Genomic DNA, 572,875 nt, shown 5'->3' on the forward strand with positions numbered 1-572,875 from the left:
GCGAAGGCAGGGACCAGTACAGGTGGCACCCAGGTACCCGGTGAGCTAGCCTCCAACTAGGGGAGCATCAGAGGAGACGCCCCACCGTCGGCCTCTTCAGAACGGCAGGGCTGGGAAGGAGAACAAGGAACCGCTCCGAAGCTGGGGCTAGGAGGAGGGGCAGGCTTTCTGCCCGCCAGAGACATGGCCTCCGAGGGTCTCGGCTGGGGGTTGGTCTGTGGTTTTCACGGGCTGGGCCAGGCCCCTCCTCGCCGCAGCTCCCGAGGGTGGGATTTCTACATCCAAGGGGGTCCGCGGGGCTGAGGGTAGGAGGCGGCTGCCTGCTCGTCTCCTGCTCAGAGGCCACATTTCAGGATGACGTGGTAGCCGTCATTGCTCTCGGCTGCAAGAGACAAACATGGCGTTTTACAGGAAGAAAGGCAGGGCGCTGTGGCATCCGGGGGCCGTGGGATTAGGGTGCCAGCAGACGCCCTGCCGTGGACACTGGCAGAGGCCACCCAAATAAGACTGTGCAGAAAAAAGCAAGCTGACAAAAGCAGAGATCTCAACGCACACCTTCACGGCTGCCTTGTTGAGTTTCTTTTTGACAGTGGGCTTTTTCCAGCACAGCCTGAGGCCCAAGGACTGAAGGGCCCATGTCCAAGGAGGCTTTGGGCGTGGTGGGCCCCAGGCCTCTGAAGGCAGGCGGTGGCTAGATCCAGAGAATAGGGGGGAGGGTCCAGGGTCACGGTCCAGGGTCTATGGCCCGGTCAGGGGGCTTTCATTCCCGCCTAACTCCACACACTCACCTGCCCCAGCCCTACGGGGGTCACAGCTGGTCTCCCACTTTTCCTGGCATGTGAGTTCCTTCTCAGACCCCTTCCTCAGGTGGGCCCTCCGTGTCCCCCTGGTCCCACCCAGCCCCTGGTCCCCGATCCACACAGCCTGCAGACTCAGCTGCTGTATTCCATGCCCGCTCTTCCCAGAGACCCACACTTTAGAAACATTCAAATGCGTCTTACTGTAAGTCCCCTACACATGAACGAGTTCCATTCCGAGAGCGCGTTCATAAGTCCAGTTTGTTCGTACGTCCAACAAAGTTAGCCTAGGTACCCAACTAACACAATCAGCTATACAGTACTGTTTCTACGCTTGCTTCCGGACATCCTGGGCTCAAAATAAAGATACTGTACTACTGTACTCTATACGGTACTGTAAAGTACAAAAAAGCACAACCGCTTGTAGAGGATGCACACACGTGACAATGTACGCCAGACATGTGAACTAACTTACGTGACTGGACACGTGAACACACGCTCGCATCTTTGAAAGTTCGCAACTTGAAGGTTCGTATGTAGAGGACTTACAGAACTTCTCGTTGGCACTGGGTTCGTGAAGCACATACTGTCTGGCCAGGATTTCCCTTTCGAAGTGACCTTGGTGCCAACCGCACCACTTCTCACATTTCCGAGGCTAGGCTTCCCGGGAAGTGTGTGTTTCTTTCTCCCAGAGGATGTTCCCAGGTAACACTCTCTCGAGGGCCCACCCCATGCAGGCCCCACTCACCAGCCTGCTCTCCCCGCTACTCTGTTAACCCAGGGGGAGCTCAGCCAACACCCTTTAATTAAACAAGAAAAGGCGGGGAGGAGGGGGCTTTACCTTTTAAGGTACTGAGGATGAAACAGGATTCATCTTGGAAATTCTGCACCATCTGAAAGGCAAAAGAGAGACCATGTCCCTTCAACAACGAGTTCAGAGACTGAAAAGCCTCAGTGACACAGAGGCCAGCTGCCTGCAGCATCAGAAATGACAGGCGCCGCGTTTACGCAAGTGCAGGAAGACGCTCACGCTTAGCTCTCATGGAGAGAACGTGATACAGCGTAGATGGACAAAGCAATTACAGTTTCGAGTAACGAGAAACTGAGTGTAAAGGATGGAAAGAAGCCTGGAAGGGAATTAAGATGTAAACGTTTAATACAAGACTAAATTGTTCCCGATTTGCTTTCGTTTTGCTTTTTCCTAGTGACTGGGTTTTCCAATCCCTATAAGGACACGTTACAGGAGCGGGTGTGTGTAAAACAGCACCAGATAAAAAAACTAAAGTGCTTTACACGGGGACCTATATTCAATATCTTGTAACAACCTATGAGGAAAACGAATCTAAAAAAAGAATACATATATGTATATACCTATATACTGAATCACTCTGCTGTACACCTGAAAGTAACACGACATTGTAAATCAACCATCTTTCAATTAAGAAAAAAATGCTTTAAAGAAACGGTCGGTGATTAGTAGGCTCTGCATATCAGAGTCCTTTAAGGACCAACTATAAACAGAAGTCCACTCCCTGCGTCTACAAATGCGGCAGGAACCTTACGATTACTCACCAGCCCCCTCTCTGGAGCTCTCGTTTTGATTAAGAGCCCGGTGACCTTAGATAAGGCAACTTCCTGTCTCCAGGCGCTGTCTGTAAAAGGAGGCTGTTATATATATATAACCAGGATGCAGAGCGATGGGAATGGGCATCCTCTTCTGGGGGGGGCGTTCATCCAAATGGCTGCTTTCTACAACTGTTCACAGGACGCAGCACAGATGACCACACACATCTCTCCTGCAGGCAGGTGCCCTAGGTAAGCTCCTGCACGTACACACACAAAACACACCTAAGGATGCTGAGAGTAGCACTGTCTCCATGAGTGAAAACTAGAAAACAGCCCTCACGTCACCCAACAGTAGAAGCAGCAGGAACAAACTAGGACCTAATCACACCCAGCTGCTCGACAGGGCCGGTGACCTCCGGTGCCCCTCAACATGCATGAATCACAAACCGTAAGTCCCTGAAGAAGGCACTCCTATCCCACTTCTATGAAGTTTCAAAACAGGCGAAATTAAAGAATGTATTGAGGAAGAACCAGGGAATGATCAATATAAAATTCAAACCAGCACTGGAAGGGAATATGAAATTAGCCCACAAAGGGGGTTCTAACAAACACCGCACTAACCCGAGTGCATGTACCGAGTGCTTTAGTTATTCTTTAAACTCTACAAATGAGCTTCCTCTATTCTAAATATGTATGCTGTATTTCACAATACACCTTTAAACAATATCAAAAATGTACACATCTACCTAAACATACCCACAACACACATACTAGCCAATGGGACAGCAAAACCCCTTTCCAAATGAAAAGTACAACCCACATTTTACTGCCCCCCTCTGGATGATTGCCCCAAGTCCTGCAAATCCATCCACCTGTCGACCCCTGCCCCTCCCCCAGGCCCTAATGATGCATGAAGTACATTTACGCTATGCTGCCGGCCTGCTCCCTCCGGGACTCTTGGCAACCCCGCTGCTGGGGCATGCCAAACCTGAAGCAGGGCCCACACGGGCTTAATCAGTAACTGCCTTGTTTAATGAAGTGCCCTTGCACCCCAGGGGCCGGCTGCACGGCTGGCCAGGCCACCTCCAGTGCTCCGGGCAATTAAGAACCAAAGGTTTCCAACTGATTCGGGGTTAAGAGGCAAGGAGACTTCAGGGGAATAAGAATCACCTACTTAGCCGAGGTGGCGTTTGAGTTCTGTTCTCTGCTTCACTGGCTTAACTGCCTGCTCTGGGCGGGGGCACAGGGCAAGCTGGGGGAAGGAACCCCTTCAGGGACCTGTGAAATTGCAAGGGTTCTGAGCATTCTTGGCTTTTGTCTTCACGGCAGAAATGCATTTGTGAGATGCAAACTGACGAGTTTTCCATGTCGCCACTACTGCCTGATGCTCAGGGCGTTTTACGCTTCCCGGCTATTCTACAGGACTTGCTCAGGCCAGCAACTCTGGGCTTCATGTGCTTCATCTGTGAAATGGGGGCCAAAAAACAGCCACCTTAGACTCGATTGTAATGATGTGGAAGGAATTCTGAACTGGTGACAACAATAGCAAGTTGCAGATCAATGGCCCTTTGTTCAAATGGATCCTGGTTGTGTGTTTTTAAAAACCCACGCCTACACACACTCAGGCATGCAATGGACACACGCACAAAAAATTATCTGGCAGAATCACATCAAACTTACTCTAACTCCGCTAGGAAAATAGAGTGGGGAAGATAAGGGCCTTTCACACTTGCCTTCTGCTTATATTGCCTGACTTATATACGAATTGTGAATTACTTTTTAATTAAAAAGGATGGAAGGGACTTCCCTGGTGGTCCAGTGGTAAGGAATCCGCCTTCCAATGCAAGGGACGCAGGTTCGATCCCTGGTCAGGGAACTAAGATCCCACATGCCGCAGGGCAACTAACCCCGCACGCCACAACTAGAGAGAGAAAACCCGCATGCCACAACTAGAGAAGCCCACGTGCCGCAAGGAAAGATCCCGCACGCCTCAGCGATCCCGAGTGCCACAACTAACACACGGCGTGGCCAAAAAATAAAATAAATACATAAATAAATATTTTTTTAAAAAGGAAGGAAAACACCACCTTGCCCACCCCCAGGATGAAACTCCCATGAAACGGAGGACTCCCACGTAGGGGGCTCGGGCACTTATGATGACAAGTGACAACAGAATTGCTCCTAATGATGACGATTTATGAAATATACAGACCATTAAAAGCCTTACATGTTATACGCTGTCAAATTTAAGGATCTCTCCATCACTTGTTTCCCAAAACAAGTGCCTGGCTAATTTAGCATCTGCCGGTACCTGACACTGTTTTCTATTTTATCCTTACTACAGCCTGCTTGATGGATAGAATTATCCCCATTTTGCAGACACGGAAACTGAGGCTCAAAGTCGTTAAGGAGATTTGCCCAAGGTCACCCGGCTACGAGGAGCCAGTCCAGGTGGGGACACGGGTCCAATTCCGAAGCCCACAACTTCCCTGCTTTCCCAGCCCCCCTTCCTGTACCGTTCCCTCCATCATCCTCTGCTGAGGCTTGCCGAGTTCCCAGGGTGGGTGGAGGGTCTGCTGGGGGCTGGCCTGGGGGCTCAGGGTTCCACCTCTGCTCCGATCAGCACAGTTCTGTGTAAACGCCTCATTTCAGGGGTGGTTGGAGAGTCTGTGGGCTCGACGCTCAGGCTCTGCTGCTGGGCCACCAGCCTTCCCACCACAGCCCAACCTCTTACGAGCTGTGCACCCTGGGGCCATTACGCAGCCTCTCTGTGCCTGTTTCCTATCTGTGAAATGGGCTCATGACAGCACCTGCCTCACAGGGAGGCTGCCAGGATTAAATGAGTCACTTAGAACAACCGCCGGGACACAGCAAGCGCTGATGGAATGCTGGCACTCATTATTATTACTATTATTAAGAGAAGGGGTCCAGGATAAGACAAGCTTTAAAGCTTTTGTTCTACAACAGGCAGGAACGCCTGAAACACGTCATCAGGCCCGTTTGATAACTCTCTCTGGAGCCAGCAGTGGTGGGATCTGATCACTCGAGGGCAGGGTACCTGTGTCCTCTGTCAGCGGCCGCTTATGCCCTGCAGAGGCCTGTGTGGCCAGAGACAGACCCTGGAAGGCTGTGGCACCTTCACCATTCAGCAGGGGACGCCTCTGTTCCCCGAGAGCCCTGGCCTCTCCATCATCAACCCAGCCCGTGTCACCTCTCCGGGGCCTGCCCCCTCCCATCCCCCGCCTCTGCCCTGGGTGAGCACCTGCGTCTGACTCCTCACAGCCCTGACTGTAAGCGCCCCAAGGCAGGCGTGCGAGCAGGGCACCTGGTCGAGGGCGGGGTTCCAGATGGAGAGGCGACAGCTATTCAGAGCCCGTGGTCGTGGCCTCAGACCCCTCTCTCCCGGCTCCCCGGGCAGCCCCAGCAGCTGAGAGCAGGCCGTAGGCAGATGAACTCGGTTTGCCATCTTCAGGCTAAAGTCACCCCCAAGCCCCGCAGGGCGCATTTCGGGTGTGGGTCTGCGGCTCCCGCCCGTAGCCCTGGGCCCAGCTCCTCAGGGCGGCGGGGTGTAGCGCTCACCTCGTTGCTGACCACCACGTGGATGCCGGTGGGGCCCTGCCGGTACACCCGATGGATGTGCTGCGGGGAGATGCTGTACAGGTTGGCGATCTTCTCGATCAGCTCCAAGGTGGTCAGCTCCTCCAGGAAGATGGCGTGGTACACTGCAGGGCGGGGGACAGGGCCTTCTATAGGACAAGTGGCTGCCTTCAAAGGAGCCCGCCTACCCTCTCCCCAGACCCCCCAAACCAGTAACGTGCTTGTAAGAATGTCCACACCCAGACGGACTCGCGGCATCTGGCTGTACTGGGGACGCATCTGGAAGCCGCAAGGCCCCCTCTCGGCCCAGCGCCAGTTGACAAGATGCCAGGCTCCGTTCTATATTCCTGTTTCATTCTCTCTTGTGGGACTTGTGTAAAATGGAGAATCCCTGGATCCACCCTGGACCAAGGACGCCCATCTAGGGGTGGAGGCTGGAGGGGGAACAGCTGGCCGAAATCTGCATTTAAAAAAAAATTTTTTTTTTGGGCCGCGCCCCACAGCTTGCGGGATCTTAGTTCCCTGACCAGGGATTGAACCCGGGGCCATGGCAGTGAAAGCCCCCAAGTCCTAACCCCTGGACTGCCGGGGAATTGCCGATATCTGCATTTCTTAGGAGCTTCCGGTGATTCTGAGGTGTGGCCTGCTGTGGAGGAGAAAATCCTGTGTCTGCATTCCTTCCCTTCCACTGGTTAAAGGGGTTACTGGACGGCTCCCTGTGGCCAAGAGTGAGACGTAAGATAATTGCTACCTGACGGCAGAAGAGAAAGGGTCTGTCCTTACCCTTCTCCACGGCACAAACAATAGTCAGCTGGAGCACTGCGACCCCAAAGGGCGGGGTGGGGGGCACCAGGAGTATCACCAGACAGCTGAGATAACAGGGACCCTGAGGCTGGAAGCAAAAACCCAAACCAGTCGGGGAGGAGCAAACCCCATGGGTGACCTGGGTGGGGGGGGGATGAAACGATGCCCAGGAACTTCAAGTCCCTTAAAAAGTAAAACACAGGGGCTTCCCTGGTGGCGCAGTGGTTGAGAATCTGCCTGCTAATGCGGGGGACACGGGTTCGAGCCCTGGTCTGGGAGGATCCCACATGCCGCGGAGCGGCTAGGCCCGTGAGCCACAGCTACTGAGCCTGCACGTCTGGAGCCTGTGCTCCACAACAGGAGAGGCCGCGATAGTGAGAGGCCCGCGCACCGCGATGAAGAGTGGCCCCCACTTGCCGCAACTAGAGAAAGCCCTAGCACAGAAACGAAAACCCAACGTAGCAATCAATCAATCAATCAATCAATCTTAAAAAAAAAAAAAAAAAAAAAGTAAAACACAGCTGGATGAAACAAGAGGTGCTGAAACTCCTTGCTCAACTAAGGAAGGAACCCTTGGTTCAACAAATCTGATCGGCAGCCTGGTATGGTAAAAGCACGTGCGCACACACGCACACACACGCACGCACGCACGCACACACGGTGGCTCCCTTTGAAGGGGTGGCAGAGGCCATGGGGTTCCAGCCACACAAGAGACTCGCCTTCCCAGGATTTCAAATAGGATGACCCGCACCCAGACCCTGTTCAGAGAATGCGGTCGCTGTGTAACCTTCCTTCCCAAACTAACGCCGGGGAAGAATCCCAGGCCTCTGTCGTAAGATTCCTCTTCATAACAGAATTCTCATTGAACTTTTCCCCCCAACTTTTCAGAGCCAGTTCTACTTTTTCTTATTTTACTCTTGGACTGCTGGCAGAAAAGAGCCAGAAGGATTGCAGTGCGGCCCTCTGGCTGTAACCTTTCGTCTCTGGCCTTTCCTGTCCCTGGAGGCACGTGGGGGGGGACCAGCACTGCTCAGAGCCAGCGGACGGTCAGTCACCCACTGCTCAGAACTCCTCTCATCGGGGGCCGCGTGGGGAAACGAGAGGCCCTCGAGCGGGCCAGCCTAGGTTCAAATCCCAGCGCTGCCACCGCTAGAAGCCAGACCTCGGCACTCTCCACACCTCTGAGGCTGGGGGTGTGGGCTGGGCGCCTGCCCTCGCCATGTGTGCAGGAAACCACGAGACTTGATCTCTGTCCTTCACAGACTGACCGCGGCGGGAGGACCTGGACATTGGCAGAAATGTCCTGAGGCCCGGACGCCAGCTGCCAGGGCCCGGAGATTTGGATCCTGGCTCTGCCACTCACAGCACTGGCATCTCGGGGCAGCCGCTGTGCCTCAGTTTCCCCCACAGCGAACCATGAGCAGTTCCTGCTAGGGGAAGAAAATGGAACGCCCTTAGCCCAGGGTCTTGGGCATCCTTGCTGATCTGGAGGGGCCCGCAGAGAGGTACAGGGGGCTCTCTCTGCAGACGATGCAGAGTCCAGACCCCGCGGGTGGGGCCGGGCAGCTCATCAGACTCGGCACTCACAACGCTCAGAAGCAAGACGCTGAAAACTGCCAACCCCAAAGAGCCATGTACCCCAGAGGCGCTCCGAGACCCCCCGTGCAGCGACCGAAGCAAATGGGAAAGTCTCGTCCAGCTGGGGGAACACACAGGAGGACACGCTCCTGGGAATCCAGCTGTCACTCGTCACCAGCCTGGGAGCCAGAAAGCCCGACTTCCAGTTCCACCATGAGTAGCTGAGTGGCATTAAGGGGACACATCTCCTCTCCAGCCCTGTTTCCCCAGGTGGAGTATCAGTAACCTGGACCAGCCGTTCTGGGAGATGATGTCCACCCTGAACATTTCGCCCCCAGGATGAAGTAGAACAAGAACTCCTCCTGCGTGCAAGGCGGATCAGGGCAGGCGTCCTCGGCCGTGGGCTCGTGCTGCCTCCCCTTCTTGTGTCTCTTCCCGTTACTCTGCCGCCCTCTATCCGGCCCGGGGTGGGGGGCGCACCCCACAACCCACCACACAGATTGGGGTCCCCGCCGCCGTCCCGCTTCTGCTGCAGGGGCACGCGGCTCTGCTCCAGCTCCTGGCAGACGTAAATGGTCATCTTCGGCCTCACGTTCCTGGCAGGAGGAAAGGAAATAAACAGCAGGTATGAGGAACCAAGCTCTGTTGTTCCAGAAAGTTCCAGAACACAGGGTGGAAAGAGCAGTAGGAGGGACTTAGGGGGAAAGAAAGAAGGCTATGGGGGTACAGAGTGCCTTTCATCGAGGAGCTGTCGGGGACAGAACCCGGTCTGGAAGGACCTTAACAGCTTCGCACAGGCTTGCTGGGGACGGGGGATGGACGATCCCCTCCAGGTCCTGCAACCTGCCCAGAGCGGGCTCCGCCCGGGGCACCAGTCTCAACATAGGAGGTTTTCCAGGGAGACAGTCAGAGCAAGCGCTCTCTCCGGCTCATTCTGAGCTCATTTCATCCTCACACACCTACGATGGAGGCAGGACCACCCTCCCCTTCTACAGATGAGGAAACTGAGGCTCACGGGGGTTAAGGGTTTGGCCCAGTTGCCAAGTTCCTAAGAGGCAGATGTGGGATTCACACCCGCAGTGAAAACTGCGCTGTCCACGTTGTGCCTATTTAGACCACACGGTCCACGCCTGCCCCCCCAGCAGGAGCAACAGGAGGCAGCTCGAAGCCCAGGACCGTGAAAGCATCTGAGAACCAGAGGAAGCAGCCAAGGGGCTGAGACTCAGAGGCCAAGGCCCCCGTCAGAGAAGAGGGAGGGAGGGAAGGAGAGGGCTTCCAGGCAGAGTGGGCTGCGAGCCACGGCATCTCACTTCCCCGCGGGGGCTGCCACCCCACTCCTGGCGCCTCCCAGCCACACCCTGTGCCCCCAGCGGGCACCGACACCCACCTGCCTTTGATGGCGTTAAAGAGCCGGATCCCATCGGCAGGGCCGCAGATCTGGACCAGATCATCGCGGGACATCTTCAGCAGGTCAGCACCTGGGCAGGTAGATGGGGCCGCCTGTGACCTGGGGTGCAGGGGAAGGGCTGCACCTGCAGACCCCGGGGGAGGGTCGAGCCAGCGTCACCCTCAGGGGGTACAGGCGTCCCACAGGGAGAAACAGCAAGAGCTAAACAACGTCAGGAGACCACAGCCCCAGAGATGTCAGAAGCTCAACAACTGGCTTCACAAAGTCAGCAGAACCGACGGGCATTTGCAGAAGTCAAGAGCCCTCACCGCCTGTGGCTGCCTGGCCCTCCCTCTGGACCTTTTATTGACATCACTGTCAGTGATATATCTTATCAGTATGATTACGTGTGCACGTGTCTGGAGACAAAAGCTCACAGCTCCCCTGCTGTTCAGAATGCACCCGGGCACCCGTGCACCCAGCGCCCAGGTCAAGAGGCAGGACATTCCCACCATCCCACAGGCCACCCACCTCCCCCACCCTCACCTCTGGGGAACTGCTCTCCCCACTTCTCACATGCAGAGGAGTTTCGCTTGGCTTTTAGCACCTGTGTGAATGGAACTGAACAGTATGCGCTTTTCTAGGTCTAGCTCTCCCTCCAAGTTCCGTTTAAGGGCTCATTCGTGCTGCATGTAGCTGTGGATCATTCATGCCCACTTTTAGGTAGTATTCACCGCACGAATAAAGCACAATTCCTGTACGCCCTCTCTGCCGATGGGCTGGGGGGGGTGCTCCCAGTTTGAGGCGATCATGAGTAACTGTCTGTGAGCATCCTGGTACGTGGATGAGGACGCGTGCCTTCCTCAAAGCCCGAGGAGCCCCCTAGAGCCTTGTGCCCAGGGGGGCTCCGCAAGGCACAAGGATGCCATCAGCCTTCTGCGGAAAACGTTACAACAGCCACGTGGTCTAGAGCGACAACATCCGCCCCCGTTTCCTGCCACAGTTAAGATACAGTTTTAGGTACAACACTGCAGGTACACTGGCTCCCCTTCCATGGGGAATAAAAGCCAAACTCCTTGCACTCTCCAAGAGGGCCCCTGGGCGCCTCTCTGACCTCACCTGCCGCGCAGCCCACTCAGCCCCATCACCGGGGCCCTCTGCTCCGTAGCCACACCAGGCAGGCACCACCTTGCGCCTGCCCTCTGCTTGGAAAGCTCAAACTCCCACACCCACCTGGCTCGTGCCCTTGCCTTTCCAGGCTTTGCTCAAGGACGCCTCCTCGGCACGGCCGACACCAGCCCCTGCTTAAGGGGGAGGCTCCCCTCCACCCTCCTCCCGCCCAGGCTGGCCCAGGTCCCTCCACCAAGCCTGCGCATCCCAGAAGGGACACGGCGTGTTGAGATGGGCGGTTTACACCTCCGCGCCGACTCAGAGCTGCCCGAGGACGGGGTCCCGGCCTGACTGCCCTGGTACTGTCTACCCCCAGCACAAAGAACACGCTCAGAAAAGCTGAGCTCAGGGACTTCCCTGGCCGTCCAGGGTTAGGACTCGGCCCTCTCATTGCGGGGGCCCCTGGTTCAATCCCTGGTTGGGGAACTAAGATCCCGCAAGGCGCGCGGCGCAGCCAAGAAAAAAAAAAAGAAAAAGAAAAGCGGAGCTCAAAGACCACGGATGGGGTGCTGGTTCCCTTCCGCTGCCACAGATGTCCTTGAGGGCCAGTCTTCTGGTTTCGGCCAACACTTGACTCCCTGTCACTCTGGACCGACTGCCGGGGAGTAAGGTTCAGGGCTGTTACCCTGTCCCCCAGTGCCCCCGGCTCAGGGCTGCTGTCTGATGGGACCACCAGCAAGGGCTTGAAAAACCTTTAGAGAAGGAAGAGCGGCTTTGCCTCCTCGCCTGTGGCTGTACCACCATCTCCCGGTCACGGCTCCGGAGACAGCACGACAAGCAGCGTTTGCGAGGAAAAGGCTGGGAGGCTTACTGAGTGTGCACTGGCCTGTTGGCTAAGGGGCTCTTCTGGGCGAAGCAGAGCCCACACTGCGGGTGAGGGGCATCTTGAAAAGGCTCCCAGACGGTCCTCCCGCAAAGCCACGCTCGGCTGGACACCTCAGGGGCAGGAACCGCCCACGAGCCATCGGCCCAGAGCCAACACACACAAGTGACCACACGCCTCTGGGTCCCCAGGACAGACCGCGGCCCCTGGGGAGCCAAGGGCACATGCTGAGCGTTCCGAGGTCCTCGCGGGTTCTGAGCACCATTCAGAGATGCTCACCCGAGAAGCTGGCGAAGAGCCGGCAAAACTGGGAGAACCTGTTGCGGTGGAGCCACTGCTGGGCGTCCTGCATGGAGGCCGAGGGGAGCAGGTGCTGCGGGCAGAGAGGACAGGCCTTGAGGGGGTGCTCGGTCTGCATGGGACAGGCAGCCAGCGCCCAGCCGCAGACACTTACGTCACTGCCCACGGGCAGGGCCTCCACCGGGTGGGTTGGGGAGCTGTTGCTGAAAGGAAGAAGAGAGGTGGTGAGCGGCCAGGAAGCTCCTTCCCGGCTGAGGATGGTCCCCGCCGGCCCGCCCTTCACTTCCCTCCGCTCCGGGGCTCACTGGAAATGAAATGGGTCCCCGAGAAAAATACAGACCTGCTCCATCCCTGGAAAGCCCTAACAAAGCCTCCGGTGTGGATGGGGGTTCTGATTAACTACACACCCTCGTCCCTCAGCTAAGGCTCCAGGGCTCGTTTTGGCCAGATGCTGTGGTCCCCACCCCGAGCCCCAGCCCGAGGGAAGGGCAGGTTGACCAAGCAGACCGGGACACACGCCTCACAGGGACTCAGTGCTGGGACAGCGAAGGGCCAGCCACACCCAGGAGAGGGCAGAGGAGTCCCTCGGGGAATTATCCTGCAGCGAACAAGCACCCACAGTTTGGCATCTGCCACGAGAAAACCATTCTCACGTTTTTCCCCAAAGGGAGGCAGAGACCTGAACGCCTGGGTTTTTAAGGCAAGAGAAAGACACATTGAGAGACGACCCTTCCAGATGGACAGTGGCGATGGTACAACTTGAATGGACTTAATATTACTGACCTAGCCGCTTAAAAATGTTAAAATGGTAAATTTTACGTTTTGTGTATTTTACCACAATGAGAAAAAAACAGACCCCTGAGGGGATGACCCCTAGACCAGTCATCGGTGACTACAGATGCACGTCATCAGGGTCTAGGGGGTGCCAGGGACTTTATACATGTTCCCCTGACCCTGCGTGGAATTCATGCTCCCCCGGTAGTGAGGAAACTGGAGCTGCAGGAGGTTAAGGAACTTGCCCCCAGAAAGGTGTCGATTTAAGACTAGGTCTGCCTGAATCTAAATATGACAGCCCTTCCTTGTGCCCCCTTCTCAAGGAGGACTGTCCTCACCTTGTAAATCAAGTTCATGTCTCGCTTGCCCATCAGTAGTTATCTCTCTAGCAAGCATGGGCTCCGTTCTGCATGTTCTACCCTCACCTGTTAAACCCGCCTGGCAACCTCCCTGCCTCACCCTGCCCCCACGAACAGGATGGGCAGAGCCATCACAGTGATGCCACAGCCCTGGGACAGGTGGGACAGCTGCCCGCTGGTCCCTGCAGCCCTGTCACCTCAGAGTCAGCACCGCCTGCGCCTTGGCAGGGCTGGGCGACCAGCAGTGAGGCCGCTTCTGTGCTGCCGGCCCTGACCCCAGGGGCAGGGAGGGTCCTGAGCTAAGTCCCACTGCCTAGTGACCATGCGCGAGGGTGCAGAAAGATCTAAGAAGCCCCTCCAGGGACCTCCCTGGTGCTCCAGGGCTTAGGACTCGGCGCTTCCACTGCAGGGGGCGCGGGTTTGATCCCTGGTCAGGAACTAAAATCCTGCAGGCCGCTTGGCGCGGCCAAAGAAAGGAAGCCCCTCCAGCCACTGCAGGGTCCAGAGGTCTGCCTCCTGAGGCCCTCGATGCCCAGGAGGTGGGCTTTCCCCAGGGAGGCACCAGGCAGGCCACCTCAGGGGGCTGGCCCAGGACCCCCACAGCCCAGCCCACTGTAACCGGGGGAGGGAGAGGGTGCTTGGTGCTCGGCTGCCCTAGCAGACAGCCTTTCTAGAGGTGTGTTCCAGCACAAAAACCTATACACATGATGCTAAAAATGGCTGTGAATGTAACACCCGTCAGCCGCCCTGAAACCCAAATCGATGCCAGGCTACAAAAGGAGCAGAGACCCAAGGAGGAAAGTGAGGAAAGGAGCCCACACCCGTGGTCACTCCAGGGACCGCAAAGGGAGAGAGGGTGCACGTACCCTTCGCCAAGGCCGAAGCTGTTCGGAGAGCCGTTGTAGCTTGGGGATGAGGCACTGTTCACCTGGTAAACCACGTCGGGCCACGGGGAGCACTGCAGAGAGAGAGCACAGGGCAGCAGTGGTGCCGGCTGGGCCACTCGGTGTGAAACCACGATCCTTCCACACCCAGCCCACACTGACCCGGCGCTCGGGGACGGGCACGCTGCTAGGGACACACCGAAGAAACCAGGTAGGGCAGAGAAGAGACAGTCCCCAGAGCAAGCAAAGCATGACACGTGTCTGTCTGAGCTTCCGAGGAGTCAAAGCAAAGAGGGAAACCTCATCAGTCCCTTGATTCCTGGGTCCACAAGAAAAGAGACTAAAAGGCAAGACAAACCAGTTGCCCACAGGCGGGTCTTCACGGTGCAGACAAATGCACAAAACAGGGAGCACGGGGCCACAGACCGCTGCCAACAGAAAATCGCCAGTGAAGCTCAGTATCAGAATCTCCCGATGGGCCTCAGCTGAGGGGGACAGACGAGGCGTCTCCACACTGACCGGGAGCAGCCCCCTTCCAACCCAAGTCTTCGCGCATTTACTGCATTTCAGGAGCTCCCCCACTTGCAGACCAGGGAGACATAGCAACACGAAAGCTGTGACCCCTGAACTCCAGAAACTTCTTGTGCGGAAGCTCAAACGAACACGCGAGAATCCCCCAAGGAAAGCAGAGACGTCGGGCGCTGGCTGGTTGGGGGTGGCAAGGGGCAGCCCGCGCCCCAAGCATTCACTGCTTCCCTTCCCTGTGACGACACCGCTTTGGACACGGCCAGTCGGAAGCATTCCTGAGATTTACTATCACCCACCCGACCACAGGGTGGGTCAATATTTAACTCTGTTACGAGTGAGGCCTGGAATGCGTTGGTGCCGAATCCCGCAGCCCCGGGTTGGGGGCGGGAGGGGAGCAGGGAGGCTGATGAACAGACAAGAGGGGATCCGGCAGCTCCCAAGGTCACAGGCCAGGTGCGGATTTCAACACCTGGCCTGGGACAGGCGCTGGGATGTCGCCTGGAGCACGCCAGGGGACCTGTCCTCCAGCAGGGGAGTCAGGGGAGAGGCAGGGGTGGGGAGGAGAAGGGTCACCGGGGTGCATCACCAGCACACACCAGGCCTGGGAAGGGCTAAGGGTCCGAGCCCGGCCCCACACCGTGCAGAGCTGGCTCTGCCCTGCTGCCAGGGGGCAGGACTCCCTGGGCCAGGGCTCTCCGGCCACCGTCAGCCTCGATCCTATGAAAAGCCAGCACGCAGCTGTCTGCACCACAGAATTAGCAGCCCTGCTGCACGTACTCGTCTGTGTATGGCTTGTCACCCACACACACACACTCACACACACACACTCTCACACACACAGGTGCGCGCGCGCACACACGCACACCCTCACACACACCCTCACACACACCCTCACACGCGTGCATGCACACTCACACACGCACACCCTCACACACCCTCACACACCCTCTCACCCTCACACACTCACACACTCACTCACACACACGCACGCACACACACCCCCTCACCATCACACACACCTCACGCCCTCACACACACACACCCTCACACACACCCTCACACACACACCCTCACACATACACACACTCACACACCCTCACACACGCGCGTGCGCACACACACTCACACAACCTCACACACACGCACCCACACACACACACACACACACACCGGTCTCTTAGCCACCCGGTGCCTGGGCCTCACCCTTCACCCAGACTTAACCCCACCATGGTCAGCACTGGACCTGAGGCATCCACGGAGGGCCTCCTGAGTAAGTCAGATTATTCAGCGGACAAACCCAACACCTATTAACTGGCCCGATGGCAGGACACAGCAGGGAAGAGTTGTTAAAATCAAAAACAGAGCCCAGTAAAAGAGGCAGCAGCAGCAGTGACCCTTGACAGGAGGAAAAGGGACCTGTGGTACGAAGCATCTCAGAGGGGGCCTGGACGGAAGGACGGCTGGAGCAGGCTGGCGTCGGCGGCAGGGCTGAGAGGAAACGCACCCCAGTATCCACCCAAACAGCAAAGAACGAGAGTTATTTACAGTCTCTGACCCAGCAATCCCTCTCCGAGAACAGACGCTGCAGACATTCTTTCCACGTGCAGAACTACACTCGCACAAGGTGTTCGCGGTACCCTGTGTGAAATGGCAAGAGCCTGGAAATAACCCAGTGTCCACCAAGGGGCCATCCAGACAACGAAAGCTACACAGCTGGATAAAGAAGTAGAAAGCTCTTTATGAACAGACAGGAAACAGACTCCAAGAGAGGCCATGAAATAAAGACAGCCAACCACAGAACAGTGTGTGTGTGTACTGTCGGGGGAAAAAAGCGCACATGGGGCAAACGTGTGTGAATTGGCTTCATCTGCAGAGAACGCTGGGCCAGATACACAAGGAGCCGGGGTTGCCTGCTGCCCCGGGGAGAGAAACCGAGGCCAGGCAGTGCTGGGAAGGATATTTTCTGATGGAGATGCTCTTATACCTTTTGAATTTGGACCACATGAATATATTATCTATTCCAAAAAACTAAAATAAAAATAACCTAATTTTGAAATGCACAAACGGCAGCAGAGAGCTAGAAGGTACTTGTGAAACACCTCCCTGGACACCGGGCCTTAAATGAAAGCAGCTCCAGAGAAACGAACACACCACGATTTAACGGGCACTCTCGGAAGAAGCATTCACCCCAAATGTGCACTTTTCCAAGGATCTAAACCAACAGCACCCTCGCCACCCCTGGTAGAAGGCTCCGGCCGGCTCACCTCTGAGAGGATGGTGGTTTCATAGGACGGCTGGTACTTCTCCTTCTCTTGGGCCGTTCTTTTCTCCATCTTCTCTCGGTCAGTCTTCTGCTTCCGGTCAGCTCCCTTTGGCTGTTAAGTGCAGAGCACAGGGGTCCAATGAGTTCAAAGCAGGCAGAGGCAGCTGTCGGGGGGAGCTCCAGGGCTGAGCAGTGGCCACCCCACCCAAGGCCAGCACACTCCCCACCTCACCCAGAAGCCCAAGCAGGATCTCACGGACAAGAAAGCATCTCTTTCACCTCCCAGGCATCCGAAACATGGTCCTCCCTCCCGCCTGGAACCCTTCCCCACCCCGAGGGAGCTCAGAGCCTGCTACAGGGTCCTACGGGGACTCTACAGGGTCCGCCCAGCTGCTCATGCAGAAATGTTTGGAGCAGAGCTTTACCAGTGGCCACTTGCTAATGGAGAGGACCCCTCGAGAGCCTTCCGTGGGTTCCCCGTGGAGAGTGACGGGAAGTGGATGAGCTAGGAGCTGCTGGCCGGGGCTTGGTCTACACTTGCAGGCCATCTTGGCCATCGTGGGGGCCTCCTTGCCCACAAGTCCTAGGACTACGGCCACGCTCCCGGCTTCCAGCCCAGCAGGCCCAGCTGATGGGGACCATCCTGACCACTGGGACTATCCCCTCCTGAGTTCAGGGCCTGGTGGTTGGGGCCAGATATCAAGACTCCGCAGGGCCCAGAACTGAGCGCTTCACTCTGTAGGCAGTGGACCACACGCAGTGGGCAGTCAGGGAGGAAAATTCATCCTCAAGCTCGATGGCGCCTCTGGGATCATCCTGGCGGGCACCTTCCTCAGGCTGCAGCTTTTGACTCCCAGCTCAGGCGATTTTAGGAAATAGCCCTCGGGGGATGCCCAGGCTGGAGGGAGGGAGGTTTGCTGGGGGTCCTATGGGGACATGAGTGACAGATTCGGTGTCCAGTGGGAGGGCCGGGCATGCGGCAGCCGGACCCCCGTCATCTGGTTTCCCTGCTTCACCTCCGTCCTCCTGTCCCAGAAAGGAGGCCCTTCTTCCCGGCCCAGAAGCATTACTGGCAAAGCGTGGCCGAGCCTGCCTGTAGGGGGCAGCCTGCGGGCAGCCAGCAGGGCAGGGAGCAGCCCAGACACCCCCATGGAGCCCCAGGGCAGGGCTCCGAGAAGCCAGGGCTTCCCAGTAACCAGGGTGACCTGAGACGGGAGAGTGATGGGTGGTTCGGCTGGGCTGTGCCTGGCCCCAGTGCACACCCGTCTGAACTGCTGCTGGCGGGGGGCGGGGGCTGGCCAGGCCACCTCAGGCATTCTGGGGAGCCCGCTTCGGGTAACAGAGGCGCCGACCCCGGGAAGCTCACGGGAGCCATGGGGAGGGCTGGGCATCCCTGGCGCAGACCGCTCCCCCCTCCTACCGCCCAGCCCGGCGCCCATTCCCAGGGCACGCACTAGGACAGCAGTGGAATCACACTGGACACACCCACCACCTGAGGGCAGAAGACAGCTGGTGGAACCCTGGACCTGGTCTCTGCGTGACAGGGAGGGGGTGGGACTGCAGGACAGGCAGAGACCACCCGCTGCACAGCCTCGGAGCTGTGAGCCAGAATCACCCTGGACCCCGGAGCAGACCCAAGACTAGAGGCACCGGTGGACGGGGTCGGCAGACGAATGCTCCCCAAAGATGGCCACGTCCTAATACCCAGAGCCTGGGAGGATGTTACCTGACAGGGCAGAAGGGGGCAAGGTTGCAGATGGACTTAAGATGGCCAACAACATGAGATTAAAATAGGAAGATGAGCCTGGATCATCCTGGTGGGCCCAGTGTAATGACAGGGGCTTAAGAGTGGAGGAGGGGCGAGCAGGGCAGTCAGGGTGATGCGTGTGAGAGGGGCTCCACCTGCTCCAGCTTCGAGGATGGAGGAGGGGCCACAGGCCAAGGAATGCGGAGGCCTCCAGAAGCCGGAAAGGGCAAGGGAAGGGAGATTCTCCCCTGGGGCCTCCAGAAAGGAATTCAGCCCTCCTGATGCCCGAGTCTAGCCCAGTGAGGCCCGGTTCAGACTTCTGACCTCCAGTATTAGAAGATAAGTGTGTAGTGCTGAGCCACTCAGCTTTTGGCAATTCTTTTACAGCAGGAAGAGGAAACAAATATGGGGCAGAAATGGAACTTCCTTCGGAGGCCGGTTTCAAGGCTTCATAATGATGCAGTGGGTTTCTGGAGGGTGCTACCGCCCTGGCAGAGAAGACAAACTCACGCTCCCCCCACCATCCCTCCCTCCCCACCCAGGGTGGCAGCACTAACTGACCAAGGTGTCCCAGGGCACGGAGCCCGGCCAGGGCCTCAGAACCCTTTGCCCACAGCCCTCGGGCGGCCAGACGCTATCAGTGGGGATGAAGCCAGCCGCCCGGCTGTGTGGCCTGAGTGCAGACACGGGCAGCTTCAGGGCCTTCCAGCCAGTTGGGAAACAGGCCAGGTCACCACTCCGCCGCCAGGTTGATGGTTCTACCTGTGGGCACTTATTTCCACATCCCTCCCGAGCTCAGGAAGATCAACACTGACCCAGCTTCCTCTGGAACGAGGCCCTATTTCTACGGCCGCTCACTCTGGCATCTCCAGCCCCAGCAGACGGAGCTTTGTCGGCAAGTCCCCAGGTCCCCTGATTGTGAAAGACGGGAAGGACGGGGAAGGCACTGGGGCTGGTCCGCGCCCCGTCCTGGGGCACCTGCTGGGATCTCCTGGCCGGCGGGCAGGTCCCGCCTGCTGGCGACGGGGCCTGTGGTCCTGCTCGGCACCGGCCCGCCCACCCTTAGGATGGATGATGCGGGGTCCGCGGCCACCCTCCCTCCCCGCGGGGCCACCCTGAGCTGCACCACTGTGGACCGTCTTTAGGAAATACTCTGTCCAGACAGATGAGGTGAGAAGCAATGGCAGGAGACGGCAGGGGGTGAGGCGAGAAAGGAAAAGAAGGGAGGTACCAGGAGGCCACTGCACAGGGACAAAGGAAGAACATCCATTGGGATTAACACATACACACTACCATATGTAAAACAGATAACCAACAAGGAGCTACTGTGTAGCACAGGGAAATACTCCGTAATAACCTAACTGGGAAAAGTATTTGAAAACGAATAGATACATGTATATGTATAACTGAATCACTGTGCTGTACACCTGAAACTCACACGACATGGTAAATCCACCATACTTCCATAAAAATAAATAAATAAATAACATCCATGGTCAGGACCCACACGGGAGGTCTCCTAACTTGACTTTTAAGGAGAATCTAATGGGCAACTACAGAATCTGTGGCCAAAGTGTTCGGGAGGAAAACAGAAACCTAAAACTGTGCCAAGCCCAGCACTCTGGTCAAGCAGAGCCGAGCCCGGCCGTCTGCGGGGAAGAAAGCAGGTGGGCTGGCTCATCAGAGCCCAGGCAGGAGCCCCGGGCCACCACGGGGACGCCGCGCTCCCTGCTGGGCCTCCGCGTTTCGGCCTCACCGTCCCAGGCAGGGCGAGGGGCCGGGTGACGGCGGGTGGAGCTGGCGGGGCGTCCTACCTTGAACACCTTGATCTGGCAGCTGGCCGAGTGCAAGTGCTCCGTGTACTCCCCATTCTCATTCTGCTTGAAGGTATCGATCTGCACCCGAAAGGGCACGCCCTTCTCGCCCCCGTGCTTCCTCGGGGTGAACTCTGTGCTGATGCAGTGCACCTGCAGGGGACGCGGGGGGCAGGTAGCCAGAAGCAGGCGAGGATGGGCTCTGGACCGCCCCCCGCCCACGGGCTCCTCTCCAGATGGAGGTTTCCATCCCGCACGGTCAGACCCACCTCCACCTCTCCGCTCTCCCCCAGTGCTGTCCACTCTGTCAGGCCGCTGGCCGCCCCATCCCCTAACCACAGAGGGCATGCCCTCTCACCTTTGTCCCTTGACCTTGGAGGCCCTGCCTGACCACCTAAGTCCTTGCCGTTGCTCCAGGCCCACTGACCCAGGCAGACCCCCTCACTCCTGCCCCTGAGACCCCTCCCTTGGCAAATCCCACAGACCACAGAGCAGGGACCACAGCTTAGTCCCTAAGGGCCTGGTGGCCAGGTTACTCAGGCCAGGCCAGAAGCTGGGACCACTTCTTTATTTCTCGTTAGTGCCTGTTACACAGAAGGCACTTGACGTATATTTCTTGCTATAACACTGTGATCATGTCATAATACAATACATCTTACTGTAATAGTAAACGATAACATTATTATAATTCTTTTAAAATGCAATTCAAGTATTGTAATTATGCAAGGCAAAAAGATTGCTCACTTTTACTGAGCGATTGCTATGAACCAGGCCTCGTGGTCATGGCTCTGTTTTCACTCTCTAATTTATAAGACAGGTGGGAAAACCAAGAGGCTCAAAAAGAGACACACAGTAAGAGAGCCAGGGGCAAGCCCGGAAGCACAGGGCCCCGGCTGGGCCCTTGGTCACCTCTATCTGCCGTGGTGTTTAACACAAGGCCAGGTTCACAACCAGGTGCTTGAGAATTAAATAATTAATTTAATAATAGAAACAACAGAAACAATTACGAAAAAAATTTTCACTTCAAATTATTTATGCTAGGCCATACTTATTTTGCAAAAAGCTTACATATTGATAAGCAAAACCCACACAGGATGCTACAACATCCCACGTCCTTTGCCCAGCCCCAGGGACCAACTAGCCCTGTGACTCTGAGCCACACTCATCCACCCTTTCAGCCTCCTTTCCTGCAGCAGAGGGCAGGAGCCCATCAGGGCCCCCCGGACGGATGGTTTCGAGAAACGACCCAATGGACCCCAGAGCTCCGGCTTCCCCACTGAGGGCAAGCTCCCTCCCGCTCACCTGAATGAAAGCAGACGCTCTCTTCGAAGGGTCCCACAAAAACTCAACTGCATTCAGCTGGGTCGGGCTGGCCCTGGGGTCCAAGATACCAACAGACAGTGGAATATCTGTGCACATACACACACAAAAGTGCAATCGTCAGCCACTCCCAAATATTTCGGGAAGGATTCTCATTACAGGTCCAAATTCCTTACACAATTCGAAATGCCAGAAGTTCTGAAAACTAGGTTTTGCGTAACTCACTTGGCAGAATCCTGACTTGACGCCTTGACCCCATTGTGTAGAGTCATTCTGTTTTGCTGCAGGAACGTTGCTCTGCTTGATTGCCTGTTGGTGGTGTGACCCGAGGCTATGGGTCTACACACCTTACTGTCATTCCAACTTCTGAATTCCAAAACCCATCTGGCCCCAAGGGTTGTGGATAAAAGACCGTGGACCACCGCCTGAGCCCCCAGTTCCATTTCCACTGCCCCTCTCTGTGAGGCCCACCCTGCCCTTCATCACTCATCATGATTCTTTAAGGCAGGATCTTTCTGCAAAGCCTTCCCTGCTTCTCGCTCCCTGACGGCAGGTCCTCAAATCCCGCGTGCCACCCCATCCCAGCCCCCACAAAAGGTGAACTCCCGAGGGCAGGCCTGGTGGCACGGTCACCTCCACCAGCTCCTATGGGGTTTTACACAAGGCAAAAGAGCGCCAAGATGCCCTGGACAGGCCTGGGTCCAGATGGCACCCAGGAAGGACCCCCGAGTGCCTGGAGCTCCGTCGGCCTCTCCTGGCCCGGGAGACTCACCGATGTCCAGGATGCGGTCCCCGGGCCGGCTCCACCGCCAGCCCTCCAGCTGCTGGTGCTCTGTGTACTGCAGCCGCCGGTCGTGGAACAGCACGCGGATGATGCTCTGGGCGGGGGGAGGGGGAGGGGTGGCAGTAAGGGGCAGCTGAGCGTGGGTCCTGAGAGGGACCCACAAGGAACCTGCCCTCGACCCTCCCCAAGCCAGACAAGCCTCCCGCCCTCCAAGGCCTGGAGCTGCCTGGAGCATTCCTCCCCGCCCCCCTCCCAGAACCCCAGCAATACGAATGACGGCACGAACACGAGTGCTGCCCTTCTCTCCAGGGTTGCTAAGCGCTCTGCACACGTGGGTCATCTACAAACCCCTCTGCGCAGATGAGTAAACTGAAGCTCAGAAAAGGCTGGCAAGAGGCAAAGCCAGGCTGGAAGCCGAGCCTGTCCGACCCAGCGCCCGGTCCATCAGCCCACGTCCCTCTGGCTCTCAGTGCTGCCGGCCCACCCGAGGCCCCTTAGACAACACACTCCAGGGACCAGGAGCCCACCTCTGGCCCTGGAGCTTTCCCCAAACCTCCCAGGCACTCCCGCTGCAAGCCCAGGTGCTGGGACCGCGACCGCGCACCCTCAGGAGCCCAGGAAGGGCACAGCTGGCAGCCTCACCTTCACGTATTTTGTGTTCAGATCCTGAAAATCTCCCAGCTTCCGATTCTCCAGCAGTCGGATTTCATAAGACTGACCTGGAGGGGGCATAACAGTACATTTTCCGTTTCTGTCTTCAAATTTGGGACACCCCCAGCTAGAGGTCTTCTCAACACCCTCAGGGCCCACCCAGGCCTCACGGCCCCGGGGACCAAAGCAGAGAACAAAGGCCACAGACAGCTCAGATCACGCTCTGGACTGGACACCCCAGTTTGTCCATGTGGCCTGGAGGGGGGCCTGGGGCTCCCAGGGTAACGCGCGTGACCCCTGGAGAGAGACAGCACCTCTACAATGTTCAAAGACATAGAATCCAAAACAATACAGTTAGCGTTAAATTTACAGAACACAACTTCGTATTTCTTTTTTCTTTTGGCCTCACCACGGCTTGCAGAACTTCCCTGACCAGGGACTGAACCTGTGCCCTCTGCAGTGGAAGCGCGGAGCCTTAACCACTGGACCACCAGGGAAGTCCACGACTACATATTTCTTTATGAAGAATACCCCCTATACACTCGGATGGAGAACACAGATACTTAAATCTACATTAAATAACTGACCGGACCCTTCCTGAGAGCAGGTTTAAAGGAACGAATAAAAGCCTGTTAAACATTGTCTCTAATTGCAGAATGAAATGCATTTTCTCAAGTTAAAAGAATTTCATGTATTTGAAAGGGTGTGGGGATTCTATTTGGGGACACGTAACCAGCACAAGCCGGTGAAAGAATGTAAATGGAGAAAAGATCCATCCATAAGAACAACCCCAAACTTTAAAGTATCTGCAAATAATCTAAAGAAAACTACACATATTTTATTGGAAAATAAAATATAGCTTGAAAAAATAGGATATGCCACATTCCTAGAGGGGAAGACCACTTAGCAAATGATGTCAACTTTTTCCAAATTAAGTAAATTCAACCACAACTCTAAAACAGCTTAGCATACATCAGAACTTCATAAAGGATGCTTTACAAATAAGAGAGAACAAATGATCTCATAATTGTTCTTGGTAAATCTAATCAAAATTTGTTTAAAAAAAAATTTTAAATAATGATACACTCACAAGAAGTTACAAAAATAGTACAGAAAGGTCCTGAGTATCAACCCCAGCTTCCCCCAGTGGTGGCATCTGAGGTCACTATGGTACATTATTGAAACTGACCATGGCACAGTACAATTAACTCCAGACCTCACGCAGATTTCCCTGGGTTTTGCAGGTTTAATCCAAGTTACCACTGGATTAAAAAACTAATTTCCTAAGGTTTTGTTTTAACGTGAATGGCGACTCAATAGGGAAGGACTTTCTGAACCCAAAATCAATGAGGGAAAGAGAAATCTGATCGAGATAAAGATACAGATACAGATGTAGATATATATACATCTATATCTTAAATGCAAACAGCAAACAAGGAGCAGCACAAACCCAGTGGTTAACAGCTTTAATATATCTAGAAAAGCAATGATTAGAAAAATATTAAAACAACACAAACAAACAAGAAAAACAAAACAAAAAAAAGAAAAATATTAAGACTCCCTGGAGTGGGTTAAATTGTAGTCCCCCAAGAGATATGTCCATACCCTAAGCTCCAGAACCTGTGAATGTTACCTTCTATTTGGAAAGAGTCTTTGCAGATGAAATTTAAGTTAAGGATCTTGAGACGAGGAATGATCCTGGTTTGTCCTGGAGGTCCCTACATCCAATGACAAGTGTCCTTATAAGAGGACACACAGAGGAAAGAGGAGGCAAGGTGACCACAGGAGCAGAGATGGGATTGATGCAGCCACAAGCCAAGGAATGCCTGGAGCCACCCAAAGCCGGAAGACGCAAAGAACGGATTCTCCGCTGAAGTCCCCACAGGGACCACAGCCCTGGAGGATTTCTGACTCCTGGTCTCCAGAACTGTGAGAGAATAAACTTCTGCTTTGTGTTAAGCCAACGTGTTTGCAGTCCATTTGTTAAAGCAACCCCAGGAAACTAATATACTCAGTCCCCCAGTGAATAACAGAGCAGGCAGAGACTACGAAATTCAGTCATTCGTTCCAAGTATTTGCTGAGCACACAACCACACGCCAAACGCCGTGCAATCCTGGGGACACGGTGCCGTGTGCGTGGACATGATGCTGGCTGGCTCAGAGGTGCCCACTCGGTGAAGCTCCCTTCTCAGGAAGGTGGGACCCGTCCATCCGGCTTTCGCCAGCCCAGCTGCCAGGACGAGTGAAAACCAGAAAGACACACCAGGCCCCGGCACCGCTCAGGTCGCCCTGCCGGGCACGTTCCGTCAGAAGGAAAAGGCATGGACCCCAAACTCTTGGCCTGCTCACGTGCCAGCTCCTAAGGGTCTCGCTGACCTGAACCGACACTGGTACCTTTCTGAAAAAGCCAGATTTTTCACACACGTTTCCGGGCTCCGGAGCCAACACTCCCTTGATAGCGACAGGCAGTGGAGCCTCACACACCCTAAACTGGTTTTTCCAGTGTCCTCCACCTCCCCCAGGAAGAATGCAGCCGGCTCTGGCATGAGGCCCAAGGCCCAGATGGTCATTACCGTGGGTTTACGGGCGCCCCAGGGCCCCACGAACACTGACCCCAGGCTCCGCGGGGCAAGCTCAGCTCAGGCCCGGCAGGCGACACCTCCCGTTCCGTGCAGAGCGGTCCCCGGACGTGAGCATCACAGGTGGCCACTCAGGGATCAGAGCTACTAACGGGGCTACAGGCCCGGGGTCCCAGCCTCCTCCACCGGCAGCACAGACCTGCCCCCCTGCTTCCCCACCGCATCTCCCTTGCTCACGGAACCCCCCCAGCCACCCTGCACCCCCCTGCTCAGGCCTCAGACAGACGCCCGGCCTCCCTCCCCATCCGGGCTGCCAAGGCGCCGACACACGTCCCCAGCCCCCTCCCAGCCAGCACAACAGCAGCACCCCCAGTGACACACGGGCTGATGAGCAAGGTCAGGACGGCTGAATTGACCCGGGGGACACGGACATCTCTCTGCTTGGCCGGCATCACCTCAGGGCATGGGTGGGAGCCGAGGAAAGCGGGCTCTGTCAAGGCACAGGGCTGTGTCTGTTTTGGTCACCACTGTACTGTTTGACGCAGGAGGGACTCGATGCTCTGTGCTAGAACTACAGGGCTGGCAAAAGCAAGACAGCCTCCCGCCCTCAAAGGGTTGGCAATCTCCTGGGGTATCTCAAACAGACCGGCATAAGGCGAACCCTAGAGATGATCACACTGAGGGAAGTAAGTCAGACAGAGAAAGACAAATATCATATGAGATCACTCATATGTGGAATCTAAAAAAAGGATACAAATGAACTTATTTACAAGACAGAAATACACCCACAGACATAGAAAACAAACTTATGGTTACCAAAGGGGAAAGGTGGGGAGGGATAAATTAGGAGTTTGGGATTAACATATACACGCTATACATAAAACAGATAACCAATGAGGACCTACTTTATAGCACAGGGAACTCCACTCAGTATTCTGTGATAACCTATAAGGGAAAAGAATCTGAAAAAGAACAGATATACGTATACGTATAACTAAATCACTTTGCTGTACACCTGAAACTAACACATTGTAAATCAACTGTACGCCAATATAAAAGAAAAATTAAATTTAAAAATTTTTAGAAAAGAAAACAAATAAGAAACAACAGAGAGCCAAAGGGGGAGGTGGGGAGGAAGGGTCTGAATAAGAAAATAACACTTGGCGATAAACTTTGAAGAGTGGGCAGGATTTCTACAGTTGAGGGAAGAATGAATGAGAACGTAACCCCAAGCAAAACTGTAGTCGGGAGGTGGCCCTGAGAGACGTGCCTTTAGGAAACACCTAACAGCTTCCATTCACTGGGTGCTTACCCAGCAGCAAAGTCTGCCCAGGTATTAACTCACCTGAATGAATCAACAGCGCAGTTTAGATTATGAGCCCCACCTGATAGAAGGAAGCAGAGGCTCAGAGAGGTTACCTGACTTGAGCAAGCTCACACAGCTAGTCAGTGATAGAGCCAGGGGCAGAAACTTGGCCCCAGCCAACCTGTTGTGTGTTGCCTGCAGGGAAGAAGGCTCTCTCTCAACTTCGCCTTTCTGGAAGGCATCTGGTTCCATTCTGTTTGCTGGTTAAAGTCTGCCCCAGCATCTGGTGGCATATAAAGCGCCCCATGAGCCCCATCCCCAGTCAAGATGGTATTTTTTTCTCCTTCCTTCTCCCCTTTAGGACTAGAAATAAAGGGGATTCTTAGGATGACCAACTCGACTTATTCCCTGACCCTGGATAAAGCACGTTGACTCCATTTCCTTGTCTGTAAAATCCTCTGTTTCCTACACCCTAAACAATAATCCAGAAGGATAGCAAGAGGGAGGAGATATGGGGATATATGTATAGCTGATTCACTCTGTTATAAAGCAGAAACTAACACACCATTGTAAAGCAATTGTACTCCAATAAAGATGTTAAAAAAACAAACAAACAAACATGACTTTAAAAATTTGAAATAAAATGAAAAGATTTTGAACTTCTGGAAAAAAATAATAATCCAGAAGGATAAATAAATCACTACAGAAAATGACAGTAAAGCCTGTTCTAATTTCAGAATTGTGAAACGTGGAACAAGGAAAAAATGTTGGTCTTAGAATCAAGGGAATAGGATAATAAATAAGTAAACAATCACTTCGTTGTCATCTAGCTCTGTGTCGGGACATTGCTAAGCCCTCGCGAGCATTATCTCATTCAGCCCTCTCAACAATCTTAGGAGGAAAACCCATTATTGCTCCCGTTTTATAGATGAGGAAATTAAGATCCAGAGAGGTTAAGTATCTTGTGGAAGATCAAACCCAGCTCTGCTGGACTCCGAAGACTGGTCACTTAGCCAAGCTACTCCGCACGGTGTCTGGTGGCTTCAAAAGTTCCCTTCTGGTTCTAATATTCAAGGAATCCGTCTGTTATATTTCTCCTGAATTTCTTGATATTTGTTTTACTTCGTGACCCTGTTCCATCCGCCTAAACCCTCCCCTTTCTTTTAAGGCTCAAATTCCTAATGCCCAGGACCTCAGTTCTCTGAACCAAGATGGGCCTTAGAAATCTGATGTATATGTGACCATTCTGTAGCGTATCATTTCCTCATGATAAACGAGTCTCCCTGAAACACATGTTCCTATTCCCTTTAAAATACTCTGTATAGGGACTTCCCTGGAGGTCCAGTGGTTAAGGCACCACGCTTCCACTTCAGGGGGCACAGGTTCGATCCCTGGTGGGTGAACCATGATCCCGCCTGCCACGAGGCGCGGCCAAAACATAGAAAAAAAAATAAAATAAAAAGGAGAACAAGGGGACATATGTATATGTACAGCTGATTCACTTTGTTATAAAGCAGGAACTAACACACCACTGTAAAGCAATTATACTCCAATAAAGATGTTAAAAAAAATAATAAAATAAAATACTTTGTATAGCACAGGGAACTATATTTAATATCCTGTGATAAACCATTATGAAAAAGAGTGTATATATATATATATATATATATATATATGTGCATAACTAAATCACTTTGCTGTACAGCAGAAATTAACACAACACTGTAAATCAATTAGACTTCAATAAAATAATTTTTAAAGTAATAATATAAAATACCCTGAACATATTATAAGGTGACAATAGCTAAAACCATGACATTTTTGGTATGAGGACAAATAGAACAATGTAAAAGGGCCCAGAAATAAACCTTTAGATTCTAGCAAACTTGATCTATATAGCAGTGCTTTAAAAAAAAACACAGACTTTTTAAGAGTGTGAGATAACCGGTTATCCACATGGAAAAATAAATCCATACCTCACATCACACGTAATAAAATTAATTCTAGGTGGATGAAAACCATAAAATAAAAGCAAAACCTTAACGTTTCTAAAGAAAATATGAGACTACTTTATGACCATGGGGTAGGAAAGGATTTCTTAAACAAGAAACAAATACACAAAAGAAAAATTATGTCCTTTATAAAACGTAAGAAAATCTGTGTTAAAATTTATATCGAGAAACTTCTGAAAATACCAGGGGTGCTGTTAATATTTACACAGTCCCTATCAGTGGGAAATGACCTAGCAAACTGGGGCATATGGTCACCCTATGGAAACAGAAGAAGGTCAACAAACACATGGAAAGATGTGCCGGACGGTACAAGAAAACAGGATACTGTAAAGTAAAATAAGATACTATCTAACATCTGTCCGAGGGGCAAAAATTTCAGCTTGACAGTAGCAAGTGTGGATGAGGCTGTGAAGAATGGGCTCTAGGGCACTGCTGATGGAAGTGTTACGCTGATACAACCATTGGGACCATAGTTTGCCTCTCCCGCACCACCCACAAAAAAAGGAGTTAGGCTAAAGACACACAAGCCCCCTGTCAAGCACATCAATTCTAGAGGCACATCCTAAGGAAGTACTTGATATGCACTGGGAGACTTAGATAAAAATTGCCCGCTGTGGCATTGCTCATTGCAGTGAGAAATTGTCACCAACCTATATCCAGCCACAGGAGAAAGACACATTAATTCTATTACGGGACTTAGAACGGAATAGCACACAGCACTTAAAATGAGCCCTCCAGAGGCACGGATCAACATGGAGAAATCTCAGAAACATACTATTAAACAAAAAAAGGGGCATAGTGATGTCTATGAGACCACTTATATAAAGTTTGGAGACAGGGAAAATACTGGTTGCTTTTATGGTGAAGTATGCAAAAAGGAGTAAAAATTTAAGCGTGCGCAGAGGGACCACCAACTTCACAACGATGGTTTTGCTTCTGGGAGGAAAGGCAACAGGATTAGAAAGAGGTAAAATCAGAAGCAAATTTGGCAAGGTTGCAAACACCGCATTGGGCACATGAATATTTGTTCTCTTATTCTCTAGAGCATTCAGTCGATCTGAAATTAAAATACAGTTGACCCGGGCTTCCCTGGTGGTGCAGTAGTTAAGAATCCGCCTGCCAATGCAGGGGACACGGGTTCGAGCCCTGGTCCGGGAAGATCCCACATGCCACGGAGCAACTAAGCCCGTGCGCCACAACTACTGAGCCTGTGCTCTAGAGCCCGCAAGCCGCAACTACTGAGCCCAAGCGCCACAACTACTGAAGCCCATGCTCCGCTACGAGAAGCCACCGCAATGAGAAGCCTGTGCACTGCAACGAAGATCCAACACAGCCAAAAATAAATAAATTTTAAAAAAAAACACAGTTGACCCTAGAACAACGTGGGGGTCAGGGGCGCAGACCCTCAGGGCAGATCTGCCGTTCCTCTGTGTCCCTGGGCTCCACCAACCTCGGACTGTGTAGTACTGTAGTATTTGCTAGTGAAAAGAATTCAATCTTGTGTATAAGTGGACCCGCGCAGTCCAAATCCATGTTGTTCAAGGGTCAACTAGTATTTCTCTCGCATGAAAAATAATTCAATGGAGGAAGAACTCTTGGAGCTGGTTGTCATTCTGCGCTGCATTCTGGTTGTGTGTTTCCAACTCCGCAGCCCTGCCTTAGAGGGAGGATCTCTTGGGCTCCATTGCTGAGCAATCACTGCACACCAGCTGCCCCCCACCCCCTCTGTGCCAGTGACACGCTGGGTGCAGGACAGCCCGAGACAGTAGCAGGGGTTGCATTCACCATACGCATTCACACACCGTCCCCACCATTTTGCCACTGAAATTAAAAACCACCCGCAGTGTAACGAGCCTATTTTTTTTTTATTTTATTGAAATAAATGTTGTGTTACTTTCTGCTGTACAGCAAAGTGATTCAGTTATACATATATATATATATTCTTTTTCATATTCTTTTCCATTATGGTTTATCACAGGATATTGAATATAGTTCCCTGTGCTCTGCGGTAGGACCTTGTTGTTTACCCATCCTATATATAAGTTTGTATCTGCTAATCCCAAACTCCCAATCCATCCCTCCCTCACCCCCCTCCCCCTTAGCAACCACAAGTCTGTTCTCTACATCTGTGAGTCTGTTTCACAGATAAGTTCAATTGTGTCGTATTTTAGATTCCACACATAAGTGATACCATATGATATTTGTCCGTCTCTGACTTACTTCACTTTGCATGATCATCTCTAGGTCCAACCAGGTTGCTGCAAATGTGAACCTATTTTATTTAATCAACTCACTTCAACTTAATTTTTTCAAGTGCGTGTCACGTCTGCATATTGAAAATCATAATCATATACCATAATTAAATAAAGTCATGGTAAACATTACACAGCTATGCAGCTGCCAGCGTTCTACAGACCCGTACAATTACCGTGGGGATCTCATTAGCACCCAGGTTTGGAGCCCAGACTCCCCTCTGGGCCCACGACTTTGTAATGGGTAAATGGCTCCAAAAATGTGGACAGTATTGGTGGTTAACGCAGCGGGCTGATGTAAGTTTGAAGACACACCCAGCACACAGTGGCGCACAGGAGGTCCCTGGCTCAGAGGCTCCCCTGCGATGAGGCCATCAACAGCACGGCAGGGGAGCCCTACTGCTGGTGTGGCCTTCCCGAAGCCTTGACAGAGCCCTTAAGGCTCTGGGTTTCCTCCAGTGATCCTGCCCGGCACCCCACCGGCCCCGGAGCTGTTAAAGGCCTCTTAAAGGCCGGCAGGCGTGAGCCCCAGGGCCAGCGTTTAGTTTAGCCTCTGCGGTGGCCGCCAGCCCGGCCCAGAGGAGCCAAGGTGACAGGGAGTGGCGGTGCTGGAGGAGAGGTGGTCACAGGCTCCACGCCCACCGGCAGAGGCCAGCAGAGCTCGGTGACCCCCTCCCACTTGAGGGCTCCAGCTTTAGCCTGCGGGGAGGGGTGTGGGCCCCTCAGCTGGACGGAGGCTCAGTGGGGAGCCCGGGTCACCACCGGGAAGAGCGGCTTAGACTTTGTCCAAAGGGCCCTGACGCCACTCAAAGGGGGACGAAAGCTTCCCTCTTGCCCAACCTCCCACCCCACCCCCGTTGACCTTCCTGCTTCCACTCCACACAGGGAGGAGCAGAATGGGGGAAGAGGGCAAGGAAAACACGGGAAAAGAAGAGAAAACTCTTTCAGCGAGGTTTCAAATAAAATACACAAGTGCAGCTCTCTACGTGGTCCCCGGCACAGGCAGGGGTTCAGCAAACCGAGCTTCCCCCCACTTCCCTCGCGTAACCCACAATAACCAACGTCTTCCAGCCCAGGCATCGGCAAACCTTCTCCAAGAAGGGCCGGGCAGTAACTATTTTCAGCCATGTGGGTCATAAGACCTGTCACAACGCCCAGCTTAGTCACTGAACAAGGAAGCAGCCACAGACAGCACGTGAATGAATGGGCATGGCTGGGCTCCAATCAAACTTTTTATGGACACTGGAAGTTGAATTTTCACATAATTTTCACTCTTCCTGCTGACCTCTTCCTCCCTCCCAACTTCTCTCAGCGCTTTGCAACTTTGCCCCCCAGCTTTCTTGCCTGATGGCTAAGTCAGAGCTCTCAGAAGCCAGCTACCAGTTTACCTGAACTAGATTTGCACACACACACACACAAACATACACACACACCCATAGCCCCTTGGACAGTACTGACATGTTTTAGGTTTTTAACTGATGGCTGCAGAATCTGACATTGAATTCCCTAAAGCAAATAACAGAGCTGGAACTAGTCAGCCAAACCAAGAAGAACATGCAAAGATGTTTAACCTCTTTAGTGGTCAAAGACAGGCCAAATGAAAATAACGCGGACTTCCCTGGTGGCACAGTGGCTAAGAATCCGCCTGCTGATGCAGGGGACACAGGTTCGAGCCCTGGTCCGGGAAGATCCCACATGCCGCGGAGCAACTAAGCCCGTGCGCCACAACTACTGAGCCTGTGCTCTAGAGCTCGCAAGCCACAACTACTGAGCCCACATGCCACAACTACTGAAGCCCACGCGCCTAGAGCCCGTGCTCCACAACAAGAGAAGCCACCACAATGAGAAGCCCTCACATTGCAACGAAGAGTAGCCCCCACTCACCACAACTAGAGAAAGCCCATGCGCAGCAATGAAGACCCAAAGCAGCCAAAAATACATAAATAAAATAAATAAGTTTATTTAAAAAAAAAAAAGAAAATAATGCGATGGCAGTTTCATTTATCAGACTGGCCAACGTTTAACAGATTGCTAACATCCCTCAAGGACAAAATGTGGGGAAATGGGCTTTCACATGTCAGAGGCGGGAGATGGGATGTCACAGCCTTTAGACAGTATCCATCAATACTACAAACGCATACAGCCTCTGACCCAACCATGCCATCTCCTGCACTCTAGTCCACAGAAAAGGGTGTGGAGAAAAGGGAACACTCCTACACTGTTGGTGGGAATGTAAATTGGTATAGCCACTATGGAAAACGGTATGGAGGTTCCTTAAAAAACTAAAAATGGAACTACCATATGATACATCAATCCCACTCCTGGGCATGTATCCAGAGAAAACGAAAATTCAAAAAGACACATGCACCCCAATGTTCATTGCAGCACTATTTACAATCGCCAGGACACGGAAGCAGCCTAAATGTCCATCAACAGAGAAGTGGATACAGGAGATGTGGCACATATATACAATGGAATATTACTCAGCCATAAAAAGGAACGAAATTGTGCCATTTGCAGAGACGTGGATGGACCTACAGACTGTCATACAGAGTGAAGTGAGAAAGAGAAAAACAAATATCATATAGTCTCGCTTATATGTGGAATCTAGAAAAATGATACAGGTGAACTTGCAAAGCAAAAATAGAGACACAGACGTAAAGAACAAACGTATGAATACCTACCAAGGGAGGAACAGGGGAGGGTGGGATGAACTGGGAGACTGGGATGGACATATATACACTACTGTGTATAAAATAGATAACTAATGAGAACATACTGCATAGCACAGGGAACTCTACTCAATGTTCTGTGGTGACCTAAATGGGACGGAAATCTAAAAAGGAGGGGATATATGTATATGTATACATATATGTATACATATACAGCAGAAACTAACACAACATTGTAAAGCAACTAATTATTAATTTAAAAAATATATTTCTCTGAGGCTATTCAATGCAGCAGTACTGTTATAGCTAAAAACAAAATGAACTAAATGGTCAGAAAAAAAGAACAAAACAAAAAAAACGAAACAAACAAAAAAATGAACTATATGGTCAACAGCTATGTTAAGACCAAGCTGTAGAAGAGCATGCGGCTGTTACAGAGAATGAGGCCTGTCCCTTAACCAGGTGACACAGCATCGTGTGCCCCCGGAGATGCTGTAGCCTGGACACAAGGTCACGAACTATCCCTGCCTGGAGTACACAGCCTGAATCTAGTCATGAGGAAACATCAGGCAAACCCACATCTGGCCTGGATACTCTTCAAAACGTCAACTGCGTGAAAGACAAGGCTGAGGATCCTCCAGATGAAAGGACAACTAAGCACAGTGCCTCGTTCTGGACTGGACCTGGAATCGGGGCAAAAAAACTGGGGAAAAGGACAGTGTCAGAACCATTGGCCCAATTTAATAGGGCTGTGTGGTAGGTGAAGGTATTGTGTTAAGTTTCCTGAATTTGATCATGGAAATATGGTTATAGAAGAGAATGGCCTTGTTTTGAGGAAATACCTGCTAAAGTAGTTAGGATAAAGGAGTATGATGTCTACAGCTAACTCTCAAGTGATTCAGGGAGGAAACATATATATAAAATACAGAGATAAAGGAAATGTGACGAAACATTAAATACTGGGCTTCCCTGGTGGTGCAGTGGTTGAGAGTCTGCCTGCCAATGCAGGGGACACGGGTTCGAGCCCTGGTCTGGGAGGATCCCACATGCCGCTGAGCAACTGGGCCCGTGGGCCGCGGCTACTGAGCCTGCGCGTCTGGAGCCTGTGCTCCGCAACAAGAGAGGCCACGATAGTGAGAGGCCCGCGCACCGCGGTGAAGAGTGGCCCCCGCTTGCCTCAGCTAGAGGAAGCCCTCGCACAGAAGCGAAGACCCAACACAGCCAAAAATAAATAAATAAATAAATAAATAAATAAATAAATAAATAAATAAAAAAGATACTGTCATTATTCAAAAAAAAAAAAACCATTAAATACTGATGAATCTAGTGAAGGGTACAGAGAAGTTCATTATACTAACCTTTCAATTCTTCCACAGTTTGAAATTTAAAATCACTTTGAAAAAGTTAAGAGTTAAAAAATAATTTTAAAATTAAGATTATATATGTAAAGGACCTACTGTCGAGCACAGGGAACGATGCTCACTATTTTGTAATAATCTATAAGGGAAAAGAATCTGAAGAAGAATATATATATATATACACACACACACACACACACACACAAGAATGTATATATATGTATTACTGAATCTCTGTGCTGTACACCTGAAACTAACATGATATTTTAAATCAACTATACTTCAAAGATTATACATATGTAAAGATTATATATACATAAAGACTATATATGTATATAATATATATACATAATATGGTTATATATGTATAAAGTAAGATTATATATGTATAAAGTAAGCTACAAGGATATACTGTACACTGCAGGGAATATAGCCAATATTTTATAATAACTGTAGATGTATGAGTATAGCCTTTAAAAACTGTGAATCACCATACTGTACACCTGTAACATATAATATTGTACATCAACTATACTTAAAAAAAAAGACAGTGGAAACCAAAAAAAAAAAAAATTAAGCAGATCTAGATCCACAATAGACAGAAAAAATCCAACACACACACACACACACACACACACACACGAGTGGGAAAAAAACAAGTCACTGAATAATATGTACACAATGATTATACTTTTAATTTAAAATGTTATAGTACGTATATCCCTATATTTGTGAGCCAAATATATGGAACTAATAATGCATAGAGAAGGACCCTTCCCTCTTAAATTATATACATCTTCAGCATTAACTAGGAATATATTCCACGTTACTTTGAAAAAACGACACAAAGAAAAGAGGGAGTAGTGCCTCATACCATCCCAAGCACATCATAGGTGACCACGGTGACGATGGTTGGCATTGTTTTCTTCTAGCAGCAGGCTGGTGCCCAAAAGCCAATCAGACAGGGGGGCATTTGGGGAAAGCAGTTCTTTGTCCCATAAACAGACCACCAGACACAGGCAGACGAGGTCAGACCCGCAGGTCTCTCTGGGCGGCCACCGGAGAACCTGCCATCCAGGATCTCTGTGCCCATTTTGGGGGTAAGGACACCCAGGCCCAGGGAGCTGCGGATGTGCCCGAGGTGACACCGCAAGTTAGTGGCGAAGACTCGGTGGCCTGTGGCCTGGCCCAGGACGGGCGGGGGGAGGAGAGCGGGGTCAGGGCAGACACACTGGGATAGAGTCAGACCCTCCCAAGTCTTGGGCAAGTTCGCGAACCTTTTTGTACATCACTCTCTACATGTGCAAAATGTTCTTGCAGTTTGTGGGGAGGAAATGAGATCATGCACCTGCAGCCTGGCAGGGAGGAAGGGCTCAGCAAGTGCCCATCACGACTACTACCTCCAACCAACAAGCGTAGAGCCTCCCCCGGGCCCAGCCACTGTCCTGGGTGCCGCACGCCCTCCCCCACTGCTCCAGCACTGAGCAGCCTGGCCGCCCAAGGCCATTCAAGGTCACCCAGCCCCAGGAAGCCCAGCTGGAACAAGCCCCCAGGCTACCTGACTCTCTTCCGGACCGTCTGGGGGAGGGGGTGCCCAGGGCAGACACACCCCCGCCCTGCCAGCCACCTGCCCCGGGGCCGTGCCCACTGGGTGCTCCTGCAGCGTAGCTCTGGCCAGCCAGTGGAACCAGCGCAGGGCCTCCTGCCCGGATCACCGCGTTCCCAAGAACAGGAGGCAACTGCCCGGGCCGGCCAAGATTTACAGGTTGTTTACTTTCCAACAGTTACTGCTTTGGGTAATTAATGTCACATAAAACATAATGGAAGCCATCGTTACCTCTCAGGGAACGGACGGCTGGACGCCAGCAGTCCCAAAATAATAGCAGACGGGGAAAGCGCAAGGCCACAGTGTCTTCAGCAAGGGTAGTCTGTCTTGTCACTCGCGTACGTGTGGTCTCGGGCAAGTGTGTGACACAGAGCGCTCACACACAAGGCTTTGGTGCAAAGCCACACACCCAAGTCCTGATCCTGACGGCCCATCACCTGTGTGACCTTGAGCCTTAACCTCCTGGCAGCCACTTACAAATGCCAGGGACTAGGCCGTGCCTGGCATACAGCGCGCCCCCAATAAATACTTGGAAGACAGTAAATATGTGTGTGCCTGTACCACAGCAGAAGAGGACATCGTATCCTGGAGACCCCTTCGAGAAGGGATTGTTTCCGGGGCGCAGGGCCCGGAGAACATAAGATGCTCAGCTTGTGTTAAGCATCTTGCAGTGCCATAAGTGGGGAAACGCTCAAAAAAAGGATGGAGGTGTGTCACAGCATTCTAAGAGCCAATCTGAAGGAGCTCCCAACAGCCACAACTGGAACAATTTCAGAAACAAAATAGATAACAATAGTGTTGAATTTCAACACAGAGAATAAAATTAATACCCACTAGTCTATACTGATATAATAAATAAGTGAATAAATAAATTAGTGGTAGAGAAGAGAAAGCTCTTTCTTACAGTAGTGTTTCAATTACTAGATGTAGAAAGAATTATCTCCTCCTCCCCAAAATATTTATTAGTTACAAAGGGGAACATTGTAACTTTGCAGCAGAGAAGCCTGGCAGACACCACTCAATCATTAAGGTTAATGCCATCAGCAGTAAGACATATCGGTGTCATGATCCCCCAGTATGATGCCCTGGCAATGGTGTCATGTCACTTCAACCCCAAAATGCAATAATGTCAGTATCATCATCTAAAAACATCAGACAAACCCAGATTGAGGGGCATGCCACAAAATAACCGGTAACCACTTTTTAAGCCTGAAGGTCATGGAAGAAAAAGAAAGACTGGGAAATTATCACAGATTGGAGGAGATGTAACAACAAAATGCCATGTGGGATCCTGGATTGGAACCCAGAACAGAAACAGGACAATCATGGAGGAACAGATAAAATTCAAATAAAGACACAGAAGAGGGAACAGAATCATGCCCATGCAATTGCCTGGTTTCAATCACCGTACCGTGTTTATACAAGATGTTCATGTTATGAAAAGCTGGGTAAAAGGTAAGCAGGACTTAGCAGTAGTACTAGTTCTAATTTAGACCAAGTCTCAATTAGTCTCTCCTTGCTCCCCAAAATGCTAAGGCTCCTCCAGCCCCACCCAGAACTGGGGAATGGTAGACCTGACTGGGACCCACACTCATACGCACTGCTGGCTGATTCCGAATCCGGGGTGTCTAGACCCCTAGACGCTTGATCAGCATCTTCTAAAATTGTTTGATTTGCTCTCAGTACTAGGAATGGTTATCTCTTTTCCCTGTTTCATTTTACGCTTGGTTGTTGCTGGTTCACAGGAAATTCACTACTTTTCTACACGTTGAACTTTTATCTAGCCGCCCTGCTAAACTGAATCCTTAATCTATGAAAATGAGTAACGTGAAACTGCAGATAGGCAACCCGTTACGACTTACAAAATGGTAACCGCATTCGGTTCAACCTAATACCATGGTCCTTGTAGCTCGATACGCAAAAGGGCAGGAGAAAAATGGGCGATGGACATAAACCGCCAGTTTTTTAAAAAGTAAAAGAAATGCAAAGGGCTTGGCTCAGTTTCACTCATTTTTTTCATGATGGAAAAGAAGGAAATGCAAATCAAAATCAGGAGCTTATTTTCTGTGTGCCTCTTAGACAAGATTCAAAAGGCTGATAATACAGAGTCCAGGTAAGGATGTGGAGAAACAGGTACCCTCCTACGCAGGTGGGAGGGGAGTAAACAGGTAAGTTAGTAGCACAAAGGACAGCACAGGGTAGAAAACCAAATCTCTAAGATAAGGTCAGAACTGTGACTCACTCGGGCATCTCCCTCCATGCTCAGCCCAGCAGGAACCGTATGCCGTGGCTAGGGCTGTTCATAGGCTCACACAGGCCCTTGATCTTGAAAGTGGGAGCCAGACCCTCCTGGTCGATCATATTCCAACCACCACCATCTGGCCCCGGGCAGCCCCGTTTTCGGTCTCGGCCTCTGGTACATGGAGGACACCCTGGGGCAGTCACTGTGGGGCAGACCGGGCTTGTCAGGGCAGCCCCAAGGCAGCCGAAGCCTCCCCCCCAGGCCACCCAGGAGAGTGGGCACCTAGGGACCATCTCATGGAAGTGCTCCATCCTCAGGCTCTGTTTAGAGTGGAGAAAGGGCAAGGGGCGGGGGGGGGGGGCGGGCAGCCACACTGATGCAGCTCTCGGGTGAGCATCTGGTCTACCCTCCTGGAACCAGGGGATGGGCGCAGCAGCCCCTCTGGGGGGTGGGGGGCGCTGAGGACCTGTGATCCAGGGGCGTCTGGTGGCTTCACCGTCTGCCCTCTGGCCATGGACACAGGGAAGCTGGTGGGCACGGACAGCATAAGGCAGACAGACCCTCAGAGCATCCTCACAGCGCTGGAGCCTCTCTGCCTTCAGTTTGCTCCTGAGACCCAGCAGCAATCCTGCCTTGAGGTCACCTGCTCTGTTGAGGCCGGCAAATGGCTGAAGAGGCCTCCATCACCCCACCCTTTATTCCATCAAAACGACAGACAATAAAAAGCGCTAGATGTGGAGAAACTGGAACCTTCCTCTACTGCTGGTACGATGTAAACTCGTGCAGCTGCCTTGGAAAATAGGACCTGGCAGGTCCTCATAAAGCTAAACGCACAGTAGCCATAGGACCCAGAAATGCCGCTCCTAAGTGCATACACGTGAGAAATGAAAACATAGGTCCACACCAAAACTTGCACCTGAAGATTCATAGCAGTACATTCATAATAGCCAAAAAAGTGGAAACCACCCAAATGTCCGTCAACTAAAGAGTAAATAAAATGAGATACGTTCACACAACGGAATATTATTCAGCAGCAGAAGGGAAGGAAGTTCTGATACATGCTACACTGTGGCTAGCCCTTGAAATTATTATCCTAAGTAAAAGAAGTCAGTCCCACAAGACCACCCTTTGCATGATACCGATTAAATTAAATGGCAGAATAGGCAAATTTATAGATGGAAAACAGATTAGTGCTTGCCTAGGGCTTGGAGAGTTGGGGGACGGCAGGTGGAGAGGAAGAAAACGAAGACTGACTGCTACTAGGTGCAGAGTTTCTTTTAGGGGGACAAAAATGCTCTAAAATTAGTTGTGGTGATGGTTTAACATATTTAACTGACTCAACTAAAAAACAATGAATTGTACACTTAAACAGGTATGTGAATGTATATGGTATGTGCATTGCATTCTAAGGCAACTTTAAAAAGAGAGGGACCAGATGGAAATCCCACTCTGTCACCTGAGGCAAGTCACACAGCCTCTCCGGGCCTCCATTTACCACCTATACGATACAGGGGGGCGGGATGCGGGGTGGACAGGCTAGATCAGAGCTTCTCAAAATGTTCATAAATCACCTGGTCACTAGCAGGAAAATGCGGGATCTGATTCAGGTGTCCTGCAGCAGACCCCAGATTCTGCATTTCTAACCAGCTTTCAGGTGACACGGGTCCATGGACATTTTCAGTAGCAGGACGTCAGAGATGGCATCTCAGGCCCCCTCCAGCCCTAATACTTAGGAATCTCCTCCGGCGCACCTCTGTGAATTCCCAGAGCATGTGTGGTCTGTCCTTCCCACTCAAGACAAACAGGGTCCCCTAACCATCCAATGGAAGTGACTGGGACCTGGTCACTGGATGGAGACCATGTGTTCTCCTCGTGAGGAAGGTCAAGAACCTCCCAAGTCTGCCTGAGCACAGAGCACCTCGCTGGGCACAAGGGAGACCCCGACCTGCAGAGCACAGAGCCATGAGTGGGGCAGGGCCCACCCTGTCCTCGCAAGGTCCGGGTCTCTCTTTCTGGAAGAGGTGGAGAACAGCAGTACCCTCAAGGCAGTGGCTCTCAAACCCAAGAATACCTAAGCATCAATCACAGGGGTGCTTGGCGAAAACGGATTCCTGCCCCTCCCAGCTCTAACACGGAAGGAAGCACACACTCCAGGAGACCCTGATGCTGGTGGTCCGAGGCCCAAACACTGCCCCGGAGCCACTCTGGAGAGAAGACAGGATTGCTCTCTAAGAGACCGTCAGGAACGCACTGCACACGCTGGTAAGTCAGGTCCACCCTCCAGACCTCTCTTTCCCCATCAGGAAAGGGGCAAAGGAGAAGGGGGGAAGGGAGGCCAGCTGTCCACCTCTGGTCTCCAACCAAGTCAACACCAATCCACCCAAATGATAGGTTTCCTTGTTGGAGGGCCTTGCAAGGGAAGAGTGTCCCATGGGGAACTGTGAGAGGGACACAGAGTCTGGAGAAGAATGAGGTAGGGATACCAGCTCTGAACTGACACAAAGAAGCATTTCCCCCTCTCCCTGTGGCCTCAACAGACTCCAGATCTGTCCAGCCCGGGGTTCACGCCTGGCCTGGGAACATTCCACCTTTCCTCTGGGCTTCTTCCTTCTCTTGGGAAAGGAAGGGGTTGGACAGATCATGGTACCTACTCGTGTACAGCAACTCCTTTAAAACAACACACAAAACCCCTTCCTCATTCAGAGCAGAGAATCTGTACACGTTTTTTTTAATTGAAGTGTAGCTGATTTACAATGTTGTGTTAGTTTCTACTGTACAGCAAAGTGATTCAGTTATACATGTATCTATTCTTTTTCAGATTCTTTTCCATTATGGTTTATTACAAAATACTGAATATAGTTCCCTGTGCTAGACAGTAGGGCCCTGGTGTTTATCTATTTTATATATAGTAGTTTGTATCTGATAATCTCAAACTGCTAATTTATCCCTCTCCTCCCCTCCTTTCCCCTTTGGTAACCATATGTTTGTTTTCTAGACACATTCTTCTAAGTAGTGATTCTAACCATAGTTCAGTGGTCCCTGAAACCTAACTCAGGAGCCGATTTACACAGAGCAAAGTGGGTCCATCTACTCCTGAACTTTCTTCCTGCTCCCCTTCCCTCCAAGCAGCCAAATTTAGTGGCAGAAGGGAAATAACACTTTTTGAGACCCACTTATAGACCTGGCACTTAAATTATCTTCCCAATGGATAAACAACAAGGTCCTACTGTATAACACAGAGAACTATATTCAATAAACTATGATAAACCATAATGGAAAAGAATATTTAAAAAAAGAATGTATATATTAATATAACTGAATCACTTTGTTGTACAGCAGTAATTAACACAACATTGTAAATCAATTACATTCCAATAAAAAAAAAAATTAAAACTTATCTTCCCACAATGCCATACAAAGTATAACCCTTCCTACCTGTGCAGTGACCAGAGTGAAGTCAATTAAACCTGATACCACCTCCCCCAAACTGATGGTCTGTCCTGGTGGCCAGGTCCACGTTTGGTTTAGGAGTAGGACACTCAAGGCTCCAGGCAGGCAGTTGTAGCCCCCAAGCCGCTGACCAGGGGCAGACCTGCTCTGATCAGAAATGTTCCTATGAAGTTGTCCAAATTATGGGCACGAAGCGCAAGTCCATTTGATTTTCTCCTGGAAATTTTGGCATGCGCTGCTTTGACTATTTTTACAGTAAAAAGCCAAGGTCTTTATTCCCATCTTGCCACTAGGTTCTTCATGATCCTTTTTTTTTTTTCCCTTAGATTCCATATATATGTGTTAGCATACTGTATTTGTTTTTCTCTTTCTGACTTACTTCACTCTGTATGAATAAAGACACAGACCTACTAGAGAATGGACTTGAGGATATGGGGAGGGGGAAGGGTAAGATGTGACAGTGTGAGAGAGTGGCATGGACATATATACACTACCAAATGTAAAACAGATAGCTAATGGGAAGCAGCCGCATAGCACAGGGAGATCAGCTCGGTGCTTTGTGACCACCTAGAGGGGTGGGATAGGGAGGGTGGGAGGGAGGGAGACGCAAGAGGGCAGAGATATGGGAACATATGTATATGTATAACTGATTCACTTTGTTATAAAGCAGAAACTAACACACCATTGTAAAGCAATTATACTCCAATAAAGATGTTAAAAAAAAAAAAAAAGCCAAGGTACTTTGCGGGGTTGGGGGAGGGTGACGGGAATCAAACTAGCCAAAAGCGCTTTTGAAGAGTGTTTCATCAGTTAGCAGATTACACTCGTTCCAGAAGCCCTCAAGTCCACTGCAGCAGAGGATAGTCCTTGGACATTACAAACTCTGTTTCTGAATGCTTGGAGGCACTTAATAAAGATGCGACTAGGTCCACCTTCGCACCTTGACTGAGAATAGAAAGCAGGTCCCCCAAAATTTCATTCCATGGAGTGATGATGGCTCGTCTGGAAGGCCAGACACAGTCACTGGCAGAGGCATCAAAATCCTTGCAGTCACGGGACTTCCCTTAACAGTGGTTAAGACTCCACGCTCCCAGTGCGGGGGGCCCGGGTTTGATCGCTGGTCAGGGAACTAGATCTCACATGCATGCCGCAACTAAGAGTTCGCATGCCGCAACTAAGGAGCATGCCTGCTGCAACTAAGACCCAGTGCAACCGAAGAAATGAATAAATAAATATTAAAAGAAATACCCTTCCAGTCGCAAGTGACTGGGGCCCAGAACGTCATAAAGATGTCTCAGAAGAACGTAGAACGTATTCTAAAGGGACGGAAAGGATGGGAGAGAGGAAAAAACACAGAAAGAGCTGGAAAACTTCACACAAAGGGAACGGGAGGGCAATGATACAGCAAGTCAGCTAAAACCTCTAAAGATGATAACCTCACCTGCTCTCTTGAGAGATTACATGAATGATGGCAACTTGGCATCAGCCAAAAGAGTGAGTCACAAAACGCAGACCAAGGTCATCAGTCACAGGTCATTCTGAAGAGACTCAGTGATGCTATTAACTTAAATATTTCCTTAAAAAAATCTTGAGAGAGGGGTTTCCCTGGTGGCGCAGTGGTTGAGAATCTGCCTGCCAATGCAGGGGACACAGGTTCGAGCCCTGGTCCGGGAAGATCCCCCATGCCGCGGAGCAACTAAGCCCGTGAGCCACAACTACTGAGCCTGCGCTCTAGAGCCCTGCGAGCCACAACTACTGAAGCCCGCGCACCTAGAGCCCGTGCTCCGCAACAAGAGAAGCCACCGCAATGAGAAGCCCGCGCACCGCAACGAAGAGTAGCCCCCGCTCACTGCAACCAGAGAGAAAGCCCGTGAACAGCAACAAAGACCCAACGCAGCCAAAAATTAATTAACTAATTAATTTTTAAAAAGAATAAATGTATATATATGTACAGCTGAATCACTTTGCTGTACAGCAAAAACTAACACAACATTGTAAATCAACTGTACTTCAATTAGGAAAAAAAAAGGAAAGAGAGTTTGTGGATGGTTGTATAGCCTGAGAGAAAGCTCAATCTGAAGGGGGGAAAACACTCACAAGTAAAAATGGCTGACTTAGAATGAGAAATTCAGGGAATTCCCTGGCGGTCCAGGGTTAGGACTCTGCGTTCTCACTGCCAAGGGCGTGGGTTCAACCCCTGGTCGGGGAACTAAGATCCCACAAGCTGCGCGACAAGGCCAAAAGAAATTTAAAGAAAAGAATAGGAAATCCAGCTTTTCCCAAGTGGCCCCCTTGTGCGTGTAACTCAACCTGCAGCCCAAGGCAGTGCCCAAGAAGGTCAGGTAATTTTAAATGAACCATGTGTTTCTGATGCTTTGACATCTGGAGCCCTGTGAACCCTGGGTAGGCAGCCCCTCCCAGGGCTGGCCAATTCTCAGGGATAGTAAATGACTAGCTTAGAGGATGCTTTTCATATGCAAACTAACCTAGAGTTCACACTCTAGCCCGTCCCCTGCTCTATCAGGTTTTCCCAGCACGTCATGCTCCAGGCCACCAGCCCCCTGCCCTAATCACTCCAGAGCTGGGTGGGTACCAGACACCCAGGGACGGCCTTTCTGCCCCAGAGCCAATCCTAAACCTGCTTTCTCTGCCTCACCCATTCCTTCCCCTAGAGACCACCAGAAAGGGTCTTGCCCAGATTCTCCCCTCATTCCCTCTGCCTCCTGACTGACCCTGGTGCTTCTCCCTAAGGCCTTCCACTCCAGAACCGTGAGTAACAAACTATCTTTTTCATGGTAATGTCTCCTTGTCTTTTGGCCTCACAATGCCTGAAAAATAATAAAACCTCCATTGAAAACAGATCGGGACATCCCTGCATCATCAGGTCCCCAGGGGAGCAAAAGAAAAAGCACAATGATTCAGGATAATGTGGAGGCTGGATTCAGATTTACAGCAGCCAACCTCTGAACACGTACCAGCACGGCAGGACAGCTGATGTGTCTTCTCTTTAAATTAATCCTGATGGAGGCCAACTCCATTTAATGTGTTGCTTCATTGATGCTGCATTTGTTCTCATATTATAATTTCTAATATAGTGTTTCTGGAGGTCAATGAAGAAATGTCGCCTGCCATCAGTAAACAAAGGATGTTGCAGCCTCAGCCGCTGCAGTCACCCCCCAATGACGCACCCCGAGGAGACTCAGGATGAGAAAGTATAGGATACTGACCCTAGGTAGCTAAGGTGCATACCAAAGGAATGATTTCAATCAGCCCAGACTCTTGCATCTTCCCGTACATAGAAAAGCGTTAAATTCCTTACCTTGAGCTGTCTGGTTTTCTTTAATTTTTAACATAATTTTTTTTTTTTCCTGCACCACACAGCTTGCGGGATCTCAGTTCCCTGACCAGGGATGGAACCTGGGGCCCTGGCAGTGAGAGCGCCAAGTCCTAACCACTGGACCACCAGGGAATTCCCTTACATAATTCTTAAGAATATGTCATTCCTAGTTCATTGGACCCCGTGGAACTAGATTGTCTAAGTATTCTATCTTAATTTAATTAAATGGTCCACCATTGCTTAAAGCATAACTGACATCTGACACGACCAGGAGACCTTTGAAACATTAAAAAATCATTTCTCTACGCTGAGCTGTGATAAGAAATCTGTACAAGGAAGCTCCTATTTATTTCAATAAATGTTGGTCTTAAAAACAAAGAAATAGGGAATTCCCTGGTGGCGCAGTGGTTAAGAATCCGCCTGCTAATGCAGGGGACATGGGTTTGAGCCTTGGTCCGGGAAGATACCACATGCCACGGAGCAATTAAGACCGTGTGCCACAACTACTGAGCCTGCGCGCTAGAGCCCGTGAGCCACAACTACTGAGCCCTTGTGCCACAACTACTGAAGCCTGCACGCCTAGAGCCCGTGCTCCACAACAAGAGAAGCCACCACAATGAGAAGCCCGCACACTGCAATGAAGAGTAGCCCCCGCTCACCGCAACTAGAGAAAGCCCGCGCACAGCAACGAAGACCCAATGCGGCCAAAAATAAAATAAATTAATTAATTAAAATATGTATATATATATATATATATATGTTAAAAAAAAAAAGAAAAACATTATTTAAAAAAAAAACCAAAGAAATAAAAAAACCAAATCAACAACCAAAATCCCAGCTCACTTCTTAGGATTTTTATTAGCTGATTAATTCATAAATGAATTATGAGGAGTTGACATTTGGGAAAACATTTGTTCCTTAATTTCTGGGTTTTTTATTTAAGCTTTGTTGTGTGGTTTATAAAATTCTTTACTGAGGAAACATTTCCAAATTTTATGGAGCCAAAATAAAGTATCCTGGCACAGCAAAAACAAACAACAATAACCAATACCTCAGTTAATTCTCAAGACAACACCTGAAGTTGTTCTGTATTTTACAGAAAACACAGTTGACAGGTTTGGTAACTAGGGAAAGAACAGAGAGCCAGGAATTGAAACATGGGTGTATCCAGCTCCAAAATTCCTGGCTTTCAATCTGCCACCAAGTTTCTAAGAACGGATAATTAACAGCATTATCCAAATTGATGTTACCAACAAAGAGAAAGTTTTTTTTGTTTTGTTTTGTTAATTTAACAGCACATGCTGAATATCCTTCATGGATATACATAAGGATCTACTTCATGCTTTTTAATGGCTGCATATTCTACCAAATGAAAGTTCCCTGTTCAATAAGTTATTTTGGGGCAATATGATGGTCATTTGGAAAGTAACAGAGTTGGATTCCCACTTCATTCCTTCCATACCAAAATAAGTGCCAAAGTGTGAAAGACCTAGGTTTGGCGGCAGGGGTGGGGGTGGCGGGGACAACATTTCTAAAAAACAGGTGAATAAAAAAATTTTTTTTTGATTTTTTAAAAAAAGGAATTCCCTGGAGGTCCAGTAGTTAGGACTCAGTGCTCTCAGTGCTGGGACTGGGGTTCGATCTCTGGTCAGGGAACTAAGATCCTGCAAGCCGCACAGTGTGGTCAAAAATTTTTTTAAATTAAAAAAAAAAATTTTTTTTTGATTTAAAAATAAAAACAGGTGAATACTATTAAGATCTTAAAGTGGAGAAGGCCTTTCCCAAATGGGACGTGAAACATTAAAATCCAATAAGCCTGATCACATAAAAATTCATTAAAGCTTTTATTATGTAAAATAAAGAACAAGCAAACAAATGAAAGAAAAATGAATAAAATATATGAAAGCGTGGGAAAATATTTCTAACACATTATCCCACACATGCAAAGAGCCCTTACAAATAAATAAAAAAGGATGAAAAATCCCACTTGAAAAATGGGTAAATCAGATGAAAGGCAAACAAGCATAGAAACAATCAAATCAAATATGAAAAAATATTCAGCATCATTGAGGAAGTGAGGAAGGTATTGAGGAATACCTTATATTTTCCCCGCTAATTAACAAAGGTTAAAAAGTGTTGGCAAAAGGATAGAAAAATAGACATTCTCCATTCATTCAAAGAAGTTTTGTGAGCCAGGCACTGTATTAGGACTAGCAGTAAGCAGGATACACGGGTCTCTGCCCTCTGGGAGTTTACGTTCCAGGTGTGTAGGGATGGAGGAGCAATGGTAAATGAGGAGGAAATAAACAATTATTCAGATAGTTATTCAGATAGTTATCGTTCGTAAAACTACAAATTGGTGCAACTCCATTGACTCCATTGCATGGAAATATGGCAGATGCTATCACAATGTTGTGCCGGCCATTCTATTTCTAGATATTTATTCTACAGATATTCTCACTCCTGTTTAAGCACAAAGATACGTGTACATGGATGATCACTAGAGTGCTGGGTGTAATTATGAAAAAAAAGGGAAACAAGCCTAATGTTCCTCAAGAGAACAAATTACACAACATCCATACAATGGATCACAATGTAACCAGTAAAGATCAGCTTTTTTGTTTGTTTGTTTTTAATGTACCCACATGGAAAGACTTTGAGGATACACTGTTTGCGGGGGGAGGAACCAAGTTGCTAAAACAATACACATAATATTATCTCATCTCTCTTACACAGACACACATTCCTATAAGTGCATATGTATGTGTGCCTATATAATTAGACATACATGGGTTAATGTATGACTAAGAAAAATCTGGGAAGTGGGATTATGGGAAGCTTTTTAGAGTACAAATTTCTGTACAGTTTGGCTGTTCTGTCTAACAAGAAGTATGTGCTACTTTTACATTCAAAGAATAAGGGAGAAAGTATTAAAAAAAAAAAAAAAAAAGTAACGTATTTAAGGGTCATTTGGTTTCCTCAGTTTATATTCCCAAACTTCAGGCTAAAAATTAATCTGGAAAGAAAAGTTCAGCTAAGGAGGAAGGATAACAAACAAAGTAACTAATCCTTTGCCTCATTCCTTAAATTCAAAGTCACTGATATAATTGGGGAGAGGGGAAACTATGTGGCGTACCATTTGCCAGACATTTGTTCTTCACTTAATTTTCAAGGCAACGCACAAAATGGGACCCGGCTCAATTCCACAGGTTGAGGAACCCGAGGATTTTAGAGGTTAAGTGATCCCCCTAGAGCAGAAGCTGCCTCAGTTCTAGGATCTGGGAAAACAAGACTTCCCGCTGGGCTTTCTTATCTCCTGACCATTCCCTCAGGTCACGGTGGGTGGAGAGCCTGAGGGGCGGGGGTGGAGTAGGAGAAACTGATCATGGGGTTTTTGGTGTTGTTCGAGGAAGCATTTTCTCCCGGCTCCATTTCGGCTCCTTCCTGGGCTTCTCCCCTGCAAGGCTCCTACGCGCCCCCTCAGAGCTGCACCAGGCGTTCCAGGCAGCAGGCATGGCTCCTGGAAGTGCCAGCCTAGAATCCTGCCTGTGGGGAGCCCTAGGAAAAGTGGGTGCCTGCCCCTCCCAGAATTCCCTTTACGGTCGCATCAGTGCTCAACCACTCCCCCCAGGTGTGCCTGAGTTCACCTCTCTCGGCCTGTAAAATGGGAATAATACATTTTAGGGGAATTACTCAAAAGAGAATACCAGAAAGTGCTTTGGGAATTCTAAAGGCTAGGGTCCTCACCTCGCAATTAGAGTAATCCCTAACACAACAACTCACATCTTGTAGGAGTCCAGCGCTTTCTGTGATCACAATTTTAAAGACAGTATTTTAACATCCTGCATAGGAATGTCTCCTGCAGGTTATGTCTATTATCTGGTGGTACAGTGAATGAAAAACTAACAGAAAAGGTCAGCAGGCCTTCCTGCCTTTAACCTATTCCAAAGCGACCACCTTTCAGTTCTAAGAGGTACAATTCTTAGTTCCAGAACCAACCCTGTGTTAATCTTTCAATTAGGAAAAGAAAGGATTAAAGTAGCAAAAAATAAAATAAAATACATCAAGGTCCCAATTTGATGACCATGTTAACTTCCTAATAGGACTAGGGGGAAACATGTATCCACTTTACTATTAATAATAGCTAATATGTGAGTTCATATAAAGTGCCAGACACTGTTTTCAGTGCTCTGCCCGCATTAACTCATTTTAGCTACATAGTAGCACGTACTTGGTAGGGATTCCATTTCCTTCCTTTTACACATGAGGAGTTGCAAGCACTGGGAGGTTGTTTAAATGACCTGCCCAGGGCGGGCTGCCCAATAGCTCAGCCTCAGCAAGGCAGCAGGAGATCTTGGCTATCTGGTCTACCTCTCCAGCCATATATCATTCATACCCCTCCTCATGTTCCAAACCCTAGTCATACTGAATCGCTTAGGATTCTTCATAAACAGCGTGCTTAAATGCACCCACACCCTGCCCGTTCTTGCCTTTGCACGTGGCTTTTCTCTCTCTCACTGAACCATCCTCTCTTTCCAACGGACAGGAAGTTTTATTCCATGAATGAATGAACGTGAGACTGTTGGAAAAATCCATCACTATATTTAAGATCGAAGAGTTGCTTTGGTAGGAAATTCCAAAGTTTTCTCCATAACGAGCCATTCTTGCAAAGCTGTTCTTATCTCAAAGCCAGAATTGCCTACACAGATTGCCTGGGGTCCTCTTTCTTCTGATCTCCCTGACTCTCCCACCACCTTACCTACTTCATCCCTTCCCTCCGGCTCCAGCCTTCGGGAAAGATGTCTCCACAGTGACCTTCGACCACTGACAAAGAGATTGGCCTGGGAGTTTGCAGACCTCCATTCAACAGCTGTCTACCCCTTCTCCTTAGGACTCCATTTCAGGGGAAGTGCACGTACTTCGGTTCTCAAACCATTTTCACTGTATCCAAAACTAGCCGTTGGGCTTGGTGATAAGACACCCACAAGGAATACACCTTATCCAAGCCATGATGTGAGGGCATTGGTCTGACACTGCACTGAAAAATGAGCATCCAATGGTTTAAATGACTTTTTCATTTACAGATCCAGCATCCCCTCCATGTCTTCGGAGAACCTTAAACACATCATTACAAGAAAGAAGACATGGGATGGCCTCAGAGAAACAGTGCCCTAAACATCATAGAGCCAATGCAATAAACATTAAACACTTAATAGCAAACTTTTTAATTAAACAGAAAGGTTCTGACTGTTGACTGATATGTCAAAGCTCCTTTTTTTTTTAAACTGATGCTTATTTGTCATATGACATAGGCATAGAAGCTACTTTAAATAAGGTATATTGAAAAAGATATCCAGTACAGCATTACTGATAATAGCAACAAAAAACAAAAAGAGAGAGAAAAAAGTGAAATGGAAATAAAATAAATCATGCTTATTTTTAAATTTTCTGAATATTTACAGAGCATCTACTATCAAGGCACCAAGCTTAACGCTGGGGATACAATGTTAAAAACATAGATATGGCTCTGCCCTCACAGAGCTTCCATTCTATTATGGGAGACAGGCACTCAAGTAATTACATTGTATATTTCATCCCAGCAGTTATGACAATAATCAGTCTTAAATAATAAGAGAAAATAGTGAAATATTATGCAGACATTTTAAATGATGTCTAAGAGGCTTTATAATAGAAAATATTACAAGAATAGTATTTAATAAAAGTAAGAAACAACTTTATAAAGTATATGATCTCATAAATATTTTTTTAAAAAGCATAGAAGGAAGATTCAATGGTTGTAAAATCCATCTGTAAGAATAGGTGACTAAGAATGGCTAAGAAGAATGATAAAAGGAACTTCTACTCCCAGAAAGGGAAACATACATCCAAGCTACAATTAGTTCAACTAGAAATGGGGCAACAATCAGGTGTACAGGACAAACATCTACACAAGTGTCTGTTTCTGGACCAATAGTTTAGAATATAGCTTTTTAAATGTTTCGAAAGTGGCATTTAAACCAGTGAGAATAAGAGGTAAACTAGGCATTAACTAGTAGGTCAACTATTTAGAAAAATAAGTAAACTTAGACTTTTACATCACGTCACAAACTCCAAATGTAACGTATGAAAGTATAAATCCCACTGGTAAAGCTGGGAGAAAAAAGAAATACATATATTTTATATAGTAATAATCCAAAATCATCATTAAATGACTAATTATTGTTTCCAAAAGAATTCCAAGCACATTGCAATGTTAAAATTTAGAAACCATTACATGAACTTTAGGAAACCACTAAGCTGATTTTGGGGCGGGCAGGCATTCTAAACATAAAAGAAAAATCATTTTAGAAAACTGAAAGACTTGACAATAGATGCTGAAAGTCAATTTCTATCCATGACATACATCTCACACCATAAATACAGTTATCACAAAATAAATATGGTTAAATGGCCAGGGAAAAAATTGTTTCCAATATATATGGCAGCTAAAAGGTTAATATTCTTCATATAGGGTATGCTCTTACAATCCGTGAGATGGAACCATCCCAATAAGAAATGTGCAAAGAACATGAATTTAACTGATGGAGAAATTTAAAAGACCAATAAATATATTTTAAATATTCAACCACATTAGCAATGAGGTTACATTTAAATGCTAGTTTAAGATTAAGCCCTGTGGGGACTTCCCTGGTGGCACAGTGGTTAAGAATCCGCCTGCCAATGCAGGGGACACGGGTTCAATCCCCGGTCTGGGAAGATCCCAGATGCTGCAGCGCAACTAAGCCCGTGCACCACAACTACTGAGCCTGCGCTCTAGAGCTTGCGAGCCACAACTACTGAGCCCGTGTGCCACAACTACTGAGCCCGTGTGCCATGACTACTGAGCCCGTGCGCCTAGAGCCTGTGCTCCGCAACAAGAGAAGCCACCGCAGTGAGACACCCGCGCACCGCAACGAAGAGTAGCCCCCGCTTGCCGCAGCTAGAGAAAGCCCACGCGCAGCAGCAAAGACCCACCGTAGTCAAAAATTAAAATAAATAAATTTATTTTAAAAAATTAATCAGGAACATATAACTTAAAAAAAGACCTAAAGCAAATACACTAAATTAACACAGGGGCAACTCTTTTCGCCTCTTTTATCTTCTCTATATTAGCAAAGGATAACTCTTTTAAAAAGACCTAGTGTGTTGACTGCCAAACATTGTTTAAAGTTGACTGAAAGAAAGGAGGGATGGGGTGGAGGGAAGGTAGGTGGGGCAGTCAAAGGCCTTACGGATGGGGGAGGGGGGGAGGCGGGCGCACTGGGCCAGCGGCTGGGCCAGCAGGGCCTCTGACCCCAGGATGGGCCAGGAACAAGAACCCCCCCAGACCTCAGCTCTCTGTAAACCTCACCCAGTTTCTTCATGCTGCACTTAGGCAAGAGAGCAGAGGCCCAGAGGGGAAAACCACTGCTCCAAGATATACAAGTTGGTAGCGTTTGACCTTGTGTGAAAGAGAAAGGAAAATGGCCAAAGCCTTTCCCTAAACAAGCACAGACACACAGAGGCGTTCTTCCACACGGCCAGCTCACCTGCCCTCAGCGGCCACCAGCCTCAGCAGATGGAACATAGATCGCAGGGCCTGAGCCAGGCACCCACAGCTGACCGAGCTTGGCTTGGCAACCAGCTGAGGCCCCAGAGCCACCCCCAGGGATAAGCATGCCCTTGCCCTGGCCACATCTAGAGGCCAAAGCCGAGCCACCTGCTGATTCTGAGCTGGTTCCTGGCCCAGAAGCTGGCAAGCTGAGCTGTCAGAGGTAAGCCTGATGGTCAGGCTGGACTTCCACCCCCGGCTGGCTCCCCAGATCGGGAAGCCAGAGCTCTGCAGAAAGGAGGCCGCCCGTGGAAGATAAACTGCAACCACGCTGCCATCCCCTGCCCTTCCAGAAAGTACTGCATCCCCCTGCCCCTTGGCTCTGCTCACTTTAAACACAGGGGCAACTAATCCACTGGATGCCAGGGCGTCTGAGGTGACCCAGAGGGGAAGGGCAATAAACACAGGCACATAGCATATAGAAACCACAAAAACACCACCGGTTAGGCCACTGGTCCACGGGTCCTGATAAAGGACATGAGAAATGGAACAGGCACTTCACGCGCCTTCATCCTCTCAAACCTCACAAAATGACACTTCTCATTTCACACGTGAACACATTGAGGCTCAGAGGAAAAGCCATAGAGCTGGGAAGCACTGGGGCTGGAAAGCAAAGTCAAAAGCCCGTGCCATTTCTCCCAGGACACGGTGAGCATGCTTGCCCCCATCGCCACAAAGGGCTCCTGCCTGGCACGTGTGGAATCCGGGCCCTGGGCTGCGTTAGGATGGGCCTTCCCATCACTGCCGGGTGCAGCTCCAGAAAGGGCAGCTGACCTTGTATACCAAAGGTGCTCAATCTATGTCCGGGAAAGGACACCAGGTGTGGTCGCAGCAAGCGGTAATTATAAGTATGGTTGCCAATCACTGAGTATCATCTGCTCCCTGGAGGGCCCATACGAGGAATGTGAACCTTCACTCATTTGGCCTGAGTGCAACATAGCTGATGTGTCCATTTCTCAGATGAAAACGCTGAGGCTCAGGAAGGCTCACAGCTAGGACACCAGAGCTCCTTTCCCGAATCCCAACTCTCCCACCCTGACGAGGTAACAGGCCCAAATGGGTCATTCAGGTCAACTCCCCACTCCTGGGCGGTCTCCCCAGGCCCCAGGCTCCACCCTGGCCCGGTGCGCCAAGCACTACCTTGGTTGAGGTAGGTCAAAGTCTCTTCGTGCAGCTTCACAGCTGGGGACGTGGCGGCACACAGCACATACTGCAGGGGCGGCAGGCGGGCCTCGTTCTCGGGGGACAGCTGGGGCTCCTCCTGCTTGAAGATGGGCAGAGCGAGGACGTCGCTGCAACACAGGAGGGAGGGGTCAGGAGCAGGGTCCCGGGAGCCCATTAGCAAAGACAGGGCCAAGTGGCCAACCTTGGTGTCAAGGGCAACGCAGCCCAGCATGGTGCAGCAAGCGGGTTCAGCCTACCACGCCGCATGTCACAGATACTCTAAGACGCTTTCCAATGAGGGAGACCCATCCTGGATGATTCTACTTTCACGCCATGACCTTCGAGAGATTTATTCAGGTGCCGCCTGGTTGCCATCTGCAAGAGTCTGGCTTTTAGAATGAGAACCCGAACAAAATTTTTAATCTTTTTAAATAAACTGTTCGAGTTATTGGCCACTTCTCAGACCAAGACAACTTCCTGTCCTCCGGACTCTGTAAACCATGCAAATGGAGAAACTGTTTGCTTCACCCACCCAAACTGAGACAACCCTCCACCCTTCTAAAAAAAAGGACAGCTGGCCCATAAGCCCTATTTTAAGGGTCATACTAATATCTCCTAAACGCAAAACAAGAAGGACCTTGGTTTCTGTTCAGTTGTCTTATCCAAACGGAAAATATTGAGATGCTCAAAGATTCTTTTCCTCCACCTCTAAACAAAAATCCCCATCAGATCCAAAAAATCAGCCTCACATCAGCCTAGGACTGGAGAACTTGTTTCTAGACGTATTTTTTAAGTGCCTTCCCAAGGAAAAAAGAAATCCTTGAGAACATGAATGACCTGCAAGCAGGAGAGACTTGGTTAAGCTCTCTGGATTAGGAACAGATTATGGCACGGACACTGATGCCAAAAAAGTGCCCGTGCCCTTATCTTAATAACCCTCTACCCTCTGAGCATCTTGGGTCCTGAATCAGATTCGCTGACCCCACTTCACTATATAAACAGCAGAGTCACTGCTATAATCTGCTCCTCATACAGCACCACAAACGAGTATCTCTAAAACACAGACCCGGCACACACTCCAACATGTCGGACCAACTCTCAGAAGGAAAAGTCTGGCTTGGGGCTCACGTGGAAAACCTCCCCTGTGGGGGGCCACCCCTGCCACCATCCGCGGCCCTGGCTCTCCCACCCCACACCTTCCTTTGCCCGGACCGGGGCACACTCCCAGCCCAAGAGGTTATCTAGGAACAGGGGAGAAGCAGGCAGGCCTGCTTCCCGGGCGATTGCATAATTTTGTGTTTGCCCAGACCACGTTAAGTTAATAATCCATGGGCTGGTGCCTTTAAATTTAAAAAAAGGGAGGGATGCAGGGGAGGAGGGTGGGTAAGAGCCATCACTCAACAGTAACTTGTTTCAAGCCTGGCATCCTTATTTGCTGAGGAATAAAGTCACCAGGACATGAAACAGAAGGAGGGAAGAAGGGAGTACAGGCCACTACCTGGGAAGGTGAGACAACTTGCAGAGGTGCTGCTCAGTGAGGAGAGGACCAAAAATAAAATGCACAAACTCAACAAAAGGACAAGACCTTCGCTCTAGAGCCAGGGGGACCAGAGGCATATTCGCTGACCCTCACCTTGGCGTTCACCGAGGTCAACCTCTCCAAGGGTGAACACCCCAGCTTCCAAGAAGGGAAATTAACATAGAGTGTGGGGACTTCCCTGGCCATCCAGTGGTTAGGACGCCATGCTTCCACTGCAGGGGGCGCGGGTTCAATCCCTGGTCGGGGAACTAAGATCCCGCATGCTGCTAGGCGCGGCCAAAAAAAAAAAAAAAAATAGAGTGTGGACCAACATGCTTTTTTATCCATGCTCCCCAAACGACCCCAGAAGCCCATATGGCTTTATGGCACCTTTCACCCCAACTCCCACCCCACCTCACCCCGCTGAATGCAATACCAAACTCCTGAAAGGTATCTGCAGTACTCCCCAAAATCCCATCTCCAGAGCAGGGGCACCTCCCACCCAAGAGGAGAATTATTCCCTAAAAGGATGACATTTTCGGTATCCAGGAAGTTTTAAATACACTCACTTCTCCACTCAGGGTCACCTCCAAACTTATGTCTAAGCTATGGCAACATACCGAATGGCCACAAACTATAAAATTCAGGCAAAATCACACCTAAAACTGCATGGTGAGGTACAATAAATGTATCCCATTGTAGCATTTCAAGTAAGCGAATAGACACAGCCTTCTGCCAGGGATTAACATCTGCCCAGTAGGGGACTTGCCTGGCGGTCCAGTGGTTAGGACTCCACGCTTCCACTGCAGGGGGCACGGGGAAGTAAGATCCCCACAAGCCGCAAGGCATGGCCAAAAAAACAAAAAAATCTTCCCGGTGGGCTTATCCCCCAGAGCAGTCTCCCTCTGGTGACATCACCATGGTCTGCAGAGAAGCCATCAGTCCTTAATTAAGACCCTAGACTTTTGCCATCCCCTACCGCTCTGGCCCATGATAAAACACGGCAGACACATCACGTAAGCCCAATCACTCCTTTGCCTTCTGGAATGGGGATGCCTTCGGGGACGACTACTGGACAAATATCTATCAAAAGCCAGGATTTCCAAATCACCTAGACTGCTAAATCTGACTTGGAACTTCTAGGGACCAGAAACAAAAATAAAATAAAGCATGCAGGACGGGCTCTCACTGTGGGGCGGTCTGTACCAGCGACTTCCCACCTAGGTCCCACAATTCACTTTCTCTGAGCTCACACCAAATGCCCTTTGGGTTAAATTAGGCACATTTCATAAACTGTGACTAGGATGGAAATAAAGACAGGCTACAGCTGGTTCAGGCGAGTTCAGAAAGTGAAATGACCGCCCATTAGTACCCGGCCAGCTGCACAACAGGGAAAAACAATCCTCCAGGAACTGAAGCTAACGGAGGTGCCACTTCCTTCAAGGGGACAGGGGAGAAAACTTTGCAAGACGGGCAGGACTTACTTTTCCCTTTGAAGAGCACTAGTCAAATCCCTGCAGAAGAAGAAAGATTTCCATCAAGGGCAATCAACATGCGGGCCTCGGGCCTACACACGCAAGACCACCTGGTGGGAGGGGGCACCCGGTCCCTCCCAAGCCCCCGCCCGCCCCCGCCGGCCCGCCAGGCCCAGCGCAGGGCCGCGCTCGCCGCTCACTCGCCCCTCGGCCCGAGCAAGGACACTGGAGAGGACGCGAGGCTCGGAGAGGGACCGGGCGGAGAGGGGCAAAGAGCAGGGACCTAGACTCCCCGGGACAGGCTCCAGACCGACGGCAGGAAGTTTCCTCTTCTCCGACGCGAGCGGGGAGAGGAGAGACAGGGAGGCGGACGGCCCCGGAGAGGCTGCGGCCAGAGATGCGCGCTCTGCGCCCGCCGGGGTCGTCGGGGAAGCAGCCCCCGCGGGCACCAGGCTCCGCAAACCCGCCTCCCGGGGGGTCCCCAACTCTGAGCGTCGGGTCCCGCTGGGGTCGGTCCGTCGGTGCCAGGCGGGACTCTGGGCGGGTCTCCCTCAGTCCTCCAAGGGCGGGGGCGCTCGGGACCCCCGGCCCGGCCGCCCCGCTCCCGGCCGGCGGACCCCGGCGCAAGCCCCTTACCGCAGGTAGCTGCCGGAGTTGTGCTGGTTGTAGTGCTCGGGCTGCGTGTGCCAGAACAGCATGGCTGGGACTCCGAGCCCGGCCCGACCCAGGCGCGCGGCGGACGGGACGCGGGGCGCGCCGACCTCTCTCGGTCACCTGCCAGCAGCGCTCCCGACCGCTGGGTTCGCCCGCCCCCCGCGCATTTATGGACTGCCCTGGGGGCGGGGCCTCGGCCGGACCCGCCCCCAGGCCGCGCGGCCGGGAGATGGCTCCAGCGGCCGCCTCACCTGGTGACCCGCACGGGCGCGTCCTCCCCGGGAGCGAGCGCGCCTCCAGGGCGGCGACCGCGAGCGGGCGGCGTGGCCGCGGGCGGGGGCTGAGGCCCGGGCTCCATCCCGGCCCCCGGGGGCGGGGCCCAGGTAACCATCACCGCAGCCCCGGTGTCACCGACGCGCCTCCTCCGCGCGCCCGCTCGCGCGGCCCCAGGGCGGGTCCCCAGAGCGGTACCGCGGTTGGGCAGAGGCCGCTGTGAGCTTGGTTGTCAGGGACCCCGACCTTGCTCTGCCTGCACCCTTACCTTGCTCTTGCTTTTTCATAGCACTGTGACACTCTCAGAAATCGTATTTTGTTTTGCTTTTTAATGTATGCTTGTGTATGGATTGTCTCCAAGAGGGCAAGGCTTGGACTCTAAATCACTGTTTTATCCCCACCGCCTAGAAAAGTGCTTGGGACATAGTGAGTGCTCAATAAATATTAGCTGAATAAATATTTTAAAAAAGAAATGCATCAAGTGAGTAATCAGAGAAGGCTTCCTAGAGGATGTGACCTTGAGCTGAGGCCTTACAGATTCAGAGGAAATGCCTCTGTGAATATCCGGAGGGAAAGTGGTTCCAGGCAGGGCAATAGTAACCAGCAAGGCCCTGCGGCTGACCTGCTTTGGCATGGCCTGGGGCTGGGTGACCCAGCGGAGAGCTTAGGAGGTGAGGCGGGCATGGTGAGTGGGGCAGATCAAAGAGGGCCTGGCAGGCCCTGGCAAAGAAGCAGCTGGGGTTTTATTCTAAGTGTGTTTTCAGCAGAGGAGTTGCGTGTCTGATCTGCCTTTTGGAAAGATCAGTCTGGAAGGAGTGTGGACAGTGGATCATGGGGGTGGGGCAGTTAGGAGGGAGTGGAGGTCAAAGAGCCATGACCCACACCCGAGTGACATTCGCACCCACCCTGTCCCCACGTTGGTCTAGCGCCTGGCGCAGAAGAGCTGCGCGTTCTATCCCAGACTGGTATTCAGAGCAAATGACGTCCCCCGGAGACCGGGGCCCAGAACTCCCAGCTCCCCCAAGCATGGGGGTGAGTCAAATCCTCCCTCACTCTGCTCTCTAGGTGCCCCCCCCCCACTCCAGCCACTGGTCACAACTGGCAACCCACTTCCTCTGGGCAGCTCTGAGGGCCCACCACCTCCCCACTGCTCTCCTGCCACTCAGATCCCCCTTCACGGATGGATTTGTTGCACCAGCCACAGGCAGGATTACACGCAGACAGCCCGCAGTCTTCCACCCCAGGGGCTCTGCTGCAGAGCCTCCTTGCCCAAGGTAACCCCCGGTTGGGGTGACCCCAATGACTACCCACACAAAATTATCAAAGTCTGGCCATCTCTGCTGATGGGCTATTGTAGGCTTAGGATCCCCCGTGGGGCCGGTCAGAGCTGTCACAGGACCTTCTTCATACACTCCTGTTTCCTTCCCATCCCTTGCATGGGTGTTAATTTCAAGGGAACCTCCAAATAAACATCCTGAACACTAAGCTCTGTCTGAGGGTCCATGACAAGTCCGGTGTTCATGTGGGAGGTGCTCTGAGGTGGTGTAGAAACAGCATGCCCTTTTCTGGATTCCCTCACTGGGCAGATACCCCCAGAGCACTTGCCGTGTGCCAGGCGTGGCCCTGGGTGCGAGGTGCAAGCTTGCATTCTGACTGGAGAGGCCGGTGGGTAAACAGCAATGATAGTGCAGTGTGATCAAGGATGTAGAGGCTGCCCTGTGAATGCAAGGGAGGATTTTGGAGCTCGGAAAAGTCTCCCAGGTAGTGTGATGTCTCCTGATGGATGGGCGGAAGTTTGGCCAATCTGTGAAGTCAAGGCTGGACGAGGGTCTCCAGCTAAGCACGCAGCCTGTGCAACAGCCTGGAGAAAGGGCATGGGAAGCATGGGAAGGAGATGACCCTGACTCAAATCCAGCTTTCCCACCTGGCTTTGTCAGGATGTGTGGGCCTGGGTTGGGGTAACTGGACCGCACGCGGCCTCTCACATCAGCATGGTCCTGGGACTTGCTTTGACTGTAGAACACAGGTGTTCCAGTTCCAGTCAGCCCTAGGAAGCCAGGCAGCTTCTGCCTGCACTCTCCTGGAGCTCTGGACCGCCGAGGGGAGAGTCTAACCACCCCGCTGGAGAGCAAGGCCCACCAGGCCCCCGCCATTCGGGCCACCAGCAGGGCCATCTTGGCTGGGCCAGTGGATCTGCTCCAGCAGACACCACATGGAACAGAAATGAGCCACCCACCAAGCCCTGCCCAGAATGCAGCCCTGGGAGCAAACACACAGACGTGGCTTTAAGCCACGAACAGGTGACATGGTTTGTCTCATACCACCGGAGAAATGATTACTGGACCCTTTGAACCTCAGTCTTGCCTTTGGTGAATGGGAGTGATCAGGCTTAGTTCCAAGGTGGTGATGAAACTTAGGGTCAGTGAGCGTAGCCTCTCAGGAATGACCAGCCCTTTCTGTCCCTTTAGGTGACTGCATACCTTCGCTCCATTCCTAGATTTTGGCTCTTTTGTTTCTGGTGATGCTGCATGGCTTGCGGGACCTTAGTTCCCGGCCCAGGGATTGAACCCGGGCCCTCGGCAGGGAAAGGGCCGAGTCCTAGCCACTGGGCCACCAGGGAATTCCCAGATTTTGACTCTCCTGAGGGTAGGCTTGGCAATGCCCTTGGAGACTGCCTCTGAGTCATGCTGTGTGAACAAGGATGCGTACCCCTGCCTGTGGCTTGTCATTGTTGCACAATTAGGACCAGCCTGGGCCCCAGGGGCTCCCAGTCCTGTCAGGAGAAGACAGACGTGCAGGCGATGGCCTATCGGTCCCTCTTTTCATTTTGTAAATGTCCACAGTTCACTTATGGTGGACTATTTTTTTTTTTTTTGGCTGCGTTTGGTCTTCGTTGCGGTGCGCAGGCTTCTCATTGCGGTGGCTTCTCTTGTTGCGGAGCATGGGCTCTAGGCGCACGGGCTTCAGTAGTTGTGGCATGCAGGCTCAGTAGTTGTGGCTCCCGGGCTTAGTTGCTCCTTGGCATGTGGGATCTTCCCGGACCTGGGATCGAACCCGTGTCCCCTGCATTGGCAGGCGGGTTCTTAACCACTGCACCACCAGGGAGGACTATTGACTTTTACTCTGTGCCAGGCCTGGCGCCATTCCCTGCAGTTTGTCGATGCTGAGAAGTAGGCTTATCACCCCATCTCACAGATGAGGAAACTGAGGCTCAGGAAGCTGAATGCCACAGCTGGGTTTCGAGGCCAGAGCTGAGAGTTCAGGCCCCGTGCTCTTTGGTTACCATCAATTCCTGTCCTTAGGTCTTGCGTTTCTTTCTTCACACGAGGCTGGGCAAACGTGCTGGGATCAGAGGTGTGTCTGCTCCTAAGGAGCGGCCTGGGGCCCCACAGAGCTCGTGGGCAGGGGTGTTCTCCTGGGGTGAGCCTCTCCCATGGGCCCTATTATGCCCACAGGCTTGGGGACAGTGGGTTGCAAATACAGAGCGGGCAGCACCCTGCAGCTGGAGGCCGGGCCCGCCCCCGCTGCTGTACACTCTGCCCAGGCAGGGGAATGGGATGGGCCCCGTGCTGGCAGGAGGGAGCCCTCCTGCACTTGGTCTCTGGCCTGCGGGGCCCTCTTGACTGTACCTCGGGCCCTGACTCCCGCTGAGGGGCAAAGCCCCAGGCAGGGAACATGCAGGAAGCTCCCATCTGCTGAGCCCTGGCTCTGTACAGGCATTAATTTCACGAATGCACTCTCTCCTCTACAGCCCTGCAAGGTTCGCTGCGATTACCCCAGGAGGCTCCAAACGCTGGAACGACCTGCCCAAGGCGAGGGGACTGAGATCCCAGATTTGAACCCAAGCCTCCTGATGTTAGACCTCTGGACTCGGTGCCCTGTGCTGGTGCTGCCTCTCGGCCCCCAGCCTAGGCCAGGGCATGGGTGGGGCAGCTGTGCCCAGGGTTTTGGCCCACCTCACCCCATGTGCACCCAACAGCTGGGGGAGGCGGGGGTCTCCAAGGTCCTCAGGAGCTGACAGCCCTCCTGGGGAAGCAGCAATCTTCTGTGAGTCTGTACCCCCAGCAGGCTCTGGAATCTCCTAGGCAGGGCCCACGTCCTCCTTGGAAATGCGTCCCCTGCACGTGGCATGGGGTCATCACACAGAGGCTACTTAGGAGCTGCTCTTCTAATGTGAATGACTTGAACTGACATGAAGCACTATGGGAGGGAATTCCCTGGCAGTCCAGTGGTTGGGACTCAGCGCTTGCACGGTTGGTGCCCTGGTTCCATCCCTGGTCTGGGAACTAAGATCCCACAATGGGAGACGCTTCCGATAGGAAAATCACTAGTACCGTCGATTATGCAATTAACTAATGTTCTAGGAATAACATAGAATTACGCACAACATTCAAAAAGTTCAGCCCCCCCCGACTTCCGCCCCATCCCGCTCATCAGTGTGCCTCCTGGGGACTCTTCCCGAGCTGTGTGGCACCCATGAGCACACATGTGTCCGAAGGAGGCTGCAGGGGCCACGCTAGGGCTGCCGGGGCTGCCCAGAGATCTTAGAGCTGGATAATCCTGGCAAGCTTCCTTGGGGAAGGAGAGGCCGGTAATCTGAGCTGGGTCCCAAGGGAGGTAAGATTTCTGTAGATGAAAGAGAACAGCAGGAGCTTCTCCAGGCATGAGGAACAGCATGTGCAAAGGTGCCGAGGGAGGAGAGAGTGTGGTTCTCTAGGGGGACAACAAAGTGGGAGCCGCAGGGAGTAAGAAGGGGCCAGGTGACCTCTGACTTCTGGGGAGCGGACTGGCTGTGTTGCGTTGGGCAAGTCACTTAACCTCTCTGTTGCAGAGTTGCAATGGACATTTACTGAGGAGTGCTCTTGGGATCAGCAGCTGTGGGGAGTGGGGGTGAAGGAGGGAAGACGTGGGCAGACGGGCGAGTTAAGCTATGAGATCTCCATGGATCCTAAAGGGACCCGGGGACTGGAATGGCCCTCCGAGTTGTCTAGAACTGGGACAAGGAAGTCAGGTCTTTGTGTACTCACACTGACCAGTAGCATCAGGCACAGGTTGCCCCTGGGGAGGGGAGGGACCTTGGCAAAGTGACTCAGCTGGTGGCCAGTCCTGGAGAGGGACCCAGCCAGTGCTATGCTCTGAGTGCCTCGGCCTGGGAGGGCACACCTGGGCTGGACCTGACCACATCGACCATGCTGTCCGAGCCGAGCCTTCGTTTACGGAATGAAGACGCCGCCTGCGTCTTGGAGCCCTTGGGAGGACTAAGCAAGAGAGCGTTCAGGATGCTCCCAGCTTCCCTAAACACTGTCAGCTTTTCTGCTGCACGTCACCATTCTGAGTGTTCACTCCTTCTCGAATGTTCCAAAGTGTGCAGTGGGTAAAAAACCCCAAGTCCAAGTTAGGATTACATTCTGATGCAAGTAACAGCAACCTCGACATAAAAACAGCTCAGATGAGATAGAGGTTTATTTCTCCCTCAAGTTCTAAAAGTCTAGGGTGTTGACACTGTCCAGTACGGTGCCAGTGAACCACATGCGGCCAGTGAGCAATTGAAACATGGCTAGTCTTACAAATGAACCTGTGTACGAGACAGAAACAGAATCGCGGACACTGAGAACAGACTGGTGGTTGCCAAGGTGGAGGGCACTGGGGGAGGTGTGGAGTGGGAGTTTGGGGTTAGCAGATGCACACTATTAGATAGAGAGTAGATAGACAACAAGGTCCTACTGTAGAGCACAGGGAACTATATTCAATATCCTGGGATAAACCACAATGGAAAAGAATATTTAAAAAATGAAGAATGGGGCTTCCCTGGTGGCGCAGTGGTTGAGAGTCTGCCTGCCAATGCAGGGGACACGGGTTCGAGCCCTGGTCTGGGAAGATCCCACATGCCGCGGAGCAACTAGGCCCGTGAGCCACAACTACTGAGCCTGCGCGTCTGGAGCCTGTGCTTCGCAACAAGAGAGGCCGCGATAGTGAGAGGCCAGCGCACCGCGATGAAGAGTGGCCCCCACTTGCCGCAACTAGAGAAAGCCCTCGCACAGAAACGAAGACCCAACACAGCCAAAAATAAATAAATAAATAAATAAATAAATAAATAAAACAAAAAAAAAAAATGAAGAATGTATGTATATGTATAACTGAATCACTTTGCTGTACAGCAGAAATTAACATAACATTGTAAATCAACTAGACTTCAATATAAAAACTGATAAACAGCAAAAAAGAAATATGGCTAGTCTTAATCAAGATGTATTAAAAGTGCAAAGGGGCTTCCCTGGTGGCACAGTGGTTAAGCATCTGCCTGCCAATGCAGGGGACACAGGTTCGATCCCAGGTCCTGGAAGATCCCACATGTCTCGGAGCAACTAAGCCTGTGCGCCACAACTACTGAGCCCATATGCCACAACTACTGAAGCCTGTGCGCCTAGAGCCTGTGCTCCGCAACGAGAGAAGCCACCGCAATGAGAAACCCGCGCACCGCAACAAAGAGTAGCCCCCGCTCGCTGCAGCTAGAGAAAGCCCGCGTGCAGCAACGAAGACTCAACGCAGCCAAAAATAAATAAATTTATTTATTTAAAAAAAGAAGTGTAAAGTACAGGAATTCCCTGATGGTCCAGTGGTTAGGACTCCGCACTTTCACTGCCAAGGGCCCAGGTTCAATCCCTGGTCAGGGAACTAAGATCCCACAAGCCACGAGGTGCAGCCACAGATAAATAAATAAATAAACAGAAGTGCAAAGTACACAGCAGTTTCAAAGATTTTACATGAAAAAAAGAATGTAATGTAGCCCGTCAATAATTTTTATACTGATCACATGATAAATGATAATATTTTGAATATACAGCTGGCCCTCGATATCCGCAGATGCGGAACCCTGGGATGGGGCGGCGGGGGGGCGCTGGGCAGCCGTAAAGGGCTTGAGCCTCCTTGGATTTTGGTATCTGCGGAGCTCCTGGAACCAAGCCCCTGCAGATACCAAGGGACAACTGTGTTGAGTTAAATACACAATATTATTAAAATTAATTTCATCCATTTATTTTTACTTTTTAAAAATGTGACTACTACTGGAAATTTTAAATTTAAATCTGTAGCTTGCATTATATTCCTATTGGACAGACTGGTCCAGAGCAGTGGCTCTCAACCCAAAATGGCTTTGCCCCCCAGAGGACACATGGCAATCTCTAGAGACATTTCTGGTTGTCCCAACTCAGGGTGTGGGGTGCATCTTGTGGGTAGAGGCCAGGGATGCTTCTAAACACCCCACAGTGCACAGGACAGGCCCCACAGCAAAGAATTCTCTGGTACAAAATGTCAATAGGGCTCAGGTTGTGAAACTGTCCTAAAGGTAACGAGTGCCTGGAATTCTGCAGTGTCAGGAACCCAGCCTTCTGATACCTTGTTTCTTTGCCATGTGTACCTTCCACTTGCAAGGTCACAGCATAGTCTAAAATGGCTACAGTAATCAAGACAGTATGGTACTGGCACAAAAACAGAAATATAGATCAATGGAACAGGATAGAAAGCCCAGAGATAAACCCACGCACATATGGGCACCTAATTTACGACAAAGGAGGCAAGAACATACAATGGAGAAAAGACAGTCTCTTCTGTAAGTGGTGCTGGGAAAACTGGACAAGTACATGTAAAAGAATGAAATTAGAACACCCCTTATCACCATACACAAAAATAAACTCCAAATGGATTAAAGACCTAAATGTAGGCCAGACACTATAAAACTCTTAGAGGAAAACATAGGCAGAACACTCTATGACATAAATCACAGCAAGATCCTTTTTGACCCACCTCCTAGAGAAAAGGAAATAAAAACAAAAATAAACAAATGGGACTTAATTAAATTAAAAGCTTTTGCACAGCAAGGGAAACCATAAACAAGACAAAAAGACAACCCTCAGAATGGGAGAAAATATTTGCAAATGAAACAACAGACAAAGGATTAATCTCCAAAATATACAAACAGCTCATGGAGCTCAATATCAAAAAAACAAACAATCCAGTAAAAAAATGGGCAGAAGACCTAAATAGACATTTCACCAAGGAAGACATACAGATGGCCAAGAGGCACATGAAAAGATGCTTAACATCACTAATTATTAGAGAAATGCAAATCAAAACTACAATGAGGTATCACCTCATGCTGGTCAGAATGGCCATTATCAGAAAATCTAGAAACAATAAATGCTGGAAAGGGGGTTGTGTAGGGAACCCTCCTACACTGTTGGTGGGATTGTAAATTGATACAAGCACTATGGACAACAGTATGGAGGTTCTTTAAAAAACTGAAAATAGAATTACCATATGACCCAGCAATCCCACTACTGGGCATATACCCTGAGAAAACCATAATTCAAAAAGAGTCATGTACCACAATGCTCATTGCAGCACTATTTACAATAGCCAGGACATGGAAGCGACCTAAATGTCCATCGACAGATGGATGGATAAAGAAGATGTGGCACATATATACAATGGAATATTAGCCATAAAAAGAAATGAAATTGAGTTACTTGTAGTGAGGTGGATGGACCTAGAGTCTGTCATACAGAGTGAAGTAAGTTGGAAAGAGAAAAACAAATACTGTATACTAATGCATATATATGGAATCTAAAAAAAAAAAAAAAGGTTCTGAAGAACCTAGTTGCAGGGCAGGAATAAAGAGGTAGACATAGAGAATGGACTTGATGACATGGGGTGGGAGGGTGAAGCTGGGGCAAAGTGAGAGTAGCATCGACATATATACACTACCGGATGTAAAATAGTTGGCTGGTGGGAAGCAGCAGCATAGCACAGGGAGATCGGCTGGGTGCTTTGTGATGAGCTAAAGGGGTGGGATAGGGAGGATAGGAGGGAGGCTCAAGAGGGAGGGGATATGGGGACATGTATATGCATATGGTTGATTCGCTTTGTTGTGCAACATCAACTAACAGTATTGTGAAGCAATTATACTCCAATAAAGATCTATTTAAAAAATTAAATAAATAAATAAAAATAAAACGGCTGCTGGAGCTCCAGCCATTCTGACAGCACTCCCATCAGCCACAAAGAGGCGCAGAATAAGGGCACATCTTCTCTCTCTCTCTCTCTTTTATTTATTTATTTTTTTGGCTGCATCTCACAACATGTGGGACCTTAGTTCCCCGACCAAGGATTGAACCCGTGCCCCCTGCAGTGGAAGTGCAGAGTCTTAACCACTGGACTGCCAGGGAAGTCCCACATCTTCTCTCTTCACGGAAGATGTATACACCATTTCTTCTTACTTGCAATGATTGGAACCTAGTCACCTGGCCTCACCTTGTTGTATGGGAAACTGGGAAATATAGTTCTTAAGGTATGGCACATGCCCGGCTAAAATCAGGGGTTTCTTACCAAGGAAGATAGGAGAATGGATCTGAGGGGTAGACTAGTATCTGCCAGGGGCACCAGGCAAGACATATTATTCCCATTTTACAGAGGAATAAACGGAGGCAGGAATGCTGGCTGCTGACACTTTACAGCTGGGCACCTCTCTGGAACTTTCCCTCCTCTGTCATGTCCCCTTCACTGGGGCCGCCTACACCCAAGGGCTGGTCGACATGACATATAAAGTTCTGGCTCCCACGCCCCAGCTTGGGACAACGCTGCGACGCCATCCCAGCGTCAGAGCTGCCGTGGCATTGGCTGAAGCCTTCCTTGCATCTGCCTAGCAGTTCAACTCTCCCCTCCGTGCACTTCGTTTACACACACCCCGACATCCATGCCAACAGCACTCCCCCAGAAACTTCCTGCACCCTATCTCCATCTCAGAGTCTGCTCTCGGGAGGTCTCTCCTAGGATGGCAGGTGGGAGATGCACAGGGATGAGGGGAGTGGCAAAGCCCTCAGCTCTACCATTCGCCAGACCTGGGGCTCCTCTGAGTCTCACTCTCCTAGTCGCGTCCCTGTCATCTGTTAGCTTATTCATTCATTCATTTAACGAGTATTTTTTGAGCTCTATTACTGGTCGGGCAACCACACAGATGGTCCCCATCCTCACAGAGCTGAGGCTTTGATACAGGGAGACAAATGTGCAAGCAAACTCACGGTCCCATGGTAGGGTGTGGAATTGTGAGGAGGCAAAGGCACAATGGGCGTGGAAGGGCTCCACAGCCTGCCAAGCCCTAGGAAGGAGCAGAATTCTGCACCCAGGGGTCGATACCTAGCTCTCCTCTCCCACCTGCAGAACCCGATGCTGCAGGAGCCTGGGGTTGCCAGGGAGCCATGCTTCCCTCCTGGGCCTTGGGTACATTCAGGAGGCAGTTCTGTCCATTGGGCAGCTCCCTGCTCTGCCCAGTGTGGCCTGAGGAGTCCTGAGAGCTGTCCCCTTAGAATCAGGCACACCCCCCGCATGTCCAGGACCCCACATTCACCAGCAATTCCCCTGCTCCCACCCGGCCACCTCCGGTGGTCAGGAGCCAGGAAACAGTTTCTCATCGCCCTGTCCACCAGTGCAGACTTTGCCCTGGTTGCCTAGAATCTTTTGACCCCTTCCCCATGCTCGACCGACTATTTCATTGAATCTAAGATGCCACCAATTGTAAGACGTCCCATCATTTTATGGACCAATAAGAGAAAACACTGGGAATTAAACTCTGACACAACGTTTTCTTACCACTTAGAATCTGCATTTTGTTCTTGAAAGATCTCATTTTCTTTACTGAGACATCTATCTCTCTTGTGCACACATAAAGAAGGAAAACATAAGCAAAGGAGATCATTTAACTTATTTCTAGAAGTTCTCTATATTTTCAGGTACAACTCTTCCGGGTCCCCTTTTAACTCATAGTTGTCTGTTGTAGGTTCTGCATTTGGGGATGGAGCATTGATGGTGCAGCATTTATGAGCACTGTTTGCTCCAGAATTTTCTTCCAAGCTGCAGATACCTCATCTGCACCCTTTTTTATTTTTGGGTTTTTTTATTTTTTATTTTTGGCCGCATTGTGTGGCATGTGGAACTTCCCCCACCAGGGATCAAACCCACACCCCCTGCAGTGGAAGCGTTGACTCTTAACCAGTGGGCCACCAGGAAAATCCTGCACCCTTTTAGAATAAGTTTATTTTGTTGACATATAGTTGATTTACAATGTTGTGTTCATTTCTGGTGTACAGCAAAGTGACTCAGTTATACATAAATACATTCTTTTTCATATTCTTTTCCATTATGGTTTATCACAGGATATTGAATATAGTTCCCTGTGCTCTACAGTAAGACCTTGTTTTTTATCCTTTCTCTATATAATAGTTTGCATCTGCTCATCCCAAACTCCCAGCCCATCCCTCCCCCACCCCCTCTCCCTCTTGGCAACCACAAGTCTGTTCTCTATGTCTGTGAGTTTGTTTCTGTTTCGTAGATAAGTTTATTTGTATCATTTTTTTAGATTCCACATATAAGTGATATCATATGATATTTGTCTTTCTCTGTCTGACCTATTTCTCTTAATATGATCATCTCTAGGTCCATCCATGTTGCTGCAAATGGCATTATTTCATTCTATTTTATGGCTGAGTAGTATTCCATTGCATATATGTACCACATCTTCTTTATCCATTCATCTGTTGATGGACATTTAGGTTGTTTCCATGTCTTGGCTATTGTGGATAGTGTTGCAATGAACACTGGGGTGCATGTATCCTTTTTAATTAGAGTTTTGTCTGGATATATGCCCAGAAGTGTGATTGCAGGATCACATGGCCTCATCTGCACCCTTTTGATGGAGGTGTTTCACAACCTTATAAAGAAGTTTCATGTATATACGGGCAATGCCAACTCCATCACAAAACTGCCAAATGGCCAAGAGCCATCACCAATGGTCAGAAGCATCCTGATTTGAGAGACATGAAAATGTGGAGGAAAAAAAAAATCATGTCTTAGAATCAGTGAAATATGCTGGTTTATCACAATTGTGAATCCCACCTTCTTAAGGTCAAATTTTTAAACTACATTTCCCAGCCTCCTTTGCAGATCTGTGACCTAGTTTCTACCAATAAGATGCACTCATCAAAGGCTCTGATTTGGAAGTGACATGAAGAAGCAGGCTGTGCAGAGGTCATCCGTTTTGCTGGCATGGGTGGCAGCAGAAAAAGTGTTTCTGAGGCTAATCAGACCAATTAAGCAGGACCGTTTCTGGGAGCATTGCTTAGACTTGCTTCTTCAGCCCTTCTAACAATTCTGCAGGAACGATATTCCTTTCTGCCCCCAACTAGGTAGAATTGCCCATCTAAGATCTCTTCTTTCCTTCTTCTTTGTTAAAACAAACAAACAAACAACAACACCTCTGATCTTGCTGGGGCTTAGCAATTTGTGGCCAACTGAAAACCTACATTTCCCAGGCTCCCTTGGAGAGCTAACCACATGACTAAATTCTGACCAATGAGATGTGAGTAGAAGTTGGTGGGTGGACCTTTGGGGGAAGTTCCTTAAAGGTGAGCTGACTTTAGTGTATCCCACAAAGTAATGATCCTCAGATGGGGTGGTGTGGGTCAGCTCCCCAAAACTAAAATTTCATCTTATTATTGTTCATTGTAACCATAGGTCACATATTCAAGGGAAATATCTTCAAAAACAAAATCACACCCTGAAATGCATATTTGCAGTTATGATAAAGCAAGAAAGATATAAAACCTTAGTTCTCTCCACTGTCTGTTGATAACCCCATGCCCATGGAGAATGCTTTTGGCTCTGCACACACGTTTATACTTAGTGTCTGGACCCCAGTCAGCTACACAAGTAATTGCTGGGTACAAATTGGCAAAGTGCTTCTGTACATAATGTTAATGCAGGAAATATTTGACAGGCTAGACTCTGAGTTTATTGCCTTGCCCTTTTTTGCAGGTAAATTTTGAATTCCCTGACCACTGATTTGGGTTTTATTTTGTATTTACAAGACGTGTCATTGAATAGAAATGAATGTCCCTAACTAGGGGAGGTGATGGATGTGTTAATTAGCTTGATCTTGGTAATAATTCCACAGTGTATATGCCTACCAAATCATGACATTGTACATGTTAAATATATTCAATAATACGTGTCAGTTATTCCTCAATAATTTCAAAGTTAGGGGAACAAAATTAATGTCCACCTTACGGAAAACCTATATTTATAACTCCCCTGAAGACATCATAAAGACACTATTTCAGCCCTGAATTGCCCATCAGATCTTTTTTTATTTTAATATTTTTTTAATGTATTTGTTTATGTATTTATTTATTTATTTTTATTTGGTTGCACCAGGTCTTAGTTGCGGCATGCATGTGGGATCTAGTTCTCTGACCAGAGATCGAACCCGGGCCCCCTGCATTGGAAGCACAAAGTCTTAACCACTGCACCACCAGGGAAGTCCTGCCCATCAGATCTTAAATGATATTAATTGATCCTAATTTGGTACTGGGGGCTGCAAGTTACAGAATCTAAAGTTTTAAAATTGGGTGAATGGAGAGGGTTGGGTTTGAGGCTACAAAGGTAAAGATGTGACAGGCTGGAAAGTTGTTACCTTTAGTCATATAGTAGTGAAACATTTGGTCAAATTGTTGCCTATGGTCCTTTGGAAGCTGGATTCTGTGCCAACCAAGTCTGTAGGTTAGCACAGATGGTGGAAAGGGGGCAGAGCATTGGCATGTGTTGACTCAGCTCATTCTGGCTGCTCTGAGCCAAGTTCTACAAGAAAAAGAAAACCGAGATGAGAGCCAACTGGTTGGAGAAGGAAGGAAATACCACTCTGCCTACAGCCTGAATTCTAAATTGGTTGAGGGTCCTGGTTTGGAGCCTTGCAGAGTTGAATTCCGCTGCTCCACAACCCCCCTCGCCCGCACCCCGCCCCCTCGCCCCATATCCCCCATGCTGTGCAATGAATGTGAAGAAACAGTCTTAGCTGGGGTCAAAAAAATGGTCTCACATCCTTTTCAGTCTCACTCTAGTGAGAGTTTTCTGCCAGATGAAGGGGGCAAACCCACCAGGAAGATTGGATTAAGGGTGTGATTAAGGGTGTTGCCTTCCCACCTGAACCTATTGTTTCAAATGACCTCAAGGCAGGGGCAGAGGGGGATGGGTCAAGGGGGATGGGCAAAGAGGGTGGGCCAAGGGAAAAGAGGATAGAGATCTGCAGTTACAGAGCTCAATATTTTCAGACTAAAAAAAGTCATCGCAGTATATATAACTGTCATAGGATTAGTGTCCAGAATACATTAAGAAGTCCCATAAATTAGTGACAACAAGACAACACATTCAGTTGAATAAGGGGCAAAATAATTGAAGAGGAATTGCCCAGAAGAGAAAACACAAATGGCCCATAAGCATATAAAACACTGTTCAACCTAATTAGTAGTCAGGAAAATACAAATTTAGGCCACGAGATAAAATTTCACAGCCTGGCAAAAATTTTAACGTCTGAAATACCAAGTGTCAGACACTTGTGCAACAGTGCTGAGGATGGTGTAAATTGGCAAACCACCGTAGAAAATGTTAAATGTGCACTTTCCAAGCCCTAGCAATTCTACCCCTAAGTATATTCCCTGGAGAAATTCTTGAACTTGTGCACCAGGGATCAGAGCAGAAGTGTTCATAAAAAATAGGAGCAGTAGCCATCTCCAACTGTAGAATAGATTAACAATTTTGGTATGAACAAATTCAACACAGAAATACATACAGCAGTGAAAATGAAATAAAAACAGTCACATGCATCTACGTGGTTAAATCTCAGAAACATAATCTTGAAAGGAAAATCTCAAGTTGCAGAAGAATTTTTTCTATTTATAAAAAGTGTAAAAACAGACAAACTAAACAATACATTGTAAAGGGATACATAACTATGTAGAAAAATACGGATTTTAAGTGCCAATGGGGGGAAATGGGGAGTTGTTTTAGTTTTTAAATGCCCGTATATGTATATGCACTCTTTTATGTATGATACACATATAAAAACAAAACAAAAAATTCACAAAAAAAACAAAACAAAAAGCTGTGGGGAGGCAAGTTATTGGGCTATGATTACTCACACATAGATCTGACCAGGAGAAATAGCTCTAACATAACAGTCAGAGACTCCAAAATCCCACTTTCAATAATGAATAGAGCAACCAGACAGCAGATAAATAAGGAAATAAAGGACTTGAATATCACTTTAGACTAATTGTACCTAATAGGCTTATACAGAACATACACCCAACAACAGCACAGTACACAGTTTTCTCAAGTGCACACAGAATATTCTCCAGGATGGACAATATGTTAGGCCACAAAACAAGTCTTAATAAATTTAAAAAGTTGAAATCATACAAAGCATTTTTTCTGATCACAACAGAATGAAACAAGAAAGCAGCAGCAGCAGAAGGAAAATCAGAAAATTCACAAATGTGTGAAATTAAACAACACACTCTTTAACAACCAATAGGTGAAGAAAAAAATCAAAATGAAAATTAGAAAATATCTTGAGACAAATAAAAATGAAAACACAACATACCAAAACTTATAGGATGCAATAAGGCAGTGCTAAGAGAGAATCTATGGCTGTACGTGCTTACATTTAAAAAAAGAAAGATCTCAAATCAGCAACCTAACTTTATACCTTAAGGAACCAGAAAAGGAAGAACCTAAAGCTGGCAGAAGGAGGGAAATACTAAAGATTAGAGGTAAAATAGAGAATAGGAAAACAATAGAGAAAATTAATGAAACCAAGAGTTTCATTCTTCAAAAAAGATCAACAAAATTGACAAACCTTTAGCTAGACTGACAAGAAAAAAAGAGAAAAGGGTCAAATAACTAAAATCAGAAATGAAAGAGGAGACATTCTACCAGTTTTACAGAAATAAAAAGGTTTACAAGAGAGTACTATGAACAATCGTATACCCCCCCAAATTGAATGACCTAGATAAAATGGACAAATTCCTAGAAATACACAACCTACCAAGACTGAATCATGAAGAAAATAGAAAATTTGAACAGACCTATAACTTGTAAGGAGACTGAATCAATAATAAAACACTTCCCAACAAAGAAAAGCCTAGGACCAGATGACTTCACTGGTGAATACTACCCAAATACTTAGAAAAGAACTAACATCAATCCTTCTTATACTCTTCCAAAAAACTAAAGAGGAAGGAACAATTCCTCACTCATTCTATGAGGCCAGCATTACCATGATACCAAAGCCAGGCAAAGACATTATACGAAAAAACAGACCAATATCCCTTATGAATATTGATGCAAAAATCCTCAACAAAATACTGGCAAACCAAATTCAACAGCTTATTAAAGGGATTATTCACCATGACCAAGTGAGATTTATTCCTGGAATGCAAGGATAGTTCAACATATGAAAATCGATCACTATTGTACACCCCATTAACAGAATGAAGGACAAAAACTGCACACATTTATCTCAATTGACACAGAATTGCATTTGACAAAATTCAACACCCTTTCATGATCAAAACACTCAACAAACTAGAAATAGAAGGAAACTACCTCAACATATGGAAAACTCATAGCTAACTTCATAATCAATGCTGAAAGATTGAAAACTTTTCTCCTAAGATCTGGAACAAGTGAAGGATAACTGCTTTCATCACTTCTCCTCCACATAGTACTGGAAGTCCTAGCCACAGCAGTTAGGCAACAAAAAGAAGTAAAAGGCATCTAAATTGGAGGTGAATAAGTAAAAGTACCTCTGTTCACAGATGACATGACCTAATATGTAGAAAATCCTAAAGATTCTACAAAAGAACTGCTAGAACTAACAAACAAATTCAGTGAAGATATAGAAGCAACATGCAAAAATCAGTTTGCTTCTCAAGTAACTTTGTTCTGAGGATTTTGTAGGCTAGAAACTTTTTTTGGAGATTTAAAATAACTTAAGGATGTAGTAAAACACTGCAAGAAAAAAGATATTTTTAAAAATTAAAGATGAGGTGGTAGAAAATCCATGCAAGAAAGGAAATATAAAGTATACTAATTCACTCTGCAGAAAGTATATTTATATAAACATTTAATACATAGCCAAGAAATATATGAGTTTAAAATGAAAATAAAACCAATAAACAATTTCCTATCCCACCTACCAACATTTTCTAGACTTTTCCTGAAGTGATTCAAAATGGAATGATTTTTAACTAATAAACCTGTTTTGTTACTGTTATTTTTTTATTGTTCTAACGCAGACTTGGAAAACTGACTGGCAATTATGTACATGAGTAGGATTTGACTGGCAAATGTTGCTGTAGGTGACACTGTAAAGAGCTAACTATTGTGCTGTCTTTCCCCCAAAATACCAAAAGAAAGGAGAGCTAGAGTCTGGGACAACAACACTCTATACGTTTCTCCTGGTAATTCGCTCATTTTTTTGGGAGAAAAATCTCAGTTGTGCATTTTGGTTTTCTTTGTTTAATTGGTTTGGAGAGGTGTCAAGTTATATGTGATTTTAAAAATAGGTGTGTGTGTGTGTGTGTGTATTATTTTTATTGTGTTGGTGTATGTGTATTTCCTGAACTTAAGAAACTTACTGTTTTTCTGCACACAGAGATGAAGAAAGTTGAAGATGGGAAACTTTCTCTGTAGACCAGTTTTCAAGTATTACTCTCGTTTTCATCCAATTTTTCATTGCTACCATTACCAGAAATTCATACCATTATTGCCAAAACCTCTCTTGGGGGTGTTTTAGGTAAATCAGTTCCAAAGAGTCTTGCAGTTTCTATGAAGGGCATATTCTGAGCAAGATTTCTTATACGTCCTTTCTTTCATGAACCCCATCCTGTCTTATTTCTTCCTTCCTAGAATTTCTTGGTACCTTTCATCTACTGCTAACCACTTTCCTTTCCTACTTTTCTCAACTGTACTTCACTATTATGCGCCTCCTTGCAATGTGGTATTTTTTAATACCAGGAAGAAAACCTTCTCCTTTATTTTAACTTTTAATCACATTTTTATTTCCATTTTTTGACAGAGATTATTTTGAATAAATAATTTTTAAAGGTAAGTTGAATAAACCTATTTAAAAATTTTAGAAAATCAGTTCATTTCCATACACTAACAATGAACAATCCAAAAAGGAAGTTAAAAAAAAAAGTTCCATTTACAATAGCATCAGAAAGAATAAAATACTTAGGAATTAACTTAACCAAGGAGACAAATGAGTTGTATACTGAAAACTACAAAACATTGCTGAAAGAAATTAGAGAAGACACAAATAAGTGGAAAGACATCTCATGTTAATGGATTGTAAGACTTAATGTTGTTAAGTTGTCAATACTACCCAAGCGATCCATAGATTCAATGCAATCCTTATCAAAATCCCAATGTTTTCTTGCAGAAATAGAAAAAAATCCTACCTAAAATTCACATAGACTCTCAAGGGACTCTGAATAGCCAAAACAATCTTAAAAAAGAACAAAGTTGGAAGAGTCACTCTTCCTAATTTCAAAACTTACTTGACAAAACTAATACTGGCATAAAGATAGACATACGGAACCATGGAATTGAATAGACAGACCACAAATAAATCCTTGTGTATATAGTTAAAAAATTTTTGGCAAGGATACCAAGACCATTCAATAAGAAAAAAACCATTTTTTAAACCAGTAGTGTTGGGAGAAGTGTATATCCACGTGCAAAAGAATAAACTCGAATTCTTACCTTACATCACATACAAAAATTAACTCAAAATTTATCAAAGATCTAAATGTAAGAATTAAAGCTATAAAACTCTCCTAAGAAAACACAGGAGAAAAGCATCATGCATAGGATTTGGCAATGATTTCTTGAATATGACACGAAAACACAGGCCACAAAAGCAAATATCGACAAATGGGACTACATCAAACTTTAAAACTTCAGCAAAGAAATAAAAACTATAAAAAAAAAAGAACCCAACTGAAAATTCTAAACTAAAAAATGTAACATCTAAAATTAAAACTTTACTGGATTGGGCTTCCCTGGTGGCGCAGTGGTTGAGAATCTGCCTGCCAATGCAGGGGACACGAGTTCAAGCCCTGGTCTGGGAAGATCCCACATGCCGCGGAGCAACTGGGCCCGTGAGCCACAACTACTGAGCCTGCGCGTCTGGAGCCTGTGCTCCGCAACAAGAGAGGCCGCGATAGTGAGAGGCCCACGCACCGTGATGAAGAGTGGCCCCCACTTGCCGCAACTAGAGAAAGCCCTCGCACAGAAACGAAGACCCAACACAGCCATAAATAAATAAATAAATAAGTAGATAAAATTAAAAAAAAAAAAAAAAAGAGATTGAAAAAAAAATTTACTGGATTTATTTAACAGCAGTTTGTAAATGTCAGAAGCATCAGTGAACTTGAAGAGAGATTAGCAGAACAGATCCAATCTGAAGAACAGAGAGGAAAAATTGGAAATAAAATGAACACAATCTTGGGGAACTGTAAACAATATTCAAACCCCTTACACACTTGTATTTAGGGTCCTAGAAACAAAAGAGAAATAATCCACAAGGACCTACTGTATAGCACAGGGAACTATACTCAACATTTTGTAATAACCTATAAGGGAAAAGAATCTGAAAAAGAATATATATATAAAACTGAATCACTGTGCTGTACACCTGAAACTAACACATTGTAAATCAACTATACTTTAATTTTAAAAAAAAAGAAAAGAGAAATAAAATGGGGTAGTAAAAATATTTGAAGAAATAATGACCAACATTTTCTCAAAGTTGGTGAAGGACACACATTCACAGATTCCAGAAGGTCAGCAAACCCCACAAAGAATAAATCCCAAAATATGGCAACTAGGCATGTAATTGTCAAATGGGTGAAAACCAAAGATAAAGCAAAAACTTTGAAAAAAGCCAGAGAAAAATAGTGCATTATATTCAGAAAATCAATGATAAAAACTGTGGCTACCTTCCCATCAGGAAAAATGGGAGCCAAAGACCGTGGAATGAGATCTTTAAAATGCTGAAAAAAATCCAGAATGCTTTATTCATTGAAAATATTATTAAACAATGATGGAAAAACAAAGAGATTTTCATATAAATGAAAACTAAGACAATTGCTAGCAGATGTGCACTATGAGGTAGCAAAGACCATCTTCAGGCAGATCACATAGAATATTCAGGAAGGAATGAAGAGCAAGAGAAATAAAAAAGAAATATGTGGGGACTTCCCTGGTGGTCCACTGGTTAAGACTCCGCGCTTCCATTGCAGGGGGCGCGTGTTCAATCCCTGGTTGGGGAACTAAGATCCCACAGGCTATGCAGTGCAGCCAAAAAAAAAAAAAAAAAAAGGAAAGAAATATGTGGATAAATATACTAGAATATTGTCTCTCTTAATGTATTTTTATTTAATTTATTTTTAATAAATTTATTTATTTATTTGTTTGTTTGTTTGTTTATTTATTTATTTATTTTTGGCTGCATTGGGTCTTCATTGCTGGCATGGGCTTTTTCTAGTTGCGGCGAGCGGGGGCTACTCTTTATTGTGGAGCGTGGGCTTCTCCTTGTGGTGGCTTCTCTTGTTGCGGAGCATGGGCTCTAGGCGCACTGGCTTCGGTAGTTGTGGCACGTGGGCTCAATAGTTGTGGCTCGCGGGCTTAGTTGCTCCACGGCATGTGAGATCTTCCCGAACCAGGACTCAAACCCGTGTCCCCTGCATTGGCAGGCGGATTCTTAACCACTGTGCCACCAGGGGAGTCCTTAATGTCTTTAAAACGCGTTTGATTGCTTAAAGCAAAAATCATAACATTGTTTATGTGGGGTTTATAGCATAGGTAGATGTAACACACATGACAACTAGAGCATAAAATATGGGCAAAGTACAGGCAGACCTCATTTTACTGCACTTCACTTTATTGTGCTTCTCAGATAATGAGTTTTTTTTACAAACTGAAGGTTTGTGGCGACCCTGCATCAAGCAAGTCTATCGGTGCCATTTTCCCAACAGTATTTGCTCACTTCATGTCTCTGTCACATTTTGGTAATTCTCACAATAGTTCAAACTTTTTCATTATTACTGATATTATATTTGTTATGATGCTCTCTGATCACTGATCTTTGATGTTACTATTGCAAAAAGATTACGATTCACTGAATGCTCAGATGATGGTTAGCAGTGTTTAGTAATGAGGTATTTTTATTTTATTTTATTTTATTTTTTAAATTTTATTTATTTATTTATTTTTTAAAAATTTTTTGGCTGAGTTGGGTCTTTGCTGCTGTGTGTGGGCCTTCTCTATTTGCAGTGAGTGGGAACTATTCTTCCTTGCAGTGCATGGGTTTCTCATTGTGGTGGCTCTCTTGTTGTGGAGCACGGGCTCTATGCACACGAGCTTCAGTAGTTGCAGCATGTGGGCTCAGTAGTTGTGGTGCACGGGCTTAGTTGCTCCGCGGCATGTGGGATCTTCCTGGACCAGGGATCGAAACTGTGTCCCCTGCATTGGCAGGTGGATTCTTAACAACTGCGCCACCAGGGAAGTCCTGCGTTAAGGTATTTTTAAATTAAGGTGTGTACATTAATGCTATTGCACACGATAGACTACAGTATAGTGTAAACCTAATTTTATATGTACTGGGAAACCAAAAAAATTCTGTGACTCACTTTATTGTGATATTCACCTTTTTGCAGTGGTCTGGAACAAAACCTGCAATATATTTGGAATATGCCTGTGAATGTATCTATACAGTTTCAAGCTTCCTGCATTTTACATGAAGTGGTATAATATTATTATTTGTTTCTATGTAATTCCACTGTGGTCAGAGGACATACTCTGCATGATTTCAGTCCTTTATTTAAAATTTATTAAGATTTAAGGCTCAGCATCCAGTTTATCTTGGTGTAAATACCTTGTTTTCCCTCTAATATCAGAAATTAGACAAGGATGTCCATTCTCACTACTTGTATTAAACATTGTACTAGAGGCACTAGCTAGTGCAACAAGGCAAGTAAAAGAAATAAAAGGCATGCAGATCAGAAAGGAAGAATCAAACCTATCTCTTTTTTCAAATGACATGATTGTTTTTTACATAGAAAATTCTTACCTAGAACTCTGCAAAACAATGACAAGAATTTAAAAGTTAATTTAGCAAGATCACACAATATAAGTCAGTGTGCAAACAGTTGGAAATTTAAATTAAAATACATCCCAAGTATACCATCAAAAGGTGTACAATACTTAGGAGTGAATTTAACCAAAGATGTGCAAGGCCTGGATCAGTGGAGAGACACATCAGTGTCATTATGGAAAGACTCAATATTGTTAAAATGTCAGTTCTTAGATTTGTCTATAGATCCAATGTAGTCTCAATCTCATTAGGCTTTTTATTTTCTAGAAATTAACAAACTGATTCTAAAATCTATATGAAAATCCCAAGGACCCAGCATATCTAAAGCAGTCTTGAAAAAGAGGAACAAAATGGATGGACTTCATACTACCTGATCTCAAGATTCACCATATGCTTCAGTAACCAGGTCAGTGAGATACAGGCATGAGGATCAGATGTCATGGAATCCAGACATAGACCTACATTTACTCAGTCACTTGATTTCCAACAAGCAGTACCCTCTTCTGTAACTATTCCCTTAAGAAACCGATTTTGCTCTGGTTAAGAGTGAATACCTAGGGGGTACCAGATGACCACAACCATGAAACTGAGCTGCCCAACATAAGCTGGAGGTTGCCAGATCACCCCACCATCAAATGGATGGGATTGGGCTCGTGCAAGTCCTGGAAGCACAAGGAAGGTACACGAGCAGGTGGTTCACCCACTGGCAATTTCTCCCTCAACCCACCCTATGACGTGTTGAGGAAAGCACTGAAGCCCCGTTCAGATGGCCCTGAACAGTATGTGGCAGCCAGCTGAAGATAAACCGCCGAGGAGCAACAGCCCAGCTCAGTGGTGTGCTGAAAGACAGTGGTAATGGGAAATCCTCCCAAAGCCAAAACTCCAACCAGTACATCATTGCACGATCCTATAGATGATGTGAAGTGAGGATCTCTCCTGATTTGTGGGTGGTAGTTAAGGTCAGGGTCAGGAATTTGGAAGTAGCTAGATTGAAAAACTGATAACAAGGTTAGAGAAAGAATGGGCCCATGATGTGACAATATTTGTGTCTTCTGTGAATGCTTCCCATTCTGAATACCCATTGCAGAGGAGGTTTTTAATCATCCCTCTCTTTCCCCAACCAGTACTTACTCATTGACAAAGTGGAACAGTGATGGCAGGGATGGAGGTGGTATATTGGCACAATAGCATGGAATTGATCACTCTAAAACTGATTTATTTAAAAAACAGAAACAGACTCACAGACTTAGAGGATGAATTTATGGTTACCAGGGGGAAGGGTGGGTGGGGGAGAGGGATAGATTGGGAGTTTGGGATTGACATGTACACACTGCTATATTTAAAATTGATAACCAGGGCTTCACTGGTGGCACAGTGGTTAAGAATCTGCCTGCCAATGCAAGGGACATGGCTTCGAGCCCTGGTCCAGGAAGATCCCACATGCCGCAGAGCAACTAAGCCTGTGCGCCACAACTACTGAGCCTGCGTGCTACAACTACTGAAGCCTGCGTGCCTAGAGCCCATGCTCCGCAACAAGAGAGTCCACCACAATAAGAAGCCCGCGCACCGCAACGAAGAGTAGCCCCCGCTCACTACAACTAGAGAAAGCCCGCGCGCAGCAATGAAGACCCAACGCAGCCAAAAAAATAAATAAATAAAATAAAATAAATAAATTTTAAAAATAAATAAAATAGATAACCAACAAGGACCTACTCTATAGCACAGGGAACTCTGCTCAATATTATGTAATAACCTAAATGGGAAAAGAATTTGAAAAAGAATAGATACATGTATATATATAACTGAATCACTTTACTATACACCTGAAACTAATATAACATTAATCAGCTATACTCCAATAAAAAATAAAAACTTAAAAAAAAAAGAGGATATATTTTTAAAAAATATTTATTTAATTTATTTATTTGGTTGCACCAGGTCTTAGTTGCGGCAGGTGGGCTCCTTAGTTGTGGCACGTGTGCTCCTTAGTTGTGGCCATTGGCTCCTTAGTTGCAGCTTGCTGGCTCCTTAGTTGTGGCATGCTAACTCTTAGTTGCAGCATGCATGTGGGATCTAGTTCCCTGACCAGGGATCAAACCCAGGCCCCCTGCACTGGGAGCATGGAGTCTTAACCACTGTGCCACCAGGGAAGTCCCAAGAGGATAGATCTTAAATTGAATTTGCTCACACACACAAAAAAACCTGACTTGGCTACTGTCATTCCCAAGTGCCCTCAATATGGCTCCATGCCCTCGGGGACCAGTCTTCCACCTGGTTGGTTGCATTGGTCGCCCTTCATCATGGAGGTGGCAGTGATTTTTCCTTATTGGGTTAGACAGTTCTATGAAGAGATTTTTCTTCCCTGTCTGCCTTGTTTCTGCTGGCAGTATCATCTGTGGACTTACTGGAGCCCTTAGTCACTCAACATTGCTGCTGATCAAGTAACTTATTTCACAACCTAAAGAAAAGTAAGACAATGGTCTAATAATACCCATGGGATTCATGGGTTTTTACCATGTACCTGTTCACTCCAAAGCAGTTGACCTTATAGAAGAGTGGGATGGCCTATTAAAGACCCCGTTATAGCACCAGATAAGAGACAACGCCTCACAAAACTGTTTCTATTCTACACTGTACAATCAATGTCCTGAATCAGTTATCAATACATGGTCATGTTTCTTCCTCTTAGGCAGCATACCTGAGCCCAGGTGTTGAAGAGCTAATCACCTCCCTCATAATACAACTAATGACTAACACAGGTTTTTTGTCTTTATATCCCCATAATTTTGGGCTCCATTATTTAAGTAGTCTTGGTAACTTGAGGAAGGAATGTATCCACTAGAATAATTAAGTTAAATTAAATTAGAAGATGAGACCCTCACCTGGCTATTTGGGGATCCTCATGTCAATGAACAGACAAGAAAAAGGAGAGTTAAAATGTTGACTAGTGAGATTGACCTTAATTTTCAAGAGGAGATATCGTTACTGCTACACAATGGGGGCAGGAGATCCTCAGGAACGGTCCCTGGTACGGCTATGTCCAAAGGTAAGATTAATGGATGACATAGTAATCCAACATAAACAAGATCACTAAGAGCTCAGATCCCTCAGGAATAGTTTTGGGTCACGTCATTGTGTAAAGAAACTTCTGGGGGTGAGAATAAGAAGACCTTGGGTAAATGGCCAAGTGTCTGCTTTGGGGTCCAATGTGAGGGAATGAATGGGGGTCACCCACTCTCTCCATTCCACATACCCCCCTCCACCAACATATTTCCCACACCCAGGGCTTTCATCCCCTCTCACGCTGCTGCCCCTTAGCACACGCTGGTCCCTCTGTCTGGAGGGGTCTGCGTAGATTTCAACATTCAGTTGAAGCCATACTTCCGAGGAACCTTCCATCCTTGCCTCCCAACCTTCCTCTCCCCCAGGTTGGATGGTGTTCCCTCCTCGGGGTCCTGGGTTCCTCTGGCCTTGTGCTCCTAGTGCTGAGTCATCACACCACAGATATGTCCACGCTTGTCTCCTTCCGGAGGATAGGAAATTTTGACCTATCTCTCATGCCTGGTGCCTGTCCAGGGGCCAGAACAGCAAAGGAGCTCAGAAGCCAGCTGAAAATGGAGCCCAGGAGGCAGAGGTGGGGTGGGCATTGGCGGGGGAGATGGCATGGCCAAGGAGCATGGTGGTCCCAGGGGAGGCTGCGAGGACTCTGCCAGAGCTGCATCCCAGGGGCTCTAGCTGCCCACCAGGGAGGCCGACTGCGGCTGCATGGTGCTCTGATGCTACCAAACCCCCAACCCCCTTGTAGAACAAACAGAGATACTAGGTCCAAAGAGCAGCAGAAGAGCTGTAACCCGGAATCAGAGGCTAGGAGCCTGGTGGAAACAGCTCCAAACGGGGACGGGCCAGGAGGGAAGCAAGCCTCTTTGTACTGAGAGGTAGGTAAGCAGCAATGACAGCGAAATATTGAATAATAACAATACAATTCCAGGTTGAGTCCCCTGCCCAGAGCCACGCACTCTGCTGAACAATTCACATTTCCATTTTGCAAATGAGACTGCGAAAGCGCTGAGGATGTGAGCACTTTCCCAAGGAGGCACAGCTACTCAGTGGCCTCACCAACGTATGACGAGCTGTATGCGTCTCCACTGCCTGTCCTCTTAGCCACCACGCCATCCTTTAACTACATAAGAACCAGAAAATATTCTTAGGGGAAGAAATCCACATTTGGGCTCTTGGATCAATGTTACAGGATGTATAAATTATTGCTGCATCACAGATTGCTCCAAAACTTAAAAAATTAAAATCACCAACATTTTTTTCCTCACACACAGGTAGGTGGTGCTGGCTCAGGGTTGCTCGTGATCTTGCAGGCTGGTGGTCAACATGGCTGTGGGCACTGAAGGCTGGGCTGGGGTTGGGGAGCTGCTTCCAAGATGGTGCACTCGTGTGGCTGTTGGCTGGGGGCCTCAGTCCTCACCGTGTGACCTCTCCACAGGGCTGTCTGAGTGCCTTCTCAATGTGGTGGCTGGCTCCTTCCAGAATGAGCGATCCGACAGAGAGTAAGGAGGAAGTTTCAGTGCTTTTTCTGATCTAGTCTCCGAAGTCCAACACGGTCACTTTCACTTTATTCTCTTCATTAGAAGCGAGTCATTAGATCCAGCCCATACCCAGGGGGAGGGGAATTGGGCTCCATCTCTCTCTCTTTTAATCCCAAAGATTTTATTTTATTGAAGTCTAGTTGATTTACAATGTTGTGTTAATTTCTGCTGTACAGCAAAGTGATTCAGTTATACATATGTATATACATTCTTTTTCATATTCTCTCCCATTATGCTTTATCACAGGATACTGAATATAGTTCCCTGTGCTATACAGTAGGACCTTGTTTTTTATCCATTCTCTATATAATAGTTTGCATCTGGTAATCCCAAACTCCCAATCCATCCCTCCCCTACCCAACTCTCCATTGGCAACCACAAGTCTGTTCTCTGTGTCTGTGAGTCTGTTTCTGTTTTGTGGATAGGTTCCTTTGTGTCGTATTTTAGATTCAACATATAAGTGATATCATATGGTATTTGTCTTTCTTTTCTGATTTACCTCACTTAGTATGATAATCTCTAGGTCCATCCATGTTGCTGCAAATGGCATTATTTCATTATTTTTTATGGCTGAGTAATATTCCATTGTATATATGTACCACATCTTCTTTATCCATTCATCTGTCGATGGACATTTAGGTTGTTTCCATGTCCTGGCTATTGTAAACAGGCTCCATCTCTTAAAGCGAGGAAAATCAACGATTTTATGGACATATATTAAAACCACAACTTAGGATGAGATTAAGTGTGTTTGTATTTCATCATGAAACTTTAATCCTGCCCTGACACCAATTCACTGACACCAGCTGGGTGTCCTTTAATTTAATTTTGACACTAACTACCCAAATTAGCACAGACCCCACAGATTAAGGGCAAAGTTCTCCATAAGACTGCTCCCACTTCAGATGTCCCCTGCAAGTCTCAGGAGCCTCCTGCACTTCTGACTGACCAGTTATACATTTAGGGGTCCCCATGCCCCCTCAGCTTTGAGAATTCACTAGAACAACCAATGGAAACTCTCTGAAAGCCTAATACTTAATGATTACAGATTTATTGTAAAGGGTGCAACTAAGGAATAGCCAAATGGAAGAGACCCATAGGGCAAGGTCTAAAAAAGTCCCATATGTGGAGTCAGAGCATGACACTCGCCCAGCACATAAATGTGTTCACCAACTAGGAAGCTCCTTGAACTTTGGGTGTCCAGAGTTGTACTGGCATCTTTTTACATCACTGGTCATGTGATTGAGCTGTCTTGAGCTCCTGGGAGGTTGGGGGGTGAGGCTGAATATTCCAACCCTATAATCACATGCTTGATCTTTCTGATGTAGCTAGCCCCTCCCTTGAAACTATCTAAAGGCCCACCTTAGCATAAAAACAGGTGTGGCGAAAGGGCATGATATGAATAACAAAAGACACTCCTATCACTCAGGAAATTCCAAGTGTTTTTTGGTTTTTTTGTTTTGGTTTGGTTTGGTTTGGTTTATTTATTTATTTTGCCGGGCTGCACGAGCTTGTGCAGTATCTTAGTTCCCTAACCTGGAATCGAATCCGGGCCCTCGGCAGTGAAAGTGTGGAGTCCTAACCACTGGACCTCCAGGGAATTCCCTCCAAGTGTCTTTGAACTCTGTGCCTAGGGCTGGGGGAAAAGACCTGATATATTTTTTATTATTTCACAGATCCATATACATATGTTTCATGATGGAATTTAATCCTACACTTCCAATGCACCAACACTTTCAATAAAGGTACAGGGCATTACTACCAGTAAACAAATAACTGGGTCTGAAACTGCCAAACTATCTTCCAAAGTACCTGTACCATTTTGCCATTCTAATAGGTGTGTGGTGGTCTCTTGTTTTAATTTTTATTTCCCTGATGACATATGCCATGGACCATCTTTTTATATGCTTACTTGCCATTTGTGTATCTTCTTTGATGAGGTGTCTGTGAAAAGTCTTTGACCCACTTTTTTGTTTAAATATTTATTTATTTGGCTGCACCAGGTCTCAGTTGTGGCATGCGGGCTCTTGTTCCCTGACCAGGGATCGAACCCATGCCCCCTGCATTGGGAACATGGAGTCTTAACCGCTGGACCACCAGGGAAGTCCCTGATCCATTTTTTAACTGGTTGTTTTCTTATTGTCAAGTTTTAAGGGTTCTTTGTGTATTTTGGATAGCAGTCCTTTATCAGATGTGTCTTTTGCAAAATAGTTTCTCCCAATCTGTAGCTTGTTTTCTCATTCTCTTGACATTGTCTTTCACAGAGCAGAAGTTTTAAATTTTAATGGAGTCCAGCTTATCAATTATTTCTTTCACGGATTGTGCCTTTGGTCTTGTATTTAAAAAGTCATCGCCATAGGCAAGGTCATCTAGGTTTTCTTCTATGTTATCTTCTAGGTGTTTTATACTTCTAAGTTTTACACTTAAGTGTGTGATCCATTCTGAGTTAATTTTTGTGAAAGGCATATGGTCTGTGTCTAGATTCATTTTTTTGCATGTAGATGTCCAATTGTTCCATCACCATTGGTTGAAATATTATCTTACGCCACTGTATTGCCTTTGCTCTTTTGTCAAAAGTCAGTTGATGATACTTATATAGGTCTGTTTCTGGGTTCTCTATTCTGTTCCACTAATCTATTTGTCTCTTCTTTCACTAATACCATGTTATATTGGTTATTGAAGCTTTATAGTAAGTCTTAAAGTTGGGTAGCATCAGTCCTCCAACTCTGTTCTTCTCCTTCAATATTTTTTTGGCTATTCTGGGTCTTTTGCCTCTCCATATAAACTTTTTTTTTTAACATCTTTATTGGAGTGTAATTGCTTTACAGTGTTGTATTAGTTTCTACTGTATAACAAAGTGAATCAGCTATATGCGTACATACATCCCCATATCCCCTCCCTCTTGCGTCTCCCTCCCACCCTCCCTATCCCACCCCTCTAGGTCATCACAAAGCACCGAGCTGATCTTCCTGTGCTATCCAGCTGCTTCCCACTAGCTATCTATTTTACATTTGGTAGCGTATATATGTCAGTGCTACTCTCTCACTTCGTCCCAGCTTACCCTTCCCCCACTCCGTGCCCTCAAGTCCATTCCCTATGTCTGTGTCTTTATTCCTGTCCTGCCCCTAGGCTCATCAGAAAGATTTTTTTTAGATTCCATATATACGTGTTAGCATACAGTATTTGCTTTTCTCTTTTTGACTTACTTCACTCTGTATGACAGACTCTGGGTCCATCCACCTCACTACAAATAACTCAATTTTGTTTCTTTTTATGGCTGAGTAATATTCCATTGTATATATGTACCACATCTTCTTTATCCATTCCTCTGTTGGTGGACATTTAGGTCGCTTCCATGTCCTGGCTATTGTAAATAGTGCTGCAATGAACATTGTGGTACATGTCTCTTTTTGAATTATGGTTTTCTCAGGGTATATGCCCAGTAGTGGGATTGCTGGGTCATATGGTAGATCTATTTTTAATTTTTAAGGAACCTCCATACTGTTCTCCATAGTGGCTGTATCAATTTACATTCCCACCAACAGTGCGAGAGGGTCCCCTTTTCTCCACACCCTCTCCAGCATTTGTTGTTTGTAGATTTTTTGATGATGGCCATTCTCACCGGTGTGAGGTGATACCTCGTTGCGGTTTTGATTTGCATTTCTCTAATTCCATATAAACTTTTGAATCAGTTTGTCAGTATCTACAAAATAACTTGCTGGGATTTTGATTGGAATTACATTGAATCTAAACATCACATTGAGAAAAACCGACATCTTGACAATATTGAGCCTTCCTATCCATGAAAATGGAATGTATCGACTTAGTTCTCTTTGATTTCTTTCATCAGAGCTTGGTAGTTTTTCTCATATAGATCTTGTACATATTTTGCTAGTATTTAATTTTGGCAGTGCTAATGTAAATGGTATTGTGTTTTTAATTTTAAATTCCACTTGTTCGTTGCTGGTATATAGGAAAGTGATTGGCTTTTGTATATTAACCTTGTATCCTGCAACTTGTTATAATTGCATATTGGTTCCAGGGGTTTTTTTGTCAAAACTTTCAAGTTTTCTATATAAATGATCATGTCATTTGTGAATAAAGACAGTTTTATTTCTTCCTTCTGAAGAAGCAGAAAAATCATCCAGGTTCCCACCATTTGAAGACAGCTACAAATTACATTATGCTATCTTTCTTTATACATGTATATAATTTCATAGTTGAGATTATATAGTATATGCAGCTCATATCTTTTTAAAATGCACAGAACAGTGCATAGATCATAAGAGTTCAGCTTCATGAATCATTACAAAGTTAACATCCTTGTAACTATCAAAGATCAAAAATAGGGCTTCCCTGGTGGCTCAGTGGTTGGGAGCCCGCCTGCCAATGCAGGGGACGCGGGTTCGAGCCCTGCTCCGGGAGGATCCCACATGCCACGGAGCAGCTAAGCCCGTGCGCCACAACTACAGAGTCTGCGCTCTAGAGCCCGTGAGCTACAGCTGCTGAGCCCATGTGCCTCAACCGCTGAAGCCTGCACGCCTGAAGCCTGTGCTCCACAACGGGAGGGGCCACTGCGGTGAGAGGCCCGCACACCGCAGCGAGGAGTGGCCCCCGCTCGCCGCAGCTGGAGAGGGCCCGCACGCAGCAACGAAGACCCAACACAGCCAAAAATAAAAACAAATTAAAAAAAAAAAAGTAGAACCTACCAGCACCCTAGAGACAACCATAGTCCCTTCCCAGTCATGGCCCTCTTTGTCTCCCTAAAGATAATCATTGTCCTGATTGAATGGCAATCTCTCCCTTGATTTTCTCTACTTTTAAGTGTTTGTCAATAAACACTATAGGTTAGTTGCACCAATTATAGCACTTATATTTTTTTGTGTCTGGATTCTTTGGCAAATTGATAGATGTAGTCTCTGTTTATTTTTATTGCTGTGAATTATTGCATTGCGAGAATACACCACAATTCATCCATTCTGCTGCTGATAGATATTTGTATTATTTACAGGGTTTTAGGTTTTTTGGGCGAGGGGGTGGAGAATATTATACATAATGCTTCTTTTTTTTTTTTTTTTTTTTTTTTTTGGCTGCACCCTGCGGCATGTGGGAGCTTAGTTCCCCTACCAGGGATTGAACCCATGCCCCCTGCAGTGGAAGGGTGGAGTCCCAACCACTGGACCCCCAGGGAAGTCCCTAAATAATGCTTCTATGAATATTCTTTTGTCTCCTAGCGCCCCCAAACTTTTCTGTTGGGTGTAAAGATGGAGAGAAATTGCTGCATTGTAGAATGTGCCTTATTCAACCTCAGAAGTGCTGTCTGCGTTTCCAAACTCTTCACATGAGAATGCGGGTATGAGAAACTCTTCATATGAGAATGGTGGGTATGTGCTGAAGCGTCTCACTGTGGTTTTGATCTGTATTTCCCTGACCACTAATGAAGCGGGACACCTTTTTTTAACTCTCATTTGGATTTCTAGTTTTGCAAACTGCTAGCCTATCATCCACTTGTCTTCTAGGGTGTTTTTTTCTTATTGATTTACCAGAGTTTTCCTTTTTTATATTTTGATATTGAGCCCTTTAAATATATTGCAAATATGTTTGTACTCTCTAGCTTACCTTTTCACTCTTTTGATGATTCTTTTGATGATTCTTTTGAATCCATTGCTTTATGATAATTGCTTTATGATAATCCATTGCTTTATGATAATTTCTCTGTGTCCTGCTTAAGAAATCTTCCGTATCTTGAAGTCATGAAGATATTCTCAATTATCTTCTCAAGGATTTATTGTTTTGCCTTTCATGCTTAGGCCTCCAATCCCCCTGGAATTAATTTTTGTGCATGGTGTGAGGTAGGGGTCAAGTTTCTCTTCTTTTTCACCCATATTTATGACCTAGTGTACTTATCGAAAATACTTTCCTTTTCCCACTGCTTTGCAGTGTCTGTCACCTTTGTCATAAACCAAGTGTCCAAATATGAATGGGTCTATTTCTGGGCTCTTTATTTGTTCTCATCATCTATTTGCAGTTTTTCTATTACTGCAGAAAAATGAATTATTGTGAGCTTTGTAAAAATTCTTGATTCCTGGTAGAACAAATCTTCTCACCTTGTTTTTCTTCTCCAAGAACGTCTTGTCTATTTTTGTCCCTTTACATTTCCATATACAGTTTAAAACAAGCTTTTCAAGATACATAAAAACACTTATTGCAAATTTTATTAGAATTGTATTAACTACATAGATCATTTGGGAGAGAACTGATAACTTTACAATACTATGTCTTCTGCTGAACATCTGTCCATTTAGTTAAATCTTTATTTTTCTCTCAATAATATTCTTATAGTTTTCTTCAATGAGGTGTTGCTCATTTTTGTTGTTGTTGTTAGATTTATTTCTAGGTATTCAAAATTTTTATTCTGTTGTAAACAGTACCTATTTAAAATTTTTGTTTTTTGTTTGTTGCTGACATATAGAAATACAGTTTATTTTTTTTTAATTTAATTTATTTGGCTGCATTGGGTCTTCGTTGCCGTGCACGGGCTTTCTCTAGTTGCGGCGAGCGGGGGCTACTCTTCGTTGTGGTGCACAGGCTTCTCTTTGTGGTGGCTTCTCTTGTTGCAGAGCATGGGCTCTAGGCATGTGGGCTTCAGTAGTTGTGGCATGCGGGCTCAGTAGTTGTGGCTCACTGGCTCTAGAGCACAGGCTCAGTAGTTGTGGCGCACGGGCTTAGATGATCTGCGGCATGTGGGATCTTCCCGGACCAGGGATCGAACCTATGTCCCCTGCATTGGCAGGCAGATTCTTAACCACTGCCCCACCAGGGAAGTCCCAATACAGTTTATTTTTACTGGGTTTTATCCAGCAACATTGCTGAACTCATTATTTATTGGAATAATCTATCTGTAAATTCTCTGGATTTCCTATTTACATCGTCATTTCTCCCACGAATTAGGACAGTTTTATTTCTTCTTTCCCAATCCTTATGAATTTAATGTCTATTTTTCTTGCCCTTCTACACTGGCCAGGGCCCGTAGCACAACATTCAGCAGAGGTAGCAACGATATGCATCCCTGCTTTGCTGCAGCTCTCAAAGGGAAAGCTTTCAATACCTCATCATTAAGTATGGTATTTTCCCCTAGCTTTTTTTAATAGGCAAACTTTATCAGATTAAGAAAATTTTCTTGAGTTTTCTAAAAGTATGTTTAAAATCATGAATAGATGTTGAATTTCATCAAATGCTGTTTCTAGATTTATTAAGATGATCATGTTTTTTCCTCTATACTCTGTTCATGTGTTGAATTTCATTGACTTTCTAATGTTAAACCAACCTTGGAGTAAACACTACTTGACCTTATATGTTACAAGATTCCGTTTGCTAATATTTTGTTTAGGACCTTTGCATCTGTAATGAGTGAGACTGGCTTGTACTTTTCCTTTCTCATAAGGTCTTATCAGGTTTGGTATCAAGGTTATGCTGACCTGATCAGGTAGTGTTCCTTCTTATTCTATTCTCTGGAGGAGTTTGTGTGGGACTGATTTTTTTTTTTTCTTCCGTAAATGTTTGGTAAAATGTGCAAGTGCAGCCATCTGAGTTTGGAGTTTTGTGCAAAGGTTTAAAATTATGTATTCAGATGGCCAAGAGACACATGAAAAGATGCTCGACATTACTAATTATTTTTTTTCATAAATTTATTTATTTTATTTATTTATTTTTGGCTGTGTTGGGTCTTCGTTGCTGTGTGTGGGCTTTCTCTAGTTGCAGCGAGCGGGGGCTACTCTTTGTTGTGGTGCACGGGCTTCTCATTGCAGTGGCTTCTCTTGTTGTGGAGCACAGGGTCTAGGTGCACGGGCTTCAGTAGTTGTGGCATGTGGGCTCAGTAGTTGTGGCTCACGAGCTCTAGAGCACAGGCTCAGCAGTTGTGACACACGGGCTTAGTTGCTCTGCGCCATGTTGGATCTTCATGGACCAGGGATTGAACCCGTGTCCCCTGCATTGGCAGGTGGTTCTTAACCACTGAGCCACCAGGGAAGTCCCAACATCACTAATTATTAGAGAAATGTAAATCAAAACCACAATGAGGTATCACCTCACACCGGTCAAAATGACCATCATCAAAAAATCTACAAACAATAAATGTTGGAGAGATTGTGGAGAAAAGGGAACCCTCTTGCACTGTTGGTGGGAATGTAAATTGATACAGCCACTATGGAGGTTCCTTAAAAAACTAAAAATAGAATTACCATATGACCCAGCAATCCCACTACTGGGCATATACCCTGAGAAAACCGTAATTCAAAAAGACGCAAGATGGAGGAGCTATGGGGATATATGTATATGTATAGCTGATTCACTTTGTTATAAAGCAGAAACTAACACACCAGTGTAAAGCAATTATACTCCAATAAAGATGTTAACAACAACAACAAAAAAAGACACACACACCCCAGTGTTCACTGTAGCACTATTTACAATATGCAGGTCATGGAAGCAACCTAAATGCCCATCGACAGATGAATGGATAAAGAAGATGTGGTACATATAAACGATGGAATGTTAGCCATAAAAAGGAACGAAACTGGGTCATTTGTAGAGACCTGAATGGACCTAGACACTGTCATACAAAATGAAGTAAGTCAGAAAGAGAAAAAAAAATCGTATATTAACGCATATGTGGAATCTAGAAAAACAGTACAGATGAACCTGTTTGCAAGGCAGAAATAGAGACACAGATGTAGAGAACAAACGTATGGACACCAAGTGGGGAAAGGCAGGGGTGGGATGAACTGGGAGATTGGGATTGATATATATATATACACTAATATGTATAAAATAGATAACTAATGAGAACCTACTGTATAGCACAGGGATCTCTACTCAGTGCTCCATGGTGACCTAAATGGGAAGGAAATCCAAAAAAGAGGGGATATATGTATACGTATAGCTGATTCACTTTGCTGTACAGAAGAAACTAACTCAACATTGTAAAACAACTATATCCTAATTTTAAAAAAAAGTTAGAGGTCAAAATAAATAAATAAATAAAATTATCTATTCAATTTCGTTAACAGCTCTAAGACTATTAACAATTTCTTTTTCTCTTGTATCAGTTTTGGATTGTTGGATTTTTTTCTACAATTTGTCAATTTCATCTACGTTTTACCATAATATTGTTATCATTATATTGTATATACTCAGCCTTTTTGTTTATTTTTGTTTATTATTTATCTACTCATCAGCTGATGGACATTAGTGTTTCCACTTTGGGGCTATTACAAATAGTGTTGCTATAAACATTATTTCATAAGTTTCTGTGTGGACATGTATTTTTAATTCTCTTGGGTAAATATCCAGGTTTGAAATTACTGCATCATTTGGTAACTATGTTTAGATTTTTGAAGCACTGCCAGACTTTTCCAAAGTGGCTGCACCATCTTGCATTCCTACCAACAATGTATAAGGGTTCCAATTTCTCCACATCTTCCCCAAAACTCTTCTTGTCTGCTTTTTGATGCTAGCCATTCTAGTGGGTATGAAGTGATATCTCGTTGTAGTTTTGGTTTGCATTTCTTTAATGACTAAAAGTGTTGATCATTTTTATGTACTAGCTGGCCATGTTTTTTTTTTTTTTCTGAGAAATGTCTATTCAGATTCTTTGCCCATTTTTAAATTGAGTTATTTGTCTTTTATTGTTGACTGTAAGAGTTCTTTATATATTCTGGATATAAGTCTTTTATTAGATACGTAATTTACAAATATTTTCTCCCATTCTCTGGGTGTTTTTGTTGTTGTTGTTGTTTTCTTTCCTTTTCTTTCTTTTTTTTTACTTTCTTGATGTTTTCTGAAACACAAACAACTTTTTTTTTTAAGTTTTTAACTTTGGTGAAGTTCAAGTTATCTGTTTTTTTTCTTTGTTGCTTGTGTGTTTGCTGTCATATTGCCTAATAAAAGCTCATGAAGATTTAACGTATGTTTTCTTCTAAGAGTTTTATAGTTTTAGCTCTTACACTTGGACCTTTGATCCATTTTGAGTTAATTTTTGTATATGATGGGAAGTAGAGATTCAGATTTATTCTCTTGCATGTGTTTTCCAGTTGTCCCTGATTATCTTTTTAACACCTATAAGATCTTTGATTATGTTCCTTTTTTCATTCCTGATATTGATAATTTGTGCCTTCTCCTTTTTATCTCAATTAATCTTGCCAAAGGTTTATTGATTTTGAGGTGTTGTTAATTGTATTAGTCTTTCCAAATAGTCAGCTTTTGGCTTTATTGATCCTCCCTATTACATGTTGTTTTTTATTTGATTGATTTCAGCATTATATTATTTTTTCTTCTACTTTGTGTTTATTTTGCTATTCTTTTTCTAACATCTTGAGACAAGTGGTTAAGTTATACATTTTCAGCTTTTCCTTTTTTCTAACATATGCATCCAAGGCTAAAATTTTCCTCTGAGCTTGGCTTTAGCTGCATTTCCAAAAATATCAAAATATTTGATATTTTCATTATCATTTAGTTCATATTTTTTCTAATTTTTGCAATAATTTCTCTTCACCCATTGGGCTATTTAGAAGTGTAATTTAAATATTGTGCTTGCATGGTATATCTTTTTCCTACATGATTTTCAACTTACCTATATACTTATGTTTAGATGTGCCTCTTGGAAACAACATATACTTGTGGTTTTTTAAAATCCAGTCTAAAATTTTTGTCATTTCATCATCATATTCTGTCCATTTGTATTTAATGTAATTGGTAGGATGTTGGCTTAAATCTAACATCTTACTATGTGCTTTCTATTTGTCCCTTCTGCTCTATTCTTTTTCTATTAGTTTTTGCCTTTTTTTTTCAATGGATTGTTTTTATTATACAATTTCCCCCTTTTAGTAGTTTGAAAGGTACACGTTTTAACTTTATTTTAAAGTTTTTCTTAGAGTTTCAAAATACATCCTTGACTTTTCAAAACCAAATGTTAATCGGTACTTCTATTTTCTTCTGTACAACACTTTAACCTCATTTGGATCCCTATTTATTTATGCACCATTGTTGTTATAAATTTTAATTCCATATACATTTTAAACCCCATGGGACTTTTTTTGTGGGGGGGGGGGGCACGCCACGTGGCTTGTGGGATCTTAGTTTCCCAACCAGGGATTGAACCTGTGCCCCCAGCAGTGGAAGCGCAGAGTCCCAACCACTGGACTGCCAGGGAAGTCCCTGTGGGACATTATTGTTGTTGTTTTTTCCACACAGAATCTTTTAGATTTAACTTCAAAATTACCATTTCAATCAATCTCTATTCCTTTCTGTAACAACAACCTAATATTTGAGATAATTTTTTTCTGCCTGGAGAAATCCCTTTAACACTTTTTAAAAATGCAGGTTTGCTCACAAAGAATTTTATTGTTTTTTGTTTGTCTGAAATTTTATTTATTTCATTTACTGTCTGACAGGATGTTTTTGTTAGGTACAGAATTCCATTATCTTGTTTTCTATTGTCTCTGCTGAAAAGCCAGCTGACAGTCTCATCATTGCTTCTTTGAAAATAACCTTTGTTTTTCTGTAGCTGCTTTCAAGATTTTCTCTTTGTCTCGCTTTTATGAAGTTTTATTATGATGTACCTACATTTGCTTATTTTATTTGCCCTAAATGGTAGGATCAGGGCTAGAGCAAGGCAATGAGATGCTTAGGGCACAAAATTTAAGGATGCACTCAATATCAGGGTCATGCAAGTGTACCTTCAACCCAGCCTTGCTTACTGGACTTCATTGGACTTTGTAATTTGCAGTTTGATGTCTTTAGTCATTGAAAAATTCTCAGCCATTATTTTTCAACATTTTCCTTCTGCTCAAATCTCTTTCTACTCCCCTCTAAGATTCTCATTACATGGATTTTTACATCTTTTATGGCTTCTGTGCTTCTTACTATTGCTTCTGTATTTTCCATTGTTTCATATTCCTGTGATTCATTCTTGATATTGTCTTCTGGTCTGCCTTCCAGTTCATTAATCATCTTTTTAGCTATGTCTAATCTTGTGTTATATTTACCTCTAGAGTTCTTAATTGCAGTTAATGTGTTTTTCAATTCAAGAATTTTTAAAAATTCTACTATATCCTTTTTTAAAATATGATATTGATTTTCTAAAGTTTCCAGTTCTCTGCAGAAATTCTCAATCTTGTCTTTTATCTCTCTGAACATGTTAAATAAGGTTATTTTAAAGTCTTTGTTTGATAACTCAACTGTTGGTGCCCCTGTGGGTATTTATCCATTGCCTGTTGTTTCTGTTGGTCTTTGCCCCTTCATGTGGCAGGTTACTATTTATTGTGTGCTGAACAGTTATATCTGAAAAGTTGTATAAATATTTTTGTGGCCTAGATGATGTTATCTTCCTCCAGAGAAGCCTTATGTTTGTTTCTGCCAGGAACTTGGGGCATCAGCAGTTTGGATCATGTTACTTCTTTCTTTCTTTTTTTTTTTTTTTTAATTTTTATTTATTTTTTGGCTGTGTTGAGTCTTCGTTGCCGCGCGCAGCTTTTTTTCTCTAGTTGTGGTGAGCAGGGGCTACTCTTCATTGCGGTGCACGAGGTTCTCATTGTGGTGGCTTCTCTTGTTGCTGAGCATGGGCTCTAGGTGTGCGGACTTCAGTAGTTGTGGCACACGGGCTTAGTTGCTCCAAGGCATGTGGGATCTTCCCGGACCAGGCCTCGAACCCGTGTCCCCTGCACTGGCAGGTGGACTCCTAACCACTGCACCACAGGGAAGCCCCAGGTCATGGTACTTCTGTCCACACCTCAGTTGTCTCGGCTTTCCCTTCTGAATCAGGAAACACTCCCAGGACACAAGGGGTCCTAAACACAAGGCTCGTCTCCAGATTTCCATCACTTCCTGCTAATTCCAGGTAATTTTTCATGACTTTATTAAATCTCTGATGTCTTTAATCAAATTCTCAAACTATTTTGTCCAGAGTTTTTTAGTTACCTTCTGCAGAAGGTAATACCAATTTGTCTGGTATACCATTATCAGATAAGGGAGTCCTTCCTATCTTTTCCTTTTCCACTTAACTTTGTGAGCATTACTCCACGTCTTTAAGCATTTTTTTGGACATACACTTTTACATGACTGGATAGTATTTCATCAAAAGGCTGAACCGTAATTCACTTAGTTGTTGTATTGACATTTGTCTGTCTCGCTATTGCTCAGGGTTCTCTGTTACAAGTGATGGAGTCCCCTCCAGTTAGTTTAAGCAGAAGATGATTTCTCACAGAGAGCTACGATGTAGTGGACATTATCTTTGGGAGAGCCAGGGGACCAGGTTGGGTGCCACTCAGCCAGGAACAATAGCAGACAGGGAAAATTCCTTCCCAGATAAAGGGAGAAACCTTGGTGGTCCAGCTGGCAGTTGGTAGCTATGACACTGGGGAGAATCTAGATCGTGTACTTGGTTTGCCCCTCTCCCCGCCGGTGTGTCCATCCTCAATGAAAGCTGCTTCCCTTCTCGGCAAGGCACATCTCCTTGGCAGAGCCCAGGGACACGTGGAACCCAGCACCGAGGGGGTTTGGCCCAGCAGTAGAGGAAGGCATGCTAGAAGGGAAAGGCGTGAAGCACGCCAGTCCTTCTCAGACTCAGCATCTTGCCTCTCTGGGTGTGTCCCTCTTGGAGCATGTCTCACACAGAGTACAAGGCACCTCAGAATTGACTGAAAAAGCAGGACCCTCTGTCATCCATAACAACTTGGACAACATCAGAACCATTTCTCCTTTTGGCTTTTATTAGGAGGTATGACCAGGCGGGAGAGGAGTGAGCTGAGGAGGGGGCCCAAGGGGCTGTGAGAAACTGGTGCTAAGAAGGAGATCTTCCATGCTCACCCCTCCCCCATTGCCCTGTGCAGAGAGGATATTCTTTAGGGTGAGGGTGTCCATATCCAGAGCCTCTATTCAGACACAGGCCTGTTAGGACCATGGATGGTCCCATGTAGTAGAGCATTCCTTGAATGGTGGTCTCTAGATGTATTCTCAAGGGTCTGAAAATTCTCTACAGGAATTTAAAATTGGGCAGTTTCCATCTCTATGCTAATCCAAAGGATTAATAGACTCACCTCAATCACCTTATTTTTTTTTATTTTTTATTTTTTAAATTAATTAATTGATTTTATTTTATTTTTGGCTGTGTTGGGTCTTCGTTTCTGTGCAAGGGCTTTCTCTAGTTGCGGCAAGTGGGGGCCACTCTTCATTGCGATGCACCGGCCTCTCACTATCGCAGCCTCTCTTGTTGCAGAGCACAGGCTCCAGACGCGCAGGCTCAGTAGTTGTGGCTCACGGGCCTAGTTGCTCCGCGGCATGTGGGATCTTCCCAGACCAGGGCTCAAACCCGTGTCCCCTGCATTGGCAGGCAGATTCTCAACCACTGCGCCACCAGGGAAGCCCCACCTTATTTTTTTTTAAAGTATTTAATTAATTTATTTATTTATGTATTTGGTTGCACCGGGTCTTAGTTGTGGCACGTGGGCTCCTTCCTTGCGGCATGGCGGATCTACTTCTCTGACCAGGGATCGAGCCCGGGCCCCCTGCATTGGGAGCTCAGAGTCTTAACCACTGCGCCACCAGGGAAGTCCCCTCAGTCACCTTATAACTTAGTACGTTCACACCTTTTTTGTTTTTAAATTATGCAATGTTTAATACTATGGAAGAAAACATATATAATATATAGGTTACTTACAAGCTATAAAAATAAAACACCCGTGAACCCACCGCCCAAACTGTGATCTAAAACGTCATCACCACGAGCTACCCTGTGCTGTTCCCCTGTGTTCAGGGGACCAAAACGGAAAATGCCCTGAGCAGACAGAACAATGGAAGCCCCGTAAATCTAGCTTATCTCATAAACATAAGTGAAACAACTTAGCTGGTTTCTTATAAATGCCTCTGACAGTCATAAAAGAAACTTGTCCTCTTCCTAAAATGGTATAAGATAATCACTTTTAACCAGTTCCCTGCCGTCTGGAAACCCCCATTGTAATAGCCAATCACTGTAAAAGTTAAACGATTTCCCCATTTTCACTTTAGAAACCATCCTGTAACACGAGCATATCAGTCTGGGGTTTGAAAGCTCCCAGTCTGCGAACTGTTCTTTCCTGCACGATAAACCCTGACTAAATACGATTTTACTGGTCTGGTTTCCACTGTCGCTGTTCTAGATTTTTGACGCCTCCCAAATCACACAACGGTCTCATAAGCTTGTTTCACATCCACTTACTTTGTGGAATTTTATCACTGCCTATGTGTCTCTAAAAGATGCATGGTTATTTCGTTTTGGTTATTTTCACCTTAAAAAATTAAGACACTCTACGAATTCTTCTGCGACTTTCTGTTTTCCCTCAAAATGGTTTTCCTAAGAGTGGTCACGTTGATAAACCCAACCTGTCGTTCACTCATTTTCACTTCCGTATCAGATCCCATTATGTGAATGGCCCACTAATTCTTTACCGACCCCCTCCTGGGCCCCCTTGGGCTGTGCCTTTTTTGGGCTTTAGGAACCCTGCCTGCCGGAGTCTTTGCTGGGCTTGTCCAGGGCCTGCCCCACGAGGGGGGCCAATGGGTTGTAAGGTATATGAACCTTCAGTCTTATCGGAGAATGTCAAACTGCTTTCCACATTGGCCGTGCTGCCTCGTAACGTTAGGGCTGATAGAAGCCAAGAGAGATCACAGTCGGCCCTCTGTCTCTGCAGGTTTCACATCCCTGGACACGGAGGGCCGACTACACAGAAATGGGGGACGACAACATGGGAACCCAGGCCCAGCTCTAAGGCCAAGTTCTCTCTCCCCCTTAATTGGTCTAACTGACCACTGAATACAAAGTAATGGCTGATAAACAACAAGGTCCTACTGTAGAGCACAGGGAACTATATTCAATATCCTGTGATAAACCACAATGGAAAAGAATATGAAAAAGAATATATATATGTATAACTGACTCACTTTGCTGTACAGCAGAAATTAACACAACATTGTAAATCAACCAGACTTCAATTAAAAAAAAAAAAAAAACCCAAAGTAATGGCTTTGCAATGCCAGGCAGTGTCCAGGGCGCCTTTCTTTTTAAGTGATTTACAAATATCCTACGAGGAAGGTACAGCTGCCAATTGGCATTCTGTCCATTCAGAGGAAGAAACTGAGGCAGGAAGAGGTTAGAAAACGTGCCCAGGGTCAAATGAGAGCTGGGATTTGAACCCAGGTGGTATAGCAGTGGCGGCTGCATTCTTAGGTACCATGGCAGGGCTCATCTAGATCATGAGGCACGCCATTGAGATCACGTCCTACTTGGGGAACTGCAAACCAGCCATTCACTCATTTATTCATTCATTCATTTGGCACCAACCACGGGCCAGGCACATGAGCCGAATGTTACGAATACAGAGGGAAATGAGACAGGCCTGGGTTTTGCCCACAGATCTAGGTAAATCAGCCAAATAATTGCACAGATGGATATAAAGTATGTGATGAGCGTTAGGAAGGAAAAGTAAAGGAATGGATTTAGATATTTCTCCAAAGAAGTAATGACCTGGCATTTAAGCTGAGACCTAAAGCATCCACAGAAGTTAGCCAAGGGAAGTCCACGTATAGGTGTGTGCGTGTGCGTGTGTGTGTGTGTGTGTGCAGAGGGGGTGAGGGGAGGGGTCAGACAGAAGGAGCAGAGATACAAAGGCCCTGAGGCAGGGAAGGTTACTGGGGCGCAGTGACACAGAATGGGGTGAAAGAGGAAGGCGGGGCCGGGCGGGAGGGGGCGGCCTTGTGCGCCATGATCAAGAGTTTGGAACTGTGTCCTAGTGTGTCTGCGTGAGTGTGTGAAGCCACTGCAGGTTTGAAAGCAAAGGGATGATAGACCAGATGGGCATATTTTTACAAAGCAGCCGTGAACTTTGAGGAGGGAGAATAGAAGCAGGAGGGTGAGGGGCAGGAGAGGGTCCAATCAGCCCCTCGTGGGCGGCAGTGCAGGTGCGAGCGGTGGGGAGGGCTGGGCCAGGGGGCGGCCGGGGGTCGGGGAGGGGGCAGGGCTCAGGGGGGTCGGAGGTGGGATGCAGAGGACTCGGGCAGGAGTGGAGGATGAGGGAAGGGGCCCGGCGCCAGCATCTGGGCGGGTGAGCTCCCATCTTCCATCCTGGAGAGTAGCAGGCCTGGGGGAGCAGCTCACGCGTCAGTTGTGAAAGACTCCATCTTAGCAGCCCTGATACGCCCGCGCGGAGAAGTCGAGCATGCCGGGCAGGGGGGTGGGGTGTGCGTGTGAACCTGGACCCCAGAGGAGATAAATAAAGGTGAACAGTGCACAGCGGGTGTGGAGGGTGCCCGGGAGCAGCTGGAGGCCCGGGACGGGTGGGGGATGGGGGTGGGGGATGGGGATGGGGGTGGGGGTGGGGGGGATGGGGGTGGGGTGGGCGGTCAATAAGCAGGACAGGGGACTTCCCTCGTGGTCTAGTGGTTAAGACTCTGTGTTTCCACTGCTGGGGGCACAGGTTCCATCCCTGGTCGGGGAACTGGATCCCGCGTGCTGAGCGGCGCGGCCAAAAAATAAAAATAAAATAAGCGGGACGTTGAGACAATCCCCTTCTCTCCCACCTCTTCCAGCCTGCCCATCTCTCACAGACGGAAGGGCACCCGTGAGCTCTGAGGGCGTGTGCTGACCCTTCCCACTGGGAAGGACCGGGGTCTTCAGGGGAGAGACATTCTCTCCATCGTTTGTCCAAACATTTATTGAGCGTCGCCTGTGTCAGAAATTGGGGTAGTCATCATAATAGTAATAATATAAGAATTCCAAGAGCTGGTGTTTGTTGAGGGTCGAACGCTAATCCTCATGTGCTCCCACAACCCCTCCCAGTTCCCCACCCCTGGGCTTCTAGAGGAAGAAGCCAAGGTCATCCTAAGCTGGAGTCATTCGGCTAAAGTCATAGACCCTGAAACAGAGCGGGATTCAGGACCCAGACATCCTGCACCCAACTGAGCCCTTCCCCCCTTGCCAGGCCTGGGGAGCAGGACCCCAGGGGGTCCCAGAAATGTTACCATGAGCGTAATGTCAAGCAGCTCAGCAGGCCTGTGACCAGGGACCACCCGAACTTGCTAACGTGAGTCGGGTGGATGGGAAACAAAACAGAAGCTCAGAGAAGGGACAGAGACACAAGGCGAAACTCTGGTTCAGGCTAGAGCTGGACTTCCTGGGTGTGAATCTCCCCTATGACTCTTGTTAGCTCTGTGGCCCTAGGCAAGTTGCTCAGCCTCTCTGTGCCTCTACTTCCCATCTGCCGAAGGGGAATAATCATAGCACCTACTTCTCAGGGTGGTCACGAGGCTTCAATCAGATAACTCCACAAAGCCTTCCAAGCTCTCCCGGACAGAGGGGCCTGGCGGCAGCGGAGGCAAGACCCTGAATCGTTGCTGGGGAAGGTGGGATCCCGGAGCTGCGGGGAATCTGCCTGGAACGCTGCCGCTGGAGACGGGCCCGGAGCCCCACCGAATCAACCTCCGGGGCCTCAGCGGGGGGCAGCAGGCCCGGCGTCCGTGGAGAGCACTGGTGTGGAAGTATTGTAATGTTTTAAAAATACATAATCTGGGATTAGATGCCGATTCACATGACCTTTGTCCGTTCTCGCCTGGAGCCACTGAAGCAGGAGTGAATAAATACCGGAGATGGAGAGGCCCCGCCCTGAGCAGGGAGTTTTATGCCCCGAGGGGCCGTATGTCCCCTTTGCCCGAGACGCTCGGCTTTCCCTCTGCTCACGGGAACCCATTTCCCCTTCAGAAGTCCTAGTCTGGATGCTGAACTGGAAATGGCAGGGATGGTCTGGCTGAGGTTCCCGAAGCCCAGCGCTGTTTCCTATAACAGTTTGCTTCAAGCAGCATCCCGAAGCTGAGGGCCAAACCGCCTGTCGTGCTTTACGTGGAGTGTTCTACGATGGTTCTCCAACGGCGCAGCCTGTCAGCATCAGCAGCACCCGGGAACTGGTTAGAAATGCCCATCCCCAGGCCACACCCCAGCCCTACAGAATCAGCAACACCAGGGCGAGACTCCGCCTTCCGCTTCACCAGCTCCCCAGGGGATTCTGAGGTGCCCCCTGGAAAGTCAGGCAGGATGTGTGAAGCGTGGGGAGGATCCTGGGGTCTGGCCCCGAGTCCCTTCACCCCCATCTAGCTGGTGCTCTGCCCGGCTCTCAACTTCCCCACCTGGAAAGCGGACATGAGGGCAAGTTCCTCACCTGTATCTCAGGATTGGTGTGAAAATCAGAAAGCTGCCACGGGGCTTCCCTGGTGATGCAGTGGTTAAGAATCCGCCTGTCAATGCAGGGAACACGGGTTGGAGCCCTGGTCCAGGAAGATCCCACGTGCTGCGGAGCAACTAAGCCCGTGGGCTACAACTGAGCCTGCGCTCTAGAGCCCGCGAGCCACAACTACTGAGCCCGTGCGCCTAGAGCCCGAGCTCCGCAACAAGAGAAGCCACCGCAGTGAGAAGCCCGCACAGCGCAACCAACAGTAGCCCCCGCTCGCCGCAACTAGAGAAAGACCGCGTGCAGCAGCGAAGACCCAACGCACCCAAAGATAAAAGTTAATTAAAAAAAAAAAAAACTGCCACGGATGAGAGTACTTCAGAAGTCTAAGTGTCTCGCCCATGACGCTATTTAATGCTGCCTGTCAGCCGCTGCCCCTCCTCCCCACCCCCTCCCCTCATGACCCAAGAACGTCAAGAGCAGTGGTCTGTAGGCAGTTTTCACCTTGGAACCCCTGCACAGCTGCAGGGAGTCCTGCAACCTTTACAACTGAGTGCAAAACTGTGAGTGGAAAGGGGCGCCTTCCGGAGAGAAGACCGTTCAGATCCCCCGGAGTCAAGCCTCGCTGCTTGTGGTGGGCATCTCCCCCTCCCCCCGCAAAACACACACACACAGCCATCAGCAGGGGCTTCCTGGCCGCCCTGGGATAAGGAGGACGGTGGCGGCAGGAGGTAGAGACCCCAGTAGAGAGAGTGCACCGCCAGCCCCGCCTGAGCGCGGCACATCCACGGGGGCTTCCGCGTCTGCTCCGGAGTAACGGGCGGACCGCGCGCCAGGCCCGGAGGAGGGGTGGGGTGGTGACAGCCTCGCACGCGTGTGTCTCCCTCACCCACAGCAGGAGGCAGGGCCGCGGCTTCACCTACATCACCCGCGGCCCCTCCCAGCACCTCCACGAGGTCCGTCTCACTCCGGTTTCTCCGTGAGAACACTGGCCCGAGGGGGTGAGGGGGGAAGCCAGGATTTGAACCCAGCCTCTGAGATCACGCCGAGCTCACATGTCAAACGGGCAGGAGGCGGTGGGCCACGGGGGAAAGGGGCTCAAGGTCACCAGGCAGGGATACTGAGATGCCTCACGGAACGCGACGGAAGAGTCAAAATCGTTCCGAAAGCAAAAGTAAGGCTCCAAAGAGACGGCCCAGCGCCCCTGGGGGCCGTGCACGGGTTCCTTGCAGACCAGCTCCACGGCTTGGCTCGCCAGGCCCTTCCCCTTCCCCCAGGCTCCATCCTGACACCCGCCTGATCTGGGCCCTGGGCCCCCTGCAATCCAACCTGACCTCACAAGCGCCTCCATGTAGCCCCGCGATCCTTCAGAAACGTAGCCTCGTTCTGCCATCAGAGAGACGGGATAAGCTACCTACAAGGCACCGTGACCAAAAAAAAAAACACAACAAAAAACCACTCGGACGCCGGAAACTGAATTAAGTCTCATTTATTCTAGAGCAAACTCAAAAGGGTTTTTTTTCTTGTTTTCTTTTTTAGCAAATCCTAGCACATTATTAACAACAACAAAAAATCTGTACATTTGCCATGATACACTTGAAAGTGAAACAAATAAGATATAAATACAGATATGGATGTAACATGAAAAAGCCCAAAAAAACCAAAAACCAAAACCAAAAACCCAACCTGGGGGTGTGGGGACCATGCGTGTGAACAGTGCTGACAAAACTATTTTTGGTGGCTGATATTTTTCAGAGCAGTTTTTTCATCTCCAAATATCATGGTTAGCAAAGTCCTGGTGGGATTCTACAAAGTTCTTATTTGATGTTCTTTAACGTGTAATATTATGCTTGATAAATTAAGGGTGGTGGGGCAAGAAAAAGATTCAGGAGACGGATCAGGTGCAGCTGCATGACTGAGAAGCTAGTGGGGCCGTGGCGGGCGGCCCGTGGCTGCAGTGGCCCCAGGAAGGCCGCGCGCCTCCCCCTGGGCCTCAGCAGCGAGAGGGGAAGCGGGAGCCCGGCGATCTGGCCCCGGCGGTGGCGTCGGGGCTTTTCGGGGCCCTGGACAGTCAGGCCAACGGGGGAGGCGGACCGAGTCTCGGGTGCTCTGCTCGCCTGTGTTCTGCCGTTTCATCCAAACAGGACGCCTGCAGGGAGGCGGCCAGGCAGGGCAGCTGCAGCTGTCGGTCGGGAGCGCGCGGCTCCCGCTGGGTCGGGACATCAAGGCTGGGCAAGTGACATTCAAGGCTAGCCCTCTGTGAGCGCCAGGAGGACGCGCGCGGCCACGTTCAAGGTCCTTCCCGAGTGCGGGCGGGGCTGCGGCCACCCGGGCGTCCACGAGCTGAAGGAGAGAGGCCTTTCCACACGCTCTCGCCAGGAAGGACTCGGAAATAACCTGGCGGAACACAGGCGCTGCCCCAGAGGGGTCATCAGACGCTGACGATGGCAGAGGGCAAGAAAGCGACCCCGCGAGTGACGTAAGAACAAACAGCAATGGACGTAAGGCCTGCTCCTGCTAGGTTCCGAGCCGAAAAGAAGCCAATAACGTTCCACCACGGAAAGCGCGCCCCCGAAGTTCCCTCAACGGCGGCAGCGCGGGCCCTCCCGCACGTGCAGGATACCCGCTACGCGCACGCACGCACGCACAAAGCGCACACGCGCACGCAGTGAAGGCACCCCGGCCTCGCTGCTCCCGGACCTCCGTTTTCAGAGCCTATTTCCGCATAAAGTATCTGAAGTCGATTCTGAATGAAAACAAGCTACGTGCGGGGCTGTGCAGCTCAGGGGTGAGAGCCGCACAGCCTGGCAGCTGCGGGGACTGGGCGCCAGAGCAGCAAACACCTCGTTAACAATATGGAAAAGTCAGTTCCGTTTACAGGGGCTACGGTGGCATCTAAGAGACGACAGCCGCCTTCCTGACTGCATTGAGCTTCCATTTGGCTTGAAGCCTCTTACTCCAAACTTTAACCAGAGTCCTGATCTTGAGTTGCTTTCACTGAAGCAGTGAAACCCTCAAGAAGAAATTTTAAAGGGGTAAGTTTCTCACTGAAGAATTTGACTCTAAACCTGTGTTTCCAATCCTGTTTTTCTGCGATCCGCCACACACCACAGTTACTTTTTCCTTAAAACCATGATTCTCTCAACAGAGGATAAAGCAAGTACTTCAGTCCATAAAATTAAAAAAAAAAAAAAAAAAAAAAAAAAGATCCTGATACCTGGTCTCTCTAGATTTTTCTTTGATCTCAATCCCAAATTAAACAGAGAATTCAAAACTGAGATGGCAGGGCTGCCATTTACCAGACTAACCGAGAACATCTTAGAATCGAGCCGCTCAGGCGCGGGTTGGGGAAGGGAAGCGAGGGGGCCCTAAATCTGCACCACCAGGGGCCAGGGTCACGGGGGAAGCGCTGTTAAATAGTGTTTCCCAGGATCTCGGCAGTAAAACGAGCAGCTTCTCCGGTATCTTCGACGCAGCACGAAGGGCCATTTCAAGCACACGCTAACCAAGGCTGTCGATTTACCCTGATTTTTGTGTTTGGGTTTCACCTCTAAGAAGTCTCTCGAGTGGCAGCTCTGGGGCAGGGGCGGCACCGGTGGGGTTGCTCAGAGGGGCAGGAGCCCGTCCTGGAAGGAGACCGCGCAGGGCGTCAGCCTCCAGTCCGGAGACGGTGAGCACGATACCACGTGTTCGTTAAAAGGCCATCTTCAGGCTTTTCTCCCACTTCTTGCCAAGACTTGACTCATATTCTTAGTAGGTCTCAAAACACAACTCACAACGTACAGACCCTTTCATGGTGTCAGTTGTGGAAGGCGTGGGGCTTTGCCCCACACGGGCCACGTCCAGAAGCAAGGAGGCCGAGATGAAAGAGAAACACAACTTAACCCAACCTCCTCCAATCTTATTAACTGAAGAGAAAATGCTACTTTCTACCAGGTATCGGCTAGAGAGCTCTGATTTTTGAAAACTGCACCCCCCACACACGGTTTTGCGACCTCAGCAGGCTGGACGAGACGGTTTAAGTGTGGCTCTTCTTTTCTTACTCCTTTTGTTTTGTTTTGTAGGAAGATGCAATGCAGGCCTTGCTTCCTTTACATTCAATACCAGTATGATTCTACACAAAAGCTGGAAGGGATCAAAATACTGATTGTAATAAATATCTGCGGGCCTCCTGGTCCTGACTGGGGCAGCCGATGGCGGGGAGGGGGAGTTCTCTGAGAGGCACCACCGATGGCTTCCAGGGCTACGCGGGGCTCTGGCGCCGCGTTAGCTGTGCGTGGAGACGTCGGATGAGGAACTGCTGTTGCTGTTCGTGGTCTGCGCCCTCTTTATGTATAAGTTGAGCAGCTTCATCTGCAAGGAGAAGATACAGACGGGTGAGCAGGAGGAAGAAATCAGAGAGCGGGAAAGAACACCCAGATGCCAACAGAACAGCACGTCCCTTAGTGGAGAAATTCACTGCACAGACAAGAGTTACTGAGTGCCCGCCACTGGTCCAAGCCATCTGCCCGGGGCCAGGGCCACCGCGACTGGGAGCTCAGACTAGAGGAGGGGGCGCGAGGGGTTATCACGATAAGAGGGAAATGTGTTACCACGAGGTGGGCCTCAGGGCTGCAGATCCACACGCTTCAGGGGCGAGGCAGCCACTGGCTCCACCCAAGCCCGCGGGAAGAGAGGGTGCAAGCCACACTCCGTCGGCATGACGAAGCCAGCCAAGGTCAGAGGTCAAGTCTTCTAACCCTCACACGTGTGCAGAAGCTGCCCCTTCCCCGTCGCACACCTCCCGAGGCGCGTGGAATCCGAGGCCGCCCCCATCTGCCCCCCTGGCCTTCCCGCACCCCCGCCCCGCCCACTGTGGCTCGGCACAGGCACCTCCTGCTGCAGGCAGCAGTGGGCTGGATCTTTCCAGCAAGACTCAAGCTTCCCTGAGGCCGGATGCTGCGTCACTGAACAACGTGCCCTCAGTCAGGCACAGTGCTGCAGGGCGAGAGGGCTTCCAAGCCTGACATCTCATTTGGTTCTAACTCAAGCCCCTTAGACCCTCAAAATACCTAAAGCACCAGGTAACACGGTAGGTTCTTAAGTATTTGCTGAATGCCGCTAACTTCATATGTTGATAGTGTGCCTGAACACGTTAAGAATGAAAAGAAACAGGTATTTGTAGAAGCAGAGTGCCCATAAAAAATCTACGCAACACACAACTGGTAAGATTAAGGGAATATTTACTATCCACGGCTCTTTAGCTGCTGTCTCTGAACAGGCTGTGAGGCCAAGTATAAGCCTGCCTAGGGAGGAGCGCCTGGTCCCCGGGGAGCCCACGAAGAGACGCTCCGAGCGGAGCGTGTGGCACAGGAGAAGGCGGGGCCCTCGGATGACGGGCGGGAACAGGACCAGCAACCAGCAGAGCCCCCGCGAGGCAGTGTCTCCCTGACCCCCAGCAAGGCGCGCTCCGTCACATGGCCGTGGAGCCCGGGACGCGCAGCTGGCGGAGGGCTCTGCCCGAGCGTCTTCACGCAGCAGCCCACCGGGGGGTCCCCCCCAGATCGGGACCTGTAACGCCTCTTACTCTTTCCAGCTGCAGGGAGTGTGTCGGGAACTTAACGCTACGTATCCCAGTCTGTTTTTCATCCCACACCTTTCAAACTCTGAAACCTTTCAATAGAACAGTCAGTGTGGTGATCAAAGTGCCATCATTGGACCTCCCTGGTGGCGCAGTGGTTAAGAATCCGCCTGCCAATGCAGGGGCACGGGTTCAGTCCCTGGCCCGGGAAGATCCCACATGCCGCGGAGCAACTGAGCCCATGCGCCACAACTACTGAGCCCGCGTGCCACAACTACTGAAGCCCACGCACCTAGAGCCCACGCTCTGCAACGAGAAGCCACCACAATGAGAAGCCCGCGTGCAACAACGAAGACCCAACGCAGCCAAAAATAAAGTAAATAAATTTATTAAAAAGAAAAACAAAACCCAAAGTGCCATCATTTTACACAAGGTTCCTAATGCTCTAAGGCTCAGGAGGATACGACCAGGGCCAACCAGGTGCAAGGGAAGCCGTGGTACATTCTTCAAAGCACTGGCCTGAGGCTCAACAGGTCCAGCAGAATTCTAGGACCAACTCCGACACTAACTAGTTCTGCGACCTCAGGCAAACATTTCTTGAGCCTCGACTTCCCCACGTGCAAAATGCAGAGCAGTGACACTTGCAAGGTGTTTCCTGCGGCTCCCTGCTCGGACAACGTGTCCTCTGAGCACCCCACTCCTACTCCTACCTGAGCTGTTCACACTGTTCCTCCCTGCAGTCCACTCCTTCCCTCCCTGTGCAGCTCCCCGATCCTGCCAAGCCCAGCCCAATCTAGTCCCACTTCCTCCAGGCCCCTGACCCAGCAATCAGAGCCCGTCCCACCGTGTCCACTGGTCACTCCTGGGCAGCTGTACAAGTTTCCTCATGTGTCAGTCCTGTCAGGGCAGGACGAGTTCTTGCTCTTCCCATGTGCCTTAGCATAGTGTGCTGAAGACAGCAGGTTCCTAACATGTACTTGTTGAATCAAAGAGTTTTTTTTTTTTTAATACATCTTATTGGAGTATAATTGCTTTACAATGCTATGTTAGTTTCTGCTGTACACCAAAGTGAATCAGCCATATGCATACATATGTCCCCATATCCCCTCCCTCTTGAGCCTCCCTCCCACCCTCCCCAATCCCACCCCTCTAGGTCATCGCAAAGCACTGAGCTGATCTCCCTGTGCTATGCTGCTGCTTCCCACTAGAGTTTTTAAAGAAGAAAAAAGTGACCTAGAAAACAGGATAGTTATATTTCTATGAAAGCCTGGTTAAAAATGAGCTGCTAAACATTGCTAATAGTTATTTACAACTCAGAACCCCTATTGTATCTACCTAGTCAAGTCTAGAACATAATTGCAAGTACAAGGAAAAGATGACGGTAGCAGAGTGAATGATGTGTATATGTTCAACGGTTTACAAGCTTTACACTGATTATCACATTTGGGCCTCAAAACAATCCTTTGAGGTAGGCAGAACAGGTTCTCCTATTTTACAAATGAAAAGGCCAGGGTTCAGAAAGCTTGCTCAATGGGCTGGTATAAATTCAAATTAGAGGATTATAACTTTAGGATGTCAAATGTAATCCACAAAGAAAACAGGTATAGAATATACACAAAAGGAAATGAGAAGGGAATTAAAACGTTTCAGTACAAAAAGCAAACAAACATAAAACAGTAGTGTAGAAAATGAGGGACAAAAAAGCTGTAAGGCACGTAGAAAACAAATACCAAGATGACAGAAATCTCTTCCTTATCAGTAATTGCTTTAAACGTGAATGAGTTAAATTCTCCAATCAAAAGACAGAGATTGGCAAAATGGATAAAAAGAAAACCATGATTCAACTATATGTTGTCTACTAGAGACTCACTTTAGATCCAAAGACACAAATAGGTTGAAAGTGAAAGAATGGAAAAGGATATTCCATGCAAACAGTAACCAAGAGTACGGGGTAGCTACACTAATATCAGACAAAATACAGTTTAAATCAAAAAAGGTTACAAGAAACAGGTGGACATTACACAATAAAAGAGCAATACAGCAAGAAAATTTAATATTTATAATTACACATCTAAGAACATGCCATCAAAATATATGAAGCAAAAACTGACAGCATGGAAGGGAGAAATAGTTTTGTAGTAATAGTTGGGAGACTTCAATATTCCACTCTAGAGGACTTGAACAACACAATAAATCAACTAGATCTAAAAGACATATGCAAAACACTCTACCCAAGAATACACATTCTTCTCAAGTGCACATGAGACCTTCCCAAGATAGACCATATGTTAGGCCACAGATTAAGCCTCGATACATTTTAAAAGATAAATATGATACAAAGTACCTTTTCTGACCACAACAGATGAACTCAGAAATCAGTAACAGAAAGAAAACTGAAAAATCCACAAATTTGTGGAAATTGAACAGCACACTCTTAAACAACCAATGGGTTAAAGAAGAAATCACAAAGGAAATAGGAAAATATCTTGAGACAGATGAAAATGAAAACACAACATACCAAAACTTATGGGATGCAGCAAAAGCAGTGCAAAGAGAGAAATTCATAGCTGTTTAAAAAAGAAGGAAGATTTGTATCAACAATCTAACTTTATATATCTTAACGAACTAGAAAAAGAATAATAAATTAAACCCCAAGCTAGCAGAAGGAAGAAGATAATAAAGATTAGAGCAGAGATAAATGAAACAAACAAAAAATAGAGGTAACAAAATCAAAACTTGGTTCTTTGAAAAAAAATCAACAAAATTGACAAACCTTTAGCTAAGTTAACTAACAAAAAAAGAGAGAAGACTCAAATTGTTAAAATCAGAAACAAACGTGGGGACATTATGACTGATTCTACAGAAATCCAAAAGATCATGAGAATACTATGAGTAATTGTACACCAACAAATTAGGTAACTTAGATGAAATGGACAAACTCCTAGAAACACAAAACCTACCAAGAAGAAAAGAGAAACCTGAACAGACCCATAACTAGTAAAGAGATTGAATCAGTAATCAAAAATCTGACAATGAAAAGCCCCTGACCAGGTGGCTTCATTGGTGAATTCTACCAACATTTAGAGAACTAACACAATCCTTCTCAATTTTTTCTAGAAAACTGAAGAGGAAGGAACACTTCTGAATTCATGCTATGAGGTCAGCATTCTCCTGATATCAAAGCCAGATGAAGACATAACAAGAAAACTACAGATCAATAGCCCTTATGAACACTGATGCAAAACTCCTCAAGAAAAGACTGGCAAGCCAGATTCAACAGCACATTAAGAGGCTTTAATACCATGACCAAGTGGGATTTATTCCTGAAATGCAAGGATGGTTCAACATACAAAAATTGATAAATATAATACACCACATTAACAGAATGAAGGCGAAAGCAAAAACAAACAAAAAAAACCCCAGGGACTTCCCTGGTGGCGCAGTGGTTAAGAATCCGCCTGCCAATGCAAGGGACACGGGTTTGAGCCCTGGTCCGGGAAGATCCCACGTGCCTCGGAGCAACTAAGCCCACGTGCCACAACTACTGAGCCTGTGCTCTAGAGCCCGCGAGCCACAACTACTGAAGCCCGTGTGCCACAACTACTGGGCCTGTGTGCCACGACTGCTGAAGCCCGCGTGCCTAGAGCCCACGCTCCGCAACAAGAGAAGCCACCGCAATGAGAAGCCCGTGCACCGCAACGAAGAGCAGCCCCCGCTCGCTGCAACTAGAGAAAGCCCGCGTGCAGCAACGAAGACCCAACGTAGCCAAAAATAAATAAATAAATAAAAATTAAAAAACAAACAAACAAAAACCAAAGGATCATCTCAATTGATGCAGAAAAAGTATTTGGCAAAATTCAATATCTTTTCATGATGAAAATACCAAACGAACTAGGAATAGAAGAAAAGTATAGGCATACTTTGTTTTATTGTGCTTCACTTCAATATACTTCACAGATACTGTGTTTTTTTCCCCAAATTGACGAAGGTTTGTGAACACCCTGCATCAAAAGCAAGTCCATCAGTGCCACTTTCCAACAGCATGGCTCCCTTCATGTCACTGTCCCATTTTGGTAATTCTCACAATTATTTCAGACTTTTTCATTACTATTATACTTCTTATGGTGATTTGTGGTCAGTGTTCTTTGATGTTATGACTACAGTTGTTTGGGGTGCCACGAACCACGCCCGTATGTAAAGACAGCAAATGTCATCCACAGATGTGTGTGTTCTGACTGCGCGAGAGACCCACCGTTCCCGGGTCTCTCTCCCTGTACTTGCACCTCCCTAGTCGCTGAGACACAACAATGTTGAAATTAGGCCAGTTAATAACCCTACAGTGGCCTGAAGTGTTCAAGTGAAAGAGCTGCACTTCTCTCACTCTAAATCAAAAGCTAGAAATGCTTAAGCGTAGTGAGGAAGGCATGTTGAAAGCTGAGACAGGCCAAGAGCTAGGCCTCTTGTGCCACGGTTAGCCAAGCTGTGAATGCAAAGGAAAAGTTCTTGAAAGAAACTGGAAGTGCTGCTCCAGTGAACACACGAATGATAAGAAAGCAAAATAGCCTTACTGCTGATATGGAGAAAGTTTTAGTGGTCTGTACAGAAGATCAAACCAGCCACAACATTCCCTGAAGCCCAAACCTATTACAGACCAAGGGCCTAACTCTCTTCCATTCTAGGAAGGCTGAGAGAGATGAGGAAGCTGCAGGAAAAAAGTCTGATGCTGGCAGACGTTGGTTCATGAGGTTTAAGGAAAGAAGCCGCCTGCATAACATAAAAGTGCCAGGCGAAGCAGCAAGTGCTGATGTAGAAGCTGCAGCAAGTTACCCAGAGGATCTGGCTAAGATAGTTAATGAAGGTGGCTACACTAAACAACAGATTTTCAATGTAGGCAAAACAGCCTTATAATGGAAGAAGACGCCATCTAGGACTTTCAGAGCCAGAGAGGAGAAGCCAATGCCTGGCTTCAAAGCTTCAAAGGACAGACTGACTCTCGTTAGGAGCTAATGCAGCTGGTGACTTTAAGTTCATCTGCCATTCTGAAAATCCCAGGGCCCTTAAGAATTATGCTCAACCTACTCTGCCTGTGCTCTGTAAATGCAACAACAAAGCCTGGACGACAGCACAGGTTTACAACATGATTGAGTATTTTAAGCCCACTGTTGAGACCTACAGCTCAGAAAAAAAGATTCCTTTCAAAACATTACTGTTTATTGACAGGGTATCTGGTCACCCAAGAGCTCTGATGAAGATGTACAACAAGATTAATGTTGTTTTCATGCCTGCTAACACAACACCCATTCTGCAGCCCACGGATCAAGGATAATTCTGACTTTCAAGTCTTACTATTTAAGAAATACATTTCGTAAGGTGATCGCTGCCATAGTGCTTCCTCTGATGACTCTGGGCAAAGTCAACTGTAAACCTCCTGGAAAGGATTCAGCACCCTAGGTGCCATGAAGAACATTTCTGATTCACAGGAACAGGCCAAAATACCAACATCAACAGGAGTTTGGAAGAAGTTGATTCCAACCCTCCTGGACGCCTTTGAGGGGTTCAAGAGTTCAGGCGAGGAGGGAACTGCAGATGTGGTGGAAACAGCAGGAGAACTAGAATTATAAGTGGAGCCTGAAGATGGGACTGAATTGATGAAATCTCATGATAAAACATTAGTGCATGTGGAGTTGCTTCTTACAGATGAGCAAAGAAAGTGGTTTCTTTTTTTTTTTTCTTTCAAAGCAAAATTAATTTTAATGAGTTTTAAAAAAATGAAATACAAACCATGAAATACCTCTCTAAAGGAATGGGGAGGGTGTCACGAAATCCAAGAAACAGGGAATTGTATCTTCAGAATCCTTGGGAAATTCTGGCTGCCTGATGACTCTGGGGAAGTTGCCTGACTCTGGAAGAGGCAAAGGTTTTGTTTGTTTGTTTGTTTTTGGTAGAGGAGTTGGTGAAATACTTTAAACTGTTCTGCACTCATCTCCAAAGTCTGCATTTTACATCTTGTCCAGAAATTCAGTCTTAGTTTGTAACGGCATATATGTGTAAAGGTGCTTTTAACAACAGGAATGTTTAGTGTGGTGTAGAAAGTCTTTGAGCCAAATCCTGCCTTCAGTGTGCACTAAGTTTCCATTAAAGGAGAGTGGCAACTGAGCTTGTAGAGCTGAGGGTAAAAATTTGAATTCTGCTGTAGATCAGAGTATTAGGAGCTGGGATATTGAATTTCACTTTCCCCCATGCTGACATTGACTTTCCTCTGGAGAATCACCAACTAGTGAGATCTAGTTCAGTTGCACGATTTCTTAATTTTTTCTCCACTAACCCAAATCCAGAGATACAAATCCGGAGCTTAGGGGGATCTCATGTGAAAGTGGTTTCTTGAGACGGAATCTACTCCTGGTGAAGATACTGCGAAGACCGGTGAAATGACAACCAAGGATTTAGAATATTACACAGACTTACCTGATAAAGCAGTGGCAGGTTCGAAAGGATTGACTCCGATTTTGAAAGAAATTCTACTGTGGGTAAAATGCTATCAAACAGCATTGCTGCAACAGAGAAATTGTGAAGAGTCGATCGATTCGGCAAACTTCACCGTTGTCGTATTTTAGGAAACTGCTGCGGCCACCTTCACCTTCAGCAGCCACTGCCCTCATCAGTCAACAGCATCAACACTGAGGCCAGACCCTCCACCAGCAAAAAGATTATGACTTGCTGAAGGCTCAGATGATGGCTAGCATTATTTAGCAATAACTTTTTTTTAATTAAGGTAGGTATATTGACTTTTTTTAGACATAATGCTATTGCACACTTAATAGACTACAGTATAGTAAAGACATAACTTTTATACGTACTGGGAAACCAAAAAATTTGTGTGACTTGTTTCATTGCGATATTCGCTTTACTGCAGTGATCTGGACCCGAATCCGCACTCTCTCCGAGGCTGCCTGTATCTCAACATATCAAAAGCTAGATATGAAAAGCACACTGTGAACATTATGCTCAACGGTAAAAGACTGAAAACTTTTCCTTTAAGATGAGGAACAAGGATGCCTACTTTCACCATTTCTATTGATATAGTACTGTAAGTTCCAGCCAGAGCAATTAGGCAGGAAAAGAAAAAAAAAAACAGGCATCCACGTTGGAAAGGAAGAAGCAAGATTACCTTTGTTCATAGACGACATACAGTTTACCCTTGAGCAACACAGGTTTGAACTGTGCAGGTCCACTTATACAGGGATTTTTTTCAACACACACAGCACTACAACATCTGCGGTCAGTTGGCTACACAGAAGTGGAACCACAGGTACGGGACTTGAGCATCTGCAGAGTTTGTTATCTATGGAAATCCCAGTGGATACCAAGGGACGACTGTGATCTCACAGGTATAAAATCCTAAAGATTCTACAAAAAAACATTAAGACTAATAAAAGAATTCAGCAAAGTAGCAGAATACAAAATCAGTGAGCAAAATTCAACTGCATTTCTATACACTAAAAAAGAAAAATCCGGGCTTCCCTGGTGGCGCAGTGGTTAAGGATCCGCCTGCCAATGCAGGGGACATGGGTTCGATCCCTGGTCTGGGAAGGTCCCACATGCCGTGGAGCAACTAAGCCGGTGCGCCACAACTACTGAGCCAGCACTCTAGAGCCCGTGCTCCGCAACAAGTGAAGGCACTGCAATGAGAAGCCCGCGCACCCGCAACAAAGAGTAACCCCCGCTCGCTGCAACTAGAGAAAGCCCGCGTGCTGCAACGAAGACCCAACGCAGCCAATAAATAAATAAATAAAATTTTTTTTTTAAAAAAAGAAAAATCCAAAAAGGAAGTTAAGAAAACAACTCCATTTACAATAGCATCAAAAAGAATAACATACTTAGGAATTAACTTAACCAAGGAAGTAAAGAATTGGACAATAAAACTACAAAATGTTACTGAAAGGAATTAAAAACACAAAAAGACATCCCATGTGGTGTACAACATGGTAACTATAGTAAATAATACTGTATTGTATATTTGAAGGTCACTGACAGAGTAGATCTTAAAATTTCTCATCACAAGAAATAAATTGTGCAGCTGTGTGTGATGACAGATGTTACCTAGACTTACCGTGGTGATCATTTTGCAGTATAAATAAATATCAAATCATTACGTTGTACACCTGAAACTAATGTAATTTCATGTTTATTATATCTCAATTTAAAAAACTAAAAACAAACAACAACTCATCACAGTATGGAGGTTAAAAAAAAAAAAAAAAAAAGACATCCCGTGTTCATGGATTGGAAGTCAATACTGTTAGGATGTCAATACTACCCAAAGCTATCTATAGATTCACTGAAACCCCTATCAAAATTCCAATGAGGTTCTCTGAAGAAACAGAAGGTCTTTTCAACAAATGGTATTGGAAAAACTGAATATCCACACACAAAAGAATGAAGTTGGACCCTTACCTAATACCATACACAAAAATTAACTCAAAATGGATCAGAGACCTGCATTAAAAGCTAAAATTTTAGAACTGTTAGAAGAAAACACAGGGCAAAAGCTTCACAACGTTGGGTTTGGCAATGGTTATCGAATATGACACCAAAAGCACAGGCAAAAAAAATAATAGACAAATTGAATTTCACGAAAATTAAAAAATTTTGTGCATCAAAGGTCAAGGGATTAATACCCAGAATATAGAGAGAACTTCTATAACTCAACAATAACAAAAAACCAAACAACATAATTCAAAAATGGGCAAAGGACTTGAATAGACATTTCCCTGAAGAAGATATACAACTGGCCGACAAGCATATGAAAAGATGCTCAACATCACCAATCATTAGGGAGATGCAAATCAAAACTACAATGAGATATCGCCTCACACCACCATGAGGATGGCTACTATCAAAAAAGAAGAGAAAATAACCAGTGCTGGCGAGGATGTGGAGAAACTGAAACCCTTGTGCGTTGGTGGTGGGAATGTGAAATGGTGCAGCTGCTGTGGCAAACAGTTTGGTAGTTATCATATGATCCTGCAACTCCACTCCTGGATATATACCCAAGAGAATTGAAAGTGGGGTCTCAAAGAGGTATCTGTACCACCATGTTCATAGCAGCATTACTCGTAATAGCCAACAAGTGGAAAGAGCCCACAAGGCCATTACCAAGAAATGGATAAGCAAAATGCTGCATGTACATTCAATGAACTGTTATTTAGCCTTAAAAAGAAGGGAAGGGGCTTCCCTGGTGGTTAAGAACCCGCCTGCCAATGCAGGGGACACGGGTTCGAGCCCTGGTCCAGGAAGATCCCACATGCCGCGGAGCAACTGAGCCCGTGCGCCACAACTACTGAGCCCGCGCTCTAGAGCCCGTGAGCCACAACTACTGAGCCCACGTGCCACAACTACTGAAGCCCGTGTGCCTGGAGCCCGTGCTCCGCAACAAGAGAAGCCACCGCAATGAGAAGCCCGCGCACCACAACCAAGAGTAGCCCCCGCTCTCCGCAACCAGAGAAAGCCCGCGTGCAGCAATGAAGACCCAACGCAGCCAAAAATAAATAAATAAACAGGAAATTCTGACACCTGCTACAACACGGGTGAACCTAGAGAACATTATGCTCAGTGAAATAAGCCCGTCACGAACAGACAGATACTCTATGATTCCACTTATGAGTATTTTACACTCACAGAGACAGAAAGTAGAATGGTGGTTGCCAGGGGCCGGGGGGAAGGGGAATATTATTTAACGGATTTCAGTTTTCCAAGGTGCTAAGAGCTCAGGAGGTGGATGGTGGTGATGAATATGCATAATATGAATGTACTTAGTGTCTGTGAACTGTACACTTACAAATGGTTAAGACAGTAAATTTTATGTTACATGTATTTTACAGCGAGAGAGACAGAGAGAGAGAAAGAGAGAGAGAGAGAGAGAGAGAGAGGGAGCAGAAAGGAAAGGTTGCTCAAAGTCATACAGCTAGTCAGTGGGGGACAGGTTTTCTGATCCTAAAGCCAGTACTGCTGCCATGGCAACGGGACACTTCTCAAATGCACCTCACAGGTTCCTTCCCTGGCCTTGCACCGGCCTTTCTCTACAGAACCTGATGTCATTTATTAACTTCATTTAAGTAGTGGAAGGAGAGTCCGATAGGCTCGGGGACACACAGAAACTGGAAGCCACGGCTTGATTCTCTGTTTCTAACTTAGCACCATGTGCTGTCAGCTACTCATTTTGGGGGGCTGGGTGGGAGGGTGTTTGTTTTAGGAAATGTGCGCTGGAGTCTACCAGGTTCACGTTAACACACCGGAGTTCTCACCTATAAAAACTGTAACGGCCGGAAGCTCTGCGCTGCCCCAGTGGACAGGTGGGCGGCCAGCCTCCCCAGGCCCTCCGAGCCGACCGACATCATCAGCGGGGAGACGGGAACGCTGGCTCCGGTCAGGACTGGGCTCCAGACCCGAGACCGCCGCTGCAGGCGGCAGCAGGTCCACCGCAGGACAGGGAGGAGAAGACACCTGCGTTTTCTCAGCCCCTTGCTGGAGGGGGCACATGAGATGGCAGGGCGGCTCCCTTACTCACGAGAGTAGAAAGTACCAGAAAACCGAGGTCTGGCTAATATTACTTTTGGGTGAATTTCCCATTTTATGAATCTAATTCCTTTCGTGAAGACTGTCTGTGCCGTCCCCACCACTGCCAGGGACCATCCACGGCCCCCGACGGCAGCCACAGAGGGAGGGGGGCTCCCGGCCCAGCGCACCGCTTGGCACTCTCAGCTCAGGGTCCTGCAAGCCGTGGCCAGGAGGGCTGGACGGGGACCTCGGGAAGCGGAATCAGGGGACGCGGCCTCCACACCTGCCAGCCCCGCTGCTGGTTTCTGTCTGCGGGAAGAGTCAAGTGTTTCCTTCCGGACCAGCGGTTCTCCACCAGGGCTGATTCTGCCCCGAGGGGACACCTGGCCAGGTGTGGGGACATCAACTGAGGGTGGGGTGCGCTCCTGGGACCTCAGGGATGGTGCCTCCACCAGGAAGTGGCCCGAGGTGTCGGCAGTGCCGAGGGTGCGAGCCCTGCTCGGGCGAAGGCAGCAGAGCCAGCTTTGCCAGAACCCTGTGAGCGGTGGTGCTCGCCAACTGTGTCAGAGGAACAGCCCTACTGAAAAGCCACGAGCTTCACCTCTGCTGCCTTCTTGTCTAAGGAGGAAGGCCAGGCGCTGCAGCTTTGCGCTCGTGTATCTGCACCCCTGCCCAGGGCCTCTGTAACTTCATGGTGACACGTTTGCCCCGCGGCCCAGGCCCTGGCCTCTCCAGCCAGAGCTCGAGGGTGGCCACCTGCTCTCCCCTGGTGGTTCATCAGATGTGAGTTTATTTTTCAACCAACAAGCACTCCGGCCCCCAACACCTTCCGTGAGCCCATCGTCCTTTTGTCCCATTTTCTGGCCCTGAGTCTAGAAGGAATGTGAGAGGCAGCCCAGGGAATAAAAAGCCCGGCTTCCAGAGTGAGATCACTGTGGGCGCCCGGGCGGGTCACCGTCCACACCCCACAGGGACCTGGAGCCCCCCAGCCTTGTGTGAAGCCAGCAGGTAAACGTCCTTAGTGTTTCGGGGGGGGGAGAAAACAAGCTGGTTTCTAAAGAAAGTCATCTTCCTTTTTGGGATAAACTAGAAGTCCAAAGCTATCATTTCAAAAACTGGAGCGACAACGGACCGCGTTGTACCTTAGTGACTTCACTAAACGGCTGGTCACTTCGTCTTCAGAGAAACGCCTCTGGAGAATAAGGCCCAGCTAGAACGCACGTGCTGCGGAAGCCCGTGCGGAGCCCAGAGCTGCAGGGCAGCAAGCCTGCGACGCGCCAGCAGGCCCAGGTGTACGACCCGCCCGTGTAACACTATACACACCTTGCTGCCCGTGAGCTGTGCCAGGTGAGGTTTCAACTCTTCTCCGATTACGGAATAAATCGCCACTAAGCAAAACACGCTGGCCTTACGCACGCTGCTCTCGGTGTTGTCGTAACCCTGCAGTCAGAGAGGGACACAGAAAGGAAACGAGATCAAAGCTTTGCCTGACTGTCAATATTTCACCAACGTCTCCACAAATGCCCTCTCGGTTCAACCTCGATCTTGTCAGGAGCGGCCTGGATACACCTGAGCTCTGCCCGTGAACCCCGAGAGCTCTCGCCCCGGAGAGGCCACATGTAAGACTGCCAGGAGTGAGCTGCTTCCAGGGCAGGAGGCTGGAGGCCGGCGAGCTGGTCTCCTCCACACAGACCGATGCTGTACCACGAGCTGCCAGGCAGCACCAGCCAAGAGACGCCACGAGAGAACAGAACGAGAAAAGGAAATTAAGGGGAAAAATATCTGGCTTCTTTCCTGTTTCTCGCCGTGGTAAAGCAAACCTCACACACGCAAACCCCCTTCAAGAAATGAGAACCACGTCGCTCACTCTTGTGGGCAAAACTCCCCCGTCCACGGACTGCGGGGAACATCCGCCCGCCGCCAGACCTCCGCGTCCCCCTCCAGCTGGACCACAACCTGCCTGTCGGCCTCCCCCCGCCCCACACCCAGGTGGGACTGTCTGCTCTCCTCCGAGCAGCCCTCTGCACCTTTCCGCCTTTGTGTCTTTCCCTCTGCCTGGAATAAGCCAGCGCTCGGCTGTATGTGTTTAAATTTCTGAGCCCAGCACTCAGCAAACAGCAGCATTTATTAAGTGTAAAGCTGATGTCCCTCTACCCTCCCCCACTGAACTCTCTCCCTAGGGCCCAACTCTAAACCACTTCTTCTCTGGGCCCGTCTCTCTCTGACACCCCAACCCAGAGGTCAGCCCCCGCCCCGATCTCAGAAGCCCCTACCTGCACCCCCGTGGCAGCAACTCAGCAGTCGGCGCCCGCCCTCACCCACGGCCGTCTGTACGGCTGTACCAGGTCCTGGAGCGGGCTGGAGACGCCTTGAGGTAGGGTCCCAACAGTGGAAAACACCTTGTCTTCCAGAGTCTACTTAGTTCAACGCCTCATGCTTACGAGGGTTTTCAATTAATATTAGCTGGACGGATGAGAGCCAGGACCACTGTTTGATGCTGGGCTCCACGGCCCACCCTGCCCAGGGCTGGGCCCACAGCCGTGCAGTAAGGAAGGAACAACGAAGAAAGATCAAAACATGTTCACAGTAAACAAAGTTCCTTCTGTGAGCCACAGGCCTGGGCTGCCAGGGAGACCTTCCTGTGCGTTCAGCAGCGGGTGGGCCAGAAGGGGCAGAGAAGGGGCCCGGGGTCCGAGGGCTGTCCCGCCCGCCCCCCGGGGGCCCACCTGCAGCAGGCCCGGGATGATGTCCGCGAGGAGCTGCAGCAAGGACTCCTTGGCGATCCTCTCGACGACTTTGGTCTGCATCTTGATGGCGGCCAGGTTGATGGGGTAGTCGGCCGTCTGGATGATGGGGCACAGCACTTTGATGCACTGCTCTGGGTGGATGGAGCTGGCCAGCGTGGACGCGGCCTCCTCGGCAGCCCTCACCACCTGAAACACGGCCCGCACGTGGGTGAGCTCCAGCCACACCAGACAGCACGGCCGCCTGAGTTCAGAGGCCCAGGGACAGGCTCGCGTCACTCCGCGCTCGGCGGCCCCCGGCCCCGGCCCCGGCCCCGGCCCCGGCTATGCTTTCGCTCCAACAGCGTCAGCCAGGTGGGCTGGCTGTAGAGGGCAACCGTATTCCAGAAGAACCGTGTCCTACTCTCCGGCTCCTAAGAGCCTTGGAAACCTGACAGCCTGGGCGATCTTCCCCTACTGCCCTCCCCCCGCTCTGTCCGTGCTGTGTGTGTTCGCGCAATCCTGTGTGGCAGCAGCTGAGCTGAGCTGAGGGCCTGTCAGAGCGGGCCGGTCCACGCGGGCGGGCACACGAGGAGGCAAAGGCTCGGGAGGTGGCTGGTGAGGGACAGGAAGCAGGAGGCTTCTCTGGTGGCCCGCGGGGCTCCCACGGCTCCAGCCCCGCCGGCAAGCAGTCACTAGTCACCGGTCATGCTCAGGGCCTCTCACTGCACACACACACACATATACACACACACACACACACAGATATACACACACACAGATACACACACACACATACATATATACACACACACACATATACACACACATACACACACACACACATACACATACACACACACAGACACACACAGACACACAAATACATATATACACACAGACACACACATAGACACATATACACACACATATATACACACACATATATACACACATATATACACAGACACATATATACAGACATATATACACACACACATATATATACACACAGACAGACAGACAGACAGACAGACACACACACGGAAATGAGACTATTTAAAGGAAGCCCATCATGATGTTTCTCCTGCCAAGTCCGTTGCCTACGGACTGCGGTCTGTCCCACTCAGGTCTCCTGACAGCAGAGAGTCTGCTGTGCCTGCGTGACCTTTAACCTCTCACCCCGAGAAGGGCAGCGTCGGTCAGGCACATGCTCAGCCTCTTGAGAGCAGCGCCGCAGACGGACCTCCGTTCATTCCTCTACCAAAAGGAGCCTCAATTTTTAAAAATTCCACAGTGGGGATTAACAAAACACCTACTTTCACAGCTATCTGGATTAGGAAAGATGACACAGAAACGACTGCAGCTGCAGAGTCCGTGGGGCTCCGAGCCCGGCCTTGGTGGAGGAACAGCAGAGAAGTGGGGCTGGGCCGCTGAGGAGCCCCACGAGGCTCCAGGGCTTGGTCCCGGGGCCTAGGGCCCACGCCCAGGGGTCCGCCCGGTCCAATACTCACTCCAAAGGGCCACCCCGATGACCAGGCATGAGAGGAAGCGAGGCCTGTGCGGGAACACTGGGCGAGGACGCGCCCCGCCAGCCGCTGCGGGGCCCCGCCAGCTCCCTTCACTCTTCCCGAAAGTTGCTCACTTGTGCTCGTGACCTGGCCGGGCGGGTCCCCCTCACCCCAACGGAACCCCCAGGGCACCCTCATCACTGCACTCCATCGCTCTGCTGACACCGTCTCCCCACTAGACTAAGGGCTCCTTGAAGGCAAGCTCCCACGTTGGCCACCCTTCTGTCCCCATGCCCAGCAGTGTCCATCATTATGCACTAGGTGCTCAGTGTCTGTCCAACTCATTTTCCCACAGTGCGTGCGTGTGTGTGTGTGTATTTAAATGCTCATGACTGGCAAAGTCAGCTCCAGGGCACGCCTCACTGATCTGCATTTCCACGTTCCAACTAAGGAGCCGGTCCAGAAAATGAGGAGAGGAGGAAGGCACGATATCTACACAAAGGACCAACTTGGGCTTTGGGAAAAATCAGCTGTACAAGGCCCAGAGTGTCCATTCTGGGTGACACACTAGACGGCCAACAGATCTGTTCTTTGGAAAAGAGACTTGAGTTCAGTTAAGTTTTTTCCAGTGACTGGTTTGTTTGGAGAGGGATAGCGTATTGCTGAGAAGGGCTCCATCACGCAACAATTACTAGATGAAGTGTTCCTCTTCCTCCTCAGCTCAGGCATGTCCCTGAGACTGGGGTCAGTCCACGGTGGACCTGGCAGAGCCAGGCGTTTGGCGTGTGACACACGGCTAGGCAGATGGTGGAAGAGGGGGCCCATCCCTTCTCCAATCGGGTCGCGCAGTGGGACACCAATGCCCTTCTACTGTAAGAAACCACTGTTTACAGGTGTCACGACATACTGGTCAGAAAGCTGAGTGACACTAACTGACGAAACCTGGGGTCTTAGTTTTTAAACATGGAAAAAAAAAAATGAAAGGAAATACTGGATGATTTCAGAGACAATATTCAAGTTGGAAAACACTGATGTAGGGGAATTCAGGAGACCACCAGGAGGTGGGCACGGCTCAGTGGGCGGGAAGACACTGGCTTGGGAGACAGACTGGGGTTCAAGTCCCAGCAGCGCCACTTAAGTCTTGACAGGAGCAAACTAGAAACCTCCCGGCGCCCCTCAGGGAAATAAATGGCCAGGTTCACAGCGAGACTCTATCACGAGGGGTCCCTCCTCCCCCCAGCCTCCCCACGCTCTGCCTATCATCCAGGTCACAGGAGTTACCCCGCAGGGAGCTGCTGGGAAACAGACCTTCTCAGGTCTGCTGAGCTGAAACCCAAACCCAAGGAGAACTTCGTCATATAAAACTCCACGAATTCTTGAGGTCGCTTGCAGGAAGCATTTAATCAAATGTAGGTTTTCTGAAAATGCCTGAAAAGAAAATGCCAGAAGCTGCGCTTTAAGAAGGTCCGTCTGAGGCCCCCCTCTTTCACTGAGGTTAGAACAAGTTTCCCAAGACAGATGCTGTTTCTGGCAAGGCGGGTCGGTGTTCTCAACTTCCCTCTACATGCCAAGCTCCCAGCGGCTGGCCCGCTGCCTGATTCAGGGTGAACTTTAGGTTTTGCCCCTGTGTTCTGTGTAACATAAGAAGCAAAGATTGTAAGTGTAAGCAAACAGAGAGCAAAAGTAAGCACAGGCAGCAGAGAGGAAAGGAGGACAGCACTGTCTAGCAGACAAGGTGGCCAGAGGCGGCAAAGATGTTTTCCAAGGGGGCGGGGATGCTGATGAGAGCAAGGGGATCGGGCAGCCTTCTGGGCTCTCAGCTACCCCCAGTGACGAAGACTGCTCCAATTCTGCTGACTTTGCCGCAGTCTGGTAAGAAACACAGGAATTCTGCTTTTTCAAAGTTAGTGAAGTAACAGTGTCTAGCTAGGAAAAGCATAATTTCCTCATCTAACTTTTTAAAAAATGAGATCATTACTCAGAATATTGATGAATGTTTGCTTAAAGATAAGGTTTCTTTGAGAGCACAGAACCTGTCAAAATTTGGATGGCGTGTTTTAAGTTCACAGGGTTTGACTGGGCTCTGTCACCGACGCGGCAGCCTAACCGGCTGACTAAAAGCCAGCCAGCCAGCCAGCCAGGCAGCCAGAGGGTGTTCAGGAACCACGGCTCCCCATCATTTAAAAGCGAAGGGAGAGGCTGGCGCCACCTTCTGGGAAAGGCCGGGGAGGCCTCACCCACCAGGCCAGGTGCCCGGCGTGTGCCCACCAGCGTGGTGCGCCCACCGTGGGGGGGGAGGGGTGTGGGCAGCCCTGCTCTGCCTGCTGCCAGCTCGGGCGGGCGCCACCGGGGACCTGAACCCAGCACGCGAGTCCCCCATCTGCCGGGCCCGGCACCACAGGACGGGGGGAGGAAAGGAACAAGCTTCAGGGTCCAAGTTCGGGGACCCGGCTCTGCCATCAACTAGTGAGGTGAACGTGGGAGGAGTTTCTTCTACTGTCTGGGCCTCAGTTTCCCTCATCAGTAAAATGAGAGGGGATGCGAGTCAAGAATGCTTACATCAGTTTGGAGCGTGAAACCTTATCTCCCAGACCTCGTTGACGAGGACTTTCTCCTGGAAAACGCACATGTACAATTTCAGACGGCAGAGCCTGCTCGGACGGTCTCCGACCACACGGCCGTCACACCCCCCGCCCTGGAGAAGCACATTCAGGGCAACGCCATCTCGAACGCGGTAAGGCTCCGAGGTGGGAGACTTATTCTGTCCCACCCCAAGGGGTAGAATCAGGGCCGATGGGGGACAGTGCCGCGGAGTCACAGGGTGGGTGCCCAGGCGAGGGCCTTGTCCCCGCCCTGGAGGACGCCTCGGACGCCGGGCTGGCTGGCCCCTCGGAGGAGCCTGGGAGGCGGAAGGTGGGCCGCGCACAGAGCTCCTCTGCCGCGCCTCCCAAATCCATCAACTCCCGGTGTTCCCGGCCTCAAGTGTGGGAGTGGGACGGCCCCTCCAGCGGAGATACCGAGAGATTCAGCCGACGCGGGAGCCCAGAGACACAGCCCAAAGTTTATTCACCCAAATTTCGATAGCCTTCTGAGATACATTTCGAGAAATGCGGTTATGTCTGCTTCACGTAAAACTGAAAAACCTCAGCCACAATTCTACTCAGAACCGGTCTATTTCTTCACTGGAAGAGGATAAAAGCCAGTGTCTTCAGTGTTCCCAGTGCCAGCCTCCTCGCCGCCCTGACTCTGAGGCCAGCCCTGCAGGGCGGGCCTCGCAGGGCGTCCCAGGTCACCCCGGGTGCCAGCACTTCCGGCGTCCAGAGCTGCGTCCCGTCCCCAGTAGGATGACGACCCAAGTCTCCAGACTCCAGGGTTCTGACGTTAAACGAGGGCCCCTCGACTGCTTTCTGCAGACGGGTTTCCTCTCTTAGTAAGACGCTCTGAGGCTCCGGGAGCTAAAGGGCAGGCGTCACGGCTGGTCCTAGGAGGCTCGGTCCACCGGAGAGGAGGGGCCGTGTCCCCTCACCCTGAGTAACCGTGGGGCAGCGGCCGCCGCCACTCAGGGCTGGACACCGTGCCTGGCACGTCCCAACCACCCCACAGGGTGGGCGATGGCACCTCCACTTGTGGCGGGGCGGGTCCAGCCGGCCCGGCCCAGGCGTGTCCTCCCGGCCCGCGGCCCTTCCCTGGGCCTCGCTGCTTGGCTCACCGCCAGCATCCTTCCGAACGGCCCCAGACTCCCAGCGCACTTCTCTCTGGACCCCACGTGGATTCCTCTGCTTTAACGCCATCATCGAAACCGTAAGTTCCTTAGGTCTGAGCACCGCCCTGCGACCCGCCCGATAATGGAACATTTACCAGTTTGTGCTACGAGTGTCAGCAACTTTGACCTTTTAAATGCCTATACAGGTCTCTGGTTTTGTCTTTTTGTTAAAAGGCTGAAGGTTACAAAGGAAATAGGGCCTCTGGCCATATCCCAAGACTGGGCCCAAAGAAGACCGGAGACTTAGAATCTAGAAAGGTTGAGGTTTGTTACTCGGCAGCCTCCTCCATTATCCTGAGGCCGGATGACACACAGATAAGCATGCAGTCCACTCCCTGGGCTAACAGATTAGAAAACCCAAGGTCCAGAGAGGTGAAATAATCTTTTCCACGCTCACACAATGCACTGTTCTTCAGAACCCACTGACACACGGCCGCTGCCCCGAGAGGCTTCTGAGGGCCACTCCAGATGCAGGGGGCCTGGCTGAGCCATGGTCAGAGAGTGATTTTAATTGGTATTTGAAGCAGAACGTCAGCTCGCTAAAGTGCCTTCTCTCTGACACACCGCTGCTTTGCTCAGGCTGTGATATTTGCCAAGAGGTCCCCGAAAAGTTCTATTTTTAAAATAAATTTAGTCTGGCTTTGCTTTTTTAATTCCTTGCAATCATAAAACATAAAATTAATTAGAAATGATTTCAAAATAAAACGCCGGGAGACATAACAGTGGTTGTTTTTTATATTTACCTGAGACTCAAACTTCCCCAAACAAGCCAAACCACCTGAGGCTGGATTCTGATGCCTTAAACACCAAGACTGCTGTGGGGCAAGAAATGTCTGGTGACCCCCTGGAGTGACACAAAACGAAGCTGGTATTTTCCTCTTTTTAATAGGAAAATGTAATGGAATATTCATTAACGTGGCCGAGGTCAGCAAAAAGTCTCAAGTATAGAACATCTTCAAAGAAACAGAGTTGGTGCTTCTCTCAAGTTTAAACAGAATGTCGAGCAAGGACCCCAGCACTCTGGGTACCGCGTGTAAGCCGCAGTGCCTGGGAGCAGCAGCTACTGAAACGAGTGCCTCTGAGGCGGTACGGATGCCTGAAGACGGCTTTACGTAGCAATACTGGTACAGTGCCTGACGGTGTTAGAAGCATGCTTCCATGTCCCGCATCCGATTCTCGAGGCGGCCACGCTACACAGGCTTAGACAGCGGGGATCAAACTGACAGCTGGGCTGGAGGTCAGACGCTGGACCGAAAACCAGGCTTTCCCCGTCTAGATTCGTGCTCCCACTGACCCCAGAATCGCATGCGAAGTATCAGTGCTCTTCTTAGCTCTAAATCTTCTCGTAATCATTGAAGGAGACATTCTGTACCAGCCCCAACAAACGGATTTCAAGTTCGCAGATAAGAAGTGTTAACGTTAATGGAGTTGTTTCTTGAAAAACAGAAAGGGGGCGTAAGATTTTAAAAGGTCACTATCAAGGCCTTCGCCCCTTCGGATGTTTGCTAAAAGCTAACACTACACTACGGTATACCATAGTAACTTCATTAATGAGCTACTGAAACTCAATAGCAAATTTTATTTACTAAAAAGATAAAAATAAGGAGCTAGACAATGAAAGAGATTTACTTATTCAAATAGGAAATATGAAAACTGTCTAACCTGACAAACACCAACTTTTAATTATTTATTTAATTACTTTTTGGGCCACGCTGCGAGGTTTGTGGCATCTTAGTTCCCCGACCAGGGATCAAACCCAGGCCTTCGGCAGTGAAAGCGCTGAGTCTGAACCACTGGACTGCCAGGGAATTCCCAATACCAACTTTTTAAATAAAAACTCTAAACCGGTACCCAAATCCTCTATCTTGCTTATTGTAAGACATCTCCGTTAGCTTATGATGAACGATGCCTGAGACAGACTTAGTGCCTGGAACGTTTCAGCGTGTGACAACAGTGTTTTGCACTCACAGCTCCTGTTAAAGACCCTGGGAACACAGTCCCTGGCTTATCGGGTGACAAACAAGCCATCTTATCCTCAGCCCTGCTTTATGCATCTTCCCTACGGGCCTTAGGACACCTTTCAACTTATAGAAACTGCATTTCAAGAAGTGCTTCATTGCTACAGCCCCGCAGCCAGAACTACAGTGCGCACGCTGGCGGGGCCCCTGCCACAGCGGCCAAGGAAGGACATGTCTGGTGACAAGGGCTCTCACAGCCGCTCTGTGTCCACCTGCCGGTCCACCGCCTTCATCTGCCGAAGGCTGGGTTTTGCCTGTGAACACAAAACCAACTAGCTGTAACGAGAAGGAGGTTCCCAGAGCTGTCGCCGGGAGGAGCACACTTTGGGAGTGCCAATCAGACGGGAAGAGAGACTGGCCCCTGTCTGACTAGTAACCGGGTCTAGAAACACTTCGGCTCCTTTCCAGTCAATAAATGTGGGAATGATGTTTGAATGTGCCGACGAGAAAACGTAGCGACTAGAGACATACCGTGTGGGATATGCCAGCACAACGGCTACCAGACAGACCCTGCACGTCTAACGATCCGGCCTAAAAACAAAAGCGGATTGGCAAAGCCGGAGAAAGACCACATAGAAGAGTTTTAAAGGAAAAGAACAACAAAAACAAAAACCATACCGAACACCCAAACATACAGGTGCCCAAGTTAGAAGCTTCTGGCAAAGTGAGAGCGTGACGTTTCATAAGGAAAACGACAAGGGCACCAAGTCAAGGTGAGTCTGAAAGCATGCAAAGCAGGGGAGGCCTGCCAGCAACCGCACTCATTTCAGAGCACAGTGTTTCCTCCACCGGCTTATCAGGAAGTCAGTGACAGCAGCGTGGAGACCCTTGGGTTACAAGAATTCCACGGCAACCGAGTGCTGCTACGTTTGCTTTAAGCATCAGGTATTTTCTGCTTGTGTCCCTTACGCAACCTAAAGGACTTCACAGCTAAGAACTTTCTCTCCCCAGTCTCTCGTTTTGCAGGGGAAAACAACAAGATCCCTCACGTAAAGAGCAACTTCTGGTAACGTATACTTCTCCGGGTCCACCGTCCAAGTCCTGAAGGTTACGATCAGGGCGGCCACTGTAAAGACAGACGTCTGCCCAGGGGACGGCTAGTGACTGCCACACCGTGCAGGTGGCTGTTTCACCTCAGTGTCACAGTCTCAATATGTGCTCCCCTCTGAAAACAAATGACATCGTATGTATGTGAAAGAACATCCATTTCATGTCGTTTTCTTCATCATGTATTCTCATTAAAGAAAAGCTATCATGGTTTAAAAAAAAAAAAAAAAAAAAAAAAGAGTCAGCACAGACCAGTTGCCCCTTAAAAGACACACGACCTGGTTCACATCTTGGTTCTGCCAGGAACTGCCACGTGTGCATCACCTGACAAAGGACGGGACCTCCTGGACCCTCTTCCTCACCTGGGAATAATTATGGTGACTACTGTTAGCTTACCTGGTCCTCACACTTTTCAAATGAGTTATCTGAAGTGGAAAGCGTTTTGTTCGAACGTGAGTGGGTGTTGTCACCACCAGGCAACCAAGCTGGATCCCGGAAGTGTGAGTGAGTGGTTTGCACACACACCCGTCACTCATGCACCTGTGTGGCACTAGGATGCTGGGTGGAGAGATACCCGGACAGAGGGACGCCCTCAACCTCGCTGAGCCTGCAGTCGTGGTGGGAACCTCAGGGGGCCAGACCGGGTCTCTGTTCAGTAGCCACGTAACTGCTGAACAGAGGAAAAGGCCATGATTCAGGGTCCGATTCTCGCTCGCTGTGAAGAGAAGAACTGCTCTAATCACAGTTCCTTTAATCCACGGCTGTGCTCGCAAGAGTCACACGGGAGCCAAAAGATTCAACTGACACGTGCTTATGTCTCTCTTCGGGGTCAAACCCACTGTTTCGCCATGTTAAGTTTTCCACACCTGGAACTAGACGGTTGTTTGCCACAGTGCCTTTTACTGGCAGGCGTCCCTGAAACCATGTCCCTTTAGGACGCTCCGCCCACCCCACCCCTCATCTCTCGGTACGCAGAGGACTGCGGGCGGCAGGCCCCGGGACAGTCCAGCAAGCGACGGGACGAGGGCTGTCCTCTGCGTGCACACGCGTCGGGCCCAGAACCGCGCCCTCCCTGCCCTGTGACGGGAGCCCGAGGAGCTGGGAGCCCCCAGAGCGGGCGGGCCGCCTCCAGTCCTGCGGGCCCGTGGGGGCAGCCCGCCCGCACGCGCCGGCCTCACCTAGCTCTCCCGTGGGCGGCGTGGGGTGACAGCCCCCCGAGGAGAGCGGGGCCCTGCGGGTGAGGGAGCCTGGCCGAAGGCCCAGAGGGAGGCTCGCGCGTCTCCATCCCCACCCTGACCACCGGGGGAAAGGGCAGACCCGCCCGGACGAGGCTCGGAGAGCCCCGCCGCCGGGGACCTGCGGGGCGCCGGGCCCGCAGCGCTGCTCAGACCCCGCGGCGGCCGGGCTGTGTGCCGGAGGCTGGCTCACCTCCTTGTGGGAGTCTTTGTGGGCTTCCAGCGTCTTCATGATCGTCAGCTCCGCGTAGTGCTTAAACCTTGCTGGCTGGCTTCTCAAGGTCTCCCGCAGCACCCTGAGTGCCAGGGCGCGGATGGAGTGCTGGGGCAGAGGAGAGACAGACATCAGCAAACGCCACGCGGCGCCTCCCTGCGCACACGGCCAGCAGGGCCCCGAGACCGGCTCCCAGGCCTGGGTCCCTGGCGCCCCGCAGGCACCGCGACACGGACGCCAGGCTTCCTGGACGGAGGCTCCCGGATGGCCGGCTCCACGAGGGCGGGCGCTGTGCCTGCGGGGACATCCCGGGACCCGGCACCTGAGAGGGACCCCAGGAAGGCTTCCTGAACGAGACCAATGAGGACGACTGATAAGTTCATTATCAGTCTCCCGGGGGGGCGGCTCCAGATTTTCTGAGGCTCAGGTGTGTATCTGTAAACTACGTAAAAGGACACCTACACGTAAAGGGCACCTACACGTTTCATCGACACGACCTGTCAGACAGTGGACTCTCTCAGGTCAGTGGGAGACCTGCCGATATTCCTGACCTTCTACTGAGCAGGTCATGGGGGAGGGGAACGCGTACAGAACTCCAGCTGCTTGAGGCCCGAGTCATGCGTCTGGAGGAAAGCCATTCCAAACAGACCCCTAATCTCAACAACAGAGAATGGGGTTTACACCAAACAGAACATCCTGACTCTCTGCCGCTCACCCGCACCAGCCACAGGCTCACACGCCGTCCCCTGCCCTCTCCGTGACATCGTTTCTCCTCCTGACAGAGCCAACCACTAGAAGTGCTTCAGGGGCCAACAGGTACTTTGTCTTAAGAAAAGCGAATACAGGTCTTTCGTCGCCGTTCTTCTACCTTGATTCACCCCACACCAAACCATGCGTCCCTAAGCACCAGACAGCAACTGGAGTCACCGTGTCATTTGCCAGCCTCTGCTCACCTGTCTTCCATTAAGGTCACCATCAACGTGACCCGGGCACGACCTCTGCCCTGGGCCGTGCCCAACTTGCTCGAAATCTGTCTGGTCCTACCCCTTGAGCTGTTCACCACACTTACTGTACTTGTGCTTCTGCTGACCTACACGAAGCCCGGAGCACAGAGATGGAGTTTTACTTCCAGACTTTAATCCAGGCAAGTCCTAACATTTATTCCTGCTGCCACACGCACAAGGGAGTGGCCGCACCGCGGGCGGGGGGAGGTGGGCCTCTGATCAGGGTGCTCGCCCCTCGAAGAGTCACATGCAAGTGTCACCGCGTGGAGACGGCTTTCTCCTTTAAAAATAATAATGGACGATCACAGAAAACAGTAATGATCTCTGCTTCTGGGACCTGTCGCTGGAACTGTTAACAATGCAGGGGTGAACCAACACAGAGCCCCAGGGAAGGTGCGTTTAGTAGGGTTTAGTATGGTCTCCCAAAAATGAGCCTGATTTCTCAACTGCACGTGAAGCATAAATAAAACTCCTAAGGAAGAAAACCCCATCGTAAAAAAACAAGCCACATTCTACACTAGCAAAGTCTTAAGAAATTTTGTGAAAGGGACCAAAGAGGGAGCACGTCTCCCTCAACGACTACAAACCCAATTACAGAAAAACCTGCGTGGAGGCCAGGGTGGGGCCTGTCTCCGCTAACTGACTGGGGTCAGAAAACCTGAAAGCTGTCTTGGTGCCAACAGGAAGCACAGCACAGGAGCGGAGGGGAGGGGAGCCGTGGGCCCAGGCCTGGCCACCCAGGAGGGGAGGGGGAGGGAGGGGGGGAGAGAGAGGGGAGGGAGGGGAGAGAGAGAGGGGAGAGAGGGGGAGGGAAGGGGAGGGAGGAGAGAGAGGGGAGGGAGGGGGAGAGAGAGGGAAGGGGGAGGGAGGGGAGGGGGAGGGGGAGAGAAGGGAGGGGGGAGGGAGGGGGAGTGGGGAGAGAGGGAAAGGGGAGGGAGGGGAAGGGGGAGAGAGGGGGAGGGGGGAGGGTGGAGAGAGAGGGGAGGGAGGGGGAGGGAGGGGGGAGAGAGGGGAGGGGCGGGGGGCCACTCACGTCCTTGTCCCCCAGCGTCTCCAGCAGCAGCAGCAGGACAGTCTTGAAGTGCTCCTCCCAGACGCCCAGGCTGTCCTCGCGCGCGATCTTGAGCAGCTCCAGCAGGGCGCCCTTGCGCTCCTCCACTCGCTCGTTGTGGTTGGACAGCTCTTTCAGGAGGTCCGCCACCAGGTCCGAGTGGTCAATGGGCACTTGGGGGACACAAGACAGATGCTCAGCACCCCCGCCCTCCTGACTCCAGGAGGTCCCCACAGGCCTGCGGCCCGCGCTGGGCGCCGGCCTCACGTCACACCCCCAGCAGGTCACCTCGCCAGGTAAACTGTGAAAACGGGTGAGAACAGGTGTCTAGTGCTCCGGGACCAACACGCAGTGCCCTTCCCGACCTGACCGGCCTCTTTCCCTCCTATTTCAGACAAAGAGGAGGAACCCCCCCAAAGCCCCTCCTGCATCGTCTTCCTCCCAACTCTGCTCCCTGCAACCGTCCTCAGCCAGGCCCTGCCAGGAACACCCTCACTACCCTCAGACCCGCTGGGCGCAGTTTCCTCCAGGCCCTCCACCACCGTGTCTGATCCACTCATCCCCATTCCCTTCTTGAGCGTCCAGAGTGTAAACAAACACGGATCGCGGTGTCTAGGCTACCCACGGACAGCCCATTCACAGACCGCCAGGCCTGCCAACATCACGTAGCGTAACTGCTTGCGGGGACTTGGCTGTGGTTTATATGGCAGAGGGGCATATCCTTTCTCTTTCCATGTTCTTGCAAGACAGCGGTCCCCAACCTTTTTGGCACCAGGGACCGGTTTCGTGGAAGACAGTTTCTCCACGGACCGGGGTGGGGGGATGGTTCAGGCGGTCATGTGAGCGATGGGGAGCAGCAGGCGGAGCTTCGGTCACTCGCCCGCCATTCGCCTCCTGCTGTGCGGCCCAGTTCCTAACAGGCCGCGGACTGGTACCGGTCCACGGCCCGGGGGGTGGGGACCCCTGTTTTAAGAGACCCCAACTCTGAATATTCACTTTAAGTAGAAAGGATGAAAAAACAAAGACAGATCATTAGGAACCTAAATTTGTACTCACATGTTTCTTTAGCGTCTAAGAATCAGAAAGGTGACGTCTTCAAGAACCCTCTCAACTCCGCCCCTGCCATCCCACCTTTTCCTTTAAGCCTTTTAGCATACGGTTGGTGGATAAATTACAGCCAACATCCCAATCTCCAGTCTGTCTTAAACAAGACCAACAACTGGGTAAGTTCAACGCTGTGCCAGCTCTATGAGCAGAGAAAGGCAACAGTCCACAACTCCTAGGCAGCGCAAGTCCAAGTCAACCCTCCACCACCAGCCTCCTGCCCAGCAGACGGACGGCTGGGTACAGACCGACCTGCTCCCCACCAGCAAGTAGCAATCAACAGCCAAGGGGTCACGCGCTCAAGCCCCTGAAGCTACTTGTGCTTTCAGACCGTGGAAGGCCTGCCCTTCTGTCCTAGGCTCCCGTCACTGCCTGATCCACCGAGAGCGCAGTTTTCTTCCTTCCGTGTTCCCCTGGATCCAGCAGCCACCGCTAACGCGGCCCTCGCCGCTACGTCTGCCACCACGATGAGCCTGTTTCCCGTGGCGGGCCTGGCGCTCTGGGGCCGGGGCCGTGTCTCGCTCCCCTGCACAGCCAGCCCTTGGCAAGCCACAGCCTTCGCGACCGACACACAGCAGGCCTTCACTGAATGCTAACTGCTTAGAATTCTGATTTAAGGTTCTAATCTAATTCTTCATTCAAAATTGAAAAAACAACATAACATAGCAGGCTTGGAAACAAAGTATACATATATAAGATTTTTTAAATTAATTACTAAGTTGAAATAAACTAAAACACACGAACACGCCAGTGAGGTGAAAAGAGAAAAAAATAACTTCCTGATAAAAATACTTCATAGCAATGTGTACTCACTCACTTGTTACTCAGTAATGGACACTGGTCTTAACACAAGAGTCAGAAAAAAACCCAGACCAGTTCTGCTCCATATCAAGTGTGTTATTACACTTGGGGCAAAAACGTCACCTTTCTAGACCTCGGTTTTTCCTAACCCGTACGATGGGAATGATCCCCGTCTCAGCAGCCAGCACACGCCACGCAGGTGCCCAGGGCAGGTTAGATCCCCTCCCCACCTACAGGACTGAAGGTGACACAAGCAGCTCGGGAGACCTGGCTCAAATGCTGCTGAGAGAGCAGCAGGAAGTCACCCAGCAGGGCTCCGGGCCTCCCGGCCACAGCGCGGGACGGGAAAGCGCACACCGGAGGCCGCACCCGGGTGCCCCATTGCCCAGGCCCCGCTCTCACCGCCGCCCGGGTCGTGGTTCCTCGCGAGGCCTTCCCCGTGGGTCCTCTGTGTGCCCCCGCGCCCAGGCGCACAGACGCCTGAGCAGAGCAGGCCCCCAGTCCGCCCTCGCGTGCCCGGAGCTGCCCCGGTTGGCGGGGGGGCGGGGGTGGGGTGGGGGGTGGGGGAGTGGCACCGGGAGAGACAGACCGTCTCGCAGCTGCTCCATGTCGTCGTCGAACACGGCCTCCTTCAGGGCCGTCTTGTCGTAGGTGCTGATGGTGTCCGAGTAGGGGTAGGGGCTGTAGTCCCGCGCCCGCGGCCCCGGGAAGGCGCGTGGGGGCTGGGTGTTGAGGAGGGAGGTCTTGTTGTCCAGAGCCGTCCGGCCTCCTTCCACTGCGTCACTGCCGCCCCGGCCCTCGGTGGCGGGGGAGGTGATGCCACCGTCGCGGGACACCTGGGGCACAGCACACTGTCAGTTCCTTTCCAGTGCTTGTCTCAAACTTTTTCTTTAAATCTTCAGAATTATTAGGAGAGCCAGAGATTTCTCACTTGAAGTCTGGCCACTGACAAAAGGACGGTTGTTAGTGCCTCCATTTGTAAATACCTAGCTCATAAGCTACCTCAGAGGGGACAGAACACGGCTGATGTTCTCATCTATTCATTCATTAGTTTACAAGGAATGCCTGTTTTACTTTGCATTTGCTGACTAATTTGACTCATTTTTGACAGATTAGTGACACGAAATTCTGAGGAGCCCCTGAGAAGGCAGCCTGCACACCTGGCACCCCCAGTTCCCCAGGAACCTCAGCTGCCCACACCCCAGCCAACTGCCTTCACCACCGACAGGACGGGTTTTCTCACTGACACAACGCCATGGACAAATGCTCCCCCGACGACCCTCTCGAGACCTACAGTGGTCCCACCACCCACGAGTCCCCTGCTATATTCCCCCCAAGTGGTGAAACGTCTCACTATGGAGAACTTGACATCCCCCAGGCAGATGGCTTTTCCTTTGGGGATTTCTGACTCTCAGAGCTGGTCTTTACACTGGTCAAAGAACAGGTCTTTAATGTTGTCTGAAAATGTCTTTCCTGACATGCAACGAGTTTCGTCTTCAACTAGTTAAACCTCTGGGCCCCTGGCCCTTGTGTCACGTTTCTGACCCCCTTCTCTCCCCGAGGTCCTTTCTTCTGCGCACACTGGCCTGTCTGGCTCCCCTCTGCAGGGAACAGAGCAAGTGCGGCTGACTGCAGGGGACAGAGCAAAACGGTCACTTTCCTCATCTCAGACACGTGACTGTAGGACCGTGGGGGAACCATTTCCAGGCAGCCAGACCACCCTGGTGAGCCCTGTGGCACTTTTTACTCGTGCTGCTGACAAGGTGCACCGCTGTCACCCACGCTTATGCCTTTGTGCGGTTTTTATTGTAGTTTTATAAACGTTATGTTAAAATTCAATCATGTAATTCATACGCGTATAATCCAGTGACATTAAATACGTTCACAGTGTTGTGTAACCATTACCACTACGTTATATTTGGGGCAAAACTTTTTCATCTTCCCCAACCGAAACTCTGTACCTATTAAATAATAACTCCCTTCCCCTTCCAGCCCTGGTAACCTCTGTTCTACTTTCTGTCTCCATGAATTTGACTGCTCTAGGGACCTCATATAAATGGAATCACACAGTGTTTGTCTTTCTGCGTCTGGCTTATTTCACTTAGCATAATGTTTTCAAGGTCCATTCACGTTGTAACGTGTCAGTATTACATTCCTTCTTATGGCTGAATAATATTCTATTGCATGTGCATATTACGTTTTGTTTATCCATTTATTTGTTGATGGACACTTGGGCTGCTTCCACCTTTGGGCTACTGGGCCTAACACCGCTCTGAACACTGGTGTGCAAACATCTGTTCAAGTCCCTTCTTTCAATTCCTTTGGATATACACCTAGTGGAACCGCTGGGATGCGTCTGGTTCTTACACATCCCACCCGGAAGATTTTGTCCTAATATAGCTGTTAGGATATAAAAGAATATATAGTATGTGTACAGCCATGAACAAAATAAGACCTAACAGGGGTTTTCTCTTGGTATAAGATGATTCATGGATGATTTTAATTTTTTTCTCTCTGCAACTCTCTCCTAAAAGTAAAACATATATGACTAATATAATGAAAAGATTATTTATAAAAGGAGAGAGGGTTTAAAAACTTCAGACATTTAAAAAAGAAAGCTAGGGCTTCCCTGGTGGTGCAGTGGTTAAGAATCTGCCTGCCAATGCAGGGGACATGGGTTGGAGCCCTGGTCCAGGAAGACCCCACATGCCACGGAGCAACTAAGCCCGTGCACCACAACTACTGAGCCTGCGCTCTAGAGCCCACAAGCCACAACTACCGAGCCCATGTGCCACAACTGCTGAGCCTGCGCTCTAGGGCCCGTGAGCCACAACCACTGGAGCCTGTGCGCCTGGAGCCTGTGCTCTGCAGCAAGAGAAGCCACCGCAATGAGAAAGAGGCCCGTGCACAGCAACGAAGAGTAGCCCCCGCTCGCCGCAACTACAGAAAGCCTGCGTGCAGCAGTGAAAACCCAACGCAGCCAAAAATAAATAAAATAAAATAAAATAAAATAATTTATTAAAAAAAAGAAAAAAAGGAAGCTAAACTCCTAATACTAATCACTCTTAACAACAACACCGTACTTTCTTAACTTGGTCTGTTACACTACCCCAGTCTTCGTCTGCACGCAGGCTTTACAGAGTGGCAATCACAGTGCACAGAGCATCATATACTTTGCTTTCCCCAAAGGATCAGCATGTCCCACGTAAATAAAAATTTTGCAGCCATAATGTTTAATCGCACCACTATTTCTGGTGTTTTAATAAGATTTACCGCATGATTCCCCTCCTGTGTTTTCCTTAATGTTTTTGTTTCTTTCTATTCTAAATAATGCCGAAATAAGCTACTTTGTGTAAATAACGCCTTTCTTTCCTTTTGTCGAGTTTGTTGTTCGGCACAGATTGCCAAAAGTTAGATTTCTGGATAGAGGATGTGAAACCTAAAATCGCTTTTGCTGAATACGACTTTTCACTAAGCTCCAAAAGAGCCGTATCAATTTTCCAGGCCATCAGTACTACACTCGTTCCTGATGTCCCTTCTGGCATCAAGTGCTCTCATTTCTACTTGAAACAAAGAAATGGAACCTCAGAATCTGCCTGTGGGATTTCTGTAACTGCCCAGAAGGCTGGACGCACGCACGCGTTTGTGTCCGTCTCTGCCTGTGTGACCCACCCTCCCCCTGGACGTGACCTGCGCCCTGACGGACTCCATCTGACCGGACGGGGCCCGCTGGTCAAGCTTGAGCAGAGAGACGCTGGTGCCTGACTCTCGCACGTTTGGTGCAGTTTTATAGCAGCTTCTTAGCTAACGTTTGGTGACGAGTGGCAAAGATGCTGACTTTGGACTTCCTCAACGCTTACCTTTTCCCCTCCCCGCCCCTCTGAGCCGCGACCTGTCAGTGCCCCGTCTGCCACCCCCTCCCGGTCCCGCAGCCCCTCCCGGCCCCCCCCGCGTCCCCATCCTGGTACGGGCCTGCTCTCTCCACCTTCTCCCCACTCCTTTCAACATCTGGCACGGTGTTTTTTCATACTTTGGAAAGTTGGAAACAACTTAAACGTTCCCAAATAGGGCACCGAGGACATGACTACGGCACATACCCTTACGCTGAACTATCATCCAGCCGCAAGAAGGCACAGGAAAGACTACACCAAACAGGAGGCGCCCCGTGAAGTCACCTTCACCGTAAAGAGCACGCTCTATACGCCCCTGCACATACAGACACGTGCAGGGACACCTAAGGGAACAGAAAGACGCACCCCGAAGCGTTCATGGTGGCTCTCGCTAAAGACGCTTTTCCCTCCTTCTTCTCTTCACGTGCTGGCCCTGTACCTCCGTCACCCAGCTTCTCCTGGGGCCTCTGCTGTTCCTGGCAGGACTTCTGTTTCCCTGATCAGAACCACACCCAACCCCAAGTTCCTCGCGTGCACTTTAGAGGCCTTTCCCGTCTCCTCAGCACAAGCGCCGCCCGCGGACAGCAGAGCTGCCAGCGTGGACGCCCTCCAACTCCTGCTCCCACAGGCCTGCTCCCCTCCTTCCTGGCTAAGGCCAACCCGCTCCCCCAGGGCCCCCGTCTCGCCACCTCCCCACGTCCTGGAGGACCCGTGTCCGTGAATCGTCCACTGCCGCCACCGCAGAGCCAACACCTTTCTCTCCACGCGGGCCGCGTCTCTCCCACCGCACACCCGCCGTCGGCCCCTCCTCGTTCCAGCCTGCGCTCGAGTCGGCCCTCGGCCCACCGTGACCTCATGTCCACGCCCAGCTCTGCTCACAACACCCAGTGGGCTCCTGGAGAAACTAACCCTGGAAACTGCAGACTGTGATTAGGTCTAAAAGCTACTTAAGAAAAAGAAGACGGAAGTCCAGACGGGGACCCAATCTCAAAGAAAAGGTCTTGGCCCTACATCAAAACACCGGTGAGTAACTGTGTGATTTAAATATTCTAGATTAAAATAGACTATTTAATGCAGACAGTAAAAAAAAGATCCAGCGGAGCCCTTTCAGTCCACATCCGACTCGAGAGCCCTTTGGCTGGAACGCCCTTCCCGAAAGCTCCCCTCAAATCCAGGCCGCCGCATTCTCCTCTGCTCTTCAGTCCTGCTTGACCCGCTTCTTCTGCCTGCCCCTTAGTGGTGGTGCCCCTGAGGACTCTGCCCTTACCCCCCCGCTTGGCTGACTTCACTTACTTTTCTTTAGTTACCGTCAAGCATCCAGTCAGTGTCTCTCAAACCTCCACCTGCAGCCCAAGTCGGCAGCCTCAAGTCCAGGCCGGCGCACCCGAAGGCCCGTGGCTGCGCCTGCTTGGACGTCTCACTACGCTCCGCAGGGGTCCACGTCGCCTTCTCTCCCCGTGACGTCACCTCACTGAGGCGCAGCAGCACTTCCTCAACAGTCCTTGCCGGACACCCCGGCTCTCCTGCTTCTGCTCACGCGCTACCCGACCCAGCTCCCTCCGGGGTCACTCCCCACGGCAGAGCCACAGCGATCGTCCTCAGACGTGCGAGGGACCACGCCACTTCCCCGGTTAAAGATCCTTCAGATCCTTCAGGGACCCCAGAGTAGTCTGGACGATGGCTGGGCACCCCCCGGTGTGAGCGCCCTTCTCTTCCCAGGGCCTCCCCAACACCAGGGCACGCCCACCCTCTCCCTCCCCCCGCGCCCACCCCCATCCCTCTGCCTTCTCACAGGCGCCTCTCAGACGACAACCTCCTACTTGACCCGACAAGTGCCTCGTGCCCTCGTGGCCTCCGTGCTCAGAGGGTGACATCGTCCCCTCTGCAGATCTGTCCTGCGCCACTCTGCCCCTCTGCAGGAGGCTGCGGCTCCCGGAGAGCCACGCTGGCGTCGGGCGCAGGCTCACTGTTTTTATCATATCAGAGGAACAGAAACGTGTCCAGGATAAACGAAAGCCAGCTGAGAAAAAGGGCATTTAACGTTCTTCACCAAGATAGCTGAGGGCTACTGCAATTTCGTAAAGTTGCCTTGGGCCTCTTAAAATCATACCATTCTGACTACGAGATAAAAATAACGTTGGAGTTCAGTGATCCCCGCGGTCAGCGTTCAGGACCGTCCCTTAAGGGCCACACAGCTCTCTCCCAGCATGGGCGGTGGCCGCCCCCTCACTGATGAACGGCCCTGTTAGCCGCGCGGGTACTCACGACTTCACAGTCCTTCCTGCCGTCTCTCTTAATGGGCTCGTTCAGATCCTCCTGGCTTCGAAAACTAAACTTTTCGATGGCTTCTGTCACTCCACGCAAAGAACTGTAGATCTCTTCCGAGTTCAGGTTCTCGGTATCATACTCCAGCATGCTGAAGAGCAAACATATTTTATTTCTTAAATTAAGGCGCACGCACACAACTGAGGTATGGGTAAAAACGACTGCTAATAATTTACGGAGTAAGACATAATTACAGTTTCTTCAGGTGATTTGGAATGATAAGGAAGACATCTTTTGTTAAGAGTACCACCACTGGACAGTTTAACTGTACGGCTTCCTTGTCAGATCTGGTCCCAAACACATGACATCAGCACTCAGTAAGAGCCAGTGGGAAACAACAAGAACCACGAGAATGCAGGAACTCAAAGAGTGACAGCTGGTGACGATGGGCGAGGTAATAATGGACGTGCAAAAATAACTTTCGTGTCTTGACGATGGAAAAAAGCAGTTTGGTTGTTACTGGTCTCAAATGTACAAATAAATGAAAAGAAAGCTAGTTATTACACACAAATTTTAAAGGAGCAAAGTGCATGACCTCAGAAGGTTGGGTTATGCTTACCAGTATCAGAAACCTATAAAATAAAACCCCAGAGGAGAAAATGACTCGAAGTCGGATCCACCAACGGACTCCTGACAGCCTCTCACGCCATCTAACCCAGGAATTTGCTTGAATAACCAAATTCTTCTAGATGCGGATAGTGGGAGTTTTACAGTGAAAGCAGATCTTGTAAAGATGAGTCACACTTCCAGATGAATATCTAAAGGCACTCCAAAAAGCAAGAAATATTTGTCCCTTACAGAAAAGTGACGTCAACTGGTGTCCTTTCAGACATTTAGCACAGCAAAACACCAAGTAAAGCAAAACTCCTCAACAGCCTTCTGGTGTAACGCAGTGTATCAACAAGTGACCTTTAGATGTTTGAAAAGTACACCGAAACAGACAGAAGATCCTAAGAACAAAAACCATCACCTTCCCTCAAAAAGAATAAACGTCACTTGCTCCAAGAAAGTATTCAAGAAAAAAAATCGGATGAGTTGGCCTAATTTAATCTGCAGACAGTCCTGAGCTATACTGAGAATTGCCAAGGACATGAAAAGAATCCTTGGCTGTATATAAGTAAGCATCCAACAACATTCATTATTAAGGACTAAAGAAGAGCGATCTTTCTGTTCTTCCAAAGAGAAATAACTGAAACCAGTCAACCACTGGTGGGAACCGCCCCCTAAGGGCAACTCAGCGAGCCCTGTGCATTCTGTTGAGAGGAAACTTCCCTGTAACTTAAAAACAAATAATGTTTACCAACCTCCCCCTCAACACACACACTTTTTTTTTTTAAAGGTTTGGGCAGATGAACAAGACATGATTTGAACAGTGCTCACCTGGAGTAGCCAGACCTCTACTGGCTGGAGGCTGTAACGACCCGAGTGTTTTCTAAGGCCGGATGGGTCCTGCCAGAGTACAAGATCTGAATGCATTCACCCTGCGAGATGAATTCACTCTCCTGCAAACTCCAGGCTGCACACCTGGCCCAGGTAGAACCCACTCTTCTCTTCTGATGAATGAAAGAACACAGACACCCCAACTGCACTTGGAGAGCTCACAAAAACACGCGCCAACTCAAAGACTGGCTCTGGCATCAAACAAAAAGAAATGTGAGCTTCAACACGTTTGCAGCTAAGACTTCATGTTCACGCTGGCAGGAAGTGGAATCAAATCCCTGAACAGAATTCAAGATTTCAACCCCTTCTAAGTTCATAACGTTATCTAAGAGGCAATATACCCCTTTAGCGTGACTGGGGAGCACTGGGGCCCCCTGACCACTCCCCTCCCTGGCCCCTTCTAGAACAGCACAGCACCAGCTTATGTGTGAGCAAAGGCATTTATACATCTGGCCAGTACACCGTTTTTCATAAATAAAGGCTGAATATGACTTAAACAAAAAATATGTATACGAGATGTAAAAAGATGCCTGAAAATACTTTTAATCACAACAACCAAAAAGAGTAACATAGCCCATGCAAAAGGGAAAAAAACAAAACAAAACAAAACAGGAAGGATGGAGGGATGGACAGAAGGAAGTCTGGGGGACGTTCAGCTTTTAAGGGATGTCACAATATTATTCTCCATGTCGCTTCAGAAGATGTTAGGTTTCATATAGTTCATCCCATTGTTCCTACCCTGAACTTTCTTAAAATACCTCATTTCGGTTCACATAACTTTAGCATGACAGCAGCCTCTTTTTAAAATAGGAAAATAAAGGATTCTGCCAGTTAATGTTCCTCCTTCTTACTTTCAATTAATAAACCAACTCAGACTTCCAATTTAGGAGAACGTGTGCACGGCCAGGCACCATCTACTGGGGACACTTCTTTTAGACTCACTAGCTTGAGCTTTGAAGCATCTCCTTGGTATGAAGTGGAAACTGTGAGCTCCAGGTGAGAGAGAGCATTTTTTTCCTCTACAGGGAAGCAGACAGTGTTGCTTTCCTTGCCATTTCACGTTCTGGCGTTTGCGTTTTTTCAAATCAATACCGGTGAGCCCTCATTTCATAGGGAAAAAGGACACTCCCGTGGATGCTGTCATCAGGGAATCACAGGTGACGTGGTCCCGACAAGCAATACGCACAAGGGAACAGCGAGGGGGAGGCAGCAGCTCTGCTTAGAAGAGACCTGGTTGGGTGAACCCCAGTCTGCCACCTGCCCTCACATTCTGTCTTGTTTTAGCTCGGAGGTATAATCCCTTAGGTTAAAGGCCAGGTCCTAGGCGTCTGTAAACACCGCGATTAGACTCCAGAAAGGTTTCCACAGGGTTCTTTAGATTAGGAAGAGTTGCTCAATCGGTCAATACTCACTGACCTGAGGTCAGGCCAGGGCACCCAACACCGAGGCAGAAGAAGGCTCTGGCCTCCCCCTGCGGAAAGGATGCACAGCGCAGGCGGGGAGATGCGTGAGGTCAGGTCGCCAAGGAGAGAAAAGCTGGAGACAGGAAGTGTGCCTTCTGAGACCTTCTTCTTTGTCATTTTGTAGGGAAAAGATACTAGGTATGGAATGAGGATAATTGTTCCTTCTCATGAAATCAATAGGGTTTTGGCAAAGAGCAAAGAGAAAGATACAGATTTCCTCTTCGTCTTATGTAACCGATAGGTTCTCTAAGTGTAAAGGTCTCTGGTCCACTCTCTCTCCCTCCGACGGTTAACAGAAGTTATAGTTGTTTGTGAAGCGTTAGCTGTAGCATTGTACACACGTGTAAAAGGTGATTCTGGGAACAGATGTCCTCTGGAGGGTGGTCTCGGTGGCCGGATGGGAAGACTGGCTGGGGGTGAAGCTTGGTGCCCAGTAAGACACACAGGTCAGTGTACTGGGAGACGGTCAATCAACCGGTCTGATACGTTGAGGCATGACTAACCTTTAAGACAAATGCAGTGGCATGCTTTATTCACACTGAGGACGCAGCCTTCTCACTGTCGACGTGCCCGTGCCCCAACCTGCGCATCTGGACAGTCACCACAGGAGTCTCTGCACGCTTTAGAAGCTACTTTCAGAACTGGCAGAGTTTCCAAAGGAAGATGCTGTTAAAACACTTAGCTGACTTGTTTACTACATACAGTCTCGCTGTGTCGAGGACATAAAGTAAGAATGTAAATCTTCTGTGCAAAAGCTATCTCTGAGGCATTCAAAAGTAACAGACTTCTTTTGTTTCGTCTTGACCCTTGTCCTGTCACGGAAGGTGCAAACTCATCTCACACAGCACAGAGGCAGCTGGACTGCTCCGTCCCCTGCTCATGTAATCGTAGGGCTCCAGGGAAGGGAGCCTCTGATCTTTGGACCTTTATAAAAAGCACCTAAGAGACCCTCAAACACGAATCCGTAGGAGCCCATGGAGCCTCCTTTGTAAAGCACTGTCACTCGGCCGGGAGCCTGCGGGGACCCCACGGCTCTCCCGCCTGGTGCTGGGCCCCCTTTATGGGCTGTCACGGGGAGCGCACCTCTCGGGGCTGCCTTTCTGGATCTGAGTCCTCAGACTGTCAGCACATGCGGGACATCAGGATGGGATATCAGGAAGGACACTGGGCCACACCACTGAGAGCAGGGCTGAGGACCGCAGGTTTGGGAGGGAGCAGCCCTGTGCGGTCGGTCGAGCATAAGGCCGGGGACACGGCGCACGGTCGCGGCCCTGACGGCACGCGTCGCCCGAGCCCCCTCCAGGGGCCGAGTGCTGCAACCGCAGATGTCGGTGATGTGGCCAGTTGATGCAATGGTCCCCTCTCCTGGGGGCACCGTAGGAGCGTCCTCGAGAGGTCTGGCCGAGGCCACGCCCCTGCTCACACTTCTCACCAAGGCTCTAGCCCTGCTGGTCTCGGCCGGAGGCAGCGAAGAGGCTTCCCCAGAGACCTGAGGCGACCTTGGAAGCGCAATAATATTGTGACACCTCAGAGAAGTGGAACAGGTAGCTCGTTACCTGGGAGAGTAAGGGCGCCTGAGAGTCTTGTGGGAGGGAGCGGTGGGGATGGAGCTAGGCTGAGGAAAGGGAGCTGGCTGCTTCGACCACCCATCGGCGCTGCAACCCCACAACCGACTGCGGTGATCAGAAGACGAGAGTCAGAGAAAGAGACAAGACAGGCAAGGACGGCACTATACTCTGTGTCCTGGAGCCCCTCTCCCTGACAAAGCTCTACCCAGAGTCACGCTGCACCATTCAGGGGCAAGAACCAACTCTGAGTCCTGCATTTATGTTTTTAAATCACATGAGATTCCAAGTACAGGACTGTGTGTGTGTAAAGGAAATTACAAGCACTTAACATGCAAAAAACACAGATGTACTTGCAGATAATGCAATCGGTTATTCCAGAAAGAACCAAAGAAGGATTCATGGGCCTTAATTCAAATGGGACCAAAGGGACGAGAGCAGGAAGCCTCAGGGAAGGTGCCACCCCGCCAGATCACTCGGGCAGGGGGCAACGCGTTCCCCCAGCGGGACGACCCTCAGATGGGTATTTCCTTCTGCGAAAACAACAGCACCATTGCGGGGGGGGGGGGCGGGCCATGGCCCACAGGCCGGCTCCGAGAGGGGGGAACCAAAAACCTAACCCCTCTGCTCACGTGACCTGATATGAGGACTAAAGGGCGCCTGAGAACACAGGCTCTCCTCACCTGGCAGGTGTCCCTAAGTGACCTGGGCGTGCAAAGGCCCCGCCAGAGTTCTAACAACTGCTGCAGTTCAACAGACCCAGAGACACGGCACGGGCGTGAACTGAGCTGACCGCAAATGGGACACCAGGCCACGGGGTGGGGGCCACAGGACCCGGGTCCCTACGCAGCAGCGTGCCTGCCCCAGCACTCATGGCGGTCCTAAGAGCAGTGGTCCAGAGCTGGTCTCCACCTGCGGACAGCAATGGCCCCATTTTATAAGGGAAACAAGGTGTGGAGGGGAGCGGTCACTGCGGCACAGAAGGGCCAAAAGGCCTCCTCTAGGCCACACACTGAGTCAGCGGCGCAAGAGGACACGGGCGACCCCCTCAACTGGGGCCCTGCCAGTAGGGGGGGACCAAGAGGATGCGCCAGCGCCTCCCTGTGGGAGGGAGTCTCCAGCTCGATCCCCACTGTGAGTCCGTGCACACTCTTGATCGTCTGACGGGACGAGTGTAAAATCCACCTAAAACTGCCTTTTACTGATGGGTTAACATAGGTTATCTGCTGAGCGCTCCACGGCATGTTTGTCAAGAACGCACAGCAGACCAGAGTGAGGACGGCCACGTGCTTTTTCTATCTTAAAGGGAATGGACTGCACGTAATCGTTGAAGCCCCTTGCAACTGTTTTTCAATTAGCATCGATCACACTTGGTAAAATGAGCTGAAATGTAAATGTGTGTTTAATGATGGAACACTCCAGGCCATTCGTCTTCTCCCCGAAGACTCGAAGCATCTGTTTGCTCGCTGGGAATAAGGAGGACTCCTCTCTCTCACAGAAACGATGACTGATGGATGGAATTTCCACAAAAGTCTAACCTGTGGGCTACGGCCTCTCTAATGTTACTGGGTGGATAAAAATGAATTCCTCACTAGCGATTTTTTTTTAAAAACTATCAAATTAAATGTGTTCATCATATTAGAGTATTTTCTTATTCCCAGCATAATCTGAGTGTAGAATTTTTGGACTAAAAAAAAAGTAACTAGTTTATTTTGATACTCAAAGTTAGATGAAAAACAAATAACTCAATAACTCTTCCCCTTAAGGACAAAAAACTAACATCCAATGGTAAAGATAAAATAGCAGGTCATAGAAAATAAATGTTTCAAGAGCACCGCTCAGAAAAATAGCTGAGATTATATCCTGTAGAATTGGTCTATCCCTACTTAGAATGTGGTAACCCAGTACATTCTCCTATTTAGTGCAAGAGTTCATTCCTTTTATAAATTTCCTGGTAGAAAGTATGTAGCCCATTTGAATATTTCCCGTGATATGATGACATGGGGCAGCTTTTCCCACTTCTGGACAGTTCTAGTTGTGAGAAAAATTATTTCTCCTGTTGAGTTCAAGTTGGCTAAGGCCACTCTGGCTACTTATGCACTGACTGAGGGCATATTGTGTCTAAAAAGAAAGAAAGAAATTACACAACTAAATAATTCCTTAAAGAAGAATTTGTTGATAAGAAAATATTTAGGTCACACTTGGACTTTTTAAGATTGAAAATAAATCTCCCCATTTCTTCCACTCACCTGTAACCCTAACAGTAAAAATTTAGGCCAGGCTAGTTAAGAATGAATGGTGAGCTGGAAAACTAAATTAGAATTTTTAAATAATTTGGACATCCATGAAGCTTAATACCTAGCCAAGTCTTAGCTCTGCTGGATTATGCTAGCAGCTCCCACCAATCTTTTACTTAGACCATGAGCACATATAACAAAATACTTCATTTAAATTTTATCTTTTGTTTATTACCTAAAGAATGTGCCACCCTATTAATGAAATAACTAAAAAATAAGAAGTATGAACTGTGTATTATGGAAGAACAGAATTCTCAATGTTGCAGAAGTACTATTTCTAAACAAAGGCAACAATTTACAGAGAAGACAACTTTTCCATAAAATTCTCTCCTACCGAGGAGAACGCCATGATTTTACTGCCAACACCGGGGTCATTTAAGACAAACCGTTTGCTTTGATACAGATGTTTAACATTTAAAAAACAAGGGTGCTGAGCCAGAGTCACACTTGGGGAAAGTCAGACATGTTTCCATTAGTTTCTGGTCTCAAGCCTCTAATTATACTAGCCTGCTGAAACCATGACCACACACACCAAATCTGGAAACATAACGCTATGCTTCATGCTACCTACATACAGTACCAGGGGACCTTAGGAGGATGAAACATAAAGCAATATAAACACTAGGATACTCTAAGTATACAAAACATTTCGTTTCTCCAAGAGAAAAATACAAATTTGACATTTTCCAAAATATTTACATGATAACTTGAGAAACTGAAGACAACTTCAGTGGTAAGGATGGAGGAGTTTGGAAGAGTCTTGAGCATTAAAAAAATCTAAATTTGAAGGCACTTACATTTTGCTATCTTCCAACTTAAAGAGGTAACTCTTAAAAGGGTATGGCATACTTGTGGCATTTTCCTCCAATTTTAAGATCGTGGTGTCAGCAACCCTTAAGACACAGCCCCCTGATTCTTGTTAGTGATCCCAAAGCCCTGGATTTCTCGAAGCCAAACACGCATGCATGACCCCTGCAGGTCCAGCCGCTGGCTCCTTCCTGAAAGCTGTGGTCTACAGGGTCACCACTCTGAGTGAGGCCATGAGAAACTCCAGCACCTGCCAGGGGGTCATGAAAGCCACCGTGCAGGGACTTCTAAGGGCTCTGGCCAGATGGGAAATGTTATCCAAAGATCTCAAGGCAAACTCTCTTCTCTTTCTAAGTCACTGCCCCAGACTCTGTTGGGCCAATGTTCCCATGGTCCCAACAGGAGTCTGAAAATGCTGATCCAGTTTTAGTTCTCAGGTTCTCAATCCCTTCTCAGAGCAGCATTCGGCTTCAAACGTGAGCCCAGAATGGCCACTGGGGTGGAAACTACCCCAGACTATGTGTGGACTGATTATAAAGGGTTTAGTTAGACAATCAAATACCTGTAGGTGCTCCTCTCGCTTACAGAGTAGGTGATGAGTTTCTAAACGCTTTCAATGTGAAACAGGGCTCTAAACGTAACTTTCAGTTTTAAAATCTTTAAGGTACTAGAAGAAAGCGTTTAGAGCTAGAAGAATCTCAGAGACCATTCAGCAGAAACCGCTCATTTCACCATAGAAGCTAACCACTTTGCCCCAAGTGACACAGTTAAGATTTGGGTGAGGGCTAGGAGCCGTGGGCTCCTGGCACCCATACACTTTTTGGTATTAAGCTCGGTCTAAAAACCTAGAGGTAGCCTAGACAGTCATCGGGGTGCTTTAGCGTCTTCACTCCTGTTGAAATGGCATTACCTTGGAGACAGGCCCCCATGGGAGCAGTTGGTTGGGGAGGTCAGGGGGCTGGTCCGGCTGCTGGGATGTCGAGAGGGAGTCCGGCCAATGGTGTTGCTTGGAGAGCCCTGGGGGAAGGCAGAAGAGCTCCATCACGCGAGGGATAAATACAGAACACAGTTCCGCTTGCCCCTCGGCCTTTGAACCCCCATGCAAATAAATGGGCAGATTCTGCATAATCAGGGTGATTTTTTCCAGAATCATAAGGTCAATTTTAAGTGCATACAAACCAAAAATGGATAGCTGTCCTGCAGGCATTCCCGAAGCGGAGTGACTGCTGTCAGCTAGAGCAGACAGAGTAGCAGACACAACTGAGCATTTGCGTCTTTACAGTGTGAAAAAATAAGTTCCTCAATGACTGCCCGCCTGACTAAATGAGTTAGTGAACATTTACGTGAACATGCTGACTTAAAGGAAGGACCATTTAAATAGCAGGTTCATTCCCTGGGAATGCACAGGACCCGACATCGCCCCACACTCGGCATGCCCCCAACCTACTGAGAGAGCACAGGAAAGCTGGCCATTCCACCAGAGCGAGCCCTGCACGGGGACGGGTAAGTGGAGGCCACCAACCGTGACCCAAGCACTCACCACACTGGTGTTACTGGAGTTCTTGAGGTGGTTGTGCAGGAGTTTGGTGGCACCATCCTGGAATGTTTTTGGCAAGGCACCAAGTAACATGGTAAATTCAGGAGTGTTCAATTCAAACAGAGAGATGAGCACAATCTGTGCTGCCTAGAAACGGAAGAGATGGTTAACTTATGTCACGTACAATTGCCCATCTTGGTCAAAATGCTCATTAAAGTTGTTTCACTTTATTTTTTTTATTTATATATTTTGGCCGCACCGCGCGACTTGCGGGATCTCAGCTCCCTGACCAGGGACTGAACCCGGGCCCCCAGCAGTGAAAACACGGAGTCCTAACCACTGGACCACCAGGGAATTCCCAAAATTGTTTTTTAAAAGAAATCTGTTTTGTATGAGTAGAATAAATAATAAGAGGATATCTGTGCCATAAAAAAAACAAACAGAACCTAGAGAAATACCATCATCAACTATAAACAGCCAAACTTCAATATGGAAAATAAGCCCTGGTTTCACTGAACACCCTGGCCTTGGATTTTACAACAGCACTCCTGAAACTTTTTTCCTCTGCTGTCCAACACCAGGGACAAAGCTGGTGAGTACATAAACGAAACAATCAAAAAATGTGAAAAGGCTTAAGATTGTCCATTCTAGTAAGTCAGAACCGGACAAGGCTCCTGGCATACCCTGGAAAGAACAAGTTTCTAAACAAGCTACCACTGCGTTATCTTGAAAAACCACTTTTCCTAGTGACTAAGAAACACTAGAAATAGAGTTCAAGTACATCTGAAAAACTCCTACTTTTACATCTATGAATTGAGGACAGAGACGGTCTTTGGGAAGCAAACTAGATTTACATGGTATGAATTAAAAAGTTACTACTCTTCTGCCTTTTGGAAAATGTTCTACTTTTCTTTATTAGAGACAACATATGCTCGTAGTCGCTATAGCAGCAAAGTGGGGAAGAGCAAGCAGCTAAAACACCAGCAGTGAGACCCAGGCTTCCCCAGCAAGCTACATGCCTGCTATGGTGCTCGAGCTTAGAAAACAATGCCCTCGGAGTTAGTTACAAGGGTTTTGATTTAGAAGAACTATTCCAAAAGAAAATTTTAGTTAGTGCTAACAGGCATTTCTTACAAATTTCTAAGAGTCAAAAGAAGGGAAAACATATTATGAAAATCTTTCGACTAGAAGCAAACATTTATTTTTCCAAAGACTGTAATATTTAGGATTGCAGTAATTATCCTAAATATTTTTTCCACTATATAGAATATTACATAGAAACATGTTTATTTTTGGAAATAAACACCCACAAAAAAACCCACTTCAATGCTTTTATAATGTTAAAATTAATTCTAGGTCCAGTTAATATAAAATTACTATTTTGTACCTGGAGAAGGAAAAAAACAAAAAACAAAAAAATTCAAAGACCCAAATGTATTTAACCAAAATTAAAACTTAATTACAAATTTTGAAATATCAGTAGAATAACATATTTTACACAATAAAAAATTATCTTTCATAATGTCATAAGCATTTATTAAGCACAGCATTGGGCAAAAGGATCTTACTTTTTCCCGATTTCCGAATATGGTCATTAATAGCCTCTCCAACCAAATTAAAACATAAGGGCCAGTGTGCTTTCACAAGACAGGCAAAAAACATTATTATTGATTGTACTAAAACACACATTTCTACATGTCATTATTGGAACAGTTTTAACAAATCGTTATCTGAAGAAATCTATTTCACCATCAATTTAACACACTGTTAATATGATTTGTATAAAAGCAAATTCCCCAAATCATGCGAAGGAACCTGTGCACTAAAAAAAATTTTTATTAGATGTTAGAAAAAAATGCATGCAGAAAACACTGCACTTCAAAGAGAAACAAAGAAGCAGACTTGAGTTTTGGCCAAGGGAAAAAAAAATCAGCATCACCAATTTAATAAGAAAGTTTAGCCACTTTTTTTTTTGTTGTTGACTGCAAATGGCATTAGAAAACTATTAAATGTATTATTACATTTTTGAATAGTATGTTTTTATGTGAAATGTGCCACTGTCTTTAGACCTAATTTCTTCCCAGAATGACAAGATACCTGATACTAAAAATTTACTTGGGGTTTTCCATGAAGCAAATTATAAAACTGGTAGGATCGTTTAGGAACAAGAGGGCTGCAAGGTGACAGGCCTAGAGACTGTGCTAATTCGTGGCTACTTAACATTACTGACTTTTCGTCATATGGGAGAAGAAAGCGCAGCAGACTTCAACTTCTACCCACTGAAGAACCTTCTCTCAATAACCCTGAAGTTGAATTTTGATAAGAAATCAAATAGAAAGACAGGGGATTCTGAAAATAACTCGTTGGACAGATGGTATGTGTGTGATTTACGCATATAAGTGAATATAATTTGTTTTTGCATTTTCCAAAATATAAACTGTAAATGATTTTATTAGTTTTCAAACGTAACCCTCTGGCCTAAAGCTGTTTTCAAAGTAAGATCTTTTTCTGAAACCCAAGCTCCAGAAATGGATGGAAAGTATCATTGAAGTGTATTATTTTAAAAAGATTTCACATCAAAGTTTTAAAAGGAATGAGACTGTTATGGTCCTGAAACATTTTATCTACAACTCCCTGTATCAGTGAGGAGTCTGAATACCAGAATGTCCCGGCAAGGATGACAACTGGCTTATGGTTTATCGTTACCATCAATATGCTCTCACTGCAGGAATAATTCCAAATATGGGGATGGGCTGCAGAGATTCATTTTAAAAAGCCTGGGGCAGAGCTCGTGTTCAATAATGAGCCCAAAACCAGAGGGTGTCGCTGTACCAACTCGGAGCTCTTGCCCCACGTGAGGAAGGGCCATTGAAAAGCCAGACCAAAACCTCTGCTGCTGACGTTTTCTAACGGGCAACTCTGGGGCGACGTACTTTAAAGATCAAATGGCGACCTAAAAGGAAATGACTCTCACTTGTGCCCCTACAGCAGAACTTGGGGGATGAGGGTAAAAGGGCCTTCAAATCTCACTGCTAGTGTCTGAAAAGAACCTGCAGGCTCTCGATGGCCTTGAATGCCGTGTGCCTCACAGCAGAAAAGGATTTTTCCAGACAGGAGATCAATAAAACTTTGACAAATGTTTCAGTGTCAGTGTTAATTATGGAAAACTTAAAATTTGAGAAGAGAGGGCTTTTTAAATTTATTAAACAAATATTACTGCTCCCTTCAGATTGTGATTAAAATTGCTTTAGAAAAACCACCAAAGAGAAGGTATTTCAAAACCTTCTGACATTTTAAATTTAGTATCTCTCCATTGCTATGTCGTTAAAATATGGTAGAAGCCTGTCTGCAACGTGGCTATTTCTTTGGGAAGGCAGTTAATCATAAAACACACCAAAACACAACATTTACACAGGTGCACGCACGCACGCGCACGCACGCTCTGGCTCACGTAGTATTATGTTAATTTTAGGGTTCTTCAAAATCTTCTCAGTGTCTTCACAAGGGTAATCAGGAGTAACAATCTCAATGCAAACAGTGAAGTGTCTTTTTGCAAGTTAGTACACAGTTTTAAATCTACCTGTTTACAATTTTCTTCCAAGTTTCCTTCTCCAGGCCCAGAGCAGGTGGAGGCTGACCTAGTGGGGAAATCCTCACCTATTCGACTACGCTGAAGCGGGACGGACAAACAGGAAAGGGGTAGGGTTTAATCAGAGACAAGAAGCACGCGCTCAAAACCATGGTTATTGGTAAGGTATTTGGCTTCTTTTCTAAAATCATATACATAGAGAGAGATTATACAATCTGAAAGTCTATGAATAATAACGGAACAGTAACAGTACCCTTAACGATAATAACAGGAACTGCCAGTGTTAAACCTCCATCATTTGCTAAGTCCTTCATAATCATCACAACCCCTCCTGGAAGTAGCAGTGTTCTTGCAAACAGATCAAAAATGAGACTTGAGCGAGGCAGTCATATTCAGCTGAGGTCCAAATCTTATTTGATGGTAAAAGTCTGAGCTTTTAGATTAGGACACGCTGCCTATGTATAATCAGAGATTTAAAATTTTTTTCAATTAGAAATGTCGACTTTTGAAGGCTATTTATATACTTTTCCTGCTCTAGGAAACAGCATCTCTATAACCTCTAATTTTCTTTGCCACGTCTTTATTTCCCGCCTTTCTCAAAACAACATCTGGGGGCTCATACATCTGTTAGTTCACTTGACAAAGCAGGTGCGCAGTGTTAGAGAATCACGTATGATAAGGAAACATACAGGGATTCTGAACCCTAAAATGTAAACATACCATTAAAATTTCTATTGTCATTACCGCATTCCCTTTGCCTGATGGGAAAAAAATCTTCCTAACGCTGGAAAATATTTGGACCAGCAGCAAAACCAAAGCAACCCTCAAGCAGTTAACAGCTGAAGCTACAACAACAAACAAAGCAGTATCTATCTAGGTTTTTATATGCTTTATTGCACTTGGTCCTCCCAACAGTGCCTAAAGCAAATATCATGATTCCCATTTCACGGATAATAAACAAGGATTCAGAGGTTAAACTACTTGTTCACACCGATAAAAAGTAGCAGAGGCAGAAGTCAACAGAGGTCAACTCTAGAATACATTGTATTATCCTAATACAGACACAGTGCATTAAGAAAGGTCTAGTGATTTCTCCAAAGAAGATGTACAGGCTGCCAACAAACACATGAAAGGATGCTCAACATCACTAATCACTAGAGAAATGCAAATCAAAACCACAATGAGGTGTCACCTCACACCGGTCAGAATGGCCATCATCAAAAAATCTACAAACAATAAATGCTGGAGAGGGTGTGGAGAAAAGGGAACCCTCTTGCACTGCTGGTGGGAATGTAAACTGATACAGTCATTATGGAGAACAGTATGGATGTTCCTTTAAAAACTACAAATAGAACTACCATATGACCCAGCAATCCCACTACTGGGCATATACCCTGAGAAAACTATAATTGAAAAAGAGTCATGTACCACAATGTTCATTGCAGCTCTATTTACAATAGCCAGGACATGGAAGCAACCAAAGTGTCCATCAACAGATGAGTGGATAAAGAAGATGTGGCACATATATACACTGGAATATTACTCAGCCATAAAAAGAAACGAAACTTGAGTTATTTGTAGTGAGGTGGATGGACCTACAGTCTGTCATACAGAGTGAAGTAAGTCAGAAAGAGAAAAACAAATACCGTATGATAACACACATATATGGAATCTAAAAAAAAAAAAAAAAAAAAAAAAAAGATTGTGAAGAACCTAAGGGCAGGACAGGAATAAAGATGCAGACGTAGAGAATGGACTTGAGGACACAGGAGGGCGGGGGGGGGGGGGGAAGGGTAAGTTGGGATGAAGTGAGAGAGCAGGATGGACATATCTACACTATCAAATGTAAAACAGATAGCTAGTGGGAAGCAGCCGCAGAGCACAGGGAGATCAGCTCAGTGCTCTGTGACCTCCTAGAGGGGTGGGATAGGGAGGGTGGGAGGGAGACGCAAGAGGGAGGGGATATGGGGATAATGTATATGTATAGCTGATTCACTTTATTATAAAGCAGAAAGTAACACACCATTGTAAAGTAATTATACTCCAATAAAGATGTTAAAAAAAAAAGAAAAAAGACAAAGGTCCAGTGTATGTCTGTGTAGTTTGGTCAACACAACTCTCAGGACTCCCATACGTAAAAAATGGAAAAGGTTACTTTGGGAATAAAGCAGGCCAGTTAAAGCCAGGTGGGGCTTCTCCATCCATCCAAGTCAGTCCCAGACAGGCAAGCGTGCCTCCTGATGACTGGCTCGTGCTTTGGTTTAGGTTGTGTTTCCTCCCTCCTCAACATCTTAAATATTCAAACACCCGACTGGCTCTGAGAGGAAACACCCAAGAACACTGACATAAAAAGAGAAATAAAATATCAAAAACACTGAAGTCAGTAAATCAGAGTTGTGTCAGCATAAAATGTGTCTGAAGTGCTTTCCCAAATAGGAGATACATGGCAGGAGCTGCACTGCCTGCAAACTTCCCGAGTATTGTTTGTATAAAGTTAATATTCTCCGAGGATAGGGCCAGTATGGGAGTCTCCTGCATAGATTTCAGACTGTAGGGCTCTTCTAGTATTTAGAATGTAACCTTGCCCTACTCTTAGGAAATTAAGTCAGGACACCAACAGGAGAACTTGGTTCATGATCGGAAAGTGCTTTTCTGATCATGAAAATCGCCAAGATTTCCCTAGCACCTGATACAACCTTTTAATAACTCTGCAAATTACAGGTGAGGCAAAACATATGTCTACTTAGAAGAGATAAGCAAGCAAATCTTTAGTGCACTAAATTATCTAGATGAAAAAGGTGCCTGTTTTCTTTCCTTGCAGCTTTAAAATAATAGTAATGACAATTTAAAGTCGTAGCACAGAGTGATATATACCATATCACAATTTCTAAGTATTTTAATTTACTTAGGCACTACATTCATTTAGACCATCTTTAGAACACATCTCAAATTCCCCAGAGAATCAGCGGCAACCAGGTCAAGACTACGTCAGCAGCTTGCGTGCCCGAGGTTCAGTCCCAGGGGAACGGTCTAAACTGATGGGCCTCAACACTGCATTAAAAATCAGCCAAGAGTGGAAGGAGCCCCGGCCAGACACAGAGCAACGCCCACACTCCACTCTGTACCAGTGAAGCCAAGTGACTTCGGGGAGAGCACAGCAATCTAGGTTAGTTCTCATTGCAGCCAGGACTGAGAACTACTGACGTAAAGCTTTTCAGCTTCCTCTGAGGGGCCGGGATTACTGTCCCAGAGCCCAGGTTTGACCTCAGCCTGAAGGTGGGGTGTTTGGCAGTCCTCACGATGGGGAAGGGGAAGACGTACGGGCAGACACTGGAGGCAGACACCAGTGGAGACCAGATCACACAGCAGCGCTGTATGATCCAAAGTAACCTAAAAGAGTTAAGAGACCGAACAGTAAATGAGTCATGTGACCTCGGCAGTCAACATTCTAACCACACCTGACTTGAGCTAGTATAAAGTAAGTTGAGTGTTTTGATGCCCCAGGCTAGATAACTCAAGGAAAAACATTCCTCTAGTGTCCTGATTAGAAAGGTTAGGACAATAAATCCGAGTTCAAACGTTTAATGTGCATGTCCAGAGAAAGCAGCCATAATGACCAAAGCTGGCTGTTCCCATACAGGCCCGAATCATGATAACGTGCATGTCTAAAACATCTTCCAGCCCCACGGGAGGGAACACTTCAGTAACTTTCAATTACAAAAACACATACTCAGATAGACACACGTACGTAACTCAGCGTGTTATGCCTAAACATAGGAAGTTGTACTTGGGCTCTTGTATTTCTTGGTTGATCTGTGACTTTGAAAACTGTAACACAAATATCTCTTTCTGACGTTCCAGTCAACCAAATCATGCCACCACCTCCCAGTGTACCTCCCTAGTCCCAAAGAGGCTTAATGGTTAAATTAAAGGTTGCCAGTAAAATGCTCTTTCAATAAATATTGAAACATTTTACAAACGGATCATAAATCAAAAACATTATTTTCTATTAGAACAGTAATTTTGAATGAGTGCTTTAATAAAATTCATCCTTGTTTCTTTGACCTTGGACAACTCAGTTTATTACTGTACAATGGCTAGAGAATTACACTGGCTGTGACCCTCCCAAAGAAACCCTGCAGGTGATTCTTTGGTTCCCTTCCTTGGATTCCATTAGAGCAGGAGCTAGGTGTTCAGGGGCATTTGGAACCACAACAACCTTCCTAACTACCTCTTGGAATCATCCTTAACCCTGCCTTGACCCAAGTGGTCCACGATACCAACTCTACCCCAAGGCCAAAGGACTATTTTGGTACGGATGGCGGTGGAAGGAGTATACTACGGGGAAAAAAGGAAAGAAAAAAAAAATGCAAGGTTCATGATTACACACAAATAACCAAAATCAAGTACTTTTAGTCTGAAACCAGAACTAAGAAATCTGGTTTTTAACAGTAACTTTGAAAGGCTAGTTTGTTTATATATAAAGTAAAAGAACAATGGCCTGACAGGAAGAGAATAATAGAAACAACAAAGAGAGCGATAACTTACACTTCCTGCGTGCTTATAACCTGTCAGGAATTGATCATGCTTTTAACATATATGAATTCATCTTCATAGTAGTCCTAAGGCAGAATACTACCTAGGAATAGAAATAACAGGGTCCTGTGCTCCCTCCACTGTGTTATATGCCTTTCAATGTGCCATTTCAGAAGAAAATAGCAAATATTTCTCTTCAGGTGATTGAAAAAAAAAAAAAAGCAACAACACAACATCTTGGTATCAGGGTGTCTCCCATGATACAAGATTTCAGATTTTCGTTTTGATCTTCAGAGACTGCAACTAGACAGAGCTGGAGGGACAGGAGCAGAGCCTTGGTTTCCTAGAAAAGGAGCGATAGTGGTTTGCGTGTAGGTTTGTGGGTGGTTTACAAGCTCCCATAAATTCCTCTTCGTGACGCGCGCCTAAGGACATACCTTTCTCACGTCTGAACTCTTTGGTTCTGTCGTCCAGGTTATAATTCTAGAAACAGCAAGCCTTGTCTCACTAGAGTTTATGAAATCTGTTGGGTCCATCTGCCTGGCGAGAGACTCGATGTACTTCAGGATTGCAACTTTGACCTGAAAGATCCAGCGATTATAAACGGTAAGTACACTTTATAAATCTTTGAACAGAACTCTTAACTGGTGCTCAGAGAAAAGTACACAGTACTGAGGGGACACTGCCTTTCTCCTGGATTTATGTTCCTACACGCAGGGGCCTCCAGCAGGGAAAAAGCATGAGGTGCCTGACAGGGAAGCCTGGGAACAGAAGGGAGGCCTGCAGCCTAATCCCCTGCCCTCTGTGGCTGCCGGGCCTGCGGAGAAGGCAGGCTCTGCTCCTCACAGACGCCGCAAGACACGTGCCGGGCAGGAGCCCACGGTGGGGTGAGGGGTGGAGGCACCAGGGGGACCTCCAGCTCTGCCACCGACTGCGGCGCAAGTACAACTCTGTGTGAGTTTTATTTTTCAGCCACTCTAGGCCAGGTCTTGCAAGGCAGCACTGAAGGTAATTCAAGCTGATAATTCTGCTCTAACTTCCCCACCGAGGTCTCACTTGGTTTTGACCTCAGGAGAAAAGGGTGATTATTTATTGGGCCTCTCCTGAAAACCGCAGCAAAATTAGTGATGGAAGCACAGACAATGTACCTGATGCCATTCAAAGGAGCACATCCTCCTTCAAATACCATTTGTTCGTTCTTACAGGTATAATGTTTATAAAACATGTCACAATTCATTTTTCATGTGTTATGATGTTAATATGAAAAACATTCTGATAAGATACCTATTTAAACACATCAAAAATTTCTACATTAAATATTAATGTGAAACATTGTAATAATGCCCAAATGTTGGTAAGGATGTGGAACGACTGGAGTTCTCAGACACCGCTGGTAGGAATATAATTTGATATAACCATTTCGGCAGTTTAAAATAAAGTTAAGCATGTCCCTACCCAATAAACCAGCAACTTCTCTACCACGTACTGAACCAGGAGAAATGGAAACATGTTGCTCACAGCAGATTTACTCACAATAGCCAAATATGAGTCATGTATAAACAAGCATATTTTAAGCAAATTTGACTTCTAGAGGTTGAACTATAATGACAAACAGTTACCGACCTTGAGGTTAGGAGTTTGGGTTTGATCCACAATAAATCTCATCAAAATGTTAAATTGCTGATCAAATGGAAAGGAGTCCCTAGGTTTAAAAAAAAAAGTATTTTAAAAGAAAGACTTATTACAAAAAACAATGTAAAATCATGTAAGAAACAAAAATACACTATCATAGATTCCTCTAACATATGTAAAAAGCAAGCATGTTTATATTTTTTAAATATTACTTTTCATTTTATGTAAATACTAAAGTAATACACATTACATAGAAAATTTATTTGTTTATTTTTTGTTTCGGTTTTTGGTTTTTGTTTGGCTGCACCGCATGGCATATGGGATCCCAGTTCCCGGACCAGAGACGGAACCCGGGCCCGGCACTTGAAAGCGCCGAGTCCTAACCACCAGACCGCCAGGGAATTCCCTAGAAAATTTAGAAAAGGGGAAATCTTGTTAAAAGTCCCAAAACACATAAACTGAGCAATGAACGCCTGCTTGCCTTCTTGGGACCTGCTCGTCTTCTTTCCGGGCACCTTTCGGAATACTGCTCACGTGAGAAACACTTGCATCGCCCAAATCTAACTTTTACATCCAGGTGAGGCTGCTTGCAGCTGCCCTTGCTGAAGCTGCCTGCACGGTTCCTGGGGTCCTCGCTGGGTAACCGCCCGTGAGCTGGCTTTGTGCGGTCACCACAGAAGAGCGCCTGTGGGACACTCACCCAGAAACACCCCTCTCTCCAGCTACAGACACACACAGGGGGGCCTGGGACCCTAAGAGCCCCGCTCTGGCTCCACTTCTCGCCTGCGACTCATCTCATTTCTCGTGGTCCTCTCACATTTTTGATCCAACTGAGTAACCCCGAGGGCTCTTGGCGAGCGGAAGTCAGTGTCCTCTCCCTTAAAAAGCCGCAATTACTAGTATGAGTCTAAAATTGCCTGAAGGAGCCCTTGTGCCTAATGCAGATGTCCCTTCCATGCTAACAGGAAAGATAATGCAACGCAAAGATCTATTCCAACTGAGGCTGAGTGACTGCATCGCTTTGTTTTAGACTCCCTTAGAGACGATTCTCAGTGTACGGAAGGATAGTAGAAAGAAAAGGGACGCAGGTTCGAATCTTTCAGATTACAGGACTGATTTGAAATTTAAATGAAATAATACAAGAAAAACGTAAAGTGTGTGGCACATACTAGTTACTAGTAGTACCACCATCACAATTACTAATAAAAAGTAAACTTGACCAATAGCACATCCTTTTCTCCCGCATCTATTTGTATCCAGGACGCTCTGAGGACCACCTCTGGCAGCAAAGTACATCTTAGTATATATGATTTAAGTGACTCATCCTGGCCACACATCAAAGAAACAAACCACACACAAAACACCTCTCCTTTCTTCTACAGCAGAGGGAGGATGGAGAATACATCTGAGTAACGGGTGTATTTAAGCTGGAGCTGTGCCCTGCTGTCGAGTGCAGCCAACGGAAAGGACACTGAGGCAGATTCACAATCAGGTCTATCACCTGAGGAACAGCTCCCAGCCACCACTGAGACGCCCTCGGTACTCACAATCCTAGGTAAGCTGAAAGAGCTAAACGTCTCAGCTGCCAAGAAAAAGGGACACATGCTTTGGGACCTAGGCCAGGGAATTCCCCAGAAGAGGGTTCTTAAAGGAATGAGGCATCCAGGAGCACTAATAGGAGGGCACAATTATCTCCCTTAATCACCAAAGATCAGAAATATAATCGTAATATTTCCATCATCCCTAAAAATCTGAAATGGATCTTCTGTCATTCATAAATTCACCTAAATTAAGGAAGCAATCTATAGGCTAAAGTCTGGCCTACAAATGTTTTCCTTGGCTTTCACAGTGTCATTTAAAAAAAAAATCTTGAATATCTTGCCTTAATCCACATTTCTGACCTCTCTTGAAAAGCCTGGACCACTGGGCCCACATCCCCTGTGACCACAACTCACTGCAGCTCCCGGCCTCTCGCGTAACCGCCCTGCTGCTTACATCGCTCGTGTATCATCAGCTGCATCAGCTCAGTCCCTCTAGTCAACCTCTGGCCAAACTGTGAGGAATCCACTGGTGTAGAGGACTGTCCCCCAACTGCACTGCACTTAGTCACCCACAGGAGGGATGGTGCCTGAAAGCCTTACTGCAAATACAGTACGTTACACTAAGTTCACTGAAAATCTAAAGGGAAATCTACTTGGATAATAAAATTCTATAGCAGCACAAATTACACAGATCTCCGGGGTCAGGGACCAAAAGAAAAGCTGGCATCACAGTGTAGAGGAACAAATGTAGGCTTGGCAGCCAGAGACATCTAACAGATGCAAGCGCGGGGGACAATGACGGGGCAGCGTGATGCCCTCCACACTCTCCCGCAGGCCAGCCGGCGACCACAGGACACACAACAGAGCGACAACTGGCTCTCCTGGATGCTGGCTCCCGGGCTGCCACGAGCAGGACGTGGGGCTCCGGGTGTGTCAAGTTACTCTCTGTTTCCTAATTTTATAATGAAATGAGAACGGTCCTTCCATTTTGACAATTCTATGATACCTACTCATATCCCAGTTTGCAGTAACGGGTCATATAAAAGTTACTATGCTGATGACGATTTTCTGAGTGACCTGGAGACATCTGTTTATTCTTTTAAAAATTCAGCAATCTGACACATTCCCCTCCGTCATCCACCAAATCACAACCGAGACATTACTGCGAACCGTCTTCTGAGATCATTCAATTTCTATCACTCGTGTGTCGAGGATTTACTATTGCACAGGCAAAGATCAGAAGTTTGTTTCCAAACAATAACAGCACAGGGTCAGTTTTTTTACACTTTTTCTGAGTCTCAGTAGCTTTTCTTTTCTCATAAAGGCCAGATAGGCTACAAATATTGTAAGTGTGTTATCATCTCTAGCCAATGAACTGTTAATAGAAACTATTCCTGGATGAACGGGAACCCTACACTACACATGAACAGAAAAATTTCTAGTGTGCCTTACAAGAGGTTGAAGTCGTAAAAATACTGAGGTCTTCAGAAGGATGCTCATAAATATTCTGAAGTGTTTTTTAAAGAAAAGAGAATCAATTTTCAACGTCTTTTTTCTTTTTTTTACATTTGTCTTAGGCATTCACAAAAATAATGTCAACTCAAGGAAGATATGGGCATTTCATCTCATGGATTGTTGGGATATTTCAACATACATGTTAATAAGAGAATGTGGGAATTAAGTAAGAAAGTAGATGTTCAAGTGGGTGACAAAAGCCACAGGTAACAGAATGACAAGAAACCACCTACAAAGACTCTCGTAGTATCAAAATGGTCTAGTGCCCCCGCCCCACCAGTAGACATTTTCCCAAAGAGGACATACAAATGGCCAACAAGTACATGAAAAGGTGCTCAACATCACTAATTATTAGAAAAATGCAAATAAAAACTACAATGAGGTATCACCTCACACCTGTTAGAATGGCCATCATCAAAAAAGACAAGAGATAACAAATGCTGGTGGGAACATAAATTGGTGCAGCCGCTATGGAAAACGGTATGGAGGTTCCACAAAAAAATCAGAACTAGCGAATTCCCTGGTGGCCTATCGGTTAGGACGCGGCACTTTCACTGCTGTGGCCCACGTTCAATCCCTGGTCAGGGAACTGAGATCCCGCAAGCCATGTGGCGCAGCCAAAAAAAAAAAAAAAAAAAAAAAAATTAGAACTACCAGCAACCCCATTGCTAGGTATGTATCCAAAGGAAATGAAATCAGTATCTCAAAGAGATATCCAACCCCATGTTCACTGCAGCACTATTCACAACAGCCAAGACATGGAAACAACCTAAGTGTGTTGATGGATGAACGGATAAAGAAAATGTGGTGTACATATAAATGGAATATTATTCAGTCATAAAAGAGAAGGAAATCATGCCATTTGTGACAACATGGATGAAACTTGAGGGCATCACGCTAAGTGAAACAAGCCAGATAGAGAAAGACAAATACTGCATGATATCACTTATATGTGGAATCTTAAAAAAAAAAAAAAAAGAAAGTCAAACCCATAGAAACAAAGAGTCGAATGGTGGTTGTCAGTGCCTAGGGGGGTGAGGGAAATGGGGAGATGTTGGTCAAAGGGTACAAACTTCCAGTTACAGGTATAACACTTGCTAAGAGAACATATCTTGACCGCTTTTACCACATAAGCAACAAAAAATGGTAATTATGTGAGGTGAAGGATGTGTTAACTGACATTGCAGTAATCATTTAGCAATATATACATGTATCAAATCCTCACATTATACACTTAAAACTTACACAATGTTGTATGTCAGTTTTACCTCAAAAACTGGGAAAAAATGATCTTGCCCCCAAACACTTGCCTTGTGACATCGAGAGCCTTCTGAACTTTCGCTTGCACAGATCCAAGCAAGTCTGCTCCCATTTTCTTAAGTAATTGTGTGAGAAGAACAAAAAGCCAGTCTTGCAAGTCATCCTTATGAATTATTATAAAATCCACAAGAGTCTCCAAAAACATACTGAAAACCTAGACACAAATGGAAACCAAGTATTTCACATATTTGATTCATGATTTCCTCCCAAGTCTCCAAAATGATAAAAATGCCCATCTTGGCTTTGTCTAGAATCGTAACTGGGGTTGACACTGTCCACAAGTGGACATGGCATAGGAGGCAAACGCAGTTACAAGAATAGATAAAGGAAAAGGGGTCGGAACTTACTCTCTGGAGTGAATTCCACCGCAAACCAGGCCATGCAACGAAACAGATTCCATGTTAGTCCACAGTGAAGTCATACAAGTTGCATGCAGTTTCTTAAAAGGCCTGAAAAGGCTACAAACTGACGAAATAACTCTCCCCTCCCTCTACATGCCTTTAAAATTCAGTACAGAGAGAAATTAACTTTGCTGAAAATATGAATCTAATCCTGGAGGTCTTTCTTTTCTTTCCTTTCCTTTCCTTTTTCCTTTCCTTCCTTCCTTCCTCCCTCCCTCCTTCCCTCCCTCCCTCCCTCTCTCTTTCTTTCCTTTCTCTCTCTCTCTTCTTCTTCAAAAAACCTTTTAACCATCATAATTCTATACTATTATTGCTCATTACCTAGCATTCAACAAAAACTAATATAGGATGAGGGAAAAAAAACCTTGCATGTGTATTGCTTTTCATTTCAGTCATCTATTTTGATGTATGCCCGTTCAGCTATTATAAAGTGTTATCTTTATGAGAAGATATTACAAAAGCCATACCAATCTTTATAAAAGATTATGGCTTGGGATGAAAGACACCGACGGTTGACATGGTCCTCACGCCGCTGTGTGACCATCAGTGCTCCCTACGGTGACACAGAGCTCACGGTGCATCACCCCTGAACCAGTCTCAGAGAGGTTAGCGGTGGCACTGTGCGCCCTACTTGGTAAATGAGTCCTGCTCTCCTGGGACAACCCGGCTATCACAGACCTGCTCAACTCTAGCTCAGCAACTATTAACCACCAGGGGTCTCCCGTGAGACAGCTCAGAAGGAAGTAAACGAGCCCCAGCTGTGGGATTCCTGGCTTAGCACAAAGGCAGCTAGCAAATATTTACTAAACTGAGACCTGCAAACTCACTGTACAAGAGCCTTCTGATGGAAACAAATTTCCTTCTTTATCCTCACATTCTGGTTCTGAATCAGCAATCTAGAGGTGACAGGTAATAGAAATTTCATCAATGTCCAAATCCATCTAATATCCCTTATGCTATACATCTTATGAATCTTATGCTTATGCTTTAAATCTTACTGCTTTTAATACTATCTTAGAGAAAAATCTTGATAATTATATCTTTGGATATCTACCTGGCCCTTAAACTCAACGTTTCTTGGATTTTATTAATACTGTGAATGTCAACCTCGCTATGAGGGTCATAACAGGAATTTTAAGACATGCTTTAAAACCAATATTGAGGAGAACTGTTGCCCCCGCCCCAAAAAGGAGCACCCCTGCATTCATTCTCCTATGCTCCCGTGAGCATTTCAAAAGGCAGGGAGGGGTCCTGTGTTGTTTTCTGTATCCCTAGCCCAGAGTGGGTGCTCAGTAAATGCTGAATAACTGCACGGATGGATGGATGATTGACACTTCACGGACAATTCCTGTGAGGAGGAAAGGGTAGGAAAAGAAGGGGGATCACAGTAACTGGCTAGACTTTCTGGCCACCACAGGTTTCTTTCTCCCAGGAGGATTTAGAAGAGACCATTTTTACTAGGAAAATGACAGTGTAAGACAGTTAAGTCTTGCACATCAAGCATTTAAGATTTGCTGGTGCTGATTTCTGGTTCCCTCAATTTCTACTTTAGTTTCTGTCCTTTATCTACCCTTTAACTTTCCTGATATCTTCATTCCTCTGTTTTTTCTTTCTCTAAAACCATCGAACAGCAACAGCCTGCAAAGGCTTCCTCCAAAACAATGGTATTTATTTACAATCTAGACTCCAAGTGAACTTTTGTCAAGGGTCCCGCTCTCAGCTCCACTCCTAGAAAGGGCCTGTCCCTCACTCCTGGGCGCTCTCCACTCAGCAGGGAGTCCCTGTCAAAAGGCAGTCCTCCTCCGGTCCCCAGGAGGTGTAGGCACCAGCTAAGTGACCACCATCCAGCAAATTCTTAGAGGCGGCAATTCTATTGGTGTCTGGAGAAATACTTAATGTGGTTCTTCGGTAAATCCATTTTATAAATGCTTCCATTTGTCTATCTTGTCCCATATAGACAAATTCTACATGGGTACCAAAAAAAAAAAAAAAAAAAAAAAATCTACATAACTTGATTATTTTCTTCACTACTGTAACTTTTTTTTCAGGAAGGCATTATATTATAATACACTGTTACATACTAGCACCCAGCCCACCGCTTGGCTAAGTAAGTGAAAATATTTGCTGAATAAGTAAAAGACTACATCTCATTCTCTCCATGGTAACCCTTACTTGAAACACACTTTATTTAACTTGATGTTGTATGGGCATTGGAAGTTTCTAAGAATTCCGTTTTCAGAAGCCATAACAAACTATTGCTGAAATTGGGGTTCAGTCTGTAAGGTCTACACTGTGCTGCGGGGCTGGTATCCCACTCTGAAGTCGTGTATTATGCGGCCCACACAGACATGCATAGAGGAACACAAGTGGGCAGGTTCCCCAGACCTTACCTTGCTGTGAGGGTCAGCAAACATTCGGGTGAAAATCTCACACAATCTTTTCAACTCCACCCGACTAGAGGAAACAAAATAGAAATAAATAAATTTAATATTTAATAAGCCAATACTGAAATTAGTTACAGCTTCTCGAAATCCTTTTATTTCATTCCACTACATAAGCTTTATACAATTTTTATATAACAAAGTCCTTTCTTCACAAATCAATTATCTAAATTTTAATTTATGATGGAACTGCACAGGAATAAAAAAATCATGATCGTTTTGCTCTCCTTCTAAAATGAAACTGCATCTCAGAGCGTGATCACCTGAGTTCACACATGTGGGCGTGGCAAAGCCATGAGCCACATCCTGCTCACCCCGTTGCAGGTGTGTTTCCACCGCCACAGATGAAAGGCAATGGGATCAACTAGGAAAAGCATGTGCTTCGGGGTCAGACAGACCTGGATTTTAATCTCAGCTCTGCCAGAGCCAAAGTACTCTGATATCTCTGTATCCATTTCAGTGAACCAAGCGGCTGCTAAAAGGATTAAAGGACACACCCTACCTGCAACTGTGCCTGAGACGAAGCAAACACGCATTTCATGTCGGTGCCCCTGTGACTTTTCCTACCCTGAACTGTACTACTGAATCCCATTTCTACTTCGAGGTTTCATTAGAAAGACTCACCTTCTTCCCCAAATCATCCCCCTCAGGTTGGGTGATCCTTTAACATTGCTAACGATGAAATCTAGATCAGACCAACGCTAATCAATAGATTTCTAGAGATTGTTCAATGGATACTTGGTGAACACTAAGAATCAAGAAACTGGGGCCACCAGAACTGAGCAGATTCTTGACGAATAATGACAGCAAATCCTTTTTTCTGTTTTTTGACAGGTCACTAGAGCACCAGAGAGGACCTGCACTTCAGAGCGCATGTGGCAAAACTTCTCCTGACGCATGCACAGAACAGAACAAGGGGGGCCGGGGGGTGGGGAGGGAAGGCGGCAGGAAGGAATAAGGCGGGGGCCAGACTGACTGGACAGCCGCGCTTGAAGCCCAGTGATTTGTCAGTCAATGCTCCCACGGCTTTGCGGAGCCATCCATGACCGTAGACACTTATCCAGTCTCACCATGCAGCTTTAAAAAAAATTACCCGAAGAATATAATATAGTGTAGTTCAAACATCTCTGTAATTTTGAGATTCATCTTATAAGCAATGACATATTAGTATTGTCACGGTTTAATAAGCAGCATTTCTTCTCAGATATAAAATAATGGTGTGTCAATGGTGCCTTAGATTTGAGGAAATATGGTATAAACACATAGTTTTGGTATATGTAATACATGCTCATTTTAGAAAATTTATGAAATACGGAAACAAAGAGAAAAGCAAAAATAATCAATTCTAAAGCTAAAGAGTACTTCAGAGTACCCTATTTGAGTATCTCTTTACTCTGCATATTTATAAACTATACCTACGCCTATGTGTATCAAAACATTTTAGACTGAGGCTGGTATCATTTTATCCATGACTCTAAAGCGTAATAAACCATACCAACCTGCAGACTTGTTTTACTTTTGACCTAAATTGCAAACTGTACCGAGATTTCTCAAATAACACCTAATAGACGAGTGTAAGCCATAAGGAACCAAATGCTTTCTAAACCTAATCAGTTACAAAGTGTTTGCCGGATATGTCAAGTTCTCCGGAAGGCAAGGACCACGACTCAGCCCTCCCAGCGCCTTTAGTGCCTGCCCCAGCGGCTGGAATTCCGTAAGAACTCCCGAGACGACGGGAGCCCGGGGAAGGCCCCGGGAGCGCACCACGGGCCTCGGCCTGAGCTCACCAGCCTGGCCTCCGGCCCTCACCTCAGCGTCCTCTGGCTCTTCAGCAGGTTCTGCAGGCCCAGGAGCCCCTCCTTGCGCTCGGACCAGTTGGAGCTGGCGCAGTGGTTGAGCACCTCGGCCACATCCTCGGTCTGGCGCAGGTAGTGGGGGACGCCCCCGTTCCGGGAGCTGTACGAGCGCTCGGAGCACACGCTGGACGCGTCGCTGTTGGCGTCGTCGTCAGAATACATCCCGTACGGCTCATACCTCCTCCTCACGGGCTTCTTCTGCCAGATCCAAGGACAGGTGACGTGAGTCTCACCAAACAAAACCAACGACAAAGCGCTAAACGCAGACACACACACACACACACACAGGCGCATGCACCGCCCTCTCCCTGCGCTTACAGATGAGGGGAGTAAACACAGAAAAGCAGACGTCGGGTGAGTAACAAGCAGGGCAACCCACAGCAGGGAGGAAAGAGCATGATCTCTAGCACGGTGCGGGGCCTTCTCAGTAAGACAGACTGGCTGTGTGACTTCAGAAAGCCTCCTCATCTGTCTGCTTCAGTTTCCCCATCTTTGAGATGACAGTGATTACCCTTCCCACAGGCTTGTTGTCAGGATTAAGTGGAATTACATGTTAAACAGCCTGGCTCGGCACCTGAAGCGCTGTAAGTATGAGCGCCCAACAGCCCCTTCCCAATCAAAAGCAATCTATCTTGAGCAGGGTCTGTGAGTAAACTCGTTTGAACATTCATGCTTCCTTGAGAACGTCTGGCACTGCAATGTCAGGGGCAGAGTGTCCTACATAAAAGGATTCCTAAATGATCTAAACCATTTTTATTAAGGACTTAAAGTTTTACAACACTAATAGGCCTCCTGTAGACTAGAATACCCATGTCATTCATTTCTCTTACCTCTGAATGTAAAACTGTTAAGTTAAATCCCTAAATAATTTAGCAACAGCTACATAAAATAGATAAAACTTATAAAATACGGTTTCTCTAAGAGAAAAACAAATAGCTACTGGCTTAAATTGTACTGATGTGATTTTCTAGGAATGTGACTTGTACGCCGGGACAGTTCTGCCTTCCACCTACTGTCCCAGCATAATTACTAACAGCACCCTCTCTCACTCTCAAAAGTATCCTTGGTAGGATGATAATTATATGGTCATCTCACTTACACATCAACTAGATTCCTAAGATAAGAAAAATGTTGAATGTATCCATTCATGAAATAATAACGACATAAGAGGAGACACAAACTAGGTTAATAACTAAAATGAAACACTAGTAGGAAAAGGGGCAGAGCTTGATATTCGAAAACACCACTGAGGCAAATGTGAGAGATGACCAAGTTCCATCACTAGCAACAGTGTCGCTAGTTTCCACAAAATCACAATTCAGAACAGAATTTCTATACTATGCTGCTTTTTTTGTTGCTTTTACCAGCTCCTAAAGGAAATATACTCAACAGAAAAAAAAGAAAAAAAAAAAAAACCAAACATAAAACAAAAGTTAAAGCACTGGTACCTTGCTCCTGGAGTCTCCTAACAGCTGTAGGCAGGAAAATATTGAGGGATGGGGGAAAAAGCATAGAGAATTACGTCAGAAGCATATGTGGGGATCGTTCTTGCAACAAAAGTGTACAGCAGAACATATCTTAGCAAACCAAAAGTACAGGTTAGCAAGCGATTCGTGTCAAGCAAATAACAAAGAACGCTTTCACAACGGCATTTCCTAACCCTCCTACGCCTCTTACGAGACCTTCCGGTATCTGCTGGAATTCTTTGCTGAAACTCTCCCCATAGCACTGAGGTATATCCCTAATGTCGCTATTAACTCTGTCGCCTGCTCCGAGGACAGATGCTGTCCCGGGACTTCTTTTCTGCGAGCAAGGACTGTGCACCATCCCGGCGCTGTCTCTTCTGAAGCAGGTCACTTGGAGAGACCAAGCAGTCTGGACAAAACGTACTCGTGAGGGCAGCGGGGGTGTAAGGGGAGCCGGAGCTCAGAGAAAAGCCCAAGTCAGGTGAAGGCAAAGCCCAGACTCTCCAGTCCTGCTCTGCCCCCTGGCACTCTGGGCACTGTACCCCTCCCCCCCCACACCGAAGTGCTGTCTCACCGAGGGCTTTGCGCATCCATCACTTCTCACCCCTCTGGCCCCCACTCCTTCAAGTCCCGGAATAAGTAAGAAACAGATTCCAAATGCTGCAACTTGGAAGGAAGAACCGCTTCACACAACTGTGTGCCACCTAGTGACTCTTAAGTTAAAGTTCTGCTTAAAGCAATTATCCTGAACTCCAGTATCTGCCAGAAAAAGCCCTGCTACACACAAGGCTGAGGAACAGAGCTGGCCAGGCAGCCCTCACCGTGAAACCATGAGGAGAGCGGAAAACTGCTTGCTCACAGATGCTTGCCAGAGAAATCTGGCTGAGCAGGAATAAATGACAGAGGGCCGGGAGGGATGAGAGTTGGAATCACTGTGGCCACACGCTATAAAGTTTTGACTGGATGAAACACGGCTGGATTTAAAACCTCAGGGTCTGATCCTATAGCCACACACTAGAAAGTTTTGATCGGATGAAACACGGCTGGATTTAAAACCTCAGGGGTCTGATCACTGTGGCCACACGCCATAAAGTTTTGATTGGATGAAACAGGGCTTGATTTAAAACCTCAGGGTCTGAAAGCAAGGTATCACCTTTGTTCATTAGAAGAGAACAAGTCTTAAAACAGTACAAGCAAGACCAGAGATCAGGCAGTTCTAAAGAATGTCTATTTTAAATGCTGAGCACATAAACCAGAAAGTACAAGAGGCTGTGTTACTACCAGCTGAAATGCATCTTTAAAAGGCAGTTTGACCACAGGCTGATTCTACTTAGGAATTTTTTGCTATAACCACGAGTTCAAGGACTTCTAATCGCTTTATGTTGCTTTTTTAGACATTACATTATAACAATGCAAAAGCACGCTCCACTGGTGCTTCATACCCTCAGAGAGTTCACCTAAAATCTGGGAACACTGCCGTAAATAATGACTTAAGGACTCATTTAAACAAACATAAAATCATATGGAACAACTAGTGAGGGAAATGGAATCAACACAAGATTTTCAAACCACAAACGCCATGACCTACTGTTATACAATGATATGCTTAGGCTATGCCATCAAAGCCTGTAAAGCAACAGAAGCAATAGAAGGGAATAAAGAAAATGCTGGGAAAAAAAAAAAAAAAGATAAAAAAGGAAAAGAAGAAGCCCAATGACATCAGAGAAGCCTGATGTCATCACAACTTCGTTGACACTGAGGAGCACAGAAGACGTACTTGATGCTCATGTGTCTTGTAAGGCCAGTTTTCACGTACGTACAGAGTTCACAGTTTAAGAAGAAACGAACAATAATACAAATTTACACAGTTTAAAGAGTGTCAAAGATGATTTAGTGACCTGGTTTGGAGACTACTTCCTGTTAAGACAGAGGAAAACGCAGGTGAGTAATTCAAAGAGACTCCACACACGTCGTGCCTCTTACCAAAGCATCAGCAACAGCAGCTTCCAGATCTGCACTGGTGCTCAGAACCCGCATGGCATTCACAGAGCCAGGTATTCTTCCTGCCTGGCCGAGCCCAAACCGGTCTAGTTAAAAAACAAAAGCAAAAGATGTGTCACTTTAACTCACGTGTTTTCATTTCTTTGCGACGGCTCCTGCCTCGTCCCACTTACTGGACAGAGGACGGAAGCATCTCTAGCCAATTTTCACTGCACCTGACGTGTAGTTTCAACTACGCCTGACCTGCTTATTATCAGTGGCAGAGGTTACACTGTTCACATTTAATACGATCGTGCCAATAAGCATCCTGACAACTGAAACGGTTCTTTAATGACAGTCTATTTTTGAAAAGTGTTGAGACATGGGGGGGACCTTATTATACAAGGTGGCTGGGCCATGAGGGTAGTCTTTTCATGTATACAGCATTCTCTCTAAAGGCTAGCGGCCCTGATATTTGGTCAAACTAATTAGAAAGCTTCACGGTTTGACCAATGAGTTCTAACGCAATGTGTAATAAAAAGTTAAAATTTGAAACAAATGTATTAAACTGATCTCTGTGCAAATTTTCATTAGTGTCTCCACTGTTTAACAGTTATCAAGCTCAATTAATATTAGGTATTTGTTCATCATGATGCCTGTGTCACCAAAGGCTACTTAAAACTCAGTTTATTAAAATTCTTTAATCTTCACCACGAAAAGCTAGTATCTTCGCTGCAAAACATTAATCATTCAGATAATATAAATTTCTCCTGAGTCCCTCAAAGGATTTTTAAAGGATAATCTTTATACGTGTCAACCAAATGGACAGAATGCAAAAAAATTCCCGACTTTAGCAGTTCAAACAGCTATTCTATGCCTGTTCACAAGCGCGGACAATAAAAACTAACTTTTTAATTTTTTTTTGGCCGCACGGCTTGCGGGATCCTAGTTCCCCAACCAGGGATTGAACCCTGGCCCATGGCAGTGAAAGCGCTGAATCCAGAAAGACTAACTTTTAGAAGTCCCATTCCGTGAGCTGACCAGCCTTCCTTAAGAAGTGCTGAGATTACTTGGGACTCACTGCCCTTGTGAGGCCTTGCTGCTCACAGCCGTGGCAGCTCAAGACAAAGCAGTCCGGTAAAAGGTTCTTATTTAAAATGCTAATGTATAATCAACCTTTGGAAGAAAAATGTTAAGATTAAAAATGCTTTCTCTTTGTTAACAAATAAGACACTGTTTGGACAAGGAAAATCTCTGCATGTGCCATATTCTAGTAATGAAGCATTTAGAAAAAAAAATAATCAAAGAAAGCTAATGTCTGTTTTACATAATTGATCTTTCCTATAAAATGATATATTTAAAATTTTGGGCAGGTAACAAGACATCATCTACAAACTGGGGAGCTCTAAAGGTGAAGTGTTATTTAGCTTTTTTAAATTGTCAGCTTTGAAACGTTATACCTTCCACGGCCACAGAAAGGGGAAAAAGATTTAAACACTGCTAATCAAAAGCTATATAGTTATGAATTTTCAGAGGGAAACAAAAATTGTTATGTTATACTATCCCCTTTTTTAATGCACTTGTTGCTTGTACTGAATTTCACCATTACGTGTATGTTTAAAAGGTGATTTAATGTGCCAAATAAACTAAAAAAAGACCACAAAACAATTCTCTCTCTCTCGAATATAAATCATCACCTGAAATAACATTATAAATTTGAGATTTATTATGCACATAGTTTTATAAATGATCTTTGTTCAAGTCTCTTTTTTTTTCCATTAAAAAAGGGTAGATAGTAAGGGATTTATGAGTAACAGAATGAAGTAATTCAGTTATAAGCCATTTAAAAATTACCCAGCATAAACGTAAATAAAACAGAATCTTAAAAAAAAAAAAAAAAAAAGTAGGTCTCATGCCAGCAATTCTTGCTCCAGGGATAATACTGATTTTTTCAGACACAAAATTAAAACTGTAAGAACAAAGCAATTATTTTGTGCTTCCCAGAGGCATACAGCTTTGCCATACACAGTGACTGCAGATCATTTGATATACATTGTAGGTAACTGAATTTCAAATCTTAAGGGGAAATGTTTGTCTGGACCTAAGAAAATTTATAAGCCTTTTGTTTTCGCCAGACCAAAATCTACTCTGCGTTCTCTCTGGTACTGTCCAGTTTCCAGGAGATGGATATATATGACTGTGCCCTCAGTCAGGCCCATAATCTTCAGGGGAATATCCTAATCAGAGAATACATAATAAAATGCATAGGTGGCTTCATTTAGAGGAAAAACAGAGACACTAACTCAGTAAATTGGTCACAGTTGTCACCATCAACAGTCTGATTTAATAGATTATGCCTTGTACTCAGTTGATAAACTACAGTCATTAGGGATTATTAGCGTACCAAAATGATGCCAGTTAAATCCGGCAAACTGATGCATTATTGTACGCTCACTTTCTGCCCCAGTGGCTAACCAGGGCATTTGGGGTATTGTTATTATGGGGCTGAGATGGAGTGTTTCGGGTCTGCAGGCTGCAAAGGCTACCTTTGGCCTGACTTGATTATCCTAATCATGACTTGTTTTTCCATAAAAGCTTTAGGACAATCCATTTCCTTCAATACATATGAAATGAGATTTGCTATAATCTGGAACATCTGGTCACTAAATAAGTACCTCCAAGTAATTAGAACCGAACGGTAGCAACTAGCATTAACAGACACCACTTTATTGGGAGCTAAGACTGAGAGACGAAAGCCTCTGCTGGATGACGTCCATACCCCATTTCCTCCGAGGGACCCTTCAGGACACCTATCTGGGGCTGCTGTTTTCCTGGGGGAGGGAGTGAAAGGAGGGGCAGAAGTGCTTCCCCATCCTTTTGTTTTGTTTTGTTTTAACATGAGTACGAACACTGGAGAAATGATGTCTTCAAACAGGCTACAAAGCATCTACGGCCTATTAACAGGACCATAAACATTCAACAACTTAAAAAAAAAAAATAGAAGCACATCGTGGGGGGAAAGAAAATATGAGGTGCATACATGCCGAGTGCGAGCGGACACTGATGGGAACAGATGTGACAATGAGCGTGGACAGGCATGGCATGCATGAGCGCGTGTTCACCTGACTGCCCAACAGAGTCAGCCGTGGCGAGAGCACTAGTGGACCTGGAATGACGTCGAGAGGCTGCAGGTAAAAGGAACGGCAACACCCACAGGGTTAACACACGAGAACCCGAGACAGCAGCGGCCACAGGCCGGAGGGAACGCGGGGCCGCTCCCAACGCGGCCGTGTTTCCTCACGGAAAGAGATGGTGTGGGGTGCGAATGGACAGCGAGCGCCAATGCCCGGGCTGCACGCGGGGCGCTGGCGCAGGGGGAGGGCTGCCTGTGCACCCCGCGGCCCCCGCCCCGGCTGCACGCTGCCGCCGGGAGCCGCCGTCGCCACCACGGACTGGGCACGGGAAGGACGCCGGAAGGACGCCGGGGGCGCGCCGAGGGGGCGGAGCAGCAGGATGGGCCACGCCTCCCGCCAGGATGCGATGCACACGCGACCATGCACCAGAAACAGAAGCCGAGAAGTTCACGACGTTCTCTCAACAGACACAGAATGAAGTCACAAAAAGGGGGCTTTCATATACAGGATGGATACACAACAAGGTCCCACTGTGGAGCACAGGGAACTCCATTCAATATACTGTGACAAACCATCACGGAAAAGGACATGAAAAAGAACGTATGTATGTATAACTGAATCACTTTGCTGTACAGCAGAAATTAACACAATGTTGTACATCAACTATACTTCAATAAAAAAGAAATAAAATACTTTATCCTTCACAGATTAAAAAATAAATCAATTAAAAAGAAAAAAAAAAGGGGGCTCAACAACTGAATTCCATTTTCCCTAGTCAACATGTGTGCTGTTCTGTTGCGGAAATATCCTAATGATTAATGAACTGTTTTAACTGTTGGAAAGTTGGCTGTAATAAGTTTAACAGCCTTCCTTGGAGAGGCATTTGCAGGCCTCTGGTTATGAGCACCAGCTCCGTGACACATGGGGGGCAAGTCCTGGTCAGATCTCAACTAGCTGTGTGGGCTTTGGGCAAAGTACTAAACCCCTCTGTGTCTCAGTTCCTCATCTGTGGAATGGGGCCAACAAGGGTACCCTCCTCTTGGGAGTTAAGAGAATTAGGAGAGACTATACATCAAACACTTGAAACACTGCCAGGCACAGGATAAACCGTGGTGGTTAACAGCAGCAGTGCTGGTTAATAAATATTATTTTGCTAGCAAGTACTCATAATAATCACATCAATTCATCAGTCTGAGAAAAGATACACCAAACTCCATCCTCGTGTGGAGAGAATAACTTTTAGAAACAGTTATGAAATACAGGCTTGGGTCCAAACCTGAATTTATTGACCCGAGTGCCACATAATATGTGGCTTTTTCTTTACCTCAAAAAAAGAAAAAATAAAAAAACGAAAAAAAAAGATAACATGCTTCTATCATTACTTAGAAAGAACACGGTGACTGTAGCACAGAGAGTTCATAGGTTTCACAGAGTGACACTAAGCTGTGCCAGAGTCCAGAATCCTCCCACATTTACATGCTTAGTCATGAAATGGCAAAACCCCAAACTCTTCAATACAATTTTATTTACTTAAGCTCATGTCACCTCGTGAAATGTGCATATCTGCGGGATAAGGGGTACTGAACAGCAAAGGTTACCTGGTCAGTAAGGACAAATTTTTACCAGCATGCAAAAGAAAAAGAAAATCCCTAATTCCTCGAGATACACAAAAATAAGTCAGCAAGCTCTTAAACAGGTATTACAAAACAATCACTTTCCTTACATAAGGAAACTGGCAAAACACTTTGTAAAAGTGAAGCAAACTATTCATTTCTTGTACAAGCACAATGGTATCGTATCCTGGTAGTTTAAACTGGAAACCATGTTTAAGCAACACCTGATCTGAAGGTTCCTTATAAAGCCACCCTTTGGTTCCGTTTCAACAGAATATTCTACAGCAAATCCGTCACGTAACAAGTCCTCTGTCACGTTCTCAAGTGAACGTCCCACAATGGAATCCAAGGTGGACCCACTTACGTCAAAGCCTCATTGACAGCAGAGTCCTAGAGCCTTAATCTCACCTAAAAGCTGTCACTGTCACTATGTATTCATACCATTAAAATGGTCCAAAATAACTTTTTAAGAAAAATGCAAGCTCAAACCCAATATGTAGTCACTGAAACAGAATTACTTCTGTCCTTTTCTTTTAAAAAGTGAAGGTTGGCTACATAAGTTGATTCAAAGGGGCGCTAATACAAAATCTCACTGACTTATGAAGGGGGTAGGAAATGAACATTAAAGTAAATGAGAATAAGAAGGAAACATCACACTCTCCGAAGGGCGCAGGAAGCTCCCCAGGGGGCAGCAACCTTTGGGACTTATCCATGAATTCCCAGGTGCCATCGCCACACCTGGAAATCCCGACTCAGAAACGTGGTCAAGCACTTTCTCTGTACCTGAGCCTGGAGAGGCCTCAGAAAGCAGTTAGTACATTTCGGAGGAACCAATGAAAGACACCGCAGGTGAGGCAGGGGAACAGCCACGCTTTGAAGTCAGACCCGCGTGGCCTTGGGAAAGCGGCCTCCTCTCCCCAGGTCTTGGTTTTGTCATCCAGACAAGAGGGACGACGATACCTGTCCCAGAGGCTGAACAGGACCCACAAGGGTTATATGCCCACTGACCGCTCAGCACGGTGCCAGGGACACGTGGGCACTGGTGCTGTTCTTGCTGGACAGGAGTTTTATGAACAGATTTAACCCAACAAGAAAGAAAAAAAGTCATGGTCTAAAAACCGAGCTGAAATGATGTGAACTCCTGCCCCGACCACACAGAAGACCACACTGGTGCCAGAGCTTGTGAGAAGGGGAGATGTCTGCAGCCACAGCTCCAGCTGTGGTAGCAGCAATGACACACGTCCACAACCCGGGCTGTCACCAAAACACTTCAGTGGAAATCAGACTGGATCCCTCAGCTCCTCAGGGTCCAATCAGGACCTCAAGAATCGAGCACACCTTGCCTGGTCCACAGACCACATGCTGGGTCACAAAGGCTGCTTCCATGGACAGGAACAAAAACAGCAGTGTACATGTGAAATAAAAACGCTGAACTCTAAGAGGCAAGATAACCAAGAACCAGACTGAACTGTTCACTTATAGAACAGGTTATTTCGAAGGTCAAATCGTGAACAAGGATGCATAGATACACAGCCTTAACTTAAAAGGAAAAACCACCAGTTCACTCAGAAAAAAAATCACCCTTGCTGCCCGGGATTTTTGAGGATTCTGATCTAATGCTGTGGACTGCTGTGGAAGAGCTGGCAGGGACCAGGTGAGCTGCCCCACTCAGGCCCTCATGCCCATCAGGTAGGATACCTCACACAAAGGTATCTCCTCACCAAGTCAGGTGATCGTCTAGAGGGCCCTGCATCTGTCCGCCTGCTCTTTCTGAGAACGCCACGAGGGACAGTGGTCATGAAGAAACAGGTCTAGATTCTGAGTACTGATACTAATCGGGGGAGAAAAGATACTGGGAAGGAGTGTACGACATTAGAAGGAGATAGTGGCAAATATTAAAACCTTATGCTTTTGCTGTAACATCCATCTTCCAGAGTGACATTTTTATATTGGAAAGACCCGTTTCATAATTAGAGTCAAAATAACAGACTGCTGCAGTCCACAGTTCCAGAGAATAACTTCAGGCCTAGGCCCTACCGGTATAAAGTGACTTCTACCTGCCATGCTTATCATGAGGAAAATACACAGCTGTACAGCACTTAATACGCCCAAGAACTAAAACACAATTACTGAAGAATACAAAACATTTCTTTTCTTTTGTGTATGTGTGTGTGTGTGAAAGTATGTGTTGATCGACGTCTTCGGGGATTAATAATTTGCATTAGGTAAAAAGGTATATGTCCATTTTAGAGAAAGGCAAGACTATTAAAACGAAATAGAAAATGTAAATTCAATATTCTATAAAGGATAAACGTTTCTCTTTCGGTCTTGTTTTTCTTGAATACTAGAAATTGTTAAAGTACAAATTCTAGCTGTTAAGGAAAACTGAAACGGGGGGCATGTGTCAGACAAGCAGCCCCAACTGACACCGAACTGGTGATCAGAGGTACAATATTACCATGTACCATGGCCACCAAACGTTGTAAATTTTTTGTCCTGGGGTGGCACCGGATCACAAAAACATTAAACAGCCTGTTGAGCCCAGGAAGAATGAAAAGTATCTTAATAATTAACAGTGAACATCAAGGTTTTGCATTGTGCTGTACACTTAGGCCGTTTATCCAAAAGCAATTTGCAGACTGCTTTAAAGAAAGCTTTGAAGTGACTCGTTTAACAGAATGAGAGCTAATATTCATGCTGCTTTTTCGATTAATGTGCTCACCCCCAAACCGAGCACGCGCTTAGTTTCCTAAATGTTATCATGATTATACTTTTTTTTTTTCCTTCTCTGAAGTGAATCACGCATGGGCTGATCCCTGGTGAAATTCAAAACAGGTTGCAGAGATTCACTGAGTACGGAGACACTTCGGGCGCGCTCAGCTTTTAAGCAGCAATGGTCCCTGGCTGAGCTGCGCCACAGGCTGGCAGCGACCTCGCAGACGGGCTTGCCCGGAGCAAGTGGTCCTAAGCGACAACAGTACAGAGCGAAGGGGTGCTTTCTTCCCCTGATATGTGAAAACTGGGAACTGCCAGAATCCGAGCATGCAGAGGGGACAGGAAGGGAGGCTCGGGAAGAGGACGGGAGCGGAGAGGCCCACGGGACAGCGGCGGGGGACAGAGGCAGGTGGCTGGGCCCGGCGGGGCGGGAGGAGCCCCAGGAGCCAGGCCGGCGGGTACTCACCGAGCGGAGGGAAGCCCCGAGCGGGGCTCGTATCGCGGCTGCTCTCACGGCTGGCATCGCGGCTGCACCCCTGACTCATGCTGGGTCGAGGGATACGGCTGCTCCGTGCTAGCGTGCAGCATGAGGGGTTTCAGAGAAGGGGAACAAGTTTAATGAAGACAGAGAAACTCACACATGGTCAGTCACATTCCGTTCATGTAATCGCGACACGGCCCGCGCCTGCCCCTGCTCGGGCCTCACTGACTGACGGGCCAACAACAGGAGGGGGTGGGCAAAGCTGGACTTGCCCACGGCCTCACAAAGCTGGGCATTTCAGTAGGAAGGTGAAATAACACCTAAAGGTAAGAAATGGAAAAGAAAGCTCTCCAAAGAGCAAACTGGATCAGAATATACGAGATCCAAAGTCTTCTGGAAATGATCAGTTTCTATGGTTTCACCACACTCCTCCCCGAGAGGATAATAAAAGGCCACAGTCATTTTCATATGCATTGGGTCCTTAGAAAGATACTTTAATTTGGATTAAACACAGAATAAAGGCTCTGGTCACTGAACTCCATGAACTTACCTAATTAAAAGGAAGACTGTTCACTTCCCCCAGCCTGGCCTTCTTTCCAAAGAGAAGTCGTGAGGACTGACCCTGCTAGAGAGCCTGCCTGCTGCAAATCAGTGTGCAGATATAAAGAATCGGGACTGCTAACCCCTCATTCACTGGTCTCGACATGAATTCCTGTGTTTTCTATGGAATCCAAAAAGATCCGTCTGTCACCCCTAGCCAAGCACCTCCACTCACCCAGCCTCACACCTGAGTCCATCCCAGGTGGCCTGATAATCCCAACAGTCATGCTTAAAGATCATCCACTGGCCTGAGAACAGCCAATTACTTTCTCACATCACAGGACACTGAGACGACAGAACCCCATGAACAGCCTAACGGCTAACATAACTTTGCCATAAATCTCATGAAAGACCATGATTTTCTTATTTTTCAACTTACTTTGAGATAACAGAAACGCAGTACTGGCAAAATACTCAAAAACAACTTCGCAAACTGAAAGCACGTAGCCGCCTACATGACAGCTGATGGGAACAACAAATATTTCCATCTTGAGAGGGTCTACTAATTCTGGATTAGACAGAAATGCCTTTCTCAGAAGTTTTGGAAAATATAAACTTGATTCACTGATGTAAAAACCGCCATGTTTACTACATTGCAATGAGCAAAGCCTATAATTTCAGAGCAAAGGTAGATTTATTATATGGCCAAACCGTAACAAGAGTGTCTTACAAACCAGAATCATAAAACTCCCTGAATTAGAAGAACATGGAAGTGAAAAACCAAACCAACTTCCTATTGTGGTCTCTGCTCAGTACCAGAGGTGAATTAGACCCTAAAGGGACCTAAGTGATGTCCAAAGGTTTATCAGGTCTGTGCTGGCGAGCAAGGCAAAGTCAAGCCCAGGAACGCAATCTCAGCTATCAGTCAAAATGGGGCTTCATTTGGAATTCTCTAGGAATTCCTAAACTCTCCTTCATTTTGCTATAGTGACGTGGAAGCACTGAGTTTTCACTCAGAGTAGTAGTGACAATTTAGTCAGCAGTTCTTGATAACATTCTAAACACCTCCTGCTCCTACAATGAAGGCCAAAGCAACAGGTGCTAAATTAAACTTAAAAAACTAGGGAGTATCTACTGACCCCGTCAATAAATGAAAAGTTGCATAAAACCTACAAAGGAGTCCTTAGGGGGGCCACTACCACATCTAATGTAGAAATGCCCTCTCCAGCTCCATGCTAGCTCACTAGTCCAGCCATTCAGCCACTCTAGATCTTAGCCTCCACTTAGGAAGGTGAGAGAGAGTCCCCACTATTTAAATGAAAAGGGTACCGTGAGATAAGGTACGTACGTAGGTACGTCTGTGGTCCCTGCTGAAAGGCATATGTGAAAACCTTGTCTTATTCCACTGGCCACTCCAAAACAATCATTGAAAAGCAGTAAGGACAGTCCTGATAGGTCTTCACACATGGGCATGCTTAGCTGACCATTTTCTTAGAGCTCTTGCCCAATTATGTCTGAATTTTCATATAGTTCTCACTCCCTTCTTTAAGTTAGCAGCTATGTTACAGCAGTGGGGAATCTCTGCTCCCTCCCCGGGCTGAGCTTGCTTTGTGAGGTCAATGAAGAGCGTGAGAAGGAACAGGTAGATGCGATGTGAAATAAGAACAATCATAATTCTTAACGAGGTCTACCGTCCTCGTATTTGGCCCAGAAAACGTTCGTTCACCCATCTGTCCTGACCACCTTCTTTAACATGTGGCCGGTAGGAACACGGAGAAAAAGAATTCTGTTTGCAATTCTGTGCACGGTTTGGCCCCAAACTTCATTAAAGTACACTTAGCGGTGAAATCAACAGTTCAAATGTTGGATAATTTAAAACACAAGAGGAAAAAATTCCCCCTTACTTGCAACACCACTTCCAAACACTAACCTACAAGGAGGATTTAAAGTAAGTATACACATTAACGATTTTTACAAAGACTAATTGATTAGGCGTCAAAACTACACCACAATATACCGAATCACCCTGTCTGTGTACTGAGTGCCGAGAGTGAGCGTTCTGTGTGGGAACAGGTTTTGGAGGAGGGGTGGCAGAGGAGGGAGAGACGATAAAACACACCTGCCGCGTGAGCTTCCTAAAAGCAGGCAGGCTTCTCAGGGAGTTCTGGAGTCCTGCACGGAACGCTGGGAAGCCTGGAAAACCCTCTGACTGGTTTTCATTCCTTGAGCGACACTCTACCTTTATAGCGTTTTAAGGGAACTCCTGACTTTTGTCTTTCAAGGAAGGATCCTACCAGAATTCCTATCAAAAGCAGAAGTACAAGAAGAACAATGAAAACTCCCGGAAGTTAAAGACATGAAACGTCTCTCTAGCCTAGACATTCTCATGTCTTGGTCTTGCACACAGTAGTCTAATCTAACAAAGAGCTAAAAGGAATTATTAATTTTAATTTTTTTCAAAACACATTTAACCAGAAAATCATCTGAGAACACTTTAAATGCATATCCACAGACTGTTAGGGGCAGAAAGTTCAATGTGTTCATAGCCTTTTCAGTAGACAGTTGGGAGAACAAGGGAACCAAAGGCAACTTCCGAAACGTGACTGCTGTAGATGTCAGCTGTTCGTGTGACTTCACCCTAAGTCACACGTAGAAGGAAACAATCTACACACACACTCCTCCATTTGCTCAGTTTATGAAGGAATACATTTCAGAAAGAAGGGCGTGGCAGGGTTTTGTTTCTTAGCTATCCAACAGGAATTACATCCCGTTTTGCTTAAGAAACCTTAAATGCTACAGAAAAAGAGCTCTGACATCATCTTTATCACAGGTGAGACAGGAAAATTTAGTTAAGAAATATTATTTCAAACAAAAAAAGGCATAGTTGAACCAAATACAATTTGCAGATAACTAGAATTATTTCTCAGGGCAAATTCCAAGCTACGATGAAAACTTAATTAACTGGTTTGGGGATCACAGAAAATATTCTTAAAAGATGCTCCTACTTTTTTTTGAATATTTATATTTAAAGTTGCTATACAATGAACCAAATGTTTAGACACATAGACATATACCCAGTATATACTAAATGATCAAAGAAATATACACTCTATTACAGAAAAATGCTAGCATATCTGACACCCCATAAAATGGAATCTCTAAGCGGTTCTAGAGGAAAAACGTGGAAAGATGTATTTTACTCATATATATTTTATATCTGTGTATGTATATTCTCACAATGTGCAAAAATGTAAATGAAGTATCTTCTTTAATCAGAATTGTATGTATGACCTCAAAGCTCCATACACAACTAATCCCCTTAACGAGCATCAAGGAAACAACTTTCTTCAAAATGATGTTTCAAATAAGAACGCTTTGGAAGGTTAACAGGCTCCTATTTAGTTCTTACTGATGGATGACGTCCCACAGGACTTCTTTCAAAGGCTTATTAAATGCTGTCTTTCCAACTATCCACAATGCAAACTTCATACTTAAGACCATAGCCTACCAGGTCCTAGAGTCATGTTAGGTAATCGAGGTTGGATTATTTCCCAATTTCAAGAAGAAGGTAAAAATGGCATCTTTAATAAATTTAAAAAGTAAAATCCCAAAAAAGAAAAGAATTTTTAGCAGTATGAAACGAGTCAGGATCGCCAAGAAACGTCCTATAAACTTAACTAATTGTGGGAAAAGGACAGCTGAAACCTCAAGCCTAGGTTTGAAATCAAATGTATTTTCCAAACAAAACCAGATCCAAATACACGTATGTGACAACAACAAATCTGAAATTTATCAGTAGATATTGCAGTCATGATATTTTCTCTGGTTGTAGCCACATTACTTGCTATCACTGGATGCAGATAACTGGTCAGCTCAGGGACCATGTTCCGCAATGCCCACAGAAGGTCAGCATCACGCGGCATTTTAACAAAACCACGGCTTGATTACATTTCTCACTTGCTTCGGAAATGTTGGTCAAACCAAGTCCTTTTGATTCTACTTCTTAAATACCTGACCCCCACCGCCTTCTCGAAGCTCAGGGAGCCTTCAAGGACGTTCGTGAGCTGGACCCTACCAGTCCCTCTGCCCCCATCTCCCACCCACTGTGACAAACATCCTCGGCTATCGTCAGGTAAACCACTAGCGGTCCCAGGGCGCACGACGCTCCCTCTCGTCTGACCGTTTCTGCACAGGCTCCTTTCTGCCTCATCTCCCCACCCTGCCTAGTGCCACCTTATACACCTCCATCAAAACAGGACCGATTCTGGGAAGGCTCCCCTGGCAGGAAACCTAGGAGGACTGCGGCAGACATTCCTGTTCTATGGTCCCAGAGCACCTGCCAGGGTATCTGTCATACTGTCTTACATTTTCACCTCTAAGACCACAAGCTCTTTGAAGTCAGAAGCTAAATCTACTGCATTTATCTTCTAATCATAAGGTCTAACAACATGTGCCTAGCACATCACAGTAAACATTCCAGTATTCAATAAAAGTTGTTGAGGAGATAAATGAATAAATGAGAAAGGTAAGCCAACAGGACAAAAGAATACAGTATTCTGATTTCACATTAGTAGGTTTTTACCCTTAGAAAGCAGGTGAGAATATAAGAGTATGAACACAGATTTTTCACAATAGATCACAAGACTTCTAAACCATTTTATTAAAAAGGTAGCATACAAATTAGATTTTAATAGAGTAAAAGACTGTTAAGCTGCTGAGAGTCATTCATATAAAATCCTACTACAAAGAAACTAAACACTACAACACAAAAATAAACACTATATATACCTAGTTTTCCTCTTCTTGGTTTTTATGTTTGAACAACATTATGTCAAAAGTAACAACTACACCTCTTCTGTGATGATAATTTTCACCAACTGGGTTAGAGAAGAGCAAAATCAAAATAAATGTGGACCCTACAAATTGCTTCTGAAAATTTATATAGGTTAATGGCTATTTATTGCTAATCAGTGAAAGACAAATGAAAAAGCAACAGTGCTCTTGTGCAGGAAATTGTGCAGGAAAAAAGCCCGCCCATTCCCCCAGGTTAATGTTTTGCAAAATGACTCTAACCCACAGAAGCCCACAATGGTGTAATTCTTTCCCATCAGTGTGAAGGTAAACCCCACATATTTGTTAGTCCTAACTGAAAACTGAACCTGCTATCATCTGTGAAAAGCACAAACTGCAATGTCTTTTTAACACAGGCAAAGTGACATCCTCGGTTCAAAAACAGCTATTTCCCACAGGAGACAAAGTCATTAGATTATAACCAAAATTATGACCAGGTTGGGAATGGTGTTTCAAGATCTTTGAGAATTCTCACCTAATCCTATGCGGTTTGGACTTGTTTCTCGGCTACATCCCTGACTCCTGGGAATCTTGCTTCGTTTTTCTGAAGAGGGTGTCGCAGGTGGGCCTCTCGAGGAACCCCCAGCAAGGCCACTGTAACCACTTCCCAACAATTTCCCTGGGGAACTTGATCGGCTGCCAGCTAAAAATGAAGCGAAACAGAATTGAATAATGGATGTAAATCAAGAAATAAATTACAGTAATTTCAGAAGTCAGTTTACACATTAGTTTGGATCAAATACCAAGAGAATTTTATATAAAAATAGCTTTCTAGTTGGTAACATCACTAGTTTTTCAAAAACTAAGGAGCATAAAGGAACATCAAATTATCATAAAAGAGTATTTATACACAGGAGAATTAAAGGTGGAGTTCTACAGAAATGACTGCAAAATTTCTGATTCAAAAGAGCAGGCTCAGGTTGAGTACAAAAAGCCTCTCGGTTGCACAGCAAATTTCTACAAATAATCACAAAGGCGTTTATTTATTAACTGGTTTGTCTTCTGTAGGAGTTAGTATGTTAAAAAATGGCTGAAAGAGTAGCAATATAACAAAAATTTCTTACACACTAATGGAAGACTCCATTAATCTAACAAATGGAAAAGGAGGAAGAAATATGGTAAACAGAAATCACAAGACAAAATGGTAAGAATAAGCTCAAACATATCGGTAATCATAATAAATGTGGCTGGATTAAATTCAACTATTAAAAGACAGATTCCTGGATTGGTTTAAAAAACTGAAATGAAATTCAACTGTATGTTGTTTATAAGAGACAAACAACATACATAAAACAAAACAACAAAACAGAATAAAAAACAGCATTAAAAGAGAAAAAAGGATGTTTCATATTTTAAAGAATAATTATCCTTAAAGATATAATAATCATGAAACTTTATGCTCCACGTAACATAGCTTTGAGATAGAAAACACAGAAATGACCAAAATACAGAGAGAGACTGAAAAGGCCATAATTATTAATATACCTCTCAGAAAGACTAATACTAATGAAAGATTAATACACTACTCAGAAACTGGCAGAGCATGCAGTCAAAATTATACAGATATGTATAAACACACCTCCCACACATACACACAATGTATAGTCCAACAAACAGAACACACATTCCTTTCACATTTCCATACAGGAACAGTACAAAAACTGACTATGTACTAAGCCTCAAAGGAAATCTCAAAAACCTTTTACAAAGGTAGAAATTATGTAGAAAACATTCCCTGATGTGAATGCAATAAAGTTAGAAATTAAAATCATAATATGGTTAGTAATTTTTATAAATGGCTAAGTGACTACATACTTATATAACCATTTCTTGTAAAACAAAATTCTTTCTTAAAGAAAGCAGCAAAATTTTAAGCATCGTACCAATACACCCAAACGGCAGTCATTAACTTAGATCATCTCCTTAAGCGGAGAAGGCAATAAAATTCACAAATATCAAGTGTTCGTTATCATGTAGCAGAATAGAATGATCCAGAGGGAAAAACCTTCGAAATAACACTTACCTGGAAATTAAACACACACACACACACACACACACACACACACACACACACACACACACCCCTCCATCATTCAAATAAATCACTAAGATGACTACTTACAAAAATTAGTACTACAATGATTTAACTACAGTTTAAGTGAAATTCATTATAAAATTATCAGTGCACGTTCCCATGAAGAACATGTCTCAGGATCTATTAATTTTGCCCATAAAATTTGAGCACACAAATAAACTATTAAGCTGTATAAAAGGAGAAAAGAAATCCATTTCAAACTCTAGAATTTGAACATACAGAAAAAACGCAGAAAGATTAACTAAGCTTATAATAAAGAGAGAAATTAATATTGTGCAAGGAACATGGGGTGAGGGAGAATGCAAAAAAACAAAAAAAAAAGCAAGAAGAGAAATGGCTTACCACCAGCAGGATTAGCAGATCTGGATCCTTGATTATGAGAGCAGACCAAAGGACAGGCAAAAAGTGGATTAAAAGACAATAACACAATACAGAAGGTCAGCATGCAACACAGCACAAATGTCTTTGTTCACAAACACATTAGCAAAAGAGCTGTTTTTCTAGGTCTTGTTCCTCCTAGCCTATTTTCGTACTTATTTTTACTTTATACACATCATACTGTATTAGCATTTATTTCAGATCTGCTCATGAAACACTTATGAACCTACCATGCGCCAGGCACAGTGCCAGGCGGACGAGATGCAGAGAAGATGCCGGGCCCTTCGGGGGCACCTGCGCTCTGGCTCTGAGCAGCCTGGCAGAAGCGACTGCATCTCACCGTCTGTGTATCTCCACCCCTGCACACGGTGCTCACCACACAGGAGTTGCTCCAGAGACATCAACCAAGTGGAAGAAACTGCTACTAGGTCGTCTCATCTGAACGTCTCATGCCAAATTCTCCAATATTTAAACAGTAATCCTCACATATTTAAGTCCTCAACTATCCAAAAGACGCCAACTGTTAACTGTCCGAAATTTAATATTAACGAAATCTACTTACTCTTAAACCAGAACTATGAATGCTAGTATAGCTACATTCGTAAACTATCTAGATGTGCTCCTATCTACCTATTAAAATAATTTTTAAAAGCATATTTGATTTATATATGTAAGTTTAAGCTCCAGGCTTGATCGTTTGCTGGTGTTGTCTCTTTCCCTTGAGTGGAATTGGGTGAGCAAAATAAAACTGATGAGCTTTTTAAGTAGATCCCCAAGGCAAGGTGCAGTATTTTTATAAGACTGAAAAATTAAAGCTCTATCATCCCCCACTACAGAAGGAACTTTATTTGCACCAGCTCTTAAGCAGAGGACCCAGCTAGGGGCAGGGACCCTTGCAGAAGCCAATGCCAATAAACAGCAGTCATAAAGAAATGGAAAATACTGTTCAGCCCTCACTCTCCAAGAAAGGAAACAACCCTATACAGCTAAAGGGTTAAAACATTTTTTTATTCAACTCAATTTCAACGTATTGACCTATATTCTGAGTCTCGAACATTTTTGGCCAAGAAAAATTTTTTTTGTGATAAGACCCGACTCATATTTATGAGGTCATGGCCAGAGTATTTATTATACCTATCTGTGACTCCAGGCATCACTAGGGTTCACCAGAATAACCAGGGCCTGCACACTACTCCCCAGGCAGAAGCTTCTGGACTACCCCTACACAACCTATGCTGTGTGGTATTGTGTAATACACTAAAAGCATGGGCTTCTGCGTCAGAAAGACAAGCCTGGGTGCTGTCGTCTCACAGCAATATGTCTGACCTTGCACTTTCTTTTCAGAAAGGACATAAGCTTCTTTTAACATGAGGACTCCAGTTATCAAAGGGACATGGGGAAAGCATCTAAATTCAGGAAGAGCTGAGGAAGGCATTCTCAACACCTACGAGAGAAGCTAAGGTTTGGCCTCAGACTAGCCGCTCTCCACACAAGCCACACAGCTCCCGGGGCCACGAAGGAGGCCGACCCCGTCAGCTGACGAGCACCTCCGCCACGGGCGCCTGCCCAGGAGGGCCGTGACCCCCTGCCCCACTCCACGTGCACAGCCCGGGAGGCTGGGAAGTGAGACACTAGAGGCCTGAACCCTAAGAGAGATCAGAACGCTCATCCTGTCCACGGCTGCTTTCATGGCTGATGTTAACAAATCAGGTGACTCAACATACACAGAGAAGCAGCAATGGAAGCGAGGGCAGCCGAGCGAAGCGAGAGCCCACACTGGCAGGAGGACAGGAGCAGGGTGACGTGTTAGCGCAGCGGGTGATGGGGGCAGCTTTGAATGGATGTACTTATTGCCGCTGGGAAGAGACCTCAGCATGAAGTCATCTCCCCCCGAGCTGCTCTTGAATGACATCAGGATCCCTCATCAACAGCAAAATGGGTCCCAGCCCAGGTACGATTCACTCTGGGAGGCTTGAGGGGAGGGAAACTGCATTTCAATGTTTACTGCCTAAGGATACAAAATGTAAATCGCCTGGAAAGGGGACACAGGTACACTGGAATACCCCGTCTTGTAAGCATCCAACAAACATCAAGATTATTCACAGTGTCTTAGAGCCACAGAAATGTGTTTTTCCCTCAAGTCGATGAAAATACTATAAATTTTCAGCTGCAGAATGGCTGTTGGATAAAACTAAGAGAGCAGAGAGCATAAAATATACTTCTTACGCTGGGACTGTGAGACCACTTTGGCGCGGCTGCGGCCCCGACTGTCGGAAGGCGTGGAGGTGACATTGGTGGCGCTCCCAGAGCTCTGCCGTCGCGTGCGGATCCGACCTGGAGGACACGGCAAAAACAGTGCTTCCGTAATGTTTCCAGTTAAGCACGACCACTCCTCGGGCAAGGGGTAAGGGCTGAGCCACCTCCAGGGGAGCTGGTCTCCCACGTGTGGTCCTGACACGCGTCCCTGTGTGCACACACAAATTCTACAGACACGTCAGAAACTCCTCAGGGGGACTCAGGAACCCATCAGGTGCTTTGCTTTCAATTGTTTTAGCATATTCTATTTTCAGATGGGGAGGTGATAGTCACTTGAGGGTTTTTTCCACAATTTTTTTTCAGATTAAATTCTCTCTCCTGTTCATTGCCGACATATCTGTCAAATTTCCAAAAGCAGGAAAGAATATTAGCTGTCATCTTCAGAAAACTACTATAGGAAAAAAAAAAAAAAAGAGTAAATGCAAAATAAAACAAAAAAACCTTCTTAACTCAGCAATCAACAAAAGCTACAGCACCCTAGAGAATAAATGTGTCTTGCTATGTAGCATTAAACTTCTATTTTAAAAGCATGTACACCAGCAAGTTTCTAGGCTGCAAAAAGATGACGTTTATAGAAAGAATCAATATTAGGAATAACTAGAGGAATGACCTAAAAATAATGCAATGTCATAGGCATTTATGAAGAATATTTGCCATTGTAAGTAAAGCAATGTGTTAACTCCAATTATTAAAGCATGAAACCATAAAAATAAAAATGGATTCATAAATACAAAATCACTGATGGTAAGGCTAGAATGATGAGGAATTAAACTTTTTAAAACTCAGGGCGTCTTTGTTTTCAAAGGGGCACAAATGCCCCGACTTCCATAATTCAATCAGAAGAGCAATCTGATGGGGAAAACACAAAACAATTTGAACTCCCACTGGCTTCTTACACTGTTCAAAAGCACATCTACCTCATCAACTGAGAAAGCTTGCAGAAAGGCAACACGGAAAAACAAATCCTAAGGCTTGAAAAGGTTCAAGAAAGGAAGGTAAGGAGCAATAAAAGAAAGCACTGCACTTAATTAAAAAAAAAAAAAAAAGGAAGAAAGAAAGAAAACTAGAAAGAATCAATGACTTTTATTAGCAGTTGAATGAAAGACCTACAAGTTCTAGAATCCAGACTAAAATTAGGAGCTATATCATATAGGATACTATGAGCTATATATGTGCGCACTCAAAATCCTCACACCAACATATAAGTAATTATTCCCATTTTACACATGAGGAAGCAGAGAAGCAAGGGGGTCACTTAATTTGTCCAAGGTTCCACCATGGGTTCAGATGCCTGTGCCTGGCTGCCTGGCGGGCCGACGCGTGAGCTAGGGCATTTTACTCTGCTAAGGAAGTCACAAAGAAAACTGAACGTGAAAAAACAACTGAGTCTAATTTCTTAGGATTTTTTAAGTGATCATCCAAACCCTCTCAGCTAAGAAAATAAAAAAATCTTCTTTGCTATGTCCCTGTGTCCTCCACCTCCCCCGCCCAACACTTGGTAACATGATCCCAAAGCCAGTGGTCATCATTCCCTAGCATTTCTTTATGTTTTTAATATACATAGTTGCATAACCAAGAAATAGATGGCATTATTTTATATATTTTTAATGTTTTTAATCGTATCATAGAGTATATATTTTTCCAAAACTTACTGTTTGGCTCAACATTTTATCTGTGAGCTCAGTTACGGAAGTGATTTTTCTGTAGGACGTAAAGGAGAGACCCGTTTTACTTTTTCTGTGTGACCAACGAAGGTCCAAACAAATTTACTTAACCCCTTTCTTAACTAACCTACAAAGCCATCTTTGTTGTCATTTACAAGTACTTGTATACATGCAAGGGTCCGTCTTCTCCACTGTGGCGCCTGCCGCATTAGTCCATGTGCCCATCCTGTGCAACATACACTGTTGCAAGTAGCTTTTCAAAACTACCTTCCTAATTGGTAGGGCAAATCCAGCCACTTTTCCCTAAAGCCCTCTGCTCTCTTGCATATGCACACGTGAAGATGTAATAAAAAGACGTGTTGAAATTCTGACTGGCAATGTGGAATTTGGGGTTAATCTGGGGGCGGAGGGGGAGCGGCTTTATGATATTGATCTTTCCATTCATTAGCGTTTTCTCTTTTTCACCTTCTTCAACGTCTTTCAATAAAGCCTTATAATTTTTCCAAAAGTTTTATTCAATTTTTATAGACTTATTCAAAGGTGCCTTATTTTTATTATACACAATACAGTTTATTAAATTATATTGTCTAACTTGTTGACAAATAAGAATGTGACTGTTATATTTTGATCTTAACTCTAGGGATCTTGCTAAACTTTTATTAATCCTACCAATTTACATGTAGATTATTTGGTGTTCTCTGAACAGAAAACCACCTGCAAATACCCTTTGATCACTTCATCTGCTGTCTTGGACACACAGCACAATGCTCAAGAGAAGCATGAGGTAGGCTTTGCTATCTTGAGCCACCTGTAAAAAAATAATTCTGGAATTTCACAAACTATACTTCAACAAGTGAAGAAAACTCATTCCTAATCGCTAAGAATTTATCAAAAATGTTTGTGGAATGTTTTAATGCTTTGCTTCCATCTTCTGAGACAAGAGGATTATTCTCCTAAACGTACTGAGCTGCATCTATTAGGTTTGAAAGTATCCAACCTCTGCTGTCATGACTCACGCAGTCACATACACAGAATGTCTGTATTGTACCTCATCTGATTCTGGTACCAAGGTTACAACAGCTACACGAAACCAGGGAGGGAAGCTTTCTCTCTTCCTGGTCTCTGAGTTTATGTAAGACGGGAACTGTCCCATGCTTCACAACTTGCATGTATAGCCGTCTGAGCACGGTAGGGATTTTGGGTATCTTTTCTATTTTAATTAAGTAATTAGCTTTTGGTGGGGTGGATGGAGTTTTAAGTACTGATTCAAATTATTTAATGAGTAGTCTTAAAACTACTTGGGTTTTTTGTTCTTCTTGAAGAAACAGGTTTTTTCCCTAGAAATTTGTCCAATTTGTTTTAAAATTGTTAACATAAAATTGTCATAGGGGCTTCCCTGGTGGCACAGTGGTTAAGAATCTGCCTGCTAATGCAGGGGACACGGGTTCGAGCCCTGGTCTGGGAGGATCCCACATGCCGCGGAGCAACTAAGCCCGTGTGCCACGTCTACTGAGCCGGTGCTCTAGAGCCAGCAATGAGGACCCAACACAGCCAAAAATAAATTAATTAATTAATAAATTTTAAAAAAATTGTCATAGTTTTCTACTACCCTTTAAAGCTCTACTGATCCACACTTATACCTGCTTTATCATTGCCAATGCTTTGTATGATTCTCCAACTGACCTTTCCAAAAGTTTGCCTATTTTATTAGTATTTTCAACAAATCACATTTTGTATTTCTTAATTCTCTAAAACGAATGTTTAATTCCTACTTCATTAACTTTTACTCTTATCTTTGTTACTTCCTCCCTCCTTTTTTTTGGGTTTATTCTGTTCTTTCACTAACACACTGGAAACAAACTAATTCAGTCTCTCCTCTAATATAAACTTAGGGCTATGAACTTCCCTCTAAGCACTGCTTTTGCTTCATTCCACAAGGATTAATATGTAGTTCAACATAACATGTTTTTGAAAAAATGGATTATAGGATCTCATTTGCTAATGTTCTGCTTTGGAAAAATAAGTTGGATCCATACTTCACACTTTACGCCAAGAAAAGCAGCAAATGGACCTAAGATTAAAATGGCAAATATGAAACCATCAAAGTTTTAGGTAACTTCCCTGGCGGTCCAGTGGTTAGGACTCCGCGCTTCCACTGCAGGGAGGACAGGTTCAATCCCTGGTTGGGGAACTAAGATCCAACATGCCGCGTAGTGCGGCCAAAAAAAAAAAAGTTCTGAAAGAAAACATGGGAGAATTCCATTGTAACTTGTAGTGGAAAGTCCATTCTCACTATAACAAAATTAAAAGCCATTAGAAAAGATTGATACATTTGACTAATTTTTTTTTTTTTTTTAAATCTCAAGATGGCAGGAAGAAAACTATGAGCAAATTCGAGAAAATGACAAATGGGGGGAAATTATTTGCAATTCATGTCAAAAGGTGCTAATTTCCTTATCACATAAAAGATTCCTAGGTATCAATAATAAGTTCAACAGCAAGTGTGCTGGTAAATGTTTGACAATTAGAGGGGAACTGGCCGTGGTGGGGGGTGGGGGGGTTGGGGGAGTGTCCTGCTGACTTGTGGTGTTTTGCAATTCCCTGGTGTAAATATTCCCACCGTGGCCTATTTGAGGCCATTGATATGATGTAAACCAGCTTATAAAATTCCTGAAAATTTAACAACTGGAATCTGATGAACTGGTTCAAGCCAGCTTCAACATACCACTGTCACATCCCAATAAAGAATGGTCAAAGGCTAGGAATAGATATTTAACCGAAATAGAAATGGCCCCTAAATGTATGAAACAGTGTTCAGACTCCCAGTAAGAAAAAAAATATTAAAATGACATTAAGAATGCTATTTATCACCGACAAGACTGGCAGAAATCTTAAAAATTTGCTAACAGTCTGGCATGTAGGCAAACAGGCACTCTCATTCATTGTTTGTGGGAGTTAAAATTAATACAGTCCCGACAGAGGGCTATTTGGCAATATCTATCACAATTACAAATGCATGCACTTTTTAATCCAACAATTCCACTTTGGGTAATTTATCCTCCCAATATTCTTGTGTCCATGCAAAATGATGTATATAAAAGGTAATTCATGGCAGCACTGTTTGTAACAGCAAAACTCTGAAAACAATCCAAATGTCTATCAATATGGGTTTGGTTGGTTCAGGTTAATCTACATAGGGGAATGTACAGCAGTATTAATGAGCGAAGAGGTTCTGCAACCTAACATGGAAGAATCTTAAGCTATAATTAAGTGAAAATAATGAAGATGCAGAATAGTGTATGTAAATATGCTACCTTTCATGTTTTAAAAAAGGGAGAAGTATGATTTTTATATTATTTCTTTTTTTTGTCTGTTTTTTTCCTGCTGCGCCGCACGGCTTGTGGAATCTTAGATCCCCGACCAGGGATTGAACCCGGGCCCCTGGCAGTGAAAGCGTGGAGTGCTAACCGCTGGACCACCAGGGAATTCCTTATATTACTTCCTTATGCAAAGAAACTATGGATAAAAATGAAACTAAAAGCAGTAACACACTGGGGTTGAAGGAAAGAGGTGGTAACTAGACAAATGAAGGACAAAGATGGGGGGAAACTGCATACCTCTTTTTATTTTCTGAGTTTGGAACTATATTAATATATTAGTTATTCAAAATTTGTATTTTTACATACCACCCACTATAAATATTAATTTGCAAATACTTTTTTGTATATCTTGAGGCTGTTTTTATTAGGTCCATAAAAATTTAGGTCTATTGCATCTTAGTGATTTATTGAATCTTTTATTATATAGAAATCCTCTTTTTGCCTTTTTCGGGTCTGTTATTAACAAACCTTCAACAACTTTCTTTTACTATGAATTTCTCATCCTTTGTCTTTTACTCTATCTGTAGCCTTAAAGGCTTAATCTCTTTAAGTATCATATTGCTAGATCTTTTTTAAAAGTTTAAGTCTAATAATCTTTCTATCTTAACTGGAAAGTTCAGTTCATTTGAGCTTGTTCTTACCACTTATAGGCATGCTTTTTATTTGTCTTGATTTCTCATTCTCCTTTTACCTTCCTTTGTTTCCTCCTTTTGTCTTAATTTTTTTTAAGATACGCTTTGCTATCTCTAAGGTAACAATCTTACAGATTAAAATATTATTATTACAAGCACAACTTCTAGACCCCTTTTTTAAACTTTTTATTCTGAGATAATTGTAGACTCAGATTTGACTGTAAGATATAATACACAGAGATCCCGTGTGCTCTTTACCCAGTTTCGCTCAATGGTAACATCTTACAAAACTATTGTAGAAAGTCAGAAACAGGACATGGACATTGATATGCTCCATTGATCTGATTCCAGGGTCCCCAGTTGTATTTAAACTCTGCCTTTCCTTTGTGGGTAGTCTCTTCTTCCCTCTGGCTATTTCTAATATATATATATTTTTAATCTTTGGTGTTCTGCAGTTTCGCTATGATGTGTTTCACTATGGATTTTTCTTTTTGTCTTGCTTGGGATGTACCGGGTTTTCTGTATCTGCGGTTCAGTGTCCTTCAACAATCGTGAAGATTCCCAACCACTTCCTCTTCAAATACTGTCTCTGCCCCAGTCTTTCTTCTTAAAACTCAATTAGATAGGTTGAATTTCTTCACTACTTCCTGTGGGACGTAACACCCCATCCTGTTTTCTAACTCCGTCCTTTCTGCACATAACTCTGGACGATGTTTTCTTACCTTGAATTCGTGAGTTCACTCTTCAGTTTCATTGGTTCTGCAGCTCAATTAACCCACCGAGTTTTAAATTTTAATAACTTATTATATTTTCATTTCTAGAAGACCCATTTGTTCTTTTTCAAAGCCTGCTTGGTCATTCTTTATAGTTCCTTACTCCCCTGCTTGTCTTTCCGAATTTTTCTTTTTATTTCTTTAAACATTAAGACAACAAAATGGTTTCTTTTCTTGGAACTTTATGGGAATTCTTTAAGACCCAGATTGAAGGTGAGTTCTTCCAATGAGGACCTACGTTTGCTTCTGCTAGCGTCCTGTGGATACAAGCAATCCACAGCCACTTTAACATGATTTACCTGCTTGGGTTTCCCAGACCACCAAGGTAGCATGAATTCTGACCAGAAACCTGCACGAAGGCCCAATTTATGGCGGCAACTTCTCAGCGAAGATTACTTTCCCTGCTCCACCCAGTACTTAAGATTAAAATGGGAGGACTCCCTCTTGTCCTCTTCTCTTCAGTAGAGTCAACCTCTTGTTCACCAGCAAGGATGCAGTGACTTCCTGTCACTCCACGTCCTGAGCAAATGCCCCAGGTCTCCAGGATTCAGCCAAAAACCTCAGGATGCAAACCAGCTCTGGCCCTCACCTCCCAGGGTTTCTGCTTTTGCTTAAGTCTGCAGATGAGTGGCTTTACTGCTTTTATTCCAGATGGGTGATCTGTTCTCAATTGGGAGGATCACTCAGACTACTAAATTCTACATGCTGCTAAAATTACAAGTTTCTTGTTTCTTTTAAACATTTAAATATAGCAATTTCATATTACATAAAAGACCCTCACGTCCCGAAGGATTAATTATGTTTTTATTCTTTTCCTCTGCTGTTTCTCACTCATCATGGATGTAATTTTGGACTAGGAGCTCGTATTTGCCATATTTTCATCTGTGGGGACCTTGAGAAACCAGATTTGACAGTGGCTTCCTCTGCAGAAGTTCAATGTTTGTTCCCGTGGAGGCTGTAAACGCAGACCACTTATTCATCAGTTTGGGGTTTCCCAGATACCACAGATAACAGAAACTGAAAGCACAACTTGTGTGACAAGGGAGTTTAGTTACAAATTAGGGGAGGCTGGTTTTCCTTTGCCTGGGACAAAGTCAAGAGAGAGATCATGTCAATTTGATATCTTCAAAGGTTTTTCTCCCCAGGCCCACCTTTTCATGGATATACAGCACTTTTACAATGCTGGCTTCGTGTCAACTCTTAACTCTCACCTAGGGACTTAACATGAGTAACCTCAGAGCACCCTTAGAGTCCGTTTTTGGGAGTTTAAAGGGCCTCTGTTGTATTGTACTCAGATGTATATTTCCTTTATTGGAAGAGCTCTGGTTTGTTTTAGTCATCCTATTAATTTGGCAGTATTACTACAAGTGCCTGTATATGTCTTAAAGACATGATATAAAATACTCTGTGGTCTTTAGGAAAAAGAAAGCCTGCTCAATAAATGCAACAAACAGTAAAAATATACTTCAGTTCTACCCTATGACCTGTTTAACGACATATTCATTCATACCGTGTTTTGACAGGGACAGAAAGAAGATGTGAAAAAAGAAAAAAAGCCAGCGTTAAGTAAAAGACATGGAAATGGGGTATTAGGGAATGCTACAGCAGAAAAAAAATTCTGGAGGGAGAGACAAGAGGCGCATCAACAAACACACACACCCAGAGAAAAGCAGACCCAGAGGACAACAGAGACCTGTAAGAGCAGTGCAGCCCTGGACTTCTGTGGAAGAAAGACAGAACATCCGTATCTCGTGGCCTGTTGATAATAGCCAGTCACACTGCCATTCTTCTAGAAAAGCCCTCAGGATGGGAAACTAAACCTGTGAACTGGTTTAACCTGGAAGCATGGTTTTCCCGCATCCAGTTTAGCCTAAGACAGTTATACATCATTCGACAGCCTCTCCCCACTCGGGTCTTTGTCTCCATTTTGAGGCGTGAGAATGAAAAGGTCTCCAGGTAAATCTCACTCTCCAGTTGGGACGTTTGGGTCCAGGAACCTGCTTTTACACCCACTGTCTGGGGTACAAAAAGCCCAACCTCTCTAGTCGCACGTGGCATTTTTGAAAGAAACAAAATTTGGCAAGTTGGTCACCTGTAAATTTTGCTACCCACAAGTACTGCCCGCCGCTCCATAACTTTACTCATATTTTTTAAACATAAAAGTAAAAGAAGTTTAAAACTTTTATTTCTATATACTCACATATTTTTTCATTGTGTAAAAAGGCCAACTACTTAAAATTCAGAGTTCTTCGACAGACATACAGCAATACCAAATGTTTTATTTCCCAGTAAAAGAGAACTAAATCTAAGTTCCTTTTCCAGAAGAGCCGACAAGGCTACATAGTTTTTATTGTGTAATCTTAATTAGAATCACCAGTAGTTAAGCATGGCCTTTGACTACACTTAGTAACATATGATTACCTATGCTCTGAACCCATCACTAAGTTGTTGGTACCAACAGGTCACTCTAGTATTTTAACTCTTCATTTAAAATTATTTATTTTGGGGGAAAAAACACGAATAATACATTTCCTAAACCCAGCAGCTAAATTTAAAAGAAGAAGAAGAAAAAAAAAAAAAAAGCATGAGATGAGAAGATGCGAGTCATTCGTTTCCACACAACTGGAGTATCTGCAGCCGCCCCTGGTACCCGCAGAGACTGGTTCCAGGGCCAGCCGGGGATGCTCGAGTCCACAGACGCTCGAGTCCCACAGCTGCCCTGCACAGACTGTGCAGTTCTGTAAGTTTACTGAAAACAATCTGCCTATAGTGGGCCCACGCGCTTCAAACCCATGTTGTTCAAGGGTCAAGGGTAATCATGATAAACTCTCTCACGAGCAGCGTAACAGACACTATCAATGCTTCCTTCTTCCAAATCCCCCAAATCACTGAACATAATAACACACTGAAAGATAACCTGGAAATAAACTTTCGTCCAAAAGTTGAGCTTTGAGTTCTTCACAAAAAACATTTTTCTGATTAGTCATAAACATTAGAGTGGCTACTTGGTGTGTGAGATAGGTAACTCCCAAAGACCATTTATTTTTCTCAATTACGATAACAAGGGAGTTGCCAGGTTTCAAATGTATTGCCTGAATTTTGAATTTAGAGCCTCCAACCACTGATTCAAAGTCATATCTTTGCCTCGTGATGCAAGTGCCTAGCGCTTGCCTCTGGAGCTAGATAATAGAATATTCAACAGACTTTATTAACAAATCTTCAAAAGGCCCATAATGATCCCTAAAATTCAGACAGGAAACTCATGACAAGATGCTAAGTGACACTCGCTGCATGTGTAGCTTTTCTAAGCAGCCCTGCTAAGTTTCGGAGCTGAAACAAACAGAAATGACGGCCTAGAGGGGGCTCCAGTTCACAGGCCTCCCGGGGCCTCTGTATTCTGTCTCGTCATCACACAAGGCTGGAGGCTCTGAGCGGCCAGTTCTGTGATGGCCTGGGACGGCCCTGGGACGGAGGCCAAGGCGCACGGGGCTGCCCCGATAAGGTTCTCTTCTGGCTGATTCTGAACTCTACACGATTAAGGGCCCACAGATCACCCTCCACTTTCCCTCAAGAAGGAGAAGCAGAAATAGACTTCTTCTCATCCTCAGCCTCTTGCACAACAACTACGTAAGCAACCTTCTGACCTTGCTCTGCACAGGTAAAAGAAAACTCATAGAAAGAAGAAAAAAAAAAAGTTCAAAATCCCCACTGCTGCATGGAGTAACAGGCTGATTTTCATTGTTATATAGGTATACGAAATCAAGCAGGGCATTCTGCAAAAGATGTATAACTTCCCATATGACCTCTTCACTTTTCATCCGATGAGACGCAATACGTTATTGTATTCCGCCCTCCACTCCCCATCCGTCTAGGCTGAGCAAATACTCAGGATGGTTTCTTGGGGAAGGAGAAATATAAAATGACTCATATCAACGAAAAAAAAAGAAGAAAGTCACACCCAGCCTCAGTCTCCTATCACAGATGACGCCCTCGTCGTGACAATAGGGCTTTTGTCCATTTTTCATTTTGGAAGCTTTTCATTTCAAAAACTTATCCGACCCCAAGAACCACCAGCAGGGCTTGGTGAAAGTTCAGAGTGCCCTGCTCCTTCCAAACCTAATCAGCATTTTCGGGGGGCAGGGCCTAGGACTCTGCCCCTGCAGCAAGCACCCAGGCGATTTTTACGATGAGATGAGTTTGAAGAACACTGGTCTTTTTTTTTTTTTACACAGAAAAGAACACTGATCTTGAGACTATGCTCGTCTTTTTTAAAAGTTCAGTTCCGACTTCTCCTTTGCGAGTCCCTCAAGAAGTAGTGCACGTCTCGAGATAAAACCCAGTCTACTCTGCCGGCTGGCCTTTTAGAGTGGCTAAATAACACAGGAAAGTTATCTAGCAGTTCCTAATTGTTAAATCATCCTGAGGGTTCGTGGGTCTAAGCCATTCCCTTAAGCAGACGAGGTTAACTCTAAATTTCAATTATTTGAAACATCGTGCTTACTATCTAGAGACTTTGCAAGGTCGATCTTGCCTAGCATGTTCTAATCAAAGACCTGTACCAATGAGAATAGCTCCATCTAAAATTCAAAAGAATGAAACATCACAAAGAGCCTCTTGAGAATGAGACAAAAAGAAAACAAAGTGGAGGAGGGTTCGTGTATTTCTTCCACCAGCTATATCCCCGTGTGTCACAGAGGACAAGGTTGGTGAGTGGATGAACCAAAGTATATGAATGAATGGGGTATGCGTCAGTGAGACAAAGAGAAATGGTATCATACAATTCAGCAGTTTTAGGGGAGAGGAAAAAATTTTTTTAATGTCTAGAAATTACCTGCTGGAAAACCTTCACCAGCTTTGAACCTGAATTGACGATTGACACTTAAATTTATGTTTGAAAGAGGAAAGGCAAATCCTGAGAGGCCCACAAAAGCACAAAGTGAGGAGGAGGAAACGGAAGCTGAGGTGGTGCTTCAGGGGTGACAGAAGCTGGGACCCACGAGGTCACGCGACCCCCCTCCCAGCGTGGGCTCAGAGCGACGCCACGTACAGCATACTCAGGGCCCAAATTCACAAGCACAACAACCACACAAGAAAGGAGAGGAGAGCTCAGGTTGGGGGAAGGCAAAACCCAGTGGAAACAGGGAGAAGAAGAGTGGAGGGATGTGCGTGCAACGTGTCATGCAGGGACCCCGGGGAGGGCGAGGGCGCCAGGCAACACTCGTGGGGACAGGGGACCAGTGAGAGGGAGACACAGCTCGGCCACAGAGACAAACCGCTTACCCTCCGCTTTGGTGGCAGTGCCATCTTTAAGCAAATTAAAAAACAAGGGAAGGGACAACAGGGAACAGTTAGTTGCATCAAAAAAATTAAAAAGCAGAATGTTATTACTGGCTACTAAAGAAGCAAAAGTACAGTTTAAAATAAAATTAAAAGGGAAACAAGTTCAACAGCAAAGCAGAGTCGGAAGCGAGTAAGTGCACCTTCTACCGAAATCAGCTTAGGGGAATGTGCTTCTGCCTGCAGAGGACAAAACACGAAAGGGCAGCCCAGGGCCGCGCCTCAGCTGACAGCCTGACTGTGTTTCTGATGTGGCCCAACCTCATCCTCTGAAGGGTCCCCGGTTTTCTGGAACAAAGCACCAGCACAATAAGGGCGGGCGGGGAACTAAAGGACACCCAAAGGACAGAGGCAGCCAGTGAGCAGCTCCGAAAAGCTGGCCGCAGCAAGGCCTGTCCCAGCCACACGGCGAGCAGCAAGGCCGTGCAGCTCGGTACCTGAGCCAGGGCCTAGGGGCTCCGTGTCTCCCCTCACGCGTCTGGACTCTAGAAATCTGGAGAAGGATCATCAGCTTTAACGCTACACTCCTCACAGACGTAACGTGTCAACCTCGGTAGTACCTGTAACTGCTCCTCCGAAGGATTGTGTTATATTTGGGGGGCTGATTTTTTTGGTTCTTGCTGATTTGGACATGAGGAAAGCAGAGGTCGAGCTCTCAGAAAATGCTGGGAGAATGGGGAATACTCCAGTCTCGTCATTCGAAGAGGTAACACGGGGCTGAAAATTTATCATCAGCGCTTCTGAAAGGTCAGTTCTGTGTCATCAGACCAGAAGACCCGAGTGCTCTGACTAGCACCAAGCAGAGTCCACAGGGTCCATATTAGAATAGCTCAACTATGCACCGAAAAACAAGGACTGCTGTCACTTTACTCAGGTTTTCAAGCAGTGAAACAAACACTAACTACAGATTCTCAAGGTGGATCAAACGGAACTGAAATGAACAGAAAGCCTTCCCACCTGACTTCTCTCTTGATAAGCACACACCAACACGGGATCCTAAACACGCCTACGTGATCTTGTAAGAGTTAAATAAACAAGAGAAAAGGAGAGCCCTTATTGGGCATCTTCCCAGTCTCAACGAGGCATTTCTGTAGAGAAAACAAGACTGACTTAACAATGTCCCACAACATACACCTTACCTTTTAAACTAATAACGTTCCTATCACAACCGCAGTTTCCTTCGCCATATAGGATAATGGTTGACAAAGGACTTTTATATAATGTCACTTGTCCCTACCCCGTGTCTGAATTAGGTGGCTATTATTACAACTCATTTATGGGTAGAGGAAACACGGCCTGGTCAAGGTCACCGAGTGACTCAAGGTCGGGCCTGGTAACCTCCTCTCGGTGTTCTCTTGCTCTGCTTCCGTGCTTTCAGAATATTAGCTGTAGGACTGACTTTGGAATTAGTTTGTAAACCACATAAGTAGTAAGTCTCGATGTTTCATGAAATTTGAATTGTATCGTTTCCTTAAAATCCAAAATAAAATGGATCCAGCGAGGTCTCCAGACTTTGGCTTTGAACAACTCTGCTTTCACAAAAACAAACTCAAAAAAACTATCAGCCTCACCCACAGTAGATGTGCAGTGTCTGCTGAAAAACTGACCTAGCACTCTGTCAGATATTCTTTTGAAAATAATCTTTTTACTCTTTCGGGCTTTCATCGGAGTAGGTACCCGCTCCTCCCAAGGTGACACAGGGAAGGACGACACCCTTCTGTACAACAGGGGTGCTGGTTGCTGAGTCCCTCCCGCTCCTCCGGAGCCCCCCCTTCAGGCTCTCCACCCAGGTCAGGAGCGGGGGAAACCCAGCTCTGGCCACACAGGAGGAGGCTGGGCAGCCGGGAAGGGGCACGCGGCGCTGGGGGAAGCGTCCCCGACCAGAGTGACGCCCCAGAAGCGGGGACACCCACCGAAGGGGGGCTGTAAACCAGAGGCCAGCGCGGAGGTCAGAGCACAGGTCAGCGCACAGACGCACTTACTCTGAAAGGCCAGCCCTGCAACCGCCTCAACTCCAGTTCCTGGTAATTTGCTACACGGATGGATTTGAGCAGAGGATAAGGGTCATCGCAAACGGCAGACTCGGGGGAAGGGTCACGGGGCTGGTTACCTAAGGAGGCGTACGAGCCCGGAGGCAAGGCCGCCGCGGAGCTGAAGGGCGCTGCACCGGGAGCCGAGGGGACCTTGGATTTGGCGCTGGCAGCTGCGTTCACGTCTATGTCGCTTCGAGAGCGCTGCAGGGACCCCGTGGTGGACACGGATTTGCTGCTGACTGTGGAAGCTGCAGGGGGAGGAGGGAACCTTAGCAACGACGGTAAGGGCCACGCGAGAATGTGAGACGTGCATCGCTGACGCGTGCCCTGCTTCTCCTGAGAACAGACGTCAAGCTCTGACAAAGGCTGGAGCACACAGCACCGGCCGACAGTGTCCCCTGCTCGCTGGACACAGCTCAGCCGATGCTGCAGAAAACGACAAGTGGCCGCAGCTCCACACGCCCCCATCATCAGAGACCATAAACCCCACAGAAATGGACCTCGTTTCCGGTTCATGTGAGCAGCGAAGTAATGAAAACGTGATCGTGTCTGGCCGGGGTGGCAGGAAGGCGCACCCCCAGCTGGACGCTCCCCCTCTCGGGAACGTGCCCTCCTGCCCTCCCACAGCCGCCGGCTGCCTGCCGCTGGGAGCATCCCGAGTGGCCCCCGCTCCCCCGGCGAGTGCTCGGAGCACAGGGGCGCCCCCGCGGCAGCTCTGTGGGCGAGGACAGGTCTGCCGGCCCAGTGGGAGCGCAGGGCACGGCGGGCCCTCTGCAGACCCTTCCCGCCGCTGCTCAGCCTGCCCCAGGCTCAGGGCCTCCTCCGCGGCGCCCGCCTTACCTCTGGAGGTGGCACTGCCAGTAGGGCTTCTCTTGGCGGAGAGCGGCCGACTGGAAATAAAGGGACACGTCTGTCTATTATCAAAGGCGCACTGTATCTGCATTGATACAAGCACAATCTACAGCGCGAGATGACGATAATAAAGGACTGCCCTTCAGGCTTCTCAGAATTCTACAGGTACCTTGGACCACAATCTTATAAACCCCCGATTTCGGAAAAGTTCTAGCATTCTATTTTGGACTACCTTTCAAACACACAGAGGGAAGTCTTAAACAGCAACAGGGATCAGAGGTACCGAGAGAAGACGGTAGCACGTTCAGTCCCAGGGTTTGAAAGCCCTCCCTTTCCGAAGCTGTCTCCAAGTTAACGCTTCTGTTGTCTTAGAAGACACCCTGAACAATTCGCTTGTGTTACTCCAAAACTGTGTTCCAGGACTGCCACGTAAATCGAAGTACAAACTACCTGCCGCAGGGACCAGGGACCAGGGACCAGGGACCAGGCCACTCGTTTCTCACCTCCCCACAGCATCTTCCCCAGCACCAGCCTCCACCTGAATTAAGGGGGAACGGCAACGGCACGCAGACGGACCAAAGCACAGGGAGAGTCTGCGTGCTCGCGCAGCCGACGTTCCGCAGCCGCAGCCCTTACTTGAGACTCTCCTGCGAGCTGGAGGACGAGCGGTCCGACTGGGGCAGCGACACCACGCTGTCCGAGCTCTTCAGGTGGCTCTGCAGAGCCCTCTGGTAGGAGGGCTCCAGGTTGTGGTACAGGTGCTCCGCCTCCCTGCTGAAGTGACTGTGGAAACCCCAGTAACACCTGGAAAACACGCGGCCTCCTGTCACGGCTATGCACCCGGGACGCTGTCAGGGAGGGGACCCGGGGACCCCCCCCCCGCCCCCCGCCCCCAGCCCCTGTGACCGGCGGCGGCCGCGGCCTGAGGAAAACTGAGAACCGCGGACGTCTGGTGGAGCGTCACCTCCCAGCTCCCGGCCTTGGTGACTCCGGCCCAGCTGGCTGACTCTCAGTCGCGTTAAGGAAATGGATAAAATGGAAATTAAAGAGCCCGACTTGCCAGACTGGGAGACTCAGGGAAGATGCAGCCGAACCAACGAGAACTACACCCAGAACGCGAGGGGGACCCGGTCATGGACACTTTTATAAATGCAACGTGACGCTCCCTGGTTCCAAGTACTTAAAACGGCTTTAGGTAACGAGAACAAAAGAAAACCAGGACGAGGCTCACAGCTGCTTGAAACCTGTACTGTGTTACGATCAAAGGACAAGAAAAAACTGGGGTGGGGGCACCAAATATAAGACGAGGGTGAAGAACGGCGGACGCAGACCGTTAACAAATCCGCTCCTAGTAGTTTTTACTTTTTAGCCACCGCTCGTCATGCCCCTTCTTTTGGTAGGAACTTCCCAGCACGAGGTTGCGGTGAGCACTGCAGGGTCAAGAGTGAGTCCTCCACACGCTCCGAAACCAGGGAACCACGGCTTAACTGAGAGAGCAGTCAGAGCAGAAAGTACTGGGCCAGGGTGTGCTCGTGCAGCTGAGCAAGTCCGCAGTGTGCCAGGATGTAAGGACTGGCTGTAACCCGGGTCAGTTAGAAGAGCCGGTCAACTACAGAAGCGCAGAAAAACAGCCACGGGCCAAAACGGGAAGCTTTTTTTCTCTCTGAGCTGCCCGAGAGGGAGGACATCTTGGCGTCAAGCTTCTGCTACTTACGGTCACGATGGCACCTTCACCCGCAGGATGGCGCTGGACGTGGGGACCCAGCCTCGTGACCGCGGCATAACCAGTCCTGACGGCCAGACGGCCCCAAACGCGAGCGGGGACAGAGAGCTGTGGTCTGCAATCAGCCCCCCTCCCTCCTGGAGGGGCTCACTGCCCCGGGACGCCACCCCCGTGATGCCCGCAGAGCTGTGATCCCAGGGAGAGAGTCCCCGTGAGCGGGATTCTTCACGGTAAGTCAACAAGCCACTGGGACCCACAGAGCTTAGTGAGTAAGAGAAAACACGGGGCACGCAGACAGGTGCTTTGCCAGCTCACGCAGCAATTTCTCATAAATTTAAAAATGAGCTTTCTGTGTCTACTTCAGTCTACTTTATGTTCAAACAGTACCAGTCTTTCAGGCCTGGACACTCAACTCAACAACCCTCGAAAAAGAAAACTAGAGAGGTATTTTGAAATGGCCTTTTGGGTCATGATTAACAAAACATGTCCATGTGACTTAATGAGCTTTTGTAAGGCCATCTGGACAGTGCACCTGAAATATAAAAGTAGTGAATCGGGAAAGTGGTGTTCAGCCAACACTTACTTTCTGGCTTCTATCCGTGCTTCCGAATCAGCATCGTGTATTCCCTTCTTTATTGTTTCCGCTAATACTGATATGTGTCTGGATATTTAGAGGAGAAAGCAGGAACAATCATTAATATATGGTCTTATGCGGATACCAACACAGGTGTTGAGAAATAACTCCCAAACGGCAACGTGGAAGGTACAGGCCCTTTGTGCCCAGAGAGTCAACAAACGTGCAGCCTAGAAAATCAGCACACTCCGCAGATCTGCTAACTTATTCCTGATTCTGTCCCAGTACCTATTCCCACCCCTTCCCCACCTAAGCACCTGATAACCCTACTCTCCTGGGACTTTTTTTTTTTTAAAGTAACGGCTGATGTATTTTGGGCCATGCTTACTTAGTTCAATCTTTTATGAACTCAAACAACGAAACCCTTCCTTCTCCATGGTCAGAACAAGTCTCCATGGAAATTATAATGAGCTAGTCATAATCCTAATACTGCAGAGACTCTCTGCGTCAGGTTTCTGTAATTAAAGAATGTTTTTTCAAGTTCCACTACGTAACACGAACAATTTTATGAAATTATGTCTCTGCTTTATACACAGGTGTTCTCTTAGTTACGTTCTACCCTAGCTGAGAAGAAATCGGTACACTGTCTCGTTGAATATGGACCGGTTTTAAGAAGAGGGCAATGACTGGAGTGAAGAGTTTCACAGGACAGAGGCGAGGCGCCAGTCTTACCAGCGCCCCACCTCAGTCCTCAGTCCTTCACTCATCCAGCAGGCATTTGGTGAGAACCTGCCAAGCGGCAAGGCTGAGCGGAAGTGAATAAACACACGAGGCCACATCTGAGTCAATCACGTTTTCCTGCCCTGCTCACCTGGCCCTGTTCAATCCCTCATTCCACCTTCCCACTCTAAATTCCAAAACTATCACCAAATAAAGAGGATATAATACCCAAGAGATTAAAGAAGAAGAAAATATTTTTTAAATGTGTGACCATCCTCTCGATCCAAAGTATTTTCAGATGAACTTTCACCTCTGGGAGGCCCGGCTTTTTGCGTCTCTGAGCACTGCAGGACTGAACTGGACTCCAGGCGTGCTCATGTGTTAAACTCCCACTACTCGTAACCTGTTTAGTATGTTGTAAAGTTCTTCACAAACTACACAACACACCATGAAAAACCGGGTGGCACAGTATCATCATCTATCAACTCCAAACGTTAACTCAGAAAGAATAACAGGCACCTAAAATTGACAGGAACTAAAAATGGCAAAGAATGAACCTCAAAATAGAGACAAGCTTCTGTAAGAATTCTGCATCATGAAGATGTGAAACTTAGCACACACCAGCCTGAATAAAGAGAAAACTGCTGACTTTCTGATACAGAGGGATCAAAAAGAAAACTTTCAAATGAGTGAAATCCTTTAAGGATTTTCAAAGTTACCCCTCGCCTACTAAGAGCAGCTTTAAACCTTTTTTAACTCGTTGGGACTGACAGGATGCCAGGCAGCAGATCAGAGCCGCTGCAGAGGGAGTCCTGGCCGTGCAGTGTCCCGGGGCACCCCGGGTCACACCTCAAGGCTAACGTGACAGTCAATGGAGCTCACTAAGAGCCTCTGCCAGTGGTAGGTGCCTCACATCAGCATCAGGAGAAATAACACCAGTAATCACGCAAATCAACGCTTGGATTCCTTCCCTTCTTATAAAAAGTGGGTCGGACCACTCGCTGAGATATTAAATCTCAAGATTCAACTCAGAGGGAAAACCAGCAAATCAGATGCTCACCGTTCCAGTGAATGTGTCTGCCATTCTTGTAAAAGTAAATCTAAAAATTCAAAACAGCGCCTGAAAATTGTAAAGAGAAAAATATGTAACTTAGTCATTTGTATGTTAATGAAAATAAAAGCTTTTTTCTTAAGCGACCCAACACTACTTCTTATAATTGATAAATTTCTTCTATTTTTTTTTTAAGATTTTTTTTTTTTGATGTGGACCATTTTTAAAGCCTTTATTGGATTTGTTACAGGGTTGCTTCTGTTTTATGGGGGTTTTTTTGGTTTTTTGGCCACGAGGCATGTGGGATCTTAGCTCCCGGACCAGGGATCAAACCTGTACCCCCTGCACTGGAAGTGCAGAGTCTTAACCACTGGACCACCAGGGAAGTCCCATCTTCTATTTTTTTTAATGATTCAAAAAATGGAACATAAAGATGGAATCAGAATTGACTGAAAACCAAAGCAGATCAAAATAATTAAGCACCTACGGTGGTTCAGAAGAAAAATCACAAAGTTATAGGGACAGGATACAGGAGAGTTCCCTTCAACTCAGAAACTTGGGCTTCATGGCAACGTTACTGAAAGGGTGTATCACTGTTGTTTGTTTTTATTCTACCTCAAATGATACATTAATACAGGAGCTACAGGTGCACAAAAGATCCGAGTACATTACAGAATCAGGGAATTAGTCTTTGCATTAATTCCAAAGAATGTCTTGTACAAAACAAGTAAAACATACCCTGGAAAACAAAGTGTTTACCCAATTTTCCTGCCAAGTATTTAAAACAGATTTTTCTCTAGCTACTTGGCCATTTTCCTCTCTGCAACCTTTCAACATCCTTTCTTTTCACTTCTGTGATCTTTCTTGGTCTGATCTGTACACAAAAACAATGCTGGTCTCATCTCCTTTGGATTATATCACCACTTCGGGTCCTACCTCCTCATCATTTCCTTTTTCTAAATACCAGGATAACTATCTTTGTAGGAATAAATATTATTAGACTTAAGGAAATAAATCAGAAGGCAATCTTCCTCTAACGATCACTTTCTTTCCCATGGTCTTCCCAATTCAAAATCTCATAATCCACACAATTAATCACTCAGTAAATCTTGAATAAACCCTTCCCCTATGCTAGGTGCTAGACATACAATGGTAACCGAGACACAATCCAGCGAGCAAGACAGACAAGGAACAGTTACCACGTGATGTGCCGGGAGCACAGGGGCTTCAGGAGGGCCCAGGGGAGCTGCGCAGCTCAGTCCCAGGGCTGCTGCTAATAGTGGGGGCCGGGGGAGCGGTCGGCGAAACAAACCTTCTCCAAGGAGAGACACTGACCTCTGCCCACACCCTTTCTCACCACCGCTGTCCCACCCCGGCCCCAGCCCAGGCCACGGTCACTCTACCTCTGCCCTCTGTCCATGTCATTTCCTGGTGTGGGCTTTCCTTGTCTCTTTAGGTTGTGTATGCATATGTCTACGTTTACTTATTTCTTAGTGAATCCAGCCATCTTTAGTGCTAATTCTTGTCTTCAATGTGTTTCAGAACAATCTATTTCATCGAAAATATCCCAGGTAAATTAGGTTTTGTTTTCAACTTTTTAGAAGGCTAAAATCATATACAGAAGTACATCGATGTTGGCATTATTTAAACACTGCATTACTTAAGCACATCTGGTTAGAACTTGTGTCTTTTCTTCACCGAGTCCTACTCCTCATTCAAAGGGCAGCTCAGTTTTTTTTAACTTGTCTATGAGGCTTCTAGGGAATATATCAGCTAGTTTTAATCACTGCCCTCTGAATTCCTAAATCCACAATACATACGTTGCAACTCACTCTTACATTGCTTTGTATTATTGTTTTTAATCTCACCAACTAAATTATAAACTTCTTACAGGCAGGGAGATTGGGCAATCCATTTCTTACAAGTTCTATGAAGTGAAGCTAGCGACAGGTTGAATACAGGACAGAAAGCGTGCTGCCTTGGTTACACTGCCCCCTCTGGCTCTCTTTCCCTTCCTGAAGGCAGAGGGACTGGGTCCAGATGGTCCCTAGTACTCCTTTCAGCAGTAAGACACGTGGCTCTGACTAATAAACACAGGAACGCCAGTCTGGGTGTACGGCTCGGAAACCAGTGAAGGGGGTGGCATGTCTGCTGTCACGGTGACTGCACGTCGCTACTCAAATTCAGCACCACAGGCTAGAACTGTTCAACGCTAGGGACCGAAGTGTTACCGCCTGAGATTCCTATGTTGATGCCCTAACCCCCAGCATGACGGTATTTGGGGACGGGGCCCTGGGGGAGCAGTGAGGTTCACGGGGGGGGGGGGGGGGTCCTGAGAGCGATGCTCGCATGACGGGATTAGCGGCCCTCTAAGAAGAAACACTAGAGGGCGCTCCCCTGCCCCCACCGCCGTGAAGACACAGCAAGAAAGCGGCACCTGCAAGCCGCTCCCATTAGAACTCAACCCTGCTGGACCCTGACCTCACAATTCCAGCCTCCAGAGCGGTGAGAAAATACCCGCCTGTCATAATTTAAGCCGCCCTGCACACGGTATTTCTGTTACGGGAGCCCAAGTCGACTGATACGCTAAACAGCCCGTAACGTTCCCCACAGAGACGTGTCGCTTCACCAGAGGAACCGCCTTGCCCAAAGCAAACACGCTTTCCAAACTGCTCCTGGAAACCCAAATCAACAGTGACAATGTAACTGCAGCAGCGAAGTCTCAGGATGGCTGCCGTTCACTGAGTTTCCACCGAGCGTCAAGCCCCTTCTACCGAAGTGACCGAGAGCCCGCAGAACAACTCCCTCCCCAGCGCGTGGGAAGTCCACCACCGGCCCGCACCTCGACGGCCAGGCACTGGCCTTGGGGGGCTGGGGGGTGCCCGGAGCTGCTCCGCCCCCGAGGGCAGCTGGGCTGTGGGTCGGCGACACTCCACCGAGCCACGCTGCCGCAACAGTCAGCCTTTTCGGTGGAAGGAGAATGCGTCTTTCTCCCTGGCTTTACGCAGCTGGCTCAGTCCCCTCTTTTCTCCCTTGCCTTCCATGTGGCTGGGAACACGACGGCAGTGGGGGCCGCCTCACGCTTGGAAAGATCCCCCTACCTGTGAAACCCTGGCGGGTCCAACGTGACAGCCCAGGAAAGGAGAGGAACAGCGGGCGGCCAGGGGCATCTGGGCTCGACGCCTTGGAGTGAAGGGCCCTCTCCTGGGCTGGATCAAGACGCGGAACCACAGGAACCGGGCCAAAAGACTGCTTGCTCTCCAGGCCTGCATTCATTTACCCCGCAAAGCTCCTGACCTGGTCTACTGAAGGCTTAAGTCCATGAATCCTCTGAAAACCTACACAAAACTTCTGTGTATCTACACTTTCCTGGGAAGAGGGTCCACAGATTTTAGGACTCGAAAGCCTCTGAGTCACCAGCCCAGACCCACAGATCCCAGCTGGAAGCACAGAGCCCTGACCCCACACGTGGGCTGGGGCAGCTCAGCAGGACCCAAGACAAAGCCCCCGCGGGCCACCCAGGCTGTACCTTCAGGGTCTACCTCCCCTCAACATAAGAAGCTCAGGAGGTAACACTTCGGTCCCTAGCATTTAACCGTTCTAGCCTGTGGTGATAAATCTGAGTAGCGATGTGCAGTCACGGTGACAGCAGCACAAGCCTGACTGGTGAGGATTCAGAGTGCCAGGAATCACACCAGAAGCTGCAAACAACACACACCTCCTGCTATCTACGTTAATATAAATAACGGCCGCTGAGCTTCACAATGTTTCTTCCAGGCGGGCAGCCACGGCCTTCACTCAGGGAATGGGGCAGAGCGATGACAGAGGCAGAGGGACCATCTCAGGAAGAAAATGCACAAGGGGTACACTCCCCCTCCCCCCCGCCCCTCCCACATAACCCACACACACACTCGCTCTCACACTACCCACACAGACAGAAGTTTAACAGGCCTTCCAAATTAGCTTTCCATAACTGAGATCATGAGCCTTCAGTCCAAAGGCATCTATCACAGCAATCGTAAATCATATTAACCATTTCAAACATAAACTTTTTTGCATGGAGGTAAATTTGAAATTTGCTTTGGTTTTTAAACAATTCAAAACTAATGAGAAAAATTCTTTAAAAATTTACCTTCTAACGGCGACAGACTTGGAGGTACAGTTGCTTGTTATGATGGGTATTAGCCTAGGGATGTGTGTGTGCTGCAGAGAAGAACAAAAATCAGAGGCGAACACTTGAAAATGCAAAGCTAAGACAACCACTTCCTTACTAACCTGCCTAAAGCACCCGCATATTCAGATTAGAATTTCACTGAGTTTAAAAAGGAGAAAGACTTTCATTGGATATTGCCAAAGGGCATGACAGAATTTACAGAGCCAAAACAGGCAACATGATGACAAGTAAGTCTAAAATCAAAACAAATCACTGGTATGAAGTCTAAATTACCTGAGTAGTAGAGATCTGAATGAGTAAAAAGCAGTCAGTAGGCCAATATAGTTTAATACTATTTCAACAGAAATGTCTGATAACGGCTTTTGGTCTAATACCTGAAGTAGGCAGTGCAAACAGTAAGAACTACAAATAATATGAAGTAAGCAACCCACAGTAATCACGAATATTCCGGATAGATTTCAGTTAGCATCAAGACCCAGTTTCAAGGGTTGCCTCTGGGGAAAAGGGACTTGACAGTGGGGAGAAGGTGATGCGAAGACCTTTTTAATAATAAGCCTTTGTGAACTATTAGGTTTTACTGAAAATCTGCACGTAAATTACTTGGCTAATTACTTAGATTTAAGTAAATGAGTGTTTTGAAAACTTAACTGAAGATAACATTTTGTTTCTGGGCTTAGGTACAATTATTTAAATAAAATGTCAGGCGAATAGCAAAACCACAAGCACAAATAACCTAAAATGGAATGGCTGGGGATTAAGGAGGGAAGAACAGAAGTGATACCTGGACACATAAAGAACAGGGTATAAACTCAGAAGCAGATACCCGTGTTCAAACGTTTAAAACCGATGACGGTGGAAGAGCAACACCTCAGTAACTATACATCACACCCATAGTTCACACTAGGGAACGTAAAAGGCTCATGTGCGACAGTTACGTGGGGTAAAAAGGCCAATGTTGTACATACGGTATTATTCCACGTACATACTCACTCAAATGAAAAATGTCTCTGATAACTGCTTATCAACCAGCAACATTTACCACTTGCTTATTCTATGTACGGCCCCAAAATATACTCACCCGAATGATTAACCTAACAGCTACAACACCAGAGGTGGCCATAATTTTGGCACTGTTCGGAATTAAATTAAAGATCGTTGGCATAATGGCTTCAGCTCCATGGTCAAACTTGTTCCCCAGCACTGATGACAGATGCCTATAACCAGAAATGAACACTGAACTGAAGTCATAGTTCTTGCCAACCGTGTAGCACATAACCCTCTTAACATTTTAGAGCCTTCATATAAAGTTATCTAAGGATAAAGGACAAAAGTCTAAGTAAAATACTCTACAAATACTTCCAATGTGCATATAGAGGACTTCGCAAATAGCCACTAGCCCAAGTCTGCTCTTGTTTTTTAATAAATAAATCAATTCCAACTAATTACTCTTAAAATAGCAAAAAACAAATTAGTCATATACTAATAAAACACAAATATGAAAAAGCTCTTTCACCCCCTTCTTTTCTTTTGCTGTTTATTTTTAACATACAACATTCACACTTCAGTGTCTCAGGTCAAAACTTTCAACAGCTGCAAAGCCACCTTACTATTGCTGCTGCTCTGATATTCTAACATATTTTCTAAGACAGAAGTTTTAGCTACTGATACAGGTTTAGTGAGGATAAAAAAAAATTTCCTCGCAGTACATGCCTTTAACCTTATAGCTACAGTACTCTTCTAGAAACAAACATTCTAATAATCATGCTATCACCTGCCAGCAAAATCAGTGAAAAAGCTGAGGACAAAAGTATACAAAATTTCATTTTTCCATATTATTAATAACTGCTTCAAGTTTAAAATAGAGGCTTCAGAGCTAAGTCACTGAATAAAATTTAAAATCTGTCAGACTTAACATAACTGGTCAGGAACTATTGTAAAAGTGCTAACAGAAGCGTAACTGGAATGGGTCTTGGAGACCAGTTGAAAGTTCCGTGAAAGAGACCCAGTGGGTGTATTCGGTGAACCATCTCTGAAGCACCGTCATGAGACTATTTTATGATGTGAGAATCGGGAGCATTGCAATCCTTACCCCAAGGTGATACAAGCCTCCCGCACTACCTGAGACCGCAGATCCTTAGCCGATAGTTTAAAGGCTCCGTCCAAAAGACGCAAATGTTGGAAGAAGTTATCATACTCAGCAGCACCAGCCAAAAGTAAAGATCTAATCTTTTTTAGCTAAGGGGATGGAGAAAACGAAGAGACAGACAAAACAATTCTTAGAACAGAGTATACAAAACAATAGAAGCCATCAAATATTAGAGATCAACATCAAAGTTAAATGATAGAGAGTTTTCCAACATAAATTCAGCCAACTAAATCGTTGCTGATGTATCTAGGTACCATAAATAAGAACTAATAATTTTTAAAATTAGTGTCTGTGATAAATGGATTACAATTCTTCTGTAAAGCGTACTTTTTAATGGGAAACAGTTTAGTGGCTTACAGATGCTGTGATGCTAAGGATAGGGTAACTAAACCCTAACTGCAGCCTGTAGAAGCTCCTTCCCTGAGCTCACCTTCCCCACACCCCACTCCAACCGCCATTCACTTAGTGAATCATAGGAAGAAGTGACGCTACAGCCTTTGCACAGTACGCGCCGCTGTGTCTTTACTAAAGGGCTAGCGTGCATCCGAAACAGACACACAGCAGTGTTCCCAGCCCTCTTCCTGCCAGACAACCAACGCACGATCGCTCTCCTCAGAAAAGACACGCCTTCACTTAATGCCCCTGCACTTTAATGTTCGGCCCACTTCTTTTCATTAATCCACTTTTAAAAACAGAGGGGGCAGAAGTGCTGTGAAGAAAGCACGGGATAGAGAGACACATACTGAAAACATCACTAAAAAGCCGCTTTCCTGGCCAATGGTCACAGAATTACATCTTTACTGAGGTAGGAGCGGCGGTCGTACCACAGGTAGGTCTCTGCTAAAAGTACAGGATACACAAAAAGATAGAAGCTGGCATGTGTGAAGAACAGAAGTGAAGTAATCTACTAAAAAGGCAATGTGTAAATATGGAAGCTTACATTTAAAATATTTACTACTTAAAATTCATCACAGCTGCACCCCAATTTCGTAACAAAGTATTCAGACCATGTCAATATCGAATGCAAATGTAATCGCACAGTCAGTGGCTTACAGCATTTACTCTCTGCTCCCAGTCGTGCTTGTCATCAGAGAGTATTTCCCTAATCTTGTTTATCGACTCCTCAAGGTCTCGGCTGGAGTAAATCTGTAAGCAGAATTAATTTACAATCAATAGGAGAAAATTTACAGAATAAACAAAGAGTATTCCTTAATTACCTGAAGTCAAGGGCACTTAGTAAGCACAGTAAAAGAAATTATTTCATTTTTCAGAAGGGCCTTCGAGATAACATCTAGTCACGTTTGTCTTAGACTGAGCTTCTTTCCTGCTGTGAACGTATATCGACTAGATCCGATGCCCATGTATGGATAACCTTGCCTCAAATATGGCTTTACTATAAGTTAACAGATAATTTCATGTACAAAAGAGAAAAAAGCCCACTGGGGAACCGGCAGTGATGCACAAGTCATTGATTACTCTTAGCGTTTTTTTGTAACACCACATTATACAGGCAGACCTCGGAGACATTGCCGGGTCGCCTCCAGACCCCTGTGATAAAGTGAATATCGCAATGAAGCAAGTCACACGAATTCTTTTGGTCCCCCAGACTGTAGTCTATTAACTGTGCAATAGCATTATGTCTTAAAAAAAAAAAAAAAAGTGTGCATACCTTAATTTAAAAATACTTTCTTGCTAAAAAATGCTAATCATCCTCTGAGTCTTCAGTGAACTGTAATCTTTTTGCTGATGGAGGGTTTGAAAATATTGTGAGAATTACCAAAATGTGACACAGAGACACGAGGTGAGCAAATGCTGTTGGAAAAAGGGCACCAACAGACGTGCTCGACGCAGGGTGGCCACAGACCTTCGGTCTGTAAAACTGCAGTATCCGTGAAGCACAACAAAGCGAAGCGCAATACAGCAAGTACGTCTGTACTTGTAACTTTAAGTACTTTCAGGTCTGCTCTCCCATTTATCCTCACGTATTACTCATAAGACAGTGGGGGGGGGGGGAAAAAAAAACAACCAAGAGTGAGGCATGCTGGGAAGGTCAAGGACGTAAGGATGGTCCTGAGCCTAAAACACTTGTTACCTGCTTTATACACACATGGCGACCAAGGATTCACACAGACATTAAGCGCTGCAGGAATCCAGAGCACGGACACCCGATCAACAAGAGACAGTGCTGAGGCACAGGGCAGTCTGAACAGCGTGGCTGTACCCCAGCTTCTGGCAAGCAACTCCGCCGCATCTGGCAGGTGGTACTTAAGGGGAGCATCAAGGTGGAATAGACTAAGATTTTATGAGACCATTTTTTGTAGTTTTCAGACACCCAAATCCTTCAACTTTACAAACTTTTCCTTCTGAGGAAAATCCCTACATATAAGCATGCTTCTTTGTTCTCTCTTCTAACCTAATCCCTCATTTCCCCCTCTTTTACGTGACCTGACCCACACACTCACTGCAGGAGCAAGTTACTTCTCTCAGTTCTTACTGAAAGGTCATCTTGGGCCGTGACTTTCGCTCTTCATTTCCTGGTCTGCAACCTCAGATCTCCTGTGGGCCTGACAGTCAGAATTACCCTACCTGGTAAGAAACTCCGCATGTCGCACACCTGAAAAGCGAACCTTGAAGAATCAGCCCATCCTTGTTTTTAATCAAACCAAACACCCTCACTCACCTGGACTGCAGGCACGTCATCAAATGCTTTAATAAAGTCCTCTTCGTCGACAGCACCAGCCCCCTCTTTCGCAGCTATAAAAAAGATCAGTTTTTAAAATGTAAACAATGTGCATTGGAGGAGCCTGAATATACAAAATCAAAATTATATTCCGGAAGATCTGTAACTATTTTTTAAGTCTTATTAAGTTTAGAGTTTTGTGGCACTGACAAGCATTACAGACTTTCAATATTAAGATAAAGTATAGTAATTTTACAGTGTAACATATGTTAGCTTAAAACCATTTAAAGACACTACTTGCTTAAGGAGGGCCAGTGTAGCCTTTAAAGGATTTAGATGGTTTATACTGTATTAATGTATAAGTCTTTTCAAAGATTCCAAATAAACATATGATAGAAATTTTAATTCTTCAGGGAATAAATGAAATTATGTCATTGTTAGGAATCTAGCAATTTTGTGAAACATTCAAATAAGTTCTAAAGAATTTAACAGTTTCATCTCAACTTCATATTGGTCTCCAAACATTATTTCTAAAGAAAAAAGGAAAAGAACATTTCCATTTCCTTTAACTCATGATAATTTGTCAATTTTCATGTACATGTCAGTTGCAAGTTGACCCCACGAAGTTGCTGTAAGATGCTCTGTTACTTAAAAGTTGTTATAATTGCTATCATTTGGGAGAAAGCTTTTTCTGTTTGCTAATAAGAGCGTCACTTCACATATGAAGATCATGTGACATTTTATCAGATGTTTTTTCTTCAAAATAAAGGTTTCCAAATGGTTATCTACAGTCATCCCTGTAACCCTCATTAATGATTTATATTGATTAGTCCAAGTGCTTTTCTAGAGCTTCTTACCAGACAAGTTATCTGGAGTTTGAGGTCCTCATGGACCACCTAGACAGAAAGGGCTTTAAAGACAACTCGTTACAGTGGTAAATACGTGTGATCACTCTTGATGACTGTTACCCTGCCTTCACAAGCAAACTACAAACAGACAACAGTAACACACTGTGAGTGGAGCTCTGTGTCTGCTTTAGGTTAGGCCTGCGTCCCACCGAGCAGATGCGTGCTGAGCTGAGCTCTCCTCTGCGTGAGGCCTGGCACCACATACCGAAGAGGACTCGTGGGCCAAGCACAGTCCCTGGGCCCGAGGCATCTGACGGGGAGCCAACAGGGAAACTCACGACTACGGCGTTAGACGAAACGGAAAAGGACAGGATCAGGTCTGAGGGGAAGTCAGGGTTGGTACCTCTGCACAATCTACATAGGTCGGGTTTGTGCAAGGGGAACGGTGAGGGAAGGGAAGGAAAAGAAGTGGTCTGATGACGCAGAAAATTTCTGAGCCTCGTCTGGGGAATGGATGCTACTCAAAAACGGATCAAGAAAACGCATTAGGAAGATTGTTCAGGGCTTCCCTGGTGGCGCAGCGGTTAAGAATCCGCCTGCCAATGCAGGAGACACAGGCTCGAGGCCCTGGTCCGGGAAGATCCCACATGCCGTGGAGCAATGAAGCCCATGTGCCACAACTACTGACCCTGCACTCTAGAGCCCACGAGCCACAACTACTGAGACCGCACGCCTAGAACCCGTGCTGCGCATCAAGAGAATCCACTGCAATCAGAAGCCCGCGCACCGCAATGAAGAGTAACCCCCGCTCGCCGCAACTAGAGAAAGCCCGTGCGCAGCAACGAAGACCCAACGCATCCAAAAATAAATACGTTAATTAATTTTTTTAAAAAAGTACTGATACATGCTCCAACAGAGACAAACCTCAAAAACATTATGCCAAGGGAAAGGAGCCAGACACAGGAGACTGCATATTGGATGCCTCCATTTCTATGACATTTCTAGATAGCTAAATGCCTAAAGACAAAACATGGGCTGGGGAAGGAGGGAATGGGGAGGAACTGTTTAAAGGCAATAGGGTCTTCTTTTGCGGGATGAAACTGTGTTGGAACCAGGCAGAGGTGGTGGTTGCTCAACACTGTGAAGATAATAAATGCCACTGAATTGTTACCTTTAAAATGGCTGATTTCATGTTGTATGAATTTAAGCTCTTTAACAACAACAAAAAATTTTTTAAGGAACCAAAAAGTAAAAGATTAGAAGGAACTAAGAAGAGCAAGAAAAATGTAAGAATGTAAAAATGTAAGAAAAATGTAAGAAATGAGGCCAGCTCTTCCCTCTGCCATCAGCACAGCTCCCTCTATACAGAGAGACGCTGTGCAGAGGCTCAAGGGCGCTGAGCCGCGGAGTCAGGACACCACGCCCGGGGCCAGTACAGAGAGCAAGTGAGGCCCGCAGGAGGAGGTGGCGTCCTAAAGCTGGTCCTCACTGCGGCTTTACCTTAGCTCATCCGGCCGAGCCAGAAGCCCAGTGCTAACAGTACGCACGGTTCTAAGAGCAGCGGCTATGTGATTTGTTTAGAGGTAAAAAATTTACACAACACTGTAAATCAACTATACTTCAATAATTTTTTTTTAAAAAGTAGGTAATTTGCATGTAAATTTAAAACGTTGACAGCAAAATGAAACCTGTCTATAACAAGGACTCAAAACTGTCTGAACTGGGGGATGGGGCAGGAGGGGGATTAGGGAAGAAATCCTTATAAATCAATTTTCAAAGCCTCAGGGAGCTAATCCTTACCACTCACTAATTTGGCATCCCTACAGGAACAAAATACATTTTAAAGACATACGGTACAATCTGACCTCTGGACAGTCTCAGTCTTTTCTTTCTTTCTTTCTTTTTTTTTTTTAAATTTTATTTATTTATTTTTGGCTGTGTTGGGTCTTTGTTGCTGCACACTGGCTTTCTCTAGTTGTGGTGAGCGGGGGCTACTCTTTGTTGAGGTGCACGCGGGCCTCTCATTGTGGTGGCTTCTCTTGCTGCGGAGCATGGGCTATAGGCATGCGGGCTCAGTAGTTGTGGCGTGTGGGCTTCAGTAGTTGTGGCTCGCGGGCTCTAGAGCGCAGGCTCAGTAGTTGTGGCGCACGGGCTTAGCTGCTCCGCGGCACGTGGGATCTTCCCGGACCAGGGCTCGAACCCGTGTCCCCTGCATTGGCACGCGGGTTCTTAACCACTGTGCCACCAGGGAAGCCCGGACAGTCTCGTCTTGATACACAGCAAATGGCTGAAAGGCCCCCTGGTAATGTCAGGCATGGCTGGAGCCCGAGGCCATCAGGGTACCACGTGCTCTGCTCTGTGTTGGCTTCATGCGCCCAGAGGCTCTGTCTCAGCAAACGTGGCAACACAGCAGCTCAGACTTACAGCCTACCAGCTTATCAGCATCCACAGCAGAGAACTAATTTAATTCAAGAAGAGCCAGTGGAAGCGTACTGCCAACAGAATTACTTCACCTCTTAAGAACGCACAAGGCAAGTATCACGCACGTCTGGTTTTAAACGCCGGCAGAGCTGACCCCGCAGTACCACATTGGGCTCGGTCCTACCTGAAGACTTGGATCCGAGAGTGGATGAGCCGAGCCTGCGGGTGGTCCCCATGCCAACGTTTCTGCGGGAGCTTGCTGGAGCTTTGGATGACGTAGAGCTGGCGGAAGAAGGCCTATTACCATCCACAGAATCCTCATCATCAAAATTTTTATCTGAAGAATAAGCACAGAAATCGTTTTTTGGGTTTTGTTTTCATTTTTAAGTACTTTTTCACCTAAACTGAAAACAGCAACTAATCTTAGAGATGAATGGTTTGCCAACTCTTTTGGAATCTGAGGTGCCCATCCAGGTCTAGAAAAAAGCCTTAGGTGAGCCCAGAATGCAGCTACAAACATCCTGTTTGCTTTCACACATCTGGAATGCTCTCCACCCCAATTCTGGAAAACAGGAAAACCATAAAGAAGAAAATAACCTCTCATAAAACTACCACCTAGGAGTAGTTACTTTAACAATTTGACATATTTCTGACCATTCTCTCATGCATTCTTTTAATAGTTAACATGAGACTGTATTTCATTTTTGGATACTGTGTATTTCAAATATGTCCATTTTACCACATGATGAAACATTCTTCATAAACACCATTTTCACGGTTCCGTGGTACTTTGCAATTGGAAAATGGCACAAATGAAAAATACTTTCACTGTTAGACATCTAGGGTGATTCTACTAACTTACCATTAGAAATAATATTGCAACAGATACCTTTCTACCTGCATCTTTGTTTGAACTTCTAATAATTTTAAGAAAAAAAAAATTCCTGGAAGCAAGATTACTGGGTCAAAGAGTATAATAAAGTTTTTGATGGGTACAGCCAAACTTATCTTCAGAAAGCTCATATAAATACATACTTTTCCTGGAAATTCAAAGAAGGGCCTATCTTGCCACACCCTTGCCAATGCTGAATATATAAAAAAACAAAAGCAAGCCTCTTCTTTACTGTTGCATTCCTCTCTTAGTGAAGATGAGCATTTTTTCATAAGTGCATTAACTTCTAAATTTTCTAAACAGCAGGAAATCCAACCAACGTTCCTCAAGTTGCATTTAAAATTTAAAAAGAGAAAACCATCTTTGGGCTTGTAAAAATGAGCATACTTAAGAACAGCATTTTGATGGCACAAAAATTAAAGCGCTCACGATGCACTTTACAGAGCATGCGTGGGTCATTCAGGGGCTAAACAAAGAACTTAGGAGTCATTAAAAACAAAAAGAGAAAACTGACGTCCGTAGCCAGCAATATTCATGATTTCTGAAAAGGGCGTTAGATTTTTACCAGAAAGTCTGAAGTAAATAACTGCTGACCATAAAACAGATACAAATAACCTGTTTTTCTTGATCTAGTTGCTTCTCAGCTGAACTATCAACAGCCAAGTCTTGTGTCTACTCAGGACCCTAACGTTCCTTACACCTCACCAACAACCCCCTTCAAATCACAGGGCTTCTTTTATTCAACAGTCAGGGAGGAACCACATCCTCACAAGTGCAGATCCCTGTGCAAACAGCTTCCCTCAACACGCCTTTACATTCCCCATCGCCTCGGCAACCTGTGCTGTAATCCACACAGCAAGGTCCTGCTGATTCAGGCGTTCAGTGGTCTATTAGCACAGACTTCCCACGTGGATTCAGAAGTGATTCTTACACTGCAGAGCACACTGACAAGGCCCCTGCAAGAGTAAAACGTGGTCTGAAGTACAGGACGAGGTCACCCACTGAGCACCGACAGGAACCCCGAGAGCACGTGGACCGCTGTCGTGACGCGGCCACGCTGCGGGACTGTGTCATTACTCCGCTCAGAACAGTGACAGCCCCGGGCTGTGGGGAAGGTAAATAGTGAGTGGGGGACACGACCACGACTACGCGTCACTCAAAAATGCATGTCAACTGTGTTTAGCTTTGTCTTTCTAACACAGGCAGGCATGCCATGTAGAACTGCGTTCAGTTATTGAGAATTATTTTCAGTGGGCCGACTTCACTGGAATTCCTGGGATTTCCACTTGCAGCAATGATGCATTAGCAAGGACCTAACCTCTTACGAGAAACCAGACAGGATATGTAAAACAACTACTTTCAGACAGGACAACAGGCAGGGCAGAGCTGAGATGCCTCAGAGAAGGGAAACAAACAAGGTGAGCTCTACAATCACCCCAAGTTCCTGCCTGGAGAAAATTCCCAGGCCACCCAGGCCAGGGAGCCTGAAAGCCTTGCTAAGTGGAGAAAATGAAGACCAGACTCCAGGGGGGGACAGGTAGCTGGGAGAGGCAGGGCCGAGCGCTGGAAAAGAGAGAGCCACATAGAAAGAGAGCTCTGGGCATGCCTTAAGTTCTGGGCCACGCGCGTATGAGTGAGATGCCCTAAGGGAGGGCAAAAAATGGCCAGGAGACTGTACACTGAACAACCCCCAAAGTCCACACAAAGTAGGAAGATGCTCGAGCACCAGAGCTGGGGTGCTCTCGGTGACTCACTGGAGGCCTTCGGTAGAGACCCCAGAGAGAGCAAGCCTAGTAGTGGGGCCAGGTCTCAAGGATGGTAGACAGATGTGCAAGTAACTCAACTGCTTTGCCAAACAAAGCATGACACTCTTTAAAGGACTGAAACAAAACGCAGATGCTCAACGATGTAACAGTCACAACACACAACATCTAATCAAAATTTCATAAACAGGGGTTTCCCTGGTGGCGCAGTGGTTGAGAATCTGCCTGCCAATGCAGGGGACACGGGTTCGAGCCCTGGTCCAGGAAGATCCCACATGCCGCGGAGCAACTAAGCCCGTAAGCCACAACTACTGAGCCTACGCGTCTGGAGCCTGTGCTCCGCAACGGGAGAGGCCGCGACAGTGAGAGGCCCGCACATCGCGATGAAGAGTGGCCCCCACTCGCCGCAACTGGAGAAAGCCCTCGCACAGAAACGAAGACCCAACACAGCCAAAAATAAAATGACAGAGATGATGGAACCTGCAGATAGGAACATTAAAACTGCTACACCTGTGTTCAAGGATTATAGGAACTCACAGACATAATGAGAGAAAAGGAAGGTGTTTTAAAAGGACCAAATGGAACTTCTAGAAATTAAGAAAACACAGTAGCTGAAATGAAAATATCGTTGAAATGGGATTCAAAGCAGATTAGACACTGCAAAAGAAGGGGAAAATGAGAGCGTTTAAACACACAGCAATAAAATTTAACCAAAATTAAGCATAGAGACAAAAAAAGAAAAGAAATAAGAGGAATAGTCTCAGAGATCTGTAGGGTGATATCCAGCAGGCTGACACACGTGAAATTGCACTGCCAGCAGAAGCCAGCGGGAAGAAGACACAGTACATACTGAGGAACAAAACGACAACAGCTTTCATCAGAAACCACGTGTGCCAGAAGACAACGGAATGACATCTTGAAAATGGTGAAAGGAAAGTATTCACCTAGAATTCTACATCCAGCAAAAATATCTTCTAAGAACAGAGGCTGAATTAAAACTTATTCAGACAAACAAAAAACAGAATTTATCACCAGCAGACCAGCACTCCAGGGAATGCTGAAGATCTTCAGGCAAAAGGAAAATGATAACAAATGGAAACTTGGAATTACATTAAGAAATGAAGATCACTGGTGATAGTAAATACGTGGATAAATATAAGACTTTCTTCTCGTATTTTAACTACTGTAAAAGATAACTGACTATTTAAGGCAAAAATAAAATACTCAACATTTGGTTCCCATTCTTTTTATATTCTCACGTTACAGGACGATAACCTCACGGCCAGAGAAAGCACCTATGTCGGCATGCGGACATCCAGGCGGTTAGGATGTATGTTGCTGTAAGGGACGCCACAGAGAAAACTGGGCAAGTATGAAGAGAAGGGAAGCGGTTCAGATTCGTCCTCAAAGAGCTTGTAGTTTTCAAAGTTCATCACAACTTGTCCACGTTCACTGCCGAAGTCACGTTACGTCCGCTGCACTGAGGACGCAGCTGCTTCATCACCAGTGTCGGCGCGGAAACGGCCCCCAAGGAAGGGAAGGGGGAAAGGCAGCCAGTGGGAGGTTTTCTAAAACTGAGCTCCAACAGTCCCGACTCAGCCTCTTTGCTTCCCCTTTGGAAACAAATCTAACGGGCCTACTTATTGAATTTTCTAAACAGATTAGAAGCAACTAAATATAGACATAGCGAGAAAGGGGGATGGAACACAGGAGTTAAGCACAGTGATGTGAATGAAAAGTGACAGTTGAAAGCCCGACAGCTAAACAGAAACTATAAAAAGCAAACACGCAGACAGAAAACACCCGGAACCCACAAGGCTCAGAACCCAGTGCAGGGGTCAAATCACGTGTCCCAACCTAACAGCGCAGTTACCGCGTGCCCATCACCACGACGTTGCACCAGCAAGATTACGTGATCGTTCACGGGGTCCATGTGCTAACAGAGAAAGTAATTCACGTGTTCTATCTGAGTTAGAAATTCAGGGGAACAGGAACAAGCAAGGGTGTAGTCATTTACCAGGTTAAATATGCCCAGAGAGGTGTTCGGAGGATAAAAGTCAGTTGAGCCTATTATTTGAAAACTAACACACCGTCTAAAAATAAGTTTGCCCTCTGGTTCCCAGCTTTTGGGACACCCAGAAATTAAAATCAAATTCAGAAGGGGGTTAGGCCCTCAGAAAGGTACCCAGTTTCAGTTAACTGGGGTTAAATTTCTCTTACGTAGAAGGTGCCGTTCCTGGCCCGGACAAATGAGCTGTGTTTGCCGCCGCACTCGGTCACAGAGGAGACACACTCGGGATCCAGTCCAGGGTGAGGGGTCTCGTGGTCTCTGGGTCTAGTATGTTTCAGTATCTTTCAACTAAATCAATCCATACTGAACTCCACGAGTCACTTAAATTCCCATTTTCTTCAGGCTTTTCAGCTAAGCAGACATCTGTTAGAATATAGCCTCTTTTTCTAGAGCTTTAACTAAGGCAAACACATGTGTGAGAATGAGTATTTTTAGCTGTGCAAGCTTTTGCTATTACATCAACTTAAAACTTTTCACACATTAAGACAACATCTGTTACACAGAAAACGTTCTTAGAGAAGGATCAGTTCTCCCTGAGCCCAAAGAAATAATTAATTCTATCTCCTGGCACCACTGCAAAGACTGTCATTCTGAGGGTCACTTCTCTCGTGTGACAGCCTGGGGTAGAAACCTGGCATAAGCTCATTGGCGCCTTCGGTTCCTTTAATCTCTTAAAAATCACCCCAGTTCCATTCCCCCTTCTACAGCATTGGGACAAGACATTTAAAAATAACGCGTGAAATTTCTACAGTGTGACGCTAATTTTCATCCAACTCTCAATCACCCCACTCCTGGTAACCCAATTAGCAGGCAGGCATCGTGAAGTGAAAAACAGCAGTAAAATAGCGTGCCCCAAAGAACTGTCGATACAATAGAGATTTTAAAACACAGAAGAGAACCTTTTGAAAAAATTAAAAGTCCAGAGAGCACACACAGTCATTCGTGGACTTAGCAGCAAACCAGCCTAGTTCTCAAAGCTGAGTAAGTCTGTGAACTTGTACTGAAGTCCTGAACTGTGGTCCAGATGCTGGACAGAGGCTGGCGAGCGGCCAGGGCCGGCACAGGCTGGGCAGAAGCAGTCCCTCCATCAGCCTCAACTGACCCACATTCTGAACCCCCTAAGGAAGGGCCGGCAGAGCCCCTGCCGCCTCAGGACTGAGCTGTAACCAGGCTGGATCGGGGATGATACAAAGTAACAAGCCACACACAGCCTCTAGGTCAAAAGTCATCACACAGACCATCACACAACACTGTGACTAGGGGTTCAGGTCCAGGAGCGGCAGAAGAACGTATCAGTCTAAAGACTGACTTCAAGTTTGGTGTTTAGAACTTGGAATTACACGTTTTGGATCATACTGTCCATTTAGAAAATGTATACACTCATCTATGAGGACGAACAAAATGTCACAGAAACTAAGAGGTGTCTGTCCCGTTGTCCATCTGCCAGGGAGGCCGGAACCTAAACCGCCAAGCTTCTCCTCTTTTTTCCCCTGAGGCAGGCGGTGACCCATGCAGGTCCGATGGGGAGAAAGTGCCTCGTTCGTTCTCTTTATAAAGACAACTAGCTCCCTGTGTCAGGGTCACTTTGTGGAAGCTGATACCCCAACAGGCTTTCAGCTTCACCCACTCCCTGTTACTGAAATTCTCCTCCAAGCGAATGAGAAATGTGGCAGCCTCGTAACTGGAGCGTAATTAGCATTCCCAAGAGAAGGCCGCACAGAGACACAATCATAAGCCCAAAGGCAGGCTGCTTTCCGTACACATCCCCGAGTATCTTGTCTTGATCTGTCACAGCTCTAAGCCATGGCCGACGGCCCCCCTACGCCAAACACACTACCGTGTAACCCTGAACACACCATCCTCTGCGAGCCTGCCCGGCCCCGTCCTGCTCTGGGCTGCACAGCCATACGTGTGCCTTTGACCCCGACTCCCCCTGAGATGAGCTGTGGGCAGATCTGTTCCGTCTCTCCGTCCCTGGAGCAGACACATTCTTCTGGAATCCCTAACACCTACACCAGAGCCTGGGCCAACACGCCGTAGGGCAATCAGATATTTAACTCTGGCAGTCCGCAGGAAAGAAGTCAAAACTTGTGAATGGATGCAAACCATTCTTCATGTATCCTTTTCAGAAGCTTTTATTACATTTAAAAATGTATAAGGCTTCATTAGATAACATAGTCAAACAAAGTTTGAAAATATCTGAGGGAAAATGAAGAAAGTAAGGTAAATACAACCCTAAATGTTTTTTTAACCTTCCAGATGTCCTACCAGTCAGAAATCTTTATTCCTTTTTTCTGATAAAACAGATACCTATTTAAAAATTAAAAGTCAAAGCCCTCTTATATCAATCACCACCCCCCAAAATTAAACTGTTCACAACCGATATATATGCACTTCCAGACTTCAATGCATGCATAAACCTACCATTATGCACACACATATGCAACAAAAACTGTTTTGCCCACTAACAATATTTAGTAGATATTTTTTCTCTATCAATCGAATCCATTTTAAAGACTATTATTACACTGCTCACATATATAACATTTGATCAATCGCTTACAGATAGCTCGATTATTTCAAATCTTTCACCCTCATAACACCACTGCAGTCATGTGTTAAAAGCAGCAACAGTGAATACACACCTAGGTCTGCACATAACTGCGTGCCAGGCCCCGTGTCTGGGGCTTTGCCTATTCTCATCAAATGCTCCTGACCACCCTAAGAGGGAAGCACTATCGTGACTCCACGTTAAAGGTGGAAAATCTTAACGCATCCAGATACAAGTGCCTAGAGTCACACAGTTAATAACGAAGAGGGGGTGAAGCCAGGGTCCAAGTCTATGTGTGTCTGACTCAAGATCCTAGGATGTGAGTTGTGATCACAAACGACTACCACACAAAAAGAGCAATTCACGGAGACTGGCCACTGTGTGCTGAGCGCTGGGCTCAGTACTTTCTGCGCATTATTTTATTTAATTCTTACAACACGCCTTTGCTTACTTACGAAAATTAGTTACTTCAGATAATTTCTTAAACACGGAACCATCAGTAACTCTTACGGCTGCAGACATAGAAATCCTCAACAAAGTATCAGCAAACCAAAGCTAGCAACATATAAAAAACTATCACCATGGCCAAGTAGGATTTATCCCAAGAATGGAATGTTGGTTTAATATATAAAACTTAATTTAATACATCATATTAATAAACTAAAAGACAAAAACACATGGCTCAATAGATGCAATAAAAGTATTTGACAATACTGGGGGGGAAGAAACGTTTCATGCTAAAAACGCCACAACCAGGGACTAGGAGGGAACTCCCTCAACCTGATGAAGACTAGCTACAAAGTACAAAAAGCACACTGTTAACGTCTTATTTAACGGTGACAGACTAGATGCTTTCCCCCTAAGATGAGGAACAAGACAAGAAGCCCGCTCTCACCACTTCTGTTCAACACTGTACTAGAGGTTCTAGCCAGGACAATTAGTAAACAGGGAGAACTAAAATGATCTCTATTCACAGATGACACAATCTTGTATATAGAAAGTTCTAAGGAATTCCCTAAGAAAACTATTAGCACTAATAAATGAGTTCAGAGAGGTCGCAGAATATTAAACCAAAATAGAAAAATCCATTGTATTTTTATACGTCAGCAATGAACAACCCAAAAATGAAATTAAGAAAACAATTAACAATAACATCAAGGAAGAAAAAATACTTAGGAGTAACTTTAACAAAAGTTACGTTACAGCATGTTTGCTGAAAACTGCTAACGTTATTGAGAGAAATTAAAGACGTAATAAATGGAAAGGCAGGTCATGTTCACGGATCAGAAGACTTATGAAAAGTTACTTTGCTCATGATCCAAACTGTATTTCTCGCCCATTTGTCCTCACCAGCTTTGACTTTTAACCAAAGTTGGACGGTGCCTAGAGAGGCACGAAGGTGCAAACCACACGGTCTGCAGCGGGTGGCTGGGTAAAAGGCTGTGTCTCTACAAAGTTCCTACGCTCCTCTCTGGCAAAATACGGGGAGTGGGGTAAGTGTGCCCCCCCAGACCCAGTCAGTATGGACCAGCAGTGAAACCAAGAAGGACGCTGAGGGGCTTCTGGGCATGAAAGCCTTTTTGTCGCCCGTTTCTCATAGGCAAGACTCCAGCCTCCATGACCTTCCCTGAGTTGCAGAGGGCGGATGTGAACAGCAACCCCACCCTTGAACTATTGCTATACAACCCCTCATCACATCCTCCCAGGCTGGGACACACGGTTTTGAGGGCAGGAGCCCACGGTGTCCCCCCTCTGCCTGGCAAAGCAGTAAAGCTACTCTTTTCCACTTCACCCTGAAACTCTGTCTCTGGGATTCGATTCGGCGCCGGTGCACAGAGAAGCTGAGCTTTCGGCATCAGTACTAACTAGGACCAGTCCTACTTAGCAGTGCTCAGTGACGAACACCCTTCAATATCCACATTCTGAAACTAAACTTCCTCTGCCCTGTGTACAAAATTAAGAAATGCTTTTTAAGCATTTCAGAGCCCAATGCGTAGAAAAGCTTTGACCTGGCGGGAAACACTGGCACATTTCACAGAACAAAAACCGGACACGGCGCGACGGGAGCGACGAGGGCGCTGAAAGTGTGTTACGGCCGCAGTCGCCCACTGTCCGCGCAGAAGAGCAGAGCTGCAGCGCAGGCGAGCTCAACGCCCAGGACGAGTCTCCGCCCCTCGGCGCATGTCCACCCGACGCCCGCGGAGCAGATGAGCCGGGGAGAGGGTGGGGGCCAAGATGGGAGGACAAGGAGGAAATTCAGTTCAGGCTTACTCATCCCCTAAGAAGGGAGCGAAAAGGGGAAGCAACTGGGGCAGACACGACCAGAAGCTGGAGAGGCAAAGGAGAGGTGAGAGGACCCAGAGCAAAGCGGCGCCGACACCGGCGCCGCCGGGGACAACTGATGAGCCCTCCCCGCGCAGGTCAGGGCGCGCTTCTTCTTCGGCGCCGGATGGAGAACGTGCCGGCCGCTGCTCTACAGGCTGTAGCCTGTGAGCAGGCGACAACAAGCAGCTCAGGAGAGACGCGGCAGAGCCCACGGCCGGCCTCGTCGGGGAGGAACGCACAGCGGGCGCTGGGCAGTGAGCCTGTCCCCGCGCAGGGCCACCGGCCACCGGCCTGCACCTCCATCAAGGCCAACCTCGAGGCTGAAAAGGGGGTTTAAAAACGGAGTCTGCCTTCTGCCTATGCAACGTGTATCTCTCTAAATAAACCTGCTTCCCCTTTATTTAATTAATTAAAGTAAAATAAAAAGAGGTTTAATAGAATGGAAATTGGCTCTGTTTCCCTGTCTGTGAAAAAAGGGTGATACTGCCCACCAACAGGGATCATCCGAAGGCAGCCCTCCTCCACTGCCAGCTCCGACAGACCTGGGGGACCCCGGGGACCCCCCCCCCCCGGGGCCCCCCCCCCCCGCCGTGACCACAGCCCTGCCTCGGGGCTGGGCAGGACCCAGAGGCTCTGCCCCACCTGCCACCTAAGTCACAGGCAGAGCCTGTCTTTCTGCAGGATTGAGGCTGGGTGGAGGGCAGCCTAGCACTGCTACAGCCAAAAGAACGGAGGCCCCGGCCTAAGAGGGAAGCGGGAAGCAAGCAGAAGGCAGAGCAGAGGTCGGGGGAGAGCGGAGGCCAACGCTGCGTCTGTGTGCCTGGGGACAAAACACGACCCCTCGGTTAATCGAACCAATTAATCCCCCTTTCTACGTATATATCTGGAGTGGAGGTGTACCATTTATAATCAAGGGACTCTCTGTACCACTTTAAGGGGGTGTCACACAGATTAGACAATATACGCACAAAGGCAGGAAAACTCCAGCTGCTCAACAAACAGCAGCTGTTACGCTCTGTCACTGTGTGATGCTCTGAGTACAAAAAAGCAACCTTTCAAAAATATGTGGATGGAGCTGAAGAATTAGGAATAGAATTCTTTTTTTTTTAATTGAAGAACAGTTGATCTACAATGTTGAGTTAATTTCTCCTGTTCAGCAAAGTGATTCAGTTATACATACATCCTTTTTTTAAAATATTCTACCCCATTGTGGTTTTATCACAGGATACTGAATATAGTTCCCAGTGCTACACAGTAGGATCTTGTTGGTTTTTGGTTTGTCTTTTCATAAATTTATTTATTTATTTATTTATTTTTGGCTGCGTTGGGTCTTCGTTGTGGTGCAGGGGCTTCTCATTGTGGTGGCTTCTCTTGTTACAGAGCACAGGCTCTAGGCACACGGGCTTCAGTAGTCGTCGCACACAGGCTCAGTAGTTGTGGCTCGTGGGCTCTAAAGCGCAGGCTCAGCAGTTGTGGCACGCGGGTTCAGTAGTTGTGGCTCGTGGGCTCTAGAGTGCAGGCTCAGTAGTTGTGGCGCACGGGCTTAGTTGCTCCACAGCATGTGGGATCTTCCCAGACCAGGGAACCCATGTCCCCTGCACTGGCAGGAGGATTCTTAACCCCTGCGCCACCAGGGAAGCCCAGAACTTGTTGTTTATCCACTCTATATACAACAGTTTGCATCTGCTAATCCCAGACTCCCAACCCATCCCTCCCCCACACCTCCCTCCCCCTTGGCAACCACCAGTCTGTTCTCTACGTCTGTGAGTCCGTTCCTGTTTCGTAGATAAGTTCATTTGTGTCATATTTTAGAGGAACAGAATTCTTTTAGTGCTCTTATAAAAGGCATAGAACTAATTCAGGTTTTACAGTAAAAGAAATGTAGGGACATTTTTGAGAAACAGAAGAAGGCCTCAAACTCCCTTCTGTAGAGCTGGTTCCAAAATGGAAGGATCCACCTGCCCCCTTGTCAAGAAGCCTTGGGATGGTCTCAACGACAATTTTCTCAGGGTCACAGGAGAGAAATGTGTCATTTATAAGGTAAAGGAAAAAAACTAAATTAGGAATCTGCTTCCACCAAGTGGCACCAACTTTTAAATTCTCTAAACCCTCCATGGCCTGCCTGTGACTTGGAAGTTCAAGTCCAAGGCACAGGGTCACCTGGGAGGTGATGTGGTCTCAGAACACCCCCTTTGTTGCTTCTGTAACAAAACTGGATGGATGCCCAGAGGCAGTGGACTCCTCCCCTGGGGGGCGGGGGTGGGGGCGGGAGCGGGGGTTACTGGAGAGGACACCTCCTCAGAATACTAAGAGCACACCACGTGCAGCTTCCTTCCTTCGTCTCTTCTGCATTCATTTACCAAGGACACCTCTGTGCCCGGTACTCTGCTGGGAGGTGGGATGCAGACAGGAAGGCGTGGCTCTCATCCTGGAGTTCACGGTCCAGCATGGGAAACAGACACACACAACCCGCAGCAGTTATGACTCAGTGTGACGCTTTGCTAAAGGCACACACAGGGTATGCCAAGTGAGTACAGACACATAGAACACATAGAACAGGGCCGAATCAGCCAGAAAGGATTCCCTTTGCCCCACCACCCCCCGACCCTCTGACATGACTCACTCCATCACTTGTGTCCGATACCGGAGGACTTCACGTGAACTGGGACCATGAAATGCTTTAAATGGGTGCACAGCCTACACGCTTCAGGAACACGGTAGACCATCACGCTGAGTGAACACACAGTGAGAGAGCACACATTCCAAAGATGACTCCCGGACAGACGGAGGAGGGGCAAGGGACACGGAACAAACTACCCAGCGGCCCTCTGCACACAGACGGGTCCAGGAGCCCCACCATTCTGGGACTGTCCCCATCTTGGGTGCCGGGAAGCAGAGAACACAGTCGCCAAGTCGTGCCCAGCGGTTTGAGTTACTGAAGTTGGCATCTCCTGACCAGTGTGAAGGCCCAACTTAAACTAACCCTGTTAATACGATGCCTTCCCCAAAGAAAAGAACCCACAGCGACACAGCAATCATCAGGTACAGAAGATCAACCTTGAAGAAGAGTATCTCCCAACACACCTCAGAAAGACTATAAACTCATTCTTGGAACCAACCGAAAGGGAGGGACGCAAAGAGATGGCTACTTTATTATCCTGAGTATCTCAGGGGGTGAAGTAGGGAAGACGGGGATGGACCAGCCTTCCTGCTGGAAGAGCTGGCCACGGAGCTCGGGAAAGACTTGAACTGTCCCCGTATTAACATGGTCAGGTGAGCAACCACGAACTCCCGGCCAGACGGAAAACGCGGCTTTCCATTCTGCCAAGAACCGTCGTTTCCAGCCATAGGTGTGTTAATGCCTTAAAATCTGGACAGATCCAGGGCGAGAGAAATGCAGGAGTAGGCTGCCCCAGGGGTGCCTCTCCCTCTCAAGCTCCTACTGCCCACGAGGGTCACAGAGCGGGGACCTGGGACCGCCCTCCACGAACCACCCAACCCTAGGTCACTCGGCCAGAGGAGGAGAGGGCACAGGAGGCTTAAATCAGCAGTCATTTGTGTGATTCTCTCTCTCTTCCAGATGCCACAGGTGCTCTGGGGCAGAAGACAGTTCCTCACACAACTTGGAATCCCTCCTGCTTCAGCCCCTGCACAGAGCCCCGTAGAAAGTTTAAGTCAATTCACTACTGACTCTTGTATTCTCCGGCCATGAATGTTTAGCTACTTTCAGGCTTCTCTCCTAGGAAACAAGATCATCAAAGGGATTACCAAGGGATTACACTAAATCCCATGAAACACAGATCAGTCAAGCTCAGGACAGCTCAAAAAGAGATTCTAAGAAAGAATTAACCATTGTAGTGAACAAAAATTCACAGTCTTGTGAATTTTAAGAATCTGGAGATCCTTACAAGTAAACATCCCTGAGTAACTGCAGCAAGAGCTTGGGTCTATTTCATCTTCTCCAACTATTACTGGGCCGTGTTTCTCTAGTGCAATTTTCATTAAAATCTGAACAATTCCAGTCTTACCATCTGAAAAGTTAGAAGTCACACTACAGTTGATGGTTTTCTATGGTGTTAATAAAGAATAGGGCCTTTGGATAACTGTAACACACACAGGCTAAAAACCGATTTCCTACCGCTAAGGCCTTAGTATCTTTTACTGAACTTACTCTCTTAGCTACTTGGAGTTCACAATGCCATGATTATTTACATAATTACAAAGCAAACAGTAATAAACCAAGAATAACTTGTTTGAAAATTTCAAAGTAGTTCGCTTTCTGAAATTCTTTTAATCTCATCTGGGCCCCTTAACTGCTAATGGCACTCAGATTTGTTGCTGTTATTTGTCTAGAGAATCATCCAGACTGAGTCCCTGCCAGCTAAGGGCTTCTAAGACAGACATTCTGATGCCTGGCCAGGGGTAGAGGCCACCCAGCTGCAGGCTAAAAACAGGAAGCCAGCAAAGGAAAGCTCAGGGCAATATCAACACCACGGGAGGCTGTGAGCCTGTGTATTTTAAGGGGAGAAAGTACAAGTAAGTACAGTTATACTACATAAGGTGCAGGATATCCTCAGAGAGGCTTTTGGTAAGTTGTAAGCCTATTGCTGAAATTACTTGTCTGGTAACTGTCCTTCACACTGATCATGTGCCTATTTTCTGGTCCTAAGAACAGGGCACATGAGCGCACAGACCACGTGGCCATCACCTTGGGCCGCCACCGGGGCCACCTCACCGTTACCCTGAGCCCCGCAGCCCTCCCCAGCTCCCAAGCCAATTCCCACGTAACAGCTTCCCAGTTACGCCAAAGGAGACCGCCATGTGAGGGTGCTTATGAGCGCGGACACCCGCGCTCCCCTCTGGCCGCCGGTCAAAAGTCAGCCTCGCAGGCACCTCTGGGCACACGGGGGGACCCCATCACAGCCCCTCAGCCCGGCTCAAAAATGTGCTCTGACAGCAGACTGCCTTCCAGCAGGTAATGGGCTCCTCCCAGCAGTGGGAGGGAAGAAAGGAAAGAGACCAAAAAGGAACCTGGTGGGGAAGAGGGAAGAAAAACGGAGGAGAGGAAAGGAATGAGGAGAGAATGGCAGGAGAGAACAGACCCTCTTTCTGAAGTTCTAATGCACGAGCAAAGCGTTGCTCTCCTTGAAGAAATTCACAGAAGGACCGCAGGCTGGCGGCTGCCCGACTTTGACAACCACCTCCCTCCTTTGTCCCTCTGTCCTGTCCCGTGACTGCGGGAGGGTCTAGTCCCTTCCGGACACTCTGCCAGGCCCTGGGAAGACAGGAAGAACAAAAGCGCAGGCTCCCCGCCCGCCCCGCAGGCAACCTGCACTATGAAGAGAGAGAACACATTCGCAAACGCAAGTATGACAGATAACCGGGGGTAAGGGTGATGCAGTGGAAGACCAGAGCATAGGGCAGCGGAGCAGGGAAAAGGCAGAGGGGGTGGTGAGAGACATTTTGGACGGGGTGGCTTCCACCAAAGACACAAAGCTCACCATCATCACAGGGGCGAGGATCACTCAGGCATCTCTGTCATGAGCAGAGAACTCAAGAGCAGGACGGGGAGAAAGGGTAGCAGCAAAGTTCCAATGTGCCGTGAACAACGAAGCAAAAAAGGGCAGAGCGCCTCCTGCAGGAAAGGGCCCTAGGGCGGGGCTGTCCTTCCTCTCTGGAAAGGGCACCACGGACTCACGACCCTGTGGCTCAGCCTCGTGGCCGCCAGCACGTGCAGGCAGCTGTTAGGACCGCCGTGACAGCCGCCCTAGCTGTGGGTGCCTGAACGCAGAGAGCCACACTCAAACCCGATTCCCGCTTCTGTCCAAAGAAACCCAAGTAAACTAAAGACACCAAAAGTAAACTTTAAGATAGAAAAGAGGGCCTTTCAGTTGTTTTCTTTTCCAATTTCACTTTTATAAAAATCAAATGTACACACTTACTCAGCCCTGAACCTGGCTATAAGAAGAACCCACGAAGCCCATCCTAACTATTCTACTATTTTTCCTGCCTTGCTCAATCAGTTCTCCCAATTCCAAAGGTCAGTGATAGATCTGTTTTCAATGTCTGCGCATCCGTGCCGAGGGGACGGGTGCACACAGGTGGTACAGTCACACGTGCAGCCAGGTGATGGGCTGAGCCTAGAAGCAGCCTCTGTGTGCGTGCCCACCAGGGAGGACGGGCCGAGGAAAGCGTTCCGACCTCAGCGCTACACGCTTCCGTGCTGGATAAAGATTCTGGCATTTCTAGCACAGGGGGTAAAACCAGTTAGTTAGTGTGCGGTTCCACTGAGAAAAGATACCAATAACTGGAGTTCAATCTTCCCCATGTGACTGTAACCTTGGGAGGTGGCGTGGCGTGGCGTGTGGTGAAAAGTACACAGGTTTCAGAGAGCTCCTCTCCAGACTTCGACATCCCTGGCGCTGTTTTAGTTTAGACAAGTTACTGGACTCCTCTGAGCCTGTCCCTCATCTGCAGAAAGAGCATCGTTCACATACCCGTTACCTGTGTACTGAGAAGGCCTTTAGGTGCCCACTCTGTGCCAGGCCCTCAACTGCATGCCAACAGTTCAGAGAACAAAGTGCTTCCCACTCTCAGAGCTGACAGCCAGCAGCACGGGGAGGCTTCAGAGAGGAAATTCCTAGAGGTTACCGAGGCCCAGGGAAGGGACCCCGAGGCCTCCGCACCGTGACGACGGTGCCTGGAAGCTGAGCAGATGCTGAGCTGGGTGACGAGGAGCACGGACTCCAGTGGGGTCAATGTGTACAACGTCCCTGGGCTGAAAAAGCCCAGGCAGCCATCAGGACTGACCCCAGGGCAGTACGGGCACACAGACTGCTGAACAGGCTGGTAATTATTAATAATAATAACCCCAATCATCTGCATGGTAATAAGTTAGAGTAGGGCACTTAAACTGGTACTTAAACATCTCACAAAAGTACTCCAGGGCTTCCCTGCTGGCGCAGTGGTTAAGAATCCGCCTGCCAATGCAGGGGACACGGGTTCGAGCCCTGGTCCGGGAAGATCCCACATGCCGCGGAGCAGCTAAGCCCGTGCACCACAACTACGGAAGCCCGCGCGCCTAGAGCCCATGCTCCCCAACAAGAGAAGCCACCGCAATGAGAAGCCCGTGCACAGCAACAAAGAGCAGCCCCCGCTCGCCGCAACTAGAGAAAGCCTGCACGCAGCAATGAAGACCCAACGCAGCCAAAGATAAATAAATACAATTTTTTTTAAGTGCTCCAAAATCACACGAAGGTATTTATTTTAAGTGAACGTATTTCGACTTACATTTTTACTATTTCATGGAAAGGGGGGAGTTTTAAGCAACTTTAACTGCTGTGGACAAAATCTGCATATTGATGACTGAAAACTAATCTTCTAGGAATCAGCAACTAATCTTTCAACACCTTGGGTAACCTCTGAATGTCACAGTAACAAAAATCACAATGGATCCTTTCCCTGATTTAATCTTCTTTTCTCCTTTTGACCACAGGACTTATTTTACCTTTGAACTTGGCCAAAAGGGTATCGTGCTTAATTAATGTCAGAAACCAAATCCCACAAATATCAGATCTACACTTTGCATTCGTCTGGAAATGTCATTTTAATTATCACTGTACCAACCCTGACCCAATTCTTCCTGACAATCACTACACAGGAGCAAAAGCAAGTCAGCTGGAAAAATCCAGAGCCAACTTTGGAAGAGGGTCCCTACCAGAATGTCTTCTCATATTAAAGCAACTGCACCAAGATCTAGCTGCCTCTTGTGCAATAATCCTTCAAATTCTCCATCCCTGCTTTAATGACTTCATTCTCAAGAACCCAAGGGAGGCAAATAATCACACCTCTACGTAAGAAGAAAGAGAGAAATAAGATGACAACCTAACTGACAATAAACAGCTCCATTCTGATAAATCTTAGTCCTCTAATGCCAGCCCCATCTCTACTCCAAGACACAAACCCACGTGAATCAAAGCCACATACAACTAAACTTCTAAGTTCAAGGGTCCAAAACTACAATCATCTCCCCACACTCAAACCTGCTCACTCTCCAAGTGCCCTGCTTCAGCTGATCCCAGCACCACTCAGCCGGGCAGCCATCTCCCACCACGTCCCCCCGGCCCCCCTCCTCTCATATCATCCTGAAGTGCAGCTGGTATGGCTCTCACCTCCAACCCCTCCCCTTGTTTATACACTTATTCGACCATCGATGTGCATCGGTACAGACTCACCAACACTTACACTCTGGGTCATAATCCGGTGCTACCTTATTGATCAAACTCTTCTCGCTCTAGTCTGTGAGAATCTTTCAGCTGCCCCCTGTGACAGCTGACATACCCCTGTCACAGTTTTGGTTTGGTCTGGTTTGGTTTGGTTGGGGCACGTCCCTACTGTCTGGCGCTGCAAGATGCCCAGGCTCACTGTGTACATCCCCTGCTCCAGGCCTCAAATCTGCCATCCCCACGGACCCTGGCAGAGGTAGAAACCAAGATCAGAGCACTGGTGGCAGCTTCTTTTTAAGAGACCTTATTCTGCATCCGATTCTGTACCTTGTTTCTCTTAAGGGAGCTTCCATATCTAAACAAAAAGCTCAACCACGTCATTTTCAAGCTAAATCCAACTTTCGCCTCCCATTAGACTGTGTCTCCACATCGCACAGGTGCTACGTGCATCATCTCACTCACTCTCACAGCAGCTCGCCAACCTGAACACGAGGCACCGGGGCCGACAGACCAGCCGCCCGCCCAGGCCACACACTGTCCATGCAGACACAGACACACACGCCGACGGAGGGGCTCCGAAGTGCACACGCTTACGATCCCGTCACCTAGACCCAAGCACCATGTACAGGAACGATGACACTTTTTGGATGATTTAACCCGTCTGCACCAAACTGAGAACTTCAAGGAAAAACTTGTAAATTTCTCATAGAGCTAAATTTATTTCATTTAAAAGACCAGCATTTATTCTAAACTACATCATTTCATTTTCTTTCTTTCTTTTTTTTTTTTTTTTTTTTTTTTTTACTGGTGTTAATGTCCCTTGTTTTCTGAAATAAGAGATACGGTGGGGTTTTTTGGTTGTTGCTATGTTATGTTTGGTGAAATTAAAGTTGGTCACCCTGGGACTTCCCTGGTGGCACAGGGGTTAAGAATCTGCCTGCCAATGCTGTGGACACAGGTTTGATCCCTGGTCCGGGAAGATCCCACATGCCGCGGAGCAACTAAGCCCGTGCGCCACAACTGCGAGCCTGCACTCTAGAGCCCGTGAGCCACAACTACTGAGCCCACATGCCACAACTACTGAGCCTGAGCTCTAGAGCCCATGAGCCACAACTACTGAGCCCGCAAGCCACAACTACTGAGCCCGCGAGCCACAACTACTGGAGCCCACACACCTAGAGCCTGTGCTCCGCAACAAGAGAAGCCACCGCAATGAGAAGCCCGTGCACCGCAACGAAGAGTAGCCCCCGCTCGCTGCAACTAGAGAAAGCCCACGCGCAGCAACGAAGACCCAACGCAGCCAAAAGTAAATAAATAAATATTTTTAAAAATAAAACAAAATAAGACAGTTGGTCACCCTGTATCAGTCTCTCTGCCCAATTTTTAAAGGCTTAACTCTGAGTAGCAAATGGCCTACAATAAAAACCTCAGCTTCTCAGCATGGCCTGCAAGGCCCCTGCCATCTCCCCTGCACTTCCCCCTCCAGGAATACCACACTGCGCTCAAAAACAAACTCATCACGTTCGTAAGGTGATTTCCAATCCCAGAACCGCCCACCTCGCCCCCCACCCGCCCTACACTGGGCAAACAACTGATTAGGGATGTCACATCTTCCAAGTGTCTAGATCACTATATGTCTAAACAGGCCAATGCCTGTTTTAATAATATCTCTTTGAATGCTTACAGTTTTTAACTATTCCCCCCAAGGCATCTATACTGAAAATGGCACAATTTCAGAATCAAAGAAACAAAGCCAGGGTTTTATCACAACAGTAGGGGCGAAGCACTGAGCTGGGTGACAGTTTGCTGGAAGGAGGGCGGGTCGAGGATGGCAAAGTCCGGGGTCACCAGCCCATTCAGAGAACTCAAACCTCCCGTCTCCCTGCCTACTCCTCCTGGGGCTGCTGTGAGAATCAGAAAACAAAAACAAACAAGAGACATTTGGGAAAGTGCTTTGAAAATACTAAAATACACAGAACCGTAGTAGAAAATGGCTGGCATTATATTGTACAGACTGTTATGGGTCCCTTATTAACCATGGGTTGACAGGGGAAGATTCAAATATGCCCCTGCTATGAGAAACAGCATTTAATCCTTGTTTGCTACTATACTTGCAGCTCCCTAGGGTAAAAAGTACCCTTTTAAATGCTTTTAAAGCCTGCATTTCAGGTAACAGTGACTAAGGAGACAAGTTATTGGAAAGGACTTACCAAGTGAGAGAACAGTCTTTATTTTAAAGTCAGAGCCACAAGGCTTTCTCCACGGTCTTTAACATAAAATGGTCAACCCCATAATTATGTCTCCCTGTTGTTTAAAAAAAAAAAAAAATCTACAAGATGACAACGTAAGACAAATGCTACTTATAAGTAACACACTTTCAAATCCTCAAATGAAGGGTTCTGAAAAGAGGTCACTTCAGAACATGAATTATTTAGCTCTCCTGCCCAGGTTTTGATTTCCTACAGCAACTTAAGCTGAATACAGAATACTGCCAAAAGGGGTGAAAGAAAAATGACCACTAGCAGTATATGCTTTCAATTCTCAATTTTAAAATATAATTAACAAACATAATCCAGCACCTTCCAATACGTCCATTTTCGGCAAACTCAACCAAATTAAGAAGACAGATATACACACCTTAACAATCTACGACAAAAGAACAGAGCCAATGAGCTGGACACATGCCAATTTCCCGGCAGGGAGACAAATGAACACTTGTTACTGTGCACAATTTATTCTGTGTAATACCTATTTCAGCTGAAGGGTTTGGAAATATCCTTCAGAGACAACAAATTAAGAGCCTGCCAGGAAGCCCATCCCACAGGAAACCTAGACAGGGATACAGGTGGTTCACAGCACGTCCACGGCACTCTTCTTCCAACACAAACCTCCGTCACACGGAGCTCTTTCATATCCTTTCAACACTGCCAAAACCTGGCAAAACCTCCGTGGAAAGACTGAAGGCTAATCAATAAGACCTTTGTAAACAACGCTTCTTTCATAGTTTTTCAGTTCCATCTGCCCATTTTAAAAATGTAAATCTTTTAAAAGGAAAAAATTCTACACAATGATTCTCAAGACAGAAGCGGCACCCCTGCACTATTCTGATTTATACGTGTTTTTAATCTGCCCACTGTTGGGAAAGCCATAGAAATTTCCAACCAGTAGAGTCCTTTCAAGACAGCCTATACTTATTAACAAATGTCTTGTAATTGCAAAATAATTTATTTTCATGAGCCATATACTGTGAATACAAGAGAGCAGGAAAAAAAAGTTGAAAGCACATAAAATAAACAGAGGCTGATGAAAACACAGCCAACATCGGCTCACTGTGCCTACCTGCTCTCTCCTGGTCCTTGAAGGTCAACACTAACGTTAATAGAGCTGCAGGTTTCACAATTTTTCCCTGCCTAAATGCAAATACTCGTAACAATTATTTTCCTAAGTTTCATCCATGATCTTCAGTTCTCAAAGCAATGATAAAACACCTTAAATATCATATTTCCTAGTTAAGCAGCAATAATTACAAACACTTTCCAGAATATATCAGAATAGCCTACCTTTCCCAGTGGTCATGACCATCAGTGACCGCGGTACAAATAAAAACACTGCTCTGAAAGCTACACCTGCTCACAGCCGCTGACGCCTCAGCAAACTCTCCACCCACAGGGCTTCTTCAGTGCGATCTGAGCACCAAGGACAGCGGCCGCCCTATTCCAAAATGAAAGCCCACACTCCGCAGAACAGTGATTGTTCAAGGGGCGGGGGCACCTTTCCCATCTGACGCAAGTCAGAGAGCCCTCTTTAACACTGGTATCGAAAAAAATGTTAACCAGCTACCTGACTCCCCCCTTCCCCGCCCCCCGGAAAAACAGAGAACGCTCTTAACATAAACTTAAAATGAGAAGAAAGTCACAAAGCTATGGCATTCCCACACAGATGATAAAGAAAGCTGTCAGCTGCAGCCTAAGCTACTTAAGCTGGCGCCAGAGACAGTCCCTTCCAGGCTATTTTAGGGGCTGTCTCCTTGGTGCAGCACAGTGCCCTTGCCAGCCTTGGAGCACACCATCCCCGCGGCCGTGACTACGGAAACACTTGCCTAAGATACTGAGCCAGAATCCCAAACCTCGTAACATGCAGAGTCTAGTAAACAAGTGGGGGGAGGGCTGGGAACCCATTATCGGACCTGATCCACTTATTCACAACCACTGTTTTTAAAGACTGCACAATAACGGCGGCTTAGCTTCTTAAAAAAGAAAAGACAATCAATTTGCCTTTCAACAATGAATGCTTTGTCCCAGCTATGCTGGGCAGCAGTTCAGATCTTACCTAACAATCCATCGTCAGTCTATTCGTTTTCAGACTTGTATTTCTCATTTCCAACAAACTTAGAGATGATATCTAACGTTCTTCAAATTATAAAATTTTTTAGTAAAACAACAGAGGGCAGGTTGCATTTTGCAGCGAAATGACACCCTAGATACATTACAATTTTCTGATTATCTATTATCTAGCTTACAGTTTTGTTAGCAAATAAGTACTTTTCCTTTAGCTACAGATTTATTATGGAATTTTCAAGATTGAACCAGCATGATACTTTCATTCTTTCCTCATGAACACGTCAGCTTTGCTCAAGAAACTCAAAAGCATGCACATTTTTAACCAAATTAACAAGCATGGGCCTCATTTCAATCAAATCCAATTAAAGAACATGAAGTGGCTGCAGATAAAGGACAATATGACTAGTCTATAATTACTGGCTCTTTCGCACTGAAAATTCGATTCTCCCACGAGCGTAAGCACATCTGTGTGATTTTTAAAACGTACACAGAAAATAATTTGCTTTTTAAAACCCACAGAAGGAAAAACTGTAATTTTTGCTTCAAGGGGTTTGCTAATTATATGGAGATGGGAAAAAAAAGAAAAAAGAAACATCTATAAAACAACATATTTTTAACTCCCATATTCTTGCCATTCAAAACCGAAAGGCCTTCAGGTAACCTAGCAACAAAAAAGAATCATACAAAGATGAAGTATTCTATTACAGACAGGACACCCATTTCCAGTTGCTGCTCAGATGCTTTTTCACTGCTGTTTAGTCACAAGTCTTACACTTCTAAAACATGAAGTCTGTGGCATTTATATAAATATAATCAATTACACATCTTAGAACAACATAATTTTGAACATGTCAAGAAATACGACCCAAGACAAAACCCATTTCTTCCCTAAGAGTATTGCTATTACATTAATAATTCCTTTCAACTTAGCTCAAATCCAGAGCTTTTATTTCTTACTCAAAGGAGCGTTATTGTGCACAAGTAACAAAAGAAAAAACAGATAAATTAGAATTCATCAAAATCAAAAACTTAGATGCCAAGAAAGTGAAAAGACAACCCACAGATGGGAAAAAAATATTTGCAAATCAAATATCTGATAAGAGTCTTGTTATCCAGTATACATAAAGAACTCTTTTAGCTCAACAACAAAAAGACAAATAAACCAATTTAGAAACGGGCAAAGGACTTGAAGAGAGATTTTCCAAATGAGATCTACAGATGACCAACAAGCACATGAAAATATACTCAGCATCATTAGTCATGAGGGAAATGCAAATCAAAATAATGAGATAACACTTCACACCCACCAGGATGACTGTAATTTTTTAAAAAGAAAGGAAAAAATGGTGTTTTTTGTTTTGTCTTGTTGGAGAGGATGTGGAGAAAACAGAACCCTCACACATTGCTGGTGGAAATATAAAATGTGGAAACCACGGTGGGAAACAGTTTGACAGTTCCTCAAGAAGAGGAATACGTAATTCTTCAAACACAGAATCACCATAGGATCCAGCAATTCCACTTCTAGGTATATACTCAAAAAGGATTGAAAACATACGTTCAACAAAAATTTGTAAACTATTCACAATACCAAAAAGGTAGCAACCGTCGAAATGTGCATCACTGGCTGAATGGACAGGATAAACAGAATGTGGTCCAGCCGTGCAGTGGAACAGAGGTGCTGATGCCACAACACGCACGAATCTTGACAACATCATGTTAAATGACACAGGCCACACAGACATCAACACGTACTGTGTGGTTCCATTTACATGAAATGTCCAGAACAGGCAAGTTTATAAACTAGATTCACGGCTGCTGGGGCAGGGGTGGGGGGCGGTTAGGGAATTAGGAAGGTGACGGCTAACAACACCGGGTTTCTCTTTTGCGGTGACAAAAATGTTTTAAAACTGACTGTGGTGATGATTGCACATATCTGTAAATATACTAAATGTGACTGAAGTATATACTTTAAGTGGGTGAATTGTATGGTATGTGAATTACACCTCAAAAACACCATTTTTTAAAAAGTGCGTTATCGTTAAAGAAAACGTGCATTAAATTTTAAGTGTATACTCCAAAATCACCCAGAACTCTACAAGAAACACAAGTATGAGAGTTATTCTCAAATGATGTTCTATTTATTTAAAAAAAAAAAATGAATATATCCCTGAGACGGAGCAATGGAGGAGAAACCTATCGTTTTGAGCACCCACCCCGTCCGGGCACAGCTGGGAGCTTTACACCCGACCTCATTTACCCTGCAGAGCACAGGAGTGAGCCGGCTCCCAGGAGGGAAGCGCCGTGCCCCGAGTCACACGACCCGCATGCTGTGGGGGCAGAGAAGCCTTTCCTAAGGAGGAACGATGGCCACACTCGTCCACAGCAGCCCCTTTCGGCTTCTCCCTGACGCTCTGTCTACCCGTCCCGCGGGGGACTCGGGCACCCACACTCCAAAACGGACACCTGCCATGGCCACACACAGTCACCACTCATTAAAGTGCTAGGTCCCTGTTGAGTCACTTGTTAAGTCCTCCTGCTGTGAACAGAGGCTGACTTTTCACAAATGGGGTTTGAGAGACAGATCACTGAACAGACGGCTTGTCGGGTCAGCCTAGGAAATACATTTGTGAACACGCGTATGAATCAAACACAGCGGCCCTCCATCCATCGGAACCCTGGCCCAAAGGCAGTTTAGGAACCCGGAAATGAGCCCCATGTTTCCATCCTCTCTTTGCCTTTGACTCATTTCTTCCTCAGGTCTAACTCTCATCTGGTACCCAAGAGTCCATAGGGAAAAGCAGAAAACAAGAAGGACCAGGGTACCTCAGGTACTAAGTTTCCACATATGCACTCTGTATTATCAATACTAAGAGATTACAGAGGAAAACACTGATGCCCCTCAAATGAGCCAACCCCAGCGGACTCACCGGGACTAAGAGACGAAGACAGATGGAGGTGCCTGGGGCCTAGAATGCCCTGTACTCAGGGGGCTAAGAGTCCAACGCAGAAGAGGGACATCGGTCAAATAATCACCAAATGTAGCAAAGTAGGGGATGCTTGGAAGTGTCCAACAGGGAGGTCAGGGAAAGCTTTCTAGAGCCAGAGGGAGGGAATACTGAGCTGGAAAGGATGAGGAACAGCGAGATAAGAAAGAGGAGACAGAAGAGTCGTGCACCAGAGTCTCAGAGGAAGGGCAAGGAGGACAGGTGGCCCCAGGGGAGGGCCGGGCTGAGGAGGCTGCAGGGCCAGATGGAGCACGGCTGCAGCAGGCCGGTAAGGACTGGGGGGTACCTTGAGAGCAATGAATTGAAACAGTAAGAAGATTTTTTTTAAATCATGTTGAGTAGTGAGGGCAGGAGGCAGAATCCACCTGCAACACAGAGCTGCTCGGAAAGCCTTCGTCTAACCCTATGGGACAGAAGCCCTCCTCCCAGCCACCATCAGCACGCAGCTAACCTATGATGTTCACGCCTTTCCCTCCTCTTGAAGCAAACAGGAGTCACCAACTGTAATTGGTTTTCCTCTGTTCTTATAAATTTATTTATTTATTTTTGGCTGCATTGGGTCTTCATTGCTGTGCGTGGCTTTCTCTAGTTGCGGCGAGTGGGGGCTACTCTTCGTTATGGTGCACGGGCTTCTCATTGCGGTGGCTTCTCTTGTTGAGGAGCACGCGCTCTAGGCACATGGGCTTCAGTAGTGGTGGCTCAGGGACTCTAGAGTGTAGGCTCAGTAGTTGTGGCGCACGGGCTTAGTTGCTCCGCGGCACGTGGGATCTTCCCGGACCAGGGCTCGAACCCATGTCCCCTGCATTGGCAGGCAGATTCTTAACCACTGCGCCACCAGGTAAGCCCCCTCTGTTCTTAAAAGTAGACGATAACAACAGTGTGCTTATTTTCGGGAGATTAATGGTTGCAAAATTCCTAAGGAGAATATACCTAATCTGGAACTGACGCTCATTTTCTATATTAATGTTTCTACTAAAAAATACAGAAAGGGCCATGCCCACGTCTTGAACCCGACTTGAATGACATAATGTGTTCCAGCTCTTCTTCACTTACAGCCCATTATTTCTGATGAATGGAGATGAAACAAGACCTGGTGAAGCTGGGTGGTGCCCACGTGGGGCTCCATTATTCTCATCTATCCACTTTAACATACATTTAACATTTTCCAAATAAAGAAATGAAAGGGGAAGGGGGTCAGAAGACCTTGCTCTGAGGCCGCCCCCAGGTGCGCCCAGAGTGTTTGGCTACAGGCTGTGTCCACCTTCAAGAAAGCAGGGGTCCGACCTGCTCAGACTTCTGAAAAGTGAACACCTCTCAGGCTAACATCAAAGTGACAGTGCAGGTAATACTTATAAATGTTTTTAACACTGTCCTGGCTGAAGGAAGAAGGAGACAGGAGAAGACCTCTTGGCCTCAGTCTCTTCCACCACAGAGCAGTTCTCATCCAGAGAGAGAGATCGGTCCTCATTCTGGCAACGTCGTACAACAGAACAGACCGGGGGGAGAAGGCAGGGGGACCGTGAGCAGGTGGCTTCAACAGTGCAGGCGAAGGGGCTGGAGACGAGCGCTGGGGCCGCTGAGAAGCGTCCACACCCACAGGAGCCGCTGACGAGGCACACAGGCGGGGAGGAAGGTGGGGCCTCCGGGATGACAGGGAAGTCCTGACTCACACGCCTGGGTGGACAGCGGAGCAGTCGTCCACGGAAGATGTACAGAGAGAAGCTAGGATGAGGTCATGTTTAGGTGTTCTGGGTTTTGTCTTTGAGCAAGAGGAGGGACGTGAGTCTCGGTACGTGTCTCCAGTACAAGAGGAAACGTCAGACAGGCAGCTCCTTCACATACGGTTAGCAGCACTGAGACGGGGTGTGGGCAAGAGACGCATTTATGAAAACATGTTATCTGGCTAGTAAACAGAGTTCCGGCCATGGATAATTATAACCCAAAGGAGAGCACTGCCTGAGAAAGAAAAAGGCATAGGACCGAGCCAGCCTTAAGAATTTAGTGGCAAGTAGCAGACAGTAAACCTAGAAAGAACAGCCCAACAGCAGGAAAAAAAAATCAAAAGGAGGTCAGGCCAGAGGAGGCGAGGAGGAAGGATGCTTCCAGGAGGAGGAGATGGGGGTCAACAGTGCCCAGCATGGTGAGAGGCCGGGCAGGGTGAAGACCGGCAACGCCAGCGGGTGGAGTAGCGCGGCCACCACCCCGTAACAGCGCCGGCAGCTGTGTCGGTGACGTGAGCGGACCCCGAGCCTGGGGCGGTCTGAGGAGGTGAATAGGTGAAGAGACTGAGACAGGGAATACGGATGTTTAAAAAAGCAAACCACAGGCCCAAGACGGAGTCACTTACGCTAGGCCGCACCGCCAGAGTGGGGCTGAATACCCAACCCAACTGCTGCTTCAACCTCCCTACCAACTGCAGCCTCACGCCGTCAGTCAGGAATTTCCCAGTCGGCACCAGGGAGGTCACCCGTCTCATGGGCATCCTCCAGCCCCAGTGAAGATGAGGTCACTGCCACACAGACCCGTCCCGTCCCCCACAGGTGGGTTACTTTAGCCTGAAATAATCTTTTCTGTTTATGACTTCCTTGTCTTGCCTTTAAAAAACCTTTCCCTTTCTCTACTCCTTTTGGAGCAACCCCCCAGACACACACACACACCCTCACCAGATGGGATGCCGCCCAACTCAAGACTCGTTCAGTAAAGCCAAGTAGATCTTTAAAATTTACTTGGTTGAATTTTGTTTTTTTTAACACAGACGTCTCAGGAGAAGTTTGCTGTACAGGGGAGGAGAGAAGCAGAGCAATGAGAATGGCTGGAGATATACGTAGGCGTGTTTTTACTTAACGAAACTCGGCATGCTTAAAAATCAACACGTCAGACAAAGGGGGGGGGGCGAGGGGTGAGAACAAGTACAGGCCAACCTCTCTCATGAAGTTAGGTGCAAAACTCCTCAACAATGTAATCGCAAACCAAACACAACACTGTATAAAAAGAACTGTACACTATGACCAAATGGGATTTATTCCAGGTATGCAAGAGTGGATTATTACCCGAAAAAAATCCATCAGTATAACTCACAATATCATCAGGCTAAAGAAAAACAATCATATCAATTGACATCAAAAAAAGCATTTGAAAAAAAAAAAAAGCAACACCCTAAAAGGAATCCAGATTGGAAAGAGAGAAGTAAAACAATCTCTATTCACAGATTAAATGACCTAGTATATAGAAAATCCTAAGGAATCCACTGGAGAGGAAAAATCTAGCTAAAAAATGGGTTAAGCAAGGTTGCCAAATACAAGATCAAATACAAAATTCTACTTTATTTCTATATGCTGGCAAAGAACAATCCAAAAATAAAATGAAATAAAGAATTATATTTACAATACCACCAAAAAGAATAAAATACTTAGGAATAAATTTAACCACAGTAGTGCAAGACTTATACAATGAAAACTACAAAACATTGTTGAAAGAATTCCAAGACCTAAATAAACTGAAAGGTATCTTACGTTCATGGATTAGAAGGCTTAATGCTGTTAAGATGGCAATATTCCTCAAACCGGTCGAGGGGTTCAACACAGTCCCTATCAAAATCCTGTAATTCATATGGAAATGCACGGAACCCAGAACAGTCAAAACAATCTCGAAAAGAAGAACAAAGTTGAAAAACACAAACTTCAACCCAAATGTCCTTCAACTGTTGAGTGGCTCAACAAAACATGGTGTATTTATAGAAAAAAATGTTATTCAGCCATAAAAAGGAATGAAGTACTGACATATGCTACCAGGTGGATGAACCTTGAAAACATTAAGTGAAAGAAGCCATACACCAGAGGATTCCGTTTATATAAAATGTCCAGAACAGGCAAATCCACAAAGACAGAAGACAGGCTGCCAGGGACTGCCAGGACAGGGAAACAGCTAGTGCTAATGGGCACAGGTCTTCCTGGGGCTGATGACAATTTTCTAGAATTAGACACTGGTGATAACTGCACAATTTTCTGAATATATGAAAAACCACTGAATTATGCACTTTAACAAAGTGAATTTTTTTGGCATGAATTATATCTTAATATTTAAAATATGCTGATGATCAGGCTTCCCTGGTGGCACAGTGGTTAAGAATACGCCTGCCAATGCAGGGGACACGGGTTCGAGCCCTGGTCTGGGAAGATCCCACATGCCGTGGAGCAACAAAGCCCATGCGGCACAACTACTGAGCCTGTGCTCTAGAGCTCATGAGCCACAACTACTGAGCCCGCAAGCCACAACTACTGAAGCCTGCGCGTCTAGAGCCCGTGCTCCGCAATAAGAGAAGCCACCACAATGAGAAGCCCGTGCACCACATAGAAGAGTAGCCCCCGTGAGCCGCAACTAGAGAAAGCCCACGAGTGGCAACGAAGACCCAACACAGCCAAAAATAAATAAATAAAATATGCTGATGATTTCAGAAAAAAATCCAACACCCATTTGTAATAAAAAGCCAGATAAGTAGGAATAGATGAGAACTACCTCATCTTGCTAATGAACATCTACAAAAAGACCTACAGTTAACATCAAACTTAGTTATGCAAAACCTAGGACTGGGAACCAGGCAAGGAGGTCCACTCTCACCACCCTTATTTTACATATGGCAGAAGTTCTAGCCAGTGCAATAAGGCAAGAAAAGGAAAGAAAAAGCATACACATCTGAAAGAGACAAAACTGTTCCTGCTTGTGGATGATGTGACTGTCTACGCAGAAAATCCCAAGGAACCAACAAAAACTCCTAGAACTAACAAGAAAGTTCAGAAAGTTTGCGATACAAGCTTATAAAGAGCAAGCAGGAGAAAGCAGAGGGTGGATGGGTTGAAAAAAGTAGAAGACTCAATGGTCTGAAGTCCAGAAGAGTTCAAAGAATGCTTTTACACTGGGAGTCAGTGGGCAAATAAACAAAAAGGAGAAGCTGGGGCGGGGTGGGGGGACTTTTATTCTGCTGCTACTGCAGCTTCTCTATGCTACCTGCTACCTAAATGTTCAATGGCTCCAGCAAAGAAGAAAATGAGGTGGTTTATTTTTTGACAGCAATTAAACATCTTGCTGGTCTCTCAAAGTTACTGATGAGAGACCAAGCTATTTGGGTTAGGAATTCTAAAACCTTTATATATGCGTCTTTCCGTTATTCTATTCTGGCTCTAACAATTAAAATAGTAAGTCTACGCATCAACAGGCATACCTCGTTTCGGTGCGCTTTTGCTTTACTGTGCTTTGCAGGTACTGTGCTTTTTTGGTTTTGTTTTTTTACAAGTTGAAGGGTTTGTGGCAAACCTGCGTCAAGCAAATCTATTGAAGCCATTTTCCCAAACAGCACTTGCTCCCTTTGTGTCTCTGTATCACATTTTGGTAATTCTCACAATATTTCAAACTTTTCCATTATTACTGTATTTGTCATAATGATCTGTGATCAGTGATCTTTGATGTTACTATTGTAAAAAGATTATGACTTGCTGAAGGGTCAGATGATGTTTATCATCTTTTTAGCAAATAAAGTATTTTTTAATTAAGGTATGTACACTGTATTTTTTTTTCAGATATAATGCTCTTGCACCCTTAAAAGACTACAGTATGGTGTAAACATAACTTTTAAATGCACTGGGAAACCAAAAACTTCATGTGACCCGTTTTATTCGCTTTACTGCAGGGGTCTGGAACCGAACCTGCAATGCCTCCTAAGTATGCCTCTACAGTAAAAAGCTAAACAGGCCTCTAAGAAATTTTGAGTTAAGGCTTTCTTACAATCTGTTATTTTTTAACACAGAGCCTAACAGAACGGTTTTCATCCTCAACCTTACCCCTACAAGCACATACACACACACATACACGGACACACATACATACATACACACATTCCACAAAAATAAGGAAACTGGGGGCAATATTCACACCTGGACAATTCGAATAAAATGTTGCTGGGATGCTCCCAGTGCCACAGGGTTTTGGTATTCCTGATGATTAAATCATATCGCCAGTTCATTAAAACTCACAGAATATTCAAGATATATGTGAATCAAGCCATCATGCTGTATCCCTTAAACTTATACAGTGATGTAGGTCAATTATTTCTCAATAAAACTGGGGAAAAAATACTCATGGAGTGCATATATGTAACCTTCTAGGCAAGGCCTCCAACATGGTGTGGTCTTTCTCCCCAATGCCAGCACTGTAATGAGATTCTGTCTCATATATAACAAAGGCATGAAGCACAAACTTGCTTTTCTGCCACCAATGCTACCTCCTTGCCCATTACTTTCCATCTTGGTGTCAACAAGTTTTAAACTGGAAAACCACACAAGCTACACAAATACACACACACAAAATTAAAAGCATGTGTCAAGCTGGTCTCTTCAATAAGTGATGCTGGGAAAACTGGACAGCTACATGTAAAAGAATGAAATTAGAACACTCCCTAATACCATACACAAAAATAAACTCCAAATGAATTAAAGACCTAAATGTAAGGCCAGACACTATAAAACTCTTAGAGGAAAGCATAGGCAGAACACTCTCTGACATAAATCACAGCAAGATCTTTTAAGACCCACCTCCTACAGTAATGAAAATAAAAACAAAAATAAACAAATGGGACGTAATTAAACTTAAAAGCTTCTGCACAGCAAAGGAAACAATAAACAGAAAGAAAAGACAACCCTCAGAATGGGAGAAAATATTTGCAAATGAAGCAACTGACAAGGGATTAATCTCCAAAATATACAAACAGCTCATGCAGCTCAATATCAAAAAAACAAACAACCCAGTGAAAAAAATGGGCGCAAGACCTAAATAGACATCTCTCCAAAGAAGACATACAGATGGCCAGCAAACACATGAAAAGATGCTCAACATCACTAATTATTAGAGAAATGCAAATCAAAAGCACAATGAGGTATCACCTCACACCAGTCAGAATGGCCATCATCAAAAAATTTACAAACAATAAATGCTGGAGAGTGCGTGGAGAAAAGGGAACCCTCCTACACTGTTGGTGGGAATGTAAACTGGTGCAGCCACTATGGAGAACAGTATGGAGGTTCCTTAAAAAACTAAAACTAGAGCTACCATATGATCCAGCAATCCCACTCCTGGGCATATATCCAGAGAAAACCATAATTCGAAAAGATACATGCACCCCAGTGTTCACTGCAGCACTATTTACAATAGCCAGTACATGGAAACAACCTAAATGCCCATCAAAAGAGGAATGGATAAAGATGTGGTATATATATAGATATACAATGGAATATTCTCAGCCATAAAAAGGAATGAAATAGTGCCATTTGCAGGGACGTGGATAGACCTAGAGACTGTCATAACAGAGTGAATAAGTCAGAAAGAGAAAAACAAATATCGTATAATATCATTTATATGTGGAATCTAGAAAAATGGTACAGATGAACTTATTTGCAAAGGAGAAACAGAGACACAGATGTAGAGAACAAACTTATGGATACCAAGAGGAGGGGGGTGGTGGGATGAATTGGGAGACTGGGCTTGACATATATACACTATGTATAAAACAGAAAACTAATGAGAACCTACTGTACAGCACAGGGATCTCTACTCAATGCCCTGTGGCGACCTAAATGGGTAGGAAATCTAAAATAGAGTGGATATATGTATACATATAGCTGATTCACTTTGCTGTACAGCAGAAACTAACACAACATTGTAAAGCAACTACACTCCAATAAAAAAAATAATAAACGTAAAACAAGACAAAATAAAAAACAAAAAAATAAAATACAAAATAAAAGCACGTGTCTAGCAATTGGCTGGACAGCCCTGCCCACTCACACTGTCAACTCCCCTCATCACTGGTCTCAGCTTTACCAATAATACAGTTGAAAGCACATAGAAAAGTATATATAAAAGTAGAGGGTAGGGCTTTCCTGGTGGTGCAGTGGTTGAGAATCTGCCTGCCAATGCAGGGGACACGGGTTCGAGCCCTGGTCTGGGAAGATCCCACATGCCGCGGAGTAACTAGGCCCGTGAGCCACAACTACTGAGCCTGCGCGTCTGGAGCCTGTGCTCCACAACAAGAGAGGCCCGCGCACCGCGATGAAGAGTGGCCCCCACCTGCCGCAACTAGAGGAAGCCCTCGCACAGAAACAAAGACCCAACACAGCCATAAATTAAAAAAAAAAAAAAAAAGTAGAGGGTAATATGCAGAAATTATGCCATGGTTAAAACTGCATACAAATTATACAGTTATAGGAAAATTAATTAGAAGATAATACAGAAAAACGAAAACTGATTTGCTGGTGATAGCAGAATCATAATTAATCTTTTTTCTTTTCCTACTGCAATGATTTTACAAATGTATGAAAAAGAAATTTTAAAAAAGCATTTTATAAGAAACATGCTATTTAAAGACAAATCCCGTACTGGTAACGACGGGTACACAACTAGAGTGTGAGCTGAAAGACCTGGATTCTGTTTCCTGCTCTGCCCTCATGTACTATGTCCCTTTGAGGGAAATCACTCAAACTTCTTTAACAGCCTCAAGATAGTCAAAATCTGAAGGCTACGCTATGATCTCAGATCCCTAGCAATCCTGAAACAGCTATGATACAATGATGTATCCAACGTTGGAAAATTCTTGTTGGCAGTGGACTTTCTGATGACTTCCAAACGGCGTTAAGGATAAAGAAGAGGAAAAAAACAAAGTTCTTACCCTCATGAATAAACAAAAAAACAGTTCTGCAGTAATATTCATTAAAAAGGAAAGTCAAGCCAGGTGAGGGCAGAGAGCGTTCCCTTACAACACTGGGTGTGCTGTTCTGGACGCCTGTGTAATGAAGTGGGCCCGCAGCCGAGCTCTGGGTGGAATAAGGACGAGGCCCTAATGACAGCTGGGAACAAGCGCCTCAAGCAGAAGGAATCACAAGCACAGAGGCCCTGAAGCAGGAGAAACATGTTAAAAATCAGCAAGGAAGCCAACAGGCTGGAGCCAAGAGAACTTTCAGGAAGAACAATGGAAGATGACCTCAGAATGGGGGCTGCCGCAGGTCAGGCAGGGCCCGGTGGGGCACTGTGAGTCACTGCGCTGGGAAAGCTCTGGAGGATTCTGATGAACAAGGGATTAACGTTACTTGCGCTACATTCTAAAGGGATCAGTCTGGCTGCTGAGTGAAAAGCAGACTTTAGGTGTGGGGAGAGAATAAAATCAGGAGTGCAGGCAAAACACCGTGATGGCTTGTACTAGGAGGAGAGAAGCAGTTACACGGGGAATCTTTGGGATTCTAGATGTATTTTTAAAAATAAAGGCAACAGGATTAGCTGATGGATTCAGTGCAGGTTATAAAAGAAAGTCAATGACAACTCCATAGTTTCGAGCTTGGAAAGTGGGTAAATGGAGGTTAAATCTTGAGACCTAGAAACTCCTATCAAGGTATCAAATTCAGCTATTCAGAAATAGTATACAGTGTAAGTAATACTTATGCTAAAAGTGGAAGTGAAAAAGCAAAAGTAGAATGGTTGCTTTTTCTACTCACCATTTGCAGACTGTATCATGTTTCCAGATTTTTGGACTTCATCAAATTTTGTAAAAATTACATTCAACCTGTATGAAAAAAAATATATATATATATATATTATACAAACTATTAACCATATTACAATTACATTAACATATTTACAATCATAGTATACACTGAAGGTGAGTCTCACTCATTGATAACAGACCCACCTAACAACAACAGTAGCTATGCTAACAGCATTATCAGTAGCCAACAATGAGTGAGCACCTGCTTATTACAAGCCAAGCACCGACCTAAGCTCTACCTGAAAGATCTCCTTTGATTCTTGTAACAGCTGTATAAGGGGTTATCAGTATCCCCTACTACAGACGAGGAAATCAAAACCCCCTTACTTAAGGTAACACACTTGGTCAGGGTGGAGATGTCAGCCCTGAGAGTAAGAACCCAGAGCCCAGGTTCTCAGACATTATACTAAACTGACTGACGTCTCTACACAAAACGTATGCATCATGAAATGTGTTTATTTCTCCTATTTCTGTCTAAGCACAGACTGCTGATTACTCAGGATAAAGATTATCAAAATGCATTGATACTACAGTACAAAGGCTTTTCTGTGACTTTTGCTTATGTTAAAAATGCTATAAATAATTTCTCTAGAAGCAAATGTTGTGACTGGATAATCTTCAGCTTAAAAATCTGCATGACATGTATTTTCTATTAGTGGATCATTTTCACCATGACATTTTAAAAGAAGCAAAACTCCTTAACCACCAAATATTCCATCCTAGTGACACCAAAAATGAGAGGAAAATTGGGGGGGGGGGGGGCGGGGGGCGGGGCGGGGTTTACCTTGTAGGAAAAGTCAAGAAAAAAGAGGCTTTCCGAGCGAACACAGATATATTGGAATAAGCCTAAAGGTTGAGATTCCAAAGTCACGCACTTTTGCATTGAAACCTACGCCACCCATTTCCAGGACTAGACTAGAAACGTTAGCACTTTCTTACAAACCAGCCTGTCATACAAGCTCTAATCATTTCAAACATGTTTGATTTCCTTTCCAACCAGGATGGAAGCCCCCTGGGTGTAGGAATGGGACCTATGTTATCTTTGGTATTCTGTGTACACCACACATCACGTCATGCAGGAGGGTGACATCACCGAATGAGAAGGCTGGTGCCTGGTCCCGCCCCCGCCCGCAAGGTGGAAAACTAGGTAGTTCACACACTCTGGTCTCAGCTCATGCACTCGTTCACTGGCTGAGCCAGCACTGAGCTAGCTAGATGCTGAGTGTGGGAAGGTCCCACCCTCTAGAGCTCCTACTTACCTCTACGTCATTCTATGCTACTTAGACTGTGACATTCTAAGAAACAGGGGACCCAAAAATACTCATGAGCAAACACGAGGTAAGTGAAGGGGATGAACCAGCCTGATAACATGGCCCCTCCTGCTTCCCGTCCCATGGCGGATATTGATCTTTTCAACCCATCTTTCCATCTAAGTCCAGATGTAGCCTCAGAATCCTTCCCAAAACTGCTCCAGGCAGCTACGACCAATGAATCAAAGTCGGCACTGAGTTAAAGTTCTATTTGTCATCCTAGGACCAGCTGAGTAAAACTATTGCTCACTTGCAACTCCCGTGGTTACTGAAAATCTGGAAAGATGCCTTAGAATCAAGTTCTTATGATGTTTCCATCACCTGCCCTTTTATAAGTGACAAAGATCCCCACTGGCTTAACAAGCCCATAAATAATATCCCTACACAGGTTGCCGGGGCCTGCCCTGACCAAGTTACCACTTTATTGCATCATAGCCACACCCTCTGACGTGAGCACGTCTGCAAGGCTGCACATCGGGGACAAAGGGCACCTCCAGCTGGTTGTCCCTGAAATCACTGGGAGGGATGAGTATTTCCTCCGTTCCTGGGAGAGCATTCACCGTTATCGATGGCAACTGTGGAAGCACCTGTAGATTCTCTGTAGCTCGCAGGTAGGGTCTCCTCACCGTGGCCACGGGACCCATAACCGGTAGGCCCAAACAACTAGGTATGGGAAGGCTAAGATGATGACCGTTGTTGGCACCTGCACCGTAATTCAGAATTACTTCAGGCAGGCGTGCTTTCCCGCTGCTTTCCAGCTCCTGTCTCAATAGCTGCCTAGACAATGGCTCCTGTCCAGATGACCACCGCCGGATCGCAGGAGCCTGGCTTTATGACAGTCCAAGAGCAACAAAACCTCCCTTGGGGATGCCTTCTGTCTCCCAGCCCTGAGCACAGCAATACAAAATGCCTCTCCCAGGACCCACCAACTTGCACAAGTCTGAAAGGGTGAGTTTTACACGTTCAAAGACGTTGAATACATAACTAATGATTACCCTCTGAAGCCACCAATTTTTTTGCACTTTTTAAATTTTAAATCTTTGGATCTCAAATATAAAATAAATTTCTTCACTAGTTTGACAAATAACCCAATACCATTTTCCTCTGATTTTTCTGAATTTAAATTTTATTTTCAACTCTTCAATGCAACTGCTGTTTATTTTACTGTAAGATTTAGATCTAATTACACCTTCCTAGAATATTTTATAACATAAGTTTAAAATAATTTCCTAAAAGCAAATACTAGCAATCTCATGGTAAACAAGCTCCAGCTCTACACTCAGAGTTTATAATTGGCTTTTCAGTCCACTACTCTTAAATATGAGCAGGTACCAAGGATTATAAGCTATATGAGCACAGCTTGTAATATGAAAGAGACCAAAAGGAACACACACATACCCCCAAATCCCAACTTAGAGAAGAGACTACAAACAGTTTTTAATATATCATTTATATTTCCAAAGAGATGAGAAAATATGATAATTATAAAAGCACACGGGGAGGAGCCCTTCAAAATGGCACCGTAAGGACCTCTGAAAATTTGCTCCTCCCAAGAAGCAAAGAAAACATCAGCAAAATCTGGCAAAATCAAGTTTTCCAAAACTGGAAATTAAACAAAGGCTTGCAACAATCCGAGCATTCTTCAAGCAAAAAGGCTGAATCTTGGTAAGAACAGTAAGTTTTCCATTGCTTTGCAGTGCCCTATTTCCGTCTCAACTCAGGCTGAAAACCAGCAGCCTACAACCACTAGAAAAAGTTGAACAAGTCTGGAGCCCCTAAGAATCCCCGTTCCCAGAGAACTGTCATTATCTGACCTGTCTGGCATATCCCTGAACCCCCATTCACAGGGCTTGTCTTTATCGCACCTCACTCAGAGCATGCTCAGTGTGAGACCCTTTTCCCTGAGGCCACAATCAAAAAGAATCCACAACGACTATTTAACATGGCAATAACCGCCGGGGCAAAGAAACTGACCAAAAAACTTATAAGGAAAAACTGGAGGATGAGATGTCCTCAGGAAACTTTGAAAAGCTCTGACACATTCCTGGGAATCTAGAAGGTCACGTATATGGGCAAGGCTGTGTGCATGCCTGAGAATGACCCAAGGCACTAACGTCTCACCTCTGGCTGACGAGATTCTGCACAAGCAGGCGGTAAAGAGACATAAAGGCAGGAACGTATAAACTGCCTGCCAGAACACTGAAAGCAAGTCCCAACATACGGAGCCTTCAGCAAAGGCACTGAAGGAAACCCCTGTCCAATCATCAGCTGAACGCTAACCTAACCAAGCACAGATGACTACAGTAACCACACACAACTAAAAAATACAGACTTTACAGCATTAGTTCAGATAAGTCACTAAACAAGCAATGAGCAACAAAAACAATAAACACCAACAACAGCAAGCCTGGGGAGGGGTGAAGAATGTGACTTCCAAAGTTGCCACAATACATAATTTTAACTAATCAGTTTCAACAAAAAATTATGAGACACATAAAGAAACAAGTAAACATGGCCCATCCACAGGGGAAAAAAATCAGTCACGGAAACTATCATTAAAGGACTAACTAGATGAATACTTGAAATCAACCATTATTAATATGTTTAAAGAAATAAAGGAAATTATTTCTAAAGAACTAAAGAAAATATAAGAACCAAGGTCTCACCAAATAGAGAATATCAATGAAGAGATAGAAAATATAAGAATCATACAGGAATTCTTGAAATGAAATTAAATATTCATAAACAACTAAAATTAAAAATTCAGGGCTTCCCTGACGGCGCAGTGGTTAAGAATCCGCCTGCCAATGCAGGGGACACAGGTTTAAGCCCTGGTCCGGGAAGATCCCACGTGCCACGGAGCAACTAAGCCCACGCACCACAACTACTGAGCCTGCGCTCTACAGCTCACGAGCCACAACTACTGAAGTCTGTGTGCCACAACTACTGAAGCCTGTGCACCTAGAGCCCGTGTTCCGCAACAAGAGAAGGCACCGCAACGAGAAGCCCATGCACTGTAACAAAGAGTAGCCCCCGTTCATTGCAACTAGAGAAAGCCCGCACGCAGCAACGAAGATCCAACACAACCAAAAAATAAATAAATAAATAAAATTTTTTAAAAAATAAAAATAAAAATTCACTAGAGAAGCTCAACAGTGATTTCAGTGATTTGGGAGAAAAAGCAGCAGCAAACTTGCAGATGAGTCAATTGACACTATCATGTCCGAGAAACGAACAGGAAAAATAAGTAAATAAATAAACAGAGCCTCAGAGATTATCTTCTTACTATACCAACATACACTTAATGGGAATCCCAGAAGGAGAGGGGAAAGGAAAAAGGACAGAAAGAACATGTGAAGAAATAATGACCAAAAACATTGTAAATTCATGAAGCTCAACAAACTCCCAATGGGATAAACTTAAAGAGATCCTAACCTAGACACATAATAAGCAAAGGCTTGAAAGAAAAGACAAAGAGAACACCTTGAAAACAACAATAGAGAAGACATTCATCACGTACAAGGGCTCCCCAATAAGATTAGTAACTCATTTTTCATTAAAAACAATGGAGGCAAATGTAAAATAGATAGCTAGTGGGAAGCAGCTGCATAGCACAGAGAGATCAGCTCAGTGCTTTGTGACCACCTAGAGGGGTGGGATAAGGAGGGTGGGAGGGAGACGCAAGAGGGAGGAGATATGGGGATATATGTATATGCATAGCTGATTCACTTTGTTATAAAGCAGAAACTAACGCACCATTGTAAAGCAATTATACTCCAATAAAGATGTTAAAAAAGAAACAAAAAACAAAAAACAATGGAGGCCAGGCAGCTGTGGGATAATATATTCAAAGTCCTGAAGCTAAAAATCTCAACCAAGAATTCTATATCCAACAAAATCACCCTTCAAAAATGAAGCGGAGAATCCTCTCTGGACCAAAGACACTTCAGTCTTTACATGAAGCCATACTACCAATATAATAAAGTGCAGACTTGGGGCATGGGGGGGATGAAGGAGCATTTAGGACATTTCTTGATAAGCAAAAAATAAAATAAGACTCCTTCGAATTGAAATGAAAGAACACAGTACAAGAGCCCAAATCCACATGAAGACATAAAAAACACCAGTAAAAGTTCAGTCAGCCTTCCATATTCGTGGGTTCCACATCTGGGGATTCAACCAACCATGGACCAAATAGATCTTTTTTTAACTTTAGAAAGTTACAAAAAAGAAAACTTGAATTTGTCACATGCCAGCAACTATTTACATAGGATTTACATTGTGTTTAGGTATTACAAGTAACCTAGAGATGATTTAAAGCACACAAGAGGATGTACATAAGTTATATGCAAATACTACGCCATTTTATATAAGAGACTCGAGCATCCATGGATTTTTGGCATCCACGGGGGGTCCTGGAACCAATCCCCCACACATCACAAGAGATGATGAAAAACTACAAAGGTAAATATAAAACACAGGTAAACATAAAAGACAGTACAAATGTTATTTTTTTGTTGTTAACTCTTCTCTGGTCCTACATGACTTAAAAGGACACTGCATAAAGCCATAATTATAAAACTGTATGTTGGCTAGCTTATAATGTACAAAGGTGTAATTTGTATAACAAGAATAGCAATAGAGAGGAGGGGAGAAAATAGGGCTATGTAGGAGTAAAGTTTTTAATACTAAAATTAAGAATAATAATTAAGAATAATAATAATTATTATTAATAATAATACTAAAATTAAGAATAATAATTCTTAATATTATTAAGACTAATAATTAAAGTTTTTAATACTAAAATTAATAATAATACAGACTGCTATAATTTAAGATGTTAATTGAAATCCCCAGAACAAACACTAATAATTCCATAAAACAAACAGCAAGAAAATTAAACTGGCACACTAGAAAATATCTATTTATTACAAAACAAGGCAGTAATGAAAGGATACAGGAACAAGAAAGTCATAACACACAGAACACAAAGAGCAAAATAAAATAGCAGAAATAAAGTCTACCTTACCAGTAATACATTAAATATGAATGGATTAAACACTTCAATTAAATGGCAAAGATTTTCAGTCTGAATAAACAAACAAGACCCAACTACATGCTATCTACGAGAGATTCATTTTAGACACAAAGACACAAAGGTTGAAAGTAAAAGGATGTAAAAAGATAATCCATGCAAACAGTGTTCAAAACAGACCTAGGGTGTCTATAGTAATATCAGACAGTATAGACTTCAAGACAAAAATTGCTACCAGGGACAAAGAAGGACATTTTTACAGTGATAAAAGGATCAATGTATCAGAAAGACATAATTATAGGGACCTAAAAACAGAGCCCCAAAATATATGAAACAAAAAGTGACAGAACTGAAGAGAGAACTACGTAATTCATCAGTATTAGCAGGAGACTTCAATATTGCACATTTCAAATACAGATTCTTCTCAAGTGCACATGGAACATTCTCCAGGACAGACCACTGTTGGGCCATAAAACAAGCCCCAATAAACTTCAAAGAACCAAAACCACAGAACACAGAAATTATGCTCTGCGACCACAATAGGATAAAATTAGAAATGAATAATAAATACAAATGGGAAAGTTACAAATAACGTAGGAATTTAACAAAACCGCCCTAATAACAAACAGGTCAAAGACAAAAATAAAAGGGAAGTTAGATACTACTTTGAGATGAATGAAAATGAAAGTACAACATACCAAGTGAAATTAAGTCAGACAGAGAAAGACAAATGCTGTATGATATCACTTATATGTGGAATCTAAAAAAAAAAAAACACTAGTGAATATAACAAACAAACAGACTCACAGATATAGAGAACAAACTAGTGGTTACCAGTGGGAAGAGGAAAGGGAGAGGGGCAATATAGGGGCATTAAGAGGTACAAACTACTAGGTATAAAATAAGCTATAAAGATATATTGTACAACAAAGGAAATATAGCCAGTATTTTATAATAACTATAAATGGAGTATAACCTTTAAAAATTGTGAATCACTGTATTGTACACCTGTAACTTATGTAACATTGTACATCAACTATACTTCAAAAAAAAAAAGTACAACATACCAAAACTTATGAAATGCAGCCAAATAAACGCCTATATTAAAACAAAAATCTCAAATCAATAACTTAACCTTCACCTTAAAAAATTGAGAGGGAAAAAAAAAGCAAATCAAGCAAAAGGAAGGAAATAACAAAGATTAGAGTAGAAATATATCAAATAGGGAAGAGAGAAACAATAGAGAAAATCAACAAACCAAAAGTCAGTTCTTTGATCAACAAATTTGAGAAACCTTTAGCTAGATAGATCAGAAGAAAGAAGACTCAAATTACTGAAATAAAAATATGAAAGAATGCACACTACTACTGTCCTTACAAAAATAAAAAGGATCACAAGAGAACACTATGAACAACAGTATGTGAAAAATTAGATAACTTAGATAAAATGGACAAATTCCTGGACAGACACAAACTACCAAAACTGACACAAAAAGAAACAAAATCTGAATAGACCTATAACAAGTAAAGAAATTGAATTCAGGAATCAAAAATGCATCCCTAAAGCAAAGCCCAGGCCCAAATGGCTTCACCTTTGGTGAATTCTAACAAATGTTTAAAAAAGAATTAGCACCAATCCTTCACAAATGCTTTCAAAATAGAGACGAGAATGGGAGAAACTGTGGGCAGGGGAGGAGAGAATAAGGGAACTCTCTTGTCCTTTCCAGTCAGTTTTTCTATAAAACGAAAACTGCTCTAAAAAATAAGTCTACTAATTAAAGAAACATATATATACCCCTAAAAAAATAGAAGAGGAGGGAATGCTTTCTATGAGGCTAATATTACAGTAACAACAAAACCAAAAAAGACATCATAATAAAAGTACAGACTGATACTCCTTATGAATCCAGCAGAAATAAAGAGTTGTACACCATAACCAAGTGGGATTTGTCCTAGGAATGCAGAGTTGGTTTAATGTCTGAAAATCAATTAATATAATACAATATATCAATAGAATAAAAAACAAAGTTACATAATCATCTCAGTAGATGGGGAAAAAGTATTTGACAAAATCCAACATCCTCTCATGATAAAAACACTCAAGAAACTAGGAATAAAACTTTATCAATCTCATAAAGTCATACAGAAAAAAACCCAAAGCTAACATCACAAAATACGGTGTGAGACTGAAAGCTTTTCTTCTAAGATCAGGAACAGGACAATGCCGTCCCCTCTCAGCACTTCTATTCAACATCTTACTGGAAGTGCCAGCCAGGGCTTTTAGGCAAAAAAAGAGGAATAAAAGGCACCTAGATTGGGAAGGAAGAAATAAACTCTCTCTACTGGCAGACGACATATCTTGTATTTAAAAATCCCAAGAAGTCCACGGCAAAACCATTAGAACCAGGGAGTTCAGCAAGGTTGCAGGATTCAAGATCAATACAAAAAAATCAATTGTATTTCCCTACGTTAACAATGAACCATCTGAAATTGAAATTTAAAAATTCTGCTTACAATAGCACCAAAAGAAAGTACACAGGAATTAATTTAACAAAGGAAGTGTAAGACGTGTCCACTGAACACTACTAAGCAATTGCTGAAAGTAATGAAAGACTCTTAAAAATGGAAAGACATTCCACGTTCATGGACCGGAAGGCAATGTAGTTAAGATGGCAACATTCCCCAAACTCATTACAGATTCAGCTCCTACCAAAATCCCAGCTGTCCTTTTTGGCAGAAATTGACAAATACATCATAAAATTCACATGGACACAAAAGGCACCCAGAACAGCCAAAACAACCTTTAAAAGAACAAACGTGGATTTCAAAAGTTACTACTAAGTTAAATTAATCAAGACAGTGTGCTACCAGTAGAAGGACAGGCATACAGATCAATGGAATAGAACTGAGATTACAGAAAGAAACTTTTTTTTTGGCCACCCCGCGTGGCTTATGGGATTTTGTTCCCTGGTCAGGTATTGAACTCGGGCTCTCTGAACCACTGGACCGCCAGGGAATTCCCAAGAAACCTTTATGTCAGTGGTCAGCTGATTTTCAACAAAGGTCCCACAAAGACTCCATGAGGATCAAAAGCACGACGAGAAACAAATATACAGACATCTGTTGTATTTCTATACACTAATAATGAACTATCAGAAAGAAAAAGTAAAAAAAAAAAAAAATTGCTTCAGATCGCATCAGAAAGAATAAAATACCTAGTAGCAAATTAACTGAGACCTTGAAAGACATATATTCAGAAAACTATAAAACATTGATGAAGAAGATTGAAGATAAAGAAATGGAAAGATATCCTGTGCTCTTGCATTGGAAGAATTAAGATTGTTACAATGACAATACTATGCAAAGCAATCATGAAACGGAAAGAAGACATAATGGAGTTAGAAAAACTATCCGAAGTGATGCAAATGAAGAACGCACGTCAATTATCATATGTGTTCAGTGTCTCAAGAAATATAGCAGCAATCTTGTGAGTAAGGCATATTCTAGTAAATGGGATATATTCATGTCCAAGACATAAAAAGGAGTTAGTCCTTATGTAAGCAATATTGTAGTTGATGGAAACTGCACCTAGGTAATTAGATTTCATGGAATATTAGAATGAGATGCTCCTATGAAAAGGGAGAAAAAGAGCAAGTTACAGTTGAGGAGAAACAGGGGTTTGGGATGGGTTGAAAGAGTAAATAGGGTATCCAGAGTAGGACTTTAGTGAAGGTGGACAGTTGTGGAAATACTGACTTGTGTTAAGGAAGGACAGCTTGCTTTCCTCTTTTCCAATTGTTATATGTTCCTTTTCTTTACTGCATTAGAGAGGACCTCTGGCATATTAGGGAATACCAGTGTAATGCAGAGAACTGCCATCCTACTGATCGCAAGCATCCTATTTATGTCCTTTATATCTAGTCTTTTCAGTCCAGAACCATATAAAGTCGCACAAATTACATTTGTTTCTCATTTCCCTTTAATGTCCATTCTGACACAATCTCTCTGATTTCCTTCAAGTTGTTTTCCCTTGGTATTTTTTATACAATACATGACAATTATTTTGTAAAATTTCCCTCACTTGATATACAATAAGATATCCTTATAAATAGATTCAGATTAAAAAAAAAAAAAAAATGAGAGGGGGTATTACAGAGCACACTTCTCATCTGCTTTTGCCCTGGGCCCTCCCTATAACACCAAAGCTTTAGCAAGCAAATTAAAATTAAAAATAAGAAAGCCTCAATTCTCCCCTTAACAATACAATCATGAGATAATAATGGCTAGTGAATGTTTATACAATTTTTATGAACAAATATTATGAGAGCTATTCAAAACTGTAGATTCACAGGAAGGAAAAGTTTAACAAATAGTTACAATGCATCCACTGACACGCTTCAGTTCTATCTTAAACTATCATCAGATCTAAGGCTGCTGCTGTTTCAGGAGCTTGGTTCCCAGGTGGTGGTTCCAGAAGAAAGTTAACACCAGTGATCTTTTTACCAAAGCTTCGCAAACTAAAATACACCATATGGAATGGAAATATATTCTGGCACATACAGCGGGGAGACAGTGAGTGTGCACGCAGGCTGACAGCACCTGTCTGTGAAGGGAAGCCTTGGGTAGTGAGGGACAGGGCACCTACTGACGTTTCCCTTAGTTCCAAGCACACCTCACAAATATCCTACAGCGTATGGCCTCGTATAACGGACAGCTAGAAGTGAATCCTGTAGTACCTGTTTTCTGAACACATCACGTGTGTGAACTGTGAAAACAATACGTGTAAAACAACGGAAAATGGCCAAATACTACGCTGATGAAGTTCGCAGCTCAGCTGTGCTGACACCCCATGGAGGGGAGACACCTCCTAAAGTGAAGACTGGGCCGAACCTCTCCACTCCCTTCTCGGGAGGAGCGTGACTTTAGCCAGCAAATGACATACTCCAATAACTACTGAACACATGGCCCCGAAGCATGATTCCAGCTCCTCCAAAGTGAAGCTGAGAACGTACGAGTCTCTTTTCCCAGCTGTGAAATGGGCAAAGAAAACTACTGCCAAAATCAGATCATTACTCTTATTCCCTAAGTCAGGTAGCTGACGTTAGGAAGGCATTCTTTTTCATCACGTGTTTCCTAGAGATTCAATTAATCTTCTTCTCAAATATAGCACTCACTCAATGAACAAACTCGGAAGAGGATAACGTTTTTATTCCAGGACTAAACGCAGCTTAGTCCTTTTCTTATGTTAGAAAACATTAAGCAAATTCCACAATGTTTTGTTAGTGCTATGGAATCTTGCCAAGCTGAAGACTCTCCTATGCTCTCACATAGTAACAAAAAAACCCTGTAATGACGTAAAAGAAGTCTAGAATATTCAAGTATTCCAGTCAGCCACTTGGAGCCACACATAGCAGATACTGAATTTCCCAAACAACGGTAGGAGATCCTTTCCATGCCTTGTTCCATTTGGAGACGGTCCCCAACAAAATTAAGGTGGCGGCCGGAGCCTCTGGCCCTCACAGTGTGAGATCCTATGTAAAATTGTCTTGTCATAAATACAAAGAAACATGAAGTTTCCGATCCTTTCACTACAGTTTGTAAAGAACTAACAGCCTAGTTCTCCAAGCACTGTGTGTCTGCCAGATTTTTACAATAATGGCTGTAAAGATGTGGGTCCATTTCCTTAGGCTCACCCTCTCCTTTCGGTCCAGAATTTTTAGGAAGGATTTTAGCTAACATGAGATAATGGAAACTCTTATTCCTGTTCACAGAGGCTCTAACTCTTCTGTAGCTTCTTTTTAATATTTATTTAATATTTCCTTTTTAAAAGGGGGTGGGGGGTGACGGGGGGAAAGAAGCCACATGACTGGGAATCTGGAAGAGAAGGTTCTAACCCCAGCTCCTGGAGGGACCTTACCTGAACCACTCTCCGTAGGGGGGTCCCCAAGACCACCCCAGGTTTTATGATTCACTAGGAGGACTCACAGGCCACAGCACAGAGCCACGCTCCCAGCTGTGATCATTACAGTAAAAGCGCACAAAGAAAATCAGCAAAGAGAAAGGGCGTGTGGGGTGAAGTCCACAGAAACCCGAGCAAGCTTCCCACTAGAGTCACACGCTGAATTCCCCAGCCACAAGCTGTGACGCCGCGGGTGGAACGCCGGCCACCGGGAGAGCTCGTTGAGTCTGAGTGCAGGGTTTACGGGCGCTGGTCACCCAGACACCCCCGGCCTAAGGCTCCGCAATCGCCAGACCCCCGCGGGAAAGCAGGCAGGCAGCCACGCCCCGGCCGGGCTGCAGCAAGAGACCCCCCCCACCCCCAGCCCACTCTGTGGAGATGGTGGAAGCCCCCCACATCCAAGCCCCCGGGCCGCCCCTGCAAGCAGGCCTGCGGAGTGAGCTGCCTTCTGTGCTCAGCTCTCTCGATCTCAGTTTCACCATGTCGCCTCCCCGCCGTCGGCTGCTAGAGCGACCGACGGACACGACCCCCGAATCCCATGGGGAAGACGGGGCCGGTCACGGCCTAGGCTCACCGTGAGCTACTCAGCGTGGTGACGCCGGGCGGGAGCAGGAGAGGGTCTCGCTGCCCAAGGCCTGCTTCCCCGACGATGCTGGTGACGTCGTCACTGAACAGCCACCCCTACACCCGCCACTGCCCTCCCGCTCATCTGCACCCTCCAGTTTTCCCTAACAGCCCGGTCAGTACTTTCTAGTGCAGCTCCCTCCTAAGTGTTCTCACCATCTATTCAAAGATCAGAAGGTTGAGGTTCATGAAATACAGGAATTAAAAACCCCTGTTTTCACAGATTGCCTCTTGTAAAAAACACGTAAAGTCGTTGTATTCTCATCTGCTGACTCTGTCCCACTGAAAGGCTCTCGGTATACACGGGTGGTCTCTGCCACACTCCCTGCCGACCCCTCCCCCAGGGCTCATGGATCACACTGTCTGCTAGCATGGACTATTGCCAGCACCATTATAAAGTCTTGTAGTGCTTAAAAAAAAAAAAAAAAATTACAGGGGCCATGGTGAGAACAACACTGGGGTCAGATGTGGCTCTCAACAAAGGAAGATGCCCGCCCCCCAGGTGCTCCAGGCACCCCGACTGCAGGGTAAGTTACGTGGCCCACTTCCATCACACCTGGCTGAGGGGCATCACGGCAGACGGGGCTCCTGTATATTTCAACATTCCATCCCACATCCAGATGCCCAAGAGTCCGTACGCTCTTCTGTGGAACGGGGTGGAGAAAATGAAGAACAGGACTTCAGTCTGAGCCCTGACTTCCTAGCTCGGGGATCTCTCCAGCCACTTCCTGCCGCCGGGCCTCTGCTGTCCCCGAGGACACAGCGACAGGCCCAGACAAGCCGCTCTGTGAGTCCCATCCAGGCCTAACTTCCCAGGATTTTCACATCACTTTCTCCCACAATGGAATTGGACGGGCAAAAGGCTTAGAATTCATTTGGTGTAAGATTTCTCCGTCGTAGGTAAAATCATAGATGAGTGATTTTTCATTGTTTTTAAAATTTTGACTACGACAGAAACATCTGTGGACTCAAGTTGTCCTGGATGTGGTAAGACACTGATCTCCTTGCACTGGAGACTTGGACATTGAGACTGGCATTCCTGACCAGAAAGCTATCATTTCAAAGATGTTTTCCAGAATTATTACTTATAAATTTCTATCCAGACTCATCCTGGAAAGGCTTCATTCAAACAAATATTTTCCAAGCCCCTACTATACTAGGTGTCGTGTGTATACAAAATGTAGAACCGTATGAACCGAGAGAACGCTGAATCTTCCAACACCAAACACTTTTAAATATGCTTCTAAAATCGGTATGTGGCAGGGGACCTGGCTAGATGTCTGGGTGAGAGAGTCTTACTTTTGAGCAAGTGGAATGAAAGGGGGCCCCCGACATGTGATCTGGGTGAGATCTCCATCCACCGATCCTCTCACCATATATTCTTTCAGTAAAATTACCACAACAAAATAAGCAGTGCAAACCAAGACGTTAACTGAGAAAGAGTACAGGGGGAAAGAGCAGAAGAAAGGAAAAAAGTCTGAACTCACCGGGACTGTGGCAATCCTTTCTTACTGAGATCTGCCCTCACACGTTCTCCTACATGTCTGTAAATTTCCACTAAGCTGTTTATTGCTGCATCTCGAACCTAGATGTAAAAGAAGAGATCTTACAGCTGCTCTGTGTCATTCCCCAGCACTTCCTGCTGCGGACACAACAGGCTATACAACACCCCAAGTTTATCACCCACTCACCAGCGCGATTCTAAACACAACCCCTCAGAGGCATGGGACTAGACACAGCTGTGTTTGACAGCTTTGACTCTGTGGGCACAGTTCCAAAGAGGAGGAAAAAAATTCAGATCCCATCCCTATGTACCTGCTAAAGTCCACACCCCTTAGTTCCTTCCATCCTTTAAGACGATGTCTGGAAACCAGACCACCTCTCCAAAATAGAAAACACTACAAATAAATGAATTATTCTAAAAATAAAACACCATGTAAAGCATTCTGGATGTAGGTCAAATAAACAAATACTCAGGGAGCAACAAAAAAGGATGGTAGAGGCTACACGGATACTGCGTTCAACAAGCTCATAGTTCTAAAAGGGAGATGGGAAAAAAAGTCCATAAATTCTACATTTAACACAGGGCAGGATGTAATAAATGTTATACAGAAGAGTACAAAGGGCTCACATAGTTTAGGGAAGGGAGACAGCACACCAGAGGATACCAAGGAACAGTTCACGGAAGAGGAAGGAACCACTTAAAATGTATTTAGAAACACAGCATTTTACCAGGGAAAGATGGAATGAGACAGGCTCCCAACAAGGTAAGCAGCCTGCGCAGAGGCATGAAAGCAGAGAAGCAAGGCATACACTTGAGGAAGAGCAAGGCAGCGGTCTGGCCAAACACAGATAGGAAAAGAAAGGTCACGATATGTAAGGCTCGAGAGACAGAATGGACTTAAAAAAAACACACACACACAAAAAAACAGAACAGGGAAATTTGAATATGGGCTGTGTGTATACCAAACATTATAGTTGTATCAATGTTAAATTTCTTGGATGTGAAAACATGTGATTACACAAAAATATCCCTGTTGTTAGCAGACACACACTGAAGTACCTAGGAGTAAAAAGATCGTGTGCTAGATACTTTCGAATGGTTCAAGAAAAAAGGTCTATTTCTCTGTGTGTGTGTGTGTGTGTATACATATGTGTGCGTACACATTGAGATATAAGACAAATGTGATAAAAGTTAAATGGTAAATATGGGTGTTCACTATACTACCCTTTCCATTTTTCTATAGGTCTAAAATTTTGCCAATAGAAAGGTGGGAAGAAAAAAAGTTTTTAAATCCAATGGACTCAAGGCCAGCCTGTGGGGTGCCCAGGGGTGCCGAGGGGAGGAGAGCCGGCAAAGACAAGAGAGCGACCACGACTGCAGATTTGGTCTCAAGCAATGAAATCAAAGAAACAGAGAGGGAAGGAGAGAGGAAAGAAGCAGGGGTACAAACAGTTTACAGCTCTGAACACTGCCAAGTTACCCTTTGATTTAACAGCGGTATACGATAGGTAATTTTGCTTACAATTTTCCCCCTTGTGATAGAAAAAGGCAAATTCTAGGTTCTTATTACTTCTCACCCAAAACCTGATGCTATGCACCAAACTGTGTGTGTGACCCACCCGCCCCCCGAAACAATTCATATGTTGATGATGGCCGTTAGAGATAGGCCTGTAAAGAAGGTGGTTAAGGTTAAATGAGGTCCTAAGAGTGGGTCCTGATAATAATAGGAGGGACGTCTTTATAAGAGAGACACCAGACAGCTCTACGTGTCCGCGAGCCAGGAAGAGAACCCTCAGTAGAGTGCAGCCACGCCGACACCCTGTTCCGGGACTGCCGGCCTCCAGAACCGCGAGAAACAAACTTCCGCGGTTTAAGCCTCCCAGTCTATGGTACTTTGTTACGGCAGCCTGAGCTGACTAACAGAGATTACCAGTTTATTTTGGAGAGGAAATAATTTCTGATGTTAGGAAACATTTCCATATTGAAACATGCACATCTTACAAAAGCAGTCAATGCCCTGTCTCAAGGATCAGTGACAAGTGCATCTCCGTTGCTTACTTTCTAGTGATGACGTCTGCTCAGAGCCAGAGCAGATCACACTGGGGACCCCCTTTAAAGAGCAATCGATACCCTGTCTGCTACTTACAGTCTGGGCTATGAAGAGTTTAAGGGATTCAGTGGAGAAATGACTAGCCTTCTAAATGAAATAAGTCAGACAGAGAAAGACAAATACTGTAACATATCGCTTATATGTGGAATCTAAACAACACAACAAACTAGTGAATAAAACAAAAAAAAGCGAGACTCCCATATATAGAGAACAAAGTAGTGGTGCCAACGGGGAGAGGAAAGGGGGGAGGGGCACTATTGGGGTAGGAGAAATGGGGTTATTATGAGATTATATGAAATCATGTGTGAAACTTCTGAAACTGTAAAGCGCTATAGAATTTAAAGAATCTTTCATTCATTCATCCAATCAATTAATAAAATTACTAGCCTTAGAGTCAAAGTAGGCCTGAGGACTTACTTGGTCATTTAGAGGCTGCATAACTTTGGACAAAGCATTTAAACTCTTTCATTCATTCATTCATTCATTCATTTATACATCCTTATTGGAGTACAACTGCTTTACAATGTTGTGTTTTAAACTCTTTTAGTCTCCATTTTCTCCTTCGTAAATGGAAGGCTGCTTTGAGATTTAAAAAAATAATGGAAAGAAAAAAAATGGATTCAATTCAACAAATATTTGACTGCCTATTACGTGCCAAACTGGGGGCGCTACACAGTCCAGGCAGGTAACGTGATGCGTGGAGCAGGGTGGGTGCACGATGACCAATGGCCCCGGCCCGGGGACCCGCTGGCGGGGGAAGGGGAATGCCCAGCCTCGGGCAAGCGGCCGCCAGCATGTAGCCGTGGGGCACAGGTACAGCTCTGCCCCACCTTCACTCTTCTGTGGAAACTCAGAAATATGCGCCTCCCAAATGTCAACTCACAAACCCAAACTCCACACGTGAAATGAAGTCATCCTGCAGACACGTGTATGTGCACAGACACAGGCCAGCGGTTTGTGCCCCGTGTTTATATGCATAAAGCACTCAACACAGTGGCCGGTGGGACCGGTATTATCTACATCTCCCAGACCAGCAACCTTAGCCTTTAAATAGCTATTCCTCAGGCTGAGAAAGCTATAGGGCCAGAGAGCATCTGAGGGTCTAAACGACCCTTGATTCAAGAATCACAGAAGAACAGATTGTCTGTGGCACTACAAAGTATCGTAGCCCAGCTGAGAAGGGGCGTCCCCTCAAAGCAAGTCGGTTCAGGCTGAAGGGACCACGCAGCGCTCCCCTCCACAGGCCACCACCACGGGGGCCCCACGCGCTTCCGCCCACCCGCAGGCTCGCCACGCAAAGGACCCCAAGAGCTCAGGCCACCAGGACAGCAAAAGACCAGGGCCCCGTACATTAAGCTCCACCTGCCGGGCCCTGGCCGAAGGCTTTAGAGAGCCTGAGGCCTTCAAATCTATGACCTCGCTCACAGGGCCACTGCTGACTGTGACACAGAGGAGGGCGGAGCCTGGCGGGCTGGCCACCTGCCGGGGCCCACGGTCACCTCACTGCACCACGCTGCACCCCAACGTGGGCACCAGGAACGGGCTCCCTACACAGCGGAAACTCCAGGGGAAACTTCACCCTCAGGGACAGGGAGGGCACCCGGAACCCACTCGAGGCCAAAGCCACCCCATCCCCGCAGCCACCCGCCCACAGAGAGGATGTCCCAGGCCCGCCCATTCCTCAGGTGCCAGTCAAACCCTCTGCGGGGGCTTCCTTCACCTGCCCCTACCCCTACCCCCCTAAGCCCAGCCAGCCAGCCAGCCCAGGGCCGGCTGCAGAGAGCTCTGAGATCAGCGCCGGCCCCTCAGACACCCCAAGATGCTTCTAGACTCTGCAGATGCGGATCAAACTCCTCGGCAAAACAGACGGCAGGCAGCGGGGGAAGGCCCTGTGGAGGCGACCTCTGCCTGCCCTAGGCCAGCTGAGCAGCTATGAAGTCAGAGGTCTGCAGGCAGAACTGGAGTTCTCCTTATCTGACAAAGGGGCTCCCCATCGAGCAGGTGTCTCGGATGCCCCGGCCCCGTCCTCCCTGGCCCTGTTCTCGGCTCGGGAGATAAAGTCTCCCGAGCGTTAAGCCACCCCATAACCCTGGTCCCTTCCCTGACAGCGGGCTAACACCGCGGCACGGGATGCGGCTCTCACAACGAGACACGACAGGGAACCTAAGCAAAGCTTCCGGAAGACGCCCGTCCACTCTGCGGAAGAGGGTAAACGCAGGGACACTCAGGGGCACGTGCACGTGGACTGGGCACTTAGTGACACAGAGAATCGGGCATTCCTGAGGGACAGGAGGGGATAACGGTGTTAAGGTTATGTGGGGGGCTTGCGGGGGTGGAGAGCCCTTACCCTTAGAGTATTTAAGAATTAAATGAACCAATGTCTAAGATTTCCTTCAAAATAATCTACATTTTGCTTCCAAACAATGGGGTGGGGGAGGGAAGAAAATGAAAGTAAACTGGCCTCGTCTGGTCAGCTGCTGAGGCCAGAGGACGGGCCCGAGGGGATGCTGTTCGTCATTCTCTCCACTTCTACCTACGTTTGAACCTTTCAATCCAGAAAAGCTGAAAACAGGAGAGGCGCATAGGAGCACCGGGCTTTCATCTGCCAGGCGTGCGGGACACGCGTGCGGCTGGGCTGTACCACGCAGGGCCCATGAGCAGAGCTGCAGAGGACAAAGCCCGGGGGGTGGGCAGCCCAGCAGAAGTGGAGCGGGACGCGCAGTCCTGGGGACGTCACTGAGCCGATACCAGGCCCTGGGGCCTCCCTACCTCGGGCCCCCCCTATACGCAGGATGATACATTTTCCCCACTGCTCTGGTGATTCTGAGTTGGATTTTGAGTTACTTTCAGCAGCCAAAAGCATCCTGAGGCACACAAAGCCTGGGCATGGGCACCCGCTCTGAGAAGCTGAGTCACTCTGCATTCAGACCAGTATCAAAGGACTCACAGCCTCTGGGGCAGGAGTGTTTGCAGGGCTCACCACACACACACACACACACACACACTCACTCACTCACTCACTCACTCACTCACCCCCGCAGAGGACTGAGAGCTGGATGGAAGCCGACCACAAGGTCGGAGGCCCAGTGCAGTGACAGCACCAGCAAAACACACAACTGTCCTCTCCGGCCTGAGGCATCCATGGCTAAGGGGGGAACGCCGCTCAAGTAGCCATGGGGAGTCTACTCAGTCCTAAGGCCACTGGAAGGCAGTCCTGGGGCGATAAAGAGGAGACAGGGGTAGTCCTGACCCTCAGGGTTCAGAGACCAGCAGGAAAGACTGACGAGAAAATGAAAATAAAGTCAGGAGCACAAGCACACGTGACATACACACGCACCCCGGAAGGAGAGATGATTAAGTGGGTTATTTAGCATCAGAGGAGCGGGCGTGGAGCCCCCGGGGTGCGGGGAGGTGAGGCCCGCGTGTCTGTGTCTGCACACACGCGCACACGTGCGGGTAAACGCTCCTAAGGACTCCTCGGATGCTCAGCGTGGGAAACTGGCCACAGGTGCTGCCACTCCGGACTGCCCACTGAGCCCGGCCTCGTTCACCCCGGCACGCTGCCTCTCTGAGGCCGGCGGGGATACTCACATCACCTGTCAGGCCAGTGTAGGCCCCCGAGTGAGGGACAAAGAGCCTCGACCAGCCCAGCTGGCTCTCCTGCTCTACCGAAGGGGCCACGTGGCAGCAGTGACAGCCTCAAGGAGTGACCCCCATAAAGGACTTTTTTCCACAGAAAACAAAGTGGAGACAAGACGTTAAGGGGGCAAAAAGGCAAAGTAGTCCATCTGGTAATTCAGAATCTTTTTTAAAAGTAGCTTCAGTTAGGGACTCCCCTGGCGGCCCAGTGGTTAGGATTCCACGCTTCCAATGTAGGGGGTGCAGGTTCGGTCCCCGGTCCGGGAACTAAGAGCCTGCCTGCCGCAGCATAGCCAAAAATTTTTAAAATACAAAGTAGCTTCAGTTATTTTTAAATTGATGCTGAACATAAAGTATGATGCAGGAAATAAAAATACCTAAAACTCAAATTTCCAACGTCAGATATTTTCAGTGAAGGCTGGATAGAGAATGCACGGAAAGAAGAAAGTGGGTGCAGGCGAGGGAGACCAGGGACACAGCCCGGCAGCGAGCGAGAGAGAGGAAGGAGCGGCCGGCGACGGAAAGGGAGCACAGCAGAGCACCAAAGAGGGAGCGGGAAACACAACCGGAATCAACGGCAGAGATGAGGAGGGAGAAAGGATGAGAGAACGGGAGGCTCTGCGACCCAAGGGCCCTCGGAGCGGAGCTGGGGACAGTGGAGGGAGAGCAGCGTTGTCTACGGAGGGCACTTTAGCCATCGCCAGTCAAGACTGACAGTGAGATGCTGTCCACCACGTACCGTCGACCCCTGAACACTGCGTGGGGAGGGGGGCCGCCAACCCTCCAGGCATCCATGGATCTGCCGGATCCAGACCACTGGGGGTCACGCAGTACCGCGGTGTTTCCCACTGAACACCCACCTACCGGTGCACCTGCGCACTCCGATCCCGTGCCGTTCACCGGGCAGGTGTACGTTTCCTTTGTAAGTTACTGTTCCTATTTTCAGCCCCTTATCTAACCATGTGTGTGAGCCAACGTGACAGACAGGGCTCTGGGTGATAACCAGAACTGACCTGGGAGGGAACTGGCACTTCCGGGGCCCGGGCTGCCTGCTCACTGCTCACCAAAGGCCCACCCACCCACCCCGACGCCAGGGAAGTGGTGCTTCGACGTTTTTGGGTTTTGTTTTACTTTACATAAAATAACATGCACAGGTCAGTCTGAGGTGTTTCCACAGTTATATACACCAATGTGGCCACCGCCCAGAACAAAACGTGGGCCCTCTCTGTCACCTCCGAGAGGCCCCCGCAGGCCCTGTCCAGCCCACCTCTCCCACCCCAGAAGGGGGCCGCTGCTCCGCCATCAGCGTCGCTCCCTCCCCACGCCCATCCTCTAGCTGCAGAGATGGTGACCAGAGTGACCTTCTCTTGGAGGCTGGTCTGATGACATCACTTTACAGGCTAGTGAGGGCCCATCCCAACGTGGAGAGGAGGGCAAAGCGGGCCCACATCCATCAAAGACGCTGATAAATGCTACTGGGCACTAACGCGCATCACCTCAACCAACACCCGGAGCTCTAGAAAGAGAAATAAAGTCCCACCCAGAACCAAAATGCACCCTCACTGTCTACAGCCAATGATTTCTCTTTCTCACTAAATACACTCACCTGGCTGTTTGGATCTCCGAGCAGGTTACATATGTGTGGCACGATCTTGCTTAGTGTTAAGGTATGTGCTCCAGAGCTGAAAACAAAAGCAGTGCTTTACTGTTGGTGGGAAGACAGGAAAGCACGCTGCCTCTCCGCCCTCTCACCCCTTCCTTCCCTCCCTCCCGGGGCCCATCGCCACCTCCCACCAAGGCTCGCCCCTTACCCTTCCCCCTCTGCTTCTAAACTAAACGCACACCTGCACGGCCCCTCCGCGCAGAGTTCTAAACTGTGAGTGCCTCTCAGGACAAGCCCCCCCCCCTCCTCCACCGCCCCGCTTGGGTCCCTCCACCCGGCCCAGCCCTTCGCTGCCAGGCCGCGGCCGCAGCCTCGCCCACGTGGGGTCCTGCCGTCTTGACGCCGCCATGCATCCAGCGGTGGTCCCTACTCTGGCCAACTCAGTGCCCTCAGCCACCCAGCAGGCTCCCGGGGTCCTCCCCTAATCGCCCTGCTGTGCGGCTCTCTGCCACACCAGACGTTCAGTTAATAACCGCTTGAAGACAGGCTGCGATAAACGGCTGAGAGGACGCCAGCTGAACGCTGCCCTGCTGGAGGACAGCTCAGCCATCTCCAGCTGTTCACCGCCATAAACTAAACGCTGTCACAGACACCCTATGTCAACAAGACTCTCCCTGATTCCTCCCTGAGTACTCTCTTAGGACAAATTCTTAGAAGCGGAACTACGGTAAGCAAAGGCTAGAGACATTTTTTAAAAGCTTCAGAGACCAGGGACTTCCCTGGCAGTCCAGTGGTTAAGACTCCGTGCTTCCACTGCAGGCGGCACAGGGTTCGATCCCTGGTTGGGGAACTAAGATGCTGCATGCCATGTGGTGCAGCCAAAAAAATAATAATAAATTTAAAAAAAAAAAAAAAAAGCTTCAGAGACCGAATTTAATGGTCCCGAAAAGTCTAGCACATTAAGAGAGAAAAACTTATAAGGTAATATAAACGTTACAATCTCCATTTTGTTTTTAAAAATAATAAAACTCTAAAGGCTGGAACAAAATGCTACATGTTAACAGTGATTATCTGAAGGTGGCAGAATTATAGACGATAATCATTTTCTTATGTAAATTTTCTGTGACATACACAGCATTACTTTCGTAATCAGAAAAGGTGATTTGTAATTTTTAATTTTAAAAAAGGCTCTCCTACAAATAAGCACTTAAAAATATGTTCAACATCAACAGTCATTAGGGAAACACAAATTAAAACTGCAATGACACAGCACTACACGCATATCAAAATGGTTAAAATTAAAGACAGTGGTAACATTCAATGCTAGCGAGGAAATGAAGAAACTGAATCATTCATACACTGCTGGTGGGAATGCAAAATGATACAGACAACTCTGGAAAACAGTTTGGCAGTTTCTCTTAAAAGTAAAGATGAATTTACCAAATGACCCAGCAATTGTACTCTTGAGCACTGACCCAAGAGAAATGAAAACTTCTGTTCATGCAGAAACTGGTACATGTGTGTTCACAACAGCATTATTTGAAATAACCAAAATCTGGAAATATTCAAATGTCCTTCAAAGGGTGAATGGTTAAACACACTATGATATGTCTATACCAGGGAATTCTACTCATCAACAAAAAGGAACAAACTACTGTTCAGGCAACAAGATGTATGCAATCTCAAGGGAATTATGCTGGGGGGTGAGGGGGGGAAGGTCGATCTCAAATGGTCACATTCTGTGTGATTCCATTCATAAAATAACAAAATCGCAGAGCTGAAGAGCACATGAGTGGCAGCACGGGGGCGCCTGGGGCGAGGTACGGGTCTGCAGCTTGAACATTGCAGTGAGTTACCCAGAGCTGCACCCGTGACAGAGCTGCGCACACACGACACGTGTGCGTCCTGGAAGAACCTGAACTAGCTCTGTGGATCGTATCTACACCAACTTCCTGGTCTGGACCCTGCACTACAGACACGCAAGGTGACAGGTGGGTGCGCGGCACCTCCCAGGACGTTTCCCTACAACTTCCTGTAGATTCGTGATGATTTCAGAATTAACAGTTACAGGTGCAAAAGTTCAGCCGAGGACACCCTGAGGCCCCACCAGACTTACGCGTTGAGTGTGGCGACCAGGCAGAGACACGTGCCTTCCCGGGTGCGGAAGTTCTTGTGCTTGAAGCCTCCCAGCATCCGGTCCCACACGTACTGCAGGCGCAGAGGACGGGGGGGGAGAGGAGAGAGGGCAGCTTCTGCAGCCCCGTCCAACGCGGGGCCCACGGGGGTCGGGGGGGGGGACACGTCGCAACAGGTGCCAAAGCCCTCCCCACCTCCACCAGCTCATTTAACGCTCTCGAGAGCTTGCTGGAAAATAGTAACTTATGCTCGAATGTCAGGTTAAAAACGGTCAAAACACATTCCTTTATACAATTGCGTTTAATTCTCCTGACAACCCTGAAAGGGAGGTGAAATTGTCCCCATTTTATGGGTGAGGAAAATGAGGCCCAAGGTCACATACTGACACTGCTCTCTCAGCTTGAACAGCTGTGCCCACCCCATCCACAAGCCAAACACCTGCTCAGCTTTTCAGGCCCATGCAGGCTTTACCTTTCCTGGGAAGGCTTTTCCTGACGCCTCCCCGCCCCGCCCCACCCCCCAACAATGGACAGCTGGACCCCTGTCTGTCCGTCCCAGCAGCCCCAGCTCACCAGCAGACAGGGACCAGGGTTGCAGCCAGGCCTCTGAGTGCCCCGACACCACAGTTGCATCTTTTCAGAGACGCGCAGAGTCGGTTATGTAAATGAGCTAGACTCTAATGGATCAAACCAAGCACTGGATACCCATGTTAAGTCCACTAACTTATTCAAAGGTATACCTTCTGCGGTTTATTGTTTAAATATCTTATGCGGGGAAGAGGGGTCAGATGAAGCGCCATGAAAAGTTTCCTCTGAAACCCACCGGCGCCCTGCGGGAACACCCGAGCCTCAGGCCCGGACCCCGCCCCGCCCCGCCTCACCTGGGGGTTGGCAGCCTGATCCATGATCTTCAGCAGCAGGGCCTGGTCTTGCTCCCTCACAGAGTCTTTAGCATCGCCCAGTCTGTCTATTAAACTTGGCAGCACTGGAAATTAAAATGCAAATTGATCAAATGAAAACCTGGTCTGGTGGCCTGTGGTCACCAACTGTGGATATTCCAATTAACAAGATATTTCAAACTCCTGGCCTAAACGATGCACATCACTCTAAACCCACCAACCCCTATAATTCTATTCTTCCTCCTCAAATCCATCCACGGGAGCTACTAGGCGAATCTGCAAAAATCCTTTGCATGGACACACTGTTTGTCTTCTTCCTTACCCCACCTTCCTCTAGGCAGCTCCCAGCATGTTTTTAAGCTGCTGAAATGCTATTAACATGGATGTCAATGGAAGACCTTGGCAGGAAAGAGTCAACACAAAAGGAAATCCAGGTTAGACAGAGGGGCTGAAGCGCATCTGCTGCGGGGGGGGGTGGGGGGGGTGGGGGGGGTGGGTAGTGGGGAGGAGAGCTGGGGAGGAACAGGCATTATGGCTCAATCTGTTTTTACTTTTACATCACATCCACCCATGCTCATCAGACAGAATGCAGCTCTCCGCCCTTCCTCCGCATGGCTGGGGGCGGGCCATCACTGCTGCTCCAAGGGCACCTGAGTATCAGAGGTCAATTTTCTTTGCTTCTTCTTAAAAAGTCTATACACATTTCTTTTACAAGAGATAGCCCCGAACAATCAGCTAATTTCGGGGGAAATGGAACGCTACTAAAACATCAAATTCCTAAGAGGGATTTTTTATTTGCAGATAGGCGGTTTGTACCGGAGTGGGAAGAGCTTGTGACTTTATCTAAAGGTGCACACTGACCAGACGGTTAGCAGAAGAACAAATACATGTGTACCAATCGAAAGCGAGAAATCCTACAAGGAAACGCGTGCACAAACACAGACGCTTAGTGTTTGTATTGTCATCATCAAAGCCCAGAGGTCGGGAATTAAATCATCTCTTAATCTACGGAACGTGGGGTTATTTTTATTTCATTTTACTGACTTTCTGTTCTCCCTTCAAAATAAGAGTGATCATTTACCACACACTTGAAATGACATCTACAACCAAAGTGAAAACAGTCATAGCAACAATAATCTGTTAACAATACAGCTGCATCGGATCTGCAGGACTCTCAAACAGAGAAAGCGATGCCCCTCAAAGGGAAGGGTCAGGGACAAGGAGGGCTTGGTTGGCACCACAGCCTGATGGCTAATTGGAAGATACCAAAGTAATAGTTGGTACCAGCACAGGGAGGTGGAAAAAGCCAGCAGAAAGGTATGCGGGTGGGGTGCCAGCAGGTGTGCTGAGGTGGCAGATCCGGCCACGCCCAGGAGGGTGGCGAGGGCAGCGGGGCAGCCGTGGCATCTAAAGATGCAGGAGGAGGTGGGAGCGGGGGACTAGAGGGTAAGGGTGGAAGGCGGGTACAGCCAAGTGAAGCTTTGGCGAGACCCAGCGAAGGCCGGGAGCTGGAGGAGGAGAGAGCTCACCTGTGCCGATCTGTGCCTTGAACCGATCCTGCAGCCGGGTGACCAGCGAGGACAGGATGTCCATGCCCAGGAGAACCACCTGCAACGGCAAACAGCGGGCCCCCGTCAGCGGCCGGCGGGGGGCGCGGCGCCCTCGCCCGCCGGCTCCCGGGGCGCCTCCGCATCTCTGGCTCAGACGCGGCCCGGGAGCCGGAGCGTGCGCCGACCCGCAGGGTTAAGCCGGGTGTCAGGAGGGGGGCCGCTTGCCGGAAAGGGCTGTTTACAGCGCTAACACGAAATAGTCGGTGGCAAGACACGAATCAAACCCCACCGCCTCGGCCTGAGCCCCGGGCGCCCGCCCTCGAGAGTGGGAGAGCGCGCTGCAAGCCCCGCCCCCTGCAGGCCCCGCCCCGGCGGAGAGCACATATGCATATCAGCTCGCAGCTGGCGCGTGGCCTTCTGGGTAACACTGAGCGGCCCCTTTGCGACCTTCCGAAGCCTCCGAAAACGAGGAGTTGATGGTGAGCTTCGGGAGCTGAGATCAGCAGAGGTGCGCCGGCTGCCGGGCGGCTGCGGCGGAATGCGCGGGTTAGTCGCCACAAGCCTACCCGCTGTTGGCGCCTGCTGCTCGCGGCGCGGGCAGCGACGGCACTAACCATCCTTTTCTTGGGGTTGCGTTACTGTCCGATGAGCGTGTAGCGAGGGCAGTACTGCTAACGCCTATACAACACACTCGCACCAAGTAGAGTTCTGCTTTACCTCGGTGCAATTTTTGGAAAAAAGAATCCTCTCTTTTCCACGATGTGAACGTTCAAAAGCAGTTTTTTCCCAGCGGCATCAATGCGGTTGTGAAATTAGTTTCTGTTACAAGAGGGCGCTAACAGCTTCAAAAGGGCTTAAGTTTCTTTGTTTCTTTTCTCCGCGGGCCCTACAAACTTTGTTGCCATTTGCTAGCAGACAGCGCTTCTGCGCTGTGTAAACTTATTATTATAAGAACTACTCTAGAATTACTGAATATTATTTCAGGATTATCATGAGTCCTTGCAACTCCCTGCTCCTGCGTTTTGCTACCGATAAAAGCGAGAATTTTAAGTTTCGCTAGTCAGCTTCAAGTCCACTGCTTCGAAACAAAATAATTAAAATTTGCCCACTTGTCACCACAGTACATGCACCGTCCTTGCAAGGGATTGGCAATGTCGAAATGTTAAAACACAGGTCTTAACATTTTTTTTATAGAAAGAGCTGTTTGATAGGTTTGTGTCTGTAATGGTACGGTGGAAAACACTTTAAAATAATGTCTTGTGAGCTACAGACGACTAGGTATCAGGCTTCAACTTCATTCCAAAGAATACAACATAGACGTAGAGGGGGATAATTACCCGTATGACGAGAAAAGCCTCAGAAACGGTATTTCAACCAGATGAGCAAGGTTAACATCAACAACCATACATCACATTGGAAGTACGTATGCTTCGTATGTGATTAAAAGGTCTGTGATCGTTTGCTTAAAAACTCACAAACCCACATCAGATCCCAATAGAGACACATCCTCCAAGGTACCTAATCAGTACACTTAAAAACAATCCAAGTCGTCAAAGACAAGGGAAGTCAAATCGTCACAACCAAAAGGAGCCTAGGAGACACAATAATTAAGTGGAGTGTCGTATCCTGAGTGGGATCCTGGGATTGATAAGGACGTCAGATAAAACTTACTTAAGACCTGAACAAACTACGGACATTAGTTAATAATAATCTACCACTGTTTCTTTATTGAGTTTAAGAAATACACCGCACCAGTGTTAGAGGTTAATGATGTATGATGGGATTTTTCTGTCAATCCAAAACTGTTCTAAAAATTTAAGTTTATTTTACAAAAAGAGCAGCCTCTCAATTATTTGGAACTGGCTTTTTCCTGATGAAATCCTAAGCCTCTCTCTGGATGCACTACTGCTTGGAGGTGGGAGTGTTCCTCGTGGCAGAATTATTAATACCTGCCTTCAGTATAATCCCTCAAGCCTGAGCTGCAAGAGGACTATGGCCTTTCCAGATATGCCAGCCCATGTCGGTTTACCTACCCGTGGAATTTGGGGGAAACAGACTTTAAAGCTTTTCCAGGATGAAGGTTTGCTAGCAGGTCCAACCAGGGCAGCCCTGGCTAAATCCTAGACAGCAACGTTCCCCACAAGTCCCACCCAGAGACACTGGGGAGTCCCGAGACTGTCCGGGCAGAGGAGGCTGACTGATGCAGCCGAGCTCCAGAGAACTAGGCGCGGAGAGGCTGGCGCACAGTCCAGGCCCCCTTACAGCAGCATCAACCACCGCACACGCTTGTCCAGTTCTCCCTTAGTCACAGCCCCGGTGGGGCAGGAAAGGAATCGCTACCGCGCATGTTTATCTTCACAGCTCAGGCCCTTCTATGTTTCCCTAGTGAAGAGAGGGATAAATCAATAAAGTCATTGCCCACAAGACCACTCTAATTAGGAGCCGTGAAGCCTCTCTGTGCCTCAGTTTTCTGACCTGTTAAATGGGGGAAACAGTAACAGCTACCTTCTAGGTCACTGTGTATATACATGAAGTGCTTGAAATAGTGCTCGGTGCAGGGAAAGGGCCAGACCACTCACCTGCTGGCTGTTAGCACCAGAGCACTGTCACGACCCCTGCCAGAGGAAATAGGTACTGATTCAGGTCAGGGGAGGCCACGCCTATCAGTCCTGGGGACAGGGACGGGGCTGGCTTCCCCAAGGAGGCTTCCCAGAAGGGGTTTCACTGCACAAGGCTAGAAGCTTTGAAGACCTAGCCTCACACCAAAGGAAGAGAAGACCTCCCAGCAGAGAGAGGAGCACATGGGGGTGGGAGGAGGGGAACAGGTGCGAGGAGGGGCAAGGGAGGAAGCTCTGGAAGGGCCTCAGCTAGGTCTTGAACACAGTGGGGGAGCCACCGAAGAGCTGGAACCTAAAGCGGGAGTGACAGGGCCCTGTGCCCACCATGGGGAAGATGGCCAGGAGAGAGGGGACAGAGGCAGAGAGACGGTCAGGCTCACACCACCCACTCTGCCCGTAGTTTTCACTAGGCCGTCAACTCTGCATGACCCTTGAGCACCTCCTCCAATATTCTATTTAATTTTCTGAGTTTATGCTTGTGTCCGCAGCTAAACTCCTTGAATGTAAGGAATACCATGCCTTGTATTTCCTCGAAATTTCTGTAACATATAGCACAATACCGGGTTCATGGTAAGTGATCAGTAAGGCCCTACTTTATTGACTAGTGATGAATTAGTTTAGAACAGATGTGTTCTCAAGGTCCAACACAGCTCCTTTACCCTGTAACTTTTAAAAGATGCTTTTAAAAGGAGGTAATAAAGGCTAAGTAACTCAGACCACCCCCATGCTAAAAACAACTACAAATGCTGGATATCATGTAAAAGAACATCTTGGAAACATCAGAGAACTAAGAAGGCACAGAAGAGCTACCGGCTCACAAAATATAAGAAAACTAAAATCCAGAGAGATGAGCCTGCAGCAAACGGTCTACTTTTGCCCTAGGGCTATTTATACACTGGGACGGGGCAACCAAGACACTGAGGATTGATTACTTGTGACAACCACTTGGATCTAGAACATGCACTCCAGAGCCCTCAAAGACTAGTGGCCCAGATAACCCCCTATACCTTGGGCTGGAAATCCAAATGGCTATACACTTGGAGAGTGAATTGGAAATAAAACAGCCTCCAGATGTACTGCAGGCCAGCTTCCAAGAATCTGGGTGACCCAGAAAAATGCCAATCCCTCACAGCAGATAGAAATGATCTTATTAGATTGCTGGTGCCCTAAAGCCCCTGGCAGATAAAAACACAAATCATTTCTGGATGGAGAGTATATAATCCTCGTCTAGTCCTCAATTTACTTCTGTAGACAATTCTCAAATACAATGTCCAAAACACAACCAAAGACAACCAGGTACACAGGACAACTATAAATGAAAACTAGCAGAAACATAGATCCATATGAACTATGCGTATGAGAATAATTAGAAACAGATGTTAAAACAACAATTCTTACTATGTATAAGAAAACAAAACACATGATTAAAATTGGGGAGAGAGAAATCCAAAATTAAGTACCCGATGGATGGGCTTAAAAACACACTAGATATAGACGAAGGGAGAAGTAAACAGGAAACAGTCTGCAGAAAAAAATCCAGAATGAAGCCCAGAGAGATGAAAGGATGGAAAGTTCAAAAGAAGAGGTAAGAGACCAAGGATAGAGAAAAATAGAACTAACATAAGTTGAAAAGGAGATCAAAAGGAGAGGTCAGCAACGCTAGGCAAGAAGCAATAGCAGACACCCATCTGGGTCACTACTATCCCTCAAAAAACAGAAAGAGAAAACAGAAAACAAGTGAGGGTGAAGATGTGGGGAAACTGGGACTCTTGTGCGTTCACTGCTGGTAGGAATACACAGTGGTGCAGTCCCCGTGGGAAACGGTGTGCAGGTCCCCCAAATTAAACACAGAATCACCGTATGATCCAACAATTCTACTTCTGGCTATAAACCCAAAAGGAGTGAAAGCAGGGATTCCAACAGATACTTGTACACTCGCTCTGAGCGACATTATTCACAACAGCTAAAAGGTAGAAAGAGCCAAATTTTGATCCAAGTATCAAACCAAGCATCACACTTGATGAAATACTGCAAGTTTTCCCTTTGATATGGGGAACAGGACAAAAATATCCATTCTGCAATATTTTTTCAACACTGGTCCTAGCTAAAGCTTTATGGCAAGAAAAAAAATTAAAGGTATAAAACTCATAGAGAAGAAGCTAAATTGTCATTACTAATGGAAATTGTAAGTAGAAAATCCAGAAGATCTACAGGTATATTATAAAATAAGTAAGTTTCGCAAGACTGATTAATACAAAGTCAATGTACCTCCCCACCCCCTGCAAAAAATCAATTACATTTCTATACCAACAACAAGCCAAAAAAGGAAATCTTAAATGTTTCCATTTTAAATTGCATAAAAATTAACACCTAGGAAAAAATCTAGCCAAAATAAATCTCTACCCCAAAAGCTATGGAATGATTTAAAAAAAAAAAGAAAGAAAAATTAAAGATGACCAAAATAAACAGAGAGAAGCTACAGACTGAAATACTCAGTATTGCAAAATTTCCATTTTCCCCAAATTGATCTACACATAAAATTCCACTCAAAATCCCAACTATAATTTTTCTTTAGGAAGTTCACCAGTTGATTCCAAAATCTATGTGGAAATGCAAATGGCAGGACACAAGGTGGTGAAACTCACTCCCATGGGATATCAAGATTTATTATAAAACAGCAAGAATGTGCTATCGGCTCAAGAGAAGACAAATATAGCAACAGAACAGAATAAAGAAACAGACTCATGCATATGTGGGCACCTTCTTTATGACAAAGTGTGTACTACAGAGGAGTGAGAACCCTGGGCCCACTGAGTATCTATCTAGAATAAAAAAGAAACTACTTTCTCACCCCATACGTAAAGATGAACTCCTGGTATAGATGTAAGTGTGGAAAACAAAACAATGAAGCTTTTAGCAAATGACACAGGAAAACAGCTGCATGATCCCACGATAGGAGAAAGTATCAGGACACAATAAACATAAACCATTAAAAGAAACAGTGATGCACTGGACCAAATTAAAATTAAGAACTGTGGTATACCAAAACACCCTAAGAAAGTAAAAGGCAAGTCACATTGGAAAGAGAGATTTATAAAACAAATAAGCAACAACAGGCTTGATTCTAGAAAATATACAGATCATCTACAAGCCCAATCAACAGGCAACCCAGTAGAAAAATGGGCAAAATACTTGAACAGGCCCTTCACAAAAGATATCAATGTTCATAAGTACATGAAAAGTTGTTCAACCTCCATTACTCATCAGAGAAACATAAACTAAAATACAATGACACACTGCTGCATACTCCTTGAATGGCTAAAATTAAAGACCAACAAGACCAAGTGTTGACAAGAACGTGTTACCACGGAAACTTGGGCTGGTAGGAATGTAAATTGGTACAACCAACACTTCAGAAAACATCTTGGCATATCTCCCAAATTTGGAGATACACCTATTCCACTGCTAGGAATATGCCCAACAGAAATGCATGCACGTGTACAACAGGAGAAATGCACAAAAATGCTCAGAGCAGCCCCATTCGTAATAGCCAAAAACTAGAAATCCATATGTCCATCTACTGTAGAATGTGAAAGTTGTGGTTTTCATGCCAAGGAACACAATAATCAATCAAAATAAATGAATCAAAGCTGCACTCAACAGCACAGATAAATCTATAATAATGAGTGAAAAAGCCTGTATATACACTTTTGTAGGAGTCCAACAACAAGCAAACATAAACTATAATTTTAAGGTGCATGTGCATATTTAGATGATAAAACTAAAAAAGAAAAGAGAGTGATACCATACAAGTCAGGAGAGTGGTAACTTCGGGGAGTGCTGGCAATGTTCCAGTTCTTGTCCCGAGTAGCGATTAAAGAGCTGTTAGTTTTACAACTGATTAAACTGTGTATTTGCATTTTATGCCCTTTCTAAATACAGCTCGCAATTTTTTTAAAGGTTTTAAAAACCAGAAAAGTGGGAGTGACCCTGGACCACTCGACCTATATATAAGTCTGTGACAAGTGGCTTGGACCTCGTCTCTGCCTTACTTATTTTCTAAACTACAAGTCAAGGCACCAAAATGGAACCAACCACAGTTCTCTCTCCACGGTATAACATCTGCTCAATGATCAAAGAAAGGAATTCTAAATCCTTTTCCCCAAAAAATGTCCATAAGGGACAAGCTAGGTTGGAGGAACAGGTCACTTCTTGAGCCTAGGAAGACCAGACTGGCTGGAATAAAAATAATATTTTGCATTCATATTGTATTTTATTGTTTTTAAGGCACTTCTGGATGAATCTGAATAATCTCACAATAACCTGAGATGTAGAACATACTACCCTTATTTTGCAAGCGAGGAAAATTCAAAAGAGAGGTAGAGAGACTTAACCAAGGTCATAAAGTTTGGATAGTGATGGAACTGGAGGCGGGTAGGGGTGGGGGAGCCTCTTGACTTGATCAAGGCTATTCTCAGCACAGCAAAAGCACAGTATCACAAAACCCCACCTTTTAGCCCTCCTCACCTCTCTCTAGCTAGCTGAAGACCTTGGGCAGGTCACATTTCTTCTCTGCCACTACCAGATAAAGCCGGTCTCAGTTCCAAACGTCTCTGATGCTCTGATAATGCCCCAAACAGGAAAAGTCCAAGGGTGCCGTGAGTACAGATCCAGGCTTGAATCCCAGCTCTGCCGCGTCTACTGCCCAACCGAGCTGCTCCGTCTCCAGGATTCACGTGCTTCATCAGTAAAGTCAGAATAATAACACCTTTCCCTCAAAGAGTACACAGGAGCGTTAAGAGTTTTAACAAAATGGCTGGCATACAGTAGGCACTCGGTAAGTGTTTGTTCCCTTCTTTATGAGAGCAGCACTTTCAAAAAATCAAAAACAAAAAAGCACAGCCTACTGAGCAAAGAGAGGAACAGTCCGAGGGGGCACAACCCCAAAGATGAAAGTGAGGGCGCCTGAAATCTCATCACCCAACTGTCAACATCCTGACGACTGTCCCTCAAGAGATCGCGCATGTACACGTGTGCACGTGTGTGTGCTGTGAGTTCTACAGAAACGGTTCGTATGCCATGGAAATCGCCCCAGATCTATACATACAGATCTCCGCCCCGTTTTCAATGGCTGGATGATACCCCATTGTGTGCAGGCACCATAATCACTGAACCGAGCCGCCAAGCCCCTACCCACAGTCATTATCTTAATCAACACTGTGATGGGTACACACTTCCGCACAATGTGCGCTTATCTCCTCAGGGCAAGTTCTGAAAAAGAACACACACTGTACACCTGACTAGCATTATTTTTACCATAATGCGCTAGGTGCCCTACGGGGCCACAGGCTGCTGACTCTATATATTTTTTTGGCATTTTAAGACTCTACACTGCAACCTTATTAAGTAAGGAGGAAATTAATTAGTACTCTTACAACGCACTCACTTTCAATCCCAAGAATAAGAGCACAACACAGATACCCCAGAGAGTGTGACAAAGTCGGTGACCCTGTGCGTTCACGTGAGACAGCAGAACTATTCACCCAAGCATGCTGTCCTTCACAGCTTCACCCAGCAACTCCTGGGACACTCGTGCCAACCAGATGCCTCTGGGCCGCTGACTTTTTAAATCCCTCTTTTGGAATGGCCTCCGGAGACACTTTTTGAGCCACAGAAGTCTGTTAAAATATAAGTACTTAATGTGAGATTAATGGGACTCACGAAGTGATAGGCTTGTTACCTGTTGTTGCCCATACACCAGGGTCTTACCATTAGAAAGGATCATCGGTCATCAAACCACTTCATTTCACACGCGAGCAGCAACAAGCCCAGCAAGCCCAGGAGGCCGGGGTTGAACACGGTGCGAGGCAGAGTCAGTAACCTTTGTTCAAAGATCTGGACCAGCCCCATACAATGTTCAGCAGTGACAGGAATGTCCCAGATTGGTGCTGTCCAAATCAGCAGCCACTAACCACACATGGCTACTGAGCAAGTGAAATGTGGCTCATGTGAATGGGAAAAAGAATCTTAAATTTTGCTTAAACCATCGAGCTCCTTAATGTAACTTTCAACAGCCACACGGGGCTCAAGGCCACCGTGCCATCCAGCGCAGCTCTAGACCCACGGCTGCAAACTCAAGCAGGGAGAGATGAGGCAGCCCCTAACCACGGAAACCCGGGCTCCTCGGGAAGCCCTGCTCACATGACACCAGGTGGGAACTGAGGCCAGCGTGGCCAGATGGCCAGATTTTAAACACGGGCAACTTTTGGAATGAATTTAAAGGACTGGGGAGCCCAAAAACACATTTCATGGGTGGAATCCGGCCAGAGACCCCTAAATCTGCAGCTTCCCTCCTCCAGACGCATCTCATAAATATGAGATCAGGCACCAAAGCATTCATGGTTGCCCAAGGGATTAAACAAAGACCCAAGTCTTCCACGTGGGCTTTTAAAATTCTCCCAATATGGTTCTAAGCTGACCTCCCCGCTCCTCTCCTCCAGCCAGCCAGCCAGCCAGTCAGCCAGGCCTATGGGGTCTCCTAAGAGCCCCCCACCCTGCTCCCCTCCCGGCCCTCTACTTCACGGGCACTCCACACCTCTCTCCAACAAGACCACAGACCACTCGAAGCGGGGCGGTCCTAACACAGCCCCTCTCATCCCCAAGCACTTCCCCAGGTGCAGCACACGGGTGGGTGTTGGCGGCTGGGGGGCTCATGGGGAAAATTAACCGTTACCTTGCACATATTCTCCGTATTATCTCATTGAATCCTCACAATACCCTGTACCAAGCACCGCACCTATAAGCATCCCCACCTCCCAGCTAAGGAAACAGGCAACTGGGCAAGGCCACTCAGCTAGTACGTGGCTCCAATAACATTCATTACTCCACAAGTCTTCCAAAAGGGCAAGGCAAGAACACTAAGTTTGTAAGGACACTCCCCAAACCGAAATCGCTCTCGTGTGCACCTTCCCCAGAGAACCCTCGGCCTACTGGATGCCCTTCTGGCAAAAAAGTGGGCATCACTCTTAAGAGCCAAGAAGTGCTAATAATCCAAATACCCATCAACTGATGACTAGAGAAACAAAATGTGGTACATCCACACAATCAAATACCATTCAACAGTAAAGAGGAACAAACTAGTACTGATACACGCTACAATATTCATGAACCTTGAATACAGAATAAAGAAATCAGACATAAAAGACTACCTACTGTATGATCCCATTTATATGAAATGCTCAGAAAAGGCAAATCTACAGAGACAGGAAGTAGAGAAACGGTCGCCTACAACTGCAGGTGGGGGTGGGGAATGCCTGTAGACGGAGGCAAGGCATCTTTCAGAGTGATGGGCAAACTCTCTAACACTGGATTGCGGTGATGGCTGTACAACTCCGTAAATTTACTAAAAAATAACTGAACTGTACGGTTAACAGGTAAACTATACCTCAATAAAGCTGTAAAAAAAAAAAATCAGTTACTTGTTTTAAAAGAACTCTACTCTGATCTTTCTGGTGACCGGACTGTGGAAGAAGAATTCATTACACCTGCCAAAGGCAGATATTTGTTATCTCTCAATCCGGAAATGATCCTGAAATGGTGCCTGCGGCAGAAGGAAGCAAGGCCAACAGCTGGGTCGGGAGCTGAGTTGTGACGGGGAACAGTGCAGCCTGCGTGGGCCAAGAGGCCCATCGGTGCTGCGGAGAACCCTCCGAAGAGCCCACAGCCCACACACCTCAATGCGCTCTGTGGGCCAGTCATCACCCCCAGTTTTCCCGGGTGTGCCAGCTCTCACTGACACGGGTCCCTGCCTGAAGCACTGTGCTTTCTCTCTGTGTCACTCTCGTGCCTCTCAAGGCTCACTTCAAGCATCACTCGCTCCGGCGCCCTCCCGCCTATACCCACTAGCCCGGGACGGAAGGCGGTATGTCCCACACACCCACCACACACTGCTCTTGTAGCGGTTGCGACCTCTGGTTTGTTAAACCATCTGTTTCTCTAGTGCCTAAAGCCTAGCTTGAGCACTATGCAGGTTCCATATCTCCATCATTTCTGAATCATCAGCATCGACCATGATGCCAGCAAATTTGGAGGAAGTGGCTGGGGGGTGCCAGGGTAAGACAGCGAATGATGTGAATGGTACGAGCTTCGCGCTCCAGTCAACAACCACAGACACAATGGCCGACAGCAAAGCACCGTCACTTTGCCCTGTTTGGATCCTTACTTCCACCCCGGGCTCCTTTCCGTCTATTCTCACCACGCGACCAGAATGTCCGTCTAAAAGTTAAGTCATACCATGTCCTCTGTTGAAAACCCGCCAATGGCTCCATGTTGTGCAAGAACTGGTCTCCCCGACGGCCGCCCCCTCCCCTCACTGGCCTCCCGGCTGCTCCCTCTCCGTGCCAGACACTCTCTCTGCCTGGAATGCCCTTCCCCAAGGCTGCCAGCCGGCCCGTCCCAGCATCCCACCCAGTCTCTGTCCCAGTGCCAGGTTCTCGGCCAGGCCCGCTCCGACCACCCTACTGAATATCTTGGGCGTGTATGCACGCCCTCGGCCCACTCGGCTTTACTTTTCTCCAAAGCACTTCTCACTTCCCAGTCGTCTATAAAACTCACTCAGTTGACTTGCTTATGGGTCTTTCCCCCAGGTGGGAAGTAAGCCCCATGAAGAAAGGAATTTGTATCTAGTTACTCATTGCTAGAGTCCAGAACCTTATTTGTTGAACAAATGAATGAATCCCATCAATGTGCTTTATTTCTCACTTGGAAAATACTGCAGCGCCAGGGCCCACCCTGTGCCCACTACGAAGCCCACTCGGCTAAAAAGTGAAGGTGGCCTCAGCTGTGAGGAGTTTTACCTCACCCTGATGGGAAATGAGGGAACAACAGAACAGAAAGAAACCCTCCAGGTCCCACTTTTTAGGAAGCATCTTACTGCAATCAAGGGAAAAGTGACAGTTAAAACGACATATTCCCAAGTCCCTCAGACTCCAAATTACGAAGTATTTCAGAGCTAGCCGAATTCCATCACACTCTGCTCAGGATGCTTCGCAAGAAAGATCTTGGGAATCAAAGCTTCCACAAGGCTAGGTATCTTAAGAACATTCTATGGAAAAATCAATTCACTGAACTGCACCAATCAGCAAAACTACTACCCACAGTGGCCGACGGCCATCCTGTCTGAACTCAAGGGGAAAGCTTTCAGGTCACTGTGATGGAGACAGGCAAGGTGTGAACCACACCCGGTCAGATGTGCAAACCACACGGTTCAGGACAAGCCCAGCAGAATGCTCGATCTTCAGAAACCCAGTATGGGGTGGGGTCGGGGTGGAGATCCAAGCGGCAGACAGAGAATAAAATAAGTAGGCTTTGGAGTCAGACAAAACTGGGTTCAAAACATGGCACCACCATGGTTACTAGCCATGGGCCCTCAAGAATGTTAACGTCTCAAAGTCCATGTATGCATCTGTAAAATGGGATACCTAATGCCCCCTTCTGCAGGTGACTGGGAGAATTACTGAAGCAATCAATTTCAACGACGTGCCACAGTGAACCACACATGGTAAACGTGGCCCCGTCCTCCCCTTCGTTCCCAGGTAAAAATCAAGTTCGAGAGTATTCGCAAACGTTAAGGCAAGTGAAATAAACCAGACAAGAGGACACATATTGAATGACTCTAGATATAGGACATGCCAAGAAATGGCAGATTCTTAGAGACAGAAAGTAGAACAGTGTATGCTGTACACCTAAAACTAATATAATACTGTAAATCAACGATACTTCAATTAAAGAAAAACGGAAAGAAAGTAGTGGCTACCAGCGGCTGGTGGAAAGGGGAAATGGGAAGTTATTGTTTAATGGATGCAGTTTGGGATGATGAAAAAGTTCTGGAGATGGACAGTGGTGATGGTTGAACAACACTGTGAATATACTTAAAGCCGCTAAGTTGTACAATTAAAAGCAGTTAAAATGGTAAGTTTTATGTTATGTATATTTTAACACAATTTTTTTTTTAAATTTTAAGAGTATGTGCAGGGCAAACCAAGGGACAAATCAAAAATAGAAGGCCTGTAGGTATGCGAGCTGTAAAATGGTTTACACCATCTGCAGTGTTTAATTTCCCCCCTGCAGTTGTTTCCTCACTACAGCGCTGGGTCCAAAATGGCATCATCCCTATTGGTGCCGTGGCTGTGCCCACCGCCGTCAAACCAGAAGAAACCATTTTTCCTCTCAACCCTGTTAGAAGTGATATCTCCACCCACAAACATTCTAGCACTGAGAGGTAGAAGATTCCCAATTCATTCTAAAAGCTCGCAAAACGCTACAAAACTGGGCAAGGATCACATGCAAAGTTAAGGAAACTCATCCAATTCCACTAATAAGAGAGAAATCCAAAAACTTTATAGAGTCTGGAAGGAAACAAAGTTCAGAGCATCCTAAGAACTTAGAAATTTCATCCTGAGGTGTTGGGGAACCACTGAAAGATTTGAAAGTTTGGAAGAAAAAAGGGGATGGGATGGAAGGAGGACAGGGGGAAGGACAGGGGAGTGTGAAATGATATATTTGCAGTTTTGAAAGCTCATTTTTGCAAAGATGGGGAGCATAATTGGAGGCAGGGAGGACTTTGGGTGCAACAAGGGCAGAGACTGCAGGCTTCTGGGCTGCGCAACAAAGCCGATGGTTGTGTCATACCCCGGGATGAGGCAGGGGGTACTGGGAGCAGGTCTGTGTGACAGCAGAAGGAGCTGAATTGTTCCTGACATGTTGAGCTCCGGGCCTGATGGGACATCAGCACAGAAATATCCTGCAGGCACGTGTCTGCTATCTGAAGCCCAGGAGGGAAGTGTAGGGTGCAGATATGGGTCTGGGAACACATACAGGAATGAGAGTCGCCAGTGAGAACACGCAGCACGCAGAGGGAAGACTGAGGCTGGCATCCTGATGAACACCCACGTTTGCAAGGGCTGGAGGAGGTGGTATCCACGAAGTAGACGAAAAAGAGCTGCTGGAAGAAGAACTAACTCAGGTGGCATCAAAATCCAGCGAAGAAGACAGCGTCACCAGTGGGGCCTGATCAGGTAAGAAGTCACGTAAGCTCAAGGTGGAAAGAACTCTGCCTTTGGCAAGTCCTTAGTCCATCCGCAAGTTCACGGGAGGAGAGGTCAGACACGTGGAACGAAGAGTGACGGGGATGTCGGGTCGAGACCGAATGTGGGAAAGTCCAAGTGCAGGCAAAAAACTCAGTAGGGCAGCCTGAAGACTCTGCTGGTCAAGTAAAGGTGGTGGTTGTTTCTTCTTCGAATGGTAGACACGTGAGCCTATTTTACAGACTGAAGGAGGAGATTAAGAAGTCAAGGGAACGTGTCTATCACTGATAGGCGTTTCAGGGCACACCACAAAGGACAGCAGAGGACGAGCTGGAGGATGCTGGGAGAGGTGCTAGAACACGGTGTCCAAAGCCTGACGATCCAAGGCCTGCCCGAGTGTGACGTGGCAGACAGAAACCCGGGGAATTAACCGCAGTCAGCGTCTTAAAGCAGTTTTGACAGACAGTTCTTTTTACTGGGCAGGTGTCAGGCGCTAGGGTATGCTGATGGCCACTTGCAACCAACCCCCAGAAATCTTAACACAACTAGAATACTCTCATTGTCCATCACAAAATTTAAGTGACTTCCTTATCATAAACACCCAAAATATGTGTAAAATAAATGGATTAGGCTGCACTGGATTGTTCTGGGGAATGGGAGAAGGGAAATTATGAACAATAAAGGTGTAGGTAGGAAAGGGCACCGAGAAGAGGGAGAATCCCAGGAAGAAAAATGAGATAACAAGGCCCAGCACCAGAATAAAAACACTTCGTGGAAATGAAGAAAAATAAAGAAAAGCTTTAACTCTCATTTCTGCTTTTTGATTATGATTATGATCTATTAGCAACTAAAGAACTGGAGGAAACATCTTTCAACAAATCAAAAGTATCCGATTAGAAACCAACAGCAGGGACTTCCCTGGTGGCACAGTGGTTAAGAATCCGCCTGCCAATGCAGGGGACACAGGTTCGAACCCTGGTCCAGGAAGATCCCACATGCCGTGGAGCAACTAAGCCCGTGCACCACAACTACTGAGCCTGCGCTCTAGAGCCCACGAGCCACAACTACTGAGCCCGCGGGCCTAGAGCCTGTGCTCCGCAACAAGAGAAGCCACGGCAATGAGAAGCCCACGCACTGCAACGAAGGGTAGCCCCTGCTCGCTGCAACTAGAGAAAGCCTGCGTGCAGCAACGAAGACCCAACGCAGCCAAAAATAAATAAATAAATGAATAAATTTATTTTTTTTTTAAATGGATAAACAACAAGGTCCTACAGCACAGGGAATTATGATAAATATCCTGTGATAAACCATAATGGAAAAGAATATGAAAAAGAATGTATATATATATAAATATATATATGTATAACTGAATCACTTTGCTGTACAGCAGAAATTAACACAACATTGTAAATCAACTTTACTTCAATAAAATAAATTAAAAAAAAAAAAAAAAAGGAAAACTTTACAGGTGCCTATGTCTTCGATCTTTGAGATCCATCTCTCCCGAGTCAGGAGTGAGACTCGTGACTAAGGCTCTGGGAAGAAGAATCCCTGGCTACACACCCCATCCTAAGGCCCTCCTCCCCAACCCTAAATACTGCAGTGACTTAAAAGGGAATCCTGAGGGGCACTGGTCTCATACCACCAGCATCAAAGGAAAACTCAGAGACAAAACAATACAATAAGACAAGTACTTGCAGATGACATAAGGGCGAGTCCAGGCTTCCTAAATAAAGGATAATGCTGGTATCTGAAGGGTTTTCTAAAGCTATAATTAGTATGTTCACTACTCTCTCTTGTGGAAAATCATCTGTTTCTTCCCATGACTGGCACATCTACCCACGAGGGTCGGGGTCGCTACCTGTCTGCTGGCACAGGTATGCTAAAAGCAGAGGGGAAGTGGTTTTCATGAGGGAAGCAGCAACTCGCAGTACAGGAGGTGAAGGTTTCATTTCTGTTAGGGCCTCACTTGAGACAAGGTGTTCTTGTGTCCTGGGGTTTCTCTCAGGGTGGAGCGTCTGTCCCCTGGATCCTAAGGTGTTCCTATGGGTTGCAATATAAAATAGATATTTTTTAAATAAATCTATTTATTTTTTTGGCTGCGTTGGGTCTTCGTTGCTGTGCATGGGCTTTCTCTAGATGCGGCGAGTAGGGGCTACTCTTCGTTGCAGTGCGCGCACTTCTCGTTGCGGTGGCTTCTCTTGTTGCAGAGCACGGGCTCTAGATATGCAGGCTTCAGTAGTTGTGGCTCATGGGCTTAGCTGCTCCGCAGCATGTGGAATCGTCCCGGACCAGGGTTCGAACCTGTGTCCCCTGCATTGGCGGGCGGATTCTTAACCACTGCGCCACCAGGGAAGCCCCATAAAATAGGTTGCTTTTCTACGGACCCTAGTGCAAGAGCCTGACAAGTTGGTGGCCTCCTCTGTCTCCTTAGAGCAAAGTCCAGCACTGGACACAGCCCAGGGACCTGGCCCGACTGTAACCACCTGCCCCCCCCCGCGCTGATGAACGTCTGCGGGAGATGTGCGCCCTTGCCAGGACTGGAGCAGCTGACTCATACTAAGCATACGTACTTATGCTTAGCACACGACCCTGAACCAGGCAGTCAGTGTATTTGGTTCTCCCCATACACCTCTCCTCCTTCTCCTATATTCTGCCTTTCACTAATTTATCTCGTCACCCAGCAAAGAACAAAAACTCCGAAGCCAGAGTCGGGCTAGAACATGACAGAGTTGCTATGACACTGAGTCCTTTTTTTCCCTCCACGAAAACTCAACTGGGTAGAACACTGAACAGCCCCTCCGAACACTTTCAGACGGATACAACTGGGAAACGTTTCCGTTTTGGAACTGTCCCAAATTCTTCAATTATTTACTAAGGGATCAAACACGAGTGCAGAAACACAACAGGCAAGCTTCGCTTAAGCTGGGCTTTGTCCTCTGGGGTTTCACTGCTGTTTGGGTTTTGTTTTTAAGTGTTGGCTCTCAGTGACTCGGCTGGGTACAGGGAATCCTTCCTGCCTTTGTTTAATTTTTGCGCTTTCAGAATCTGGAAAGGGAGTCACTAGACCCTCCCGCGTGTCAGTTCCTTCCTCTGCTGTAAAATGACTGTCTCATGATTTGCTGGAAATGCCTACATCACCTTGGAAAAAAGAGGCAGGTAAAAGCCAGGTGATGCTATCAGAGGGTAAGTAACAGCGTAGAGAGAGAGCAGGCGGGAAGAACCAGCAGAAGCCGCCCCTGTGGGTCGAGCCCGTCCTCTTCCGCTCGGCAAGTTCATTCATGTTTTCAAACACAAGGCACGGCGGCCTTGCCGGAAAAGTAAAAAAATATACACGCCTGCACGCTTAATGAATTCATTTATGAAAAATAAGCCAACTTGTTCTAGTGTAGAAACCTTAAAGGCAGGACAGAGAAATCAAAAAAAACCTTGCTGCTCTCATTTCTTCTAACTTCCAGCCTCTTAGAAAACCAAAGGCCCTGGGAACTGGGGGTGAATTCTCAGCTCTGGGGAAGACAGCTTCTTCTGTACCACCTCCTACTCACACCTAGTTGTGATTCCAAATTTCCAAAGTAGGCAGGACCACACCTGGGGGAAAATAAACAAATCAAAAAGGGCGAGGGGTGAAAATGAAAAGTTCACAATGGAATTATTTCAAATGAGGAATTCACTATCTGCTCAAAGGCAATGATGAAAAACAAAAGAAAGAGAGAAGCCAGCATGTATCCATTCTCCCACAAAGGCTCCTTTAGGATTCCCATTCTGTTCTAAGACGTTGTCAGTTCATCTCTCTAGCCCACCACCAGAGACCGTCCGTCGCCTATCGTGATCCTAAAGTGGTTTGGCTTCTACAGTCAGGGTGTCTCCCTAACTCAAAATCACTGCGGAGCAATTACTGAAGGATGAGGCAGAAGGGGCCTCGGATGCCATCCTGTGCTCGGCTTCCCCATCTCAGGGCAGCCTTACCGCCTGTCCTGACGCCCAGGTCTGGGGGGCTCCACAGCCCAGCCCCTCCTATGGCACCGTGTCTCCTTCCCAGGGGTGGAGGCAAGTAGCAAGCGGGGCCCAGCAGCGTGCCGAGCTGAAGGCAGGACCCCAAGCACGCATGCGTATCCACCTCTCCTCCCGGCAGCCCATCAAAATGACAGCATCGAAGCATAGAAGGCTCTTTCCAAAACACCCTAGAGAACTGGGGGACTAGGGGGCACTCAAGGGGCCATCGGTAAATGAAAATTCTCCCCAAAGACAATTCCAGGAGAAGGAAAGAGAGGGGAGGCCGCACCCCCCAGTCTGCTCCAAAGGGGCTCCAGCGGGGATGGGCGCTCGTCCTCCTGGACGCTGAGTAAGTTCTGGGCCCTGTGTGGGCAGCTATGAGGCAGGGAGGGTTCGGGACTGTGGGAGAGGAGCAGAAAGCAGGTAGACGAGGGGACGCCGAGGGCGGGGGCGGGCAGGGGAGGGGGTCTACCGACCGGCCAGGCTGGGCCCCTTTGCACGTCAGGCTCATTGTGAGATGAGCAGTAATGAGTTAATAAATGTTTACATATTAGCCTCTCGCCACCAGACTGCGAGTAAGGCAAGCAAATAATCTCTCCTCCACGCTGGGGCACTCTGGGGGTCAACGGGGTGCTGTTAACAGTGACACCAGGACAACAGGCATAAAAGGGGACGGGCTCAGCAGAAAAGGACAGATGGCCTCCTGAGGCTGGCGGCCCTCCAGGCCGGGGCGATGCCCTTCTGCTCCCGATGCCCCAAACCACGCGGCTCTCAGCAAATGCTACCAACTGGCGTGACCGTCTTCTCCGGTCGCCTAAAGGTGTCGAAAGCGCTCTGTGTTTAGCTGCGACCAGGGCCACCTGGCCGCAGACTCCAGGGGCAACCGGCACAGCCATAAGCGCAGGTGCGCGCCTGCAGAAAGAGGCGCACTTTTTAAAATTAAATTTAAAAACCTCTCTAAAAAACAAATACCGTATATTAACGCATGTACGTGGAACCTAGAAAAATGGTACAGATGAACCGGGCTGCAGGGCAGAAGTTGAGACACAGATGTAGAGAACAAACGTATGGACACCAAGGGGGGAAAACTGCGGTGGGGTGGGGATGGTGGTGTGCTGAATTGGGCGATTGGGATTGACATGTATACAGTGATGTGTATAAAATTGATGACTGATTAAAACAAAAAACAAAAAACCTCTCTAAATGATCTCTGAAATGAGCTCCTCCATGTCCACAGCCAACTGAGGCCCTGCCCTCAAGCCGCCTGCCCCCCACCCCCGAGCTCCCCTTGACCTTCCACGTCCCCCTGTCCTGGCTGGGCCGGGCTGGCCGAGGGCCCCAGAGCCGTCTCCCTGCAGGGCCACCCCCCCGGCGGCTGGCCCCCCGCTGAGTGACGCCCAACACAGCTCACGGGTCGTGGCCGGGAGGCCTGCCCGGTCTGGATGTTTACAGCAGTACTGAGAGTCCCGATACACAGAGAGAAGGGGGGAGATTCTAAAACTCGTTCTAAGTCCTTGCTCTCCCTTTAGGGAAAGCCTGTCGCAAATCACCCACAGGGAAGGCACTAAACAAGAGCCCTGGGCTCCGTTTCTTTCTTTTCTTTTTTTGTTTTTTTTTGGTTGAAGTATAGTTGATTTACAATGTTGTGTTAGTTTCCGCTGTACAGCAAAGTGACTCAGTTATACATATATATTATTTTTCATATTGTTTTCCATTATGGTTTATTACAGGATATTGAATATAGTTATAGTATAGTTCCCTGTGCTGTGCAGTAGGACCTTGTTGTTCATCCATTCTCTACATAATAGTTTGCATCTGCTAACCCCAAACTCTCCCACCCCGGTGCCTTTCTTATCTGAGGAGAAAACTCCCGGAAAGCACAAGAGAAGATGGCCTGCAGAGGTGCTTCTGGGAAGGGAAGCTTGCGGGAAGAGTTATTAACACCGGCTCCGACCTTGGCCTCTCTGCGATTGACAGCTGTGCGTCCTATTAATGGATCTCCAGCACCCTGCTCAGATTTCACCGGTGTAATCCAAGCTACCAAACAATTCTGATGAAAGCAGCCCATAAACGACTCAGGTGCCTGGGAAGCAACTGTTTCAAGGTTCTCCCACAGTGAAGGCAGGGGAGGGACGGGACAAGAAGAGAAATGGAGAGGAAATGAGGGGAGCCTTTGGCCCAGCCTCAGAGGGCCACGCATTTCTTGGGTCCCATTATCAGATCACATGCCAGCTAGGGGTATAACCTGAATTCTCATCCTCATAAATCCTGGGAGTACTTTATGAGCAACAGTTACAGTGTGTTGTAACGTGTTCTTTACTGCACTACACTCTGTGTTACAAGTACTAGTCTATCAAATATAAACATTAAATGGAAATGACCCGGGCCTCTCGCTTTTTCTGAAAGGCTCTGATTTCAAGGGGAGCTATGGGAGAGAACTAAAAAGATATCGTTCACAGGCATAATGCCTCAGAGGTCTGCACACAGGACATCCTTAGCTTGGGGACAGTCAAAGTTCCAAAACAGTAGGCACTGTAGAGAAAATGAAATCAATTTATTATCTTAAGGACCTGTTGTGTGCAAAGCACAAGCTCAAGTTTAAATCACTCTCAGATGCCACTATGAAGTCTGGTGATAATATCTACATTCCAAGGCCAAGGGCTCAAATTATTACCCAACTTCCCCCAGCACGCCAGTAATCAATCCACTCCCAACCTCATTACTGGTCATCTCACTGAGCTATTTCCTAGTAACCTCCTAGTCGTTCCCAGGTCGGCTCAGACACCACCATAACGTTTTAACTTTCCAAGGTGCAGCTCAGAACACCCTAGAAGCCTGCTCTAAACCCTTCACTGCTTCCTCACAGGCTGCTGGAGACCCAGCTTAAGCGCCTGGGTGTGGCTTTCTCGCCCTCGGGTCTAGCCCCAGGCTGTCCTTCTAGGAAGCACTGTTCCGGTGAAGAGTGTGGGTTCTGAGCCCAGCAGGCGGGTTTCCGAGGCCGGCTGTGCCACGTTCCTTCACCCACTGCAGGGGAATTACAACAGTGACTAACAAGGTGGCCATGTGATGGAGGGAAATGACTTGCCTACAAGAGCTCAGCACAGGCTTGGCACGGAGCACTGGCCAGTGAGCGTCAGCTTCTGCCATCACCGCCCGCCTCCTTCACGCTAAGTAACAAATACTCGAGTGCGGCTGCGGGCCAGGCCCTGTGTGAGTGCCGGGCTGTCCGGGTGAGCCCAGCGGGGCCTCTCGGAGCTCCACGTGACTGCGCGGGCAGCGCCCACGGCCCCACAGACCAGCCCGGTCCAAGCGGAATCTCCCCAGCCTGCTGCAGCCACACCTGCCCACACCCGGCCCACCTGTTGAGACGCAGCTCGCAGGCCACCAAGGCAGGGGGCTTCCGCAGCCCCCTCCCACAGAAGGGAAGCTTGGGGCTGTCTGCGGGCACCTCTCCTAACTGGTCAGCTGTCCCGTCAAACACGAGGTCCGCGGATGCAACCACATCGACGCTGCTATCATAGCTTGTTCGGAAGCCAGAGTCTAATTTTCTCTCCTCAACAACCGGCACCTCTGCTGTTCTCAAAACAAATTTGTGAAACGGGCAAATAAATCTGTAACCCAATTATCCTCTCATCGTGCTATGTTTAAGCCAAGGAACCCAAAGAGAAATCTAGATTATAAAGAGGTATTAAGAAAGAAAAGAAATACCTACAGAGCCCCACATAACACCAAGGGTTCAATGATCTACCTTGGCTAAGACACTACAATGTCTTTCTTTATGTGACTACCTTAGTCTTCCTTAGATGGGATTGGTAGACTGGAAAAGTTTCGATGGACTAATGAACTTCTAAGAGTTGCAGGCTTTTACATCAGTGAAACAAAAAAGAGAGGAAGGTTAAGGCCTTCCTTTTCTTACTATGAAGTGTTCACCGAAAGCCAAGAGGGGGAAAGGGTCAGTACAGAAAAGAAGGGTCCGCACACTTGCCCAGAGAAACTTCACGATGTGGAACAGGCTCTTAGGTTCATGGACGAATGCGGACAGGAGAGTGGGCTCATGAAGCCCAGCCGGAAGGGTTCAGGAGCTGTCTCCGCCCAGCAGGGTCAGGAAGCCCCGGGCTCCCTCCCTTGTGGACCCCTGGGGGCAGTCGTGACCAAGGCACACAGACTCGCGGCCCTCACACCGGGCCAGTCTAATCAGATTTTGTTAATGACCCTCAGAAAACTCAAAGTGCCTTTGATGTCAGGTAAGGAACAAGCTGCATTCTAGACAGGTGGAAGGCCAAATGCAAGAAACATTTCTTTAATAAGCATAGCAGCTTTGGCAAAGACGCCCCAGCACTAAGCAAGTCACAGGCCCACAGCCGAAAGAATGGGTTAGTCTACCCGGAGAGAGGTTTCTCTAAGATAACTGAGGACTGTTCCCAAATGTCTGGACTTCCTGTTTAGTTCATGGAAATCTCCTAAAACGTAGTAGACATGTCTACTACAGAGAATGTTCTGGAACTGAGCCTTTCTTGATGTCTCAGGGTCACCATTACAGACACAGTCCCTGTGCTGAGCTGAAGTCCAGAGTTCCTTTCCAGGACCAGACAAGGCCCAGCATCACATCCCAGGAAGCCTTCTGTAACTGTCGGGTCCTGCCTTCACTTGCTGCTAGCCCACTGGGGGACATAAACGCTCTCCGCAAGTTTCAGTTTGGTACGTGGCAGAGTTTGGAGGGACAGAGGTGATAAGTAGCAGCCTTTTAGTGTACTGAGTTGGTATCATATATCCTCTAAGACAGGATTCTAAGAGGCTGGTTCCGGGGTTGGGGCGGGGCGGGGGGGGGGGGGGGGGTGGGGGAGGCGGGGGGATGGGCTGGGAGTGCGGTATGAGCAGTGCACACTCTTATATACAGGATGGGTACACAACAAGGTCCCACTGTAGCGCACAGGGAACTCTATGCAATATCCTGGGATAAACCACAATGGAAAGAATATGAAAAAGAATGTATTTATGTGTATAACGGAATCACTTTGCTGTCCAGCAGAAACTAAAACAACATTGCAAATCAACAGTATAGTTGATAAATATAAAATAAAATAAATTTAAAAAATAAAAAAAGTTTGGTTCGTTCCAGGAAAGAAAGAAAAAGAAAGGTTGGTTCCAGGAACCATGGCCAATCTTGTTTTTAAACTGATATCACAGTATTGCACAGGGGTTAAGAATGCAGACTCTGGACCTAGACTGTTCTACTCACTGGCTATTATATTATAACTCTGGGCAAATTACTTCCTCTGTATGCCTCCGTTTCCTCCTCTGTAAAACGGAGATGAACGTGAACATCTCAAAGTTGCTGTTTTAGTTTCAGTTTTAACAGCAGAAGGAAAAAAAAAAGTGGTATCCAAGTATCTAAATATCACTAACAATGCAAGGGCTAGTCCCCAAGAAGCCTGTAGCGCATGAGTCCGTCTTTGCCTTCTCTCTCTCTCAGACAGGAAATGGACAGTTGACACCATCTCGTTAACAGAGTAAAGGGTCCCCCCTTTCCACTGCTGGCAGCTACAACCATGGCAGCAGGCAGATGAAGGGGGTTTACTGTTTCTTAAAGCTGAGGGCAATCTCCTCCTCTTGGCTGGGAGAGGTTTTCCTTCTCTAAATGAAAAATACTCTGTGGCCACACTTATTCACGCTGAGCGTCTCAGCAACGTGGTAGCGGCCCGCATTCTAACAGCTGCAGACAGAATCTAATGACCCTAACGATCCACGGGCTCCCCGCCTGCAGGGCCTCCTCCAGCACAGAGCGGACACAGTGTGCAGGACAGACAGGAAGCCTGTCTTCCCCTGCAAAAGGGGGTGGGGTGTGAAGGCATCAATATTTCTTTCACAGCGTCAAAACTACACTTCACGTTTCTACATTTCCTTCCGTGTGATCTTCTGGGACACTCATGATTTTTCTAGTTGGACTTTTCTGGCAATGAATTACAATAGAAAATCAAGTTCTTAAATTACTAACAAAGGTTAGGATGGATTCCAAGGAATTCATCCAATGAAAACTCATCTTCCAGATTTATTAGACTGGAAGGAAACAAGGGCTATTCCTGGCTGGTTCCCAGGTGTCCCCTCCCACTGGCTACTCCCACCTCACTTCACCCTTGTGACACACAAATGCCACCCATGGGATCTGGAGGCCCATTAGAATCCTCCTGCCTTGCAGGGACCATTTCTATAAATCTGTCCCACAGCTAGTCCTTCTCATAAAACTATACTGTATTAGGATACGACCACAAGAAAGGACGTTGTCTGAGTGATTGTTTTTAAATGATGAGGCAGATTAAACAAAAATACAGAGAAAAAGAAAAAGCCATCGGAAATACAGGCAAGCAGTTGAATGTAATTAAATTTAATAAGCGATTACTATACGCAGGGTCCTCCTGGGCAAGCAAGGGGTTCAGAGACACAAAGACAAATGAAATGTGACCCTCGGCTGCGAAACATTGATAATATAGCTGAAACAAGTATGCAGACGGCCACAGTTCCAGGCAAAGCCTGGTCTGGCAAAAATAAACTGGGGTCTACGCACCGTGGGCACCAACCATTCAACAAAGTCACCCCAACTGGGAGAAATCAGCACCGGCTCTACAGACACCGCAGCATTTAAGCTGAGCCTTCAACCATGTAAAGGAGTTTGACAAGGCCGGGAAGAGGCCATCCAGACAGAGGAAAGAGGAGGGGCGGGGAAGGATACCACTGCGGGTCGGGGTGGGGACACTGCAGTGTAGCTGAGGCGTACAGGCAACACGGTGGGAGAAAAATGTTAGAGGGCTTTGAAAACCACGGTCAGCTGTCCAGGCTTTCTTCTGCAGGCAGCAGAGAAGCCAAGAACGCCAAGCAGGGGTGGACGTAACAGCCTGTGTTTTAGCAAGCTTACTTGGCCTGGAGCAGGAGATCCGTCAGAAAGCTACTGCAACAGACCGGGGAAGAGAAAAGCGGTGTCTGGGTCCTAGGTTAGAGGGAGACCGGAATGAAAGGAAAGCCAAACGTTTGGAAGATACTTCAGATGAAGGAACTGGTGCCATTTTCCTTGTGCTTTTCCACTCTTTTCAAATAGGTGCATATTCTTTTTATTTTTATTTTTTATTGACGTATAGTTGATTTAAATGTTGTGTTAGTTTCATGTATACAGCAAAGTGATTCAGTTATACATATATATGTATCTATTCTTTTTCAGATTCTTTTCAGTTATGGGTTATTACAAAATATTGAGTATAGTTCCCTGTGCTACACTGTAGGTCCTTGTTGATTATCTGTTTTATATACAGCAGTGTGTATATTAATCCCAAACTCCTGACTTATCCCTCCCCCCCTTTCCCCTTTGGTAACCATAAGTTTGCCTTCTATGTCTCTGACTCTATTTCTGTTGTGTAAATAAGTTCATTTGTGTCATTTTTCATATTCTTAAATATGGGGGGAAATACAAAAAGAATTATTTCAGAAAAAAAGCTACTAAAACGTATGGACAGTTGGATTATGCATGTCCGGGGAGTGGGGTATTTGAGACGTAAAGAGTTAAAAATTAACCCCTATGACAGTGTCGGCCATGCCTCAAACCCAACCAGGAACAAAGGAGGAAAGGAAGCAATCTTCTAAGGCTCATCCACCAATTTCTTCTAATCAATTAAAAAAGGAAAAGGGAAAACCAAAGATATTAAATCTAATTCAGGTTCCACTAACCCAGAGCTGGACTGAATTACTCTGCAGTGCTCGTGAAACCACGGTTTTCTAAGCAAAAGACCAATGTAAACAAAGTGACAGTGGGATATGGCTATCAAACCGTTTTCAAGTATATGTTAAGTCATTTGTAAAGTGTCCTTGACAGGTCAAGAATGCATATGCAATAAATTAGTTCTCAATTCTTTAAAACATCTGTGAGATGATGTTACTGCACTATTGGCCCCCAAATTATCATGGTCTGTACTACTACATTCACTAGAATTAAAAGAAAAGATACCAGGCTTCCCTGGTGGCGCAGTGGTTAAGAATCCGCCTGCCAATGCAGGGGACACAGGTTTGAGCCCTGGTCTGGGAAGATCCCACGTGCTGCGGAGCAACGAAGCCCATGCACCACAGCTCCTGAGCCTGCGCTCTAGAGCCCGTGCTCCGCAACAAGAGAAGCCACCGCAATAAGAAGCCCATGCAGCGCATTGAAGAGTAGCCCCCGCTCACTGCAACTAGAGAAAGCCTGCGCGCAGCAACGAAGACCCAACGCAGCCAAAAATAAATAAATAAAATAAATAAATTTATAAAAAAAAAGGAAAGATACCATATTTCTTCTTAATATGTAAGTTAATTCCTTCACATTATGTGTGATATTATCCCTATGACCCTACCCGATCACCGTAAATCTGAAATGTCAGATTAGGAAACTTTTCAGCTCCAAAGCAATGGACACACATAAATGAATACAAATAAAATTAGATAAACCTGAGTAGGACTGTTGGGGTGTTATTAATGCCAATGCCCAATTATGGTATTGTACCACACTTTGGCAAAAGGTAACTATTTGTGAGAAATCAGGCATTGTACAAGGAATCCTGTTGTATTATTTCAGTTGCATGAATCTTTAATATCTCAGTTTTTTAAATGAGGGAATCCTTTGTAATTAAAAAACAAAAACAAAACACACACACACACACAACAGTGGGCAGCTCTGTCCTGTGAAACCCTATGTACTTTGGCCACATCATAGACTAACAACAAAAAGGGAAGCTTTGGAGCTGAATACTTACAGGTAAAAGCACAGAAATGTTTCATATTCTAAACCTCGGTGACCACAAAGTAAAAGGGAGAAAGTAAGAGAAAACCAGTGAACGATTCCTTGGTCTCCAGCTTTACACACAGTCTTGTAGGGAGGGAAGGCCCCCATCACTGCCGGGTAGCAGCAGTCTCGCAGCCGGGAACGAGGCTCAGAGTCAGGCAACCTGTCTAGCCCACAACCACGTGTTCACAACTCGGTGTAAACATTCATTCCTCCCACTAGAGGAGGGGGGAGGATGTGCAAGGTTAAAGGCTCCCAAACTGATATCATTCAAGCAATAGCATTTCAGGGGCATCGAGATAATAAACCAAGGGTCACGACCTACGGGGCGGCTTCACGTTATGAACCACGAGGAGACACATCAAAACCCCGCCCAACACCAGAAGGTGCAAACTCCCGCCTCCACCGCAAGATGAGTCATGCTACTGAGAGCGTGACACAGGCCAAGGCCAACCCCAAAGCCCTGACAGCCAGGTCTCTGCAACGCAAGGCATTACACAACCTGGCTTTCCCTTATATGCTTCTCATTTGACTCTCAAAAATTCTCATCGAATACCACAGGCAGAAAAGGTTAGGGGAGTGTTCGTTTATGAGACAAATTTTACTGAACAATTATATTCCAAGGTGTTACAGGTAAAATTACTTAAAAAAAAAAACACACAGAGAGAAATTATGACATTAATCATTATGACACTAATCAAATCATCACAAGGTAAATTAAGCTGTGATAAATGCTACAAGGGAAAGCTTTGAAGTCATATAAAATGGTATCTTCTAGTCTGAAAGTTGAGAAATAGGTTCAAAGAGATGAGAGATCAAAATTTATGGAATATAACATATGTAATAAGAAATTCAGCTCTGAAAGGGAAAAAAAAATAGAGCTGTAAAATACAGAGAATTAGCTCTAAGACACAAATAAAACGTTGATTACCCGATGGCAAGAGGGAAAAAGAGGTGACAGAAAAGAGCAGCACAGCGGCCCTAGCCCCACACTACACCCGCTGTTCTCAGCCAACTGCACGGCCCAGGGTCTCATTGGGGCCTACGGTCCGCCTGAACCATAAAACCTACGGTCCAGGCCGGGTCAAATTCCCACCACGACTTGTACTTGCCGTCGCTAAAGGACACGGGAGAGAAAGCCACAGGAAGACGGGACTCCACGTCGCCAGAGTCAACTCTCGGGACGTCACTAAGAGCTCCTGGAAAACCGCTGGGGAAACCACTGCAGTTGAGAAAATGGCACCTTCCTCAAGTCCCAAGAGCACTTCTCAGCTGAGTTTTGTTTTGTTTCATGTTGGGGAGTGGGGGTGGGATGCACAGCCTCCAGCAGGGATAGCTCTGGGTTATGAGACTCCAAAAGAAACCACAGTCCCTGCTGCCCAGAAGCTCATCTCCGGTGGGGAGCCACAAACAAACAGGCATCTTCCATAGCGTGTGAAACCGGATAAAAGCGCCTCCTTGCTTTTAAGTCTGACGAGGTGCCCCGGGCTCATCTTGGACAATTCCTGCCTAGACCTGGAATCAGCCATCTCTCTAAGGCACCCCAATTCCTTTTACTGGAAAACAGCCCTTTCAAATTGGCTTTGTGCCCTTTTGACATGACTTAAAAGGACTCCTATGGCCAGATATGGGACACCAAGAAGATGCTCAAATGTAATGGACTGAACGCAACAAATATGTTTAAATTCATCAGTTATATTAATACTAAAAAGACCCTCTTTGGACATCTTTGGAGGCTGGTAGGCACCAGCTCGTGTTCTGAAAATTGATAAACTGAAGGAAAGAATAAGGCAAACTGCCTTTCCTATACTGACTGTATTTCAGAGCAACCAACTAGTTGATGAGGCAAAGTTCTTTATAGAAGAATCACAGTGAATAAATAATAGAATTAAAGGAAATGAAAGAATTGGAAAACTGTCCTATTGCCATCTAATGAAATAATCTAGGCAGCAATCATCAATTGCTCCTAAAAACCATTACAAGTGAGAGATGATATAACAGAGGGATCCATGAGGACACCTGAACCCCCTGATCCATCTTGGCATCCCCAGGAGTAGGAATACCAGCCAGTATGGACCGGTGAATGTGACGCAGATGGATGAACACGCCAGCACCGAGGAAGCATTCGTTACTAAGAGAAACACTGAAGCTAATCGAGCCTCCAGAATCAGGTCTAGCTATCAGCTTTCCAGACACAGCAGAACATGCCACACGACACCATGACATAAAATGCAATCAGTCAAATCCAGAATAAGGGAGCTTCTACAGAACAAATACTACAGTCCCTTCAACAAATAAATTATATGAATAAAAAGTGGGAAGCAGCTGCATAGCACAGGGAGATCAGCTCGGTGCTTTGTGACGACCTAGAAGAGTGGGATAGGGAGGGTGGGAGGGACGCTCAGAGGGAGGGGATATGGGGATATATGTATACGTATAGCTGATTCACCTTGTTGTACAACAGAAACTAACACAACGTTGTAAAGCAATTATATTCCAATAAAGATATTAAAAAAAAAAGGTGAGGGGGGTGGGGAGAGAAACATCAATTTTAACAAAAATTTAAATGTAACACAGGACATCATTTGGATCCGATTCCAAAGAAATCAACTGTAAAAAGACAATTTTGAAACAGAGGGTAACTGAACTTAGAGTAGTTACTAGATGATGTTAAGGAATTTTGAGTAATTTTGTTGGGTGTGATAATGTCACTCTAGGTACTTTTTTTTTTTTGGTACTTTTTTTAAGTCCTTATTTATTCAAGATACGTATTGAAATATTTACAGGTAAAATGATAATACTTGTGGAATGTGCTTTAAAACACTCCAGGGGGAGAAAAGTGGAGGATGGACAGATGACACAGGAATGGTAGAGTGCTAATAGCTGTTGAAGCTGGATGATGGCATGTGGGATTCACTGTTTTATTCTCTTTACTTTTATGCATATTGGAGGGAAACCCATGACAAAAGGCTGGGGGAAAATACAGCCCTTACGCATGAATACTCATCACAACGTTGTTTAAATGGTGAAAATGTGCAAACAACCTAAATCTCTATCCATAGGAGACTGACTGATTAGGTAAATCATTACACACACACAAAAAGGAATTAACACGAGGCCATAGAAACAACCATATTTTATCCCCCCAAAAATTCTACTAACTTTTTACACTGAGTAAAACAAAGCAACAAACACACAACAGGCCTTAGAACAGCATGTATAGCATAATCTTTTTTTTTTTTTGGCCACGACGCGCGGCTTGCGGGATCTTATTTCCCTGACCAGGGATCGAACCCGGGGCCCCCCCGCAGTCAAAGTGCAGAGTCCTAACCACTAAACCGCCAGGGAATTCCCTGTACAATATAATTCTAATGTGATACATGCACAAGAAAATGCCCAGATGTTCACCAAGATGCGGGCATCTCTGGGAGGTGATACACTGGGTGTCACTGCTCTTCGGGAACTTCTGAAGGCATTCACTCATACAACTGTAATTTTTTAAAGGGGAGGGGGCAGTGAATGTTTATTTTATTTTTTATTTTTTGTTTTATTTTGATGTGGACCATTTTTAAAGTCTTTATTGAATTTGTTACAGTGTTGCTTCTGTTTTATGTTTTGGTTTTTTGGCCGCAAGGCATGTGGCTCTTAGGTCCCCGACCAGGGATCGAACCTGTACCCCCTGCACTGGAAGGTGAAGTCTTAACCACTGGACCGCCAGAGAAGTCCCTCTTTGTTTTATTTTTAGTTTCCCAAATTTAAAATAGGGTTGAAAATACGGTTCTTATGGTGCTTAAATGGCATAAAATATGGAAAGCAATTATCACAAGATCTGTCATATAACTAGACATTCAAAATTGTTAGAGGTCTTCTTTCTTTTTCCCCCATCTGAAAACCACAATAAAGCAACTGTTTCTTAAAACAAACAAAAAAACCCTCATTTTTTTCAAGTCCAAAGCCCACCTACTTCCCTTCTCTTCCTTCATTCAGTTATTTATTGACACCTAATACATGTTTGTTCCATTTTAAAGTTTAAAACCGAGGCAGTCTTCACTAATACATCCCCATAATGCTCCTCCTGAAACAGATCTTTTAAGTATGGTATTATCATGTCCAAAGATTTTGTCTTCTCATAGCAGCATTTTAGATGGGACTGATCATTTAATCACATGGATTTTTTTTAAACTCTCATGTCAAATGCCTGTGAAAATTCAGCCTTAACCCAGGCTTCTCTGGGAGAACTAGGCTACTCTGTAATTTACTACTCAGAGGACTAAAGGGGTTGGTGGGACACAGATGGGACTCCTTCACACATGGAATCCCTTCTTTTTTAAAAATGGAGACATCACCTCAATGGTGAAAAACTGAAACCACTTCCACTAAGATCAGGAACAAGACAAGGTTGCCCACTCTCACCACTATTATTCAACATAGTTTTGGAAGTTTTAGCCACAGCAATCAGAGAAGAAAAAGAAGTCCAAATCAGAAAAGAAGAAGTAAAGCTGTCACTGTTTGCAGATGACATGATACTATACATAGAGAATCCTAAAGATGCTACCAGAAAACTACTAGAGCTAATCAATGAATTTGGTAAAGTAGCAGGATACAAAATTAATGCACAGAAATCTCTTGCATTCCTATACACTAATGACGAAAAATCTGAAAGTGAAATTAAGAAAACACTCCCATTTACCATTGCAACAAAAAGAATAAAATACCTAGGAATAAACCTACCTAAGGAGACAAAAGACCTGTATGTGGAAAATTATAAGACACTGATGAAAGAAATTAAAGATGATACAAATAGATGGAGAGATATACCATGTTCTTGGATTGGAAGAATCAACATTGTGAAACTGACTCTACTACCCAAAGCAATCTACAGATTCAATGCAATCCCTATCAAACTACCACTGGCATTTTTCACAGAACAAGAACAAAAAATTGCACAACTTGTATGGAAACACAAAAGACCCTGAATAGCCAAAGCAATCTTGAGGAAGAAAAACGGAGCTGGAGGAATCAGGCTCCCTGACTTCAGACTATACTACAAAGCTACAGTCATCAAGACAGTATGGTACTGGCACAAAAACAGAAATATAGATCAATGGAACAGGATAGAAAGCCCAGAGATAAACCGACTCACATATGGTCACCTTATCTTTGATAAAGGAGGCAAGAATATACAGTGGAGAAAAGACAGCCTCTTCAGTAACTGGTGCTGGGAAAACTGGACAGCTACATGTAAAAGAATGAAATTAGAACACTCCCTAACACCAGACACAAAAATAAACTCAAAATGGATTAAAGACCTAAATGTAAGGCCAGACACCATCAAAGTCTTAGAGGAAAACATAGGCAGAACACTCTATGACATACATCACAGCAAGATCCTTTTTGACCCACCTCCTAGAGAAATGGAAATAAAAACACAAATAAACAAATGGGACCTAATGAAACTTAAAAGCTTTTGCACAGCAAAGGAAACCATAAACAAGACGAAAAGACAACCCTCAGAATGGGAGAAAATATTTGCAAATGAAGCAACTGACAAAGAATTAATCTCCCAAACAAACAAGCTACTCATGCAGCTCAATATCAAAAAAACAAACAACCCAATCCAAAAATGGGCAGAAGACCTAAATAGACGTTTCTCCAAAGAAGATATACAGATTGCCAACAAATACATGAAAGAATGCTCAACATCATTAATCATTAGAGAAATGCAAATCAAAAGTACAATGAGATATCATCTCACACCGGTCAGAATGGCCATCATCAAAAAAATCTACAAACAATAAATGCTGGAGAGGGTGTGGAGAAAAGGGAACACTCTTGCACTGTTGGTGGGAATGTAAATTGATACAGCCACTATGGAGAACAGTATGGAGGTTCCTGAAAAAACTAAAAATAGAACTACCATACGACCCAGCAATCCCACTACTGGGCATATACCGTGAGAAAACCATAATTCAAAAAGAGTCATGTACCAAAATGTTCATTGCAGCTCTATTTCCAATAGGCAGGACATGGAAGCAACCTAAGTGTCCATCGACAGATGAATGGATAAAGAAGATGTGGCACATATATACAATGGAATATTACTCAGCCATAAAAAGGAACGAAACTGAGTTATTTGTAGTGAGGTGGATGGACTTGGAGACCGTCATACAGGGTGAAGTAAGTCAGAAAGAGAAAAACAAATACCATATGCTAACACATACATATGGAATCTAAAAACAAAGAAAGAAAAAAAAAATGGTCAGAAGAACCTAGAGGCAAGACGGCAATAAAGATGCAGACCTACTAGAGAATGGACTTGAGGACATGGGGAGGGGGAAGGGTAAGCTGGGACAAAGTGAGACAGTGGCATGGACATATATACACTACCAAACGTAAAATAGATAGCTAGTGGGAAGCAGCCGCATAGCACAGGGAGATCAGCTCGGTGCTTTGTGACCACCTAGAGGGGTGGGATGCGGAGGGTGGGAGGGAGGGAGATGCAAGAGGGAAGAGAAATGGGGACATATGTATATGTATAACTGATTCACTTCGTTATAAAGCAGAAACTAACACACCATTGTAAAGCAATTATACTCCAATAAAGATGTATAGAAAAAAAAAAAAAACAATGGAGACATCATTCGCATACCATAGAATTCACCCTTTTAAAATGTGCAGGTCAGTGATTGTCAGTGCCTGCACAAGGCCGCACAGCCGCCACCACTATCTAAGTCCAGAACGCCCTCACCACCCAGAAGAACCCCGTCACCCGTCAGCACGCACTCCCCATTGCCCCCACCCCACCTCCTCCCTCGGACCCTGGCAATCACTAAAGCCGTTATAATTGTTACCAAGGCTGTTTTGTTAGGGAAGCGGACAGGAAGAGGCGATACATTCCTTCACGGCAAAGGGTCCCCACTCTAATGGCTTGAAATATATAAAGAAAGTGCTCCAACTCCACGCGCATGCATTGGTGAAGATAAATCAGCATTTTCCTCTTGAATTAATCCTCCTTTTACTATAAAGCAGGAATCAAATCACACAGCCAGCATTGGCTTCCTCTGACTGCCCCGCTGATCAACTCTGAACATGTGGCCATGGCATATTTCACAATCTTCTGTACCAAAATTCTGAGGCGAAAACAAAATAAAATCCAGCAATCGCCGCAAAAAGATAAATGTAAAAGAAAAGGGGGGGCGGGGGGGGCTTCCCTGGTGGCGCAGTGGTTGAGAGTCTGCCTGCCAATGCAGGGGACACGGGTTCGAGCCCTGGTCTGGGAGGATCCCACATGCCGCGGAGCGACTGGGCCCGTGAGCCACACTTACTGAGCCTGCGGGTCTGGAGCCTGCGCTCCGCGACAAGAGAGGCCGCGATAGTGAGAGGCCCGCGCACCGCGATGAAGAGTGGCCCCCGCTCGCCGCCACTAGAGAAAGCCCTCGCACAGAGACGAAGACTCAACACAGCCATAAATAAATAAATAAATAAATAAATAAAATTAAAAAGAAAAAAGAAAAGGGGGGGTAAACTAAATCATCAAGATAAGCTAAATTCATACCAATGTTTGCTCACTCAGCCAGCAAAACTTATCAAAACAGTTCCTGTGTTGAACGCATAACAGATTTTCTACAGATTTTTTTCATCTTTTTCGAGCAATTAGATGAAAATTGATGACAAAAAAGCAGGGCTGACATAGTTGAATATGCTGAGTGGATTCGTGACCCTAACTGCAATACTGCTTGCGTATCAGTCATATTTTAAAAGTTACTTTACTGTAACCGTAATTCCAAAAGAGTAATTAAGGAACCGTTTTAAGCTACCAGGGACCCTCCTTAATTTCGGACGTGCAACTGTGCGCCTACCAAAGGCATTGCTTTTTTGCAACAAGTCTGACTTCTGCAGCAGACAGCATGCGTGGTACGTCATCCCTCTCACTTCCTGACCAATATGGTCTCAAAAGCAGCTGAAGAAGAAAATTCTTTAATTTCTGTTTATAAAAATAACAAATGCCTACTGTGAAACATTTAGAAACTACAGGAACATAGAAAGAAAAGCTATCATCTATAATTTCCCGATATAGATTAATACCATTCAGATTTTCACACAGCTCCTTCTAGATCATTTTTTCTACACACTTGTGCACAGTTGAGACCTTGCTCTATATAAATTTTGCTCCTGCCTTTTTCACTTTACATCTTCCCATCAGCGTTTCCCCACTGAAAAGTCTTTACAGGCTATCCTTGAGCGGAGTACACCATCTTCCTGATAAACGGGTGGAAATACACACACGTATCTCATATTCTCCTAATGCTGGGTATTTGAGATTTTCCCAACTTGAAAGCCACTATTTCTAGTTTCAAATGACTTTTTATTCACCATGCACACATTTCCTTCATGTGCACGCACATCCCGTGCACAGAGGTCACACATTTTCATTTCAGTTCCAAAGGACTGGGTTATTTTCAAGTTATTGTGATGCAGAGTCACTGCCAAAACCCACATTCCCGTCTGAGAAAAAATATCACCCATATCATTAGGACTTTGGAATGAACAAACAATGGGCCGTAAATTCTTTAAACCACTTAGAAATGAAAGGCCATACCCTCAATCAGTCAAAAAACGTTCTCATCTACCCTAAGCTTGCATCAGAGCCGTCCCCTGACCTCTAGCACCAAGAATGTGGGGAGGGAAGATTCATTTTGTCCGACTGTGTCACTTGGGCAACGGCTATCTTACGGAGCTGACCTTGAATTTCACCCTTGGTCGCGTTCCTCAGGCAGACCAGCGTCTCACAAAGGTTACTGCAGAGTCAAGGGGCCACTTCAGGAAGAAGGCTGCCGCACCCCAAGCCGAGCCTGCAGGCCGCCAAGCCCTCAGGACAGCAGGTCAGTAGGTCAGCACGTAAAGAAGCAAGACACCAGGGCCCGCTTTCAACTACTGACCCAGCCAAATAAATGCAAGCAGAAACTTCCAGTTCTTTATCGCAGTTCAAGCGCACATTACTTTTTAAAATTAACGGGACTTCCCTGGTGGCGCAGTGGTTAAGAATCCGCCTGCCAATGCAGGGGACACGGGTTCGAGCCCTGGTCTGGGAAGATCCCACATGCCGCAGAGCAACTAGCCCGTGTGCCACAACTACTGAAGCCCGCGCACCTAGAACCCATGCTCTAGGCACTACCTGTGGACACCAAGCCGTTTCCCAGCCACTGTGACGAGACCCTGTGGTGCTCCCCTCCCTCCTGTCTCACAAGCATCTGCTGAACTTACCCCCTGAACAAAGTGGATTCAGCCTCAAAGCTTTTTGAGGCTGAATGAGGGACGTAAAGGCCTTGCCACCCTACAAACATCCAGTAACTTCCAGTCCTGTGCTCTGTGCCCTAGAGGACATTGCCTAAACTTGAGGAGTCTCTGGGCTAACCAACCTCTGGGAAGTGGGGTAAGAATGACGCATAGGAAAACCTACTACTACCTGTGACACGTGGCAGGAGGTCGAATACCTGGTGATTCTGTTCATGACGTTCAGACAGTTCCTTTTCCACAACCTCCCTCACCAGTTATTCATTTCGGCAAAATACGCACAGCAAACACCTCTAACGCACTTTTAACTCTACTCAAGCAAAACCATCTTCCTCTTCTAGAGCCCCAACCTAGTGCCCATCAGGCTACTGTCTCCCCACCCAAGCCCCGTCCCTCTCCTGCTCACAGGTGTTCTCTTTTGATTTTGACTGTGATCAGTTCTGTGCTCATCTGAGGAGGGAAAGAGGGAGGGAAGAAGGAAAGAGCCCACAACCCATCTTAGTACACATGTTAATGCACGGAGAGGCCGGAGCCAGTAAACTTGCACCCAGTGCCCTGTAGAGACACACGGCAAAGCTCCCTCAACTACAGTCTCCTGAAACGAGGCTGCTTTGTAACCAGACTGCTTCTTCCCCTGTGGCCTCTCTTTCTGCCGCTGTTTGGTTGTTCTGCGACCATTTAAACCCCTAACGGGCAACCAAAGGCAAGTGGTGACAGTGCTGGACCAACCACAGAGAAATGGAGAAAGATTATCACAGCGGGTGCTGTAAAATCATCATAAAGCCAGCAAGCCTGCAGCACCGTGCACCCGTCAAGCACTGCCTGCGTACGCACTCTTTCGCCCTTACAACAACCCTGAGACGGATACTGTCCCCATTTTACAGATGAAAAACTGAGACCTAGAGAGGTTAAGTAACCTACCCAGGATCACACAGCCAGTGAGAGGGGGAGTAAGGGAAGGAGCATGTCTTCTAACCCTAGCAGTCTGGCCCCAGATTCCAGGCTCTGAACTTTTCCATTAGGAATTCTGTATTTTACCGAACTGGAGCCGCCTTCGAAGAAAAAGGGGGAAAAAGTACCAACCAGGAACTGTTGAGCGGAAGCCGCAACATCACAAAGGGCTTCCTAAACATCTCTGCAGCCTGGAAGCATTTGCCGGCAAGTGACAAAAACAACAGCCAGAGCAGAGGCAGGCCATGGTTCCAGAGGATGTGAAAGCAATTGCCAAAACAGGGTTCTAGATCACGGCTCCACAGAGACTGAGCGCGGAAGCTCGCCTGGGTCAGTGTTCCATTCCTAGAGGTGCACTGCCGCCCTAAACCAGGAGGACCTCGTTTGGGGGCTGGCAAAAGAAACAGACCAATTTTTCCTATAGAAAGGGATCAAGATCTCAGTCTGTAAAAATAAATCCTTCTAGCAGATGCAAACTATTATACAGAGAATGGATAAACAACAAGGTCCTACTGTAGAGCACAGGGGACTGTAGTCAATACCCTGTGATAGACCATAAGGGAAAATAATGTATATAACCGAGTCATTTTGCTGTACAGCAGAAACTAGTACAACACTGTAAATCAAGTATACTTGAATAAAATAAACTTTAAAAAATAAAATAAAATTTTTAACGATGGGCCTCAGAAAACAAATCCTTCTCCCAAGGCACTCGAGGTTTCTCTTTAGAGCATCTTCTAGATGGCTTCCTGTTCCGCCACCTTCAACCTGTTGGCTCCACTTGCTCCGTTATTAATGAGAACACTGGCAGAAATGCATCTCTAATACGAATAAAGCTGACCTGTGTAGAGAACTAACAGCGTTGAGGGCCCGAAGTTTTCTTAAAAAAGAAAGAAGTTTTTTTTAATGTCAGATGTTACAAAAGAAACTTCCAACACTGAAATACTTAATGCGGTAGTAATGTGAACATTCTCTTTTCCCTTAAACGCTCCCCTCCCGCTTAAAAACACTCCGTTAATAGTGTGGCACATGCCATACTAGATTTTTCCTTGGAATTCTAGCACCAAATGCCAGTGTTTTTACGGTATTTTATGGTAGTCTTTCTGTATTTGAAAAACGTGAAGTCTGAATCATTTATGTACTGATGTACATGGAGAGTTAAAGCACAGATGTTAAAGCAAAATATAAGCCCCTATGTACCTCAGTGATGCGTATACATGAGGTTTTCTTGAACTCAACTATGTTCAATAAGCATTTAAGAAAAACAAAGTCCCCGTATGTCAGCTATCCTCGGTGTGCGGCATGTCCCCGCTGTGCCCACATCCCCTGTGCTGTGGGGCCCTGGGAGGCTAAACCTCCCCACTCATCTTACATGTGGGCTGTGGCCCACACACAGGCAGCCAGGAGCAGCCCCCGGCGCTGGGCCGGGCGCATGTCTGCCACTGGCCCCCAGGCAGCACTCACTGCAAAGCGCACTGCCTTTCGCCCACCTGCTCTGAACACGCTTCTCTCAAAGCAGCATGACTAGGCAGGAAGGCTGACTCTGACTAAAGTAAGTCGTCCCAGGGAAGAGAAGGTCTGGACGAGAGAACAGCCCTGGAGCTGCAGGGAAGGAGAGCAGGAGTCTAGCCCCTGACACAGGGGAGCAGCCCAGACCCGGGAAGGCTGGAAAGCAGGCCTGGGGCCGTCCCCTTCCTGGTCCCCTTCCTGGTCCCCGACCTGATCCCCGACCTGATCCCCGACGGCATCCAAATCAATCTCCTGAACATCACATCACCCCTCCCCTCCTAATTGTAAAGGTACTCCATTTGGGAGCTCCGACAGAAGTGAAAGGCCCAAACTGGCTCTCAGAAAAATGTAAGTGATAAATAAACGTTAAGAGGCTCAATTTCACTCGTGTTAACTGCCGTTTCCTTAATTACAACAAGACACCCAGGAATGGTTTTAACCGGACAGGCAAACGGTGAGCAAATGCACATCTGAAACGTTAAAAACCAGCCTGTGACTCTGTACGTGCATCGATACATAAGTGATCCAGACTTCAGATGTTTAAACTACGGAAAGAGTGGCATCATACCCCTAAAAACACCGGCATTTTGGTACTAGAATTACAAACACTAGTATAATAACCACCAAGAATAAATAAGTTCTCAGCTTAAAGGGGCTGGGAAAGATGGAAAAGCTCTCACTTGATGACACAGCGAAAAGCCCACATGACGCAGGGTCATCAGAGGAGAGAAGCGAGGCACAGGCGCAGGTACCAGGCCAGCCCCGGAGCGCGGGGCACCTCTGGGCGCCGACTCCTGAGCGCGAGGAGCAGAGGCCAACGGCGCCCCAAATCCACACCAGCGAGTACAACAGCTGCGCTGCCAGCCTGGGCCTTCCACGGGGGCCCTGCAGCCTCTCAAGCAATCTGAGCTCTATGAGGTCCCCACTGCCCACAGCGCCCCCAGCCAAGCCCTCTTTCTCCTAGGGGAACCGGCCCACCTCCTCCAGCCCCCGACGTGCAGGGCTCTGAGAGAGGCCACCACTTCCTTGCGGCGCCGCACCTGCCTGGCCACAGCGAGTGGGCCAAAGGCTTGGCGGCATGTCTCACTCCCAGCTGGGAGAATAGAGGCTCTTGTCCCGGTGACGGGGCCGCAAGATGTGAGGTGGGACCATGGTGGCCACGAGGGCAGTGCTGAAGGGGGAGTCCAGAAGCCAATGGCCGGACAGAGCAGACGCCCCCCAAGGCCCCGCGCTCTCCACGGTAAACCCCGGCCCCAGCCAGGGGTCTGCCCCAATGATGCCCTCTCTGTCTTGAACTGGTTTGAACTGAGTTACTGCTCAATACAAAGTCCATCCGAATTCCTCACCACGAGCAGAAAGGTTAATATCAATCCTTTTCCTCACGAAGCTGTTTTTTAAAAAACACTCCTTAGGTCAGGCTACAATTATACGAAGAATCAAGTAAGATCAGACACATACCCTCACTGTCCCACAAAAACAAAGTAACTTTATTCATTATCTCCCATCTTTGCCCAGTTAAGATGTGCTGATATTTAGGTTCTACCAGATGGGAAAGCACTTGGAAAAAGGAAAGGAACATTCCAAAGAAATGGATTATGGTGGGTGTTTTCCTCACAACTCTTATTCATTCTGTGGGGTTTTTTTAACAAAAGCTAATGGGAATAAATAACAACAAATAGAGAGACCCCACTTCTTTAATCCACTTCAGAGTAGACTCTGTCAAGTTATCAGGCCTCCCTCCCCCTGACTACTGACATCCCCTGCTCTGCTAATGTTTAAGATGGCCCAGACAGAACCTATTTGCGTCAGTCATTTACGGGGGAAATGAGATTAGCAAAAATTAAATTATTTACTTTATATCCTCTGAAGATTTGTTTTTATCTGAAAGGTCAGAAGCAGAAGAAACGTTCTCCAACACTGCTCCTAGCAACATAGAGACATCTTTTGCCCAGCAAAAAGGAGAAACGTTCGGAGAAATGACAACACCCAGGACCCAGGAACGGTACGAAGGCACTCACACAGCACCGGTGGGTGGGCGATGTGGCCTGCTCCGACCCAACACTTCAACCCTTCAGAACTTCCAGCGCAGAGACACACAAGAGGGCAATACACGCGTATGTTCAAGGATGCTCAGTGCAAAAAACTAGAAACAGCCTAGATGTTGGCAACCAAGTATGCATAAAGAAATGACAGCTAAAAACTCACAGAAGAAAAGAATGCATTAAAGCTACATTAAATCATCCTAGTCCACACCACCCACATCAGCACCCAGAGCTGCTGGTCCTTCAATGGCTTCCACTGCCCCTCTAGTCGGTTCCCAGGTCCTACTAAGGTGCCAGAGGGCAGTCACTCCCTACGGCCCCCTCCAGGCTCCTCCACCTGGGACTCTAGCTCCGCCTCACTCATGAAGGACCCGCCTCACTCGTGTAGGACAGGCCGCTTATGTCAAAACATCACCTCTATTAATGAGGCCTGCCACACGGTCCTTTGTGTAGTCACTGAGCCATCTCCCTTCTCTCATCCAAAAAAGGCGCAAAGGCCATCTCTCCCACAAAGCCTTTAATAAGGATGATTAAACACAGAAATTCCTACCCACCATCAGGCCTGGCACCAAGCACTTCCTCCTCATCTATAACCCCATCCACACAGTCCACAATGGACAGCCCTCTTTGCCCCTACCCCAAATACCCTGTGAAAATCAGCTATAGCCAGATAATCCCTCTAGGCCAACCTCCCTTTCTCTGTTTCAAGCCACTTTCATCCAGTTTCTCTGGATTCTTTGTCGTGGTCCTTGTCACAGACTCTCCCTCTACTTAACCTGTTAAAAAGATAACTCAGGGACTTCCCTGGTGGTCCAGTGGGTAAGACTCTACGCTTGCAAGACGGGGGCCTGGGTTCAATCCCTGGTTGGGGAACTAGGTCCTGCATGCGTGCCGCAACTAAAGATCCCGCATGCCACAACAAAGATCCTGTACGTGGCAATGAAGATCCCACGTGCTGCAACTAAGACCTGGCACAGCCAAAAAAATAAATAAATAATTTTTTTTTTTTTTTTTTAAAGATAACTCAGTGGGGTCGGCTAGCTCTTGGTTATCTTTTCACCCTGGATGCCCTCTGACAATTTCCCCTTAGCCCAAAACTTTAGCTGGTGAAATCTGTCTACAGGAACAGTTGAAAAACCTGTGTCTCACTCAGTACCAAAACAGGACAGAAGGGGCAGGGCACAACCTTTGAAAGAATGACATAGCCCGAGGGCATGACATAAACTGATTAGAACCAAATGGGTCCAAGATGGCGGTCAAGTCGACTTCCGCTAGACCTTGAGCCTCAGTATATGCTCACTGTAACACATCAGCAAGCTAAATGACACACCCACGGGCATCATGACAGTTTCAAGGCCGACCAGAAGGATCAAAAAGCGGGCACTGGCCCAATTCCTAGAAATCCCCACTCTGTCCTGAAATAGCTGGAATACTCCTCCCACTCATTAGCCTATGAAACTACCCAGCCCTATAAAAACTGACAACCCCATACCCTGGTGCCTTTCTCACCTTCTGACTTGGCCCACACTCTGTCTGTGGAGTGTGTGTTTCTCTCTAAATAAATCCACTTCTTACCTATCACTTTGTCTCTCACTGAATTCTTTCTGTGATGAGACATCAAGAACCTGAGCTTCATTAAGTCCTGAAACCAGGTGTGTGATCTCAGTTGGAAGACCGTGGGATTTGGCCGGGTTTGAGTCCGGCCTCGTGGGTTCAAGTCCCAATCAAGCTTTTGGCCGGGTTCAAGTCCCAGCCACGTGGATTCAAGTGGGTTTAGGCGGGGTTAGAATCCCAGCACACGGGTTCAAGTCCCAATCTGAGGTGCACGGTTTCAATACTGTCTTCTGTTTCATCTGTTTCCCATGCTCTCCTTTTTTCCCCCCTCATGCAAAGTGTCCTTTAATACCCTGCTAAATCCAGGAAGGCATTTTGTTGTTATTTGCCTTTCTATATTCCTTTCACAGTTGTTAAAAAAGGGTATAGGTAACCATCTCTCCATTTCTATTTTGGCTGCTAGGAAGCCCAGAGCTCAAACCAAACTTCACCACATTATGTTCACAAATTATTAGGTTGCCTTAAATTCTTTACAAATATAAATGTACCTAAATAAGACTAAATCTAAACATTTTTTTCTTTCGTCACAGTAGTTCCTTTTGGGAATAACTATCAAAATATACACTTAATTCCTGCTATACAAATATACAAAGGTTTATACATTTCAAAAATATACGGAGCCAACTAATAAATGGAGAAGAAATGATGGAATCAGAAAATCACCCTTGGGGGATTCCCTGGCGGTCCAGGGGTTAGGACTCTGTGCTCTCACTGCTGAGGGCCCAGGTTTGATCCCTGGTCTGGTGGTCAGGGAACTACGATCCCACAAGCCTCGCAGCATGGCCAAAAACAAAAAAAGAAAGAAAGAAAAGAAAATCACCCTTTGGCATCCAAATAATTATTTTAGACAAGGATCATCAATGGATACTAAAGCTAGTAGGTGACAGTTTGATGACAAACAGGATATTTACAGTCTCAAAATACCTCCCCACAAGCTACCTACTAATCATAAAAGGAAAAAATATCGACTTTTGGAAGCAACCTGGCAAACACCTCTTTCACCAAGTGGGGCAAAGAGATACCACGTGCCTCCTGATGTGATACACCGATCACTTCCATGGTATTCTGCCAAAACGCATAACCTTAACCCAATCCTGAGAAGCAGCCACCGAGCTCACGAGCTCAAATGGAGGGCCTGTACAAAACAAACGGCCTAGCATTAAGCCAAGGAAGACGAGGACAGACTGGTGATGAACTGCTCCAGATCAAAGGAGACCGTACAGGTGAGAACAAAATGTAGCCTGTGAGCTTGGACTGCACGTGGACCAGAAAATTTTTTTTCTTTTGCTATAAAGGACATCAGTAGGACAACAGGTAAAATATGAATAAGGTTCACAGACTGGATATTAGTACTCTATCAATCCTAATCCTGCTCTAGATACCTGTGTAAGACTACGTAAGTGAACGCCCATGTTTATAGGAAACATGAATATTTAGGAGAAACGGAGCACATGTCTTACAACTCACAAACGATAATAGAACACACATACAGAGAAGATAAAACAAGTGGTGAAGTATTGCCACTGGGGTCTGAATGAAACACATGGAAATTTTTTGCACTGGCATGTTGGCTTTGGGTTTATTTATTTGTTTTGTGAGGTATAATGACATCAGTTTCAGGTGTACAACATAATGATTCGATATCTGTACATGTTGCAAAATGATCGTCACAATAAGTCCAGTTAACGTCCATCACCATACACAGTTACAGGAAGTTTCTTTCGTGATGGGAACTTGTAAGATTTGCTCTCTCACCAACTTTCGACTGCGCGATACCCGCTGCATGTTACCCCCAGGACTTAATTTGGAGCTGGAAGTCCGTGCCTTTTGAGCCTCCGCCCATCTCGCCCAACGCCCGACCCCTGCCTGTGGCAACCAACCACCTGTGAGCTTCGTTTGTGTTCTGTTTTGTTTAGATTCCACATATAAGATCATACAGGGTGTGTGTTTTCCTGTCTGACTTAGTTCACTTAGCATAATGTCCTCAAGGTCCAACCATGTCACAAATGGCATTATTTCATTCTTTTTCATGGCGGAATAATATTCCATTGTGTGCGTGCGTGTGTGCGCGTGCATGTGTGTGTGTGTGTGTGTATACACACATCTTCTTTGTCCATTCATCGATTGATGGACACTTAGGCTGCTTCCATATCTTGGTTATAGTAAATAATGCTTCTTTGCATTGTTTTGTGAAACTTCCCTGTAGGTCTGAGTATTTTCCAAAATAAAAACTTTAAAAAGTATATACTGTCATGATTCTCTTAGGACCAGCCAAAGAACTGTTTTCAATACACTGATCTTAAATAATTTTGGTTTTTTATTAAAGTACAAAATGAGTTGCGTATCTCTCACTCAGGACCCGGCCTCCTAAAGTCATCACCGGTAGCTGTGGGCTATGTCCTTACACTCTTTTGCTCTGATAAATATGCTATAAATATTGTCGCAACGTTATAAAGGAAGCCGTACTGCATGGATGCGGATGTGGGCTCGAAGGTCAGACTGTCCAGATCAAAATAACTTTCTAGTTATATAACCCTGGGCAAGTTGCTTCACTGCTCTTTTCCCAGCTGTAGAACAGGACCAATCCCAGGGCTTATCACGGGTACCTGCCCCACAATTACAGGAGGCGATGACCGCCAAGCGCTTCAGGGACCCCGCACACGAGTGCCTCACAAATGTGAGCCATTTGTAAACATCAGCCTCATTGTCATCTCCATGTTCTCACCCCAGCTGTTTCTTTTCCTTTTTGCTTTGACATCCAATTTATGACTTCTTTTATCATATGTATCCTTATTTCAATTTTAGCTTTCTGAAACCAGGCAAAGTATTAAAAAGAACAAGTGAAACCCTCCAAAAACAGGGGTCCTCGATCAGTGGGCTGCCTTTGCCAGTAGGTTTTAAACTCACCCTCAGAATTCCCGGCCAGCGGCTGCTCTGCTCAGAGCCTTTGTTATCAACGGTGCAGGGTTCAAGGATTCTTACTGTATTACAAAAGATCCAGGCCTCTGCTCCAGGGCACAGGCTGACAAGGGCTCCAGGAAGGCACACAAACTCAGTCCCACATAAAAGTTCACTTTCTACAGATCTTGTTATCATTGGGCCCAATAACTACAAATCTTCATCTGCTTCTTTTACTGACCACGTGCTGCTGCTACCAAGCAGTCCTGGCACCTTCGTACACTGGCTCACTGGACCCTTATAACAATGCTATGTACCAGGTATCATCAGACCCCTTTCACAGATGAGTAGAGTGACCTGCTCAAAGGTCTAAGTGGCAGAGCCAGGATGGGAATCCAGACTGCTCATACTCCAACCTGAATTATTTCCAAATACACTTTGCTGCCCTTGCATATACATAAACACATATTCAGGAAGAAATGCCATTAATCACATACATTAAGGACACCATTTTTATTTGACAAGCTGCATAAATTTTCTTGAAATAATTTTTCCTGGATTTTTTTTTTTTTTTTTTTTTTGCTTTTGCTTAGTACTGCTCACTGTAGCTTTCCTACTTACGAGAGGCACCTGTCTTTTTAAACTACACCCAGAAAAATTCACCTCTTGCAACCCACAGGACAATGCTGCAAGGGAAACCTGGGAAGAATGAACAGCCTCTGGAAGGCCTCATCGCTACGGCAGCACCAAGCCGACAGCCAAGAAAAGAAGCGGGAGTCACTTAATCTGAATCCAATCATCTTTTGTGGCTCTCCTCTCAAGGACAAAGGGGGAAAATAAAAGCCTCAAGAGAAGCCAAGGTTCTAGAGATAGGCAAGGGAAACAGAGGGGCCTCCAGGTATCTGTCAGCACCTGCCCCTCCAGCCATAAAGGGCACTTGATCTGGGGCAGGGGTCACACTGCGCCCCATAAAGCAGCTAAGGAGAGACTAAACCTTCTGCAGTCTGCTTCTGGGCACTACGGCATTTACAGACGCTCCTACGATGCAGTTTAACAGTGCAGTTTAACAGTTGATTATTCCCTACCCTACACTGTGCCCTGCCCTCTCATCTGTCTTACCTGTCCCCCCTTTACACCATGAAGACCATTAGGGCAGGGAGGAAGGAAGCCCTCAGTTAAGAGGGAACCTACAAATTTCAAATACAAGTCAGCACGGCCTGGGCCCTGAGACAACAGTGCACAAGGCTGGAGTCCACATATATTAGATTTAGACAGAGCGAGATTGCCCAGCACTGGCCGGACACTGAGGGAAGGGACCGGGCCTGTCTTAATGTACTTCAGCCATTGCGTGAACACCTGGGTTCAAGTCCCAGAAACCTTAATTACTAGCTCTGTCGCCTTAAACAAGTTACCTGATTTATGTGCACGTCAATGTCCTCATCTGTAAAATGAGGATGACAAGATCTACTTCATATGGTACTAATCAGTTAAAATGAACACATCTCTAGCACAATTTCTGGTACATAGGAAATGTCCCATAACCGTGGGTCATTATTATTATTATACAATATTAAATACAAGTCCACAGTCACTTATCCAAAACTCTGGAGGCCAGATGTGTTCTGCAACACGGAATTTTCACGTTTTAGAAAGGTAAAATGCTGCACACAGTTTTAGACAGACAGATAGACAGACAGGCAGGGACAGATGGATAGGTAGATAGATAGATACCCCTTGAACAGAACCTGGGCCGGCACCCACCATCAAACGTGAATGTTTCTGCAGCACAACATGCCCTAAGCAGGTAAATAAGGACCATAAGTAGTCTCATATCGGTTCACTTCAGATCAAATGAAAAATGAAGAACACTAGGTTTTCAGAGATTTGGGGAATTTGTAACTGCAGAGAAGGGACTGCAGGACTATATTCACGAAAGCACCTGGTCCCCACTGGGATGCTCTTTCCGATCAGCCCGCTAGACACGCACGTTCCTGCCCTGTGAGAACCCGCCAGGCTGCACGCACTGCGCTGTTGGGCTCAATACAAGTTGCTCAGCTGACCTGGGAGAGCTGGGAAAGGCTCCCTCAATTCCCTCCAACTGCCATGGCCCAGGTGGCCTCCCCAGGTGAGCTCACTCTTACCTTCATCCCTTCTCACCTAAAGGGGCAGGGGGAGACAAGAAAAGTGGCTGGAGGTACATCAGGAATCTACTCCACCATCTTCCTCTTTCTTTGAGTTTTAGTCAGGAAAAACAGCAAGAGGAGACCAGATCAATGAGGGCAGCCATATTCAGATTTTTCGTTGTTATTTTTATTTGTAATGTCAGACTAATCTAGAAAAGAAGCCCCAAAATCAAGAAGTCCCCCATCTCCTCCGTGTCTCCCATGGTCATGTGACATCGAAGACTTACAAAGCTCTTCCAGCAACGGGGTGGGGTGGGGCGGTGAAAGGCGCCCCACAGTGTAGTCCCAGGGTGTGCCGCCTGTATGAGGACATTATTTAAAGAACCAGTTACTCACTCCCCAAGGTGATCCAACAAAGTCCAAAGCTGAAACTAAGCAGGACCCTGTAGGGGCTCCTGGGCGCGGGGAGCCCTTCCTTTCAGCCTCCATGACCTTCCCTGAGTCCCAAAGGGCAGATTCCAACGGTTGCTAATCAGGGAAGGGAGGGGATGCAGAGACACGGGAGGAGCAGGCAAGAAACCACAGTGCAGCCTCGGGGCGGGGGCAGGGTCCTGGTGCCGCCTCAAGGGACACTTAGTTTTCGAGGGCAGGAGCCTGCTGTATCCCCCTCTGCCTGGCAAAGCAATAAAGTTACTCTTTTCTACTTCACTCAACACTCTGTCTCCGAGATTCAATTCAGCACCCCGTGCAGAGAGGCACCCGTGATCACAGCCAGCTCACACTAGATAACCAGCGATAGGCTAGCAGAACGCATACTGACCCTAAAATGAGTCTGCACAAGAGAGCTAAAATGCTCCAAAAGCAAACTGCGTTCTATCTAACCTAAATGAATGCTCCCCTATTCCCAACTTATGTGCAAATTATAAGGCTCACTCTTCCCCCAGCTGAATCACGAATGGTTCCCACCAGTGAAGGAGAAGCATTTACACACAGTAGGTGCTCAATGTTCTAGCTAGTGCCGGGGTTGGCAAACTACGGTCCAGGGGACCAACTGACCTTCCACCTGCTCCCGGACATTAAGTCTTGCTGGAACACAGCCACACCCATTCACGAAAACATTCTCTGGGGCTGCTTTTGCATCATAATGGCCCAAACTAGTTAAATATTTACAAGAAGACCACAGGGCCCACCAAGCCTAATATGTTTACCTCTATTCTTCAAGTTTGCTGACCTCTATTCTTCTGAAAGGAACACTGGCTAGGAAATCAGACAGACCTACATTTTTTTATTACTTATTTATTTATTTTCTTGGCCACGCTACGCTGTGTGTGGGATCTCAGTTCCCCAACCAGGGATCAAACCCACGCCTCCTGCAGTGCAAGCATGGAGTCTTAACCACTGGACCACCAGGGAGGTCCCCAGAGAGACCTACATTTAAATCCCAGTTCCATAATCACAAGTAGAAATTACCTCGTAATTCTCAGTAATTTCGGTGACCTCATGTATAAAATTAGGATACCACCATCTACCTTGCAGGGGTGTTATGAAGATTAAATGAGATACTAAATGCATGCATACAGTAAATAAGCAAGAAATGATAGCTATTAAACTTTAATCAAAACCAGGTACAAATTTGTCTACCATGTTAAGAAATACTCAAAGGTAATAAAGTGATTCAAGCTTCAGCCAACTATTTTTTTTTAAATAAGATCTTGTGCTTGCATTCATCTACATTCCCTGCTAGGAAAAGGAATAACAATACCCAAGCACTACTGTTTTGGAAGGCCAAAAGTACTTCCCTTTTCCTCTCTTATCTTTTTAGTCCTGAATTTGAAAAGAAAAAATTTCAAGAAGCCAAGCTTCAGAGAATTATTTAATACAAAGTGAATCCCTTCGAATAAAACTTAAAGTGTACTTCAGGCTCTGAATGAGAAATCTTGCTCTATGATAAAGGAAAAAAACAGGTATGGGTCCCTAAAAGATACGTTTCCAGATTTCAGTAAAGCAACCAGGAACACTTGCCGAGAGCACGCCTAAGTTCCTGAGTTCACACAGGTAACCAGGATTCATTGAGCACCTGCTATGTTCCAGGCTCTAGGCTCCAGGTGTGAACAAGGCCCACAGTCACCATACTTAGCGACCTTAGAGACCAGGGGGGTGCTCAGCACTGGGTCAGATCAGAACCACAAGACACTGCCTTGACTCCAAAGCCATCGCTATGAAGTCACACAAGATATCAGAGCTGGAGGGCCCTGAGAGAAGATGTAGTCAAACACCTGCCCTGCACAGACAGGTAAAGTGACTTGTCCATGACGGCACGCGAGTCAGCAGCAAACCCCATCTTCCTGCTTTCCTTCCCACCGAGCTGTCTTTCTTAGAAACTACTTCACAAAGGGTCAAGTCTTAATCTTTCACTCCTTTGTGACTCTGCAATTCCTATTACGAAAAAAAGACCCAGTTCTTCAAACCTCTGGGTTCCTCTAGACAACGTTACTACTTTCTTCTTCTGTCTTCCCACCAAATTCTGTGCATCTCTATTACTGCACACTCGACACTGACTGGAACCATTCCCTTATTTATTCATGCCCACTCCCCACCCCGCCCCCCAGACTACGAGCTCCTTGAAGACAGGAACCAAGTCTTAATACTGACTGATACTCCTATCCCTCACCTCCTCCTTCCTATCAGGAGTCTGATACCGCCCGAGTACCCCACTTCTTCCACACGGCCACACACTTCGCTCAGGGGAGGCCGAACCCCTTTGTAGGACCCGGAGGTTGAGCGTGATGGCTGAAGGCCACCGTGGACACCTGTCCATTTCCAGTGATACTATGGTGGGCGCGCAAAGCCATTCTGGCCAATGCGATGTAAAAAAGTCTGCTGGGGGGGGCTTCCCAGGTGGCGCAGTGGTTGAGAATCTGCCTGCTAATGCAGGGGACACGGGTTCGAGCCCTGGTCTGGGAAGATCCCACATGCCACGGAGCAACTGGGCCCGTGAGCCACAACTGCTGAGCCTGCGCGTCTGGAGCCTGTGCTCTGCAACAAGAGAGGCCACGATAGTGAGAGGCCCACGCACCGCGATGACGGGTGGCCCCCGCTTGCCGCAACTGGAGAAAGCCCTCACAGAGGCGAAGACCCAACACAGCCAAAAATAAATTAATTAATTAATTAAATTAAAAAAAAAAAAACTTAAAAAAATAAAAAGCACTAGGCTTCTACTTTAAAAAAAAAAAAAAAAGTCTGCTGGGGAGCTTCAGAGAAGGTTTCCTCCCAAGTAAAAGATACAAGCAGACATTCTTCTTCCCTGGCCACTGCGTTAACTATGCAGACTTAATGGAAATTACTCAATCTCCTTACGATAGATAACTTTAAGTCAACTACGTCAGCGTTCAGTTACTCTGAGCCAGAAGCATCCTGATTTGCACACAGAAAGGTTCATGGAGCCGTGATTCACACACAGACAAGGAGACTTCCCAGACCTCAAAAATGTAGGACTAGAGAGTCTCTATCACCCTCCCCTCTGTAACGCTCCCACCACCCAGCGCCAGCACTTGTTAATTTCAGCTAATTTCAGCTAAATGAATAAACAGATGAATGAAACAGGAAATTTAAGCTCCGCTTTCAAAGACTATTAGGGTAAATTTTATGTGGAGTTGTAAGTGAACTATTAGGGCCCGAGGTAACAAGTCTAAAGCCTGCTGACTCTTAGATAAGATCAAGGTTTAATGTAATTGGAAAACAGTCTACACTAGAGCAAACAAAGAAATCCTGTAAGCACCCTTTCCAAGTCCGAATCCATGTCAGAAGACTGGTTCAATGAAAAATCGCAAAAGGTTCTGTTTCTGGAAGCCCGATTGTCTATAATGTCTATAGCACCTATTAGCACATGTTCCACGCTGTCTTCCACCTCAACCGGACCCAAAGGGGCCACCTTCTTAACAGACTAAAGGTGGGGAGGGTGAGGGGGGGAAAGGACACCTCTTCAGCACTTTGAGCCCAGCCCAGTTTTCATTCATGAAAACTTAGTCCTCGAAGGGCAACACGATCAACCTTCACAACTCAGTCGGGTCATGGGACCCCGCCTGGCCCCTCCCACCCATCAAGGGCACCTGAAGAGCCTTGATCTTTGGAACATGAAGGATATCCTCCAGGCCTTTACACACAGGTCACCGGAGGGCCCTTGGCTGGGTACCTGGGCCGACTTCAAAACAGGGACCCGCAGGTAAAATGCCCACAATCCTACTGCCAATTCCACCCCCAGAGAAAACTGGTGAAGCCACTTGCTATTCACGAAGGGCCACTCACTGCTAGACGCGATAGTCACTTCAACTTCAAGGCTGCAAATGTTTGCAACCTCTCCCACATAAAAGCCTCTCTTTATCCGGTCACTTGGCCTTCTCTCAGTGCGCTAAAGGACAAGGGGTTTTCTGAGCTCCAACAAAAATCAAAGAAAACTCTACTTGCTCTTACTGGAAAGCAAGGGATCATGCTGACGGCTCACAAAGGATTCTTCTAGGACCCATTCTGATCCCCCACGGCTGCCTGGCCACCTAGAAGAGCGTCTTCCAGTGCATGGCTTACCTTGTAATTGCTGGAGTTCACCCAAAAGGTAGCGAGTCCGTCCACGAGTTTGTCTAATGTGGTCTGGTCATGCTCAAGGTCGGCAGACTTCTGTTTGTCTGAGAAATAGTCTATCAGTTCTTGGCCGACCTGCAGTCGCTTCCCCACATCCTTCTGCAGCACCTGTGCCAGGCAGGCCTCCATGCGAGGCTCCATGGTGGAATTCCAATCCAGAGCCAGCCGAAGCTAGAGGGCAGTCGGGGTGACACCCTCCCAGCAAGCGTCCCCGGGAGGCGGCCTCTTTGTTTGCTGAAGGTTACTGAGAGCCTGTGTTTCAGAGATGCAATCTGGGGAATGGCAACAATGCACCATGTGTGTCTGAAGAGCAGCTGGTAGGATATTAAAAGTCCAATTTAAATAACTAGTAGGGGAGAAGGGAGTGAGCGGCAGAGTGATGTTCTCCTCCTGGGTCTGGAATCCTTCATAATTCAGCAGTCCATTCTGAAAAGTTAGAGAAGAGAACGACAAATCAGCACAGGTAACAAAACTCTCCAGTGTTCGGAAACATTCAATCAAAGACAAAGCAGCTCACGCTGCAGCATCGTTTATAAGCACAAGTGGAGTGAGAAGCGTGAACGCTTGGCAACCATATCCGAATAAAATAATTATTATTTTTATCAGGAAGAACACTGAAGCCCAAAGCGAAGAGCCAATGAGCTTCACAGTTGGTGGGTTGAGGTTTTTCACAATTTTCCAGTTTGTAAATGCACCGGTCAGGAGAGCAATCACCTGCTTCAGCTGGAAGATGTATTTGTAGCTTAAGTTTTGCTTCCCACCAAAAACCTAACACCACTCTGTGTCTGAATCCTGTAGGTACTGTAGCTTACTGTCTCACTCTCCGTTTTCTAAAAACCCAAGTGCTGGAAGTGAGGCAGGCTCCACAGAAACACCACTGACCAAACCGGCCAGCCCGGTAACACTAACCAAAGCCAAAGGCAGCACCTACACCAAACTCCTTGCTCAGCAGCTTTACAACAGGGTGAGCAGGTAGTGGTCCCTGCCTCTTCCTCCAAAGAGAGTGATGGAGGGAGAAAAGGAAATAGGCTCACATTCTGATCACATTCTACTGACACAGTGTTCTCCGCTGACAATAGCACCAACTGGGCTGGGTGTTTTGTTACAAAATCAGGAGACCTCAAAATCACGCTTGGGGTAGCGCAAAACACATGATATGGGGAAAGTACCGAAATCATTTTCATTAGACAAATTAGACAGGCCGACCATCTAATCTACAGCTGCTGGAACAACTGTGCACATTTATTTGTTGCAACTTCTTCTCTCAATTCCTTCCACTCTAACCCAAGAAGACGCACAGAAAACCTGTCTTCAAGATGCAGCATCCCCCCGACACTGTACCAAATAGAAACGTTCTTCACGCCGACAGTGGACGCCGACTCTCAGGGGTTCAGCAGGTAGCGCTGACCTTATAAATCAAGTAAGGGTAAAATTCGGTGCAGGGTAGCTCTTCCAGTCTGAGCACAGGGAACCTCTCCCTTCCTGTCATCACCCCCACCCCATTCCTACCCACAGCAAAAAAAGCACAATGCTCTCTCCGAGTTCTAGAATGAGAAACAAGCCAAGTCATTCAATGAGGAAAAGCCTCCTGCAAAGTCCCTGGCACTTGATCACCCATCTTCTGCTTTACTTCCAATCAAGAAGACTCGCTGTCTCACGTGGCAATCCTTCCTTAAATGGAGGAAATACGTGCTTTCCAGTCATTTCCACACCCTGAAACTAGTCCCTCCTTCCCAAGAAAGATCTTCAAATACAGAAAAGGAGCTATTACCCTTCACTCCAACTTTTAGTCCAAACAAAATATCCCCAGTTCCCTAATGAGCTCCTATGTCAGACTAATGAAGGGTTCAGTGATACAGGAAAAGTGGAGAAACCAACAGAACCTTTTCTTTCTGGGCCCAATTTTAGCCCAAGAAGGAGATCTAATAAGGTCAAGCTTGTGATAGATTAAAAAGGGCCACAGATGCTTTGCTACTCCTCCCCCACCGAGGTGGGGTCTCATCCCCCCCACAGTGACCCTGGGATTGGTCTGAGCCTTGCTTTGGCCAGTGGGAAATCAGAGACTGCAGGAGCGAGCAGAGGTCTAACGCTGGAGCTTGCGTGACTGCTGCCCTGTCAGAAAGCTGGTCTAGCCTCCTGAACACGAGAGGCCATTAGAGGGGAACCAACATGCTTCAAAAACAGCCGGCAGCACCTGCCAGACACGTGAGTGAGTCCACGGGGGCGCCACTCAGCCTCTCCAGTCATCCTCTGACTGTGGCTACACAAATACATCTAAGGAGACAAAAACCACCAGGTCAAACCACAGAAGGATAAGAAACAGTTCATTGTTGTTTTAAGCCACGAGATTTGTGGTGCTTTGTTACACACCGGTAGATAACTGATACACTCCTTCTTCCCCTAAACATCTAGCTTTCATTCTCAGTGAAAAGAATCTCATATCCTTTATTCCTTCAAGGGGCCTAAAATCAACAGACACTACCCAGTAACGATGATGACTGTACCGTTTTTGAGCACCCACATGAGGTGTCAGGCTCTGCGCTAGACGATTTACACAGACTACCTCTAATTCTCCAACCCACTCTACAAAGTGATATTAACATCCCTATTTTACAGAGAAAGAAACTGAGGCTAAGGTAAGTCATTGTCTAAGGTTGCATGGCCATAAGTTTCCCTTCCCCACCTTCAAACCCTTGTTACTACAAGTCTGGCCTAGTTCTGCTCTGACTCAGGGAAAGAAGGTCAGACTTCATGCTTAGCTGGGAAGCAACAGGCAAGAGAGCAAAGTCTCCACTCCCGGGAGAGGAAGGAGCCCTCCGCATTCAAGTCTCTTTCCTGTGATTTTTAAAATACATATTATATAAAAACTTCCTCTTCAATTGGAATTCTATAAGATTTCTAACAAATAAGTATATGCTTCTTGACGGTAATTACGCAGTAAAGGCTTATTAGCACCCTCAGAAGTAGGTCACAAACTCCTTATGGAGGAACCCCACAGAATGAGATACGAGAAGCCCTCACGCATTAAGCAAACTGGTCCTCTCTGTTCTCTCTCTCTCTTTCTCCTTAATTTAAAAAAAGAAGTAACGGATGATCCCCTCCTGCACAAAGGTACAAGACCTCCCTCCCACTCCTGTCCCCCGGCCACTGCGTTTCCCCACCTAAAAGTGAAGACTGTCGCTAGCTTCCTGTACCTCCTTGCAGAGATATTTTTAGCTACCCAAGCAAATAAGTATATGTGTGCTCCCCTCTGTACCCCCCAGGGAGAGTTTCCTAAGCATTCACAATTACATCACAAGAAGCAGCCCAACTCTGCTGCAGGCCAACAGGAAAAAGTTTAAAAATACCAGGTTCAACAAGAATGAAGAAACACACAGCAGGACAGCCTGATGTAATGTACACATGTGAGACAGCCTCCAGTCTTGACTCTGCCACTTCCTGAGTGGCAATGGGAAGAATACTGGCTCCACATTCATTAAGTAAGATTAAGGGTGGGAAGGGCTTGCACAGGGCATTTTTTAAAAATAGCTCCAGGACTTCCCTGGAGGGCCAGTGGCTAAGACTCTGCGCTTCCCAGGCAGGGGGCCCGGGTTCGATCCCTGGTCGGGGAAATAGGATCCCACATGCCGCGTGGTGTGGCCAAAAGAAAAATAAAATAAAAAGTACTTTACATTAAAATAAATAAATAAATAAATAAATAATAAAGAGATCCTCTCTCGATCCCTTACTTACGGTCCCTACTTTGTGGCACTCGGGCCACAACCACAGACGAGTGCCGAGGACAGGGGCAGAGAACAGAACCAGCTGTGAGCTCTGATCTTCTGCGTCTACCACAGGCTTCTCCCTAAGACAAGTTCAAGGTAGGACCATTTTCACTCGTGACCGAAAACAGCAATGAGTTACTACTTCTCCTAAGTGTACAGACTGGCTGGGCTCAGCTGGCAGGTCCTTCTGCTAATCTTGCCTGGGATCACTCAGGCAGCTGCTGTCACCTGCCAGCCTGACTGCAGCTGAAGAGTCTACAGTGGCATCACCCACATGTCTGAGGCACTGATGCTGGCTGTTGGCTGGACCTCTTGCCACACGTGACCTCTAACCACTCAGTAATACAGTCTGCAGTTCATTACACGTGGTTGGAACATTCCAAGAGGGCGAAGGGATGTGGCCAGGCCTCTCAAGGCCCAGGACACAGAATGTGCAAAACACTTCTGCAACATTCTACGGGTCAAAGCAAGCCGCGAGGTCAGCCCAGAACAAAAGTGTGAGGAAATGGACTCTACCAGTTAATAGGAGCCACAACATATTGCAGCCACGTGCGTCAATCTAACATATATGTAGCCATATGTGTAGTGGGCATCTGCAGAATGACTACATGGATGGGGTAAATACATCTGTCTTCTCTGTTTGCCCATTATCTTGATTACTTTTATTTACCCATCAATTTATCATATATCACATCTCATTACAGAAGATACAAAAGAAATAACTATAATCTATGACTTGACTTGAAAACGCTTCCAACTTACTTGGAGAGAACAAGAGATACGTATTCACAAAAAACTTGTCAATGTGAGAATTCAGCACAAACACAGGGACTTCCCTGGTGGCCCAGTGGGTAAGACTCCACGCTCCCAATGCAGGGTGCCCGGGTTCTATCCCTGGTCGGGGAACTAGATCCCACATGCCACAACTAAAAGGTCCCGTGTGCCGCCAACGAAGATCTCGCATGCCACAACTAAGATCCAGTGCAGCCAAATACACAAATAAATAGTAAAAAAAAAAAAAAAACCACAAACACAGGATACACAGCTAGCAGACCTCACAGATAGAATGCCGCACCTGCCAAATAAGGGCTATGAGTAAGTACTGTGGTTGTTTAGAGAAGGGATGGATCAAGAAGGCCTGGAATGACCAAGTCAAAACCAGTCAGACAAGGCTCAGTTTAAGCTTTGTCTCGAAACATGGATGGGACGTCCTACATCAGTTATGGCACTTAATAGGGGGAAAAAGCCTAAGCAAGTGAGGGACGTGGAAACTTGTGAATGGTTGAGGGAAGAAGTGTGGCAACAGAGACAGTGAGATACCTCTGAGATGGGCAAGCATTATTACTCCCACTTTTTTTTTTCGGCCGTGCAGCTTGCGGGATCTTAGTTCCCCGACCAGGGATTGAACCCAGGCCACAGCAGTGAATGTGCCGAGTCCTAACCATTGGACCGCCAGGGCATTCCCATTACTCCCACTTTGAAGATAAAGAAATGAAGCTTAGAAAGGCTAGGCTAAAAAAAATTTAAAAAAAAAAAAAAAAAAAAAAACCCTGCCCAAGATTTTAAAGCTAATAACTGTCGGGTGATAATTGAAAATCAGATCTGCCTGGCCCCAAAGTTAGTATTATTTTTGTTATACTGTAATACCATATACTACTGCCTCATTGAAAGTTCAAAGCATGGGTACTTAATAACTCAAACATGAAAATGTTAAAGTTATATGGGGCATGAGAAGTAGAGGATTAAGAAACAAGAAATCAAATTACAAAGCACTCAGGAAGCTTTAATAAAATAATATTCCATATCACAGCATCAAGTAGTACAATTTAAATTACCAACACCAGTGAATCAATAAGCACATCAAAAATTTCCCTGGAAAATACGTAGAAAGCAGGCATCATAATGACAAGCCAACCCCGAAAGCTAGAAACGAGCAGAACCAATCCACACTAGGCAAAAGCAGTTGCTTCTATCAATAAGACAATTTTTCTGCATTATAATCATTTGTACAATTACGATATGGTGTGAACCTTTAAAGACGCCCGGCGTGCCCGGCCAGCAGTGGTTCTCTCTCCTCCTGGGCCATCCCACAGCCCACTCACTGGTAGCCACACAGTCACTCAGTGAACAGACCCTGGGCCAGCGGTGTGACAAGTGTCCCAGGCTAACTCCTGGAAAGCCCAGAAGGTAAGACTTGGTCAAGGCCCTCCAGGAGGTCACTGCCTGGAAGGAGGACGCGACAGAAAAGCAGACGGTGGTGGCGGTACTGGGACAGGCCCTAAGCCGGGGGGCCTGTAGATGGCGCTACAGTGGCAGAGAAAGGGGAAGCGGCTGCCTGAGGGACTTCAGCGGGCCCTTCAGGATGGGCCCCTGCCACGCACACCAGGCAGATGCAGCACCCGCCCCCCCTCCGGCTGTCACGCGTCACTCCCCCCACTCCTCACCCACTGCGGATGTGGCCTCCGGCCTCCCTGCCTCCTTCCCCAACTCCTCTCACCTCCTGTAGCCTCCTGTTCTCGGCCCCAGCAAGCCCTCCCGGCCTGGTCCTCAGCTCCCTGCCATGCCATCCTCCTTCCCCACCACAAATGCCCATCCCTCCAGCTCTTCCGTTCAAGTGCATTGCCTCAACCTCGTCGATTCCATAAACTCCTTCCCAGTCTCACCTTCCTTTGAGTCTGGATTAAATTCCATGGGGGTGTCAACAGCATGGAGCTACCCTCCACTGTCTCTCTCTCGGGAGTCACTGCCTAGTAATCCCGAACCCTGGGTGAACCAGACACACTGAACCGGCTGCCTTCTCGGGCCTGCAGGGGTGACCATGCGGAAGAGAAGACACACATACCCATCCAGGCTGGTTTTAAACTGATCTCAAACTTCAGAAGGCCCTTCACCACCAGCAGCCTTCCAACTCACGTTCTCTGGCAACTCTGCTTGCCTTTCTCTCCCAAAGGGCTTTCCCGTCTTTTCCGCAGACACCCATCTACCCGACCCTGCCGCCCCCTCCTGACCGGCTCACCTGCTGCTCGTTCAATAAAGCAGGCAGGATGAGACAACTGGGACGTTCACCAGCGACCCGGGGCGGCCCCCTCAACTTTTCAGCTGCCTGCTCTCCAGCATCTACCTGCAAGCTCCCCTCCATCGCCTCGCTCCCGGCAGCTGAGAGGCTTCCTCAAGGCCCCTGGAGCTCACAGGCCTTCCATCAGCGACACCAGGGACGGTGGAGCCCCTGTAAGCAGCCGTCTACACCCGTGAGCTGCACGGAGGCACTCCCTGTTCACCCTGCAGCCCTCCCCTCGGGCCCCCTGCCACCCCTCCACTGCAGCCGCCCTGGTCAGGAGCACCAGTGACGGCCCTGCTGGCAGACCTACTTCACTAACCCCACCTCTCAGGGGCATCCCAAAACTGACCCCTCCTTCCTTCCGAAAAATTTCCCACAAACGAGCGTGCCTTCCTGCTACTTCTCTGGCTGCACCGCCTCAAGTTCCTTTAACCATCTCTGCTCATCTCCCAAAGCTCACCCCAAAATAATAAGCATCCATTTCCATGAATTTTTTAAATCTCTATAAAACTGGTGACTCCCAAATTTGAATGTCCGAGCCAAATATCTCTGAACACCAGTCACAGGCACAGGCCTCTTTTCGGTGCCAAACTCTTTACCACTTCAGGGCCTTATCTCTTGCTGTTCCTAATGCCTGAAACGTTCTCCTTATGCCTGCGCTGGCCTGGCTGTCACTTCAGCTTCAATGTCACCTCCTCAGCAAGCCCTTTAAAGACCACTCTAGGGGGTCGGTCCCTTGTCACTGCATCCTATTCTCTTCAAAGCATTTATGACAAGTTGTAATTTATCGCATGTTTGTTTACCTATTTGCTGTCTGACTTTCCCACAGGACTGTCAGTCTTATGAAAGAGGGGGCCTTGTTTATCTTGTTCACCTAATACCTACAACCATGCCTTGTACAAACAAGGCACTCGAGAAATAGTTTTTGAATGAATGAAGTTTGCTTGAGTTGAGAATCAGAAGAAAACAGTCATTGGCAGTCATTAGTAGAGTTCAATTTCTTCTTGGGGAGTGGGAGGAATGGGGGGGTAGGAAAAACGCAAAAAAACATTTCAGATAAAAGGAATGTGCAAATACATATGGACAAAACACAAAGAAGAACAGACTATGGCCTGCTCAAGGGAAAACAAGCCATTTGGAAAGGCCAGAGCACTGGTTCCCAACCTGCAAACACTATTGACCCCCGCCCCTGAGGTGAGAGGGTGCAGTGATTAAAGGTTGCCTGAGAGGGACTTCTCTGGTGGCGCAGTGGTTAAGAATCTGCCTGCCAGTGCAGGGGACATGGGTTTGAGCCCTGGTCTGGGAAGATCCCACATGCCGCGGAGCAACTAAGCCCATGCGCCACAACTACTGAGCCTGTGCTCTAGAGCCTGCGAGCCACAACTACTGAGCCTGCGAGCTAAAACTACTGAGCCCGCGTGCCACAACTACTGAAGCTCACGCGCCTAGAGCCCATGCTCCCCAACAAGAGAAGCCACCGCAATGAGAAGCCCGCGCACCGCAACGAAGAGTAGCCCCCACTTGCTGCAACTAGAGAAAGCCCCTGTACAGCAACGAAGACCCAACACAGCCAAAAATTAATTAATTTTTTTTAAAGTCTGTCTGAGAATTAGTGCAGACACAAGCCACACATTATCCATGACCTAAGTATTCCTAGCCGTATTTTCAAACTTATGCAATGCAATTATGAATCTTTAAATGCAAAAATAATGTAAGAAGTATTTCTAAATTCTTATTTTGAGTTTGAAAATATTTCTCAATTAACAGATACCAGAAATTCCACTTACATAGAGCCCTGTGATGCTGAACACTAAAAAGAGTTCTTGGGACTTCCCCGGTGGTCCAGCGGTTAAGAATCCGCCTTCCAATGCAGGGGATGCGGGTTCGATCCCTGGTCAGGGAACTAAGATCCCACATGCCGCAGAGCAACTAAGCCCGTGCACTCTACAGCCCACGTGCCACAACCAGAGAGCCTGCAGGCCGTAACCACTGAGCCCGTGCATTCTAGAGCCTGCACGCCACAGCTAGAAAGAAGCCTGTGCACCGCAACGAAAGATCCTGCACGCCACAACGAAGATCCCTCGTGCCACAACTAAGACCTAACACAGCCAAATAAATAAATAAATAAATATTTTTTTAAAAAAAGAGTTCTTATTCTCAGAAAGCCTGGCTCAGACCAGAAAGACTGAGCACAGACAAGGCCCAGCAGTCAACTTCCAGCACCAAAGGCCAACAGTGCTGTGGTCTCCAGGGAGCTCTGTACACGTCATCTTTGAAATGCAGAATCACAAGACTTTGGGTGGACATACAATTATTTACCTTGGAGAGATCATTAAAATCTGCAGTTCCTCAAGTTATCACAAGAATACTCTGCAATAGGGGAAAAAAAATCAGTTGAACTCCCTCTTCTCTCTATCACTCACCCCAGTGTGAATAATAATTAAATACAGTGAAGTCATGACAAAAAAAACCAACCATAATGTATGATGTAAATGCCCAAAAGTGAGTTAACAGAAGAAAGTTCACTGTATTAAAAGTGCAGGTCATATGAATAGAAATAAATCATTAATATTGGTTAATTTCTGGTACTAAGATTACAGATTTTTCTTTGTACTTTTCTGTATTTTCTAAATTTTTTCTATGATGAATATAGAAAATATGTTACTTTTATAATTACAAAGAGAAAAGTATTATTCAAAAACCAGGCATTACCATTTCATAATGGAGGAAAATCTCCCTTTCAGTATTATGAAATATAATGTATAACTATCAGTGAAGTGTAAAACAAGAAGAAAGTCTTAAATTCCCAAAAAGATGGAATTGGTGGATTAGTTACTTCCACAGATTATGTGGTAGAAAACTACACAATGGAAAACACAAATAAGTACCAAAAAAAAAAAACAGCTCCATATTACTGTATACATACTATAAAAAAAATAATAGGAGAAAATAAATATACTGCACAAGTGCCAGATAAATTATTCATTCATAATGGTTACTACTTGCCTTCACTAGTATTTTAATGAAGTAATTTCTTAAAAAATTTTTCAGATATTTTTCTTCTTTGTGAACTGTAAAAGTAGAACATAGTTTTAATTTTATTTTTGCTTCTCCTATGGCAGGTTTATAATAAGAAGAATTGCTTCTATTTTTATTCTACTCCTCAAAGATGAAACAAGATGGACATACACTGAAAACTGCTGAAGCATGTTGATAGGTACATGAGAATTTGTTACACCATTCTCTTCACTTCTCTATGTGTTTAAAATTGTCTGGAACTTTTAAAAATCCAAAACACTTTTTAACTTCTTCAAAAGAACTGTAAAGCTTAAGTCTATGTGGGAAAAAAAATACATAAAATACCTGCAATAAAATTAGTAATTAACTAAACAAATAAGGATGTGAAACTGCATTAAACTGCATATACATAGTTACACATATAGCATATACAATGTATGACATTTATATACATATAGTATGATATAGCCCACATGTGAAAAAAATTACAGAAGAGAACAAAAATGGAGTATGTAAAAGATTAATAGGTAGCCTCTGAGTAATAGGTTTGAGAGCTTACCTCCTACTCCTTAATAATTTCCTCTACTCTTCATATTTTCTAAGAAGAAAAGAGACATTTTTAAAAGTCTTAAAAGAGAAAAGCAGTTATTTAACATTCATCTTATTCATTCAAGAACTGTGAAACCAAAACTAACTGACAACAAAGACACCTCCCTATTGACTGCTGACTTTTCTTCTCCCAATGATACACACAAGACCAATGTCAACATCAGCATACCAAGCTGTTACATTACCAAGGCAGTTACCCCAGACAGGAAAGAATAGTAATAATATAGATTACAGATTCCCAAGGAAGGGTCTTAACGTGAAAACAGGAGACCTCGGCAGGGAGCCAGCTTATTGGAGAAACAAGGCTCATCACAGACACTAACCAATAGGCCGGCTCCTCTAGAAAGAGGGGACCTAAATTTCCACTCAGGCTAGCAACATTTACTTCTGCTGTATTTTTCAGAGAGCTTCATTTACAGTTCCATAGCTGTGACCAGCTTTTTTTTCCATTTGTTTACTATACCAATGGAAAACAGATCCTTAAACCTGAATGACTGCTTAGTAATTGTTAGTAACAGCTTTATTGAAATATATATCACATATCATTAAATTCTCCCTTTTAAAGTGTATGTACTGCCCCTAGGTTCAGACGCAGACGTAGAGAATGGACCTGAGGACACGGGGAGGGGGAAGGGTAAGCTGGGACAAAGTGACAGAGTGGCATGGACATACATACACTACCAAATGTGAAACAGCTAGTGGGAAGCAGCCGCACAGCACAGGGAGATCAGCTCGGTGCTTTGTGACCACCTAGAGGGGTGGCATAGGGAGGGTGGGAGGGAGACGCAAGAGCGAGGGGATATGGGGATATACGTATACGTATAGCTGATTCACTTTGTTATAAAGCAGAAACTAACACACCATTGTAAAGCAATTATACTCCAATAAAGATGTTAAAAAATAATAAAGTGTATGTAATTCAGCAATTTTAAATATGTTCACAAAGTTGTGCACCCATCACCACTACTTAATTCCAGAACATTTTTATCACCACAAAATGAAACCCCTATCATCCTTTAGCAGTCACTCTCCAACCCCCTCTCCCAAACCCATGAAAACCAATAATCTACTTTCTGATGGAATGGATCTGCCTGTTCTGGACACTTCATATAAATGGAGTCATAAAATATGTGCCTTTCATATCTGGCTTCTTTCACTTAGCATACTATCTTCAAGGTTTATCCATCTCATAGCATGGATCAGTATTTCATTCCTTTTTATGGCTGAATAATATTCCACTGAATAGCTGTACCACAGTTTGTTCATACAGTTATCCGCTGATGGATATTTGGAATGTTCTTCAGCAATACTTATGGTCCATCTTTTTTATCATAGCCATCCAAGAGGGTATGCAGTAGGCATCTCACTGTGGCTTTGATGTGCATTTCCCTAATGACTCTGGGTGCTGGGCTTCTTTTCATGGACTTGTTGGCCAATTTGGACATCTTCTTTGGAGAAATGTCTAATCAAATTCTTTGCGGGACTTCCCTGGCGGACCAGTGTTTAAGACTCTGCACTTCCAACGCAGGGGGTGCAGGTTCAATCCCTGGTCGGGGAACTAAGATCCCACACGTCACGTGGCGTGGCCAAAAAGCAAAAAACAACAACAACAAAAAATTCTTTGCTTATGTTTTTAATTGGGTTGTCTTTATTGTTGACTGTGTGTGAGTTTTTATATACTCTGGATAAAAGTTCTTTACCAGATAAATGATTTGCAAATATTTTCTCTCATTCTGTGGGGTGTGCTTTCATTTTCTTGATGGTGTCGTTTGAAACATAAAGTTCTAAATTTTAATAAAGTCCAATTTGCCTATTTTTTTGGTGTTGTTGCTTGTGTTTTATATGTCATACCTAAGGAACCACTGCCTATTTTACCACAATAAAAAAGAAAGAAAAGAAACTACTGCCTAATCTAAGGTCATGAAGATTTGCATCTACATTTTCTTCTAAGAGTTTTACTGTTTCAGATTTTACATTCTGGTCTATGATTGAGTTCATTTATATATATGAGTGAGGAAACGGTCCAAATTCATTCTTTTGCATGTGGATATCAACTTGTCCCAGCACCATTTGTTGAAAAGACTATTCCTCACTGAATTGTCTTTGCACTCTTGTTGAAAATCAATTGACTATAAATGTAAGGATTTATTTCTGGACTTCCATTCTATTCCACTGATCTGTATGTCTACCCTACCCTTTATGCCAGTACCAGACTGTCTTGATTACTGTAGCTTTGTAGTAAGTTATAAAAGTCCTCCAACTTTGTTCTTCCTTTTTAAGATTGTTTTGACTATTCAGGGTCCCTTGTATTTCCATACGAATATGAAGATCAGCTTGTCAACTTCTGCAGAACAGACAGCTGGGATTTTAATGGGGAGTATGTTGAATCAATTTGGGGAATAGTGCCATCTTAACAATACTAGGTCACTCGATCCAAGTACATAGGATGTCTTTCTATTTATTTAGACCTTTAATTTCTTTCAGTGATGTTGTATAGTTTCAGAATTTAAGTTTTACACTTCTTCGTTAACTTTATTCTAAGTTTTCTATACTTTTTTTAAATTAATTAATTAATTAATTTATTTATTTATTTATTTTTGGCTGTGTGTTGGGTCTTCGTTTCTGTGCGAGGGCTTTCTCTAGTTGCGGCAAGCGGGGGCCACTCTTCATCGCGGTGCGCGGGCCTCTCACTATCGCGGCCTCTCTTGTTGCGGAGCACAGGCTCCAGAAGCGCAGGCTCAGTAGTTGTGGCTCACGGGCCTAGTTGCTCTGCAGCATGTGGGATCTTCCCAGACCAGGGCTGGAACCCATGTCCCCTGCATTGGCAGGCAGATTCTCAACCACTGTGCCACCAGGGAAGCCCAGCTCTAATTGTTTTATAGTAGATTCCTTAGGATGTTCTATATACAAGATCACATCATCTGCAAATAGATTGTTTTACTTCTTTTCCAACCTAGATGCCTTTTATTTCATTTTCTTGCCTAATTGCCCCAGCTAGAAGCTCCAGTACAATGTTGAACAGAATGACATAAAAGGACATCTTTGTCCTGTTCCTGATCTTGGGAAAAAATCAATTTTTTATCACTAAGTATGGCATCTGCTGGGGGTTTTCATCAATGGCCTTTATCACATTGAGAAGTTCCCTTCTATTCCTAGATTGTTGAGTGTTTTTACCATCTAAAATGCTTTTCCTGCAGCTATTGAGATGATAATGTGGTTTTTGTCCTTTACTATTATTATGGTTACACTGATTTCCAGCTGTTAAACCAACCTTGCATTCCTGGGATAAATCTTAGTTGGTCATAGTGTATAATCCTTCTGATCTGGTGCTGGACTCAGTTTGCCAGTATTCTGTTGAGGATTTTTTTTTGCATCTATATTCATAAAGGATACTGGTCTGTAATTTTCTTTTCCTATGATGTCTTTGTATGGTTTGGTTAACAGAGTAATAACATCCTCAAATGATGAACTAGGAAGCACCCCAGCCTCCTCTTTATTTTGAAAGAGTTTGCAAAGAATTTGCATTTGGTATATTTGGTAGAATCACCAAATGTGAAGTCATCTGAGTTGGAGCTCTTTGTGAGATGTTTCTTGATTGTTAATTAAATCTCTTTACTTGCTATTGGACTATTCAGATGTTTTATTTTTTCTTGAGTCAATCTCAGTAATGCCATTCTAGGAATGCATACACTTTATCTAGGTTGTCTAATTTGTTGGCATATAATTGTTCCTAGTATTCTCTCATATTCCTTTTTATTTCTGTAAGCTCAGTAGTAATGTCCTCTCTTTCATACCTGATTTTATTAATTTGAGTCTTGTCCTTGTTTTTCTTGGTCAGACTAGCTTGACTAGCTTAAGGTTTGTCAATTTTGTTGATCTTTTCAATTCTTAATCTGTTGATTTTCGCTTTTTTCTCTAGTTCATTTATTTCTAATTTAGTATTTATTTTTTCTTCCTTCTGCTTGCTTTTGGATTAGTTTGCTCTCTTACCAGTTTCTTAAGATGGAAGTTTACATTACTGATTTAAGATCTTTCTTCTTTTTTCATATAAGCATTTATAGCTATAAATTTCCCTCTGAGCACTGCTTTTACTGCATCCCCAAGGTTATGGTATGTTGTTTAATTTTGTGCATGGAGCATAGTAGGTGCTAAATATTTATTGTTGAACAATGAATGAATGGCAGGGTTCTTCTTTTAATTGTGGAAAAACATACATAAAATTTACTATTTTAACCACTTTTAAGTGTACAGCTCAGTGGCATTAAGTACATTCACATTATTGTGCAACCATTACCACCATGTTATGTTGTGTTTCTGTTTTCAGTCATCTCAGACTATTTTCTAATTTTCCTTGTGATTTCCTCTTTTACCCATTAGTGACTTAGGAGTGTGTTGGTTAATTTCCACATATTTGTGAATTTCCCAATTTCCCTCTGTTACTGATATCTAATTTCATTCCATTGTGGTCAGAGCACACTCTGAACCATTTCCATCCTTTTAAATTTATTGAGTCTTGTTTTATGGCATAACATATAATCTATCCTGGAGAATGTTTCACATGCCCTTGAGAACAATGTGTATTCACTGTTATTGGGTGTGCTGTTCTACAGATATCTGTTCCTTAATGATTTAAAAGAGTCTATCTGCAACTGGATCACATTTAAGAAAAAAACAATTGCCAGTTATGGACATCTTAAATTTTTCATATTATCCCCCACTTTTATACTGACTACTTATTCCATATATATATTTATACATGTATATTAAAAAAAATCACGTCTCCCCTTTAAAAATAAAAATCTCAGTTTCTAGCACCATCTTAAGGGCTGGTTTCTAAGAGTGAAACCTACTAAAAAGGTAAGCAGAAAAGAGCATATATACCCATACGAGAGATTTTCTAACAGGTTTCTGAAACATAAAATCTCCAGACTTAGGTAAATAAGAAGAGAGCAGAGCATTTGATATGTCATTTGATAGCATGACAGCTGACATGGCTATCCCAAGTTTCCCAAGGGAGCTGGGTTACACACAGCGGAAAAAAAGAAAACCTTATTAAGTACGGGTTATTCAATGTGAAGACAGAAGGTGTAAGAAGCTTGGGATATAAAAGCACAGAGTTTTTCTCTTTTACTGAATAAAGAAGTCAAGCTAAGAAGTACTGCAGCAGTGGTTTAAAATTTGGGTTTCATTTCAGCAATTTACAATAAGCATAGGTACTTCACATTTAAAATAGTGTTTTCCAATGCACTAAGTGATTATAAAAATGCCACCTTCTTTATTCCCCCACAAAACCTCTGTAAGATCGTTACTGTCATGCCTATTTCACAGATTCAGAAGCAAAGTAACTTCCAGGGTCACACAACAAGTATGAAACAGAATCAATATTTGAACCTGGGCTTCTAATTCCAAATCCAGGGCTATTTCCACCAAGTCACAGCTGCTGCTTCTCACCAAGAATACACACAAGTCTCAGTACTTTAGACCTGAGTATATATAACTTAGGAAAAAGACCTACACAGGAAGGATACATCCACCACACTTAATGTTCCCAAGATAAGAGCAGAAGAGCCTGAACAGAGAGAGAAGCAACCTGTCCTGGCACAGCACACATACTAAGCAGGGGCTCCAGAAACAAGGAACAAAGGAAGAGGAAGAACCATATGCACCCCCAGAAGTGAACCTAGGAGAGCAATCAGCAATCGTTAGCTCAGAGAGCTCAGTATTTCCCACAGATGCCAAAGGGCTGATCAAAAACAGGAAAGAGAGAGAAGAAAAAGGGTAACATATAACCATTGGGGGAAACTAGGTGAATGGTGAAGAGAAACTCTCTGTACTATTTTTGCCTCTTCTTGTGAATCTACACTTATGCCAAAATGAAAAGAGGAAAAAAGTGAAAAGATGTACATGATGTGGACAGACTCTTGGTCCTAGTTTCCTAAAGTTCCTTAAATACCTAATGTGCCAGCCAATCTGTCAACGAATTCCAGGTCCACTGGGGGAGGGAAAGACAAGTGAAGGATCTATTCCAACAGTACATCAAGGTACTTTCCTGGAAGATTAGCTACTTTTCTGATGACTCCTTAGTAGACAGAAAAAGGAAAGACTACAACGATGAAATAAACATAAGGTCACCCCTGGGTAAAGCTCTGTCTTAGGCGTGCACTGCCATGAAAACACATGCTCTGCTACTGTCTCTCACGCCCAGATCATTTCCCTTGCTGCTATTCCTTGCTCCAGAAAGATTCAGACTGAAGACGCAGAATCTGAAGGACTGGGAAGACCTACAGTCACAGAGCCTTCAATGATAAGGAATCCTGTGCTTGCTGAAGAAAGAAAACTGAGATGAGCACTTTAGAGATTCACTTATTCATTGAGTCTTATTAGGGTTAGCTTCAAATCCTTTCAGTGCAGTGCAGGTGACCTGGCAGAGAAAAATAATTTGCAACATCAGCTGGGCAATGACAAGGACACTGAAAACACAACTTCACATACGGCTTCCTACCCACCCACCATTCAACCAGATTTCAAGCATATAGACTTTGAATCTGTACTCTACTAAGCTTACACGTAACAGCTAGGGAAATTTTGCTCTATTTCTCAGATCAACCATAGCAGAACACTGCTATTACTATAATAACCTTTTTCCATTCATATTTTATGGATTCAGGAAAAGAAATCCAAAAGAAAAGCACAGAAAGAGATCTGTGCCGTGCCTATATTAGTCTGCACTGAACTGTACATACAGATGATGTCCCATTTCCACACTGAGTGTGACTTCCTCAATATTTTTCCAACACTGACTTATTCCTACTCATCACTAACATGGCTTTCTTTAAAATGCCTAAAAACCTGACTCTAGTGCTACATTTAAACAAAAAAAATCACTTAAGAATGTAATTGAGGACTTCCCTGGCGGCACAGTGGTTAAGAATCCACCTGCCAATGCAGGGGACACGGGTTCGAGCCCTGGTCTGGGAAGATCCCACATGCCGCGGAGCAGCTAGGCCCGTGAGCCACAACTACTGAGCCTGCGCGTCTGGAGCCCGTGAGCCACAACTACTGGGCCCACGTGCCACAACTACTGAGCCCGTGTGCCACAACTACTGAAGCCCATGCACCTAGAGCCTGTGCTCCGCAACAAGACAAGTCACCGCAATGAGAAGCCCGTGCACTGCAACGAAGAGCAGCCCCCGCTCGCCGCAACTAGAGAAAGCCGGCGTGCAGCAACAAAGACACAACACAGCAAAAAATTAATTAATTAATTTTTTTAAAAAAAGAATGTGATTGAATATAATCAAATACACATTTTAATACACTGCTGATGAGAATAAAATTCATAACTATCTAGGGCAATTTGGAAACCTCTATCAATAACCTTTAACTATGTCTTGATCCAATAGGTCCAAATCTAAGAATTCATCTAAGGAAATAATTTGTTAAGTATTCTAAAATGTATCTATAAAGTTGTTCACTGCAGCTTTCGTGAAAAAGACTTTTTAATAAAAATAAGTGTTCAAGAACAGGAAATTCGGAAAGAAATTACAGTACGTCCAAACAACAGCATACCATGCAATCATTGAAAATCAAAGTAAAAATATGTTCTTATTGCCCTGGAAAAATATCTACAATCAGTTTAGTGAAAAAAGCAAACTAGAAAACCCCATGTTTCTGATGTCCTTTTTGTTTGTAAAATAAAAAGTAGTCACTTATATTCTTGGTACATAGAAAAAGTATGGAAAGAAACATACCAAAGCATTAACACTCTATTTTCTACAATGAAAATGTACTATTTATATAATTTTTAAAAATACATGTTAAACCCAGAAATAAACCCACACACCTATAGTTAATTAATCTTCGACAAAAGAGGTAAGAATATACAATGGAGAAAAGACAGTCTCTTCAGCAAGTGGTGCTGGGAAAGCTGGACAGCTGCATGTAAATCAATGAAGTTATAACACTCCCTCACACCATACACACAAACTAAAAACTTAAATATAAGACATGACATCATAAAACTCCTAGAAGAGTACATGGCAAAACGTTTTCTGACATAAATCGTAGCAATGTTTTCTTAGGTCAGGCTTCCAAGACAACAGAAATAAAAACAAAAATAAACAAATGGGACCTAATCAAACTTACAAGCTTTTGCACAGCAAAGGAAACCATAAACAAAATGAAAAGACAACCTACAGAATGCGAGGAAATATCTGCATACAATACGACCAAAAAGGGGTTAATACCCAAAATATACAAACAGCTCTTACAACTCAATAACAAAAAAACAAACAACCCAATCAAAAAACAGCCAGAAGACCTAAACAGACATTTCTCCAAAGAAGACATAAAGATGGCCAATAGGCACATGAAAAGATGCTCAATATCGCTAATTATTAGAGAAATGCAAATCAAAACTACAACAAGATATCGCCTCACACCGGTCAGAATGACCATCATCAAAAAGTCTACAAATAATAAATGCCAGTGTGGAGAAAAGGGAAGCCTCTTACAGTGCTGCTGGAAATGTAAACTGGTGCAGCCACTGTGGAAAACAGTATGGAGGTTCCTTAAAAAACTAAAAATAGAGTTAACCATATGATCCAGCAATCCCACTCCTGGGCATATATTCGGAAAAGACAAAAACTCTAATTTGAAAAGATATATGCACCCCAATGTTCATAGCAGCACTGTTTACAATAGCCAAGGCGTGGAAGCAACCTAAATGTCCATCGACAGATGAATGGATAAAGAAAATGTGGTACATATATACAATGAAATACTACTCAGCCGAAAAAAGAATGAAATAATGCCATTTGCAGCAACAGGGATGGACCTAGAGATGATCATACTAAGTGAAGTAAGTCAGAAAGAGAAAGACAAATACCATATGATATCACTTATACGTGGAATCTAAAATATGACACAAATGAACTTATTTACAAAACAGAAACAGACTCACAGACACAGAGAACAAACTTACAGTTACCAAAGGGGAAAGGGGGTGGGGGAGGGATGAATTAGGAGTTTGGGATTAACAGATACACAGTACTATATATAAAATAAACAATAAGGACCTACTGTATAGCACAGGGAACTATATTAAATAGCCTGTAATAAACCGTAATGAAAAGTATATGAAAAAATGTATGTGTAACTGTTATCACTTTGCTGTACACCAGAAACTAACACAGCACTTTAAATCAACTATACTACAATAAAAAATTAAAAAAGAAAAAAAATGTTAAAAATAACAATGTATAACTGATTCACTTTGTTATAAAGCAGAAACTAACACACCATTGTAAAGCAATTATACTCCAATAAAGATGTTAAAAAAAATAAAAAATAACAGTGGTCCTAACAGAGCAATGCTGCCAGCCTGCACACGCACAGATTATCTGGAAGACCAGTCAAGAAGCTAGAAGCGGGCTTCCCTGGTGGCGCAGTGGTTGAGAATCTGCCTGCCAATGCAGGGGACACGGGTTCGAGCCCTGGTCTGGGAGGATCCCGCGTGCCGCGGAGCAACTGGGCCCGTGAGCCACAATTGCTGGGCCTGTGCATCTGGAACCTGTGCTCCGCAAGAAGAGAGGCCGCGATGGTGAGAGGCCCGCGCACCGCGATGAAGAGTGGCCCCTGCTTGCCACAACTAGAAGAAAGCCCTCGCACAGAAACGAAGACCCAACACAGCCATAAATTAAAAAAAAAAAAAAAAAAAAAAGAAGCTAGAAGCAGCGGCTGCCTCTGGGAATGGGATGTGGAAGAATGATAAAAAGGGTGGAGGAAGGCTTACATTTCACTCTCTATCCTTGGGCACCTTTTAAACTTTTTTAACCATGTACATACAGTATCTAGTCAAAGGAAATATACATTTCAAAACATTAAGATGTTCATATTCTTTCTAGTATAAGCATATTGCGTCCAATAAATACCAGAAAGTTATTTGTAAAGTCAAAAAGAACCGTAATCCTGAAGCCACAGACATCATCAGTTACTACAAAGAACCGAAAAACATTTAAAAAGCTAGTTCTTCAGCAAATTGTCCATCGCTAGTATACTCATCTCTAGCAGGCAGCACTGGTAACACCTATAGGGAAGCAAAGTGTATTTCTGAAGCTCTTCCAGCCATGGAATTCCTGCAAAATCAAAGACACACAAAAAACAAAAACACACAAGTAATGAGAAGAAAAGTGCTCAATTAGTTTTTGATCACTGAACTACAGCCATGTTTTAATTCAAAAATAACACAAGACAGAGTCATACACGTCTACAAAATTACTTTTAGGTCATACGCTTCTATAAAATTACATTTTTTTTTTTTTTTTTTAGATTTATTGATTGATTGATTTATTGCTATGTTGGGTCTTCATTTCTGTGCTAGGGCTTTCTCTAGTTGCGGCAAGCGGGGGCCACTCTTCATCATGATGCGCGGGCCTCTCACTATTGTGGCCTCTCTTGTTGCGGAGCACAGGCTCCAGACGCGCAGGCTCAGTAGTTGTGGCTCACGGGCCTAGCTGCTCCGCGGCATGTGGGATCTTCCCAGACCAGGGCTCGAACCCGTGTCCCCTGCATTAGCAGGCAGATTCTCAACCACTGCTCCACCAGGGAAGCCCAAAATTACATTTTTAAGTGTACTAACTACAGGATTCTCTTATCGCCAGCCGGGTTTTGTTAAAACCTCTAAGATGGGTAATTCTGCAATATCTCTCAAAATTTTAATGACACATAACATTCAACCCAAAAGGTCGACTTACAGGAATTCATTCATACACATGCAAAATAAATTATTATAGGATTATTCTTTATAGCATAGTTTTATAAGTGCAAAAGACTGGAAAAAACTAAATGATCCTTAGTAGAGGGCTGGGTAAATTATGGTATGCGATACAACGGCATACTATTCAGCCATACTCTTCATTTTCAAAAAACTATGAAGAAGCCTTTAATGTATTGATACTGACATAGACTGATTTCCAAGATATATTAAGTAAAAAAAAAAAAAAGCAAAAAGCAAAATTCAGTAGTCTACCATCTGTGCAAGAAAGGAGAGTGGGGGAAGGCATATATATATATATGCACTTTTTCATACATATAATTAATAACATTAGTGTCTCCAGGGACGGGTAGATGGCAGACAGCAGAGGAGCGAACCTAATCTTTAAATCATGTGTATGTATTAACTGTTCAAAAAATAAATATTTTATAATTTAAAAATTTTAATGCATTTAACTAGCAGTTCTATCTCTCCTTTCTAGGTAACTTAAACAAGATGAAAGGAACCTCAGGCCCACAAGAATACCCCTGAGGTACGCTTTAAAAAAATTTTTACAGCCAATCATGCATGTAATAAGCTTGTGACTACAATAAAAATTACATAAGTTTAATAATCTCATAACTATCCATATGCAATCTCAATAGCAACCAATTTCCCAAAAGCATAACGTCTAACCCCACCCCCAAAATTCCAAAACGGAATGACTGATCAGTTGATGATTCCAGTAAAACAGAAGAGTCCGGATTTCATTAAGACCCAGGGTTCTCTGTGGGAGGTTAGTTTCAGCCTTCTCTCAGCTAGGGTGCTTTCTTGGCCACTTGACAACATTAGACCGTGGGGTTAACATGGCCAAGAGTCAGGCTCCTTGTCCCCTGTCACAAGCTCGGTCTCTAGCCAACATAGCTCTCTCATAAATGGAAGGCAAGAGCCAGGCCCCAGAGTGTACAGCCAGGGGGCTGCGGACCTGCTCAGGGCTTCACACCCTTCCGACGAAAACAGGAAGGGACACATCCTTCGCCACTGCCAGATGAGAAGCCCTTCCCGCCTCAGCCTTCCACACTGAACTCAGCACACTCACCAGGGAACTCCTCACTGTCTCCTTGCTTGTCCCGCTTCCTTGGGGGCGGAGCTCTCTGGGAACAGGGCTGACAGCCCTGCTCTCTGTCCTCAGGCACAACAGTAAAGTTTGTTGAAGATTCTCACCAGAGTGCATAGCGCATTCTCTACTAATTACCCAGATACACCCCAGAATAACTCTCTCATTTTAACGGCAGTGGTTTTCCTTAAGGGCTTTCAGTGTTTTGGGTCCATTTCTCATGGACACCTATGTACACACTTTCTGTGTCCCCTCCGGTCACCCACGCCACCCCAAAACAGATCTAGCGAGCAAATGACTATAAGGTGCACCTCACCTTCCAGGGCTTAGTCACGCTTTCATGATTCCACAAAACCATTACTACACAATCTGGCTAAATACTGTCACACTGTCTAAACAAATGCTTCTGTGGCAATTTCCAAAATCTACTCCAAATTCTGAAGTGAATGAGAGTAAGAAAAGCTTTTCCCATCGTGTTCACTTTATAAACGCAGTCACAGGCCGCAGGCAATGGCTACCAACAGGCGAGTTCAATCAGCAACAGGCTAAAGTACCACCCCGTCAGCCCGCATCAAGAGCGTGGCAGGAGAGCATTTCTTTTGAAAGGGCCACCCTCCTCAGAATGGGATCCTATGTCTGGAGGGCGATCTATTAAGTGATAAAAATACTTCTTAAGTCAAACCTTTTAGACAAAGATATAGCCTTAGATTTAGATACATACCAGGCCCAAATTCTCCATAAATAAGGCCAGAGGTAGCAAAAGAAAATAGCATCTCTCCTTCCTACCTGCCCCCCTCCCCGATGAATAACCAGTATCTCATGATAAGTGTTTATAACAGATGCTAAGGACTACCTACTTAGGAGTCAAAACTTACTGGAAAACAAAACACCAAAGGCCAAACTTTAAAATGAGCCTTCCCCTCCCTGATATCTGGATGGCAGATTACAAAATGGACTCCCAAGGGAGGTCTGATCACTTAGGACAAGTAACATTAGACCCTACTGAACACTAAAGAGTGTGATGGAGGGAAATCTGATAATACGGACCCAGAGAGAAAGATCAGATACTTGTCCACTAGTTAACTTTTCAGATTTCTAGGCAAGAGAAGATTTCCTAATGATACTTAATTCTCTCGTCAGAAAAGTAATATACACTCATTGTATACAAATTCAAAATAATTTTTGAAATTAAAAGCATTTGTTGGGACTTCCCTGGTGGCGCAGGGGTTAAGAATCCACCTGCCAATGCCGGGGACATGGGTTTGAGCCCCGGTCCAGGAAGATCCCACATGCCGCGGAGCAACTAAACCCATGCACGACAACTACTGAGCCTGCGCTCTAGAGCCCGCGAGCGACAACTACTGAGCCCGCGTGCCACAACTACTGCAGCCCCCGCGCTCTAGAGCCTGTGCTCTGCAACAATGAGAAGCCACCACAATGAGAAGCCCGCACACCGCAACGAAGAGTAGCCCCCGCTCGCTGCAGCTAGAGAAAGCCCGCACGCAGCAACGAAGACCCAATGCCGCCAAAAATAAATAAATAAATTTATTTTTAAAAAAAGAGCAAAATCACACCTAAAATGAGTAAAATTCCCAATTTAAAACTCATCATAATCTTAAATAACAAGTTAAAAATGTTTTAATCATCTATGAAATGAACACCATATTATGCAGCCTAACTGACATTTATCCATATAGCTAATGTCACATACAAAAAAAAATTCCTAAGGCATTTGAAAGGCCCAATACTATTATCAATCCCCACATTTGGGAAAATGACTTAAAAGGACCCGAACTTAAAATCTTAAAGAACTTTATAATATACTGATTATTCTTTTAAGAATAATTTTCTGGGAATTCCCTGGCGGTCCAGTAGTTAAGACTTGGCCCTTTCACTGCCGTGGGCCCTGGCTCAGTCCCTGGCTGGGGAACTAAGATCCCACAAGCTGTGTGGTACAGCCCCACCTGCCCAAAAGAAAGAATAATTTTCTGCAATTACCCAAATGTATTCACAAAGATCTATGTTTAGCTTCACAATTCAGTCAATAAAAGTTAAGCACATCACTTACACAGTACTGGACTGGGCACTAGAGTGAACGGGGGACCAAAGAAGGTTGGAAATTGAAAAACAGAGATATATAGTCTACTCTGAAGGTCCTTATAATCTATATCCGAACACAGGAGACTTAAAAGTAACTATACAAAATCTAAAGAAAGGGAACTCACATCTACTAAGTGTATCTTACACGTCAAGTAGCAAAGCTGCAATACACACACAACATCCATGAATCCTGTCTCAAGGGAAGAAAACAAGGCAGGGTGCAAGGGTGTTGAGGTTGAGGAGGGCAGGCGGTGAAGTCAAAAACCCAAAGCAAAACATAAACGCCAACTGAGTGATACAGAAGATAAGTACAGTTGTCATTAGTCTTCCACAAATGGTGCTGGGACAACTGGACATCCACATGCAAAACAACGAAGTTAGAGCCCTACCTCACACTATTTATACAAACTAACTCAAAATGGGTCAACAACCTCAATGGAAGAGCTAGATCTATAAAACTCTCTAAGAAGGAAACACAAGAGTAAATCGCCAAGACCTTAGATTTGGCAATAGATCCTTAGATATGACACTAAAAGCATAAGCAGCAAAAGAAAAAATACAATAATTGGACTTCATCAAAATTAAAAACTTTTGTGCAGCAAAGAACATACGTTATCAAGAAAGTGAAAAGACAACCTATAGAATGAATGGGAGAAAATATCTGCAAATCATATATCTGATGAGTTTAATATTCAGAATATGTAAGAACTCCTAAAAGTCAAAAACAAAGACACACAATCCAATTTAAAAATGGGCAAAGGAAAACAACAAGGTCCTACTGTATTGCATAGGGAACTATATTCAATATCTTGTAATAAGCGATAATGGAAAAGAATATGAAAATATATATATGTATACCTGAATCACTCTGCTGTATACCAGAAACTAACATAACATTGTAAATTAACTATACTTCAATCTAAAAAAATAAAATGGGCAAAGGACTTGCACAGATACATGGATATTTCTCCAAAGAAGATATACAAATAGCCAATAAGCACAAGAAAAGATGCTCAACATCTTAGTCATTAGGGAAATGCAAATCAAAACCACAGTGAGATACTACTTCACATCTACTAGGATGGCTATAATTTTAAAAAACAAAAACAAAGAGAAGATAACAAGTGTTGACAAGGATGTGGAGAAACTGAAACCCTTGTACGATGCTGTTGGGAATGTAAAAATGTACAGCCACTGTGGAAAAAGTCTGGCAGTTCCTCAAAAAGCTAAACATGGAATTACCACAAGATCCAGTAACTCTACTCCTAGGTATATACCTAGAATTGAAAAAAAGACTCAAACAGAAATTTGTAAACCAACATACATTACAGCATTAGTCACAACAGTCAGAAAGTGGAAACAACCCAAGTTCCATCAGCAGACAAAGGATAAATAAAATGTACAATATCCATACAACAGAATATTATTCAGCAATTAAAAAGGAATAACATTCTGACACAGGCTACAACATAAATGAACCTTGAAAACATTACGTTAAGCGAAGTAAACCAGTCGTAAAAGGACATATATTATTCCATTTATATGAAATATCTAGAATAGGCAAATTCATAGAACTAGAAGATTAGAAGTTACCAGGGGCTGAGGAAGAGGGACGAACAGGGATTTACTGCCTAATAGTTACAGAGTTTCTGTTTGGGGTGATGGGAAAGAGTTGGAAGCAGATTGTGGTGACTGTTACCCAATGTGAATGTCATTAATGCCACTGAATTATATACTTAAAAATGGTTACAATGGCATATTTTATATAATATACATTTTACCACAATAAAAAGAAAAAAAAAAACCGTTTCTATAAAGTCTTTAGGAGTCTGGATTGCCCAAGGGTAGATTTCAAATCAGGGACTCAAATCCAAAATGGACTGTAGGTCCCCAGATCTGACTAACCCTCATGGAAACCTTAGTGGGAAGCTTGCATCTCTACATCCTTCCTGACCAGTGAAGAGGCCTCTCCAGATGCTGCCGGATGCTGGAAGCAGACTCTCCCCCAAGGCAGCCCAGTGACCTTCCACGCAGGAAGAATAACCTGTGCTGGAAAAAAACAGAGATAAGTGGCAAGGAAGCTGAAGAATCCAAGAGCCAAACTCTGCTACTCTGCAGCTGTGTGACCATGGACACATTACTCAAGTGCTCTAACGAAGCTTCAGCTTCCTCTCGTTATGAAATGAAAACAGCATCTACCTCTAAATGTTGACATAAGACCTGACAAAAGTACTCCTACAGCACCCAGCCTAGTGCCTGGCAGATGGTGGGTGTTCAGTCTACGATGGCTGTTGCTAGTGGGACGAGAGGTCCGTTTGCCACCCCAGAGGCAACCAAAGGCTGGGCAGGACATGGCTTGGAACTGGAGAATTCTATGACTTACCAGAACTTAAATAAAACGCAGACTTCAGAGAAGGAGCTGTTTCTATGCAGTTCAAACTCTTAGAAAGACTGGCTTATTGTTCACAGAATGAACCCAGCTACTCCACGTTAGGAAGGGCGCGGCTACACAATTCACTCTCTCTGTACAACAGGCCTCTGTTCACAACAGAGCCCTGCCTTTACCAGCAGGAGACGTGCTCTGTGGAGGAGCGGAGCAGGAAATCAGCTAGGAGGTGGACCTGAGGCAGCTCTCCAACGCTGGTGGCCTCAGAAGCACTTGGGAAATCTGTTAGACACAGATGCCTCACCCCCACCGCCAGACACTCTGATCACTAAATATTTCAGGCAGGGCCCTTGAGCACAACTGTGTAAAGAAACACTTGAAAAGGGAAGGCACGGAGATGTTACAAGACTACCTTCTGATGTTGGCAAACAGACCAGTCTGCCCCACAAAGTAAGACCTGCGTTTTCCTCCAAACCTGTCAGAAACGCACTGGCTTTGGCAATGCAGAGGGATCACCTGCAGGTGATATCCAATTCAACCTGCACGTTCTGCACCTCTCACAGGAACAAAAAGAACCAAAAAAAAATGACTTAAATCATATTACCAGAAGTTGGTAAAATTTTTGTCAAACACCCTTAAATTGCTTAGGAAATTATTAACTTGTTCAACTTTTTGGTCAGCAATCAGGCAATATGTATCAAAAGTCACCCAATAGTCTCACTTCTTAAAATTGATCTGAAGGAAACAACACAAAAGTAGCAAACTACATGCAAAAAAAGAAAAAGCCGCCGTTGTAGTATATATAATATCAAAAAAAAAATAAAAGATAACGTGCCTGTCGAGGATCCCAGTTTACCAAAATTTACGACAAAGCTATTAAAAATTTTAATGATGTGTACTATGTCATTACACGGAAACTATTCAAAAAACACTCAAGACCTAAAATTACTTACTAAAAAGCATGGACAGCTTTAAAGGGTGACACATTAAGCAAAAACCTTGTGGGGGGGGATGGGTGAAGGGCATCAAAAGGTACAAACTTCCAGTTATAAATAAACAAGTCCTGGGGTTATAATGCACAGCATGATGACAATAGTTAATAGTACTGTGCTGCATATTTGAAAGGTGCTAAGAGAGTAGATCTTAGAAGTTCGCATCACAAGGAAAAAATTCTATAACTCTGTAGGGTGATGGATCTTGACTTACTGTGGTGACGACTTCACAATATACAAAAATATTGAACCATTACGTTGCAAACCTGGGAACTAATATACTGTCGTATGTCAATTCTACCTCAATAAATACAAAAAAAGGGACTTCCCTGGTGGAGCTGTGGTTAAGAATCCACCTGCCAATGCAGGGGACACGGGTTCGAGCCCTGGTCCAGGAGGATCCCACATGCCGCAGAGCAACTAAGCCCGTGCGCCACAACTACTGAGCCCGCGTTCTAGAGCCCACGAGCCACAACTACTGAGCCCGTGCACCGCAACTACTGAAGCCCGCGTGCCTAGAGCCCGTGCTCCGCAACAAGAGAAGCTGCCGCAGTGAGAAGCCCGTGCACCACAACAAAGAGTAGCCCCCGCTCGCTGCAACTAGAGAAAGGCCGCGCGCAGCAACGAAGACCCAATGCAGCCAAAAGTATAAAATAAAAAAATTTTTTAAATTTTTAAAAAAGCGAGTCACATGAATGTTTAAAAATAAATAAATAAATACAAAAAAAAGTCTTTGGATACAAAGAAAAGACAAGACCTTGTGTTAGGACAGCTTGGCATAGGTTTTCCCCATCTGACCTCTCAACTTTTTGTATTATTGCCGTATCACTGTAATAGGACTCTAAGTAAATTTAACTGATTCTGCTTGGAAAGTTAACTGGACAACCATTCTAGAGAGCTGGAAAGTGGATTCACTGACCACAGCCATCTTGAACGAAGATAAACACACCCAAATGGGCCATGGTAACAAGATGGCCACGAGGCCAGTTCTAGGTTTTTTTTCAGAAAAAGATAAATCTTAACAGACATGGTAACTATTTTTTTTATTTGAATTTTATTTTTTTTATACAGCAGGTTCTTATTAGTTACCTATTTTATACATATTAGTGTATACATGTCAATCCCAATCTCCCAATTCATCCCACCACCACCCCCCTGCCCCCAGATATGGTAACTATTAAACTTAAATTTACATTTTTTAAAAAGCAAGTATAAACACACTAAAAGAAAGGAGGAAATCTGGTTTGGCAGCTATTCATGTGGCAAAAGATCAGAGGACTTCAGAACCACAACTTCAATATAAGGTAACAAAATCATGTAGCTAGGAGACAATTTACATAAAAACAACATTAGGCGAGAAACAGAAGGCCCAGTTCTCATCCTAGTTCCATCACGTACTTGGATTTAACGTGCAGGTCTTGGGTTCTCATCTGTAAATTGATAGGATAACGATGGTATCTTCTCTGCCTACCTCGCAGGATTTTGAAGGAAACAAAGATTATGAATGTACAAGTGCTTTGAAAATCCAGGGTCTGTTCCCTTGAATCTGGCTATTAGTATTATAAAGACGTTCATATACATGCAGCTACAGACAAGGGTAACCGTGTTTAGGAGGTACACTCCAAACCAATAATACGCGGATATGCCTCCCAAGGGGCCCAGGGTCTGGGGCCAGGCCTGTCCCTTTATCCGGATGTTCAAATCTTTCAGGAGAATCTATTCGTCTACTTCTTGGCCATTTTTTTTAATTCGTAAAAGCAAATGTAATCACTAACAAAATTAATAGAGATTGCAGGACTCTCAAACTGGGTTTTTAAGAATTACCTGGGGATTGTTAAAACGATGGCTGCCCACAGGCTTCCCTGGTGGCACACTGGTTGAGAATCCGCCTGCCAATGCAGGGGACACTGGTTCAAGCCCTGGTCCGGGAAGATCCCACATGCCACGGAGCAACTAAGCCCGTGCGCCACAACTACTGAGCCCGCACGCCTAGAGCCTGCGAGCCACAACTACTGAAGCCCGTGCACCTAGAGCCCGTGCTCTGCAATAAGAGAAGCCAATGAGAAGCCTGCGCACCGAAACGAAGAGTAGCCCCCACTCGCCGCAACTAAAGAAAGCCTGCGTGTAGCGACGAAGACCCAACGCAGCCAAAAATAAATAAACAAACAAACAAACAAATAAAAACTATGGCTGCCCAGACCCCACGCAGACTGAACTAACCAAAATCTCTGGGTGGCTGGGGATAAATAAGACCAGGCCATTTGTATTTTAAGAAGCTCTCCAAGTGATTCTGGTGGCCTGATTACTGCTATTATTATTACGTTGTTATTAATATTAACTGCCAGCATGAACACATGACAGGAATTCCATATACCCGCTCAGTATACGCCAGTCACTGTTCTCAGCATCTTACATATATTATCTCACTTAATCCTCACACAGTCCTACAAGTAGATACTACTACTAACATTGCCCTCCCTCCACCCTCCTTTTATAGAGGTAATCACTGAAATACAAAGAGATGATTTCACTGGCCCATGGCCCAAAGTCACAGGGCTAGTAAGTGGCAGAGCCAGAAAGCACAACAAAGTTTGAAAATCCTTGATACAGTTTCCTAACCTACAACAGTAACTGTATACTCTGGTCAGTATAAATAAATTCTGCTTTATTTCAAACATCGCATTTAAAGGACCCTAACAAAACCAAGTTGTCTCAAGAGAGCGTGGTGAAATCAGGTTAAACCATGAGGGACAAAGGGTCTAGGGCTGTTTACATACTTCAGCATCACCAGCACCAGTTTGTAACCGTTTTGTCTGTCTTCTCTATTAGACTGTGAGTGAGCCCTTGAGGTGCGGGGACCGGGTACGTCTTTTCAACTGTACCCTCGTGGTACCTGGTATCTAACTAAAGAAAGGGTTTAATAAATTAATCAGTAAATCTACAGAAGGCCTGATGACTGTCCTGGGAAATGAAAGGCTCTTTCATAGAAAAGAAACAGACGTGATTCATGTTGCTTCCGGGGGTACGACTAAGATCAACAGGTAAAAGGGGAGGGGCAGTTTTGGAGACAGTCTAAAATACCTTTCTAGCAACCAAGACCTGTCCAGAGACAGGAGAGCGTGCCTGCAGTTTGTGGCTAAAGACCAAAATATCGTAGATAAAAGGCAGGATGTGGGACTATGGGGCCTCTAAGAGCTCTTCCAAGGCTCAAATTCTGTTACTCTAAGTTACGATACATTCCTTTATTCCTTCTCACGTTCTACAGTGACTAGTTACACCAGTGCAGTCGTCCAAGCACAGAGGCTACCACAAAGTGTTCTACAAACTCCAGATCCCTCAAGGATCTAGAGAAAAGTAAATCACCGGAGTGAATCTTCCAAGGAGGAAGATAATGGATACAACAGGGACCAGCAAGGAGGCAGGAGAATTCCAGGCAAGAAACAAGAGAAAAGTCAACAAAGGTGTTATGGAAGCAATGCTGCCGTTTGAACACATCTGAGCTACGTCTTTACAGATCCTTGTGGGGAAGTGGGCTTCGGCTGCCGTAAGGATCTGGGGAGGAAATGCATTCAGCATGGCAGTAACGGTCTGAGCATAAGGGAGGCGGGAAAGCCCTGGGGTGACGAAGACCCGGCTAGAAACACTCAGGAAATTCTGGTGCTAAAAAGAAAAGGCTTTCAGAGGTCAGTCAGCCAAACACACACACTCTTTATGGATGCCGACCTGGTTGCACTGGGTAAAGAAAGCTTAGTTTACTTTCTTAAATTACATTTCACAAACCAAAGACTGAATCATCAGTGATTCTGTCTTTAAACATTTGTTAGTTTCTGCTACTGTCTATTCTTTCCACTATTTGACAACCAGACTTGCAGTTATCAAAACCTCTTATCAAAACTCAGCTCTGAGCCTAACATTTACAATCCCTTAAATGATTATAACATTTACCAACAGTACTATGAAATAAAAAGTATTATCTACCAATCTAAAAAGCTACAACTTTATAAGTAGAAGACTTAAGAATAAATGGAGTCTGAAAAAATTAATTTATGTCTCAGGTCCAAAAAACTATCTCACCCAATTTATAAACTGTGAGATTAAGCCACCTAAAAAAAAGAGAATTAACAAAGGACTGAAGGAAAAAAATCTAAATCCCAGACCAATGAACAAAATATAACACATCTGAATGATAAACTTAATGGTCTTCTGGCCATTCATTTCTCAACATCCCTGTCAAACTATTTTAAGGATCTGAAATCTTGCTCTATAAAAAGCAAGTTCCCATCATCTGAACTACACTTGAGAGATTCTATCGCAGTAGTTACTGAAGCATAAAAAACCAAGCTTCAGATTTTTGCTTCTTGTTAGTACAAAAAAATGCCTACCTGTTTTACGTAAAGTTGAGTCTGTGGCCAAAATCCTGGCACACTAGGAGATCAAGGTTTTCAGTTCTAACACTGATTTAAGGTGCCTTTTCCCTACTTACTACCGCTTAAATTGTGACATGGAGATAAAATATATGACACCTCCACCACCAACAGTCTCTTCAAAGGATTTCTGACTCCGCTTAACCTTAGCTGGGAGAATATAAAACTACGGCTGAAAACTCCTCAACAAAAATTAAAACTTTAGAAATCTGAAACTGCTACACGTTAGCTGATAAACTATGAATTATAGAAACTGAGATCTGAGTAACAATTGCCAAAAAAGGTGCAATTACACAATCTCACAAAAATGGATAAGCAAACACCTCACCAAAATTTAAATCTTTCTTAGCAAATCGAGAAGATAAATAATGTTCAGTAACTCTGGGACACTGTGGTGTAATTTTTCTTATCTAAATGGTCTCTGCAGCAATGTTACTATTCTCCACTGCTCCCTTTGCTTTGGATGAGCAAAGGGAGCCCACGGTCCAGGATTCCTCATATCAAGAGCACGGCAAATGTCACAATAATAGTAATAAAAGCAACAATTTCTAAAGCCATCATTTATACCGGACTCTGGCCCCAGAACAGGGTGCAAGGCACATGGCAGCAGGCAACTATTTCTCGCTTCTGATTCTTCTGCATCACTGCCTCCCAAAGGACTAGAGAATCTAAAGCTCTGGACGCCACATCTACAAATCAAAGTACCATGTTTAAAGAGCTCACAGGTTCTACGGATGGTCAGCAGTTAACGAACGAACCCCAAGACAGAGAAACTCACCCAGATGCAACAAAACACGCTTCAAGGCTCCATCTAATTTTTGTTTTTAATTTTTGGAGTAAACACAAGTATTAAAAAAAAAAAAATTATGTAATGAGTGAGACTCTGGAAAACCCGACTCATCCGAGCGGCTCGTTAAACGGGAAAGCAAAATGCGATTAGCTCCATTGTAGCCAAGCAGGCTAACGTGCAAGAGCACCCACTCCTCTCGGTCAGAGCGTCCCTGCCAATACCGAAGAACAACAAAGGCAAGTTGAGGAGGCTGCACAAGGCTTAACTCAGCACTTGTCCGCTTTGCCAGCCTCCGAAGAAGCTCGCCGCGGGCCCAGGGACCGCGGGCTCCCTGCGTATCCGGCCCGGCCCGCGCTCGGCTTTGTCTGGCCCGCCTGGACCCGCTCCCCCCGGATCTTCCTCCACACCCATCACTCGCCCGTGACTATAGTTGTGGTGGGTTTCTCCCCCTCGCCCCCTCCCCCCCTCCCCTCGCGAGCCCCGCTCTTTTCAAACGCGGCTTCGCCCACCCGGCCTGGGAGACTCGGGTCGGGAAGGGGGCCCGGGGTGGGGTCCAGCAGAGGAGAAGAGAGGGGGACACACAAAGCCGGGCTCACTCCACAGCCGCCCCCCTCCCTCTGCAAAGCAGCCTGGGATCAGCGACCTGCGGGCTGGATACACAGCCCTCCCCTCCCGCTCCCCGCCCGGCTCCCACCTAAGGGCCGCCCCCTCCCCCCAAAGTGCACCCAAGAGCGGATGACAGCGCTGGACCTCGCCCCCACCCAGTCTCGGCGCCCACCACCGCGAGGGGGGGCTGGGGCCTGGAAGGGCTGGGGTCTACACATCCTCGCCCTAACCGGGGACTTACAGCCGTATTAGTCGCTCCTGTTGGCCCTGCGGACCAGACGGCCGCCGCCTTCTCCTCCACCCCAATGAGGTTAAGCGCTTGGTGCGGGGATGAAAAAAAAAAAAAAAAAAAAAAAAAAATTAGAAGCCCAGAGCGCCTGCGCAGTGCGGTCTCTCTTTTTTCCCCTTACCGCCACGACCCGGCTAGACCATAGAGAGTGTAAACCGAGACCAGAGAGGCGCCTGCTTCTCTATGGTAACGCCCCCGCGCAGGCGCTGCCCTGGCTGCGCCGGGCTTCGGGACCTGCAAGTCCCAGGAGCTTTTGCCTCCTTGGAGAACGTCAATTGGCCCTGATGGGGACCCGTAGGGAAAAGTTCTTTCAGGAAAGGGGGGCCAGAATGGAGTTGGGCACCCCCCCTGAGAAGTTGCGGCAAAACTCAGGCAAGGCGGGGAGGGTCGGATCTAAGCGGCCATGGCAGTAGGGCACCAGAAAGCAGGGAGCGTAGAACTCAGGAGGAACCAAGAAAGCCTGGGTAAAAGTCGTCCGGCCGGAACTTCCTCCGGTGGGGGCGGGGGGTGTCTAATACCTGAAGGAACCGGCCTTTCACTTCTGGGTTACGCGCGTCGCGCCCCGGCCAGGCGTCCGGGGCGAAGGAAAGTGTGCCCTGCGACTTCCCGTACCTCGGCTCTCCTTTTCCCGCTCGAGGAGGCGCGGGTGCTGGAGCCGGAAGCACACCTTTTTAACGGTTCTTTTCCCTTTTTGAAACCGAGCCAGCCCCGTGGAGGCCTCGGAGACACTTGAGACTTTCTTCCTCGAGCAGCTGCACAGATGAGGCTGCTTGTGTCCCCCCGTCGCGTTGCTCTTGGAAGACGTGTGGGAGAGTGTCTCGGAGGGTTATAAGCTGTGCAAGTTACAGGGCTCCCTTTGAGGACCCCGGAGGCCCCACAGTCGTTCCGCCTCGGGCCCTTGCGCTCGCGAGTAATTTGACGTTGAAAGCTTTCGTGAGATTACACACTGCTCCGTGGAAACCACTCTTAAAGTGTGAATTGGCTTCCCTCCGTCTCGATTCTTGTATCGGAGCTCCTGCTAGTGGGGGATGTCGTGTGTTGGGAGACCTGTGAGATCCTACCCTTGATAGTCCGGGGCTTAGATGTTGTGGTTGGAGACACCCAGCTAAAACAAAGCCCCGTGTAGACTCCTCTGTGGAGTGCAGGGAAGGGAGCGGACTGTAGTCTGAGGAGTAAAGATGACAAGGAGGATGTGACTCCCGGTTGGATCTAGAAAAGGGGACATCTTTGGGGCGAAAGCACAAGCGGCCTTTTGAAAATGGATGGGTGATGATGAAAGAGCATTCCAGAGAAGATTGCGTGGAGCAGGGGCTCAAGAGGAAGTGGGTATCATACTGGGAGTACAATGAAGAGAGCAGTCTAACTGAAATGGGGAAAGAAAACAAAAAACGGGACAAGTGAAAAGGTTCAATAAATAGGATGGGGAATTTTTAATTTTTGATTGTGGTAAAATGCACATAACCATTTTTAAGTGTACAGTTAAGTACGTTTACATAGCTGTGTAACCATCTTCAGAACTCTTTTCACCGCAGGAAACTGGAATTCTTTACCCATTAAGCAGCTCCCCATTCCACCTCCTCCCAGACCCTGGCAACCACCCTTCTACTTTCTGTCTCTATAAATTTGACTATTCAGGTTCCTCGTGTAAGTGGAATCATGGTCCTTCTGTGACTGGCTTATTTCACTGAGCATAATGTCCTCAAGGTTCTTCCAGGTTGAAGCAACTGTCAGGATTTCCCTCCTTTTTAAGGCTAAATAATATCCCATTGTGTGTATGTATATGTATGAGGTATACATATGTATATATCCCACAATGGACCCTTGGGTTACTTAGACCTTTTGGCTACTGTGACTAATGCTGCTATGAACATAAGTGTACAAATATGTCTTTGAGACCCTGCTTTCAGTAGGATGGGGAATATTTTGAAAACAGGTAGAGAAATCCACACTGTTTCAGGTCCTCAACTAGGAGTAGTAACATGGTGAAAGAACTGTTTTGGAAAGTGACCCTGGCAGGGGCAGCTCAATGCATTTTCCATTTATAGGAAGCATTTTGGAGGCTTTAAGATATGCCAGGCATTGTACTACTACTTTATGTAAATTATTGCTATGTCATTGAATCCATCAAAAGAAACAGCAAGTGATTACTAACCACATTTTACAAGTGAGGAAACCAAGGTTCTGGGTTACAGGTGGGCCGAGGGGAAGCTCACCAACCACACATAGACACAAGTGATCAGCAAACAAACTTCCATGGGAGCTGGGCACCCATGGGCACTGACTAGTCACTGGTTTGGACAAGGGTGCTGAAAATCAACAATTTACATGTAAGAGGGGGGATTCACAGGAGAAAAAACAGGCTGACACCAAGAGCTTTCACTCTCAAATTACTGATGTCTGAGGGCTTAACACAGCAAACCTGAATCTTCCAAGGTCCCTAAAAGAACACTGGAGTTTGATTCCAGGTCTCCTTATTGCTCTTAAAAAGTATAAAATGCCAGGTAAGTATACCTTTGTCTGTAATAGAGAAATTAATAAGACACACCATGTCATACTCAACACTTCATCTTTAACTTTGCTTTCTCTAAAATCCTGTGAGACCATTTAAAGCAATAATCTCCTTCTGGCAGATGAGTAAATAGAGGACCCGAAAGGAAAAATGATTTCCCAACGTCACATGGCTGATTGGGACCAAGGCTGCAACAGACCTGAACCTCCAGAATTCCCGTCTGTGTTTTCGGCTCCCTTACAACAGTCTGAGTGAGTGGACAGTTTGTCTCTTCAGTTAGCTTCACCTTCCTCAGTGATACATATCCAAACACCCATGAAGCTAGTGCCACTTAAACATTGAGGCAGGACTTCCCTGATGGCACAGGGGTTAAGAATCCACCTGCCAATGCATGGGACATGGGTTCGAGCCCTGGTCCGGGAAGATACCACATGCCGCGGAGCAACTAAGCCTGTGCGCCACAACTACTGAGCCTGCGCTCTAGAGCCCACAAGCCACAACCGCTGAGCCCGTGTGCCACAACTACTAAAGCCCGTGCGCCTAGAGCCCGTGCTCCCAACAAGAGAAGCCACAGCAATGAGAAGCCCACGCACAGCAATGAAGAGTAGCCCCCGCTCACCACAACTAGAGAAAAAGTCCACGTGCAGCAACGAAGCCTCAACGCAGCCAAAAATTAATTAATTAATTAATTAATTTTAAAAAAACATTGAGGCAGAGAATATAAGTGCATCATAAACAGCATTCACACATCAAAAATACTGTGTACTATGTGCCAGCCGCTGAGCAAAGCAAGAAAGAATCCTTGTTCTTAGGAAGAGGAGACAGAAAACAGTAATAAATAGAATATATACTGTACCAGGTAGAATAAATATGGGAAAAAATGAAACAGTGAGGGAATTAATTAGGGAGTGCTGAGGATAGGGAAAGGGATTTCTGTTTCAATAGGACAAGGGAGGAGGGGCCCTGAGAAGTAAACTGAGCAAAGATGTGAAGGAGGTGAGAGAGCAAGAAATGTCCTTTCCCTGGGAGAAGGGCATCCCAATTAGAGACCAGGGCAGAAGTCATTCTGAGACAGGAGACGCCTACCACATTCTAAGAACTGAAAGGAGAGTCGGAGGGGAAAGTAGGAAATGAAATCAGAGGTAAGAGGATGCCAAATTGTGGCATTCAGGGGCTTAAGTTCAAACTGTGGATTTCAAGGGCAATATAAGAATTTTGGCTTTTACTGAGATGGGGAGCTATTGGTAGGTTTTAAGCAGAGAAGAAACATGATTTGACTTCTTTTTATTGATAATTTATTGAAGTATAGTTGATTCACGATGTTGTGTTAGTTTCTGCTGTACAGCAAAGTGATTCAATTATACATATATGTATACATTTCATATTCTTTTCCACTGTGGTTTATCCCAGGATACTGAATACAGTTCCCTGTTCCATACAGTAGGACCCTGTTGTTTATCGACTTCTGTTTTTAAAGGCTCACTTTAGCTTCTGTTTTGAGAATAGACTGTAGGGGAGCAAGAGGGGGACAACTTAGGAGGCTAGTAAAATACTACAAGTGAGAGACAATGGTGACTTGGGAAAAGTGATAGCAGTGGCAGGGTGAGGTGTCTGCATGGCACACGGATTTGTTGAGTCAGTTGATGGAGGGAGTGAGAGAAAGGGGAGTCAAGAGTGACTCCCAAGATTTTGGGCCTGAGAGCCTGGGAGGAACAGGCTGGGCGTGGGAGGAGATAAGAAATTCAACTTTGGAGATGTTAAGTTTGGGATGCCTATTAACACATGGAAATATCAAGAAGAAAGTTAGATATATGAATCTGGAATTTAGAAGAAAGGTGCAGGGCACCTGGGCATGGAAACTTAGAAGACATCAGCATTTAGAGAATATTTAAAGCCATGAGATCATCTAGATAATAAGTGTAGAAAGAAATTTGAAAAAATTAAGAACTGAGCCCTAGCATTTAGGGCAATTAAAAAGTGGGGCACTCTAGAATTTAGGGATCGAGATGGTAATGAAACTAGGAAAGGAAATAGAAAGCAGCAACTGAAATAAGAGCCACCAAGTCAATTACAGTGACTCCCCCACCCAGAGAGGGGATTGGCGCCAGGACCCACTTGGATACCAAATTCAAGGATGCGCAAGTCTCATATAAAATGGCATAGTATTTGCACATAACCTATGCACATTCTTCCATATACTTTAAATCATCTCTAGATCACTTATATCACCTAATACAATGTAAATGCTATGGAAATAGTTGCCAGAACATGGCAAATTGAAGTTTTGCTTTTTGGAACTTCCTGTAATATTTTTTTTAATATTTCTGATCCCTGGTTGGTTGAATCTGTGGATGCAAGACCCGAGAATACAGAGGGCCAACTGTACTCATGGACTGTTGGCTGTAACTCGAGTGGTGACGGTGAAAGCCTGATTGGAATTGGTTCAAAAGACAATGGTAGGGGGCCTTCCCTAGTGGCACAGGGGTTAAGAATCCGCCTGCCAATGCAGGGGACACGGGTTCGAGCCCTGGTCCAGGAAGATCCCACATGCCGTGGAGCAACTAAGCCTGTGCGCCACAACTACTGAGCCTGCGATCTAGAGCCCGAGAGCCACAACTATTGAAGCCCACATGCCTAGAACCTGTGCTCTGCAACAAGAGAAGCCACTGCATTGAGAAGCCCGCGCACCGCAACGAAGAGTAGGCCCCGCTCACCACAACTAGAGAAAGCCCGTGCACCGCAATGAAGTCCTAACACAGCCAAAAATAAATAAATAAATAAAAAGACAATGGTAGGAACAGACGTGGAGAGAGGGGGCGATAGGTAATTTGGAGGAGGAGTTTGGTTCAAGGGTGGGGGGCAGAAAAGTGGGGTAAAACTTCAAGCAATAGGTAGGGTCAAAAGAGTAGTTTCTAATTATTTACATCCACAAATATTTTAGTATTTCTAAAAGATAATATTTTTTTAATAAACATAACCTCAAGGCCATTATCACACTTAAAAAATTAACAGTACAGTCGTCCCTCGGTATCCATGGGGGATTGGTTCCAGAACCTGCAGCAGATACCAAAATTCACATGTGCTTAAGTCCCACAGTCAGCCCTCTGAATCCAAGGTTCCACATCTGTGGATTTAACCAACCTCAGATCGTGTAGTACTGTATGTATTTACTGAAAAAATCCATGTGTAAATGGACCCACGCAGTTCAACTGTAATAACTAGTATTATCACTACCCTGTCAATCTTCAAATTTCCCTAATTATCTCATAATTTTTTTGCTACCAGATGGATTGAGGTATAATTAATATACCAAACAGTTCACCCATTTAAAGTAATGCATTCAAAGGGTTGCACAATCATCACAATACGGTTTAGAACATTTTCATCACTCCAAAAAGAAACCCTATGCTCATTAGCAGTCACTACCCAGCCCTAGGCAACCACTAATCAACTTTTTGTTCATAGATTGGCCTATTCTGAACATTTTATGTAAATGGAATCATGCAATATATGACTGGCTTCTTTCACTTAAGCATGTTTTGAAGGTTCATCTATACTGTAGCATGTAACATTACTTCATTCATTTTTATCGTCAAATAAAATTCCATTATTTATATATATATATATGCCACATTTTGTTTATCCATTCATTAGCTGATGGACATTAAGTTGTTTCAAACCACTTTTTTGGCTATTATACATAATGGCATTCTGAACATTCTATTACAAGATTTTGTGTGGACATGACATAAATTGTAGCAATGTTTTCTTAGGTCGGTCTCCCAAGGCAACAGTAATAAAAGCAAAAATAAGCAAACGGGACCTAATCAAATGTAAAAGCTTTTGCACAGCAAAGGAAACCATAAACAAAACAAAAAGACAACCTATGGAGTGGGAGAAAATATTTGCAAACCATGCGGCCGACAAGGGCTTTATTTCCAAAATATACAAACAGCTTATACAACTCAATAACAAACAAACAACCCGATCAAAAAATGAGCAGAAGGGGCTTCCCTGGTGGCGCAGTGGTTGAGAATCTGCCTGCCAATGCAGGGGACACGGGTTCGAGCCCTGGTCTGGGAAGATCCCACATGCTGCGGAGCAACTAGGCCCGTGAGCCACAACTACTGAGCCTGAGCGTCTGGAGCCTGTGCTCCGCAACAAGAGAGGCCGCGATAGTGAGAGGCCCGCACACCGTGATGAAGAGTGGCCCCCGCTTGCCACAACTAGACAAAGCCCTCGCACAGAAACGAAGACCCAACACAGCCAAAAAGAAAGAAAGAAAGAAAGAAATTAAAAAAAAAAAAAAATGAGCAGAAGACCTAAATAGACATTTCTCCAAAGAAGACATACAGATGGCCAAGAGGTACATGAAAAGATGCTCAATATCACTAATTATTAGAGAAATGCAAATCAAAACTACAATGAGGTATCACCTCACACTGGTCAGAATGGTCATCATAAAAAGTCTATAAATAATAAATGCTGGAGAGGGTATGGAGAAAAGGGAACCCTCCTACACTGTTGGTGGGAATGTAAATTGGTGCAGCCACTATGGAGAACAGTATGGAGGTTCCTCAGAAAACTAAAAATAGAACTACCATATGACTCAGCAATCCCACTCCTGGGCATATACCTGGAGAAAACTCTAATTCAAAAAGATACTTTCACCCCAATGTTCATTGCAGCACTATTTACAATAGCCAAGACATGGAAGCAACCTAAATGTCCATCAACAGATGAATAGATAAAGACGATATGGTACATATATACAACGTAATAATACTCAGCCATAAAAAAGAATGAAAAAAAAAGAATGAAATAATTCCATTTGCAGCAACATGGATGAGATGGACCTAGACATTCTCTTACTAAGTAAAGCAAGTCAGACAGAGAAAGACAAATCACATATGATATCACCTATATGCGGAATCTAAAATATGATACAAATGAACTTATTTACAAAACAGAAACAGACTCACAGACATAGAAAACAAACTTATGGTTACCAAAGAGGAAAGGGAGTTGGGGAGGGATAAATTAGAAGTTTAGGATTATCGGATACAAACTACTGTATATAAAATAAAAACAGCATGGTCCTATTGTATAGCACAGGGAACTATATTCAATATCCTGTAATAAACCATAATGGAAAAATATATATATAAAACTAAATCACTTTGCTGTACACTAGAAACTAACACAATGTCGTAAATCAACTATACTTCAATAAAAAACTAAAATGTTTCCCAACCAGTGATCGAACCCATGCCCCCTGCATGGGAAGCTCAGAGTCTTAACCACTGGACCGCCAGGGAAGTCCCCCACCGTGGTTTTGATTTTCATTTACCTAATGACTAGTGATGTCAAGCATCTTTTCATATGCTTCTTTGCCAGCTTGGATCTCTCATCAGAGAAATGTCTATTCAGATCTTTGTCCATTTTTTAATTGTGTTGTCTTTTTTTTGGCCAGGCAGCTTGCAGAATCCTAGTTCCCCAGTCAGGGATTGAACCCGGGCCCCCTGCAGTGGCAGTGCAGAGTCCTAACCACTGGACCACCAGGGAATGTCCGTGTTGTCTTTTTTATTATTGAGTTGTAAAAGTTCTTTATATATTCTCAATTTAAGTCCTTTATCATATATATGATTTGCAAATATTTTCTCCCATTCAGTGGGTCGCCTTTTCACTTTCTTGATAATGCCCTTCAAAGCACAAAAGTTTTTAATTTTGATGTCAAATTCATCTATTTTTTTTTCTTCGTCGCTTTGTATTTGGTATCTAAGAAACCACTGTATAATCCTACATTTTCTTCCTAGAGTCTTACACTTTGGGCTCTTACATTTAGGCGTTGACCCATTTTGAGTCAATTTTTATATATGGTATAAAGCAGGGGTCCAACTTCACTCTTTTGCATGTACCTATTCAGTTGTCCCAGCACCATTTGTTAAAAAACCTATTCTTCCTCCATTGAATTGTCTTGGAACCCTTATCAAAAACCAGTTGGCCATAAATGTGTGGGTTTATTTCTGGACTGTAAATTCTATTCCACTGACGTGTATTCTTATGCCAGTATTACACTGGTTTTTTTTTTTTTTTTACACTGTTTTGATTACTGTAAGTTTGTAGTAATTTTTTGAAATCGGGCAATGTAAGCCTTTCAACTTTATTTTTCTTTGGATTGTTTTGGCTATTTGGGGTTCCTTGATAGTCCATATGAATTTTGCTATCAGCCTGTCCATTTCTGAAAAAAAAAAAGGCAGTCATAATTTTGGTAAGAATTGCATTGACTCTGTAGAGCAGTTTGGAGAGTATTGCCACTTAATATTGAGTCTTCTGATTCATGAACATGGATATCTTTCCATTTATTTAATCATTTTTATTACTTTCATCAATGTGTAGTTTTCATAGTATAACTTCTGCAATTCATTTGCAGAATATCTATTCCTGTATTTTTTGATGCTATTATAAATGGAATTGTTTTCTTAATTTCATTTTCAGAATGTTCATTGCAAGTGTATAGAAATATAATTAATTTTTGCATATCGACCTTGTATCCTGCAACCTTGCTGAACTCATATTAGTTTTGCAGTGGCTTCCTTGGCATTTTCTGTATACAAAATCATGTCATCTGCAAATAGGGATTCTTTCTGATTCTTCCTTGCCAAACTGGATCCCTTTTATTTCACTTTCTTGTCTAATTTTCCAGCTAGAACTTCTGGTACAATGTTGAACAGAAGTGGTGAGAGTGGACCTCCTTGTCTTATTCACGATCCTAGGGGGAAAACATTCAGTCTTTCACTATTAAATATGATGTTAGCTGTGGGTTTTTCATATATGGCCATTATCAGATTGAGGATAGTCTCTTTTCTTCCTAGTTTGTCAAGTATTTTATCATTATCCTTAAAGACTTTTGGATCTTAACAAGTCCATTTTCTGTGTCTATTTTGATGATCATGTGGTTTTTGTCCTTTGTTAAGTATTGTGTATTACATTGATTTTCAAATGTCAAAACAACCTAGGATAAACTCCTGGGATAAATCCCACTTGGTCATGGTATGTAATCCTTTTAATATGTTGCTGAATTTTTATTTGCTAGTATGTTGTTGAAGACTTTTGTATCTATATTCATAAGACGTATTGGTCTTTAATTTTCTTGTGATGTCTTTGTTTTTGGTACCAGGGTAATACTGGCCACACAGAATGAGTTGAGCTGGGAAGTATTCCCTCCTTTTTTTTTTAGAAGAGTTTATAAAATATTGCTATTTATTCTTTTTTAAATGTTTCATAAAATTCACTAGTGAAGCTGTCTGGGCCTTAGCTTTTCTTTGCAGGTAGTTTTGTTTTGTTTTGTTATTTTATTACTAATTCAATCTCTTTACTTGTTATGTCTATTCAGATTTTCTATGTCCTCTTAAATTTCAATTTCAATAGTTTGTGTCCTTCTAGGAATGTATCCATCTCATCTAAATTATCTAATTTGTTGGCATTCAGTTGTTCATAAAGTTCCCTTATGATCCTTTTTATTTCTGTAAGGTTGATATTAATGTACCTGTGCCCTTCTTTTTTAACAGTTTGTTCACATCAGGATCCAAACAATGCCAATACATTGCATTTGACTTATTTGTCTTCTCAGGTCTTTTTTTTTTTTTTTAATATTTATTTATTTATTTATTGGTCTTAGTTGCAGCATGCAGGATCTTTAGTTGGGGCATGTGAACTCTTAGTTGCAGCATGCCTGCAGGATCTAGTTCCCCGACCAGGGATGGAACCTGGGCCCCCTGCACTGGGCACGCAGAGTCTTACCCACTGAACCACCAGGGAAGTCCCTCTCAGGTCTTTTTAATATGTAGATTTCCCCACTTCAATCTTATTTTTTCTTGGTACTTATTTACCGAAGAAGCCAAGTTATTTGTCCTGTTGGTTTCCCACATTCTAGATTTTTCTGATTATATTCCTGGAAGTCTGTAACATATTCTTCCACCTCCTAGATATTTGATAGTGATGTATGCTTTATTCTTTTTTTAAAAAATATTTATTTATTTATTTGGCTGCTCCGGGTCCTAGTTGCGGCATGTGGGATCTTGTTCCCCAACCAAGGATTGAACCCGGGCCCCCTACATTGGGAGCACGGAGTCTTAACCACTGGACCACCAGGGAAGTCCCCTATGCTTTATTCTGATTCAGATTTGAATTCTTTGGCAACTACTTCATACATCCAAATCATGAGGCACATCACTGCCAATAGTCTCTTCTTGTGACGTTGGCAGTCATGGTTGACCATTGCCTAGGTTCGTTATCACATTTGGAATAGTCCGATTGAAGGCAGAGTAAGGAAGGCAAAATAAGGGAGCACCTGTTGATCTGGAGTATGTGGGATCATTTGGAAGTTCTCTTTTGATGTTCATGAGCATGACATTCTACACTGTTTTTAGAACCTTGGAGTCAGGAGGTGAGATCTACTCCCAGCTCTGCCACAAACTGGCTGAGCATCCTTAGCAAATCATCTTACCTCTTTGGGCCTCAGTTTTCCTATCTATATAATCTTCTCTCATGAACTTGGCTGCACTGCCTTTCCCTACATCATTTACCACACTGCACTGTCATTTTGAGTCACCTGGGATTAGGCATCGTCCCTGCTTTTCACTGTGTGACAGGTCAACTCCACCTGCCCATCTCCTTTCTTCTGAATTCAAACACCACGTGAATTCAACTGATCTTAGTTGCTTTCAACCTGTAATCCCTGACGGCAGCAGTTCGTGGCCAACTCTTGAAACTAACAGGTCTGACTAGAAGCTGACAGTCCTTACGCCCCATGAACTTAATACTTTACGTTTATAAAAAGTCAAAGGATGGGACTACCCTGGCTTCCCAGTGGTTAGGACTCTGTGCTTCCAATGCAAGGGGTGCAGGTTCAGTCCCTGGTCAAGGAACTAAGATCCCACATGCCGCGCATCGCAGCCAAAAAAAAAAAAAAAAAAAGTCAAAGTCACGATGATACCTTTCTTAACAATGGTTCCTCTTGGTCCGTTCATAACACAATGTCTCAATTTAAACAAAAAGTATGTGTACCATGCCTCAGAAAATAAATTAGATTCCTCTTAGTGCCAAGCAGGGGGAAAGTAGGAAATGTCTACTGCAAAGAGACTACCAGCCACTTCAGGGGATTTACCAGACAGCTGCTGGTGTAAGTTACAAAGACAATGCTAGACCACACCTAGGTGAGCAGTGAAGACATCTGCCCCATGGCAGGTGGGGCAACTTTTTGCCTCTTTGCGCTTTCAACTTGGACATATGAAAAATATAGCATCCCTGAAAGCTGTCCAGAGATTTGACAGCACCAGTATTTATCCAACCAGCTTGATGGAAATGACAGAAGAGAGAAATTTCAGAGCCAAGGAATTGTTTGGAAGCACCTCAGATTCTGTCTTAGACTCATGGAATGTTAGATCAAGAAGGTACCTTAGGGATCATTTAATCTACCACCCATATTTGACTGTGAGAAAACGGAAGCTGAAGCAGTGAAGAGATCACCTTAGGTCTTGCACTGCTAGTTAAGACAGAGATTCAGAACTGGGACTGAAGGATCCTGACTCCGTTTCAGTCACGTTAAAGCTGGCTGATGAGTACATTTGACAACCCACACTTTGAACCCACGTTCCAAAAGCTATCCTATACCCAGCTCATGAATGCCCGTTTCTCTGAGAATTAAGCAAACAGGTTGGAATATTTTGTAAGGAAAACACTGGCTGTAAAGTGGGGAGAAATTCCTGTATAGATTTGCTCACTGGAAGGGAGTCCTTGGCTTCCCCAAGTCAACAAACAGTCTTAGTCATGAGGTTAAAGTTAAAAACTGATTGTGTCACCTGACTGAGAACAGACAACCTTTCTGGGAAGCAGTGGGCTGAAATAAGAACTGAATAAAGGGGTTGATGGAAAATTGAATTGGAGCTATCTCACAACATTGGGAGTTACTATGTTTCGGTTTGCTTGCTTTGAATGAAGTATTTCAGGCAAACAAAAGGAATAGAAACTATGATGAACTCTTTGTATAGCCCCACCTGATCCCATTTCCTTCTACTGAGTTGTTGCTTGTATTTCCATACCCATTCTTGTGTTTTTCCTATTTATAAAGTGTCCATAAGTGATAGTATTTTTTAATTTGTTCATATTTTAAGTTTTATATGAATGCTATCATACTGTATATATCTTTCTGCAACTTGTTTTTTCTCTCAATACTACGGTTTTGAGATTTTTTTACAGATAAAGAGGATAGCTCCAGGTCATTTATTTTAACTACTCTATGGTATTCCATTGTATGAATGTTTTCACATGTATCTAATCTCCCATTAAATAGACATCTAGTGAGGTTTTTTGGGTTTGTTTTTGTTTTGTTTGTTTTTTGGCCTCGACTTGTGGGATCTTAGCTCCCCGAACAGGGATCGAACCCAGGACCCCAGCAGTGGAAGTGAGGAGTCCTAAGCACTGGACCACCGGGGAATTCCCATCTAGTGAGTTTTGAGGGGTTTGGTTTTGTTTGTTGTTGTTGTTTAACCTTGCTACTATAAACATTTTTATAAAACTCTCTTCTGATGCTTGAGTGCAAGTTTCCTAGTGATGTTTATGAAGACTTAGTGTAGGCACATCCTCAACTCGACAAAAAGATCTCAAAAATAACCAGTAGAGGACTTCCCTGGCAGTCCAGTGGCTGGGACTCCATGCTGCTTCCAATGCAGGGGGCGTGGACTAATCCCCCATGCCGCTTGGAGGGGCCAAAAATAAATAAATAAAATTAAATGGAGAAAAAAATGCTTAAAAAAATGACCAGCAGAATATGAGAGTGTTCAACACTAGCACTGTATATTTTCACTAATTGCTAATTTTTCACTAATTTTTTTTAAAGATTTTCCCTTTTTTAAAAATAAACCTGTAGATTAGAGTTTTGTTTTTAATTTTATTTATTTATTTTTGGTTGTGTTGGGTCTTCATTGCAGTTCACAGGCTTCCCATTGCAGTGGCTTCTCTTGTTGCGGAGCTTGGGCTCTAGGCACGCGAGCTTCAGTGGTTGTGGCACGCAGGCTCAGTAGTTGTGGCTCGCAGGCTCTAGAGTGCCGGCTCAGTAGTTGTGGCGCACGGGCTTAGTTGCCCCACGGCATGTGGGATCTTCCCGGACCAGGGCTCGAACCCGTGTCCCCTGCATTGGCAGGTGGATTCTTAACCCCTGTGCCACCAGGGAAGTCCCACTAATATTTTTTACTAATGTGAAGAATGTAAAATGGCATTTCTTCATGGTGTTAATTTGCATTTCCCTGGTTCCTCATGGGGCTGAGTGTCTTTCCATGTGTTCACTGGCGATCTGGATCTCCTTCTCTGCCTGGGCTACTTTTTCAGATGGGCTGCTTGTCTGTTTATTATTGATTTTTAGAAAATTTTTTATAGTCAGGATATCAGTCCTTCATTAGTTTTATACAGCCAATACCTTCTCCTAGTCTGGATCTTGATTTTTCACTTTTACAACGGTGTGTTTTCCTGATCAGATTAATCAGTCTTTTCTTTTCTGATTTATGCTTCTGGTTTCTTCTTTAAAGAAAAAAAAAAGTCCTTTCCCCACTTCAAGATCATATATTCTCCTATATTTCCCTCTAGCTTTTTAAGGTTTTGTTTTTTTACAAACTTTGTGCCTTTTATACACCTAGAATTTACTTTTGTGCATGGTGTGAGGTAGGAAACTAATTTTATTTTTTCCAAATCGACAATCAATTGTTCTGAAACCTTTTCTTGAAAGTGCCATCCTTTTCCCAAAGGGGGTAATGCCACTTTTGACATATATTCTAAATTCTCTACTGATTCTATCAGGTTATTCTTCCTTTCCTGTGCCTTAGTGCACAATCTTAATTACTATATCTTTACAGTAAGTTGTAAGAGCTGGAAAGTCAGCCTCTACCTGTCAGGTGAACAGAGTGGGAGCTACTGCATTTGAGCTCTTGCTCTTGAATTCTACCCAAGAGGATATACACTGCAGGGAGGAAAACCCAGAAAGCGGCTGCGGGGGATGCCGTTAGGGCCGGAGCTGAGTGGTGAGGTTGGAATCCTGAAACTGGAGATCAGTATCCCACAGCAGGGAAGTGTGCTCTGTGGAGACCTGCAGCTTCTTCAGAGAGCTCACACATGTGTCCCACGAGAGATCCAGGCCTTGGACGCCTGCCTACACAAGGCCTCTGTCATCACTCACTGCCACTAAGTAAAACAGCAGCAACCCGGAGAGGATTCCAACGGATCCCAGTGAAGCAAAAAGACATTTGCTCTGAAAAGGAAGAAAACAATTCCACTTCTAATAGCATCAAGAAGAATAAAATACTTAGGAATAGATCTAACAAAAGAAGTAGAAAATTTGTACAATGAACGTTGTTGAAAGAAATTAAGGAAGATCTAAATAAATGGAAGGACATCATGTGTTCATGGACCAAAAGGCTTCATACTTTTAAGAGACTTTCCGAACTGATCCACAGATTTAATGCCCTGTGGGTGAGGGCCAAGGCCAGGGCTCGCCTGAAGACTGCCTCGCTGGCAGCCCGGCAGTACAGCTCCCAGAAGGCAGAGTCTGGGTTGGAGAAACCAGTGAGAACTGGAAAATATCGGGCAGCAACCAGGGACGGGCAGTGGGACGGTCACTGCTGGGGGAGGGTCAGAGGGCTGGTGCGGAGGGGATGGCCCTGCCCTCGAGCTGGGAGGAGACATGCTCTCACTGCACAGTCCTCTGTATTGTGTGGGTTTTAAAACTCTGTGTGTTGGGGACTTCCCTCGGGGTCCAGTGGTTAAGATTCCATGCTCCTAATGCAGGGGGCCCGGGTTCGATCCCTGGTTGGGGAATTAAGGTCCTGCATGCCGAGGGGTGTGGTCAATAAATAAATAAATAAAAATAAATAAATAAATAAAATGGGTGATTTAAAAAAAAGCACTTTGGAAAACTTAAAAAAACAAAACCCAAAAAACTCTGTGTGTTAATTTCCTTTCCAAAAACCCTTTAAAAAAAATAGACCAAGGAAGGAATTCTTTGGCAGTCCAGTGGTTAGGACTTGGCACTTTCACTGCAGGGGACCGGGTTCAGTCCCTGGTCAGGGAACTAAGACTCCACAAGCCGCGCTGTGTGGCCAAAAGAGAAAAAAAAAAAAAAAATAGACCAATGATTGGATTTTTTTCAATGTGGCATATCCATACTATGAAATATTATTCAGCCTTACAATGGGAGGGAAACCCTGACACAGGCTACAGCCTGGATGAACTTTGAGGACATTACGCTCAGTGGAATAAACCAGTCACAAAATGACAAGTACTGTGTGATTCCACCTGTATGAGGCACCTAGAATAGTCACATTCATAGAGACAGAAAGTATAAGGGTGGGTGCTGTGGCTGGGAGGAGGGGGGGCGGGGAGGGGGAGTTAGTTAGTGTTTAATGGGGACAGAGTTTCAACTGGAGAAGACAGGAAGTTCTGGAGATGGACCATCATAGCACCACGATGTGAATGTACTCAGTGCCACTGAACTGTACATTCAGTAGTGGCTAAAATGGTAAATTTCATGTTACGTATATTTTGCCACAAAAGGAAAACATGGGCTAATGAAAGATGGACAACTGTTTTGTCATTCAGTCTGAGTGACCAAGAGAGCAGCAATGCTGTTGACTGAGACAGGAAGTGGGGGGGGGGGGAGCAGGTTTGTGGGGAAGATGCGGTCAGCTCTGAGCATCCCTTAGGATGTGCCCGCTGTGTGCGCGTGTGGCCAGGGCTTTGTGCCCGCTGTCACCCACCCTCACAAGGCAGGTGTTCTTGTGTTAGCTTCTTCACAGGGAGCTAACAGGCCTGGGGTCAGGAGGTGACCCCAGGCCCGCCCTTCCCCCGTGCTGTGCTGGGGTTAGGGTACCAGCCAGCCGCCTCTGGGGAGGTGGCAAACATACAGCGGGGTGGTGTGGAGCTTGGAGGATGCAAGTCAGAGGATCCAAATTTCCTGAGCTGAGAGCCTGGGAAAGCCAAGGGCATGGCCAGGCCCCCAGGAGGGGTGGGGAAGAGGAGGAGGAGGACAGAGGCAGCTCTGGAGGAAGACCTGTGTTACGACACTCCCCCTGCACGGGAGCTGCTGGCACGGCATCCCCCATGTCCCCAGGTTGAGATCTGGGCCTCGCTTAGCACCTACCCAAGCTGCCTTGGGGCCTCCACCAGCTGCAGGATTGGAGCCGGCTCAAAGTGACCTTATTCTAAATCAGGCCAGCTCCACGGCTGGCAGTTGGATCCCTGTCAACACTCGGGCCTGCACTTGGCCGTGAGGAGCCCGCCTGGAGGAGAGGTACAGGCTGCACCGCTCTGCAGAGAGCAGGCCACCTCGGCAGAAGCAAAGACGCCAGCAGGCTGAGCCAGCTAGGGAAGACGGACAAGAGGGTGAGGCCCCCTGGTGGACTGGTTTGTTGGACTGGGGGCTGGGAGGGCGCTGTGCAATTCCCAAGTCACGTAAAAAACTATACCTGTCTCAAGGAGGGGGCCACTTCCCAGCTCTAAATGATAGAAGCATCGAGAAGGAAGGAACCAGAGGCTTCTGCCAATTGATCTGGAGGCTGGGAAAAGGTCCCACAGTTATTAATAACCCCGGTGTTCTGGGAACTGATTTCACGCACCAGACAAAGGGATTATAAAATTGCTCTTGAAGGCAAAGTGGTTTCAGCCAAAGCTCCACTTTCTGTTCTCCCAAGAAATGAGCATTTTTCTCCCCAGGAACGCTGAGAGCTGATTGGCCTCTTGATAAATCTGGTGAGCCGTGAGCTGTGCCGTTGATTGGCATTGGTATACGTCTATAACCTCTGTCTTCCTAGTGTCTCTCTGGGGGCGACCCCCATCTCAGCCTGCTCGGGGTGGGATTGGGGCGAAACAGGTGCTTGGGTGGCTTCTGGGAACCAGAGCTGAACATGTACCCACTCAGGGCTGGAAGCCTAGAAGATAGAAACTATGTTAATTCATCCTTGCAAAGTTAGTGCCGTGAACTTCACCTTGTCCAGCAGGGATGGTGCAGGGAAGTGCACTCCAGGGCTGTCCTTGGGCATGTGTGGGCCCGCTCAGCAAGGGGTTACAAACGAATAGAGGAGAGACCTGAGGAAACACTGCTAGAAATGATGGTCAGCTCCCTTCACTCACTCACTAACCTGTGAGCAACTTTTTTTTTTTTGGCCACACCACACAGCTTGTGGGATCTTAGTTCCCCAACCAGGGGCCCCGGCAGTGAGAGCGCCGGGTCCTAACCACTGGACCGCCAGGGAATGCCCCTAACTGTGAGCAACTTGACGGGAGGTCTGTGCTCCCAGACAAGACACAGTGCCCGTCAAGTTCAGCCACTTTGAAAATGAATATTGAATGAATAGAGCGCTGTTGGAATGATTTCTAAAGACAACTAACCACTACTTAGAACTCCCTTACTGTGAGGATTTACTTCATCATCTCAGCCAAGGACACAAGAACTACGTCTTTACCTTGCCCCTGCCCTTCTACCACCGGGGTCCCCAGTCTCCAAAGCAGGGTCAGGAGCAGGTAGCCACAGGACAGTCATTTCCTTCTGGCCCTGCCACTCCCCGTTCAATGCTGGTCAGGTCCATGTTTCCTCTATGAAATCAGTGTGCCCTGTACATTCAAAGGTAAATTCTTCTTCTTTACGATTCCTTTCTCGCAGCCCCTCTGTCTGCTGATGAGAAAGTAGACCGTAGGTTTTCTAATTCTCTCAGAGCCTCCCACCTAGGCTCCTGCAAAAGCCACCCAGTGGGTCTTTTGTCCCTTCCAACTCATTTTCCTTCCTGCAGGAAGAGCGATTTTATTAAAACACAATCTGAAATGGGTAAAATTAAAAAGACTGATGTCAGAGAAACACAAATACCATGTGATATCACTTATATGTGGAATCTAAAATATGACACAAATGAACTTATCCACAAAACAGAAACAGACTCACAGACTTAGAGAACAAACTTACGGTTACCCAAGGGGATAGCGAGGGTGGGGGAGATAAATTTGACCTGGATGTGGAGGAACTGGAACGCCTACATGTTTTAGGTGGGACACAAAATGACCACTTTGGAAAGGAGTTGGGCCGTTTCTTACAAAGTTAAACATACATTTACCGTGTGACCTGGCGATCCCTCTCCTGGGCATTTACTGGAGACAAATGAAAACACATTTATACAAAAACCCACATTATTTTTTTAATAGACTATCTATCCATAATAGGCAAACACTGGAAACAACCCACACATCCATCCACTGGTGAACAACCGTGGTCATCCACACAGTGGAATACGAATTAGCAACCAAAAGGAATGAACTACTGATATGTACATCAAAATGATGAATCTCAAAAGTATTATACAAATGAAAGAACTTAGACATGGAAGACCACATACTGTATGATTTCATTTATATGAAATTATAGAAAAGGCAAAACTGTTCTTTCAGAAAACTGATTAGTGGTTGCCCAGGGCTGGGACTGGGGAAGGGGATTGACTGCAAAGGGCACAAAATAACTTTTTCCGGTGATGGTGGTTTTACAACTGTATATATTTGTCAAAATTCATTGAATTTCTTACTTAAAATTGGTAAAATTTGTTGTCTATAAATTGCACCTGAACAAAGCTGATTTTTAAAATAAAGGCATAAAACTACTGTATATAAAACAGATAACAAGGTCCTGCTGAATAGCATGGGGAACTATATTCAATATCCTGTGATAAATCATAATGGAAAAGAACATGAAAAAGAATATATACATATATATACACATATATATATGTATAACTGAATCACTTTGCTGTACACCTGAAACTAACACAACATTGTAAGTCAACTATGCATCAATTTAAAAAATAATAATAAAAAATGAAGGCATATAATAATGAAAAAAAAAAAACCCACAGTCTGCAAAAAAATTGAAGAAGTGATAGAGGATTGCACAATGTGGAGACTTGACACAAGGTCTGTTATGAGGCAAGCAAGTTCCATCCGGTGAGGGGTGGTGTTTGGCCTGGTGTGGGAAACGGAGCCTCATGCAGTACTCTTCTAAGGCCGTGGTTCTCAGGGCGTCAGGATAGCTTGGAGAACTTGGCAAAAACACAAAGTCCCAGGCCCTCCCCTACTGTAATGAGCTTGGGCCCCTGTGCTGCTTATGAGGCTCTAGCCTTATCGGACTTCACTTGTTTCATCAAGGTCACCCTGCTTGCCCCCTCAGAGCTTGGCTCACGTTCTTTCCTCTCCTGGAATAATTGAGCAACTTTCTGATTCCCAAGATTGGGTTAAGTCCACCTGCTATGCCCACGGCTTACTGTACTTGCCTTTCATCAGGTATACCATTTTTTAAGGAATTTATTTTATTGAGGTATAGTTGATTTACAATGTTGTGTTAGTTTCTGCTATACAGAAGTCATTTGGTTATACATAAATGTACATTATTTTTCATATTCTTTTCAATTACGGTTTATCACAGGATATTTTTTATTTATTTATTTACATTTTATTTTTGGCTGTGTTGGGTCTTCATTGTGGCGAGCAGGGGTCACTCTTCGTTGTGGTGCATGGGCTTCTCATTGCGGTGGCTTCTCTTTTGTGGAGCACGGGCTGTAGGTGCGCGGGCTTCAGTAGTTGTGGCACGTGGGCTCAGTAATTGTGGCTCACGGGCTTTAGAGCGCAGGCTTCAGTAGTTGTGGTACACGGGCTTAGTTGCTCCGCAGCATGTGAGATCTTCCTGGACCAGGCTCGAGCCCGTGTCCCCTGCATTGGCAGGTGGATTCTTAACCACTGCGCCACCAGGGAAGTCCTGTCACAGGATATTGAATATAGTTCCTTGTGCTCTACAGTAGGAGCTTGTTGTTTACCTATTCTATATAATAATTTGCATCTGCTAATCCCAAACTCCCAATCAAACTGTCCCCCGCCCCCCTCCCCCTTGGCAACCACAAGTCTACATATACCATTTTTATAATTGCCTGTTTGGTATCTGTCTTCTCCACTGGACAGTAAGCTCTGTGAGGGCCGGAACCGGGTCACCGATGCCTGGAACCGTGCCTGACACACTGGAAATACATCTGCTCTTGCTCATTTAGACTAGTCTTCTCAGCAACAGCACAGGTGGATAATGGGTTTTCCTAGTAAACTAAGTTTTGAAACAAATCTAGGTGTGGGGCTTGTCCTCCAAAGCATAGGCTTCTCTACATGTGTTTTTTTTTTTAATTTAAGTATAGTTGATTTACAATGTTGTGTTAATTAGCACAGTGTTGTGCTAATCCCAAACTCCCATGTACGCTTAAAATTTTTTAAATAAAATTTTATTTTATGTAAATTATATCTCAATAGAGCTGAGTTTTGAAAATGACAGAAAGACAGGAAGTGCTTTTTTTTAAAAAAAAAATTTATTGGGGCTTCCCTGGTGGCGCAGTGGTTGAGAGTCTGCCTGCCAGTGTGGGGGACGCGGGTTCGAGCCCTGGTCTGGGAGAATCCCACATGCCTCGGAGCAACTGGGCCCGTGGGCCACAACTACTGAGCCTGCGCGTCTGGAGCCTGTGCTCCGCAACAAGAGAGGCTGCGATAGTGAGAGGCCTGCGCACCACGATGAAGAGTGGCCCCCGCTTGCCGCAACTGGAGAAGGCCCTCGCACAGAAACGAAGACCCAACACAGCCAAAAATAAATAAATAAATAAAATGTGCCCTTTCAACCATCCGTTTTAAAAAAAAAAAAAAAAAATTATTTAGGCTGCGCCGGGTCTTAGTTGCAGCACGTGGTATCTTCCTTGCGGCATGAGGACTTCTTAGTTGTGGTGTGCATGCGGGATCTAGTTCCCTGACCAGGGACCAAACCCAGTGATCGAACCCGGGCCCCCTGCATTGGGAGCGCGGCGTCTCATCCACTGGACCACCAGGGAAGTCCCAGGAAGTGCTTTTGGAATACCAAGAAAGGGAAAATCAATTTACAGTTTTGATCCCTACTTAAATTTAAAATTTTGCCATTCCTTCATTTATAGATCGGAGGTGGCAAAAAGTGCACAGAATGTAGGATTTCAGGTCCGACAGACTCGGGGAATGTGCTCCCACCTGCAAAAAAGCTCTGTGGCCTGAGCCATTTGCTTAGTCTGTCTGGGTCTGAGTTGGCTTGCCTGTATGATTTTTTTTTTCTTTTTAGCCTTTTCTTTTCTTTTCTTTTTTTCCTGTGTGATATTTTTGCATCAAAAAAATAAATGAAACTCACATGCACATGTATATGCTTTAGGGATCCTACATGAGTGTGTTCAACTCTTCTCCCAGGACCTGGTATGTATTCTAAGTAACATCAACCTCCTCAGCAATAAGTTCCATAAATAAAGTGACATGAAATTCTGTTTTTATTTATTTATTTATTTATATTAATTGTTATTGGAGTAGAGTTGATTTACAATGTGGTGTTAGTTTCAGGTGTACAGCAAAGCGAATCAGGTATACATATACCTGTGTCCGCTCTTGTTTAGATTCTTTCCCATGTAGGCCATTACAGAGTCCCGAGCAGAGTTCCCTGTGCTGCACGGCAGGTCCTTGTTACTTGTCTATTTTACACATAGTGGTGTGTATGTGTTCGTCCCCATCTCCCCGTTTGTGCCCCACCCCCTTCAGTAACCACAGGTTTCTGTCTTTTTTCTGAGGAACACGCGGGAAGCTACACAATGTACTGAAAAGCAGAACGAATTTTCAATTTTTTCTGAACACACGGCTTTCGGAAGGAAAAACAAAGACCTTAGCCCCAGGCCCGCGTTGCGCTGAATGCATGCGAGGTCCTTACAGCGGCAGAGAAAGCCCCGGCTCCCTGACCCGCGGAGCTCCTGGAGGGACAATGAACCGTGCCCCCCCCAACCCCGCCCTCTGCACAGGTGACCTTTACAGCCTCCACCCCAGGCTGTTAGGACGAAGGGTCAGCGTCCCTGCTGGTGAGCGCCCGGGAAGTCTTCACTGACACATACCTGCTCGGTCATTTGTTGGCCATTTTTTCCATGCGGCAGGCAGCTGTGGGTAATGTTTAACCAGAAAAAGAGGGGCGAAATTATTCAAGACATGTTTACAATGCAAACGGGGGGCGGGGGAGACTCCCCCGTTGGCCACACTGGGGGGCGGCAAGAGTCTGTGTGGGCTTGCTCGCATTTTCCTAGCAAAGCAGGTGTCAGGCACCCCCCCCCCGCCCCCCTGCAGGCTTCCCAGAGCTCTTGCCCTCAGTTTGCTGAGACTTTTGGAAGCCCCGTTTAAAGGCAGCAACACCTGCTCACAGGAGGACCGCAGGAGCAGCAGAGGGAGGTTTCTACCTCCCGAGCTCCCTGGGGTGGGAGGGATGTCCTGCAGCCCCTGCGCCCGGCCACGTCAGCCCAGCAGGACCAGGTGGCTCCGGACACCCACTTCTTTCCCAGGCTCCTCTCTGACAGCATAATTTCCAGTGCTCTTTGTTCTGATAAGACTTGACTCTTAAGCCTGTAGTCTCAAATCTGCTAGTTTTTAAAACTCTGTCACCTGTATCGGTCAGCCCATCTTTGGTTATCTGTCACAGAAGCTTAATTCAAACTGGTTTAAGAGGGGGAGAAAAGGAGATATTGGCACAACTTACGGAAGAGTTCAGGGGGCCAAGCACAGATCAAGGATGCATGGTTAAGAGCAGGCCAAGGGGGCTTCCCTGGTGGCGCAGTGGTTGAGAATCCGCCTGCCAATGCAGGGGACACGGGTTTGAGCCCTGGTCTGGGAAGATCCCACATGCCGCAGAGCAACTAGGCCCGTGAGCCACAATTACTGAGCCTGCGCGTCTGGAGCCCGTGCTCCGCAACAAGAGAGGCCGCGATAGTGAGAGGCCCACGCAATGCGATGAAGGGTGGCCCCCGCTTGCCGCAACTAGAGAGAGCCCTCGCACAGAAACGAAGACCCAACCCAGCCAAAAATAAATAAATAAATAAATAAATAAAATTTATTAAAAAAAAAAAAAAAAAAGAGCAGGCCAAGGACTCACATGGGAGGAATTTATGTTACACAAGTTTGGATGCTACGAATCACAGGAGAAGTTTGACCGAGGCTCTCTAATCATCAACAACAATATTATGGTCTTCTCAAATTCATAATAATAGTTAGAGGCTTTCCTGGTGGCTCAGTGGTTAAGAATCCACCTGCCAATGCAGGGGACACGGGTTCAAGCCCTGGTCTGGGAAGATCCCACATGCCACGGAGCAACTAAGCCCATGTGCCACAACTACTGAGTCTCCGTTCTAAAGACCGTAAGGCACAACTACTGAGCCCACGCACCACAACTACTGAAGCCTGTGTGCCTAGAGCCCGTGCTCCGCAACAAGAGAAGCCACCACAATGAGAAGCCCACGCACTGCAATGAAGAGTAGCCCCTGCTCACCGCAACTAGAGAAAGCTTGCACGCAGCAACGAAGACCCAATGCAGTCAAAAATTTAAAAAACAACAAAAAAAACAGAGATTCAACACTCTTCTTTTGACAGTTGATAGAACAACTGGACAAAATTAGTAACACTAACACTATCAACTAACTCGACCTGGTTGGCACTTAGGGAACAGTTCTCTTAACGACAGCAGAATGCGTATTTTTGTCAAATGCACATGGACTATTTACCCATATAATCATATTATGAGCCATGAAACAGGTCTAAATAAATTTAGACAGGATTCAAATCAAAGTATGTTATCTTTATACAATGAAATTAATTTAAAACATCAATAACGAAAAAAATCTGGAAAATTCTCAAATATTTGGAAACTTAATAACAGACTTCTAAATAATCCAGGTCAAAGAATAAGGCAGAGGGAAATTAGAAAATCTTTTGAACTGAATGAAAATGAAAAAACAACATATAAAATCCTACAATGGTATTAAAGCACTGCTTATATGAAAAAAAAAAATTATGGTCTTCTGTGAACCCTCTAGTGGGATCCTCTGTCTTAACCTTGTCCCTGAATGTCTCAAATATATAATTCTTTTTTTAAAATTAATTAATTAATTAATTTTATTTTTGGCTGCGTTGGGTCTTTGTTGCTGCGTGTGGGCTTTCTCTAGTTGCGGCGAGCGGGGCCTACTCTTTGTTGTGGTGCACGGGCTTCTCATTGCAGTGGCTTCTCTTGCTGTGGAGCACGGGCTCTAGGTCCGCGGGCTTCAGTAGTGGTGGCTCGCTGGCTCTAGAGCACAGGCTCAGTAGTTGTGGCACAAGGGCTTAATTGCTTAGTTGCTCCACAGCATGTGGGATCTTCCCAGCCCAGGGCTCAAACCCGTGTCCCCTGCATTGGCAGGCAGGTTCTTAACCACTGCGCCACCAGGGAAGTCCCTGTAAGCAGCTTTTGGCAGGAAAGAGCTCTCTGCAGGAGGCCCCTTTGTCTTGTCACTAACCTTAAACCAGGCTCCCCCCCATGCTCTACTCATCTCCGGCCCTAGCACACCTTTCAAATCTTTTAATCACACCATACCTTGCCTAATGTGTTGGTTCTTCCCGTAGATCAAAGAAGGAGAAATGAAGAATAAGTAATGAACAGATAACCAGATCTCTTCCCTAGCTGCCCCTTCAGTAACCTCCCGAAAAAACTGTGTGAACAAGACAGCATCTAGAGGAAGATCATAAGGAGTCTACGAGCCTGCACCAAGCCTGCATGCAGTGGGGGACGGCGAAGAATCTGACCCTCATCTCAATGATTAACTGAGATTACTTCCCTGTTTCCCTTTAAAAAGGTTCATGGCCAAGCAAAATCTTCCCAGATTGCCGGCATTCTTTTTTCTTGGCTATGTTGGGTCTTGGTTGCTGCGTGCGGGCTCTAGGCGCTTAGGCTTCAGTAGTTGTGGCACACGGGCTCAGCGGTTGTGGCTTGCGGGCTCTAGAGCGCAGGCTCAGTAGTTGTGGCGCACAGGCTTAGTGGCTCCGCGGCATGTGGGATCTTCCTGGACCAGGGCTCGAACCCACGTCCCCTGCATTGGCAGGCGGATTCTTAACCACTGTGCCACCGGAGAAGTCCCTGGCATTCTGATTAAAGGCAACTTTCCTTCCTACCAACATTTGTCTCCCTCCCTTCCCACGTTAAGGGGTCTCTGCTCAAATGTCAACTTCAAAGTGAGGCCTTCCTGACCACCCCCTTAAAAGGGCAGCCCCACTTCCACCCCTAAAAGTCCCTGTACCCTTGTCTTATTTTTCTCCACAGCAGTGACCACTTTCTGCACGGTATATATTTCTCTTACTTCTTTGATAATTGCTCGTCTCACAGTACTAGAATGCAAGCTGCACGAGGACAGGAGTTTTTGCTGTTTTTTTTTTTTTTTAAATAGTAGTTGCTTTACAATGTTGTGTTAGTTTCTACTGTACAGCAAAGTGAATCAGCTATACGTATACATATATCCACTCTTTTTTGGATTTCCTTCCCATTTAGGTCACCACAGAGCACTGAGTAGAGTCCCCTGTGCTATACAGCAGGTTCTCATTAGTTATCTATTTTATACACAGCATCAATAGTGTATATATGTCAATCCCCATCTCCCAAGTCATCCCACCCCACTCCTTCCCCCTTGGTATCCATACGTTTTTTCTCTACGTCTGTGTCTCTATTTCTGCTTTGAAAATAAGATCATCTATTAGATTCCACATATATGCATTAGTATACAATATTTGTTCTTCTCTTTCTGGCTTACTTCACTCTGTATGACAGTCTTTGAGGTCCATCCATGTCTCTACAAATGACCCAATTTCATTCCTTTTAATGGCTGAGTAATATTCCACTGAATATATGTACCACATCTTCCTCATCCATTCCTCTGTCGATGGACATTTAGGCTGTTTCCATGTCCTGGCTATTGTGAACAGTTTTTGCTGGTTTTTGTTCCCTTTGAATCCCTAGTGCCTGACACACGGCCAGGACTCAGATATGTTTTGAGTGGGTCAGTTCATGTCCCAGCATTGTCTCAATCACTGGGAATGCAACAAGAGTAAGACAGAGCTCCCGCCCTTAGGAATGCGGGCACCTGGGGTGGGCTGGGGAGACAGACAATTAGAATAACGGTAAACAGACGATGAAGGGGAAGGAAACAGGGCCTCTTTCTTCAAGGGACTGGGGAGCTTCCTGGGGAGGCGGGTGGGCTGGAGCACAGTGAGCAGGTTCACAGGACGGACAGACGGACTCTTCCCTCAGTACCTTCTGCATGTGTTACCTACACAGGCAATAACTTAAGTTGAAAACAAAGGAAAAAGTCACCAGAAAATCATAAACAGTGAGCTGGATGACTAACCTATGCCTTTATACGACTGGTTCTACATTAACATCAGTCAGGTAACGGGCTACGTTACATATTTGCAAGGTAGGGAACACTCAATTTGCATTTACTAAACGACTTGTTTGCATTTTTTATTTTATTTATTTATTTATTTATTTTTGGCCACACCGTGTGGCATTTGGGATCTTAGTTCCCAGACCAGGGTCACATCTGTGCCCCCTGAAGTGGAAGTGGGCAGTCTTAACCACTGGACCATCAGGTAAGTCCCTGCAATTTTTATTATACCAGGCAAATGCATAGGCAGTGATTTTTTTTAAGGCAATTAGAAGAAAGCCACAATATTTATTATCTAGCTAAGTGTTAAAGCAGAAATAGAAGAAAAAAATGACACCCTCCTTCAGAAGAAAAAAAATCATCAGTGACGATCCTGTATCCCTGCCAAAAACCATCTGAATAGTTTCTCTCTTGGATGGGTAATTAGGATTGTTTCCTTAGTTCCTCTTGCAAAATTTGTGCTTCTCCCCCCATGCCAAGGCTACAGCTCTTCCTTTTGGAGCTCAAATCACAGGAGAACCTGTGAATGGAGCTGCCAGAGACCAGCAGCATTGCTCAGGGCACATTTGCTACGGAAACTATGTTTGGCAAGTATCAAATGTCTGAGCTTCTTTTCCTGGGCACCGTAGGGTTGACAGCACCTATTTATAACAGGGGAGATTCTAAACTTGGCCACTTATCCGCACAGAAATGTAACTTCCATACCATGGCTACAGATTCATCTCCTTCTTTTTGTTAGCACACAGAAGCAGAGCAGGCCACCAAGTTACTTGCTGAGCAATTTAATTCTGAAACAGATTGGTTCCTGGGACAGGAGAAATTTGTAGATAAGCATGTGAAATATTCCCTAATTGGATCAATGGGACAGTAGCTCTCCACCCAAGTGAAAACCTAACTTCCCAAACAATTATGTTTTGTTTGTTTTTGTTCCCGAGAGGAAAATGGCCAGAAATATAACACCTAGCCATAACTTGAAAATAATTCCAAATGTTGAGATTTACTAATTGAAATAGAAAAATGCACCAAATCCTAAGTCCAGTGTTTACTTCGTGCTTATAATTCAGGCCTCATGAATAAAAAAATAAAACTAAATGAGCACAGAGAGTGCAGAATAGGAAATACTCTGAACACCATGGGCTAAAGATGTTTACAGTGATGATGACAGTAAAGCCAAGTTCTTGTATGAAATCTTCTTTAAAATACAGCCACCAGGGCTTCCCTGGTGGCCCAGTGGTTGGGAATCCGCCTGCCAATGCAGAGGACACAGGTTCGAGCCCTGGTCCGGGAGGATCCCACATGTCGTGGAGTAGCTGGGCCCGTGCGCCACAACTACTGAGCCTGCGCTCTAGAGCCCACGAGCCACAACTACTGAGCCGCGAGCCACAACTACTGAAGCCCATGCGCCTAGAGCCCATGTTCCGCAATGAGAAGCCGCCACAATGAGAAGCCTGCGCACCACAATAAAGAGTAGCCCCCGCTCACCACAAGTACAGAAAGCCCGCACACAGCAACGAAGACCCAGCGCAGCCAAAAATAAATAAATTAAATAAATAAATTAAAAAAAATACAGCCACCAAATTCTAATACACACTGGGGAACACCAAATTATAAAAACATTTACCCATAATTATTGCCCAATGACCCTAAGCTGTGCTTGTTCATAACTACATGCAAATTTATAAGCTAAAAACTTCCATGGTTCATGTCATCAGTATGTTCTATTACTGGTGATCTGAAATCCTTTGGCAAATTCATTTTTAACAATAACCAATTACCCAAAGGATGTTATTAAGCATCCAGTTACTTAAGAGTCATTTCATAGTGGCAGTTTCTGTCTCTAGTTGCCAAGAAATTAGTGCTGTGTGTGTGTTTGTGTGTGTGTTTGTGTGTGTGTGTGTGTGTGTAAAATGATGCTTCCCAGGGAGGTTTTTTCTTTTAATATTTATTTTATTTATTTGGTTGTGCCGCCTCCTTAGTTGTGGCATGCGGACTCTTAGTTGCGGCATGCATGTGGGATCTAGTTCCCGGACCAGGGATGGAACCCGGGTCCCCTGCATTGGGAGCATGGAGTTTTAACCACTGCGCCACCAGGGAAGTCCTGAGATTTTTTTTTTTTTAATTGAAGTATAGTTGATTAACAACATTGTATTAATTTCTGCTGTACAGCAAAGTCAGTTATACATATATTCTTTTTTTATATTCTTTCCCATTATGTTTTATTACAGGATATTGGATATAGTTCCCTGTGCTATACAGTAGGACCTTGTTTTCTCTTTTTTAAAATTTTTATTGGAGTATAGTTGATTTACAATGTTGTGTTAGTTTCTGCTGTACAGCAAAGTGAATCAGTTATACGTATATGTATATCCACTCTTTTTTAGATTCTTTCCCCATATAGGCCATTACAGAGTATTGTGTAGAGTTCCCTGTGCTATACAGTAGGTCTGGACCTTCTTGTTAACCCATTCTGTATATAACAGTTTGCACAGGGAGGTCTTTTTTTTAAAAAAAAAGTTACCATTAGGGTTAATCCCTTTAATAATTTTGCATTTTGCCAGGCTCCTTTTTTTTTTTTTTAATTAATTTATTTTTGGCTGCATTGGGTCTTCGTTGCTGCGTGTGGGCTTTCTCTAGTTGAGGCGAGCGGGGGCCACTCTTGGTTGTAGCACGCGGGCTTCTCATTGAGGTGGCTTCTCTTGTTGCGGAGCACGGGCTCTAGGCGCGCGGGCTTCAGTAGTTGTGGCGTTCAGGCTCAGTAGTTGCGGCTCGTGGGCTCTAGAGCGCAGGTTCAGTAGTTGTGGCACACGGGCCTAGCTGCTCCGCGGCATGTGGGATCTTCCCGGACCAGGGCTCGAACCCGTGACCCCCGCCTTGGCAGGCGGATTCTTGTCTTAACCGCTGCGCGACCAGGGAAGCCCCCAGGCTCCTCAAGAGAATGGCGTGGATTGTAGATTTGAAGCGCCTGGGATCTACTGCCACCTAGCGTTCTGTTGCTGTCAGTTATTTCGAAGCCAAGCTCCAAAGAATGCATCTCATTGGCCTCCTCCTCCCATGCCTGCCCCAGTGCCCCATTTCTGCCTCCATTTCAATAAGTCACCAGGTCTTGTCAGCGCAAGGCTTTTGCGTCTCCTCTTTTTCCGAGTGTCACTAACAATCTAGCTTTCATGCCCGTCCCTTTGGAGGGCATGAGTAATGGCTTGAGTAAGCTGAACTGGCTCACCATCTTTAAGCTCTCTGGGGTTCAGTCTCCTCAGGATTCAGATGTATCTATTTCACAGGTTGTCCTGATTAAATTAGCTAATATACTGAAAATGCTTACAGCAGTATTTGACACATGCGCGAGTATTTAATAAATGTTCCTCATTATGTCATATATCATGCCTGAGTCCTTAATGAGAATACAAGTATTGAAAATAGTCTGAGGGGACCTTCCCTGGTGGTCCAGTGGGTAAGACTCTGTGCTCCCAATGCAGGGGGCCCAGGTTCGATCCCTGGTTGAGGAAATAGATCCTGCATGCCACAACTAAGAAGTCCGCATGCCGCAAGGAAGATCCCGTGTGCCGAAACTAAGACCCAGCAGAGCCAAAATAAATAATAATTTTTTTTTAATATTAAAAAAAAAAAAAAATAGTCTGGGGAATTCCCTGGTGGTCCAGTGGTTAGGACTCGGCTCTTCCACTGCAGTGGCCCAGGTTCAGTTCCTGGTGGGGGAACTAAGATCCCGAAAGCCGCATGGTAAGGCAAAAAAAAGAAAACAGTCTGTATTACTTTCCATTTTATGGTCAGAAGGCAGAAATTGGGTTCCATAAGACAATTTGGGCTGCTTGTTTTCTTTCTATTCTGGAAAAATGTCCTTCGCAAATATTTTCACCCAGGCCATAGCTTATCTTTTTTTAAAATTGGAGTATAGTTGATTTACAATGTTTTGTTAGTTTCAGGCGTACAGCAAAGTGATTCAGTTCTTTATGTTTTACACTTAGGTCTTTGATACTTCTTTTTTTTTAATTAATTAAAAGCCCGCGGGCTTTTCATTGCAGTGGCTTCTCTTGTTGCAGAGCACGGGCTTTACGAGCGCGGCTCAGTAGTTGTGGTGCACAGGCTTAGCTGCTCCGTGGCATGTGGGATCTTCCCGGATCAGGGCTCAAACCCACGTCCCCTGCGTTGGCAGGCGGATTCTTAACCGCTGTGCCACCAGGGAAGTCCTTTGATACATTTTGAATTAGTTTTCACAGAAGGTGTCAAGTTACTGTTTCCTATGATCAAAGTCATTTGCAAATGTTCGTTTTTTAATGTTGATCTGTAATATTTTACGTATTTCATCTTCTGAAATGATATTTCACACAGATAGGTACTGTCAAGTACGGAGATCAATCCCCAAACATTTGATTTTGAGTATATTCCTCACTTTGAAGGCATTTGTACAATTCTCCATTGGTTGTGGCACATGGTGGAAGATTCCACTCCAGGTTGTACTGAATTTTTTCTCGACTGTGAAAGTATTTTTGCTTATAGTTGTTCCACACAGACTACCCAGAGAGGCTAATGCTTCAGTCATTTCTAGGGTGGTAAACTCTCCATGTGAGCCCTGGACTGAGGGGGTTCCCACAACGTGGGACGTCCAGGGTTACACCCAGAAAGGTTCTGGGCAAAGCAGGCTGAGTTGGTCATGCTTGCCCGTCAAACTTGGCAAGGACTTTTTGAATAATGACTTTTTGAATAATATTCAGTTGAGCAGTATTGGGAACACCTTTTAACTCATCAAGAGCCAAGGAGAAACATTTGAAATCATTTGCCTTGTTTTTAAATGGACTCATGTTGCTTCCTTTATTCAAGCAACTGTTCTTGCTAAAAGGCCGAGTCTTTAAAGGTTTATTTTATCTGGATCCATTTCTTCAGCTGCGCAATCTGACACAATTACCTTGTCATTGGTAAAAGGCTTTCCTTGCCTGCCTATCAAAGAAGCCACTTGGAAACTTTAATTACAGTCTCATTCTCATTTTTGGGGGGGATTGAGAAATCGTGTGCTGAGATACTCCATTTAAAAATTCTAATTCTTCTAGCTGTTGCCTTCCTGAGTTGGGAATACTGTGATGGGTACTTAGTTGGGTAGTGTCAACATACATTGTGTTTTTTAAGCACAGCTGGAGGGTCACTGCAAAACAGACACGATGCTTTGCCAATCTAATTTAATAAAATAACCCACACTCCACCACAAGCTTAAGTATGATTTCAAGTCTACCTTCTCTTCTTGTTTTGACATGATGGGTATGCACTGGTTAAAAATACACAAAATTCATGGTACCACGATACACGTGGCGAAGTGTGTCAAGCTAAAACCACAGCACTGCAATTTGTAGTGCAGCCAGCAGGAGTACTAAGCACTGAGGGACCACTCATGGCCTCTATCACCACGAAACTCATCTAGCACAAACGCAGCCATACACAGGCAGTAGGTACATAAACGTGGCTGTGGCCCAATAAATCTTTATCCATGAACAATGAAATTCACATTTCATAGAATTCTCACGTGCCATGAAATTTACTTTTTTTTTTTGGCTGGGGGCTTGCGGGATCTCGGTTTCCCGACCAAGGATTGAACCTGGGGTCACAGCAGTGAAAGCCCGGAATCCTAACCACTAGGCCACCAGGGAACTCCCTGAAATTTACTTCTAGATTTTTTTCAACCATTTAAAAATGTAAAACAAAACTCTGCAGCAGGTCGGGCTTCGACCCAGTAGTCAATCGCCTTGTGGTGCACAGGATGACCTACGGCATAGTTAGGTTTGAGCCACATGATTATTTCCGCCTACAGAAAGTGCAAAATTATGTATCTACATGTATCACACTTGTGGGCTAAGGAGAGCAGCCATCGGCGTCACAGCCACTGCATGGGGACAGCTGCCCTATCTCGCCTACCTTGTGTCAGTCTTTGAGCCACAGCCTTTGCTGTATCACACTGAGACTGGGGTTCATATTAGCATACGGTCAGCCAGGGTGACCATTTCCAGTCACAGCAATCAGTTGCCTTGGATATGGCCACACTGTATTCCAAATAATGCTAGCAAAAGGAGAAAACCTCTTTTCACACCACGTCAAGCATTTATTCACTTGCTGCCCCGTCTCAAGGCAAATATGACGCAGCATGTGAAATGTCTGGCTCCAACTGAATCTTGTCTGTGGAATAATGCCTTTTTCCTCTACAGCTTTTTGTAATGATTATATATAAAAGCAACAGATGCTTGTTTCCACATTAGAATTTTGATGTTTAACTTCCTATTTAAAGAAGAATGCCATTTTACATACTTGTGGTCATTCTGAATGTACAGTTTTGAATTGTATCCTCTTCACCTTATTTACCCCACATACTGCAAAGTTTCATATTTTATTGGCCTATGGGGTTTCCGCTTGATTCATGATTTTCTCCCCACAAAATCTGAAAATCAAACCCACGCTACTTCTTCTGAAGATCCTAACCTAGTCCCCAGGAAAACATTCTTTAACTTCAACTCTGTTTCTTGTAAGAAATATCCATTGCCGCGATATATGCTCAAGATGGAATCGCTCTCTCCCAGCTCCAGGGCATAGCACACGTCAAGTGATGCTAGATGGTACCATGCCGCACTGGGGTGGCCGGGTTGTAGGTCGGGAACCGGGAACTATTCAAAACCTGACAGGCTGCACTGATGAGCTTACCTGCTGCTTTCCCAAAAGGGGAGACCAGATGGACTTCCAGATCGACAAGTTCAGATTCAGACATTGTTCAAAGAGGGAGGCAGTTCTGATACTCACGCAGTTCAACGAACACATGGCGAGCATACTCTTTGTGTCAGGGACTATTCCAGAGGTAAAACACGCTCTTTGTATACACTTAAAACCAATTCACCCAGCCCAGTATCTTATAAGAGTAAGTACTTAACAAGTATTAGATGAATAAAATGTTTGATGGCAATGAATGTTTTTAATGAACCTGAATTAGCTGATACAAAAGCATATTTCAAGAGCATCCGAAACTTAAAGATAGTTGAAAAGGCGAAAACCAACAATTTTACTTCAAGACACCCAAGTCCCCCCTGCATACAAAAAAAATATAGAAAAAGTTTACCTGGCGGTCACTGCTTGAATCTTGAAGTCTAATTCCAGATCGATGATACTGATACAGGATGTAGTTATTAATTAATCCATGCTAGCCCACCCCAAACTAACTTAACATTGGTTAACATGATCATATATACATAAATGAACCCCTATTAATAGTGACGCTGCCTTCTCACACTTCATACAATTTAATGTCCAGTTTCAGCCATCTGATGGGTCTAACAGAGAACCACTTACATGGTCACTTAATAAAGATTTTATTTTCTTTATTTGATGGTAACAACAAAGGCTACAGCCTAGTACTTAAGCTACCCAGGCAGAGCAACCAAAGGCAGCTATGAAAGCTGAAGAGAGCCGTAGAGACAGAACACAGGCAGCGTGAGCCGGGCTGCTGTGAGATGGTGCTCACCCCTGCATTTCTGCGAGGGCGGGAAGCCAAAATCACTGACTGCTCTCCCTGCTGACTTGAATTGACAGTTTTTTCCTCCAACCACCTTGTTACTAAATGCATTCCACCGTATCTAGTTAAATACAAAGAATCAGCCTCCATAATACAATCACCTTTTTCAGAACCACCACCACACACGATACATTCAGAATTACTGGTTGCTTTTTTTTCGTCTTTTTTTCCTTGAGCTTGTAGGCGTCTGAGTGTTTTTTGTCTCTTCTTTTACACCAGATATGGGCTGTTTGAAAACTATCTCATTATCTTTATCATCATCATTCATTTTAGCCACTTCAGATTTTCGTTTCTCCAAAAATGTTGGTGTACAAACCGGCGTGGGGCCCTGGGTTCAACAAGTTAAAGATTATAATACACGAATGTGGGAAGATGTTAGGAATGACCCCCCCATCACCTCCCCTCTCTCACGAAAAGTCACGCATATTATTTTAGGCCTGTTTCCATCTTTTGGTGATATAGCTGCACATAATCAAGAGCTTAGGTGCTTATCACACTTACTATGAAAATTCACAATTAATGGATATGATACGTTCCACGACGGAGTATTAGGAAGACTCTACTATGCGCGCTAAATCATCAGTAAGGATTTACCAAAAAGTCCCAAGATTACATGAAATTTTAGCAAAGTGACAGTAGCAGCAACTGCTCTTCCTCTTTTAAATTGTAGTATCTGATTCCCAAAATTCTGAAGACGATCTTACCTGGCTATCCACAGTCTTCTCAGGAGTGTTAGGAGTGACCAAAGCCTCTTTTTTCTTCTTCTTACGTAAAGCCTTAAATAAATTTAAGAGACTTAATCAATCTGCATATTTATCAGCTATAGTAGTCTTGAATGTATTTCCCCATTTATCTTTCTCTAATATCTGGTAGGTAATATGATAAATGAAAGTTTTACCTGGTGCTTTCTGGAATTTCGAGGACCAGTGTTTGAAGCATTTTCCTCATTTTTATGTAAGACCTTAACATAAGTAAACATAAAGAAGTTGTAAACTAGCAGTGTCACATATGTACATTTTAAAACTTACCACTAGATCCTTATACATATTATGAATAAAATTCTCTCTATATGACAGGGCATTTCAATTTATTTGTTTGTTTGTTTATATGGGGGGGTACCAATTTATATGGGGATCAGGGAAGACTTTTTTTTATTTTAAAAAATATTTTATTTATTTATTTATCTATCTATTTATTTAATTAATTTATTTTTGGTTGCGTTGGGTCTTAGCTGCAGCACGCAGGATCTTCATCGCGGCATGCGGGATCTTTCACTGCGGCGTGCAGTCTTCTCTCTAGTCGTGGTGTGCAGGTTTTCTCTCTCTAGTCGTGGCGTGCAAGTTTTCTCTCTCTAGTTGTGGCGTGCAGGTCCAGAGCGCATGGGCTCTGTAGCTTGCAGAACGTGGGCTCTCTAATTGAGGCGTGCAGGATTAGTTGCCCTGCGGCATGTGGGATCTTAGTTCCTCGACCAGGAATCAAACCGGAGTCCTCTGCATTGAAAGCAGATTCTTTCCCACTGGACCATCATGGAAGTCCCCGGAGCATTTCAATTTAAAAAAACAAAATCCGCAAATACAGTGAATGATCTTAAGTAAAGGGCAAAACTACAAAAGGGGCCTAACTGAGGAGCAGGCAGAAGTTGCAGAGGCTGAAGTGAAGGCCCAGAATCCGGAGCTGGCCAGAGAATCCTGCGTCAGGAAGCGGGGAGCCAGGACGAACGTGAAAAGGCAGGCCCTGGAGGAGGTCTGTCCTGCTTAAGTCCAGGACTGTGAACGCAGCAGCCTGCTTGCCACAAGGTAACAGACGGGGCACGGGAAAAGCAGTTCTCCAGCTCCTGAATGGATCACAAGAGTACCAGGGCCCAAACTGTGACATAATGTTGTTTTAACATGTATCATTACAGGCTGTGTTTGGGATTTGGGCAAAGAATTAACCACCAGGCACAGTGAGGTATCACCTCACACCGGTCAGAATGGCCATCATAAAAAAGACCACAAATAGGGACTTCCCTGGCTGTCCAGTGGTTAAGACTCTGCGCTCCCAGTGCAGGGGTCATGGGTTCAATCCCTGGTCGGGGAACTCAGATCCCATATACCGCACAGCGTGAACAGAAAAAAAAAAAAAAAAAAAGAAGACCACAAATAACTAATGCTGGAGAGGATGTGGAGAAAGGGGAATCCTTGTACACTGTCGGTGGGAATGTAAATTGGTGCAGCCACTATGTAGAACAGTATGGAGGTTCCTTAAAAAACTAAAAATAGAATTACCGTATGACCCAAAAACCCTACTCTTGGGCATACATTCAAAGAAAATGGAAACACTAATTTGAAAAGATACATGCACCCCAATGTTCACTGCAGAACTGTTTATTACAGCCAAAATATGGAAGCAACCTAAGTGTCCATCGACAGATGAATGGATAAAGAAGATGTGGTACGTATATACAATGGAATACTACTCAGCCATAAAAAAGAACGAACTTTTGCCATTTGATGGAATGGAGGACATTGTGCTAAGTGAAATAAAACAGAGAAATACAAATACTGTATGTTTTCAGTTATATGTGGAATCTAAAAAATAAAACAAATAAATAGATATAACAAAACAGAAACAGACAGATACAGAGAACAAACTAGTGGTTACCGGTGGGGAGAGGGAAGGTGGGAGGGGCAAGACAGGGGTAGGGAATTAAGAGATACAAACTACTATGTATAAAATGGGACTTCCCTGGTGGCGCAGTGGTTAAGAATCCACCTGCCAATGCAGGGGACACAGGTTCGAGCCCTGGTCCGGGAAGATCCCACATGCCGCGGAGCAACTAAGCCCGTGCGCCCCAACTACGGAGCCTGCGCTCTAGAGCCCATGAGCCACAACTACTGAGTCCGTGAGCCACAACTACTGAAGCCTGCGCGCCTGGAGCCCGTGCTCTGCAACAAGAGAAGCCACCGCAATGAAAAGCCCGCACACCGCAACTAGACAAAGCCTGCGTGCAGCCACAAAGACCCAACGCAGCCAAAAATAAAAATACATAAATTTATTAATAAAATAAAATAAAATAAAAAAGCCACAAGGATGTATTACAGCACAGGAAAATACAGCCAATGTTTCATACTTTACATGGTAGAGTATAACCTATAAAAATATTAAATCGCTGTTTTACACCTGAAACTAATATAATATTGTAAATCAACTATACTTCAACGAAAAAGAAAAGAAAAACAGGAAAAAAAAAGCAACAACAACAGAAAGGAAAAAAAAACCAACCAGGAACTGGGCCCAAGGATAGCTAGCAACTTGGTCTTCCAGTTTCTGGATAAGGTTAAAAGACCTAATAAACTTGGTAATAGATACCATCTCTTACCAACTAATTAACTTTTTGGAAATAAGCCGACAGGGTCTATGGAAGACCCAAAACAATCTCAAGATATAGTCAAGAAAAAAAATAAGATCTTCACCTATGCTATCCACACCCTAATGACCTGCATTCTTGTTTTTTAATTATAGATGTAGAGCTCTCCTTACTATGAAAGAGGGAGGAAAGATTCAACAAGGTCTCCTTGTTCAGCAAGCAATGAAGTAAGAACTGGATAAAAATCTGTTAACCCATGCATGTAAGGAGCCTTCCTGTATTTCAACTCCCACTCATTTAATCCAAAGAATTCATGCTTACTGGTTAATTCTGACATACACTTTGGGAGTATTTCCAACTTGGAAGACCATGAAACAAAATTTTAATTAGAATGGCATAAAAAGGATGGTCAATTTACAGTCTTGATATTTACTGATAACATATAATAAACCAAACATTTAATTCTGGCAATGACACCTTTACTAGTCATCTACAAGCATCATGGTGTTGGGTCAAACAGGGTTTAACGTCAATAATCTAAAATTACTAAATCAGGTAAATGTTGCAAATCAGCTAATCCCTTTCAGGAGTTTTCCTTTTCTGTATAATGGAGATAATACGATTGCTATGACAAACTTACGGAGACAAACCTTTAATACAGGGTTTCAAAAATTTAGTCAAAACCTAGCATGGGATCAAAGTACTGGGTTAGATACTTTACACAAAGCAATACCTACCAGTGAAGGGAAGTTATAATCAATTCCCTTCTTAGCCAATCTCTTCCTGAGTGATTTCTCCTTCTTTTTAAATCGCTCTTCCATCCGTAGCTTTTGAAGAAGTGTCCGATTCTGATTATACCGTTTCACTGCTGGATATGATGGCCTTTTAAATGGCATATGCCACTCTCTAAAAAGTTTTTCATGTACTTTTTCAGGTGGTATAAAATGACCTATAATAATAATAAAAAAGGTTTTCAACCACGTGGGAGGGAAAGGATTTTCACATTAACTGTAGAATTTCCTGTGTCATTCCTCACAGCACAATCAAAATGACACGTCCCCCATTTAGTGGAGAAGCCTGAAAGAATAAAGCAGGTTCCCAAGGGAAAGTCATACAGCCCACAACTATTTATCAAACACTCACTGTGTGCGTGCCAAGAGCAATTCCAGGACTGGAGGTTCGTGAGTGAACAAAGACTAGCACAGAGGAGAGTGTGGATGGTATCAAGTCTCAGGGTTCCTGAAGCTAAAAGGATCCCTACTTTTAGACTGGGTGACCCACGGTAGCAGAAGCGCTGATCCTCTGGGCACCCGCCCAGGACTAAGGCAGCTCACTGCTTATCTGCATCTCTCTGCTCACGGACGCACACTGGGCCCACATGCAAGGCAAGCCAAAACCCCTGGAATCCCCCCTCCACCAGTGATGGATGGGGAGTTGGTACACAAATACTCCAGTTCCCTTGCTCGTCAGGTGGGATAATTCTGTCTCCCAGTGTTACCAGCAGGACGGAGCCCAGCTGCCTAAGTGGTAACCTGCTTGCTAACATACCCTTTTTACTGACTTATTATTGACTTCCTCCCCCTGCCCCATGTCGCCACTCCTTACAGGTATTTTCCTGGGATCACCTCCAAGATAAACTGCTTCCATTAAAAGAAAAAAAAAAAAAGGGGGGGGGGGTGGGAATTCCCTGGCAGTCCAGCGGTTAAGACTCCACGCTTCCACTGCACGGGGCGCAGGTTCGATCCCTGGTCGGGGAACTAAGATCCACATGCTGAGCGGTGCAGCCAAAAAATTAAAAAAGAAACAAACAACCGGTGATGACGTGGCTAATCTCACTCATATCCGAGTTCAGAGCCCTTTGTGCCATCTTTCAAGTCAGATGCAGCACAGCACTGATCTGATACGCGTGGTTACCCACTCAGCCCATTTCGTCCCGGCAAGAGCCGCGTTTTTAATGTGTGAATGAACGCAGGACCTCAGGAGTTACTGGGGCTCTCTTAGCAACAGGAGCCGAGGTAGAGGGGTGCTACTTGGGCACTGGGATGGGCGCCCTCCAGCCCGAGCACAGGGTGGCCGGAAGCTCGGCCCCGCCTCCGGAGGGCGCTGCTCTGGGAGGCTAGTCGCTGGCGGCCCTACCCCTGCAGGGTGAACTTCTAATCCGCTGCCATCCCGCCACTCCCGAGGGCTTCTCTCGTGGAGGTGCTGCAGCCACTGCCATGCAGACCGACTGAAACGTGACTCCTCACGCTGGAGGTCGTCCTGTCTAGAACCCAGCAGTGGGTTCCCCTGTCCTCGGGGTATACTCTGGACTCCCACTTTACAAGGCCTCCAGTAACCTGACCTCCCTTCCTCTCGTTCTCCTCCTGCACCTCTTGTGACTCTCCTCGCGGGCGAATACGGTCAGGCAGTCTGGTTCTGCATCTGCCGTCCCCTCAGCAAATCCTCACTCCCACCCCTCCACCTGGCTCACTGTTACGTAATTCTCAGGTTTCCACTTCAGTGACTCCTTCTCAGGGAGCCCTTCCACATCCCGCTAGGAAGCTCTTCCTATTTACTCAAGGAACCTAACCAACCCCATCTCAGCCTAAAGCAGCTCTCACTCTGGAAGATTTAGAAGTTCCCATTAGACCCTGTCTGGAAAATGCACTTAAACCCTTGCACCACTGCTTAAGAGAATCACCCCAGGGGTGAGGGGGGGATCCAAGCAGCTCAGCAACCCGTCCTTCCCTCCCGTCAGCGGGAGGCGTCCCCGCAGCCCCACAGGTAAGACGGGTACTCACACTTCAAGAGTCTTTCGCCAAAAAGGTAGTTGTTCATCGTTTCAGCAGCTATTTTGGCAACATCTTCAGATTCAAACTCCACAAAACCATAGCCTTTGCTATTTCCAGTCTGCAATGGAAAACCCACCACAGAAAGCAGAACAATTAAATTCTGATGTGCCGTCAAACTCCTAAAACGTCATTAGTTTAAATAATGTACATTAGCCCCCTCACTGAATAACATTAAGACACCTTTGATTCCAACTTCAAATCACATAGTCCGGGGACTGTTATGGGGAAAGAAAAGTTCAGAATAGTCTGAACTTGCCATTGATTTTGAGGCATTCCTGGGACTTTGATTACGTATGATGAATACATTACTGTAGTTGGAATTCATCCAATAGCAACAGCCCACCATAAAGGAAAGGTGGGAGGCCCCCCAGCCCTTTACTCGTTATTGATCTCATGGGTGGTCACGTTATCCATGTATTTACTACTACCCAGGAGATGGTATAATGCTTCACAAAGAATGCAGGTGATATAATTCCCATTTTATACGGAAAAACTGAAAAGAAATGAACTCCTCAGTGTCTCTAACGTTAATCAATAAAATAGTGATTCGCTGTCATGTTTACTAGTGACTGGGCTTCTCCACGGCTGGGGGCAAAGAACATCCTCTGACACGGACATCCGGAGTTCTTGGCCTCCGCACCGCAACATACAGTGGATTTTTCTCACCGAGCTCGGTAACAAGAGTTCTAGAGTCCGAATGCCCAGGTTTGGACCCTGGCTCTGACACTTAATCGGGTAAGGAATGTTCAAGCCTCAGTTGTTCCTTCTATAACCACTCTCACAGAGTTGCTAGGAAAATATGAAACAATCCGTAAGCGCTCCACAAGATGTCTGCCAAGTACTCAAAACACGTTACTGCAGGGTGGCAGGGTGTGCCTGCCCAACATCTGCTCCTTTGGCATAGGATTATTTTGAGATGAAGGAATTGAGAAATAGATACAAGAAAAACTCTCTGTCCTCCCCTTATTTACCTAAAAAGAGGATATGAATTTACAAAGGTGTCTTCCTCCCTCTACCAGAAAGACAGAAGTTAGAGGACTCTACACAATAAACTTTACGAAGTAGACCTTATCCATCGTTAGTCTCCCGTGTATTTGCCTTCCCACAATGTGCAGCCCTATGAACTCAAAGCACTTTTCCTTCGTCTTGTCGCTCCTCCAAAAATGTTTTGCTCCTTTGCCAAGATGCTGTATAGGACCAAGTTCTAACCAACCCTTTGAGTTATTCCTCTCCAAGCACTCCCATGTGTAAGCACACATCTTAGGGGTTTGTTTTGGTCTTGTTCATCCCTTTTTGCAGTCCAATTTACAAGGTGCCAGCCAGGGACCTTAGGAGGGCAGTAGAAAAAGAACTTTCCCCCTCTACAGATCCAGTTCTCAGCGACAACGACTAGAGATACTTTACAATCTTGCATTAAACAACATATTCTCAGATACGGCTCAAAACTGGTCACGTGATCCTGGAAATGGGACACCATTTAAAGGGTGTGCGGCTCAACAGAGCTGGAGGCCAGGAGGCTCACTCCTAGCACCCGCTGCGCCAGCGACCGACAGCTCGGACACGGCCACACCCTGGAGTCTCAGTTCTGTTATCTGCAACAGGACGATTCTGGTAAAACTTTAAACATCTGACAGTCCTTTTACAATCCCAACTCAGGAGAGGAAGGATGGTGGAGTGTAAAACACTGTGAAATCTAGCTCAATGTACCACACTGTGAACTAATAAATCTTTTTGAAACCTGATGTGAAAATACATGTCAGGTGTCCAAGAAACCAAAAACTTAAAAGCCAACACCTCGACCTAGTAATCCCAGAATGCTGGCAATACCGAGCAAATAGTCAAAACGGGGGTGGGTGGGGAGGCGGTAGCTTTACTGCTATGCAACAAAGCTGGAAATGATGCATTTCAGTGCATCTCAGCAAGGAGCAGGCTTTCCAAGACTACTGGCCTGAACTCTCCAAAAAAGCCAATGGCAAGAAAAACCAAACAAGCAAAACAGGAGTAAAGAGACCGTTCGAGATAGGATGAAGAGCTAAACAAGCACGTGCAACGCACGAACCCTAACTGGATCCCAGGGTGGGCAGGGACCACGGGGGTACGTGACGATGGACAGTAAATGAGATTTTCACACTGGGATTACGCAACAGAATGTCCTCATTCTTAAATTTATGATTATGCATTTAGTATTAAAGCATTACAACTGCCACTTGCTTCAAAAGGTTCAACAAAACAAAGAGGTGTGTACGTTTTTATAGATACGGGAAGAGATGAAGCTAATGTGTCAGGATATTAATAACGGGTGAATGCAGGGGAGGGATGTTCATTACACCATTCTTTCTACTTCCCTGTAGACGTGAACATTTTCAGAATACAAAGCTAGGGAACAACTATACTCAACATGGAGAAACTCATTCTGCACTCAGTCATCCTGAAGATAGGCTGTAAAGCTCTATTTTTCAAACTCAGAGTCTGACCTTTTAGAGGGCAACAAAATGAATTTAGTAGGTCAGAAAAGTATTGTTACAAAACTGAATAGAACGGTTAAGGATCATCTCCTGGGACTTGTATTTCAGTTATGTTTATGTACACGTACATGTGTGTTGCCTTGTGGATTTCTTATTGTGGACTGAAGGTCTGAAAAATACTGTTCTACAGAAAGTTGCCTACACCTGCACCAAGAATGTTCCTAACAGCTTCACCTACAAGACTGGAAAAAACCTAGGTTTCGACAGGAGGGTGGATAAATAAACTGTAGTATATTCAAGCAAAGGAACAGAGCAGTGACAACAAATAGTTAACTCTGATTTGCTGTAACTCAAGTGGGAAAATGTGGAAAAACCGTACTGAGAAAAAAAGAGATTCCAACAACAAGAACTCTATGGTTACAACCAATAAAGTGTATGTGTGGGGAAAAAATAAAGTGGGCCACTCCTCTATTAATGAAACAAACCACATAAACCTTTCTTTATTAGGACGTAGGTATGATACAACAGTAACGTTTATATAGTACTTCGTGTATCAAGCGTTCTGAGAATCTTACACTCGTTACCATATTTATCTTCGATTAGATACTCCGAGGAGGTCATATCTTACAAATATGAAAATCAGAAGACAGAAGCATGGAGAGGTTATAGAATTTGTCCCTAGTCACACAACCAGTAACATGTAGAGACAGGCCTCATAGCTAGGCAGTCTGGCTCCAGTGTCCTTACCCAACTACCCACCATACAAACCTCTGTCGTCACAGGGATACTACATATCAGAGGCTGGTCCAAGAAGACGTATGAACCTGTTCCTCACACTGAAGTTCACGTAACCCTGGCTTAGCAGTCGCAAGACAGACAGGACTCATTTATCGGGATTGTCGATTTAGTTTCAGGACTTGAAGCAATTACCTTTTTTTCTTAAAAAGCAAAGCAAACATTTACAGGAACACTGATTTTGCTCTCATGGCTGCTTCAGGTTCCAGACCTTATCCAACCCCTTTCTAGAATGAAATGTGATAAGTGATAACATGAGACCATGCCCCATAAACTGTCAAGGATGATACACTTTCGGAAAATAAAACCATCTAATTCAATACAAAAATCCTACCTTGGTACTCCTGGACAGTCTGAATCTTGTAACAGTGCCAAACTGGGAGAAATATGCTCGGATCTGGGTTTCATAAAGCGACGGCGGTAAATGGCCCACATAGATCACTCCAGGAGTAAGTTTTTGTTTCTCCTGTTGCTGAAGACACCAAGACCAGGCAAATATTTTCTTTGTAATAAGAAGTCACAATGCAACAAAACTTGTGAAACTCCTTGCTCTCAGTCTAAGACAAGAGGTAAAGAACCCACTCTGTATTTCCACTTACCATAACACACTAAAGAATTAGCTGTTTAGACATGGAGAACAGACTAATGGTTGCCAAGGGTGGGGGAGGGATGGATTGGGAGGGTGGGGTTAGCAGATGCAAACTATTATATAGAGAACAGATAAACAACAAGGTCCTCCTGTATAGCACAGGGAACTGCATTCAATATCCTGTGATAAACCATAGTGGAAAAAAACATGGAAAAGGATATATATGTATATACACACATACACATATACGTATAACTAAATCACTTCGCTGTACAGCGGAAATTAACACAACATTGTAAATCAACTACACCTCAATAAAAATAAAGGTTAAAAAAAAAAATTGGCTGTGTAATGTCTATCTCCCCAAGAGGACAACCGTCAAGCAGTAGGCGGTCTTCTCAGCCTCCCACTCCCAGCCCGAAGTAAGTGCTCAGTAACTACACGCTGGATCAACAGATAAAGTAAATCTTTGAACACGTTATTTAAAAATCTTCTGGCCTAAGAACTCCACGTAAACGTACCCTTCAATTCTGTTTGCAGACCATCGTTAAGTGTCCCACGTAAAGGAACACTTTTAAGACGTCAGTTAAGGGGAAAGTGGCGGGAGTGGAGGTGGGATGAACTGGGAGATGGAGATTGACATAAATACACTAATAAGTATAAAATAACTAATTAGAACCTGATGTATATTAAAAAAAGACGTCAGTTAACCTTCACGATGCCCACTACCCCTGCCTTCCATAATATGGACTTTTAAGTTTTCCACAGGTGCGTTTTATGCTAAACCCCTGGGCAAACAGAACTTGATGCCAGGGCCCCTAGGCAGCAAACGGAGCTGGGCAAATACTGTCTTTTAAGAATTCCAAAACCACTAACCGGGCAAACGAACCTCCCCAGTTCGGGGGCAAAGCGGAAGCAGGACGGCTCCGGGGTGAGGTTGATCCGCGCGCGGGACGAGGGCCGACCCAGCAGCTGGCTCTCCTCTTCTCTCCTCGTGCACCCCTCCCCCATACCCACTCCTTACCCCCCCCCCGGAGGACCCTAAGGCCCACGGCCCAACCGCGTCTTTTCTCGGTCCTCCCGGGGAAACCTCGGCCTCCTACCTCGTGAGGTCGGGGCCCGCCCGGGGTGACCCCGGACGAAGCACAGGCGTGGGGAGGCCGAGGCGCGCCGGGCAGGACCCCCAGACCCCGTCCGCCGGCCTCCCCTCGCGGCCCGGGCCGCGCCGGCCGCTCACCTTGTTTGCGCGCCGGCGAACCTGCGCCACCTCCTTCTTAAACTTGGTATCCTCCTGCGGGTTTAGGGACAGGAGCGGCTTGGCCGGGCCAGTGAAGGCCGCCATGACCCCAGCTCGCAGGCGGAAGGGACCCACGCGGCGCTCCCGGAAGTGCCGAGCCTTCTGCTTCCCCAAAGCGGAAGTGACGGCGGGGGCCTGGGTGGGGCTTGGGGCGCGGCGCGGGGGCGGGGCCTGGGGCGCGGCGCAGCGCAGCGCGGCCAGAGGGCGGAAGGGGCTCCTTGTTTAGCAGGTGCCGTAGGGCATGTCTAGGGTTGCAGCCCTTTGGAGGTGTTCCCTCGGCCGGCTGCTCAGTATTTCGGCAGCCTGCCTGCCCGTGGTTCCCCCCGTCCGCTGATGTCAGCTCTGTGGCCAGGCGCTCGCCTTGGAAGGGCCTTTGTACGCTGATCTCATCCTTTAGTAAGGACCTCATCTTCTCTTGTCTCTGTTGTAGGAGATGCTTTTTCCTCTTTGCATTGTTGCAGGGCAGGCATCTTGGCTGTTCTCAAAGTTAGATATTTGATGTACGAGTCAGATACTGGCCTCTGTGTCCCCCAGAGGGGGACTGACCAAGAGGATACAGACCAAGTTCTGTGGTTCCCTGAAGGTCCCTCCCTTGGGTGTGTGTGTGTGTGAACAACCCTCTCTTTCCCAGGCTTGAATCCCTGACTTATCTCTTAGTTCCTATGGGGAGCGGAGGGGAGGAGCAGAGACGGGAAGAAGGCAAACTGACAATTCTTTTCTGGGAGATTCCCCTCTCGAATCTTCTCAGTCCCCTCCAGGAATTCCTGGCCCCCAAAGAATCAGGTGGTGACCCAAGGCTTCTCAAAATTGAAAGAGCATATGGACTGCCGATTCTGATTCCTAGGTCGGGGGCAGGGCCCTAGGTTCTGTGTCTCACCAGCTCCCAGGTGAGGCTGAAGCTCCGAGGATTACACTATGAGTGTCAGGAGTAGAGATGTGGGGAACTGATCTCTGAACCGGGTTGAAATGCGTCCCCCCAAAAGATATGTTCAAGTCTTTACCCCAGTACCTGTGATGCGAGCAGGGTCTTTGCAGATGTAATCAAGTTCAGATGAGGTCGTGCTGGAGAAAGTTGGGCCCTAATCCAATGACTAATGTCCTTATAGTAAGAAGGACGTTTGGGGCCACACACACACACACACAGGGAGAATGCCGCGTGAGGAAAGAGGCAGAGGTTGGAGTGATGCTGTTGGAAGCTAAGGAACGCCAAGGATTGCTGGCAACCACAAGAATCTGGGAAGAGGTAAAGGAGGATTCTTCCCTAGAGCCTTCAAGAGCATGGCCCTGCCAACATCTGCAACTTGGATTTCTAGCCTCCAGAACTGTGAGAGAAGACGTTTCTGTTTTAAGCCATTCAGTTTGTGGTCATTTGTAATGGCAGCCCTAGGAAACCAATACAGTTACCACATTTGGTGCAGCCTGAAATGGTTTTCTGAGGAAAATACTTTGATTGGTCCTGGGCCTGTCTTGGTCTGTTGGGGCAGGTGCTGCAGGAGCTCCTGGAAGTTCACAGAAGGCTACCAGGCCACCCTCTCCGTGGCCTTCACCAGACCACGGAAGTCAGCTCTTAACTGGGGACAGCGTCTCAGCCCCTGGATCGCACCGCAGCCCAGACAGGACCTGTTTCATTTCCCCGCTTCTGAGTCTGGGTCATTCACAGCACCTTCCAGTGACATACGCTTTGGCCCTGCTGGGGACCATGTTATTCTGCTGTTCCTCGGCTGCCCAGGGCCCAAGTGTCACTCTGGGACCTGGGCAGGTGGTCACGGGAGCTGATGTGGCATCCTGGTCAGAGAGTCCAGAAACCCCCCGGCCATGCGCCTGGGGAGATCCTCCTCCTCTCAGGTGGGGCCTCAGTCTTCTCAGCCGTGAAGAAGACTTCGGGTGAGATGATTGTTAAGTCTCCTGGGGTAGGGGTGGGGGAGTCTGCACTCTTTAGTGGCAGCAGCAACACTACTAACGATCAGACTGGCAGCTGGCCTTCTGCATGCCCCAGGTGACAGGCTAGTGTCGCCTGTGTTTGTCCTTCCACCCTCCCTCCCTCCCTCCATTCCTTTCTTCCTTCTTTCTGATTTTGTATGTAGGCGGGGAGGCTGCTTGGGTGGGATGGTTCTCACTGAGCTGGACCGTACACACTGCCTTTGCATCCTGTCCCAGCACGCGTTGCCAGGGCCCCCCCAGCCCTCCCCGCCCGGGCACTTAACAACCCAAGTGCCTCCAGGCACTTCCGCAGACCCCTGATTGGACGGTTGAGTGTGCTCACTGCAGGTCTCTCCCTTCCTTTTCCCCCACTGCCCTCCCATACCTGCTGGGACAGAATAGTGGCATGTCTTTCCCATTGTGCCACCATCACCACCTATGGGCTGGGGGCCCAGCATGGCGAGGGCTGCTGGCTGGATTTGAGGTGGGGCTGGCGGCAGAGCGGGACCAGCTGCAGGGCGAGGAGGGATGTGCTGAGTGTCCGGGCAGCTGGGCCTTGGGAGGAGAGGGCTCTGCCGGGTGGTCCTGAGAGGGGACCCGGTGGGCACCGGCAGGGGCCGGGGTGCCTGCCCAGCCCCGCCCACCTTCCTCCTCCCCTGCTCTCCCCACTTTCCATCACTCTGCCTGGTCCCTGCAGGGCCATCCAGCATGCCACCCCTGGGACGTGGGCCCAGCTACCAGAGTCAGCCTGCTTGGCCCTGCCCCGCTGCCCCTTGCTCAGGCACAGGGCTTCTGGGCATGGAACTGAAAGGGGCAATTTTAGGGGAAGAAGGGGGGAGCAGTTCTCATCTGTGTCACCAGGCTCAACAGTGGAGCCTCAATGCATGTCACCTGACAAACTAAAAATTCAGTCTGCAGACCATTTAGGGCCACATGACCTGAGGCTGGGAGGGACGTTTTTTTCCTCTGTCCTGTAGATGACTGTCACCTGGGCCACATCCTGCCCTGTGCTGGGTTTAACGTCATGCACAGCCCCAAATCCAGACCCCGAGTGTGGCAGTGACCCTGGCAAAGCTGGGTGGACCACCGGGGGGATGGGGGTGGGGAGAGTGGAGAGTGGGGCCTGCCTAGAGGGTCCAGGTTCCCTCTGAAAACCCATGGACTGACTCACCAATGCCCTCCTTCATCCCAGGCTCCTTTCCTGCCTTCAGTGGGGCTGTGGGTCATGGTGTCCTGGGTCCTGCAGTCTGAATCCTGGTGCCCTCTTCCCAGCCTGTGTTAATCATTTTGTATTTTCTGTATTTTCTGATGTTTTGACACCTTAAAAAGCTTGCTGGCAGTTTGGGGTTAGCAGGTGCAAACTATTATATCTAGAATGGATAAACAACAAGGTCCTACTGTAGAGCACAGGGAACTGTATTCAATATCCTGCAATAAACCAGAATGGAAAAGAATATATATATTTATATATGTAACTGAATCACTTTGCTATACACCAAAAACTAACACAACATTGTAAATCAACTACACTTCAATAAAGAAAAAAAAATCTCGCTGGCTGCAGAGAGACTGTCCCTCCCAGTGCTAGCCAATTGTTAGAGACAGCAAAGGGCTCAGTCTGGAGTATCTCCTTACCCGACTCTCACACACCAAGCCAATATGTCCCCTCCCCTAAATCATGCCAAGGCGAGGTACCAGGCAACTTGAGACAACTCCTATAGCCTGAAGTCCACCAGAAGTATTCAAATTGGCCAGTCCTGAGCTAATCACCCTGCCCTGCCCTGCCTTGCCTTTCCCAGCGACACAGCCTCTGGCTTGGCTTTCCCTCACTCCTGCTTCTGCTTCCTGACCAAACCTGGTGCTTCCCTGTGTGGCCCTGCCTGGCATGGTGCGCCCTGTCCTCTCAGGAGATGCAAGGAATAAATTCTTCTGTCAATGGCACTGGCCTCTCCAGTTGTCATTATGTCAGCTCTATAAATTAAAATCTCCTGGTTACACAGCCCAAGGCCCATCTTTTTTTTCCTCTCTCTGCACTGACTCCCTAACCCCTTCTCCTGTTCTCGGACTGCAGGCCACAGCTCCCACCCAGACTTCTGTTTCTCCCCTCTTGCCCTTCAAGGAACCTTGCAGACGTGCACCACCCATTACCTTGTCTGCAGTACTATTAAATAAGGTGTAATTTCACCCTTAAATTAGCCCAGAATGTCTACAGTGTTAATACTCACACTGGGGAGAGGGCAGCCAAGCTGGCTCCTTCAGGCCCTGGTGGGCAGGGGAATGAAAATGAAATCAAGCTCTTTGTAGAGGGATTTGGCAAAATATGTCAAGAACTTTAAAAACAGGACTTATCAAAAGAATGATCTTATTATCATTTTTAAATTTCTAACTTTTTAAAAAAATTTTATTTTTATTTATTTATTTTTGGCTGCATTGGGTCTTCATTGCTGCGTGTGGGCTTTCTCTAGTTGCGGCGAGCGGGGGCTACTCTTCGTTGCGGTGTGCAGGCTTCTCATTGTGGTGGCTTCTCTTGTTGCGGAGCAAGGGGTCTAGGCACGTGGGCTCAGTAGTTGTGGCTCGTGGGCTCTAGAGCGCAGGCTCAGTAGTTGTGGCGCATGGGCTTAGTTGCTCCGCGGCATGTGGGATCTTCCCGGACCAGGGCTCGAACCTGTGTCCCCTGCATTGGCAGGTGGATTCTTAACCACTGCGCCACCAGGGAAGTCCCTTTTGTCTTTTTCATATAGCCATTCTGACAGGTGTGAGGTGACATCTTACTGTGGTTTTGATTTGCATTTCCCTGATGATATCTTTTCATGTGCCTGTTGCCCATCTGTATATCAAAAGGAAATGATCTTACATACTGATAAGAGCTTACAAAGACATTCATCACAATGCCATTTATAATAGAAAGAACCGAAATAGCCCATAAGGGACTGACTGGGTTAATAAACAGGACATGTCCATTCCACCAAAAAAAAAAAAAAAAAAATTCACATTAACAACGTCTGCATTTCAAAAATTATTTTTAAAAATGGTAAAAAAAATGAGAAAATGTTAATTTTTAAGTGATAAGGATTACTAGAATTGAATGAGAAAGATCAAAACTTTATAGTAAGATGTGTAAAAAGCATAGCAAATTCCCAAAAGAAATTTCAATATGTATATAAGATGATAATAGCATGGTGATGAAGACAACTCATTTAGATTACAGCTTCATCTTGTAATAGCTGCATATGACTCTAGGCAAGTCAATTGATCTGTTAACATAGTTACATCATTTATAAGATAAAAATAGTATCAAATTCGCAGAAGTATAATGGAGATAAAATAGGACATTTCATGTAAAGTTTTAGAATAACGTCTGGCGCAAAGCAAACAATAAGCTATCATTTAGTTGATATAAGTAATCATTTAAATTCATATGGAGTGTATCCTACACACACATACACATTTGTATTTGTAGGGTAGATGTATGGAATAACTGCAAGGCTAAACAAGAAATCATTACAGCGCTTGCCTCAAGGAAGGGGAATGAGGGAAGGTAGTAGTTGAGAAGGAGAGAAACTTCCCACCCGGCACGCTTAAAAATTCATATAATCTAAAAAAAGGCAACACAATCCTACAGAGAAGTTAAAATTTAAAAAAAGTACACAGAGAAAAATTTCACTTTCAATCCATCCCCTTATTTACAGTCCCGCATACACTTTTATTTTTCCCGAGTATTTTTTTGCGGAGACGAATGTACTGTTTCCCTTTTTACGAAGATTGCAATCTACATTCTTTTTATGCGTACCCTTCAGTATCGAAGCATCTTCCCGCCAACTGCTGTTGGATCAAACACCATGTACAGTAGTCAGCCTTCCGTATCTGCGGTTCCGCACCGCAAATTCGACCAACCCGTTAGAAATATTCAAAAAAAAATCCAAAGTTCCGAAAAGCAAAACTTGAATTTGCGTGCACCAGCAACTATGTACATATTATTCGCAGTGTATTTACAACTATTTACTTAATGCATTTTATTAGGTATAACAACTAATACCTAATTACAAGTAAGTAAAGTATTACAGGAGGATGTGCGTAGGCTATACTCAAATGCTACGCCATTTCATATAAGGGACTTGAGGATCCTCAGATTTTGGCATCGTGCAGGGCTCCTGGCACCAAACACCCAACAGGACACCGGGGGGTACTTCACGAGCTAATAGCGGGCTGCCCCACACCTCTAAACCCAAGCCCCAGTCCTCAGGCCCACGTGGTCCGAGGACCCCTTCCTGGGCTGTTTACGGTGATGCCTGTCGGAAGAGCCCTGCCCACCTTGCTATGCCTTCCGGGCAGCGCCTCAGGCAGAGCGGCGGACAGCCCGGCCTCCTGCGCGCCGTGGGCCTGGGAGGACCCCAGCGACAGCCCCAGCGCAGGGCCCGGTGGACGCGGCCGCGGCGGTGGCGGGCGTTGTGACTGACGGCGCCGGTTGTCTCCCGAACGCACTCGGCTGGCCACCCTCGCCGCCGTGGCTGACACTTGTGCGGCCGGCGCCATGTCTGTGAGCGAGATCTTCGTGGAGCTGCAGGGCTTTTTGGCTGCCGAGCAGGACATCCGAGAGGCGAGACCCCTCTCTCCCCATCCCCTTTCCCTCTCCTTGCTTAGCTGGGCCGCGACGCCCGGCCCTCTTCCGTCGCTCAGATTCGAGTGGTGGGGAAGCCTCCGGGGGTGGGTTGCTCCCCGTCTTGTTTCGGCTCAGGGCACTTCCCTCCCCCGGCCCTCGATTCTGCTGCCAGGTCCTGGTCCCCTGTGTTCGGGGCTCGGTTCCTTGGCATCACCTACCTCATTTGGGTGTCAGTTTTCCTCCTTTTTAGCGTATGTTTATGTCGAAGCCTCAGTTAGCGCTTGGGACTCAGACGACACGTGTTTGTTGTGTTTGTTTATTGGTGTGTTAAAAGCACGTGTGCCCTTCTCTTTAAAACTCTCCTATGGCTTCTCATTCCACGTAGAATAAAACTCCAGACTCTGCTGTGGCCCACAGGTCTCTCTCTCCAGTCTCATTTTACGCCTTTTTCCGTTGTGTGTTATGCTCAGTTTACCTCCCTTTTATTCCTCTAGTTCCCCAAATAGCTTCCTGCCTCAGGACTTTTGCATGTACTGCTTGCTTCTCCCGGAATGCGCTACTTTCCCACTCTTTTCCTGGTTATTTCGTGTTCACCTCCTTGACGTCAAAATATAAATAATTTTTTACTCTGTTATGTTTACTTCTAGTAGTGCATTACCATTAAAAAAATTGTGTGATGGTTATTTTTTAAACGCCTCCCCCGTTATACTCTAAAGGAAGGAAGGGACTGTCTGCTTGGTTCCCCAGTAGTTACACAGTGCCTAAAAATGTGCTCAGTGAATATTTGCAAAATGAATGAATGAAAAATACCCGATCCTTGTATTGCGTTTCATTCTTCTCTTGTTAGTTTACGTGTGGGTGCCTCATCTCCTTTAGTGTTGCAGTGGGATATTTTGGGTGAGTGGGTGGCAATTAGCCTTTGAAGTCTATATCAGGAATCTAAGGCTTTTTAGTGTCTTCCTGAAGGTCTCACAGAGGAAGTAAGTGGAAAAGTCAGAATTCAAATCTGGATATTTTGTGCACCATTCATGTCCTTGTAAAGTTTGCTAGTGTTTTGAATATATGTGAAGGTGTCATAGATCAAATATGCTATTTAGTATATTTGGTTTGAGGCTATGATAATATAATGATTATGTTGGATTTATTTGATATTTTCATCTTTAATTTTTTCTAGGAAATCCGAAAAGTTGTGCAGAGTTTGGAACAAACAGCTCGAGAGATTTTAACTCTACTGCAAGGGGTCCATCAGGGTGCTGGGTTTCAGGACAGTAAGTTCTTTGTTTTGATTTTGAAGGTTTTTATCCAATTTACTGATCTCTCATTTAAAGAGTTAATTTACATCCAGAAGACATATCAAATCTGTATTATTTACTCTGAAAAATGTCTCTCATGCTTTATGGTGAGTAAGAATTGGTGAAGTGGGTGAGCTGATCATTTTACAGGTTTCCAGAATTCTGTGTATTTTGGTTGATTTTCTGCTTTCACGTAGGTTGAAATAGGAATGTCTTCTCCTGTGATAGAGTTATACTGATGATAATTGTGGTAGTTTCATAGCTCTCTTGTGTATCTAGCAACTTTTATTTGGTTCTTTTTCTTAAACCCAGTCTTTCAGTCATTGAAAATAATTTAATATGCATTTGTAGATAATGAAATGGCCAGTGTAAAATGTTGTCAATGTGTTTACAGTCAGCTCTTGTTTGGGTGTCAAGTACGAGAAGTTTAGACATGGAACCTCCATTGTAAGATGTAGTCAGCACAACTGAAAGAGCTGAAATATAGTTTCAGATAGATAATGATATAATGATGTAATTAACAGGTGTCAGGGACCAGTCATTTTTCTAGGTGATACAGAGTTGGTCAGCCTGATTGAGAATAATTATAAAGCTGCCTTTTGACCAAATATGGGAGCTAGAAGCAGCCCAATTTTAGGCATCCTTTGGGGACTGACTAGGAAAGGCAGCTTAAAGGTGAGGTTATTTATGACAGTTTACCAGTATGTTTCCCAACATATTCCCTTTTAGCAATTTTTTGTTTGTTTATTTTTTTAGTAGGGAAGCTAGATATGAAATTTTAAGAGCCAGCTTGAAAGCAGAGATGCATACCCTACATTTGGTCATGAGATTTAAAAAAAAAATTGATTTATTTCCAGGTAGACTACATAGATTGTTAAGCAAGAACTGTATTTGAAATTTGCTAAGTCTGTCATTATTATGTTTGATTATCTTTTCGTGATCAGTTCCAAAGAGGTGTTTGAAAGCCCGAGAACATTTTGGTACAGTAAAAACACATCTGACGTCTTTGAAGACCAAGTTTCCTGCTGAGCAGTATTACAGGTTTGTAAGACAACTAGCATCTCTTATAACGTTAAGTAAAAAAAGGCAAGAGAAAAATTATACGTACTAAATGATTGCTTCGGTAAAAATCCCTCTACTTAGAAGAAGCAACAGAAAGGAAAAGGAACTGTTAATAGTGGTGGTATTTTAATGGTGACAAAAGTGTTGATTTTATTTTTTTCTCCCTTTTACTTTCAAAATTTTCTTAAGGAACATGTATAATTTTTGCAATGGAAAGGTAATTAAAAAGAAAATATGTATTGTGTGAAGGTCAAAATAGGGAATATCTTTTTAGTATATTCAAGTTACTTGTGAAGTTGGATGAACCCTATCTTTGCTGTTAAGGTTATGGGATTAAGTGGCAGTGTATGTGTGTGTGTATAAATACACTGAATATCGAATTTCACTGCCAAGTGACATATGTGGGTAATATCTTATGCCATATCTCGTTGAATGTACAACACTATTAATTTTAAGATACAATGTTATTTTTCATACTACTAGGGAAAAAATTTGTTGTTAATCATAATTGTGAAATGTAAATTGTACAATACATCCTGATTTCATAGATGTTAAACTGGGAAAAACTGAGTGTTGATGAAATATAGTAAATAGGAACCTAAACTTTCTACTTACGCTTGCTTTCTCACTAGAGAAGATATTCTTTTAGGACACGTTATAGGCAAGAAATAGTTAGGACGTGTATATGGGGAGTGGATAGTATAACCTCACAAGATTCTTTAAAGGTAGGGGCCGGCAAACTACTGTGGCCTTTTATATTTTATATAAATATATTTATATTTTAAAGAGTTGTTAAGAAAAAAAAAAACAAATAAGAGTATGTGACAGAGACTGAAAGTGACCCACAAATCCTCAATCACAGAAAAAGTTTGCTGACCCCTGCTGTAAGGTAATAACTGATGCTTAGAGAAGTAGGACAATAGAACTGGCAGGGTCTTTAGAGACCATGGTGTTTGGAGTTCACACACAGGCTGCCCTCTGGCTGATTTGGACCTCAGAATGTTTTGTTTGGCCTGGGTTTTGTTGAAAGATGGTTTTGAATTTGTTGCCACATTTGAAAATCAGGAGGCATAGCATAAATATCTAGGGGTTGTAAAATTTCTTATTTCTTTTTCAGGCTCCTAGCTTGGTTTAACTGCAGTATCCCAAGGTTTTAAGTTCACCTGTTTAGTGACTGCACATGGTAGTTATTTCTTATGAGTGTGAATCAGGAGTTTCTTGATACCCTGCACTCAGTTCAGAGCATAACACAGTCAGGTGCTGAGGCTGATGTACAGTTGGGGTTCTCATCAATCTTCATTCGCCCACATTTATTTCTCTCAGAGCAGTGTTATTGTATTTACTGATTAAACTTCTAAAGCACAGTTGCTCTTGTCCATAGCCTTTGGTTGTAAAGTTTTGCATTCATCAAAATTGGACCATGCTTCTCATTCATTAAAATTATAGTAAGTAGTTGTTATAAATTTGGACTGGCAAATCCAGTCCAGTGTACTTACGCTGCATCCATCTCATATACTTAAATGTCACATTGCTCTTACACGTTTTATAAGTTTTATTTGAAAAAAGGGCCCCACTCCTCACATATCTGGCCATGGCTGCCCCCGTCCTGTCTTTCTGACGCTGGTGCCTCACGCTCGCCGCAGGTTTCACGAGCACTGGAGGTTTGTGCTACAGCGCCTGGTCTTCTTGGCAGCCTTCGTCGTGTACTTGGAGTCGGAGACCCTGGTGACTCGAGAGGCGGTCACGGAGATCCTTGGCAGTGAGTGTCCGCAGGCGTGTCTACCTGCAGGGCCAGCTGAGGTTTTGGCGGGGGGGCTTTCTATTTATGGAAACAAATGAGAGCTAAATGGAAAACTGGTTACTTGGAAACAGAAAAACTAAAAATGTGTAGGGGCTTGCTCTTTGTACTTGGGTGTTCCTTTGAGTTTTTAAAAACGTCAAGCCTACAGAAAAAAAGAACAGTGCAGTGAACCCCTGTGTACCCCCCACTTAGATCCTCTGCTTGTTCACATTTTGGCCCATCTGCTTAGTCTCTTACTGTGTGTGCCTTGGGGGCACGTGTGAACCGTTTGAAAGTCAGGTGTAGAGACCATGACTTCTCATTTCAGTGCTTCAGCGTGCACTTCTAAAAACAAAGGTATTCTCAGGCATAACTAGGTACCATTCTTGGTGGTATTATTATTATTTTTCTTTTTGGTTAAAATTTTATTTATTTATTATTTTTGGCTGCGTTGGGTCTTCATTGCTGCGCGTGGGCTTTCTCTAGTTGCGGCGAGCGGGGGCTAATCTTCATTGTGGTGCGCAGGCTTCTCACTGCGGTGGCGGAACACGGGCTCTAGGCGCAGGGGCTTAGTAGTTGCGACGCGCGGGCTTAGTTGCTCCGCGGCATGTGGGATCTTCCCGGACCAGGGCTCGAACCCATGTCCCCTGCATTGGCAGGCAGATTCTTAGCTACTGTGACACCAGGGAAGCCCTTTGGTGGTATTATATTTTGAAAGAAGAATGGAAGGAAAAATTGAATTCTGCTTGAGAGTATGAAAAATCCACAGTGCCAAGGATATGTCCAAAAGATAGTTTTGAAGGACTTGTTCCTTTTTCACTTTGAGAGAAATTACATGTGTGTGTGTGTGTCTGTATTTTTAAAAATTTTTAGGTGTAAGTTGTATTTCCATCACGACCTTGTCTTTACTTTGTTATATTTTTTAGTTGAGCCAGATCGGGAGAAGGGATTTCATCTGGATGTAGAAGATTATCTCTCAGGAGTTCTCATTCTTGCTAGTGAACTGGTAAGAAGCTTAGTGATTTGTCATTTGCTCTTTTGATTTTTCCACTTCCTTGTCAGTTTTTTTAAATGGGTACAAAAATTCAGCAGTCTCGTTCTTTTCTAAGCCACCTGTCGGTCACAGGGTAGTCACTGACTGTGTACTGTGTGTGGTAGGCTTTGCTGGGATGGAGGTTCAGACGATGAGGTGGCCGTGCACACTTAACTACTGTGTGCACTTTTAAAAGATGAGAATGCCTCTTCCTTTCAAAGTAGTGGTAAGGCATGCATTCCTGGTGACTGCGTTAATTCATGTAATTGTTTGGGGGAACAGTTTAACTGTATAGCTGTATAAATTATTCTTGCCTTTATCTCCTTCATCTCTCTCCTGAGAAATTATCCTATAAAAGTAATTCAAAAGAAGAGAAAAAGCTGTTATAAAGGTGTTCACTATAACCTATTCATATTTATGAAAAGTTGGGGGCCACAGAAACTCCAACAAGAGGCCAATGATTTCTTAAGTTATTAAGTAAGTTAGTAAAATCAAGCAGTTGTCAAAACTGGAATTATGAGGGACAGTATGGAGAAGTTTTGCGGCCCGCGGGCCTGGTGGCCAGCCTAGGAGGAGGAGCCCTGCTGTGACGTCCCCGCTTCTCTGTCCCGCAGTCGAGACTGTCGGTCAACAGCGTGACCGCCGGAGACTACTCCCGGCCCCTGCACATCTCCACCTTCATCAACGAGCTGGATTCCGGCTTCCGCCTCCTCAACCTCAAAAACGACTCCCTGCGGAAGCGCTATGACGGCCTGAAGTACGACGTGAAGAAAGTGGAGGAGGTGGTCTACGACCTCTCCATCCGAGGCTTCAACAAGGAGACGGCGGCGGCCTGTGCGGAGAAGTAGGGGCTCTCCGCGCGCCCCGCTGACCCCAGCCCGGCGCCTCTCACGGTCGTTAGGATGCCCATCGCTAAACACCGTGCTTCATTTTCTTAACCGGTTGTGTGGTGTATCAGAGTTGAAACACTTTTTTGGGGGGTGAAAGAATAGCCTTTACGAGGACAGATTTTTGTTTGTCGTTTCAGTGAATTTGCTCTGTAACTCAGTGTATTTCAGTTCTGTCAAAAAGTGTAAATGCCAGCCTCTTGGTAAAGTTCTTTTCTTGCTTACCCTGATGCTGTCGATGTACTGATGGAGAGCTTTACTGTCTTGTTTGTGATTCTTCCAGGAGTGACCCTTGATGTTTTCTATATCCAAATTAGCCATCCATACCCAGGTATGCCCTGGATACCGTATAAAAATAGTTCATTCAAAAGGATGGTTGTCAAGCGAAGGACAAGTTATTTGATATTTTCCTTCCTCATTTTAAACCTTCTGAGTAAATCACATGTTGAATTTTTTTTGCAAGGGAAGTATAGCCCCAGGGTTCTCTCTCACTGCCATCAAAATATCAAAGATTAAACTGCGAAGTCAAGTTCAGCAGATTATTTGGGGACATTTTTGTATTAAGCGTTGAGTAACATCGTCTGGCTCTGCTTACCAGGTGGGGAGTAGGGGTAGCGTTTTAAAACACCTCTGTGTTCTGATGTTGCCTTAACATTCTGCTGTTGCAGCAGGTAAACATTGTGTCCACACACATCTTGAACTAACATTTCATATGATGTATTTCTGATCTATGAAACTTTTTACCTAATAGCAAGGTAGACCGCTAGGTCTGGGAGTGTAAAGCCACTCAGCGGAGTTAATTCTCAACACCCTGACTGGTGATGTTCTGACTGAAGAATGCTGTGCTTTGTCTGGAAGTAAGAGAAAACCTTGAATTAAAAAACAAACAAACAAAAAAATTAGCTGATTTCGTCATGTTTTTTCGAGTAAGCAGTTCTCTCAGGTTGTTGATTATTCCAACAGTCAGGTTTTACAGTTTTGGGCAAGTCACACGTATCTCATTGGCACCGTCCCCCTCCCAACTTTCAGGTAGTACTTGCCATGTAATTTTGCTGTTGAAGAGATATTATTAAAATGGTGACTTAATCCACAGCGTCTTGGAGCTCACTGAAGGGAAGGTGCCAGTGTGTCCAGAATAATAGGAAGTATTTAGAAGTGTCACCCTCTCATGCCTAATACGGGTTTGGGCTTCCTGTTTGTACAGTAGGATATTTGGCATGACCATCAGAGCTATTATCAGGCTGAGTTAAGGACTGATCAAATTTTCCATCATGAGGAAAGAAGTAGAAATGAGACATAAATTGCTACACATAGTTGCATTTTAGAACAATTTTCTTGACAGCTCTTTCTGCAGAAGAATTTGGAAAGAAAAAAGTTAGAGTCTTAAAGTGCCTAGGATGGTCACCCCAAATGTGCAGTAATAGCACTGCTTGGGCTGAGCATACAAGGCTTTGAATTCCATGATCAGACATATGCAGGAAGTTTGATCATAGCTTTCTTTGCCTCTTTAAGTATCAGTTCTGCTTGAGAACAGTAGAGTTCTTGGCAGAAGTTGTGGATTTCACTTTTCACAAATAACGTTTTAAGTGGAGGAACACATTCTGGTTTTATACTCCATTCGGGGATGTACAAGTGTCATGTGTATGATTATTCCGTTGTGTCTGTTGCCCGCTTGTTGTAAAGCAATAAAAACAGTTTCTTTCTTTTCTTTTTTTTTCTTTTTGGTCTTTTTGTCACTTCGTGTGCTGCCGTGAGAACTCTTCTACATGGGCAGTAAGTTCTGAATGGTTTTTGAGGCTGAAGATGACGGGTGGTGAGCCCACACTGCTGTGTGGTAGAGCAGTCAGAGGACAGCAGCCACGGAGCTGTGTACTGTAAAGCGTAGGTAATGTTGGTGTGCTCTCCCCTGGTTGGGAAATTACTGGTATTTTAACTGAAGATGTTGAGAAGCCTTGGCTCTGGTTTCGGGACACCAAGATTGCTTTTTCCAACTTTAGAAAATCAAGCAGGTTAGAGAAAATAGAGATGAGTTAGTGGATGCTTTCTTTATAGATTTATTTATGAAGAGAAGAAGAGAGCCCCGTAAATACTAGAAAGGATTTGCCCTGTCTTAAACTTGAACAATGAGTGATGCTTAAGAGAATTTAATAAAGAACAAAAGCTCCTTCGGCTGTGTTCTGAGACCTTGACTTGAGCAAGGGGCTAAAGGGATGATTTAGATACAAAGGTTGCTCCTGCCATCGTTTCGTGATTGTGCGCTCAGAAGTTGTAGCTTTCTTCTTTCGTGGTCTGGACCGAACTGTTTGTCCCAGGTGGGACGTCACTGTCACGCCTCACAACAGAATAAGATTCTCCCTGAGCCTGAAACAATTTCTTTTCTCAGTAGTCACTGTAATAAGCATTAAAAAAATAAAAACAAACCATCCCCCTTCCCCCCATACAATAACATTTAAGGGAGGTGAAACTGACTGGGATGGTTGGTTGAATGAGGAAGGCGTGAAGGAGACGGAGGCATCCAGCCTAACTGTCAGGTTTCTGGTCTGGAAGCCTCAGGAGGCTTAGGTGCCACTAGCCAACATGAGGGCCGTAGGGGGAAACGCGTGTCTCGAGGCGGCTGGACACAGTGTGCTTGCTTTTGGACGTGTGGGACTGATGGTGCTTGTGGAGCTGCTGGCCGAGGTGTCCAGCAGGACTTCGGGTGAGAGGGAAGTGGGGAGTCCTCGAGAGAGCTTCCGGTGGCGTTAGTGTATGTGTGGTAGGTGAATCAGGAGAGCGGGTGGGATCTCCCTGGAGGGCGTGTGGATTGAGAAGCCTCGGGGCTGAGGACAGAGCCCTGGTTACCAGCAGGGGGAGGGAGGGAGTGGAGCCACAAGGAGTGGTCAGAGAGGTTGACAGAACAGGGAGAGTGGCTCGGCACAGAAGCCAGGGGAAGAAAGCGTCTTAGGAAGGTTTATTTATTTATTTATTTTTAGAATTTATTTATTTTATTTATTTTTGGCTGCATTGGGTCTTAGTTGCAGCACGCAGGCGCTTTGTTGAGGCGTTGCGGGATCTTTTGCTGTGGCACGTGAGCTTCTCTGTAGTTGTGGCGTGAGGGTTTTTCTCTTCTCTCTAGTTGTGGCACGAGGGTTTTTCTCTTCTCTCTAGTTGTGGCGCGCAGGGTCCAGGGCACGTGGGCTCTGTAGTTTGCAGCACGCAGGCTCTCTAGTTGAGGCGGGTGAGCTCAATAGTTGTGGCGCACGGGCTTATTTGCCCTGCGGCATGTGGGATCTTAGTTCCCTGACCAAGGATCGAACCCATGTCCCCTGCATTGGAAGGCGGATTCTTTACCACTGGACCACCAGGGAAGTCCCAGGGAGGTTTTTTTAGGTGAGAGATTTAAAATGTACAATTTCAGGGCTTCCCTGGTGGCACAGAGGTTAAGAATCCGCCTGCCAATGCAGGGGACACGGGTTCGAGCCCTGGTCTGGGAAGATCCCACATGCCGCAGAACAACTAAGCCCATGCACCACAACTACTGAGCCTGCACGCCTAGAGCCCGAGCTCCGCAACAAGAGAAGCCACCGCAATGAGAAGCCCACGCACTGCACCAAAGAGCTGCCCCCACTCGCCGCAACTAGAGAAAGCCCACGCACAGCAATGAAGACCCAAGGCAGCCAAAAATAAATAGATTAAAAAAAAAAGAACTATAAAATGTACAGTTTCACAGCCTGAGTGCCTTGTGACTTTGTCAGGCGAGGCTGGGTGACGCAAAACGACATAGAGCAGGTTTATTTCCCGCTCATCCTCCCCGACCATTTCAGGTTAGCGGGGGACCCGCCCCACATTGGCCTCACGTAGCTGACAGAGCAGCCGCAGCTGGGCCGCTTATTAGTTCCTCTGGGAGAGTCTTGTACAGACACACGCTCTGCTTTGACGTGTCACTTCCTCTCATCGTTCGTTGGTTAGAACTGGATGTGTGGCCCTGCTCACACCGAGGGAGCCAGGAAGTGAAATCCCACCTTGTAGGATGAGAGAGGATGGAGAGTCAGACAAACTAAGTGATGAAAATCGTGGGCACTGTCGAGTTCCTCCTGTTAGATGATTAATAGTATTTCTGGTCACAGATGAGTTTCAGTGGGCTTGGAAGGGAGAAGAGACATCCCAGGGCCCCTCGCCTGGTGGATGAGAAGAAGAGGGGTGGGTCATCTGTAGTCGTCCCCTCTGTTGTTGAAGGTTGTTTCTGGTTTAAAGAGATTCCTCTGGTGTGTGTGCATTTGTGGTCGGGTTTGTGTGTTTGAAGCCGACGTTCAATGAGCTGTTACATGTTCCAAGCACCGGGCTAAGCGTTTTCTCCAGATCATCTCATGTCATCCTCAGAACAATCTTATGAGGTAGCTACCACAGTTTTTCCCATTTTGGGCCTGGAGAATGGGCTCGCAGCGGGCAGTGCCCTGAGTTCACAGCTAGGAAGTGGAGGAGCTGGGATTCAGACACGGTTATTCTGCCTGTCTATCCACAGACACCATTTCTCTCCTGGTGGCGTCACCCACTCCATAGCCTGACAAGGCAAAAATCACATCCACAAATGGTTGTGAACACAGTGTGTGTATAGGTTTGGGTTAGGTGCAACTTGTATTGAAAATCAGGACAGTACGTGGGAGACTTGGTCTTGCCCTCAAGATTAGGGTCAAGTTGCAGGGGCGAGGGTGGTGAGAAAATATATAAACAAGTAAGATTAGATACTCTGCTAATATTTGAGCACCTATTATAATTAAAAAAAACTTTAACAGATTTATTGAAATACATTTTACATATAAAATGGACCCATATCAAGTGTACAGTTCAGTGATTTGATTTACCAGGTGGTGCAAAAATCACCATAAACCAGTTTGAGAACGTTTTTATCTCCCCAAAAGATCCCTGTTCCCACTCCCAGCCCCAGGCAACCACTAGTCTACTTTCCTTCTCTATAAATTTGCCTTTTCTGGATACTTCACGTAAATGGGATGATACAGTATATGGTCCCTTATGTCTTTTCACTTAGCATAATATTTTTAGGGTTCCTTCATGTTAGTAGCTTGTTCCTTTTTATTCCTGCATAATATTCCATTGTATGGATATTCCACGTTTTATCCATTCATCAGATGATGAAGATTTAAGTTTCTACTTTTTGGCCATTAGGAACATTCTTGTGCAAGTCTGTGTGTGAGTGGAGTGGGTATTTCCATTTCTTTTGGATAGATACCTAGAAGTCTATGGTAAAAATGGTAATTTTATGTTTAGCTTTTTAAGGAACTGCCAGTATGTTCTCCCATCAGCAATCTATGAGGATTCCCTACTGCGAGCTAAAATTCAAGATGATAGGGACTTCCCTGGCGATCCAGTCGTTAAGACTGCACTTCCAATGCAGGGGATCCCTGGTCGGGGAACTAAGACCCCACATGCTGCGCTGTGTGGCCTAAGGGGGGAAAATATTCAAGATGATAATAGATAAGATGTCATAATAATAGTACTTAATTGCCAAATAACTTGTGAATGATTGCTGTGGGAATTTAGGAGGTATAATTGAACTGGTTCATGAAAGAGATAGGATGTAGGTAAGCCTGGAACTAGAGAAGGTGATGTTGGGTGGGCAGAATAATGGAAACCAAAGCAGAAATGTATCAGCCATTTAATGGGGGTGGGGATGTCACCGTTTGAATGGAGGGGATGGTCTGGCAAGGTTGGACTGTTAGACTTGGAAAAACCTGAACCGGGACTTTGAATGGGGCATTGGAGGACGTTAGGGTGTTTTGAAGAGAGGGAGCAGCTTTGGGGGTCAGCCAGCCATGGTTTTGAATCCTGGCTCTGTCATGCTACCAGTGGGGGGAGACCGAAGGCAGGGAGACCTGTGAGAGGCTCTTGCTGTCTTTGAGGTTATAAGGGTCAGTCAGCTTGGGTAGCTGATGACGAGCATGACGGGGTAAGATGCCCATGAAGTACCCTGCAGAGAAAGAATTGAGGAAAGTTGCTCACTGATTGGAGTTGGGGGCAGAGGACTGAATGTTTCTGTCTCCCCCCAGATTCGTATATTGAAGCCTAATCCCTAATTGAATGGTATTTGGAGGTGGGGCTGTGGGAGGTGATTAGGTCCTGAGGGTGGAGTTCTCATGAATGGGGAAGGAATAAAACCGTGAAAATAAGTAGAATCCTCAGACAAGAAAGTTGGGCTTGTTAGTTACGTCCTTTGTCATTTTTCCCCTTATTTACCCTGTCCCTTACATCAGTTACTGTGATCGTCTGGTGTCATTTAATATTAATTAACATTTACCCATAGCCATCTGCCCTGGCTAGAGGCCTGCATTCCTCCATTTCAGCTGTGTGTTTTGGTGACAGAACGCTGGCCTTGCAGTCTAGGTGTGCCAGCTGGACCTGCCAGCCAGCTCTGGCCAGAGGTCAGGAGAGACTCGCCTTCAGCCTCCTCTGCGGCGTCCCTGTGGTCAGACCTTCCAGTGATGAACGTTTTGCTCACCCTGACCTTGAAGTGAAGCCAGAGTTTTTTCATTCTCATATTTTGGGAAATACAAAGGGTACGGTGTTTGTTTTTGCTTTCTGGGGGAAGACTGCAAGATGGTTTAAATCATTCAGGGGTTGTTTGGGGAGCAGTCTGTGGCTTGGGCCCTTCTACTTTAATCAGAAGCTATTTAATTAGACCTAGAGTTGACACAATTAAGACAAAGACCCATAGTATTAAAAAAGACTAAGATCAATTAACTTTAAGGCTTCATAGTTTTGCATCAAAAGTTAACCTTCAAATCCCCAAAAGGAAGAAGAGGATCAGAGGGATGGACCCAGGCTGTCTTCAACGGTGCCCAGCAGAGGTTGGCCGTCAGTCTTCCGGTACCGGTCCTGGAGGTGGGCATCAGTTGTGGGGTAGCAGGGCTGCTGGCCAGGAGGTTTGTGAGGCTGGTGAGCCTTTCCACGCCTAACCCGCAGGGCCCCACCCCATCAAGGACAAGGCCACGCCTTCATCTTGCTTAACAGAACTGGTCACATGGGCACCTGGGTCACTGGCTGTGGCCTGCCTTGTGTCACCAAGCAGCTCCAACCCTGCCTTAAACTGGAAACTGTCTGGCATAATGAGTACTTCCCAAATACCCTCACTGGAGAAAGACAAAGGAAAGGGAATAGGACTGGCATTCTTTGAGCTGATTCCAGAAGAACTTTGACTTTAATCCTTGTTTATTTTATACCCACTGGCAGGAGAGAATAGATCATATTGCCTGGTGTGCAATCAAAGGTGTGACAGGGGTTATGTAAACACTTTGAGGAATATGTCAACGTGCAGACCATTGCTTTTTGATACGTTTTGTATATTTTGCCCTTTTTTGACTTGTGTTCCTTCTGTGATTATAAAAGAAATATGTAATCAATTGTTGAAAACTGGGAAATTACAAAAAATTCTTAAAGATGCATATATATTTTTTGCATTGTTGGTTTTACCCTAAATGTATCACTGGCTCTTTTGGTTTTTTGGTTTTGGTTTTTGGCCACACTGCGCGGCTTGTGGGATCTTCGTTTCTCGACCAGGGATTGAACCCAGGGCCACGGCAGTGAAAGTGCCGAGTCCTAACCACTGGACTGCCAGGGAACTCCCTCACTGGCTTTTTAAAAACTTTATTTTGGGGGGCTTCCCTGGTGGCGCAGTGGTTGAGAATCTGCCTGCCAATGCAGGGGACACGGGTTCGAGCCCTGGTCTGGGAAGATTCCACATGCCGCGGAGCAACTGGTCCCGTGAGCCACGATTATTGAGCCTGCGCGTCTGGAGCCTGTGCTCCGCAACAAGAGAGGCCGCGATAGTGAGAGGCCCGCGCACCGCGATGAAGAGTGGCCCCCGCTTGCCACAACTAGAGAAAGCCCTCGCACAGAAACAAAGACCCAACGCAGCCATAAATAAATAAATAAATAAATTTAAAAAACTTTATTTTGAGATAACTGTGAATTCTACTCTTAACTTTTGATCAGAAGTATTATCCTTTAGCTAACCACTCGTGCGAATGTCCGTTCTCTTTCCTGAGCTCCTTCCACAAAGGTGCGATGGATAAGTTGGTCTCCAGTTCTCAGCAAACTCCGTGGGGACACTCCGGTTCTACAGCTAAGCTGCTTCTGTCCTTCAGCAGCACGTTTTACATTTGCCTCTTTTGTACAAAGCTGGTGTTATTGAAACACATACTGCAATCGGATATTCCTGTGAAATTAGAAAAAAACACGTATGTCCCTTTCTGCTTTGTCAAAGTGTTTTTACGTTCGTCACATCGTCTGACTTTTGCTGCTGTCCTGTGGCACATTCTCTGTGACCCCTCAGGAAGCTGTGGCCCAGACAAATGAAGGAGGAGGCTTTCCTGGGGGTTTCACTTCCTTTCTATCGTAGCCTGTATTCTCTCCACTGTCACTCACTTGCAAACTCGTCTGCTTTCCTCTAGACTTGAATTATGATTACCGCATTGACACCTCAGCACCAAGGGTTCAAAAGTGATCTTGTGCTGCTTTGGAAGACGGTCTGGCAGTTCCTCAAAGAGTTAGACATAGAGTTACCATGTGACCCAGCCATTCCACTCCCAGGTGTGTACTTGGGAGGTGAAGACATATTTATACAAAGACTTGTACACGATTGCTATAGCATTAATCATAATAGCCAAAGAGTGGAAACAGTCTAACTGTCCATGGATAGTAATGGATAACAAAATGTTATCCATTCATTAGTTGATGGACAGTTAGATTGGATAACAATGGATAACAAAATGTTATATCCACACAATGGAATATTACTTGGCAGTAAAAAGGAACGAAGTACAAATACAAGCTATGGCATGGGTGAACCTTGAAAACATGCCAAGTGAAACAAGCCAGTCACAAAAGACCACACACTATAATGATTCCATTTACTATAGGGAGCTCTCTAGTGACAAAGTGGATTCGTGGTTGCCATGGGTGGGGGGAGGGGAGAATGGGCATGGAGGTTCTTTTTGGGGTGATGGTTGTATACCTTTGTGAATTTACCAAGAAGCAGTGAACTGTACGCTTTAAAAGGATGAATTTTATTGGGTGCAAATTAGACCTTCATAAGCAACCAGACCTGATCTTGCCGTCTACCTGGCCAGTTTGCCCACCGTGGTTTCTCTGTCTCTGTCGGGGGGTCCTGTGGGGAGAAGCACCCATTGCCTGCCAGGCTCCGTGCGGGGGGTGCACAAGGTGTTTCATCTCCTCTCCATTTCTAGATGAAGAAACAAGAGTGGAGCACAGAGCCAGGCTGTGGCTCAGACCCCGCTCAGCCGACCAGCCCACAGCCCTTCCCGTGCTTCCCACTGCCTCAGCCTTGAGGCCCCTTTTCCCCGGCCTCTCCACTCTCCACCTGTTCCTAGTAGGGTCTACCTCCTAGATGTCTTGTAGGCCTTTTTTTGACTTCCAGCTGACTCTGCCACTTTCCTAGATCGGAATGCCATCACCTGTCGCCAGGCCTGTCCCCAAAGCTTGTTGGTCCCCTGCTTCCAAACTGTCATTCCTCTAATCTGTCCGATATTCTGCTGCCTTGGTATCGTCCTGAAGTCTGATTCTGGTCACTTGCCTGCTCGAAAGCCCTCAGTGGCTGCCTGTGTCCTGATGGATTAAGTGGACGCTGCTTAGGCTGCATCGGAGCTGTTTTTCTTTCTTTTAAATTTATTTATTTATTTATTTAATTTTTGGCTGCGTTGGGTCTTTGTTGCTGTGCGCAGGCTTTCTCCAGTTGTGGCGAGCGGGGGCTGTTCTTCATTGCGGTGCATGGGTTTCTCATTGCAGTGGCTTCTCTTGTTGTGAAGCACGGTCTCCAGGCGTGCCAGCTTTGGTAGTTGTGGCTCTGCGGGCTTCAGTAGTTGTGGCTCGCGGGCTCTAGAGTGCAGGCTCAGTAATTGTGGCTCACGGGCTTAGTTGCTCCGCGGCATGTGGGATCTTCCCGGACCAGGGCTCGAACCCGCGACCCCTGCATTGGCAGGCGGATCCTTAACCTCTGCGCCACCAGGGAAGCCCCTGCATCGGAGGCTTTGATGATAGTGCAGCCCTTCCTTCTCGCCCACTCCCTGCTGCGTATTCCCTGAACACTGCTCTCTGTGCTTCTTGGAGCTTGGCCATAGCACGTTGGAATTCACAAAATGCTCTACTGACCACTCCGGTGAGAAGCACACCTGTACACTCTAAGGGGAAATGTTCAGAGGCCTCCAGGGCTACTCAAATCTGTGAATAACCAAAGAGCAGTGGTTTGCTGGGGGCCCAGGGGAGACTGGGCAAGGTCTGGAAACATTTTTGGTCGTCACAGCTGGGAGAAGGAAGTGCCACCGGCATCCAGTGGGTAGAAGCCAGGCATGCTGCTAAACGTCCTACAATGCACAGGGCAGCCCCTGAAACCAAGAATTATCCAGCCCTGAAGGTCTGTAGTGCCGAGGTTGAGGAACTATGTGCAAAAGCAGAGCATTCTACTCTCGAAATGTGGGCAAGAATAAATGAAAATACTAACTGACTTCAGATGTGTAATGAAAATTCCTGCGTATCCGTGATGAAAGCATCCAGGAAGGCCATATTGAGATGCGGAGCTGAGCAGAGGATGAGCTCAGTCACAGCGGAGTGGTCCACACAGAAGGGTCCACATGCAGGCTCACCTGCAGGCCCTGCCCCCGGCTCCAGGGCTCCCTGGCACAGCTTGGATGACGCTGAGATTGCGCTGTACCCGCCCCTCTGCTTGTCTGCATTACCCCTCCATCTGACTGCTTTGCGGTCAGACTTGTGTCTTGCTCATCATTGAATGCCAGCGTCTTGCACTAGTGCCTGGCATGGAAAAGAGGCTCAACAGATATTTTTCGATTGAATGAATACATGAAGTACATCATTCAAATTTTATCTCAGCAAAGGGAAAAGAGTGTTATCCTTTGTGGACTTTTTTAGTCTTCGGAGAATAGATAAAATAGGTTGCTAACCCCTCAAATGTCAAAAGCCTTTCTGTAAGCACAGAGAATAGAATCTAATACTGGTCTGGCTTATTGGGACCCTGATTTCTTGCTTCTCCCCCTCCTCTCAGCCTCTCGTTATACTGTGGTTACAGTGGGCTGTAGCCTCTGTAGGAAGTTGGCTGGGAAGGGGATGCAGAGGAGACCTTGGGAGGAGCTGAGGGATCCTATGCCCCCAGAAAAGATGGGTAGGGGCTCCCCTGGTGGCGCAGCGGTTAAGAATCCGCCTGCCAAGGCAGGGGACACGGGTTCGAGCCCTGGTCTGGGGAGATCCCGCATGCCGCGGAGCTACTAAGCTGGGGCACCACAACTACTGAGTCAGTGTGCTGCAACTACTGAAGCCTGCGTGCCTAGAGCCCGTGCTCTGCAACAAGAGAAGCCACCGCAGTGAGAAGCCCGCGCACGGCAACGAAGAGTAGACCCCGCTCACCACAACTAGAGAAAGCCCGCGTGCAGCAACGAAGACCCAACGCAGCCACACAAAAGAAAGAAAAAAAAAAAGAAAAAAAAAGGATGGGTGGCAGATTCAGATCAGGGGTTGTGGCCATTTCAGTGTCTAGATGGAGTCAACCATGGCCCTGCACTAGGGCATTGGGAAGAAGTCATTCATATGCACTGGGGAGAGACTTGGAGAGAAGAATGGGGATGAGGCTTGACTGATATATCATCAGACTGCTTATTTATTTATTTATAATTTTAATGTTTTATTTAACCTAATATATAAAAAATTATTTCAACAGAAAATCAAAATAATAATTATTAACAAAATATTTTACATCTTTTTTTTCATATCGTACCTCAGACTGCTTATTTATATTGGACAACTTGGAGCTGTCTTCGCTCCCACTAATTGGGAAACTGATAGGAAAAATCTGCATAAATTTTGTTCAAAGATTATTGATACCTTTGACATTTTGGGGTGGCTTTCTTCCTGGGTATGTCCTGCAGGTTGGGCACCTGGTAACTCATGATTAGTTAGAAGCCTTTAGATACAAGAATGATAACAAATAGCATATGATTTCACTCATATGTAGAATATAAAAAACTAATAAACAAACAAAAACTCCCAAATAAGTGAACAAACCAAACCAAACAAAAACAAACACGTAGATACAGAGAACAGAGTTGTGGTTGAGGAGTGGGGGGAAAGGTTGAGGGCAGCGAAATGGGGAAAAGGGTCAACTGTATGTTGATGGATGGAAACTAAATTTTCGGTCGTGAGCACACTGTAGGGTGTACAGAAGTAGAAATATAACGTTGTAAACATGAAACGTATAATGTTATAAATCAGTGTAACCTCAACTGAAAACAAAAGAATTATAAACCCTGGAAAAAAAGGAATTTATTGGAAATGTGAATATATGGAACAGCTTGTAGAAGCTATACAAAAGCTTATGGACTGCAAATTCTTTTTATTTATTTATTTATTTATTTATTTAACTGAAGTATAGTTGATTTACAGTGTTGTGTTAGTTTCTATTGTACAGCTAAGTGATTCAGTTATGCATATATATACATTCTTTTTCATATTCTTTTCCATTATGATTTATCACAGGATATTGACTGTAGTTCCCTGTGCTCTACAGTAGGACCTTGTTGTGTATCCATTCTATATATTACAGTTTGCATCTGCTAACCCCAAACTCCCAATCCATCCCCCCCCAGCCCCTCCCCCTTGGCAATCACAAGACTTTTCTCTATGTCTGTGAGTCTGTTTCTGTTTCGTAGATAAGTTCATTTGTGTCATATTTTAGATTCCACGTATAAGTGATATCATATGGTATTTGTCTTTCTCTTTCTGACTTACTTCACTTAGTATGATCATCTTTAGGTCGATCCATGTTGCTGCAAATGGCATTATTTCATTCTTTTTATGGTTGAGTAATATTCCATTGTATATATATACCACATCTTCTTTATCCATTCATCTGTCGATGGACATTTAGGTTGTTTCCACATCTTGGCTATTGTGAATATGCACTTCTTTTTTTTTTTTATTGTGGTTAAATGTACATAACAAAATTTACCATTTTAACCATTTTTAAATATACAGTTCTGTGGCATTAAATATATTTACATTATTATACAACCGTCGTGACCACCATCTCTGGAACTTTTCCATCTTCCTCAACTGAAACTCTGTCCCCATTAAACACCAACTCCCCGTTCCTTCTCCCCACAACCTCTGGCACGCACCCTTCTACTTTCTCTCTATGAATTTTGCTATTCTAGGTACCTCATATAAATGGAATCATACAACAATCCAACAGTGATTATTGGATGTATCTCTATTGTTTTTAGAAAAATCTTTTCTCCCTACAACTTTGAAAAGCAGTAGAAGTTCATTAGAAAATTTTAAAAAGTACAGGAACCTGTGAAGAATAAAATAAAAATATTTTTTCTACCACCCAGACGAAATCACTGCTAAAATTTTGGTTTATATTCTGATTGTTTTCTATGTCTCTATAAAGAATCTGTTGAAACTCTATACAAAGTTTCCAGCTTTTCATTATTACAAATAATAGTGTTATGAACATCTTGGTGTACAATATGTGATTGCATCTTGGAGGTTATTTCTTGAGGATTGATTTCTAGAACTGACATTTTTGGACTAAGATTAGAAATATTTTTAAGACTCTGGATACATAATTTCAAATTGTTTTCCAGAAAAGTGGTTTCAGTTTATGCTACCACCAGCTGTGTGTGAAAGTGGCTGTCTCACCACATTGTCACTAGCTTAGCTTATTTTTTGTTAAAAGATTTTGGCTACTTTTACCAATGTATCTTTTTTACCATTTTATTGTTTCTTTTCTTTAATACCAACATTTAAAAATACCCACTATTAATATTTGTGTGGTTCTAAATTTTACCAAAATATAGGATCATACTCTACATTCTTTTTTGTAAATTGCTTCTTTTAAATTTAGGAATATATTGTGAATCTTCATCTCAGTATATTTTCTTTGTATCAACTTTACTATTATTAAAAATTTTTTCATCAGTTAAAAGTTACATCAGTAGTAATAATACTCATTATAAAAATCGAAATAATTCACAAATATGAAAATTAAAAGATAATTATACTTTAATAACATTTCAAGGTAAATATATAAGATTGTATTTGTAAATTTTAACAAAATCTGTCCACATTATACATTTTATTTACAACTTGCTTTTTTCAATCAGCATTTTATCATAAGTCAACATGTTAGGTCATAGATTTGCCTAATTTTTTCCTTTAAAAATACTGCGTAGTAGTTCAGAGTGTGGCTGTGTAATTCAGTCACTACCCCTTTCATAGGTATTAAGATGTCTCGAGTTTTGGCCTATTTCAAATAATGCTCTAATGATATCCTACAACATTTATTTCTTTTTTCAAGTTTTATATTTTAGTTTTAAAAATTTTCTTTTAAAAATTTTATTTTTGTAATTTTATTGAAGTATTGCTTTATTAATTATTTTTTCCCTACCACATATTTTAAAAATGAAATCCTAGAATGGATGAATGTTCCGTAGTTTAATGCTACTGTTGAACATTTTGGTTGTTTTCCATTTTTGCTTTTTAAACAAGTCTCTGGAAATATCCAAATATTGTCCTGGGATTCCTAGGGTGTGTTCATGTTGAAGGCTTTTGCTTTATATTACAAAACGGTCTTCCAGAAAGGTGGCACCAGTTTGCACTCCTGTCATCAGCTTGCCCAGGCTCTCCGCAACTGTGGGTTTTCCCTTTAGAAACAGCTCACTGACTGGAGAGCAAATAACAAGCTTTTGTTCCACATCTGTCACCTCAAATAATGGTGAGGTTGATTGTCAGCATGCTGAGATTTCACTTAAATGAAGCCAGGACTGGCAGGGACACCATCACGGATGGGTGTTCTAGCCCTACCCCCAGACGGGATGCTTTTTCTCTCAGCTGGATTGTACTAAAATTGTTTTGATCACAACACGATGGAAATTTCAGGGTTGATCCTGGTTGAAGGTTTTACTTGTTTTTGTCAATTGCAATGCCTAAGTCATATGGAAATATGATTAGCTCGATTAGTGGCATACTTCTGTTATCGACTGTGGGCTGTGGGGAAGTGTAAAGATACGCTTCTTCCTCTGTTATTTGGAATATGAAGAGAGTTTCGTGGACACACGTCTGTGGAGGTCAAGAAACCTGTTCCACATCACCCAACTGAATGCACCGTCTGTTTCCTAGGCGCCCTGGCAGGTAACTTCACTCTCCTTCAGTTCAGGTGGGCAGTCTCTCCTCCAGAAAGTGGTCAGCCACTCTGGCCTACCTTGGTTAAGAGCTGTGGTCATCATCTCTGTACTGTGAGAAAGGACATTTGTTTTACGTGTGCATGCCAGGGTTCCTCGGCTGTCTTTGGGGATTGTCTCTGGGGTCTCCCTTAATAGTGTAGGGGACCATGGACCCTGTCTAGTGAAATCCCATGCAATACCCACGGACAGCTTCTTCTCTGCTGTGGAACACCCTCTCTACCACAGGGATTAGGTTACTTGCATAGAACAAAGTGCAGGTAAGGATGGCTCAAGCGCACCAAGGTCGCTCTCGCTTGTAAAGTCCAGATGTAAGCCGTACGGGGCTGGTCCTCACCAAGCAGTCCTCAGGAGCCCGGAGCTCTTCTATTTGTCAGCCTCACTGCCCTCCGAGTCACCTCCAGGTCCAGCGTCGCTGTTTCAGCCATGATGTTTGCGGTTCAGGCTGAGGAAGGAGGAAGGGGGCCAGGGCCAGCTCCCCCCACCCCGAGCCCAGGGGCCACTGGTCTGCTCACGCAGGGGCTCCACCCCAGGGCGAGTAGGCAGGGAACAGGGTGGAAATTTCATGGCGTTTCTGGCTGAGCGCTGGAGACCCTGCCGCAGCATCTCTGCCATGTTCTACTGGTTCCCAGCAAGTCACAGCCTGCTTGATTCAAGGAGAGGAGAATTAGACTTCACCTCTTGTGGCAAGCTTCTAAAATAACGTGTGAGACGTGAGTACCGTTATGTCCCTCTTTGGAAAATGCGATCAACCACAGCTTCCCTGAGTGAGGGACTCTCTTGGGGACCCTGGAAACTCTTGTCTCTGGCCTGCTAGAGAGATACTGCTTCTCTGGGGCATGAGGCTTCCATGCAGGCACCACTGCTGCACCTGCCCTGGATAGGTCTCCTCCCCCAGCACTGGGCCGTCCCCTGGGGAGAGGACCCCCTGGGGTGTCCAGAGGGTGCTGTGCTGTGCACAAATCTCAAGTGTACAGCTAGATAAAAATGTAAAAATATTCATCAAAAAATTAAAAATAGAATTCCAGCAATTCCACTTCTGGGTACGTATCCAAAAGGATTGAAAGCAGGATCTCCAAGGGATACTTGCACACCCATGTTCATAGCAGCATATTCACAATAGCCAAGAGGTGGAAGCAACTCAAGTGCCCATAGGTGGGTGATGGATAAACAAAATGTACCATATATACCTCCAGTGGAGTATTACTCAGCCTTAAAAAGGCATGGAATTCTGACACATCCTACAGCATGGATGGAACTTAAGGTCATTATGCTCAGTGAAATGAGCCAGTCAGAAAAAGACAAACACTGTATGCTTCCACTTTGATGAGATCCCTAGAGCAGTCAAACTGATTGAGACAGAAAGTAGAAGAGTGGGTGCCAGGGCTGGGAAAAGGGGGGATGGGGAGTTGTCGTTTGATCGGCACAGAGCTTCAGTTCTTCAAGATGGCTAAGTTCTGGAGATTGGTTGTACAGCAATGTGGATACACTTAACACTTCTGAACTGTATACTTAGAAATGGTTAAAATGATAAATTTTATGCCATGCACTTTTTACCGCAATTGAAAAAAAAAATCCTTAAAAGAATGTATACGCCTCTAACCACCACCAGATCAGGATGTCAGAAGCTTCTTGTCCGTTTCCAGTCAATGCTCTCCATACCTGCAAAGTATCCACTATCCTGACTTCTCTCACAGTGGTGAGTTTTGCCTGTTTCCTAAGCGGAATAATTTCTGTAACATTTTGACACAGCCAGGAGCGTTTAAAAGCTTCCTTACTTGCAGGCATAAGATATTCCAGACTCACTATTCATCTTCTGCTGCAGACTTGGAGTAGCCGTGTCTCCACCGTGTCTTGGTTCCCTTTAGGGAGAAATGGTATTTAGAAACCCCAGTACGGGCATGAGGAGTTGCTAGTTGCTCCCAGGTTATCACTGCTGCTGGGCCTTCTGAGTGGACACTGCCAGGACATGCTTTTAAAAAATTATTTATTTATGTATTTATTTATGTATTTATTTAAAATTTTTTTTAAATTTTTTATGGCTGTGTTGGGTCTTTGTTTCTGCGCGAGGGCTTTCTCCAGCTGTGGCAAACGGGGGCCACTCCATCGTGGTGCGCAGGCCTCTCACCATCGCGGCCCCTCTTCCTGTGGAGCGCAGGCTCCAGACGCGCAGGCTCAGCAATTGTGGCTCACGGACCCAGTCGCTTCGTGGCATGCGGGATCCTCCAAGACCAGGGCCCGAACCCGTGTCCCCTGCATTGGCAGGCAGATTCTCAACCACTGCGCCACCAGGGAAGCCCTGTATTTATTTATTAACTATTGGAGTATAGTTGATTTACAATGTTGTGTTAATTTCTGCTGTACAGCAAAGTGATTCAGTTATACATATATATATATATATATATATATATATATACACACACACATTATTTTTTATCTTCTTTTCCATTATGGTTTATCACAGGATATTGAATATAGTTCCCTGTGCTCTGCAGTAGGACCTTGTTATTTATCCAGGACATAGAAAAATAATTCATGAATTTATTTTGATATTTCCAATTCAATTTATAGATTATAGGGTTTTAAGTCTTTGAACTTTATGCCTGTGTCTCTTCTCTCTTACCCTCTTTCTTATATGCTTTATCCTATGGTCTGTGTCTGTATCCATCTCTCTCTCTCTGTCACTCTCTAACAGTTTCACAATATTGATTCCAATGATGTTATTAACATTAAGTCTGCTGAATGTGGTTTAAGATTTCTTTATGGTCCTTTTTTGTCCTTAGGATTTTTTTTTTATAAAATCTTTTATTAAAATAAATTTCAACATATACACACCACTATATATAAAACAGATAATCAACAAGGACCTACTGTATAGCACAGGGAATTCTACTCAGTATTCTGTAATAACCTATATGGGAAAAGAATCTGAAAAAGAATAGATACATGTAAATGGAATAGACTAAATACGTGTATCATGTGTATACATGAATCACTTTGCCGTACAACTGAAACTAACACAACATTGTAAATCAACTATACTCCAATATAAAATAAAAATTAAAAATATAAATTTTACCATTTTTTACTTTTTGATGTGGCAGTTAGAAATTTTATTTTTAAATATTTATTTTATTTCTTTTTTTTTTTGGCTGTATCAGTCTTCATTGCGGCACGTGGGCTTCTCTCTAGTTGTGGCATGCGGGCTTCAGGGTGCATGGGCTCTGTAGTTTGCGGCACACAGGCTCTCTAGTTGAGGCGCATGAGCTCAGTAGTTGTGGTGCGAGGGCTTAGTTGCCCCACAGCATGTGGGATCTTAGTTCCCCGACCAGGGATCGAACCCGAGTCCCTGTAAGGCGTATTCTTTACCACTGGACCACCAGGGAAGCCCCTAGAAAATTTAAATTACGTATATGGCTCACATAATATTTCGATTGGACAGTGGCTTGGCACATTGTAAGCGCTGTACAGACTGTTAGTGATCACTGTTTTATTATGATCTGTGCTATAAAGATAACATTTGCCTTACAAAACCATATAAGGATAAAATGAGACATTAAAGCTCTTAGCACAGTGTTAGGCACATAATAAAAGCTCACTAAATGGTACCCATCACTGGTAAGTAGAGCAGACATCACCTCTTCTGGGATGACAGACCTGGAAGGATGTGTAGGGGTTGCCTATGTAGGAAGTTTTGAAAATCTGACTGAGAAGTTGGGGCTTAATTCTCTACACAACCAAGAGCCACTGAAGCACATGATCCGAGATGTGTTTTAGAAAGATAACTCTGACAGCAAGTGTCCTCAGAGGGGGGACGTGAGTTTCAGAAACAGTTCTAAGCCATTCAGAGCCAAGCCTGGGAAATGACCAACCTGGGAAATGCTGTCTGGGGTCACAAACCAAGTCTCCGTTTGAGAGATGAGTCTGGGTTCACAGAGAGCTCAGAATCCAGCTTCGTAGGCACTTAGAGCTGGCAATTGGGCTTTGGCTGTCGTCAGAAGTCCTTGGGTCCTCTGCACATGGGAAGCTTCCCCACCAGCTGGTGGCTGGATTCTGAGACTTGGGAGTCTCGTCTTCCTTGAAGGTATAGGCCACAGCTTGATGGAAGAGCTGTCCTTGGGGATGAAAATCCCCAAGTGGTGTTTTTGACTAGGGGTATGCAATTCAAATGCTGTGTTTCACAGTCACTTGAAAAAATTTTCGCTTGTCATGCCATAAACTTAATATACTGTAAGCCTTATTAGGTTTCAGCCTGATTTTGATTTATAAGGATGGCTTTGTTGTTTGCTTTTAATTTAATTAAATTAAAAAATTTTTATTTATATATTTTTTTGGCCGTGCCGCACAGCTTGCGGGATCTTAGTTCCCTGACCAGGGATTGAACCCTCGGCAGTGAAAGGGCCAAGTCCTAACCACTGGACTGCCAGGGAATTCTCTGATTTAATTTTATACAAAGTAACTTCAGAGAGGTCTATATTTTATCTCTGTCCCCTCCACCCTGTTTTCTTCCTCCTTTTAGAGTCCTGGATCCCACACTGTGTGCCAAGGGACCCTAGGGCATTGCAGTGAACTCACTAGAGTGCCTTGGGATATTTTAAAAATCTGAGGGAAACACAGTGATATCTGTCAGACACTGAGAATTACAACTGCGAAGTTTTTGGACCTGCCTATTTAATAAATAAGACTGTTAGGTATTTCTTTTGACTCAGCAGCACTGTGAAAGATGTGAGACACTGAAGGAATTGTGACCTGAGAAAGCTGGGAAGCTTGGTTCTATAGGGAATCATTTTTCGGTTGAATTTTGGTTTATCTTTCCATGTTTCTTTTTATTTCTTGGTAACAGCTTTATTAAGATATAATTCCCATACCATACAATTCACCCATTTAAGGTGTACAATTTGGGACTTCCCTAGCGGTCCAGCAGTTCAGAGTCTGCCCTCCCACTGCAAGGGGGCACGGGTTCTATCCCTGGTCGGGGAACTAAGGTCCCACATGCCTCTTGGTGCGGAAAAAAAAAAAATTAAAGCATACTATTCAGCGGTTTTTAGTGTGTCCACAGAGTTTTGTAACCATCACCACCATCAATTTTAGAATATTTCATTATTCAAAAAGAAACCCCTTAGCTGTCACCCTCCAGACCTCCTGTTCTCCCCGAGTCCTAACCAACCCCTAATCTGTTTTTGGTCTCTCTCTCTATTTTCCCATTCTGGGAATTTCATATCAATGGAATCATACAGTGGTTTCTTTGTTACTGCCTGCTTTCACTTAGTGTAATGTTTTCATATTTCATCCATGTCGTGACATGTATTATCAGTACCTCATTCTTTTTTTTTTTTTTAAAGATTGATTGATTGATTGATTGCTATGTTGGGTCTTCGTTTCTGTGCTAGGGCTTTCTCTAGTTGCGGCAAGCGGGGGCCACCCTTCATCGCATTGCGTGGGCCTCTCACTATCGTGGCCTCTCTTGTTGCGGAGCACAGGCTCCAGACGCGCAGGCTCAGTAGTTATGGCTCACGGGCCTAGTTGCTCCGCGGCATGTGGGATCTTCCCAGACCAGGGCTCAAACCCGTGTCCCCTGCATTGGCAGGCAGATTCTCAACCACTGTGCCCCCAGGGAAGCCCCTACCTCATTCTTTTTATGGTTGATAATATTCCATTGTGTGCATAGACCACATTGTCGGCTGATGGACATTTGGTCTGTTTCTCCCTTTTAGCTATCTGCATAATGCTGCTATGAATCTTCACGTACTAGTTTTTGTGTGGACATAGGCTTTCATTTCTCTTGGGTATATACCTAGGAGTGGAATTGCTGGGTCAAATGGTACCCGTGTTTAACTTTTTGAGGAGGTATGAGGGTTCATGTGTCTCCACATCCTTGTCAACACTTGCTATTCTAACTTTTTGATGATAGCTGTCCTAGGGGTATAAAGTGGAATCTCACTGCACTTTTTAAATATTATTTTCCTTTTATTTTGAAACAATCTCAAATTTACAGCAAAATTGCAAGCATGGTACAAAGGCCTTTTCCTCTCCTTCCAACCGTTTAGGAGTAAGTATCTTACCTAATTCTCCATCATCCCTGAATACTTTTTTAATGATTTAAAGAATTTTATTATTTTTTTAAATTAAAAAAATTTAACATTGAGGTATAATTGACATAGGACATCATATGTATGTAAGTATATATATATATACATATATAAATTTTTTTTAAAATTAAAAAAAATTTTTGGCCATGCTGCGCAGCATGTGGGATCTTAGATCCCCGACCAGGGATTGAACCCATGCCCCCTGCATTGGAAGTGAGGAGTCTTAACCAACGGACCATCAGGGAAGTCCTGACATATGACATTATATTAATTTTAGGTGTACAACATAATGATTTTGTATATATTGCAAAATGATTACTCCAGTAAGTTTAGTTAACATCTATCACCACACATAATTACAAGTTTTTTTTCTTGTGATGAGAACTTTTAAGATATATTCTCTTAGCCATTCTCAAATACACAGGGGAGTATTTTTATTTTTATTTATTTATTTATTTTAAAATATATTTTATTTTTGGCTGCGTTGGGTCTTTGTTGCCACGTGCGGGCTTTCTCTAGTTGCGGTGAGCAGGGACTACTCTTTGTTGCAGTGCGTGGGCTTCTCATTGTGGTGGCTTCTCTTGTTGCGGAGCACGGGCTCTAGGCACGCGGGCTTCAGTAGTTGTGGCACGTGGGCGCTAGAGCGCAGGCTCAGTAGTTGTGGTGCACGGGCTTAGTTGCTCCGCGGCATGTGGGATCTTCCTGGACCAGGGCTCGAACCCATGTCCCTTGCATTGGCAGGCAGATTCTTAACCACTGCGCCACCAGGGAAGCCCCAGGGGAGTATTTTTATAGTCACCATGCTGTACATTACTTCCCCAGGACTTATTTATCTTATAACTGGAAGTTTGTACCTTTTGACCATCTTCACCCATTTTGCCTACCCCACAAAAAGCACTTTTGATGGAATAACGAGGACAGAATCCATGTTGGAGTAGGTTGGAAAATGAACGGGAAGTGAAGAAGTGGATACTGGTTGTGTAGCAACTTGGGGAAGCAGCTCAGCTCTGAAGTGGAGTAGACAGGATGAGAGGTGGAAGATGAGATGGAGGTCGTGTTTGAGTGTCCTCACTACAGTCTTGATTTGCGTTTCCCCGATGACTGATGATGTTGAGCATCTTTTCACACCTTTTTGGCCATTTGTGTCTCTTCCTGGAAAAATGTCTATTCAAGTCTTTTGTCCATTTAGAAATTTGCTTATTTGTCTTTTTATTGTTGAATTGTAAGAGTTTCTTTATATACTCTAGATACAAGTCCCTTATCAGATATATGATTTGCAAATATTTTCTCCCTTTCTGTGGTTTGTCTTTTCACTTTCCTGATGCTGTCGTTGAAGGACAAAAGATTTTCATCTGGATGATGTCCAGTTCATTTATTTTTCTTTGGTTGCTTGTGCTTCCATTTTTTTTGAAAATATAAGCAAATATAAATGAATAAGTCTCCTTAGTCTTATGCAAAATAAAGCATACTATTCACCCCTTGTGTACTTTGATCTTTCTTTCTCCCTTAGTTACATCCTTAAGATGACTCCATATCGGTATTAGAGATGGTTCTTATTTTTTTTTTCCAGCTACAGAGTACTCCATTGTATTTCTCATAGTCGCACCAACCAATTTCCTGTTGATGGATAGTTGGATTATTCAGTCTTTTGCTATTACAAATAGTGCTATGATTATAGCTTTGTGCAATGGTCTTTATTTTCCTTCATTTTTTTTTTTTTTAATTTATTTTTGGCTGTGTTGGGTCTTCGTTTCTGTGCGAGGGCTTTCTCTAGTTGCGGCGAGTGGGGGCCACTCTTCATCGCGGTGTGCGGGCCTCTCACTATCGCGGCCTCTCTTGTTGCGGAGCACAGGCTCCGGACGCGCAGGCTCAGTAGTTGTGGCTCACGGGCCTAGTTGCTCCACGGCATGTGGGATCTTCCCAGACTAGGGCTCGAACCCGTGTCCCCTGCATTAGCAGGCAGATTCTCAACCACTGCGCCACCAGGGAAGCCCTATTTTCCTTCATTTTTGATGACGTTTCTTAGAGATAGAAGTACGGTATCTGGTGCAAAGGGCAAATGCATACGTAATTTTGCTAAATTCCCTTCCGCAGGGATTGTTCCATTTTGCATTCTGATCAGCTATCGAAGAGAGTTTCTGTTTCCCTATAGCTTTATCATCAGTGTGTTTTGTTAAGTTTATAGATTTTTGTTTATTTGGTATGTGACAAATGGTATCTCCCTGTGGTTTAAAAATTAAAAAAAATTTTTATACCGTTTTTAGAGGCTAGTTTCCATTTACATTTACTACAAACCATTGGCTCTATTCTCCGTGTTGTACAGTATATCCTTGAGCCCATCTTACACCCAGTAGTTTGTACCTCCCCCTCTCCCACCCCATATTGCCCCTCCCCCCACTGGTAACCACTAGTTTCTTCTGTGAGTCTGCTTCTTTTCTGTTATATTCACCAGTTTGTTGTATTTTTTAGATTCCACATATAAGTGATATCATACAGTATTTATCTTTCTCTGTCTGACTTATTTTACTTAACATAATATCCTTCAAGTCCATCCATGTTGCTGCAAATGGCAAAATTTCATTCTTTTTTATGGCTGAGTAGTATTCCATTGTGTGTGTGTGTGTGTGTGTGTGTGTGTGTGTGTGTGTGTTTGTGTGTATATATATATATATATATATATATATATATATATACAACATCTTCTTTATCCATTCATCTGTTGATGGACACTTAGGTTCAAAAAATCTACAATTAACAAATGTTGGCAAGGATGTGGAGAAAAGGGAACCCTTGTACACTGTTGGTGGGAATGTACATTGGTGCAGCTGCTATAGTATGGAGTTTCCTCAAAAAACTAAAAGTAGAGCTGCCATATGATCCAGCAGTCCCACTCCTGGGCATATATCTGAAAGAAACGAAACCACTAATTTGAAAAGATACATGCACCCAATGTTCATAGCAGCATTATTTACAATTGCCAAGACATGGAAACAATCTCCCTGTGGTTTTAATTTACGTTTCTTTTATTGTGAGCCTGGTCGAGCATCTTTTCATGTATTTAAGAGCCTTTTACACTTAAAAAAAACTTACTTACTAGGAGTCAGCTTGAATGCTCTTCCCTGGCCTCCCACTGCCATCACAGAGGCTTGTCAAGTCTACGTAAAAAATTATCTCAAAACATTCCCTTCTCCCCACCGTGCCTGCCACTACTTAATTCAACCTGTCATGATCTCTTTTCTAATCTCCTCTCCATACAGCGACTCTGTTTGAAATCCTTAACCACAATTCCATTGCCCTTAGAATAGAATCATTGCTGAGGCTCTAAAGCCCCATGCAGACCAGCCCTCCCTCTCTGTCCCCAGCTTCAGCTTGGCCACTGTCCTCCTTGTTTACCATGCTTCCCAGGGGCTATTCAGAGCCTAGAATGCGCCCACGTTCTGCGCCCCTTGGCGCCTTTGTACTTGCTCTGCTTCTTGGAAAGCTCACTGCCCAGCTTCCTCCTGTTCATCCTCTGTTCTCAGGGTAAGTGGCCCTTCCACACAGACAACTTCCAGGCCCTTCCACTGTGAATGAGGCCCACCCTTGTACTTTTCATAGACACTTGCATTTTTCCCTCAGAGTGGCCATCACAGCTGGTGTGATTATTTGCCTGTGATTTGCCTGCACAGGGGACCATGTCTGTTCTGTTCACGTAGTACGTGCTCAATTAAGCACTTATCGTATGAGAGATTGCTATGCAGTGTGGAGAGCTACACAAGACAGTGTAGGGAGGGCTGTTGCCACAGATGAGGGAGGGGAAAAAAAAGGGACCCGTGTTTGGGGGTCAGCGAGCCTTCCCTACCCCCAAATCCAGAGGTCACCATTCGGAAGCAGCTGCCCACGCTGGCGAACATGAAGCTGACCACAGAAGGGAGCTCATGAAAAAACCCCAAGTTCACACTTGTGGCCAACGTTTGCTCAGCTGGCTTTGTCTTTTCCCGCTTTCTGAACGGAGTCGTTAGTATCAGCCACGGAAAACTCACCACCAAGCCCGGAGCTCCTGTTGCTATGGGAACCTCTCTTTGGCATTGTTAGGTTAGAAGATGTACCAGCAAGGTTTGGCTTCGAAGTATTTCAACCTCCGGTCGTGGTTAGACTTCCCATTGCGATAACGCTGATTGCCGTTCCGTTGTTTTTCCTTCATTACTGACTGCTTCCATGAGGATGGGTACGTGAAAAAACTGGACCACAGACGTGTGAGAACAGAAAGACGCTGCCCTTGCTTAGCAGGAACCCCGGGCCTGTCTTCCACTTAACTGCGGCACCCACCCCCGCCCCCCCAGCGTGCAGGTTAGGGGGATAGCCCAGGCCCTCTGTCCTGGAGGGGGCCGGCGTGGATGGGTCTGCAGGCCGCTTCAGCGCACACTGTGTCTCTGGGTGGCTGCCGTGGACACAAGGGCCCAGAGCTGCCAGTTCTCCTGATTCTTGAGAGCAGTTGCCAAGTTTTAAATATTGGCAATTACGGGGGAGGGGGGTGGGGGAGGGAAGGACTGAGAGTTTGGGGTTAGCAGATGCAAACTATTACATAGAGAATGGATAAACAACAAGGTCCCACTGTAGAGCACAGGGAACTCTATTCGATATCCTGGGATAAACCAGAATGGAGAAGAATATGAAAAAGAATGTATATACGTATGTATATAACTGAATCACTTTGCTGTACAGCAGAAACTAAACAACACTGTAAATCAACTATACTTCAATTTAAAAAAATGAGATAGAGGGGAAAAAAAAACCTAAAAAAAAATATTGGTAACTAATTGAAAGAAATCCAGCTAACCCCATAGCGGTGACACACAGCACCATGTGGGCCACCAGGGAGGAACCGCAGGTCAGCAGGGCCCGTCCTTCCTGTTGCCCACTCAGTTACAGAGACGGCACCGGCCTGCAGTTTCCCTGTGTTCTGGGTCCCCAGGAGCAGCTCCCTAGCTGCTCTGGCCTTTGTGAAGGGGGAATGTGGCCCCTGAGGGGCAGGTGGGTTTCCTGCTTGAAAAGGGGACTGAACATGGTTTTATTAGTACTTCCTGGGAGCATGGAGGCTTTAAGACCAGGCCTGGGAGGCAGAGGAGCAGGATGATGGCTTGTCTCTGCATAAATAACTGAAGACTCATTTTCAAGGTGCTAATCACGAAGAGGACCCTGAGAGGTAGAAACTGCATAGATTTTTATCAGAGGACCTTAAGGGGAGAGGGGTTTGGGGGTTGCATGACACTCTACACAGCACGATGTAATCAATTTCTAAATCCAGCATCTCTCTCCTGCGCCTTCTCTGCTGGGCCCTCTCTTCGGCCAGGTCTCTTCACTCTTTCTCTCCCCCCTACTTCCCAGGCTCCCCGAGGCCCCTGCTGGCGGGGTCACTTCAGCCCTCGGCCTGTGTGCAAGGAGCCCATTCAGCAGGGCCAGTGTCTGGCCGCCAGCCGAGCAGTGATCATACTGGCTTCCCTCCTGGGGTATGGTGGAGGGACGTGCCTAGTGGTCTCCATCAACCTTCTCACAACTCCCCTGGGGCTGTATTTCCCTCCCTGAGCAGGTCTGTTTTGCCCCAAGGGCTCGTGGGGAGAGGACTAGCACAGGTCTGCTCTAGATGGTTCATCAGCCAGGGTTCTTGCTTGGAAGCGTCAGGACCGGCTAACCTGAGCGGAAAAGGTATTTCTTGGAAGGCCATTGAGTAACACACAGAACTGACTGAGAAGTCAGGCTTGGATTCAGAAGAGAACCAGGCTTGCAAAACTGGCGCGAACCAAAGGGAGGTGGCCGCAGAAATTGTAGCCAAGGTGACCATCTGCCAACAGCCTGGGTGGGAAGCAGCTTTGGATGCTGCATAGCCAAGAGAGGGCAGACATCCTATATATATATTTTTCCCCTTTGTACAGGGCTTTCAACCAAAGCTGTGGATTGCAAATTGGTGTCATTTGGAAAGCAGTACATTGAGTGGCTTAAAAATGTACAATCATTTTCATCTAATTATTCTTTTTCCTGGGATTATAGCCTAAGGAAATAATCCGAAATGTGGAAAATCTTTAATTACAAAGATGTTCACTGCAGTGCCAAGTGGATTGTGATACATCCATGGAATGGAAAATTATGAAGTTTATGAGGTTTAATAATAAGGTGGAAAATCACTTGCGATATAAGGTTGCATGAAAAAACAGGATATGCCATATATATACTCTGTGATCAGTTCTTTTATTGTGATTTAAAAAAATTTTATTGGAGTATAGTTGATTTACAATGTTATGTTAGTTTCAGGTGTACAGCAAAGTGAATCAGTTATACATATACATATATCCACACTTTTTTTTTAGATTCTTATCCCATATAGGTCATTACAGCGTATTGAGTAGAGTTCTCTGTGCTATACAGCAGGTTCTTATTAGTTATCTGTTTTATATGTAGTTGTGTGTGTGATCACCTCTTAATGTAGGAGGTACTTCCTAGATGCCATCGGCCTGGGGGGGTCAGCTGACACGGTGGTTACCTGCGGCTTCTTCCTCCTGTCTCCCCACCCATCCCCCACCAACAGCCTCATGGGAGTCCCTGCCTCTGGTCCTGGAGGGATGCCGGCCTCAGAAACAACCATCTTTTCTATTCATCTAGGAGGGCTGTGGTTTGAAGAAATGACCCGCCAACCCGTGTCTGCTTAGCCCCTGACAGTCTCTCCCCCACAACACAAGATTTCTCCTTCCCTGTTTTCGTCCCCCTTCCTGGTCGTCTGAGCTGGGGTAGGAACCAGTGAGAAGAATGCTCTTGGGGTGGAGAGAGCATCTGTATCACTGGCTGGGGCTGGGCTGGCTGTCTGGATCCTTCTCTGGGGCCCCATCTCGATGAGAGGGCAGCCCCCCGAGAGCCACGGTGGATGGGCAGTGCCCAGCTTCTCTCACCATCCCTGAGGTCAGCTACTATTCCTCTGCCCTTTCAATCGGCTTTCTAGGCAAACAGCAGCAGAAGCTCCCAAGGGTTACCCACATTCTTCTGGGGGGCGGGGAAGGGGAAGAAAGAAGGTGGGCCATCCTTTCAGCCTAAGAGTAAAACTTAGAGACAGAAGGCTGACAGGAAGACTCTCCAGTGTTAACAATGCTGGTACTTAGGTAATGAGGTTAGAGGTGCTCTTCCTTCTATTTTTCTGCACTTTTCAATTTTTCTTTAATGAGCATTTATTGCTTTTATAATTGGAGAGAAGAAAGAACAGGGGCTCAGAGAGGTTAGTTAATTAACCTGAGGTTGCATTAGCTGAGTCTTTACAGATAGGTAGTTGGGATCAAGGACAAGGGCTGTTTCCCTGAGGTCCTAGCACAGGGATGGGGGCCTCTCGGCGATGATTCTTTTTTTTTTTTTTAGTTTGAGATTTTTAAAAACATTAATTAATTAATTAATTAATTAATTTTTGGCTGTGTTGGGTCTTCGTTGCTGCGCGCGGGCTTTCTCTAGTTGTGGCGAGCGGGGGCTACTGTTCGTTGCGATGTGTGGGCTTCTCATTGCGGTGGCTTCTCTTGTTGCAGAGCACAGGCTCTAGGCACGCGGGCTCAGTAGTTGTGGCTCACGGGCTCTAGAGCGCAGGCTCAGTAGTTGTGGCGCCTGGGCTTAGTTGCTCCGTGGCGTGTGGGATCTTCCCGGACCAGGGCTTGAATCCATGTCCCCTGCCTTGGCAGGCGGGTTCTTAACCACTGCACCACCAGGGAAGCCCAGTTTGAGATTTTTTAATTGAGATATAACTGACATATAACATTGTATTCGTTTTGCACATACAACATAATGATCTGATATATGTAATATATATTGCAAAATGATTACCATAATGCGTTTAGTTAATACCCGTCACCACACAGGTACAATTTTCTTTTTTTCTTGTGATGAGAGCTTTTAAGATCAACTCTCTTGGCAACTTTCAAATATGCAATAGAGTATTTTCTTTAAAAATATTTAATTAATTAATTAATTAATTTGGTCGTGCTAGGTCTTAGTTTCAGCAGGTGGGCTCCTTAGTTGCGGCACACAGGCTCCTTAGTTGTGGCATGAGAACTCTTAGTTGAGGCATGCATGTGGGATCTAGTTCCCTGGCCAGGAATCGAACCCGGGTTTCCTGCATTGGGAGCGTGGAGTCGTAACCACTGCGCCACCAGGGAAGTCCCTACAATAGAGTATCGTTAACTGTCGTCACCATGCTGTACATTACATCCCCAGGACTTACTGATCTTACAAGTGGAAGTTTGTACCTTTTGACCACCTAGGATTTGTTTATGGTATAATCTGCTACATCTCCATAAAAAGAGTCTTGATCTCCATGGATTTAGGGCACTGATTGCCCAGCTCTCCGGATGCAGAGCTGATTCAACTTTTCAGCGATGATTCTTACCACTCTCCACGCTCATCCTCCCTGGGGGAGAACGTGGGAGAGGTCCCTGTCGCTGTGTAAGCACTCTGTGTTCTGCCCACGCTCGAGATGCCAGGGAGAGTTTTAAGCTTTGTGTTACTTGCTATCGAGTCGAAGGGGACTGTTTTATCCTATGTACTGTGGACAGGACCGGCTATGTAATGTACAGGGCCCAGTGCAAAATGAAAATGGGGCCCCAGGACCCAAAACAACTAAGACTCTCAAGACGGTGGTGTCAGAACGTTAAGCCAAGCATGGGCCCTTCTAAGCTCAGGTCACACCCCCGGGAAGCTGGCCCTGCCTGTGGACACTTCCACAGGACACGTGTCAGCCATGCCCAGAGACGGCTGCAAAGGGACACTTAGAAGGCCGGGACAGAGGGAGTCTCAGGCCTGAGAGAGGACGACAGAATGGAGAGATCCCCACTTGCCGCTGTCTCTGTGGTGAGTCTGGTACCCAAAGTTGGTCCCATTTGAGTTGCTGAGGATTTAGGAGATTCAAGGATTTTTTTTAATGTTTTGGTACTTAAAAAATTTTATTTTATTAAAGTATAGTTGATTTACAATGTTGTGTTAGTTTCTGCTGTACAGCAAAGTGAATCAGTTATACATATACATATATGACTCTTTTTTTAGATTCTTTCCCCATATAGGTCATTATAGAGTATTGAGTAGAGTTCCCTGTGCGATACAGTAGGCCCTTATTAGTTATCTATTTTATATATAGTAGTGTGTATATGTCATTCCCAATCTCCCAATTCATCCCTCCCTCACCTTCCCCCCTTGGTAACCATAAGTTTGTTTTCTACATCTGTGACTCTATTTCTGCTTTGCAAATAACTTCATCTGTACCATTTTTTTCGATTCCACACATAAGCAATATTGTACAATATTTGTCTTTCTCTTTCTGATGTGTCATATTTTATATTCCACACGTAAGTGATATCATATATTTGTCTTTCTCTGTCTGATTGACTTCACTTAGTACGATAATCTTTTTTTTTATAAATTTATTTTATTTTATTTATTTTATTTTTGGCTGTGCTGGGTCTTTGTTGCTGTGTGCGGGCTTTTCTCTGATCGCAGTGAGCTGGGGGTACTGTTTGTTGAGGTGCACGGGCTTCTCATTGCAGTGGCTTCTCTTGTTGCGGAACATGGGCTCTAGGCTCACAGGCTTCAGTAGTTGTGGCACATGGGCTCAGTAGCTGTGACTCACGGACTCTAGAGCGCAGGCTCAGTAGTTGTGGCGCACGGGCTTAGTTGCTCCACGGCATGTGGGATCTTCCCAGACCGGGGCTCGAACCCGTGTCCCCTGCATTGGCAGGTGGATTCTTAACCACTGTGCCACCAGGGAAGTCTTGGAAGGGAATTTTAAAAAGGCTACATCCTACCCAGCTCCCTTTGGTCAGACAGACACCAGCATCTCCATTTTAGTAGCAAGAAAGTAGAGGCCTGCGTAGGCGAGGTGATGAGCACATGGTGACCCCGGGAGAAAGTGGGTCTCCTGTGTCGAAGAGTATGGAGTTGTAGTGGATGGACAGCCAAGATGGTCCCAACGACACGGCCACCCCTCCCAGCAAGGGGGGAGTCTGTCTTCTCTCCCCTTGATCCTGGGCTGGCCCTGTGCCTTTGACCAATGGAATGTGGTAGGAGGGACACAGTGGGACTCTTTGGCCTAGACCTTCAGAGGCCTTGCAGCTTCTGTGTGGGTCCTCTTAAGATCCAGTTGCTGTGTCGAGAAGCCAAGCCCAGGGAACTCACAGAATCATGAGAAATAACAAATTGTTGTTTTAAGCCACCAAACTTTGGGGTAGTTTGCAACCATTAAAAAAAAAAAAATAATGTCATTTGCAGCAACATGGATGGACCTAGAGATTATCATACTAAGTGAAGTAAGTCAGATGACAAATATCATATGATATCACATATATGTGGAATCTAAAATATGACACAAATGAACTTATCTACACAACAGAAACAGACTCACAAACATAGAGAACAGACCTGTGGTTGCCAAGGGGTAGTTGGGTAGGGGAGGGATGGATTGGGAGTTTGGGGTTAGCAGATGCAAACTATTGTATATGGAATGGATAACAACAAGGTCCTACTGTATAGCACAGGAAACTATATTCAATATCCTGTGATAAACCATAATGGAAAAGAATATGAAAAAGTAAATATGTGTATAACTGAGTCACTTTGCTGTACAGCAGAAAGGAACACAACACTGTAAATCAACTATACTTCAATAAAATAAATTAAAAAAATTTGGGGGTAGTTTGTTCTGCAGCCATCCATAACTGAAAGTCATGATCAACTATCATTTGGAAACATTTATCCCCTTTTGGATGAATTCTTTTAAGTAATCTTGCCTGAAGTTTCTGCTATGCAGAGGAATGCATTCTCATAATAGTAGTCATAGTAATCATAATAAACATTTTTACCATGACACAAAGAGTTAACACTTGACATGTATGGAGTGTGAGGTATGACAGAAATCTTAAAAATCAATGACAACGGGCTTCCCTGGTGCCGCAGTGGTTAAGAATCTGCCTGCCAATGCAGGGGACATGGGTTCGAGCCCTGGTCTGGGAAGATCCCACATGCTGCGGAGCAACTAAGCCCATGAGCCACAACTACTGAGCCTGCGCGTCTGGAGCCTGTGCTCCGCAACGGGAGAGGCCGCGACAGTGAGAGGCCCGTGCACCGCGATGAAGAGTGGCCCCCACTCGCCGCAACTGGAGAAAGCTCTCGCACAGAAACGAAGACCCAACACAGCCAAAAATAAATAAATAAATAAATTTATAAAAAAAGAAAAAAAAAATCAATGACAACACATTTCTGTCAACTGTGAATCCCACATGGACGTTGTTCCTTTCCACAGCTCCTAGGCGAGTCAAGGAAATGGTCCACGCTTTCCAGCAGAAGTGTAGAGTGCATTAGTATTCCGTTCTCCCCTGATGCCCCAGGGCTTCTTACTTCGGGGACCCCCAGGACTTGTGGGAGGGGCAGGGTAGGTAAGGAGTCAGGATTCCTGAGGTGGCTCCAGATTTTCCCTCCGTCTTTCCTCACCCCTTGGTCGCTGGAGAGTCTCAAAGTGACAGGACCGAGTGCTGGGCCTCCCTCCTCAGGAGTAGGGTGGGGGCCAGGCCGGCACAGAGGTGACGGTTGAGGAGGTGGTCTGTCCAGTTCACTGCTCAGTCAGCAGGATCGGAGGGTAGTTTCTCTGGTTGTCACCCCACTATTCAGGGGCGACAGACCCCCTCAGCCGCAGGGACGCGAGGGGGTTGCCTCCAGGGCTGATTTGTTGCCTTCCTCCTGTTCTTCACGGGGCCAGTTCTAATGCGCACCCACGCAGAGGCGCCTTTGACTCTTGGGCTGTGGATAACTGTCATTAATAAAGGGGAGAGCTGCCGGCCGCAGCACCCTTGCATATTTCCATATTAATAACCCCATAAACTCCTCCAGAACGACGTCTCGGAACTCACAAGGCAGGGGCTGGCTGGCTGCGGGTTCAGGGCTGTGGATGGGGTTCGCGAGCCTAGAAGGAGAAGCAGCCTGGAGCCTGCTCAACTGCCCACGTGTGTCTCCCACGGATTCACCTCCGGGGGGCAGGTAGCTGACCCCATGGGGTGGCTGGAGGTGAGCCAGGAAGCTCTGTCTGCTTCCAAATATCTCCCACAGCAGTCTGTCAATTTGTCTGAGATTGTATCACTTAAATTTGAGTCTTTAAGTTACTCCAAACTCCTGGATATCTATTATTATTATTTTTTTGATATCTATATATTAAAAGGCAAACGCCTTAGGGACTGACTTCATCAGTTTTCAGCCAATCCTGTGTTGGGAGTTAATGTGACTGATTGACGTGATGCGTTCCCTGAGCAGCTGCTGTGTGCCAAGAGCTTGGGAATATGGGAGTGAAGGAAACATACAGAATCCTGCCCTCACGGAGCTTCTATTCCAACTGAAGGAGACAAACAATCAACAAATAGGCATGTAAAATGCCTAGTGTGCCAGATGGAGATCAATACAGCGTAAAATATAGAGCATGGGAGGGAGATGGGGAGTGTGTCGTCACAGGAGGAAGATTAGTAGAACCATTTCCTGCCAGGGCAGTTGGCTGAGAGCAGACCCTTGGAAGATCCTCTCCTGGGACAAACAGAGGTGACCTGGAGAGGACAGATTTGGGGCCACCTCACCATAGATGGTGGCTTCCTCTTACCCGGGTCAGGTGCCAGTGGAAGAGAGATCTCAGAAAGAAGTCATGTCTTTTCTAGCCACTGTTCTTCCCTTATGAGCCCTGGCCATTGTCCAGGGCTCTCAGACCCCTGGGTTCAGCCCTTCATCAGCCCCAGGTCTACGAAAGCCCAACACACGTCCTTCATTTCTGTGGATTCCCAGAGATCCATATTCCCCTGCTTTACGCTCCTGGGTTTGACTGCAAGCGGTCTCCGTGCAGCCGCCACTGATTCTGACCTGAAACTCAGTGCCTCTCCAGGGCGCTCCCCCTCCCCCAGTAAAACTTTCATGAGCAAAGTAGACTTTGCAGAAGATCCAGGAGGGAGAGGAGGAGGGGTTTTCCTGGCACTCACACAGCCATCGCTTACTCTCTGGGTATTTTGTTCTCCTAAGGGGTCAGGGGAGAGATGTCCCACCAGAGTCTCCAAATTTGTTACTGGAAAACTGGGTTTGCCTCTTGGTGGGTGTGGAGCCAAAGCTCGGGAGAAGGAAGAATTTATTATTATTCAATACTTGCAGAAGGTAATGATGCCAAAAACTCGGCCTCTGTGTGCTGGAGCTGAATTGAATCTCGGAGACGGAGTTTTGGGTGAAGTAGAAAAGAATAGCTTTATTGATTTGCCAGGAAAAGGGGGACACAGCAGGCCCATGGCCCTCAAAACTACATCCCAACCTGGAAGGATTTGGTGAGTTTTATAGCAATGGTTCAAGGGCAGAGCTACTGATAAGATCAGGGTGATATGCAGGGCCTGCACTCCTTTAATTTGGCCTCAGGTGGTCTCTTGATGAGCTTCTCTGGTTCCTTTAATCTGGCCTCAGGTGGTCTTCTCTGGAATGAAGAATGCTAACACCTTCCATTTGTTGGGGGTTTTAGTTCTGCAGAAGAGCTCAAAGATATTGTTCTGTGTATCCCTGGAGGGGGCACCAGGACCCCGCCCCAAGGCTGCACTAGTGTTTCTTGACTGCTCCTCCCTTGTCTCTCCATCCCCTCCCTTCCCTGATTAGCAACTGTTTGAATCTGCCCTTTGAAACTCAGGGAAGCTCAAAGAGGCTGAATCTATTTCCTACAAACAAGAAACAGGGGACACAGAAAGGATTTGTACCCGGGAGCCCCACAGTCGCATCTTGGCCCTTCCACCACTAGGCTTTTCTTTTTTTTTTTTTTTTTCTCAGATTTTTTTTTTTTTTTTCCCTAGGCTTTTCTTTTTTAAATTTTCAGTTGCCCGTCTTTGCCCCCTGATCATCCAATCTCACTGACTTTTCTTCTCCTCTCTTGCTCCCCAAAGTCTATTTCTGGTTGCATCCCTTTGTCCCTCTTGGCCTCTGGAAGCTGCAAGTACTTCATCCTGATTATGGGGCATAGCTTGCCCCTTCCTCTAATGGCTAGATGTTAGCTGACACCCAGAGCTCCCTCCCAAAATAATTATCTCAGTGTTTGCCCAGCTGCCCAGCATTCCTCCTCGAGGACTTCTAGTGCCCACCATTAGGGCAATAGCATCTTTGCCACCTTATTTGTGGAAGGCATTGCTCCTTCTTACCCAAGAGTATTCTCCTTTCTCCTTCACCAATAGAAGCCCAACCTTATTGGGGAAGCCGCAAGCCCAGTGAAACACGTTCATCTCCCAAGACTTCCTTGCAGCTAGGGGTGGCCATGTGATGTCATTCTGGCCAAGAAGGTGGGAGTGGAGGTCACCAGGAGGTGCTTTTAGGAAAATGTTGAAAAGGGCCATGCTCTAACTAGTATAACCTTTGGCCCTTTGCCATCTGCTGCTTCCTGCCTGGAGTGAGAGTGTGACCTTGAGGTTGAAAACTAAATTAGGGCTGGAGGGTGGGAAAATAGAAGGAACAGGGTCCTTGATCACGTCTTTGAGTACCAGCCCTGAACAACTACTTCTAGACTTCTTGTTACATGAAATAACTCCCTATTGAAAGATAGTTTTTTTTGTTATTTGTTTTGGTGGCTGTTATGAGCTGAATTATGTCCCCTCCAAATTCATATGTTGAAATTCTAACCCCCAATACCTCAGAATGTATTTGGAGATAGAACCTTTAAAGATGTAATTAAGGTTAAAGGAAGTCATATGGGTGGACCCTAATCCAATTTGAGTGGTGCTTGTATAGGAAGAGGAAATTTGGATACATTGAGGACACCTGGGGCGTGTGCACATAGGAAAGACCACAGGAGGACACAGCAAGAAGGCGGCCGTGTGCAAGCCAAGCCGAGAGGCCTCAGAAGAAACCAAACCTGCCAACACCTTGATCTTGGACTTTCCAGGCTCCAGAACTGTGAGGAATAAATTTCTGCTGTGTAAGCCCACTGGTCTGTGGTATCTGTTACGGCAGCTCTAGCAAACAGATTCGGTGGCCCTCAACCAGATGCAGCCTTGACTCCTACCCCAAAACCTTGGGTCTGGCCATCTGTGGCTCAGTGGGGCAAGGATCAGCCTTAGAGGCAGTAAGCAAAGTCTCCAAGACCGACTGTGATTAGGGTCTAATTCAAGTGTCCCCTGAGGATGGCGCCAGCATCTTAGGTGCTGGGCTCAGGTGCTCCATCTCCCTGGTTGGATGCTTTCACATTTCTCTCTCCCTTCCCCAGAGCTATGGTTGCAATGCACCTGCTCATCTGAACCTTCCTGGCCTTGAATGGTCTCTTCTCAGCAGCTAGGAGTGTCAGAACATTTATCCAGCAGCCAGTCTGGGTGAATGTGACAAGACTAGTGCCTGGTCTATAGTTTACACTCAATAAATAGACATTAATTGAATTAAAGGATAGGAGATGACCTTAGGGGCTATTACCAGGTAATATATGCATGTTTACCAGGCATTTGTTTATTCATCAATTTAAAATAAAGTTGATTTTCTCCCATCATAAAAGATAACATGAGCTGGTCTTCAGCTGTGTACTAGGCGCTGTGTTAGTGCTTTGCATTTGTTATTGTTTATCTTCACAAGAATTCTGCAAGCTAGATACTGTGCCGATTTTATACATTAGGAGAATGAGATTTAGAAACCAAAGGTAATTTATTGTTTAGGACTTGATGGCTTTCGCGGCTTTTTCTATAACAACGATGGCATCTTCAATGGTGTAATCCTTCCAGACTTTCATGATGTTCTCTCTGTCCGGGTTCCCTTCCATAGCATTGACAATCCTTTCCATAGAGCACCATGTGTAATGAGCCTTAAAAGTCCTTATGACCCCCTGATCTAGAGGCTGAATTAGAGACGTGTTGGGGGGCGAGTAGACCACTTTGATGCCGTTGGTGTTGAATTCATGGGTTTCTGGGTGGCCAGGGGCATTGTCCAATATCAAAGGAACTTTAAAAGGCAGTCCCTTACTGGCAAGGCACTTCCTGACTTCAAGGACAATGCATCAATGGAACCAATACAGAGAAAGGGCTCTTGTTATCCAGACCTTCTTGTCATCCAACCCCAAGACTGGCAGCTGGTGTTTATCTTTTCCCTTCAAGGCTTGGGGGTCAGCAGCTTTATAGATAAGGGCAGTCCTGACCATAAACCTGACTGCATTTGCACAGAATGGTAGAGTTGGTCTATCCCTTCCTGCCTTAAATCCTAATGCTCCCTTCTCTTCCTTACTAACAGATGTCCTTTGTGGCATTTCCACCCCCCCACCCCAGAATAAGGCACTTTTGTCTGCAATTAAAAATCTGCTCAGGCAGATGTCCTTTCTCCTCAATGGTTTTCTTTTTTTTTTTTAAATTAATTAATTAATTTATTTTTGGCTGTGTTGGGTCTTCGTTTCTGTGCGAGGGCTTTCTCTAGTTGTGGCAAGTGGGGGCCACTCTTCATCGCGGTGCGCGGGCCTCTCACTATCGCGGCCTCTCTTGTTGCGGAGCACAGGCTCCAGATGTGCAGGCTCAGCAGTTGTGGCTCACGGGCCCAGCTGCTCTGTAGCATGTGGGATCTTCCCAGACCAGGGCTCGAACCTGTGTCCCCTGCATTGGCAGGCAGATTCTCAACCACTGCGCCACCAGGGAAGCCCTCAATGGTTTTCTTAATGGCATCTGGGAACTTGTCTGCTGCCTCTTGGTTGCAGAAGCTGCTTCTGTTGTTTTCTTGACATTTAAAACGCCAAACATCTTTCTAAAATTATCAAACCATCCTTTGCTAGCATTAAATCTCCAGCTTTGGATCCTTCACTTTCTTTTCACTTTTAAGTTGTCCTATAATGACTTCACTTTTTCTCCAATCATATTAGAGTCCATAGGTTTGCCTTTCTTATAGCAATCCTGCACTCACATAAAGCTGCACTTTCTTTTTTCGTTTTTAAAGTTTTTTTTTTGTGTGTGTGGACCATTTTTTAAAAGTCTTTATTGAATTTGTTAAAATATTGCTTCTGTTTTATGTCTTTTTTTTGTTTTTTTGGCCATAAGTCATGTGGGATCTTAGCTCCCCAACCAGTGATTGAACTCGCACCCCCTGCATTGGAAGGCAAAGTCTTAACCACTGGACCACCAGAGAAGTCCTAAGCTGCATTTTCAATATGAGATTTAAAAGTATTTTGCCAAAAGTGCAAGGTTTTCATGCTTGCCTGTGTAGCTGCAGCGATGGCTTCATGAATTTCCTTTTCATTTTTATGATGGTCCTTACGTTGGACTCATTTATCTTGAAATGGCGGCAGCTGCAACTGCAGACCTCAGTCTATGGTCCACATCAAGCAATTCAACTTTCTCTTGTAACATCATGACTTTTCTCCGCTTCTTGGGGGCGCTTCCAGCATCACCGGTGGCATTTCGTATGGGTCTCATGGTTTTTACTCAAGGTTTATGGTATTGCACTAAGCATGATGAAAAATATACAAGAACTGCGAGACATCACTTTTTACTGTGATATGCAATTTACTGGAGAGACGAACTGTTCACTTGGAGATGATTAGTGTCACACAGAGTTTCAAGTGGGTGCTCACAACACTTGAACTCACCCTCCAGAGCCACAGGAGGTGACTCCAAAAATGTTCCACCAGTACAGTGTGTACTTCAGTTAATTTTATGCAGTTATGATGTTTTTAAAGGAAACATTTTTAATCTTACAGTACAGTACCTTGAAAAGTACAGTAGTGCAGTACAACAGCTGGCATACAGGGGCTGGCATCGCGTGAACAGGCAAGAAGAGTTACTGACTGGAGGAGGGAGAGGAGGTGGGAGATGGTCATCAGCAATAGGAGACGGAGGGCAAGCTGCAATGTCACTCACGCCTGACATGGATGGCACAGGTTCTGGTTCCTTGCTGGATTTAATTCTATCTACCCTCTTGAAAAAACGATCCAGTGATGTCTGGGTAGTAGCTCTTTTTTTCTCATCATAGATGACACGGTGGCACTGGATTGCACTCTGAACGGCTGCTGCAACCTTTGTGTACTGTTTACGTTCAGGTCCTGTGCCTCAAAAACTAACAGTGCCTCCTCAAATAAAGAAAATCCCGTTGCCATTTCCTGCGTCATGAATCTCTTCGTTTCTTCAGTTACTTCTTCTTCCTCTTGTCTCTCTTCATCCTTTCTCTGGGCCTCCAATTCCTTCAGGTCTACCATCTTTTCACCTCCCTCCGTTCTCTCAATTATTTTCACTTTTGATTCCATCGTTATTGCTTGATGCTTCTTAACAGTACCAGCTACATCACTGCTGCTTTTATGCAGTTATGATGTAATACTGCATTTTACATACATTTGTTTACATTTCTCTTGACTGCAAATGGTGCCATGTATGGTCTGTAAGTGTTTGTGTAAGTTTTGATAAATTTTAACTTCTAATAATAGTTTTGTGTGTATTTTATGATCGTAAATGATACAATAGACTAGTATCTACATAAATTTTATGCATTCATGACATACCTAACTTTTTCTTTTTTTCTTTTTTCTTTTGATATTTCTAGGCTGCATGGTTTGTCTGTGGGTTTTTTCAAACTTGTTGCAAATCTCCAAAATATTTTCCAATATGTTTATTGAAAAAAATCTGTGTATAAGTTCAAACCCATGTTGTTCAAGGGTGAACTGTATGTTAAAATTGATTGTGATGACGGATGCACAATTCTATGAATGAAAGCCATTGAATTTTACACTTTGAGCAAATTCTATGGCATGTGAATTATAACTCAGTAAAGCTGTTTAAAAAAAGAAAAAATGAAAATGTCAGCAGAGCATCTGGGCTTGACCCAGGAAGACTGATTGATCTCCACTTTGACCCCCTCCACTGACAACCCTTCTTAGGGAGTTTTTTTTTTTTTTTAAATTAATTAATTAATTAATTATTTTTTGGCTGTGTTGGGTCTTCGTTGCTGCGCACGGGCTTTCTCTAGTTGCAGCGAGCGGGGGCTACTCTTCGTTGCGGTGCATGGGCTTCTTTCTCATCGCGGTGGCTTCTCTTGTTGCAGAGCACGGGCTCTAGGCATGTGGGCTTCGGTAGTTGTGGCGCATGGGCTTAGTTGCTCCACGGCATGTGGGATCTTCCTGGACCAGGGATGGAACCGTGTCCCCTGCTTTGGCAGGCAGATTTTTAACCGCTGCGCCATCAGGGAAGTCCCTTAGGGAGGTCTTGAGGGCACCTGGGAAGTGATAGTCCAGGTGTTCCTGTGTCTGTGCGTGGCCAGCAATCTGGAACCAGCAACAGGTATGACCAGAGAAAGCTCTCCTAGGGAAGCCTGCTCACTCTAACTAAAGGTCTGAGGAAAGGGCAGCCTAGCAGCTAGCACTCACCCCATTCCAGCCAAACACCAAGGGAAAAACTCCCCCAAGTTCCTCCTGAATTCTCCCATTCCCTGTGGTGCTGGCGGAGCTAAGTGGCCAGCTGGACTTCTGGCCCCACCTAGAGGCAGGGAGTTTCCACCCCAACCTGGGGGCAATGAGGTGGTGTGAGTCTGTGCTCTACTTTTCCTGGGATGGTGTCAGTGGGGCCCAGCAGGGATCTTCCGCTCCACTTGGGCCTGCATACCACACCTAAACAGGGTGACTGTCTGCAAAAAAAGAAGGTTAAATAGGGTCCAGAGTGTTACAGGATAATACTCAAAATGGCCAGCATACAATTAAAGTCACTCCTCAAACTAAGAACCAGGAAAATTTCATTTTGAATGAGAAAAGGGGATGAATAGACAGCAACAGAAAAATGATTCAGAATTTAGATTCTAAAGCAGCCACTATGAAAATGCGTCAATAAGTAATAACAAACATGTCTGAAACAAAGGAAAAAATAGTCTCAGCAAAGAAACAGAAGATATGAAGAAGAACCAAATGGAAATTTTAGAATTGAAAAATACAAGAACTGAAATAAAAAGGTCACTGAATATGCTCAATAGCAGAACAAATATAAAAGAAGAAAAAAAATCAATGAACTTGAAGATAGAACAATAGAAATTGTCTGATCTGAACAACATAGAGAAAATAGACTAAAAAGGAAATGAAAAGAGTCCCAGGGACCTGTGAGACAGTAACAAAGGATCTAACATTTGTATCATCGGAGTACTAGAAGGAGAGGATAAAATGTGGACCAAAAAAAGATTTGGAAAAATAATGCTTGAAAACACCCCAAATTTGGCAAAAAGACATAAACCTATAGATTCTAGAAGTTGAGTGTATCCAAATAGGATAACCCAAATAAATCTATGCCAAGACACATCATAATCAAAAACTAAAGACAAAGAATAAAGACAAAGGAAAAAAAATCTTGAAAGCATCTGGAAAGATGAGGCATTATATATAAAGACAAAATGATTCAAATGACAGAGGATTCCTCATGAGAAACCATGGAGGCCAGAAGGAAGAGGCACACCATTTTTCAAGTGAAAGGCCAACTTGCTCCAAAATTTCTTCACTCCTTCCTTAAGTTCACACCATTACTAATTCCCTTATTTAAGCATTCCTTCTTGAGCATTACTCGTAAAATGCTGTCTCATCTCCCTAATGAAAATTTTAACTTTTTTTCATTATAGGTATATCTCCATAATTAAAAATTATTATTGTGATTAAATATCTTAACATCTAATTAGTTATTGCCACACTATGGAAAATCCATTATTTTGAATATTTGGCCTTTATTCTAGCAACTTGGCTGAATTCTTACTAATTCTAATAGTTTTAGAGCTTATTCTTTTGTAATTTGTAGATAAACAAAACATCTGCCAACAGATGATTTCTGTCTGATTTCTAAAAGCTCCAATTATTTCCATTTTCATGTGTTAGAGTATTGGCTAAAAAAAATCTAGAAAAATCATATTTAATAACTGTCATAGGAGATCATCTTATTTTGCTTCTAAATGCAGTGTTTCCTAAAGTGTGTTCCATGGGATTCTGGGTTTTCAGGGTGTTTTGGGTAATGCTTGGTTAAATTTTTAAAAAGTGTTTTTTTTTCTCCTGCACAGCTTCTGAGTCTTAGGTATGATAATGCTCACCGTGCATGTCTGGGAAATGGGTGCAACCGACCCGCCTCTTCCCCTTCCTTTTTTTGGTAGAGACTTTCATGCATTGGTGGTCTAGGGACACACTTTGGGAAATGCTGCTTTAGAATTTCACTGTAATAGATGCTGTGAACAATTGGGTTGAAATAGACATTCTTTGTAATGCTGAAGAAGTATCTTCCCAGTCCTGAAATATTTACTGCAGTCTTCTTTGCTGATGGGATTGGGTTTGGGTGAGGGCAAGTGATTAAATAAAATTATTTTTTAGTCTCATATTAACAAACTGTTTGTAATAAACATGTATTAGCTTTGTAATTAAACAAAACCCCATGAAATGCAAATACTTGCTCAGTGTGGGTTTGATCAGAATTGCTCTCCCCGTGAGGAAGGCAGGTGCCATAGGAGAGTCTCGTGTTTTGGGGGAATCCCCGGGCAGGGGCCCGAGACCGGTCTCCGGACGTGGGTGATGCCATCCGCTTCTTGACTGGCTGCCAGCTAGATGCCATCAGGGACCTGAGCTTTTGTCTGCGCACTTCAATTGTAGTCAAATTCACCTTCAACAACTTGAGTGAAAATCTTCCAGGCCAGTTGCTGCCATTATTGCAGGAGAAAGTCAAATATTCTAATCACTTTTTCTGACATTTAAACAAACTCAGTTTTCATATAAAATTATCTCCTAACCCTTCAGAAAGCTGTTTATTTTACTCCTAAGGAGGCACAATTTCAATGCTCCTTTTCAAATCGATATAATTTCTTGAAAGCCATAAATTATAGCTTTTAATGGTGTTTTTCTTTCCTTGTGATTAAATCCCTTTGATGTTGGGTATTTGAATTTTCTTCCTCCCTCTCTTTGTCCTTCCTACCCTCCCTGGATTCCTCCTTTTCTTCCTTCTTGCTTTCTTTCCTTTCTTCCTGGAAGAGGGGCACCAGGACAGGAGACTTTGTCGTCTGAAATGACTTTTTCAAAATGCCCTTATTAAAATCACCAAAAGGTGGGATTTAGGAGATCTGCCAAAGAAAAGGATAATAATAACATTATATATAATGATACTAATAATAACGGTTAATGTCCATTTTTATTAAGCACTTGCTACATGGGAGCCACTATTCTAAGTTCTTTGTGTGTATTTTATTTAAGCCTCACAACATTCCTCTGAGGAGGAATGATCTGTGTTTTAGGGCTGGGGAAACAGAGAGGTTAAGTAATTTGCTCAAAATCACACAGCTGGTAAATGACAGAGCAAAACCCAAATCCGTGTTTCTTCTACTATCTATTCAAACCAGCTAGACTTGTTGTGCAAATTAGAAATAATGAGTGTTTTCAAAGTAAAGAGCCTCCTTTGGGGGAGGGGAAAAAAAAAGATGAAATTTTTGGTGAGAGAGGGAGTAGGGGAAAGAGGAAGGCATTTCAGAAGAATTGAATCAATGAATGATCTAATATCAGAAACTGGGGGGACCTCAGCCCCTTCATTTTGCTGTTGAGGAAACTGAGGCCCTGCCAGGGGAGGGGTCCACCCTTGGTTACAGAAGATGTTGGTTCAGAGCATGGATGGGAGTCTAGGCCTGCTGGCTCCAAACCCACTTCTCCCCTTCTTCTGTTTCACCGGGCTGTCTTCCAAATAGTAGACTCTTTCTTCTTTTTTTTTAGCAGCCACTCATTTTTTTTAGACTGTCAAAACCATCAGAAATGCTAAATGATGGAATGAAATTAATGAGAGCCTATTTGCCCTTTCAAAAGATGGGAGAAACTCCCCAACTTGCTATTAAAGCTTGAGGGCACGACTTGTGATTCTGTTTATGTTTACAGCTCAACTTCCCTTGTGCCCGGGGAAACATCTAGACCCTGATAAAAGCTGAGGAGCCCAGTTCCTTCCATAATTCAGAGATCATGTCTGGCATTTTGTGTTATCTTCTTGGTTGAGGTCGAAACCAACTGACTTGTAAATCCAAGGCACTTCCTAATCAAGGAATCCAGACAGATGATCCTGGGTCTGCTGCAGAACCAGGCAAAACTTTTTCCCCACCTGGGCTTTTCACTCCACTTTGGGATTTTATGGTTCCTATGACATCTGGGCTTTTCTTTGGCATGGGCTCGAATCTTAGCTACACCATGTCATCTGTGTGTGTGTGTGTGTGTGTGTGTGTGTGACTTTTATTAATAACAGCAACTAACACTTAGATAGCATCATGTCAGATGGTGTTCTGTAGCCCTCCCTTTATATTATCTCATTTATGCTTATAATAGCCTTCCTAGGCTGAAGAATGCCTCCCCCCAAAGACATTCAATTCACATACTAGTTTCTGGAACCTGTGAATATGTTCCCTTACCTGGTAAAAGACTTTGCAGATATGATTAAGGATCTTGAGGTGGGGGGATGATCCTGGATGATCAAAGTGGGCTTGATGTAATCAGGACGATCCTTTACAACAGGGGTCCCCAACCCCCGGGCTGTGGACCGGTACCGTTAGGAACCAGGCCGCAGAGCAGGAGGTGAGTGGCGGGCAAGCGAATGAGCAAAGCTTCATCTGCCACTTCCCATCGCTCGCATTACCGCCTGAACCATCCTCTGCACCCCCCTCCTTCCGTGGAAAAATTGTCTTCCACAAAACTGGGCCCTGGTGCCAAAAAGGTTGGGGATCCCTGCTTTACAAGAGGGAGGCAGGAGGTCAGGGAAAAGAGAAGATGCTGTAGCGCTGGCTTTGAAGATGGAGGGAGGGGCAGGAAGCAGCATTTAGTAGGTCAAAGAGGTGAGGCATGGATTCTCCACTGGAGTCTCCAGCAGGAAACAGTCCTCTAGATGCCTTGAGCTCAGCTCCATAGGAGTCATTTTGGACTTCTGACCTTCAGAACTAAAAAAGAAAAAAATGTGTGTTGCTTTAAGCCAGTAAATTTGTGGCAATTTGTGACAACTGCAATAGGAAACAAATACAGGTAGGCACTATTAAGGTCTCTTTTTTACATATGAAGAGACTGAGGCACAGTGAGATTAAGTACCTTGTCCAAGGTCACACAACCAGAAGTGACAGAGCTGGGAATCAAACACCTGCCTCTCTGGCTCCAGAGACTGTGCACTTGACTACTATGCTATTTGACCTAAGGCAAGGCACTTCAATGATCCTCAGTTTTCTCATCTTTAAAATGGAACTAATAATCCCTATACAACAGGTTGTTAGTGGGATTAAATGAGATAATGCTTAATATTCTAGGTGGGGAGGTGGTGGTAATGGTGATGATAATGGTGGTGGTGGTGGTGGTGGTGGTGATGATGGTGAAGATGGTGGTTATTTTGATGATAGTGCTGGTGGTGTTGATGATGATGGTGATGATGATGATAGTGATGATGGTGTTGATGATGGTAATGTTGATGTTGATGGTGATGATAGTGATGATGATCGTAATGATGATGGTGATGATGATGGTGATGATGATGGTGATGATGATGATGATGGTAAATTATGATGGTGATGATGATGATGGTAATGATGATGGTGATGATGATGATGGTGATGATGATGATGGTGATGATGATGGTGGTGGTGGTGGTGGTGATATTGATGCTAATAATGACGACAATAAAAGATGCCCATTGTGAGGTGCAGGAGGTCAGTGCACCTTTGAGAGGGAGAGTGTGGAGTGAGTGGATAGACTGGGAGAGTTTCCTACAGGATGTTTCTGCTGTTGCTTGCTCTTCTTCTGCCTTTGTTCTTAGTAGTCGAATGTCTTCTGTTCAAACTACTGCCTGAACAGCCCTCCTTACCATGGCAACCTCTCATTCCAGATGCCCTCCAGCCCCCCTACATGATCACAAGTAGCTCAACATTTTAACGAGCTCCTTTGTACCAATATCAAGGACCAGAGTGGAATCCAAACAGGAGACTGCTGTCAGCCTAGGGAGGCCTTAACTTGCTGTCCCCTGGTTAAGCTGTCAAACTGGAGTGAACAGGGAAATTCTCAGTGGGAACTGGGAAAGCGGATTTTGAGAAGAGACCAAAGTAGGTACATATGCATATATGGAATTTTTTTCTGACTATAAAAGGTCTCTATGCTTATTGTACAAAATACAGGAATAGGTAAAGAATAAAAATCTCCTATAATCTTACCACTAGAGAGACTCACTATAATATTTTCAGTGTCTTTTCCACTCATCTTTTTTTCCTCTGTATTGGTAAATACTGTGGATAGTTTTGTATCTTTTCTTTTTTTAATTTTAATTGGGATATAGTTGATTTACAATGCTGTGTTACTGTATCTTTTCTTTTTTCAGTTAATAACTTATTGTGATGACCTCACATCATTAAATCTTGTTCAAAAGATGCTATTTTTATTAGTTTTGTAAGTATCCTATTTGTGTTCTATTCTCTTTACATCATATGTATCTGAATGAAGATGAAGGATGAATCTCATCAGCATTTTAAAGATTTCATATAACTTCCTTGTTGATTATTTGGGTCCATTTTTGGATAAAGCAAGCCCAGTAGGGATGGTGGTCTTGTTTCAGGAGATGGGGATAGGCAGGAGGTTGAGAAAGCCTTTCCTTTTTCAGAGGATGTGTGTGAATCTGTGCTTTGTGGAGAGAAGGCGGGGCGGTCTTGAGGACCCAGAGGTCCTCCCATGTGCCATAGCAGGGCTTCTTTGATTCTGCCTTGACATTCCAGAAGCTCCTCAGTTTTCAGCTAAATAAAGTTGGTTCCGGATGTGTGGTTTTTTGTTTTTGTTTTTGACCAAGTATCTCTCGAATGCAGTAAATGAGAAACAAGGTTTGCAATCTTTCTAATCGGTTTCCTTATTTTTCCAGGTTTGAAGTTTGCATAATAACTCTCCAACAAGCCTTTTTTTCAAAAGCATGAAAGTGTTCCTCTGAGGATTAAGCTCTGGGACATTCAATCAAGGTCAAGATCTGGGCTCCTATGGCACCCTGGACTTGTCCTTATCTTAGCCTGTGGGGACCATTCTCCAAAGATGACCCCACGATGAACCACACCTGCCAGTGTTCATGACTTTAGTCTTCTCCCCTGGACTCTGGGCTGGCCCGGTGACTCGCTTTTGACCAATGCAGCAGAAAAGAAGCTGCCTGACTCCTGAGGTTATGTCATAAGAAGCCCCACGGCCTCTGGGAGAAGCCATTTACCATCGTGATGGCCATGCTGTGAGGGAGTCAAACTAGCCCCATGGGGGGGCTTCCACGGCCTTGGGCCAGCACTCAACATCCAGACCAGTCGAGCCTTCAGATGACTCCAACTCCATTACCGCAAGTCCAGACTGCAACTCCATGAAAGAGCCCAAATAAAAATCTCCCAGCAGGTCCAGTTAACCCATGAAACATAAGGGAATAGTGATAAATTATGGGGGTTTTTTTTGGCCACGATATGCATGATCTTGGTTCCCCCAACCAGGGACTGAACCCAGGCCCTGGCAGTGAAAGCTCTGAGTCCTAACCACTGGACCGCCAGGGAATTCCCATAAATTATTGTTTTAAGCCACTAAATTTGTGGTAGTTTGTTGCACAGCAATAGATAATCCAAATGTATTAACTGCAAGGTATTATAAGTGTTTCTTCACCTCAAGAAACTGGGAACTCTTTGAAGGCAGAATCTATATCTTAGCATTTTTGGTGTTGCTAGCTAAATCCCGCAGCATAATTGAAACAAGCCTGGAGTGTTCAAACAGTGCTTTACGGAAAGCCCTGGAAAAACAAAAGAAGCAAATACAGAGAATGGCATAAAATTTACAATCTACCTACAAAATGTATCATTCATTTTCTCCTTATGGTCCCCCATGGAATGCTTGCCTTCCAGCTCCTGGTCAGCCTCCGTGTGACAGGGGCCATTTGTTTTTCTTTATATACTTTTGAAAAAGTAAATATACTCATTTAAAATAGTTAAAAAAAAAAAAAAATAGTTTTAAAATAAAAAGGTCTTCCTCTCATACCTGTCTATAACCACTCAGTTCCCCTCCCTAAAGGCTCCAATATTATTGGTTTCTTGTATACTCTTCTAGAAATATTAGATTGCATACTCTATCTATTCATCCATCTATCCATCCATCCATACATCCATCCATCCATCCATCCATCTATCCATTCATTCATCCATCCATCCATTCATCCACACATACTCTTGTGTATGCTAGCATGCTATGTGCTCTGTTTTCATATAACAATATATCTTGGAGCTCTTTCCATATTATTCTTTTTTTTATGGTTACCTAGCTTTCTATTATATTGGAATCCACAATTTATTTTATATTCTCTTGGTGAGAGGAATGTAGATTATTGCCAGTATTTTGCTATTCCAAACAACACCATTAGGAAAACTTTATACAAATACCATTCCATGCTTGTGTATTTCTTTGGAGGATATATTTCTAGAAGTGGTATTGCTGGGTCTGGCTATCTGAGGTCGTGATCCCCGTGGGAGGGGGGTGTTTGCAGGAGAAACCCCATCTGGTCACGAAATGGAGAGAGGCAACACCGGCACCTAGAGGTGCCTGCAGCCACAGCAGGATTAAACCCCCCAGGAGTGCACGGCCCTGGGGAGATGCGATTTTTTCCCAACAGCCCAAGGCAGGAAGTGCTGTATGGTGAGGGGCCTTGGAGGGGGCTGGCCTGGAGAGGTGGACCACTGAGCTTTCCTACGGGCAAAACCCAGAGAGTTATTTTCACATGTAAAACGGATTGTATGCAGGTATTGACTAAAATGAGGATGAGCTACTTGCTGATTCTTTAAGAACTGTTCCAGAGCTTCCTAGAAGAATGGCTCAGGCCCCGGCTCTGCCTCCTGGCCCAGCAATGGTTCTTATAAGCGTCTGAAAGTTTTAAAACATCGCTTCACTCAGAAATGATCTCAAGCTCAGACTTTGCCAAGTTAGACTGGCTTTTTCTCTGAACTAGTAGTCTAGGAGGCTTTTCAGCATTGCAGGCAAGCGGGCCCTTTAGCTCCGTCATGTGCAGTTCTCAGAAATGACCAGGAGATGGCACTAGACACAAATGATTCCACCTGCATGAAGGCCCTGGCATCTCCCGAGACGCCTCAAAGCCTAGATCCTGCCTGAGCTTCCTGGCCTTTCCCTAAGCTTCTGAAGCACCTAATCCTTAGTAGAACATGATGTTAATGAGGAAGCCAAAGCTGGGAAAAGAAACAGAATGAAAGCAAGCCAGCAAGCAAACACTGAGCAAAGCAACAAAATGAGTGTCAGAGGGCTGGCTGGGTCCCATGGGTACCAAACTGGCACTGGGGAAGCTGGCTTTCCCTGCCTCCAGCTCAGACCAAGAGGCTCTTATCCAGACTTTGCAAAGTCTCAGCCCTGGAAGCGTCTTTGCTGGGCCTTCCCCATACCCTCTGTGGTCCTGCCCAGGACCACGGCTTCATCTTCTGCCCCTGTGTCCCCATTGGCCCTTCTGCTTGCTGCCCTTGATCTTGGGTGGCCTTAACCTGCAGCGGCTTGAAGAGGATTTCCGTTTCTGGCCAGAGACTGAAGTTGGGCCGAGGCAGTGAGAGCTGAATCCTTGCCACTAGACCATGATGGCCAGTGGCCAGTGACAAGCCCCTGGCCCGTATGGCTTTGCAGAAAATGAATTTCCACAAAGAAACAGAAAGTAGTGAAACAGGTCAAGTGTTTATTAGCAGGAAAAAGAGTACGTATGGATAGACATATGGGTGGGCTGAGAGAGAGAGCTGTGCCCTTGTGGTAGTCTGCCTCACTTATATGGAGCATTTCTTCTGGGTTTCCTTTGCCCCAGCATCTTGCTTTGCCTGGTTCTGAGTCCGTATTTGGTTTATCTCGGGGTCCTCCCATGTGTGCACGTGCATCTCTTAGCCAAGATGGATTCTGGCGAAGAGGCCTATGGGTAGGTTGACATCGCTCTGTTTTTGACCTCCAAGGAGATTTTCTTGGGCATGTAGAGTCGGGAAGGTCTCCTTGGCCTCAAGAACGAGAAATATGAGAAATATGTCTCCTTGGCCTCGAGAATGAGAAACATGTGGTCTCTTATCTGGGCAGGGCTCAGCTCCTCCTCCTCTTCATCTTGGAGCATCTGTCCACAGGGGGCAGACTCCAGCTGCGCAGCCTGGGGCCCATCAGCCTCCTGCCTCACCCTCACCCTCAGGCCCAGGGCTCCCCTCCCATCTTCTGGAGGGCCAGCCAGCTCTGTTCCCGCCTGACTCTGGGGCTGGTGGGGATTGCACGAGCTTCCTGTGGACTTTGTATACTTGCTGCCTGGCCCTTCTCCCTTGGCCTCCCTCCCTCTCTCCTGAGCGAGGTCTCCATGGCCTTGCAGAGGTTGGAAAGACCGTGACTGCTGGGCACGGACCAGAGCTGCCTTCTCCTGAGTGTATGTGTCGGGCGGGGCTGTCTGGACGGGTCTCCTTGTGGCCTGTGGCCTGTGTCCTGAGGGCTGCCTTTACTGAGACAGACCGGTGGGGTGGGATGGGGAGGGCCTCCTGGCTAAATAGAAGTGCCTGGGGCACAGACAATAGCAGCACCTTCCTCCTCTCTCAGGGGGTGTGTATTTGCCCTGAAGAGAGGGAAACTCCTTCCCCCAAGGAAGGGGATGTTCCTGGAGAGATCTGGGTCTAGTCAAAGGTCAGGGGGTGTTGGAACTGGTTGGCTCCTGGAGTGGCAGCTGCCCCCTCCACCTCGGCAGGCACGGCTGGTCCTGAAACCAAGCAGGACCCCGTGGGGCTCCTGGGCACAAAAGTCTTTCCGTGCCCCCCCCATTTCTTGATTACAGGAAGTAGGCTTCATTCAGCCTCTATGACCTTCCCTGAGTTCCAAAGGGAATGTTCAAACAGTTGCTAATCAGGGAAGGAAAGGGGATGCAGACACAAGGGAGGAACAGTCAAGAAACAATAGTGCAGCCTTGGGCGGGGGGGCAGGGTCCTGGTTCTGCCTTAAGGGATACACACAACAATATCTTTGAGCTGTTTTTCAGATACTGAAACCACCCCCCCAGGTGGGAGAAGGTAACTGTCTGCTGCCCACAAGCATGTGGACCCCAGACCTGTTGGAACCAGAAGGTTGATGATGCTGACTCCTAATTACCTCACCACCAACCAATCAGAAGAATGTCCACGAGCTGACCACGCCCTCTTTGAACCATAACAATAACTCCTCACTACCAGCTCCAGGTCGGGACACATAGTTTTGAGGGCATGAGCCCACCGCGTCCTCCTTCGCCTGGCAAAGCAATAGAGCTATTCTTTTCTACTTCACCCAAAACTCTGTCTCTGAGATTCAGGTTCGGTGTCGGGGTGCAGAGGCTGGATTCAGCTCCAGTTCTCGCCTTGCCTACCACCGCCTGTGCACTCTCCGGATTACTGCTCAGGTCTTGCTGCTTCTGACTCTGCTCTGAGCTATCTGAATGATGCCTGATGCAGGGGGAAGGTTTGAGCGACACCCAGGTTGTGATGTTCTGACACCCAAGTGCTCTGTGGAGGAGGTGAAGGGCCAGCAACGTTAATAAGACTCAAGTCTTTAGCTAGACACGAAAACAGGAGCAGGATACGAAAAACAGAGAAGGAAGAGGCAAAGCGATAAAAAAATGGAAATCTTGTGCTGTTTGGGGAGCCTGCTCTCCAGAACTGGACGAAACACTAAGGAAATAAATTGGAGAATGGTACAAAACCTGGCTTTCAAAGACCAGAAATTTCCTTGGGGCAAAGGAAGGGGCCAAAAAGGGCAGAGCTGTTCTGTAAAGCAAACCTTTTCTTTCTTTTTCTCTTTTTTTTGCAGATGCCTGGACTATGAACCAAAGGGATCAGAAAAGAGTCCAGCTTCACACACAGCTTCTCCAGCTGCCCGTCCTGGTCCTGCAGCACTGCTGGGTGGTGCAGGCACTGGGCAGACTGGTCAAAGATGGGGAGACTGGTGGAGCTCTTTGTCTCTCTCCTATCAAGTGGATAACGGCCGTCACTTATTGACTACTTAGTCAGTAGAGGTGGGGCCCTGCCAGTTTCTGTGCTAAGTTTTGTGCGTACACCTCTTCATTTAGAGCATGCATCAACTCTACACGCTAAGTCCTACTGTCTGCCCCATTTTACAGATGAGGACACTGAGGCACCACTGGTGTGTCACCTGCTGGAGCATACCCCCCACTGGTACATGGGCCTAATGAGAAGCCCAGCTGCAGCTGCAGAAGCCCCACAGGATAATGCTCTCATCCTGAGTGATGGGGCATCTCGTTGCTCATGTTCCAACCCGTGGGCGCAAGGGGCCAGAGCAAACCACGCTCTCAAGTTTGGGGAAAGCAAGTCAGAAAAATTGGACCACCATCACTCCCGGCTCTCACCACATTCCTCCTGGGCCTCTGTTCTTTCTGCTCTGTCATGGAACGCCCTCCCTGGGCCACCTGGCCACCACGGGGGAGAAGGCGTAGGCATCTAGGATTGCGCAAAAGCATCACCAAGTGTGAGAGAGGTTTGGGGGAGAGATGGGGCGTGGACAGGGGAATAATCAGACCCCTCCCTGCAGGCTGGGGGGCTTGGCTTTCAGTGCTCGGGGCTGGGCAAGTCACGGGCTGGCAGTGTCAGGCAGCTGACATCTTTCTGTTGGTCTCTTTTCTTCTCTCAAAGCCTTCACCCGGGCGGAGTCAAGATGGTGTACTAAGACGTGGAATTCGCGTCTCCTCACAACTGGGGCACCTACCAGGCACCAGTGTGGGACCATGGACATCTAAGGGGATGGGAGGAACCCCCAGGGACCGGGTAGGACGTGGGGCATGGGGGGAGTGAGGGGGGAGGAGAAGTGGAGGCGGGACGGGACTGGCGCCCCTGAGGGGCGGCTGGGGGAGGGGAAGGGATCCCACGCCCGAAGAGGGAAATTAGGGGACCATTGGGAGGACAGAGGATCAAAAGGGAGTGTGGCCAGGTTTCCCCTGCCCACTTGGGCCCCCAGGATCCTGCTGAGATCCTGGGCCTGATCCTCTGCCCACCGAGGCCTCCTCCAGCCACGTGGGTCCTGAGGGAGTGGGAGGGAGGGAAGGGGGAGCAAAAGTAAAGGCCGGACCTCTGGGACCCGCACCCCTGAGGGGAGGCTGGGGGAGGGGAGGAGTTCCTACACCCAGCAGGACCTACCCATGGTTAGCAGTGATGGGGGAGAACCTGGGAGAGACGGTGGGGGAGGGCCGTGGGGGAGGGGCGTGGAGGAACGGAAGGGGACGGGGCCAGCTTAGGCACTGGGACACCTGTTGGGCTCCCGGGCCTGACCCTCTTCCCTTGGAGCCTCCCTCCTGCCGAGCAGAGCCCAAGCCCCGCCCCTGCACCCCCAGCCAGGGCCCCATCTCTACACTCGGAGACCCCCTCCAATGCGCTGGGCCTAAGCCCCACCCACACACCCTCACTCAGGGCCCTACAGCCAAACTCCAGAACTCCACACTCCAGAGGCCCTCCTTTCCGTGTGCTGCCTCTGCTTCCTTGCCGGTCCTAAGCAGAGGCCCCGCCCCAAGCTTGAACGTTGCCCACGCTCAAACATCACCCGCCCACCCGCCTAGGCCCTGCCCCACCCTAAACCCCGGCCCTGCCTAAGTTCCACCCCACCTAAACTCCGCCCCCTGTAGCCAAGGGTTTTTTTTTTCCTCTTTTAGATTGGGGTTCTGTTTTACCTTGTTGATTCATTGTTGTTGATTCATTTATATTTTATTTTTCCTAATAAATCTTTTATTTTTCTAATTTTATTCTATTTTTTTTAATAGTCTTTTTCTTTTTTTTTTAAGTATTTAATTATTTAATTATTTATTTATTTATTTTATTTTTTTTGGCTGTGTTGGGTCTTCGTTTCTGTGAGGGCTTTCTCTAGTTGTGGCAAACGGGGGCCACTCTTCATCGCGGTGCGCGGGCCTCTCACTATCGTGGCCTCTCTTGTTGCGGAGCACCGGCTCCAGACGCGCAGGCTCAGTAGTTGGGGCTCACGGGCCTAGTTGCTCCGCAGCACGTGGGATCTTCCCAGACCAGGGCTCGAACCCGTGTCCCCTGCATTGGCAGGCAGACCCTCAACCACTGCGCCACCAGGGAAGCCCTTATTCTATTCTTTATACCTTGTTATTATTCTCTCCTTTTGCTTCTCCCCCCACACCCCATTTTTTTTTTCTTTTTTCTGTTTTGGTTTTCTTTTACCTTGCTGCAGCTGCTTCAATTATAGTTTTATTTTTCCTAATATATTTTTTATCTTTCTAATTTTATTTTGTTTTTTTATTCTTTGATATTGTACTGCTTTTTTTTTTTTTTTTACCATGCCACGCAGCTTGCGGGATCTTGGTTCCCAGGCCAGAGCTCCTGTGGTGGGAGCTCTGAGTCCAAACTACTGGACTGATGGAGAACCTCAGACCCCAGGGAATATTAATTGGAGTGAGGCCTCCCAGAAGTCCTCATCTCAGCACCAAGACCCAGCTCTATCCAGCTGCCTGCAGACTCCAGTGTTGGCCTTCTCAAGCCAAACAACCAGTAAGACAGGAATACAGCACCACCCATCAAAAACAAAGTGAAGCAACAAAAAAATATGTTACAGACGAAGGAGCAAGGTAAAAACTGACAAGACCAAGTAAATGAAAACGAAATAGACAACCTACCTGAAAAAGAATTCAGAGTAATGATAGTGAAGATGATCCAAAAATCTCGGAAACAGAATGGAGAAAATGCAAGAAACATTTAACGAGGATCTAGAAGAGCTAAAGAGCAAACAAACAGTGACGAACAACACAATTACTGAAATTAAAAATACCCTAGAAGGAATCAATAGCAGATAACTGAGGCAGAAGAATGGATAAATGAGCTGGAAGATAAAATGGTGGAAATAACTGCCAGGGAGCAGAATAAAGAAAAAAGAATGAAAAGAATTGAGGACCGTCTCAGAGACCTCTGGGACAACATTAAACACACCGACATTCAAATTATAGGGGTCCCAGAAGAAGAGAAAAAGAAAGGGTCTGAGAAAATATTTGAAGAGATTATAGTAGAAAACTTCCCTAACATGGGAAAGGAAATAGTCAATCAAGTCCAGGAAGCACAGAGAGTACCATACAGGATAAACCCAAAGAGAAACATGCCGAGACACATATTAATCAAACTATCAACAATTAAATACAAAGAAAAAATATTAAAAGCAGCAAGGGAAAAGCAACAAATAACATACAAGGGAATCCCCATAAGGTTAACAGCTGATCTTTCAGCAGAAACACTGCAAGCCAGAAGGGAGTGGCAGGATATACTTAAAGCGATGAAAGGGAAAAGCGTACAACCAAGATTACTCTACCCAGCAAGGATGTCATTCAGATTCGATGGAGAAGTTAAAACCTTTACAGGCAGGCAAAAGTTAAGAGAATTCAGCACCACCAAACCAGCTTTACAACAAATGTTAAAGGAACTTCTCTAGGCAGGAAACACAAGAGAAGGAAAAGACCTACAATAACAAACCCAAAACAATTAAGAAAATAGTAATAGGAACATACATGTCAGTAATTACCCTAAATGTAAATGGATTAAATGCTCCAACCAAAAGACATAGACTGGCTGAATGGATACAATAACAAGACCTGTATATATGCTGTCTACAAGAGACCCTCTTCAGACCTAGGGGCACATACAGACTGAAAGCGAGGGGATGGAAAAAGATATTCCATGAAAACGGAAATCAAAAGAAAGCTGGAGTAGCAATTCTCATATACGGCAAAATAGACTTTAAAGACTGTTACAAGAGGCAAAGAAGGACACTACATAAAGATCAAGGGATCAATCCAAGAAGAAGATATAACAATTGTAAATATTTATGCACCCAACATAGGAGCACCTCAATACATAAGGCAAATGCTAACAGCCACAAAAGAGGAAATTGACAGTAACACAATCATAGTAGGGGACTTTAAAACCCCACTTACACCAATGGACAAATCATCCAAAATGAAAATAAATAAGGAGACACAAGCTTTAAATGACACATTAGACAAGATGTACTTAATTGATATTTATAGGATATTCCATCCAAAAACAACAGAATACACTTTCTTCTCAAGTGCTCATGGAAGATTCTCCAGGATAGATCATATCTTGGTCACAAATCAAGCCTTGGTAAAGTTAAGAAAATTGAAATCATATCAAGTATGTTTTCCGACCACAACACTATGAGACTAGATATCAATTACAGGAAAAAAACTGTAAAAAATACAAACACATGGAGGCTAAACATTACACTAGTAAATAACCAAGAGATCACTGAAGAAATCAAAGAGGAAATCAAAAAATACCTAGAAACAAATGACAATGAAAACACGACGACCCCAAACCTATGGGATGCAGCAAAAGAAGTTTTAAGAGGGAAGTTTATAACAATACAATCCTACCTCAAGAAACAAGAAATATCTCAAATAAACAACCTAACCTTACACCTAAAGCTGAAGAGAGTGTGGAGAAAAGGGAACCCTCTTGCACTGTTGGTGGGAATGTAAATTGATACAGCCACTATGGAGAATAGTATGGAGGTTCCTTAAAAAATTAAAAATAGAACTACCATATGACCCAGCAATCCCACTACTGGACATATACCCTGAGAAAACCATAATTCAAAAAGGGTCATGTACCACAATGTTCATTGCAGCACTATTTACAATAGCCGGCACATGGAAGCAACCTAAGTGTCCATCAACAGATGAATGGATAAAGAAGTTGTGGCACATATCTACAATGGAATATTACTCAGCCATATAAAGAAATGAAATTGAGTTATTTGCAGTGAGGTGGATAGACCTAGAGTCTGTCACACAGAGTGAAGTGAGTCAGAAATAGAAAAACAAGTACCGTGTGCTAACACATATATATGGACTCTAAAAAAAAAACCAAAAAAAGGTTCTGAGGAACCTAGGGGCAGGACAGGAATAAAGATGCAGATGTAGAGAATGGACCTGAGGACACGGGGAGGGGGAAGGGTAAGCTGGGACAAAGTGAGAGAGTGGCATGGACATATATACACTACCAAACGTAAAATAGGTAGCTAGAGGGAAGCAGCCGCGTAGCACAGGGAGATAAGCTCGGTGCTTTGTGACCACCTAGAGGGGTGGGATAGGGAGGGTGGGAGGGAGACGCAAGAGGGAGGAGATATGGGGACATATGTATATGTATAGCTGATTCACTTTGTTATACAGCAGAAACTAACACAACACTGTAAAGCAATTATACTCCAATAATGATGTTAAAAAAAAAAAAGCCTTCACCCGTCATTCTGAGAGAAGCAGGAGGTGGTTTCTGCATCGCCGAGTGGAGACTGCTCAGTACACACCCACTTTATTTGTCCCATCAGGGATCCCTGAAAATCTGGGTAGTGTGTATGTGTCCCGTGTGCTGGAATTGGAGAGCCTGGCTGTTGTGAGGCCAGGGCTGGGGCCTGGGTGGGAAAGGGGTGCAGAGGCCGCCCTCTCCCACCCAGAGGGAGTCACCAAGAGGGAGAGAAGGGGGTGGCTAGCAGAGTTATCAAAGATATTCTTCTCAGGCTTAGAATATTTTAAGGTCTTGATACCAACCAGGGTTCTTGGCCTTCCCCAATCAGTAGAAATTGACTAGAGACCAGACAAGAAATTCAGGCAAGTCTTTATTGGGGCCCCTGCTGTAGCAGGCGGGAGGGAAAACAAGTAACAGATTCCCAGGGCTTTCTCCCTGAGGGGGGGTGGCAGGCCGGTTCCTTCTAGGGGGTGAGGGTAGGGGTGTGTCCAAGGGTGGGGCTGGAGGGGTGGCTTAGGTGGTTTGCCCACCCCTCTGGTGGTGTGGTGTGCAGGGGGCATGCTCAGTACCCTGCTTTTGCTCCCGGCTCTTCAGAAGCGGCACTTGGGTTTTTGGTCTTTTTGTATTTTTTGTCCAGAATTTGCCCCAACTGTGCATGCACACAGTTGTTTTTAGTCCCTTGTAGTTTCTTTGTATTTTGTTGCTCCAGGTGCAAGCACTGCAGCAAAGGGTCCCAGGTCCCAGCCTGTCTCAGTCTGAATTTCTTCTCGGAGAACAGAGGCGAATCAGGCCACACGTATCGTGACCCAGGCCAGGGAGAGCATGTTTGCAGGAATGCTGGTCTCCAGAGTTGGCCAGCAAGAGCGGCGAGGGCAGGCATCATGCTGTCCCCTGATCTGGTCAGCCCCGCACAGCTGGGACACTGATTCTGGGGACTGGGAGATCCAGGCTGGGTCCCACTGCCTCTAAGCAGAAACACCCGCCCTCCTTCTGCTTTCTCGCCTTCTGATACAAGACCCTCTGGGCCTGCCCTCCTGGCCAAGGTCCCCGGTGGGGCTGGGTGGTGTTGATGGAGACCAGTGAGCAGAAACAAAGGTCGCGGGGAATGAACCTCCAGTGTGAGAATGTTCTGGGGCTGTATTCAGTAGCTTCTTTTCTGTGTCTCCATATTTACAGCCCGGAGCCGTGGCCTCCCTCCTAAGGTTTCCTCCTCGGCGAAGAGACCAGGCCTTTTCCATCTAGCGCAGTTGCTGCTGAGGCTGCCCTAGCGAGGGCGGAGCACGTGCCAGAAGAGCTTTGGCTGGGCAGGCAGCCACCGACAGCCTTTTCCTTCCACCTGGGAGAAGAGGGGGGCAGATGGGGCAGTCGTAGGCAGGCAGGCCAGCAGGCAGATGCTTTCTCCCCTCTGAGCAGAGCCCTGGACTACTGGGAATGCTGGGGTTGAGGTCAGCATGGGTGTGGGAGTTCGAGGAGCCCTTGTCCCCAGTGTGGACCTGCTTGGGGGACACCCCTTCCTCGTATCAGCATGGGCACCTGCAGCAGGGGACAAGGTGTTAGGGCTGAGCGCGGGCCTGATTGACCCTCCTGGGTCACAGCACGGAGGCCACCTCGTGTCCCTGCCTCCCTGTTGGGGGTTGGGGGTGGTGGCCGAGCTGGGATCCGGGGAGCTGCCGGGCTGTGGCCAGGGTACCAATCACACGTGCAGGACAGCAGGCGTCTGCTCTGCCCCTCCTGCGGCTGTGTCCTCCGGCCACGACAAGTGAGGCTGGCCTGGTGGTACTTGGGGGACAGCCTCTCCCCCCCGATTCTGGTCACAGTTTATCAGGACAATCCCCTTCCCTTGTCCGGCAGGGCTCCGAGGCACCTGTGAGGCGGGGACGGCTGTTTTTCCAGAGCATCAGCCTACAAGAGTCAGGGATGGCCCTTGACAGCCTGCTCTGGGCTGACCGTGAATTTATTTAAGCCCTCCCTGAACCTGTTTATGTTTCATTAAACTCTTTTATTGATCCTCTTAATTTTCTCTGTGCTGATTTGCTCTGGGACCTGAACTCCACACGCCTTCCCCTGGCTCTCAGCCTGAAGGGTTTCCCTAGTGTGTCTGTGCTGCAGGCCTCGGCCACGGGCCAAAGCCTGCAGAAGTGGGCTCGGTGACCCCCTGCTGTCTCTCACGCCGCCCCCCCCCCCACCCCCCGCTCCTCTAGATCCAGGGGATTCTCCGACCTCCCCCTCCCTGGCCCCCAGTTTCCATTTGCCTTTTTTTTTTTTAAGTTTTATTAATGTATTAATTTTTAATTTTTGGCTGTGCTGGGTCTTCATTACTGCGCGTGGGCTTTCTCAAGCTGTGGCGAGCGGGGGCTACTTTGATTGCAGTGCATGGGTTTCTCATTGTGGTGAATTCTCTTGTTGTGGAGCAGGGGCTCTAGGTGCACGGGCTTCAGTAGCTGTGGCACATGGGCTCAGCAGTTGTGGCTCATGGGCTCTAGAGCACAGGTTCAGTAGTTGTGGCACACGGGCTTAGTTGCTCCGCGGCACGTGGGATCTTCCTGGACCAGGGATTGAACCCGTGTCCCCTGCATTGGCAGGCTCATTCTTAACCATTGCGCCACCAGGGAAGTCCCTCCATTTGCCTTTTGAGTGCTTAACCCCAAACAAGGAATCTCTGTTGGTGCAATTTTAGGCTGCCATTGGCTAGTGGTAGAGACATTTTGGGTCAGGGAGGCTTTTAAGTCCACTTTGTGTGTGGCTATCCATTTTGCTTTTGGAAACAGATAATAGAAATCACGCTCATTAAAGCTGCCTTTGGTGGCAGGGAGAGACGGGCAGTTTGCAGAATGACTGCCGGACCATCCTGGGAAATTTACAGATGGTCTGTTTCAATCCACTCTCCCTTGCTCACCCAAACTGAGTTCTGTTTACACATGGCCACTAAAAAAGAAGAGCCCTCCTTATGGGAGTGTAGTGGCCAGAAAGGAAATGGGTGCCAACCTCCCACCTCCACTCACTGGTAGATGTTTTTATACGTATTAGATCAGGGCCTAGCTCCCCTGGGGTGGCTACTTCTCCCTCACTGGTTATCCTTTATAGCCTCTCAAGCGTTGTTTGGGAGTGGCGTGTGTAATGACTGTTTTATCTGACTTATGGGAAAAAGTAAAAAATAGTTTATTAAATTATGGGACTGGGATTAACACGTACACACGACTGTACATAAAACAGACAACCAACTACTGCATAGCACAGGGAGCTCTAGACAATATTCTGTAATAACCTATAAGGGAAGAGAATCTGAAAAAGAATGGATATATGTATGTGTATAACTGATTCACTGTGCTGTACCCCCGAAACTAACACGACATTGTAAATCAACCATACTTCAATAAAAATTTTGAAAATGAATTTTTATGTATCACGCAGATGCATGATAAACTGTGTGTGTGTGTGTGTGTGTGTGTGTGTGTGTGTGTGTGTTGGGGGGGTAATATGGAAACTCTTTGTACTTTCAGCTCAATTTTTCTGTTAATCTAAACCTGCTCTAAAAAATAGTCTCTTAAAGAAAAGACATAACTAAATTAATTTCTAAAATAATGCATTTTTACATTTTTATTTAATGGATCATCTAGAATCTCTGTGTATTGTGGTGGAAAGGTTTTGTGTTAGCTTATTTCACCATTTTTCCAGAACCAGAAATTCTCTGCTTCTGTTTCCCAAGGAGAGACATCTATAAAATATTCGGCGAGAATATCCTGAGCACACAGGCTGACATCTGCGTTTCTTTTTTTTCTTGCTCTCATAGTTACATAATCCAAACAGAACAATGCAAAACCTTCTACAGAGAGGTGACCTGACCCCTAATCAAGGCTAAGAGGCTGTCTTGACCGCTCTCTCTCTGTGGTCCCAGTTCAGTGGACGTGGTCCTGTGGGCTTGTAGGCTGCAGGCAGCATGGCTGGAGGTCGGCTCCCCGGGGCCCTGACTTTGGCTTCCTGACCATGAACTTCCCCCCGGCGCCCACCTACAGTATGCGGACTGTGTTTCACTGAGCGCACCTCCAGGTGCTCTGGAAATGCAAGCATTGCAGGGCTGGGGAGTCACCATAACCATCTTTTAGCAGATGGCCACAAAGCGTCTCGTGCGAAACGTTTTCTAATTTGCACCGAATCCACATTTGGAATAGTGTTCAAATATTTCCTTTCTATTAACTCTTTTTTTAAAAAAATTAATTTTATTGAAGTATAGCTGATTTACAAGGTTGGGTTAATTTCTGCTGTACAGCAAAGTGACTGAGCTATACATAGATACACATTCTCTTTCATATTCTTTTCCATGACGGTTTGTCATAGGACATGGAATAGATTTCCCTGTGCTCTACAGTAGGACCTTGTTGTTTATATCGTTGCCTGATTTTCCATAGGCTTCTAGAAGGAGCTTTCAACCTTCACCACTTGACATCTGCTAACCTAGTCCTCAGACACTCCGAGTGCCTGGAAACAACACCTGCACTTTTCGTCCCAAGGCTGTTTGCATATGTCCAGGCCCTGACTGCAGGAGGTGGCCTGCGCGTGCCCAGTAACGGGTGGGAAGCAGGAGATGGTGGCCAGCGACCCCTCGGTGCTAATCTGGAGAACCTCACATCTCACATACACTCCCGCATCTCTCTGGGCGAGGGTGCTCGAGGCCCCACGAGGATGCCTCTGTTATCGGGGGAAGGAACTTGTTCCCTGTTAGCCATTCACACCCTAGGTAGAAAGAGTCCCCCACGCCGGCCCACAAGGAAGCGCATCCCTAGGGAGTAGGAAATCTGGACATAGCAGAAGTTGAGAGAGGTCTCTCTCTTTCTCACACACACACACACACACACACACACACACAGGCCTAGCTGCGGGTGAGGCAGGGCCAGGCCCTTCCCGTTTTCCTGTGGAGTCAGAGAGGCATGGTGAGGGTGGCATGATTGCATCCACTCAGCAAACATGTGGGCACCTGTTCTATGCCCGGCACCGAGCTTGGTGCTGGGATCAGGAACAGGAGGAGGGCCTGGTCTTGGCCTTCCAGGGCTCACGCTCTGCACAGGAGGACGACAATCCAGGGGAGGCGTGGCGGGCTGATGGACACCTTGCAGGGAGGGCAGGGAGGGGACAGTTTTCCCTGAGGGGAGGGATGAGGGGGGCTGGGCATCTGGACGGCGTCTTGAAGCTCTGCAGTGTTTGCCAGGCAGGTGGAGGTGCCAGCGGGAAGGGCATCTGGATGGAGGGAGCCGTGTGAGTGAAGCTGTGGGGCGTGGGTCACTCTGGGAATGTTCGTAGTGTTTGCAGTGGGGAGAGCTTTGGGTGCGAAGGGTTGAGATGAGAGACAAGTCCTGGGAGACTCAGCCAAGCAACTGGCTGGGTCCCTCGGGGAACGTGGGCCCAGGATTCCAAGGCTCATGAATCTTGATTCTGTCCCAAGGGCATGAGTTAGCTCATCTTTATTTCTTTTTTTTTGTGTGTGTCGTGCCTTGCAGCACGCGGGATCGTAGTTCCCCCACCAGGGATCGGACCTGTGCCCCCTGCAGTGCAAGCTCAGAGTCTTAACCATTGGACCACCGGGGAGTTCCGCAAGTTGGTTCATCTTGAGACTTCCGTCCCCAGTCCCGGCAGCCAGCACAGGGCCACTCCCTTCTTTTCCAGAGCCACCCTTGTTTCCCAGTCGTTGGCTGAGAGCTGTGTCCTGATGGGGAGGGGAAAGGACCCTTAGTTACCCTGCAAGAGATGGAAGCAGGCCGCTGAAATGATGCAGCGGTCTCTCCTTCCTGTGCTCTCTCTGAAGGCTGTGCCACTGCCCAGAGTGGTGACCAATGTCACTCAGACAGCAAAAACCTTCTGGGGACACTTGAACTGCACCTCTAACCTCAGGCCTGGCTCTGAGACAGCCTGGGACCTGGGACCTGGGACCCTTTGCTGCAGGGCTGGCACCTGGACAAACGTCTCCTAGAGCAATAAAATACAAAAAAACTATAAGGGACTAAAAATAATCGCGTGCATGCCCAGTGGGGGCAAATTCTGGACAAAAAGCTACAAAAAGACCCAAAAAAACCCAGCTGCCACTTCCGAAGAGCCAGGAGCAAAAACAGGGTGTAGGGCGCAAAGCACGGTACTGCGCATACCCCCTGCACTCAGCACCACCAAGGGGGTGGGCGAAACACCTAAGCCGCCTCCAGCCCGACCCCTGGACACACCCCTACCCTCACCCCATATAAGGAACCAGCTCGCCGCCCCCCCTCGGGGAGCAAGCAAGGGAACCTGTTACTTGTTCTCGCTCCCCCCTGCTATAGCAGGGGCCCCAGTAAAGCCTTGCCTGGATTTCTTGTCTGAGCTCTGATCAATTTCTATTGATTGGGGAAGGCCAAGAACCGCGGTTGGTAACAGCTCCACATGAGAATTTCCTGGCAGCTCCCCGAATCACTGTCTTTCTGAAATGGTGCCGTTTGCACTTCCTCGAGTGAAAGATGTCCATGTCAGGGGCAGAGAGGAAGCTGTGGTCCCGGTACCTTGGTCTGTCTGGGCCTCTGTGCCTGCCCTTGATATTTACGACTCAGTCAATTTCCTCGCCCCATGAAAAACACCCAGAGCAGTCAGCACTGAACGTCACCCGGGCTGTGAGCCACTTCTGAAGCCACGGACGTAATAGCCACAGGAGAAGGGGACATTCGTGCTGCTTTCCCACAGCAGCTCCTCTGCCCAAGTTTCTATCCCTGTGTCATAGCAGGATTAATGACTGGAGACATTTGTGATTGTTACAACCTGGGGACCAGTTCTATTGGCATCCAGTGGGTAGAGGCCAGGGATGCTGCTAAATATTCCTGCAATGCATAAGACAGCTCCTCATGCACAGAACTATCTAGTCCAAAGTGTCAATAGTGCTGAGGTTGAGAAACCCTGCTCTAGAGCACCCGGGGATACCTCCTTTGAGGAGGCTTATATAAAGTTCTCCTTTCAGTGGCCTCTGAGCTATCTTGTTAGTGCTTGCTATTCCCTTTCCTTGTAGTGGCCTGCCAATCACATTTCAACTGGTAAACTCCTATGCATCCTTCAAAACCCATCTAAAGTATCACCTTCTCTAGGAATGTATCCCTGGCCTCCCAGAACCCTGACCCTGACTATGAAAGTTAATTATGGGACTTCCCTAGTGGTCCAGTGGTTAAGACTCTGAGCTCCCAGTGCAGGGAGCACGCATTCAATCCCTGGTTGGGGAACTAAGATCGTGCACGACGCACAGCATGGCCAAAAAAAAGAAAGTTAATTACTCCCTCTGTGTCCTCCGTTTCAACCTGCAGTTTTTTTTTTTTTTTTTTTTTGGCCATGCTGCATGGCTTGTGGGATCTTAGTTCCCTGACCAGGGGTTGAACCCCTGCCCTTGGCAGTGAAAGTGCAGAGTCCTAACCACTGGGTCGCCAGGGTATTTCCAACCTGCATATATTTTGAATGCTGCTACTTTTAAGCTGCACAGTAATTCATTAATTTTTTTCCCTCTCTTTTCTTTTTTATTGAAGTATAGTTGACATACAATATTATGTTGGTTTCAGGTGTACAACATAGGGATTTGACATTTACATACATTATGAAATGATCACCATGATGTCTATTAACCATCTGTCACCACACAAAGTTATCACTATATAATTGACTATATTCATTATGATGTACATTACATCTCTGTGACTTATTTAGCTTATAACTGGAAGTTTGAACTTCTTTTTTTAAAATTTCTCAGGGGGTGACCACTTTTTTCCTTTCTTTCCCCTTCTTTCTTTCTTTTCTCTCTTTCTTTCTTTCTTTCTTTTTCTTTCTTTCTTTCTTTCTTTCTTTTCTTTCTTTTTCTTTCTTTCTTTCTTCATTCTTTCTTTTCTTTGTTTTTCTCTCTTTCTTCTTTCTTTCCAATTTGCTAATATTTTATTCAATATTTTTACATTCATATTTATGTATGAGTATTCTGAAATGATGGTTTTTAAATTGAAGTACAGTCGATTTACAAAGTTGTGTTAGTTTCAGATGTACAGTAAAGTGATTCAGTTACATATATATATATTCTTTTTCAGATTCTTTTCCATTATAGGTTATTACAAGATATTGAGTAGAGTTCCCATGCTATACAGTAGGTTCTTGTTGGTTATTTATTTTATATATAGTAGTGTGTGTATATTAATCCCAAACTCCTAATTTATCCCTCCCCCCAGTAATTCATTTTTATGTCTGTCTCTCCTATTCTCTTTGAGGGAGAGACAGGTCCCACTGCTTAGGAGAACAGCCCAAGGAGCTTACCACATTCAGGAGCCAAAGTTAAAAAAAAAAGGTTAATGAAAATCTTCCTGAATTGGATTATATAAATCCGAGGCTTTTGAAACAGAATCTCTTTCCTGGGTTTCCAGCTTCTAGCACAGGGCCTGACACAGTAATTATTCAACAAACATGTGTTCAATTGACTTGATAATGAGGAGAGAGGGTTTTACAAAATGGAAATGGTCAAACAAATGGAAAAAAATCCTTGGAGAGCATGGGGGCTTTTTCTTACTTCTTAAGGATTTAAAGTTTGGGTCTTTTTGTTTTGGATTTATGACTTTTCTTGGTCAGATGAAGACCTGTAGCTTTGGAAGGATTGTGTGTGTGTGTGTGTGTGTGTGTGTGTGTGTGTTTGTGTGTGTGTGAAATGGTAAATGGGGACTAGTGGATCCTTTTTGGAAACGAATGACTCATTTCTCTTTCTTGATGCCAAGCAGGTGCAGAGAAAGTGTTTACCCTGAAGGAATGTGCAACCCTAAGTATAGGTTTGCTTAATGAGGGGTGCATCTTCCTAAGTAAAGAAGCTACGTTTTCGATGCCATAATTCCTGAAACCCTGACCCTTGTCTACCTGAGGGCTTGGTAGGAATCGTGGGGCTTTTTAGGGGAAGGAGAATGACTTTCGCTCTGATTAACTATTTCTAAGCCACGGAGGAGGCGAGCTCTGCTTCAACACCTGTTTCTGTGATGTGAATTAATTCACATAAGCCTGGTAAATAGGGGAATGGCGTCAGTAACACATGTGGGCTTATACTCACTTTCCCTCAGTAAGGGTTGAAGCCATGCGGAGGTGGGGAGAGGCAAGGTTTCCCACAATGAAAGAGAAAGCCTTGGCAATATGAAAAGACCTTAAGAAAAAAAGCTGAAAATCCTGCATAAGGGCTTTTTTTGGTGCAAGCAATGGCTGGTTTGGGGGCTTCAAGAACCTATACTTATAAAGATGTTAAAAAAAAAAAAGAACCTATACTTAATATTAGCCATAGAAAAGAATGAAATAATGCCATTTGCAGCAACATAGATGGACATAGAGATGATCATACTAAGTGAAGTCAGACAGAGAAAGACAAATACCATATGATATCCCTTATATGTAGAATCTAAAAAATGATTCAAATCAACTTATTTACAAAACAGAAATAGTCTCACAGACACAGAAAACAAACTATGGTTGCCAAGGGGGAAAGGTGGGGAGGGATAAATTAGGAGCTTGGGATTAACAGATACAGTACATATAAAATAGATAACCAACGAGGACCTACTGTATAGCACAGGGCATTCTACTCAATATTCTGTGACAACCTATATGGGTAAAGAATCTGAAAAAGAATGAATATATGTATATGTATAACTGAATCACTTTGCTGGACACTTGAAACTAACACAACATTGTAAATCAACTATACTTCAACTAAAAAAAAAAAAGAACCCACACTGTCCACACCATTAAGCTGTCCCGCGAGGCTAGCACAGCTGTGATGAAGCTGGGACGAAGTTTCCCATTGTGTTTAAACAGGATGGACAAGGCAGGATCACATTTTAAATTCTGATGCAAAGACCCGCCCCCAGGGAGAAAGCCAAGCCTGGGAGGTGTGGGCCACGGGGATGCTGTGTGCCCCCACGCAGGGGACTGAGCTCCGTGGGTGTTTTTAGCAGGCTATTATTGTTTTATGAGTGCTCTGGCTACAATGACTCTTAGATTTTGAGAGGCTTTTCTGCCCCGAATCCTATTTTTCTCATAAACTCTATTTAAAAAATTCTTAGTGTGCAAGTTTGCAGAACCCAAGATTTTTCCGAAGCGCGTTCTAGCGGAAGCGCTGGGATGCACATAGCTGTTATGTATCACTCCAGCTGCTCCTTCGCACAGCCCTGAAAGGCTTCCATCCCTCGTCAGGCAGCGAAGATCCCACAAGCCGAGCAGCGTGGCCAAAAATAAAAATTAAAAAAAAAATTAAAAAAAAAAAAAAAGAAATATATGCATCTCTCCCCAGTTTTGTGTCCTGAGCCATCAAGTCGGTACCTTGGCTTAATGGGAAAATTTACATCACAGAAATTGGCAAGCAGACACATGGGGCTTTCTCTCTCCTCTTCAGAGGGCTAGCTCTTGAAACTTCGCCAGCACACCACTGGGAAGAGCCACGGGTACTTTGGGGACGGGATAACACGGTGGGAGAGGGAAGCCTGAAGGGTCAGCTAGGGCAGAAGGACTCCTGAGAGTGACCTTTCAGGGTAGTGAGAGTAGCTCACTGTTAAAAAGTTATGGAAAAAGTTAAAAAAAGAAATGAAAAATATTTTCATGGAAATCTTTCTGGAGTGGGTGATACAAGGACACTCTGAGCATAAGGAAACCCTTTCTGGATGATCTGGGGAGCTTATCACAAACATCCATGCTTATGGAAAGTGGAGACTATTTCTGGGGATTGGGAAACCCAGGAGGGCAGAACTCTGTGTGGCCACTGCTGCACCCCAGTGCCTGCCGCAGAGCCTGACACGTAGCAGGCATTTCATGAATATTCGCTGAAAGAAGGAATCGTCTTTAGGGCTATTTGTTGTTTTATTTCCCTACAAAATGGCGCTATGGTCTTTGAGGATGGCCTGGGCTGAAACTACGACAGTTGGGATGAAGGAGGGGGAGAAATTTGAGAGCAATTTAGAGAGTAAAATAAAAGACAGGACTTAGATGATGGGTTAGATATAAAAGGTGAAAAAGAGGAAGCTGTATAATAATTTCCTAATTTTTAATTAGGAAAATTTCAAACATCTAGTAATGAGGGTGGTATAATGAAATCCATCACCTAGACTTTACAATCATTCACATTTTACCATATTTGCTTCATCTGCTTTACTGAAGTGTTTAAAGTGAATTACACTCATCACGACCTTTCAATCCTGAATAATTCAGCACACATCTCTAACAAATTTTCTAATATCACCTAACACAAGTTCTTAGTAAAAATTTCCTAATTATTCCCAAAATATATTTTACAGACTGTTTGTCAAACCAGGATCCGATCAAGGATTACACACTATCCAGGAATGGTCAAACTTTTTCTGTAAAGGGCTAGAGAGTAACACTTGTAGGCTTTGCAGGTCAAGAGACAAAATCAAGTAAGGCTAAAGATTTTTACATTTAAAAACCTGAAAACCATTCTTAGCTCATGGACCACATAATACAGGTGGTGGGCCTTGGCTCCCCCAGCTGTAAATTGCTGGCCCTAGAGCTTCACAAGATGAAACCAGACCCTCTCTTGGCTGTTCCCCGTCCCTGCCTGGTCCCCCCACTCCCTAACAGGGCCCCCCAGGAGCATGCCTTCATAATACATGTGCTCGAAAATCCTCCTTTCGGAGTCTGCTTCTGGGAAAGCTGACCCATGACAGTGTCTGGTGCTGCTGGACCACTGAGATGAGAGCTTGGTGGGGGGCAGCCGGTGGGTGGGGGGCACAGACCACCCCCTTTGAATGCCAGGGAAACCCGGGAGCCGGAGCCTGCCCCTGCCTGTGGGCCCCACAGAGAGTGATGCAGCGGGCTTGGCTGGCCTGGACGTCTGTAGCAATAGCCAGAGGCGTTGTCATCAGAGGAGGGTGGAGGGAGGCCCACGGCTGGGGTTCAGCTGGAAGATGGGGCACCTTCCCGCAAGGGGCTCCACGCCTCCTCGCTGGGGCGGCGCCGGGCTCCAGGAGAGGACCGCAGCCTCCCCAGGCAGCCACGCAGGGGGCTTCCTTCGTCTGCCTTCCTTCTTCTTCCCACCGCAACTCTAGAGGGTCAAACTTGGGGAAGGGGGTGGGGGAGGTCAGCACCCCTGTCCTGTCCTGTCCTCCCAGCTCCAAGGTCTGCGATCTTGGCTTCTGCTGGAGGGGTGGGCGGGAGTGCTTTGAATCGAAAATGAAACTCAAGTTCTAGGATGAATAGGACTGAGCCTTAAAAGCCAGAATGCGCTTGCTTTAATTAACTGAAAAAGACCACAAAATTAGGGAATCCAACTGGGATGTCATTACGGGAGCTGTCCCCCAGCGGGAACGAGTGGGAGGTTGTGAGCGAGCCCAGCAGGTCTGGGGAAAATGAAAGATTCCTGTGTCTATCCTAACACACTGAGATCCCTCCCTAAGCCAGTTCCAAAGTGTTGAGAAACCTCTCACCGTACTTCTCAGCAATACTCTCGTTGTGGAGAAGAGGCCAGAGCCTTCAAAATAAGGTATGGTTGGCCCGATAAAGATCAGATCCATCACATGAGAACCTCACTAGGGTTGCCAGATAAACATTCAGGATGCCCAGCTGCCTTCGAATTTCAGGTAAACAATGAATACTTTTAAAAATGCACGTATGTCCCATGCAATACTTGGGATGTACTTACACAAAAAATTTATTCACCATTTATCTGAAATTCAAAGGTAACTGGGTATCCTGTGTTTCGTTTGATGGATCTGGCAACCCTAAGTTTCACGTACCTTCAGAATATCCATACAGGTCTGATTTGTCCCTCAAGTTGCTGGTCAGAGGGCTAAGGATTGAATTGTGTACATGGGTTGGGTGAGTGGATAGGACATTGCAGCCTGTGTATTCCGGGAGGAAATGAAGGTGACAACGATAAATGCCACTCACTGAGAATTTACTATGTGCCAGCTGCTGGGGTTGGTGTTTGGCGTGTTCTAGCCTCTTCTTGAGAGTTCTCGAAGACAGGCAGCCCTAACACTGTCCCCATTGTACAGATGAGAAAGCTGAGGCTCCAAGGCTCAGCGACTTGTCTCAGGGTTGAACCAGCTCTGTCTGTCTTCAAAGCCTTGCTGCTCTTTCTGGGGTGCTGCCGCGTCTGCAGTTGGATCCACGTAAGAACCAGCACCCAACTCTGTGCCGCCAGCAGGAAGCCCAGCTGGGATGCAGGAGAAAACACTCCGGGGGCTGAGAACAGGGAAGGCCGAGAGCACGGTGCCCCCGAGACTCAGTTCACACAGCGTCGTTCGGGACACCTGTTTGGAGCCAGGCAGTGTGGAGGTCTGGGAATCCAGGGGGAACATCCCAGCACCGACAGCAGCTGGGGTGAGGGATGGTGGGGGTGAAGAGGGTGTTAGACACGTGAACAGGACGATTAACGCACGGGACAGCAGAGGCAGCGGCCTGACCTAGTCAATGTGTGTATGCGGCTGTGTGTGTGTGTTTCCATGTGCCGCTGGGTGCCCTGGAGGCCCAGTCCTTGAACAGGGAGATGTCCTTTCTCCTCTCCCCTGGGATGTTGGCCTTGACTACACCTATTGTACTCAGGCTCCCCTAGACCCCCAAATTTAGGAGGTTTCATATTTTGCAAACGCAAGTTGCAACAGGGCTGGGCGTGCTCGATACCTACTCATTTTCTTATAATCTGTGCCACAGGGGGAGCTGCTGGTGGGTAGAGGGGGGGCTCCCAGACCTGGATGTGAGATCCGGGGGACAGGCCTTGCTGTCGGCAGCTTTGCGACCACGTCGTGTAAGTGGACGGGAGCTTCAGGATGACATTGTTGCGGTCTAAGAGGCTCCTTACGGCCCTCTTCCTCCACCTTGGGCTTCCAGCCATTGGGTAGGAGCTCACTCTGGGCAAGTGAGTGCCTCGGCCACTCCCTGGTGCATCTGCTGGAGGGAACTCGGGCAGCCCTGAGAAGTCCCCGTCTCTGAACACCTCTGCCCGGTATTCTTTGCTTACCTCTCCTGTGCTCTTTGAGCTGCACCTTAAAATGTGACAGGTGCGGGGGAAGGATAACTTGGGAGATTGGGATCGACATATATACTACTATATATAAAATAGATAACCAACAAGGACCTGCCGTATAGCACAGGGAACTCTACTCAGTACTCTGTTATGGCCTATATGGGAAAAGAATCTTAAAAACAAAGAGTGGATATATGTATATGTATAACTGATTCATTTTGCTCTACACCTGAAACTAACACGACCTTGTAAATCAACTACACTCCAACAAAAATTTAAAAAAATTAAAAAATGTGACAGGTGTAAGGCTCGTGTGCCCCGGTTGCCATTCTCGCTGCCTCACACGCGGTCCTGCGTCACCCCGACCTGTCGGGTCGCGGGAGTGTCTGTCTCTGGTCCATGTAGCCACAGGCATGGGAGCCTCTGAAAGTCTGGGAGACCCGTCACTCAGGCAGGGCTCAGGGGGTGTGGGTTCACTGACAGATGAAGGAGGAGGAATGGAATGAGGCGTCTGTGCACGTGGCACACGGATTTCTCCAAACCAGCCAGTCAGGGGCTGCAGTTTCATGCTGAGACGCTGGGGAGAAGGGCAGAGAGGCTGCGGGGAAGATGGAGATGAGCGATGAGAGGTCTAGTGAGCACAGGTGCAGGAGGAAACAGGTGCGGTGGGAAGGTGACCCTCTCCTCCAAGTGGCCTGGAAAATGACGGCTTCCATTGGCTCCGTAGGACTACGCTGATGCAGTTTGGAAGCACAGAGGAGCCGCAACAAAGGGTGAAGATCGACAGTCATCCGTCACGTGGGGGCAGCCGCGGGACCCCGCTCCCCTAAGCCGCTTTATTAATGATCCGGGAGAGAGACCAGCAGTGCCTTCCTTAAAGTCACAAACGATTCTGGGCTGGGAAGTCTTGGGAACCACAGTAGGGAGAACTGACAAATTAATACCCAAATTAGAAGCTTGAAAATATATGGGCAGCAAATAAGAGGAACTTGCCCTGGAAAAAAGAAAACCCAGTAGAGATTTAATGACCGAGTCCGTTGCTTATTTAGGAGAAAAAAAATTCCCCTAGCTGAATTCAGTGCTTTAAAAAGTTTGTGTGTTTTTAAAAATTGTTACGAATTTTTAAAAAAAATTGATTTTTGCCAAAAATCAATCGAGTGCCCATTTTTTCCCCCCTCTTTCCCTGAATTCAGTGTGTTTAGACACTCAACTCATCAAATACAATCCTGGGAAGGACTATTATTAACAATGACCTGGGTTCCAAGGCTTCATAAACTCATAGACTAGAGCTAACCCATTTCAGATACGAAGGGGCCTCGGAGATAATGGGTCTCAACTCTTTATCGCAAAGGCGAGACACAGAGAGGTGATTGTTACCGAGTCCAAGCTTGCTCTGCTCGCCGCATGACAGGCCAGTAAACTGGGAGACGAGGTGCTGAGGCAGGGAATGATGACTCTTTTTGGAAAGCCGGCAGACCGAGAAGATGGCGGACAGGGGTCCCCCAAAGAACCATCTTACTGGGGTCCGGATGCCAGCCTCTTTTATAGAATCAGAGAGGGAAGTAAAGTAAAAGGCAGAATAGAGAGGGAGAGGCGGGGAGGAAGAAAAGTCAAAAGGGCCATCAGTCTTACAAAACATCTCCTGGAATGGCCAGCCTCGGGGAGGGGATGTGTTAATTTCTTCTTTCTTGCAGCCATCCACAGGTGGGCAGGGTTCCCTGAGGCAGCCCATGATGTATGATTATACTAACCAAAGCAGTGAAAAAAGCAAAGGCTAAAGTCAAAGACACGGATCCAGCCTGGAGTCAGAATTGGCTCTTCCCTGTTACAGGATGAGCCTGGCTTGGTGTGACAGCACCCACAGTGTCAGGCCAGGCTGTGCCCCGGCCCCTGCCGCACTGCCATGCCTCTTTCTTTGCTCTGCGTGGAGTGATTCCAGGCAGCACACAAAAGGGAGTGAGACCACTTCTGACACCAACTGTGTGCTTCTTTCCCACGCGGATTCTGCTGTTCTCCAGCACCATGTGGGTGTCCAACCACGCATTTCAAGTCTGACACTACCTTCCGGAGTTAGTGCAGACCCCACAGGTGAAGGGTCAGTCCCACAAGACTGTCCCAATTTCAGATGCCACCTGCAAGTCCCAGGGACCACCTGTACCTCTGGCTGGTGATGCACTAGGGAGTTCCCACAGCTCCTCGTCAGGTTCAGTCATTTGCTAGAATGACTCACGGAACTCAGGAAAACAGTTTACTTACCTTTAATGGTTTATTATAAAGGATACAACACAGGAACAGCCAAATGGAAGAGATGTGTAGGGTGAGGAGGTATGGGGGGGGGGCACATGCAGGGCTCCCGTGCCCCCTCGGGACGCACCATCCTCCCAGCACCTCCATGTGTTCACCAACCCGGAAGCTCTCTGAACCCCATTGTCTAGCGTTTTTGATGGAGGTTTCATATGGAGGCACGATTGATTAAATCACCGGCCATTGGTGATTGAACTCGATCTCCAGCTCCGCTCTCCTGCCCAGAGGTCTAGGTGGGATGGGAAGTTCTAACCCTCTAATCACTGATTGGTTTTTCGGGCCACCAGCCTCCATTCTGAAACTATTTAACACCCTCCCCAACCCCGTCCGTCTCATTAGCTCACCAAACCAGAAAACTCCTGAGGTTTTAGGAGCTCTGGCCAGGAACTGCGGACGAAGACCGCATATTTATTTTTAATTATACCACAGGCCCTCAAGGCAGCTGTGACCTAATAAGGACCGAAAGGCAGAGCTAAGGGTCCCGGGAGGGGCTGGGAGGGAGGGAGGCTGTTGGCAGGAAGCCGGGAAGGCTTCCTGGAGGAAGTGGCCCCAAAGTAGTGATTTGGGAGGGGAGGGCTGAGTGCCGTGGCAATGGAGGGAGAGCATTTGTGATGGACAGGTGATGCCATCGAGGGAGGGGGGAAGAAAGGAAAAGGGCCTGTGCTGGAAACAACTGGGGTGCGGGCTCTCAGGAGGGGACAGCGGCCTGGCTCTTAGGGTGCTCTGTTGGGGCCAGACTGTGGTGAGCCTGGACTATTAGGACTTCGGTATCAAGAGGGGACCGTTTAGGGGATTCCCTGGCAGTCCAGTGGTTAGGACACTTCCACTTGACAGAGCTGAGCTCTCAGATGGCTTATCTGGCAGCACCGTAGGGGTGGCACGAGGCTGGCCGACTGGTTGGGCAGTGGGGAGGCTGGAGCTAAAGTCCCCATGGGACCTGGTGATGGGATGGTTGAAACACGCAGCTCTCAGGGTGTCTGCAGCTTACAGGACCTCCTTCTCTGAGAAGTGCTTTTCTTCATCCCCATGGCCAAAGCCAAGGTGGGTCAATGGGGTCGTTTCTGAGCTGATGGAGGGCCCCTGGGCAGCCATTTCTGTCTTGTACAGCAAAGAGGAAGAGAGAAGGTGGGGCTGCAAGGAGGGAGGAGAGGCTGGCTTCCAAAGGGAAATCAAGACACAAGGCCCCTGGACCCAGAAAGGGAGAAACCCAAGACAGGGCTGCCTCAGGCTCTGAGCACTGCTCAGTTCTGGAGCCCAGGTCTTCAGCCTGCTGCCTTTGTGTCCTGTGATATTACTTTATGTTGTATTAAGAATTACTGTTGTGCCTAAATGTCCATTGACAGAGGAATGGGCAAAGAAGATGTGGTACATAAATGTACAATGGAATATTACTCAGCCGTAAAAAAGAACAACATAATGTCATTCGCAGCAACATGGATGGACTTAGTGATGATCATACTAAGTGAAGTAAGTCGGACAAAGACATATAGCATACGATATCACTTATATGTGGAATCTAAAATATGACACAAATCAATCTACAAAACAGACTCACAGACATAGAGAATAGACTGTTGCCAAGGGGGAGGGGGTTTGGGGGAGGGGTGGATTGGGAGATTGGGGTTAGCAGATGCAAGCTATTATATATAGGATGGACAAACAACGGGGTCCTACTGTATAGCACAGGGAACTATATTCAATATCCTATGATAAACCATAATGGAAAAGAATATAAAAAAAAAATGTATAACTGAGTCACTGCTGTACAGCACAAGTTAACACAACATTGTTAATCAATAAAAAGCACTGCTACTTCAATAAAAAAATAAAAATTAAAAAATTAAAAATTAAAAATTAAAAATTAAAAAAAAAATAAAGCCACACACACAAAAGGAATTAACTGTTTTGTTGTTTGCTTGTATTTAAGATAGGGGCTCTCAGAAACTTTTGGTCTCAGGATTCCTGTACACTTAAAAAAAATTGTGGAGGACCCCCACAGAAGATTTTGTTTCTGTGGCTTGTATTTATGGATATTTACTGAATTTAGAATTTAAAACTGAGACATTTAAAAAATATTCATTAATTCTCTGAAAAAACAGCAACAATAAACCTGGGCTTTAATGGCAGGCTTCCTAGAAGATGGTGGATTCTTCTCTCCGCTTCTACATTCGATCTGTTGCCATGTCGCGTTCATACTGCCTCTGGAAAACTCCACTGTACGCTCGTGAGCAAATGAGAGTAGTAAGGCAACATTCTGAGCGTGGACCACACTTTCAGAACCAGGGACTTAGACTCTTCTGAAATTGGTTAAGTGACTAACCACAGGTTCTTCTTCTTCTTCTTTTTATTTTTTTAGTTTTTTAAATTGAAGTATGGTTAATTTACAATGTTGTGTTAATTTCAAGTGTACAGCAAAGTGACTCAGATACATTATATATATATATATATATATATATATATATATATATATATATATATATATAATTATTCTTTTCAGATTCTTTTCCATTACAGGATATTGAGTACAGTTCCCTGTCCTATACAGTAGGTCCTTGTCAGTTGTCTATTTTATATATAGTAGCGTGTATATGTTAATCCCAAAGGGTCTTAAATAACACAGTGATTGTCCTGTCAGCCTCAGGAATGTTACTTTGATTTACTAACAGTTCCTGATGAAATTATTTATGAATAAATGAATAATCCTTTAGGTTAGGAATGTAGTTGTCATCCCAAACGCCATCTACTGATTTCCTGATATTTAGTAGACATTAGTTACTTAAGGAGACTTAACATAGACACACACACGTACATAGAGAAGCTGGTGAAATTGTCAAGGTGGCCATGGATGCAGGTGTAATGCCTTCTTTTTATTTTGGCTGCGTTGGGTCTTTGTTGCTGCATGCAGGCTTTCTCTAGTTGTGGCGAGTGATGGCTCCTCTTCAGCGTGCGGGCTTCTCATTGTGGTGGCTTCTCTTGTTGCGGAGCACGGGCTCTAGGTACGCAGGCTTCAGTAGTTGTAGCAGGTGGGCTCAATAGTTGCAGCACATGGGCTTAGTTGCTCCGCAGCATGTGGGATCTTCCTGGACCAGGGATCGAACCTGTGTCCTCTGCTTTGGCAGGTGGATTCTTAACCACTGCACCACCAGGGAAGTCCTGGTGTAATACCTTCTTTTAAAAATATTTTTCACCAAACAAGTGACTCATATTCATTGTAGAAAAATTAGGAAATGCCAGTGGAGAAAGGACAAGGTTAGCTCAATCCCACTACCCCAAGGTAATCGTTGATAACATTTGGACTACAGCCTTCTGTATAGATATGTTTGTTTTAAAACAAAAGTAGAAACACACTGCACATAATTTTTGTAGGCTTGCTTTTTAATATTTTACAATATGTTAAAAATATCTAACCCTGTAAGTAATATAAACTTCAATAAAAACTTTTTAAAAGGCTGTTTTGTGTATTCTCTATTATAAATGTACCATAACTTATTTAACAAACCTATTATTGTACGTTTAGTTTGCATTTTGCTTTGCTATGAATACACATCTTCGCACCCATTACCATATCTGTTTTAAACTTTATTTTTAAATTTTGTTTATTTAAAAAATTAAAAAAAGTATATTTGGCCGTGCTGCAAGACATGCAGGATCTTAGTTCCCTGACCAAGGATCGGACCTGTGCCCCCTGCAGTGGAAGAGCAGAGTCCTAATCACTGGACCGCCAGGAATTCCCTAAATTTTTTTTTTTTTTAATGAAAAATTTCAAGCAAATACAAGAGTAGAGAATAGGGTGGCAAACTCCCAGTCATCCATCACCCAGTTTTGGTAATTATCAAAAAATCCAATTTTTTTCCCTTTCACCCCTGTTGCTTTTAATGCAAATTTAAACTCTCATATCATTTTGAAACAGGAAGGAAGGGGCAGGGCACAACATTTGAAAGAATGACGTAGCCCGAGGGCATGCCATAAACTGATTAGAACCAAGTGTGTCCAAGATGGCGGTTGAGTGGACTTCTGCTAGACCTTGAGCCTCAGTACACGCTCACCGTAACACATCAGCAAGCTAAATGACACATCCACAGGCGCCATGACAGTTCCAAGGCCGAAGAGAAGGGTCCAAAAGTGGGCAGTGGCACAATTCCTGGAAATCCCCACCCCTTCCTGAAATAGCTGGAATACTCCTCCCACTCATTAGCCTATGAAATTACCCAGCCCTATAAAAACTGACGACCCCATACCCTGGTGCTTTTCTCACCTTCTGACTTGGCCCACACTCTGTCTATGGAGTGTGTGTTTCTCTCTAAATAAATCCACTTGTTACCTATCACTTTGTCTCTCACTGAGTTCTTTCTGCTATGAGACATCAAGAACCTGAGCTTCATTAAGTCCTGAAACCAGGTGTGTGATCTCAGTTGGTAGACTGTGGGTTTTGGCTGGGTTCAAGCCCCAGCCATGTGGCTTCAAGTCCCAATTAGGGTTTTGGCCACATTCGAGTCCTGGCACGTGGCTTCAAGTCCCAATCTGAGGTGCAAGGTTTCAATTTCTTCCAAAAATACTTCAGAATGTATGTCTAAGAGATTAGGACTCTTTCTTGTTTTAGTAACATCTCCACAATTCCATTATCAAAATTAGTAATAATTCAAAAGAATTGAAAGCAGGATCTCAGAGAGATATTTACACACCCATGTTCACAGCAGCATTATTCACAGTTGTCAACAGGTGGAAGCAGCCCAAGAGTCCACTGACGCATGGATGGATAAATAAGATGTGGTGCATACATACAATGGAATATGTGATACTGTGATTTATAATAACAATATATATTTGGTCCTGTTTCTGGCACAAAGCTTCTAAAACTCTTGAAATTCCCCAAGAGATGAGAGTGATAAAGGTGTCTTCTGTTATGTTAATGAGGTGACTTGGACCCATCCTGTGCCTGGGGGCTGTTCGCCAGGAGAACCAACCACATGATAGGAGTGTTGGAACTTTCAGTCCCACCCCATTGACCTCCTGGGAGGAGAGAAGAGCTGAAGGTTGAATCAGTTACCAAGGGCCAATTGTTTAATCAATCATGCCTACATAATGAAGCCTCCATAAAAACCCTGAAGGGACTGGGTTCAGGTTGATGAACACATGGAGATTCAGAGAGAGTGGCATGCCTGGGGAGGGCATGGAAGCTCAGCCCCCTTTCCCCACACCTTGCCCTGTGCCTGTCCTCCATCTGGCTGTTCCTGAGTTATATCCTCTTATAATGAACTGGTAATCCAGTAGGTAAAATGTTCCTGTCAGTTCTGAGAGCTGCTCTAGCAAATTAATTGAATCCAAAGGGGGAGGGGGTCATGGGAACCTCTGATTTAAGCCAGTTGGTCAGAAGCACAGGCGATAGACTCGACTTGTGATTGGTGTCTGAAGCAGGAGGGAGGGCAGTCGCAAAGGACCTTAGCCCTGGACCCATGGAATCTGATGCCATCTCCAGGTAGGTAATTGAGTTGAATTGTAGTGCTGTAGAAAAAATGGGGCCCAAGAGGATGGTCATGTCCCAGGTCTCGGGTGAGTCCCTGGGATGGGCCGCCAAGTGAGTGTCCTTGGCTTCTTGCAGGAAAGAATTCAAGATCAATCCATAGTAAAGTGAAAGCAGATTTATTTAGAGAGATGCACACCTCATAGACAGAGTGTGGGCCATCTCAGAAGTTGAGAGGTGGCTCCAGGGCATGGGGTCGCCTGGGAAAGTGAGAGCAGCCCTAAGGTGTGAGGGTGGTTAGTTTTTATTAGCTGGGTAATTTCATAGGCTAATGAGTGGGAGGAGTATTCCAACTATTTTGGGGAAGGAGTGGGGATTTCCAGGAATTGGGCCACCACCCACTTTTTGACCTTTTATGGTGGGCCTGGGAACTGTCATGGCTCCTGTGGGTGTGTCATTTAGATGCTAATGTATTACAATGAGTATACTGAGGCTACTGGAAGTTGAATCTTCTGCCATCTTGGGCCTAGTTGGTTCTAACCCGTTTTTGTCGTGTCCTGTTCTTAATGATTGGGTCATTCTTTTAATGTCTGTGCCCTGCCCCTTCTTTCCTGTCTCAGTAGGATACACAGCTAGTGTCCTAAGAATGGCTCGTTATTGGTGTGGAGGAAACTTCCCTCCCACACACTGGAATTGGGTCCAGGAATCCTAAATAGAATATTATTCAGCCTTAAAGAGCAGGGAAATTCTGGGACTTCCCTGGTGGTGCAGTGGTTAAGAATCCGCCTGCCGATGCAGGGGACATGGGTTCGAGCCCTGGTCTGGGAAGATCCCACATGCCCTGGAGCAACTAAGCCTGTGTGCCACAACTACTGAAGCCTGCACACCTAGAGCCCGTGCTCCGCAACAAGTGAAGCCACAGCAATGAGAAGCCCGCGCACCGCAACGAAGAGTAGCCCCTGCTCACTGCAACTAGAAAAAGTCTGCGAGCAGCAACAAAGACCCACCACAGCCAAAAATTAAAAAATATATATATAAATAAATTAATTAAAAAAAAAAAGAGCAAGGAAATTCTGACACATCCTACAATATGGATGAACCTTGAGGACATTATGCTAAGTGAAATAAGTTAGTCACAAAAGACAAACACTGTAGGGTTCTACTTAACATGAGAACGTAAAATAGTCACATTCATAGAGACAGTAAGTAGAATGTGGTTGCCTGGGGCTTGGGGGAGGGGGGAATGGATGTTTAATGGGTCTAGAGTTTCAGTTTTGCAAGATGAAAAGAGTTCTGGAGAAGGATGGTGGTGATGGTTGCACAACAGTGTAATGTACTTAATGTCACTGAACTGCATACCTCGAAATGGTTAAGATGACACAGTTTATATTATGTATATTTTACCACAGTTAACAATAAAATAGAATAAATTAAAAGAATGAAAAAAACCTAAGGCAATCTGAATAAAGTATGGACTTTAGTTAATAAAAAATAATAATGATTTCTGAATATTATCAAATATCCAGCCAGAAGTCAAACTTTCTTGGTCATCTCACAAATGTCTTTTTAGTTAGTCTGTTTGAAGCAGAAGTCAAACAAGGTCCCCACATTGCATTTGGCATCACTATCTCTTTGGGATAAATTCTTGGAAGTGAAATTGCTGGGTCAAAGTACATACATATTTTAAAGGATTTTGCTGCATACGACAAAATTGCCCTTCATAAATTATGTAACATTAAGCTCCTATGCTCACTTTTTTTAAAAGCTAAACTTTGGAATTATTTCTGGAGAGAGTGCCTCTGAGATGAACATTTGTTCTGAAGGATGCCTCTCTTCTTGCCCAAATCTGTGTGCACCTGCATCCACCTTCTTGGCTATGACTCTCAAGTTCTCACTGTCATGTTATAACTCAAACTGGCAAAGTGGAGAAGTTTCCCAGCCCACCAGAACTCCCTTTTGCTCAATTCAAGGCTCACCTGCTGCCAGGCACCCTCTCCCTGGAACCCGAAGCAGGCACAGCTCTGTGTGCTCAGATCTGGTGGGGGGGACCTGTGGTGAAAATCACCTGCTCAGATAGACACTTCTGCACCTTGAATGCATTTACGCCTGTTTTGCGGCTTTGGCTGCATAGTTAGGGGATGGAGGTGGGGCCATAAAAGGGGAAGGAAGATAACTTTCACTGAGCATTCATTAGGTATGGGGATGGCACTGTCATCTTGTTTAATCCACTCAAAACCCTGTGAAGTTGACATCACTTTCCAGTGAGGAAACTGAGGTCCAGAGAGTTCAAGCCATCTGGGCTAGTGGATCCAGGTCCGTCCTGGAGCCTTCACCGCTCCTGCCCCAGAGGGCATCCCTTGCTTTCAGTCTGAGTGGAACCCAACTCAGCTTTGGCTGCTCACCGCTCAAAAGCCAGTAATCGAGAGGCAAGTGTCAGTAGACAGGAAAGGTGCTTTAATCAGAAAAGCTGGCAATCTGGGGAGAAGGTGGACTCATGTCCTAAGACCACCTCCAAAGATTCTGCTCAGCCATGAAAGTTTTTAAAGAGAAAAAAGGGGAGAATCTCAGGGAATCATTGAGGCAGGAGGTTGGGTTTTGCATCCTTCTCCACTGTGTGCAGACTGGCTGACTCTCTCTTCAGATATTATCTTGCCAATATGATCCGCCTGCAGGATTGCTAAGGGAGCTGTTGCAGGGAGAGAGCTGGTCATTCTTTCTAGGAAAAGAATCAACAGGTTAGACAGGCATGCTGAGCATTCAGGAGAGCCTAACTTAGGAGTTAGGTTAAATTGCCTAGTGATCTCATTCCTATAACTATGTTCTTTCAAGGTTAGAGGGGAACAGAAATGGGCAAACAGGAAAAGGGGCAGAAAAGCTGCTTTCACGAGTAGGGCAGGCCAGTTGGGATGAAGAGTGATGAGTTTCCCCAGGAGAACAAAGGCATTCAAGGTCTCAGTTTGCAAACCAAAGACACGAAAGAAAAGCAAAAGAAAGTCTCATATGCGGCTATAGGATTCACAAGCTCCTTAAACTTTTCCTGAGCGTTCCACATTTTCCACCTAGAATTTCTTTTAGGAGAGAAATCTTTAAAAATTTTAGGGAAAAAGGTAAAAAAAAAAAGTCAGCAAAATAGGAAAGAAAGATTTTTCCCTCTGGAGCCAAGAGTAAGAGGAAGTGCTCCTCGGAAGGAAATATCTCCTGGCCTCTCCTTACTCACTGGGAGCCCAGAGGGGAGGCCAGATTCAGGGATTAAGAAGGCAGGTGAGAGTCCTGGGGAGGCAGAGGAGGCCGGGATGAATGTCTTTTTCATTGGCGAAGTCTCCAGTGATCTAATTATAGCGGGCGGATATACCCACGGCAGACTAAAGTCAGAGGCTGGCAGCCCAGGCTGAGTGGCGGCGTTGTTGTCTTTGCCACTGGGGTCTGCGGGACCTGGTAAGAATTGGCTCCAACTGGGTTCTCACGCGGAGGCCCTGCTCACCTCTGCCCCATGGCTGAGTGCGTGCTCACTGGCCTGCAAATGTGTGTCTCCCTTGCTCTCATCTGAGGCTGCCCTCCTCCTCCCAGACATGACAAGTTCTATAAAATTCAGCACAAAAATGAAAATGATGGCGAGGGAGAGAGTCCAAAGCCTGTGATCTGAGTTCAGGCTGTGAGCCTGACGTCGCTCTGGTTTCAGGAGATTGTGGCCGGCGGGGGAAAGGATGGGGAATTATAAACTCACAAATCTGACTTTGTTCACCAAGGTCTGGGGGGCTAGACAGAGAGGTTTCCCAAAGCTTGAAACAGCTGGAATTTTAGAATGAAAAACAAGAAGTTCTTTATACAACTGGTAGGAAATAGATGGGCTTGTTACAACTGAAAACAAAGCGGGGATACATTTGTGGTTTGGGAGCTCTGTTCCCTGAACTTGGTGTAAGCGAGCATCAGTTGTTTTTGGTACTACTGATGTCCAGGTGGCTCTGGGCTATTTCTCTAGGTCACAAAGCCCAGAGGAGGGTGAAACAGAGCCCAGGGAGCTAGTAGCTTGTCTCAATAAGAGGGAGCCGGTGAGTTGCTCCTGGGAGGGACCCATACTGCTCCCCCTGTTCTAGGTGTTTCATTTCTCCTCTGAGCCTCTGCCCATTGGCTTAGGTTGTTTTAGTAGCAACATCACTCATCATTTGCTCAGGATCTTGTTTGGACCTCTGTTGAAGAGATTATTACTTGGCAATTCAATACAATCACTCAGGAAATATTTATCAAGTGCCTTCTGGGAATAAGTAAGTGAACAGAAGAGACCCAGTTCCTTGAGGAGTTGAGAGTCCAGTGGGGAAGATGGATGTTGAAATAATGATAGAAGTTAGTGATATAATGACAAAGATGATGTATCTGTACTGCCCATTAGACCGTGAGCCCCTCAAAGGTGAGGACCACCATGTCTTCGTCTGTCTGTCTCAGCCCCTGATGTAGGAGCAGTTGCTAGAAAATGATGACAAAGAGATCCTTTATTGTGTGGGTGACTGTTTCATGCTGGTTGCAGCCAAAGGAGGCTGAGGTGGGGAGGGAAGTGGAGATGCTCATTTAAAAAAAAAAAATTTAATTAATTAATTTGGCTGCGCAGGGTCTTAGTTGCAGCATGCTGGATCTCTGATCTTTGTTGCAGCATGAGGGTTCTTTAGTTGCGGCATTTGGGATCCAGTTCCCTGACCAGGGATCGAAACTGGGCCCCCTGCAGTGGGAGCGTGGAACCTTAGCCACTGGACCACAGCGAAGTCCCATGGAGATGCTCAATTTTTTTTAAATTCTTTTTTTGTTTTGGAGATGCTCATTGACTCATGGGCAACAGTCCATGTCCTCGAGGAATGACGAAGAGCTGGGTGGCAGGTATAGAAGGAATCCCCTCTGAGCAGGGGCTGGAGAACCTGCCATACCAGGTGCTGAGTGGAGTTTTGTCTGTGATGGACTTGGACATCCTGCCCCAGCCTCGAGGGCTCCAGTCAGCCCCCTCAGCGGCCCTGCAGTTGCTACCGCGTTAGCAGTCATAGCCTACAAACTGCAGGTCAGGAATTTGAAGGGGACACTGCAAGGACAGCTTGTTTCTCCACAATGTCTCAGTCATCAGCTGGGATGATTCGAATGACTGGGGTCTGGAGTCTTCTGGAAAGGCTTCTTCACTTGAGCCTGGGTGGGGGTGACCTGCATGCTGGCTCAGCTGGGGTCGCTGCCTGGAGCACCTACTCTGGACTTCCTCCCAGCGTGGGGCCTCTGGGGAGGGTCCCAGAGAACAAGGCAGAGGTCACACGGTGTCACTGCCAGGTTCCTCTGCCAGTCGACGCCGTCAGAAACCAGCCCAGGTTAAAGGGGAAGGGACATAGACCCCAACTCTCAATGAGAGAAACGTCGAAGAATTTTCAGCTATCTTTTATTTATTTTTATTTTTTCCTCTATCCAATGCATAATTAAAAAAAATTATTTTATTGACGTATAGTTGATTTCCAATGTTGTGTTAGTTTCAGGTGTACAGCAAAGTGACTCAGTTATATATATATACATATAATATATATATTCTTATATATATTCTTTTTCAGTTTCTTTTCCATTATAGCTTATTACAGAGTATTGAGTAGAGTTCCCTGTGCTATACAGTTGGTCCTTGTTGGTTATCTATTTTATATACAGTAGTGTGTATATGTTAATCCCAAACCCCTAATTTATCCCTCCACCCCCTTTCCCCTTTGGTAACCATAAGTTTGTTTTCCATGTCTGTGAGTCTATTTCTGTTCTGCAAATACATTCATTTGCGTCATATTTTAGATTCCACATATAAGCGATATCATATGATATTTGTCTTTCTCTTTCTGACTTACTTCACTTAGTATGATAATCTCTAGGTCCATCTATGTTGCTGCAAATGTTCTGCCATGTTTTAAAACTGCCAACCCTGCCCCCAAATTTATCTTTTCATCTCATGCAAACTTAAAAAAAATAATTTCCAATGTCATAAAATTCACTCATTTTTTAGTAAATTTACTGAGTCGTGCAACCATTACCATAATCCGGTTTCCGTTTTTCATTCCTCCCAATGAGATCCCTTGTGCCTGTGTGCAGTCAATCCTTGTTCTCAGCCCCAGGCAACCACTCAGCTGCTTCCTGTCTACATGGATTTGCCCTTTCTTCCCCCACAAACTTTTACGGTGAAAGGAGAGCTTGAGCTTTGGGAAGACGTTTCCCTGCCGTGGCTCCCCTTCCAGTAATGACCAGCCCTCATCTCTCCCATATGTGGAAAGTTTCCTTTGCTCAGGGGCCCGTAATCCAGACTCTGGGGACCTGTCTAGAGAGGAGTGACAAGGCTGTCCATATAAACTGATTTATTTCTGGTAAAATAAACTCTAACTGAACATTTTGTTAGATGGCATATTGCAGTGAGTGTTAAACTGTTGAGTCGTCTTACCTTTCCTGGTGCTGGAATTCCTAGCACAGTATGTACACTCATGTATACTGAGCCCCCCATCAAGGGTGGGTTGCTGGGACCCTGAGGGTCAGCAGGAGGGGCTCACACACACCTCCTTTTAACCATGGCCTTTCTTTTGTGCCTTTGGGGTCAGATGCCCCGAAAAAGGGCCAGCAGAGAACCAAATCCCTCATTGCCCTCCACAGACAGATCTCCTCTGGGAAAGCTCTTCTTTTCCTTTCAGGGTTAATGAACAAACACTTCTTGGAGTAATGGAAGCTGGCTGTGGAGAAGGGAGAGAGAAGAAAAGAACAGTATTCATACATGATATCACTTATATGTGGAATCTAAAGTAGTACACAAATGAACCTGCTTATGAAAGAGAAACAGACTCACAGACATAGAGAACAGACTGGTGGTTGCCAAGGGAGAGGGGGTCGAGGGAGGGATGGAGTGGGAGTTTGGGATAAGCAGATGCAAACTATTATATAGAGAATGGATAAACAGCAAGGTCCTACTGTAGAGCACAGGGAAGTATATTCAGTATCTTATGATAAACCATAATAATGGAAAAGAATATAAAAAGAGAATGTATATATATGTGTATAACTGAATCACTCTGCTGTACAGCAGAAACTAACACAACCTTGTAAATCAACTCTATTCCAATTAAAAAAAAAAGAGAAAGAAAAGAAGGGTATGCAGTTTGTTTTGGGGAGCTGAATTCACACAAGTCCACCCCGACTTCCCCACCCCCCCTTTGATAACTGGACTCGTGTATCAGATTTGCCACTGATGGGGCATAAGATTTAACCCCTCAGCCTCTGGTACCCTAGCGCCAAATAAGGATTATGAGGACTAGAGAGAAACACTCGGCTGTGTGAGGAATTGCTGTTCCCTCGGCTGCAGGGTCTCCTGCGTGAGCTGTTCCCTTCAGGCCTCTGTTCAAACAGCACCTGGTCCAGGAGATGCCCCGCCCACCTTGAGAAGGACGAGGCCACGCCCTCTTCGCCCCTCCCCCCTTGGCCTGATTTGTTTCTTTTCACGTTCCTTATCACCGTCTCACAGTGGCGTTTCTCATCCATGACCGCCTGCCTCCCCTGACACGGTGGAAGCTCCCCTGGCAGCACTGTGGTCTGCCCGGTTCACCGCTGTGTCCTCGGTGTCGCATCAGTGCCTGGCACTTACGTGGGGCTTTATTTATATTTGTTGAAGGGACAAATGAATGACAAAACTCTTGGGTTGCATTGTAGCTGCGATCTGAGGAAAACTGTCTTGAGTCCAGAGAGTGAGCTGGACCTTATTTTAAAGATCTCTCTCTCCCTCTCCTTTTTTTTTTTTTAAATGGCTATATTGAGAAATAATTCACACATCATACACTTCACTCATTTAAAGCGTACAATTAAATGGTTTTTCGTATATTGGCTGAGTTGGGCAACCAGCCTCAGAGTCAATTTTAGAACATTTTCATCACCCAAAAAGATACTCTTCGGTTGGGGGGAGGGATAAATTAGGAGTTTGGGATTAACATACACAAACTATTGTATATAAAATAGATAATCAACAAGGACCTACTGTACAGCACAGGGAACTATACTCAATATTTTGTGATGACCTATAAGGGAAAATAATCGGAAAAAGAATATATATATATAATGGAATCACTTTGCTGTGCACCTGAAACTAACATGACATTGTAAACCAACTATACTTCAATTTAAAAAAATTAAAAATAAAAGATACTCTTCACCGTTCAGCCATCAACCTCCCACCGTCCCCTCCCTCCTATTCCCTGGAAGCCAGTGTGTTTCCATATCTGTGCAAATTTGCCTATTCCAGACATTTCATATAAGTGAATCATATGATATGTGGCATTTTGTGTCTTGCTTCTGTCACTTAGCCTTATGTTTTCAAGGTTCATCCACGTTGTAGCATGTGTCAGAACTTCATTCCTTTTTGGGGTTGAATAACATCCCATTATGTGGATGGACCACATTTTGTTTATCCGTTCATCACCTACTGGGCATTTGGGCTGTTTCCACTTTTCAGCTCATCAGAATAACACTGCTATGAACATTCTGTTACAAGTTTTTGCGTGAATTTATGTTTTAATTTCTTTTGGGTATATAACCTAGGAGTGGGATTGCTAGGTCATATGATAACTGTATATTTAACCGTCAGGGGTTCTGTCAGACTGCTTTCAAAAGTGCCATGCTAATATTCTCTTATGATTGAATGGTCTTTAAATTCCACCTTTTGCTAAATACATGATTTTCTAAGATTAATATAATTTAGAGCAGTCTCAACTGTTCCTCTGAGATATAGGACTATTTGAAGGGAATTTCATCAAAGAGATTAAGTGGCCTACCCCTCAGTGCCGGAGCTCAGTACCATGGAATTCATTTAGCCGCCAGGTGTACGGAACCCACATTCATCGGGAAAGCTGAGTGGTACCCTCACCAGGGAAGGTCTTTCAACCTCAGCAGCGTTTGCTTATTGACTGTGAAATTTGCCTGGGGGAGAGGGCAGCGTTCCCGGGGGCAAGTCTCTTTCCAGAGGGAGGAAGGGATTTGGCTTTCTGTAGTCTTCCACGCTGCCTGATTCTGAAAGTGGGCCTGGGGTGGGGGGTTGTCGAGAGGGCCCAATTCCAAATGTGGATGGTGGAGGCTCCTTGGTTCCTGCTCTTCTTGGCAGGCACCTCCAGCCCTGGTGCCGCGTGGTAGAGATGCACGGCACCGCAATGCCCCAGTTACTGCTGTGTCAGATTTCTCCCAGACTCAATTCTGCCCGAAGGAAAGCCGCTGTGAACTCAGAGACACCAGCACATTTAAGCCTTGCTTGGCTGGAATGGCCAGTAAAGAGCTCAGCCTCTTAGAAGCCAGAGGACAGCCACGGAAGGACCCTGCAGCCTCCAATTTATTTTTTTATTAATTTTTTTATTGAGGTATAGTTGATTTACAATGGTGTGGTAGTTTCTGCTGTACAGCAAAGTGATTCATTCACACATATACATACATCCACTTTCTTCTAGACTCCGTTCCCGTATCAGTCATTACAGAGCGCTGAATAGAGTTCCCTGTGCTACACAGTAGGTTCTTATTAGTTGTCCTTTATATATAGTAGTGTGTATATGTCAATCCCAATCTCCCACTTTATCCCCCCCTTCTTTCCTCCTTGCAGCCTCCGATTTATTGATTCAAATTTACCATGCAGTAAAAGCCACGCAAGCAACCCATGCTCACCTATTTGCTGTAACTCTTACAGCAATGTAAACGTAGGATGAAGAGTGAAAGTTTCCTTCCTGGGCCCATCTCTCTTTCCAGTCCCGAATCTACTGCCCCACTGTGACCACTGTTAGTAGAGGACTGTGTGTCCTCTGTGTCCCTCCCTGAACCTTCCCATCTGAAGGTCATTTTTTTGTGCCCCGTGCCTGGAGGGTGTGCATGTAGGCTATTGCCTGATGGACCACAGGATTGATGTGAGCTGATCCGTGACATCCAAGTCCAGAGGATGATGCAGAATGTTTCCTTGCTGTTCCCATTTGGGGGTCTTTCAGCTCAGCCAGCGAGGAGGAGTGCCCATCCATCCCGTCCCCTGCCCTCCTTCCTTTTCTGCTTCTCGGTCAGGATGCTTCATCTGCTACCAACTCTAAGTCCAAACCTGGGAGACCCATTCCTGCATCCTTGCCTGGCAATGGTGGGTGATGTCCTTCTGTCCTTCAGAGAAGAGCACCTGCTGGCCAGGCAAATCTCTCCTGTGCTATTGATCACCTTTCATACACGACTTTGGCGTGCTTGTGAACTAAAAGACCCCTTTCCCACTTGGAGTGAGGATGGGATTGAGCAAAGGGGGTGGAGGGAGAAGAGAGTTGCTCTATCTCACACACGTACACACACACAGACACACGGGCACACACACACTTGTATAGGTATTTTTCTTAACACATAAACATAACTATGCTTTAAGTGTTGTTTTGCAACTAGCTTTTCCCCCACATAATAATACGTCTTGGAGATCTTCCATGCGAGCCCTCATTCTCTGTAAGCACTGTTTAGTTGTCCATAGTATGGGTGTTAATAATTTTTGTAATCAGCGTGTTGAACAGCATGAATAAAGGGATGTAATCAGGATGCAGCTTTATTTTTTTTTAAACAAAAATTATTTTATTATCTCTCATGTTTTCCTTGGGTCAGAAATTTGGTAAGGGCTCAGCTGGGCAACTTTGGATGGAGGTCTGTCCTGCTGTTCCAGTAAAACAGTGGCTGGATCTGGAAGAGTGAGGGGAAGGAGAAGCTGGAGGTTGGCTGGGCATCTCTCCCTCTTCGTTTGGTCTCTCTGAATACACTAGTTTGAGCTTCCTCACAGCATGGCGGACTTAGGGTAGTAGGATTTCTTACATGACTGCTAAGGGCTTTAGTATAAGTGTTCCAGCAAGCCAGGAGGGAAGCTTGGGCTTGTCTCTTCCTGAGTCCTGGCTGGCTCCAGGGAGAGAGAGGGGCTAGGGTGGCACAATGAAGATGCAACTTCATTTGATTTTCCACTGCCTCTTAAAATGTTCTCAGTGGGGAGATCCTCTCCGTGGCTTAGATAAAAACTCAGGTGGTCCTGTGACTAGTCTAATCATTCCTAGGTCCCTTTAAGCAGCAAAGCACAGTCTTGATTCAGAAATGAGAACGTGTGGTCCAACATACTTACTCTTTCTTTGTTTAAAAATTAATTTTGTTGAAGTATAGTTGGTTTACAGTGTTGTGTTAATTACCGCTGTACAGCAAAGTGACTCAGTTATGCATATATATATATATATATATAGATATATATATATATATATATACATATATACATTCTTTTTCATATTCTTTTCCATTATGGTTTATCACAGGATATTGAATATAGCTCCCTGTGCTGTACAGTAGGACCTTGTTGCTTATCCATTCTCTATAAATAGTTTGCATCTGCTGATTCCAAATTTCCAATCCAACCCTCTCCCATCCCCTTCCCCCTTGGCAACCACAAGTTTGTTCTCTAACAAACTCTCTGCGAGTTTGTTTCTGTTTTGTAGATATGTTCATTTGTGTTCTGTTTGAAATTCCACACGTAAGCGATATCATATGGCATTTGTCTTTGTCCTTCTGACTTACTTCACTTAGTATGACCGTCTCTAGTTGCATCCATGTAGTTTCAAATGTGATAGTTTGTCCTGATGTTATCTTCCCTTGCATGGTCTTCTAATTTGCTTTTCTCTGATCTGGTGTCTGACGTTCAAGTTGGATTCTTTCCTCTGATGTCTGGTGATCCTTCATTGTTCACACAAAATCTGTAGTGAGGCTATAAAGCTGATAGGCAGTTTGGACACTGTGAATGGTATTCAACATAGGCTGATCTGGTTGGGTTAGTCCACTGGGGAACCTCCAATGTCAGCATCTTTGGGAATTTTCCCGGAGAAGACCTTTCCAGTCTCTGGCTTCGAGTATTTGCATGCAGCTGACAGTGATCTGTGAGCCTCAGAGTTCTATTTGCAAATGTGCACTTGAACCACTTCTTTTAAAAATCGTTTCCCCAGCTTGGACTATGCCTGGTATCTCTGGCCCAGAGACTGTATTATCCTCTTCAAATAACAAGCCTCCAGGTTTCTGCTGGGTGAAGGGGGGAGCAGTCCCAGACTGTGTGGAATTTGGGAGGGCATCTGGTTGTTTGCTTTCCTATGGACTTTCTATTAACCCTATTTTTAGTCCCACTTTTACCCCCAGTTCCAGAGGTTTTGGACACCTCCAAATCTTTTAGGGGTTGTGCAGGGTAATTTGGGTGCTTCTTGACTCTCCCTACTGCCAGCTAAGGATTCAGTGTTCTTGAACGTTCTAAATCAGTTCTCACTCATCCATCTGCTTTCCAGTTTCTAAAACTTTGATCCGGAGACTTCATTCTGTTCTTTCTGTCTTCATGGGTCGATGTCTTCAAAAATTCATCTATTGTTGTTTTCGGTGGGTTTCAGACGGACCAAAAAATGAAAGCATATGTTTACTCTTCCACTTAAGATTTCAATGCATTTTTAAAAAAGTATTATTATTTATTTATTTATACATTTATTTTTTCATTTATTTTATTTTTGGCTGCATTGTGCCTTTGTTGTTCTGTGCTGGCTTTCTCTAGTTGCAGCGAGCGGGAGCTACTCTTCGTTGCAGTGTGCGGGCTTCTTATTGCGGTGGCTTGTCTTTGTTGCGGAGCACGGGCTCTAGGCACATGGGCTTCAATAGTTGTGGCTCGCAGGGGCTCAGGAGTTGTGGCTCGCGGGCTCTAGAGCGCAGGCTCAGTAGTTGTGGCGCACGGGCTTAGCTGCTCCGCGGCATGTGGGATCTTCCCGGACCAGGGCTCAAACCCGTGTCCCCTGCATTGGCAGGCGGGTTCTTAACCACTGCACCACCAGGGAAGCCCCTGCTATGCCCTTTATTTTCTGGAATTGCCTTTACAGCCCCTCGCATGGGAAGATTTCTATCAGGTGTGAGTACCAGGAATAGCTGAGCTTCCCCTGAATATTTGGCTGAATTTTAATCTTATAGGTATTTATGGATTATGTACTCTCTGTTTCCTTCTTTTATGGGCTGCCTGGAAGCTCAGAAAACATGTTTGACTTGACCCAAGCAAGCTCGCGGAACCAGCAGTACGCACTTCGTACAACATCATCATCCTTAACTTCATCTCATTTCTCCCATCTTTATTTTTCTCAATGCTTATTTTCTCTCAGATTAATTTTTTAAACTTATTTTCTAGGCATTTTTGGGTTATGCTGCAGCACATCTTTGTAGAATGGGGTGAGATAGCAATGTACAAATGAAGAAACGAGCAACATAAAACTTTTTGCCTGCAGGGGCAACGCAGCCCAGAAATAAATGCAGGTCCAAGAGGCTGGGATAAATCTGCCAAGGAGAGCACCCCATGCTGGAGGGTTGAGAGGAATAAGGAGGTCTCTGGGACATCGCGGAAGTCCGTGATGGAGATCAGTAAGAACATTTATGGCTTCCTGCAGCCCTGGGTGTTCCTTCCAGACACTAGATCCTCATTGGCGGGACCTATATAGCAATTCTGATGGATTTAGAGCAGTTGCCTTTCTGGATTCCACATGGGTCATGAACTTTGGAGAGACACAGACCAGTTTCAAGTCTGAGCTCTGTGGCTTAGAACAATATACTTTTTTTTCTTTTAAATTTTATTTATTTATTTATTTATTTGGCTGTGTTGGGTCTTAGTTGCGGCACGCGGGATCTTTCGTTGCGGGGTGCGGGCTTCTCTCTAGTTGTGGTGCGTGGGCTCCAGAGTGTGTGGGCTCTGTAGTTGCAGCACGTGGGCTTAGTTGCCCTGTGGCACGTGGGATCTGAGTTCCCCAACCAGGGATTGAACCCGCGTCCCCTGCATTGGAAGGTGGATTCTTAACCACTGGACCACCAGGGAACTCCCACAATATTCTTAACCTACTTGAGACTTGTGGCAGTGACATTCAATGCTCACCAAATATCCAAGTGCTCTTACACCCATCCCAGTCTACCTCCTTGCATTTTGGTGGGAGTTAGTTCTTCTGTGCTGAAGCATAGAAGAATAGGTGTGAGTTCACCGTGCTTGACTTTTGCTGCCCAATTATGAGGAAGGCTGTGTTCTAGATGGTGAATCTACAAGATGGCAAAATCTCCATCAACCTGGGTCCTTGAGTGAGTGAGTAGAGTGAAACCCCGGCTGAGCCCTGTTGGATGTTAGTATGAGTGCAGAGTGATGTGGATTTTGTGAAGCTAGTGAGGTTTTGGGTTCAGCCTTGCCTGACCTCGCTGATACAATCCTCCATCTCCATGGCAGTAACATGGGAATAGTGATTACTCCCTGACAAGTTTCTTTTTTGAAGTTTGACAATAATACAAGTAGAGTTTCTGGCATAGCATCTGGCCCAGAGCAAAATCACTGGTGTTATATTAACAATAACGATCATTTTTATTGATTTCTTTGGCAGAGTCAGAAGGTGAGGTCTGATGGGCTGTGGCTCAGTGCACGGCAGTGTGATAAAACGGGAAGAGCAGTGTTTGGAGGATCAGACAGACCTGCAGGCGTAACCCAACTCAACACAAGCTCACCGGTGAATTACTCTAAGTTGGTTTCTACAACTATAAAATGTGAATATTTTATCTAACTTGAAGGCTTATCAAGAAGATTTAAAAAGCATGTGAAAGGGACTTCCGTGGTGGCGCAGTGGTTAAGAACCTGCCTGGCAATGCAGGGGACACGGGTTCAAGCCCTGGTCGGGGAAGATCCCACATGCCGCAGAGCAACTAAGCCTAGGAGCCACAACTACTGAGCCTGTGCTCTAGAGCCCGCGAGCCACAGCTACCGAAGCCAGTGAGCCTAGAGCCCGTGCTCTGCAACAAGAGAAGCCCGTGTGCCGCAACTAGAGAAAGCCCGCATGCAGTAACAAAGACCCAACACAGCCAAAATAAATAAATAAAATTAAAAAAAAAAAATCATGTGAACGTCCGAGCAGGTCATTCCTTTCCTTTGCTTCCTCGTGTGTCTCCCCAGTAGGCTGATTCAGACCCAGCCTCAGGCTCCTGGCCATGGGCTTGCCTTCCTCCAGGGGCATGAAGCTGGCCATTCAGCTAAGGACTAAGATAGAGGCGCTGCCTTCTCAAGGCCACTGGGCACTTCTCATTGCATTTTCCAGCAGGAATCGTGCAATGAGGCTAGGCTTTACCAATCTCATAAAGACTGATGGGAAGTCTGAGTCAGGTTGCTAGGAGCTTGGCCAGCGTGGCAGGAAGTCAAAGGGATGCTAGCTTGGCCATCCTGGGGGTAGCGGGGGAGATGGATGATGGTGGGGAGGCGGCAGTAAGCTTTGATGGGGCAGTGCTGGAACTCACACAAGTCCTTCTCCCCCTCACCTCTTCCTCTCCCTGTCAAGAGGTGACCAGCTCACAACTGACCAGAGAATCCAGGCTGCAAAATAGACCCCGGGGTCCACGAGAAGGAACTGAACCTGCAACGGAAAAGACAAGTTCAATTAAAAAGTATCAAATGGCAAAACGTTTCCAGGGCAGTCTTCTTCTTCTTTTTTAAAAAAATATTTATTTATTTATTTGGCTGCGCCAGGTCTCAGCTGGAGTGTATGGGATCTTTAGTTGCGGCATGCGTGCGGGATCTAATTCCCTGAGCAGGGATCGAACCCAGGCCCCCTGTATTGGGAGTGCGGAGTCTTAACCACTGCGCCACCAAGGAAGTCCCAGTCTCCTCTTTTTAAAAACAATACTCTTTTTTTATTTTGTTAATCATTTCTCATGTTTCATAATGTCTTTTTAAATGTCCCTCTTTTTTTCCTCCCTGCTTTCTCTTTTTTTTAAATCATTAAAAAAAATTGAACTACAATTGATTTACAATGTTGTGTTAGCTTCAGATGTACAGCAAAATGATTCAGTTACACACACACACACACACACACACACACACACACATATTCTTTTTCAGATTCTTTTCCGTTATAGGTTATTACAAGACATTGAATATAGTTCCCTGTGCTACACATAGGTCCTTGTTATTTACCTATTTTATATATAGTAGTGTGTGTCTGTTAGCTCCATACTCCTGATTTATCCCTCCTTTCCCCTTTGGTAACCATAAGTTTGCTTTCTATGTCTGTTTGTTTCCGTTTTGTAAATAAGTTCATTTGTATCATTTTTTAAGATTCCGCTTATAAGTGATATCATATATTTGTCTTTCTCCAGGCCAGTCTTCTTAAGGCCTCTTGCATTTGTCTTGTTCAAATGGCCTCTTCTTTCTGTGCAGGCCCTGCAATAACCTCTCCCACCTCAGAACTCCTCCAGCTGTATGCAGCAACACAATTCATTGGGCAGTTAATCACATCCTGCCTTGTAGCCTCTATTCTACTGCTCTCCTGGAGTCCTCTTCCTCCCTTCAATTCCTGTTTGAATTTTCTAGTGTTTGGGTCTCACATTACAGCTAAGGTTGCAAGTTCCTGGATGGCAGGGTGACCTGGATTTCCACGGGTCCCGCCATGCCTTGAAGAGTGCCTGGCCTTGGGGAGACCCAGGGCACATGGTTTTCTTGTTGAGTTGTCGTTTTGTTAAGTCTCTGTGCCCCTGGTCTCCCAGTTTCTGCTTCCCTCAATTTATGTATTTCCATCAAAGCAGACCGTGGTCATTTTGGAAATTTACGTCCTGAGACCTTTACCATTCCTTACAGGAAGGACCACTGTTAAAAAACCTACTTTAAAAAAAATTTTTTTTTATTGAAGTATAGTTGATTTACAATGTTGTGTTAGTTTACGGTGTACAGAAAAGTGATTCAGGTACACATACATATATTCTTTTTCATATTCTTTTCCATTGTGGTTTATCACAGGATATTGAATATAGTTCCCTGTGCTATACAGTAGGACCTTGTTGTTTATCCATCCTCTACATAATAGTTTGCATCTGCTAACCCCAAACTCTCAGTCCATCCCTCCTCCACCCCCCTCCCCCTTGACAACCACAAGTCTGTTCTCTAGGTCTGTGAGTCTGTTTCTGTTTCATAGATAAGTTCATTTGTGTTGTATTTTAGACTCCATATATAAGCAATATCATATGGTACTTGTCTTTCTCTTTCAGACTTTGCTTATTATGATCATCTCTAGGTTCATCCACGTATTGCATCTACTTTTTAATTAGACCTTTTCACATTTCTCTTCACTCCCTTCACTAGCACACACACTTGGCTTTCTTCTGGATGTCATTTTCTGCAAAGAAACAAGTGTTCATCGCTTATAAAAATGTATGGGTATGTTACAATGAAGGTGGAAGAATGGGGTCATTTTGGAGGAGCAGATATTGGTGGTCTGCCGTGCTCACAAGCCTAGCAACTTCCTCCCTCAAGACACCCTTGGGGATGTGATGTTCCTATTTGTGACTCAGGAAAATGACAAACGCTACTATGTCATGAACCTGCAAGCAGCAAAACTGTAAAGGTAGGAGCCATGAAAGCCCAGAGTCTCTGGTATGTTTCTTAAGGTTTTTTTTTTTTGGCCGCACCTCACGTGGGATCTTAGTTCCCTGACCAGGTATCAAACCCGGACCCGTGGCAGTGAGAGCACCAAGTCCTAACCACTGGACTGCCAGGGAAGTCCAGTTTTTAAGGTTCGCGTTAGCTAACTTGCTGTAAAACACAGCCTCAAAACCATCTGCTTCTTCATTCTCCTTTTCTTATACTTCTTTTTCTATTTTCAACTACTTTACTGAAACATAATTCACCCACTTGAAGTGTAGAATTCAATGACTTCTAGTATGTTTACAGAGCTGTGCAACCATCACCACCATCAATTCTAGAACAATTTCAGTACAAAATAAACACTATCCATTAGTATTCACTCCCTATTTCAGCCCAATTTTCTCAGCTCTTGGCAACCACAGATCTACCTTCTGTCCCTATAGATTTGCCTATTCTGACACTTCATGAAAATGGAATCATATAATATGTGGTCTTTTGTGACTGGCTTCTCAATATAATGTTTTCAAGGTTCATCCATGTTGTAGCAGATATGAGTACTTCATTCCTTTTTATGGCCAAATAATATTCCATTGGATGAATACATAACTTATTTTACTTGTTCATTTATTAGTTGATGGACAATTGGATGGGTTCCATTTTTTAAAAAATCGAAGTCTAGTTAATTACAATGTTGTGTTAGTTTCAAGTGTACAGCAAAGTGATTCAGTTGTATATATATATTCTTTTTCAGTTATACATATATTTCGTTATATATATCTCTTCTTTTTCAGATTCTTTTCCCTTATAGGTTATTACAAAGTATTGAGTATAGTTTCCTGTGCTCTACAGTAGGTCCTTATTGCTTACCTATTTTATATATAGTCATGTGTAACTGTTAATCCTAAACTCCTAATGTATCTCTTCTCCTTCCCCCTCACCCCCTTTGGTAACCATAAATTTGTTTTCTATCCATTTTTGGTCTATTATGAATAATGCTGCTATGAATGCTCTTGCACAGGTTTTCTTGGGGACCTATGCTTTCATTTCTCCTGGGTAGATACCTAGGAGCGAAATTGTCACATCCCACAGTAACTCCATGTTGGATATCTGAGAAGCTGCCATAGCAGCTGCACCATTTTACAACCCACGACAGTGTATGAAGTTGCCCACTTCTCCCCATCCTCCCAACACTTATTCTTGGGCTCTCTGCTCAGTCTCCTTGGGTACAATTGCCTGTGTCTCAGGATTCTCTGGTGTTCTGCTTCCTTCCTGGCTTCTCCCCAAGATGGAGTGGATGAGTGAGAGGGACCAGGCAGGGCTGGGGTCCTGGGCGAGGTGTCCTCTGGCTCCTGAGGCCTGTGGCTGTTTCAGGGATGCTTATGCTGGGCTCTCTTTCCAGGGCTCCACATGGGGAGTCGCATGGACTACCTTATGCCCTCAGGGCTGCCCTCGCTGTCTGACCACCCCAGACTGGAAGGACGGGTGGGGAAGAACACCCCTCAGCTTGGCTCTGGTCCTCCCTCCCCGCTTCTTAGGCTCTTCCAGGCTGGAAAGGGAGTGCCATTTACTGCTGTTCCTTCTCCCCTACAGCAGTGACCTCCATGACCTGTGTGTCATGTGTACAAGGACCATCTTCCCTCATCTGGGGGACCGTAGCGGGGACCCCACGCAACACCACCCCCGAAGATTTTGCCCTTGATATCTACTACGTCAGAGCTAAAGGGATTGGAAATGCTCGCTTCTCCAACAAACCTGTCTTTCAAGCATATTGCCTTGCTGAGAATCATCTTTTGCATGCTAGAAGCAGAATAATAATTGCCTCATTCATTTCCTTTGCATTTTTTCTGTAACAAATATGAGTGAGTGAATGAATCTGACTGACTAGGGTGAAGACTCTGTAGTCAGGAAGGCAAAAGAGGAGATAATTTTCAAAAATATTTTCAAATTATTATTGCTGTTACATTGCTATAATTTCAGTGTTTGTCAAATTTTTTAGCCCATGACCCCCTGCCTAAAAAAATTTTGTCAAGCTTTACTATTTTTATTTATTATTAACGTTTTCTTAATTAAAATTTTTTTTAATTGAAGTATAGTAGATTTACAGTGTTCTGATAGTTTCAAGTGTAAGGCAAAGTGATTCAGTTATATATATGTATATATGTGTGTGTATATATATATATATATATATATGTATTATTTTTCAGATTCTTTTCCCTTATAGATTATCACAGAATATTGAGCAGAGTTCCCTGTGCTATACAGTAGGTCCTTGTTGGTTACCTATTTTGTATATAGTAGTGTGTATATGTTAACCCCAATGTCTAGCTCTAATATTGTACTTGTGTTATGATTATAAACGCTTTTTTCCAAACATGAGATTATGTAATACTACCCAAAATATCTTGAACTGTGCAAGTATTTCTTGAATGTATTATTATTGTAGACAAAATTCCGACAAAGCTAAAGACCCTTTTAAGTACCACCTCCAATTCTAAGACCTCCAAGAGGTAACCATGCTTATCTCAGATGTGTATCTTTCCAGATCTTTTCCTTATGCGTTTATATACAGACACAACTATCTATAGAAATAAGTCAGTCTGTCTGCTTTCTTTCTACCTGAATACTATTATTCTTTGTGCATTGTTTTGCAGCTTGTTTGTTTTCACTTCCAAAATGTCTTGAAGGTCATACCACGCCATTGCAGGTAGCTTTACCTCATTTTCTTTTAAATGTTTCATAGTATTCTATAGCACAGAAATACCACATGTGAATGAGCATACAAATTGTTTCTTATTTTTTTATTGTTACAGATTATGTTTCAGGGAACACTCTGGTACATAGTGCTTTCTGCACATATACAGTAGTTTCTCTAGGGAGAGAGTCAGAAGAGGAATTGTTGGGTCAAAGGGCATTTATATTTAACATTTTCATATGTGCCACCCAACTGCCTGCCTGAAGTTCTGAACCTAGATTAAGCTACGGAAGATGCTTTTAAAGAACTGCACGTGTCCTAAATCCTCTACCCCGGGAGACTGTGATACACTCCTCCGCTCCCTTGAGCATTATTGATTTATCCTTCAGTACGAGTGCAATCACTGTGTTTTCTCAACCAGAGAAATCTACGTTTAAAGGCTTACTTCTAATTGTGGAATAAAGCACGTTGTTTTCTGCGGAAGTAATTTCAGGCATCAGTGAGCAGGTAAGGGAGCAATTTTGGGGAGTGCCAGCTTTTCCGTGCCCCTGAAATTACTCTCTCTTGGTTGCTGGCTACCCTGTGAGGCACACAGAAGACCCTCCTCTCCTTCTCTGGTCCTGCATTGCTTCAAGGAGCTGGATCCATGCTCGAGGCTTGGTCCAGAATGGGAACATCCCAGAGACAAGCCCTGAGCTCTTATTTTCTGGTTTCTCTTTGTAGAGGGCCATGGTGGACCTGGTAGAACACAGCCCCGCAAGACCCCTGGGGAGGAGCCCAGGGCAGCTGGATAACTTGAGAGTCCAAGCAGAGTAGGAGGGGGGGTTCAGTCACACCCAGGAAGGAGGGGCAACATCTGGTGACAGCCAGGAGACTGGCCAAGGGACAGAGGCTCAGCCCTCCTGGAGAGGAGGTGGGAAAGCAGAGTAAGAGGCTGGCCAAGGAGGAAACGGGCCATGACTGGGACGGCGGCTTCGGGCAGCGCTGTCCTTGTGGAGGCCTGGCCACGTGCGTCAGCTGGGGTGGGCTGGCTCAGAGGGCTCTAGAATTGTGCGTCTGGGTGGATGGTGGGGGTGGGTGGGGGCTGTCAGAGAAGCTAGGATGTAGAGAAATCTCAGCAACTCTGAGATGGCTCTTACCATCTTCCCTCTGAGCAGATGAGAAAACGTGCTCAGAGACACTGCGGAGTTCCAGCAGGCGGAGGCATGGTCTGCATCCAGCCCTGTCTGACCTGGAGACACATGCTCAGCCCCAGGGAGACGCCCCTGCCCACGTCTGCCCCCCTGGACTGTGCGGGGGTCGCTGGGGGCACACGGTGGGCACTCAGCATGTGTTTGGTCAGTGGGTGACCCAATGAATGAATGAAGAACTGAAGATCTTCCCAGCCACGAGGAGGGGCCGCCTGAAAGGGTGACAGTTAAGGGATCGCCCTCGTCCCTAAAATGCTCATCTTTGAATTCTTCTTGCAGGGAGAGTGCTACTCATGGGAAGCCCACTCAGGAAGCCCCTCCGTCTCCTGCCGAGAGTGAGGAGAGGAGGGCAGCAGTGCCCGCCACCCCGGGGGGCAGAGCTGCAGGGAGGGGAGACAGTGCAGGGAAGTTCTGAGAACACATGACTCCTGTCTTGTGTTCAGAGAGGAAAGGGAGCCCTTCTGTGGAGCAGCCGTCCTCACCTGACCATGATGATGACATATATCACCTGCGAGCATCTTGGCTGGACCTTGGCTCTAAATCAACGTATGGCCTCATGTCCAGTGACCCCAGGAATAAATGGCAGCAGCAAAATGTCCATTATAAATCCCTTAGTGCATGCATTTGCTTCCGGAAAAGAAAGCTTGCTTTTCACTCAAGATGGGGTCCCAAAGATCAAAACTGGGGAATTCCCTGCAAGAGACTAAGGATGACTCAGAACTCACCAGAACCATCTCAGGAGGGCAGGACACTGGGTTTGAAAGGGCTGTTTGCTCTGTCCCTTTCAGGCCTGAAGAGACAACACTGGCTTTCATTTTATAGATGGTTTCCTCTAGGCTGGGTCTGACATACAAACATGTTACGTCCTCTTGACCAAACTCCTGAAAGACATATACTATTCATATATACTATTTATATATATTCATACATACTATTCATACTTTCATTTTAGATATGAGAAAACTGAGTTTTAGAGATGTGTTATACAGCTAATCAGAGCAGAAGCCAAGATTTCACCAGGTCTCTTTGGCTCTGAAGTCTGAATTTTACACGCCAAACCTCGAAGCTTCCCCGAAGTCCTGCTGCTGCTTTATGCCTTTAGGAAAAGTTTAAACTCTCCGTACAGGTTGGCTACGAAGAGACTTCACATTTATTGTGTCCATTATGTACTTTCCATATATTCTTCGTTTTTCCTTACAACAGCCCTGGGAAGTAGATTATGGACTGACTTCACTATAAACCTAATTGCTTCAACGGGAAAAAGCGTTAGAAGTCAGGGAGCTTCAGACTTGCAATCACAAAGTTATTTTTAAATGTTTCTTTTATAACAAAGGCGAGTTTTTAAAAAAATTTATTTCATTGAAGTATAGTTGATTTATGATGTATTAGTTTCTGCTATACAGCAAAGTGACTCAGTTATTTATATATATGTGTGTATATATATATATATATTCTTTTTCATGTTCTTTTCCATTATGGTTTATCACAAGATATTGAATGTAGTTCCCTGTGCTATGCAGTAGGACCTTGTTGTTCATCCATTCGGTATATAATACCTTGCATCTGCTTATCCCAAACTCCCAATCCATCCCTCCCCCACCCCCCTCCCCCTTGGCAACCACAAGTCTGTTCTCTATGTCTGTGAGTCTGTTTCTGTTTCGTAGTTCTGTTCATTTGTGTCATATTTTGGATTCCACATATAAGCGATATCATATGGTATTTGTGTTTTTCTGATTTAATGAAGGCGAGTTTTAATCACGGTAAGTACAAAAGCTATGAGTTGAAAGAAGTATCACCAGGGCAATCCTGAGTGGCACATTAACACCAAACCTAAATGAAAGGGTTTCTAGAACATCGAATTGCAGTGTAGTTCACAACCTCTAACAGTAACAAAAATCCTTACTGTCAGATGGGTAGATGGCTGCTCAGTAAACAGTCCACCAGCTCCTAAACTGCCCCCATGATTGATTTTCTCTTTTGTCCTATTGTTGGCCTCTACCATGAATGATAGCGATAGTCTTCAGAACACAAACTGTGCTTCCTAATCAATGCATTTCCCATTATCCAATTTCCGTGGGGAAAACTGGGACATCTGCATTGCTCTGTGGGCCTCTGTTGGACGGCTGGGTCTGAGGCTGGCCTTGGGCTTTTTCTGCAGGAACTTGACAGAAAGCTCCATCTCCCCAGTGCAGAGGGGAGGGGAAGCTCAGGGGTCAGCCTGCCATTTCCTTCCCGGCCATAGATGGGTGGTTAATTCCATTCCATTCCCCTTTGTCTGTATGAGTTCCAATTGAAAAACAAAAACAAAAACAACCAAACAAAAAACCCCCAACTCTCTTGACCTCTCTGCCCTCAAGACAATGTGGTAAATGGGGCAGAACTGGCCAGTAGCTACACCAATAACATCTTGAAATTTTGCTCTTAACCAGTTAGGAAACACAACGTCTCCGCAGAGAATGGCCTCATTTATCACAGCTCCCCAGAATCTTCTCACTGGACTGGGCCGATGAGCAAGGCTCCCTGCAGAGGAAGGATCTCTGCAGGATGAGGGAAGACCCAGCACACCTGTGGAAGCACAGATTCTGCTTTTTCCGCTCAGCAATTAATCTCCTTCGGCTCTGATAAATTACAGCAGAGGCCGGCTGACTCTGGAGTGAAAATCCGAGGTGGACGTGGGCCCTGGATCGGAACAGAGCAACCTGGCTGATGACAGCTAAACACCAGCAGCGCAGGGGTGGCAGCCAGCATGGGGCCCTTGAAGGACGGAAGGGGGTCCTATTTCCTCCCTGTCGGCCATTTTTTCCTTTTTCCTTCCGGGTTAGCACTGTTAACTTGCGGCTCCTGGTCCCTTTTCTTTCTGCCTTGGTCTCTGCCCCACCTCCCCACCTTGCTGAGCTCTGCTGCATTGGCTTTCTTTCTGCATCGACCCACCGAGCTGGTTCCAGCCCCAGGGCCTTTGCCTCTGCTGTTTCCTCTGCCTGAAAATCTCTGTCCCCAGGTCATCACATTCCGGCTCCTTGTCATTCTGGATGCAACTCAAGTCACCTTCACAGAGACGCCTCCTGGTCTTTTTCTTTTTTTTCCTTCAGCTTTACTGAGGTATAACCAATGAACAAAAATTGTATATATTTAAGGTGTACAACTCATTGTTTTGGTATCTGTCTATGCTGTGAAATAATCACCACAATGAAAGTAATTCACATAGCCATCACTTCACATAGTTATCATTTTCTTTTTTCTTCTTTTTTTGGTGAGGAGAACACTTAAGATCTACTCTCTTAGCAAATTTCAAGTATACAGTATCGTGTTTTTTTCCTAGTCAAATTTTTAAACAATTGAAGTATAGTTGATTTACAATATCATGTTAGTTTCAGGTGTACAGCAAAGTGATTCAGTTATACATACATATCTATCTATATATCATCTATCTATCTATCATCATCTATGTTCCTTTTCAAATTCTTTTTCCTTATAGGTTATTAACGACAGTCACATTGCTGAAAATTAGGTCTCCAGAACCGATTCATCTTGCATAACTGAAATTTTCTCCCCTTTGACCAACATCTCCCCATCCCCTCCCCACCCCACCCTCCAGCCCCTGGCAATTGCCATTCAATTCTCTGCTTCTCTCAGTGTGACTATTTTCAATTCCATGTATAAGTGAGGTCATGCAGTATTTGTCTTTCTGTGCCTGGATTATTTCACTTAGCTCAAAGTTCTCCTGGTCCATCCATGTTGCTGCAAATAGCATGATTTCCTTCTTTTTTATGGCTGAGTAATATTCCATTGTATATATGTACCACATCTTCATGCATCCACCGGTGGACATTTAGGTTGCTTCCATGCCTTGGCGACTGTGTGAATGCTACAATAACATGAGTGTGCAGATATCTCTTTGAGATCCTGGTTTCATTTCCTTTATATATACACCCAGAAGTGGGATTACTGGAGCATATGGTGGTTCTACTTTTAATTTTTTGAGGACCCTCCATACTGTTCCCCATAACGGCTGCACCAATTTACATTCCCACCAAGGGTGCATATGGGCTCCCTTCTCTCCACATCTCCACCAACGTTTACTTTTGTCTTTTGGATAATTGAGGCCCCTGGTCTTGGCCACTGATGTAAGCAACGCATCCCCACCCCCATCCCCAGCCTCTGTCATGTCAATCTTTTCATCTTCTTTCCAGCACTTATAATGATCACTATCTGAGATTTTCTTGATTCATCTCTTGGTTGTTAGTCCCATCCTTCTAGAATCTAAACTCCCTGAGAGCGGGAGTTGTGACTGGTTTGCTCCCCACATTCACCCGGCTTCTAGAACAGTGACTGGCTTGTAGTTGAAGCTCAATGGGTACCTACTGAACGAATGTGTTCTGTGTCCCAGGCTGGACTGATTTGGGCTTGGAGCACTTCCCTCCGCGGCCTCCAGCGAGGCCCGGGGCGCCCTGTAAAGGTTCCCTTTTGTGCACCTGGGATGCCTTGTGTGACCACTGCTTCTCTTCCTGTGCTTGGCAGCCGGCTCCAGCTTGCCTCCGTTCGTTTGAGTCTGGCTCTGCCACTGCCCGTCCACTCCTACCGTGTCTGGGCCTATGTTGCTTATGAAATTGCCTGCGGTTCCCTTCTGCTCCCGGTGCTGTCCCGTCCACTCTCCCGCTCAGCCCGGTCACGGCCCGGGAGGGAGTGTAGACTTCCGCTCGCTGGGAGCTCATGGTCTAGTGAGGAGGGGAGAGAAGTAAACAGAAAATGACCGCGTAGAGGGCCGATAGAGATGACAGATCTAAGCCTGGGGTGCTGGGGGAGCAGACTGGAGGGGCCCTTAACCTGAATCGTGTAGGGGAGAGTCAGGAGAACTGCCTGGGGGAAGTGGCATATGAGCAGAGTTGTTTTTTTTTTTTTTTTTTAAGGCATGTGACTAAGCTATGTTTCTTTTTTAAAAAAATTTTATTGGAGTATAGTTGTTTACAATGTTGTGTTAGTTTCTGCTGTACAGCAGAGTGCATCAGCCACACGTATACATATATCTCCTCTTTTCTGTATTTCTTTCCCATTTAGGTCCCCGCAGAGCATTGAGCAGAGTTCCCTGTGCTCTACGGTAGGTTCTCATTAGTTATCTATTTTATATGGTATAGATGATCTTATTTGCAAAGTGGAAATAGAGACACAGACGTAGGAGCAGAGTTTTGAGGGACGGAAGACATTTCAAGGTGGAGATAGTCGAGAATTTGTGTTTCAGGCCAAGGAAATAAAACGTGGGAAGATATGGAAATGAGAGAAAACGAAGCCCTAGAGAAATTCTTCAATGTGGCTGGAATTAAAGGAAAGGGGGAAGCTGAAGGGGCAGGATTTTGCTCTTAACTGATTAGAAAGCACAATGGTTACAAAAAGATTTAACTCGTAATTATCAGAGACTGGGGAGTTTGCTGATAAATGAGGTTGGAGAGTTCAGCAGGGGTGAGTTTGGAGAGCTCTGAGTGCCATGCTAAGGGGCAAGCAGCTCATCCTGAAGGGCCTGGGGGTCCCTGAAGGGTTTCTAAGAGTGGAGTGATATGGTTGAATGTTTATCCATCAGGAGCAACCCACAGAAACTGCAGTTCCAGGGGTCTGCAGGTATTATGTAAAACGGGCTTTCAAGGTTATACAATTTTGGGAAAGGTAGACTAAAGAAGGTGAAACAGTTTTTTTTTTTTTTTTTTTTTTTTTTGGTAGGACTTTTCAGAGGCTTTAATGTGCTACTGAGTCTTGCAAGGTTCTAAGAAGGGGATAGAACATGCAGAGCTTCTTAACTTTGCCATGCTGAATTTCTTCCCTCTTCTCTCTAGGACATAATTAATCCAGGCCCAGGGATCTGCAGTCATTTAGGGTGTTGCTTTCTTTCTTTTTATTTGCTGATTCATTGTGTTAGCTTTCTATGGCTGCTGTGGCAAACCACCACAAATGTAGCGGTGTGAATCAATGCAGGTGTGTTATGTCCGGGTCTGTAAGTCAGAAGTCTGGCGTAGGTCTAAAATCAAGTGTCTGCAGGGCTACCTTCCTTTCTGGAAGCTCCAGGGGAGGACCCGTCTCCTTGCTCTTTTGTGTCGTTGGCAGAATTTAGTTCCCCGTGGTTGTAGGACTGAGGTCTGTGTTTCTTTGCTGGCTGACAGCTTAAGGCTGTTCCCAGATTCCCAGGCCCCTACAGTCCTGGGCTCAGTGTCTTCTTCCTCCGTCTTCAAATCTAGCAATGGCAGGTGGAGTCCTTTTCACACTTTGAATCTCTTCTTCTTCCTCTCATGTCTCTGACCACAGCCGGGAAAGGGTCTCCATTTTCAAGGACAAATGTGATTATGTTGCGCCTACCAGGTAATCCAGGATAATCTCCCCATCTCAAGGTTGTACCCTTAGGTATATCTGCAAAGTCCCTTTTGCTGAAAGGTAACATTCATGGATGCTGGAGATTAGGGTGTGGACATCTTTGGTGGGGGGTGGTTACACTGCTTGTCTCCCCCCCCCCTTGCCTTTGATTTTCAGCATGATCAAGTTTCACGGTTGATGACAATTTTCCCAGGGAGGGAAAAGGAAGGCAAGGCTAAGTGTATATAGTTCTGCTTCCTTTCACCTTATAAATCTTACGGCATCCCTAAGCACTGGGACTCCCCTTTCACTGTCCATCTTTTTGCTCTAAACATAGGCAAGTGGGACAGCCTTGTCTTCTCTTGGGTCATCAAGCCTAATTGTCACCTGAGCCCCTGCCTCTTAGAGATGTGGTTGAACCTGATTGAATCCCCCTTCTTTGACCTCTGATGATCGAGAGCTCTCTCTGGGGTGTCGGCAGGGTCCCATGACTCCTGTCTGTCATTGGCAGGACACCCCTCTACCAGGCCCCCAACTCCCTGGATGTAGAACTGTTTCTTTATATTTTCTTTAGTTTTCTCCGCAGAATGTATCATTCCTCATAGAGATATTAGAGATAATGACTAAGAATATTGTAGAACTAGCAAGGTAAACATCCAGAAGAGACAAGAATGGCTGCATATGCGGTGCATTCCCTGAGCTCCCTTATGTGAGTGGATTCTCCACTGTTAGTCTCTATCTCTGGGCTGCCGGCTGCTCCCATCAAGCCCTGCATGACTTTTTGCAAACTTTTACCTACAGTTTGGGGGGGGGGGGGAAAGCACTGCTGGGGCCTCCTCCTGACCTCACCTGCTCCACCTGCCTCCTTTTCTTCTCTTTTCTTGGCTCCCCTCCACTGCTCCTTTACAACAAAGAGACCTCCCTACTGGCCATACGCAAGACAGTTTTGGCCAACCTGGGAGGTCCCTTTTTGGATATGTGCTAATTTACCAAAAATCAATTCCTGGATAATCCAAGCTCAGAATTATAAAGGGGGCATGCAGGGGTTTTGTGTGGTATTGGTGCAGGTAGATGGGTGTCACTGTTGTATGTTTCATGCCCCAGAGCTGATCCTTTTTAAAAAATAATTTTATTGAAGTATAGTTGATTTACAATGTTGTGTTAATTTCTTCCGTACAGCAAAGTTATTCAGTTTTACATATACATTCTTTTTCATATTCTTTTCCATTATGGTTTATCACAGGATATTGAATATAGTTCCCTGTGCTCTACAGTAGGACCTTGCTGTTTATCTATTCTATATGCAGCAGTTCGCATCTGCTAATCCCAAACTCCCAATCCATCCCTCCCCCACACGCCCTCCCCCTTGGAAACCGCAGTCTGTTCTCTATGTCTGTGATTCTCTTTCTGTTTCGTAGAGAAGTGCATTTGTGTCATATTTTAGATTCCACATATAAGTGATACCACAGCTGATCTCGAGTCCAGTAGCCAATAGGTAGGATTCGAATGGAGTGGCTGACCCTTGGGGACAGGGCACCGTCCTCTCCATTTTTGCGTTTGTATGCCTGAATCAGCCTACACAGACTCTGTGTCTACGCTTACAGAGCACACCCACTTCTGTGTGGCAGGCTGAAAACACAGTCCATAAAACAGAGACACCCTGAACTGGCATAAAATGGTAAAAGAGCAAAGCCATCCTTTCACGTCTGGAGTGATAAACAGTTCTGCATGCCTATGAACCGTACTTAAAATATTCATTTGATGTAGCTACTCTCTGGTTTATGTGATACAGGGAGGGCAGTGGAGTGAGTGAAAATATGCTAGAAGACAGAGATCTTGTCCCACAGACACAGGAGGCGTTGCACGACCCCTGAAATCAGAGCACGCAAATTAGTCTCATCCTGAAAGGTGAAGCCAAACCGTGGAAAAAGCCACAATACCCTTACCTTCGGCAGGACATGTGGTGAAGCGGTGTGGCAACCTGGTAAGGACCCGTTTTACAGTCTTTGTCTGACAGTGTTTGCCAAATCGGTCATTCAGTGAATTAAACATTCAGCCACATGTGTTTTGGAGAATTAACTTCCTCTGAATTGGCTTTCGGCAAATGTGCTACAGCCCACAGCTTCTATCCCAAGTGGTTTATTAAGGAATTTCTTCTGAGCAAGTATGGTGCAATCCCCAGAAAAATACCTGTGAAGACAAGTTTTATCTCTTTCTTTAAAAAGCCAGCTTTACTGCCCTTATTTATTTTGGCAGTTCCCGATCATTCTGGGCTTTAGCCTTCCTGATGAAATTTCTCTGGCATCACCCCCTGGGGACCTCAGCCTCCGGCTCCCTGGGGTCCTCGGTGTTGCTAAGGCAGCATCCCCTTCTCTTCCCTAATAGGAGTCTTGAATTTTTATGATGCGAACTTAGTTTCTTTCTTTCTTTCTTTTATTTAGAAAAATATGAAGTCGGATGGCTACCTTCTCTTTTTTTTTAAATTTATTTTTTATTGACGTATAGTTGATTTACAATGCTGTGTTAGTTTCAGGTGTACAGGAAAGTGACTCAGTTATACATGTATAGACATTCCTTTTTTTATAATCTTTTCCGTTATGGTTTATCGTAGGATGTTGAATATAGTTCCCCGTGCTCTACAGTAGGACTTGTTTATCCGTCCTATATATGATAGTTGCTTCCCACTTGTCCCGAGCCGCGGGATCGTCTTGATCTTTTCATGGAATAAAAACATCTCTTTCTCCAGAGTCTGGAGCAGATGCTCTCTTGGACCGGCTTTCCAGTCGTCCCCTTTCAGGGGCTCCAGGACGATGCTGTCACTTCTCAAGGCTGCCATCAGTTGGACATCGCAGCCTGCTCTCTCGTCAGTGGGAATTGGTGGCCTCGCCTCTCGTGGGTTTCTGTCTTCATCAATACGGCGTCCGTGGTCCCCCCAGGACACTGCCAGCTTGTCTGACCCTGAGCAGTTTAGAGGACTGTGTTGGGAAAACCTTTGTTGGGGGTTCAGCCCGGGGGGGCCCCTCCATCAGAGAGACTGCTTTGTTCCTCTCCTTCGTCCTCACTGCAGGCTCGGCCCACACTTCCATACAGCCGCCTGCCTTTTGGAGCACAGAGCTACCCTGTTGCCCTCCTGTCAGACCCTATCCTTTATAACAACATCCAGGCTTCCGCTGTGACCCTCCCGTCCTCAGCGCCATCTCACTGAGTTTTACTGATGAATAGAGTGTCTTAAAAAAAAAATCTACCTATAAATCCCCTGCACTTCATTCAGTATTTATCGACTGTATATTGTGTGCCCAGCACCGTGCTGCATACTGTGAGAGACACAGACGGGGATAAGCTGGATTCAGCGGAGGAGGGATGGTGACCTTGGTGGGGACCTGAGATTAATGCACGGGGGATTCTGAGGTGCTTAGAAAGGGAATCGATTATGAGCCCCAGGTACAGGTAGAATTAACATTGAGGGGTTCAGAGGAAATACAGCAGGGCTGGTTGGAGGGGGGGGGGGATTGTGTTTAAACCTGGGAGGTTGGGATTAACACATATACACTATATATATAAAATAGATTGCCAGCAAGGACCTGCTGTATAGCACAGGGAACTCTACTCAATATTCCATAATAATCTATAGGGGAAAAGAATCTGAAGAATAGGTATGTATATATGTATAACTGAATCACTCTCCTGTACCCCTGAAATGAACATGACTTCATAAATCAACTATACTTCAATCAAAAAAACCCTACAAAAAACACAAAACAAAACCAAAAAACAACCCTGGCCTTGAACAATGGGAAGGATTGGGGTAACCTGAAGAGGAGTATGATGGGTGTCTTGGAGATGCATGACTGAGTCAGGTCAGTCCCACAGGAGGGACGGTGACGGGCGGCAGGTACCCCCAGATTGAGATCTCTCATTTGGCTGAACTGGTCAAGTTGTTCTTCATAATCATGATTTCATTAACAACATATGTCATTTGGGGGGTCATTTCTGGTAATATTTGAACACAATTCGAGTGGTTTTTCAAAAATGTGTGTGTCCTTGGGGATTTTTGGATAGTTTTTCAGAATTTTATTTTTTCTTACATTTTCCTTTTGTATTTAAAGTTAATTTTTAGCCATTTAGTCCCTCTTCTATGCTTCTTATAAAAGGGACAATTTGTTTGGCTGTAAATGCTTAATGGGATTAGTAGGAAAGATCTATTAGATGAAAATGGATGCACATATCTGCATAAGAAAGGGTCTAGAAGGATACGGACTAAGGTGCTTTATCTTCTTTGTGTGGGTGGAATTACAGATACTCTTTACCTTTTTCTTTTTGCTTCTATGTATTTTCCCATTTCTTTCATAGGAATCGATTGCTTTTGTAAAAGGAAATCAACAACAACAAAACTCAATCAGCAAAAGAAATTGCAAAAGAAAATTTTCTGGACTTTTTCGGGCTTTTGAATTCCTTGTCTTAAAGTTCTGAATTCATTTAAAGCCAATTATGTCTGCTCTGCTGCTTCGGCCGCGCTTTCAGTTTTGTCCACCGTTTGAAGGATTTAAAACGTGCATTCTGGCCAGCTTGCTTTCAGCCAAATTGTTTTCTGCCCAGTCACCAGGGTTTGTGACGGACAGCCTGAGCGGGCAGCCAGGCGTGGACACAGCTGGCGGTCACCTCTGTGATGCCATTTGAAAAGTGCCAGCCTTTTTTCTGTTCAGTCATAGCAATATTCAACCCTGCCATACATCAGAATCACCAGGGGAGCTTTCACAATCTACAGTTGCCCAGATATTCTGATCCATGAGGATTTTCGGGCATTAGTATTTTTTTTTTTTTTTTTTTTAAATATCTCTGGTACTTTTTTTTTTTTTTTTTAATTTTTATTTATTTATTTATGGCTGTGTTGGGTCTTCGTTTCTGTGCGAGGGCTTCCTCTAGTTGTGGCGAGCGGGGGCCACTCTTCATCGCGGTGCGCGGGCCTCTCACTGTCGCGGCCTCTCTTGTTGCGGAGCACAGGCTCCAGACGCGCAGGCTCAGTAGTTGTGGCTCACGGGCCCAGCCGCTCCGCGGCATGTGGGATCCTCCCAGACCAGGGCCCGAACCCGTGTCCCCTGCACCGGCAGGCAGATTCCCAACCACTGCGCCACCAGGGAAGCCCCATTAGTATTTTTAAAGAGCCACCCAGAAGATTCTAATATGCAGCCAAGGATGAGACCCCTGAGCTGAAATATTCCTTCCTGACCTACTGGCCAACCTCTCCACGGGATCAAACTTTTCTGCCTTTTCTAGGGCATGGTCTCAAAGTGTGGCACAGAGACCTCTACGCAGAATCACCTGGAAAGCTGCTCTATTGGCAGATTGCTGGGCCGCACTCCAGACCCACTGACAATACCTCTGGGCGTTAGATCCCAAAATATGAATTTTAATAAGCTTCTCGGCAATTCTCTGGTACTGTATTTGAAAATTTGAGAACTACTGTTGTCTTGGGTCTCTAACTGGCTCTTCTTCCCTTCGTTTTCATTCTTATCTTTTATATAATATATATTTTTTATTTTATTTAATTGTAATTGGCTTACAATATTATATTAGCTTCAGGTGTACAACATAGTGGTTCAAAATTTATACACATTTTGAAACGGTCAGCATGGTAAGTCTAATTACCATCTGTCACCATACAAAGATATCACGTCATTATTGACCATATTCCCCACACTGTACATTTCATCCTGGTGACTCATTTATTTTGAAACTGGAAGTTTGTACCTCAGTCTCCCTCACCTATTTCTCTCCTACCCCCATCACGCTCCTTTCTGGCAACCACTGGATTGTTCTCTGTCTCTATGAGTCTGTTTCTGTTTTGTTTTGTTTGTTTTGCTTTTTAGATTCCACATATAAATAAAATCACACGGTATTTGTCTTTCTCTTTCTGACTTACTTCACTTAGTATGATCATCTCTAGGTCCATCCATGTTGTTGCAGATGGCATTATTTCATCCTTTTTTATGGCCGAGTAATACTCCACTGTGTATATGTACCACATCTTCTTCACCTGTTCATTCATTTATCCATGGACACTTACGTTCCTCCCCTGCCAAAGACAGAGGGGGCCTTTCTCAGCTCTTTCCTGTGAGAACCTGGTGGGGTTCCTGGAAGTAAAACCCACATGAGTATGGGGCTCCCCCAGACTATGGCCCCAGGGGTGCCTCACTTCTAACCTCATCCACATGCCACCTTCAGCAGTGCATCACGGAAGTGCTCCTTCTAGCTGATGGCTGCAGCAGCCTCTGCTCAGGGTGAGGTGATCTCAGCGGAGACTCTCTGGATTCACCTGTCTTCTCCAGATTTTGGGGTGATGACTTGCCCTATGACCTCAATTCTCTGACAGGTCCCAAAAAAATCATCGATTTTCATTTTGTTCACTTTTTTTCACATTGTAAGGACAGAAGTGGGAACTTCCAAGCTCTTTCCATGTTGGAGTGGATACCAGAAGTCCCTTAAATACATTTTTCAGCAGAAAAGGAGAAAACAAAAAAATCTGCAGAAAAATATGTGGCACTACTATATTTTTGCAGAAAAATAAACATATAGAACAGATGCATGTATTTACATGTTTATATATTTGTGGATAAAGGTTGTGCTGTTAGCAGTAGTTACCTCTGAGGACTGGGGTAGAGGAGGGATGGGGGATTTACCTTTTTATACTTCACGATGGATGACTTAAAACAATAAACAGGGATGACCTCAATAACACTATTATCAAACAAAGGTATTTGGCAACTTGGGAGAAGAAAAGGCACATAAGCAAAGGAGACCAAACAGGACAGATTGGGTTACTGAGGAGAATAAGTGAAGGTTACAGGTAAGGCTGAGCAGTGAATAGTGAGTAGCATTTACTGACTGCTCTATGAGGGATTTTTGTGTTCATTTTCAATTTAACCACTGCACCTATGGCCATTAGCCAATAGAGATCCTGAAACTCACGCTGCGGAGGACACTTGTCGTGGGTCTTATAGCTGGAAGGTGGCTGAGCCAGGATGGGAACACAGTTCTGAGTCCTCCGGAGTCCCTTCCGTGGACAGCTGCCTGGTGATGAGCTGGGGAGAGGGAGGAAAAGGGAATGAAGAAAAATGGAGGCATCCAGTGAGCTGGGGGCAATTGGTTCCTTTACCACAGGGGCTGAGGATTTCCTGACCTTAAGGAAAAGACCAGAGTGCTGAGAAGTACGAGGCAGGTTCCATCTGAACACTAGCAGGATATCACTAAATCCTGAGATCTGAGGTAAGTCCTCATGTGTCTTTGCTGAGGTGGTGTGGCTCGTCAACTAATTTAAAACTATACCAGATGCAAACTGTTATACGTAGGGTGGGTAAAAAACAGGGTCCTACTGTAGAGCACAGGGAACTATAGTCAATATCCTGTGATAAACCATAGTGGAAAAGAATATGAAAAAGAATGTATATATATGTGTAACTCAATCCTTTTGCTGTACAGCAGAAACTAACACAACATTGTAAATCAACTATATGTCAATAAAATAAAAAAAATTTAGAGCTGTACAACATTGTTCTGCCAGTGAAACCAAAGGTAGTCATCAGTTAGATCCATTCAACTATAACTTGCTTAATAAATAATAAACTGTAACCTGCCTTCACCGATCAAGCTTGCTTTAACTGTTTTTACAAAAACTTGCATGTCCTCCGAGTGCCACGTAGTCTAAACAGTCAGTTACAATAGCCCTTCACTGGCCCTATAGATAGCATCTCTGATATAGGACTCTTACGATGTTTGCTCAAGTTATGTTTCAGGAACTTGGAATCAACCGTGTCCAGGTCAAGCTCGAGCTGGTTAAGACTGGTTAGACTACCGACCCTCCAACTGGGCATGTGTGTTAAAAGGTCAACCTGGGGTCTCAGTGTTTGGCTGGCTGGGTGTCAGGCGAACAAGCCTGGTCAGTAACATCAGTTGGGGAGGTGCCCTTAGGTGGGGCACCAAGAGTGGTACCTGGGGTGCAGGTCGATGCTTCTCAAAGTGCGGTTCAGGGACCAGCAGCATGCCTGGAAATTTGTGAGAAATGCACATTCTAGGGTCCCACCGCAGACCTGTCAAAGCAGAAACTCTGGGGATGGGCCCTAGCGATCTGTGTTTTGATCGGCCTTCTGGGAGGTTCTGATGCCGGCTCACATGTGAAGGAACCAGTCTGCAGGCATCTTCAGGCTCGGCAAGGGACACAGAAAGAGGCAAAGCCAGACGCTGCTCCTGTAGAAGACATGAGTGTCAGTTTCATTGGCATGGAGGAGAAAAGCCTTTGTCTTTGGTTTTTTTCTCCACGTGAACTTCTTTCTTTAGTTCGGCAAGATGTGAATCTGTTATAATACATTATATATGTATATCTATACATTAAAAAAAATGTATTTATTATTTTATTTTTATTTTTGTCTGTGTTGGGTCTTTGTTGCTGCCCACGGGCTTTCTCTAGTTGCTGAGAGTGGGGGCTACTCTTCGTTGCGGTGCACAGGCTTGTCATTGCAGTGGCTTCTCTTGTTGTGGAGCACAGGCTCTAGGTGCGTGGGCTTCAGTAGTTGTGGCACACGGGCTCAGTAGTTGTGGCTCGTGGGCTATAGAGTGCAGGCCCAGTAGGTGTGGTGCACGGGCTTAGCTGCTCCGCGGCATGTGGGATCTTCCCGGACCAGGGCTCAAACCCATATCCCCTGCATTGGCAGGCAGATTCTTAACCATTGTGCCACCAGGGAAGTCCCTATATCTATACATTTTATATATATATAGTCTAGTACATTATATATAGTATAGTTCTATAGATATGATACATAGTACATATTAATATATTTTATATATTACAGTACATTATATAATATGTACATATAATCATAAGAGATTCACATCCTACCAAAGCTAAGGAAAAGGCAAAAGACAAACACATACACACATATATATATACACACATGCACATACATATCTCCACTTGCTTCCCAAGTGGAGATTAGTTTATGCTTCTGCTAGGAATGCATTTTATTGCTCATCTCATCACATCTTCATCAACAATGGGCATTTTATGCTAAGTGTTTATGCCCCAAAGAAGTTTTCTTCTGTTGTTTTAATTCATATTTATTTGATTCCCACTGCAGTTGAATATTTGCCCATATGTTTATAATTTATTAATTATAGTTTCTTTCTAAATGGTTTGCATTCTTTGTGCTTTTATCAGTTTGTATCAATTTTAGACATTAAAATTTAACCATATGTATTTCATTTCAACTACGTATGTTTTTACTGGGATATGCTCATTTTTTTTCCTTTGTGGGTTCTATTCCCTTTAAGCATAGACATTCTTTCTCTTTTGTATGTTTAAAAACATATTCAATTCCGTTTTCTTTTAGCTTATTACTGCTTAAAATTTTTAGTATTTACAGTTTTTTAAATAGATCTTTATTGTAGTATAATTGCGTCACAATACCGTGTTAGTTTCTGTTGCACAACAAAGCGAATCAGCCATATGCATATACATGTCCCCATATCCCCTCCCTCTTGAGCCTCCCTCCCATCCTCTCTATCCCACCTGTCTAGGTCATCACAAAGCACCGAGCCGATCTCCCTGTGCTATGCTGCTGCTTCCAACAAGCCAACTATTTTACATTCGGTAGTGTACATATGTCGATGCTACTCTCTCTTTGCCCCAGGTTTGCCCTCCCACCCCAGGTCCTCAAATCCATTTTCTATGTCTACCTCTTTATTCCTGCCCTGCAGCTAGGTTCATCAGTACAATTTTTTTTTTTTTTTAGATTCCATATATATGCGTTAGCATACAGTGTGTGTTTTTCTCTTTCTGACTTACTTCACTTTGTATGACAGACTTTAGGTCCATCCATCTCACTACAAATAACTCAATTTCATTTCTTTTTATGGCTGGCTAATATTCCACTGTATACATGTGCCACATCTTCTTTATCCATTAATCTGTCGATGGACACTTAGGTTGCTTCCATGTCCTGGCTATTGTAAATAGAGCTGCAATGAACATTGTGGTACATGACTCTTTTTGAATTATGGCTTTCTCAGGGTATATGCCCAGTAGTGGGATTGCTGGGTTATATGGTAGTTCTATTTTTACTTTTTCAAGGAACCTCCATACTGTTCTCCATAGTGGCTGTATCAATTTACATTCCCACCAACAGTGTAGGAGGGTTCCTTTTTCACCACACCCTTTCCAGCATTTATTGTTTCTAGATTTTTTGATAATGGCCATTCTGAATGGGATGAGGTGATACCTCATTGTAGTTTTGATTTGCATCTCTCTAATAATTACTGATGTTGAGCATCTTTTCATGTGCCTCTTGGTCATCTGCATGTCTTCCTTGGTGAAATGTCTATTTAGGTCTTCCGCCCATTTTTTAACTGGATTTTTGTTTTTTGGATATTGAGCTCCATGAGCTGTTTGTATATTTTGGAGATTAATCCTTTGTCTGTTGTTTCATTTGCAAATATTTTCTCCCATTCTGAGGGTTGTCTTTTTGTCTTGTTTATGGTTTCCTTTGTTGTGCAAAAGCTTTTAAGTTTAATTAAGTCCCATTTGTTTATTTTTGTTTTTATTTCTGTTACTCTAGGAGGTGGGTCAGAAAAGATCTTGCTGTGGTTTATGTCAAAGAGTGTTTTTCCTATGTTTTCCTCTAAGAGTTCTATAATGTCTGGTCTTACATTTAAGTCTTTAATCCATTTTGAGTTTATTTTTGTGTATGGTGTTAGGTAGTGTTCTAATTTTATTCTTTTACATGTAGCTGTCCAGTTTTCCCAGCACCACTTATTGAAGAGGCTGTCTTTTCTCCATTGTATGTTCTTGCTTCCTTTGTCATAAATTAGGTGCCCATATGTGCGTGGGTTTATCTCTGGGCATTCTATCTTGTACTGTTGATCTGTATTTCTGTTTTTGTGCCAGTACCATACTGTCTTGATTACTGTAGCTTTGTGGTATAGTTTGAAGTCGGGGAGCCTGATTCCTCCAACTCCGTTTTTCTTTCTCAAGATTGCTTTGGCTAGTCGGGGTCTTTTGTGTTTCCATACGAATTGTAAAATTTTTTCTTCTAATTCTGTGAAGAATGCCATTGGTAATTTGATAGGGATTGCATTGAATCTGTAGATTGCTTTGGGTAGTATAGTCATTTTCAAAATATTGATTCTTCCAATCCAAGAACATGGTATATTTCTCTATCTGTTTATGTCATCTTTGATTTCTTTCATCAGTGTTTTATGGTTTTCTGAGTACAAGTCTTTTGCCTCTTTAGGCAGGTTTATTCCTAGGCATTTTATTCTTTTTGTTGCAATGGTAAATGGGAGTGTTTCCTTAATTTCTCTTTCTGATTTTTCGTTGTTGTTGTATAGAAATGCCAGAGATTTCAGTGCATTAATTTTATATTCTGCAACCTTACCAAATTCATTGATTAGTTCTAGTAGTTTTCTGGTGGCATCTTTAGGATTTTCTGTGTATAGTGTCATGTCATTGGCAAACAGTGACAGTTTTACTTCTTCTTTTCCAATTTGTATTCCTTTTATTTCTTTTTCTTCTCTGATTGCTGTGGCTAGGACTTCCAAAACTATGTTGAATATGAGTGGTGAGAGTGGACATCTTTGGCTTGTTCCTGATCTTAGTGGAAATGCTTTCAGTTTTTCACCATTGAGTATGATGCTTGCTGTGGGTTTGTCATATATGGCCTTTATTATGTTGAGGTAGGTTCCCTCTATGCCCATTTTCTGGAGAGTTTGTATCATAAATGGGTGTTGAATTTTGTCAAAACCTTTTTCTGCATTTATTGAGATGATCATATGGTTTTTATTCCTTAATTTGTTAATGTGGTGTATCCCATTGATTGATTTGCGTATATTGAAGAATCCTTGCATCCCTGGGATAAATCCCACTCGATCATGTTGTATGATCCTTTTAATGTGCTGTTGGATTCTGTTTGCTAGTATTTTGTTCAGGATTTTTGCATCTATGTTCATCAGTGATATTGGTCTATATTTTTCTTTTTTTGTGATATCTTTTTCTGATTTTGGTATCAGGGTGATGGTGGCTTCGTAGAATGAATTTGGGAGTGTTTCTCCCTCTACAATTTTTTGGAAGAGTTTGAGAAGCATTGGTGTTAGCTCTTCTCCAAATGTTTGATAGAATTCACCTGTGAAGCCATCTGGTCCTGGACTTTTGTTTGTTGGAAGATTTTTAATTACAGTTTCAATTTCATTACTTGTGATAGGTCTGTTTATATTTTTGAATTCTTCCTGGTTCAGTCTTGGAAAGTTATACCTTTCTAAGAATTTGTCCATTTCTTTGTTGTTGTCCATTTCATTGGCATATAGTTATTTGTAGTAGTCTCTTATAATCCTTTGTATTTCTGCAGTGTCAGTGTGATTTCTCCTTTTTCATTACTAACTTTATTGATTTGCTTCCTCTCCCTTTTTTTCTTGATGAGTCTGGCTAAGGGTTTATCAATTTTGTTTATCTTCTCAAAGAACCAGCTTTTAGTTTTATTGATCTTTGCTATTGTTTTCTTCGTTTCTATTTCATTTAGTTTTGCTCTGATCTTTATGATTTCTTTCCTTCTACTGACTTTGGGTTTTCTTTGTTCTTCTTTCTCTAGGAGTTTTAAGTGTAGGGTTAGATTGTTTATTTGAGATTTTTCTTGTTTCTTGAGGTGAGATTGCATTGCTATAAACTTCCCTCCTAGAACTGCTTTTGCTGCATCCCATAGGTTTTGGGTCATTGTGTTTTCATTGTCATTTGTTTCTATTTATTTTTTTAATTTCTTCTTTGATTTCTTCAGTGACGTCTTGGTTATTTAGTAGTGCACTGTTTAGCCTCCATGTATTTGTGTTTTTTACAGTTTTTTTCCTGTAATTGATTTCCAAACTCATAGCGTTGTGGTCAGAATAGAAGCTTGATACGATTTAAATTTTCTTAAATTTTCCGAGGCTTGATTTGTGACCCAAGATGTGATCTATCCTGGAGAATATTTCATGTGCACTTGAGAAGAAAGTGTATTCTGCCACTTTTCAGTGGAATGTTCTGTAAATATCAATTAGATCTATCTGGTCTATTGTGTCATTTAAAGCTTGTGTTTCCTTATTTATTTTCTGTTGGGATGATCTGTCCATTGGTGTAAATGGGGTGTTAAAGTCCCCTACTATTATTGTGTTACTGTCAATTTCTCCTTTCATGTTTGTTAGCATTTGCCCTATGTATTGAGGTGCTCCTATGTTGGGTGCATAAACATTGTTATTGTTATATCATCTTCTTGGATTGATCCTTTGATCATTATGTAGTGTCTCTCCTTATCTCTTGTAACAGTCTTTATTTTAAAGTCTATTTTATCTGATATGAGTATTGCTACTCCAGCTTTCTTTTGATTTCCATTTGCATGGAATATCTTTTTCCATCCCTTCACTTTCAGTCTGTATGTGTCCCTAGGTCTGAAGTGGGTGTCTTGTAGACAGCATATATATGGGTCTTGTTTTTGCATCCATTCAGCGAGTCTGTGTCTTTTGGTTGGGGCATTTAATTCATTTACATTTAAGGTAGTTATCAATATGTATGTTCCTATTACCATTTTCTTAATTGTTTTGGGTTTTTTTTTTGTGGGTCTTTTTCTTCTCTTGTGTTTCCCACGTAGAGACATTTCTTTAGCATTTGTTGTAAAGCTGGTTTGGTGGTGCTGAATTCTCTTAGCTTTTGCTTGTCTGAAAAGCTTTTGGCTTCTCCATCAAATCTGAATGAGATCCTTGCTGGGTATAGTAATCTTGGTTGTAGGATTTTCTCTTTCATCACTTTAAGTATATACTGCCACTCCCTTCTGGCCTGCAGAGTTTTCGCTGAAAAATTAGCTGATAACCTTATAAGGATTCCTTTGTATGTTTTTTTTTTTTTCCCTTGCTGCTTTTAATATTTTTTCTTTGAATTTAATTTTTGTTAGTTTGATTAATATGTGTCTTGGTGTATTTTTCCTAGGGTTTATCTTGTATGGGACTCTCTGTGCTTCCTGGACTTGGGTGACTATTTCCTTTCCCATGTTAGGGAAGTTTTCGACTATAATCTCTTCAAATATTTTCTCAAACCCTTTCTTTTTCTCTTCTTCTTCTGGGACCCCTATAATTGGAATGTTGGTGGGTTTAGTGTTGTTGCAGAGGTCTCTGTGATTGTCTTCAATTCTTTTCATTCTTTTTTCTTCATTCTGCTCCTTGGCAGTTATTCCACCATTTTGTCTTCCAGCTCACTTATTCATTCTTGTGCCTCAGTTATTCTGTTATTGATTCCTTCTAGTGTATTTTTCATTTCAGGTGTTGTGTTGTTCATCTCTGTTTGTTTGTTCTTTAGTTCTTCTAGATCTTTGTTAAACATTTCTTGTTTTTTCTCAATCCGTGCCTCCATTCTATTTCTGAGATTCTGGGTCTTTATTATCATTACTCTGATTTTTTTTTCAGGTAGATTGCTTATTTCCTCTTCATTTATTTGGTCTTGTAGGTTTTTACCTTGCTCCTTCATCTGTGACATATTTTTTTCCCATCTCATTCTTTAAATTTAAAAAATTTTTATGAGTGGGATTGTGTTCCTGTTTTACTGGTTGTTTGGCCTGAGGGTTCCAACACTGGAGTTTGTAGGCTATTGGGTAGAGCTGTGTCTTGATGCTGAGATGAGGAACTCCGTGAGACCTCACTCTGATGAATATTCCCTGGGGTCTGAGGTTCTCAGTTGCTCCAGTGGTTTGGACTCAGAGCTCCCACCACAGGAGCTTCGGCCTGACCCCAGGCTCCTGAACCAAGATCCCGCAAGCCACCTGGGGTGGCAAAAAAACCAAAAAAACCCCAATAACAAAGTAAAAAATAAAATTAGACTAGGAAGCTAACAGATATGTTAGGAAGAATATAAAAATAAAAATATAGATGAATCAACAACCAGAAAGTACATCAGTACCACAATAGTAAAAAAGAGGAGGAAGGAAAAGAAAAAAAAAATGGGGGGGGGAAGGCCTTGGCTGTGGAGGGTGGGGCCTAAGCAAGGGTGAGGTTTGGGTGGTGGGCGGGGCCAATGCTCAGGACCCACAGGGCTGGAAAAGGCCCTGGGGGCTCTGGGGGGCTGGGGCTTAGGCTCAAGGAAGAGAAGGGGCCCAGGTGTGCCTCCCTCCCCTGGTCTCAGAGGGCAGGGGACCTCACCTGGGAGCCCAGGACGCTCCCCGTGCCCGAGTGGGCCAGGTGATCGCCCTCTGCTCCTCTCCCACTCTTCCCGGAGGGCCCCTCCCACCTGCCTCTCCTGATCTCCCTGACCTCAAGGACACTGATCCTTTCTGGCCTCCACTCCTACACCCTCAGTCCCCCCACGTCCTACTGGTTCACTGGGGTTTCTCCCGTCTCCTTGGGTGTCAGAGTTCCTCACCAGTGGCCGGCAGGCACTCTAGTTGTGGGGAGACACTAACTCTGTGTCCTCCCACACTGCCATGGTCAGTATTTACAGTTTTAATCTATTAACTTAATTTTCAGTTTCTCTACCTTTCTGGCTTTTATTTTGACAAGTAAGTAATACCTTGGGAACATGCAACTAAAAAGGGTAAGAAGTATTTATTACTTAAGAAAATTCTTCAAAAAATAAATATTTTTGTTATGCAAATAATCTCTCCTAGTTTGTGTGACTTCCAAGCTTGGATATTTCTTACTGCGTTTTCACACATAGACTAGGTATGAATGAAGAGGTAGACCTGGGTATTAGAATTAGCCCTGCCTCAGCCTCCTGGGCTCAAATGAGATCCTGGTGCTTTTGGCCTTGACCTTGAAGAGTTAAGATCTAAGACTGGGAATGTGACAGCACCTTATGTCTGCTTACCCGGCCAGGTCTGGGCTACTGTAGGTTGAACGCCTAACCCCAATACAGAAAGGTCCCACCCTGAAGACATGACAGTTATTCTCTCTCTGGTCCCAACCCCCAATCCACAAACTGGTTAGGAAGCAGCACAAATTAGGGGAGAATTTGGTTTATGACAGTGTTGCCTTGGATGTAATTGAGTACAGAGAGCAAGCGCTGTGGGAATGGAGGTGGTGGCTGAAGTCGCCATCCACACATATCAGGGAAAGAGCTGATAGAAAATCTCCCCCTTTCCCACCGCCAGCTGCCCTAACACAAGCCCACACAACCAGCCTGCATGTGCAGGCAGAGGTCGTGGTTTTTCTCCTTTGAACCAACTGTTCTGAAGGGAGCACATAAAAGAGACTTCTATACCGTGCACACATCCTCAGATGCTCAGGGACAGTGGAGCATTCTCTTAGAGGTGGTGGGGAGAGGACCTCAGCTAACATCGGCTTGGCTGGTGCCCAGCCCTGTGTCCCTCTGTGGGAGAAAAGGGAAAGCTGCACTCCATAACATGGGGGTTGCCCCTTCCCAGCTGGAGATTACTGGGAGAGGCTCAGCTGTTTAAATCCCTTTGGACTCCCCATGTTTAAATGCCAATGGAAGACAGTGAGCATCTCAGATGGGTGTTGCGCTCGGAGCCAACCTGGACGACTGACCGTCAGAGGGCAGCTGTCAGAATAACGGGTGCGGTTCTCTCCTTGGGGGCTTACAGTTTTGTTGGGGAGGGGGCGACCAAATAACATAGGGGAGACATGGGGGACAATGCAAACGAGAAGATGCGCAACGTGGAAGGCACAGACTTCAAGGGTTTGGCTATTTACAGACAGTTGAGGAAGGTTTCATGTTCATTCATCACAGTTTATTTCTTTTTGGTAGTCCTCCTTTTAATTCCCTCTATGTGTCTTCCTGATACAGGATGCCACTGGTGGTACAATCCAAGATGGAGAGACAGAGAGAGAGAGAGAGGGCATTTTAGCCAAAGGATGCTGAAATCCATGCTAAGAGGAAGCTGAACTCCGCAGCAGGAAGATCGGTGGTTTGGGGTGTATGCTGCAGGGGGAGGGCTGGTGAGGTCTGCTTTCTCTTCCCTCCCGTCCAGCTGCAGAATCTGCAGCATCTTCCCTGCCCCTCCATTCAAGACCCATCTTGAATGGAACGCGACAGGACCAAAGAACTGATACCTGAACAGAAGCTGGGGTGGAGGTCAGGGGAGCAAATGGAGTAAAGGAACCTGAGGGCTAGGGGGAGAGGTTCCACAAGGGAGGAGATCTTTGTTCTCGGCCATGGGCGGGGAGCCACCCAGGCTGTCCGGGGCCGGGAACGAAGGTTCCAGAAGCCACCTGCACTTCCCACGCCTGTGAATTCTGGGCTGGAGCACAGGGCTTGATGTGAAACCAAGCACTGGGCTCAGCCTCTGGCCCCGCCGGTGCTGCCCAGCCAGATAACTGCAGGATGTGTTGGCGGAAGATGGAGAAACAGACCTGCAGCGCCCGACGGCTGGAAGCTGGCCTGCACTGCAGCTGGTCCGGTGCTCTCCTGAGGAACATAATCAGTGTCACAGCAATGACACTGACCTCAGACAAGGCTGCTCCGTGACCAGGACGGGTCAAGGCAAAAACCAGACCCTCCGTCATCACGTCTGAACTCAAGCGCAAGGTTGCTGTCCAGGCCACAGGAGCGGCACGCACCCCACACCCCCGCTAACACGAGTGACTGCTGCTTCCACCTCCCGTGATTCCTCCCTCCTTTTGGACAAGATTTAGTAAACCACCCGGAGAGAGGATTAGCCCTGCTTCCGGTCCAGAGCAAAGCCCTCCCCCAAGTCACCGGCACACACACCTCGGTCCTGGAGGTCCTTTCTAACGCCCTGTGGGCGAGGTGCCCCGCGTTCCGCCTGGCCAGCCAATCAGCAAACCTAACCTAGTCCCTCCGCAGCGGGGCTCCTGGTGGCTTAGGCTGGAGGGGCTGGCAGGACCCCCCAGACCTTACTTCCAGCGCTGAGAGCTCAGGGCGGGAGGGTGGCGGTACCTGATCCTTCCTCTGTTTGCTCAATGCTGCGCCTCGTGGCCCCCAGGCAGCGTCAGGAGATCGGACACGACGATCAGTAAGACACGACCCCTGCTCTCAGTGACCGGGGGCTCGTCCGCAGAAACAGACAGGCAGAGAGCCATTTCCGTGCAGGTCCGCGGGGGCTTCGGTGGGGCGAGCCAGGGGCCACGGGAGCCCGGGGGAGGCGCCTTTGACGCAGTCTGGGTGAGTCTGAGCGGCTTGAGCAGTTGTGAACTCCGGACAGGAGGGGAGGAGCGGGCTGGGCGCGGGAAAGGGATCAGCCCTGGCGGAGCCGGAAGGCACGGAGAGCCTTGACATTTCGGGGTCTGGGGTGAACTGTGAGAACTGAGGCTGGAGGGGGGAGCGGGGCCACACGCGGCGGGGCCTGGAAACCCTGTGCGGTAAGGTCTTTGCGCCGCCCTGAGAGCTGCCGGAAGCCGTTCCAGCCGTGAAAGGGAAGGGGCGGGTCAGTTGCGCGTTTTAGGTGGTTCCTCGTGGCTGAGGGATGGAGGAGCGCTCAGAGGGTCAGTTGCACCATCCGGGTGATGGGGGCAGTTGGCCTGCCCTGGGACTGTGGGGTTGCTAGGAGGTGTGTGGGTTTGGGCTGATGGGACGTGGAAACGAACTGATGGAGTGGGTGACAGAGAGAGAGAAAGGGAGGGCGGGAGGGAGGAAGGCAAAGGAGCGGGGAGGGAGGAGCCTTCGGACTGGGTGAAGGGTGAGCTTTCACGGAGAGGCCTGAGGTGATGCTTGAACACTTTCAGAAAGGAGGAAGGGCAGAGTTTGGAGGGATTGGGACCAGGGCGTTTCTGTGGGAAGCAGCCACCCAGAACAGGAGACCGGTGACCTCAAGCACGAGGCGATGGACTCGAAAGGAGCAAAGCCGTCCAGAGAAGAGCCCGACCGGCAGTAGCCAGCGTGCACCTCACCTAGATAGCTCACTGGGCCTCAGTTTGCTCACCTGCAAGGTGGGAGCAATCATTTCTATCCTACAGGGCATGGTGAGTATTAAACAAGACCTCTTTTTTTTGAATTTTATTTAATTTATTTTTTTGTATAGCAGGTTCTTATTAGTTATTCATTTTATACATATTAGTGTATATATGTCAATCCTAATCTCCCAATTCATCCCACCATCCCCCCTCCCCTCCCCCCCACTTTCCCCCCTTGGTGTCCATACGTTTGTTCTCTACATCTGTGTCACTATTTCTGCCCTGCAAACCGGTTCATCTGTACCATTTTTCTAGGCCTCCTATGGAAATTATCTAGCACGGGGCGTGGCACCTAGTAGGTGTTTAACACGGTCGTTATTATTTTCTCATTCAGTTCTCACACACAGGTAGGCTTCTTATCATGGTTATTACTTCCTTTTGCTCTGTTAATTTTTGAACATAGGGTGGCTTCCTTCTGTATTCCCCGGTTCTCTGTTCTCATTTCTGGCGTGAGAACAACACCTCCTACTTCCTTCACTCCTGGGACACCCCTGTCTCTCCCCGCTCGGTCTGTCCAGCGGGGAGACCAGCTATTTGGGACCAGCTATTTGGGACCAGCAGAGCCCTGCCCTGCAGTCTTGGCTGGAGCTGATCCAGAGCTCCTGCTGCTTCTGGGGCAGGTTCATCAGAGGCTGTGCCTCTGCCCCTTGGAACAGCTTGTTTGCTTTGCTTTGGTCCAGTTGACATTTCTGTAAAGAAACCCTCCCAGAGCGGAAGCAGGGCATGATTCAGGCCACCCCAGGGACCCCAATGCTGACTCACTTGAGAGTCTGCTCCTGAGTCACCGACTGAGAGCAGGTGGTCCTGGGAATTCTCTCTCCAGGACAAGCCCTGCTGACCTGGTATTTGTCATTTTTGCTTTTCCCCCAAGCCCCCTGGCCCCATCTGTTCAGGTGCCGGGGCCCACGTTCTTCCAGGTGGGTGTCCCAGCCAGGGTAAGGGCAATGGCCAGAAGCAGAGTCTGTAAGCAGTGAAGCACAGGTCATCTGGGGTACCCTGCTTGGTGGTGCTGGTGGTGCTGGCTGAATTTATTTATTTTTTTCAAGTTCAAGTAGTTTATTTGGGAAGTGCAGGGAACACACTGCTAGGAGGCTAGATCAGTAAGGCGAGAAAAGGAACAGCTAATAAAAAGTGTACTGTTAACATCGCTAATTATTAGAGAAATGCAAATCAAAACTACAATGAAGTATCACCTCACACCGATCAGAATGGCCATCATCAAAAAGTCTACAAACAATAAATGCTGGAGAGGGTGTGGAGAAAAGGAAACCCTCCTACACTGTTGGTGGGAAGGTAAATTTGTACAGCTCCTATGGAAAACAGTACGGAGGTTCCTTAAAGAACTAAAAATAGAGCTACCATATGATCCAGCAATCCTGAATCACCATATGATCCCACTCCTGGGCATATATTTGCAGAAAACAATGGTTCGAAAGGATACATGCACCCCAATGTCCACTGCAGCACTATTCACAATAGCCAAGACATGGAAACAAGTTAAATGTCCATTGACAGGTGAATGGATAAAGAAGATGTGGTATATATAATGGAATATTACTCAGCCATTAAAAAGAATGAAATAATGCCTCTTGCAGCAACATGGATGGACCTGAAGATCGTCATACTAAGTAAGTCAGACGAAGACAAATATCATATGATATTGCTTATATGTGGAATCTAAAAAAAATGATAGAAATGAACTTATTTACAAAACACAAACAGACTCACAGACTTAGAAAACAAACTTATGGTTACCAAAGGGGACGGGGAGGGGGAGAGGGATAAATTGGGAGGTTGGGATTGACATATACACACTACTATGTATAAAATAGGTAACCAACAAGAACCTACTGTATAGCACAGGGAACTATAATCAATATTCTGTAAAGACCTAAATGGGAAAAGAATTTGAAAAAGAATAGATATATGTATATGTATAACTGACTCACTTTGCTGTACACCTGAAACTAACACAACATTGTTAATCAACTATACCCCAATATAAAATAAAAATTAAAAAAAAGAGTGTACCATTAAACCAGCTGTCACAGTGGGCACCTGAAGCGTCATCTTGGGGGGAAAGTCTGAGAAATGGTGCAAAATCTATTCTGAATCGCCCCACCACGGGGGCGAGGCGGGAGAGCTGGGGTATTTATACACCAGCTCCTAAGTCAAAAGGCTGCTCCTGGCAGCTGTTAATTCCCTGCTACTTCTGACTTGCCTCATGGGCAGAGTGGCCTTCTGTGGTTCTGGGGAAACTATCTCTCAGGCCCAGAGATGCAGGTTGTGGCCGTATTTAAAGGGGGCTGGAGATTATCTTACACCCGTGACCTTGGGGCACAGTCGTTTCCCACCTGTTCAGATTGTCAGCATCCTTCTCTCCCCTTGCTTCTGTCCTCCTGGTCTCAGTACCGCTGTCAGCAACGCCGGGCTCTGGGGAGGCGGCACACACTTCCTTGTTCCTCTCTCAGCCCCTTCCTGGTCAGCACGGTGAATGTTGCGATGGTGCCGGCTTTATCAACACACAGGGAGTTTTTCTACTAATTCTCAAGTTTTTCATTCATGCATAGAAATAAATGATTCGTTATTGCTCAAGTACGAATTCCTTCTGAGGAAGCTGCATTGCTGCCAAAACTTAATGCTTCATAGGTAGAACTTGCTCCCTGGGGAGCAAATTCCATCCCCATGTGCCGTCTGCGTGACAGTGGGAATTGTGAAATTGAGGGCAAGCTGGAGTTAGAGAGAGACCGTTAGGAAACCATGAAGTGCTCAGACCCAGCTCGAGGCTGGGGACGAACCAAAGGTGCAGAAGATAGTCTCGGTCCTTATGGGATACTCTCCCCCCCAGAAGGGCTTGAATGACAGGGGAGTGATGAGTGGCATCCACAGGGAGAACCTCCTGAGGCTGAGGGGAGAGCCTGGGTTTGGTGGCAGTGAAAGACCAGCTCTGTGGGCCTGAGCTGGACCCAGAGGTGACTGAGCCTCCAGGGGTGGGAGGGGGAGAGAGAGGCCCAGGGAGAGCTGAATGGGAGGAACAGAGGAGAGCACAGTGCATCCTGAGTGCCAGCTCCCAGGGCCTCTTCTGGTTGGGTGACTTCCGCCAGGCCATTGCCTGGAGCTTGGCTTCCTCTCATGTGAAGGTGGGCTCAGAGCGGTTATTCACAGGCTGTGTTGAGGGGCAGTTGGGATAATGCCTGTGAAAGCATGTGGTACCTAGGAAACCTATGGTTCCCAACACTTTAGCGGGCATCAGAATCACCTGGGAGGCTGTTAAAACTTACCTGGCTATGCCCCACCCCATTTCTGAGTGGGGAGGTCTAGGGTGGAAGTTGCGTTTCTTCTTTTTTAATTTAATTTTTAATTGAAGCATAGTTGATTTACACTGTTGTGTTAGTTTCAGGTGTACAGTAAAGTGATTCAGTTATACATATATATAAATCTTTTTCCTATTCTTTTCCGGTATGCTTTATTACAGGATATTGAATATAGTTCCATGTGCTATACAGTAGGTCCTTGTTGGTTATCTATTTTATATATAGTAGTATGTATATATTCATCCCAAACTCGTAATTTATCCCTCACCCCTTTTCCCCTTTGGTAACCATAAGTTTGTTTTCTTTGTCTGTGGGTCTGTTTCTGTTTTGTAAATAAGTTCATTTGTATCATATTTTAAATTCCACGTATAAGCGATATCATATGATATTTGTCTTTCCCTGTCTGACCTGCTTCCCTTAGTATGATAATCTCTAGGTCCATCTATGTTGCTGCAAATGGCATTATGCCATTCTCTTTTAATGGCTGAGTATATATGTACCACGTCTTCTTTATCCATTCCTCTGTCAATGGACATTTAGGTTGCTTCCATGTCTTGGCTATTGTGAGTATTGCCATGAACATTGGGAAGTTGCATCTCTAACAAGTTCTCAGATGGTGCCGATGTTGCTGGCCCAGGGACCATACCCGGAGCAGGACTGTTGTGAAGGTTGGTGGCTGCAGGGAGGGAAACTAGTATTTATTTAGCATGTTTTGTGTTATTAAACAAATCAGGTTTAAATGCGTGAAAAGGCTTGAAGAGTAGCATCACACACTCTCTTTTCCTCTGTCTGCTTATGTACCTGGTAATTACAACCTTAGGAATAAACAAATATTGTGATGGATTCTGCATCTCTGATTAAGTTATCCTGAAATTTTTTCCCCCTATCAAGTGGAGACAAACTCTAATCGGGTGGCTAGGACTGAAATCCACTTGAGTTTGCTTCAGCATAAAAGGACAGTGTATTCCAAGAGAGAGGGGAAGATTTGGAAGCTGGTGGGAGTGCAGCTGGCCCCCGCCTGGCCTTGAGATCAGGGAATTCACGCACCTAAAAGCTGTCTGTCTCTCCTCTCGCTCTGTAGACCGACTTTCCCTGCTTGCTTCCCAGGCTATATCAGGGCTCCCGGCTCCCCTCAGCAGCCTGCTTTACATCCTTTCAAGATACTAGAATCTATTAGTTCCAAATTTCTGGGGCAGAGATTCTGATGGGCTTAGCTTGAGTCAGTTGTCCAACTTGGCACAGTCACCTGTGACCGTCGAGGGTGGATCACAGAGCGTCACTAACGGGGCTCTCACAGTAGCCCTGCGGACACAAGCGGGGCTGGGGCCACATGGAGGAATAGGAAGACTTGACAGATGCGGATGAAGAAGCCTCTGGATTCCTGTAGAGCACAGAACTGGGTGCTGGGGCTTTGTTAAATGTCAAGGAAATTGAATGGAGTTATTTCTAGAAAACTCCTGGAACTATGTGTTGGGAATGTATTTGTGGAAAGATCAATGATTTAACAACTGTCCTGAACAAACGCGTAGATAGAAAACTCAGAGAGGCAGTCTCTTGACTTCTTGCTTTTTTCCTGAGTCAATTAAGTGAACAGAAAATCCTTTTTTAAAAAGTATCTCGTGGGGCTTCCCTGGTGGTGCAGTGGTTAAGAATCTGCCTGCCAGTGCAGGGGACACCGGTTTGTGCCCTGGTCCAGGAAGATCCCACATGCCGCAGAGCAAGTAAGCCCGTGCGCCACAACTACTGAGCCTGTGCTCTAGAGCCTGCGAGCCACAACTACCGAAGTCCGCGTGCCTAGAGCCCGTACTCCGCAACAAGAGAAGCCACCGCAGTGAGAAGCCCGTGCACCACACCGAAGAGTAGCCCCTGCTCGCCGCAACTAGAGAAAGCCCGCGCGCAGCAACGAAGACCTGCTGCAGCCAAAAATAAATAAATTAAAAACAAAAAAAAAAAAACAAGAAGAAGCTTTAAAAAAAAAAAAAGTATCTCGTTTTGGTCTTCATAGCTGTTTGATTGACCAGTGAGTTCAGCCAAGCACAGGGTTAGTACCTGTAGGTCCAGTAAAATCCTAGAACCCACGTGTGCATTTATAAATGGACCACAGCCAGAACCACACAGCTCCTTATGGATGCTTTGCCCTGGTCCCCACAAGCAGAAGGATGCTGTGTGTGCAGCTCTGATTTGGACAACTTGCAATTCCCAAAGGATGCTTTTGGGGTTGCTACAAATTGTGATTTAAAAGTGTATAGGCGACTCTCTCCTGCTAAAAGAGATCTGGGAGCCCTCTGTAATAGTTTCCATCTGCTAGGGAATTTGTAAGGCTGAGTGCAGAGTGGGAATGTGGGCCCCTGGTCAAAAATAATTTTTGAGAATTTCAAGGTGGTGACAGCAGAGCATGAAACCAAGGGCCGGGTCCTTCTGAGTGTGGGGCTGGAGGCTGCATGGGTCACTCGCCATGAAGTTGGCTCAGACGGACCTGGGCCATGGAGCCACGTGCCTCATCGTGACCCCAAGTCCGCCGCCTCTCTGCCTGCTCCAGGTGCTGTGGGCGAGCCTTGTCGCCTTGGTCACCATGGACCGGCAGATCCTCTGGGTGGGAGGGTCCAGGGCTGCTCCCAGGCCCTTGGGCTGGTGGAAGCAGCTCCCTGCCCGAAGGCCTCCTGGGAGCTCTGATCGCCATGGCAATGAGGTGCTCCTGACTTGCCCTGGAATCTCCACCTAGAGCTTCAGTGACCGCTGGCGACCCGAGAAAGTCATCCTGGTCCATCCTGCAGCCCTGCGGGTGTCTGAGGATAGCCCTTCCGCCCCCACTGGTATTTCTGCTGCAGGCCAAAGAGCTGCCGCTCTCCCTTGCCCTGTGGTGTCTGGGGCTGAATCTGAGCCTCTCGATGCGGTCGGAGTGGAAGGAGGATTCTTTCCGGACTCATTCAAGCAACAATGAGCACCCACTGTGCACAGCACCCACTGTGCACAGAACTCTATTCCAGGCGGCAGGAACACAGAAGTGAGCGCGAGAGATGGTCCCTGACCTGCAGGCTGGGGCCTTGGGAAGACCCGGGTCCGAGACGCTCCCCGGTGTAGGCGGGACAGAGTGTGGACAGGGAACTGGAGGGGGGGCGCTGGGAGGGTTGGGGGTGAGGCCCAGGGGGCTGGGGGGCTGGTTCCTCCAGTGAGTGCTTGAGTGAGATCCCCAGGGAGGAGGAGGGGGAGTTCATGGGGGCAGAGCCTTCGAGGCAGTGAGCAGGGGGCGGAAACTCAGAGCCACCCCCGGGCATGGCGTGTGGCTGGGCAGTGGCAGGCGGGGACCCAGCGAGCGGCAGGCTCCAGGGTGGTGGCCCTATAGCTGGGTGGGGTGACTGCCCGGGAGGACTGGGGACTTGCCAGTGCCCATGCCCTGACCCAGGCCACGGAGACCGGAGTCTCTGGGTGTATGCCAGGGATGAGAGCTTTGGAAACCTCCCCAGGCGCCTCCGATCTACGGCCAAGGTGAGAAGCACGGGTGGAGGGCAGGTGTCCTCAGTGCGGCCTGTGGGCCAGCACGGTCAGCGTGCCCGGAGCTGGTCTTGAATGAAAGTTCTCGGGCCCCACCTCAGACTGGGAAACAGCGACTCTGGGGTGGGTAGCAGAACAGCCTTCTGGGTGGTTCTGATACCCTACTGGGTTTGAGGACCACTGTCCTAAGAACTTAGACTTTTGGGACACAAAGTCCACGAAGACCTGCTGTCTCCTGTTCTCTGCCCTGGGGGGCGCCTTCTTTGAGACGCCGAAGGACTTAATCAGCTACTCGCTCTGGGGGTGGGGAAGAAAGAGGAAAAAGGCAGAGAGAAAGTAATTCTGTCCACGATTATCTCAAAATGTTATCCAGCCACAGACAAGCCTGAGGACCTGGCGAAGGTGGGCAAAGGAGCCCCTGCAGCTCTGGAAGGGGTTGGGGTCCCTGCCAGACACTTGCTGGGAGGGCCCGTGGCTGCCGTTCTGACAGGGACTGGGGTGAGGGTGAGGGGTGCCCTCCAGCCCGTCCTTCTCGTGAGAGCTGCTGGGCCCAGGCCCTCCCAGGCCCGGTCACTACCCACAGTGTCTGTGGGGCGCGTGCCACTGGTTGTGCAGTCTACCTGTCTCTGGAGGCTGGGCCTCTGAGGGCAGGTCACATCTCTCAAAGCTTCTGGGGCCACGGGAGGGCCATCCCTGAGATGGCCAGGGTGTGGGCACCATGGGTAGGTGGGGACCCCTGCACAGGGACAAGTGACCCCCAAACCCCTCACCCCATCTGCCCATCCAACACCAACTTGTGCTGCTGAGAGATTGGCTGTGAGCACCTCAGACCTCAGGCCAGTTACCTGATGTTCCCAAGCCTCAGTGTCCCATCTATAAATAGGGTCTGTAACAGTGCCTGCATTTCAGGGTTGAGAAGCTTCAGAGAGAGAAAGCGGGAGAGCGTGCCATAAACTCAGGTGATAAATCCAGGCGTATCAGCTCTCCCGGAAACCCTCACTGACCCCATGGGTCGGGCTAGGTGTCCCCTCTGGGCCCCCATGGCCCCTGGGTGCCCTCTGCGAGGGCAGTGGTCACGTGCACGGCCACTCTGTGTTTAGTGCTGGTCTTCTCTGGACCCAGAGCTCCCGACGTCAGAGATGCCTTTTCTCTCTCTCTTTTTAAAAAAAGTATTTATTTATTTTTTTATTGAAGTATAGTTGATTTACAATCTTGTGTTAGTTTCAGGTATACAGCAAGGTGATTCAGTTGTACATATGCCTATATTTACATCTATATCTATATCTATTCTTTTTCAGATTCTTTTCTCTTATAGGTTATTACAAAATATTGAGTATAGTTCCCTGTGCTATACAGTAGGTCCTTGTTGTTTATCTATTTTACATATAGTCATGTGTTTATGTTAAACCAGGACTCTGAATTTATCCCTCCCCCCCCTTCCCCTTTGGGAGCCGTAAGTTTGTTTTCTATGTCTGTGAGTCTGTTTCTGTTTTGTAAATAAATTGAGATTTATTTTCTCTCTGTCTCTGGGTGTCTGACACGGGATCCGGCCAGAGCAGGTGGCGCCCCGGCGGCTGATGGGCTGTGAAATGACAGGACCAGATCTCATGGCCTTGGCTCTTCCGCCCTCCCAGTGGCCACATGCCTGCCCTCACACCGTGTGGGGTGCAGGGAGGCCCCTCTTTCCTCCAACCCCGCCCCCTTTGTCTAGTTCTCGAGTCTCCTCCATCACAGCTGACTTTGGTCCCTTTTTGGGGTGCAGGAAGGATTATGGGTGTGGGGAGGGAAGACCAGGCACACTCGGGCAGTGATTCCTATGCAGAGTGACAGAGCCTGGACCACAGTGGCAGCAAGGGGATGGTGGAGGTGGTGGGGGGATGGGCAGCCGGGGGGATGGGCAGCCAGGGGAATAGGCGGGCAGGGGGTTGGTGCTCAGCAGGGAAGATGGCCAGCAGAAAGGATGGGCAGCAAGTGGCACCGATTACAATGGAACCTCTGGGGCTGAAGTTTAGGCATCAGTTTAAAAAAACTTCCCGAGAGATTCGAATGCGCAACCAAGGCAGAAAACGCTTAATGTATGATTCTCCTGCATCATCTGCGAATGGAGCAAAGATCTCTGTGGCTTTTGGCTCCAGCGACTGGGGACTTCCTGTCACTCATGTGAATGAGCAGCCCATGGTCACCCTCTTGCTAAGTAATAGGGTGTCTTCACCGACTGCACAGAAAGTCCGTCCTGGCAAAAAGGAGTATTACTGTCTGTGATTACACCCCTAGCAGCACCTCAACACTGTTTTCATGCTTACGAATGCTTTATTTTTGATCTGAATGTTACAATAACGCTGCTGTGTACATCACTACCTTCTCTTTTACTATAAGGAAAATACGGCAGAATGCTTGTGTTGTCGATTCTCGCAACTGGGGCTTCGGATAGGGAATTCTGGGGGGAACAAATCTGGCTCCAGGGTCTTTATCTGGAAGGAGCTTGGGTGCTGGTGGGCAGGGAGAGAGAAGCAGTTAATTCAGGCAACACAAGGTTGATGAAGACAGTCCCTGGAACAAGGATTGAGTATATTTTGCAGAGTTTTATATACTTTTGAAATCTATGACGTTGAGCCATCCAAGATATATTCATTCTCAAAATCTAGGCTTGATTGTACCTTCAAGTTATAGAGGCCCTTCAGTTTGTACTCCTTCTCCCCTCCCACCCCACCTTGTATTTGGTATCCATTTGTCTATGGTTGGCTCCTTAGGCTCGGAGGGGAGAACCCTCTGTTTTAGTGATTTTATGTGTAAGACACAGCCCTTAAGAAGTTGATAATCCTGTGCAGAGAAAAGCACAATTACAAAGTTAAAAGTGGGCAGACACAGAAAACAAACTTATGGTTACCAAAGGGGCGAGGCGGTAGAAGGGAGGGATAAATTAGGAGTTTGGGATGAACATATACACACTACTACATATAAAATAGATAAACAACAAGGAACTACTGTATAGCCCAGGGAACTATACTCAATATTTTGTAATAACCTATAAGGGAAAAGAATCTGAAAAAGAATAGATATAGATACAGATGTAAATATAGATACAGATATATGTACAGATAGATATGTTATGTGCCTAACATAAAGGAGGAATATCTATCGAATTTAGCCTGAAGGGTGGGGGCATCTGTGAAGTTTTCTCACAGGTGGTCACATTTCATTTGGGTTTTGAAGGATGAATAGGAGTTTTCCAGAAGAAGTAGGCAGGGGATAGTGATGGTGGGAGTGGTGAGGAAGAAAGACAGAGAAAAGCACTTGAGTTGTGTTTGCCCAGTGCCCAGGGAATGGGTGGGGCTGACAGGAGTGAGAAGCTAAGAAGACAGCTTAGTCCTAGTTGACAGTGGTGGGAGGTATGGCCTTGAGTGAGACTGACTGGGTGCTACTTCCTCTTCCCTCTTTGGGTTAGAGCATGGCTGCTTAGTAGAAAGAATTTAGACTGTGGGGTAAGAGAGACCTGGCGTTGAATCCTGGCTCTGCCTTTGCCAGCCTTGAAGGGCAGGGTGTGATGCTTTTCTTCTCTGAGTCTGTTTTCTCATCCTGCTCACTATGGTGGATAAGCAAGTTGGTGCCGGAGCCTGAGGAGTTATCTCAGAAACAAGGCTTGCCCTGGTGGGGCTGCACATGTAACGTAGTGGGCAAAGACAGTGGGTGGAAGATGGTGGGCAGAGGCATCCCGTGAACTGAGCCGTCATTTGGAGGAAGGAAAGGGGCTCAAGCCTGCGACTCTTTTTTAAAAAAAATTTTTATTTTATATCAGAGTATAATTGATTAACAATGTTGTTAGTTTCAGGTGTATAGCAAAGTGATTCATTTATACATATATATATATTCATTCTTTTTCAAATTCTTTTCCCATTTAGGTTATTACAAAATATTGAGCAGAGTTCCCTGTGCTATACAGTAGGTCCTTGTTGGTTATCTATTTTATATATAGTAGTGTGTATATGTTAATACCAAACTCCCAATTTATCCCTCCCCCCAACGTTTCCCCTTTGGTAAACGTAAGTTTGCTTTCTAAATCTGTGAGTCTGTTTCTGTTTTGTAAATAAATTCATTTGTATCATTTTTTTTTAGGTTCCGCAAATAAGCGATGTCATATGATATTTGTCTTTCCTTGTCTGGCTTACTCCACTTAGTATGATAATCTCAGGTCCATCCATGTTAAGCCTGTGACTCTTAACAGATTTCCTATCAGGGAGGCCATGGTCAGGGAGACAGCCAGGGGTCAGAGCCCCAGAATCAAACAGGGAAAGGGCTATGATACTGATAGCTTGTGTGCAATCAGCACTGCAGCAGTGCCAGGCAATATTCTGAACTCCACATAGATGATCTCATCAAATCCTCACACTCATCCTATGAACTCGAAGCTATTTTTCTTTTGCAGTAAAAATACACATAACACAAAATTTACCATTTTCACCATTTTTAATGGGGGCTTTCTGCACATGGGCTTTCTCTAGTTGCGGCGAGCGGGGGCTACTCTTCGTTGCGGTGCACGGCTTCTCATTGCGGTGGCTTCTCCTGTTGCGGAGCATGGGCTCTAGGCGCGTGGGCTTCAGTAGTTGCGGCACGTGGGCTCAGTAGTTGTGGCTCGCAGGCTCTAGAGCACCGGCTCAGTAGCTGTGGCACTCCGGCTTAGTTGCTCCGGGGCATGTGGGATCTTCCCGGACCAGGGCTCGAACCCGTGTCCCCTGCATTGGCAGGTTGGTTCCTAACCACTGCGCCACCAGGGAAGTCCCTTCACCATTTTAAAATGTACGATTCAGTGGCATTGAGTACATTCCTATTGTGGTGCTACTACCATCATCTCTGAAACTCTGCCTGTTAAACACGAACTCCCCCTCCCCCTCCCGCAACCCCTGGCCACCTGCCTTCTACTTCCTGTCTCTGTGAATTTGACTCCTCTAGGTATAAATGGGAGCCTATGATATTTTCCCTTTTGAGACTGGCTTATTTCACTTAGCATAATGCCTTCAAGGTTCATCCATGGAGGAGCTGTTTTAACCATTATACAGGATGAGAACTTGGCCCTCAAAGAGGTGCAATGACTTGTCCAAGGTCTTCCAGGGACAAGAGGCAGGGGTGGGATTTGAACTGAGGCAGTCTGCAAGCTCATGCCTGGTAACCGGCAGGGGCAAGGGCACACCTCTGTTCCCTGATCGTCCTCAAGCCTCTCCATGGGTGACCTCGCTGGGACTGAATGTCCCTCAGGCCCCTCTGCTGTCTGTTCATGTAGATCTGTTAGGAAAGGGGTGTGTTCAGGCCTCGGCTGCTGTTCATGACTTTTCTTAGCAGACACTGTAAAGACAGGAGCTTTGACTGCTCGTGTTGCTAGTCTTGTATGATGCATGGATGAGAGCCAGCTTGTTTTGGAGGCCATGTAAGAAACTGTAATCGGGGGCCTGAAGGATGCTGTATCAGGCAGGTCAGAGTCAAGAGGGGGTCATTGTGGCTGCAGGGTGAGAGGTCATGGAAGGCTTCCTGGAGGAGGAGGTGAGGCCAGAGAGCGACTGTCAAGGGTGGGAGCACTTGAGGACAAGCTCTGAGTGTAATTACGCTAGGGAAAGGTTTAAACTCCCCCAAGTAAAATGAAGCTAATTGAAATGTCAGCACCGTCACCTCTATTCTCACACAAAGCCGGGATCCTCCACGCCTCATAAGAGCCCTGCTGGAAGCTATTGCCGAGAAGCGTTCTCTTTAATTGGACAAGGCACTGATTTAGACAATGCCTCTCTGGCGTGGATTAAAAAAAAAAAAAAAAGTAAATGACTTAATCTTGGAGGCTTGATGAAGCTAAGCCTTCTGAGGGGGCTGCTGGAAGAGACAGAATTTCTCTTCACCCCATTGGGCTCATCTAATAAAAAATCAAACCTCAGCAAGGGCTTAACCTACTGTGGCTGAGGCTCCATGTGGCCAGAAAACCTCCCCGAGCTTCTAGAAGCAGCGAGGAGGGGAGGGACGGAGGGAGGGCTGGAGGAACTGTCAATCCTTGGGGGGAAGTGGGGTTGACCCTGAGCTCTGGGTCTCGCATCCTGATTGCCGGGACTTAGGAGACAGCTTCCGAGGCTCTGGGACCCTGGCCTGCACCCAAGCAGCGCACGGACCTGTGAGCATCTCTAATGGGCTCATGCTGCCTCAGCACCTCACTTTGGGGCCTGTTTCCTCACTCGGAAAATAATAACCGCCACCCACTGGGCATCTGCTCTCTGAGAGACATTTAGCCTGTGTTATCACACTCTCACCACCATCTTATGAGGTAGTGAGGAATTATCCCCATGGATGGATGAGTACCTTGAGGCTTGGAAAAGTGATGTAACTTGACTGAGGTGAAGCAGCCAGTAGGCGGTGGAGCCAGCGTGCCCTTCGGACCATCTGTCTTCCCAAAGGTAGGCTTCCTCCTTTTTGTCGGTTGAACTGAATGATGCCTAAGGGCCCCTGGCAGATCCGCTGTCTACATAATCCTCTTGGTTTTGTAGGTCACACCCCTACATGGCTTTGGGGGCTTCTGGGCACACAGCCACCCACAATAACACCGTGTCGAAAGGAATGTGTGTTTTCACTCTCCCAGGGGTTCATCAGCTAACTGCCATGGGGCCCCACCACGTGCCAGGAAGGGTGTCAGTTTCCATTACCAGTGAACTTTAAAATCCAACCTCCAAGACGTACAGATTGGACATTCAGGATTGTCTGAAACATTAGGATCCCAGACCCAGGGAGTAGGGTTTGTATGGCAGAATTACTCATCAGGTTTGATAACAATAATTAGACGATATTATAAACCAGGCCCCCGTTTCCTACACTATTTTAGTACCATCAGGTTTGGCTATCGTACCTGCTGGAGCTGGAATATGCCTCCGAGATGGATGCAGAATCATCTCGAAGTCAAGCCCCCTGCACCTGGTTGGCTTGGCTGCGTGGGTCCTGGAAGGAAGCAGGCAGCAAACATGATGGGACGCTTGCTCTGGACGTGCCCTGGGCTGGGCCTTGCAGAGCTCATGGGGGAAGGCGGCAGGGTGTCGCTCAGGAGGAGCAGGCCACAAGCTCACTCTGCTCCTGGCCTGGGGATGCTTTTTGGGGGCATCCATTCAACCACCTCTGACTTAGCACCACCATGACCAAGGCCCTCTGCCTGGCACGTGGTGTCCCCACATCTCCTTTGCGGGTGAGGTCATCATGTCCATTCAATCATTGGTCCGCTCATTCATTCAGCAGAAGTCACTGTGATTTACTGGGTACCAGGCACTGTTCTAAGCTGGGGAGAGCGTGGTGATGAAGACCAATAGTCCCCTCTCTCACGGAGCTGGCATCTCTAGAGGAGTCCTCCACTACTTAGAAAGTTCTGATTTCTGGAATGTTCTTTCTCAGGACAAGCAACCCAGCCTCTCTGTGGCTCCCCCCACAGGCCACCTTCTCTTCTCTGGTGCTGGACCAACATCACCACCTCTCCTCTGGTCCAGGCTCCTGCAGCCCGACTCTGAGCCCCAGGCGCCCCTCCCCCCATTGTCGTTCCATCGCACAATCTCAGCCTGTCCTATCCTCTGGGCCCAGGGTCCTCCTGGGAAGGCTGTCCATGGCTCTTCAAAGGGGTCCTGGCTGGGCAAAAGTAACCCCCTGTGAATGCCACAGCTGCTCTACGTTGACACGCTGCCTTTGGAAATGGTTCCTCCTGAACGGGTCAGAGTTTGAGCTCACCAGAAAGGTTTCATTTAGAAACACCACTTTAGGATGGGGAAGATGGAGTGAGGGTGGAGGAAGGGGTTAGGGGCCACAGGGAGACAGGAAGCGGTTAGATGCTCTGCTAGGAGCCTGGTGCAGGGCCCCGCCAGCCGCTCCGCCCACGTGAGCGTGTCACATTGGGAAGCTATCAAGCTTTTACGGAGGGAGTGCGGATGTGAAGTCCTCCACGGGATTTTCTATAAATGCTTTTTATTAGCCAGTGCTTTACAACGAGCACTATTGAATTAAGCGACCATTAGCTTCCACTCCCTGGAGAAGGGAGGATGGCTCCCTGAGACCTCGTGCGGTAAAGCCAGGAGGAACATGAAATCTGGCCCACGGGGAGGCCTGGTTATCAGGAGGGCATTGACAGCCCTCGGAGGCCATCTTCCTCAGGAAGGAGGATAATATAAGACACAAGCCCTGACAGCGAAGCCGCGTCCTTCCTAAACATCAGTGCATTTAAAGCTATCTCCAAACTGACTTGTGGTTGCCAAGGGGGCGGGATGTGGATGAGGGGTGGGTTGGGAGTTTGGGGTTAGCAGATGAAAACTACTATGTAGAGAATGGATAAACAACAAGGTCCTACTGTAGAGCACAGGGAACTTTATTCAATATCCTGTGATAAACCACAATGGAAAAGAATATGAAAAAGAATGTATATATGGATAACTGAATCATTTTGCTGTACAGCAGCAATTAACACATTATCAATCAACTATATTATACTTCAATAAAATAAATTTTTAAGAAAAGAAAAGTGAGGTGTCCCGAGAGTGAGCTTTCCTCTTACCTCAGAAGCTTTCCTTTAACCTCATCACAGGACTGGGTTGTGGCCGTAGTGGTTCCTGATGGCCTGGGCGTGTGTGTTTGGTGAATTGACCAGAAGTGGCTGAACCAGCTGTGCTATCCTAGGAGGCTGAGGCCGTTTCCGAGAGAGAAGTCAGGCTGGATGTGAAACCAGCTTGTTCGACAAGCCCAAGGGCTGGCCCAGTGGGAGACGGCTGCGAGCTGGGAAGCGAGGAGCCTCCTGGAAAAGGGGTCACCCTAAGAACGCGAGACTCCTGGCCTTTGGTTGGAAGACGAGATTCCGATCCCAGCCTTGCAGCTGCTTCTCTAAACATCCCGCGGCTCAGCCTCCTGAACACGTCGTATCTGGGGAAGAAAACGAGAGATGGCGCCAAGAGATGCCAGAAATCTGCAACGGGTATTTCAGGACCCAGGTTCCAGTGAAAAGCGTTTGGAAGTTGCAACACCCCGCAAAGGAGGGACTGGCAGCTTTCTCCAGCCAGGCCCAGCTTTAAAACGTGCTCAGTGCAACAGGTCCCACGATCCAGGTCCAGCTCCTGCCTTCAAGGGGTCCCCAGTCTCCACTCTTCTTTCCATACTCTGAACAGCACTCAGCCCTACTGCCCCGCCCCAGCCCCAACCCTGTTGCCCCGCCCCCGCCTCCCATCCTGCTGCCCCGCCCCCTCCCCAACCCTGCTGCCCCGCCCCCACCTCCCAACCTGCTGCCCCGCCGCCACCCCAACGCTGCTGCCCCGCCCCCTCCTCTCACCTAAACCATTTTCAGGATCTCTGACAAGGTACTCGTACCACCAGGCTCCCCCTTTTTTCTCTCCCCCGAGTTGCCTGCATCCTCGTGAGGGAGGCACCCCAGGACCTGACGAAGAATTCAGGAGCATCGTTCCTAAAGGATGCAGGAGGCAGAGTTTTGTGGGGCTGGGCCGTGGACCACACATGAGTGTGCCAGGGAGGAGCCCAGGGCACCCCTCTTGCTCCCCCCCCCACCATCATGGGTTGGTCTAGTCCATATGCCCAACCTCAGGGTTGCTGGGAACCTACATGGTACCTTTGCACAGATCAAAAAAGATTCCCCTTAACACACTTCATTTCCATTCATTGTAAAACTGTCACCATTTTCTAATATTTATTAATATGAGACATTTTACTTCCATTTTCCAGAATTAGTACACCAGACATATAAATCTAGGATTTCTGTTATGTGAATGGTACTCTTTTTTTTTTTTTAATTTTTATTTATTTATTTGTTTATTTATTTATGACTGTGTTGGGTCTTCGTTTCTGTGCTAGGGCTTTCTCCAGTTGCGGCAAGCGGGGGCCACTCTTCATCGTGGTGCGCGGGCCTCTCACTATCGCGGCCTCTCTTGTTGCGGAGCACAGGCTCCAGACGCGCAGGCTCAGTAATTGTGGCTCACGGGCCCAGTTGCTCCGCGGCATGTGGGATCTTCCCAGACCAGGGCTCGAACCAGTGTGCCCTGCATTGGCAGGCAGATTCTCAACCACTGCGCCACCAGGGAAGCCCTGGTACTCTCTTAAGATGTGGCATCCTTGGGCAGTGCACAGCCCGCACAACTGTACACAGGGCCCCTGCACAGCCTTCTATCTGATAGTGCCAGAGTTGCACCCAGAAGCCTGGCCCCTCCCCTCTCCTGCTGCTCATTGACAGAACCTCCCTCCCTCACACACACACACACACACACACACACACACACACACACACACACAAACACACACACACAGACAGATATATGAGCTGGCTGCCCACCTGAGTTCCAGAACTAGCTGCTACTTGAACGTCTTTCTTGCCAAGCCCAACCAGCACCAGAGGCATCCTGACACACCTTGCACTACTGACAGTCCCCTCCTGCCCACAGGGAAAGCCCTGGAGGCCAATGTCCCCACCCACCATCTGTCCCACCTTCCTTCCCCAGGAAGGACACAAACTCCAGCCTCTCTCAGGGCTCTGCTCAATGACCCCTCCTTCAGATCATGTCCTCTGATGCCCCAGGCGAGTGACTAGCTCCCTTTTCTGGCCCCCATGGCCCCACGCACCTTGACCGCTTCCTTTACCAGCTTGTGCCTCACTTTTTTGTTTCTGTTACCCCCAACCGAAGGTGGGCTCCTTAAAGATGGGCCTGTCCTTTATTCGTCCTCGTAGTTCCAGGGTCACGCTCAGCCCTGCCAAGCTGGCCACAGCAAGGATGCCTTGTCCGACCACATGAAAGCTGGTCTCATTTTATACCTTCTTGGTGTTGTGAACAGTGAGCCCAGGTCTGGGGAAGCAGGACCCTCAAATCCAGAGGAGGTGGGTGTGCAGAAAGAATGGCTATGGAGACTGCTTTTTTTTTTTTAATTGAAGTATAGTTGATTTACAATGTTGTGTTAATTTCATGTATACAACAAAGTGATTCAGCTATACATATATATACATTCTTTTTCATATTCTTTTCCATGATGGTTTATCACAGGATATTGAATAAAGTTCCCTGTGCTCTACAGTAGGACCTTGTTGTTTATCCATTCTCTATATAATAGTTTGCATCTGTGAACCCCAAACTCACACTCCATCCCTCCCCCACCCCCTCCGCCTTGACAACCACTAGTCTGTTCTCTGTGTCCAGCCTCACTTTTCTTAAGTTTGCCACCGCCCCCGCCCCTGCTTCAGCTTATTCTTTTCCTCCCAACACAGTGTCCAGATCCTGCCCGCAGCCATCCCCGAATGTGTAGAGCAGCTCCATACGCAGAATTTCTGCATCCTTATGTACTTATCTGTAGCACCTGAATCCCAGAATAGACATTTCCCCATTAAGGAAC

The 572,875-nt window shown here is 45.8% G+C and overlaps 4 protein-coding genes, 1 long non-coding RNA gene and 3 other non-coding genes across 18 annotated transcripts; 3 read left to right on the top strand and 5 right to left on the bottom strand.

Annotated features, from left to right (window-relative positions):
• Positions 1 to 335: 335 nt before the first annotated feature.
• Positions 336 to 58,446, bottom strand: TFCP2L1 (transcription factor CP2 like 1). Its single transcript, XM_068544013.1, has 15 exons — positions 58,385 to 58,446; positions 54,731 to 54,882; positions 23,138 to 23,214; positions 22,484 to 22,589; positions 21,694 to 21,800; positions 20,392 to 20,544; positions 16,832 to 16,942; positions 14,022 to 14,113; positions 12,177 to 12,225; positions 12,002 to 12,095; positions 9,730 to 9,820; positions 8,835 to 8,938; positions 5,943 to 6,085; positions 1,639 to 1,690; positions 336 to 382 (listed from the first exon to the last, which is right to left on the bottom strand). Exons 1-15 carry the CDS (start codon positions 58,444 to 58,446, stop codon positions 336 to 338), a joined length of 1,440 nt encoding a protein of 479 aa, XP_068400114.1.
• Positions 58,447 to 65,277: 6,831 nt separating this feature from the next.
• On the top strand, positions 65,278 to 65,350 carry TRNAE-UUC (transfer RNA glutamic acid (anticodon UUC)). The gene has a single exon. It is a non-coding gene; the product is annotated as a tRNA-Glu (tRNA).
• Positions 65,351 to 106,067: 40,717 nt separating this feature from the next.
• CLASP1 (cytoplasmic linker associated protein 1) lies at positions 106,068 to 370,498 on the bottom strand. Of its 9 annotated transcripts, none has more exons than XM_068545274.1 (40): positions 370,424 to 370,498; positions 362,890 to 363,033; positions 346,968 to 347,006; positions 345,710 to 345,760; positions 336,515 to 336,994; positions 284,990 to 285,068; positions 283,443 to 283,546; positions 282,543 to 282,634; positions 280,430 to 280,505; positions 273,058 to 273,155; positions 258,594 to 258,661; positions 224,073 to 224,225; positions 220,620 to 220,693; positions 218,993 to 219,085; positions 217,883 to 218,028; positions 216,872 to 217,007; positions 215,752 to 215,822; positions 211,629 to 211,688; positions 209,858 to 209,935; positions 208,188 to 208,355; positions 207,540 to 207,589; positions 206,777 to 206,947; positions 192,791 to 192,898; positions 188,567 to 188,734; positions 174,761 to 174,864; positions 172,760 to 172,783; positions 171,265 to 171,509; positions 169,405 to 169,468; positions 166,604 to 166,767; positions 162,229 to 162,307; positions 161,043 to 161,186; positions 152,484 to 152,627; positions 151,854 to 151,960; positions 143,312 to 143,462; positions 137,746 to 137,992; positions 135,234 to 135,424; positions 133,176 to 133,304; positions 123,412 to 123,618; positions 122,009 to 122,125; positions 106,068 to 108,921 (listed from the first exon to the last, which is right to left on the bottom strand). In XM_068545274.1, exons 5-40 carry the CDS (start codon positions 336,707 to 336,709, stop codon positions 108,835 to 108,837), a joined length of 4,392 nt encoding a protein of 1,463 aa, XP_068401375.1. In that variant the 5' UTR covers positions 336,710 to 336,994; positions 345,710 to 345,760; positions 346,968 to 347,006; positions 362,890 to 363,033; positions 370,424 to 370,498; the 3' UTR covers positions 106,068 to 108,834. The 9 variants fall into 9 exon arrangements, with proteins under 9 accessions (XP_068401375.1, XP_068401376.1, XP_068401379.1 ...); XM_068545275.1 differs by having other exon boundaries at positions 362,890 to 363,028; positions 370,424 to 370,492; XM_068545278.1 differs by lacking the exon at positions 362,890 to 363,033.
• On the top strand, positions 285,623 to 285,748 carry LOC137765548 (U4atac minor spliceosomal RNA). The gene has a single exon (XR_011074197.1). It is a non-coding gene; the product is annotated as a U4atac minor spliceosomal RNA (small nuclear RNA).
• Positions 370,499 to 378,472: 7,974 nt separating the features above from the next.
• Positions 378,473 to 378,545, bottom strand: TRNAG-GCC (transfer RNA glycine (anticodon GCC)). Its single transcript has one exon. It is a non-coding gene; the product is annotated as a tRNA-Gly (tRNA).
• A 25,711-nt stretch (positions 378,546 to 404,256) lies between these two features.
• NIFK (nucleolar protein interacting with the FHA domain of MKI67) lies at positions 404,257 to 416,298 on the bottom strand. 2 transcript variants are annotated; one of them, XM_068545283.1, is made up of 7 exons: positions 416,140 to 416,298; positions 414,648 to 414,785; positions 411,003 to 411,111; positions 408,960 to 409,171; positions 405,772 to 405,834; positions 405,578 to 405,649; positions 404,257 to 405,201 (listed from the first exon to the last, which is right to left on the bottom strand). In XM_068545283.1, exons 1-7 carry the CDS (start codon positions 416,242 to 416,244, stop codon positions 405,013 to 405,015), a joined length of 888 nt encoding a protein of 295 aa, XP_068401384.1. In that variant the 5' UTR covers positions 416,245 to 416,298; the 3' UTR covers positions 404,257 to 405,012. The 2 variants fall into 2 exon arrangements, with proteins under 2 accessions (XP_068401384.1, XP_068401385.1); XM_068545284.1 differs by lacking the exons at positions 404,257 to 405,201; positions 405,578 to 405,649; positions 405,772 to 405,834 and adding an exon at positions 406,491 to 406,707.
• Positions 416,299 to 420,498: 4,200 nt separating this feature from the next.
• On the bottom strand, positions 420,499 to 422,362 carry LOC137764967 (uncharacterized). Its single transcript, XR_011074094.1, has 2 exons — positions 421,910 to 422,362; positions 420,499 to 420,946 (listed from the first exon to the last, which is right to left on the bottom strand). It is a non-coding gene; the product is annotated as an uncharacterized lncRNA (long non-coding RNA).
• A 138-nt stretch (positions 422,363 to 422,500) lies between these two features.
• Positions 422,501 to 430,481, top strand: TSN (translin). Of its 2 annotated transcripts, XM_068545285.1 has the most exons (6): positions 422,501 to 422,716; positions 423,894 to 423,987; positions 424,956 to 425,052; positions 426,717 to 426,832; positions 427,780 to 427,859; positions 428,501 to 430,481. In XM_068545285.1, the coding sequence occupies exons 1-6, from the start codon at positions 422,651 to 422,653 to the stop codon at positions 428,732 to 428,734; spliced, it is 687 nt and encodes a 228-aa protein (XP_068401386.1). In that variant the 5' UTR covers positions 422,501 to 422,650; the 3' UTR covers positions 428,735 to 430,481. The 2 variants fall into 2 exon arrangements, with proteins under 2 accessions (XP_068401386.1, XP_068401387.1); XM_068545286.1 differs by lacking the exon at positions 427,780 to 427,859 and having other exon boundaries at positions 428,501 to 428,732.
• Positions 430,482 to 572,875: the final 142,394 nt, after the last annotated feature.

This window comes from Eschrichtius robustus, chromosome 5 (assembly GCF_028021215.1).
Source record: "Eschrichtius robustus isolate mEscRob2 chromosome 5, mEscRob2.pri, whole genome shotgun sequence".
NCBI lineage: Eukaryota > Metazoa > Chordata > Mammalia > Artiodactyla > Eschrichtiidae > Eschrichtius > Eschrichtius robustus.

Excerpts from the sequence above, each read along its gene's own strand:
- TFCP2L1 (XM_068544013.1), bottom strand. The coding sequence starts at position 58,446 with ATGCTGTTCTGGCACACGCAGCCCGAGCACTACAACCAGCACAACTCC. Across the intron at positions 54,883-58,384 it reads AACTCCGGCAGCTACCTGCG|CGACGTCCTCGCTCTGCCCA; the intron begins GTAAGGGGCTTG and ends CCTGTGTTGCAG. Across the intron at positions 6,086-8,834 it reads CGGGGACCCCAATCTGTGTG|TGTACCACGCCATCTTCCTG; the intron begins GTGGGTTGTGGG and ends CCCGCCCTGCAG.
- CLASP1 (XM_068545273.1), bottom strand. The coding sequence starts at position 336,709 with ATGGAGCCTCGCATGGAGGCCTGCCTGGCACAGGTGCTGCAGAAGGAT. Across the intron at positions 218,029-218,992 it reads GGGAGCAGAGAGTAAATGCT|CTAAAAAAGATTAGATCTTT; the intron begins GTAAGCCACTGA and ends CCATCCCCTTAG. Across the intron at positions 122,126-123,411 it reads TCATCCCGGGCCTGCTGCAG|GGTTACGACAACACCGAGAG; the intron begins GTGGGCCCCCGG and ends CTCTGACTGCAG.
- NIFK (XM_068545283.1), bottom strand. The coding sequence starts at position 416,244 with ATGGCGGCCTTCACTGGCCCGGCCAAGCCGCTCCTGTCCCTAAACCCG. Across the intron at positions 409,172-411,002 it reads TGGCGAAAGACTCTTGAAGT|GTCATTTTATACCACCTGAA; the intron begins GTGAGTACCCGT and ends TTATTATTATAG. Across the intron at positions 405,202-405,577 it reads AGAAGACTGTGGATAGCCAG|GGCCCCACGCCGGTTTGTAC; the intron begins GTAAGATCGTCT and ends TGTTGAACCCAG.
- TSN (XM_068545285.1), top strand. The coding sequence starts at position 422,651 with ATGTCTGTGAGCGAGATCTTCGTGGAGCTGCAGGGCTTTTTGGCTGCC. Across the intron at positions 422,717-423,893 it reads CCGAGCAGGACATCCGAGAG|GAAATCCGAAAAGTTGTGCA; the intron begins GCGAGACCCCTC and ends AATTTTTTCTAG. Across the intron at positions 427,860-428,500 it reads TCATTCTTGCTAGTGAACTG|TCGAGACTGTCGGTCAACAG; the intron begins GTAAGAAGCTTA and ends TCTGTCCCGCAG.